Raw genomic sequence first — 576,716 nt, forward strand, 5'->3', positions numbered from 1 at the left:
ACGACTAAATTCCAAAAATTGTCAATAGAAACTGCTTTTTGAAATTTTAGCTATTTTTCTACATTTTTAAAAGTCCTGCTAGGGCCTTGTGTTAGTCCCTGTTAGCATTTCTTTTAGAGTTTAAAAGTTTTGTAAAAGTTTGGATTAAGTTCTAGAGATAGTTTTAGATTCTTAAAAAGTATCCCAACTTTTAGAGAAATAATGTCTACTGCAGAAGAGATGGTGGTGGAACTCAACCTCACCCCTTACCTGCATCTTAGGATGTCAGAGTTAAGGACTCTCTGCAAAATCAAAAAGATAAAAACTGGATCAAACCCTACCAAAGTACAGCTCCAGGAGCTCTTGGCAGAGTTTGCTAGAGACAACCCCTCTGAAGATACCCTTACAGAGGGCGAAGCTAGTGATGGGGAGGATAATTTCCCACCCCCACTCCTAGTTAGGGAGACCAGGATTCCTCCAACCCTGACTCCACAAGTGATAGTCAGAGATGCTGCTTCTCCCACAGGGGAGTTCAACAGCTCTGGAAGCATTGAGGGCAGCCTCAATGAAGATGACCTCCTGTTAGCCAGGATGGCCAAAAGATTGGGTTTGGAGAGACAGCTCCTAGCCATAGAAAGGGAAAGACAAGAGATGGGTTTAGCTCCCCTCAATGGTGGCAACAACTTAAATAGGGTCAGAGAGAATACTGACATGCTAAAAATCCCCACAGGGATTGTAACAAAATATGAAGATGGTGATGATATCACCAAATGGTTCACAGCTTTTGAGAGGGCTTGTGCAACCAGAAAAGTAAACAAATCTCACTGGGGTGCCCTCCTTTGGGAAATGTTCACTGGAAAGTGTAGGGATAGACTCCTCACACTCTCTGGAAAAGATGCAGAATCCTATGACCTCATGAAGGCTACCCTGATTGAGGGCTTTGGATGCTCAACTGAGGAGTACAGGATTAGGTTCAGGGGGGCTCACAAATCCTCGAGCCAGACCTGGGTTGATTTTGTTGACTCCTCAGTCAAAACACTGGATGGTTGGATTAATGGCAGTGGTGTTAATGATTATGATGGGCTGTACAATCTGTTTATGAAAGAACACCTTTTAAGTAATTGTTTCAATGATAAACTGCATCAGCATCTGGTAGACCTAGGTCCAATTTCTCCCCAAGAATTGGGAAAGAAGGCAGACCATTGGGTCAAGACTAGGGTGACCAAGACTTCCACAGGGGGTGACCAAAAGAAAGGGGTCACAAAGACTCCCCAGGGGAAGAGTGTTGAGACATCCAAGGGTAAAAGTAAAGAGTCTTCTACAGGGCCCCAAAAACCTGCTCAGGAGGGAGGGTCCAAAGCCTCTTCACAATCCACATTTGGGTACAAGGGTAAAAACTCTGATCCCAAAAAGGCCTGGTGTCGTAGCTGTAATCAGCAGGGACACCAAACTGGAGACAAGGCCTGTCCCAAGAAAGGTTCCACTTCTACTACTAGTCCAGTTAGCACTGGAATAGCCAGTCTCCAGGTGGGATCAACAGTGTGCCCAGAGCAAATCAGGGTTCACACTGAAGCTACATTAGTTTCTGAGGGTGGGGTGGACTTAGCCACACTAGCTGCCTGGCCCCTTAATATGCAAAAATACAGGCAGAAGCTCTTAATTAATGGGACTAGTGTAGAAGCCCTGAGGGATACAGGGGCCAGTGTCACAATGGTGACAGACAAACTGGTTTCCCCGGGACAATACGTGACTGGACAAACTTATCCAGTCACCAACGCTGACAATCAGACTAAAGTACATCCCATGGCTATGGTAACTTTAGAATGGGGAGGGGTCACTTGCTTGAAACAGGTGGTAGTATCCTCTGCTATCCCAGTAGACTGTCTGCTTGGAAATGACCTGGAGTCTTCAGCATGGGCTGAGGTAGAACTCAAAACCCATGCAACCATGCTGGGTATCCCTGAACTGGTGTGTGTCAAGACAAGGGCACAGTGCAAGGCTCAGGGGGAAAAAGAGGTGTTGGAGCCTGGAAGCATGGCCCAACCCTCCAAGAGAAAAGGAAAGAAGACTGGGGAACCAGCTTCAACACAGCAAAAGAAAAATAACCTCTCTTCCCAGGAAGAAGTTCTGCCCTCTGAGGGAACTGAGCCTATGGAGTTGGAACCTTATCAGGTTGAACTCTTAGGCCCAGGGAGACCCACAAGGGAACAGCTGTGTAAGGGGCAAGAAACCTGTCCCTCTCTTGAAGGCCTTAGGCAGCAAGCTGCTGGGGAAACCAAAGGAAAAGTCAGTGGAACACACAGGGTCTATTGGGAAGATGGACTCCTTTACACTGAGGCAAGAGATCCCAAACCTGGTGCCACTAGGAGAGTGGTAGTGCCTCAGGAGTTTAGGGAGTTCATTCTGACCTTAGCCCATGACATTCCACTTGCTGGGCATTTGGGACAAACCAAGACATGTGAGAGGTTAGTCAACCATTTCTATTGGCCCAACATGTCCCAGAAAGTCAAGGAGTTTTGTGCCTCCTGTCAAGCCAGTTGTAAGACAGGTGGCCGTCCAAAGGCCCCCCTCATTCCACTTCCAGTGGTGGGGGTCCCCTTTGAAAGAGTGGGAGTGGACATAGTGGGTCCACTTGAATCTCCCACAGCCTCAGGGAATCAGTATATCCTAGTAGTAGTGGGTCATGCTACTAGGTACCCTGAAGCAATTCCCCTTAGGTCCACTACTGCCCCTGCAGTAGCAAAAGCACTCATTGGTATCTTTACCAGAGTGGGATTTCCTAAGGAGGTGGTTTCTGACAGAGGTCCCAACTTCATGTCAGCATACCTTAAATACATGTGGAATGAGTGTGTGTGGGGTGACTTACAAGTTCACCACAGCATACCATCCACAAACCAATGGTCTTGTTGAAAGGTTTAGCAAGACATTGAAGGGCATGATCATGGGTCTCCCTGAAAAACTCAAAAGGAGATGGGATGTTCTCTTGCCATGTCTGTTTTTCGCCTACAGAGAGGTGCCTCAGAAGGGAGTAGGGGTTTCCCCCTTTGATCTTCGGTTTGGCCATCTTGTAAGGGACCACTAGCTTTTGTGAAAGAAGGCTGGGAGAGACCTCTTCATGAGCCTAGGCAAGATATAGTGGACTATGTACTAGGCCTACGTTCCAGGATGGCAGAGTACATGGAAAAGGCAAGTAAAAACCTTGAGGCCAGCCAACAACTCCAGAAGATGTGGTATGACCAAAAGGCTGCTATGGTTGAGTTTCAGCCAGGGCAGAAAGTGTGGGTTCTGGAGCCTGTGGCTCCCAGGGCACTTCAGGACAGATGGAGTGGCCCTTACCCAGTACTAGAGAGAAAGAGTCAGGTCACCTACCTGGTAGACTTAGGCACTAGCAGGACCCCCAAAAGGATGATCCATGTGAACCGCCTCAAACTCTTTCATGACAGGGCAGATGTAAACATGTTAATGGTTACAGATGAGGACCAGGGAGCTGAGAGTGAACCTCTCCCTGATGTCCTCTCCACTGACCCTAAAGATGGCTCAGTAGATGGAGTGATCTATTCAGACACCCTCTCTGGCCAACAGCAAGCTGACTGTAGGAAAGTCCTACAACAGTTTGCTGAGCTCTTTTCCCTAACCCCTGGTCAGACACACCTGTGTACCCATGATGTGGACACAGTAGACAGCATGCCTGTCAAAAAAAGATTTTTTAGACAGTCTGACCAAGTTAAGGAAAGCATCAAAGTGGAAGTCCACAAGATGCTGGAATTGGGAGTCATTGAGCACTCTGACAGTCCCTGGGCTAGCCCGGTGGTCTTATTCCCCAAACCTCACACAAAAGATGGCAAGAGAGAGATGAGGTTTTGTGTGGACTACAGAGGACTTAATTCTGTCACCAAGACAGATGCCCATCCCATTCCAAGGGCAGATGAGTTAATTGATAAATTGGGTGCTGCCAAATACTTGAGTACCTTTGACTTGACAGCAGGGCACTGGCAAATAAAAATGGCATCAGGAGCAAAAGAAAAGACAGCATTCCCTACACCTGATGGGCACTATCAGTTTTTGTGATGCCCTTTGGTTTAAAGAATGCCCCTGCCACCTTCCAAAGGTTGGTGAATCAAGTCCTTGCTGGCTTGGAGACCTTTAGTGCAGCTTATCTTCATGATATTGCTGTCTTTATCTCCAGCTGGCAGGATCACCTGGTCCTCCTGAAGAAGGTTTTGCAGGCCCTGCAAGCAGCAGGCCTCTCTATCAAGGCATCCAAATGTCAGATAGTGCAGGGTACTGTGGTTAACTTGGGACACCTTGTAGGTGGAGGCCAAGTTCAGCCATTCCAACCCAAGATCCAGACTATTCTGGACTGGGTAGCTCCAAAAACCCAGACTCAAGTCAGGGCATTCCTTGGCTTGACTGGCTACTTATAGGAGGTTTGTGAAGGGATATGGATCCATAGTGACACCCCTCACAGAACGTACCTCTAAGAAAAGTCCCAAGAAGGTAAACTGGACTGTAGAATGCCAACAGGCCTCTGACACCCTGAAACAAGCTATGTGCACAGCACCAGTTCTCAAAGCTCCAGATTACTCCAAGCAGACTGATGCCTCTGAACATGGGATAGGGGCAGTTCTGTCCCAAACAAATGATGATGCCTTGACCAGCCTGTTGCTTTCATTAGCAGGTGGTTACTCCCCAGGGAGCAGTGTTGAAGTGCCATTGAGAGGGAGGCCTTTGCTGTGGTCTGGTCCCTGAAGAAGCTGAGACCATACCTCTTTGGTACTCACTTTGCAGTTCAGACTGACCACAGACCTCTCAGATGGCTAATGCAATGAAAGGTGAAAATCCTAAACCGTTGAGGTGGTCCATAGCCCTACAGGGAATGGACTTTATAGTGGAACACAGATCTGGGATTGCCCATGCAAATGCAGATGGCCTTTCCAGGTTCTTCCACTTAGAAAATGAAGACTTTCTTGGGAAAGGTTAGTCTCATCCTCTTTCGTTTGGGGGGAGGAGGGGTTGTGTAAGGAAATGCCTCCTTGGCATGGTTACCCCCTGACTTTTTGCCTTTGCTGATGCCAAGTTATGATTTGAAAGTGTGCTGGGACCCTGCTAACCAGGCCCCAGCACCAGTGTTCTTTCCCTAAACTGTACCTTTGTCTCCACAATTGGCACAACCCTGGCACCCAGGTAAGTCCCTTGTAACTGGTACCCCTGGTACCAAGGGCCCTGATGCCAGGGAAGGTCTCTAAGGGCTGCAGCATGTCTTATGTCACCCTGGGGACCCCTCACTCATCACATACACACTGCTTGCCAGCTTGTGTGTGCTGGTGGGGAGAAAATGACTAAGTCGACATGGCACTCCCCTCAGAGTGCCATGCCAACCTCACACTGCCTGTGGCGTAGGTAAGTCACCCCTCTAGCAGGCCTTGCAGGCCTAAGGCAGGGTGCACTACACCACAGGTGAGGGCATATGTGCATGAGCACTATGCCCCTACAGTGTCTAAGCAAAACCTTAGACATTGTAAGTGCAGGGTAGACATAAGAGTATATGGTCTGGGAGTCTGTCAAACACGAACTCCACAGTACCATAACGGCTACACTGAAAACTGGGAAGTTTGGTATCAAACTTTTCAGCACAATAAATGCACACTGATTCCAGTGTGCACTTTATTGTAAAATACCCCCAGAGGGCATCTTAGAGATGCTCCCTGAAAACATACCCGACTTCCAGTGTGGGCTGACTAGTTTCTGCCAGCCTGCCACAAACCAGACATGTTGCTGGCCACATGGGGAGAGTAAAATTGTCACTCTGTTGCCAGGAACAAAGCCTGTACTGGGTGCAGGTGCTTCTCACCTCCCCCTGCAGGAACTGTAACACCTGGCGGTGAGCCTCAAAGGCTCACCCCCTTTGTTACAGCACCACAGGGCATCCCAGCTAGTGGAGATGCCTGCCCCTCCGGCCACTGCCCCCACTTTTGGCAGCAAGGCTGGAGGAGATAATGAGGAAAACAAGGAGGAGTCACCCCCCAGTCAGGACAGCCCCTAAGGTGTCCTGAGCTGAGGTGACTCTTACTTTTAGAAATCCTCCATCTTGTAGAAGGAGGATTCCCCAATAGGATTAGGGATGTGCCCCCCCTCCCTACAGGGAGGAGGCACAAAGAGGGTGTAGGCACCCTCAAGGACAGTAGCCATTGGCTACTGCCCTCCAAGACCTAAACACACCCCTAAATTCAGTATTTAGGGGCTCCCAGAACCGAGGAAGATAGATTCCTGCAACCTAAAGAAGAAGAAGGACTGCTGACCTGAAGCCCTGCAGTGAAGACAGAGACGACAACTGATTTGGCCCCAGCCCCACCGGCCTGTCTCCCTACTTCGAAGAAAAACTGCAACAGCGACGCATCCAACAGGGTGCAGCGACCTCTGAAGCCTCAGAGGACTACCCTGCATCTAAAGGACCAAGAAGCTCCTGAGAACAGCGGCCCTGTTCAACAAACTGCAACTTTCTGCAACAAAGAAGCAACTTTTAAAGACCACACGTTTCCCGCCGGAAGCATGAGACTTTCCACTCTGCACCCGACGCCCCCGGCTCGACCTGCGGAAAACTAACACTACAGGGAGGACTCCCCAGCGACTGCGAGCCCGTGAGTAGCCAGAATTGACCCCCCTGACCCCCCATTGCGACGCCTACAGAGGAAATCCAGAGGCTCCCCCTGACCGCGACGGCCTGTAACAAGGAACCCGACGTCTGGAACCAGCACTGCACCCGCAGTCTCCTGGACCTGAAGGAACCGAACTCCAGTGCAGGAGCGACCCCCAGGCGACCCTCTGCCTAGCCCAGGTGGTGGCTACCCCGAGGAGCCCCCCCTGTGCCTGCCCGCATTGTTGAAGAGACCCCCGGGTATCCCCATTGATTCCTATCAGAAACCCAACGCCTGTTTGCACTCAGCACCCGGCCGCCCCTGTGCCGCTGAGGGTGTAGTTTCTGTGCCTGCTTGTGTCCCCCCCAGTGCCCTACAAAACCCCCCTCGTCTGCCCTCCGAGGACGTGGGTACTTACCTGCTGGCAGACTGGAACCGGGGCACCCCTATTTCCATTGAAGCCTATGTGTTTTGGGCACCACTTTGACCTCTGCACCTGACCAGCCCTGAGCTGCTGGTGTGGTAACTTTGGGGTTGCCTTGAACCCCCAACTGTGGGCTACCTGGACCCAACTTTGAACCCTGTAAGTGTTTTACTTACCTGTGAACTTAACATTTACTTACCTCCCCCAGGAACTGTTGATTTTTGCACTGTGTCCACTTTTAAAATAGCTTATTGCCATTTTTGTCGAAACTGTACATGCTATTATGATTATTCAAAGTTCCTAGAATACCTGAGTGACATACCTTTCATTTGAAGTATTACTTGTAAATCTTGAACCTGTGGTTCTTAAAATAAACTAAGAAAATATATTTTTCTATATAAAAACCTATTGGCCTGTGGTAAGTCTTTGAGTGTGTGTTCCTCATTTATTGCCTGTGTGTGTACAACAAATGCTTAACACTACCCTCTGATAAGCTTCCTGCTCGACCACACTACAACAAAATAGAGCATTAGAATTATCTCTTTTTGCCACTATCTTACCTCTAAGGGGAACCCTTGGTCTCTGTGCACACTATTTCTTACTTTGAAATAGTATATACAGAGCCAACTTCCTACAAAGAGTTTTTCACTATCTGGACTTGTTAAACTTAAAAATACATGCCCAACTTTTTAAATACACTGCACCCTGCTCTTGGGGCTAACTAGGGCCTAACTTAGGGGTGACTTTCATGTAATAAAAAGGAAGTTTTGGGCAGTGTTTAGTTTGTAAAGAAATAAATGCCAGGGTCCTCTCCAGGAGGCCATTACAGCTTGCACCACCTCTTGTCCCTGCCATTGATGCCAATGACAGTACAAATACACCTACTAACCATCACGCTCTTACAAGTGTGACAATTCAGACTATTCCAGGCCACCAAAGCTATATTATAAGAATGGCTTGGGAGACAGCTATTAGTCATTTATAATGAATAAGTAAGTCACTGTCTATGCTCATTTCAAAACATGATGAACAGCAACAACATGTGGCAGACTGTCATAAGTGCTGTGTTGGCAATTATGTGCAGGTGCTGAGCCCGAAACCACCAGCCCAAATTAAGCACTCGTTTTATGCGTGGCAAGTGGGTACACTTGCCAGGTCAAAATGGCAGCTTAAAACTGCACACATAGGCTCTTCAGTGGCAGGCCTGAAACATATTTGAAAGGGCTACTGTAGTGGGTGACAATCAGTGCTGGAGACCCACTAGTAGCATTTAATTTACAGGCCCTGGCACATGTAGTACACTTTACTAGGGACTTACAAGTAAATTAGATATGCCAATTGTGGTTAAGTTAAGGTCACTATGCTAATCCACTGTATGCTATTCTACTCTAGTGTACAATATTACACTCTACGCTACTCCACTCTATGCTATTCCACTCTATGCTATTCCACTGTACACAACTCCACTCAACATCACTCTATGCCACTCCACGACATTACACTCTACGGCACTCTGCTATGTGTTATTCCACTCTATGCTATGCATCTCCACTGTATGCTATGCCACTCTACTCTATTCCACTGCACAACACTTTACTCTTTTTTACTATATGGCACTCCACTCTACATCATTCCGCTGAACACCACTACACTCCCCGTTAGTCTACTCCAGTTTATGCCATTCCACTTTATGGCTCTCCACCCCTACACTCTTATTTTACACTATGCTATTAAAGTATACACCACTAGTCTCCCCCACTACACTCTACACCACTGCATGCCACTGCAATCTATGCTATTCCATAGTTCACCACTACACTGTACGCTATTCCTCTGTATACCTCACTGTATCTCACTCCACACTGTTCAAGTCTACACCACTGCACTCTACAGGATTTCACTGTACAACACTCCACCCTATGCCACTCCAGTCTATGCTATTCCACTCTGTGCCACTGCACTCTACGCTCTTCCACTGCATACTACTCTACCCAACTCCAAGCTATTTCAGTCTATGCCACTACAGTCTATGCCACATCAATGTACGCTACTCCACTGTATACAACTTCTCTATGCCACTCCACTCTGCACTATTCCACTCTATGCCAATCCACTGTATGCCACTTCTCAATACGGTATTCTACTCTATGCTATTCCACTGTATGACACTATACCTTATCTCACACCACTCAATGTTATTCAATTGTAAGCCACTTTACTCTCACTCACGCCACTCTATGACGCTCCACTCTACAATATTACACTCTACCCTGGTCCACTGTAGCCCACTCCACTAAAAGCTATTTCACTGTACACTAGTACACTCTATGGCACTCAACTCTGCACTATTCAACTCCATTCCACTCCACTATATGCCACTCCATTGTACTCCACTCTCCACCATTCCCCTGTACGCTATTCACTGTATGCCACACTACGCCATTCCACTTTACACCATTCCACTAAATGCCACTCTTCTGTATGCTGCTCCAGTCAACGCTGCTCCAGTCATCAGCACTTCACTCTATGTAATAGTTAGGAAACTTTTATTTATTCTTTCAATACAAACCAAACTTACAATACACAAAAATTACAATTTACACATTCTAAAGTTATAGTTATAATTTAAATTTATAATTAATTCACCACCTTTAACTTTATATATTCTTTCCGTACACACTAAACAAACTACACAAAATTTAGAGATTCTGAAGTTATACCTTTAATTTAGGTTTATGCAACACCTTCAAATTATTATAACTCGTGCACCTCCTTAAACAGTGAATTCAACTCGGTAGCCACAATACATTAACTATAACTCGCCACACCACCATGCATTCTGGTCTAAAAAATGATGTGTTTTGCAATGTTGTACGTGTTGTTGTAAATGCTACTACTTTGGATGGTATGAGTTATATAATATAAAAGGGTATAAGCAGCACATGGAAAAGGTGTGGGTTACAGTTACCAACGCCACTTGAGAATAACATTGGCAGTGGATGCACCATAAGAGCTAACTTTCACTATTTGGAAAATTCTTCAAGATAATGATGCAAACAATTAACACCTACCTCTTTAACACTTTGAATTTACACCTGGCTTACTCTGAAACCCCATCGTGCAAAAAATGTAGTTTTTAAAGGTACTTCAGAATTATCATTGCTTTAAGTGAAGTCATAACTTTAGTTCTAGAAATTCAAAAAAGAGGGAGGTGGCATAGGAAATGCCCCTAGAATGGATTGTGTGAGGGTCCCACTTCACAAACACACTGTATCTCAAATATATGCCTACCTGCTGACACACAGCCTGGAGTCAGACACCCTGTAAAGTAAATCGGAAATCGCCTTGGGGAGAATGAAAGATGATGCCTGGGGGAAGTCTACAGCTACTCCATAGGGCATATTACACGAAAACCCACCTCTATCAGATGTAGAGTGTAGATAATGAGCACTGTCAAAGGAGATTTGGGCAGAAAGGGACCCCAATCCACACCCTATGGGAGTGTCCAACAATAAGTGGTTACTGGCAGAAGGTGATGGGGAGGATCTCTTCCATTCTGGACTGCTCCCTCTGTCTCACCCCGCAACTGGTGAAGTTGGGTATTTGGGGACAGCAGACGCTGAATAGATACCAGCTTCAGTTCTGCAACACGCCATTAATGGTGGGGTAAAAGTTTCCATAGTGGCAGAATGGTCATCGAACTTGGAATGGTGATGAGAGCAGAGGTACCTGTATAGCGCTAGGGGGTCTCCGCATAAATTTGAGAAGGTGTGGGCGCCACGGAAAGGGACCTAGGATGTCTCGGACAGGGAGGAGGCATAAAAGGGCAATGGGGGGTGTTCTCTTGGCATTGCGGAAAAAAAGAGGGGGGAGCCTGGAACAGAGGTCGGTAGAAAGCGATTAAGGACTGCAACAGACAGTAGCAAAGTGGAGGTGGTGGGTGAAGGGAGATGAGTTCCATCCGATAACGGAAGGGTATATGACCTGTATTGTTAATGCTTTTTGGTGTTATGTTGTTACGAAACTCAATACAAATATATATTTTTTTTAAAGATCATTACAAAACAGAGGGAGATCAATAATAAGAAACACACTTTTTAATATCACGTTGCACTGGGGCTTATAGTAGACAATAGTACAATATGGAACTCCCCCCACCCCAACCCAATATACATATAAATCTGTAAATCGACAATATGTAAATCCTCCCCCCACCCCGACCCCCTAATATACATATAAATCTGTAAATTGACACTTGTTAAAAAAGACAACAATCAAAATAAAACCCAAAAACTGAACACTCACAATATTAATACCTTAAGGCACAAATTCAAGTATTAGCGTAACAAACATCCATGGAACACACAATTGTTTCTCTGTGTCTGCCCTCATATCTGACACGTTATGGTATGTTCGTATAAGCATCAGGGAAGGAAATAAGGAACTTAAATTTGAAGTATACAAAAACAGTGTTTTTTCACAGTTGTGTGGGATTCATATATTTAGCACTTCTTACAAACTAAGTAGCACGTTTCAAAACAGTACTCGGTATGCAGGCCTCTGTGTGCTACTGCAGCACTGATACCTTTTATCAGAGAATTTGACATTATATTCGGAGTATAGCGCCATGCCACGCTTGTACAAGCAGGAGATAAACATGTCGAAATGCGACTCTTTCTGCAACACTTTTCTATTAAATATCATTGTTTAAAAACTAGAAGATAATTGATTTGCAGTTCAAAGGGGCAGGGAAAAAACGGAGTTTGCTAGATAGTACCACACAGCGACAATATTTCTGTAATATTAAACTAAAGGCGTCCTGACTTGAACCCAAGGGAGTGAACCCTGTATTCACAAATAATCGTTTTCCCAATTCATGTTTCGAAAATGCAGATTAAATCTTTTTGGCAGGCTGGCTGCTGCTAGGGCAGTTTTATCTTGACATTGTGGCCATCTGGCTTCCAACAGTGCAGGACTCCATTTAGCAGGGGAGCCCCACGGGGCCGAAGAGGCATGTAAGCCCGTGTGCTCGCCATGTCACCATTCCTTTGTACAGAAAGGTGGTCCACGAAATGTCTTGTACCTCTTGACAAGATAAATCCTTCCAGCTTTTATGTGCCTTCAAAAACGGATGTAATGGTCTCTGGAATGTACTTCACTCTCAACCTTTAGCAGTAATTTAATGTGTATCTTCAGCGAGTAGATCGTGTGTTTGACCAGAGTGAATGACTAGACTAAGTACTAGGTGCCAAAGCAGCTAACTAAAAGCACCACAGAAAACATGAATGGGCTGGCAGCATTTTTCAACCCATTTTACCAACCAACAGAAGATAATCTCACATACAGACACTTCACTGCAGAGAGAAGGGAGGGCTATGCCTCACAAACGTCTTAGACACTCATTAATGAAGCTCTACCCACCTCATACTGGGAAACTACTGTGAGCTGATGTAGGCTTATGGTATCTGAATGCATGTCTTAAGGGTTAGAAACTGACCTACACTGTCAACAATGATGTATTTCCTGGAATGCAGAATACATTGTGTACATGGTGTTTTTATGTCTACACTAGTCAACATGCTTAAAAAGCCAACTTGTTAAATTCAACAAGTTCTATGATATGTTTATACATCTGCTCTTAAGTACAGTGTTCCGTTTGGGAAATCGGGGCAACCAGTTTCGTCAACTCGCTTTAAGTACAGAAGATTAGCAATTTAAGTGATCTGTGGCACTGAGTGGTAAATATGAGGCACCCCAGCACCGAGGAAATGTATTTTGCCATAGAAGGATTTGTAACGTTTCACTAAGAACAAGAAGCATTTGTGCTCCTTTTTCACCCCCTCTTCAGTTTGTCTGTCATTATACTTTGAAGTGTGTTGTGGTTAACATTCATAATCCCATTTACTGAGCAGGAAAACTCTGAGCTGCAATGTAAGCAATGGCATACATGTCTTTCCCAATCAGTACACAGAAAGAAAGTGACATTAAAGAGACACGCTCATGTAAAATATGATTTTCAGAGACAATACCGCCGCCATGGTCCTTACGGGGCCGCCAAGTATTTATTGTACAGAAGCCAATCCGAAAGATTACCAAATTCAATTTGCTTTTGTGGTGCACAATGTTACCAAACATGAATGCAACTTGAGGACACGCATCTTTTTCAAGGACGGTGAACGACCAGCATAATCTGTGCGTTGCTTCCTGATTCTCTCCACTGCGCACACTCATATCTATTGACATGCACACAAACTCTTGAATGAAAAATGTATTGTGCACACGTGGAAATCAGCATTCAGTTTCCTTGCTGTCGACTCGTCCTTGGCGTTGTAATCTAAAGGAGGAGGCCTTTTCACTGCGAGTGACAGGGTGATCGGTCAGGTCCTCGAAGGATTTGGCTGCCGAGCTACTATTTGGGAAGGGGTCCTCATCGAAGTCGTCGTCAATGTGCGAGTCAGTGCTGGGGTCTTCCTGAATGGTGTCCATTCTCTGATGATCCAGTTTGGGCCCGGCAGAGGGTATGGCGCTCATAGGCTGCAGCGGTTGGAAGCGGCTTACAGGTTGTGCGGAGGGGAAGGGTTTGACTATCCGGACAGAGGCGGAATCCATGCTGCTCAGCATTTCAGCATTCTGGAGAAAATATAAACAAATCAAAGTTATGTGCTTAAAAAAACAGGTGACAGGATGAGGGCTGTGTAATGGACATTCTGGTGATGGGACTGTCATTTTAAACGCTGAATTACCGTTTTTTGCATGCAGTCTACACGGAGCAGCATCCGGAATTAATGTTACAATTGGCAATCAACAAACGAGTTGAACTGTTTGAAAAACGTCGACTACTCAGACTACCCACACTGGCTGCCGAACAAACCCCTACAGGTTACTACTTTTTGAAGGGCACTGGATCGGGCATTTTATAGTGCAAGGGTTGCCAGAAACCATAAAGCCTTACGGTCCCTGCCTTTTACCTTAGTGGTGATGTCTCACTGCACACGTCCATACTGTCCGATATTATTATTACCTCAAGCTCCCATGTATATACCAGTAAATCATACTTGTTAAATTTTGAACATACGGGAAAGGTAATTTCAGATGAGAAAAAGTAACTTGCTTCCTGTTCCCAGTCTGTCGATACTCTGCCACTTATTTACAGAACATAAAACTGTTTCTTGCAGCTGTTGTATGCATATTGGGTTATCATGTGTGTCTATATCTTCGTATGGATATTCCCTTCCCTCCAACATAGCCAGTTCACCTTTATACACCTGCTTCTCCCATACTCAGAAATTGCATACTGGGGAACCCAACCCCTATGTTCAGCTGGTGCTCTCACATTCTGGATCCTTGGTAGTCTCTACCACAAAGTTCTAGGCGCCCCATGATGTAAGAAATTTGAGGAATCGGACCTGCACTGTCTCTATATGTTGGCTGGAGAATGAACATATTTTGTATAAAGCACTCTGGGGGTGATTCTGACCTTGGCGGTCTTTTCGCAAGACCGCCGAGTTACCGCCGCGGTAAAGACCGCCGACCGCGGCGCGTATTCCGACCGCTGGGAGCGTTCCGCCGGAAAACCGCCAGCAGCCACACTGGCGGTCGGCGGGAAAGTGGAGACTGGTCAACCTCCACCGCCACGCCAGCAGAACACCGCCCACAGAATTACGACCCACATTTCTGTGTGGCGGTCTTCTGTTGGCGGTCTTCTGTTGGCGGTCACGTCCCTATGGCTCCCGTCGCCTCCCGGAGGACCAACGCAAGGTAAGTTGATCGTCCGTGAGGGGAGGGGGGGGGGGGGTGTTGTGTGATGTGTGCGTGCATGGGGGTGTGTAGAGGGGGTGTGTGAGTGCGTGCATGCGGGCGGGGGGTGCTGCTGTGCCTATGGGCAATGTGTGTAGTTCGGCGGGTGCGCATGTTGGCATGTATGTGTGCGGGTATGTGCCCCCGTTGTGTATGTGTGTGTGTAGGGGGTGTGCATATGTGCATGTTGGGGGTGCGTGCATGTCGGGGTGCGTGTATGTGCATGTCGGGGTGGGGGGGGCAGGGGGTTTGTAACATCTCTGGGGGGTGGCAGGGGGTGGGGGGGGGGACTCGTGGGGGGTAGTGGGGGGGTGGGGGAGACCCCTATCAGTGCCAGGGATGGAATTCCCTGGCCCCGATAGTGCCTACCGCCATGGTTCGCATGGCGGTTCCCGACCGCCAAAAACCGCGGCGGTAAGCAGGGTCATGATGCGGTTGGCGGTCTTGGGTCGACCGCCGGGCCGGAGTGCGCAAACTCCAGCCCGTCGGTCATGACCGCCGTGGCGGTCGGAGTGGGAAAGTGGCGGTCGATCGCGGCGGTGACCGCCGCGGTCAGAATGCCATTTTTTGGACCGCCGGTCTGTTCGCGGTCCGACCGCCGCCTCTCCGCCGACCGCCTGGGTTAGAATCACCCCCTCTGTGTTCAACTATCGCAACATGATCTCTAACAAAATATCTTCATTCAGAAGAAAGTGACCACATCTCATAGGTAAAAGATTTCATTTTTAAGAGAAGTCATGGAGTAAGTTTTGTCCTTGGAACCCTGGTTGGCTGAGCTCTTCTTCCACTAGTGAAGAAGCGAGTCAGTTGAGGTGACGACTGTCTTTGACAGGAAAAGTCATGTCTGCCAATAGGAGTAAAGAGGTCAAATAGCTTGCGATCTACAGAAAGAACATCTATTAATCTGATGGGATGCTTAGACAGACGGCTTGCACATTTGCTATGAATTTGGCAAAATAGGTCCATTGTGTCGCCAAAAATGTACAGTAGATGTGTAACTTCTCAGTCAACCTTAGCAGTGAAGAAAGTCAGCAAAAGATGCTGATGTTCAGAGATCTCCTAGCCTCCGTGCACTCATCTCTCTTGCTGGCATACATGGTTGAAATCTATGAATGAAAATGCTGAGGTTAAGAAAAATAGATCAATTTGCTGTAGGAGAGAAATAATGTTTTTGATCCATCATTGGATGCAGTGGTACAAAACCATCACAGTGTAGTTCCAGTTCCTAAGTCCCACTGAAGCAGTACTAGGCAGCCCACAGCTGGCGGTTCCACAGGCCAAGATATTTTCAGATATTGGTCTCCTGCAGCGTCTGATCAATGTTATTTTCTGAGCCTCAATTTAACAGTTCAAGAGAGGATAATGTGCTAGAACTCTGGCTTTAAGCACTGCAATCGAATTATTAGTTCTGAAGAGAGTGGCGCAACAAGCAACACCGGTAGCACAAATCACAGTGGAGCGCTCCAGTAGCATGAAGAAGGTGCTCTGGTGAAACTGAAGATAACTGAGGATCTCCTCCGCACAGACACTGACCGTTTGCAGCAGTGTTGATATGAGGCCTGAAACACAATGGGTGCAGTAGTAAGTCAGGAAGGGAAAATGTCAACGGAACAACTGCCCATGAGAATGGTTAGACCACAGACATAAGATGAGAGGCCGCCAGCTGGCATCGAGAGTCAACTCTGAGGAAGGGACACATGTACGCCCCATAAACTCGACAAAACTGGGCAAGCTGAAGGTAAATTAGTTGTTGTTAGCACTGTGAATATGACAAAACATGGTGAATGGGCCACAAGGGACTCTGTGATCAACCTAAATTGGGGCCGAGTATGATTCCCTTGTCCAGGAGACCCCTTACAAGGTTTTTGGTCTTGGGCAGTATTTCTAACAAAACAGGAGTGAAGGGCCCACCTGAGCTGCCTTGATTCCAAGGTATGACGACAGAAGTCATTAACAAGAGAAAAGGCAGAGTCTGGAAAACCAAGGACAGAAGAACTCAATCACAGACACTTAAATCAATGGAGAAAAGCCTGTAAATGATGAAAGTAGTGCAAGAAACCCTGGTACACTGGCTCTAATAAGAGGTTTTTAGAGCAAGAGGCAAACAGAGGGCTGTTGAGACCTGGCTATAAATACCAGGGACTGAAAATAAGTGAGTACTGTTTGGGGAGGGAGGTCAGGAAAGACATGCTGTGTAGTAGAAATGCTGATGTTTGTTAAGGTATTGCATAGAGACTCTGGAAGAAGCGCATACTACCTCAACCTCTGATTAAACCACTTAAATTACAACTCTTCTCACGTCCTGGGTACTGAAGTCAGAGGCACAAATTCCGATCTGGCCTGATTCATTTTTAATCCAGCATGTCACCAGTATGTTATTACAACTGCCAAATGGGTGAAAGATTGACTTTCTGAACCATGACATACAACTACATGCTGTCCATGCATAGCAATCAGACATGTCTAATTGATCTAACCCGAATACCCCTCTGCATGTGACACACCCTGATTGGCGCTGACAGAAACTTAACCACCAGGGCAAATAAGAGCTGTGAGAGTGGAGAAAGCTGTCAGTTTCCAAGATCAAGTGCAAAAACCTTCAACTTAAAAACGTTAGCCTCAAGCTTGCAGGAGGCATTGAATAAAGCTTTCTTGCCCCAGCCAAAAAATATCCCCCCCAAAATCATATGTCTCAGCACCTCAAAACGAAAAAGCCATTCAATAAAGTCAAATGCCTTTTCGGCATCAAGCATGACAACAACAGTAGCATGCGTATGCCAAAGATTACACACTCCTAGCAACAATCTAATGAAACTGTTTAGGGTTGACGGCTCATGGATAAACCCCTTCTGATCTGAATGAAGCTGGCCAATCATGTCCAATATTTTATTACATTTTTATCAAGGACTATACTTCATATGACAGTTGTGTTTTGCCAGACTTGAGCAGTACTACAATCTGGACTTCATTAGTATTCAGAGGGTACTGTGCATTCTTCATTGACCTATCTCTATCCATGCAGTTCGACTGCTGTCTTAAAACCTAAGTCGGCATCTGAACCAGTAATCTTCGTCTTCCCAACATCGCTGGTCTACAGCTTCATAGTCAAAAAATGTTACTTTCTCTTATGGACTTTAGAAACCCATTTTCTCAAGATACACATGTAAAAAGCGTTAAACCCTATTTACTAGCATTTGCATCAGCTGTTTTCTTGCTCATGCTACAACTGCCCACAGGAAGTGCCCTCTCGGACTTTGAACTATTCCCACCTCTCGTCTCCCAAGACAGGAAAACCAAGACTAGCTTGTTCAGAGAAAAGTGGTTACTTATTTTAGTATTACTGCAAATGTAATTTCACCTGTTCTCATGAGATCAGCCTAGACACATGCTTGTTTGTTTTCTAAGAATTCGTCCCATGCTCCTATCCAAAACTTATGAGAGCTAGTGTATACATTTGTGTCTTTGCAAACGGACCTTGCTCCACTATCCAATGCCTTAAGAAACTCTGGCTTGTTTTCCTTCGATTCAAAGACCACTGATTTTTCTTTAGTCAATATACTCTTCCTGACTTTGATTGGAATCAACAGAGATTTTCCCCAATCTAGTGTGCATGCTAGAAAACACCAGTACTTGGCCGGATGCAATGATCAACCTGTTCCAAACTCCACATGACAAACCTCAGGCACCAAAGGTAAGATAAATAGTGTTTCCATGTGAAACAGGATTGGATAATGACTCTGTTTGGCTTGCTGATCATGTCAGACAGTGTAAGCATATTTTTTAAAGTTTACGAAATAAGTCTGATTGTGTTTATCGACCATATAGGGCAGTTTTCTGTTTTGTGTTTGAATGATGGGATAAACCAGTTTGGGTAAGTATGGGGGAGTCCATGGATACCAGGAGCAAGAAGTGTCAAATATATCCTAGGTCAAGACACTTTAGAAAGTGTAAGTAGGGATTAGGACAGCCTAGAATCCCAAGCATAGAATGATGGATGATTGGATAAAAGAGGTACACTGATTCAACTGCAATGGATCATGAATGAGCTGTGAACAGAAGTTTGCAAACTGAAGGAGATCAAGTAGATGGGCGTGCATGCACTTTACAACCTCCCTTCAGGATAGCAGATAGGAAGAGCTGTTCAACTTTCCCTGTCTTTTCTTACCCTCTCTATCCCACCCCTTCCACGGGATGAGGTACAGCACAAGGCAGCAGGCCCCTATACGTCTTACTGCTTAAAAATAAAGGTATATTAAGAAAAATTGAACAAAGCCCCGGTTAATGAGACTTCCGCTCCTGGTACGTACCATGAGTACACATGCAGAAATGTAGAAAATGGGTAACATGCTTTATCAATGGTAGCAAGAAGCATTTTCAGGTAAAACGTACATACCTTTGACAATGAGCACATGACTAATTTAAGAAATGTTAGAATGAACCCATAAACAAACCTAGTTCATAAAAAGGGCTGGCCTTCCTAAATTGGTATGAGGAAGTCATGAAACATGGGCGAGGAAATGAAAGACCGACATGCTAAATTAGCCAATTGAGGAGCAGAAGTAAGGCCAATGCACATCATCTCCTTATTTAGTTGCCCAACTGACCAACGATGTTTCAGAAACAGTAGAGGAAAGGAGGATAATAAATTCGATGTATAGAGCTTTGTGATTCCAATAGGAGAAATGGCAAGAGATCTTTTGAGCGCACCACAATCAAAAGGTAGTTAACGTCAGCTAATGGTGAACACAACAATGACTCAAATAGCCTTTCCCAAGACACCTTGGTGCCCTCCTACCCTTGTGAGTGTACTCAGGCCCTGGGCAAGGGCGGCAAGTCACCATCCAGGTTCCCTGGTGTCCATCCAACCTCATATCTAATTTGACAATTCCTCTAAAGACAAGATAACCCTCAACAGTTTCAAGAAGAATTGCATACTGGTTTTAAAATTTACAATCCAAATTGGATAGGTGTTTATCAATTGTTGTGTATCATAATGCAGAGGGAGGTGAAGTGGTGACAACTTGACAAGGCTAATTGTATTTGGCCATGGCAGACACCTGCAGAAGGAGATGCTGCCATTGCTGCTAAACATACGTTGTTAAAATCTGTTTTGAAGTATGTCTATTTAAAAAAAAAAAGTTGGACTAAGATTATTAATTGTATGCAAATCAAAGAGGATGCCCATGCTGATTTCCTCGATAATATGAAATATGCCTTCCGTCATTATTCTGATATAGTAATTGTTGTAAAAACTGCCCAGAAGGCTTGTGTAGATGCATTGCGCTTGTACCCATGATATAAGGGCAATGACGCACAATATATGTTGGTGGACAAAACAAAAATCTATTTTGTTGTTTATTTCAGTTGAATGTAATTTCGTTGCTGTGCAAGAACATAGGAAACAAATCTAGAGACTCAAAATTGATGTCTTTACAAATGTCATCCATTCAACAAACAGTCAGAGAGAAGGGTCAGGCTGGCATGGGATGCCAGTATGAACGACGACGACAGGGTGGACACGGAGGCACAACAGTGCAGATGCATCCAGGGTGGAAAAGGGAAGAATTTGTCCTGTGTGGGGGTAATTCATGTTTCAGTTGTAGCCAATTGGAACACTGGAAGCAGGATTGCCTAGATTTATCCCAGGGTTCACATGAACAGCCAGAACACACTGATTGCCCACACCGAATCAGTACTCAACATTCACAGCCGAATGGGAGCAGACTGCTGTGTGCATACTCAGATTCCTGTATACCAACTGCCCTAGACTGCTTTGACCTACTTGAGAGATGAGGCGTCCAGGACCCCGAGGCAGCAAAAGTGATCCCCAGATAAGAAGTCCTGGTGCATCTTAAAACTTAGTGCCTACGAAAAGGGTTGCTAGCTACTTACTCTTTGGGCAACATGCCATGATATAGGATTTGGCAAAGTTAGTTTATAACTACCTACTAAACACTGGTCTGACTTCGTCAGTCTACATCCGCTAAATCACTTAGAACAGAGAACCTGTTCTGATGTGCCAACAGGGGCCCAAGGTTAAGTGGGTCAGATGCATGTGGAAAGGCTCTCAGCGCTCTTGGTTTGTAAAAATAGCTTGGAGGAGTGGACTAATTCTGTATCCATTATAGTTATTCACCTCTTGCACCTTGAATACGTGCCTCACACACGAAGGGTTATGAAAGTTTACCACACTGCAAGCCCCACTAATAGCATTTCTTGAGCCTCTCACTTAACCCATCCTCCGCACCATTGTAATCTCATTTATACGCTTAGGGTTGGTGTATTTGTGACTGCCCAGTCAATGAGTAGTTCAATTGCGAAACTCTACCCATGATTTTGTTTGGTCGCGTCTGGGGGAGGGGGACTGGGGCACTCCTGCTAAGAAAAGAATATAAGGGCAAGCTGCGGGGGGAAAAGCTGAGATCTCCATGTTAGGAATCAGACTTGGTTCAGAAGAACCTGCACTCATTTCTCTGCCCCCAGGTGGCCCTCAACCCCCTATAGCAACATTGATGGCACTGTGGGGTCCGTCCATGGGCCCTGTAGCTACGGGCTGAGTGGGGCTCAGGCAACCTTCCTGCATTGCTACTGAGACCCTCGCAGATTCCTGTGTATTATTGTCCCTAGTGCATTGGACAGTATTAATTACTTGCTGTGAGGGAGCATTCCATCAGAAATAGTGATAGGATCTATGAGTAAATCGGCCACACGGTGCTCAATATGCTTGCGATGCTCCACAATCTGTTTCAATTGCTCCTCTCAGATTACACTAAATTTATCACATAAAACATCTTAGTTTATGGGATCCAAAGTCAAAGGGTCACATGTTTGAACTAGCTGGGAGTGTTTTTGGGGTTGCTGGTCATTTACTTTCCTTTTTGCCGCAGGGGCTTTTCCCACCAGTTTCTTCCTCTTAGTGGCAGGCCTTTGTTGAAGCTGGGTCTTCGGGGTGCTCAGAGGCTCTGGCTCAGATTCGGAATTTAGACTAACTGAGCTACAGTCACTGGTTGGCGCCACAGGCCTGGGCTGGGGAGGTGCTATGAGGGGGACAAAGAGTGCTATCCTTGGCGTGGGGGCAAGCACTGAATTTATCACAGGGCACTGCTCCAAAGAAAGCCTACCATACGCTCAAGTCAGTGTGATTTCGGTGAAAATTCTCCCCATAGCCTTCTCAAGCATATTGTCAACTGTCACGTTGTACGTGGGATGGTGGTTGCCTCAGCTTTACAGTGAACCATATTAGGGTTTGAAATGGTGCTCACCTCCGATGATCACATCAAATGCCACCAGAGTTCTCATAACTTCTGTACTCGAAAGTTGGTAGACGCAGCTCAACCTCGGCCAGCCACTGGCAGGTGCAGACAGGCCCCGATTTTGGGCTGGCCTTTGCAAGGGCACTCCCAGAGCCGCGTGGAGCTGAACGCGCATTTAGCACTGTCCTTACAGAAGGCCCGCCTTAACAGAAAGCTCTACCCTGGGGGATGCATTCCCACCCCAGGGGATGCAACTATTTCTATATAAATTGTGACAGGTAACCAAATAATGTCTCTTTCCATAGCTAAGGTCAACGGATGAACATAAGCTCTGTCTAGACGATGGTTGCAGCAAATATCATACTACCACACCTGAAAGAAAATAAAAGGGGTGGCCTTCCAATTCTTGGCGATTTGTTGAAAGGCAACTGCCAGTAACAAATCAAAAATTTCATCATTATAAGTAGAACATTTTCAGTCATCCATTAACTTCCCAAAAATGCATTAGAAAATGAAAAAGTAACATTTGAATGAAAAATATTATTTATTTTCTTCCATACTATGATATATATATATATATATATATATATATGGAAAATGTCACTTACTCAGTGTACATCTGTTCGTGGCATTAGTCGCTGCAGATTCACATGCTGTGCACATCCCGCCATCTGGTGTTGGGCTCGGAGTGTTACAAGTTGTTTTTTTTCGAAGAAGTCTTTTCGAGTCACAAGACCGAGGGACTCCTCCCATTTCGGCTCCATTGCGCATGGGCGTCGACTCCATCTTCGATTGTTTTCCCCCGCAGAGGGTGAGGTAGGAGTTGTGTATGCTAGTAATAGTGCCCATGCAATGGAGTAATGTACATAATGTAGTTTAAAGTAATATATTTACAAATATACAGATGTTCAAGATCAACTTCTAAACGGCTACAGGCTCCCGGGGAGGCGGGTGGGCGCATGTGAATCTGCAGCGACTAATGCCACGAACAGATGTACACTGGGTAAGTGACATTTTCCGTTCGATGGCATGTGTAGCTGCAGATACACATGCTGTGCATAGACTGGTAAGCAGTTATCTCCCCAAAAGCGGTGGTTCAGCCTGTAGGAGTTGAAGTTGTTTGAAACAATGTTCGTAGTACTGCTTGGCCTACAGTGGCTTGTTGTTAGCACATCTACACAGTAGTGTTTGGTAAATGTATGAGGCGTAGACCATGTAGCTGCCTTACATATTTCGGTCATTGGAATATTTCCTAGAAAGGCCATGGTAGCACCTTTCTTTCTAGTTGAGTGTGCCTATGGTGTAATAGGCAGTTCTCTTTTTGCTTTAAGATAACAGGTTTGAATGCACTTAACTATCCATCTAGCAATGCCTTGTTTAGAAATTGGATTTCCTGTATGAGGTTTTTGGAAAGCAATAAATCATTGTTTTGTTTTTCGAATTAGTTTTGCTCTGTCAATGTAGTACATTAACGCTCTTTTGATGTCTAATGTATGTAGTGCTCTTTCAGCTACAGAGTCTGGCTGTGGGAAGAACACTGGTAATTCTACTGTTTGATTTAAGTGGAACGGTGATATGACTTTTGGTAAAAATTTAGGATTTGTCCGTAGAACTACTTTATGCTTGTGTATTTGAATAAATGGTTCTTGTTTGGTAAATGCTTGAATCTCACTTACTCTTCTGAAAGATGTGATGGCAATTAAAAATGCAACTTTCCATGTTAAGTATTGCATTTCACAAGAGTGCATGGGCTCAAAAGGTGGACCCATGAGTCGTGTTAAGACAATGTTGAGGTTCCATGAAGGAACTGGTGGTGTTCTTGGTGGTATAATTCTCTTTAGACCTTCCATAAATGCTTTTATGACTGGTATCCTAAATAGAGAAGTTGAGTGCGTAATTTGCAGGTAAGCTGAAATTGCTGTAAGATGTATCTTAATGGAAGAAAAAGCTAGCTTTGACTTTTGCAAATGTAGTAAGTATCCTACGATGTCTTTGGCAGATACGTGTAAGGGTTGAATTTGATTATTATGGCAGTAATAAACAAATCTTTTCCACTTATTTGCATAGCAATGTCTAGTGGTAGGTTTCCTAGCTTGTTTTATGACCTCCATACATTCATGTGTAAGGTCTAAGTGTCCGAACTCTAGGAATTCAGGAGCCAGATTGCTAGATTCAGCGATGCTGGATTTGGGTGTCTGATCTGTTGTTTGTGTTGCGTTAACAGATCTGGTATGTTTGGTAGTTTGACATGAGGCACTACTGAAAGGTCTAGTAGTGTTGTGTACCAAGGTTGTCTTGCCCATGTTGGCGCTATTAGTATGAGTTTGAGTTTGTTTTGACTCAACTTGTTTACTAGATATGGAAGGAGTGGGAGAGGGGGAAAAGCATAAGCAAATATCCCTGACCAACTCATCCATAACGCATTGCCCTGAGACTGATCTTGTGGGTACCTGGGTGCGAAGTTTTGGCATTTTGCGTTTTCCTTTGTTGCAAATAGATCAATTTGTTGTGTTCCCCAACTCTGGAAGTAAGTATTCAGTATTTGGGGGTGAATCTCCCATTTGTGGATCTGTTGGTGATCCCGAGAGAGATTGTCTGCTAACTGATTCTGAATTCCTGGAATAAATTGTGCTATTCGGCGAATGTGGTTGTGAATCGCCCAATGCCATATTCTTTGTGCCAGGAGACACAACTGTGTTGAGTGTGTCCCTCCCTGTTTGTTTAGGTAATACATTGTTGTCATGTTGTCTGTTTTGACAAGAATGTGTTTGTGGCTTATTATGGGTTGAAATGCTTTCAGCGCTAGAAATACTGCCAATAGTTCTAAGTGATTTATGTGAAACTGTTTTTGGTGAGTGTTCCATTCTCCTTGGATGCGGTATTGATTGAGGTGTGCTCCCCACCCTATCATGGAGGCATCTGTCGTTATTACATATTGTGGCACTGGGTCTTGGAAAGGCCGTCCTTTGTTTAAATTTATACTGTTCCACCATTGAAGCGAGGTGTATGTTTGGCGGTCTACCAACACCAGATCTAGAAGTTGACCCTGTGCCCGTGACCACTGTGATGCTAGGCACTGTTGTAAGGGCCGCATGTGCAACCTTGCGTTTGGGACAATGGCTATGCATGAGGACATCATGCCTAGGAGTTTCATCACCATTTTGACTTGTATTTTTTGTTTTGGATACATGGCCTGTATTACATTGTGAAATGCCTGAACCCTTTGTGGACTTGGAGTGGCAATCTCTTTTGCTGTGTTGATTGTCGCCCCTAAGTATTGCTGTTTTTGACACGGTATAAGGTGTGACTTTGTGTAGTTGATTGAGAAACCTAGTTTGTGGAGGGTTTCTATGACATACTTTGTGTGTTGTGAACACTTTTCTAGCGTGTTGGTTTTGATTAACCAATCGTCTAGGTACGGGAACACATGTATTTGCTGCCTTCTGATATGTGCAGCTACGACTGCCAGGCACTTTGTAAAAACTCTTGGCGCAGTTGTTATTCCGAATGGCAACACCTTGAATTGGTAATGTATCCCTTGGAATACAAACCTTAAGTACTTTCTGTGTGAAGGATGTATCGGTATATGGAAATATGCATCCTTTAGGTCTAGTGTTGTCACGTAGTCTTGTTGTTTGAGTAGTGGGACTACGTCTTGTAATGTCACCATGTGAAAGTGATCTGATTTGATGTAGGTATTTAATGTTCGGAGAGCTAATATAGGTCTCAGACTCTTGTCTTTTTTGGGTATGAGAAAGTACAGAGAGTAAACTCCTGTTCCTTTCTGGTGTTTTGGTACTAATTCTATTGCTTCTTTTAGTAGCAATGCCTGAACCTCTAGTCCTAGAAGATCTATATGTTGTTTTGACATATTGTGTGTTTTCGGTGGGACGTTTGGAGGGAATTTGAGAAATTCTATGCAATAACCATGCTGGATAATTGCTAGGACCCAAGTGTCTGTTGTTATTTCCTCCCAATGTTTGTAAAATTTGGTTAGTCTCCCCCCCACAGATGTTATGTGTTGGGGATGTGTGACTTGGAAGTCACTGCTTGTTTTGAAGAGTTTTGGGACTTTGGAACTTTCCTCTATTCTTTTGGAATTGTCCCCCTCTATATTGTCCCCGAAAACGTCCCCGCTGATACTGGCTCTGGTAAGTGGGTCTTGTTTGTGAGGTTGTGGGTTCTGTGCTTTGTCCTCGAAACCCCCCTCTAAACTGTGTTTTTCGAAATGTGCCTCTGCCCTGTGGGGAGTAGAGTGCGCCCATGGCTTTGGCCGTGTCAGTGTCTTTTTTAAGTTTTTTCGATCGCAGTGTCCACCTCCGGCCCAAACAACTGCTGTCCGTTGAATGGCATATTCAGCACAGCTTGCTATATTTCTGGTTTAAATCCTGATGTACGCATCCATGCATGTCTCCTTATTGTTACTGCTGTGTTGACAGTTCTAGCAGCTGTGTCTGCAGCATCCATTGCTGACCGTATCTGATTGTTGGAGATACTCTGTCCTTCTTCTACTACCTGCTGCGCTCTCTTTTGGAACTCCTTGGGCAAATGTTCTATAAAGTGTTGCATTTCGTCCCAATGGGCCCTATCGTATCTGGCCAACAAAGTCTGTGAATTGGCAATACGCCACTGGTTTGCTGCCTGTGCCGCCACCCTTTTGCCTGCTGCGTCAAATTTTCTACTTTCTTTATCTGGAGGTGGTGCATCTCCTGAAGTATGTGAGTTCGCTCTTTTGCGCGCTGCCCCTACTACAACTGAGTCCGGTGTTAGCTGTTGTGTGATGTACACGGGGGTCTGTTGGTGGCGGTTTATATTTTTTCTCCACTCTTGGAGTAATGGCCCTTCCTTTTACAGGCTCTTCAAACACTTGTTTGGAGTGTTTTAGCATTCCGGGTAGCATAGGAAGACTTTGATACTGGCTGTGTATGGACGACAGTGTGTTAAAAAGAAAGTCGTCTTCAATGGGCTCAGCATGCAGGCTGACATTATGAAATGCCGCTGCTCTCGACACCACCTGTGCGTAGGCTGTACTATCCTCTGGTGGCGACGGTCTAGCTGGATAACATTCAGGACTATTATCTGACACTGGTGCGTCATAAAGGTCCCATGCGTCAGGGTCATCTTGACTCATTCCTGTATGAGTTGGGGATTGCATCATTGGTGGAGTGGCTACCGGTGATGGTTGCGGAGAGCATTGTGGAGATGGTGGCAGGGTTACTTGTTTAGCCACCTTTGCCTGTGGCTGCTTGTCTTTTTCCTGAAAGGCAAGTTTGCGTTTCATTTTAATCGGAGGGAGAGTACTGATCTTCCCTGTTTCTTTTTGGATATGGAGCCTTCTTTGTGTATAGTCTGGCTCTATTGTTTCCAATTCCTGTCCAAATCTATGTGTCTTCATTTGTGTGGACAGTCCTTGTTCCTCAGTGTAGGAACTTGTTTTTGGTTCCGAGGCCGGATGTTTCGGTATCGAAACCTTTTCGGCTGCTTTTTTCGGTTCCGACGAAACCTTCTTTACTTTCGGCGTCGTGGTCTCTCGATGCCGACCCATTTTGGTGCCGCTATCTCGGTGCCGAACCTGCTTGGAGCCACTATCTCGAGCCCGAGATTGCTGTGTGGCGGTATCTCGACCGGAGTCGGATGACTTCGCCCCCAGCGTGCCCTTTTTCGGTGCCGATGATCGGTCACCTATTTTTCGGGTTAAGCCATGGCCTGTTGGCGGTGGCGTCCCCTGGGCTTTAGTGGTTTTTTCGTGAGTTTTGTGTTTCAACGTCTTACTCACAGTTTTTGGCGTTTCTTCGGGATCGATCTCATCCGAATCCGATTCCTGGATGGAGAATGTTTCTTCCTCCTCCTCGAAACGCTCTTGTCCTGTCGGCGCCGATGCCATTTGCAGTCTCCTTGCTCTTCGGTCTCTTAGTGTCTTCCTGGACCGAAACGCTCGACAGGCTTCACAAGTATCTTCCTTGTGTTCCGGCGACAAACACAAGTTACAGACCAGATGCTGATCTGTATATGGATACTTGTTATGGCATTTTGGGCAGAAGCGGAATGGGGTCCGTTCCATCAGCCTTGAAGAGACACGTGGCCGGGCCGACCAGGCCCCGACGAGGGATCGAAAAAACCCCGAAGGGCCACCGGAGCTCTTCAAAAGTCGGTGTCGATCTGTTGTAACTAACCCGATACCGAATGCAAACAATACCGATGATTTTTCCAAAATTCTAACTAACTTTCCGACCCGAAACACGGAGCGAAAAGGAACACGTCCGAACCCGATGGCGGAAAAAAAACAATCTAAGATAGAGTCGACGCCCATGCGCAATGGAGCCGAAATGGGAGGAATCCCTCGGTCTCGTGATTCGAAAAGACTTCTTCGAAGAAAAACAACTTGTAACACTCCGAGCCCAACACCAGATGGCGGGATGTGCACAGCATGTGTATCTGCAGCTACACATGCCATCGAACATATATATATATATATATATATATATATATATATATATATAAAAATTCTGTATTCTTCTCTATTCCTACATTCCCAACAATGGATTGATTTTTGCTTTCGGGGGTCCCAGCTGACGTAGCCGAGTACAGATCCTTCCATCATTCCACAAGCACTTACAAAAGATATAGGTGCCCTGGGCTTTCCAGGAGAGTCCACACTAGTTAAGAATGCTGTTTATTTATTGGTTGCTTTTTGCTCAATGGACCAATACAAGATTGATAATCTCTATTTGCTCACAGAATTAAATACAAAAGCACAGTGTTTAATGACAATTTGTAATTCTGTGTACCCCATGATCTATATTTAGGTCACGACATTTGAGCTAGAGAAAGATACCTGTCCACCAACTGCATCAAATCGATCTGTAAGCTACACCATCCAGTTATTTTCTCTTAGGTATGCACTCTTTTGGGGATGTCTGGATACTGCAGACCAGTGTAACTCATGTTTGGCCTGGGGACCGCCTGCAGCCCTCCTAAAATTCACATGCAGACTCAGGTTAACAGCAGCACTTGGCTGCTCTTTACTTCAGAAAGCATTAACATCCAGAAAGACGTTAAATAAATGGGCAACCTTTTATTTACAAACTAAGTGAAGTGAAGGAAAATAAGCAAATAAAGTATCCTGCACCATTTAACTGCTCACAAAACCCCACTCCCATCCTGTTAGCATCAATGTGGCGCTCGGACTCAGTACAGACCATACTTTGTGGCTCCTAGGTAAATGTTTGTGAGTATTTATGCCTTAGACAATTAATTTTAGGATACAACAGTATTGTTAAACCTTTCAATATTTCACCAAGCAGGACATCCCCAAGCCCTTTCTTTGGTGCACGGAAGCAGAAAAAGCATTGGTATCTTCAAAGAAGCATTGTTTTAAGCTTCCAAGGTTACACTAAATCTTTCACGCTATATTATCACAAGAGGGAGGCCTTCACCCGATTGTAGTGACAAAAAGAAACGTATTTCATATTCTTCTTCTGCTCTTGATACCATAGCGGAAGTGCTGCTGCCTGTGTGCCTGAGTGCAGTCACAGCCCATCTGGTTGAAGTGTCTGAAAATATTGTACTTGAGTCACCCACAGCAAGAACGTTTTCAGGAAATAAAATCTCTGTACTTTCGTAACTGTATGCCACAGTTTGCAAATGTAGTTATTGAGCAGAAATGGATAATAGAGCTAGTCAGCCATAATCAGCTGTTGATAGGTTCCAACGCCAATGGAATCTCTTCAGATTGGGAATGTTTACAGAAATGTAGGACCTCCTACAACAAACCTGTAAGCTTGATCCTGGATCTTCTGCAGTCACTTCGTCAGGCTGTTGGCCAGCCTCAAGTAAGAAAAATTAAATTGATCCTAGCATGGCTGACACTAACGTATGTCGTTCTTCCTCAGAAATGTAGGGCAGAATGTGACAAAGTTTCTTAAAGTGACATGCAAATGGTGATGCAATTGTTGAAACGTTATGTTTTATATGTAGCGTGGTATCAATGTTCATCCCACGATTTTATACTACTGCGCATGGGGAAGGACAAAACTTCATTTCAGTGGGCCTAAAATTTGAGATTCATAGGCATGCCCCCAACAAACCAGTATTTCATTTTTTTAGAATTCAGCTTCAGCCACTTTTTTCATGGCCAGTTAGTACAACACGTATCAAAGTGAAAAATGTAAGCCACCATCTTCTACCAGTTTCACTTGTTTTCCACAAATTATATAAGAATTATAAGTGAGGAGCATGAAAAAGGCAGTGCAGTGTGGGGTGGTGGGCAAAACACTTTCGACTTTGCTTTTAAAATAACTCTGTGCTCATTTAGAAAAATGGCTTTTTAAAGTATGTTTCTTTTGTTATTCAGTATTATACTTACGCTTGGGAAAAATAAAGATTTTGTATTTTCTTCATACTGTTTATCCAACTTCTTGTCCTTTAAAAATACAAGAAAACAACAATTATTTCGATGTGCGTTATCACCTGACAACAAATAAATCCTAGAAAATTCAGTTCCATTAATACAAGTTGAGTACCAACAATTTCAGTGGCAAAAATCGGACTTTTCTGTGACCAATTTCACAATGATGTAAATAATTACCTGCACAACAATGACCTACAGTGATAGGGCTTTTATTTACAGCAACATGTGCTCAAATAGTGCAAGAGGCATAATTTTACTACAGAGCTGGGATGAACTAAATAGTCTGTCTAGCCATTTGTGAAATTGCCAGTTCATAAGCTGCCCCAATATCAAACATGCCAGTCTCAGCACTGGAAATATAATTAACAGAACTATACAAGTTGTATTGGGGCTAATATGTTATATTGCAGCCCAAGACTGACACATACTCATATGTATACTGTGTCTTCAATATGAATAATAATGTTGATGTATGGGCAGAGAAACATGTGCGCGCATAGGACGTTATGTCAAAACCAAATAAAGATATATTAAAAAAACAGAACTACGAATCTAAACCAATTCCTTCCTTGAGACATAATGCAGATCTGAAGTACTGCACTCATCACAGTTTTACCAGGGAAGAAAGCATGTGTTTTAGATTAGTTTAAAACATCCTAGAAGAAAATGGACATGTACTCTCCAACCTGGCAAATGAGCTTAACTGTTCCTGCTCAGCCTCCAGGCAGGAAAGGGAAAGCTCTGAAGATACTCCCAAGCTGGGAGAGAAGACCCCCTCCCGCCCCAGAAGCAGTCGAAAGGGGGACTTAGGGAGAGGTGCAGAAGGTTCTGCATACAATACCTTTCATGGCCAAGTGATGAGAATGACATGAACCTTGTCTTAAGTGTATCTTCCTTAGAAGTTGTGGAATCAAGGTGATGGGGGAACGTGTAGTGAAGTGGGAAGTTCCATCTCAACTGAAACGTGTTCCCAAGTGCTCGCCTCAACATGGCAGTGAATATTTTACTAGAAGGTGAACAAGTCCTCCTGACAAATGACAGAGTGTGGAAATATATCCAAGACTACGTCCAGTTGAAAACACCACTCTTGAACCACATGATAATGCTGACTCAGGCTGTCAGCTCCGACACTGATACCCCAGACAGGTGACTGGCTGTCAACCAGATTCCTTGAGGTAAACCTAGTACCGCAACCTCAATGCCTCATGACAAAGGAGTTGAGACCCTACTCCCCCTTGCTTGTTTACATACCACATCAGTCATACGATCCATCAAAATCTGGACAGACTGACTGTGAATGGAAAGAAGGAAGGACTTTAGTACCAGCCAAATCACCAGCACATGTAGTAGGCTAATATGAAGCACCTGGGACCAGAGGCTCCTGATCTCCAGCTTCCCCAGATTGGCTACTCACACTAGAGTGGGAGCATTCATCACAACGGTGGCCTTGACTGGCAGGGGAATAGAAGGACATCCAATGGACAAAGTTGTCCTCATTTCCCCACTAGACCACATCCGCCGCAGCAGCCCGGAAAACCACTATGGTGTCCGACGAATCTCCCCCATGCTGAAACCACTGCAGGACCCTTATGTGCCAAAACAGTTTCATGACTAGTAGAATGCAGAAAGCCAACAGACCTAACAGACACAAGGCCATCAGGCATGTGACACATCCACTTTCCTGGAACAATGGGCCATTGCCTGGATGTCCCAGATCCCCTGTGGATCTCTACAAAAGCCAGAAGTGTGAAGCTGAACATGACAGGCTATGACAACCGATAACCCACTGAAATGAGCCTCCGACTTGGCAGTGTGCAGCCTTAATAGGATAATGTGTAACAAGGCATCTTAACTGTCCTTAAGAACCTCTGAAAAATGACCATGCAGGTCGTCCAGAACATTGGGGACAACTAAATGAGTTATGCTCCACAGGGCATGCACATATCTAGCAATGAGGCATGTGGCATGATGGACGTTTGGGCCATGCTGCCATTAGAGAAGATCTTTCCCCAAGCTTTGAGATTTGTTGACTCCCTGGGGTGGTAAGGAAAGTTCTTGACACATGCCCTGAAGAACATATGCTTGTATCACTAAGCTGGAGAAAAATGAACAATAAAGGGGATTCTAAGGGGAAGGAAGTTATCTATCTAGCTATTCACTGCAGGGGTGGAAGATGGGTTCTCTCATGCAGCAAGCACATAATCTAGCAAATCATTACTGAAGGGGAGCAATGGCTTTGAGTATTGGGCTGAGGGCTAGGACCTCTGTTAGAACATTAGTCTTAGCCTCAATAGATGGTAAAGGAAGCTTAAACACCTCGCAACTTTTCTTACCACAGAGTGAAGGTATCTCACCTTCAGGGGGAAGGAGATAACGGAAACTCCATTTCTAATTCAGGAGATGTACCCAAACCACTGGCTGAGCTAAAGTAAGGCCAGCAAACTCCATTGCTGAGTCCATGGGGCCCTGGTCAAACCTGGTCTCAAAATCTGCAAACAGATCCATGTCTATTCCTTCACTAACTCTTCGAGCAACAGCATCAAGGTTCTCCTACAAACTAAGAATTCTATAGTTGTCACAGCACAAATTATTATTCCCACAATATCTTGGATAACCCAGTGCCGATCTCTGATGAGAAAGAATCCAACAACTAAACTCTTTATGGTAGGTATGATAATTCTAATACTAATTTAATTCCTACCTCTTGGACTATGACCGTGGATCTGGCTAACTCCTTTGAAAATCTAACTGACAAAATAGACTAATATGCCTCATCCGTTGTCAACACACCCAGACTCTAAATCACTCACAGAGGGGAAAGGTTGGTTATACTATCTCAAGCTCACACTTTTACACTCAATCAAGCAGCTTACAATGATATACAGTTAACAATGCACAATCAGTACAACGACGGCCCTCCCACTTACCCAGTCCTTGCGGTCATGAGTGCAATTAATAATACCCTTCCTAAAATCGAACACAATAATAGCCCACCCCCTCTCTATTGACAGACAGAATGACTTAGTAATTGGAAGTCATCAGAACACACACACCTTGACAGAACGCTTTAAAGACAACTTCGTACATGGTAACCTCTCTGTGCAGTTCACATCAAAAATTCAGAAACTGCCATGAATCCATGTTATTGAACTGGTGCAACTCTTACTGCACATATTTAAATCTCTACAAGTTGCACTTGTTATACAGCATTACAAACCACAAAATTAGCAGTGCTCTGATGAAATCAGCAAAGATTATTCTCTGAATAGTCATAATAATGCCCTCAGTAAACACAGGCATTTCTACCACTCAGCGGACTGGTTATGAGCATCTACTACCTATAACTATCACAGAGGCATCAACACATTTACTTAAGAGACCATAAGAAAGCATACTCCACCCAGAAGACTTAATAGCGTTAAGAATTTAATCTCTTCATTTCCACTGCAAAAGAGGCAGATCTGTGTCAGCACATCTACCAGTACATTTGCCAATTCTTATAATGGAACTCTAAAAGTTACTCAACTAACATTCTGTGATTGTTACACATGAACCGATAAACTCTTGTGAGTCTGGCAAATCCGTGGGTTACATACAATCTACACAATTACAAATGGACCTTTCTACAGCTAACAGTGACCCGGAAAAACATTAAGTAACACACAAACTGTACAAATAGAAAAGGACCATTCTACAAGCATCAGTGACAATCCCGTGCAGTTAATGGCCTAAAGGTAGGCACAATGATCTCGATTTGTACAATTTCAGACAGGCAAAGTCAAAACAATGAATTACTACTGCAAATATTGGCTGGTACTGCTTCCATAGGAAGATCATTAAATGAACCAAAGAATGATAAACTAACGGAGGAGAGCACAGAGAACTAAGAGAATTAAAAGTTCCCTCAGAGGAGTGTTTGAAAATCTATACAGCATCAAACCAAGCACTTTCAGTCCGGAGGTTATAACCACTCAAACTTGAAAGCTCAACCCCGCAAGCTAATATGGCACTGTACAACTTCTAAAATCATCACTATTTCTAAGACTCATATAAACAAAATAGGATTGGACATCACCACTCACTCTTTGCAAATTGACTTTTTCCAACTTATGATTGTGAAGGTCTGTGTGATATTCTGAAGTGACATAACAATAAAAATGGTGCCACAACTAAAGGACCTTGATCAAGTAGATTGTTGGGATTCAGCTAACATAATTAATTATAGATAATACAACTGGTAAAGAGGTTTTTTGCACCAACTGGAACTCTCAAAGTTCCTAAGCTAAAATGCATAAGCAGCGCAGCACATTATTAGACTGGGGCATCACTCAAAAGGCTGTTGAATCCAAACATTATCCTTACTTCCTAAAATCTAGCCAAAGCAAAACATGGCATAAACAAAGAATGTATCTGGAGGCCAATTATCCTCTTTCAAGGGGGCAGATAAGTTGATCTCTAAGGAGGTCAATAACTTATTATTACAAGTGAGGCGCATAACACAGGAAGAAATATTTACTTTACAATTCATCTAAACAATAGAAACCAACAAATGCACAGATACAACTGTTTCAGTATCACAAATCAAAAGGTTACAACTAAGCATGCCTGAAATTGGTAGAGAGGATTTTTCCACAGATTAACTAAAGATTTGCTTTTAATACATATCAGGTTGGGAGCAACAAATGAGTCAAAATAACTTCAGCCTAAGGCCCTTCCAATAGACTTTCCACATTATCGGCTTGCAGGGAATGTGGCAAACTAATGAAATCAAATAACAGAACTTCCTAAGCTTTGACTCACCAGCTAACAAAAGGTAAATAGGCAGGCCCAATAGTGGTCTGCCGATACTCATAAGAAGCAAGCTTGACTTGATTAAACACAGCATAACACTTGCTTCCAATAACATCATTGCAGTCTGGTTGAAGATCTGTTGTAACCTATCTATCTATACATCTTATCAACTTAGATATCCCCCCTCACCTAGCAAAAAGCAGACTTCATCTTCCATCAATAGTACATCAAATTTCAATTATTTGTACTCCAATAACAAATACAACAGTTGTGATAATAGGGGGCAATAATGACACGACTGGGCCTCTTGTCAATCCTATTTTAAATATAAAAAAGCAAACTTGGCATGGTAAAACGATTAGTACAGCACTCCATGACTTAGGTTTCCATAATCTAAACAGGAGATATGCAAGTGATTGACATGCACAACGTTCGTTTCCTGCAACGTGTAAAATATCAATCACTGATTACACCTATTTACACATTTCTGCGTTTGATAAACTGCTAGATTTCAAAATTGTAAACAGAACAGAAAGGATCACTTTCCACACATCTAATATTGTGGCATAAGATCCAGGTATTCTATGGAACTAAGAATTCATCACAAAATGTATCCAACTGACTGACAGTAGGTCTCTTGAGCCCTTATTGAACATTATCCAGTGATCTCTATTCCTCGAACAGATGTATGATTTCCTTGCCTGCAAACCAAACAATGCGTTTCAACTGGAAAAGACACAAACTATTGTGCAGTACACTTAAAAACCTAAAAAAGACTTTAGGAAACAGACAAAATTGCAAAAGGAAACTCATATTCCAATAACAGATCAGAAAAAGAAAGCACTGAAAAACCTGTTAAAAAGGAAAATTGGCAAATTTAAAGCTATATATCAGGGCTCTGTGTCTGAACTCCATAAATCTATAACTGCAAGAAATGTACACGCATTTTGGTCTACAACCGGCTTCTGTATAAACTCACGTGAAAAACAGCTGCGCATAGCATAGATGGTTTAGAACCTGGAACAACTACTTTTCCACTTCATATGGTACTATCAAAACAACCTCATTACCTTCAATTAATGAACTTTATACAGCAAGCTAAGTGATAACAGAACAAGTAACTGAAAGTCTTATTACAGTAATCAATACTACTTGTGCCCAGGTCCAAACAGTTTGTCAACAGCCATCATAAAGCTTAATGCAGAACGCTGGAGCTGGATCTTGATCCCGATTTTTGAAGTAGTAATACAACACTGCCAGGTTTTACCGCAATGCAAAGTCTCCATTTTGCAGATGAAATTTCAAAGAAGGCATCCGCTGATTGCCTTACTGGACACGGATGGGGACATTTTTGCTAAACATCACCTTTTTCATTTGATAAACTAGGTAGAAGACAGTAACATGTTAAATTTTCATCAGACGTGCTTTACAACTAAATGCTCATCCTTTGACAATATTGTTGCTCTATCCTTTCTAGCTCAGAAGGTTATTTCGTTTAAATCCAGCAATCTTTTCACCTACTGCGTTCACTAAGATTGACAGCCATCAACTTTGGTCAAATCTGCACAACCGGGGCCTGGAACCAGGGCTAATATATCTTCTGATTTATTTACATTATGACACATGGGTCAAGGTAAAACTGTCGCAGGATAAGGGGCTAATGCCAAAGATTTTCACTCACAGCAGCATGAAACAAGGATGCACTCATGCACCACTGCAGTACTCTATCTACATATCTGATCTAGCTGCAATACTTCACCAGAGCAATCAATATGCGCCTAAACAAGCAAATAAGCAGATATCTTTGCTGCCCCCTGCAGACGGTCTTGTCATTCCGTGAACCACATGGATGGGCCTACAATGACACCTGACACAACTTCATGAAGAACAACACTGATAACAACTTACAAATAAGCATTAGGAAGACAAAGTTTATGTTGTTCAGTAGCAAACATGCCCATTTCAATTGGACTATAGGTTCAACGAGGATTGAGCATATTCTGCAAAACAACTATCTTGCAATCATTGTTGATAAAGAGCTTAAATGAAACTTATAAATTAAACATCTTTGTTCTAAAACTCAACTATTACAGGAGAAATAAAAAGATTTCCATTCAAATATGGGATGGGGCAGTGACTCCTACACTAACCATAAGACAGGCTAAATTCATACCAGTTCTTACTTATGTTTGTATATTGTGGAACTGTAACGTTATAGAAAAAAACTGAATGTCTTTATCTGAATTCCTAATTCTGGTAACTAATTAAAGAAGATAAATTCCTTAATGCCGCCTATGACTAGAACTTGGACTCATCCCGTGAGAGCAACAATTTTCATTAGTCAACTAAGTTAATATATGGATTATCACTCATCTGGCATCAGCACTTTAAAATCAGTGATCGAGAACAAACTGGTTAGACGAAACTCTGAATTAGCACTTTTCTAACAAAACTGAAGTAATCTTTTATAAATTTTTAATATTCCAGCTCCGAAGAATTTAACTAAGTTAACTTGAATGGCTCATAAACTGATCTTAAAACAAGAAGCAAAAATATACTTTTTTCAAAAAGTGATTACAAAAAAGCATCAACATATAAAACAGTAACTCTATATCAGAAATTCATTTAATGCAATGTCAGCCATATTTTGGGTTTAATACTACCACCAAAGCCAAGAAATCCTTTTTGTGGTTTATACTGTTTTACCTTCCTTTTATTCAGTTTGATGGTTCTTGAAATTCTGTGAGTCAAGGTAATCCATCTTGTTGCCTATGCACTAGCACCGTGGAGTCAATTGAACATATATTCTGTTTATGCCCAGTATTCCTAGATATACATAAAATATATCTCAGCCTGATTTTGCATTCCAAAGGAACCAGAGTAATTTGAGACTCTATTTAATTTTGTATAAGGGGTATATAACCATATTGTTGTGCACAGAACTCATTTTTAAAATTTTATTTTAAAACTTTATGAGTGCAAAAAAAGAATCATTAGGTAGAGCCTACTAGACAGCACATGCATTGTCTGTTGTGAGGCATATTGGCAGATAATGCTATAAAGATTTCAAATGCAAAATGAAAAAGCAATCCCCTAATTAAAGATGACCAGGAATGAGCCTAATGAGAGGAATAATGGTATTGCAAAAAGAGATGGCAGAAGGTGTAAAATATTAGGACAGCTGTATTTATATAATACTATACTATTTATATAGTCCTAGTGTACAAGAGGAAAAAAAAATACTCTCTTGTAAGCTTTACTCTGTTTCCCCATCACCCTATATCTCTCTCAATCTATCCTCCATACCCACTCTCTGACTCATCCCAAACCCATTCTGTTACTATAATCTCCAAAACAACCCTCCCTAAGCTCTTTCCTTCTCTACCACTCCTTGCTCATCCCTAACCTAAGTTTACAACTATGATCTACCAAACAACCCCACTAAATTCTCCCTCATTTATCTCGCCTTTGACTCCTTTCTAATACTATGATTTCCATAACCCCTTTATACAGACTCTTCCCTCCTCCAGCTCTCGTTTACTCATCTCAAGCCTCATCCTATTACTATAAACTCACAATTAACACTTTTGGATTTTTCCCTCGTCCATCCCTCCATTACGGTATTCAATCCAACTAACACTCATATATCCTCCACTCAAATTAAGTCATACTATTACTGTACTCATCTTACCTACACTAATCCACCATAGTAGTGTGCCACTCACTGAAAAGCACTTTGACGCCTCATGAGGGGTAGTCTAAGTCCTATATAAATATATAAATACAATAAATACAATACAAAACAAAAACTGGTTAAATTTGAATGTACTGGTTATATTGCTTTAGTAATTTATTTTTAGCAAACTATATTGTATGTACTTTTTATCTTATTTATTGTGTATGGTTTTAATGAAAACTTACACAATAAAAATGTAATTCAAAATTCATGTCTGCTCCAAAAGGCAACTAAGGCTGGCTGTAAGAAATAGCAGTTACTTAGTTATATCTTTCTTCTTCTAGTAATCTCTGTGCCTTCCTCCTTGAGGTTTTTGTTTTTATCTGTAGGGCGCACTGGTTCAGAGTCTGAAAGAACCAGTGGCACTGAGTACGCCAGTGGGGTCCTGCAATGGGGATGTGATGCAGGCAACCTTGAGGGTGGGGCCATTAGCAGCCCTGGTAGTAGAGGCAGTGGAGCATACCACTGAAATTGAGAAAAGAGATTAGGTAGAGACGTGCCGGAGGATGCTGAATCAGAGTCAAACAACAGAGACACTGGGAAAAAAGTAATGAACATAAGCCTTCCGCATGGCCCCACAGGGAGCCAAAAGTGCACAGTAGGGATTCCCGCACTTGAAAAGATCTCAAACATAGGGTTGAGAAATACCACCAAGTCCGAGTCTGGAGCTGAGAAGCTGAAGAAGGTCAGCATTGGTTATGAAGGCCTCTCAGGTTAGACCGCTTCAGGCAATGGCTCTGGGGGCACAATGGGAAGAATCTGCCGGTGGCTGAGAATGTTAAAGGTGCAACAACTCTGGCTTCAAGGAAGAAGATCCTGTGAGAGTCAGACGGCATTGAGGAGACTTACTTTTCAAGAAGTGTTTCTTGTTCCTCTTCAAGGAATGAGAAGTTGCATCCTCAGAATCGATATGTGGCACATTTGTCGTCACAGGCATGTGCAATAAAACAATTGGCTTTGCTCCTTTTAATTGCCTTACGCTGCATACTGTTGCAGGATTTAAACGATTTGAACTTGTGATCTGACCCCGGGAACCACAGGCAAATATGGTGAAGGTTTGTAATGGACATCTGTCCTTTATGGTCCCTACAGGTCTCAAAGCCTGATTGCTTTAAGAGAGACATTCTTAGCACTGCTGAAAAATTAAATTTTCTGAAGCACTGATGCTAAAAAAAAAAATGAAAGAGAGATCGAACCAACGATCCGCTTCGAAGGTGTGAAAACAAAGGGAACCAACATCGATATGCTGTTGTGTAAGCTATATAGACTCTCTTACATCACCAGATGCCAATTGTGGGGTGAATGCAGAGCCATTGCCTCCTACCAGCTTCAAGAGCATTGAAGTTTCTCTGGTGCCTGCCATTATTCAGCAGGTGAGGTATCTGAAGGCAAAAGTACCAATCAGAGACATGCCACATGCCTTCCATAATAAGTAGATCTAAGGTGATTGAAGAGAAGGTCAGGTCTTACTATATTACTCTGGGACAATGAATCTTTGAGGCAGTAGCGGCCTCAGGTCAGAGATGAAACTCACTGCAAGCCATTTGAGAGCAAACAAGCAAAGGGATTGTGGCCACTTTTCCATTGTCCATCAACAAAGTATCTGCTTCATTTTAAACAAGCTGGACCTCCCCATTTGGAAAGAAAACACAGCCAGGTACAATGTGTTTTAATAGTCTAGAAAAATGTCAGAGGTACCCCCTACTATTGTTTGTATCAAATAAGGAAGAAAATGTTGAAGAATTTAATAACATACAAAAAGGTGCAGGCCACCGCATTCTCCTTCAGAGCCAAAAGGAATAAACTACAGGGTTTAAAACTAACAATTCTACGGCTTGGCACCGGCCTATGGTGGAAGGTCAAAACTTAGAACACCAAAGCTAATCACTGCTACCCTTAAGGAACTGCTCAGTCTTTTTAGAATGTAGTTTTAAAAGATGAGGCCCCGTCCAGCTAGCCATAGGAGACATACAGTTCCATAATACAGTGGAACTTTACACCTGATCCTTTTTACATATGACAAAGACTTGGGTATCAATGGCCTACATACTGAGAAAATAATGGAAGAATCAAATCATTTGCAAAAAATCACGTGCAAATAAATGTGCCCTGGAATACTTGATAGTGCTGAATATTATTACAAAAAGGTGGCCAAACTTTATTTTTTGTCTGATTACAGACACAACTTCATACAGTCCAGGATCATAGCTTGCAAACTGGGACATAGTGATAAATATTGCTTACAGATCAAATGGCTATTGAGCATAAATGCTGCTATATTGTTCACCAGAATGAGACCAGAGCTCACTCTGAATATCTATTGTATTAATAGCGTCAATAAAGTCCTGAATATGCAATATAAATCACCCCTTCCATGAGCTCTGGGCTCTGAAAAACTGACTAATATCTAGCAGCTGTGAAATCGACATAAAGAAGATATTTTCACTAGATGGTTGAGGGCAAAAATGTTTTCATTATCAAAAGAAATATCTATTGCCGGGGACAGGGTAAACACCTGCTAAAACGCATGAGTCAATGTATAACCTGATGAAACTATTAGGCTTGGGAGTTTCCTTTTTCCTTGGAATCAGATGGTGGTGGTGTTTTTGATTCTTTTTCTTTGCCATGCTTATGTCTTTAAATACTGACTCAAAAAGGACTTATGGTAAACACAGGAACCTATATTTCTCCTAGTAATATAAATTATAGGTGATATTACAACACACTCCTGAATCTATACCATCAAACTGAATGGTTTAAAGACTGCCTCGATGGCAAGGTTCAAATCTCTGATCTAAGGATACAAGTAAACCTCTGCATTAAGTGATCAACACAGTGAGCTTTCTTACCATTGCTAAAGTATAATAAAGCAATGCATTAAATCTCTTATGGAATACTGATCTGACATGTAACCATGTATTCTGTATTGCTGAATTTGTATTAATGTTAACAAATATTTTTTTTTTAAAGTAACTAGATAGAGCAGCAAAACATTAAATGCTCTGCATCTTTGCTACCAAACATGTATATATTTTCTACAAGGAAACGATAAATGTACTAACATTTCTGCAATTTCTCTGAATGTGAGGCTCATTGAAAACCTAGATTAGAACTCAATATCTCTAATTCTGGCTTGACCATTATAAAAAAAGGTTACTTACCACACAATGGACAAGAATGCTCAGCGGAATCCAAAACAGCAGTGAGAATACAATGACAGAGCCAACTATGTTATCCGCTAAGAACTTTCCTGTTAGAAATTAACGAAAAGAAAATCAACACCAGGCAAAAACAGCAATGCATTATTTGATGCATTGGCAATACATTTTAATCAGTGTCTTTAAATGCAGGATTTATAAATATAAATGCATTATAGTTTAATAAATTATCATATATAACATTTACGTTGTCCTACCCTCTAACCTGCTCACCTCAATAAATCTTCCCTCAATAGCATTAAGGAATGAAATTGAGAGAAGGGGTGGAAGTTATTATCTGCTTCTATGTCCAGGAATTGAGGACAAAACTACAAGCTAGTCTAACTGGCTGTATAAATATGTGTTAATATTAGTGTTGATACATTTTCTAAAACACTCTTCATTTGGTAACCTGGAACCTTAAATTAGAAGAAGATAATATTTCCTCTCTAGAAATCCATCCTTGCCATATTTTCAGTCAGAAATTTGTAAAATGTAATGGTATAAATTGGTTTCTTATTAATTATGAGGTTTTTTTATATTGCCAGTTGATGCCGTTTGGTTACTTCTGAGGTTTGATACTATCCAGTTCCGTGAAAACAAGATGCAAAGACAGATCTTGTCTTGTTGAGTGGGCACTGTTGTCCAATATTTTTTGCTGATGCCACTTAAGTAGCGACAAGCTTCTAAAGGGAAAGTCTGGATAGTTCTGTCTCTAAAGATTTCCTGAATCATAAATAGTCTTGTTCGGGTCTTTGAGAAGGGATTGTTTATTCCATCATTTAGGGCCCAGCACTGTAAGGGATCTGCCCCAATAGTTCAATATCTCTCAGTAGATCACTGATGGGTCAAGTGGGTAGATGCAGATCTGAAGTGTCTGGCTTGATTGTAGTGAGAGGTCAGTTACTACATGCACCTATGCCTTTGCCCCAATAAGCCTTGTGAAAGTTGCAATGGATCTTGAATTTTAATCTGGTATGTACTGGACGACTGTGGAGGGCCATCGGGGCAATCTTAACATGTGCACTTGCAGAAATTCAAGAACAACTTTGTCTTTGGCTGCAGTTGATTTCAGTAGGGTGCATGTCTCTTTCTATGCTGGCTATTGTATTTTTCATTTTGGCTTGATTCTAATAGCCTGAACGAAGAATTTTGTATTCCGTTGTCATTTGTGTATGCACCTTAAAGAACATTTGGATTTAATATCTACCATTAAGCATTACTTTACTTTTCTTTCTGCTCCTTGATGGCTCTCTTCTTTCTAATAATGGCAGTAATTATTTTTCCTTTTATGTCACTCAATTTTATGAGATTTTCTTTCTGCCTCTTGTCCACATTTCAGGCACGTCTAAATATTTTCTCATTTCACATAGATCTTTTCAGAGAAGGCAGGATGACCAGATTCGGTTACTTGATTTGTTACTTCCTTAAACACAGTTTACAATCTGAGCACTTTGAGGATGATGGAGTCGCAAAGTAAGTGCTTTAGCATAATGCAGGGAAGAAATATTGGGCAATTCCAGTGCCAAACTGCCCCCGTTACATATTAACATTTTCATTCAAATTTCTGACCAGTCATGACATACACTAGCTGGATTAGAGGCTTCAAACCCATCCCACTCAAAATATACACACCTACTTTTATCGGCATGCACATTAACACTTGTAGAGGACATCCTTTGAAGACAACACATCAAAATATTTTGAAGGTGAACGCAAGCCTTATTTTTATTTGGTTGAAATCATATGAGTTAGAAAAAAAGTTTAAACATTTCAGTGATGTTCAACTAGTTACTAAATAGTGTTGACAACAACTTTATAAGTACACACTAGTAAATCAAGGACCAACTGGTTTTCAGAATGTAAAACATCTGCAATTCTACTAACACATATTCAATACAGTGGGGTCTCAACTGGTGACCCTGGCATGAAGGGGGCAACATGGACCGAGAGCACTTGCTAGGGAGTCGCCTCCTCTCAAAGTACCATCCCACAAAAGAAATCCTCCCACCTAAACTATTGTGACAAATAGCAGTGAAGTTTGTAGAGAGTAGCTAAGGAGAATCATGTCATTGTTCTACCCTAGTCCTGGCCAGTTTGCTACTTCATTTTACCAATAGAGCTCTGGCTGTGTTAGGATAAGTAAAGGTGTGTGTCTCTCCATTACACATTGCCCTCTGCCCTCATCCTACCAGGATGTTGTATCGAGGATTCACAATAAACAGTAAATAAAGTTGTGCCTGATGGGTAGCCATTCATCTGGGTGTCAAAGATCGGGAAACCTGAAAACTTGTTATTCCTGAATAAAAGCATGGACTTTCTCATTTTGTTTTCACACGCACATAGATATAGCTTAAGGACAATACGCACATCATAAAAGTTTCACCATAGTGTGCACGTCTGTTAGCTTCCCTCAGGTGGATCTCGAAGAGAAACATGAATAAAACAACAAATCATATAACATTCAAACAGTGGTGGTGTATGGACCTATGTGTTGTAGATTACAGCCAGCTGATATGGGGTGTACTGGTTCCTTCCCACCAAAATTTATTTCAAGAATTATTGTAGTTAGGATGCCCTCATGTGAAACTTCCAACATAGATACTCCAAAGTATTCAGGGTGGTCCATCTTTTCCTTCATAGTCTCAAATTCTGACAGTATTTAATCTCAAGTCCAAGCGTTATATGCTCTGTTCAAACCCTTCTTCCTTTTCATATGAAGCAGAGCACTCTCTGTTACAGCCCATTTCACAACTTCAGTCTTCAAAAGAATTGTGCATGGGATGACTTCCAGGTCACTGAATAGCTCTTTCTGTCAACAACAGGGCCAGATTGCTACTTCTTTTTTTCTGGAATGGGGCATTAATCCCATTAGACAAGTTTTAGACTTCCTCAAGTTTGCAATTTCTGTCACTTCGGTGACAGCCTGCGTCACTTTCACCAGTATTCTGCAAAAGCTGGGTATTGCCATGCCATATAATAAAATTTGGCATTCCTAGCACCACGTCTGAGACAGGCAGCCTCCAACTCTCAATAAATCTTTATCATTTTACAAGTGGTATATGTTCTGTGCAGTAGGTTAAGCTGCAACACTGCACTCCTAAGTGAAAACAATATAGGTAACACTTCATGGGCAGGTGGTGCTAAGTCTTGCACTGCCTAAAAATTTGCTTCACTGCCCTCACTGTTTTCCTATATGTTAGGAATTGTCCCCTTAGGACTATCGTGGATATGCACCAAGTCAGTCACATCTGTTTCTTTTCACAACTTTACACACCAGAAGCACACAGCCATGAAGACCACTGACTACTGGTGCGTCAGTTTCCCTAGAAATCAGTTCGCAGAGTGGGGAGGATGGGTGGGTCAGTAAGGAATCTGCAACTAGAATATGTCTCTACCAGATAAGGCATTATCGAAAGTAAGTAACTTGTTCATCTGAAGGAGACTTCTAGTTGCCGATTCCTTAACTTTTGAATAGATACCCAAGCAATACCATTATGGAGGAGGATCTGCAAACCAAGAACATACTAGAAAGTCCTGCAGGACCGAACAAAGCACCTGTCCCAACGGACCTGTCTGTCCAGGCAGTAGTGTTTGATGAACATGTGCAAGGATGCCCATGTTGCTGCCTGACAGAAATCAGGGATTCGAACTCCATGTGCTAATGCAGTGGTTGCAGCTGTACTTCGAGTAAAATGAGCACGTAAGCCCTGAGGGGGTTGTTTTTTAGCCAGTGAATATTAGATCTTTAATGCACAGTATGACCCATCTGGAGAAAGTCTGCTTCTGCACTGCCCAACCTTCCTTCTCACACACACACACACACACACACACACACAGCCGACAAAGAGTTGATCATTCACCCAAAACTCTTTTGTACGGTTAAGGTAGAACGCCAATGCTCTTTTTGGGTCCGGGCGGTGGAGTCTCTCCTCTTCCTTAGAGGGATGTGGGGGTGCGTAAAAAGTAGGCAAGGTGATGGACTGGTCTACATGAAATGGAGTAACCACTTTTGGTAGAAAAGAAGCCCTAATGCGAAGCACCACTCTCAGGATAGATGGAAAAGTAGGGCAGTTTAGGTGACAGTGCCTGCAGCTCACTCACCCTGTGGGAAGATGTAATGGCCACAAGGAAAGCATTTTCAAAGTGAGAAGTCTGGGAGAATAATTGTGGAGGGGCACACATCAGAAGTATCAAAACCAGATTCAAATATCACTGGGGCATAATGAATGGGGATGGAAGAAACATGTCTAAGGTTGATCAGGCAACCTCAAAAAACAGAAACTGCAGACAAATAACCTTTGAAAGTGCCTATCGCAGAGCCCTGCTGGGCCAAAGAAAGTATAAACAACAGAACCTCAGAGAGAGGGGCAGAAAGGGGTTCTAGACTTGTATGTGCACCATGCCACAAATGTCTTCCAACAACAGACGTATACCATTTTGGTTGAGGGACACCTGGCTACCAAGGTGACATCACAGACTTCGTCTGGAAGGTCAGAAGATGTCAACTGCCACCGCTCAATCTCCACACAAGAAGGTGGAGAGTGGACAGGTTCAGGTGCAGAAATCTCCCCTGCTGCTGCAAAAGAAGATCCTGCCGAAGGGGCAGTCCGATTGGAGAATCGATGGATATGCTCAACAGCTTGGGATACCAGACTCTCTGTGCCCAATCCGGAGACACAAGGATTACCTAGGCCCGGTCATTCTTGATCTTCTTGAGAACTCTGGGCAGACGTGGAATGGGTGAAAAGGGTTCTCGAAAGCATGGGTTCCACTCAAGATAAAAAGCGTCCCTGAGCCATTGCCTCCTTGGAAACTGCAACGTGCAAAACTGCTGAAACTGTGCATTCTCTGCCGAGGCAAACGGATCTAACCAAGGCTCTCCCCACTTCTGAAAGAGACCTTGCGCCACCTCCAGATGGAGACACCATTCGTGATTTGATAGACATTTTCGGCTGAGTTTGTCTGCTCTGGCATTCAGAGAGCCCGCCAGATGTTGAACCAACAGAGATATGCCCTGCTGTTCCAGCCATGTCCAGAGGAGCAGAGCCTCTTGACAAAGGGTCCACGACCCACCCAGCCCTCCTTGTTGCAGTACCACATGGTGATGGTGTTGTACATGAACCCATGACAGAGGGAAATCGTGCCTTCAATGGTAGCTGGATCACACAGACAGGTTGATGTGGAGTCTGGACTATGTGGGAGACCAGATGCTTTTGATCCCCACCTCTCCCAGATGGCTGCCTCATCCCAGGAATGATGCATCTGTCACTACTGCCAGATCTGGTTGGGGAAGGGAGAGGGATCTGCCTCGGACCCAATTGTGATTTGTTAACTTCCACTACAGATCTTGTGCAGTTCCCTCCAAGACCTGGACCTTGCGCCCACTGGAACACCCGGTCCCACTGCACAGCCCCCATATGCCATCTGGCATTTGTCACCAGCAGGAAGCAGGAGGCCATGAGGTCCAGCAGCCTCAGAGTCATTCTCACTGACATCCAGGATAAAGGCTGAAACATCGGTATCATAGTCTGAATGTCCTGGACTCGCAGCTCGGAAGGATAACCCCAAAACTGCACTATGTACAGAACAGCTCCAATGAATGGGAGCATGTGAGAAGAAGTCAGATGTGACTTTGGCACATTTATAGTGAACCCTTTGTGGATTGTGGCAGCACTTGTGTGGGAATAACGGGCCAAAAGGCATGCAGTATTCACAGACTGCAGTGTTAGGCTGGAGAAAGAAAAAATCTTCTTCCCAAGTGTATCCAATCTGTTAGATTGCCTATCTAGGGTGCCCGAGGGAACATATCCTGGGAAGTGGAGGCTTGGATGACCAAGCTCCCAGGGGTGGGGTGAAGTGTTGTGTGAGAAATCTTGGGTCCCCTGGAGTGGGGCGGTGGCGTTAGGCTATTGTCTTGTTCACAGGAGCCCCAGTTTTTAAGGTCAAGAGCCTACAAGGGCAACTGTGGAGAGGCTTGAAGGCTGGACAAATTAGAAAAGTGAGTACCAAACTGATGTTCCACTGAAGCAGTATGAATGTTGTAGGGGGAAAGATATATTGCAGGCCTTCAAGGAACCTAGACACAATGGGTGACTTAAAGAGAAATGGTTAGTCCGGCAACCGCCATAATGCTGAGATGGCAGAAAGGTAACCCTTAACTGGGTCCAGAGCAGAGCCTTGCTAGGCCAAAGATAATGCAAACAACAGAACTGTAGATAGGTATGCAGAAAGAGGTCAATGCCGTGGGAGGAAAACCATGACATAAAATTGTCCCACCGGCAGGCGTATACCAACTTGGTGGAGGGATGCCTGACTGACAGAATAACTTTACAGACTTCTGAAGGAAGGTCAAAAGCTGTCAAATGTTGCTGCTCAATCTCCACCCTTGAAGGCAGAGAGTGTGCAGGTTCAGGTGGAGAACCCTCCCTTGTTGCTAAGACCGGAGATTCTCTTGAAGAGGCAACCTGACTGGAGAACCAATAGTCATGCTCAACAGCTCGGGATACCAGATTCTCTGTGCCCAATCCAGAGTCACAAGAATGATTAGGGCCCGTTGTTCCTAATCTTCTTGAGAACTCTGGGCAGTAGTATTGGCAGAAAGTCATACAGGAGGCCAGAGCTACAGTTGAGATGAAAAGCGTCTCCAAATGAGTCGCCTTGGAAACCCCACCAGCAAATCTGCTGACATTGCATGTTCTTGGAGGCAGTGAACAGATCTAACCAAGATTCCCCCCACTGCTGAAAGATACCTTGCTCCACCTCAGGATGGAAGTGAAAAGTCTTTTATTTTCTTACAAGATTCTTTTACTAAGTAGAACAGCAAAACTCTGGTTTGTGTGGGTGCCTCTTCTGCATGCTGAAATCGTTGACAGAACTCTGAATGGTATCTACCGCTGTTTTCTCTGATAAACGAAGGAAGAAGAACATTTTTACTTACCCAGTAAGGATCTGTTAGTGGTATGAGGTGCCGTAGATTCACATACTCTGCATACTCCTGCCATCCAGTGCTGGGTCTGGTGTGTTGCAAGTTGTTTTCCTTCGAAGAAGCATTTTTGAGTCACGGAATCGAGCGGCGACTCCTTCTAGGTGATATTGCCCAAGGGCATCGACTCCTCTGGTAAATTATTTGACTGCAGGAAGGGTGAGAAAAGCAGTGTAGAGGAAGTATAGCGAAAGAGATGTCCATGCAAATGTAACTACATGTGTACAACTATTTGCAAGTATAAAGTAACTGGAACGGCCACAGGCATCCAGGGAGGAGGGAGGGCGTATATGAATCTACAGCACTGCATGCCACAAACGGATGCTTACTAGGTAAGAACCATTTTCCGTTTGATGGCATCTGTGGCTGTAGATACACATGCTCTGCATAGACTGTAAAGCAGTCTCTCAATAGAAGCTGTGACTATCTTGAGGGAGTTGCAGTTGACTGGAAAAGTGTTTGTAGCAGTGCTTGGCCTACATTGGCTTGCTGACGTGCTACTACTTGCACACAATGTTTCGTAAATGTATGTGGTGTAGACTATGTAGCTGCCTCACAGATGTTAGCTATAGGAAAGCCATAGTGTCTCCTTTTTTCCTACTACAGTGCGCTTGAGGAGTGACAGGTAGTTGTCCTTTTGCTTTAGCATAACAAGTTTGTATACGTTTTACTATCCATCTAGCTATGTTATTTCTGGCAATTAGTTTGCCTTTGTGAGGTAGTGAAAAATCTACAAAGAGCTGTTTGGTTTTTCTAAAGTCTAGTTCTGGCAGTGTACGAAATCAATGCACGTTTAACATCTAAAGAGTGGAGGGCTCTTTCTGCAACTGAGTAAGTCTGCGGAAAGAAGACTGGTATTTCAATGGATTGGTTAATATGGAATTGGGAAAGAATTTTGGGTTTGTGCGAAGGACCACTTTGTATCTATGATTTTGTAAGGAAGGTTCTTTTAAGCTTATGGCCTGAAGCTCACTAACGCATCTGAGTGATGTGATAGCAACTAAAAATGCCACTTCCCAAGAAAGATACTGAAGAGGGCATGAATGAAGTGGTTCAAAAGGAGGGCCCATGAGCCTGTTAAGCACAACATTGAGGTTTCAGGATTGTGCAAGGAGGCATTTTGGGTGGAATAACCCTTTTAAGGCATTCCATCAAAGCTTTGATTGGGATTTTGAATAAGTAAGTATGTTCTGTAGATATGCAGCTATAGCTGCGAGATGTTAGTGAATGGAAGTGTACGCTAAATTTGCTCTCTCTGAGTGGAACAAATAACAAACAATGTATTGGACTAATGGGATTAATAAGTTTGGGTTGGCAGTAGCATAGAAAATGTTTCTATTTTTCAGCATAACATGCCCTAGTTGTGGGTCTATGAGCTTCCCTGAGAATGTACATACAATCCGCAAGCAGTCCTAAGTAACCAGACTCTATGACTTCAGGAGCCATGTTGCAGGGTTGAGTGACTTAGGGTTTGGATGTCTGATCTGACCTTGATTCTGAGTGAGAAGCTCTGGTCTGATGGGGAGTTTCTTGTGGGGAACTACTGAGAGGTCCAGAAGTGTGGTGAACCATGGCGGACGTGCGCAAGTGGGAGCTACAAGGATCATGGTGAAAGATGTCTGCCTGATTCTCCAAACCAGAAATGGAATGAGAGGGAGAGGTGGAAAAGCATAAGCAAATATTCCTGACCAATTCATCCTTAGAGCGCTGCCCTTGAATAGAGGGTGTGGCTATCTGGAGGTGAAGCTTGGGCATTTTCTGCTGTGGAGTTCGCCACTTTAGGAAGAATATTTGAAGGACTTGTGGGTGGAGTTACCATTCACGGACTTGTTGCTGCATCCTGCTGAGCCGGTCTGCAAAGTCACTGTCCGTTCCTGGGAGATACTCTGCCACTAGGTGAATGTTGTGGTGGAGATCCTTCTTTCATATTGTCTGAGAGAGTTGTGACAATTGGGACGACTGTGTCCCTCCTTGTTTCTGTAGATGATACCTGGCTGTCATGTTGCCTGTGCGGACTTACAACCTTGTGAGAGAGGTGATGAAGAAGTGCTTTCAGGGCTAGAAATACTTCCTGAAGCTCGAGGTAATTAATTTGTAAGGACTGGTGTCTGAGATCCCAAAGGCCTTGTACTGTGAGGTCTTGAAGGTGAGTGCCCCAACCAGTCAGTGATGCGTTTGTGGTCAGAATGACCTGATGCACAGGGTCCTGAAAAGGCTGCCCTTTAAATAGGTTGGTGGTGTTCCACCATTGCAGAGAGCAGTGAGTATGGCGGTCTAACAACACTAGATTTTCCAGTTGACCGTATGGCTGAGACCACCGACAAGACAGAAACTGCTGTAGGGGACGCATGTGGAGTCTGGCATGGGGAATGATGGCAATGAAGGATGCCATCAACCATAACAAGCGCATGATATTCCTGACTGTGTATGTGCATTTCTCCTGAAACTGGGGCAGAAGAGATTGAAAACTGTAAACCCGAGCTACACTGGAGTATGCTAGCCCCAACTCTGCACTGAGAATAGCTCCTAGATAGGGCTGTATCTGAAGAGGCTGGAGATTGGACTTGAAAAAAATGTATTGTGAATCCCAGTGCGTGTAGCAGGTCCACTATCCTCCAAGTGTGATGTTGGCACTGTGTTAGTGTGCTGGCTTTGATGAACCAGTCGTCTAAGTACGGGAACACAAGTATGTTTTGTCTTCTGAGGTGTGCAGCCACTACTGCTAAGCACTTTGTAAAGACCCTGGGATTAGTAGTGACTCCAAAAGGAAGGATCTTCAACTGGTAATGTTTGTCTACAATTATGAATCCTTGGTATTTGCAATGTGCAGGGTGGATAGGGATATGAAAGTAGGCACCCTTTAAGATCTAGGGCCGTCATAAAGCCGCCCTGTTGTAGAAGTGGGATAACGTCCTGAAGAGTGGCATGTGAAAGTGTTCTGATAGAATGTAGAGGTTTAAGGGACTGAGATCCAAAATAAGCCTGAGTGCGCCATCCTTTTTGGGGATGAGGAAGTATACTCCTGGTTCCTGGTGGTGTAATGGGTCTGGCTCGATGGCCCCTTTGAGAAGAAGGGACTGTACCTCTTGTTTGAAAAGTATGAGATGTTCATGAGATAACTTGTGAGTGAGGGGGAATGTTTGGGGGAGTGGTAATGAGCTCCAGACAGTAAACATGTTGGATAATGGAAAGGACTCATTGGTCTGTAGGGATGTTGGCCCTTTCTGCATGAGAATTTTGAAATCGTCCCCAACAGGTGTGGAGTGAGGGGGATGGAGATGTTAGTAGTCACTGTTTTGCTGTGGAGGTAGAGCCTCGGGTAGCGGTACCATGGCTTTTGCAGTGTTCTTATCTTTTTTCAGCTTCTCAAGGGTGGAGTCCACTTGAGGGCCAAAACGGTGCTCCTTGTCGTAGGGCATATTAAGCACCGCTTGCCGGACCTCTGTTTGAACCCAGTGCATAAAATCCACGCCTGCCTTCTTATTAACACACTAGTGTTAATACCGCGGGCAGCTGTGTCTGCAGCATCTAGGGCACAGGGGATGGAGTCATATATGATTGTTTGCCCCTCTGCAACAATCCGCTGCCTTATTATGCTGTATTCATCTGGTAGAAATTGGAGGAGCTCCTTCATCTCATCCCAGTGAGCCCAGTCATATCCAGTTAGCAAGGCCTGTGAGTTGGTGATACGCCAATGACTAGCTGCCCTTTTGCTGGCAGCATCCAGCTTTTTACTCTCCTTATTTGGAGGAGGACAGTCCCCTGTGGCCAGATTATTGGCCCGTTTCCGTGCAGTGGTGGCCAGTATAGAGTCTGGAGGGTCCTTGGATTTGATGTACAGTGGGTCAGAGACAGCATGTTTATATTTCCTATCTACTCTAGGGATGATAACCCTACAGCGGACAGGTTCTTTAAACATTTTGCCTGTGTGACGAAGCATCTTAGGGAGAAACCGGATAGCTCTATGTGTGGATGTAAGGGTTTGAACAAGAACTCCTGCTCAATGGTGACCCTGTGAAGCTCAACATTATGGAAGGTGGTTGCCTGAGCTACTACCTACTGGTAGGATGTACTATCTTCTGGTGGAGAGAAGCATCCAGGGTACAAATCTGGGTCAGAACTGAACAAGGGATCAGGGTCATATGTGTCCGATAGATCTGGGTCCTGCTCTGTCCCACCAAAAACATCCTCATTATACACAGGGGGACCCTGAGGTGTCCGATATCCTGCAGTAGGTGAGGGAGGTGAATAAGTACAGGAAGGAGGTGGAGGAGAAGCAGGGAGTGGAGGAGGTGGAGAAGGTGGATTAGGAAGAGGAGTAGGAAGAGGAGAAGACTTGTGAGGTATACTGGTAGCCTTGTCCTTGGTGACCTTCTATGGAGGTGGAGAAGTGTTCAAAGCCTCTTAAAAGGACAGTTCCCTCTTCAGCATAATAGGGGGGAGCAATAATGTACACTGTACCCTCCTGGATATGGAGGTGGTGCTGTTGAGAGTCCATTGTCTCCAAAATAGGTCCAACAAGTGATGGCGTAGCTGAAGACTGGCTGGAGTCTTTCAGCTCTGATGGTTTTCAGCACAATAAGTTTCGGTCAGTGTTCTTTTGTCGGCAACGAAGCGGAGGTGGAAGCTGGTTGGCTCAGAGCCTGAGTACTCTGTGCCGAAGTCCAGATTGAGATGGCTGGACCAAGGGGCTGGATGCTAAGCCGAGCCGGAGGGCAGGGCAGCCGAAGCATTTTGCCAGACCCGGCCATGGCCTGATGGCAGTGGCAGTCCAGCGACCTCTATTAGGGGCCTTTTAGCAGCCTTACAGTGGGCAGAGGGAGCCACGGTACTCATGGGTTGCGCTGTCACCTCGTGGCTTTCGATATTCGACTGGATTTCGGAGTTCTGGATGGAAAAGGTCTGTTCCGGCTCCTCCTGGGCGAGCTCCTCCCCAAACATATCTGGAGTGCAGTCTAGAGTCTTGTGCGCCATCTCCAACGACGAGCTCGTTGGTCCCGAAGGGTCTTCTTCAAAAAGAAGGATTTGCAGGCATCGCAGGTAGCTTCCTGGTGATCGGGAAGAGGCACAAGTTGCACACCAGATATTGGTCAGTGTGGGTATTTAGAGTGACAAAGAGGACAGAAACAAAATGGCATTGATTCCATGTGCTCAGTACATTCTTCAGTGCTGCGTAGTGAGGTAGGCCTGAAATGGGCGAGGTCGCGTGGTCGGTGCTCTGACCGACGAGTGGAGATGAACCTGAGGATGGAAATACGCGATCGAGAAACAATACAGTAGATGAAGAGAAAACAGAAGGAAAGATTTTGAACTGGAGCGATTCGAAAGACACATACGTCCGAGCTTGACAGCAGAGAGAAAACAATCTAACAAAGGTGTCAATGCCCATGCGCAGTAACACCGGGAAAGAGAAGTCACTCAATTCCGTGACTTGGAAAAATGCTTCTCCAAAGAAAAGCAACTTGCAAAACTCCATACCAAACACTAGATGGCAGGAGTATGCAGAGCATGTGTTTCTACAGCCACACATGCCATCTGACCTATGTATTACTAGATTTAGCACCCACTGTGGTGATCATAGTCTATCAGGTGTTCTCAGAGTCCTTTATTCAGTCCCAGCAGGTGTATCTGTGCAAAAGGAACAGCAACAAGTTGCTTTTAGTATTGTGAGGCTGCTCCTCTGGAAGTGCTGCCTCTAGGCTTGCCTCTAGCTCAAGAAGGGTATGTTGCTATTGTACTAGCTGACCAAACTGAGTCCCTGTTGGCTGTTTTTGAGACAGGAGGGGTGCATTGCCCTCCATTGATTTCTTCTTTCTGAGATGCATCCGCCTTTGACTCTACACTTTAAAGTCTGCAAGTCTTTTTCATGAACTCCTGTGTCTAATCCACTTGTAGACCGGACAGCCAACAACATTGGTCTCTACTTCGGGTTTTAATTAAAAAATGTGAACCATGCTTGACTTCTTTGTACAGTACTTATAGCTAGTTGTCTTCTAGCCCTGCCAAATGTATCTAATGTGGATTTATGGAAGGAATTTGAGGTGTTTTTCCCCTCTTCTGTGATTGCCTTTGCCCTTTTCTGGTGCTCCTCTGGGAGATGTGACATAAGGCTTTCCATGCCTTCCTAATGTTGGTGACCATAGCTGTTAAGAAGTGAATTAAAGTTAGAGATGTGCCATTGTGTGGCTGCTGCTCTATCTTCCTCCCTCCTGCTTTCAACCTCTTGCTGTCCTCTGGGTGGGAGGGGGCTGTGGAGGGGCAGCATAGGTGCAGGAGACATGGCTCTTTTCTTTCTCAAGGATACAATCAGGAAATCGGATTCCACATGAGACTGGATATAATCTGGATTCGAGCAGTATTTGTTCTCAGTCATGGGGATGGGGTGGACCTGAACGGGGGCAGCTTTAGTTGATGCTGGATTGTAAAATACCTCTCTTGCCAGCTGTAATATGTTGGGTAGTAAAGACAGGAATTGATTCTTCCTATATACAGAACTTAGAGATTCTAGAAGAAACTGCTACTTCTTTTACCACCTCCATTTGTATCCGAAAGGTGTCTTCAGCTTTTTCAACTGACCCATGGTACATAGAGATAGCATCTGGTGGTAATGGGGGTAGATATCTACCGTCTCCTGGGGAACGTCTGTCTCAGAGTCTTTCTCACCATGTTCAAAAATCTGTTTAAGGGTATGTCCATATGAACCCTTCTTCCACTATCTTTGGTTCTGCTTCTACTTCTTGTGGTGTTTTTGCAGTCTTAAGTGTTTCTACTTCCTGACTTGATCTCCTAAGAGTTTAGTGATTCTATGATGTTCCATCGATTTCTGTAAGGCTCTATTAATTAATTAGTAATTCTATCTATGCCTCTAGTGCAGTCTTCTTCCTCTCATTGTAAGAGGTTTTCTTGTCATGTAGGACTTCTCCCACTAGGGTGCCTGTCCCTCCTTCCCACTTCGAGCATGATTGTCCTTAGAAGCAGAGTCGACTCCTTTCAGCAAGTCTTTACTGGTGGCTTTTTCTTTTAGCACAGTAAGATGGAAAGCACATCTGCCTTCTTTGTCATCAGTTTTTTTTCCATCTTTGAGGGCTTTTATTTATGCGTCTCAGCTGTTTCTCTCAAATAGTATAGCGATTTCACAGGCTGCTGGTGATGCCTTGTGTTTTGACAGTTACAGTAATTCCTTACTGTGGGACACTTTTGGATTAGGTTCTTTTTCATGAAGTAATCTTTCAACCTCTGGAAGAACTTCCTTGAGTTCTGGGGCCTGCTGTTCACCCTGAGTTTCCTCAGTCTTAACATCACTGCCTGGAGACACTCCTCTTCTCCACTGACAGGGCATTTCTCTTTTGCCTCTCTAGTTTTGATAGTCCTGCCAAGTCTGGCATTGCCCAACGTGAACGTAATACCTTGCTTCTGTGAATTAATGTTTTAGGTTTGAAAAGGGATTAACTGTCGTCAGACGTATGATCCCTCGGCACAACATACATACTGGATGTTTGTCATTTAAGGTGAACATCTGAAGGCAGTCTGAGCAAAATTTGAGGAGTGTACTTATGTTACAAAATGGCATAGAGGAATAGGACACCACCTTCATCAAACACCATTTCCCAATTACGTTGAAGTACCAAAAAAGTCCTCAAAATCTTGATCCAGCAACAAACGTTGAAATCCAGTGATCCTTTGAACTTGGCAACTTTCCTAGTTCCATTGCTTATCTATTAGCATCTTCTCTGGGAGCTCTCTCAGTGCACCACCAAACCCAACGGCTGGGGAAAAAAAATCAAACTTTTTCGGTCACATAATGTGGCAGTGTCTGCTTTCGACCGATGTCATACCCAGGCTCCACCTATCTTGATACCCACTATGAGTAGAAAAATGTTATGTCACAGATTTCCTTTATGGCACAGTGAACCCTTCATACACATGCAGAGCCCATTTCTAGCTCAGTACATACTTGTGTTCCTCTGTAGGCATCAAACATAAATCAGGGTGTGGCTCTGAACAGTGATCCTTAGACTTATTGGTGGGAGTGGGCACTGGACACAATAATACAGGCTGTGGCCCACATGAAACTCCCCCACACACAATAAAATATGGGCATGTCATGGCCAGAGGCGAGAAGGGTGTTGGTGTTGCCTACGTTTCCCGGCGTCCCCCATGGGGCCGATGTCACTTCCTGGCGCTGGCCCCCCGGGAAGCACAATGACGACGAGCCGGCCGAGCTTACACGGAAGCTCCCCTTCCGGCCCCTACGTCTAATTACTGATCGGACCACGGGCTGCGGCGGTGATTTCCTCCACCTGTTATCACTTAACCTTGGCGGTTCCTACTATATTAACCCGTCTCTCCCAGACCACTTTCTCCAAGCGGTCCAGGGAGAGGACGGTTTAGGCGCACAGTGAGCGCCTCCTTTGACGCAGTGAGTGATTCGGCAGCACCTGGACAACACAGATAAGATTTACCTGCGCTTCCTGCTTCCTCATTCGTTTCTTCTTGTCTTCTCACCTTTTTTCTGTTTCCTCTCCTGTTTCTTTTTCTATTTTCTTTTTTTTCTTTCTTCTCCACCCATTCCTCCTCCCCCCTCCTTTTCTTTCCCTCCTTGACGCTCTCTAGGTAATGCGCTTTTGTTTTACTACAACCCTAGCAGGTGGTCTCTCACTACTAAGCCTCGCCTTTGAACTCCAGAGGCTGGTCATGCTTTTGGTGTTTTTATTTTTATGTTCTTCTCCTTCTCCCCCTACTTTTGAACCTTAGTGTCCCTCTCCTGGACACCAGAGGCCAGTAGCCTCTAGGGACCGGGTAAGAATTTCCTACTTACCATCTTAGCAATACTGTCCATTACCTAGATGTGATTATTGTCCATAAATTATATGTGATGAATGTATTTTGCACTCAGTAATTCTGTTTGTTGCATGATTATTTGCCTCACATGTGCTGTGGTTTGCTGTGCAGTGCTGTGTCACAATGCAATTCTCATTGTCGGTCTGTTTTATACCCTATAGGCCCCCTCCAGGTAGTTTCCTGGCAAGGTAGACCCTCCACTTTAATTTTTACTCACTGTACCGTGTTTTTCACATACTCCTAGCGTGAGTAGTAGGGATCCTTCGCCCTGATGAATGCCCTCAGACTTTCCAGAGCTCACTACTGAGGGCAGAAACATGTCGGCTTCTACTTCCTAGATAGGTGACCCTGTGAATCCTTGTTCTCACAGAGGTGTCCCAATCTCTATTTTTAACCACACCAAACAGACCCTATTATTAAATACTTATACAGGTATCTGTTTAGGTGTTTTTATTCCTTAGATTAGCTGGATCCCTTCATTTCCAGACCCAGAATTAATTTACGCACTCCCTCCTGTTCCTTTAACAGTGAGGTTGAGTCCGGCCAGGTGGCACTGTCCTACCTGGGTGGGGCTAGGTGGTCCTATGATGAAGCACGACACTATATAGTGTGTGAGACCACCTAGTCGGTAAAGGAAACTCCCCCCCTGTTCTCCAGACCCTCTACAGCTCCACATCACATTGATACCCCGCCTCCAATAGAGGACCACGAGGAATCTGGTGACACAACTGGTGCACCATAGATCTGCCCCTCGTTGTAATAAAAGAACCCCGTACTCCTTTTTGTGTGTTTGCAGTTATTTTGGGAGCTGAGTACGGTTGTGTTCCCCCTTTCTCCCACACACTCTCTCACTGTGTATTGAGGGTTGCCAAATACATCTAAATTGCTCGCTATTCAACTCTGCCACTCCTATCCTGTCCAGGTGTTTTTCCTCCGTGATCTGTTTATTCACCATTGATTAACAAATTCAAAACAAAAACTATGTAACAAATTAGTAAAAAATATTTAACATAACCAAAAGTTGTGTCTAAAGATATTGTATCTTCCAATAAATGTCAATTTGAAGCAATCCCCTACAAAATCACACTTGTGTATTTCAACCAGAACATCTTTTCTCCCAGGTTCCTCACAAATACTGACCATTTATGATTTCATTTGGAGCAGTAACTTTTCAAATGCCACTCATGCTTTTGATAAACAAGTTACAGAGTATCCACCACAAAGAGTGTTACCAAAGGTAAATAAATTGTTCTTCTGATGGCTACTTCTAACTGCAGATTCTTAACCTTGAGAATAGATACCAAAGCAGTATCTCCCAAAGTTGGTGGATCTGTAGAATGACTCAAACCAAAATGTCCTGCAGGACTAAATGAATAAACTGCCCTTTCCTGGCTTGCTCTCACAATAGGAGCGCTTTATGAATGTGTGTAGTGATGATCACATTGTAGCCTAACAGATGCCACGTCCAGGCAATCCGCGTGCCAGTGCAGTGAGAGTAGCCCTGACCGTGGAGGAAGAGGAATTCAAACCCTCCAGAGACTGCTGCTTGGTGAGTATGTAGCAGATCCTGATGCAAAGGACTAGCCACCTTGTCAAAGTGTTCTTCTGAGCTGCCTTGCCATTCTTTGCCCCAGAGGACCCCACAAAGAGCTTATCCTCCACAAGATGGATTTTGGTGCGCTTGATGTAAAAATATAAAGCTTTTGGGTCCAGCTGATGGAATCTCTCTTCTTTTGTGAGGTGATGCGGGTCAAAAAACATTGAAAAGTAATGGTTGGTCCAACGAGAAAAGCAGTAACAACTTTAGGCAAAAAGGTAACCTTGGTTCGCATACCACTTTGCCTGAGAAAAAGATGGCACATGATGGCTGTACTGAGAGAGTTTGGAGTTCGCTCAAGTGATGAGCTGAAATCACCACAACCAGAAACACACTCTTCAGAGTCTGGAGACATAGTGGACAGTTGCGCATGGATATGAATAATGTGCATTTAAGGAAAGTGAAATCCAAATCCCATTGTGGCATCACAGATAGTGTGTGAGGAAAACAAATAAGTTGGATCTTTTAGAAATCTCATCATAACAGATGATTTGAACAAGCACAGTTGGTCCAGTAAATGTAAAAAGGCTGAAAGGGCTGACAAACTTTATCGGTACCCACATCAAGTCCTTGCTAGGCCACAGGATAAAATAAACAAAAAGAGATCCGACAACTTGGCCTGCAATGGGTTGGTACTGAGGGTGCCACGCCAGACTACAAACCTGTGCTGGCACCCAGCACAGACAGAAATTGAAGAGGAGCACCATGCAGCAAGGACGATATCTACAAACTCAGGTGAAGATTGAATGCAATCAACTGCTGCCACTCACTTTCCACACATGAAGGTGCAGACCGAGTAGGCTCTGGTGCAGGCTCTTGCCCTGCTGCTGCAACAAATCCTCTCAAAGCAATTTGCTCCGCCCAAGCAGTCAGTGCTGTCCAGTCCAGAGGTGATAATATACTTTGCAGCATTCTGACCATGTTGGATAGTTTGAGCCAAATAGGCTAAAAATTCCTTGGGAACTGCTTTTAAGTCCAGATATAAATTGTCATCCTCAGTTTGGAGAAAATCTCGGTTTATCATCACCATTCAGTTTGAAAATCTCAGTTTGTCATCACCATTATCATGGCTCTGGTCAGAGTCTAAATTAAAAAGTTGGTGGAACCATGTGGTGCCGCTCAGAAATAAAGGCATAGTTCTGTCTAAACTGGAATAGACTGGGGCTGGGTACATTCTTATGACGACAGAATGTTAGCTCAGCTGAGACAGATTCAGTTCTGAGCCAGAACAGATGATAATAGTAGGGTCATCCTCTTGTGCCAGCATCAATGTCACAGGAACTGGTATGGACCTAGATGCTGAATTCGACCCCAGCTCCAGTGTTGAAGCAAAGCTCGAGACTGGATCTGGAGGGCAAACCAACTGGAGGCTTCTGCAGACCCTTGGGAACCGAACTGGAAGAGTGCCAAAAATTTGCAGCATGGCCTCTCTAAAGGCCTCAATCTATTGTGACACAGCTAATGGCCACGGAAACCTCAAGATCAGTTGCAGAATCTGCTCTTTGGCAGGAGACAGACAGCAAGACTCTAGGGCACCCTGATGTCCTTGCGAATTTCCAGGTGCAAAGTGGTGGGACGGGCAAGAATCCCTCTTGGACTTTTGTGGTTACATTTTGACTTCGACTTACTGCAAGACTTGGACTTTAATGACGACCTGATGTAGGAATGTCCTCAAGAGCGGGATTGGGTCCGAGTCCACGCCCTGACTTCAAGCGCGACTTCTGAAATTTCTGGTGGTGTTCACCGACTAACAGCTTGGCTTCACATTCCAGAATCGCATTTGGATTCCTATGGGCATATTCCTGACAGGACTGGCATAAGGTACACCTCGGTGACTTCAAATATCCCTACAATGTACACAGCAGGGGGTACGTTCTGGCTGCGTTACACAAACATTTCTGCAACGTAAAAAAAAAATATATTGGTTTTTAATTTTAAATTGTGAACATGGCCCGGAAGGCCGACGTACATAAAAAGAAAAAAAATATGAGAAAAGGGGGGGGGGGGGGGGTAGGGTAAAGCATATGCCTCCATGCTCCTTGAGGGCCCACCTGTCCACCCACATTCTAGCCATTAGACACATAAGTCTACTCATGAGATCCCGTGTTCCATATCCTCTCCACCCACTCTCATGTTTCTGCAGTCTTTTAATAGGATTTTTAGAACAGGGTATAGGCTGGCAGGAACATTTAGCTCTATGTCAATCAATGCAGATTCCATAGTGGCTAGAAACTGGTTTGAAAAAGGGCTGCAGTACAAGAGGCTCTTTTTGTCAGCATCTGGTCATTAAGGTTTATTCAATATTCAGGTAAGGATCTAATAGCATCCTATTAGTTTTCCAGCATATAGCTGCCAAATTGTGCTGTTATAGCCATCACTTTTGTATGATAAATAATTTATCCCTAGGTACATTTATTGCATGTATCAGTCTGGGTATCTCCTTGTATATGCCTGTGTGAAGCAATCTGAACATTAAGTCTTGTTTGGTACTAGTAACTACAGCAGAGCTATTTTAATTATTTGCGAAGTGTACACCGCTTTCAAGAGTTTGAAAAGTTAGCATGATTGGGGGGGTAGATTGTGTCCTGGGAAACCTATATTGAGGGGTACAGTATTGTTAAGGTCAAGCTTCTTTTCCATTTCCACTTTGCAAAATAAAGCCCCAACTCTGATGCTTTGTTACAAACCTACTATACTCTAATTTTGAGAGTATTATTTCCAAGACAAGGCTTACACAAAATGATAAACTGAACTTTACTGAAAAAGTCTGTGGACAGGACTAACATAATATGATCTACATTTCAGCTATTTATGGTCACCACTGGCTAGTGGACTGCATCAAGTCTGCTTATCAAAAGGGGAAAGACAACTGACTACATTGTTAACAGCACACTGGATGACAAGGAGGACCAACATCGTGGGTATCACACAACTGATAAACACCTGAAAAGCAGTTGTACCTGACCTACTGGAAGCACTACTGTCAAATTGGTCAATACTGCAATGGTACAAATCGTGTAGAAGGAGCTGTTTTGATGGTGGTTCAACTCTTCACATGCCTCCCAAATACTCAGCACTTGTTCACCTATTCAAGTAATATCTTCATCTGTACAAAAAAAATGCAATGCTTAATCAATCAATCATCAGATTTGCGAAGCGCTACTTGTCACGCCCATGAGAGGATCCAGTTGATTAGCCGAATAGCTAGGTCTTTGGGACTTACGGAACTCTGGCATAGATAGGGAGGTCTGTAGTTGAAAGGATAGCTTGTTCCATGTCTTTGCTGCTAGATAGGAGAAGGAGCAACCTGCCCATCTGCTACATAAGATGCAGGGAATGAGGGTTAAAGAAAGGGACGCAGAGGTGTCTGGTGCACAGATGCAAGTTCAGGCAGTGGTTCAAGTAGCTGGGTCCAAAGTTGTGTAGGGCTTTGTATGCATGGGTCAAGAGCTTTAACTGCCATCCTTTCTGTACAGGGAGCCAGTGGAGTTCCCTGAGGTAGGAGGTGATGCGGGTTCATCTAGGCAGATCCAGGACAAGTCTGGCTGCAGCATTCTGTATGAACTGTAGTATCCAGAAGAGATGAGCTGCAATCCCTGCGTAGAGAGTGTTGCCATAGTCCAGTCGGCTGGAGATGAGGGCCTGGGTGATGGCGCTTCTGGAGCTGTGGGGTAACCATTAGAATATCTTACAAAGCATGTGGAAGATGAAGAAGCAGGCGGAGGAGACAAAGATTACCGGTGTCGCCATGGTTAGCTTGTTGTCCAGATGATGCCTAGGTTCCTACCGTGGTCAGTAGAGGTAGGAGTAGGTCTGAGTTCTGAGGGCCACCCGGGTGCATCCATAGGGGGTCCTTTTGTTTCTGAAAATCAGCACCTCTGTCTGTCTGTTTTAAGCTCCAGGCAGCTGTCTTTATCCAGTTGGCCAACGTCTGTCATGCATTTGCGGAGTTTGGTCTTAGTGGTGTCTATAGAGAGGGAGAAGATGAGTTGTGTGTCATTGGCATAGGATATGATATTGAGTCTGTGGGTTCTGGCGATGCTGGTCAGAGGTGTCATGTAAGTGTTGTAGAGGGTGGGGGTTAAGCGAGGATCCTTGGGGCACTCCACAGATGATTTTCGTGGGTTCAGACGTGATGGGAAGGTGGACTTTTTGCATTCTTCCAAGAATGATGCCTATGTTGTGCAACCTTGCGATGAGTGTGTGCTGGGAGATGTTACTGAAGACTGCTGAGAGGTCTAGGAGGATCAGAGTTGCAGTGTCTCCTTGGTTGAGTAGGGCTCGGATGTTGTCAGTACCTGTGATGAGGGCTGTCTCTGTGCTGTGGTTGCTACCGAATCTGGATTGGGAGGAGTTGAGTAGGAAGTTCCATTCCAGATGTGTGGAGAGTTGTTGGTTAATGGCATTTTCTGATACTTTGGCCTGGAATGGGAGCAAGGAGATTGGTCGGTAGTTTTCGATTTTGTTGGGGTCTGGAGAAGGTTCTTTAGTAGGGTGGTGACTTCTGCCTGTCTCCAGTCCTTGGGGAATGCTGAGAAGAGTAAGGTACTTACCCGTAAAGGCAGTTCACCTGCATTAGTAGCTGTTACACATGAATTCAGACACCTGTCTCTGACTCCTGAGCAAGTTATCTACTCTGTTGATGTATGCTTGGTTACGTGTGCTACAGAATCTGAGGCAGGGAAGTGCAAAGAAAGGTATAACTGCAGGGAGGAGCGATATGGGTAAAAATGAGATGCGCAGACTTTAGAAAACAGCTACCTTATGGAGATTCTGTTGAACAACATAACAATGTTTATTTCACCCTGAATTTTTACAGCTTAAAACAGAATAAATGTTCAAATAGCATCTGAAACTATAAATTAGCCAATGCTAGAGAACCACAGTGACAAAAACAAGGCTTCAAAACGACACACTGCTGAAGTTCTGTCCATGTTTTGAATTGAGTAGCAAAGCGGGGTATTGTGAACATGAATGAACTTGAGGCATCATTTAACTGTACTACAGCGACTAATAACATGTCAGACTGTGCCGATGAACGCCAAAGAAAGACAAGCAGTCCAGTTTCAAGGATAAAGGCAAACCTGATTTTAGGTGAAACTGCATCATTCATGATTGGAACCTAATGTGTTTATTGTTTCCTTTTCTGTACACACCAATGAGAGGGAGTGTTTGTGATACATACAAGCAATCCTGACAGCCTCAATTTGGTCCTGCGGTATCTGGTTCTAAAATTAAACATGTGGAGCCTGAACAACATATTTAAGTCTTCAGTGTTAAATTATCTCACTTGCAATCTTGGTCCGATTTATTTCTTAACTAATTCTATAGGAAGAACAATTTTCTAAAAATTATTTTGTTTCTGAAATATACTGTATAGAGCCATCTATTAGGAAAACACATCGATTAAATGATTTAGTATCACTCAGCATTCAATTATGTGCTTTAGAAGTTTACCTGTGCGTATTGCATCCTTGCATGTCTTCAAAGAGCTGCTTTTGTTTTCAGATTTGTAGCTCTAAAAAGGTGGTTTGAGACATTAGAACCGACTGACAACTGGAGAGTCAATTGGGCTCTCACCTGTGACTGCTGGGGAGGGCAGCCTCTCAACTTTACTTATCTTAAATAAATCTGATAAATGGCTGGCTTTTGGACTCACTTGCTACAACTTTTTTTGCAACGATCTCCAAGAGTTCGTGGTAGCCTGCCTTCATTTAAAGACACAACATTTAGAGCACAGCCTACAGTTTGATATCCTTGCTCCAAACTCAGCATGCAGCTGCTCATCTTCACTTCATTTCTGTGGGCGCACTTTGGAAGACGAGTGACCTTTGCATCATTTTGCCTCTTTCAAACGGGCCAGCACTCAACAAGGCGTATGTCACAATGTCCTTTCTCAGAGGTGGAAAGAAGCAGCAAGACGTCATCAGTGCATTCTGCTGTCATCTAACAACTGACATCACTTGACAGCTGAAACACTGACGTTCCACCATTTTGGGTGTTCGTTACATCTTCTCCGACACTCACAGAGATCAGAGGTTTGATGGCCCTCAAGGATTAAAGGTGCTGTGTTTAGTAATTCTGTGTATCACAGTGGTGTGCACACCCTTTAGGTAACAGATTCTTTCAAATGTGGGTGAATTGAGCAGTCTTCATACAATCACAGCACTTGGAGTTTTTACTTATGTCTAACGATGTGTGTCACTGTGGTGCACACACATGTTGCAAAACTGTTTCCAGCACCAACACACACACCGTTGTGTCACAGTGATACACACATATTTCATGACACAGCTTCAACAGTGACATTATGCCCTACCTTGACAGGAAAAGTCAGATTTTGTCAACAGCATAAAACTGACACTTACCACTTTTCTTTTTCTTGCTTGTATTATTCATTTCGTATGCTAACTTCTTGAAGATTCTAGCACTCAATAACAGTCTGTTTTTCTATACTGGTGCTGCACTATGTTTGTCTTGTGTTAGTTATCTACAACTGGTTGTCTTCTAAGAGGGTAATGCCTTTGAATTCTAGCTGCTATGGTTTTTACAACTTCAATGCAGTCTGCGAATCCTCCACCAGCATTCTTGTAAACACCTACCTGGGAATCCACTGATTCCACTGAGAAGCTGGTTTGATGTCTTTCAAACATATTTTGGGGCAACTGCTGCTTCACGTTTCTGGCCAGAAAGAAAGACATGTCTCCTGTTACATTCCTTAGCTTGCTATATTCCTTAGCCTTTGAAGTGCAGCTCAAATATCTACCAGCACTGATTTGAATGAGGGTGAACAGTTTGAAGAGTTTGATGATGCTGCAAAGAATCTTGAGCTCTGGTTTGATGCCCAACCTAGCTTAGTTATGAAGAGATACATTTTTCTAAAAAAAAAAAAAAAATACCAAACACCTAGCAAAATTGTGAGGAGGTTAGTTGCCTATTGTCAGTTTGATGCTTTTACTGGCCAGGTGGTAAGGGATCAAAAACAATCCGGCAGAAACAGCTTTCAATGTGTAATACTGGTCTTGAAGAAACAAGAGTGGTAAAGAACATAAAAATCTCAAAAGTGTTGATCAAGGAAACAGGTGACAAGAATTGTGATTCTGAGTGTGTGGTAAAGACAAAGGAATACACATTTTTAATACAACACAAGGGGAAACCAAATCTTTCTTCAAACAGACTAATATCTATTCCAGATGCGGCAACAATTCACACCAGAAAGACAACAAAATATGTTTCTCCAGGAATAAATGGGCAGGTCATGTGACACAGTTGGACACTTTAACAAAGTTTGCTAGAGTGCCAAACGCAGAAGTGGTAGTGTAGCAAATATTTCAGACGTTGATGACAGTGAGCTCACTACAATTTGTAAAAAGAATTGCAAGACATGGTCATGGTTTTGGCTGAGATTCCTGTTGTGACCTGTGACTCCTCAGAGTGTGATGATCGATATGTTGACATTGGCGCTGGGGATAAGAAACTTGGAATACTAGTAGATTCTGTTGCAAGGATTACTACAATCATCCAGGAGGCGTTTAGGGGAAGACATTTAAAAATTCAAGGGGTAAAAAGATTTTCAGGAACGTTTATGCTTCAATCGCGGGTCTTTGTATCCTTGGTTGTTTCCATCAAGGTTTGTTCCAAATTATTTTGAAACCTGCTACTAAGGGGCAAGTTTCCATTTTTTGCTCAACCAACCTTACTGAAGAAATTGTTTGCAAAATTCCTTCCTGGTGTTCACCAGCAAAGTGGGTACCATCAAGGGTTTTTATCCAAAGGATTAAGGTAAACAAGGGAACAATACCTGTCAAGCACAAATTAAAGAGTATTTTGTGTAAGAAACAACCTAGAAAAAGAGTTATATGACAAACCTTTTATTGAACCCATTGAATCTTCCCTGTGGCAATCTCCGTTAGTAGGTGCATGCCAGAAAAGTGGAAATTAAGAGTATGTGTGCACCTTTAAAGTTTAAGCAAGATATTTTTGGTGGACTTCTGCTCCCATCCAGAGATTACTGGATTGCTGACTATGACTGGTGATGCAAACAGGTTTTCTGAGCTTGGTCTTCATGCACCGTGCCACCAAGGTTGTCCTTGATCCAGAATCCAGACACCTCACAGCTTTTGTCTCTCTCCGACAGGAACATTTTAATACTGCAGAATGTCTTTTGGACTTCTTTCTGGTGCTGCAATCATCCAGAAGATTGAATTCCAAATGTTCAGAGACATTAAAGGTAGAGTGATTTTTCAAACTGTAGTCTTGATCTATCCTGCCACTAGAGAACAATATAACTATTCTTGAAGGTGCATGAACACAGAGCTGTACTTAAAGTTGATAAATGCAGTCTCTTTAAGAATAAAGTGGAATATCTGGGGCACATAGTGTCTGAACAGGGGACTGAAGCAAGACCTGGTATGGGCAGTGCCATCACTGATGCCATTCTGCCTAGTGAAAAGGATAGACTGAAGTATTTAATTAACCTTGTTGAGCTCTACTAAAGTTTTATGCCTGATTATGCCTCCCATGTCGAACCTTTAACTGCTATGCTAAAACAATGTTGTGTTTGAATAGACAAGTCTGAGCAAGATGTGTTTGGTGGGGACTAGGATTCTCAAACAATGGGATTATATTTGGCATGCAATATATCCAGTGACACTAGCAATTTGGGTTTAGCTGCTGTCTTCAACCAAAACAAGGGCAGAGATGAATACACATTAGGGTGAAGGTCGGCATTGACCTGTCTGAACCTTTGAATTCTCTACCTAATCATTTGCACTTTGACTTGGTTTTAATCAATCACTATTCAAAATGATATGATGTGCACTTATTGAGAGAATCCAGTTCCAAAAACGTGACTGAGTTTTTGCAGGATGTCTTCCTGAAAGAGGTTTTCCCATTCTGATTGGTTTCTAACTATGCTGTTGAATTTATCAGTGATGATGCAAGTTTGTCCTTGAAGCAGGGTGACATTAAGGGCCATATGTAGCAAAGGTTTTTACCCATTCTGTGTCTATGGGGAAAAAGTGTTCGTACATATGGCCCTAAGTCCCTTAAAAGCACATTATATCACCTAAAAACTGAATCAGTTGAACACACAAACCATGTATTGGTTGAGTGTGTTCAGTGGGCGCTCGCCAACAGGTGTGTTATCAATGCTGTACACTTACTTTTGTGGTTTTATTGTACAATATATTGTGTCTCCCTTTGAACTACTTAGGGAATGGAAACCTTCATCCACACTTTGTCTAGAATTGAGTTCTAGGTAGCTGAAACAAGGAGTTGTATTTGATAACATTGATAATATGGTTAAGAACAATGTGGCAGAAGTGCAGTGGAAGTAAACGTTTATTCAATCAAAGGTAGAACATACGTGTGCCTACCTCTAAGGCTGAGATGTTGTGCATATCAAAATATCAGTTCACACTAAAAAGAGTGAAGAAATACTTCATATTCCGACTGTGACTGAGAAGGTGTGTGGCAACGCGATAAGAGTGAAAGGGTGTAATTGCTGTAATGTAAAGAGGCTGGTAAAAGTTGACAAATCAGACACAGGGTCAACCTTGTGCATGAAAACAAAGCCTACTGAGGAACTATTTCATAGGGAACAAGAGGACGGTATTTTTTTCTCTCTTCCGGTGTTCTAATATCAGAAGTATGCCCGTTAGGTTAGATTTGTTTCCATGGTGTCATTTTTTAATTGCAAAGTTGATTCTGAAATCAAGATGAATGAAAGCTCTGGACTGTAATCTTTACATGATGTTTTCTTTTCATGTTGTGCATTATAGTTTTATTTTTTATTTTGAGTTTGTGTTTATGTTATCGTTTTTGTTATTTGGGGTTCATTATGGATAAGGAGCTAAGTCATACAATATTCTCTAATGTTTTGCTATGCAACGACTGACAGTTGAAGAGTCATTTGGGCTTTCACCTGTGAGTGCTGTTGAGGCATCCTCTTACCTTTACTTATCTTTAATAAATGTTCTGAAAAACAGCTCACTTTTGGACTCACTTGCTACAAACTATTTCCATCTCCTTCCATTCCCTGGAGCTTGAAACCATTTCTGGCTAGCCTTTTGAAGCCTCTTCTTTGAGTTTGATGACGAGCACTGATAAAACTACTGGCCAGTTCGTTTTTTGCCTACACTGACCATTTAACCTATTTGAAAAGCAGGCAATGTTTTCAGGTCATGAGGCCATTAGGGTAGCAATGGAACCATGGGCCCTAATGCAAGCAGGCTAAATGGACTAAATGGGCCTCATCTACATGGTGGGGTAATGCAAGAGTCTTAAATAGGGTGTGAGGTGCTTTGCACACTCCTGGACCCAGTTTCATTTCACCTCCTTCAGCAATGATAGCTACATACCTGCTTAAGGCATAGTGTATAAAGGCTTTCCATATGAACTAGTGTTTACATCAATCCATAGTACCTGGTATACAACCACCTTGAGAATATCAAATGTTTATTAGCTAAAACGATCCACTAATTCTGCTACTTTATGTTGTGTGCTAAGCTGGACTTCACCCTTGAGGGCATGGGACATTAATCATTGTAGGTAGTACACTTGCTTTCTGCACAAATGAATATATTTTCATTTTAATTGTTTGCTCCTGTCAGTACTGCATAAGACCGCATTCTTCCAAATGTGGAGGCTACAGAAAAAAAGATATTGCTTTAATTCTCCATCATGATGTACGTAGTCACACCAAGGACTGACTATATGCACCAAAGTATATTTAGCGCTGTGAATAGTGTGGACCGTACTAGAATATAAATAGAATATGGTTTATCTACTATCAGTTTCTTTATGAGACAGTGATGCTCATGCTCTTATTTACAGCTTTCATTTAGTGTAGTTGGTAACTATAAATCTGTGCCAAATTCTTTGACATGTCCAATTTCTATTTCAAGGACTTAGCTGAAGTATAATGACAGAGACATTTTGGGGTTCCTGGAAGGCACCGCTTTGAAATATGTGCTTTGCAATGTCAACTACATTCTGCATTTCGTCAAGTCGCTGAAACCTATCTGTGCTAAATATGTTGTGCAATTTGTCCAAACTAACAGGGGTGAAGTAGATAAAACAACATTCAATGACTAAGTGCAGTGATTTATTTTCAATCAGAATTTTCATTTGAATGTAATGCAATAATGAAGTACTCTACCTACCAAAGGTGTTGATGCTGAGCTTATCAATGAAATCCCAAAAGCGTTCAATCACATCTTGCACTTGTTTCTCACACTTGCCCTGTGCAAAGGTGAAAAAAAACACAAAATAATTGCAACAATTATTCCTGCAATGTACACATGTCTTTTTTGTCCGGCTTTGTGGTTAATATGAATAAAATCAGTAGACATCAGTTGAGAGCAAAAGGACACTGGGGAAAAACAGTAACTTTTTGGGCCATTATGGTGGTAAGTACAGCATTGTTAATCTTTGTACAGCACAATAAATTAACCGGATTGTGCGATAACTTCTATTGGAAGATTAGGAATATTATGAAATATTAAATATTAGTTTTCCAAGCCACACAGACCTCATTTGAGAAAACATAATTTATTAAGCAAACAAATAGGTGAATCATAATATTATATTCACAGATTTCAACATAATTTACACTAATTCGGGGCTTTAATGGTTATCAGGCAGCTTGTATGTTGGCTTAGCGCATGTCAGTTTCTGGACTGCATCATTGTGAGTGGTAAAATGAGAACACCGCTAATAAAGACTCTAAATTATTTCTTCCTGTTTTGTTCTAACTATTGCTTACTTTCGATATTCCTTACACGTCCTGGAGCCATTCAGTCTCTCCACTTCATTTAAAATTCTGCTTTCCACAGCAGGGTTTTCTCCATCACCATATGCCTGTCCACTATTTTTTGTGGCTATCTTCCATAACTACTACTGCTATAGGTTTCAGGTGGTCATACTCTGAGCCCATCCCACAGAGCAACCTCATGAATCCCATCATCCCTACAGTATCCGTACTGCAGGTCTATCAATTGTTAGAGATGGTTCCTGATGGGATGTCCACTCATTCGCCGCTATCAAATGTGACACTCAATAATAAGTTCAATAATATTTTGACAGGTCCAGAAAGGCTATGCCGCCTTCATAGATGCTGCTGCACAAAGATTGCAGTGCTATTCTGGGCTGGCCCCACTCCATTGCAGAGATCAGAGTGCCCCATCCCCCTTTCTGAAGGATTCTTCCTCTAAAGCAAACGCTCTATTCTGAACTACATTTAAGGCAACCATTTTATAAATTGCTGCTTTGCCCAGGATAGACTGTGGCACACTCTTCTCGTGAGTCTTTCCTGAATTTTTGTCAGTGCTAGCTATAGATTTTTATTGATGAAAATCACTTTGTAGTTTGTGAAAAATATTCTTAGTTTTGGAATGCCCTCTATGGCCATCTGAAACGGACATTCCAAAGACAATAGGGTGCCCAATTAGACAGCAAATATAGAATGACTTAGACAAGTTGATTCTGATCCCCAGTAGATCACAAATATGTCAATTATCTGCAGCAGATTCGATTTCAAGGAGTTTTGATCTGCCATTTATAGCATCATGTCATCCACGTAAAGGTATATTCTGTCATCCCATCTCCAGTCGCATTATAATCTCAACGCATTGCTTCTTACGTAACACACCAGCCACTTGAATGCCACTCCACATAACAGCAGTGAAAACTGGTACCCTTGCCTTGTTCCTCATTGCAGATTGAACAGGCAAGACCGTACTCCATTAACCTATACCCTAGCTTCTGGTCTCATGTATTTAGTTTTTTATCTGTGATCAAAACCTTGAACCCTATCCCATTTGACTTGGGACCAACAGCAGAAAAGGCCACTCAGTCGAGTCAAACAGCTTTTAGCATCTAAGGCAATATAATCAATCGATTTGGATTATTCTAGGCAACAGTGTAACTTAAGAATATTAAGTGATATACCCTAATTGGCCTGGATGCATTAGACTGTCCGCCACTTGGTGGTCAGTACTTTTGCCAGAATTTTGACTTCCACCTTCAAAAGGGATACAGTTCTTTCCCTTTTCTGTGGAACAGCGCTGTCACGGCCAACCTTAGATCTGGGGAAAGGCAGCTATCTGATCTTGCCTCTTCAAACATATGCAGAAGAGGCTCTATCAACGTGCTACAGAAGAGCAAATACTACTTGGGCTCAGAGTTTTGCTGGTCCCATGCTGTCTGACTGGCAGATAGTACTCTTTCCTGTAAATTGTAAGTCAAACAAATCCCTCTATTCTGTACTCAGTGACGGAAGCCTCACTACGGACACAAATCCTTTCTGCTTCACCTAATCTACTACTCTAGAGCTATAAAGAATGAGGCAGTAGCCTGCAAAGGTCCAGGGCATATCATCATTATCCCTTTCCCCCACTTATTCTCCATCCGGATCCTGATCATGTACACTGCTCTCCTCTCATCTACTCAGCAATGCCAGTATCTTGCTGGCTTTCATCGACCATCTTGCATAGATGGAGCTGTACGGTATACCTCGTGCATGGTATTGTTGTAATTGTTTAAATAAGCCTCTTGTATGCAGTTATGAGTATCCAGGCGAGGATTCCAGTGTTCTCATGTCAGTTGTCCCTGACATCCGAGCTGGCTGTTCATTGCATGTCATGGGCATACATTGTGGTAATAATAAAGTACCTTCTCCTCGTCAACAACAATTCGGATCCCAGAGACAACTGACATGAGAACACTGAAATCCTTGTCTGGTTGCTCTTAACTGCAAACAAGGCGTTTTTAAACAATCACACGAATACCATGCACAAGGTATACCTCTTGCTGGTGAAAACAAAATCGTCCTGGATTCCTTTTACATTGTAGATATTCAACATTCTTCCATTTGAAGTGGTATACCTCTTTCCAGCTGTGGTTCCTGGGTTCTCAGATACTAAACTTCTAGTTTGATCGCTTCAGTCACCATCTCTCCCATTTTTCCGATATTTTCTGACTTTTTCCGTCCTATCCTAGATTTGGTTGGTCCTCTTAGTTCTCTCTCGAAGACTTCACAGGTGGACACTGCATATACTGCTTTTCCTTAAAATAGCTGTTTATGTCTCTAGCCGGCCCCTCCTAATTTTCCAGTCCCGCAGGGCCTGTGCATCTAGTTGCCACCCCCTGGTTTCATAAGTGACCTGGGCTTCAACAGTTTTACCAAATAGGGAGTGGCCCAATATGCCCCTATCCAGAAACCGGTATCCATGAAACTGGCACTTCCTGGCCACACAACAAAGCTGAAATGTTTCTTGGAAATCAAATTAAATGTGGCTAGATATATAGCAAATGTACTCCCATCTCTTTCCCATCCTATATCACCAGAACTCTGGCACAGCACCCTTGTGTATACACGCATGTATGTTGTATGCTGAAGAGGCAGACTTCTTTCTCAAGATCGACCCTTCTGGATCTTGTCATGAATTTTACGTGGACTGCAAGATACATTTTTCTCTATCTATACAACCGCATTTAGTGCTCACCAGGTGAGTTTTTAATAACCAGCTGCTCCATAGTTAACATCTGCAGCATCACCCACTTTTGAATCTTAATTGCAGAATATTCCTGAACATGATTTTTAACTTCCATCTGGTGCCTTGCATTTATATTGGATCATCCCGTATCCAACACTCTTACCTCCTCTGTACATCTTGATCAATTCTTGCCTATATTTAACAGAAGAGTCCTGCCAATTTAATAGTATTCCCAAATTCCCAATCCATTTCTAAACCTCCACACCCCACATCTATGTCAATTCAAAATTGCCTGCGTCCCAACTCACAAGATGTCTCTTGCCCAAACCCATATTTACCATCACACCACCTTATGTCAAAAATAATCACTCACTACCCCCTTGGGTAAGAGGTATTGTAAAAAATGGCAGGGTTGTGGAATGGGGATACTGTGGCAGTACCACGGCATCCCCATTCCACACACCCCTCTTTAATCTTTTTTATTTTGCATCTAATAACTTGAGTCTTTAAAGCCCTGCTACTCTGACCCCCAGACAAGGTATAGTTCCTCTCTATATTTTGAATACATTACCAGAGAATGACCATGAGGCCTCAATGCACATCTGGTGTTTTACAGCTATTCTACAGTAGCAGATTTCAGGTCAAATGGAGAGTTTTGCTCTGTTCAGGTCCCAACAGTACAAACTACTTGAATCTTGGAATGGGTTGAAGGGTATTTAGAAATATAGAGAATGTGAGATGGGGATTGGAGGTGACACACAGGTGTGTAAAGTAAAATGGTTATGCAAGTGGGGATACAGAGGGGGGATGAGAAGGGCAATCTCAATATACTTTGGTTCTATGGGTTAAGGATACTATTTAAACCATCTGCTTCTCATCATGCAACACCTATGATGTGCCACCTCCCTCTATTTTGGTCACGCTCCATGTGCATCATGTTAACTCACAATAAGAATGACGAGATTCAAGAATGAAGGAAGGGGGAAGCTCTTGAACTTAGTGTATGCATGTGCTTTGTGCTGGAAAGCACTGGACATTATTTGTGCTATTTCCTTGCTTTGGGAACAGTCTCTGCCTGTCGTCAAGAATCACAATGGAATCTCAGGGGGTGAGCTCCTGTGTTGTGCAGCCACTGGATTCTTGAACTCCCAGAACCCCTTTACTGCATCCTCAGCAGCCTACAGCACAGCTCCACAGTCCCGCTGTGAGGGGGGAAGAGCTTCAACTTTGTGTGTGCATGTCCTTTGTACTGGGAAGCACTGGACATTATTTTTTACTATTTCCTTGCTTTGGGAACAGTCTCTGCTAGTCGCTCAGGATCACACAGGAGCCTCTGGGGGTGAGGTCCTGTGTCAGACAGCTGCAGGGGACTCGAACCCCCTGAACCCCATACTGCATCCTCAGCTGTCTGCAATCAATGCTATATAATGGCTCCACAGTCTCGCAGCACAGTCCGCGCAGGAATGGGGCTGGGATGGGCCACCCCTTTATGAGTGTTAACATACTTTTTGGACAACAAGGTGAGGTAACTCTTGTGCCTCTTATAAGCATGGGAAAACGCAAGATGGCTGGAAGCTCTGGCCCCCCCACCTAAATCTACATACAAACCTACCAATGTAGACACCATGCTGGAATGTGTTATAGGGGTGGTGTCAAATAAAATCCATCTAGCAGAGCCCAGGCTACCCCTGGGTCAGGGGGATGGTGTTGGAGGCCCAACCAATGGATCCCGCGCAGCTCAAACTAGCAGCCCCGTGGAGGAAGTTGTCACCTAGGCTGAAGGGGAAACTGTGTCCCTCTATTGTGTGGGTATTATGCAAGGACCCACTGTTAATACAGCAAATTTTCACTTTCCATTGAGGTCAAACAGCCCAATTTCCCCCACTGAGCCCTCAAACAAACGCAAAAGGCCCAGTGCCCATACTTGATGGTCGAAACGTAAGATGGGAGAAACAATGGCAGAGAAGGGTCCCAGCGCTCCAATTATGGGCAATATGGATACCAAGGAGATTTATAAGAGATTTTCCACTCTACTTGAAGCTCAATTAAAACCAATAATGGAGCACCTTGTGACAACTGAAACCCACATACCTAATGTTCTCAATCTTTGCTCTATAGCGAAGGTTGGTGTTAGTTGCGTTATGAGCTCACCCGGCTCTGCACTTAGTGGCAGGTCACAGGACTGTGTGGGTGAAAAATCCTCAGAGAGTGGGGTAATCTCTCAGGCCACAGCACCACCACCTATTGCAACACAGAATGTTGTAACACAGAGGGGTATAATTAGCGGTAAACAACATCATCCAGGTATCTCTTATAGTCCAGGGAGTGAAAGCAAAAACAATTTAAGAGTAGTAGAAGGAAGTCAGAAACTGGCAGGGATGCTGTGTAGAGAAGATAGGTATATGGATAACAACCTTTGCCCAACTACGCTTTGATAATGGCAAGGGTGCCACCCTTTAAACAAATTCAGGTGGAGACATGGAATGAGTTGCACAATAAGGTTACCCATTGGCTTTGTGTGCACAACAACTTTAATCCTATGGAGAACCACAAAATCATAATGGTACAGAGGGTTAGTTGGATTGGTCTCTCCAAGAAAAATATAGCCGGGGATTGCACTGTTGTCAATTTTAGGCATCCTGACTGAGTGGGAAATTTGTTGTGTGCACACACAATGGCCCCAAAATTGTCACATTACCCCAGGGCAATTTTTGTAGGCCACCCACAATACCATCTCACCTACCTCCTTCTGTCATGTGTTTCCCAGGTAGGTCGGGTTTGGTATGTCAAAATAGGTTTGCAGCCCTAGCAGACTGCAATGAGGTGGACTGACATAGCACTTAGGTTGCCTGGGAAGGATTTATTGTCTGCAGCAGGAACACCTCCCACAACTCCAAGAATTCCTGAATTGGCCCTCACATCCTCGGCAGTGATAGCACCTTCCTTAACTCTATCTCGGCCCAATGATTCCGATATTAATACTATTCAAACAGTTCAGTAGATGTCCCGAACAGTGCTCCTACACATGTCCCCGAGTGTCTTAACTCAACCCCTACCCTTTTGTCCCAGTCTGCCAAAAACTCTGAGTTAAAAATATTAAGCTGGAACATTGCTGGTCTCTGTTCCAAAATAACATTACTTGATTGGCAATTGTTTATGGAATCATACAATATCATATCACTACAGGAGACTTTATAAATCCTACCCATAGTCTTTGAAGGTTTTGCCTGTTACAGCTTACCTGCGGTCCCATCTTGATCAGGTCGTGCATCAGGTGGACTTTCTATCTGAGTTAACTTATCACTTGAGGGACACGCAGAGGAGGTGAAAACCCCCAGTGTTGTTTTTCAAGACATCTTTTAGAAGGGGTCCATGACATTAATTTTTATTATTTTTGATAATAATGTTTTTTTAACATGGCCAATCAAAAATTCCTGGCATTATTTAACTTTATATCAACTCTTGTGGAGGTGAAATCCCAGCAGGGTCAGCAATTGTATCTTTGTCTGGGAGGTAATTTCAATGCCAGGTTACCAAGCCACAGAGCAGGGGGAGACTCATCTGCTGGCTTGAAAACGGATGAGCGAGGTAAAGAGCTGGAGGTTTTCCTCGCTGTCTCTGATTTATAAAATATTTTGGAAGGGGCTGGCCTTGGCATGCTGGTGGTGCCAACACTTAGGGGAAGGAACAGCTCCTCAAATATTGATTATATTTTTATCTCTCAAAATCTAATGTAATTGCTTTTACATGGCACAATTATCAGCCTTAATTTTGGCAATCACAATCCACCTGAAGTAGGCTTAGCAGTGCCTTGAGGAAGGGCTGAACAAAGGACACAAGGTCTTATTAATTTGTCACCAACTACAAATAGCCTCAGGTTGCATTGGAAAATGCCGAATCCCCCTAAGTTTCTTAACAAACTGATAGCTGAGAATATGCATCTGGTTATGGGATGTTTAGCGAATTGTAATATTAAAGGCTGAATACCGCATCTTTCATAGCATTCGCGAAAGCATTAGATTTTACCTTTCTATTCCCATTAAACCAGTGCCTCAGTCACCCCTCTGGTTCAATCTTGGATGCTCCATGGCCAACCAACTCTTCCGGAGAGCTCTAAATTCATGCCCTCACAATAACACACTAGTACCTGCTCAACGCAAGTATTACAAATCAGTCACAAGCAAGATAAGGAAGGCAGTTATCTGTCATGAATGGGCTCTATTAACAAACACCACCTGAAAGAAAGATAGCAAGACCTTCTGCAAGGCTGTGTCATGTATGTGATCCCTTGATCATAGCAGCACATCGATCAGCTGCCACATAAATGGGGAGGAATGGGTGGCTCATTTTGAGAAACTTTATGCAGATAGTGAGTTCATCCACACACAAGGACCACCTGCGGATGCATCATTTTCGTTATTTGTTTCTCTGCCTGAAGATAAGGCTGCCATTCAGGAGAGTGCGGGGGGAGCACCAGGGCCTGACGGTTTTCCCATTTACATCATTAAGTGTAGCACAAACCTTTTGACCACACTGCTGACCAATGTCCATAACAGTCTGAGTTACTCCGGTCATCGTTCCCATTTTTAAAAAAAGCAAGACGAGCTAAGCCTAAATGTTATCCTCCCATTTCACTGATTGACATCCCTGCCAAAATTCTTGGGAGAGTTCTGTATAACAGAATAGTGAAATGGTTTAACGATAATATTATAAATGCATGCCAGTATGGCTTCCGCAGTGGTATAGGAACAATGGAGCAAAGCCTCAACCTAAACCTGATCATTGGGAAATATGCTGTGGCCAAACAGTCGTTACATTTTGCCTTCATGGATTTGTCAATGGCATTTGACTGTGTCAAGCGGGCAAAGTTATGACAGTCCCTTATTAAGATACAAATGGATATGGTATTAGTGCACAATGGCACCACAACCAGTGTCAGGTTTGGTAATAAGGGGGAGGTTTCTGATTAATTTAGCAAAGGACAAGGGGTCTTGCCAATTGTGCATATTAGCTTCCCTCCTTTTTATTTTGTACGTAAATGATCTTAGTTTAGAGCTTGCTAAATGCACCCTAGATGTGCCCATGTTGAATGCCCCCCTTTCCTGTGTTACTTTATGAGGATGACGCTGTAATAATCGCCAGAAACCCTTAAGCCATGCCCTTCCTAAACCATTTGTTTGTACATTTTATGGCAAATCTTGATCTATTGATTAATTTGACAAAATCTTTTATAATGACTTGTGACCAGAAGCGTACGCAACCCTCATCTATTGTAGTGGATGTGAACACTATTATTAGGTACCAATATCTTTTCTTACCTGGGCGTTACTTTTAGCTCCACGGGTTCATGGTCTCCCCCACATCGCACAAAATAGGGTTACGTTTTCAAGGGCAATATCAGGAAGAACTGGGAACAATCTTTATTGTTTAGTTTTAGGGCCGGTATAATGAAATATTCCTTAAGCTTTCCGCTTGGCTTTCAGCATAACCTTGATTCCAGGGTTTGCCCATGTAAAAAGTCGTCCAAACAAACTATGCATTTTCTCTTTTGTACACTAAAAGATTTTTGGTATCCTTTATGAGTTTCAAAAACTTTCAGCACTGTTCTCAGGCCTATCGCTTTTTACAATCATTATCAGATGATGAAGTTTGCCATTGTGTAATTTTTTTTCTTCAAGCGGCAATACGCTCTAGAAGGTCAATGTATTCTCAATAACTATGACCATGTTGGATATGGCGTTTAGATTAACCCTGAATTATACTTTTCCTTGTCCTTAAGCACTTATTTATGAGTTTTTATTTTTTTGGTGTGTTGTCTGATTGATATTATCATATGAAAAATATTACTTACTAGTAGACATCTGTTCGTGGCATGTAGTGCAGTAGATTCACATGCAATTCATAAGCTTGCCATCTAGTGTTGGGTTCGGAGTGGTACAAACTGTTTTTCTTCAAAAATTATTTTCGAGTCACGGGATCAAGTGGCTCCCTCCTCTCGGTAATAGTGCACATGGACATCAAGTCCCTTGTTAAGATTGTTTCTCTGCAGGCGGGAGAGTGAAATGGTGAAGAGAGAATAGGATAGAAAAGATGTCCATGCAATGTATGTATATAAATACAATATTTACATGTTAATAAATTGCAACTGCCACATGCTTCCGGGGAGGAAAAAGGGCATTTGTGAATCTACAGCACTACATGCCGCAAACAGATGTCTACTGGTAAATAACATTTTCCATTCAATAGCATGTGTGGCTTTAGATACACATGATATGCATAGACTGTAAAGCAGTCCCTCCATCAAGTGGTGGCTACCGTGCAGGTGTTACAATTGGTTGAAAGAGTGTTTTTAGTACTTCTTGCCCAACATTTGCCTGTTGATGTGCAAATACATCAACACAATAATATTTTGCAAAGGTATGCAGTGTAGACCAGTGGTTCCCAACCTGTGGTCCGGGAACCCCTGGGGGTCCGCAAAGCCTTCTCAGGGGGTCCGCGAGAGCCTAGAAATTGAAACATATTAACAAATATTGACAAATTAGGTGCCCAGCTTCCAGTAATGACTCAGACGGGGGTCCCCGGATTCCCATGATGATTCAGTGGGGGTCCCTAGGTTCCAATAATGTTAAAGTGGGGGTCCACAGAAATCAAAAGGTTGGGAACCACTGGTGTAGACCATGTAGCTGTTTTATAAATATCTGCGATAGGTTGTTTCCTAAAAATGCCATAGTTGCACTTTTTTCCTAGTGGAGTGTGCTCTAGGTGGTGTAGGTAATTGTTGTTTTGGTTTGTGATAGCAAGTTTCAATACATTTGACTAGCCATCTAGCTATACTTTGTTTAACTACAGCTTCTCCTTTATGGGGCTTTGAAAACACCACAAAAAGTTGTTTTGTTTTCCTTAAGTGTTTGGTTCTGTCTGTATAACACATAAGAGCCCTTTTAACATCAAGAGTGTGTAGAGCTCTTTCCGCTACAGAATCCGGTGTGGGAAAGAAAACTGGCAATTCTAGTCAGATTGATATGAAATTGTGAAACTACTTTTGGAAGGAATTTTGGGGATGAGTTCTTAATACAAGTTATTTTTTTTGTGAATTTGGAAGAAAGGTTCTTCCAAGGTTATATATAGCCTGTAGCTCACTCACAAGCCTAAGGGAAGTGATGGCACTAAAAAGGCTACCTTCCACAACAGAAATTGTAGAGAACAGAAATGTAGTGCCTCAAAAGAAGGACCCATAAGCCTTGTGTGAACAATATTAAGATTCCAGGATGGTGCTGGAGGAACCCTTGATGGAATTACTCTTAAGTCCTTCCATAAATGCCATAATAACAGGAACTCTAAACGAAGAAGTATGCTGTCTGTTCTGATGATATGCAGCTATATCAAATCAAATAAAAAAACATTTATAAAGCGCGCTACTCACCCTTGAGGGTCTCAAGGCGCTAGGGGGAAGGGGTTACTGCTGCTCGAAGAGCCAGGTCTTGAGTTGCCTCCGGAATGCGAGGTGGTCCTGAGGTTGGTGGGGAGGGAATTCCATGTCTTGGCCGCCAGGTAGGAGAAGGATTTCCCACCTGGCGTGGTGCGGCGGATGCAAGGGACGGCGGCGAGTGCGAGTTTGGCGGAGCGAAGTTGACGGGTGGGCGTGTAGAAACTGAGGCGACGGTTGAGGTATTCGGGTCCCTTGTTGTGGAGGGCTTTGTGCGCGTGGGTGAGGAGCCGGAAGGTGATCCTTTTGTTGACGGGAAGCCAGTGCAGGTGTCTCAGGTGGGCGGAGATGTGGCTGTTGCGGGGTATGTCGAGGACGAGGCGGGCGGAGGCGTTTTGAATTCGCTGCAGGCGTTTCTGGAGTTTAGCCGTGGTTCCTGTCTATAGGCTGTTGCCGTAGTCCAGGCGGCTCGTGACAAGGGCGTGGGTCACAGTCTTTCTGGTGTCGGCGGGGATCCAATGGAAGATCTTTTGGAGCATGCAGAGGGTGAGGAACCAGGAGGATGATACGGCGTTGACTTGTTTGGTCATGGTGAGAAGTGGGTCCAGGGTGAATCCGAGGTTGCGTGCGTGGTCTGAGGGGGTTGGTACGGTGCCAAGGGCCGTGGGCCACCAGGAGTCGTCCCAGGCGGACGGGGTGTTTCCGAGAATGAGGACTTCCGTTTTGTCTGAGTTCAGTTTCAGACGGCTGAGTTTCATCCATTCTGCGACATCTCTCATTCCATTTTGCAAGTTGGTCTTGGCACTGGTGGGGTCCTTGGTGAGGGAAAGTATCAGCTGAGTGTCGTCGGCGTAGGAGGTGATGTTGATGTTGTGTTTGCGTACGATGTCGGCGAGGGGGCTCATGTAGACATTGAAGAGAGTCGGGCTGAGCGAGGAGCCTTGTGGGACGCCGCAGATGATCTCAGTGGGGTCTGAGCGGAAAGGTGGGAGGTAGACTCTTTGGGAGCGGCTGGAGAGGAAGGAGGTGATCCAGTCCAGGGCCTGTCCTTGGATCCCAGTGGAGCGGAGGCGGGATATTAGGGTTCGGTGGCAGACGGTGTCGAAGGCAGCCGAGAGGTCGAGGAGGATGAGGGCGACTGTTTCTCCGTTGTCCATCAGAGTTCTGATGTCGTCTGTGACTGAGATGAGGGCGGTTTCTGTGCTGTGATTGGCTCGGGATTCGGACTGAGAGGGGTCGAGTAGTTTGTTGTCTTCCAGGAAGTTGGTAAGTTGCTTGTTGACGGTCTTCTCTATGACTTTGGCGGGGAAGGGGAGGAGCGAGATGGGGCGGAAGTTCTTCAGGTCGCTGGGGTCCGCCGTAGGTTTCTTCAGTAGGGCGTGGACTTCTGCGTGTTTCCAGCTCTCGGGGAAGGTGGCAGAAGCAAACGAGCTGTTGATGATGGTCTGGAGATGCGGGGCGATGATGTCGTCTGCTTTGTTGAAGATGAAGTGTGGGCAGGGGTCCGAGGGGGCACCGGAGTGGATGGAGTTCATGGTGGCTTTGGTCTCTTCCGTGTTGATGTGAGTCCAGGCGTTGAGGGAGATGGCTGGGGTTGTAGGTTCTGTGGTGGTTGGCTTGGTCTGGTGTCCGAAGCGGTCATGTAGGTCGGTGATCTTACGATGGAAGAAGGTAGCAAGGGAGTTGCAGAGGTCTTGTGAGGGCGTGATGGCATTGGCGTTGGGGTTGGAGAGCTCTTTGACAATGTTGAAGAGTTCTTTGCTGTTGTGAGTGTTCTTGTCAAGTCTGTCTGTGAAGGAATTTCTTTTGGTGGCGCGGATCAGTTGGTGGTGTTCGCGGGTGGCGTTCTTGAGGGCAGACATGTTATCTGCGGTGTGGTCCTTGCGCCAGGCTTTCTCGAGGGTGAAGGCAGGTTTTTTTAGATTCCTTGAGGGTGTCTGTGAACCAGAGAGGTTTCTTGGTGTTGGTCTGTCTTGGGAGGCGCCTGAGGGGAGCGAGGTTGTCTGCGCAGTTGGTGATCCAGTGCGTCAGGCTGAGGGCTGCGTCGTTGGGGTCGGTGGAGAAGGTGGGTTGGTTGTCGCTGAGAGTGGAGAGAAGCTGTTCCGCAGGGATTTTGTTCCAATGTCGGCATGGGATGGATTGTGTGCGGAGGTGGCGAGTCTCGCCTCGGAAGGTGAAGTGGACACATCTGTGGTCGGTCCAGTGTATAACGGAGGAGTGGCTGAAGGATACGTGGTTGCTGGCGGAGAAGATCGGGTCTAGCGTGTGTCCGGCGATGTGGGTGGGGGTGTTCACCAGTTACTTGAGACCGAGGTTGTCGAGGTTGTCGAGCAGGACGGTGGTGTTGGGGTTGTTGTTCTGTTCCAGGTGGAAGTTGAGGTCACCGAGGAGGATGTAGTCTGGCGAGGCAAGGGCGTGCGGGAGATGAATTCAGTGATAGAGTCGCTGAAGAGGGCGCGAGGTCCAGGGGGTCTGTAGATGAGAGTTCCTCTGAGGGTGGTCCTGGGGTCTGTGTGGATCTGGAAGTGTAGGTGTTCGGTGGCGAGGGGGGTGTCTTCTGTGGAGGTGGTGACGTTGATGGAGTCCTTGAAGACGATGGCGATTCCTCCACCGACTTGGTTGGTGCGGTCTCTCCTGGAGATCTTGTAGCCGTCGGGGATGGCTATGGCGATGTGGGGGGCCGAAGAGGCGTTCATCCAGGTCTCAGTGATGAAGGCGACGTCCGGTGGAGTCCAGGAGGTCCCATAGTTCAATGGCGTGCTTGTGGATGGAGCGTGCGTTGATCAGGATGCATTTGAGGTGGTTGTTGTCGCGTGGGCTGGCAGCAGGGGTGGTTTCGCGGTGGAAGGTGAGTTTGCAGGTGTGGCATGCGAAGGGTCCGTGGGTACGTTTCGGGTTGGCTAGGAAGCAGGTGCTGGAGCGCCCCGGGTTGAGGGCGTGGAGGGTGTTGGGGTCATAGCGGTGCTGCGGGGTTTGGGAGTGCTGGGGGCCAGGGGTCGTGGCGCTGGGCGCAGTCCAGGCGCGGACGGGCTTGCCTTTGGCGCGACAGCGATGCACCCGCTGCGCACGGGCGCGCAGTGGCCGCCATAAGAGGGAGGAGGGGTCAGCTGGGGGCGGGCGACGAATGGGAGCGGGGGTGGGGCCGAGCAGGAGGTGGCGGCGGGAAAGCGGAGGGTGGGGGGGTCAGGTAGAGGGGAGGGGAGAAAAGAAGAGCAGAAGAGGAGGGGAGTAAGGAAGAACAGAAGAGGAGAGGAGAGGAGTGAAGAACAGAAGAGGAGAGGAGAGAAGAGTGAAGAACAGAAGAGAGCAGGGTGAAGAACAGAAGAGGAGAGGAGAGAAGAGTGAAGAACAGAAGAGAGAAGAGTCAAGAACAGACGAGAGAAGAGTCAAGACCAGAAGAGAGAAGAGTCAAGAAGAAGGGTAAAGAAGAAGAGGAGAGAAGAGTCAAGAGAGAAGGGAGAAGAGTCAAGAAGAGGAGGAGAAGAGTCCGGAGAGACGAGAGAAGAGGCAAGGAGAGGAGTCAGGCAGAAGAGGAGAGACCTGAGAAGCAGAGGGGAAGGGTCCAGAAGATGGGAGGAGACCACGGAGGAAGAGAAGGAACACGCAGAGAAAAGTACAGAGGAGGAGAAGAACATGCAGGACGGGGTGCAGAGAAGAAGGAAGAACACAGATGAAGAACACAGATGAAGAACACAGAAGAACAACACAGATGAAGAAAACATGCAGGTCGGGGTGCAGGGGAGAAAGAAGAACACAGATGAAGAACACAGAAGAAGGACACAGAAGAAGAGAGAACACGCAGGTCGGGGTGCAGAGGAGAAAGAAGAAACACAGATGAAGAACACAGATGAAGAAAGAAGAAAGAACACGCAGGTCGGGGTGCAGGGGAGAAAGAAGAACACAGATGAAGAACACAGATGAAGAATACAGATGAAGAATACAGAAGGAGGACACAGAAGAAGAGAGAACACGCAGGTCGGGTGCGGAGGGGAGAGAAGAACACAGATGAAGAACACAGATGAAGACCCAGGATGAAGAAAGAAGCAGGAAGAGAACGCGGTGAGGAAGAGCAGAACACGCAGCAAGAGGGCTGCAGAAGAGGAGCAGAGAGCGAAGGGAAGAAGGACAGTAGAGGTGCGGAGAGAGGTTGGAGGAGGGAGCGGAAGGCAGAAGACAGAGGTACAGGAGAAGAGAGGTGAGTAGCGCGGGGCTGGGCGGGGGGAGTACTTACTGTTTTTAGCAGGTCTTGCTGGGAGGTGTCAGGAGCCTGGGCTGGTGGAGCTGCAGCGGCAGGGGGAGCGACCTACCCTTGGTGATAAGTGATAAGTGATAAGTGAAGACAAATGGAGGTATAAGTAAGATTAGCTTTTTGAAAATGTAGTAAGTAACAATCTGTTGAATTGTTGGTTTGAGAGGGTCAATGTTTTTTGATTGGCAGTAGCCAACAAAACATTTCAATTTTTCCGCGTAACAATGTCTAGTTGTGGGTCTACGTGCTTCTCTAAGAACATCTGTAAATTTTTGTGATAGATGTAAGTACCCAAATTCTATGACCTCAGAAGTCCTATCGCTAGGTTGAGGGATTTGGGGTCTGGCTGTCTGCTCTTGAGTTTGTGTTAGAAGGTCTGGTCTTTTGGGCAGCTTCTGATGTGCAACTACTGAGAGATCCAAAAGTGTTGTGAACCATGGTTGACGTGCCCATGTAGGAGTTACCAAGATTATGGTAAGGGAAGATTGTCTGAGCTTCCGAACTAGAAAAGAAGTAAGAAGAGGAGAGAGGAAAAATGTGAGCAAATATCCTTGACCAACTCACTCGTAGAGCATTGCTTATGGAGTGAGGGTGAGGACACCTGGGGGCGAAGTTGTGGCACTTTCTGTTCTGGGGTGTGGCAAATACATCTATTTGAGGTATTTCCCACTTTAGAAAGTAATGGTAAAGGACTTGTGGGAGGAGTTCTCATTTGCTGACTTGTTGCTGCATCCTGCTTTGCAGGTCTGCAAATTGATTGTCTATCCCTAGGAGATATTGTGCCACTATATGAATGTGGTGATGAATTGCCCATTTCCATATAGTTTGTGCAAGATGGGATAAGGAAGGCGATTGTGTACCTCCCTGTTTTTGAAGATAGTATATGGCAATCATGCTGTGTGTACGTACCAACACCACCTTGTGTTGCAAGTGTGGAAGGAATGCTTTCATTGCTAGGAAGACTGCTAAGAGTTCCAGGTGACTGATGTATATGGACTGCTGAATGATATTCCATAGCCCCTGGACTGTGAGGTTGTTGAGATGAGTTCCCCAACCGGTATGTGAGGCATCTGTAGTGAGAATGCAGGATGCCATCATCCCCAGTAGGCGCATAAAAGTCCTTACTGTGTATGAATGGTTCTCTGTTAATAGAGCAATCATTCTTTGAAAAGCTTGAATTCGGGCTGAGCTGGGAAACGCTAGTCCTAAATGTGTATTGAGAATTGCTCCTAGATGGGGTTGTACCTGAAGGGGTTGAAGATGTGATTTGAGGTAATTGATGGTGAATCCTTAAGTGTGTAGGAGATCGATTGTAAGTTGAGTGTGATGTTGACATTCTTGGAGGGTACTGGCTTTGAAAAGCCAGTTGTCTAAGTAAGGGAAGACAGAAACTTGTTGTCCTCCGAGGTGTGCGGCCACTACTGTGAGACATTTGATGAATATTCTGGGAGCAGTTGTGACCCCGAAAGGTAAGACCTTGAATCAGTAATGTTTTCCTGCATCCATGAATCTGAGGTATTTGCTGTGTGCTGGATGAATGGGAATGTGAAAATAGGCATCCTTTAGGTCGAACGCTGTCATGAAATTACCCTTGTGGATAAGGGGAATGACATCTTGAAGAGTGACAATATGGAAGTGTTCTGCCGGGATGTAATGGTTTAAGGGTCTGAGATTTAAGATTGGTTTGAGAGGCCTGTCTTTTTTGGGTATTAGAAAATAGAGGAAGTAAACTCCTGTATCTTGGTGTTGTAATGGAACTGGTTATATCACCTCTTTGAGAAGAAGGAAGTGTACTTTCTATTTGAGAAGAGTGAGATGTTCTTGAGAAAGTCTGAGAGTATGAGGTGGTTTGGCAGAGTGGGTGTGCGCTCCAAACAGTAGTTGTTTTGGATAATTGAAAGTACCCATTGATCTGTGGTAATCTAAAACCACTGTGGGCAAAAGTGTAGAAGTCTGCCGCCTACAGGAGTGATGTGTGGTGTTGGCAGGTGGATGCAGTCATTGCTTGGTGGTGGATGAGGAGCTTCTAGATTTAGATGGCTTTTCATTCCCTTTATTATTGTTCCCTCTGTACGAACCTCTATAATAATCTCTGGAGTATAACTGAGTTGTGGGCTTTGCTTGCGTGGAAGCCTGGTCAATAAAGATTTCAGTTTGGGGGATATTTTCGGTACCAAAACAGAGGATAGCAGTTTCTTCTTCGGTGCCAAGTGGTCGGGACTGAAGCACCCAGTGTATTCAGTCAGCTCAGTGCTGAGGTGGAAGTACCAGCACCTGAGGTCGATGCCAAAGATTTGGCTTTGGCTTTTTTCAGTGCAGAGCCGGAAGGCGGTGCATCCAAAGGAGTTTTTTGGCTCCGACCATGGCTGGAAGGCAGTGGCGGACCGGTGGCCTCTTTACATGTAGCCTCGACCGAGGGCAAAGGGGTCTTTTTACTCACGGTCTCCGACAACTGCAATGGCTGACTTTCAATGTTAAATTGAACGTCTGAGTCAGAGTCTTCGATGGAGAAGGCCTATTCTTGCTCCAGCTCTTCCTGCTCATAGTCGAATATGTCTGGTGTATCGTCTGGAGTCCGAGACGCCATTTCCATGCGACGAGCTCTTCGATCTCTGAGTGTCTTCCTTGAAATAAAGCAACAGCGCACGTCGCAGGCCTGCACGTTTTGGTCATGGGAGAGACAAAAATTATACATCTGGTGGGGGTCGGTGTATGGAAATTTGGAGAGGCATTGAGGGCAAAACCCAAATGGAATCCGTTCCATCAGGTCTGCATAGTTGGATGCCACGCTGTGGAGGTAAGCCAGAAGAGGGCCCGAGAGGGCCATGTCTGCCTCGAAGGGCAGAGAATCGATTCCGGGTGTAAGCTGGGATCGATGGCTGAGTGAAGGAAGAAAACGCAATCAAACAATACTGACGGTGATAGAGAACTGTTTTGGATTGTATTGAGTTGAAAACTTGTAGCGAGAGGAACACACGTCCAAACCCGATGGTGGAGAGAAACAATCTAACAAAGGACTTGATGCCCATCCGTAGTATTACCGAGAGGAGGAGTCCTTCTATTCCGTGACTTGAAAAAGTTTTTCAAAGTAAAACAAGTTGTACCACTCTGAACAACACTAGATGGGAGCTTATGTATAGCATGTGCATCTACAGCCACACATGCCATCAAACAGTTGTAGCAACACAAAAGGATGATGGATGGGGTGTTGAAACTATTCAAACACTCCCCCCCCAGTCACAGATCTGGGTTTAATCCATCGTTCTTTTGCTCACCATAGCACCCCAGTTTGGACCCAGCCATATGCAAATCAGTCTTGACCCTGTTCCTCAAACGATTGTATACTTTTATGGCTGTTTACAGTCGAACAATGTTGATTCTGAATGAAGGGTTTAATAACCAACAAGATAGCTGAATGGGCTGAACACTGAATAATGATGACTGTGTGACTTGCAGGTCATAGTTTTAAATCTCAACAAGGCTAACTCAGCCCAACATCTTTCCAACATCGATAAGGCACTTTCAAATTGGGTTTTCATAACACCCATTATGTAAAAGGCAAGAATGGCAAAGCTGCAGTAACAGGAGTTACATAAAGAATATTGTATATAGCACTACATAATAAGTAGAGGCCTTTTTCAAAATATAGTGTCAAAAGTTAAATTTCTTTAGTACACGTGAGCAATTACACTGCCCAAACCCTAGTAGGACAAAGGCAAAGCAAGAGAGAGAAATGGAATGCACAAATCTGATACAATCAATATGCCTTATGTTCTAGTGCCTTGATAGCCATGGGTGCTAGGTGGATCAGCTCAAGGGACCTAAGCGCTGGGGCAGAGGTTCTACTTTTAACCATCAGGTTCGAGGAACATTAAAAACCTACCAACAAATCAGAAACAGGACTGTGACAAAAATCTCCCAAAGTTAGTTTAGGTTGCCAAAGCAAGCTCATAGTTTTCAAGATAGACACTGTATGTTGTTTTGAATATACATCCAATTTAAGCTCATTTTGTTTATGAACGTATTTGAAAAATGCCCTAATTTCAATTTAGTAAAGGAATCTTTGAAAGCTGGACTTATGTCTGCAAAATTCAAAACCTGGAGCATATTTTATGCTGAGATGCCCATGTGACTACTACATTAAATGAGTATTTTTGCTGCCTCTATCCATCAAGTCACCTTGTGGATATTTTATCAACATGATCATGGATAGCTTCTTATAGGTGAGACAGGAGAGAGACATGCTTCCAGAGCAGTAAAAATTCAAACTCCTGCTAGTAAGACTAGTAAAAATGTAATGGTAAAATGTTTCTCACTTACATTGGAATCACAAAATCCAACAGTGCAGGGCTTTCCTTTACGCAGGTACAGAAAGTGGTTATTGACATCAACATATGGACTACAGGTGCCATTTTCATCCCGGCAGCAAACTTTGCAGGAGTTTTCTGTAACTAAACATAAGAATGACAGTATGTTTATTTGCAACCCACAATAAAATCTCACACTGCTTTTTGTGTTTTGGAGTTTGAAAGAGTTAACCTTCCTTGTCAGACAAACAGAAAATACAAAACATTACCACCTTGCCTTTGATTGTCTTACATATGCTGCTGACTAGAACCTGTTTTGAAGTGTAACACTACGGTATACTACTTTGTCAAACTTAGAGTATGCTTGGTTATTTTAATCTTTTAAAGTGAAAAATGTTTTTATATTAATTTTTCCTATTACATATGGTGGGTACCCTGAAATCTGTATCTAAGCATCAATTTGTTTGGCCCGCTACAAATGTTCTTTGTAGCTGTTTCTAAAGGGCCTGCATCATCTGCCTCATAAACAGAGCTAACCCCGTGCAGGTTCTGGAAAACGTTATCTCCAAGTTCACTTTGTGATTAGCCAAGTACTAAGTGATATCCTTTTGACTGAAGACTTTGTGTGAACCATAAGGAATATGTAACTTACCCTGTAAGTATCTGTTCATGGCATGTAGTGCTGTAGATTCACTTGCTCTGCATCCTGCTGACATCTGGAGTTGTGCAAGATGTTTTTCTTCTAAGACATCTTTCGAGTCACCACCTCGAGTGACTCCTCTTCTTGGTGATAATGCACTTGGGCATTGACTCCAATGTTAGATTGTTTTCCCGCAGGCAGGTGATTAAGGAGAGTAAAGTGGGTGTAAGTAATGAGATGACTGTAGGGAGCCGGGTTCTGGTTGCAGTACTCCACACGTTTTGCCTAGTTTTAAGATGTACTCGGTTCCTGCTAACCAGGGCCCCAGTGCCAATGTTCTCTCCCCAAAACAAGACACCAGGTCACTTGATCCCCAAGAGACCAGGCCCTTGAGCACCTCTATAAGTCCATTGCAAATAGTACCCCTGGTACCTCGGGCCTGGGTACTGAAGAGAGCCCCTCAGAGCTACAGCACAACTTGTGCCACTCTGAGGGACCCAGCACCAACCACATGCAGACTGCCATTGCAGGCTGTGTGACGAGGTGCTCCCAAAATTGAAAACATGACATGGCACACACATGTGTCAAATGTCACCTAAAACTCTGCTTGTAACATCTGTAAGTCACCCCTACAGCAGGCCTTCAGCCCTAAGGCACCATTATATATTATATATGCATGAGCAAATATGCCCCAGGTCTTTGTCGATTCGTAGACATAGTGAGTGTGCAGGGAAGCCATTTTAAATACATGTGCTGGACACTGGTCAATACCAGTTACTCAGCTACATGATGGCTACTCTGAACCTATGGATGTTTAGTATGAAACATCTCTGTAGGAAAGTACATCTTTTGACATGGTCACCCTCGCCCCCCCCCCCCCCACACACATACTTTTGACACTTTTTGCTTAGTTTCTAGTGCACTTTCGACTGAAAGGGCGCTGGGTCCTTCTAAACAGCCCCCCAGTGCCAGATCTCTTTCCCTAAAACTGCACAGTCATTTTTCCCAATTCGCAAAGGCTTTAGCTTCTACTATAAGTCCTGGGTAAATGGTACCCCTGGCACCTAGGGCATGGGGTACTAAAGAAAGGCACTGGAGGCCTGCAGCACGAGTTGTGCCACCCTCAGGGACTCCCTCACTAAGTGTACACAGTGCTGCTTTTCCGGACTCCGTGTCTTTGTGCAGAACTAAAATGAAAACACAACATGGCACACAGCCTATGTGCCCTGTCCCCTTTGCACTGCATACAATATATGCAAGTCACCCCTCTAGCCGGCCTTCCAGTTCTAAAGGCAGGGTGCATTATAATACATGTGAGGGCATATCTGCATGAGCAGATATGTCCCAGCTATGTCTTTGTTGAATCTCAGACATAGTAAGTGGACAGGGAAGCCATTTTAAGTACATGTGCTGGACACTGGTCATTACGAGTTCCCCAGCTACATGATGGCTTCACTGACAATAGGGATGTTTGGTATCAGACATCTCGTATTAATAAACACTCACTGAATCCAGTGATGGATTTATTAATACATGCATTCAGAGGGCACCTTAGAGGTGGCCCCTGAAAAATCTAACAATTCTTAGCGTCAAACTCCTAGGGTCAAAACCAGTACAGCCATCTTAAGACAGTTCTGGCCCCCTCAGGTGAGAGCCAATGCTCTCAAGGGCTCAGAATAAATGCCAGCCCCTAGCACAGGTGTGACAACCTCACCCAGGCAGGATGGACATTCTTGGGCGGGGACCTTCAAATGCCTTGCCGTCTTTGAAATGTGACCCAGGCCTCTCCCAGTGGTGGAGGAGGCTGACCCCCAGTACCTGACCTCACTTTTGGCAGCAGGACTGGCAGGAAAATTAGGTAAATTAAAAGGAGTGCCTAGTTCATGGCAGCCCCACCCCTGGGGTGGATGAGCTGAAATGCCACTACCTTTTAAATTCCTCCATTTTGTGTGGAAGGAATTAGGCCAACAGGGTTAGTACTATGCCCACCTCCCAAAGGAAGTGGTCATAGGAAGGGTGTAGTCACCCTAAACGTGAGTAGCCCATTGGCTACCACCTGGCACTCCCTGTAACGCCCTAAATTCAGTATTTAGGTGGCACCCCTGAATCTTAGAATCAGATTCGTGTCGACCTAAGAAGAGCCGGACAAAACAGAAGGAGCCCAGCAGAGACAACTGAAGATGCCAACTGATTTGGCCCAATCCCTACCGGCCTGTCTTCAGCTTTCAAAGAAACCTGCACCCAGAAGACAACAGTCCTGCAGCCCGGTGACCTCCAAAGCCTTGGGAGGACTGCCTGCCTTTGATAAGGACCATGAACACCTGTGGACAGCGGACCTATCCACAAGAAACCATCTCTAAAGAAGAAGTCTGCCCGAGGAACTGCAAAACCACCTTTGCAACGTCCCCAGCCCGAGTCCAGGTGGCCCGCCAGTCCAGTGAAGGTTCTCCAGCACTTCTGAACAAGAGTCCACTGTTGGCTGACCACTGCCGGACTTCACGGTGACACCTGTAGCCTAAATATGAGGACTCCCCTGACCGCAACCTGCCTAGGAAGCTGTTTCTGATGCCAAAAGACACCCCTGCACCCGGAACACCTGGGCCTTGGGGAGCTGGACCATTTGTGTCCCTTTGATCCCTTGCATCTCAACTTACCTGGGCAGCTGTGGGTTGAACACACCTGACCTCCTGTCTGGAGCTTGCAGCCCCTTTCTGAAAGGGATCTCCTCCTTTGAATAACATTGGGAGCCTGACTGTGTGTTGGCACTCTGCACCAGGCTGCCCCATGCTGCTGAGGGTGTAAGTTTCGTACTGCCCTGTGACTCCCCTTGTACTTACCTCAACTCCAGGAGATCAACCCCTGACCCTGCTTTACTCAACTGTAAGCAGCACTTCTGCAGATACCCTCTGTCTCCATTGGATAGCACTCTGCACCCAGCCACCCCTGAGCCACTGAGGGTGTAAGTTTGGTGCTGCCTTGTGGCCCCCTCGATGCTTGCCTCAACCCTGGGAACCAACCTCTGACAACGTGTGTACTTACCTGGGAACAGTGCGTCTTCATCCCCGCAGTCTCCATTGAGGAACATTGGGCAGCAACTTAGATTTTGACCTCTGCACCCCACCGCCCTCGTGCCACTGGGAGTGCACTTTTGGTGCCAACCTGAACCTTGCCCAGTGCTAGTCTAAAATCCTGAAAATTGTACTAAGTGTCGATTTTTGAAACAGCAAAGTATTTTTAATTTAAAAACTGCTTAACTTATAACAAAGTTCTTTGGTTCAAAGCATATATGAAAGCAACTGTTATTTTTCTAAATTGGTCTCAGATTTATTCGTTGAGTGTGTGTCTCATTTTCAACAAATGCTTTACATGACCTCTTGATAAGCCTAACTGTTCGCCCACACAACCACAAAAAGAGCATTAGACCCATCTATTGCTGCCTCTGCAAGCCTTTGGGGATCCACTGGACTCTCTGCACAGTGTACTTCATTTTAATGCAATATATAGAGTCAGCGTCCTACAATCTCATATTAATAAACTCTCACAGATTCCAGTAATAGATTTATTAATACATGCACCCAAAGGGAACCTTAGAGGAGTCCCCTAAAAAATACACCAACTGCTGGTGCGCTCACTGAATGGTTCTGGCCAGCCTGCCACCAACAGATGAGAATATGACCTCCCAGGGTGAAAGCCTCCAATCTTGAGAGGTCGGAAACAAAATCCTCTCCAGGCTGGGGTGTTACACACCCCTCTCCACAGGATGACCTGCATTCCAAGGAGGGAGCTTCAAAAAATCCCACTGCTTTTGGTATGCAGATCTGGCCTTGCTCCGAGGAAGATGCCATCCCCCACCGCAGCAGGGCCCATCTGACACCTGGACAGGTGGGAAACTTAGCTATGCAGGATGCATGTCACACTTCCAGACTAGGAACACCCCTTGGGTGACCAGCCTGAAGTAGACATGACTTAGGAAACTCCTCAGTCTTGCCTGTGATAGAATTTAGGAACTCTTGACAGGGTCATGCCCACTCCCACAGGAAGTGGTCATCTAGGGGGTGCAGTAAACCCAAGGGTAAGTAGCCCATTGGCTACTACCCTTCACTGCCCTTAACACCCCCATAAATTGAGTATTTAGGGGACCCCTCCTGACATCAGATCCTCAGATCTTCACTGGACACAAAAGGAGTGGAGAAGAAGCCTGCTGAGCCCGAAAACTGAGGAGCACGACTGACTTGGCGCCAACCCTGCTGGCCTGCCTGCTGCACCGAACCCTCGAGGAGCAACATACCTGTCCTGCCACTGCAGCATCCAAGAAATTTAGAGATCTGCCAGTGCTTCACCAATCTCCAGGAGGCGCTTGGAGTAGAAGCTGCTCTCCTGCATCCAAAGGTACCCAAGAAAAACCTGAGGGGACGGACCGTCAGAAACCCAACACCAGACATCACCACTACACCTGAGCCGCCCAGCCGGTATTAAAGTGGGCCAACGGTGTCAGCGTCATCCCCAAGCCCTCCAGAAAAGAAGCCCATCCTGTGCTTCACCACTGTGGACTAAAGGACAGTGTCCGCAGACTGCTTCTGCAGACACCCCCAGCAATCATGAGTGACCAGGAGACGAAGAGCCAACACTTTAGGACACCTCTGTGCTTGTTCCCCCCGGACCAAGGAGAAGAGAACGAAGTGTGTCCCACATCGCCCCACCTTTTGAGACCTGAGCCCACTTGTTGTCTTGGTCAGACTGGACCCTCAGTCCATGCCTACAGAGTTTTTCTGTGGGCCCCTCTGCAACCGGGAGTAACTCCAGTACTGGGCCCCATGCCAGAAGACACCCCTGCTCCCACGCCATACAGCCAAAAATGAGTGGACTGACAGCATTCCCAAGAGTCAAGCCCCCCTGTGGGTTCCCCTGAACTGCTAATTCCAGTCTATCCCTGTAGCAACTTTGTAACCGGACTGAGCCCCATAAACTTGAATGGGACAACTGACTAACACACCTCTGCACCGGGACGCACCAGAGCTTCCAGAGGTGACCTGTTGGTGTGGACTTGGGCTTTGCCCCAAACCCACCTTAAGGTCAGGAGATTGGTCCTGTAAGTCACTGTACTCTACTTGGTTTGCTGTCTTTGTTTTCCTCCACAGAATTGCATTATAGCTTCCTGAAAAATGCACTGTCAACTTTTAAAAACTCTAAAAATACTACTCGAAACGTACTCACCTGACTCCGGTAAGCTTGGTATCAAAGTTTATATGAAAGTATTTGTGATTTTTATAAATTAGTGTGGTATTTCTTTATTGAATGTGTCTCACTTACTGCATGAGTGTGTGTCTTACTTGCTTAGCACTGATATGCCTAACTGCTCGACCACACTAGACAAGAGAGCATTTTGGATGTCATTTGTGCCTCTGTGATACCTCTGGGGATTGTGTTAAATCTCTCTACAGTGTACCTTGTTTTGGTCCACTATATAAAGAGCCAGCTTCCTACAATGAACATGCTTAATGTAAATATATAAGAACGGCCACAAGGTGTACGTGGATGAGAATGGGCGCATCTGAATCTACAGCATCACATGCCATGAACAGATGCTTACAGGGTAAGTAAGATATTCCGTTTAATGACATGTGTGGCTGTAGATAGACATGTTCTGCATAGACTGTAAAGCAGTCACCCTCAGAAATGATGGCTAACCTGTGGGTGTTCTAGTGGTTTGGAAAAAGGTATGTAGCACTGCCTGACCTACATTGGCTTGCTGGTATGCTAAAACACCATACAATAATGATTGGTAAGTGTGTGTTGTGTGTACCAGGTAGCTGCCTTACATATGTCAACTATGGGGATGTTTCAAGAAAGGGCATGGCTGCTCCCTTTTTGCGAGTGGAGTGTGGTCTGGGAGGAACTGGTAAAGGTCTTTTGGCCTTCAGATAGCAAGTCTGAAAACATTAGACTATCCATCTGGCTATACCTGATTTGAATATAGAGTTGCCTTTGTGTGATGATGAAAAGGCAAACAAGAGTTTTTTAGACTTTCTGAAAGTTTTCATTCTATCAATGTAGGACATGAGTGCTAGTTTTTATATCTAATGTATGAAAAGCCCCTTCCACAACAGAATCTGTTTGAGGGAAAAAACTGGCAACTCAATGAATTGGTTGAGGTGAAATTCAGACAATACATTAGGTAGGAATTTAGGGTTGGTGCAGAGAACTACCGTATCTATGTGTCTTTGGAAGAAGGGTTCTTCTAAAGTTAAAGCCTGGAGCTCACTAACACACCTAATTGAAGTGATGGCAGCTAAGAATGCCATCTTCCAAGTAAGAAATTGAAGGGGGCATGAGTGTTGAGATTCAGATGGGGGGCCCTGGTAAGAATTATATTAAGGTTCTAGGAGGGCGCTGGAGGAACCTTTAGTGGAATAACCTGTTCGAGTCCTTCAATGAAGGCTTTGATGACTGGAATTGTGAACAGAGAAAGGTGCTGTCTATTTAGAAGGTAGTCAGCCATCGCAGCAAGATGTAGACTTATGGTGGTGTACATTAAGTTTGCTTTCTGTAAGTGAAGCAGGGAGCAGACATTGTCTTGCACCACAGCTCTGAAAGGAACAATTTGTTTTGAGTGACAGTAGCAAACAAAACATTTCCATTTTGCTGCATAACAGGCTCTTTTGGAGGGTCTACATGTTTCTTTCTTTTAGAATGTCCATATATTCTGGTGATAATTTTAGGTAGCCAAACTCTGACCTCAGGAGCCAAATTGCTAGGGTTGAGAGTTTTGGGATCTGGTTGCCTGAATTGTCCCAGATTCTGAGTGTAAAGGTCCGGCCTATTGGGGAACTTCTCATGTGGAAATACAGAGAGGTCCAAATGTGTTGTGAACCACGGCTCACACGCCCAAGTGGGAGCTACTAGGATCATTGTAAGAGAAGTCTGCATGAGCTTCTGAACTAGAAATGGAAAGGGTGGGAGAGGCAGAAAAGCATAAGCAAATATCTGTGTCCAACTCATCCATAGTGCGTTGCCCTTTGGACAGTGGGTTTGGAAACCTGGGGGTGAAGTTCGGGCATTTTGCGTTTTCTGCTGTGGTGAAAAGTTAGATCTATTTAAGGGAACCCCCCCTTTCTGCTGTGGCAAGAAGGACTATTTGGGGGAACCCCCACTTTTTGAAGTATGATAGGAGGACTTGTTGTTGCATCCTGTTGAGCAGGTCTGCAAAGTTATTCCATGAAGATATTCTACCAACAGACTAGGACATCTTTGTGGAACAAGTGAGATAGGAACACTTTCAATGGTAGGTGAACAGCTTGATGCTCTAGGTAGCTGATGTATACAGATTGATGCTTGGCATCCCAGAGACCCTGTGTTGTCAGGTCTTGTAGATGAGCACCCCATCCTCCATGTGATGAGTCTGTTGTGAGAATGATGAGGGGAACAAGTTCCAGAAAAAGTCACCCTTTCAGCAGGTTGTTGGTGTTCCACCACTGCAGAGAACGGTGAGTGTGGTGGTCTATCATCACTAGATTATCTAACTGACCCTGTGACTGACATCACTGACGAGCTAGCCATTTCTATAACGGATGCATGTGTAACCTTGTGTGGGGAACTATGGCAGTGCAGGAAGCCATCATTCCAGGCAGACACAACCATCCTCACTGAGTTTCTGGTTTGTCTGAAACTTGGGCAATGTTGTTTGAAAGTATTGAATTAAAGTGGGACTTGTGGGTAAGCTAATCTTAGATGTGTGCTTAGAATTGCTCCTAAATATGGTTGAACCTGTAGAGGTTGCAGGTGAAATGTGGAGATGTTGATAGTAAACCCTAGGCTGTGGAGAACATCTATTGTCATCTGAGTGTGTTGTTGGTACTGATGATGTGTGCTGGCTTTAATAAGCCAGTTGTCTAGGTAATGGAATACATGGACATTGTGTCTGTGCAGATGAGCTGTGACCACTGCTGGGCCTTTGGTGAACACTCAAGGAGCTGTGGTCACCCTGAATGGAAGAACCTTGAAGTGGTAATTCTTGTCCGCTATGACAACTTTTATGTATCCTTTTTTACTTTATTTTGGCTAAAGAAAAAGCCATCAAAGCAGTACATGCAAAAGGTTAACATACATATACAAGTATTAGAAAAATTAAAAGTCCACCATCAATAAGCAAAAAATATACATACTAAAATCTTAAGGATACACTGTAGAATAAATTAGTCTCTCAACCTTCTAGAAGATAAAATACAATCAGCCGAAGCTAAGACAATCAATGGGTTTGAAAATTAAATTTACAAGAGTGCACAGTTCGCTCTATGTGCTCACTCATTGGGCTAGGAGCTATTTTTGCACTCTGAACATGTAATTCGGCCAATCCTTGATATTCAAAATTTAAGAGACACTAAGGAGCAGCACTTTTGCTCCGATCTTCCAAGCCAATTGCAGGAATTGTGAGACAGCGAACACCATCCGCTCCCTCGTATCACCTTCAGGATTCTCAATGCCTCCCAGTAGTGTCTCACACCCTCTGCATAATGCAACAATCCACTTCTTTCTGGGCTGCGCATAATTTGGACGGAAAAAAATGTTCTTCAAATTCTTTACACTATAGATGGAGAAAAGCAACTTGCATAACTCTGGACCCAACACCCTAATGGCAGGAGCATAAAGAGCATTTGCACCTACAGCCACACAAGCCATGGGAACACACATTTTTCAAACACTGGCAACGATCCATGTGTAGGAGAGACAGGCAATGACACTTGGAACGAGTAAAGAACATTGTACATCATTTGTGTCTGATTTTAGTACTGGATTTTCAGAAACAAATCAGCAGTTCACAAAGTCTACCAGACTATCTCTAAATTGAGATGACAACATGTATGGATATTGCTATTCTGTAGGCACAACAATATCCACCAACTTCTATGTAAAACTTAAAAAACATTCTGTTCTTAGACACTGGTAGCACCATACTCATTTTCCATCAGGTCAAAGTCTTTCTGCTAAACCTTCATTGTGGACCGAGCACCATTTTAATTTGAAATATTTCTAAAGACAATAGTACAATTCCAGCACCTTTGAAAGGGTCTCAGAGATCCTTATGTTCTTTCTTTGAATTAACCGGTTTTGGTCAAATACCTTAAAAGGCTCTCTTGCAAGATGATCCGTAGACTTGGAATAAAGCATCCTGAAGTGACTGCTTCTTCACTGATACTTCTATCAGTACCACTCTTTATCTAACCTGCTTGTAGCAAGATTGAAACTAATTACTGCCAACCTAGCCTCAAGGACACGGTTTAGATGAGGATAAGAAATAGCACACTAAAGTTATGAGCTAAAATCAACATTATAGCAAAAATCCTATCACCCTGTGAAGACGTCCTGTTAAACCTAAATAGCAACACTGTTATTTTTGATTTTCAAAAAACAAACCAAATAGGGTGCATTTTAAAGATTTCTGTCATTGAAAGTTCGAAGTGGGCACTCTTGTGGGAGTGAAGTATGCACAGGCAAATAATTTCAACACAGCAGACTGAGAAAGACCATATCCCCCATAAATAGGATCAGAACCATGGTGATTATTCAGTCTAAACAATGAAACACATTCTGCGCTTTCTTGCATGCAGACGTATCTCCTACAGACATGTCCATCTACATATTTACCAAAGAAATGATCGCCAACTCTGTTAAACCCATGCCAGTTACAGTTTGCATACAACTCCTTATTCCACCCAGCTTGTGTGTGTAAGGCAGATTTTTGTAGCACCTCAGCAAGATGTTGCAAAGTAGGAGATGGCTCGCTGCTAAAAGCTAACCATGACGTCACCTGCTCAGTCCTCCAGAAATACTGGTTACTTTGACCAGTAAGTTTCCTAGACCTTGAGGGGTCAACACAACACAAGAGGTCAGGATATCATGAAACTAGAAGCATAGAAGAAGAAAAAACACCAGAGACAAGTCTTCCCAGGCGATGCGCATATAACATATTCCTCTGCACTTAAGGTTTACACCTTTTCTTCTACATTTGAGCAAGGATAGGCTGATTGCTAGTTCAGGTCGGAGCACGTTTGAATGCAAACAGTAATTCCCCACATTCCCAAATGCTCCGTCCTGCACCATCCCCTTTCTGACTAAAAAGTTTATTAAAACAGTTTTTTTTAAACATACCTTCATTGATTTGTCAATAAGTATTGTTGTTACTTAGTGAAACTATTATCCTCGTAGGTGGCTTAAAAGCATAACATTATTGAGAGTAAACAAGGGTTAGATGTCATATGGGTCTGCAGAACCTCAGATGCGGCACCACAGGGTAAGAACTGCTGGTGTAAAGGATAACGAACTGGCACCAGAAGTGCAAAAGTCTTAATGTTGCGTCACCCCTGAAAGCCAAGCCAGGACAGCAAGTGCTATTGAGGGTTGATGAAAGCACCATATCTGTGAAATCATCGGAATTATTTGCAGATTTCTTATTTATAGAGAACTAATTAACCAACATAATATGTGTTTTTTAAATTATATATCATATGATGCTTACCATTGCATGCGCATGATCGGAGCCCTTTCTCTCTCTCACAAAATGGAACACATTCTCCACCTGCACACTTTCCCAGATCAACACAGACGGTGTCATTAGGTGCATTTCCAGGAGGAGGACAGTCACTGCTGTTACCTACAGATTTAGAAAATACTGATAATGAAAAAGCATGAACATTCTCTACATTTTTACAAAGTTATTTTTCACATGGTAAACAAACTGGTTATTGATGCATAACTAGGTGCCCAATATTCTTTTACTTGCTGTCCCTCTCCTCAAATCTGTAATAGGTTTGCTCATAAGTTTAGAATATTTTTTTCGTTTAGAATTCCAAAACGTTAAAGGGGAAGTCCCAAGTTGCATGAGTTTCAGCTTTCCAGAAGTACTCACGTGCAGGCATTTACAATATCTATATGTACTGGGTGAACATTTCTAATCATGTAAACATGTAGTAAATGTGCATCCACACTTCAAATCATTTTCATTTTTAGGTTGTGCGTGCAAGTGCTTTTTGACCTGTTGTAAGTATTGTGTGGGCTTTTACCCACGCCCATTACATTCACTCGCTCCTGGACCTGCCTTTCAAAAATCCCTTGATGTCATTGGTATATGCTTTACTTTGTCCCGCCTTGGGGCAGTTTTGTTATCGCATTGCAGACTGATCCTGTTACATGGATTACTGCACGATTGCCAATATATTTCAGCATGGGCAAACTATTTTTTTATTTTGTGTCTCCCCTTTGTGCTCCATGGCGCTCACAGCGCAGAATGGCAGTGCGAACTCCATCAATGGCATTGAAGCACTGGTAACATTGTTCACACTGTTACATAATCAGAGTCATTTCTTTTGGCTCTCCCCTTCATGCTTCATAGCTTTCACAAAAACACTTGTAATTGATAAATGCTTCATGTAAAAAAACACAGAAATCCTCAAAGCAGCTCTTCTGAAACAGAGGGAGAACTGATACTACAATATTCACTGCACTTGGGAAACTTGCCCCATAATGCTTTGCAAGCATTCTTTTACAAGACATTTGTGCCCATAACTCTGTGGTGGTCCTAGGACAATGGGACCACAACCCAAACCTTCTGCACAACACACTCTTTCTGTCTAGGTCAACTCTGGGTCCCCACACTAGGTTAGATGGGACCCCAAAATAATAACCCCTCCCACCATTCAGTATATTTGTAAGCTCTCTTATGGCTGGAACTTTTGTTTTACTGCTGAGAGTAGTTTGTGTTTTAAGGGCCTTGTTTGAAAAAATATTCCAGTAGGCCTACTAGCCCTTTAGTTATCTGCAGGGCCACTGGAATTATGTGGCAGAAAGGACCAAAATATGTGGTAGGGTTGACAATGTGGCAAAATAAGTCCAGTTATAAATTTACAATGCCAATAGTTCCAACTCAAGTAAATGCAAGACCTATTGCATTGCAAATGTTTGTTTCTCTATCAAAATGTTTTCACCTGAGGAGAAAACTCTCAACTCTATATCATTTTTGTTTTTAAGGAGGGACAGGTTCCCATCTTTATCGAGACTTACTCTTGCCATTGCCAGGAGTCAGTCTCCACTGGGTGACATGCTTCATCATCTGGCCATGTTCCTCGTCAGGCTGGCACTGAAATGGCTGACGGGCCCTACTAGAGGGCTCGTTGCCAGAGATCCTTTTAAGAAAGAATGCCAGTAGTGATTGGATGTGAGAGAGGCTGGGAAAACTGCTACAACTGGCTAGAGGTACCCAAGAAAACTATCTTTAACACACCTGCCAAGGTTAAAAATGACAAAATGGGGAGTGGGTACAGAAAACAATGATCTGATTCCCTACCAACAGCTAAATGTATGTCTATCATTCTAATTAGGGATTTGGAATTTAGGGAACTGTGTGGGTATTCCCTACACTACATAACTGCACTAGACCACATAATTCTCCTTAGTTTTGAATCCCCCCCAATTTTGTTTTGGTAGAACCATTAAATAATGACTACATGCCAGGCAGAGCAAATTCTGCAAGAAAATATAGCAATAATTTAACAAAACTACAATAACATTACTATATAGAGCTAGAATTTCCAACAACCATTCATTTTTTAGTGATACCTGCTGAAGAACATCTTTTCTTGTTTTATTTGTCGATCACTAAACATCGTTCCCAACACAACACTAAAGTGACAAGATTGCTGAATACAATTTGTCCATTGGTTATATGCATATGCATGGAGGCTTGTCCACGGAGGCCAAGATGTTGGTTGAGCTTTAGTGTAGCTCTCTTTGCCTGCACCCTCATTGCCTTCCATCTTGCATGACAGCAGCTGCTTTCGCCCGCTCTTCCCTGGCAGGTGCTGGTGGTGCCTCTTCTGCACCCTTCTCCGTTGAAGACAGGGGCCGCAGGAGCCTAACGGCAAGCAGGAGTGGGTGGCGAGCCCTGACAACATGGCAGCCGTGGCTCCACCGCAGTAGAACTGTGAGTGGTCCTGAGAAAACCCCCAGAGTGTGGCAGTGGCCTGCCGGGGCTGGCGGGAAAAAAGGGAGTGCCGGATGTTGCTGCCGAGAGGGATCCCCTTCGGACATTAAAGCCCATTGAGACAGAGGGTGAGACGGCACGGTTATGGGGAGGCCCTGGCCTAAAGGTGAATGAGGCAGCCTGGGCACGACTTCAGCAGCAGAGAGCATGGCCCGATCCAGGCAGTGCGAAGGCTCCCCGATCGGGAGAACTGTGATGAGGCCCAGAGAGCCCCGTTCGCGGCATTACTGAAGAGCCATTAAGTAAGTGTGGGAGCAGATGGGCCTTAGCTCACCTGCGGCACGCCTGAGCTCAACTGCAACGGTTGACATGCCGCCACTGCGGCTCATGGCTGGGGGCATCTGTGCGAGGACTTGAGGGGCTCTGTTACTAACCTGCCCTGTTCAGGGTGGCCTGCTGCAATTGACGGGGTGGGCCCTGACGCCCTGGGACACAAGTGAGCTTTGGAGCTGACCGCCATAACTGTTCACTGGCCCCTCACCTGAGCTTGGCCCTCAACTTCATTGGCCCTGCGGTGGGGTTGAGGTGGAGCAGAGCATGTGACTCCAGGGGGGTCATGTGACCCAGGGCTGTGGTGCTGAAGATGGCCCTGAGGGCACTACCACTTTTGTGAATACATTCACTGTTGCAGCCACCCTGCAGGAAGTGTACTGATGGTTGTAGGGACTGGATGGACATCCTAGGGTGCGGTGGTCACCCAGGTGCATTGGCAGGGCCTGGGGTGTGGCCTAAAGGAGCACTAACTGTGCTTCCTTGACCCAGTCCCTCCCTGTTGCGATGTCTGGTTGTGCCCTGGAGATGCCTCTTGCGATAATGGTACTTTACACAGCAATGACAGCCCTGCTGTGGGGGGTCCGGTTGCAGATGTACTATACCCCTCCTGCAACACTTCAGATTGGACAGAAGCTGCTCCACAGACGTGGGGACGCTCTCCTGTCCCGTGCCTGTCTCCACCCTTGTTTCTGTATGTTCTTTCATTTAGAAAGAGGATTCCTGCTCTAGAGAAGATTCTGAACGAATGCCTCTGACTGCTCTTGCTGCTGTAAGGCAAGCGGTTCAGTGACCACAGGACTCTGCTCACAGACCTCCCTTGCTTGGGTGCTGGATTGTGGACAATGGCAGCTCCTTCTCCCAGCTAACTGGCACTTGGCGGAACCGGCTGCTCATGCTGCCACGAGGCAAACAGGCTGGCTACACTGTGTTTTCACTCTGGACATCTCATGCCACCTCCCAGTTGGAAATGGGATGAGATAAGCCACCCTTACCAAACCCAGCCCAGAGCAAAATGGACCAGTACACCACATCCGGGATGGACAATAGGAGGGCCAGCAGGGGTGCCCGGCCTTTTGTGCTGGGTCATTCCCCCATGGACGTGTCAGCCATTCTTTCTGCAGCTCAGGGCTCCAAGGAAGTGGTGTAATTCAAAGTAGATCCTCCCATATTGACCTCTCCCTCCTACGCCAGGATCTACATAAAGTGGCCGAGAGAGTAACAAACCGAAACTCAAATTTTGACAAATGAAGATGAGATAGCAACTCTCAAGCCCCAGGTTTCCTAACTGATGTACACAATAACTGTCCTTAAGGAAAGGGTGGAAGATGCAGAAAAACACGTCAGAAGGAACAACTGGCACTTGGCTGGCTTTCCAGAGGGGGTGGAGGTCTCCGGAATGGACAGCCTTTTGGAGGAGTGGTTGCAGTCCTGGGTTCCACTGGACAAACTATCTTGCTGCTTTGTAGTGAAATGGGCACATTGTGCACTTGCTAAAAGACCCCTGCCAGGAACCCCCCCTCGTCCTGTGATAGCAAGCAAACTTCAAGAACGGGACACTTCCCTACAGAGGCCTGGAATTAACCAGATCTTCAATACCTTAATGCTAAAATCCTTGTCTTCCTGAACTATACCAGAGCAGCCCAGCAGCGCTGCCGCTTCTTTGAAGACGTTAAACAAAAGCTCCGTGCGCTCAAGAACCAATACATGCTCCTGTTTCTGGTGCACCTAAAAGTGATCTTTGACTCATCAACCTACTTCTTTGACACCCCTGAAATTCTTGGGAATGGGCAACAGTGCAGCGGCCACTGAGACTGGCAGACTCAGGGAGCGCCCTTCACACTTCCCCGTCCAAGCACCCCAGAGAAAACTTGCCCGCTCCCGAATAGGCCACTTGGGCCATCGTGGATGATGAGTTGGTGAGCCCACCACCCCCCAGATGGGGCTCCTGGTGCAGTGGACCTTGGGGTGACTCTCCCTGATACTCCAATACCTTTTAAAACCCTCAAGCTTGTTCCGGACTTACAGACTTGACCCCCCCGGCCTATAAACATATGATGCAAGACCCTTGCACTGCTTGGCCCCTGACTGGCGGTGCCTATTGAGTGGGGTGACTCGCCCCCATGGTCCAGCTTGGGGAAAGGAGGACTGTGATGGTTTTCATGCAGGTTACTACCATCAGATGTAACTCTCTGAATGCTAATTCCTGCTGTTAGGCACGGTTATCCTTTCAATGGGTAACTGGAGTCCTTAACTGAGTATTTTCCCGGATTTTGTTGTGTTGTGTTTTTCTTACGGGCGACAGAGTTAGAAGTATGGGCTGGGGAAGAGTTGGAGGGGTGGAGGTATGTTATTTTGTGTTGGTTTGTTGAGCTCAAATGTTTTTCTTACAAGGTTTGGATTGGGTTCCATGGTGCACTGCATCTAGCTATCTCCGCCTCCGTGGAGGTCAGAGGTCAAATTGTCATTTCTTGATCTTCCTTGCCAGATGGAAGAGTCGTCTCTTGGAATGTGAATGGTGCCGCACTACATCAAAAGATACAAACCTGATGTGGTCATTCTCAGGAGACGCACGTCCTGGGAATTAACTGCCCTTTCCTTTGCCAGTTTGGCTATGACCACATCTCCATGCAGACTTCTCCAGGGGCTCAAAAGGGGTTGCGATTCCCCTGCACAGGTCCTTTCCAATGATGGTGTCTGTGTCCCTTGTGGACCCCCAGGGGAGGTATGTGGGGAACAAAGGGCACCTGGAGACCAGGCATTACAACTTCATCTCATGCTTTGTCCCACAGCAACCCCAACTCTCAACTCTGCAGGTGTTTCAGACCATAGTCGTGGCTGTTCTTCTGGGGACGACCCTGGCAGGCAGGGACTTTAATGCGGTCCTGGACCCCACACAAGACACATCAAACAAGCCATATCCGGGCAGGACGGCATGCTCTGTGTGCTTAAACTCATGGGGTGACTCCATTGGTCTCTGCTATGCATGCCGTTTGTGGAACCCTTGACCGTTGACTAGGAGGTCCAGAATATGGTGCACACCGAATGCTAGTTGGCGCTGATGGGCTCTAAGTTTCACCAAATATCTCTGGAGGAGGAGCAGCAATGCTGAAGAGCATTGGCCAAGAGGGTCTATGAGTCTAGAGATAAATCCAGTAAACTGCTGTACTGGCTAGTGACTCGTGATATCGCCAATAACATAGTGCCTGCCATTAGAGACCCCTCTGGGATTCTCTGTAAGGAGCTGCCTGTGATTACACAGGCACTCGCATCATTCTATCAGGAACACTACACAGCACAGCTGGCCTCCACACAGGAGGTCAAGGCCCCCTCCTGGGAGAAATCCCTCTGCCTTGCTCCAAGACTCCTTGGCCCGAGCACTGGATCAGCCTCTGAAGGCTGTGGAGGTGGACATGGCTATATCAGACCTACAAGCCGGGTGGACCCAAGGCACGGACGGCTTTTCTGTCAAGTTTTGTAAATGGTACCACACCCATCTGATTCCACACTCTACGTGGAGGCATCAAAAAGTGGCTCCTACCCACTCTAGATTTTGATAATGGCATATTAGTGGTTATCCCCAAAGCGGAGCAACCCACTGACTGTTGGTCTTCTTACCAGCCAATCTCCCTCATCAATGCGGACATTACGATCTTCGCAGAAGACTCAGCGATTAAAATGAGCTGGACATTGACCTACCTGATCCACCCAGATCAATGCAGATTTATGCTGGGCAGGAGCATACAGCAGTGCATCAGGAGGGCGCACTTGGCACTATCACAATCCAGCCACCTAACCTACCCTCTGGCCCTCCTTCTTGTTAATTTCCAGAAGAGATATTGATGGGTAGATTGGGTATGGGAGCTATATCAACGATCTGTCGCTCCCTGTTGATCAGCACCCCGGATCATCATCTCCGTCTCCGGCAGAGTTGGGGAGAAGGCTGGGTGGGAGAGCTTGTTGATGATGACTGGAGAGAAGCATGTATAGCCCCAAGGGAACTGGTGATTTCCTTGCTTCTTTGGATGATCCAAATTAACTACCTCCATGTGACATACCTGCCTCCGAGCAGCTAAAGCAGATGGACTGTGAGACGCAGGATGCGTGCATGAGATGCTTGCTCCCTGTCACTGACTTTTTTCATATGGTCTGGCCTTAGTGGCATTCTAGGAGGGGGTGGATCATGAAATCCAATATGCTGGGGTACCACATAGACTTGGGCCTCCAGGTGGAACTGATAGGTTTCCTGAAGGAAGTTGGGGAGCTAAGAGCCGAAAACTTCTTTATAGGAGTGGTCTCCTTAGTAACCAAGAGAGACATTGCCCGCACCTGGAAATGGCTAGAAACCCCCTCTCTTGCGAACTGGAGAAAGAAAAAACCAACATACGAGGAGAGAGGCTGCCCTCAAAAACATGAAAAGATATGAGGTGGGTAGTGGGTGTACTACGGACTACCACTGGGATGATAATGTTGCTATTTATTACTGTACCACAATCAAGCTCAGTGTTGTGTGACACAAGTAATTACCAGCTCAGTGCTTCTGTCTGACATCTGATGCGAGAGGGGGAGTCTCGCGCTCAAGCAGAGCAAAGCTGTGCTGTAACGCGGAACGTGCTTCTTTCCACCACAGACCTGATCCCGACGCGGCTTGGTCCGTTGAAGCAGACCGAGGCAGTCAGTGGCAGCGGGCAGAGGGGTAGAGGCCCCAACGGTGCAAGTGTAACAGCAGTGCTCTGGCCGGAGAAAGAGTCGGGCAGAGGGCAGAGGTCAATAGGACGCGGAGTGCTGTGTGTGGAAAGGAGCTGGTCGAGGAGTGGAGGTTGAGCAACAGGTATTGAGGCGTGCAGCTGCTTTTGCCCTGATCCCCAGCCATTCTTCTGCCCTTCTCTACTCCTTCTTACTCCTCCCTGCCTTGCTTCGCTTTATTTGGACTGCCTGAACTGCCAGAGACTCGAGGTTTGCGGCCCGTGGCTTGTGGAGGTTAGTGGAGGCCCGGGTGCAGCCTCATATTAGTGTGCATTAGCTTGCAGCAGGAGAAAGCTGTCTTTGAGTGCTGAATCTAGTTGTGTTTGGTGCGGGCACGGGAGGCACAGTGGAAAGGAAACCTCCAGTACCAGGACTTCGAGGTGCCCAAAAAGTAAAAAAACTAAAAACAAAACAAAATGTAAGTGTTCACATGACTGATTGGAGTACGGAGTAAGGAGCAAAGCAGGGGAGAAAAAAAAAAAAGGAGAAAAGGGTCAGTGTTTAATAAAGATGACTACTAAACACATGAGGAGGAGCAGGTCTTTCCTCAGTCAGGCCTGTAAGAAAACCAAATCCAATCCCTTAAGAAATAAGGGTATTCCCCATCTGAATATAAAAAGCTTGAATACTATCCTGCCTTTCGTCCAAAAGGATCCACGTGAGGCATCGGATGGTAAGGGGGGAAATTACCATGGCACCAACAACTGTGTCTCTCAAGGAAAAGATGAGGGTAAAGATCTAAACCCCATGATGGGTTAGTGGGATGCTAATGGGGGAGGTTCAGTGGGTGCCTCTTCCCCTCCTCCCATCGTAACTGGGGCCCATCAAGCTGAAATATAGGAATTCACCCTCTGCGACATTGACCCGGATGTGGGGCACTGTTCAAGATTCTCCTTATACTACCTGTCGACGCCAGCGGTGGTTCAATCCAAATCTTGCTCCCCTGTTCTAAAACTTTTTAGTAGTACTCCTTTGGACCATTTCCTTTTGGATTCAAGGACCTCGGAAACTCTGGATCTTGTCTGTTCTGGGAACTTCACTAATTGTCCCCCTGATCAACATATAGTTCTCTCGGAATCCTTCAAGTATCTTGAAAGAATTCTTTTGTCGATCCTGGAACTCCTTGATAATTCAATAAAAAACTCTGATCATACCCAAGACATTTTATTATTCATATTGAAGGTCCTTCTAATTAAAAAAAATATGATCCATTCCTCAGACGCGTTTGCTACGAAGACCATAAGGGATGCATACCAAACACTGGGACTAAATATGAATCGTTCAATTCTGGACTGCCTGGTTGTTGGGAATCCGGCGAACATAGGTGATGTGCCCACCCTTTCTGAAAAAGGAACCCAGGCGGGAAAGCCACAGCTGGAAAAAGTAGTTTCAATACTATTGGATCCTACTATACAAGAGACTATTGTGTATTCACTGGACAACCTTTTTTCTAGCCCTATTGCAGCGAGTAATCTTCCCTCGGTAGTCCGTGATTCTCTGGACAGAGAAAATGCCTTAAATTCTCGGGTGGCCCCAGTTCCAATTTTTCTTCCCAAAGATCACTTTGCTTTAAAATCGATTGAGTTGAAGAATTGAACGGGATCCAGGCAGAAAAGGGCATTAAAATGAAGAAAATGAGTAAGATAAGTGGAAGAAAGACGGGAAAAAAAGGAATCAGCGAATCACTATAAAGATGGCTAGAACAGTAAAGTTTGAGGAGATGGAGTACATGGGAACTCCGGATGTCCATGAAAGGGACCATATAATGGAAAACTCTAAAAACAGGAGTGCGGCTGGTCTACCCGCTACACAGCTAGCACCAGATACGGATTCCTCTCGGGGACATCAACAGACCTATCATCCAGTGTTGACAAGTGATGTGTCTGATCTAAACCCCTGTGCAATTGTGCCGTGTAAAGTGATTTTAAAAGCTCCTGTTTCGACCCCCACAGTTGATTTTCAGAAAGGCAGAGAAATAGCCAGAAGGGAGAATGATATTAATAGGTTTAAGGAGTCACCTGATTGTTTTGAGTTCTTGACCATATTTGATACATACCTAAAATCAATCATCTTTACTTTCATGTTTTACGGAAATCGGGGAACTCAAGTTGTTTGAGAGTAGTGATATTGTGCGGGTCTTGCTTGATCAAAGTGTAGGTGGTTTTAAGGCAAAAGTTTGTTTTTCTTCTAAACTGTTTTAAATTTGATCTTGGTTAACTGTGCACAATTACAGCGTAGAGGTATAGACGTGACTCAAGTTTGGGATAAGATAATGCGTGTTAGTGGGCAGCAGTCTTTTCTTGATTTAGGCCCCTCGGACAGTAATTCTGTCTGTTGGGGAAATTGTTCTTCATCTTATGGTGAAACTGTGCAGGTCTCCCTGTTCCAGGGTGTAAGGGCAGTGAAGTTTATGGAAGGTTCCCATCAACAGGTTAGAAGTCCCGAACAAGAAAATTGGAGTTGGTTGACGTGGGCCTTAAACAGTACCCGGGCGAAGGATAAGTCGATTCAATTTACTCACTAACCCGGATTGTTCTATAGTCTCTTGGAATGCTGCAGGATTAGGGAACTATTCAGGAAAAGTAAGTTAAATTTGTTTATTAAAGGCTGATATGATATGCATTCAAGAGACCTGGTGTTTTTCCTGCCCTGGCTATACGGTCCTTAGAAAGAAAAAAAAAAAAGCACAGCCCTCAAAAAACAGGGCATGCAAAAGGGGGCATCGCTATGCTATTAAGCAACAGACATACATGGGAATTTGTTAGCCTTCCCATCACAACAAACTTCTACCAAATAGTGCAAGTTCATCTAAGAGGGGAGAAGGGCAGGAAAACTCCATTGGTTATTGTAAATGCTTACATTCCTCCTGAAAATGAATTTGATACTATTTCACAACAGATGTTTAATCAAATTTAAGCTTTAGGTAACTTTTCTGAGTTAGTGATAACGGGGGATTTAAATTGTAAAATATCGAATTCTTTGCTCTCTATTTACTGACACCTAGAGAGGGATATGGCGTTTAATATCCTTCCTATTTAATTCCTCCCTGAAATAGAACAGATAAAAGGGGATATATTTTTTGAAAGGCCTGAGGAATCTTAGTGATATAATTCTAAACAGGCGTTTTTGCTCAGATTCTCCCGTATCCTACACTCATAAGTCCCCATCGAGCAGCTCTATCATAAACTACATTTGTGCTTCGTATAATATTGCTCAAACTGTTGAGGATATGATAATCACTGACACCCCGCTTAGTGACCATAAGATTCTTGAACTCACTTTAAAAATTCAGCTACCCTCAATAGATTCTTGGTGCATAAAAGGTGAAACCCTTAGTATTAATGACAAAAACAGGAGAATGTATTGGTCTCCAGCTAAAATACCATCTCTGAAAGTATTACTTGAAAACATGGTAAGATATATTGACATTTGGAGCAGGGACTCCTTAAAACATTTTGCCAAATTAATGAGATACATCATTACTGGTAACCAGCCTGAGAGTATTAACCCTCCTGAAAAGAAAGTACAGTTTTCCATCTTAAAATTGAATAGAGAAATTAATAATTTGCTAAGGCGGCAGCATGATTGGAAGTCCATATACAGGAGTAGGAAAATATCTCTCCTTAGGAGAAGAGCGCGGGTGAAACTGGCCATCCGAATCAAAGAGGCTGATCACAGGTGGATCGCATTGAGGGAAGCTGCTGTGACGAGAAACCCTAGCAAATTTGGGGCTATTATTTCTGATGGGTGGGGAAATCGTAAATCCCCCATTGCTCCCATGATAGCAGAGGATGACTGGAGGGTGTATATTTGGGCCCTCTATGCTGAAAACCGGGATATGGACCCAGGGAAAGTGGTGCTGGTACTAAGCTGGGATAGGGAAGCGGTTAATGGTGGTTCGCCCTCTGTGCCTGAGCTAGAGTGGATCATAAGCTCAATGAAATCATCTGGGGCCATCGGCCCTGATGTGGTCCCAATGTCATGAATTAAACGGGAGCCTCTGCTTTGGGCAAGACTTCTTCACCCGGTCTTCCTTGCCTGTTATTCTCAAGGTAGAATCCCGGACTCTAGGACTGGGAGCATTATACTCCTTTTATACAAAAAGGGAGATAGATAGGTACCCGTAAATTACCAGTAAATTGCTCTGTTGGATGCAATGGGCAAGATATTTGCGAAAAGTATACTAATGCAATTATTTGAGTGGGTGGAGGAAAATGCTATACTCCCGGTGGATTAGGCAGGCTTCAGAAAGGCTCATAACACCCTATATAACATCTTAATAATGCAAACGATAATTAAAAAATATGTTCAAATCAGGGGTGGAGTGGTCTATGCTGCGTTCATTGATTACTCCACCACGTTTGATAGGGTGGATAGGAAGACCTTGTGGAGGAAACTTCACGACATAGGTGTCCCGCCTTGCCTGCTGCACCTGGTTATAGCCTTGGACTCTTCAACCTGGTGTAAAATCCTTATGGGAGGAGAGCAGGGTTTATCTTCAAAATTTCCCCCCAAAAATGGTCTGAAGCAGGTCTGCCTTTTGGTTCCATTGCTATTCTCCCTATATATTCATGGCCTCACTAACATCCTTCGGAATGCTGATGATTATGCGCCTGTTGGGGGTGGTCGTTCCAACGCCTGCCTACTTTATGCGGATGACATAGTCGTGTTTGACCTTACGCCGAAGGGTTTAAATCAACGTTTGGTCGCTCTAAATTCCTACTCTATGCAGCACCACTTGAGAATTATTACATCTCATCTAAATCTCAAGTGGTATGCTTTACTGGGAAAAAAGCCGGAAAGAAAATTAATTTCTCTTGGTTCCTGTGGCAACACAAGCTAGAGCGGGTATATGCATATCGTTTTTTAGGTAAAATCTTCTCAGCCGCTTTAAGCGATCAAGATCATATTCACAATAATATCAGCAGGGCTCTCTCTCAAGCACAAGGCTTAGCGGCATTTTTTAATGCAGTTGGTAAGCACCATTTTTCTCATTTAGTGACTGCCTATCAAGCAAAGATTCCAGCTACCCTTTTGTATGCAATAGAATGTATAGACATAGCCAGCTGGGACTTTCTTGATAAGATAGAAGGCCGGATCCTAAGACGCTTGGCCTCCAGTAATAACTTAGCCTCGGTGGCAGCTCTAAGGCTTGAATTTGGTGTTAAGAATATTTTTGTATAGGACCTGGAGGCAGTGATCCGGAGGGTACATTGCCTCACACATAGCGAGGAATCTGCACTGAGAAACCTGGCTTTCAAATAAATCTTTAACAATCTAAGAGGAAAATCCAGGTTTTCAGAAACTATACTCGCGCTGTGCAGCTCTTTGAGCTGGACCCGGACCTTATTACCTCGATTCCGCTCACTATTCTTAAAAAGACCTAGAAGGAGGTGACATGGTCTAAAGGCTTTATAATGGATTATGAGTCGTGCCTCTCCAAAAAAGGCCTTGCTAATTTAATTAAGTCAGTGACTCCTAAAGTGCCTCAGCCCTACCGGACATGAAATCTCCTCCATGGAGTGAGGCGTCTTCTTATCCTGATCAGGCCAGATAGAGTGCCTCCTAAGGAACTAGCCTGTAAATGGGATGGTGCCACGAACATTTGTGACTTGTGCCAAGGGGGGGGGGGTGCAGAATCTCAAGCATATTTTATTTGTTTTCCCAGCCTTAGCCGCCCAGCGGTTATTATGATTGAAACCTCTATATTTGCAGTTAAACATTAGATCTGCTGGGGAGGCTTTAGATTCGTTCTATAATCCCCCAAATGAAAGGTTTTGTTTTAGGACTTTTACATTCTTTCAAACCTTCCTAAAGCTATATTGATCACTTGTGATTAGGTAGTCCCACATGTACCTTGGTGGAAACTACACATTGTAGGAATTGTAGGTGTTTGAGAAAGGACCTGCTCAGGTCTTTAAGGAGGTGGGGTCTTCCAATGGCCTAAGAGATTTTAACTCTGTCCTGTTTGCAAACATTGATTAGCCTGAAGATGGGAGGGAGGGAGCCGAACACTGGTGTCGCTGGGTGGGGATCCTTAGCATTTGATTTTGTTTAGTTCTTGGGGGATACATTTATGTTATGTTAGGAGAAGGCAATATGACTGACTACCAGAAGGATATAGAATGTCTTGTTGTAATGTGTGAAGTATATTGAAAAGATTGGGAGCTGTGGAGTTTTATTATCATATAGGAATTGTATTTTTTTTTTTAATTGTTTTATATTATTTTTACATGTGGACCTCTTTGGAGTTCCAAATCATGATTGCCCTGAAACATATGTGATGATACTCCCTTCTCATTGGTGGATGATACCTTGTGATGCCAAAACTAATAACTTTTGTTTATTAGATGCATTTGCATGCATACATCATGAAGGTACCACAGCAGTGTATAAGTACTGTGACAGGAAAGGAATGGGGATACCATAATAAGGAGTCCACTAAACAAAAAAAAACAGCCATTTTGATGAACTGATGCTAAAGTAAGTGTGCCAAAGTCAGTCATCATGAATTCTCAAGCCAAAAGACAATATCAGGAGCAGATGCTCTGCTGTCTTCCCAGGGGTGGGACAGTCTCTATTTGTCTTAAGAGGAGGAGTATATGGACTCCCGCCAGGTGTTCTGGACTTGCTGCCTAAGGCAGAATTGATCCTGTAGGCATTTGCAGGGCAGCTGTATAACAAGGTGGCTTTGGAGCAGATGTATCTCAGAGGCCCTGAATGGTCAAAGTACAATGATGTGAGAGATTGACGAAAGCCTCCATTACGATGAATTGACATGCAGCTCATGAGTGTATTGCTGGAGAAACTAGCTAGAAAACAGTAAATGGGCATTTTTAGTGGAGACAGGCTTGCATCTTCTCTTGAATTGTCAAAATAAGGCAGAGAAGAAAGGTGCAAGCTGAAGGTCTGAGAAGAAATGAAGTTGTCACCTTTTAAGATTGAAACACATTGGGTGGCTGTGAGTTAGCTCATCCTTAGGGCACAGTGAAATGGAGGTGACCATGTCTCTTTAATAGTGCTGTAGCACCTCATCCATTGGAGTTTGAGTAACTTAGCCCTTTTCCTTTTGCTTCACTTGCGAAGACTTCCACTAAGCCTGGTACTTCGTGGAGATGCTCGAGTTAACGGATAATGTAATGGCATCAAATAGTTAATTAGACAACAGCAGTTGTTGTGCAGCTGATATGTGCATGTTTGAGCAAGAACGTATAATACTCCTGGACTTGTTTTGGCAGAAAAAATAAATAATGTAGCATGTCCCATTGCACAGACATTTGGGGTGAGGTTGGTGAAGCTTTGTGAGACATTTTTCAGACGTGCCTGACGGTAATCCCCAAATTGATTATCTTTGGGCACTCTTTGGAGTCTGGGGTACCTCAGGACTATGGTAGCAAACTGCTGTTTTATTTAATTCTGTTGGGAAGAAGAGAAATATGTAAGCAGTGGACAACTTCAGTGTGCCCTACCAAGGCTGAGTGGTTGAATTCAGCCATTTTTTATGTGAGATGGACTTAGCTCAATCCTCTACAAAAAGAATTAAAGTTTCGGCCTCCCTGGTTACATGGCTAGGAGGTGATGTGTAGGAATATGTTTTTTTGGGACAGGTCTGACTTTCTCTCTATAGACTTATGCACTGTGGTTGGTTACCGCCTGGTATAGGTCCTATGATTACACCTGGCTGGGTATCTGGACTTGGATGCCAGGTATTTGTTAACCATGATTTCCAGTACCTTCTTCCCTAATTGAGAAATCTACTGCTTCTTGAAGGAGGACCAGGTGGCTGGAGCTCTAGATCTGCAGGGGGTGATAATGATGCCGTATTTGAGGTCAAACTCTGTTCCATGTGGCTTATTAGTATGCACTGAGAATCATCCTGGAAGATGCTGCTTTCAGGAGGGATTGGGCTCAGATAGCTTGGCATTACACTAGGGATTGGCTAATCCTTATTATAAAGGCCGCGAAAGGACTCTCAGATGCAATGTTAGTGGAGATACAAGCTACAAAGAACCACTTTAAAACAACTTTAACCTTATATAAAAAGAAATTTGACGAGGTAAATAAAAACATGGCAAAGTAGAAGGACCTTCTGCCGCGATCAAAGATTAATTCATTTCAAAAGGATCTAAAGAAATGTTCATGTGTAAAAGTATGCGCCCATACTCAGCACCAGATTATGTCAATCCTGAAAAGCAAAATGATACCATGGACACAAATTCATCCAATGGCAGAACCTCTGAAAAGGAGAGCTGGTCGAGTGGGGAGCAAATAGAGGAAGACAGAGAGACAGACAGACACAGGCCCTCCGTACAGCCATGGCAAGGCTCTGTCCCTTAAAACAACCCAATGAGATCCCACAACAAATTTTTCCTCCCGCCCAACTGCAACAACAATTCTTTGGTTGGGGTGCTCTGTTCCTGCACGGGCAAAACCCTCCCAGGAGGCAGAGGAAGAGGATTGTGAAGAAAAGACCAACAGGTGCGTTGGGACAATCAGACGACAGGGGTCAACACCATTAGCATGACAAGGAAAACTCTCCCTTGGACAAGCAGGGAGCCTACATTGTAACAAATCTATCAATAATAACACTGTTCAACATACAACGGAGAGTTTTAATTAAAGGGTTAGGGTTTGAAACTTTGCCCCATCTACATAAATTCCGATTGCACTGTGAACAGGCTGAAAACTGAAGCTGAAGGCATTTTTTGAAACGTCCAGAGCACAGAACACCACAGAAAAAGGTGGCACAAATCTGAGAATAAAATTGACATTTTGTCCCCCAGCTTTCACAATCCCAATTGAAGTACTCACATTCGAACAAGCAGTAGTCAATGAAATCCAAACCCTACACGAACATGACGAAATATTGTTTTCACAACATTAGCAAAGCAGAAATTGATGCTCATAATAGGTTGAAGACTGACAAAAGAATAATTATAAAACCGGCAAATAAAGGGGGTAGAGTAGCAGGATGGACAAGATTACAATACAGAATGTCCCCGCTTACTGGGAGACAGAAAGAACTACATGATTCTTCCTACAAATCTGACACCGCAAATAGCAGCTGAAGTCAGGTATATTATTGAAAGAGCTGAAACAAAAGGGTGGTTTCCAAAAAGGAGGAAGAAATTATTTTAACTGTTAACCCAAACAACTCCTACTTCTACACACTTCTGAAAATCCACAAAAATAGAGCGCCCACACCTAGGCATCCTATTGTGTCAGGGATAGATTCCATACTTGAACCGTTATCCCGTTTTCCTGTAATTTCTATTTAAGGCTGATGGTACAGACATACATGGGAATTTGTTAGCCTTCCCATCACAACAAACTTCTACCAAATAGTGCAAGTTCATCTAAGAGGGGAGAAGGGCAGGAAAACTCCCTTGGTTATTGTAAATGCTTACATTCCTCCTGAAAATGAATTTGATACAATTTCACAACAGATGTTTAATCAAACTTAAGTTTTAGGTAACTTTTCGGAGTTAGTGATAACGGGGGATTTAAATTGTAAAATATCCTGACATATTTGAAGGACACAAAAGAACTCCTATGTCTAATACAAAATATAGACTATGATCCCGGGTAGCACACATTACTGAATTTGGATCTGGAGAATATATATCTACCAGTCTCCTACAGGAGGACACTTTAATAGTCACAAAAAAACTCTTGACAAGGGGGCATGAGAGTATCAGATTCCAAAGTGATTTATCCTCTAATGCACCTGACTTGCCCTCACTAAGAACTTTATTGAATACAAGGGCACGCAATACCTACAAACATTTGCAACTTCCATGGGGCGCACTTTTGCCCCTTGTGCGGCAGGACTATAGGTGGATGATTTCAAGACCCAATATAACTTAAATACCACCATATAAACGTAATCAATATAAACAGAATATCATCTAGTGGAAAAGATATATAGATGATAGTCTCATCATAGGGGAAAGGGATAGTGCCCTAATACCCCCAATTCTTACTTGGGTGAATGACTGTGACCTCAATTTGAAATTCTCCCACACAATGAATAAGGAATCAATTACATTTTTGGATCTTACTATTTTTGCTGAACATGGCAAGCTATGTACAAAGACCTATTTTAAACTTACTGACAAAAATACCCTACTACGGTTAACCCTCGTCCCCTAAAGGGGAACTTACCTTATGGTCAATTCCTTCGACTTAAAAGAAACTGCAACAAAACATCAGTCTTTAATCTTCAAGCTGAGGCATTGACTAGATAGTTGGGGGATCGCAGCTATCCAGATAGGGTTATAAAAGCCACCAGGAAACTAGCAAAAAAACAAAATACGGAAGGCCTCTTGGAGAATCACATGCAGGATAAGACCAAGTTCCCATTGACATGTGTTACCACTTACAACACTGTGCCCGTTACTGTGAAAAAAAATCATAAATACATTTTTGAGAATACTAGGGCCAGAAAAACCGAGGTGGGAAAAACCCTTATTTTCTTTCAAGAAGGTTAAAAGTCTGAAGGACAGTCCGCTGTCCACCCGCCCCAAAACGTTCCCGAGATCAGAGCCACTGTGGGGGACGCATGGGAACGTCCCAAAGTTACAGTGCATTACGTAGTGTCTGTCAATTGACAACGACCACCAAAATGCTCAACTTGGAACGAGGAAGAGTATGGACAATCAAGAAACACACCAATTGTAATTCTGCGAATGTGGTATATTTAATAACTTGCCCGTGCAATCTCTGCTATGTGGGCATGACCACTAGGAGGGTCAGGATATGCAACTAAAAACACTGAAGCAACATCCGTGACAGAACATTTCCTAAAAGAATACCATACCACCAAATGACATGAATTGAGTGGTTACCAAACATCTGGAGGACACTGATGACAACACAGAAAGATTGTTGTTAAAAAAGAAAGAATGTAAGATATACCGGCTCTCAACACAAAAACATGGATTAAATTATAATATCCCTTGGAATAGCATCCAAACTTAAATTCTACCTTCAGGTAAAACAAATTCTAGTATCTGAAACCATTAAGGTGGATATGCTTAATAATAATGGTTACTGGAAGATAGGGTTCCAGTACTCACATAAGTGCTCCCAGGGTTATAATTAAGGTCCTGCCATACTAATATGCTCCTTAAAGATAGTGGTGGTAACTCCATGTCCGACATATCATGGCACTCCGTTGGTCCACATGACATTGGCCCTCCCCTCGTTTGTGTGATAATGAACTTACTAACTAATTAACCTATGGTCCCTCCATGACTTATGATCCCCCCATGACTACATCATAAACGCTGCCATAATAAGATGCTCTATGGATAGGGGCCGTGATTCTAGGTCCCTCTCTTAGATCATATGAAACAGAACTTATTAACTTAATAACCCATGGTTCTCTCCTCTGTTTCTGACTTTTATTTCATATGGCCACACTAAGAAGTGCACACAGTCTCTCTTATTCTGGCCTTGGGGCCCACAGAGCCTCACCAGGAGCGTTTAGTTAAAATAAAACCCACTAGCCACCTTTTGTGATCCAGGACTGGGAGCGCATATGGCTGCAGTATACAACATGAGATATGAGGCACCACAGGGGTGTGCACGTCACACACATAGTGCGTCCTCAGACACCATGTTTACAGTGTTTAGGCCCGATTCTGGGTTTTCCGGTATGCACTGGAAAATAATGAATTCCGGGGCTTCAGACGCGATGAGTCTTTGCGCCTGTTTTTCATTCGATTTAACCTAGGGCTCCTCTGGGGACGCACAATATGCAGCGCTCCAAAGGCTCTGAGTAGGTAAAATTACGGGCCACTCCCCTTGACAAATTAAGTGCGGGAGGAGGGCCAACTTTAACGGTTTTGTCTGACTCTGTTATTAAGTAGGTTTTTAAACTGTGCTTTTGAATTTGCATAGTGGTGACTACAGGGCTCGCCCACTCGGAGTATCCATTATGTAAGAATCGATCTACACGGAAGTAGGTAGTGTTGTAAAAAAAGGCATTTCTCCCGGCTGTGGTCACAATGTGTGGTTGGCGCTTTCACATTACTTTCACAGAGGTGGGAATACTACGATACATCCCGTGCCGCTATTCTGCAGTGTTTGATAATAATACAGTGGATTTACAGTGTGGATATTTCCAGGTACACCGTTTGATTTGCATGAACACAAGAGTGTATTGCATGATAATAATTACGAAGCTAAATAACTTTCTGCACCGCTGAAAGAGTGGCATGTGGGAAGTCTACTGTAACGTGGGGCTCCCAATATAAGCTCAGGGACACAAGGTTCCATTTGCATTGAACTTATGGCATGCGGGGCATGGATGCACTGCTGCATGTGCATTTACAATAGTATATTGTGATATCCCTGTCTCGGTCTCACCTTGTAATCTATGTAGGGACTCGAATGGAGTAGAACAAAATACCTGAAAAAGACTACAATGGAGACAAGGTTGTAAGTGATGCTGTGAGTGGTTACTACCTTCCTCAATGTGCGCGGGGAAAAATGGTCCCGACCAAAGCCATTTGGCAGCTAAGAGAACATGGCTGAAACAGGTCGACCCATATCACGGATGCAAGAAGTCATGGTTTCCTCAACGCACATCCATCACTGTTTTTAACTTTTGTTCACGTTTACCATAATTAAAGCATACTAATCTGGTAAGGTAGCAGTTAGAGAATTTTAACTTCACTTTTTCACTCCAAAAGATATTCCAGCTCCGCTGTAACCAGGCATTGCAGCGCACCCTTGACACGCTAGATGTCAGGGTTGAGACTTCAGTGTGGAAGCATGCCACCAACTGGGTTGGTGGGTGAGAGTTCTTTTACATAAACTGAAGGGGGTGCTGGGGAAAAACCCACGAGGGTGTAATAAAAACCTAGCCCTTCCCTTGTTTTTTCACTCCAGGGGAGCATAGAGCAGCAAGATTATTGGGTAGTGTGCCCGCTCTTCATGTTGTTAGATGGAGCTCTAGAAGGTCAGTTGGAACTAAGCTTGGTAAATGACAAAAAAAAGAAAAGAGGAATAACAGTAAACTCAAGAGAAATGTATATTATAAAGCTGCCCAAATCATGAGCATTGATATGCCTCGGGCAATGACTACTGGATTGGTACATTTTGTTCCAGCAGCTTTCTGAGCACAATGCCTTGCTTCCCAAAGACTATCCATCACTACTTCAAGTTCTATATAGAATAAATGCCTTGGTGGCGGACCCAAGGCTGCTACGATGGAGTAAAAATACCTTCTTTCTCCCATGGGAGAGTTGAAGTATCAACTACAAGTGCCTGGAGCACCTGGGTAGACAGAAAAGAGTATTTCTTTTGCAAGGTGCTACTTTTCTGCCTCATGTATACCAGAATCAATGCATTGTCAAGATCTTGGTCAAGGGCCACAAGACTCTTTTCTGTGCATAGAACTTGGCATGCATTTGGGATCTTGACATGGGATCAGTTGTATCACCACTGGATATCAAAGGACATTTGGAAGTAGTCAGAGTAAGGACTAGTACATTAAATGCAGGGCCAGATGGACCATGGCCAGGATGGGTTAGTGGCCAGGTTAATTGGCATATCATTAGTAAAATCACCTGCTGATAGGCTTGATTTCTACACATCTTGGTCTGCCACATGAATGGTATTAATATAGTAATCAGAGCTGTTCTCCATTATATTAAGCCACCAGGACAGAGTATCATACATTGCGCACTGGTAACAAAGTATTATGTAGGGGAAAGTATGCTTATTTGGGACCAGAGCTACTTCTCACCAGCTATACTTCTCTTTACGCTTCCTTGGTACTGGCAAGTTGTGGGGAGGAAACACATGAAGCAATTTACATTTTCTGCATCTTTCAGTGTTGTTTCACATTCACTTAACTGGTGGTGTATGCTGCTTCAGCCTGTATCTGCACCTGAACAGAAGTAGGACGATCACTTGAGAACAGTGATTGTTCAAAGCTGGAAGGGCTTTGATTAGGTGGGACCGATAAGAGAGGCGTCTCGTAGGAATGCTAGTTTAGCTCTGCAGTACAGCACCTCAGTCAAGGGAGCCGTGAGAGACGCGGCTCCCAAAAATGCAGCAAAGGAGAGAGAGGTGTGCTTAACCTCTCTGTGAAATGAACAGTACAACTGTGCCCAGAATGAAGCTTAACTCATTGCCATGGTGCAATGACCAACCGCGAGTATGGTTCCTAGCTGGGGTATTGGACTTGACCAGACAGAAAACCTTTTACGAGTAAGAAAATATTTGATTCACAAGGGGGCCTAAGGCCCTTCGGCACTGACTGCATTTAGCTGGACCTTTACACCAGGATCTGGTCAGAAATGGATATCAGGCAAATTAGGAAAGATTACTGTCGGCCTACTGTGTTTATCGACCCAGACAATTCCAATAACTATTTAGTTAACCCTGTTTGCGTAACTGAAGAACTGAGTTTAGAGATAGGATGATAAGCGAATTTGAATAGTAACCCCAGGATGACAAAAGAAGGATTTGACGGGAATAACAAGGATTCATCTCAGAACCGATAGTAATGGAGAACTAGGTGCTGGAAATAATGTATGTACATTGTATTGCTTAATATAAAATTGTGTTTAAATCAAATGAGGATACAAATATTTTAAAAACAGTTGTTCCCTTTTCATGTTGCAATAATTTTGAATAGCAGAGCTTCATAGTGACAATCGTGTTCATATTACGACCCAGGATCAGTTTCTGGGTTATCTTCCCTTTAAACCCTGACACATTTGGGAATCCTCAAAGAGATTAAAAACATAGCAAGGGGAAAGGTCATCATCAAAAACGTTTAGTGATGATATTGAATTTCCCACTGCACAGCCTGCATGTGCTACTTGGTGTGGCCCTCAAACTGGATGCAGGAGGCCAAGAAGCCTGACAAATCTACCAAAAGTTGGAGCAGCATGACATTCTCAACGAATTAAAAAAATAAAAGCATACCAACACTAGAGCAACTTTAGTTTTCAGATGAAGTGTTATTTGTCAACCGCTCAAAAGACTAACCTTTCTAAGTCTAAACCAGTATTCATTTAAATTGTTTGGAGCTTAATGAACACAGCCAAACTCACTGAGACCCAGGCTGCAGGATAAAAACATCAGGATCACAGTCTAAATATGCTGGACTTGCTGAAGCCGAAGAATGGCTCAGAGAAGCATTTTATCCAGGATGGCTCCAACAAGAGGGAGTCGCTGTTAAGGAGTAAGGTGTGAGTTCAGCATGTTGATGGAAAACTTTAACAATGTCAACAGATGGGCACTCAAATGGAGGTGGTTTATGACTGCTGTTCTGCTCTTTATCAGCCAGTTGTAGAGATATAGGAATACTGGTATTCCCAAACTCCCCAGACAGGCTGCGTCAACCATCAGCTTTGTGAACATCAGAGATGCAGTGGTCAGGAGAAAGGGGAGCAGAGTAAACTGAAAGTGCTCCTGGCCTACTTGAAACTGCAGGTAAAGTTTGTTGGACAGCAGGACAGGGATGTGAAAATGTGTGTGCTGCAAGTCTAACTTCCCCATCCAGTCTCATGGATCCAGGACCGAAATAACTTAGGCCAGGGTGAGCATTTTCAAATTATCCTTCTGGAGGAAGAAGTTCAGAACCAAAGGTCCGGGATAGGGCAGAGGCCTTCATCTTTTCTGGCCCCAGACATTAACGGAAGTAACAACCAGTCCTGATTTCTAATGCTGACACAGTCTGAACTCCTCCCTTAGACAAGAGAGCCTGAACTTCTCCTTAGAGTATGGGTAAGTGGTCCTCCAAGAGGTGTTGTGGTGTGGGTAGCAAAGCTGGGGGATAGGACAGAAAGGGTACGGAGTATCCAATCTAAACGATCTGGAGCACCCATTGATCAGACATTTTTCCTTCAACACAGGAGGCAGAAGGTGATGTGGATCCCACCTACTGACTGATGGTGAGCTGCTGAAGACAAGTTAAAATGTTTTTGTGGCAGCTACAGGTGTAGGGGTTGCCGCTTGGGCAGCTCGTTGCCGCTGGGATCTTGGATGCTGTTGGCCCAGTCCCCGGCCTCAGCAGGTATTGTCTCTGCCACTGCAGGGTGTTCCTACCAAAGCGTCAAAAGGGTGATGATACTAGAGGAACTGTCCAGTTTGCGCAGCTAAGCCCAGAGAATAGAGAATGGTCATGCTGTCTTTAACGCTCTCAAGGGCAGAGTCCGCTTTCGTTCCAAACAACCTTCAGCTGTCAAAGGGCATGTCCATAATGGATTGTTGGATATCCACATGAAAGCTCAATGGTGATGACCTCTCTTACCAGACAGTCAGTGGTGTTCAAACTAAGACTTGATAGAGCATTTCGTTGCATCCTGTATTTCCAAGAACTGCTTCTGTACACCTTGATGGATGTCGTCTAAGACCACTGTCAAGGTATCTACCACTTTGATCCTTAATGCATGCAACTATCCGACCAGGAGGCATGTGGTGTTTATCAACCTAAGGGTGAGGCTGGCCGATGAGAATATTAGTTTGGCGAATGTTTCCATTTTCTTTTATTCCCTGTCAGATGAGGTGATAGGGAATGCACTGGGGTTCAAGTAGCTCGCTGATGCTTGGACAACAAGGTTTTCCTGAGTGGGATGCTGCAAAAGGACGTCTGGATCCCCAGAAGCTGGTCAATGCTGCCTCATCACCTGCCTATTGACAAGAGGGCAAGTTCCTGGTTTTGACCAGGCGCCCACCAGCGCAACAGTTAGGGTATCATTTTAGGAGATGTGTGGCTCCTATGTAGCTTGTGCAGGGTTAACGTCTTCTGTTAGGAGAGTAGTTTTGAGCCCCTGGCTTGGCAGGATGATATAAATCATCTTAGTGCCCTTCAAATCACCGTGGCGAAGGATTTAGACTCTTCAGTAGCCACAGTAGATTACCTGAAGACAGGCATGTCTAGGGAAGTATTGAGACCACTGACATCCTGCAGGGCATCAAAGATATTGTCTTCCTCACATTGTTTGTTGTCATCTTCAAGATTTCCTATTTTGATATATGGGGCATAATCCGACTCAAAATGGGCATTAGGTCCGGGTGGTATAACGTAAATTTCTGAATCTGACAATAAAATCAGTTTTCCTTCCCATGTTGGTGACGTCAAGACTGATGTTGATTTGCGCACCGGTGGCATTGGTTGTGGCGCCAAACACAGTGTCATGCATGATAAAGAATGGAGCCATAGATGGCAGTGGGACTGGGTTTGGTGCCACATTCAATGTTGAGGATGGATCTCCAGACTGAAAGACCCCTCGGATCTGTGGGGCCTGAAGGGGCACGCCAGACGGATCTGGTACGGCACCAAAATTGTAGTTCATTGCCAGCATCAGGTGTTGGAGCTGCTGTGGCATTGCTGTCCATTCAGGGTGGGACAGAAGTGTGACAAGTGTCGAGATCGGTTCCTCAGAAGGGGAAAGACTCCCCGACCTAGAGGTGCTAGGAATGTTGAGCAACTCAGAAGGGTGGAATAGTGGAACGAAGGACACCCATAGTTGGATTACTTATACTTCTAGTGGGACTTCCTTGACCTACCTGAGGCCTGTGACATTGAAGATAAGTAGTCACGGGGGCAGCCTCAAGAACAGGAGCACGACTGAGTCCATGATTTTGATCTGAACTGTTGCAACTTAGACCATGAGCTCTTCTTCGACCTCAAGACTTTGGCAAATGCTTTCTTGGCTTCTTGGTCACGGATGGCCTTTTTGTTCATTTTTGTGCAGCACAGACACACTGCAGAGTCGTGTTTCAAGATGCACTGCAGAGTCGTGTTTTAAGCAGAAGCACCACAGACAAACATCGTGGGTCTCTGTTACCAACATTTGTCAGTAACAGTCACAACACAGCTTAAACCCTGATGTTTTAGGGGGTGACACTGTCTGCACACCACATTCAAGAAATATCAGTGAAAAAAACTCCATCAGGAGTTCAGGATTGAAGAGCTCTAGATCCACGTCAGAAGGAACGGAAAGTAAGGAACGGAAAGTAAGGAGCTGGTCTCCACTCTTGGAGGTGGAGCATATATAGTAGCCTCAACATCATGCCTGGAGCAGGATGGACCAGATGCAGAGCTGCACAACTTATCCTGCCCACACAAAAGGGAATCGCTATGAATGTTTCCAGATCTTGTCTGGCACCTGGGGAAATTCTCAAAGTGAGGAATATGCAGTTAGATGTCTCTAACAGAATTGTTTACTTATGATCTGCAGCCCTTTGGCACACTACATGCAACTGCATAGACATATACCCACAGCTCAAGTGCACTACGTACAGCATCCTTGTGATTTGCAACTCTTGAGCACACTATTCTTGACTGCATCCTTATAAACTGTAGTTCAAGCACATTATGCACCGTTCTTATGGTATGCACCTCAAGTTTATCATGAACGGCATCCTTATTATCTGCAGCCCCTATGCACACTATGTAGTACTGCTGTGTTCTTACATTCCACAGCTCTTGAGCACACAATGCACTGTTTCTTTATGATCTGTAGCTCTTCAGTGGCACACTACACACTTTGTCCTTGTGATCTGCAGCTCCTGAGCATACTGTGCACTACTGCGTCCTTGTGATCTTCAGCTCTTAAGTGCACCACACATTGTGTCCATATAATCCAAAGCTCATGAGTATACCACGCACTATGTACTTTTGATGTGCAGCTCTTAAGTTCACGGTATCCTTATAATCTGTAGCTCCTTAGTGGTGCACTACACACTTCGCCCTTGTGATCTGCAGCTCTTGAGCATACTACACACCCCTGCGTCCTGGCGGTGGTGCGTGTGGTGTAGGACCAGGGCGAGGATGCTGAACTTGATGGGGATGTGACCTGTCGTGGTGTTTCTAGGCAACTGTTCTGGGCTCGTCGACTCAGATGTTGCTGAAGTTAGTGAAAACAGGGTCCCAAAGGTGTCTAGTGACTTGAGTAGGTCCCTTTACTCGTTGGGTGAGGCCCAGGCTTCCAAGGTCTTCAATGAGTGCTTGGCAGGGTCTACCAGGTGGAAGTTCGGGTCTCTGAGTAGGATGTAATTGCTAGCATTGAGGGCAAGTGGTGTAACAAAGTCTGTGATGGTGATGGTGTTGGTGAATTTGGTGTCCAGTCCCGATGGTCTGTAGATGAGAGTGCTGGAGTAAAGTAGGCTGTGACGTAGAGCTTGAACAACAGGTGTTCCATGTTGAAGGATGATGTGTCTGTGGATGTGGTGCAACTGACGGTGTTCTTGTGGGTGATGGCGATTCCGCCTCTGAGCTTGTGAAGTCAGTCTTGTCTGGCAATCCAGTAGGCGGGGGCAACAGCTGTGCTATGCAGGGTACAGCAAGGTTTCTGTGGAAAAAAGTAGGTCTGGAGCATTACCATGCAACAGGCACCAGATCTTTGCAATGTGTTTGGTGAGTGAGTGGGTGTTGAGGAGCATGCATGCAAGTGTGAAGTGATGTGTGTGGGTGGTTGCAGGACTGTATAAGTGTAAGAGAGTGGGGTGCTAGGAGTTGTTGGTGCAATGAGCGTTGGACGTGGGTATATGCCTGTAAACTTGCATGAAGCACATGAGAATGCTCCCTCAATGTTGCATGGTGAGGTAAGGTAGCAGTGTGTGGAGCAGTGGATGGGGTTGAGGGGGCAGAGGGTCACAGCATGGTACAGCTGGAGGGTCAGGGTTCTTGGCATGTTCCAGACGTGGACAAGCGCACACCGGCATGTCATTGGCATGCCAGCTCTGCACATCTGCTGCTCATCCACACTGCGGCAGTCATTAGGTAAGTCAGTGATGCCACTTCCTGTGCAGATGAATGATGGGAAATCCAGTAATGTCACTTTCTATGCCAGTGGATGATGGGGAATCCAGTGATTTCACTTCCTGTGCAGATGCCTAAAGTAAATGAATATTCTGGCTTGGCTTCTTCTTTTAAATACAATTTGGAATCCCACCACAGAGCTCCCTTCACCCTCCACTTCCTCTTTCTTGCATATTCACTGTTTTTCCCCTCCTCAACTGAACTGCCCAAAACTGTTCTCTATATTGCTCCACCACCCCACCTCGATACAGTCAGCCAGAGAGGCACTGGTTAACCATTGCTGGTCCTTTGTAGCCCCACTACTCCCCCTCCTCCTACGAGTCCTCAGATTATTATAACACCTCATTGTCTTTGTTTAACTTTATATTCCCCTACTTATCATTTTGCACAAGCTTTCTTTCTATTAATTTATGAAAGTTTTTGTAAAGTTCTGAAAAACAATTTTTGCCTTATCTGGACTTGATAATGGGCCCTTGATGATTTGATTTTTTGCAGGCATTCCTTACTTGTGATATTCAGCACATCAGACTTTTGATCAATTATTTTCACCCTCGTGTTAATTTGTCAGATTCACAAAGTACAGACAAAAGGAGCAGTCCTTACCGGTGCAAAATGATTCTCCTTTGCAGGTAGCATTAATTGCCTCCTGACACTTTTTCTGGGCTGTTTCAAATTGACAACCTTTACAGCAAGGGCTATTACGATCACTGTTTGGAACAAAAAGTACAGTAATGAACTAGAAGAAATCACAAAAGGAAACTAGTACATTTAAAAGCATGAACAAGTAATAATAGCATGTGGATTGGATGCCCATGCATGCAAAAAGAGTAATGTGACCGGAAGCAGTCTAACAAGTTTAGTGCACAACATACAGTTTTATGTATGGCCCTTTCCTGAGATTTGTTAAGTGTATATTAAGTTAAGGAATTAACTACTGGAGGCAGATGAAAGAGAGAAAGAGAGAAAAAACACAAATCAGTGCATGTCGCACCGCTGGCGTCCAGCTCAACACAACTCCTCGAGGCTGCCTTGTGACAACGGGACAAGCAGCAGTGTGAGTGTGATCTGGGACTGGGTAGATCTGGCAGGCCACTGCACACCCTAATTAGACTTACCTGCAAGGGGCTGGTCCGCCAACATAATGTCCCACGCCCAGACAAGGACAGTCAAAACCTGGACCCTCAAATCTACCCGTTGTTAGAATCTTCTAGACTGGTGTCAGTATCCTGACAGTTTGTTATATTATGTTAGTTGGAGACTTTTGGTATAGCGCAGTGACTCACTCCTGAAGGAGTATCTCGGCACTCAGCAGAGTCAGGACAGAACAGCAAGGCAAAATATCCAGGTTTTCAGATGTTTTATAAAACTTGAAGTAAGAACAAGATCTGATGCGAAAGAGAAGCCTACTTCAGAGATGAGGGGGCAAGGTAAGAAAATCACCTGCTGTATCTAGAAGTGTGAATGTGGCGGGCACACAGTAACAGTCTATCTTTGGATCAGTCTATCTAGGTTTCTGCTAGGACAAATTAAATGAGTTTGTCCTGTAGGTAAGGGGTAGGCCCTTGCTGGTCGGAGAAGACAGAGGAGTTTGATCAGGGGTATTTCCTGACTGGGAGCCAGTGGAGAGCTTTGAGTGGAGGGGCCGATGGAGAGCCTTGGGGAAGCTTACTGACCAGGTGATCAGCTGCGTTGTGAACAACATGAAGTCATTCTCATAGTCAAGACAACTAATTATTAGAGCTTGAGTTAGAGTTCATCTGGACCTTAATGGGAGTCAAAGAAATACTTTCCTGAGCAGGCGCATGGTACCGAAACAAGCACCGCATATAGACATAACCTGATCTCTCGTGGGCAGGTTCTCATCAAGGAGTATACCCAGATTTTTACCGTCCTCCTGGGATAAGGGGCTACTACTAAGTTAGGGGGCAACCAGTCATCCAACCAATATGCCTGAGCTTTTCTGAAGAGCAAGGTTTCAGTCTTGTCTCCATTTATCTGTAGGTAATTAAGTGTCATCCATGTGGCAATATTCCTCATGCAGTCTATAAACCTGTTTTGAATTTTTTCTTGATTTTGCCCAAAGGAAATGATTAATTGGGTATCATCTGCATAGGATAGTATTTCGAAACCATAGGATGTGACTATTTGGCCAAGGGGTGCCACACAGATGTTAAAAAGAGTGTGGCTCAAGGAAGATCCTTGAGGGATCCCCTTGTCCAGCGATATGATCCTAGAATGAAAGGTGTCGAAGGGGACCATCTAGGAAAACAGTCTTTAGAACTCCACTTGGGCATTTTTAATACTGTGTCATGCCTTTTGGTTTGAGCAATGCTCCAGCAGTCTTGCAACGTTTCATGGACCATATATTTGCTGACATGTTTAATTAATTTGTGGTTGCCTATCTCAATGACATCCTAGTGTTCTCCAGAGATCCCCCTTCTACATCATCAGCACTTCAGCCAGGTATTAGTTAGACCCCACCAGAATAGGCTGTTTTGTAAGCTGAGGAAGTGTGAATTTCATCAACCCAACTTAGGCCATCATATCAACAGTAGTGGAATCTTTACGGATAAGCGCAAGGTTTCCAACTCCATCTAATGTGGAATAAATACAGTTTTTGTGTTTTTCTCAAATTTCTACAGGCAGTTTTTTAAAAGCTTAGCCCAATTAACTTGCGTAAGACATGCTCTGTCACGGTTTCACATGGGAGTATCAAGCTGAGGAAGCCTTTATATGATTAAAGAAAGTCTTCACACAAGCACCAATCTTGCGTCATCCAGTTCTCATTACAAAGTTCATTGTGGGAACCAATGCCTCCGACCGGGCCACTGGAGCTGTGCTTCTACAATGTCAGGAAGATGATGGCCTTCCATACCAATCTTTTTCTAGTCCCATATCTTATGTTTTTTTAAATTTTATGTTATTTATTGATTTTCGATAACTTGATAACTACACGCATGAAATACGGAGAAGATGCATGTCAATTGGTTACATGAAGACAGTGGAAAGAAGGCATATCATGTAGTTCATCAGTTCACCAACCAGTCTATCCCTTATCACCTACATCCCACCAAGCGTACTCATCCCAAAACACAAATGAAGCATATCTACCAGTACATATGAGAGGGGGTTCACAGCTGCTCTCCAATAGCAGCCTTTCGCTATGTCTTTTGACGTTTTGGGTGCACATTTAGAGTACAGTTCCCACCCTTCCTTTGGTCGCTCGATATCTGACTGACATAAAGGGACCCTGCATAGACAGTTCACTATTGAATATCTTGTGGGCTTCAGGCCTGAAAGGGCATCCAAGTGAGTCAACAGGTAGCAACGCAGGGGGTCCCAAATATCCTTGGGCTTAGAGCCCAGAGGCAAAGTTTCCACATATACAGTCAGTTGGTCATTACAATATATGAGATTGGTTAGCCAATCTTTACATTTGGGTGTTTCTCCTTCCCCATCGGCATACAATTCTACGCTTTGCAAGTAGTAACACCATTGCTACAAATTTCCTATAGCAAGTTTCAATCTGATGTTAGAATCCCAAGAAAGCTAGAAGGGGGGGTGGTGAGTGTGAGAGCAGAATCTACCATATTCCACAATTCACCCTCTATTTCACTCCAATACTCTCAAATATGGCCGCAGTCCCACGCTAAATGTAGGAAATCAGCTCCCTCCATTTTGCAGCACTGGCATTTGTCATCTGCTCGTAGCCCATATCTGTATAGTGTATGCAGAGTGTAGCAGACTCTAGTGGAGAAATTTATGATGCGGAGGCAACCACTGGAGGCAATGTCTTCAGTATGCACACAGCACAAGCCCCAGATGTCATCCATCAGGTTCACACCTATTTCTGTCTGTCAATTTGCACAGGCCCTGGTTTTCCTGGGGGCCACTTCCAATTGTATAGTGTAGTGCAGGGTGGAAACTAGACGCTGTGGCGTCTCTGCCTGAAGCAGTGTATGTTCAGTGTCAGTGGCTCTTCGGGAAAGCCGGGGCGTGGCTGCCTTTATATTATATCTAAGCCTGATATACATGAATGTGTCTAATGGGGATGGCACCACTCCTGCAAAGAATTGCTCTTTCATTTTAAACAGGCCATCTACATATAGATCACCACAGTGGGGCAGTCAAGTCACTGGAGGAGCATCTGACAAGTAGCTGCATGTGTGACAGGTAACAGAGGGTGGTATGTTAGCGGGACTAGTTGAGAGTACAGTAAAGTTTTATTGGCGTGTTGTGCCAGGTCACGCCATGCACAAGTGGTGCACGTTATTGTAGAGTCTGCTGAATCTGGAAAATGCATCACAGCACAAAAATAGGAGGTCGATGGCAACTGACTCATGTATCCCTCCTCAACAGCCAGATGTGTTAGATATGGGGTGGGTTTGTACCAATGAATGGCATAGTGAGTTTGTGTGAAGTAATAATATAGTTCTATGTTCGGAGCTTCGAACCCACCTTTATAAAAGAGGAGGGTAAGAATGTCCCAATGGATATGAGGTTGTTTACCAGCTCATGCCAGTTGGATCATCTGAGTGCAGAGGCATGAAAAACAGGAGCGACTAGGCGGGTATGGTATGTCTAAGAAGAGATATAAGAGTTTAGGGAGTATGATAATTTTCATAAGGCTGATACAGCCTGCCAATGACAAAGGTAGGGCTTTCCACCAAGTGATGCTATCAGTAATTGCTGAGAGCGCAATGCCGTAATTGGCCCTCAGTGTTTCCTCCTTGCTTCGAGTAATCGCAGCCCCTAAATATTTAAGATCAATAAAGCACCACTGCACTGGACACTCTGGAGTGAATGGTTGCATGCCGGGCATCAGGGGGAAAATATGGGATTTCCCCCAGTTTATCTGTATACCGGGCATTTCCCCAAAATAGACAAACTCCCATAGCACCCTATTTCAGACTTGTCTGTGGATTTTTCAGGTATAAAGTAATGTCATCAGCACAGAGGGATACTAAAAGGTGTCTTCGAGGGATAGCGGATAGCAAATTCCCAGTGTCATTGCCTTAGTTTGGCAGCCAGGGGCCCCACAGCCGGTGCAATAAGTAGCAGTGACAACAGGCACACCTGTCTAGTGCCCCAAGAGATTTATAACGGATCAGAGACCAAGCCATCTTTTCGCACTCTTGCTGTGGGGTGTGAGTACAGTAGGGCTATCCAGGCTAAAATAAATAAATCACTAGAAGTCCCCATTCAATGCTGCAAAACTATTAAAAAATACCATTCAAGGGAGTCAAAGGTTTTTGTGGCATCCAAAAAAATAGCCACCACAGCAAGATCTGGATCTATATCTTGCATCACTGCAAACAAAGTTCGAAGTGAAGTCGATCTCCCCGTCAGGAATCCAGATTGATCTGGCCATACCAGAAATGGTAGGAGCAATGAGAGGCGACTGGCAAGTGTTTTAGCTAATATCGTAACGTTGCAATTGATGAGAGATAAAGGTCTATATCAATCACATTTAACAGGGGGTCTGCCAGGTTTGAGGAAGGCCAGAATCATAGCTTTGCATATAGTAGGGGGAAGGGTGCCTACTTCCTTCGATTCATGATAGACCTTCTTTAAAATAGGTGTCAATAACTCGGTATATGATTTATAAAAGTCTGCCGGGGGGCCATCAAGCCCTGGCCCTTTCCAGTTGCAGTTACATGATCACTTTGGGGATCTCATACTCCATAAAGGCCTCAACTAGAAATTAACGATGTGCATCGCTCAGCCAGCCAAGTACCACCTCATCTAGAAACCTAGTGAAGTCCACCTTCCTCTTCCTGTGAGTCCATAAAGGACAAATGGCTATAAAAAGGGCATAGGTCTCAGCCTACCCCATAGGAGAGTGTAGCACCCTTGATCATCATTAAGATATCCCTGTAGCTGGAAAGGCACTGCCCTGCATATTGTGATCGTCCCCTGTGCATAGGAGGAATAGGTGGAGTAGTGTCTGCAGGTGGCCCATCTAGCATCAAATGCCGCTCCTGCAGTGGACGAGAAATGTCTCTCTTATAATAATGTGATGTGAATATCATATCTATACAAGTAAGCCAGTGTGTGTCTATGCTTACGCTGGTCACCCTGACCCCGAACATTCCATGTCAGGCACCTGCATGTCACCTCGGTGGTGAGCGCACGTGATTCAATGCTGTGGTGATTCCCCTGATTGGTCATGAGGTGTATAGTTTACATTATGTATAATGGGGCAGCGTATTATTACATCTCCTGTTCCCAATCTTGATCATTGAAACCCATATCTGAAAGAATAAAACAAAGAAACTTCCCCAACATCCTCCCTTCTCCCACTCCAGCAGCCCAAACCTGCAAAGTATTTACCGTCCCTCTCACAAATACTGAACTTTCCCATACAACAACATCACACCTAGTGAGGGAACAGGTGTAGGAGGGTTAACCTGTGGGGGTGACCCCAGGAGCCAGGCGGTTTCCTTCTCGATCGTAAAATGGGTGTCTGGGGGTACTGCAATAGCATCAGCCTATTTAAATATTAAAGTGTGAGTAAAGCAAATCATTATAATCAAGAAGCATGTAACTCATTATAGAAGTCTCAAAGGGCTCCACTCAGGGTGACATTCCAGAGCAGAACACTATGGTCACGACCAACCATCACGATAGAGACTTAGGCCCTCATTATGAATATGGCGGTCCAGACCGCCATGCCGGCAGTGGCGGAATTTACCGCCACTGGCATGGCGATCCGGCCCGCCATATAATGTACATTGGGTGACCGCCACAGGCGGAACTTCGCCACTGCCAGGCAGACTGGCGATGGCGGAGTTCCTTATCCGACAGGGCAGCGATGCAAGCAGCGCTGCCTGCCGGATAAGGAACCTGTTTCCCCCCCAGCCTTTCCCTAGTGGTTTAGCTGGCCAGGGAAAGGCTGGCCGCATGGGCAGTGGAGGAGCCCCCCTGCACAGCCCATCGTGCTTGTCACTGCCCGATTTATGGGCAGTGATATGCGCGACGAGTGCTGCTGCACCCGCCGCACTGCTACATTGCCGCCGGCTCCATGTGGAGCCAGCATCAATGTACGGGCCCTGCATTCCGCTGGGCCGGTGGGTGGAAACACTGTTTCCGCCTGCCGGCCCAGCGGAATATTGTTTATTTGGCTGGCGGGGTCTTCAACGTGCTGGCGGTCGATGTTTCGACCACCAGCACTGAACTCTGCGGGATTTCCCGCCGAGTTCGTAATGAGGGCCTTAGTGTTAGTCAATGTCCGATGTTGGAGATTTGGATCTGGACTGAGCCTCCCTAGCCTCTTTTCTCAGTTGACTAATAGCATTTTTCCGCATGAAGTCTTGTGCCTGTTGTGGATTCCTGAAAATATGTTCCTTCCCCTCGTAAGTAATCCTCAATCGGATAGATACAGCTTCGGATGGGGACTGTTGCTTGGCATAGCCTCTGCTTAACAGCAAGAAATTTTTCCGAGCCTCCTGAACTGTTATGGTAAAATCGGGGTAGACAGACACAGCATTACCATCAAAGTGTAGAGTCTTCTGCTCTGTAGCCAGTCTAAGCGCCGTGTAGCAATCTCGATAGTTAAAATCCAGGCAATAATCGGGCGTGCAGAGGGTGCTTGGTGGTGGCCGAGTCATAAGAGATCTATGAGCCCTCTCCACAATAAACACTTTGGAAAAAGAGTCTGCAACAAATAGCGTGATGAGGAGTCTCTCCACGTAATCCTCCATTTTTCCTGTGTTGGTTGTTTCAGGCATTCCTAGAATACGTAAGCTATATCTGTGCGATCGCACCTCCAAATCTTCGTTCTTGGGCAATATTATTTTGAATACCTTTTCCATATTCAGAAGTTGTTCGACACGAGAGGTCATGGTGTCCGCTACATTAGCTAGCCTTTGTTCCACTCCTTGAAGTCGTCCATCGTGGCCCTCCACTTTGTATGGCATGGAGTCAATTCTAATGCACATGGTGTCTATTTTAGCCTCTATGGACATCAGGCTGTGTTTCAAGGCCACCAGAAGCGCCTTCATTTCCATTTCATCCTGTGATCCGTCTGCTGACCGCTCTGCGGTTTCAGATGAGTCAGCGTCATCGTTAGGTAGCTTTGCAGGGTGACGTGACTCAAATTGGAGTTTGGATTGCCTGCCATCTGTTTTGCCCCACGGTGGTAGCTCCATATATTTCATTCTGGGTGGGGCAAAATTTCAGATGTTAGTGGTTAGGAAAGTGCGGATGACTGTTGTGTTATCCTACTGGAGAGTCCCACGCCCCCTTAGCTCCCCACATTTGCGCGCCTGATATAGGAAATTTAAATGAGTCGCCTATAATGCTAGGTTTAACTTGCATGCCAAGCCCAGCGAGTTCTGGGCATAAAGCCATAGAACTATGGCAGTTATTATGCCATACGGTTCGTTATATTGTCAAAAGTACAGCTGCTTGGTCGATGGCATGTGTCTCCCTTTCTCATATCTTGCATAGAGCTAGATCAGCCATGCCTCACCATACAAGTACGTTGGTGGGGGGCACGAGCAGATCGATCCTACAGGTGCATAGTAGTGTAACATCAGTAGTAAATCAAGCACGATGATTTAAGTTGCAGTGCAGGGGCTGCCCGGGGCACTAGCATCAATTTATAATTGAAGTAGTCTCGTAAGCTGTGCTGCATATGAAGCCCCCATGGTCTTCTGACAGATCGGCCCCCCCGCACTCACCGCAAACCACAGCAGTCAGCCTTGTTCTCGCTCTTGATTTAGGCAGAGATAGATGTTGGAGCCGTGGACCCATCCAGGCCCGCCCGACCACTACAGTCCGTTCAACTTCAGCATCCACCCCGCCTACATACGATCCTGCTGTGTAGATCACTTGGTGATCTGCTGCTCCGCTCGGAGAAGAGACCTTAGGGCAATAGGTCCTTCCCTCGGTTTGTCGTGTTCAGCATCTGTCGTTGCAGATCTTCTCAGGTGATACTGAGGCCCGATCATAGTGCGTCCATCATCTTAGGCCTATCTCTAGCCCCACAATGTCATTATTTCTCCACACTTCTGCAAGTATCTGTGCTTCAATTTTCCACAACTGTTTGTGCGCCTGTTGAGATCAGCAGGCAGGCGTTTGTTACGAGTGATGTACTCAAAATTCTGGCGATTATGTCGGATTTCACCACCAGACCAAGGGAGCCTCACAAATGTGCGGCCATCTTGCGCACCAGCTCTCTGCCACCCCCAGTCCCATATCTTATTTGATTCAGAAAATAATACTCTGTACTATAAAGATAACTCCTGACCATGTGGAGACATTTTTTAACGGTATCCCAAGAACCTTTCTAAATGGAGCAGATCATCATAATCTCCAGTGTCTCGGAAATGTGCAGTGTAGAAACAGTCAGGCCCATTGGGATTACTTTTTTAATTAGTATGACTTCTGTATTACCTACATTTTCAACACTAAGAATACTCTAGCAGATGCTCTATCACCCATATGGAAAATGTCACTTATCCAGTGTACATCTGTTCGTGGCATGTAGTGCTGCATATTCACATGCTTTGCATAAGTTCGCTATCTAGTGTTGGGCTCGAAGTGTTACAAGTTGTTTTTCTTCGAAGAAACTTTTTCGAGTCACAAGATCGATTGACTCCTCCTCTTGGTGATAGTGCGCATGAGCATTGAGTACTTTGTTAGATTGTTTTCCCGCAGTAGGGTGAAGTAAGGAGTGAAGAATTGTATATGTACATATATATAGTAAGTAAAAAAGATGTCCATGCAATGTATATACATATTTAAATAAGAAAGTACCACAACGGCTACAGAATTCCGGGGAGGAGAGAGGGTGCATGTGAATCTGCAGCACTACATGCCATGAACAGATGTACACTGAGTAAGTGACATTTTCCGTTCAATGGCATGTGTAGCTGCAGATACAAATGCTTTGCATATACTGAAAAGCAGTCCCCTCCTAAAATATGCAGTGGGTAGCCTGTAGGAGTTGGAGCAGTCTGAAACAGTGTTTTAAGCACTGCTTGACCAACATTTGCATGTTGGCGAGATAGCACATCCACACAGTAGTGTTTAGTAAATGTGTATGGTGTGGACCATGTGGCTGCTTTGCATACGTCTGCTATTGGTATATTTCCTAAGAATGCCATTGAAGCTCCTTTCCTTCTAGTAGAATGTGATTTAGGAGTTACTAATAGTTGCCTTTTAGATTTAAGATAGCAAGTTTGAATACACGTTACTATCCGTCTGGCCAATCCTTGTTTTGAAATAGGATTACCCTCATGAGGCTGTTGAAAAGCCACAAAAAGTTGTGTAGATTTTCAAAAACATTTTGTTCTGTCTATTTATTACATGAGCGCTCTTCTGCGGTCAAGAGTGTGGAGAGCTCTTTCAGCAACTAAATCTGGCTTTGGAAAGAAGACTGGCAATTCCACTGACTGAATGATGTGGAATGGTGAAACCACTTTTGGTAGAAATTTTGGATTTGTCCTAAGTACTATTTTGTGTTTGTGAATTAGGAAGAAAGGTTCTTCTAAAATGAATGCTTGAATTTCACTAAATCTCCTTTAGGAAATAATTGCTACCAGGAAAGCTACTTTCCATGAGAGAAACTGAAGAGCCCAAGAATGCCTGGGTTCAAATGGTGGACCCATCATCCTTGTGAGCACAGTGTTAAGATTCCAGACAGGAGCTGGTGGAGCTCTAGGTGGAATAACTTTTTAAAGGCCTTCCATAAAAGCTTTCATGACAGAGTTATATGAATTTTAATAGATGAATATGCAAGATTTGCTTTTTGTAAGTAAAGCAAATAAAATACAATATCCTGTACGATTGCTTTAAGTGGATCAATGTTTTTGGGTTGACAGTAATATACAAAACGTTTCCATTTAGCTGAATACCACTGCTTGGTTGTAGGTTTAGGTGCTTCCTTTAGAATGTCCATACATTCTGATGGAAGCTTTAGATATCCAAACACTATGACCTCAGGAGCCAAATGGCCAGGTTGAGCATACTGAGATTAGGATGCCTGATCTGACCTTTGTTTTGAGTCAATAGGTCTGGTCTGTTTGGGAACTTGTGATGTGGTACTACAGATAGGTCCAACAGTGTTGTGTGCCAGTGCTGACGTGCCCACGTGGAAGCTATGAGTATGATAGCGAGGGAGGTGTGACGTATCTTGTTGAACAGAAATGGAATAAGTGGGAGAGTCTGCTGGGCTGAGTCCCATTCTCCCTGTATAGTAAAATTATTGAGATGGGCTTCCCAACCTCTCACTGATGCATCTGTGGTGATTATGGTCTGTGGCACAGGGTCCTGAAATGGCAGCCCTTTTGATAAGTTGGTGTGATTCCACCATTGCAGAGAGTTGTAAGTCTGGCGGTCCAACAACACTAGATTGAGAAGTTGATCCTGTGCCCGAGACCATTGTTGGGAGAGACACTGTTGTAGGGGGTCTCATGTTTAGACATGCATTGGGTACTGTTGTTATGCACAATGCCATCATTTTCAATAGTATCATGATAAATCTTACTGTGTAAGATTGATTGTACTGTAGCTGTGATATGAGACTGTGGAAAGCTTGAATTCTCTATGGGTTTGAGTACAATAATGCTGACTGAGTGTTCAGAATTGCTCCCAGATATGGTTGTATTTGCGCTGGTTGGAGATGAGATTTTTGGTAATCGATTGTGAACCCTAGACTGTGTAGGGTAATGATTGTGTATTGTGTGTACTGTTGACAGGTTTGAATGGTGCTGGCTTTTATGAGCCAGTCATCCAGATAGGGAAATACATGTATATGTTGCCTTCTGAGGTATGCTGCAACCACTGCAAGGCATTTGGTGAATACCCTTGGTGCTGTTGTTACTCCAAAGGGTAGCACTTTAAACTGGTAATGCTTGCCTGCTATCACAAATCTTAGATATTTGCGATGTGCTGGATGTATAGGAATGTGATTGTAAGCATCTTTTAGATCTAATGCTGTCATGTAGTCCTGTTTTTGTAAAAGGGGAATGACATCCTGAAGAGTGACCATGTGGAAATGCTCTGAGAGGATGTACTGATTGAGAGGTCTGAGATCCATGATTGGTCTGAGATTACCATCTTTTTTTGGTATAAGGAAGTATAGAAAATATACTCCTTTCCCTTGTTGAGCTATAGGTACCACCTCTATTGCACCTTTGAGTAGAAGTGATTGTACTTCTATTTTTCATAGAATGAGATGCTCCTGAGTTAGTTTGTGTGAACGAGGTGGAATGTTTGGTGGAGTGGAAGTGAGTTCTAGAAAGTAACCATGTTGGATAATGGACAGAACCCACTGATCTGCAGTGATGTTGTGCCATTGTGTATAGAACTTTACAAGTCTTCCCCCCACAGGAGATGTGTGCTCTGTGGGGATGGTGAGAAAGTCACTGTTTGTTTGATTGTGAGGAACCTCTGGCTGTGGATGGTTTACCTCTTCCTCTACTGTTAGATCTTCTATAGGAGCCTCTAAATGATCCTCTAGTGTAGAATTGTGAGGATTGTTTTTGATGGGTGGCTGCTGTTTCTGTAGCTGATGGATTGAAAACCCCTCTAAATTGTGGTCTACAAAAATTACCCCTGGTGGGTGTGGTATACAAAGTCCCCATGGCCTTAGCTGTTTCGGAATCATTTTTAAGTTTGTCTATTACTCTGGAGGTAAATAGCGCAGTGGACGCGACAAAATATCTCTGTCGCACAGTTTCGGATCATAACCCCTTCTACTTATGCTGGCCTGGAAAAGAGACTGACCACACATACCTAGCTGCCGTTTCAGAGGAGAGTCACTTGAAGATAGTGCCTTTAGACACTCCATTGCGACCGCAATCCGCAAATACTTTGGTCACAAAACTGGAACTGCCTCGTCCCGTGCGATTGAGTGGGAGACTTTTAAGACGGTTATTAGGGGTAAATGCATAGCAGAGGTGGTAGGGGTTAGAAAAACCCTAGAACACGACATCCAGAAACATGCGACAGACCTTAGGGACATTGAACGTCGAAGACCGACCACCCCAGATTTGTCTCCCTTCCTTATAGACACTAGGGAAAAGGTCGCAACAGCTGCAGACAAATTGAGATGTTTTGATTACACCCAATACATAGCCAGACAACAAGCGGAGGGAGACAAAGCAGGATCGTTGCTGGCTTAGCTTGTGGGCCCGCCGCGGCTTCAATCATTAGTAATGGAAATTGAGGATCCCATGGGAAGGAGACTTTACGGGCAGAGAGATATTAATGAAAGGTTCGCTCACTACTACTCTCAGTTGTATGCCCCACCCCGGGAGGCTTTGCACCCGGTGCAGCTACAGGTATTGGATGACCATCAGCTCCCACAACTAGGGGGGGGAGGACTGACAGACCCTGGAGGAATCAGTGACCCCTGTGGACATTAAGGGGGCAGTGAAGTCAATGGCTAGGGGGAAGGTCCTAGGAGAGGATGGACTCCCGGTGGAGTTCTACGATGCCTATCTGGACATACTGCCCCCACCCCCCCGCACACTTTATTCAGAGGTGAAAGAAAATGACACGCTACCTCTGTCCATGGACGAGGCCATAGTAATACCCCTCTTGAGACAAGGCAGGCCAGCAAAAGATGTGAGCTCTTAATGTCCTTTATCCATGCTCAATATGGACTATAAAATACTTAGCCGGATATTAGCTACCATGCTCCTACCTCACCTGACCACTCTGATTCACTCAGACCAGTCTGGGTTTATCCCCCAGCGTAACACAGCTCTGAATATCAAGACGAATGGTCTCGATCCTACACTCTAACTCCCCAAACCTGCACAATGCGGCAATAATACCAGTAGATATTGAAAAAGCCTTTGATAGCCTTCGGTAGGACTTTTTAGAACAGGTGATGCTGCAAATGGGATTGGGGCAGGGGTTTATCCGGTGGATAAATCTACTCTGCACGAACCATATGGCACACGTGCGTACGGGTCGGACAGTGTCGGAGTCATATCTGATCAGCAGGGGCACCAGACAGGGCTGTCCTTTGTCGCTCCTGCTGTTCGCGATCGCGGTGCAGCTGTTGGCACAGACTGCAAGATTAGGCAACTACTTCACAGGGCTCAGAGCTGAGACACAAGTACACCACATTGCGCTTTATGCAGATGATATGCTGCTTTTTCTGGGGGACGTTGAGACGGATCTGCCGGGAGCAATGGCCCTGTTGGAGAAAATCGGAGACTTGTTGGGGCTGCGCATTAATTGGCAGAAATCTCATATTTTCCCCTTACAGGAGGGTGCCCCAAGGGTGGAAAACAAGTGGGGGCTTGAATGGACCCCCTCCACATTTCGTTACCTGGGGATACATATTTATCCCAAACCCGAAGATTTATTAGAGGGTAATATGCACCGGGCGGTTGGGAAGCTGCACTCCGATATTATATTTTGGAATACACTGCCGCTGTCGGTGACAGGGAGAGTGGCATTGATAAAAATGGTAGCATTGCCCAGACTGATTTATTATTTTTCAACCCTGCCGTTGCTCATTCCTCATTCACTATTTAAAGACATTAATTCCACTATAACTAGCTTTATCTGGGGAGCAGGCAGGCATTGGCTGGCAATTGGTACACTCCAGAGGCCAACGGCAGATGGGGGAATGGCAGCTCAGGATGTGGAAATCTGCTAACTGATCTGTCAGCTGCAATGGCTAGCGAAAACACTGCACATTGAACATGAGGGGACCAGGCAGAATCACTACGCAGGCCACTCACTCCCTGCCCTTCTGGGCTTACTGTTGGATCCCAAGGTACGACGGGAGCCACACCCGCCGGCCTTACATACCCGGCGCGCGTGCTGGGGTCCTAGTCTACAGCATAAGCGTACAGCGCGACCATACGCACCAGAAGTGCTGATGGGCAGTCTGACCAGGTTACGTGGAGGGCGGGCCATGAAGGGGATCTCACAACTAGCTACACATAACATTACCACATTGGGAGACCTGCACCATAACGGAGAATTACTGACCTTTGCTGCTCTGAGGGAGCAATATGATGTTCCCCCGGGGTTGATCCTTTTGTATGGCTCTATCATAAAAATCATACAACAACACTGGAAACTGGGAGTACACGAACCACCTACACAAGCTGGATGCCAGGCCATTCGCACTCAAGGAGGGGAGAGGAAAGTGGTATTCGCTCTCTACAGGGCATTACATAAAGACACAATTCTTCCACTGGACAAACTGCGACTGGCATGGCAAACAGATACAGGGACCCCCCATAGATGAGCAGCGATGGGCTAGAATCACAGCACACGTATACACAGTGTCTAGGAATGCTTGTTTCAAACTCATTAACCTCTATATTTATCACAGGGCTTACCTGACCCCCTATAAAATAGTGAAAATGTTTGCAACTGGGTGCGATAGATGCCCCCGTTGCTCAGAGCCGGAGGCAAGCCTAGACCACATGCTGTGGAGCTGCGCAAAACTTAAGCCCTATTGGGAAGGGGTATTTAAAAGTATAACTACAGTCACAGACAGGAAACTCTTGCTGTCTCCTCTAGTAGCATTACTTCGGGACTTTCCCAGACCTAACGCAAAAAAAAAAAAAAAAAAAAAACACTAACAGATATATAGATCAGCATTGTTAATGGCCAAAAGAGAGATTACGATGCACTGGAAGGACCTTGGGGGGCCCCCCTCCTACAAAAATGGCAAGACAAGTTAATACGATGAGCAGATGCAGAGGGGAAAATATTACACCGGGAGGCGGCTAGGGGTTATAGACCCAGAGACACAGCACAACAATGGGACTGCTTCCTTGATTGCCTTAGAAACCCGTATGATACAATGTCAGATCAATCACAATCAACCGCTGGAACGGATGTAGATGAAGACCTCAACTGATACTCCCACACAGATTTCAGTCCCTGGTCAGGCTGGTCTGTAAAATGGACTGTCCTAAGTGAGGAGCATCTATTAACTTTTGGGGAGTCAACATGGGGGAGGGCACTGGGGGGGAAGGGTAGTTTAAACCCTATTGTTGAACATGTATGTAACTGATACCTGCAAAACCAATACAAATATATTAAAAAAAAAAAAAATGTTTGTCTATTACTGTGTCGACTTCAGGGACAAATAAATGCTGCTTATCAAAGGGCATGTTTAAAACTGCCTGTTGTATCTCAGGTTTGAAACCTGAACATCTTAACCAGACATGTCTCCTAATAAGCACACTGGTGTTAACTGATCTAGCAGCTGTATCAGCAGCATCCATAGCGGATCTTATAGCATTGTTAGATATTGCTTGCCCTTCGTTAACTATTTGCTGTCCCCTTTTTTGGTGTTCTGTAGGGAGGTATTGTAATAGCTCTTCTATTTCGTCCCAGTGTGCCTTGTCATATCTAGCCAAAAGAGCTTGTGAATTGGCTATCCTCCAGTGATTTGCAGCTGGTGAGACCACCCTTTTCCCAGCTGCATCTATTTTCCTGCTTTCCTTATCAGGAGGAGGGGCAACTCCTGTGGACTGACTTTTAGCCCTTTTTCTCGCTGCACCAACTACAATGGATTCAAGAGGTAGTTGAGCTCTTATAAACACACAGGGTCTGAGGGATCAGGTGTATATTTTTTGTTCACTCTAGGAGTGATAATCCAAGCTTTCATAGTGTCTTGAAAGATATCAGAAGCATGTCTGAGCATCCTTGGGAGCATAGGAAGACATTTGTACTACTTATGCATTGATGCCAATGTGTCAAACAGAAAATCCTGCTCTATGTGATCAGTGTGCATTTGCACATTACGGTAGGCTGCAGCTCTAGCCACTACTTGATTATATGCTGTAGTGTCTTCTGGTGCTGAGGGTATGGCAGGATATAACTGAGGGTCATTTGGTAAAACGGGATCAGAGTCATTTGTATCCCATGGGTCTGTTTCCGCTTGGTCATCATTAAGATCGCCCCCATGTGGTGAGAATAAGCATGTATGTGGTGATAATTGTGCCTCATCTGTAGGTGACGGTGGTGGAGGTGGTGTGGAAGGAAGATCAGGAGAATGTGGTAGTGAAGGCTGTTTCTGCTTTGAAGCCTCTCCCTGTTGTTTGTCCTTGAAGACCTTCTTTGATGGAGGTTCATCTTTTGAAGTGTCTTTAAAAGCCAATTTCCTTTTAAAGGACATTGAAGGGGAAGCCATTATTCTTCCTGTGTCCTTTCAAATAAGTATCTCTCTTTGTTTGGCATCCATCCCCTCTAAAATGGGTTGAATGTCTGTGGATTCTTGGGTAGAAGTAGTTTCTTTACTACCCATGGCTTTCGACTCTGAAAGTTTATGTTTCGGTTGAACGGAAAGTGTCAGCTCCGAAGATGTTGCAATCTTTTTTGGCTCCGAAGATGTGCTCTCGGATTTTCAGCTCGACTCGGAGACTGGTGTAGGATTCTGTCTGGTCGAAGACGAGTGCACCTTAGTCTTAAATCTCAGTGCTGAACCTGAAAGTTGGTCATCCGGACTTTCGTTTCGAATCCGACCATAGCCCAAAGGCAGTGGAGGATCAACGACTTTCCTGGAGTCTATTTAGTTATTTTTGTGTGGTGTGATGGGGCAGTTGTACTCACGTACTGTACCGCAGGTATGTAGTGGTTGTCGTCGTTGGAGTGTTCTTCAGAGTCTGAATCATGAAGGGAAAAGATTGCCCCTTGTTGAACTTCTTCTTGGGCATGTTCTTCATCGAAGATGTCCGGTTTGTCTTCTGTGGATCTGGATGCCATTTCGAGACGACGAGCTCTACGGTACTGAAGAGTCTTTTTTGATCGAAAAGATCTACAGGCGTCGCAATTGTTCTCTTGAGGGTCTGGAGATAGACAAGGATTGCAAACAGAATGCAGATCAGTGTACGGAAATTTAGCGTGACACCGAGGACAGAATCTAAACGGAGTTCGTTCCATCAGATTCACATTGAAGTAGGTCATTAAAGGCCGTTGCCCTTGCAAGGGCAAGAAATTCGACCCAGACGGTCTAAATCAGATCGAGTATAGATGGAAACACAATCGAACATTTCGAAAATATCTATATTATACAAAGAGTAGAATAAGTTCTGAATTACCGAAACGAAATTCACCGTATTAAGAGGAAAGGCATCCAAACCAGACGGCGGAAAGAAAACAATCTAACAAAGGACTTGATGCCCATGCGCACTATCACAGAGAGGAGGAGTCACTCAATCTTGTGACTCAAAAAAGCTTCTTTGAAGAAAAACAACTTGTAACACTCTGAGCCCAACACTAGATGGCGAACTCATGCAAAGCATATGTAACTGCAGCTAAACATGCCATTGAACATCCTGAAACTCAGTCAATCTTTGAGCAGAACATCTTCCCTCCACATTGAATAGTTGGAGTAGCACAATCCTTTCTTGACAAGATTCAAGCTGATTGCTCCAAAGCCTCCCAAGAACAATGGAACTCCTTACAAGGACTAACTGTTAAGAACAATAATTTAGTGTTCAAAGGAAGAACTCTATTAATTCAATTCCAAGACGCCCGCCTCGAGGTTTTCAAGATGTGTCACAACTCACCAGTTGCTAGTAACAGGGGTCTCAAATCCACTCTGGAACTCATGCTTCATTCCTTTTGGTGGCCTTATATTCAAGAAGACAACGAATTGTATGTTGGTTCTTGTCTTGTCTGTGCCCAAATTAAGAAGTCTCAATCTCGACCTTCAGGGCTACACAGGCCTCTGCCTGTTCCTCCACACCGATGGCATACAATCTCCACTGATTTTATCACTGCTTTACCCCTCTTTGAAGGGAGAGGTGTCATACGGGTTGTCGTTGACTTTTTCAAAGATGGCTAATTACACTGCTCTAACGAAATCACCTTCTGCTAAAGAAATGGGACTGATATTTTTACAAGATGTTTTCCAGTTGCATGTGATGCCTCAAATTATCCTTTATGATCGCAGTCCTGAATTTGTTTCCCATTTTTGGAAATCTTTTTGCAAGTCCTTTCAAACTGAAGTGGCACTGTCCACTGGTTTCCATCCTCAGTCTAATGGCCAGACAGAACATCTCAACCAAGGTTTGGAACAGTTTCTTCATTGTTTTTGTAACTCCACGCAAAGAGATTGGTCTTCCTTTTCACCCTTAGCCGAGTTCTCTTACAACTATGCTGTTCATAGTGCAACTAAGTCTTCACCATTTTTCTGTTTTTATGCTCTTCACTCTAAAATGTTTCTTTCATCTCTTTCTGGTTCAATACTGGTCCAAGCCGCTGCTAGTTCCCTTTGGCAACTGCAGTCCATCAGATGAAAGATCTATTTAAACTGGTGGATTCAAAGACCAGGATGAAATTGTTTGCTGATCTCCATCGCACTGGTCCGCCTGCCTATAAGACTGCAGATAAGACGTGGCTTTCCTCTAAATCTTTGCATGCTCGTCTTTCTCATAACAAATTCAACCCACGATTTTATGGTCCTTTCAAAATTGTTTAGTTCATTAACCTGGTGGCCCTTTAGGGTGCAATTGCCCCTAAATTGAAAGATTCATCCCGTATTCCATTCTTTCCAGTTCAAGCTTTACTAGACAGATCCCTTCTTGCAACGCTTTTCCAGACCTTCTCCCATCCTTTATGATTTCTGTTATATTTTTTTTTTTTTTTTTAAGAAAGACATTATGAGCAGTGAACGACCCTTGGAGGATGCTTTCTCTGTTCATAACCCTGATTTGGTGCAGTGCTTTTTTCACCACTTACCAGAGAAGCCTGGAAAATCAGGAGGGGGGCATACTGATGCACTGCTGGCGTCCATCTCGACTCAACTCCCTGAAGCTGTCTTATGTGAGCAGGATGGGCAGCAACGTGAGAGGAGTTGGGGCTGTGTAGAGCTGGCAGGCTGCTGTACCCCTAATTGGACTTACCTGTAAGCGGCAGACCTGCTGGTATACAGGGAGTGCAGAATTATTAGGCAAATGAGTATTTTGACCACATCATCCTCTTTATGCATGTTGTCTTACTCCAAACTGTATAGGCTCGAAAGCCTACTACCAATTAAGCATATTAGGTGATGTGCATCTCTGTAATGAGAAGGGGTGTGGTCTAATGACATCAACACCCTATATCAGGTGTGCATAATTATTAGGCAACTTCCTTTCCTTTGGCAAAATGGGTCAAAAGAAGGACTTGAAAGGCTCAGAAAAGTCAAAAATAGTGAGATATCTTGCAGAGGGATGCAGCACTCTTAAAATTGCAAAGCTTCTGAAGCGTGATCATCGAACAATCAAGCGTTTCATTCAAAATAGTCAACAGGGTCGCAAGAAGCGTGTGGAAAAACCAAGGCGCAAAATAACTGCCCATGAACTGAGAGAAGTCAAGCGTGCAGCTGCCACGATGCCACTTGCCACCAGTTTGGCCATATTTCAGAGCTGCAACATCACTGAAGTGCCCAAAAGCACAAGGTGTGCAATACTCAGAGACATGGCCAAGGTAAGAAAGGCTGAAAGACGACCACCACTGAACAAGACACACAAGCTGAAACGTCAAGACTGGGCCAAGAAATATCTCAAGACTGATTTTTCTAAGGTTTTATGGACTGATGAAATGAGTGAGTCTTGATGGGCCAGATGGATGGGCCCGTGGCTGGATTGGTAAAGGGCAGAGAGCTCCAGTCCGACTCAGACGCCAGCAAGGTGGAGGTGGAGTACTGGTTTGGGCTGGTATCATCAAAGATGAGCTTGTGGGGCCTTTTCGGGTTGAGGATGGAGTCAAGCTCAACTCCCAGTCCTACTGCCAGTTCCTGGAAGACACCTTCTTCAAGCAGTGGTACAGGAAGAAGTCTGCATCCTTCAAGAAAAACATGATTTTCATGCAGGACAATGCTCCATCACACGCGTCCAAGTACTCCACAGCGTGGCTGGCAAGAAAGGGTATAAAAGAAGGAGATCTAATGACATGGCCTCCTTGTTCACCTGATCTGAACCCCATTGAGAACCTGTGGTCCATCATCAAATGTGAGATTTACAAGGAGGGAAAACAGTACACCTCTCTGAACAGTGTCTGGGAGGCTGTGGTTGCTGCTGCACGCAATGTTGATGGTGAACAGATCAAAACACTGACAGAATCCATGGATGGCAGGCTTTTGAGTGTCCTTGCAAAGAAAGGTGGCTATATTGGTCACTGATTTGTTTTTGTTTTGTTTTTGAATGTCAGAAATGTATATTTGTGAATGTTGAGATGTTATATTGGTTTCACTGGTAATAATAAATAATTGAAATGGGTATATATTTGTTTTTTGTTAAGTTGCCTAATAATTATGCACAGTAATAGTCACCTGCACACACAGATATCCCCCTAACATAGCTAAAACTAAAAACAAACTAAAAACTACTTCCAAAAATATTCAGCTTTGATATTAATGAGTTTTTTGGGTTCATTGAGAACATGGTTGTTGTTCAATAATAAAATTAATCCTCAAAAATACAACTTGCCTAATAATTCTGCACTCCCTGTAATGTCCCATGCCACCATTGTTCTCCCTGTGTGGGCCCTGCACAAGCCATCAGCGTCATCTTGTTCTGCTGGAACATATGTTGCCCATTCCAAAATGGCCACCTTGACTTCTTTAATTACCTGAAATTCCCCAATCCAACATGGCAGTACCCTGTTTCTTGGTGTAATTTCCTGTTTACAAGGTATATAAGAGAGGTAGGCCTTTCTTCCCTGCATCGGGACACTTCCTAGTGTTAAAGGTGTGTTTCCTTGCTCCCGATTCCTTTCCAGGAAGTATTTCCAGTTAAGGAGTTCTTGTTTGCCTTTGGTGCCTTCCAGTCCTTCTCTCTGGTCTTCCTGCTCATAGATTCTTGCTGTCATCTGGAGTTTTTTGCCCTCTGGGTTTTACCTCAACTTAAGGCTCCTTCCTGAAGGTACTAGCTGCCTGGCACTAGATAGAGTTGCTGGCAATATGGCTAATAGGAGGAGTCGCCCCTATCTCTGGCAGACAAGGACAGCAAACAAGAGTTTAAATGTGATGATAAAAAAGCATATTGCACCAGAAAGATAGGAAGCAAAAATATGTTGTAGATAACATAAAATTATTGCAAAACACAATATTTCTGAAATGTTGTGACACCTATAATTAAACAGATTAAGCTCTTGAACCTGTTAATGTTGTCAGGAGGGGCAAAAGTACATAAGGAGGGGATAAGACAGCAGCAATGTGAATCAGTCCTGCCGAACAGGGGACAGAGGCCAGCTCTGCCAGACAGACATTAAAAAGGAGACCAGACCAGAAGGCGTTCTTCAAGACAGAAGGTATAAGAAGAGAAACATGCCGGAGGTTGGTAGAGGAGTATGCATAATGGTGATTCAGGGCATGTAGCCCATCCTTGAGAATAAAAGAAAACAGCAAGTAAGAAGTGGAGAAGAAGGACACAAACATGCTGCTGCTAAGTACGTGGGGGAGGGTTTCCCTTTCAATAACTCACTACAAAAGTACACAACAATCCCTCATAAAAGTAACAGGATTTTCTTTAAAAGTAATTTTAGTATAGTCCAAGCCTGAAGTATGAATAGCCATTCACAAACCAGAATAAGCAATTTTCACACAAATTTGTGTGCAATTTGGGACACGACATACGTTCTAATAGTTGTATAACAAATTTCATTTGGCAGCCCATTTGCAGGGGGTTCACAAAACAACAAAAGCAAGCGAGAGAGACCAACTTCTTTACTGGTTTGTAAAAAGGTTTCTGTACATTGTAAAAAGCATTTTTGCTGCACAAATCCTTTGAGTTTTTGAATCACAGGGTGTAAGAAACCACAAATGCTTTGTAAGTTTGCCCATCTTTAAAACAAAAGACAAAAAAAAAAAAAAAAAGACAAAAATAAATAAATTGGGGACACTCATTTTTCACTTCTGTATTACGGCATTTACAATTGAAAGTCATGCAAGTCTGGACTTTTATTGTTCTACAGTTATTTACACTATGTTATATTTGACATTTCTATAAATGCAGTCATTAAAAGGTCACCATTCATCTCCACTAATGCTCGCGCCATCCCCATGTATGTTTCCTTCATGCGTCCAACTCAGAGGATTGATATTAAAAATAAACTTGTGCTCAGCTGTAGGCCACGAAATACAACTACTGATTCAATCATGGGTTTCACAATTATTTGAGATTAACGTGTTACAAAAGGATCTCACTGAGTACAATGTTTATTTTATTGAATATATTTATTGATCTTTTTATCGAAACTTGATTTGTTCTTTTTTTAAACTATATTATTGTAAATTGTTAAACATATTTTCCCTTAATTTATTGTCTTGCCGAGCCCGGACATGATTCCGGAAAAACTGTTTGTCTTTGCACAATGGATTTTAGGACTAGCAAACCGCCTTACATAAACATCAGTAAAATTATGGAACATGTTTTCAGCAGATGCAGAAAGTAACAAAAACAATACAATATTTAAAAAGCTGTGACAGGTAAAGGGTAGTACCATACCATTACTAAGAAAGCAATGGTAGCACTGGAGATTAAACACTGTCAGCAAATTCAAGTTTTAAAAAATCATATGATATTTTTCAAATACTCCTCCCTTATTATGTTCGGATCAAAAGAAGTTAGCATTGAATATTACTACATTGAAGAGCGGATAATATCCATGCCAACTTGACATACTGAAGAAAGGAAGTTGTACATATGAAAAATAAGATTTTAACAAAATGTTTTTTATTTTAATTGTAATGTAAAGTGCTGCTGAGTGGATTATCTTAATGACAACCATTTGGGCAAGGATTACAGAGACCTTACATTGTGATGTGAAAAGCAGACAGTGGAGGAGACTGAGTTAATGTATATATCAGTACTCTGTACTACACAATGATTAGTTAGGCCACAAAAAAGATCAAGAGTAAAATAATATTTAAAGTTTGTAATTTCAACAACTGAATATGCAGTGAAACAAGACGCATTGAAGGCTTTAGTGAAATAAATAACGCTGCCAGGACACTATTTAGAATTAACTAAATTTGCCTTTACTTGCTTTTAGCCATACTGGCTACATATTCTTTACTTCATATGCTGAGCCACTGTATCTCTATGTCAAGTTATGTTAAAAGTTGAGTTGACCCTCTTTCATGATCTTGCTTGATGTCAGGCCAGCGGGTGCAGTCTCCATGATGATGTCTGAAGCAAGTGCTACTATGTGGCCTTTGGGCACTCTTTAAAGCAGTTCAACACCTACAAAGAGACCACATCTGCTGACAATTTTACATGATGAGTTCTCCCTTGACCCAAACAACATCCAACTGAAAGATTCAGATGATTTCCTTGGGTGGCCCTGTGAGGTTTTTTTACTGCATAAAATTTGTATTAACAATTCGGAGCAAAAACGCCTTTTTGTCAATGCTCAATACATTGTTTAGTTTCTAAACTGAGGCTCTCACCTGCATGTAACATTCTTCTTGAATGTGCAGTCTGCATTGCAACAAAGATCATCATGCTGGTGCAAGAGACCAGGATCACATTCTTCTCCTTCATCTACCCTGGAATTTCCACATACTTTGTTATTTCGTTCCTTGAAACAAGTTGTGGCCTTGTTTTTTAAGGTCCTCAAGATAGAATCTCTACTGCACCTTGAAAACATCTAAACAGAAAGCAATGAAGATAATAGTGTAGCCTTCACTTAAAAACAGGATCAAGCGTAAGTAAAAAAAAGTTCAGTTACATTATGTGTTTAGCAAAGAAGTGGAATAAATCAGGAAAACATCACAATATTTCATCAATGCATCTACATACCTTAACAATGACTAACACTTAATTTACTACTTCTTGTGCATGTATTGAAAACACAAATAAAGATTATGATAAAAAAAAAGAAATAGATACAGATTTGGTTTTCAATGTTCTGCCCCACTTCTGCAATGGGAGTGAATCTGTGGTATTTTTCTCTTAATTGGAGACTTACACAATTCAGGTCTGTCCCTTTTGATAGGTGCGTATATAAGGCTTCCTCACAGCGCAGCACCTACATTTGGTCAAACTGTGATTTTCATGGTAATTACTAATGGTAGTAAGATAATCTCATCAGGGGATGCATATTAAGTTAACAGCATTATTACCACAGTCCCCTGACCCTCATCTGTTAAAGTACAGGTCCTGAAAAAACGAGGTAGGATGAAACATTGGTCTTTGAAATCCAAAAGGTCCAGAGATGTTTCTTAATGAACAGCACTTTGGTTGGGCAAGAGTTGGGAGAGAAAGCTAGGTATGCAGAATAAAGTGTAATGAGGGATCTCATCAATAATAAAGATCATGTTGAAATTCCACCTGCTTAGTGAAGGACAATATTAATAATTGAATTTTCTTTTTTAGTTTACAGTTCCAAATTATCTTGCCCCTGGTCTAGATCTCCTTTCACATTGCTTAGCTAGAACAACCAAATGTAGGGCTTATCATTAATTCAGAAGGACCAGAGAGCCAAGGCATGTATATTCAGAAGTAGGTTTAGCAGGCCTGGTGGAAGACAAAGTTTTCACTTTTTGCTCTGTCACAGATTTTGAATTACAACTTATCATGAAAAGGTAACTTGCTCATCTTATTCAATCTCGGCAAGAACTGCATGTATTGAAAGCAAATGTAGTGGCACCATGCTCACAGGAAATGAGGGCAAAGAATTACACAAGGAATAACAGGATAGCGAAGAGAAATGCAGTCATAAAGAAAAAAATAACTGCCTATTTACGCTGGACCCACAGTGATTAGGTATTTAAAGCAGGAAGTACCAAAATATGAAGGCAGGTATTGTGTCCCATTATCATGTTACAAGCGTGGAATTTCATAAAGAATATCTGTTAATCTATTTTTCATAATGTACAAGTGTAGATTCTATAATTATATTAGTATAAACATATAATACATGGGATTCTGTGATTCCTGTATAAATGCTAGTCTCTTATTTCTTTATAATTGGCGAGTTGTGACACACCTAGCCGCTAATTATAAAGAAAAGATGTCAGAACTAAAATATTATAAGTTATTACAGTCGAATTCAGACATCACAATTACTGTTGCCAGAGCCTGCAGCTGAGGTTAAAGGCAGGTCAGGTCACGGAACATAACGGAAGCAGCTGTTTAAAGCAACATTGCTTTTCTTTCTTCTGTTACATTTTTTAGCTTACAATGGCAAGCAAAGAATTTTTTTTTCTTTTTTTACCTCTTTCGATAGTTTAAAAAAAGCTAGAATCTTTCTGCATGTTTCTATACATTCCGAGTTAGTGTACCCTTTTTATTTTAATAAAAACTGACTTCTATTGAACTGTTCCTAATATCTGTTTGCAGCAAACAACTAACAGGTTTTAGATGTGTTTAATTGTGTTGAACCAGAGTTTTTTTTTTTTTTTTAACTCTTCCTGTTTGCAAACATGCTCGCTCCTTCATCTAAAAGAGCTCTCCACCAAGATTTTAAGTGGTTTGTGGAAAAGGAGATGAAGTGACCATGTATTATATGGAATAAAGTATCCCCTGACATACATAAAAATTTCACAAGTCACCTTGGAGTTCCATAACCTTATAAAGGAACTCCGCCTCTACCCTCGTTCAACTACATGACTATTTAACTCCTAGGTGACTTGCAATATCCTTATCGTATATGGAAGGCAGTACTTTATACCTTATATAATATGTGGCATAATATTACAGTTGACATCCATTAGACCCAGTGCTTGAATACATAAGCTTCAATTTAATTTGACATTTAGGTACTTGGTATATAAAGATTTGTTTTTATTAGTTCCAGTTCTTGAATACATATGATTTAATTTAGTTTTAGTTTAGTTTTAGAGATTTAAACAAAAATGTGTACTTAATGTGTCTTGTGGTTTTACATCAGTAACTGTGGTCTGTTATGGTGTGTTTTTTGTTTTGTTATTAATGTTTGATAACATTTTCTACCTTTTGTCTGTAGTAGGTAAAACCAAGACTTTGGCAACTGTTCAATGTGCAATTCTTACTCCAGATTTTGGTGAACATGGAATGCTAATAGCCTGATTAAGATCTGAAAGGTGTTGACAACATTTTGAAAAAAATAGGTCCAAAGTAAATATTGGAAATGCCTTTGATTTCAAAGCGAGAGTAACAAACTTTAAGTAATTCCATAAGGAAGACAAATATGAAGAAATCTGGTACTACTTTAAAGAGCCTCAACAGGACTGTTATGCGGTTTCTTTATCTTTCTTCTTCATGTAGCTCATGTTGTTTGGGTGAGGTATGCCATAAATTCTCATTACTTATTTTTAATTATTGATTCAGTTAAAAATCACTAATATGATATTTGTTATTGTGGTAGAATGTATGATGGTAATTGATCTTTTTATTTTTCTTGTAATTTAACAGTTACATTGTTTTGGTATTTGACAGGCCTAAAGAAATGGTGTGATGCTGCGAGTTGTTCCAACTCTTGTTTTACTAGATTTTGTAGTTATTTTTATGCATTGAAAACGTTCTTTTCAAATTGTAATAAATTACTAAAAGAAGAATGCACTGTGATTATTCAGCTGTTAGCATCTCACTATTAATAAGGGAGAGAAGAGAGGTGTTGACTGACTGTAAACCTGGCTTTGTGACATGGGGTATTTGGCTCTTTTCAAATCGTAAAAAATTACTTAAAAAAAGAAGGGGAGGAGAGAGTGGTTGATTGGCTGTACACCTGGCTTGGTAACAGGGGGTACGCATGATGTGAACAGCATGGTTATAAGGCATCAAATACACCAGTGAGCAAAAAGACACAGGAGAATCCCTCTCTAATTCACAGAATATATGAACATGTACAACACTGAAAAGGAAACATTCACATGACCTCAAAGGGTGAATAGTCCATGAATGGGTTGAACAAAAGGTGCCTCAGAGGCTTTTTTTTTTACCAACTCTCGAGGACGACAGTTGCTACTGTGAAAGTGGGTACTGTTTACCACACAGGTTCACTCATACCAAAGCATTAAATGATGACAGAATAATAGAATAGATGGGGTTTGGGAACATTCATGAGATTGAGTGTGGTGTAGGGATACCTAGACCTCTAATGGTGAAAGGAAGTGGGAGAATACGATCAGCATGCATAGCACCATGAAGTAATGTGTACAACGACTTATTGAACGAAACGACTCATAATTTGATGACGTGTGCTGACTATAAAGCTAATAACTCATCTGTTTATACTATTCTAAGTTTGAATATGTTTTTGAATAATAAATAAACCTTCAATTAATGGGGTGGACTGCTCGTGGTTCAATAATTTGAATACATGGTAACTAGGGTCTCATTAAGGTTATGATTTATGTTCAGAGTGATAGATGTTTAAAAATTATATGATTAAGGAGAACTATCCATCAAAATGAAATAGAGATTAATAGTCAACTAAATGCAGGCTGTATACTAAAAAGAAAACATTTTTTCAGTCTGTTTTTACAGTTTTAAAATCACAATTTGTATTGAAGCAGGTGGGGTTGACAAAAGGTAATTACCAAAATTCAGAAGTCTCTGTTTTTATGTACTGAAGTTAAATATATACTGGTATCTCAATGACTTTAGCATTATTCTGTAACAAATCAGGAGGTTATGTATTAAAGAAATGCACAATAATGTACTTAATTGTTTATGATGAGTATCAATTGTGGTCATTTTAAGAGTTATTTTATGATTGATTGATAAAATAAATAAGAATATATACATATATTCCTAACAGACAGTGATGTTTTATGTTGTATACAGTATGGACAGATAAGATTCAGAATAGAGGTACTTGACAAGAGGAATGTATCCACAGAGGGGAGGTGTATTGTTTGTTCAGTCAGAGCTAAAACTTTTACAAAGAATAGGTTTTTATCATGCCACGTCTCTGGGGCATATATATATATATACATATATATATATATGGAAAATGTCACTTACCCAGTGTACATCTGTTCGTGGCATGAGACGCTGCAGATTCACATGCTGTGCATTATCCTGCCATCTAGTGTTGGGCTCGGAGTGTTACAAGTTGTTTTTCTTCGAAGAAGTCTTTTCGAGTCACGAGACCGAGGGACTCCTCCCTTTCGGCTCCATTGCGCATTGTAGAACAAGTAACTTACCTTTGGTATTGCTCTTTCTGGTGGACACCATTTACTAGCAGATTTGTTACCTTGAGTATATCTGCTGGCCTCTCTAAAGACATCAACCTGCTGCAACATCACCGGCGGACCCAGAAACTCATGTGGATTGCGAACAGTGTCGGCAATGACTACTTGTGAAAACGGTAACAATACTGGTGTAGCCCTTGCAACTTTTCTGCAGAATGAGCAGTTTCTTGAGTTGCTACTTGAACTTACCCAAAGATTTCAACCATGAAAAATATCACGGGAACTACTTTGGAAGCAGGTTTGGACTCTCGATTTCGACTGGGAGGGGGACCTGCATGGAGTCTTGCATTGTTTTGGGACACAGGGCTTCGCTTTACCTCCTCAGATGGCTTCCAGGTTCATCTGTGGATAGTCACAGAGGGCCTTGGAGTTTGGCGCAGAACATAAACACAAACGCCACATCTTGTGGGGAATGGTCAGAGACATCTGTTTGAGATAGTCCTTATAGGGCTTAAAAAGGATTAAAAAACCCAGCAGTACTTAACAGGTAAAGTGCCCATTCCAGCCGATCGGACTGTGAAGTCAACAGTGCTTTGTGAATGTGTGCACTGATGCCCATGTAGCAGCCTGACATATATCCAGGACAGGGACTCCGCATGCCAAAACAGTGATATTCTATGTTCAACTAGAATGGCTTTTTGGAGGCTGCTTCTTTGCCAATGTGTAGTAGATCTTAATACTGAGAACTATCAGTTGTGAGGTGGTCTGTTTCTGCACCGTCTTGTCCTTGTTTGCTCCTTGAGAACCCCACGAGAGGCTGATTGTCCACCTGATGTTCCTTGGTAAAACTGATATAAAAGCTCAGCACTCTTTTGTGGTCCAAGCGATGAAGTCTCTCTTCCTCTTACAAGGGATGGGGCAGAACAAAAAAAGCGGTACGAGTGATGGGTTGTCTGAAATGAAAAGGCATCATTATCTTCAGCGGGAATACAGCCAGAGTCCATAACACCAGTTTGTTCAGAAAGAAAGTGACTTGGACCAAGAGGCCCTGAAGTCCCTCACATGATGTGTCAAAGCCCTCACAACCAGAAATACTCTCTTCGAATCAGGATGTGCAATGGACAACTATGTATCAGTCTGAAAGTGATACATATGAGGAAAGTGAGAACTAAATTTAAGTTCCACTGTGGCATCAAAAAGGCCGTTGGTGGAAACATATGTGGCAAATCATCCCATCCCTACCTCACGGCAGTGAAATCTTGCTGTGGAGGGATGGTAAGCCTCTAAGTAAGTCGGTCACCAAATTTATAAGGCTGCTCTCTGACTGCCGAGATCTTCATCAGCCGCTCAGATTTGACTGGAACTTGGCCTTCTTGGCCAATGGGTGGCTAGGTCAGGACTGTGTTTAAATCTTTGCCACAAACTCCGACTTGCCAGAAGAGGAACTTGGAAGCCGTACTGTGGAACGAAATTCAATCATGAGACACCAGACATCCCCACACTCCTCACAATTCAAAGACTGCTGTGGTCTTGTGAATGCTTTGGGCTTCACGTGTGATTTAAAATGCCTTTAAGCAAAGTATTAAAAAGCATGTGTACTGCCTCTCACGTCAGGCTGGCATAGATACCCTAGCTAAGCACAGGCATGCATGGGCTGTTATCAATTCTTACCAACTGCACCCCTTCAACCTTATCTGGCGTGCACGTATTATTCAAAATACAAAAAACTAAAATTCATGACCCTCTGGGTTGGGGAGTGGCCATTCCTGAAACACCTAGCCAGTGGGTGTCGGCCCTCCGAATCCACAATATGCAGGGGCTGCAGTATGTACAACGAATACCTCCAACATGTTGTCTGCAGCTGCCCATCCTTGTTAGAGGAATGGAAAGCACTCTTAAGGCAGGAATTGAACAAATTAGATACGTGCACGTGCCAGTAGGCAACCATCAATGCTCTCAACCCTGACAGTACCACCTTGAACGTTTTGTTGGTCAAGTTTGTGGTCCTAGTGGCTAACAAGCTAAGCCTGGGGGGTTACCACAGTTCATGCACTTTATTGGACCCAGAGACACCTTTACAGCACACTAAGGCAAATTCTTTCAGTCAATCGTCTCCAGTCTAAGGACTGCTCTGGTCGCTCCTTGTTTCAGTGTTGCTTATTTGATTTTTGTTTCTAGCAGAACTTATTTATGAAATATTTGCTTTCTGTACTGCACGGGCAGCACTGTGAATGCACCTCGAGCCTCATGCAAATGTTGAAGATGCATTGAGCCTATTTACGTGTCAGTTCTCAAAGAGAGTAATCAGCCCCCTTATCTTCACTGCTATAAACCGGTTTATATTCTTTGGCCTTAGTAATAACTGGTGTAAGTTTGCTTGTTCCCGTCTTCGTGTCTTTTTTAAAAGCATTGGTGCCCTTTGGTTATGCTGCTTTAACACTGTTTTGGTTGCCATGGTTTTATATAATTTGCGTAAGCTAGACACCTGCCCCATCAATGAGCATTAAGCTCTTGTGCCTAACTTCTCTTGACAAAAATCTGCAGTTATTATATATATTGCACTTTGCTGTTATCAGCTGATAGAGGAGCTCGCTGTATCAACATTATTGACAAACGCAAAATTAAGCCAGGTGCTTGTTCCAGGAGTGAACATTAGGACTTTGTGTCTAACTTTTGTTAACAAAAATCAGCCGCTACTGTCCATTTTGCATCCTACATTTTAATTTTATGCGCTGCTGGAGCAGTTGTCGGAGCCAGCAGAACAGATAAATGCAAAATGTTTAAAAAAAAAAGCGTTTTAAGAATGCTCACATGGCCACTGGTTGTAATGATACATTTAAGTAATAATGCTTTGGAGCCATCTTACTTGGAATTATACTATTGGTTACGCGAATACTGATTGTAATGTTTTTAACCCCTTGGGTGCCCAGGACGTAACGGTTACGTCCTTGATTGCACCGTTCGGGTGCGAGGACGTAACCGTTACATCCTGCTATGGGACCTTGGGGGAAGCGCTAGCGGCCCCTGGTGGCCAATCACCTCCCTCCCCTAAGCAGGGATGGAAGGGGAATTGGTAATTTTGATGTGTCAACCTAGTGTTTTCGGGCATTTCCTCTCGGGGGCACTAGGCCTACCCCCACAAGTGAGGTACCATTTTTATCGGGAGACTTGGGGGAACGCTGGGTGGAAGGAAATTTGTGGCTCCTCTCAGATTTCAGAACTTTCTGTCACCGAAATGTGAGGAAAAAGTGTTTTTTGGGGCAAATTTTGAGGTTTGCAAAGGATTCTGGGTAACAGAACCTGGTGAGAGCCCCACAAGTCACCCCATCCTGGATTCCCCTAGGTGTCTAGTTTTAAAAAATGCACAGGTTTTGTAGGTTCTACTAGGTGCCAGCTGAGCTACAGATTAAAATCCACAGCTAGACACTTTCCCAAAAACACGTCAATTTTCAATGTAAAAATGTGATGTGTCCATGTTGCTTTTTCTGTCGCAGGCATTAGGCCTACCCACGCAAGTGAGGTACCATTTTTATCGGGAGACTTGGAGGAACACAGAATAGCAGAAGAAGTGTTATTCCCCCTTGTCTTTCTCTACATTTGTTCATTCCAAATGTAAGACAGTGTGTAAAAAATACGTCTATCTGAGAAATGCCCTGTAATTCACATGCTAGTATGGGGATCCCAGAATTCAGAGATGTGCAAATAACCACTGTTTCTCAATACCTTATCTTGTGCCCATTCTGGAAATACGAAGGTTTTCTTGATACCTATTTTGCATTCTTTGTATTTCACCAAATGAATTGCTGTATACCCGGTATAGAATGAAAACCCATTGCAAGGTGCAGCTCATTTATTGGCTCTGGGTACCTAGGGTTCTGATTGAACCTACAAGCCCTATATATCCCCACAACCAGAAGAGTCCAGCAGACGTAACGGTATATTGCTTTAAAAAAATCTGACACCGCAGGAAAAAGTTAGACTAAAACTTGGAGAAAAATGGCTGTTTTTTTCACCTCAATTTCACTATTTTTTTATTTCATCTGTTATTTTCTGGAGGAAAACCTTGTAATATCTACACAAATGACCCTTTGCTGAATTCAGAATTGTGTCTACTTTTCAGAAATGTTTAGCTTTCCGGGATCCAGCATTGGTTTCACACCCATTTCTAACTGGAAGGAGGCTAAAAGCACAAAAAATAGTAAAAATGGGGTATGGCCCAGTAAAATGCCACAATTGTGTTGAAAATGAAAATGTCACTTACCCAGTGTACATCTGTTCGTGGCATCGGTCGCTGAGATTCACATGGTCTGCATAGCTGTTTTCGAGTCACTGGACCGAGTGGCTCCTCCTTCTGTGCTCATTGCGCATGGGCGTCGACTCCATCTTCGATTGTTTTCCCCGCAGAGGGTGAGGTAGGAGTTGTACTATAGTAATAGTGCCCGCGCAATGAAATGTGTAAGTATGTACCTATTAAAGGTTTAAATAATATATATACAAATGTACAAAATTGAAGGTAACTTCTGAACTGCTACAGGCTTCCGGGGAGGTGGGTGGGCCCATGTGAATCTCAGCGACTGATGCCACGAACAGATGTACACTGGGTAAGTGACATTTTCAGTTCGATGGCATCTGTCGCTGTAGATACACATGGTCTGCATAGACTAGTAAGCAGTTATTTCCCCATAAGCGGTGGATTAGCCTGTAGGAGTAGAAGTTGTCTGAAATAGAGTTCTTAATACAGCTTGACATACTGCGGCTTGTTGTGCGGATAGCACATCTATACAGTAGTGTTTGGTGAATGTGTGAGGCGTAGACCATGTGGCTGCCTTACATATTTCATGCATTGGGATGTTTCCTAAAAATGCCATTGAAGCACCTTTTTTCCTGGTTGAATGTGCCCTGGGAGTAATGGGCAGTTGTCTTTTTGCTTTAAGGTAGCAGATTTGGATGCATTTAACAATCCATCTGGCTATACCTTGTTTTGATATTGGGTTACCTGCATGAGGTTTTTGGAATGCAATAAATAGCTGTTTAGTCTTTCTGATGTTCTTTGTTCTGTCAATGTAGTACATTAATGCTCTTTTGACATCTAATGTATGTAGTGCTCTTTCAGCCACAGAATCTGGCTGTGGGAAAAAAACAGGTAGTTCTACCGTTTGATTTAGATGGAACGGTGAAATAACTTTTGGTAAAAATGTTGGATTAGGTCGTAGGACGACCTTATTTTTATGTATTTGTATAAAAGGTTCCTGCGTTGTGAACGCTTGAATTTCACTTACTCTTCTCAGAGATGTAATGGCGATGAGAAAGGCAACTTTCCAGGTTAGGAATTGTATTCCGCAAGAGTGCATGAGTTCGAAAGGTGGGCCCATGAGTCTTGTTAGGACCACGTTTAGGTTCCATGAAGGAACAGGTGGTGTTCTTGGTGGTATAATTCTTTTAAGACCTTCTATGAATGCTTTGATGACTGGTATCCTATACAAGGAAGTTGAATAGGTAGTCTGCAGGTATGCAGATATTGCTGCAAGGTGTATTTTAATAGAAGAGAAGGCTAGCCTTGCTTTTTGTAAATGGAGCAAGTAATTTATTATATGTTTTGGAGTTGCGTCTAGTGGTTGTATCTGATTATGATGGCAGTAACAAACAAATCTTTTCCACTTACTTGCGTAGCAGTGTCTAGTGGATGGCCTTCTGGCCTGCTTTATGACCTCCATACACTCTTGGCTAAGTTGTAAGTGTGCGAATTCTAGGATTTCAGGAGCCAGATTGCTAGATTCAGCGATGCTGGATCTGGGTGTCTGATCTGTTGGTTGTGTTGCGTTGCGTTAACAGATCTGGTTTGTTCGGCAGTTTGATGTGGGGTACTACAGAAAGATCTAGCAGTGTTGTGTACCAGGGTTGTCTTGCCCACGTTGGTGCTATTAAAATGAGTTTGAGTTTGTTTTGACTCAATTTGTTCACTAGATAAGGGAGGAGAGGGAGAGGAGGAAAAGCGTAAGCAAATATTCCTGACCAGTTCATCCATAGGGCATTGCCTTGGGATTGCTTGTGTGGGTATCTGGACGCGAAGTTTTGGCATTTTGCGTTCTCTTTTGTTGCAAATAAGTCTATCTGAGGTGTTCCCCAGAGTGTGAAGTAGGTGTTCAGAATTTGTGGGTGGATTTCCCATTCGTGGACTTGTTGGTGATCTCGAGAGAGATTGTCTGCCAGTTGATTCTGGATCCCTGGAATAAACTGTGCTATGAGGCGAATTTGATGGTGGATTGCCCACTTCCATATGTTTTGAGCTAATAAGCTTAACTGCGTTGAATGTGTCCCTCCTTGTTTGTTTAGATAATACATCGTTGTCATGTTGTCTGTTTTGACAAAGATGTATTTGTGGGTTATGATTGGTTGGAAAGCTTTTAGTGCTTGAAAAACTGCTAATAATTCTAGATGATTTATATGCAGTTTTGTTTGATGTATGTTCCATTGTCCTCTTATGGTGTGTTGATTGAGATGTGCTCCCCACCCTGTCATGGAAGCATCTGTTGTTATCACGTACTGTGGCACTGGGTCTTGGAAAGGCCGCCCTTTGTTTAAATTTATACTGTTCCACCATAGAAGCGAGAGGTAAGTTTGGCGGTCTATTAACACCAGATCTAGAAGATGACCCTGTGCTTGAGACCACTGTGAGGCTAGGCATTGTTGTAAGGGCCTCATGTGCAGTCTTGCGTTTGGGACAATGGCTATGCATGAGGACATCATGCCTAGGAGCTGTAGTATTGTTCTTGCTTGTATTGTTTGATTTGGAGACATGTGTTGAATGACTCTGTTGAAATTGTGAATTCTTTGTGGAGTTGGCGTTGCTACTCCTTTTGTCGTGTCTATTATGGCTCCTAGATATTGCTGTACTTTGCTTGGTTGAATGTTGGATTTTGCAAAGTTGACGGTGAACCCTAGTTTGTAGAGGGTTTGTATGACTTGATTTGTGTGGTTTGAGCATTGTGTGAGCGAACTGGTTTTGATTAGCCAGTCGTCTAGATACGGGAATACATGTATTTGCTGCCTTCTGATGTGTGCAGCGACTACTGCTAGGCATTTTGTGAATACCCTTGGAGCGGTTGTTAAACCGAAAGGCAATACTTTGAATTGGTAATGTATTCCTTTGAATACAAACCTTAGATATTTTCTGTGTGATTGGTGTATTGGTATATGGAAATATGCGTCTTTGAGGTCTAGGGTTGTCATGTAGTTGTGTTTTTTGAGCAATGGTAACACTTCTTGTAGTGTGACCATGTGAAAGTGGTCTGATTTGATGAATGTGTTTACTACTCTGAGGTCCAGAATTGGTCTCAGTGTTTTGTCCTTTTTTGGTATCAAGAAGTACAGTGAATAAACTCCTGTGTTTATTTGTGTGCTTGGTACTAATTCTATTGCATTTTTTTGCAGTAGTGCTTGAACTTCTATCTCTAGAAGCTGTGAATGGTGTTTTGATAAATTTTGTGATTTTGGTGGTATGTCTGGAGGGAATTGCAGGAATTCTATGCAATAACCATGTTGGATAATTGCTAGGACCCAAGTGTCTGTAGTTATTTCCTCCCATGCTTCGTAATATTGACCTATCCCTCCCCCCACTGGTGTTGTGTGGGGGGGGTGAGTGACATGTGAGTCACTGCTTGTTGGTAGTGGTTTTGGGGCTTTGAAATCTTCCTCTATTCCTAGGGAATTGCCCTCCTCTATACTGGCCCCGAAAGCCTCCCCTGTACTGTCCCTGGTAGGTGGACGGTGCGGACTGTGAGGTACTGGCTTGTGTGGCCTGAACCCGAAACCCTCCTCTAAAAGGTGTTTTGCGGAAGGTGGTATAAGATCCTCTGCTCTGCGGGGAGTAGAGTGCGCCCATGGCCTTGGCAGTGTCAGTGTCCTTTTTGAGCTTTTCTATGGCTGTGTCGACCTCCGTACCGAACAGCATTTTTTCGTTTACTGGCATGTTAAGTACTGCCTGCTGAATTTCCGGCTTGAATCCAGACGTTCTGAGCCATGCGTGCCTACGGATGGTAACCGACGTATTAATGGTCCTTGCGGCTGTGTCTGCTGCATCCATAGAGGAGCGTATTTGATTGTTGGAAATGTTTTGACCCTCTTCAACAACCTGTTTTGCTCTTTTTTGTAGATCTTTTGGGAGATGTTCAATGAGATGCTGCATCTCATCCCAGTGGGCTCTGTCGTATCGCGCTAGCAGCGCTTGTGAGTTTGCGATGCGCCACTGGTTTGCTGCCTGGACAGCGACCCTCTTCCCGGCTGCATCAAACTTTCTGCTTTCTTTATCTGGGGGAGGTGCATCCCCAGAAGTGTGTGAATTTGCCCGTTTTCTGGCAGCCCCTACCACCACAGAATCTGGTGGCAGCTGAGAGGTGATGAATACAGGGTCCGTAGGAGGCGCCTTATACTTTTTGTCCACTCTAGGCGTTACTGCCCTGCTTTTGACTGGCTCTTTGAAGATCTCCTTTGCATGGCGAAGCATGCCTGGGAGCATAGGCAGGCTTTGGTAGGAGCTGTGGGTGGAGGAGAGGGTGTTAAATAAAAAGTCATCCTCTACTTGTTCAGAGTGTAGTTCCACATTATGGAACTGAGCTGCTCTAGCCACCACTTGTGAATAGGCTGTGCTGTCCTCAGGTGGTGATGGCCTAGTTGGGTATGTGTCTGGGCTGTTATCAGACACTGGTGCATCGTACAAGTCCCACGCGTCTTGATCTTGGTCGTCGTGGCTCATGGCGGTGTGAGCTGGCGAATGTGACGGGGTGTAAGTTGGTGAAGCCGGAGTTACAGGTGGAGGCGAGGGAGGAGGTGTTACCGTCTTTGCTGTTTGTTGCTGAGGAGCCTCTCGTGCTACAAACTGAAGTGTTCTCTTTCTTTTGACAGGTGGAAGGGTACTGATCTTCCCTGTCCCCTGCTGAATAAAGATACGCTTCTGCGTGTGATCCACTTCAGTGGATTGCAGTTCCTGTTCGAATCTGTGTCTTTTCATTTGTGAAGACATAGAAAGTTCTTCAGTATAGGAGCCTGAAACTGGGTCTGTTGGTGCTTTTTTCGGCTCCGAAAACCCTGTTGTTTGTTTTTTCGGCTCCGAGGTAACCTTCCTCTTCTTTTGTGCCGAAAAATCTTGGCCTCTATGATCTTCGGCGCCACTGTCTCGGCGTCGATCCGTGTCGACACCGAACTCTCGGTGTCGATGCTTCTCTTTAGCACTCTCTCGGTCCCGAGGAGGCTGCGTGCCGGTGTCTCGACCGGAGTCGGACGATCTCGACACTGAATGGGCCTTTTTCGGTGCCGATTGTTGGTCACCGTGAATTTGGGTTGAGCCATGGCCGGTTGGCAGTGGCGTCCCCTTGGCCTTTTTGCCTTTTTTAATTTCTGATCTCGACGTCTTACTCACTGTTTTTGGATGGTCGAGTTCGTCGGAGTCTGAATCCTGGATGGAAAAGGATTCCTCCTGTTCCTCTTCTGTCTCGAACTGTCGATGCTCTTTTGGCGTGGACGCCATCTGCAGTCTTCTCGCTCGGCGGTCGCGCAGAGTTTTTCGGGACCGGAACGCCCGACAGGCCTCACAGGATTCTTCGCTGTGCTCGGGTGACAGGCACAGGTTACAGACCGAGTGTTGGTCCGTATAAGGATATTTGTTGTGGCATTCAGGGCAGAATCGAAACGGGGTCCGTTCCATCGGCGTTGTTCTCCACGCGGTCGGGCCGACTAGGCCCCGACGGTGTGCCGAAATCTACCCCGAAGGGCACCGAAGCGCTTCGATGTTCAATGCGTTGTCGTATGTGTTTATCTCGAACCGGATCGCAACGATACCGTCGAAAATCTTCCGTTTTCAGCTATCTTTCCGTTCCGAAACTCGGAGCGACAGGAACACGTCCGAACCCGATGGCGGAAAGAAAACAATCGAAGATGGAGTCGACGCCCATGCGCAATGAGCACAGAAGGAGGAGCCACTCGGTCCAGTGACTCGAAAACAGCTATGCAGACCATGTGTATCTACAGCGACAGATGCCATCGAACATTTGATTTTCTGATTCAAGTCTGCCTGTTCCTGAAAGCTGGGGAGATGGTGATTTTAGCACCGCAAACCCTTTGTTGATGCCATTTTCAGGGAAAAAACCACAAGCCTTCTTCTGCAGCCCTTTTTTCCCATTTTTTTTTTTTTTAAATGAATTGTTCGCTGTATTTTGGCTAATTTCTTGGTCTCCTTCAGGGGAACCCACAAACTCTGGGTACCGTTAGAATCCCTAGGATGTCGAAAAAAAAGGACGCAAATTTGGCATGGGTAGCTTATGTGGACAAAAAGTTATGAAGGCCTAAGTGCGAACTTCCCCAAATAGCCCAAAAAAAAGGCCTGGCACCTGAGGGGAAAAGGCCTGGCAGCGCAGGGGTTAAGTAACTAAACAATAAACATTATTATTATTATTATTATGTTCCAAATCTTTAAGGAACTGCATCACAACAGGTGATTGGAAAAGGAGGACTGGTCCAGCAAACCTAAAAAGGCTGAGGCCAAAGAGAAAACAAACAACAATACATTCAACAGTTTGGCATGCAATGGGACAGTCTGAAGAGTGCCGCACTAAGCCACAAATTTATCCCAGAAACCAGCGTAGATAGATTCCATGGAGGGGGTGCCCAGCAGCTAGAATTATATCAAGAAATTTGGAAGGGAGATCAAGAGAGATCAACTGGTGCCACTCAACCTACATGTGTGGAGGTGCAGGTTGTGCAGGCCCGGATTTTTGGTCCCAGACCTGCTACTAAGTCAAAACATCCTCCTGAAGCGGGAGGACAGACCCAGGAGTTCTGAGTACCACCAGGTCCTGGCCCAATCCTGTGCCACCAGGGTGACTTAGGCATGGCCATTCTTGACCTTTTCAGGAGAGTCAATGCGGGAAGGCATACAGGAGTCCTTTGCACCACTCTGTGCGAAATGAGTCTCAGAAGTAGAGCTTTCTTGGGAACTCCAGTGCACAAAAACATGGACATTGAGCATTCTCAGCAGTGGTGAAAAGAACAGGCCAGGGTTCTCCCCATTGCTAGAAGGCACCCTGAGCCACCTCTGGATGAAACTGCACATCGCAATCCATTGGGCACCATCAGCTGACTGCATCCAACCTGGTGTTTACAGAATCTACCAGGTGCTGTATGATCGGGGACATGCCTTGGTAATTTAACCAGAATCACACCTCAACTTGCTTGAGGCAGCACCACAAGGGGGCAAGGTTGTCTTGAGATTCTATACAAGCCTCTCTTTTATGACTGGCAGGAATGCTTTCAAAACCATGGGAAGCACCTGCAGCTCCAGAAAATTGATGTGGAGGCCATTTCCTCTGGAGACCACAGTCCTCTGTTCTCCACTTCTGCAAGATAGCTTTGCTAACCTAATAGTTTTGCATCCACCACTATCAATTCTGGATGGGGTAGGAAAAGGGGTCTGCCACTAGTATAACTGCAGTCGAGCAGCCACCACTACAATCTATTGCAGTCTCCTCTGAAACCTGGATGCATTCTGACAGGTTAACCTGATGTTGGACCCACTGAGACTTCAGAGCCCACTGCAGGGCTCTCATGTACCATCTTGAAAGGTCAGTGAGCAGGATGCAGGGCGCCAGAAGGCCAAGAAGCCTCAGAGCTAACCTACACTGTGACCAAGGAAAGAGGATGAAACATCTGGATCACAGTGTCCAGGACGGCTCTGATGAAAGTGGGCCTCTACAAAGGGGTCAGGCGTAACTTCAGCAGGTTAATTGAGAACTCCAGCTATGTCAGAAAATTCACTATTATATGCATGTGGTCCGCGATGGACTGTGGCAAACCCACTAATATCAGCCAGTCATCCAGATAGGGAAGACTGGGACCACGACTACCACTGTCACTTATGTGGACGCCAGAGGGACACTGGTGAGGTTGAAAGGGAGCACAGCAAGCTTAAATTGCTTGTGGCCCACCTTTCACTAAAGGTAGAGTCTGTGGGCTTGCAGGACAGGAATGTGAATATAGATGTCACACAGGTCCAACACAACGATCCAGTTTCAGGGATCCATGGCCAATAGGATCTGGGCCATTGTGAGCATCTTGAATTTGTCCTTCTGCAGGAAGGCCCTGAGAGGGAAAAGACCCAAAATATAACGAAGGCCTCCATCCTTATTCTGCACAAGAAGTAACAGAAATGACTTCCACTCATGACTTCTGAAGCCAGTACCCTATTGTTCCTTAGGCCAACAGAGCCTGCACCTCCTGGTGCAAAAAAAAGACAGATGGTCTCCCCAAACCTATGATGTAGGGGCAGGTGCAGCGGGTCGAAAAGGAATGGCAGGAGGCAGGCCCATTGAACAATTTGAAGTACCAACCTGTCAGATGTGATGCTCTGCCATCATGGAAGAAAGTGGCTAACCCTGCCTCCTACCAAACGGTTGTGTGCTGTTAAGGGCACATTAAAGAGATTTCAAAGCCTTGCCAGAGGGGTCCATGCCACCAACCTCAAAAAGGCTGGGAGCCATTTGTGTGGGTGGTGTGGTCTGACGCTGTTGATACATCATGCCCTGGCATATCCCCGAAAATGGTGAAACTGTTTGATGGATTGCTTGATTGGTACTGATAAGCCCACAGAACATGCTACGGGCTTGGCTCTCTGTAAAACGCATTAGGACTGGTGGAGTCTTGCCAACCATGCTTCAGACTGCATAAGTGTAACTTCCAAGGAGTCAGCTGGCATTGAAAGACCTCAAACCATGGCTAGCCAAGGAGAATATTCTGTTGCCAAATGTTTCCAAATGCTTGGGCTCTGTCAAGAGTAGCTGGGAAGGCAATTGGGTTGATTCTGCTAGTGGATGCCTGTAAAATCAAGCTTACAGGAGCTAGATGCTGGGTTCAAATTTCAGGGTCGTCTAGAGCTGGTCTATGATGAACTACGGCCTGTCGAATGGGCAGAGGGACAGAACATGGCTTTGTCCATGTTCCTATGGGTGCATTATGAAGGCTTCATTGAGAGGTAGAAGAGGTTCGTTCAGTGCCTTGCCAGGTTGAAAAACCTCAGGAATCACATTGTTTTTTACCTCCATAGAAAGGAGGTGGAGGTCAAAATCTTCTGTGGCTCTACAAATGACTGTTGCAAAGGACTTGCTTTCTTCTGTTGCTGGTCTGAGGAAAACCAACCTAGTATCTAACCCATTTGCATCCTGTAGGTTCCAGGTACCAGTTATCTTCATCGGAGTTTGGGGCAAACCCGTCCTCATTGGCCACACTTTCAACTCCGTACTGTTGACTCTGGCTGGAGTCTGAACTGAAAAGTTGAAGCTTTGTCTGTGCGCGACTGTGCTGTAATGTTATGGTGTTAGGAATTCGACAGATTCAGTATTAGATGTGCTGCATCACGATCCGGGCCCAGCCTCGGTTGAGACAAATTTGGCTCAGAGTTAAACACCACAATAGGTTGTGTATCCTCTGGTAGTGCCGGCGCCATTAACGCTGGCATCAATGTTCAAAGCACCGGTGCAGATTTAGTACCAGACCCAAAGTCAGTACTGACACCAGTGTAGAACCCAAAGTAGGTTCAAGGAGCACGGACAACGCCAAAGACTGATCCTTTGGTAGTAACCTAACTGGAGGCCCCTGTGGATTGCTGGGGCCCAAAGGCATGCCACCGGTAGTTGGAAGCATGGCTAGGATGTGCAGCATGGCCTCGCTTCAGAGACTTGGACCTGCTGCGACCCCACTGATGGACTCAGAAATTCAGGGTGGGTTGGGAACAAATCAAATTCTCTTAATGGAATGAGGAAAAGAGGTGCGGAGCTATGCATTAATGTCTGAAGGAATTGAAAGAAAGGAACTGAAGTCAGCGTGTATGGGTGGTACTTATATGTGGCTCTGTTCATCAGATTTGGAGAGGAATGGAGTGATCGCAGAACTGTATGACGGCACACAGGAGCACTGCTCTTTAAGTTTCCAAGTCCAGTCTGGCCCCTGGAGATATTCGGAAGTTGAGGAATCTGAGTATTGATCAGTACCATTTTAAAATGTGATCCCACTCCTTTTCATGAAAAGAACCTGCCAATATTGGTTTTCCACATATCCTTTAACATGTTCGGATTTGGCCCTCCAAAGTCCAGAAGAGTCCAGCATATCCAGATAAGCAGCTTAGTGTGAGCAAGCCTGCATGTATTCATAGGTCTACCGTTCTGAATTTGTTAAGACTGTATAGCTTGCGCAGGCCGCCATAATGGCCCTGTAGCGCAGAAAATGACCGAGAGGATGTCCAGTTGTTTCCAATAAAGAGTCAAATGGTACTAGGGTCCCCTTTTCAAACAGGTCCCCAAACATGTATATCCCCACTATCTTCCAGATCCCCAATTCTGGTTTGGATCCCGAAATATATCAGTACTATATTTAATAGGACTTTAGGAGCACGAGGTAACATGCTATGAGTTAGCTGTAGTGGAAGATTGTGGAGGCGAGGAGCCACCAGCTCTAATCGAGGCAGGAGCTCTGTGGTTTGGCAACTTCTCCATCGGCCCGTAGCTCATCTCAAAGTTCTTGGGGTTATGCCCGGCTAATCATCTAACAATCCGCTGGGTCTCAGCCACAATAAAGTACAGCTCAATGTCTGAGACTCCCATGCCATCGTGACCGACCTGCCACTTCACCAGTCCCAGCGTGATTCAGCAGCTTGCTACATCTCATATTAAGTATAGTTGCATGGTGTCGAAATCTTTGAAGACCCATCTAGGAATAAAGACTGGTAGGTTTGCAAAATAATATAAGAGGAGTGTCAGCATCACCATTTGGGATAAGGCAATCCTTCCCATAGGCGGGAGTGATAGCGTCCTCCAGAAGGCCACCCAGGGTGTTAAGGTCCTAATGGTACGCCATATGTTGCCTTCCAGAAGGCCCGCTTCAGATAGGTATCTATGAACCCGTAGATATCTTAAAGTGGTACTTTCCTACCTTATGGCCTCTCCTCCACAACTCACCCAATCTGGAGTAGCCGCTGGGCCCAATAGTTAAACATAGGACTTCTCACAGTTAACCTTTAACCCCAAGTGTCGCCCAAAGTTGTCTAGGGCTTTGATGATGGGTCAGAGGTCAGTTCCCACATCCTGAATTTACAACAAAAGGTTGTCTGTGTAAAGGGAGATAACATACATCCGGCATTGTTTGACATAAAATTAACGCTCCTGTCCTTGAGAGCTTCTCTGTCCCCAGGTAAATAGAAAGCTATTCATGATAACTTCCCTGGGTAGCGACTTAGGAGATTTGGGTGGGATTTGTAAAGAACTGGTTTGGGTGTAACTTTTATGAAGTAGGTTACGATTCTTTTATAAAACCTCAGTCATCACCCTATATAGCATGTTAAGGCTGCTGAGTCTATTATAATAACTTTATGATGATATCCACTGCATGTGAGCATGTCCCCGGCGCTTCACAATTATGGGTAGCATGCATTGAACAATATAAAAAGAATTACAGAATCCCTGTCCAACCCAAAAAAGTGAAAACCATTTTTATGAAGGTTGCCTGTAAGTGCATCTACAACTACATCTATTCATCAATCAGTCTTAAAGCATTTGCAATGGATTTCGTCAATACCTGTTATAGGAAATTTAGCATGCTCTATGCCGTTGTCTAATGTGCCAAAGGTAAGAGCATTTCAAGTATTAAGCACTCTGTAAAACGATATTTTATGCTTAGAATCTCAACTGTTGGATGAAATATAACCAATACCCGAAATACCTTATTGTTTTCGTGATCTCCACTGACAGCAATAGGATACATGACATACTTTCCCCCGTGGTCTTCGCTAGGTGCACAGGCTGCTAAGGTGTCAGGATCATGTTCTGCTCCAAAGTTATGTCCCAGTTCATGAGTGGTAACAAGGTCTGCTTCCTTTAACAATGCAGGGAAAATTCAAAAAAGAAGAAAAATGTAATGCTAGATTTATAGACTAGGCAGCAATTACCCCTCTAACATTAACGAGGATTATAATCAACATTATAACGGTAAAACCATATTCCAGGACGCAGGATGTGTAATCAGGATCACCGGATCTCGATGATGAGAGTAATATATTATCTGTCTGTTCTGAAAGATGAAAAGGCAACAAATTGTGCAACCAAATATTTTTTCAAGCAGAAAAGCAACAGTGCATTATACTTTAAATGTCGGACACCCTGAGGTAAGCAGGGCTGTGCTGAACGGCTTCACCGAGGAAAGCCACTAAAGATAAGGTACAAAAGTAGACAAATTAGTCATGCAGAAGGCTCCCATCACTCATGCCACCACCAAATTGCGTGTGTTTCAATACGTTTGGGAATAGGTGTGGGAGAGTGCACAGGTGGAAGGGAAGGTGAATATGTTCCTAATCAAGCATGTTTTTATTTTATTTCAGACCAGTGCTTAATGTGTGCATATGCCAGTGGTGGGCCTCGGTACTACAGCATGAAAAAAGGAAGAAAAAGACGTGGTTACAGCTCCATCATTTTGTATGCGCATGCATGCGTGATAACCTAGGCATTCACATACGTCATTACACAAGCACGCACGCATGCATTCATTCAAAATGAAGCACCTGCCACTTTTTTTTAAATTTACTAATCCAAAGCGGATATGTAAATAAATTAAAAAGGAGTTAGAGTGAAAGCATTTTTTTCTTTCAGTATAACGTTTAAAAATAATTATTGAAAAATGAGACTGCAGGATGGGGGAAACGGATGAGCGGGCGGGGAGCAACTGGGAGGGGAAGGGGAAGATAAAAGCAGCACACAAGGGAAAGCAACATGGGGAAAAGCACAGAAGACAGAAAGCAACAAAGTCTGGGGGGAGGAAAGCACACGGATGAGAGAGAACAGCTTCGAGCATGGGGGCGGGAGGCACACGAGGGGTACAACAGGAAAACACATGCACTATAATGGAGTGCTCACTAAAAAAGTAAAAAGGAGTTACCTAGAGCTAGCAGTGGAGGACGCAAGTAGAGACTATAATGATGGACACAACTATAGAGGCTACACATGATGGACAAGGCAAGCCATTGAATAAGAAGCAAGCAATTGACTGCAAGCAATAGGTGGGGTTTACACCAACTGTTAGTTTTTGTCAAGCTGATAAAAGGTTACTTTGAGGAAAAAATACACTTTTACGTTGCCATCAATCACCTATTTATTGCTTTATGGAATTTCTGTGGCACTTTCTCAAAAAAGGCTTTAACATAATTAGTGGCACTTGTTTTCTCAGTATATGGAAAAAATAAACAAAAACAGAGAAAGAAAAAAAACTGGGGATAAGGGAAAAACCACAAGTTGGACAGGGCTCATTTAAAATACTTACAAAGTAAATAACGGGCATAATTAAATATTAAAATGATAAAATTCGAGACAGTTTTTCAACCCTTCCTAAAAGGGGGAACGAAAAATAATGGCTGGTTTGGGAATACAGATAGCATTATGAACCTAGTAAGTAAACTCAAGTGCCCCAAGCAGCTTGCTCCCACAGCTTGCACAGCAGAAGATGGAATTAACTGGAAGCAGACGTGGGCAGCTGGCAAGTAAACTACAGCTGCCAATCCCAATCGACATATATGCAGCAGCCCAGGAATGGCTATACTTAAAAGTTCCACAAGAAACAAAATTCTAGGTAGAATTAGGCTGGAACTTTTTGAATGCTGATCCCGTTACAACTGTGTAGATAAGCATCATTTTCTTTGAGAAATCCATGCACATTCCGAGGTTCAGAGATTTAAAATCCCTTCACCTTTATTCCACAAGACACTTTTGTCAAAAACTGTGAGGCAAACGTCATTCTCTCCACATTACTGTCGGCACAATTAATCACACATGCAGCGTTTTAGTCTTGCGTAAGCCAAGACCTTTTGCTATGTTTTTATTTTTGTACCTTTGGTTTAAAGGATACTTTAAACACATAGGGGGTTATTACAACTTTGGAGGAGGTGTTAATCCGTCCCAAAAGTGACTGTAAATTGACGGATATACCACCAGCCGTATTACGAGTTCCATAGGATATAATGGACTCGTAATACGGCTGGTGGTATATCCGTCACTTTACCGTCACTTTTGGGACGGATTAACACCTCCTCCAAAGTTGTAATAACCCCCATAATGCCTCCCCTTGATCAGAATGGCACCTACAGATGACTTTGAGCCAGTCTCCTTGAGACAACAGCTTCTTTGTCTCGGGACTTTCCAGCCTTTGGCTTGATACACTGTCAGTCATATGTTGGATCGGCTCACAGACGTATTTTAGCCAAACTGTCCTTCTATTGGCTATTTCCGAGTACATGCTGCTTTCACTGGGATACAAAAGGGACATCATAAAAGCATGATCAATCATCACACTTTTTGTTAGATTCAGTAACCTACGTGGCATACAGATTTTTAGAGATAAAACTCCTTTTTTTCACTGAGGCATCCATTACTTAGATGTTTTTGTCAGTGGTCTAGTGTGAGCCTGACCTTACTATGGCTGTCTCACTAGCATGCAAGTGTTAACATTGCTACAACCTGTCCTAAAGTGGACTTAGTGGAAGGATGATTAAAGGTGTCAAAAAGGATGGGAGATGGAAATATGGGGGACAGAGAGTAGGGGATCTGAGTAGGTTGGGTCAAAGCCCAACCGCAAACCCACCACTCCAAAAAAACAATCCAAATGGTGATCCTAGTGACTGCATACCACGTTTCACCAAAGCATAGCCGAAGGAAGTCAAGTAGTAGCATCCTGGGAGTTAACATGGTCATCACTCCCTTTCTTATCTTGTTGAGCCATCAGATAGATCATCAGAGGAGCCTAAATGTCCTTAGGACGAGAGTGTATTGGCATCAGTCCCCAAGAGGTGGCAAGTTGTACCTAGCAGTAGACAGCATCCTGCCAGGGTCAGCAGAGGTGCGGGACGCCTGCCCCAATGGATGCCAGCAGCAGCAAGATTGCAATGAGTTTGCGCAGGTCAGCGAGGGCATCTTTTACATAGCCAAGCAACGCTATAATCTGTGTCCGCTCATGCGTTCAGTCCGTAATCAGCGTAATAAAATCAAAAACATTAGACCAAAAGCACGCAACTTTGGTGAACTCCAATGCCAAATGTAATAGGTTAGCATTGGGCACAGCACAAGCAGAATGGGCCCTAAAGCAGAACCTTCCCGTATAGTTGTGTGGGTGTCCGATATAGTCTGTGCATGTATTTAAAATTAACTAAGCAGAGCCTGCCCAGGGTAAGGGCCAAAGATGCAAGCAACAATATCGCCACTGTTCCTCACTTGATAGGGGTTGCCAAGTCAGCAGACAAGGCAGCTCGCACAATAATGGCGCGGACTGCTGCAGCCTCCTGCATCATAGTGCAAAGGAGAGTGATGAGCTTGCGCGGTGACGGGTTAGTGAGCATCAAGCTTCGAGTGCCGCTGGAAAGTATCATGCATGGTATGCTGGGCTGTCTGTAATCAACGGTAAGTAAGCACATCCAGAGGCGTGGAGGCAGGATCACCCGACACTTGTTGTGGGGGAACGAAGGCCGCCTCTGTATGCACATTTCCAAAGGTCATGCGCTGCGGCTGTCGCAGTGATTATGAGCGGGCGCGCCCCTAGTCACAAGAAGCAGGGGGTGTCTCATAAGTGGCACCGCTGGGACAGTAAAATGATCTGACCTCGTCTGCTGATGGAGCCTGTCCCACGCCTAAACCATACTATCTACAGTGAATCTGAGAAGTGGGGACACTTAGAAGGCAGGTACAAAGCAGCCCACTGTGGGCAGGGGGATATCTGATTGTGTTCGGGCACCGTGTACAGGTGAAGCTGAGTGAGGTGCAGCCAAAAATGAGCAAATTTTGCCTCCACGAAGCAGATAGGGGGCAGTCAGCACCTCTCATGCCACAAGGTTGTTTTCCTATCCAAGCTAATGAAATAGGTGAAATGTGAGGCGCTTGCGATAATGAGCGTCAGAGGGATTGGTAGATTAATAAATAAATAATTAAATTTAGGGGGTATTAACATTTTGGCAAATGCGATCCTCCTAATAAGAGACAGTGGCAGTCTTGCCCATGTGGACGTTCGGTCCTCGAACCATGTCATCAACTGACCACAATTTCCATCCGTAGTTCATCCAGATCTCGACTGAGCCAAACCCCTAATAATTAACCGGGTCTATTGTCCACATCTAGATAATTTGGACTCAAATGTTCACGTTGCATCACTAAGCAGAAATATGATGGATTTAGACCAATTGATGTTGATGCCAGCAAAGCCGTTAAAATGAATAATTTTCCGAATAATAGGATCCAGATCAATTTCAATGTCTTGGACATACAAGGCAAAGTCAACCGAATACATAGAGATCAATATTCACATGAGGTGATCGCAAGCCCACAGTGCAAATGAGGTTGCCGCAGCCAAGGAGTTAAGGGCTCCATCACAATGGCAAAAAGAATGGGTGGCAGTGGGCAGCCCTGCAGCATCCCCCATGTGATCTCAAAGGGTGGAGTAATCACCCTATTAACACATAGTTGGGCTACAGGCCGCACATAAAGCAGCTTAATCAGCCGTAAGATAGTGTAGCCAATTCCAATTCTATCCGAGAGGTGGGAGAGAAAGGGCCACTGAAGAGAATAAATACTTTAGTGGCATGTAGCAGCATCGCTGCTGCACCAGGGTGGAGGTCGACTGAATGTACAAGTGCACAAGTCTAAGTTCAAACGTAAGGTCTAACTTTGCTATAAGTAAAGTTAGACTTTTGGTCTAAGCTTAGACTTTCAGTCTAAACTTAGACTAAAAGTCTAACATTACTACTAGTAAAGTTAGACTTTAGGTCTAAACTTAGAATTTTGGTCTAAGTTTACCTTTGTGAATCGGGCCCATCTTTTGCAGATTGTGTGTTGTTGAATGGCCTAGTATAAAGATGGATTAATCTGGATGAACAATATTCGGTAACAGGGGGAGAAGACAGGAAGCAATCACTTTTGCCGCCAATATTTCATTGTTCAAGCTGCTCATAGAACGTGGCCTGTAGGTATTGCAGCATTGAGGAGTTTTGAAAGGCTTCAAGATAGGAACAATAAGAACCTTTCGAAAAAAGGGCGGAAGTAAACCGCACATTAGGGATTCCTCGTACATGGCCATGGGATGGGTGGGAAACGAGAAGAGCATATTCTTTATAAAAAGCTGCCATCAGGCCGTGTAGGCCTGGCACCTAATCACCAGGCATACCAATAATAACCTGTACTAAGTCCTTCACCGTGAAGAGTTCATTTAGAAACCGGTGGTGCCCGTAGTCTAACAACAGCATTTGCACGGAATTCAAGTAGGTCAGAAAAGATAGATGACGAGGATGAGGAGTATACAGTAGAATAACAAAATGATCATAATGTGCTGTATAGCTGAAAAGAACACATGAGCAGTCTGTTGGTCATCTACTATGTGGTCGCTTGCCCAAGGTGTGCGCAGTAGGCCAACCAGTGTCTTACCTGCCCTATCTTCCTCTCCATTACACCAAGGGTGTGCCTTCCTCTCAAGGTAATGCATTTTTCGCAGCGCTGCTGCATTTTATTCTAAGATCTTTCGCCAGATGGACGCAAGGAGGTCTCACTATTAGTGGTGAAAAACTGAAGCTCCAAAGCCTTGATATCTGCCTCCAAGCACGCAAGCTCTCCACGTAGCATCCAAAGTATTACAACTTGTTTAGCAATACATGCCCCTCTCAAAACTGCCTTAAACGCCTCCCAGAGTGCGGATGGAGACTCTACAGAGTGCGTATTCTGTTCAAAGTGCTTAATGATCGTTTGGGGGAACCCTCCAAGAGAAGGTTTGCAATACAAAACTCCAATGGGGTAGGGTGTCATCTGTCGATTAATCATTATTGCTGGGGCATCCACAGCTGGAACCCCCCAACAGAGGGAGCAGGCCTAGCCCAGCAGTAGGCGGGTCCATCTCTCAAACAAACTTGGTTGCAGTCATGTGATCTGTAAAATGGTATGTTTTTCCGCAAATTCAAAGATTGGCTGGGTAGATCAAAGAGTACATGATGCCAACTTTTTGCAATGATTGCAATAATCGCTTCACTCAAAGGAGTTCACATGGTGCAGCCTGCACAGCCAATGTAAAGTCCGGGAAAAAGGAAACTGTGTTTCCCTGGTACTGGAGAGGTCGTGCTAGCTGACTAGGCATAGTGCAATGTTCCGGTCTCTATAAGTCAAATACAAGAAATTATGGGTGCGCTGGAACTCCAAGAGGTTGATGCGGGCCCGAGCACTGGTGCACCCTCTCCAATATGAACACGGGGATAAATCATTCCCAAAGATGGATAGCAACATAGCTTCTACCCAGGTTTCCCTTTGATCCATCGCTGTTGATTTATGGATACTTAGAATGCACACATTATTTTGGCTCAAGAGCGCTGCAAGGTTCTCATTCTTGCTTTTAATAACCTCAAGAACTTTTTCCATCCAGACTCTCTATTCAGTAGTAGACTGTGTATGTTCAGCCACGCACATACGCTCCTCATGTCTGTCTACTTTTTTCATAGACAATCAATCGGACAACGAGGAGGTCAATCTCTGAGTAATGGTATTCAGGTTGTGTGTACGATCTAAGAACATTGAGCAAACGTTTTGAGCATCCTCGGTCTCCTCACAAGTCTGTGTATTTTGTCCTGGGGCCTCAGGGCCAGGGCCTAACTCCGCAGTGCATGTGAGACAACGCAACTCAAAAGGGAAGTTTAGGTTTATTTATCAGTAAAACCTTTGCATTTACATAAAACACAATAAAAATGCAAGAATAAACCAGGCAAAAAGACTAATGATAATACAATATGTGCATTAAGGCACGTTACCAACAGAGCAGATAATCAGCTTGGTCTAGCAAATAAAATCTCGTTAGGTCATACTGAGATCAAGCAAAGTGCAGAACTGCCAAATGATCTGTACAAAATTCCCATGTTGAGTGCTTTTTTGCATACTATGGCATTTTGAATCAACGAATAAATATTTTCTTTGCTGATTAAACATTGAGCAACATGAGAACATCGATAAGGGCCAAATATTTACTAAGAAAGCAGCTTAATCACATCAAGAACCTAGCTGTCCTACACGCTAACTGAATATTATGACCGTCTAAAAGAGTTATTACTGCAGGACAACAGAACCTAATTTGCAAAGCCCTTAAAACGGGGCGTAACAGTTTTCACCTCTGGGGTAACAGGGGTAAACACGTACACAACAAATGAAGTTGACTTTCTTGGCTGAAGCTGCAGAAGTGGCATTTAGGCCCTTATTACACGTTTGGCGGGAAGCAGAGGACATCTGATCGAGCTGGCGGCAATGTGGCGGTGCGGCGGGTGCAGTAGCAGCCGCCGCACTTTCCACTGCCCGTAATTTGGGCAGTGGAAAGTGTGACGGGCCGTCTATGTGGGCTCCAGCACTGCCCATGGCAAGACCAAGGGCAGTGCAGGGGCCCCAAAGGGGCCCCTGAAGCCCCGATTCTGCAAGCCTTTCCATGGCAGTCCAACTGCCTTGAAAAGGATGGGGGATTGGGGAGTCGTAATGCCCAGAGCAGCTCTGCATGCAGCGCCACCCTGGCAGATTACAACTGCCAACACCGCCAGGCTGTCCGACTGCCACTGCGAGCCTGCGGTCCTAAGGCCGCCAGACTCGTAAAAAGGGCCTTAGTGTCCGACCAAGAGTGCTTCAGAGAAGGGACACAATCCTTGGAAGGGTATGTCCCCAGGTGAATTATTAATAATGCATGTTGAACAGATGATGCTATGTGTGTCATAAAGTAAGGTTGTAGGGACCATGCAGAATATGAAGGCAGCACTGCCCAAGCCTGCCTTTTATTGGCATACTAGCCTTATCAGTGATCCATGAAAGTTGTTTTGAGGTCCCTTTGGTGATTTTTTTAAAGGAACTACAGTCCAAATTGGAGTTCCAAACTGTATGAGCTTTTAACTTGTCCAGTGCCTGCTATAACGTCGTTGGCCAGGAAGTCTTCCTGGGCTGCTGCCTCTCCATTTCCACCCAACCCCTAGCAGCAAGCGAAGCTTGGGGGCAGATCCTAGCTTCCAACAGAATTTGATGATAGTGCTCCATCTGACCAGGCCTTGGTGGAACAGGCCAAACTCCAGTCTTAGATTTGGATATCCACTAAGGGAGGCAAAAGAGGCATTTGAATAGTGATGACTGCAGCAAATTTAGGGTAGATGTGTTATTTTCCTTTAATAGTTCGCAACCATACGTTAATGATGGACATTTTTTTGCTCTGATGACTTGGAGCAGGAAGTGATAAGATGTGCTGCCAATATTCTTTTGCAGAAATTTGAAGGTGAACTGCAGCTTATTTGCAGTGGCTCTTCTGAGCAGTAGGTACTCTCTAAACGATAGCCGTGAATCCAATACCACACCTGTATATATTTGTAGGATTTGACCAGGTCCAGTGGTTCACCAAGGACTTTCCACATAAAAGATAAGAAGCCCCATGGAAAAAAGAGAGCAAATCACTTTGGTTACTGTGGTTTAGTTCTAACCCCCACGATTGAGTGTTACCTGACAATTTGGTAATTAAACGCTGGAGATCAAATGGGTTTGACTCAATAAAACAATATCATCAGCATATTGGAAGCATCTTACGGGATCATTTGCTAGTTGGGGGGATGCCACATTATACTTCAGTGAGGCATGTGTCTAAATCGGCTATACAGATGTTAAATAAACATGAGGCTGATACGCACCCCTGTTTCAAGCCGGAGAACGTGGGAATTTTTCGCATAGTGCAATGGCCACTGGCGATTTTGATTTGGACCAAGGTATCGGAGTACACATAAATAATGGCATTCAGTAGTTTGGGAGGCACTCCCCAGTAGGGCATCTTGGCCCAAAGTCGGTCCGTTGGGACCCGGTCAAATGCTGCTTTCAGATCCAAACAGGAAGTGTAAAGTTTGGAACTTCTTACTTTTGCTTTTTTAACAATAAGGCTGACAGCTAGGAGATTAGTTGGAGTACTCATACCTGCTCTAAAGCCAGTCTGGGTCGCTGAAATTATGCTGGCTGAGCTAATTCAGTCTTTCAAGTCTATCAAGCGATTTGGTTCGTAAATCTTTGCGTCAACATTGGTTAGAGCAATCAGTGTATAACTAGCTGGATTTGACTGTGAGACAGATTTATATTTGGGATGCAGGATGCGGTCAATCTGGGAAGTCTGTACGACATTGGCTTGGAAGGTATAACTGAATATTGGAGACAAATAGTTGGCCCAGAATTGTTGGTCAAATTTGAATAGTGGATTTGGAAGTCCATGTGGGCCAGGCGGCCTTTTGATCTATGATGTTTAAGAGAGCGCTAGACCTTTGACTCGTCCCGCCATGTGCCGAAAAGAGGTTAAGTCTGTTGAGATGTTATGAATGAAAGACCCTGGCTGGGCTGAGTCTGTGCACCAGGGGTAGACAGTTTTGGGAGTTGAATAAACAGCTGTTATATATCTGAGCCACTCAGCTTCAGTTATACCGGAGTTGTGGTTGATCCCATTTCACGTTTTGTTGATCAATCAATCAAATACTAATAGAGTGCGGCAAATCACCCGTGAGGGTCTCGAGGCACTAGAGCTGTATGCTGCTGCATGGAGGAATGATCAAGTTCTCTTCTGAATAGTTGGAGTGATGGTGCAGTCCTGAGGTGCAGGGGGAAGTTGTTCCAAGCCTTGGCTGCCAGGTGCAAGAAGGAGTGTCCTCCATTTTTGGCTCTACGGATCCTTGGGGTGTCTATGAGGGAGAGGGAATCTGATCGAAGGTGTCTGGTCGGTTGGTAGAAGGTCATTCAAAGAGTGATGATCTTATTTTGGTGAGGGAGGCCGCCTTGGCTAACTTGCAGAGTGCACTTGATTCACGTTGATCGGCATGGGGAGAGCAGGTGGATTTGTAATCCCTTTCTTTTGTTGGAAAATTGGGTAAAAAAACTGCACCTTTGCCAGTCTGTTGATGTTCAGTCTCCCTTGTGACTAGATTTTTATCTAAGTGCTTGATGGTGTTGCCAAACGAGAAGGAAGTTTGGACTTTTGCCACTGAACTTTTGTTAAGCCTGGCCTTTCTAAGGCACTTGACCGCTTCGTTTTGAGAGGGTCATTATTGAAGATTGATTGGCAGAGACTTGCTCCAAATAAAAATGATCAGGAGGAGGGGAGGCCTTTTTGAGTAGATGCGTAGATGGTGCATCAATTTGCAGTGTTGTTTTGCAGGTCACCTTTGATTCCATATAGTTATCCTGGACTTTCTCAGGGCAAAGTTTGTTAACATATAAAAGTTGATTGTCGCTTGGCAATTTTTGTGACTGTTGAAGGTCCCACTCCTGCTGCTCCAAAGAGCGGTAAGAGGTAAAAGAGGCAGGCGGAAAATGAAAGGCAGTTTTACCTGTATGCATCGATGGACCCGTATGCTAAAATGTATGAAAGAATGGTTGGTACCTTTTTCAAAAGCTCCATATTTGTGGTGTATTGACATGAATGATATGAAGTTTCTGGATCTCCCTGGGCTCTCCTGATCAGACCTTTTAGAGCCTGTAGTTTTTGATAAATGCCGAATACATAGACAGCAAAGGCTTTCAATAGATCCACCTATGTTTCTAATTTTCCTGAATGGAAGGTTAGGGTAAGGATATCATCTCCATGGTAGGCAACAGAGGAGACCAAAATGGATTTTGGGTAGAGGAACTTTTTTCCGCAGGCAGGATACACTCTTTGTCGTGTGTAGAGGAGTTAAAGAAGGCCTACATGTCATAAAATTGCTTGCGAGGCAGGACAGTTTTACACTCTGTAGACCCCTCCTCAGATGTATTATGGTGGGTGTCTGGTTTGGTCTGAACTGTAGGGTTCACATGGAGCAGTTTAATGGGGACAGCACTATATTGTAGTCTTGCTTTGGCCCAGAATTTGATGAGGCATTGTGCTGTAGCCCCCTCGTGGGATTGATCAAGGGCACTAAGTAATAGATCCTGCCAGGCTGTTGAATCATCAAAAGCTCCTTGTATCAATGCTTTATCAGAACTGTGGGTGGGAGCAAGTGGCGGGGGCCTTTCTGCTTTTTCCTGAGAACTGGTGTCAGAGGGCTGTTTTCCCAAGGCAGTTGGTAGTGGTGTAAACATTGAAGTATGGATACATTCGCCCTGCAATTGAGGTCTTTGTCCTTGTTCAGCTGTATGTACTTGCACTTTGACCTGAAGTAGATGTGTTGTTCCCCCATGGGGCACTAGAAGTTGCCGGAGACATAACCGGGTGGGTGGAAATCAAAAGCTGTGGCTCCCTGTCATGAGTCTGGTCTGTGGCGCCTACAAACAAAGGCTCACTCAGGAATGTCAATGGGGAGAGGGACCAGGTACTCTCATGGCCCCTTATCAGGGAGACCTGAACTGTTGATGATTTTAAAAAGTCTATTATTATGTCTGCCCTGGGGCCCCTTGTGACTGAGGGAGGTGGGGCTGTTACTGTAGCTGGTATGGCTGATGTAGCCCCGCCGCATCTAGGTGTTGCAGAGGACTCGCTCTCTTGCTTCGCTTTCTTGTTGTTCCCCGCTTCTCTTTGTGGCCACATTTCCCAGGTTTCAAGTGGCCATGTATTTTACCAGACCTCATGCTGTGTGGGAAACGGAGACAGGCAGGAATGACTTTGTTGCAGTGCCAATATCAGTTTACAAAGTCAAATTAGCGAGGTCGCTTCTTGGCAGGAAAGCAATATGATACAGAATAAGTTCAGGGCAAACATTGACTGTGGGGGATAGAGTAAAGCAGGCTAAAAATGCAGTCCTCATGTCAAGATGGCACAAGACGCATGGCCTAATGCTTGCAAACTGGGCCCCTTGACCTACCTTTAAGCCGCTCAGAATTGCTCGATGCCCCATACAGACTGATCTTCAGTTACTGCTTGTTGCTCCCGGCATCCCAGTTATCAGTTCCTAGCGGAGATGCTGGATGATGGGACAAGCTTCCCTGCCGTAAAGACAGTAAGTTAATTTCCCTGGATACAGTCCCATGGACCTTTCAGCAGCTGATATAGCAAGAAAGTGGCAAGGGCGGTTGGCAATATCATGTGGCTGTGCGGCATGTAATGGAGGAGGGCATGGAGTGAGGGGGGACGGTAGCTCCCTCAGCGGCTGGGTAACAGACGTCGTAACACTGCCAGACTTGGTCACGAATCAAGGCCGCAAGGGTCCGCTAGCAGCTAAGATTTGAGGACTTATTACGAATGACACCACTTGCCATCCGCCAGCTTTCCTGAGCTCCTTGAACTCCGCTGTTCATTGCTCACTGCCCGCTCTCATCTCCTCTGCGTTGCTCAGCCCTCTGTGCCACACTGCAGTTCGTCGTGAACAGGAACAGGAAAAAAGCCTCTTAGAAAGGACTCAAAAGGAAGTTTAGCTTGCTTGTTGTCATGCTTTTCCATGTTTAAGCTAAGTGAGTTAAAAACTCACACTGCCCGTAAGCAATGGGGGAGAGAGTTGCATGATGTACCAGGTCCCGCCTCTTCCCAGACACAACCAGCACTAGCAGATCCAAGTGTAATCCACATTGGGATGCATCCAAGGTAGGCCCAAAGCAAGAGCCCTGCCCAGCTTAGAGGAAGGGGGCCATCTTAGGTCCTCAACGCTGGAAGGCCATGTGCAAAAGCACACGGGTCCAGCTGCGGTGCTAAGCTGCACACAGGGTCCCGCCAAACCCCATATGTCCCCCAGCCGGGGGGGCACGAGCAAGTCCAAGGCACACAGAAGAAGCCATTGAGCAAGCCCAACTCACCCCCCTTGCCTTTCTATGGGAGTCAGGAACAGGAGAGAAAGGGCCGGCTGGCAAAACTGACACAGCTGTACTCAGCGCTGAACTTTGAAGGTCCAGGCACAGCAGGTAAGCCCCCCCACGGTCCTGCCTCCCCTCTCAAGTGGCTCAGAGGCTATGCCAGACTGCCTGCATGGCTCCTGTCACCCCAGACATGCAGGAGACTAGCCACTGCACCACTGGCAGCATTGCCGCTCACTGCCCACCCATCCGCTGTGAGAAGCTAGATAGGCACTGCGTGCAGAAGCACAAATTATCTGGACCGTGCCTTCAACGAGGCTGCGCCCCCTTTACCCACCTGCGCCAGGAGGGCACAAATTGATCAGCTAGGTGACAGGGACAGCAGAAAGAGCACAGGCAAAAATACAGACCTTTGTATCAATAGGGCTAACCTCAGATGGCAAATTTCGAGTACTGATAACACAGTAATCTGACTTATATTTAGAAGCAATGATTAATAGATATTAACACATTCCCTTCTAGTTCTCTTATCTGCAAGCATTCCAGTTGAGCTCATTACAATATAAAAAGGGTTCAGGTAGTAATAATTGGCAATTGCATTTAGATGATTTACTATACAACCTGTCTGATATCTTTCCATAAATACATTTGTAGCAGGAGAAAACATGGCTTCATCATGAAACAGTAAGTCCACAGTCCGATCAGTTGCTATGCAAGAATAAAGTTCGTAACCAGCTCATCTTCTCAAGCAAACCATGTGATTTATTCCTCTTGCCAATTTATTCTTATTTATATAATTTATCACTGTTATTAAATTACTTTATTTCCACAGGACAAACAAAAAAGGTACTCATCTGCAGTATGTAGAGGAATACATCTTGGACCTATAATGAATAAAGCAGAACATACACAGCAATAGGGAGATGGGGAGTAAGCAGTGTGTGTGGTTATTATGCAGTTACAAAGAATAGCTTACACAAATCAGTTGAAAGTGGCCTTCAGAGACACAGTCATGCTGGTGCCAGAGAACTCACGCTGTAGCAGCAAGTGGTTGAGGTTACAACAGATCCTGGGCATATGCTTTGCAGTCAACCCTTAGATTCTTTGCCTCTATCCTGTCATATTTCCAGAATATTTTAAAATATAGTTCCTCTGCATTTGTCCATTCCTCCACATTTTCAGTAAGTCAATACATGAGCCCATTCCTTACTCAGCCACTTCATCAACATGAATCTCTTGCACACTTTGTTCTTAGTAGAAACCTAGAAGATAAGCTTTAGGAATGGTCATGAGAGGGAGACTTGTTTACGGTGAGTATCTATCCATGTCTGTATCCCAGAAAGCAGCACTTACTGATCCGGACCAAAGGATGTGAGTTCCAGGTTCTCAAACGTAGGGCTAACATTACTCCTATTAGGGTTGAGTTTATGCAGAACCACAGGTGTGACATATGTACGGTGTAGAAACAAAACCACAAAAGCCTTAATCTAACATTGTTGCTGGCCTTTTTTACTTGTTAAGAGATTTGTCCCACTTTCTGGGTATGAACTTCTTTCCACAGACAGAGCCCCATGTATCAATTATGAAGAGTTTTTAATTAGTTTATTTCTAAGGGCACAAGCAGTGTTTAGATATCAGCTTGCAACTGGATACAGGTATAAATCTTTATGTAAGTCTCATGGCTTGTGTAAAAAATGGAAAATGCATCTCAGCCTCTTGGCCCATAGGCAAAGGTATGCCCCAGGGTTGCTCTTGATTATAATTGATATTTGGTATGGTGATGGAACCCCATGCCACTCGGTTGTCACTCCTTTGGGCCCATAGGGGAATACAGCTGATTGATACAATACATGCGGTTTCATTATATGCCGACAACCTGTTATTGTATGTAAAGGATGCTGAGGCAGATTTTTCGTCCATTACCCCGCTATTGGACAATTTTGCTTGATTACTTGGCCCAATACACCAAAGACCAGCAATGTATGTTTCCTCTACGATCGAGATATAATCTCCCTCCCTACATACAACTGGATTTTAGGTTATTACAAGAAACTGTATTGTTTAGATATATGGTGATCAATGTTTTCCATCCAGCTGAGGACTTTCATTAGAGTAACTTGAGCAGTGCAGTTCACTCTCTCTGTGGCCAAATTACACTTTGGTCAATTCTTCCCTTGGAGGGTTATAGATCAGATCACACTCAATAAAATGGTAATACTCCCTTGGTTGCTATATTATTTTACTAACCTTCCATTGTTCTTGTTTGCTTTATAGCTTTATTATTTAGTCGCCAATGGCTGGTAGGCCGTTCTTTGATTGAAACAGGGTTTAGTGTTTATAATAACAGACAGGCTCACTTCACTCCTTAATGTGAACAGAAGATTACAAAGCTAGTTATGCTCTATGCCAATGCAGCTCCCTTGCGTGGCTTCTACACTGAGACAGGGTGGATGTGCTCAGGTTAGGTTCATTCTTGGACTGCTTTGCATCAGTCCAAGTTGGGAGATTTGATTATTTAATGGTGAATTATTAGATTTTCCCACACTTGTGATGGACTACAGTGCTCCCTCTTGTCAGTTTCTCATACACAAACATATTAGGCGTGTACTCTGAGATCTATTCCACACTCCACTTTTGGAGCCTATCGCACATGAGTTATATTAGGTGCTGTACACTATGGGTGACAGTAGTAAATGGATCAAATGGCTCTATAGAACTTAATGTAAGTCACTAATATCATTACAGAACACCCCTTCAGGAATCCTTAGATACGTATATGGCCAGGCCACTTCATGATGCCAAATGGCTTAGAATATCTGAATATTCGCATAAGGTTTCATGAAACTCCCAGTTCAAATACATTCAATTTTATATTTTGAGCAGGGCTTATCTGACACCTAAACGTATTAATAAAAAATAACAGAACATATTTGAAATGCCCTCTATATCAACTGCCAGAATCTGACTTACTGCATATGCTCTGGTCCTGCGGCTCCCTTTCCTCCTACTGAGCTACAGTTGTAGACCTACTGATTAGCTTGACAGGTTGTCAATTAGTGAATTCCATTGAGATTATACCGCTAGGTCTGTTTTCGCACCCCAAACCTGAAACAAATCCCACCAAATTTGTAGATTTTGCCCTGCAGCTGACTAAATGAAACATCGTAATTCAGTGGAAGAACCACTTCCCCCTTCTGTGACACATGGAACACAGTCCTTCTCCCTTGTCTTCAATTTGAAAGTACACTAATACACAGGGAAGAATGTGCATGACTACTGAAACATTTTACAGCACAGTCCTGAGATCTCCTCATGGAAGAATTCAAATCTGATAGCAAAGAATGGTGACCGCTCTCCATGAATATCCCCCTGACTTCTTTTCTTTTGGTAGCTGTTTACCATTTTGAGACATTATTTTGCCTGATCTTAATTAGGCACATGTCATTTATCTAAACCTTTTCTGATATGTGTTATTTGTGATCCACCAAATACTTTCTCTTTGGAACAGCTCTTGCCAAACCTGCTTGGACACTGATGTAGTGCAATTAGGCTGCTGGATGGAGGTTGGGTTAGTCTGAGTTGTGGGGCATGTTTTTTTCAAGTTGCAAAATTGATTCTTCTTGTCATACTTGCTTAACACACGTGGTTAATTACTTTCCAGCTAATGTATGGATCATAATGTATCTTTACCCAGCATGGAAGGGTGTGCCCAGCTTTGGCAAAAATGAAGCCCAGGTTCTAAGAACTAGCCTGTCTGAGAAAAAGTAAGTGTACAGGGGGTTAATGGAAAGTGACTGCAACTCACTAACCTTCCTAGCAGATGTTAGTGCCACAAGAAAGACTGTTTTGATCATCCGGGGCCGCACAGGACAGCTGTGCATTGGCTCAAAAGTCAAACACACAAGAAAAATGACAAGTGGATTTGAGTCCCACTGGGGCATAATGAAGGGCGTGGGAGGAATCATATGCTGGAGACCTTTAAGGAATCAGGTAACGCCAGACGACTTAAACTGGAAAGGTTGATCTGGCAACCGTATGAAAATGGACATGGCGGAAAATTGAAAATGTCACTTACCCAGTGTACATCTGTTCGTGGCATTAGTCGCTGCAGATTCACATGTTTGGCACAGTCCGCTGCCTGGTGTTGGGCTCGGAGTATTACAAGTTGTTTTTCTTCGAAGAAGTCTTTTTGGTCACGGGACCGAAGGACTCCTCCCTCTTTGGCTCCATTGCGCATGGGCGTTGACTCCATCTTAGATTGTTTTCCCCGCAGAGGGTGAGGATGGAGTTGTTTGGTATAAATAGTGCCCATGCAATGGAGTGAATATATATGTATGATAAGAGTTTCTAATAATTTTTTTACAAATGTTCAAATGTTTAAGGTTTATGATCTACTTCTAAACGGCTACAGGCTTCCCGGGGAGGTGGGAGGGTACATGTGAATCTGCAGCGACTAATGCCACGAACAGATGTACACTGGGTAAGTGACATTTTCAGTTCGATGGCATATGTTGCTGCAGATACACATGTTTGGCATAGACTATAAAGCAGTTACCTCCCCTAAAAGCGGTGGTTTAGCCTGTAGGAGTTGAAGTAGTTTGGAATAATGTTCTTAGTACAGCTTGGCCCACTGTAGCTTGTTGTGCATTTAGTACGTCTACACAGTAGTGTTTAGTAAACGTATGAGGCGTAGACCAGGTTGCAGCCTTACATATTTCGCTCATAGGAATGTTTCCTAGAAAGGCCATTGTAGCACCTTTCTTTCTGGTTGAGTGTGCCTTTGGTGTAATAGGCAATTCTCTTTTGGCTTTAAGATAGCATGTTTGAATGCATCTGACTATCCATCTAGCAATGCCTTGTTTAGAGATTGGATTTCCTATGTGTGGTTTTTGAAAAGCTATGAACAGTTGTTTTGTTTTCCTGATTAGCTTTGTTCTGTCAATGTAATACATTAGTGCTCTTTTGATGTCTAATGTATGTAGTGCCCTTTCAGCCACAGAATTTGGTTGTGGGAAGAACACTGGCAATTCTACTGTTTGATTTAAATGGAATGGTGAGATTACTTTTGGCAGAAATTTTGGATTTGTTCTTAGAACTATTTTATTGTTGTGTATTTGAATAAATGGTTCTTGTATGGTAAATGCCTGTATTTCACTTACTCTTCTGAGGGATGTGATTGCAATGAGAAATGCGACCTTCCAGGTTAGATATTGCATTTCACAGGAATGCATGGGTTCGAAAGGGGGACCCATGAGTCTTGTTAAGACGATGTTAAGATTCCATGAAGGAACTGGTGGTGTTCTTGGTGGTATAATTCTTTTTAGCCCTTCCATGAATGCTTTAATAACTGGTATTTTAAATAGAGAGGATGAATGAGTAGTTTGTAGGTAAGCAGATATAGCTGCGAGGTGTATTTTTATAGATGAAAAAGCGAGATTTGCTTTTTGCAAATGTAGTAAGTATCCTACTATGTCTTTAGTAGAGGCATGTACTGGTTGTATTTGATTGGCATGGCAGTAGTAAACAAATCTTTTCCACTTAGATGCATAGCAGTGTCTAGTGGAAGGTTTTCTAGCTTGTTTTATGACCTTCATGCATTCTTGTGTGAGGTCCAAGTGTCCGAATTCTAGGATTTCAGGAGCCAAATTGCCAGATTCAATGATGCTGGGTTTGGATGTCTGATCTGTTGTTTGTGTTGTGTTAACAGATCTGGCCTGTTGGGTAGTTTGACATGCGGTACTAGTGAAAGGTCTAGTAGAGTTGTATACCAAGGTTGTCTTGCCCATGTGGGTGCTATCAGTATGAGTTTGAGTTGGTTTTGACTTAACTTGTTTACTAGATATGGAAGGAGAGGGAGAGGGGGAAAAGCGTACGCAAATATCCCTGACCAATTCATCCATAGAGCATTGCCTTGTGATTCGCGGTGTGGGTACCTGGATGCGAAGTTTTGGCATTTTGAGTTTTCTCTTGTTGCGAACAAATCTATCTGGGGTGTTCCCCAAATTTGAAAGTACTTGTTCAGAACTTGGGGTTGAATTTCCCATTCGTGGACTTGTTGGTGGTCTCGCGAAAGGTTGTCTGCTAGTTGGTTTTGTATTCCTGGAATAAATTGTGCTATTAGGCGAATGTTGTTGTGAATCGCCCACTGCCAAATTTTTTGTGTTAGGAGGCACAATTGTGTTGAGTGTGTTCCTCCTTGTTTGTTTAGATAATACATTGTTGTCATGTTGTCTGTTTTGACAAGAATGTATTTGTGTGTTATTATGGGTTGGAAGGCTTTTAACGCTAGAAATACTGCCAACAGTTCTAGGTAATTGATATGAAATTTTGTTTCGTGTATATCCCATTGGCCTTGAATGCTGTGGTGATTGAGGTGTGCTCCCCACCCTGTCATGGAAGCATCTGTTGTTATAACGTATTGAGGCACTGGGTCCTGAAATGTCCGCCCTTTGTTTAAATTTTTGCTGTTCCACCATAGAAGCGAGAGGTATGTTTGGCGGTCTACCAACACCAGATTTTGAAGTTGACCCTGTGCCTGTGACCATTGTGATGCTAGACACTGTTGTAAGGGTCGCATGTGTAGTCTTGCGTTTGGGACAATGGCTATGCATGATGACATCATGCCTAGAAGTTTTAGCGCAAATTTTGCTTGTATCTTTTGGTTTGGAAACATAGTACTTATTAGCTTGTGGAATGCCTGCACTCTTTGTGGACTTGGAGTGGCAATTCCTTTTGATGTGTTGATGGTTGCTCCTAGATATTGTTGTGTTTGACACGGTTCTAGGTGTGATTTTGTGTAGTTGATGGAAAACCCCAGTTTGTGAAGGGTTTGTATGACAAAGGTGGTGTCGTTTGCGCATTTTTTTACTGTGTTGGTTTTGATTAGCCAGTCGTCTAGGTAAGGGAACACATGTATCTGTTGTCTCCTGATGTGTGCTGCTACTACTGCTAGACATTTTGTGAACACTCTTGGTGCAGTTGTTATTCCGAATGGCAACACCTTGAATTGGTAATGTATTCCTTTGAATACAAACCGTAGGTACTTTCTGTGAGAAGGGTGTATTGGTATATGAAAGTACGCATCCTTTAGGTCTAATGTGGTCATGTAATCTTGCTGTTTGAGCAGTGGAATGATGTCTTGTAGTGTGACCATGTGAAAATGGTCCGATATGATGTAGGTATTTAGTGTCCTGAGATCTAATATTGGTCTCAATGTTTCGTCTCTTTTTGGAATTAGAAAGTACAGGGAGTAAACTCCTGTGTTTTTTTGTTGTACTGGTACTAATTCTATTGCATCCTTTTGCAGTAGTGCTTGAACTTCTAGTCCTAAAAGTTCTAAATGATGTTGTGACATTTTGCGTGTTTTGGGGGGGATGTTCGGTGGGAAGTTGTGGAATTCTATGCAATAGCCATGTTGGATTATTGCTAATACCCAATTGTCTGTTGTAATCTGTTGCCAAGATTGGTAGAATTGGCTTAGTCTTCCCCCCACTGGTGTTGAGTGAAGGGGTTGCGTGACTTGAAAGTCACTGTTTAGGTGGAGGTGTTTTTGGAGTCTGGAATCTTCCCCTACTCCTTGGGAATTGACCCCCCCCGATATCCCCTGAAACCTCCCCTTTGGAAGGAACCCTGATATGGTGTGGTTCTTGATTGTTGGCTGGTGGTGTCTGTGGGTTGGCCACGAAACCCCCCTCTAAATGGAGTTTTTCTGAAAGAGCCTCTGCTCTGCGGGGAGTAGAGTGCGCCCATGGCTTTGGCCGTGTCTGTGTCCTTTTTAAGTTTTTCAATGGCTGTATCCACTTCCGAGCCAAACAGTTGTTTCTCGTTGAAGGGCATATTAAGGACAGCCTGCTGGATTTCAGGTTTGAAGCCTGAAGTGCGTAGCCAAGCGTGTCTCCTTATGGTGACAGCAGTGTTGACTGTTCTTGCTGCAGTATCGGCTGCGTCTAGTGAAGAGCGGATTTGATTGTTTGAGATCGTTTGTCCCTCTTCCACTATTTGCTGCGCCCTTTTTTGGTATTCCTGGGGAAGATGGTCTACGAGAAGTTGCATCTCGTCCCAGTGTGCGCGGTCATATCTGGCCAGCAGCGCTTGTGAATTTGCGATGCGCCACTGGTTGGCTGCCTGTGACGCCACTCTTTTCCCTGCCGCGTCAAATTTTCGGCTTTCTTTGTCCGGAGGTGGGGCGTCGCCAGATGTATGTGAATTTGCTCTTTTGCGAGCTGCCCCTACTACCACAGAGTCGGGTGGTAACTGCGAAGTAATAAACACTGGGTCTGTGGGTGGTGGTTTGTATTTCTTATCCACCCTTGGGGTGATGGCTCTTGATTTTACGGGCTCCTCAAAAATTTGTTTTGCGTGCCGTAACATCCCTGGTAGCATTGGGAGACATTGATATTGGCTATGTGTAGCCGAGAGGGTGTTAAACAAGAAGTCATCCTCTATAGGATCGGAATGCAGTTGGACATTGTGGAAGTCTGCAGCCCTAGCCACCAGTTGCGAGTATGAGGTACTGTCCTCTGGCGGTGACGGCTTTGTGGGGTATGACTCGGGATCATTGTCCGGCACTGGGGTGTCATACAGGTGCCAAGCGTCTTGATCCTGATCGTCATGACTTATGGTAGTTTGCGCTGGTGAGTGCATTTGTGGCGGTGTTTGTGCCGGCGATGCCTGTGGAGGAGAGGGCGGAGGCGTGACTTTTTTAACCACTTTGGCTTGTGGTTGTGTGTTATCCTTTGGAAGTCCGATCCTTCTTTTCCTCATGATTGGGGGAAGGGTTGATATCTTCCCTGTATCTTGCTGGATGCACAGTCTCTTTTGTGTGTAGTCCGATTCTACACTTTGGAGCTCTTGTCCAAATTTGTGCATTTGGCCACTTAGTCCTTGTTCCTCTGAGTAGGATGAAGGTGTGGTATTTTTCGGCGCCGAGAGAGAATCTTTTTTCGGTTTCGGCACCGACAGAATTTTTGTTCCTTTCGGCATGGATTCTCGGTGCCGATGTTTTTCGGTGCTGGTATCTTGTTTTTGTCTCTCGGAGCCGCTTTCTCGGCTCCGAGGTTGCTCCATGGCGGTTCCTCGACCGTAGTCGGGTGTCTTCGCTATGGGCGTGCCCTTTTTCGGCCCCTTCGACGGGTCGCCTGATTTATGGGTCGAGCCATGGCCTGTTGGCAGTGGCGTCCCCTGGGCTTTCGGTTTGTCGATGGATTTACTTTTCGACGTCTTACTCACAGTTTGTTGCTGTTGTTCGACGTCGGAGTCTCCGGATTCTGATTCCGGAACCGAGAATGTTTCCTCTTCGTCGTCGAAACGTTGTTTTGTCGACGTGGACGCCATTTGGTGACGCCTGGCTCTTCGGTCCCGGAGTGTTTTTCTGGACCGGAAGGCTCGACAGGCTTCACAGGTATCCTCCTTGTGCTCGGGGGACAAGCACAAGTTACAGACCAAGTGCTGATCTGTATAAGGATACTTACTGTGACATTTTGGGCAGAAACGAAACGGGGTCCGTTCCATCGGCTTCGATGTCGCACGCGGTCGGGCCGACCAGGCCCCGATGGGGGATCGAAACTGCCCCAAAGTCTTCCGATGATCGGTGTCGATGTACCTAACTATCCCGATACCGAACGGAACAATACCGACGCTTTCTTCCGAGATTCTGACTAACTTTCCGAACCGAAACACGGAGCGAAAAGGAATACGTCCGAACCCGACAGCGGAAAAAAACAATCTAAGATGGAGTCGACGCCCATGCGCAATGGAGCCAAAGAGGGAGGAGTCCTTCGGTCCCGTGACCAAAAAGACTTCTTCGAAGAAAAACAACTTGTAATACTCCGAGCCCAACACCAGGCAGCGGACTGTGCCAAACATGTGTATCTGCAGCAACATATGCCATCGAACATTCTTTTACTGTTTCCAAAGCAAAGCCTTGCCACGCCATAGAAAGAACAAAAAGGAGAACTTCAGACAAGCACCACAGAAGAAATAATAGCTATCCCCAGCGAGTGGGCTGTATCCAGCAAGCATCTGAAGGTGAGCTTTGCTGTGCTTCGTTCGTCAGCAACAGCTTTGGAAAGTATGGCCTGGGCCTCATTTGAGACCATAGGCAGCACTTGGGCAACCATATCCCACACATGTGAATAAAAGCCTAGTAAGAAAGCGGTGTTCATGGGCCATATTGCAGGACTGGTGGAAGAAAAACATCTTCTTACCAAATGTATCCTATCTAGTGGTGTGGTAGGGGACGTGCCCTGATTGATATTGTTGATGCCACGACCAGCGCACGGCGGGGGGGCGGGGGCTACTCAAAAGCTTCCCGATCCAGTCTGATGCCTGTGAATATTCTAACGGAAGGAATTGCTGGCTAGAAGTCTCTTTCAGACACTTTAATTAACCTTGCTTTTTTGGCTGGGGAACTGATTGTAGGGTTTATCCTGCATCTAGCTGCATGCAACAAGAAGGAGCATTACAAAGGTAAATTAATCTGTTCTTATGATGGACAGTACTAACTGCAGATTCTTCACCATTTGAACAGAAGCCAAAGCACTACCTTCCAAATGTGGATGGTCTGAGGAGTAAAGTTACACCAGGAAATCTTGTACGACCAAGTTGGTGAAATGGCCCTCCCTGTAGTCTTGATTGTTGAGGCCATACTGCCTGGTGAAGGTGTACGGGTGCCCATGTAACAGGCTGGCAAATGTCCAACAATGGAATCCCTCTATCCAATGCTGTAACAGCAGCCATGGATCTAATGAGTCCAAAGCCATCTGAACCCTCCATTTTGACCAGGGTGTTGCTTATCTTTATGCACAGGATGATCCAGTTAGGCAAGGTTTGCTTCCAGACTGCCTTTCCATTCTCAGACCAGCAAATCTACTGAAAAGCTATTGATCCACTAGGTGCTCTTCATGCACTCTATGTAAAAGCTAAGAGCTCTTTTTGGGCCCAAGCGGTGAAGCCTTGCCTCTTAGACGGTTGAAGTCAGGAGGACTGATGAGTTGTCCCATGTGGAAAGACGAGACAACATTCAGCAGGAAAGAAGTGCAAGTTTGCAGCATCAATGGCCAAGGTAAAAGGTGGTAAATGGAGGTAAGACTAAAAGCGCCTGCTTCTCACTAACACAGCAAGCATAAGCAATACTGATGTACTGTGTTGATGGTTAGCAATCACAATGAAAAACTGTCCATAAACTCGAAGGGTGTGCACATTAAAAATTTGAGGGCCAAATTAGGATCCCATTGAGGCTACATTGATGTCAGACCTTTTAAAACCTCAACACAAATTCTGACCTGAATAAAGAAGGCTGGTCAGGCAAACATAGAAAGGGCAAAGGGGCCAACAAGGTATCCTTTAACAGTCCCCACCATGCCCTCACCAACCGAGGAGATTGTGCATTATGGGAGGTATTCCTGGCTAGTAATTAAATGAGAGAAGACAAATTTACTTTCCATTACTCTGATCACTAGAAGGCAGATGTTGAGTTCCTCCTGAGATGGTGTCCTGACTCAGTCAAATATCTGAGTATTAAGGTATGTCATGACAAGTGTTAGAAATGGGGTCTCTAGATGGCAGTCGGTTTGGCACCCTGCCCAAGTAGGGACCCTCACTCTAGTCAGGATAAGGGAGATACCAGCTCAGATAACCCCTGCTCACCCCCTTGTAACTTGGCACGAGCAGTCAGGCTTATCTCAGATGCATAAAGCATTTGCACATAACACACAGTAATACAGTGAAAACACTACAAAAGGATACCACTCCAGTTTTAGAAAAATAGCCCATATTTATCTATATAAAACAAGACCAAATATGATAACAATCCACCATACAGTAATAAAAATATGAATTCTGCAAGATTTACTCAAAAATCCAGTTCCTTGAAGTCAATAGCTCCACCTAGAGCTATCACGGTGTCGTGATCAACAAAACCAACAATTCAGGCCAGCCGCGGAATTGCGGGCCAGCTACGGTGTGGCGAAGACCCGCAAAACAGTACCTCTGGAATTGCAGGGTGTCGTGATCCTCGCGGTGAGCTCTGGAAAGCAGCTTCGCTGATGTCGTGTTGTCTGTTCTGGAGTCCGTCCGGGGGTCATAGGCCCTTGAGGTCTCACACGTTGCGGATCGAACTCTGGGCTGATGAAGTCAGGAGCGTTGGCGTGGATGGCGTCGGGCTGTGGTGCGAAGCGGGATGATGCGACGTGCAGTGCCCACAGGTCACAGTGCAGGCAGCGGCTCGGTGACGACGTCCAGCGGCGTCGGTGAGACCAGTGCTGTGGTGTGAAGCAGGGCGGTGCGAAGTGCGGTGTCACCAGGTCACGGTGCAGGCAGCGACATCGTCATTGCTGAAGCGCTGTCGTCAGTAGGCCCAAGCCAGCGGTGCGGGACGGGACGGTGCTTCGTGACCCTCATGAACGGTGTTCACAGGCCACAGTGCAGGCAGGGATGCCTGGTGATGACACTAGAGTCGATGGTGCTGGCGTCGGTGGACCGGGGCTCCGGTGTGGGACGGGACGGTGCTTTGTGTACTTCACAGCTGTGGCCACAGGCCACGGTGCAGGCAGTGGCGCCAGTGTCAGCAGGAGCAATGGTGTCAGGGAGGCCCAGGCTGTGGTGTGAGCAGGCGATACCGGAGTGCGGGCCCACAGGTCGTGATGCGAGCAGCGGCTCAGTGAAGTCATCTGATGATGGCGTCGATGAGACCAGGGTTGCGGTGCGAAGTGGGGCAATGTGACTCCATGCGGCGTCGGCAGGTCACGGTGCAGGCCAGCGGCGTCGTTGGCGGTGTCGCAGTAGTTTCTCCTCTTGAACAGCACTAAACACACAGTTCCCAGTGCTGCAGGTCGAGGAAACTAAAGTCTTTGGTGACCCTGAGACTTCCAACAGGAGGTAAGCTCTACTCCAAGCCCCTGGAGAACTTTCTCAAGCCGGCCACACAGAAAATTTCACCCTTTGCATTGTTTTCAGGCAGAAGCAGCAATTGCCGGCCAGTCCAGCAAGGCAACACAGCAAAGGGACAGTACTCATCCTCCAGCTCTTGGCAGATGTTCCTCTTGATTCCAGAAAGATTCTAAAAGTCTGGGATTTTGGATCTTCTTCTTATACCCTGTTCTGCCGTTGAAGTTGGCAAACTTCAAAGCAAAGTCTCAAGTGTTTGCAAGATCCTTCCTTGTCCAAGCCAGGCCCTAGATGCACACCCGGGGGTCGGAGACTGCACTGTGTGACGGCAGGCATAGTCCTTTCAGGTGTGAATGACCACTCCTCCCCCCTCTAGTTCAGATGGCTCATCAGGATATGCAGGCCACACCCCTGCCCCCTTTTGTGTCACTGTCTAGAGGGGTGCAAAACAGCCCAACTGTGAAATTGACCCAGGCAGACAATCCACAAACAGGCAGAGTCACAGAATGGTTTAAGCAAGAAAATGCCTACTTTCTAAAAGTGGCATTTTCAAACAGACAATTTAAAAAACAACTTCACTAAAAGATGTATTTTTAAATTGGGAGTTCAGAGATCCTAAACTCCAAAAGGGAATCTCCGCTTTAAGGATATTTAAAGGCAGCCCCCGTTAACGTATGAGAGACATAGGCGTTGCACAGTGAAAAAATCTGGCAGTATGTCACTGTTAGGACATAAAAACACACTAGTATATGTCCTACCTTAAAGATACACTGCACCCTCCCCATGGGGCTACCCAAGGCCTACCTTAGGGGTGCATTACATGTAGTAAAAGGGAAGGTTTAGGCCTGGCAAGTGGGTACACTTGCCAAGTCGAATTGGCAGTTTAAAACTGCACACACAGACACTTCAGTGGCAGGTCTGAGCCAAGTTTACAAGGCTACTAATGTGGGCAGCACAACCATTGCTGCAGGCCCACCCGCAGCATTGATTTACAGGCACTGGGCACCTCTAGTGCACTTTACTAGGGACTTTTTAGTAAATCAAATACACCAATCATGGATAAACCAATCCACAGTACAATTTAAATGGGATGCACTTGCACTTTAGCACAGATTAGCAGTGGTAAAGTGTGCAGAGACAATAAACCAGCAAAAACAGACCCAAAAAATAGGAGGAAGAAGGTGAAAAATTTGAAGATAACCCTGCAAAAAGGGCCATTTCCAACAACAAGTAAACTTTTTTCCCTCAAAATAGTAGCCCAGTCACAGAAAGACCGCAGATACAAGTTGAGTTATCAATAATGCCTGGAGGATTGCCATCATTAGAATGATAGTACTCCCTACGTTTTTATGCTTATTTATAAATATTCTGATTTCACTGAATGTCGTCTCCTTTGCTAATCTCCAGACACTCCTGATGAGCCTAACAGGGCTGGAAATCTACCAAGGGATCAGGTGGGATATCATGAATAGAACACTAGTGAAAAGAGACTTTCAGCGTTATCACCTTGATGCACATGCACACTTTGCTGCCTCTGGTACACTGCCGACAAGTTCCCCCTTCATGTTATGATTTAAAATGATCAGATTGAGAGTGGTTCCTTGCAGACCATTCTGGGAACTAGGCAACCTGGACCATCCTCTGCAGTTCTCACCACATTACGTGCATAGTGGACCTTGGCTAATGAAGCTGTAGTAAAATTATTATTCTCACCAGCAATCCCATTAGACTTTAACACTTTACTACCACCCACATCAAAACCAAGGTTTGTATAGTTTCTTTTTAAACATGGATTTACACAGATGGGGCACTTATTTCTGGTGGGTGAACACAACGCATAATGGTAACAAAGCCGGTGTGTGAACTAAACCCCTGGAAATAGTTACATATTTCTGTTGCAAGCAGATGGTAAAAAACAACAACTCAAACATTTCCAATTGCACCTGGTGAGTTCACCCCTCTAGCAGGCTTCATTAATTCAGTGTCCATCACCAGGCAGGTATCCAAGCTCTACAATTTATGTTTAAATTCAAATGATGCTGTTGACCTGCTGCTAGAAGATTGTGGGAAGTACATTTTAGGCAGGAGATACCGTTTATTTTGTTGTTCTCAAGGGAAATTGATATCACTGAAATATATATGGCCAGTTGAAGGCTTCAGGCTGAAACACGTCGCCATTTTTCCTGTTTGCAAAATGAAATTTTTCAATTTTAAGTTGGTGGTGCTGCCGTTATTCCTTGCGATCTGACCCACGAAAAGACTCAGAGGTAATCGTGGGATAACATGATAAACAAAAAAACAAAAAATTATATATATATATATATATATATATATATATATATATATATATATACATATATATATATATATATATATATCATAGTTCAACACGCTCCATTAAGGGGCCACAGACCCTGACAGGGCAGCCTCCGCATGAGGGCGAAGCATCCCATCTTGACATAGAACAAAAAGTAGCTAAGGCACCAGTTTGGGATCCATCCAAACACTTTATTCCAGAGTGAACAACAACTCTCCTTTTCCTGACGCGTTTCGGCTCCAACTGCCTTGATCACAGGTGAGACAATGCAAATGATCACGAAGCCAGTGCTTTTTAAATTGCTGATCATGTGACCTGATAATCACGAACTCAATGTCCCAAGGTGCACCATTCCATATTTTTAAACTCTGGTGCTGAATCGTTGTACTGCATAAAATAGCGTTTTAGGCACCAAAGTTACAATGTATACTGGAAAGGTGTCCTTATTGAAAGTTGTTGCCCATATTCATCTCGTTATAAGGAGGTCCCAAACAGCTAGAAGGGAGGTAAAATACCTCTCTCCCATCCCTTGCTCACCTCAGTTTGACCTTCTGTCTCGGATAAATGCCGTGGTTCTCACCGAGGAAAGCGGGTCGGGCCCCTTCAATATAAATCATAGTTCAACACGCTCCATTAAGGGGCCACAGACCCTGACAGGGCAGCCTCCGCATGAGGGCGAAGCATCCCATCTTGACATAGAACAAAAAGTAGCTAAGGCACCAGTTTGGGATCCATCCAAACACTTTATTCCAGAGTGAACAACAACTCTCCTTTTCCTGACGCGTTTCGGCTCCAACTGCCTTGATCACAGGTGAGACAATGCAAATGATCACGAAGCCAGTGCTTTTTAAATTGCTGATCATGTGACCTGATAATCACGAACTCAATGTCCCAAGGTGCACCATTCCATATTTTTAAACTCTGGTGCTGAATCGTTGTACTGCATAAAATAGCGTTTTAGGCACCAAAGTTACAATGTATACTGGAAAGGTGTCCTTATTGAAAGTTGTTGCCCATATTCATCTCGTTATAAGGAGGTCCCAAACAGCTAGAAGGGAGGTAAAATACCTCTCTCCCATCCCTTGCTCACCTCAGTTTGACCTTCTGCCTTGATCACAGGTGAGACAATGCAAATGATCACGAAGCCAGTGCTCCCTTTGGTGCCTAAAACGCTATTTTATGCAGTACAACGATTCAGCACCAGAGTTTAAAAATATGGAATGGTGCACCTTGGGACATTGAGTTCGTGATTATCAGGTCACATGATCAGCAATTTAAAAAGCACTGGCTTCGTGATCATTTGCATTGTCTCACCTGTGATCAAGGCAGTTGGAGCCGAAACGCGTCAGGAAAAGGAGAGTTGTTGTTCACTCTGGAATAAAGTGTTTGGATGGATCCCAAACTGGTGCCTTAGCTACTTTTTGTTCTATGTCAAGATGGGATGCTTCGCCCTCATGCGGAGGCTGCCCTGTCAGGGTCTGTGGCCCCTTAATGGAGCGTGTTGAACTATGATTTATATTGAAGGGGCCCGACCCGCTTTCCTCGGTGAGAACCACGGCATTTATCCGAGACAGAAGGTCAAACTGAGGTGAGCAAGGGATGGGAGAGAGGTATTTTACCTCCCTTCTAGCTGTTTGGGACCTCCTTATAACGAGATGAATATGGGCAACAACTTTCAATAAGGACACCTTTCCAGTATACATTGTAACTTTGGTGCCTAAAACGCTATTTTATGCAGTACAACGATTCAGCACCAGAGTTTAAAAATATGGAATGGTGCACCTTGGGACATTGAGTTCGTGATTATCAGGTCACATGATCAGCAATTTAAAAAGCACTGGCTTCGTGATCATTTGCATTGTCTCACCTGTGATCAAGGCAGTTGGAGCCGAAACGCGTCAGGAAAAGGAGAGTTGTTGTTCACTCTGGAATAAAGTGTTTGGATGGATCCCAAACTGGTGCCTTAGCTACTTTTTGTTCTATATATATATATATATATATATATATTTATTGTCAGTTCAATCGGTCGTCAACAGTGACGCACTCTGGCAGACCCCACGACGTGTTCCAACGGTCTGTCTTTTTCATTGTCCAGTTGTAGGTTTGCATGCTTGTTTTAGAACTTCCATACATTGCGTGTTCTGTGGCTGAAATGCTTTGAGTGCTAAGAACACTGCTATCAATTCCAAGTGATTTATGTGATAAGTGTGTTGAATTGAGTCCCATTTCCCCTGTATGGTAAGGTTGTTGAAATCGGCTCCCCAACCTATCATTGATGCATCAATGGTGATTATAGTCTGTGGCACAGGGTGCTGAAGTGGCTGCCCTTTTGATAAGTTGGTGTGATTCCACCATTGCAGAGAGTTTTAAGTTTGGCGGTCCAACAACACTACATCGTGAAGTTGGCCCTGTGCTTGAAATCATTGTTGCAAGAAACACTGTGGTAGGGGTCTCATTTTTAGTTGTGCATATACTATTGCTATGCACGATGCCATAATTCCCAACAGTTTCATGTTAAACCTTACTGTGTAAGTGTGATTGTATTGTAGCTGAGATTGTGGAAAGCTTGAATTCTCTGTGGGTTTGGGTACGCTAATGCTGACTGAGTGTTCAGAATTGCTCCCAGGTACCGCTGTATTTGTGTTGGTTGCAGAAGAGATTTTTGTTAATTGATTGTGAACCCTAGACTGTGAAGGGTATCAACCGTGTATTGCGTGTGCTGTTGACAGGTTTGAATGGTGCTGGCTTTTACAAGCCAGTCATCCAAATAGGGAAAGACATGTATATGTTGCCTTCTGTGGTATGCTGCAACCACTGAGAGGCATTTGGTGAATACCCTTGGTGCTGTTGTTATTCCAAAGGGTAGCACTTTGAACTGGTAGTGTTTGCCTGCTATCACACATCTTAGGTATTTGCGATGTGCTGGATGTATTGGAATGAGGAAGTAAGCATCTTCTAGATCTAATGCTGTCATGTACTCCTGTTTTTGTAGTAGGGAAATGACATCCTGAAGAGTGACCATGTGGAAATGCTCTGAGAGGATGTACTGATTAAGGGGTCTGAGATCCAGGATTGGTCTGAGAGTACCATCCTTTTTTGGTATCAGGAAGTATAGAGAATACATTTCTGCCCCTTGTTGAGGTATAGGTACCAGTTCTATTGTGACAGCACCCATTGATACGTTGTAATGTTGTGCCATTGTTGGTAGAAAGTTTCCAGTCTTCCTCCCACAGGAGATGCATACTGTGTGGGGATTTGCAGAAAGTTACTGTTTAGGTAAGGTAGAGGCATTTCTTGAGGTGGCGGATTTACCTCTACCTCTAAAGTTGTTTCCTTGGTAACATCCTCTGAAAGAACCTTTGGTGTAAAATTGTTGTCCTTGCTTTTGTTGGGATGTGGATGGCTCTGAGGTTGATGGTTTAAAACAACCTGTGAACTGGGGCCTACGAAAAGTTCCCCAAGCTGGTGTAGTATAAAGTGCACCCATAGCCTTCGCTGTCTCAGAAACATTCTTTAATTTCTCTATGGTGTAATCCACCTCTGGGCCAAATAAGTGCTGTTTACCAAAAGGCATATTGAGTACTGGCTGTTGTATCTCAGGTTTGAACCCTGAAGTTCTTAGCCGTGAGTGCCTTCTGATAACCACACTGGTTTTAATACCCCTTGCTGCCCTGTCTGCTGCATCTAAGGCAGACCAAATTTGATTGTTAGAGATAGCCTGGCCCTCTGTAACTACCTGCTGTGCCCTTTTTGGGTGTTCTGGTGGATGATACTGTAAGAACTCCTACATCTGATCCTAATGAGCTCTATCATATCTTGCTAACAGAGCTTGAGAGTTCGCAATTCTCCAGTGATTAGCAGTTTGAGTTGCTACTCTCTTCCCTCCTGCATCACACTTGCGACTCTCCTTATCTGGGGGAGGAGCATCCTCTGAGGACTGGCTACTTGCCCTTTTCCTACCTGCACTAACAACAACATAGTCAGGTGGCAATTGTTGTGTGATAAAAAGTGGATCTGAAGGTGCAGGCTTGTACTTTTTGTCCACCCTTGGTGTAATAATCCTAGCCTTCACTGGCTCCTTAAAAATGACATCTGCATGTTTATGCATGCCTGGGAGCATTGGTAGGCATTGATGCTCTTTGCGAGTGGTTGATAGTGTACTGAATAAAAAAGTCATCCTCTATGGGATCTAATTGCAACTGCACGTTGTGATATGCAGCTACCCTAGCTAAGACCTGATTGTAGGCAGTGGTGTCTTCAGGTGGAGATGGCTTAGCCGGGTATAAATCAGAATGACTGGATGGAGTAGGGTCTGGATCATATAAATCCCATGGGTCTATATTATAATGAGTGTCACCCAAACCATCCCCATGTGTAGAGCTAGGGGATTATGGAGAAAATTGTGTAGGTGAAGGTGGTGGTGGTGGAGGAGAATCTGGTGTTGGGGAAGCAGAAAGCAAAGGGGAATGTGGTGGTCAAGGCTGATGTACTGCCTTTGGTTTCTTCTTATGCTTAAATATCTTAGCAGTTGGAGGCCCAGCTTCTAAAGTCTCTTGGAAGGTAACTTTCTTTTAGCTGCAGAAGGAGGAGAAGCAATAATCCTTCCAGTGTCTTTATGGATTTGGATTTTGCGCTGCTTAGCGTCCATCACTTCAAGTATGGGTCTTATTTCTGAAGACTCATCTGTAGCTGGAGCATATTTTTCACTCACAGGTCTTAGCTCTGAAAGTTTGGAGACCGAATGTTTTAGTCGGCCAAGAATGTTGGCTCCAAGGTGGATAGTAGCTTTTTTGGCTCCAAAATGGATGGTAGGGTTTTTAGCTCAGAGGTGGAAGTCTCCGCTCTTTGACTCAATCCAGAAACAGGTGTGGAACGCTGTGCAGTCGGCGCTGAATGCACTTTGGTCTTTTTCGGTGCTGAATCCGAGGGTTGGTCATCGGTATGTATTTTTCAGGTCTGACCATGGCCGGCAAGCAGTAGTGGACCCAAGACCAGTGCTGATATCTTTTTGGTTGCCTTTATGTGATCACAGGTCCATCAAGACCTGGTTATGTTGAAATGCGTTAGGTGGTGGAAGCACTGTTCACGATATAATTAAAAGCTGAAAAGAGGAACTTCCCGGAGTGCGATGATTTATTTTTGGTGAGAATATATATATATATATATATATATATATATATATATATATATATATATATATATAGGTCCTACATTTTAAAATCTACAATTGTTTGTATAATACTCTATAGGTTATGAGAACATTTGATATGACAAAAAGTGTTGTCAGTTTTCCCATGCTACACCCAACTCTATTTGTATAGAAGGAAGGAAAAGGTGAGTAATCTCCTGGCGGATATTATCAGTCAATGGCTACAACTGTCTTATTTGGTGTGTTGCTGAGTTATGTAGCCAATATCCCAAACTCAATATGGAGGTTGACAGTGATACTGCTGCTCCTTACAAAACAAGATACTACAAAACAAAACAACAGCTAGATTTGTCTTGAGAAAGTCAACTTGTCACCACACCAGATTAAAGAGCAGAATAAATAGATTTGGCAAATGGGCACCTAGTTGCGATAACATCATCCACTACCACCGTGGGCAGATCAAACCCATTCAGACGGTGCCACTCAATGTTCATGCAGGTTGTAGTGGTTCAGGGGGAGGAACCTCCCCTGTTGCTGAGACAGGAGTTCCTCTCAAAGAGGCAGGAGGATCAGAGGGTAAATGTTCAGACTCAGGGGATAAGAGTAACACACTCTTCTGGTGAAATCTGGGGCTACCAGAATGATCTGAGCTTGGTCTTTTCTGACCTTCTTCAGAAGTTGGGCAGGAGAGGTGGGGGTGGCAAGGTATTCAGGAGACCAAAGCACCACTTCAGGCATTATGCATCACCCATGCAGCCTATTGGTGGAAACTCCAAATGTGCAGTAGTTGCGTCACTATGCGCTTTCTGTCATAACGAAAAGATCTAGCCAAGGCATGACCTATTGGTCAAAGATGTCTTGAACCACCACCAGGTGAAAATGCCATTCATGGTACATCAGAGGATATCTGCTGACCTTGCCCATCATGAATTAGTGACCCCCCCCCTCCCAAACGGTTGAGTGTCTGGGGCATCCTCTAAGAGTCCAACCACTTCTAATGCCACACCGCCTCCTGGCACTGGATCTGCAACTACACATGCTCTGATTTTTGCAGTGCCACCTAGTGGTCATGTTGTCCATCAGGCCCTAAACTGGATTCCCTTTGAGCAGAGGTCTTCAATCTGGGGGTCGCGACCCCCAGGGGGGCCGTGGAGTCCTGGAAAGGGGGTCCCGCATTCCCCCAGCCGATCCTTAAAATGCCTCAGCTGAACTTTAATTTGAGTCTCCTGTGCTGCGAAAGCCTCACAGACAGCTAAGAAGACCTTCATCACAGGGTGTCTGCTTCCTGAATTAAATGCAAATGTGCTATAAGAGCTAATCTGCAAATGTATAGGGTGCTTGGGAGCAGCTTTAAATGATCGAATCAGTCAAAGCTTTGTGAGGACAAACATTTATTCTTTTAGAGGGGAAATGCAGAGTTAACAAATGTGCTGTGAAGTGCACACTTTTAATTGTAATTGTATTTCTACAGCATTTCCACAGTGCTTACTTCACCTGGAGGTGTTGAAGGGACAGCTATTTAAAAAAAAAAAAAAAAGGTATTGCATATGCTCTGATGTTACTTAAATCTACATTTTGGAAGCACAGTTTTATCTCAAACCTTGTTGTAGTGGCCTATCTTATACTGTGTGTAATGCAAGTATAAAATAACGCCTTACATATTCACAGTGCTTTCTGTCACAGGCTGTGACCTCATGGCACAAAAAATACACAAGTCACTATTCTCAACTGCACTAACCAAGATTTAGTTCTGTCGCTCTCTGGTTACACACAGACCTCTGCAGTGCATTAATTGAGGTTTCATAATGCACTACAGTGCATTTCTCAATGAGTAGCAACTTTCTTTTATTTATTTTTCATTTAAGCTGGCTGTTACTTTCTATGTAGCTACCTGACGGTGAAAGACTTAAAAAAACATAGAGAATATTTTAGGCTTATTTATGAGAGGCTCGCGCTGCTGGAGCATAATTTTTTTTTACGCTTCAGTGGCACAAGCCTCTCAGTCATACCTATTAGATGACGCAAAGCCACCCTGAGTGGCTTTGAATTGCCTTGTAAGTCAAAGCAGTGCAAGCTGCTGCATTGCCTTACTTTGCAGGTGTTCCCATGCAACACAGATGGATTTTGACACTTCCCCAGATTTACAAAATCACGTAAACTGGAGCAGTGCCAAAACCTTACGCCTCCCCAGAGCAGGCGTAATGAGGAGAAATGTTCTAATTTCTCCTTGTTTTTTTCTCTTTCCATGTGTGTTGCATTCTGCTGCACATATAGAAAGAGGTACAGTGCCTCTCTGGATTGTTTTGTGCAGGAAGGTGCCCCTTCCTGCACAAATACAATCCTGCCTATGTTGACACTAGGTAACAATTGTGCGCCAGCGCAGGGGGAAAGGACAGAAATGCACTGAATTTCATAAATACGGTTGATTCCTGCCCTTTTGTATTGGCGTGGGGCAGTGTAGCAAGAAGACGTGCGGCGCTGCCCCAAGTCAATTCCTCATAAATGAGAACTTTTGTTTTTAACTACACCCTTGACCACGCCCCCACACTCACTGACCTTTGGTTTGATAAACACTGTTTAATATTATTTCCTCACAGTAAAAATGATTTGCTGTGGGAAATGGGAACGTTTATTATTGTTGATGATGATGAGTACTAGGTTCTAGAAATTTTTTATCAGGAGGGGTCCTTACACCTAAAATTTTTAAAGAGGGGGTCCCGCCATCAAAAGGTTTGAAGACCTCTGCCTTTGAGGGACAGAAGTAAGGCCTTCAGAGCCAACCAAATGGCATAAAGCACCAGCAGGCTGATGTGGTGCCTCTTCTTTGGCCCTGAATCTCCACCGCTAGAGTGTGGTATGCACGCCTTGTTGAGGGGGGTATTTGTCATAGATTTTTTAAAATAATATTTGCTACCTTAACGGAGCCTTTTTCTAGGAACGTCTAATGTTTAAATATGAGAGACTAAAGGAGTAAGGCAAATGTGAGGCCTAAGATGCCATTTCATTACAACTCAATGATCAAGTTACTACCTTTGTGCACTTATTTCACCATAAGTAGCGATAGCAAACTAAGGAAGGCTTACCCAGGGTGTGGTAGAGGGATAGTATTTCAAGATACAGAATAACCCACTACTGTGAAATCTAGGTCTCTTTTACAGACTAGGAGCTTCATTTATGAGGCAGCACTGAATGAAACCCTCAAAATAACTCTACAACTCACGGTGCACACCATGTACATGGTTTGCTTCCCCTATGACCAACTTCCACCGCACAGCCCACACCCTGCTGGCATCAATGGGGCCTTCGGTCACACTATAAAACACACGTTGTGATCCCTGGGAAAATGATTGCGAGTACCCATCACACTATGTGTTGAGTCCGAGCTGGCCTTTAAAACACATATAGCTGTATCCTGCCCACCTTGAACTGTCTGAGAAAAAGCATGCCTGCATTCGTCAGAGATGTCAGGTAATATCACACTATCCACGTCCCACAAGGCATACATGTTGCACGCAAAAGGCATTCAGTGCCAAACTGTCAGAAGAAAAGACTCTTTTGCTGACTGCATCAATGTGCTTCGACTCACTGTCAGGAAGCGCAATGGGGAATGTGTAAGAATTTACCTTACCAGAGGTAGCTTGAACCACCAACCTCTCAGGAGTCAGGTGCTGGATCAGAAAGGTTGGATCTCCACAGGCAGGTCTATGGCACCTAGCCACTGGACACAGAGGCATCTGAACATGGTTTAGACAAGGTTGCCATCAAATGTTTCTGTTAAAGACTCTTTAAACAGCAGCAATGGCTCTAAAGGGCCATGCCCAGTGTGCAAGCTTTCTGTCAGTACGTCTGCCTTGGTCTCTATGGTAGACAACCAGCAATCCAAAACGTCTGCTGCTCTATGGAGTACTAACATAAAGGAAGCAATTCTTAGATGGGGCAATGCTGTTGAGTGCAATTCAGTCTCGGAAAGTTTCAAGGACATTAGCATGTTGCAGATCTAAGTAGAGGCCAGCATTTGAGTAATGAAAGGGAAGTACATAGTTAACCTCTCTGTCATTATCTAAATCACAAAGGAGCATCTTGAAATCCTTGAAATGTGACAGAATCCAATTCGAACAAGACCTCCAGCTTACCATAGTACTGGCACTGAAGTTAAAGTTGGTAATTTCATAATGAGACAAAAGCCTGGTGTGAGCAGACGTCGGCTCTGGATCAGAGATAGTTGTCAGGGTACTGCAGTTAGAAACAGCACTGAAGCTGTAAGAACCAATAAGATCTCTAGCAAAGGAGTGGAGGTGCCGGCCAGCACCAGTATAGGATAGGATGGAGTTCTAAGAGGGTCAACTGTGCTGGGGCAGGCCTCATCAGATTAAGTCCAACTGGGAAGTCCTGCAGCTCTATAGGTCCCAAAGGCACTGAAGAGGGACCTGGCATCATCCTGAAAAGCTGCAGAATGGTCTCCTTGACGGCCTCCATCTACGGTGGGGTCAATGATGGACTAAAGAACTCGGAGCACACAGGTACCGGCATTAGAATGGGCTTGAAGTTGGCAGATGGAAGAAGTGGAGTCAGGCCCTTTGAGTTATAGGGGCAACATTACTCTCTAGGAATCTGTTAAAGTCCAACTCCGTATTTTTGGGTGTATAGTCTTTTAAGAAAGGCTCTTCTCCCTTAGAGGGGAGGCAAGAGTTTGTGCAAAGGATACAGAGGTAGCAGGTCTGGACACAACTCTGGTTCTGAGCCATCCCTGGTTACGATTCTGGGCAGCTCAGTGTGCTTGGTCTCAACTGTTGAGCTACCAGAAGCCAACTGGGTACACAGTTCCAGAATAAGGACAAGTATACATGGCAATCGATTTGGTGGAACCAGTAGGATGGGTTTTCTGGGGATATAATAATGGAATATGTTTCTCAGATAAAGTGGGCCAGAATTGTGAAGGGCTTTGTGTGCCAGGCAGAGTGCCTTAAGGCACTCTATTTCTAACTAGAAGCCAATATACCATCTCTATTGTTTGGGAGGCTGATGCATATTTTGGGATATTCATAAGAAGGTGAACTGCTGCATTTTGAAATATTTGCAAGTTATACATCTGCCTTGTTCGTATGCCAATATAAAAGGCATTACAGTAGTCAATCGTGGAGATAACTAATGTAGGGATTACTGTTTTCTGTAAATCAAAGAAGATGAAAGGGAGGATCTTTGTTGATGTTCTTAAATGGTAAAAACAGGATGATGTAATTTGATTAATTGGTAAGAGGAAGTGAGATTGTAATCAAACATCACCCTTAGATTTCTAGCCTTAGTGACTGGAGAGGAGAGAGGGCCCAGCTCTTGAAGCCACCTTGTAGGATTCCAGAGAGCGGTTTCCTTTCCAAAAAGAAGAACCTCTATTTTCTCAGAGTTTAACTTGAGAAAATTGTCTTTCACCCAGTCTACTACCTCACAAATACACTCATTGAAACATTTAGCAACCTCTGTAGGATCACCTGAGAGAATTTGCATATCATCCACATAAGAGACAGTAGAAAATCCAAAGGATCTAGTCAATTTGGCCAGTGGTGTCACATATATTTTAAAAAAATGTATAAAGTATTTTAAATGTAGCACACGTGCAAAGCTGTCCGCAACAGACTACTGAATCGGTCTGTTTCAATACCACAATAGTGAGAGATAGTCTTTAACCTGGGGGCAGTCCCAAGTGTTACCACATTAATGGCCAAATTCTATGGCAGGAAAACTTTAATGCACTTAGAGTCTGAACACTGTTTCCAGATGGTCAATACAGGCAAAAATGGATGTCATCATTTAAAGTTTTCATGCTGTGTATGGTATTTAAAGAACGCAAACCGAGCCAAAAGGCAGGAGAGAACGGTACATGGTCAAAGACAAGCATATAGTCAATGAACCATAGGAGAGGGACGGTCTGTTAATACATTGTGATGTAGTGTTCATTAAAGAGTTGAGTCCTCAACTCTTTCCTAATTTGGAGCAGCGTTGAGGTGGTCCTGGCTGCAGGCATGCTGAGAAACCAAGATAAATGCAGTGCAGGTCATGATGATTTTGAAAATTATGTAAGTGGTTTTAAATATGGTGTGGGCCAGCAAGGGGAAAAGAGTTCTATCAGTATGTGGGTGACCTGATCATATTTCTTCAGGCCCCGGATGAGATGTGGATGCCCTGAGGAGGTACCAGTTTAGAGTCTGGAAAACAATGAAGTAAGATGTTACCACCATCCGGGTACAAGGGCTTGAACATCTGCTCTAAAGTTGCTTTCTGGAAGAAAATGTTTCACTTTCTTTAGAAGAGGGAGATGGTACCAGGCCATATGTGCTTTTTTGGCAAGGTGTTCCTTAAGTGGGGGGCTGGTGTCCAGGGTTGTTATCCATGGCCCAGGATGAAACACAGGTAAATATGCTTGAGTAAAATTGTTGCATTTGTTCTGCATGTAGGCAGTTGTGGCCATGAATTGTTCTTATTGCATGCCCTTAAGGTTTGTAGGAATCAATATCTTATACACTTATGTTTCATCTCAATTGGTATCAAGCCAATAAAAGGTCAAGGGAATAGGATTCAGCATGATCTTGTATTTAATAAATCAGCATTTCTCTCAGTCATCTTAGTTACCAGGTTTTAAAAACATCAATAATGCCAGCCTTGTCCAAACAACATTGGAGGAAACAGCACCATCCCACGCTTTTCAGAACAAAAGTCAATTTCTGAAATCACTGATTATACCTTTTCATAAACTTAAGAGACAGTATGGGAATGGCAAGAAGAGGAAATCAAGTAATTAAAAAAACAATAAAAAAGGTAATGAAGATCGGTCTGTGTCACCTATGGTAGCTGTGCTCTCACAGCAATAACTTTAGGACATTCCCATACAAAAAAGATTCTATGACATTCTCTGGGCAAGTCACTTCTTCTTTATATTGGCAGCCTTTGATCCCCACATTACAGGGTTCTGCGCCCAAGCTCTCACTAGCACAGAAAAATATATTCTGCAAATTTCAAGACTAGTTGCTTCAACTCATGTATAAACCAGGTGTAAACATGGTCAAATACATCTTACTCCAATAAGTAATGAGTATCCAACTCCGGGGAAAAGGCACAAGCAACTGGAACTGAAGAAAGCAAGCACATTATGAAAGACATGGTTGCTACCACCTGCATATCCATTGTAAAGAACACCTCTGAGCACTGGCCCCCCAACATCGAATAGACAATTCCATGGTCTTAAACTATGCTGATTTTGCTTGCATCACAATAAGATACACTTATTGGTCATTGCGGATAAGCAAAGCCAAAACCTCAAGGAGGAAGTTATACACTCCATGGCACCCAAAGTAAAAAAATATATATTTCTATCCGTAGTCCCTTTGCAATGATTTGTATGGACAACGGCCTGCCTTTCCATGAGGCATAATTTCTACCTCAGAATAAACAGAGATAGAGTGCTAAATGGCTTATACAAATGTATTATACTCATTAAGCAATTCGGTAACATTACCAAATCACTAAATTGTTTAGGGTGTCTCTTCCAAACAGTGAACCCTTAGTGTATGTATTAATGTTTTGTGACCAAATTCCAGTAATACTTTACAACCTCCTCCAAGGAGATGGTAAGACGTTCACAAACAGGAAGTGTGCGAAAGGGACCCCTTTCCTTTTGAGAGTGCTACAAAAAAATATTTTTAAAAGCAGGCAGTGGTCAGATACACTCTTGTTTTTTTTTTTAATTTATTTCGTTTTTTAAAAGAAAAATTGGTTGCATTTAAAAAACAATGCTTTATTTAAAAGCAATCATAAACATGGTGGTTTGCTGACTTCAGAAGGCCACCATCCTTGTGGTCTTCTATGGGTCGCAAATTGTGATCTACCTTATTAATATTCATGAAGTCGGTGGATTTGCAACCCACTAGGAATCCGTTTTTTAAAAATATATCTTTCATGCATTACGAATAGTGACAACCAAATAGCGATTCAGATAAAATCACTATCTGGAAATCGCTATTCTAATTCTTAGTACATTTGGGCTCTAGTGCTACACAATTGCTCCTCTATCACCGATCCTAAATATATTTGTAAATGTTTAATACCTTCTGCACTAAACCTTTAAAAATATATCTAACTTCATAACAAAAACACATGCTTAAAGGCTCAAATAGTGGAATGCTCAACTATTACACAAAAATGTGATTGATATGCGAAAACAGAAGATGGTGACCACTATGGAATGTATCTGTTTAAAATACCACATACGTTTCCTGTGAATTTATGTCATATTTAGTCAAACTAACTACAAATAAACAAATGTGACAGAACATCTGTTAATAAAGACCATTCTATATGTTTCTGAATACCTTTGTTAGGATGGTCTTGCCATAGTTTTTAGTGCTGGTTAAGCCGGTGTTCAGAAAGATCGGTTTTCTTGTTTTTTCACTTTCATAAGCTGCAAGAGAATAATAAAGGCATGTTTAACTATAGAAAGAACATGAATTTAATTACTTTAATTTCATTTGCAAAAATTGGTATGGCTATGTTGCATCCAGGGATCACCTCAAGCATGTATCAAGCCTGACCTTTTTTTTCCATACTATCAAAAATAACTAGAACAGGTCAGAATAGCACAAGGGCAAAAGCAAAAGAAGTAGGAAGATGTTGCATGATGAAACATCTGATTACACCAGCGGAGCCTTCCAAATGGTGTCAGTTTTGAATTTTGAAGCAGCAGTAAAGAATATAGGTGAGTGAAGTTATACAGACGCGAAGGTGAATATGTCACCCAATTCCTGTATGTAGCTGACTGCCCAACCATGAAAAGGTGTAAGTGTATTACTGAACATTTACTCAAGAACAGATATATCCCTATTGCAGACAATTACCCAACTCACTTTTCTGCTACCAGTTCCAATACCAAATTGGTACTGGGAGATACAATCGGAAACATGTGGGAACTAATCAACACACTCACATGCCAATGTGCCCCCTTCCCTGAAAATCTCGGGGGTATCATCTCCTCGCAAAGACTCATTAGCAGTTATCACTCAGGAAATCAGACTGCTCCTTAATGGGTTGCAATAACCACTAGAATCTGCGCTAATCACTTGATAGCAAAGGGCAAATCTGCAATATGATAAATGTAAATGGGTTAATACCCCAAGCGATTTAATCATCTTTCAAGTTTACTCCCAAATAGAAATGTATACTGATATTAGTCTATGTCATCAGAATGCACCAATTCAAGGTTTAAGATATTCAAGCGACACTGTATGTCTAACTAACTGGTACTGTTCTAGCATCGATGAAGGTAGAGAAATGCACTTAATTAGCTTTAGAAAATCTTTTGTTAGAGAGCCTGAGTTCCAGTAACAATCTCCAATGTTACTAAACAGTTGACTTGTTTTGTGCTAACAAATATAAAGTCACAAGAGGGACAACAACATCTGTTGTATTTGCTCAACCTAATAAGATACACTCCTTTGAGTATATTGAGTTCAATAATTTCACCATCAAGACATCCTGCTGAAAAACTGAAAATACTTATGTGGCATCTAACTGGATCCGCCAGAGAACGTATCAAACAATAATTCAGGACAATACAAATTAGTGCGCAGACCAATCTTAACTGGGTGCCGCACAGCTACATGAGGTAAACCATATATCACATCAAGGCTGCCAAGATTACTCATTAATATAAGTCCTCGCTGTGGGTTTCTCCTCTCACCTGCAGGTCACAAGAATGAATCCCAAAACCCCCAAGGCCAGTCTTCTATTCTTTGATCACATAGACAAGAAGGGTGAGGAAAATAGGATTCAACAACTCAGAAGATGTCATTCATAAATGGATTACTGCTTTGGATGCATTACAAGAATTCATTAATAAAGACCCGGATCTGGATATTTTCTTGGGTGATTGACGCATTTTAAAAAATTGTTTTGTTGTTTATTAAATAGTTCTAAGCAAACCATTTTTCCCACAGCACGACAATCAGAGATGATATTTACCTTTGTGTGATTACTAAATTTACAAAGCCTCATGTTAATGATCTAAGGTGCACAACTAATATCTCTCTCAACATAACCCTAATATGTAATCCATTTTGGGGATAACATTGAGTTCTGCAGGTAACTGTTTGACCTATAAACATGGCTACCTTCCAAACCACAGTATATACAAAAAGCACACATTATCCTCCATCATTAGGACCCCATAAGCAGCATTTGATGAATACATTTTGTGAAAAGAGAGAGAAATACAACTTGTACATATAACTTGCACTGACTGTAAAAGGAAGGATAAACATCAGAAAAAATAAAAAAACAGGGAATTGAATGGAAAGGAACAAACTAATTTCTCGGGTTATGAAGATGAATAAAATATGTCCATCAATTTCCATACTTATGTGTTGTGACACAAACCACTAGGTGATTCCATACAGACTAGTCATGCGAATAAAATAACATAGGAACACATCAAATTTTATGCTCTGCAGTTCCATCTACCCTCCCATCTGTTCAGTGTATCAATGGACACATGGCATAATGTCAGGACTACGCTAGGTTAGCTGTCACCTGCACTCACTGGTTGACGATAGTCATTAACACAATTCTTTTTGTCATTCAAATTATTCATGATCTGCTCATATTATGGCATTGCTATGTTTAGCATCTCTGAAACACATTCATGAGCAATCAATGGTTGAGGTGATGTCAAGTGTGTGAGTAAATGTGTGTATATATATATATATATATATATATATATATATATATAAATAAAACACACACACACACACACACACACAAACACATTTTTTCACTAACAAACCAAAGGTTACAGGGACGTTATAGTTAGGTTCATATTTTACACACAAAACTACAGAAATTCAGCAGTTATAATTATCTCAAGAAACTATAACTTGTGCCCTAAGGTAACTAACTATGACATCTCTGTAAACCTTGTTTTTTGAGTGAATTTCTACTTTTGTAATGCTATTTCCCCAACTACAACGTCCCTGTAACCTTATTGCCAAAGTGTAAGTTACATGCCTCCACCCCAGAGTTATGCAATTGGCTTACTTTTATGTGGGTGGGTGACATCCCTCTCTAAACCCTGCCCTGACCCTAATAATCCTCCCTAATCCCAAACCCTTTAGTAGTAAACCTGCTCTCTTTCCCACTCACTCTCCTGTCTCCCTCCCACATTTGCTACTAAAATCTATACCTGCATGTGTGGAGACTCCACAGTCAGAAAGGAGAACTCTGCACACAAGTATAGGCAAAACGTACATTTTGAATTATGTTTTGTAGAACTACAAAGTGCAGTTTGAGAATCAGGCTCTAAGTGACCAAACCACCACATTAAAGGAGACTCACCAGACATAAGATTCACTGTCTGATAAATGTTCAGTATTCATAATTCTATTTCCTGATTTTAAAGAGGAAGATAAAACAGTAGAAGTGTTTTGTTTGTTTTTTGTTCTTTACTTTTGTGACATGGCATGATGAAGTGTGTGATTTATGCATATTTATGTGGTGGGGTAACCTTGAGAAGTTTTTTTTTTTTGTTCTCACTAACCAGCCATGTTCACCTTTAAGTGAACATGGCTGGTTAGTGTGTGTTTATTTTGTCTCTGGTTAACATTTCTAGTTTCTAGTTACACATTGATGGATGGTCTTCATCCACTATGTATATTGCTGATAGTAATTCTGGAGTCTAAAATTTTATTGTAATTACTTATCTCCTGAACCTCTCCCTTTTTATAATTTTCAAATCCCTTCCTATAGCCCCCACCCCCCTTTTTCGAAAGACCCATGAAACCTCCTGGCAAACAGATGCCATACGTTCAGCGCTGGACTCTTCCAGAGGGATGGCATTTGCTGTCAGCATAGCTTTTGCCAGTCTGTATCTAGAGCCATGTGAAATACAATACCGAAATACCAACGTGAATATTACAAGTAAACCAAGAGTTTTTCAAAAACCACCAAGGCAAGATGCATGTGTTGTCGGTGATGAATGAGATCCGCAGAACCTCTCCCCTATTTCCACACTTTGTCCCAGATCGGTCATCAATATCCACCCCGGAGAACCGCACTTGTATTTTTTGGGTCGAGCGTAAGCATTCGACCTTGTGTATACTTTTAGTATACTTCTTATGGCTTAAAGTGATTTCATTTGTTGGTTGCAGTGTCCTTTAAAAATTCTTGTTCGCTAGTGGTCAGATCTGCCTTTTTGTTCCCTCTGTTTTCTGTTTCAGAGCAGTGAACAACTACTGTATTATTTCACTTCGGTTTCTTTATTTGCTGCTGTGACATACTATTTTTGTTATCTATTTGGTGCTCCCCTTTCACTGTGGGTGTTTTAGGCTGGTAGCTGCCAGCGTTTTATTGCAGCATTCCGTTCCTCCCATGTCGCTGACATCTGGTGCAGCTTTACTCCAGTGCTGTCCTCATTTACCTCTGGGTCCTAAAATAAGCTTATTTTACAAAAGAAACACTCAGTCGTTTAGCTCACTGCTCACGAAAGCCACAATATACCACTACTGTTAGAATGTAGCTAAAACTCGAAGCAATGATGTGAAACTTGTTTAGCCTTGCAACACATTTCCAGTCTTTCTTTCCAGGGCCCCTTCCCTGCCAGCACTCACAACATCACACGCAGGGCATTGCTTATTCCTTTATTGGGGGCCATAAATCTTCTTAGACTGCTCTGCTTGTTGAAATGGCAAGAATGCTTGCATGACTTTTCATTCCATTAAAATTAAAATTAAATACTTTTCCAGACTTATATTTTACTTTCTGTTCAGATGTTTACACAAAGCGAGAGTAATGCAGTCATCTCATCTCTCCTCAAGGGCTTGTGATTTCTGGTGCTCTATTGGCCTTTTACAGCACTGATTGTTACAAATTTAGCAAAATGCTACATACATTTAATATGGTTGATTCTGCATCAGTATGTTCCAAATTATATTTATGGTCCTTTGTTGCTAGCTGGCACTCTGTGCACATCGTGCTCCATTTTATATTCCTAAGCCCGGATTGATTTTAGTATTAAACACACACTCGCACCTATGGCATTGTTTTTACATGGGATTAATATGATTTATGTGCTATAAAATTGATGTGCCTTACTGGCCATTCAGTAATAGCAGATTCTTATATATAACTGGCAGAAGTACTAACCCTGCTTACATTTCACTCATTTTGACTTCCTTTACTGGTCCCTGTCAAATGCAACACCACACAATTCAATGCCACACAATTACACACCACTCAACATAATTCCAGTCCAGGCAATTCCACTCCACACCACATATTTACACTCCATGACACACAATTCCACTACACACCACGTACATCCAATACACTCCACAAAATTCCACATCATGCTGTATAATTCAATGCCACGCCACCTAAATCCCCTTCATGCTAGTACACAACACATACCACTCCACATAAATCCACTCCATGACACACAATCCCTTCAACATAATTCCACTACACACAATACCACATAGTTCCTATCCACGAAGCTCACTCAAAGCCACACAATTCAAGCACATATACAATTCAAAGCTAAACAATTCCACACCACACAATTCCACTCAAAACCACATTATTCCACTCCAGACCACATAATTGCTACCACACAATATAATTCAACACACATAGTTCCAATCCAAGCCACTCCACATAAATCCATACCATAAAACATAATTACACACCAGTGCTATTAAATGACAATGCTTCGAATAGCAAGGTTGTGTACTCTTCAATCCACCCATGGCCTCTTTAATCCACTGCCGGATACTCTGCACCCCTTTAGCTCTCTTTTATGGGTTCCTGCTTTCTTCCTTTGTGAGCTTTCCATCTTTCACTTCCTTCGTCTTTTCCCTTTGTGTGTTTTTCAGACGCTGCAGATTCACATGCTTTGCACATCCTGCCATCTAGTGTTGGGCTCGGGGTGTTACAAGTTGTTTTTCTTTGAAGAAGTCTTTTGAAGTCACGAGATCGAGGGACTCCTCCCCTTTCGGCTCCATTGCGCATGGGCGTCGACTCCATCTCAGATTGTTTTCCCCGCAGAGGGTGAGGTAGGAGTTGTGTATTATAGTAATAGTGCCCATGCAATGGAGTAAATATGTATGTACATAATGTGGTTTAAAGTGATATATTTACAAATTTACAAATGTTCAAGATCAACTTCGAAACGGCTACAGGCTCCCGGGGAGGCGGGTGGGCGCATGTGAATCTGCAGCGTCTCATGCCACGAACAGATGTACACTGGGTAAGTGACATTTTCCGTTCGATGGCATGTGTAGCTGCAGATACACATGCTTTGCATAGACTAGTAAGCAGTTATCTCCCAAAAAGCGGTGGCTCAGCCTGTAGGAGTTGAAGTTGTTTGAAATAAAGTTTTTAGCACTGCTTGTTCTACTGTGGCTAGTTGTGTTGTTAACACATCCACGCAGTAATGTTTGGTGAATGTATGAGGCGTAGACCATGTGGCTGCCTTACATATTTCAGTCATTGGAATGTTTCCTAGAAAGGCCATACTAGCACCTTTCTTCCTAGTTGAATGTGCCTTTGGTGTTATAGGCAGTTCTCTTTTTGCTTTGAGATAACAGGTTTGAATACATTTAACTATCCATCTGGCAATGCCTTGTTTGGATATTGGATTTCCTGTATGAGGTTTTTGAAAAGCAACGAACAGTTGTTTTGTTTTCCGTATTTGTTTTGCTTTATCAATGTAGTACATTAAAGCTCTTTTGATGTCTAATGTATGTAGTGCTCTTTCAGCTACAGAATCTGGTTCTGGAAAGAACACTGGTAGTTCTACTGTTTGATTTGAGTGAAATGGTGATATGACTTTTGGTAAGAACTTTGGATTAGTTTGTAAAACTACTTTATGCTTGTGTATCTGAACAAAGGGTTCTTGTATGGTAAATGCCTGTATTTCACTTACTCTTCTTAGAGATGTGATGGCAATGAGAAACGCTACTTTCCATGTTAAATATTGTATCTCACATGAGTGCATGGGTTCAAAAGGTGGACCCATGAGTCGTGTTAAGACAATGTTAAGGTTCCACGAAGGAACTGGTGGCGTTCTTGGTAGAATAATTCTCTTTAGGCCCTCCATAAATGCTTTTATGACTGGGATCCTAAATAATGAAGTTGAGTGCGTAATTTGCAGATAAGCTGAAATTGCGGTAAGATGTATTTTAATGGATGAAAAAGCTAGTTTTGACTTTTGTAAATGCAGTAAGTAGCTTACGATGTCTTTAGCAGATGCGTGTAATGGCTGAATTTTATTATTATGGCAATAATAAACAAATCTTTTCCACTTATTTGCATAGCAATGTCTTGTGGTTGGTTTCCTTGCTTGTTTTATGACCTCCATACATTCCTGTGTAAGGTCTAGATGTCCGAATTCTAAGACTTCAGGAGCCAAATTGCTAGATTCAGTGATGCTGGATTTGGATGCCTGATCTGTTTTTTGTGTTGAGTTAACAGATCTGGTCTGTTTGGAAGCTTGATATGAGGCACTACTGAGAGGTCTAGTAGTGTTGTGTACCAAGGTTGTCTTGCCCAGGTTGGTGCTATTAGTATGAGTTTGAGTTTGTTTTGACTCAATTTGTTTACTAGATACGGAAGGAGTGGGAGGGGGGGAAAAGCGTATGCAAATATCCCTGACCAGCTCATCCATAACGCATTGCCCTGAGATTGATCTTGTGGGTACCTGGATGCGAAGTTTTGGCATTTTGTGTTTTGTTTTGTTGCAAATAGGTCTATTTGTGGTGTTCCCATCTTTGGAAGTAAGTGTTTAGTATTTGGGGGTGAATCTCCCATTCGTGGATCTGTTGGTGATCCCGAGAGAGATTGTCTGCTAACGGATTCTGAATCCCTGGAATAAACTGTGCTATTAAGGCGAATGTGGTTGTGAATCGCCCAATGCCATATTCTCTGTGCCAGGAGACACAACTGTGTCGAGTGTGTTCCTCCCTGTTTGTTTAGATAATACATCGTTGTCATGTTGTCTGTTTTGACAAGAATGTGTTTGTGGATTATTATGGGTTGAAATGCCTTCAACGCTAGAAATACTGCCAGTAGTTTTAAGTGATTTATGTGAAACTGTCTCTGCTGAGTGTCCCATTGTCCTTGGATGCTGTGTTGATTGAGGTGTGCTCCCCACCCTATCATGGAGGCATCGGTTGTTATTACGTATTGAGGCACTGGGTCTTGGAAAGGCCGCCCTTGGTTTAAATTTATATTATTCCACCATTGAAGCAAGTTGTATGTTTGGCGGTCTATCAACACTAGATCTAGAAGTTGACCCTGTGCCTGTGACCATTGTGATGCTAGGCACTGTTGTAAGGGCCGCATGTGCAACCTTGCGTTTGGGACAATGGCTATGCATGAGGACATCATGCCTAGTAGTTTCATCACCATCTTGACTTGTATCTTTTGTTTTGGATACATGGCCTGTATTACATTGTGAAATGCCTGTACCCTTTGTGGACTTGGAGTGGCAATCCCTTTTGTTGTGTTGATTGTCGCCCCTAAGTATTGCTGTGTTTGACACGGCTGAAGGTGTGACTTTGTGTAGTTGAGTGAGAAACCTAGTTTGTGGAGGGTTTCTATGACGTACTTTGTGTGTTGTGAACACCGTTCTTGCGTGTTGGTTTTGATTAACCAATCGTCTAGGTACGGGAACACATGTATTTGCTGCCTCCTGATATGTGCAGCCACTACTGCCAGGCATTTTGTAAAAACTCTTGGCGCAGTTGTTATCCCGAATGGCAACACTTTGAATTGGTAATGTACCCCTTGGAATACAAACCTTAAGTACTTTCTGTGTGAAGGATGTATCGGTATATGGAAGTATGCATCCTTTAGGTCTAGTGTTGTCATGCAGTCTTGTTGTTTGAGCAATGGGATTACGTCCTGTAATGTCACCATGTGAAAGTGATCTGATTTGATGTAGGTATTTAATGTTCTGAGATCTAATATAGGTCTTAGAGTTTTGTCCTTTTTGGGTATGAGAAAGTACAGCGAGTAAACTCCTGTTCCTCTCTGATGAATTGGTACCAGTTCTATTGCATTTTTTTGTAACAACACTTGGACCTCTAGTTCTAGAAGATCCATGTGTTGTTTTGACATATTGTGTGTTTTCGGTGGGACATTTGGAGGGAATTTGAGAAATTCTATGCAATAACCATGCTGGATAATTGCTAGGACCCAAGTGTCTGTTGTTATTTTCTCCCAATGTTTGTAGAACTTGTTTAGTCTCCCCCCCACAGGTGTTATGTGTTGGGGATTTGTGACGTTGAAGTCACTGCTTGTTTTGAGGAGTTTTGGGACTTTGGAACTTCCCTCTACTCTTTTGGAATTGGCCCCCTCTATATTGTCCCCGAAAACTTCCCCGCTGATATTGACTCTGATAAGTGGGCCTTGTTTGTGAGGTTGTGGGTTCTGAGCTTTGTCCTCGAAACCCCTCTCGAAACTGTGTTTTACTAAATGTGCCTCTGCTCTGTGGGGAGTAGAGTGCGCCCATTGCTTTGGCTGTATCAGTGTCCTTTTTAAGTTTTCGATAGCAGTGTCCACTTCCGGCCCAAACAACTGCTGTCCGTTAAATGGCATATTCAGCACGGCTTGTATTTCCGGCTTGAATCCTGATGTATGCAGCCATGCGTGTCTCCTTATGGTCACTGCTGTATTTACTGTCCTAGCAGCTGCATCTGCTGCATCCATTGCCGAGCGTATCTGATTGTTCGAGATACTCTGTCCTTCCTCCACCACCTGTTGTGCCCTTTTTTGGAACTCTTTGGGCAAGTGTTCAATGAAATGTTGCATTTCATCCCAATGAGCCCTATCATTTCTCGCCAGTAATGCCTGTGAATTAGCAAAGCGCCATTGGTTGGCCGCTTGTGCTGCAACCCTTTTCCCCACAGCGTCGAATTTGCGACTCTCCTTGTCTGGAGGTGGTGCGTCTCCCGAGGTGTGTGAGTTCGCTCTCTTGCGAGCTGCCCCTACTACCACAGAGTCTGGTGTTAATTGCTGCGTGATGTATACAGGGTCTGTTGGCGGTGGCTTGTATTTCTTCTCCACCCTTGGAGTTATGGCCCTGCCCTTCACAGGCTCCTGAAACACCTGTTTGGAGTGTTTTAGCATTCCAGGTAGCATAGGGAGACTTTGGTATTGGCTATGTGTGGAGGATAGTGAGTTAAATAAAAAGTAATCCTCAATAGGCTCTGCATGCAGGGTGACATTATGAAACGCCACTGCTCTTGACACCACCTGTGTGTAGGCTGTACTGTCCTCAGGTGGCGACGGTCTCGCTTGATAACAGTCTGGGCTCATCATAAAGATCCCATGCGTCGGGATCATCCTGACTCATTCCAGTATGAGTTGGGGACTGCATCAGTGGTGGAGTGGCTACCGGTGATGTGTGCGTTGAGCGTGGTGGAGATGGTGGCGGGGTTACTTGTCTTGCCACCTTTGCCTGTGGCTGCTTGTCTTTTTCTTGAAAGGCAAGTCTTCTTTTCATCCTAATTGGGGGAAGAGTACTTATCTTCCCTGTGTCCTTTTGAATGTGGAGCCTTCTCTGAGTGTAGTCTGGCTCCATTGACTCTAGTTCTTGTCCGAACCTATGTCCTTGCATTTGTGAGGACAGTCCCTGTTCCTCTGTGTAGGAACTTGTTTTCGGTTCCGAGGCCGGATGTTTCGAATGGAAACTTTTTCGGCAGTCTTTTTTGGCTCCGACAACACTTTTTTTAAATTTTCGGCGTTCCGGTCTCTCAGTGCTGACTCGTTTCGGTGCCGCCCTCTCGGTGCCGAACTTGCTCTGACCCGCTGTCTCGGGGTCGAGTCTGCTCTGTGCCGGTATCTCGACCGGAGTCGGATGTCTTCGACACATGCGTGCCCTTTTTCGGTGCCGATGATCGGTCACCTATTTTTCGGGTTAAGCCATGGCCTGCTGGCGGTGGCGTCCCCTGGGCTTTAGTGGTCTTTCCGTGAGTTTTGTGTGTTGAAGTCTTACTCACAGTTTTCGGCATCTGTTCGGGATCGACCTCGTCCGAGTCAGAATCCTCGATGGAGAAGGTTTCTTCTTCCTCCTCCAAGTGTTTTTGTCCTGTCTGCGCCAACGCCATCTGTAGTCTTCTCGCTCTTCGGTCTCTTAATGTCTTCCTCGACCGAAACGCTCGACAGGGTTCACAAGTATCTTCTTTGTGTTCTGGAGACAAACACAAGTTACAGACCAGATGCTGATCTGTATAAGGATACTTGTTGTGACATTTGGGGCAGAAGCGGAATGGGGTTCGTTCCATTAGCCTTGAAGAGACACGTGGTCGGGCCGACCAGGCCCCGATGGGGGATCGAAAACCCCAAAGGTCCACCGGAGCTCTTCAAAATTCGGTGTCGATCTGTTGTAACTAACCCGATACCAAACGCAAACAATACCGTCTAATTTTCCGAGATTCTAACTATCTTTCCGAACCGAAACGCGGAGCAAAAAGGAACACGTCCGAACCCGATGGCGGAAAGAACATAATCTAGGATGGAGTCGACGCCCATGCGCAATGGAGCCGAAAGGGGAGGAGTCCCTCGATCTTGTGACTCCAAAAGACTTCTTCGAAGAAAAACAACTTGTAACACTCCGAGCCCAACACTAGATGGCGGGATGTGCAAAGCATGTGTATCTGCAGCTACACATGCCATCGAACATATATATATATATATATATATATACACATACACACACACAAATACACCATTTAGTGTCTTTTTAAGCTCTCTCATGGCTGGAACTTTTGTTTAACAGCTGAGAGTAGTTTGTGTTTAAGTGCCTTGTTTGTAATAGTATTGCAGTAGGCCTGCTAGCCCTGAAAATGTGTAAGGCAATACACCCACTAGGGATTACATATATGGTTGCACTGCATTACTTTCTGCCATTCTGTTTTCATGTCGTTATGCCCCCTAAGGACTGACTATATGGATACATGGCTTTGTTTCCTACAAATGCTGTTTTCATTATGGTGTCCTCTAGGGGCTGTTCTAAACATTACAGTTAAGATACTACAATATTTGCTGCACTCGGAAACTTGCCCCATAATGCTTTGCAGGGCATACCTTTTACAAAACATTTTTACCCATAACTCACAGTGTTGTGGTCCTAGGACAATGGGACTGCCATCAACATTTTCAGCATGACACACTCTGTCTAGGGTATCTCTGGGACCCCACACTGGGTTGGGGGGGAGCAAAATAATAACCCGCCCCCCTCCAACCAGTGAGTGTTTTTTTAAGTTCTCTCATGGCTGGAACTTTTGTTCATCAGCTTGGCATAGTTTGTGTTTTGAGGGCCTTGTTTGTAATATTATTCTAGTAGGCCAGCTAGGCCTGAAAATGGGTAATGTACTATGCCCTCTAGGGGCTTTATATATGGTTACACTACATTACGTTCTGCCATTCTGTTTTCGTGTAGTTATGCCCTTTTGGGTCTGACTACATGCTTATATGACTATGTTTCGTACAAATGTTATTTTTATAATGGTGCCCTCTAGTGGCTGTTCTGAGCATTACAGTCAAGATACTACAATATTCGCTGCACTTGGAAACTCGCCTCATGATGCTTTGTGGGGCATTACTTTTACAATACATTTTTACCCATAACTCACCGCACAATGTGCTCTTTCTGTCTAGGTCAAAAAATATATGCACAAACATAAGGCTGTACTAAGAACAAATCCAAAATTTCTTCCAAAAGTAGTATCTCCTTTTCACATCAATCAAACAGTGGAATTGCCAGTCTTCTTTCTACAGCCAGATACTGTGGCAGAAAGAGCTCTTCATACCCTAGATCTTAAAAGAGCTCTCATGTACTACATAGACAGAACAAAACAGTTTAGAAAGACAAAACAGTTTTTTGTAGCTTTCCAACAACTGCATACAGGCAATCCTATATCAAAACAAGGTTTAGCAAGATGGATTGTTAGATGTATACAAACATATTATGTCAAAGCAAAAAGACAACTTTTAGTCACTTCTAAAGCACATTCTACAAGAAAGAAAGGTACAACAATGGCTTTCCTAGGAAACATACCAGTGGCTGATATATGTAAAGCAGCTACATGGTCAACCCCAACAAGCCACAGTAGGACAAGATGTCCTAAGAACATTATTTCAAACAACTTCAACTCCTACAGGCTAGCCACTGCTTTTTTGGGAGGACTAACTGCTTTGTAGTCTATGCATAGCTTGTGTATCTGCAGCGACATATGCCATCTAACAGAAAATGTCACTTATCCAGTGTACATCTGTTCGTGGCATGTTGTGCTGCAGATTCACATGCACCCTCCCTCCTCCCCGGAAGCCTGTAGTCGTTTAAGTTAAAACATTTGTACATATGTATATACATTTGCATGGACATCTCTTTTCTCTTATACACTTTATCACTCCTTTCTTCACCCTCTGCGGGAAAACAATCTAACAATGGAGTCAACGACCATGCGCAATGGAACCAAGAGGAGGAGTGACTCAATCCTGTGACTCCAAAAGACTTCTTTGAAGAAAAACAACTTGTAACACTCCGAGCCCAACACTAGATGTCGGAATCCATATGCATAGCATGTGTATCTGCAGCTACATATGCCATTGAACATATATATACACACACACACACACACACACACACATTCTCAGAAGCAATACAATAAAGTATTGCATGAGTGAAACCACTTCCAGCGCATCCCTCTTTGCTTTATCAGAGTAAAGGAGCAGCATTTGGAAATCTAAGGCAGTTCTCCAGCCGAGGGGACGCGCACCACCACCAGAACAGAAAGGCACCTTATGCCATTTAGACTAACTAATGCTTGTGGAAGAGATATACATTTTTTTACATATCCAGCAGACATCTGTTCGTGGCATGTAGTACTGTAGATTCACATTCTTTGCATAGACTGTAAAGCAGTCTCCTCCCTAAAATAAGCAGTGGCTAGCCTGTAGGAGTTGGAGTAGTTTGAAATAGTGTCCAACATTTGCTTGTTGGTGAGATAATACATCCAAACAAGAGCTCTTTCGGACTCTGAATCTCGCTGTGGAAGGAAGACCAGCAATTCCACTGGCTGATTCATATAAAAAGGTGAAACTACCTGTGGTAGGAATTTTGAATTTGTTCAAAAAATGAATTTTTCTTTATGGATTTGAAAGAAAGGTTCTTCTAATGTGAACGGTTGAATTTCGCTAACTCTTCTCAAAGAAGTAATTGCTACTAAAAAAGCAACTTTCCATGATAGAAACTGTAGAGTGAAGGAATGCATGGGTTCAAATGGTGACCACATAAGTCTTGTGAGTACAATATTAAGATTCCATACAGGGGCTGGAGGAACCCTAGGTGGAATAACCCGTTTAAGACCTTCCATAAAAGCCTTTATAATAGGAATCCTGAACAGGGAAGTATGTTGTATATTTTGGAGATAAGCAGCTATAGTGTTAAATGAACCCTAATAGACAAATATGCCAGATTTGCTTATTGTAAGTGTAACAAATAACAAACAATATCCTGTACTGAAGCTTTAAGTGGATCATTTTTTTTGGGTTGACAATAGTAGAACAAATGCTTCCATTTAGCTGCATAACATTGTCTGGTTGTGGGTTTGCGTGCTTCCTTTAGAATATCCATACATTCAGATGGAAGTTGTAAATAGCCAAACTCTATGACTTAGGGACTCAAATCGCCAGGTTAAGTATTCTGGGATTTGGCCTCTCCTTTGAGTTAACAAATCTGGTCTGTTTGTTAGTTTGTGATGTGGTACTACAGACAGGTCCAATAGTGTTGTGTACCAATGTTGACGTGCCCATGTGGGAGCTATGAGTATCATGGCCATGATCATTTAAAAAAAATAATCAGAAATGGAATTAGTGGGAGAGGTGGAAAAGCATAAGCAAATATCCCTGACCAATTAATCCATAGAGCATTGCTCTTGGATTGAGGGTGTGGGTACCTGGATGCAAAGCTTCGGCATTTTGCGTTTTCTTCTGTGGTGAAAAGGTCTATGTCCGGGATTCTCCACATTTGGAAGTATTGTTGAATCACTTGTGGGTGAACTTCCCATTTGTGGACTTGTTGCTGTGTCCTGCTTAAGAGGTCCGCTAGTTGATTGTGTATCCCTTGAAGATACTCTGCCAGTAATTACATCTGATTGTGAATTGCCTATTTTCAAATTGTCTCTGCTAAGAGGGACAATTGAGACGAGTGTCCCCCCCACCCCCCAGTTTTTTGCAGATAATACATTGTGGTCATATTGTCTGTCCTTATTAACACTAGCTTGGGTGTGATTTGAATCTGAAAGGGTTCGAGTGCTAGGACTACTGGTAGTAATTCCAAGTAGTTTATATGATAATTCTGTTGGATTGAGTCCCATTCCCCCTGTATAGTGAGGTTGTTCGGATGAGCTCCCCAACCTATCAATGATGTATCTTTTGTGATTGTGGTCTAAGGCACAGGGTCCTGAAAGGGCTGCCCCTTTGATAGGTTGGTGTAATTCCACCTTTGCAGAGAGCGGTGAGTCTGGTGGTCCAACAACACTAGATCCTGAATTTGACCCTGTGCCTGAGACAATTGTTGAGAAAGACACTGGTGTAGTGGTTGCATGTGCAGGCTTGCACTGGGTACTATTGCTATGCATGAAGCCATCATTCCCAATAGTTTCATCACCAACTTTACTGTATAAGTGTGGTTGTATTGTAGTTGAGATATGAGATCGTGAAATACTTGAATCCCCACTGGGTTTGGGTATGCTAATCCTGATTGAGTGCTCAAAATTGCTCCCTGATACAGCTGTATCTGTGATGGCTGCAGGTGAGATATGTGATAATTGATCATGAATCCTAGATTCTATAGGATATCTATAGTATATAGAGCATGTAGTTGACAAATTTGAATTGTACTGTCTTTTATAAGCCAGTCGTCCAGATATGGGAAGACATTTATGTGTTGTCTTCTTAGGAATTCTAACCACTGCTAAGCATTTGGTGAACACCCTTGGTGCTGTTGTTACCCAGAATGGTAGCACCTTGAATTGCTAGTGCTTTCCTGCTATATCAAATCTTAGATACTTTTGATGAGCTGGCTGTATGGGAATATCGAAACAAACATCCTTGACGTCTAATGCTGTCATGTAATCTGGTATTTGTAGTAGGGGAATTATGTCTTATAGAGTGACCATATGAAAGTGTTCTGAAAAGATGTATAGATTGAGGGGTCTGAGATCTAAAATTGGCCTCAGAGTACCATCTTTCTTTGGTATGAGGAAGTATAGTAAATATACTCTGGGTCACTGTTGGGATATAGGCACTCTCTCTATGGCTCCTTTGAGTAGTAGTGATTGCATTTCATGTTTTAATAAAGTGAGATGTTCCTGAGTAAGTTTGTGCGAACAAGGGAGAAAGTTTGGTAGAGTAGAGATCAGTTCTAGACATTAGCCATGTTGGATAATTGATAAAGTCCATTGATCTGTGGTGAAGTTGTGCCATTGTGGGTAAAAGCTTACCAATCTTCCTCCCACAGGAGATGTATGATATGTGGGGATTTGTAAGAAGTCACTGTTTTGTTGAGGTTGAGGTACCTCTGGGAGTGGCTGATTTACCTCTTCCTCTATAATTAGATCCTTTGTAAGAGCCTCTGAATGAACCTCTGTTATAGAAGTGTGGATCTTGTTTTTGTTGTGAGGTGGATGGTTCTGTGGTTGATGGTTTGAAACCACCCCTAAATTGTGGCATATGAAAAGTGCCCCTAGTGGGTGTGGTGTATAATGTACCAATAGCTTTAGCGGTCTCTGAATCCTTTTTAAGCTCATCTTTTGTGGTATCAACCTCTGGCCCCAATAAATGTTCTTTATCAAGGGCATGTTTAATACTGCATGCTGTATCTCTGGCTTAAATCCTGAAGCTCTTAACCATGTATGTCTCCTAATGATTATGCTTGTGTTGACTCCCCTTGATCCTGTATCAGCTGCATCTGTAGCACATCTAATTGCATTGTTAGAAATAGCCTTCTGCTACTATTTGTTGTCCCCTTTTTTGATGTTTCAGTGGAAGATAGTGTAACAAGTCTTTCATTTGATCCCAATGAGCCGTGTCATACCTTGCTAGGAGTGCTTGGGAGTTTGCAATCCTCCAGTGGTTAGCAGCTTGAGTGGCAACTCTTATCTACTGCATCAAATTTTTGACGTTCTTTGGAGGACGAGCATCTCCTGCAGACTGGCTATTGGCTCGTTTTCTTGCTGAATCAGGTGGTAATTGTGTCCTCATAAATACTGGATCAGAGGGTGCAGGTTTGTAATTTTTTTTATCAACCCTGGGTGTAATGATTCTTGCTTTTACAGGCTCTTTAAAAATGTCTTCAGCATGTCTAAGCATGCCTGGAAGCTTAGGGAGACCCTGGTACTCTTTATGAGTAGATGTTAACGTATTAAATAGAAAGTCATCTTCAATGGGGTCTATGTAATTGTACATTATGATATATAGCTGCCCTGGCTATAACGTGATTATAAGCAGTGGTATCCTCAAAGGGAGATGGCCTCGCTGGGTATAAATCAGTATCATTAGGGAGAATGGGATCTGTGTCATATATATCCCATGGGTCTACCTCTTCTTGAGGATCAGTTAAGTCATCTCTATGTGGTGGTGCAGATGATTCCTGTGGAGAGAACTGTGTTGAATGTGTAGGTGAAGGTGGGGGTGGTGGGTAGCAGGAAGGGAAGGAGAATGTGGTGGTGAAGGTTGATGCTGCTGCCTTGACTTTTGTTTCTCCTTCTGTTTAAAGACTTTGATAGTTGGAGGCCCAGTATCTAAAGTCTCTTGAAAAGTCAGTTTTCTTTTTACCTTTGGAGGAGGAGAGGCTATGATACTTCCGGTTTCTTTATGTATATGAATCTTGCGCTGTTTAGCGTCCACAACTTCTAATAGAGGTTGTATCTCTGATGATGCCTCAGTAGCTGGAGAATATTTACTACCAGCAGTTTTTGATTCCAAAGGCTTGGATACAGACTGCTTGACTCAGACCGAAAAAGTTTTGAACACTATACCACCCTTTACCATCACCCACCCTTAAACCCTCAATTTAGCCTTACCATTATATGTATACATGTGTGTGTATACTTACCTTATATACTTATTATGCGTGGTCTCCTATGCTGACGATACCCAACTGATCCTCTCCCTGTCCAACAACCCTGTAAACACCAAGAGAAATTTCCACAATGGGATGAGAGCAGTCGCCGCCTGGATGGAAGCCAGTTGCCTCAAATTCAACTCAGACAAGACGGAGATCCTCATATTCGGCTCCACCCCTTCCACCTGGAACATCTCCTGGTGGCCTACCGCACTGGGAAACACCACCACTCCCACGGTCCACGCGCACAATCTGGGCATCATTCTGGACTACTCTCTATCCGTGACCCGCCAAGTCAATGCCGTCTCGTCATCATGCTTCCACACCCTCCGACTCCCTCGAAAGATCTTCAAGTGGATCCCCACCGACATGGGGTAGACAGTCACCCATGCACTCGCCACTAGCAAACTGGACTACGGCAATGCACTTCACACCGGCATCACCAAGAAACTGCAATCATGACTACAAAGAATCCAGAATGAAGCAGCCAGACTCATCCTGGACATCCCCCGACACAGCCACATCTCCTGCCACCTCAGAGACCTACACTAACTCCCAGTCAACAAGCGCATCACATACAAACTCCTGATTTACACATAGAAGGCACTACACAACATAGGACTGGCATAACTCAACCACCGCCTCGCCTTCTACGTATCCAACAGACAACTCCGCTCTTTCCTGCTCGGCCTTGCAGCCGTTCCCAAGATCGGAAAAAGCATTGCAGGAGGAAGATCCTTCTACTACCTCGCACCCTAGACATGGAACACGCTACCTCTCAAACTCAGACAGACCGCATCACAGAAGCAGTTCAGGAAGGACCTCAAGACCTAGCTTTTCGAGTGAGCAGCCTGCATACACTGCCTTGAGACCTCGTGGTCTGCATACCTAAAAATGACCTTTCATAATCTGGGGCTTGAAAATATGTTTGTAGACCCTAAATCGCTGCCAGAAAATTCAAAAGAGGTCGTAAAGCAGCACTTTAGAGAGTATACTATGATCCTCAGACTACTGGGTGCACTGAAGTTGAGATCAGTTGAGCCTTATACCCAGATTTCAACTACAGACTCACTGGAACCTTACTTGGGCTGGCTTGAGAGTCCATCAGTATGCTCTCTCTTAACCATGGTCAGGCTAAACTTAATCCACTTTAGAGCGGCTTTTCCTATGCAGTGTACCTGGCGAAGAGATCTGCCCCCTTGTCCTTGTGACGCAAAGTCCAAGCAGAGCACTTGTCACTTTATTTTATTTTGTACATTGTATACTGATCCAAGATCCGTTTTCATACTGCCAATGTTGTGTAAGGCAAATGTTAGACATCATAAGGAAGCAATGATCTATATACAAAAACTTTTGACGATCAAAACTTACCGTTTTATATTAAATGTTATTAGATCCGCTACTAGGAAACATGATGAAATGGTTGATTTACTAGCACAACTGTAATTGGATATATGCTATGAAATTTGAATGCTGTACAATCCCCCTCCTAGTAATAGGTAATGGTACGTTTCTGATGGTTGATATTTTATAATCTGTTATTTTAGTTATATTTATGGTACATATGTAACTGTATTTGAACAGTTTTTAAGTGTTTTGATAGCAATTGCAGAATAAAGAAAGATTTTGGCTGACTGACTGGCCTTGAGACCCTACAGGTGATTAGTCACGCTTTAGAGATTGATGATTGATATCATGCGTGGTAAAGACATGCATGGTAAAGGCACCTCTGTTGTAAAGGCTGTCCCTCCTCCCACCTCTCCGCCCCCCCATCCTTGCTTTTGGGAACTAGGGGAGGATCCGAGACCGGGTCCTCCTTCAATGTGGGCTTCCATTTCTAGGGCAAAGTCTCTATAGGTTTGGAAGGTAATGTGTACCACAGTACAAGGATGGAAGAAGAGACTTTTCTGTTGCACGTCCAGTTCCCACTGAAGGCAGTGCAGCCTTCAATGGAAGGCATTTTTGGTGCTGATGGTTTAGATACCAAGAGGGCCCTCATATCCGATGATGTCTGACATTGATGGCTTGGGTACCAAGGCAATATTTGTTCCGAAAGTGATTTTGATGGCAATGTTGTCTTTGGATATGGTGGCAGCTTTGAGATGAAAGGTGTCTTTGGCTGAGATGTTGAGAGTATCCTCAGACTTTGGTGGGCCTTTGACCTTGACAGCTGAGAGGAGGGTGGCCCCCGGTACAGGAGCAGTGCCGGCCCCATGGATTTTGGTCAGCGCCAACCACTGCTAGAATGCAGTAGAGCCCCAGAGGGCTGAGCCTTGGTGAAAGGCTGCATGCCCGAACGCCTCAAGAGCAGTGCTCTGCCTCGACTTAAGGACTTTAGGGAAGACTGGTGTGTATCTCTAGCTCGGCCATACTCGCGCTCTGCGTCAAGGTCTTCACTTGAGGTCTGAGTGCATGGAAGCACTGGGTGCTTACTGGTCTTCGTACTCCAATTTGGAGCTGGAGGAGAAAATGGCCTAGGTGATGAATGGAATGCCCCAGGGTCCAGCATTTTCACTTCGCTATATATCAATAGAAGGCTGACCTCAAAGATGTTGGGGGTGTCATCGGAAGCCTGGGGTTGCTCCACCAGAGATACTGGTGGCCCTACTTACTAAAAAGGCTAAAAACTACATGTTGCAATGTAACATTTGCCAATATAATGAATATTCAACCATTTCAGGACCAGTACATACTCCCCTTGATACCTCTAATCACTCCTTTGTTAAAATGTATGTTGATCATATGAGCCCAATCATGTTGGCTGACTGATATAAGTATATACTGGATGCGACTGAATTATGCTACTGATTTGGCCATAAAAATGCTGATGCTCAAATGGTCATAAAACACTAGCAGTACTTAGTGCCCTGTGAGAAGTGTATACCTTTCATTCAGACAACGCTCCAGTGTTTGCTGAAAAGGCATTCAGGGATTCTTTGCCTGCCCAGGGAGCATACCTGCACTACTCACTTCCCTTTCCTGCAGAGAGCAAAAGGCTAATAAGAGCATGCCTTGACTCCTATGGTGTTACGTACAGGACTGAGTTGGCTCATAATGACAATGGAGTCCAGAGAACATTAAATATTTAGCTAGAGGAGTATTAGGTGATTGCACTCCACATAAAATGCTCTTCAGAGTCTTTATGTATGCAACTGACCTAGGTAATCACAGAAAGGTGGCAGAAGAACAAAGGTTTCACCTAGACCGCCGCTTAATTGTTTTACAGAACCTCCAAGAGGTCAGAGACAAGCTATCAAATATGAAGCTTTCTGACAAAGAAAAGGTCTTTAAAGCTGCTGACAGCTGGATATCCAAAGTAGGCAATGTAGTTTACAAAATGATTCCCAATAAACCAGTATTTGGGCCATCCTACAGACCACCCATTCCAATTTTTGGGGTAGAAGGCATATGAACTGTAATTTTGCCTCTGTGGACTAGTTCAAAGAAAAACAGAAAGGCGGACATTGATCACGTTAAGAAGCGTATGTGGACGATTCTGTTCAGCAGACCACCTCTAGCACCAATAAGCCTTCTGAGTAGAGCCCCACAACCTCTCCCGACTATGAAGAAGCTACCACTAAAAGAGTACAGCAGTTCTGATATCCTGACTCCCAATCCGGGAAATCTCCGAACTTCTTTAACTCCAGTTTTAATCCAAGTGCCTTCTAATATGGATCATCGTGCTAATTGTTGTTTTATTGTTACTGCATTGACACTACATTCCTGATAAAACTGTGTCTTTAACTGTAGTTTGGGAACTGCAACTGCATTATTCTTCTTACAGAGTGCAACTGGGTCATCATGCTTTAAACATCACCCGTTTATCCTGTGCTGGATAGAATGGTTTCGGAAAAGGTTCCTTAGCAAATAATGGGAGTTACTACAGACTACCTCTATTTTAAAGATTGCTATGGGTGATTTAATACCAGGCTCCATTTTAGATGTATAGGACATTACATAATTAAATGTATGATGTGAGATTTATAGACTTGCACAACTCTCGATAACGAGGATTCTTATATGAAATCTAACAATTAAAGACATTTATTGCTGCTACCACTTTGGTAATCACAACATGCATAGAACTAGCTATCCACGAAAGGTATACTAGTACACACAGGGGGAACACTGCCAAGCACCTAAATCTCCTTACTTCATCAATACTGACAGGACAGATCCTTCTGTGTTTTATTATTCACAAAAAAACAGAAAGTCTCCAAAACAACCTTATTTAAACAATAAACTGATTTATTCAGAAGGGATTATTAAAAATCTTGCTATACAAGATTCTAGGAAAGAAAATATATGAGGGACAAAATGTTGGTAAAATCCAGGTAAAGAAGCCCTTTAAAAAGCATGTATAATACCCAGAAAAAAACCTTTTACTTAATCTGGGATTTTGATCCATTAGGGACTTAAAAAGCACCCTCCATTCCAAAAGTCAATACACCACATTTTCCCAATTGGCAGAGAAAGGGAAATATCATAGATACCAACTTAAATGATCCAGGAAGGTATATAGTTTTTGACTAAGGTACTCTGAAAGTATGGCCTTGTGGCCCATTGATACTAATAAATGCATGAATCGATTTCTTCTCAATACTCCTGGCCTTTAGCTAATTGCCCAGAGCCCAGGTATGACAGATATATACCTGTATCTGTTACACAAAGTGCTGGTAAGCTGTGCCAACAATGGCTAGCACAATTAGACTGACAGACGTATCTGTCCCAAATTCATGAAAATAGTTTTTTTCTGTTTTCCTCTTGGGTCCACTTCCAGCTAAAATTAAATGTTTTAAAGTTGCAGCAGGCTGTGAAGTTTGCAATGGGTGGCAAAAAAGTCAGAAAAAGAAGCAGCTGAGACAGTCAGACAAGCTGACGGTGAAACGTTGTATATGATATTTAAAAAGCTAGAAAATGGTATGCAAACACTTCCCAAAATCTTCTAAAAGAGGATCCAAGTCTTCTACAATATAGATACACTCAGGTGCAAGCAATTTTCACATCTAACAGGCACTACAGACACTAAATTCCGGGAAAGTACATTGGTAGGTCCAAAACGAGAATGCCAAATTTGAATATTATAACTTGACTTCTACTCAAAGAACTATGGCTAAAAAAGAAGATACCTATAACATATTAAGAACAGAAAAAATTGAAGCAGTATGGAAGAAGCCTAATGTTTACAGCAGAAAATCCCACTATTGCATGGCTCCTGCAGTAAGTAATCTCTCTACCCATTAGAACTTTACACTTTCATGAGTGCTAAAAATAAAGGTTCTTGGGTTGGTATGAAAAAATTCATACCTCATTCCTTCACCCTGCCTCACTCAAGACAAACCCGCATTCATAAGCACATCTGGATGCACAAACCCTCTAGGTCACTTACTCATCTGCAACACTACAGCTTTACATGCAGTTTGTAACCCTTTAAAGCCAATTGTGAGTCTAAATGATCCGTTGCAACTATTTCATCCTTCCCAAGCTATCATACACTTTTGAACAAGGTTCCTATTTATTATGGACTAACAGAATTTGTTATGGGATGATCCAAGGCCGGCCATATATATATATTTTTTTAATAACTGTTTTTATTGATTTTATAATGCAGAACCAACAAAAACAATACAGTGCATATCAATGCAAGACACTACAAATATCGTCTTTGAGGACAGAGTACATTCAAAGTCAGGAATGTGCATCAACAGCAACCGAAGCGGTAATATTTTCCCTCAGCCTCTCCTACTGGCTAATATCCTTTATGTAACCAATCCATATGTACACTATACGTACCAGAGTATAAACAAAGCCAGAGCTGGTTGTCACCATTGTATTCAACAGGTGCATTCCATTAGTCAGTCATCAACATCAGTGCTCCATTCTGAGCTTAAATCCTCTATGACAGTGAAACGTTCCAATAGAGTTCACCATACAATCAAGTCAATTAGTGCCCCCTCCTCTCTCTGTGTTACCCACATATGTTGTTCTTTGGCGGCTCCCCATTCCAGTATATCTCGTATCCAGCAATGAATGATGGGCTCCTGGTGCTCATCCAGCTTATGGCCACCCTGCGCTTAGCCAGTACTAGAACTAGTTGTGTTAGTCTGTATGGAATTCTCCTTCCCTGTGGTCTCCTTACCACGCCTAAGAGGCATGTCAACGGCGTTGCTTCAAGTCCCAAACCTGTGACCTCTTCAACCTTCCCAACCACCTCCCGCCAAAACTGCTGCACCTCCCTGCAGGACCAAGCCAAACGTAGAAAGGAGGCACCCAATGCACCACATCTGGGACACCCAGCCTCTCTAGCTGGGTCAATTTTGTTGAGACAATCAGGTGTAATATACGTATGGTGTACAAAATTGAAATGTAGAAGCTTAAACCTATTATTGCATGAGACTGCGCACACTAGCAACAGAGCCGTAGCCCAATCAGTGTCCTCCATGGGTTCCCCAAGTTCCCGCTCCCAAGCCCTCCCCGCGACACAGACTACGCCTGGTCGATCCCCCCGAAGAGCTCTATAAAACAGAGTAATTAAATGAGTCTTATCATCCCAATTTATCAGCCCGTTCAAAACCTAGGAGGCTGGTGGGACGACTGGGAAACCACACCAGATCTCCCACACCACACTCTCCATCTTGGCATAGTGCAGGAACTGCCCTGGTCCCAAACAAAACGTAGTTTGTGCTACCTGAAAGGATATAAACTCCTCATTGGGGTATAAGTCCCCTGCTACAAGAGATCCCCCGCTCTCCAGCTTTCCAGAAACATGAAGTTATCAGGCCGGCCATATTTGTTAACTTTATCGGAGATAGCAAACTGTTGTGGAATAATATTGTATACCCCTACTCAAAGGGTAGTTGAAAACTTCCCCTGGCCTTGAACAAATGCTGATAATATGAGTTTTGATAAACTGAAAAACCTTGTTGCAGTGTTAATCCCAAAAAAAGTTCTTTTGACCTCAACTGCAGAAACATCTGACTTCAGATATGAAAACGTTCCTGAAGACCCAGTATCCTACCTGTTTTGTAGTCTTTGGGTACCCTACCTTCAACTCACCAAATACCACTGGCATAATGCACTGTTTCAAAACCACTGGATCTGGACTACTGATTGATTTTAGGACCGTTTTTGAACCAATTCCTTCAATTCTTTGATTCCTTGTTCTCATTTCTGTTTGGTGGATGACTTACATTCCTTTCGATCATTGCCCATGGAATTCTGATTTTTCTTCAGGTGAAAAACCATTTCAACCAACAACATGGAGTTCAGTTATCTAACTTAGAAGGAATGCCGCAAGACCCCAGGAATCTATCATGGCTTTGAATGGCTACTGGTACGGAGTGAAAACTGGACTCTTACCTTTTTGCAAAATGATTGCTCCACAAAAGAGACAGGTTTTGCGGTGCATAAGCTTTGCATGAGTAAGAGCTTGAACTACCACTAGAGGTGCCCCCTATGGCATCTATCAACATAAAACATCATCTGAAGCCCCTGAAGTTGCTCTAAACCTACTGCCAAGCACTGCAGCTGACAACCTGGATGTATGCTCAGTATAATGGCCAATCTCAAAATTTGAGTCATCAACAGCCTCAATGCTGGAAACACCTGAACTGAATGGAATCAGTGTCCAAGCAATGTTACCATTCTTCGACAACCAGGATCTGTTCCTGTGTATACGTCCATCTTTCTCACCAGCAGCTGCTGCCAAGCCAAAGGATAAAGCTGCATTTCTTTCAAACATTCCTGCCCAAACAAAACATGTACTGTAGCAAAGACTCTTGGAGACTATGGCGATAATATGACACCATTATTAATTGAGAAAAATTGAATGACTTGACAAATATTCTTTCAGCCAGGAAAACAGAAAATTGTTCCTTCTCTTCGGAGTTTAAATTAAGGGACGTATGCCAAAATTTACAGTTTGCACCTTTTTTAGTTTTATAACTTTTGTGCTTGCCCATTTTTAGTTAAGAATGAAAATGTCACTTACCCAGTGTACATCTGTTCGTGGCATCAGTCGCTGAAGATTCACATGTTGTGCATAGCCCGCCATCTGGTGTTGGGTCGGAGTGTTACAAGTTGTTTTTCTTCGAAGAAGTCTTTCGAGTCACGGGACCGAGGGACTCCTCCTCTTTGTCTCCATTGCGCATGGGCGTCGACTCCATCTTCGATTGTTTTCCCCGCAGAGGGTGAGGTAGGAGTTGCTCGTTAGTAATAGTGCCCATGCAATGGAGTGAATAAGTATGTACCTATCTAAGATTTAATATATTTACAAATGTACAAAGTTGAAGCTAACTTCCAAACGGCTACAGGCTCCCGGGGAGGTGGGTGGGCACATGTGAATCTTCAGCGACTGATGCCACGAACAGATGTACACTGGGTAAGTGACATTTTCAGTTCGATGGCATCTGTCGCTGTAGATACACATGTTGTGCATAGACTAGTAAGCAGTTATCTCCCCAAAAGCGGTGGCTCAGCCTGTAGGAGTGGAAGTAGTCTGAAATAAGGTTCTTAGTACGGCTTGACCTACTGTGGCTTGTTGTGCTGATAGCACGTCTACACAGTAGTGCTTGGTAAATGTGTGAGGCGTAGACCATGTGGCTGCCTTACATATTTCGTGCATTGGAATATTCCCTAGGAAGGCCATGGTAGCGCCTTTCTTTCTGGTTGAGTGTGCCCTTGGTGTAATGGGCAGTTGTCTTTTTGCTTTAAGGTAGCAGATTTGGATGCACTTAACTATCCATCTGGCTATACCCTGTTTTGATATTGGGTTTCCTGCGTGAGGTTTTTGAAATGCAATAAACAGTTGTTTAGTTTTTCTGATGTTTTTAGTTCTGTCGATATAGTACATTAGTGCTCTTTTGACGTCTAATGTATGTAGTGCCCTTTCAGCTATGGAATCTGGCTGTGGGAAGAACACTGGTAGCTCTACCGTTTGATTTAGGTGGAACGGTGAAATAACCTTTGGCAAAAATTTAGGATTGGTCCTTAGGACTACTTTATTTTTGTGTAGTTGGATAAAAGGTTCTTGTATTGTAAACGCCTGAATTTCACTTACTCTTCTTAGAGATGTGATGGCGATGAGAAATGCAACTTTCCATGTTAGGAATTGTATTTCGCAAGAGTGCATAGGTTCAAAGGGTGGACCCATGAGTCTTGTTAAGACGATGTTGAGGTTCCATGAAGGAACGGGTGGTGTCCTTGGTGGTATAATTCTTTTGAGGCCTTCCATAAACGCTTTAATGACAGGCATCCTGAATAGTGAAGTTGAATGGTTAATCTGCAGGTATGCAGATATGGCTGCTAGGTGTATCTTAATGGAAGAGAAGGCCAGGTTCGATTTTTGTAAGTGTAGTAAGTAACCCACCACATCTTTTGGAGATGCGTGTAACGGTTGAATTTGATTATGATGGCAGTAGCAAACAAATCTTTTCCATTTGCTTGCATAGCAGTGTCTAGTGGATGGTCTTCTGGCTTGCTTTATGACTTCCATACATTCTTGTGTGAGGTTTAAGTGTCCGAATTCTAGGATTTCAGGAGCCAGATTGCTAGATTCAGCGATGCTGGGTTTGGATGCCTGATCTGTTGTTTGTGTTGCGTTAACAGATCTGGCCTGTTGGGCAACTTGACGTGGGGTACTACTGATAGGTCTAGCAGTGTTGTGTACCATGGTTGCCTTGCCCACGTTGGTGCTATCAGTATGAGTTTGAGTTTTTTTTGACTCAATTTGTTTACTAGATATAGAAGGAGAGGGAGAGGGGGAAAAGCGTACGCAAATATCCCTGACCAGTTCATCCATAGGGCATTGCCTTGAGACTGCCTGTGTGGGTATCTGGATGCGAAGTTTTGGCATTTTGCGTTCTCCTTTGTTGCAAATAAGTCTATTTGAGGTGTTCCCCAACGTTTGAAGTAAGTGTTTAGAATTTTGGGGTGAATTTCCCACTCGTGGACCTGTTGGTGATCTCGAGAGAGATTGTCTGCAAGTTGATTCTGGATCCCTGGAATAAACTGCTATTAGGCGAATGTGGTTGTGAATTGCCCATTGCCATATTTTTTGTGTCAGCAGGCACAGCTGTGTCGAGTGTGTCCCCCCCTGTTTGTTTAGATAATACATTGTTGTCATGTTGTCTGTTTTGACGAGAATGTATTTGTGAGTTATGATTGGTTGAAATGCTTTTAATGCTTGGAAAACTGCTAGTAGTTCGAGGTGATTTATATGCAGCTTTCTTTGATGTACGTCCCATTGTCCTTGTATGCTGTGGTGATTGAGGTGTGCTCCCCACCCTGTCATGGAAGCATCTGTTGTTATCACGTATTGTGGCACTGGGTCTTGGAAAGGCCGCCCTTTGTTTGAATTTATGTTGTTCCACCATAGAAGCGAGAGGTATGTTAGGCGGTCTATCAACACCAGATCTAGAAGCTGACCCTGTGCTTGAGACCATTGTGATGCTAGGCACTGTTGTAAGGGCCGCATGTGCAACCGTGCGTGTGGGACAATGGCTATGCATGAGGACATCATGCCTAGTAGTTGTAATATCATCTTCGCCTGTATTTTTTGTGTTGGATACATGCGTTGTATAATCTTTTGGAAATTTTAAACCCTTTGTGGACTTGGAGTGGCTATTCCCTTTGTTGTATCTATTGTGGCTCCTAGGTATTGTTGTACCTTGCACGGCAGAATGTGTGATTTTGCATAGTTGATGGTGAAACCGAGTTTGTAGAGGGTTTGTATGACCTGATCTGTGTGGTGTGAGCACCTTGTCAGTGAGTCGGTCTTGATTAGCCAGTCGTCTAGATACGGGAATACATGTATTTGCTGCCTTCTGATGTGTGCAGCCACTACTGCTAGGCACTTTGTGAAGACTCTTGGTGCAGTTGTTAAACCGAAGGGCAATACTTTGAATTGGTAATGTATTCCTTTGAATACGAACCTTAGGTATTTCCTGTGCGACAGATGTATTGGTATGTGGAAATATGCGTCTTTGAGATCTAAGGTTGTCATGTAGTCCTGTTGCTTTAGCAATGGTAACACTTCTTGTAGCGTGACCATGTGAAAGTGTTCTGATTTGATGCAGGTGTTTAGTGTTCTGAGGTCTAGGATTGGTCTCAGTGTTTTGTCCTTTTTTGGTATTAGGAAGTACAGTGAATAAACTCCTGTGTTTATTTGTGTCTTTGGTACTAGTTCTATTGCGTTCTTTTGCAATAATGCTTGAACTTCTATTTCCAGAAGGTCTGAATGTTGTTTTGATAAATTCTGTGCTTTTGGTGGTATGTTTGGAGGGATTTGTAGAAATTCTATGCAATAACCATGTTGGATAATTGCTAAGACCCAAGCGTCTGTAGTTATTTCCTCCCATGCTTGGTAATACTGACCTATTCTTCCCCCCACTGGTGTTGTGTGGAGGGGATGAGTGACATGTGAGTCACTGTTTGGTTGTAGGGGTTTTGGGGCTTTGAAATTTTCCCCTATTCCTAGGGAATTGTCCTCTGTATTGGCCCCGAAAGCCTCCCCTTTGGTACTGTCCCTGGTAGCTGGACGGTGTTGCCTGTGAGGTGCTGGCTTGTGTGGCCTGACCCCGAAACCCCCCTCTAAAGGTTGTTTTGCGGAAGGTGCTGTAAGTGCCTCTGCTCTGCGGGGAGTAGAGTGCGCCCATGGCTTTAGCAGTGTCAGTGTCCTTTTTGAGTTTCTCAATTGCCGTGTCCACTTCTGGTCCGAACAGTTGTTTCTCATTAAATGGCATATTGAGCACTGCCTGCTGGATCTCTGGTTTAAAACCAGACGTTCGTAGCCATGCGTGCCTTCTTATAGTCACAGATGTGTTAATTGTTCTTGCAGCTGTGTCCGCTGCATCCATAGAGGAGCGTATCTGATTATTAGATATGTTCTGTCCTTCCTCAACCACTTGTTTCGCCCTTTTTTGTAGCTCTTTGGGTAGATGCTCAATGAGGTGTTGCATCTCGTCCCAATGGGCTCTGTCATAGCGCGCAAGTAGTGCTTGAGAGTTAGCGATGCGCCACTGGTTTGCAGCTTGTACTGCGACTCTCTTTCCGGCTGCATCGAACTTGCGGCTCTCTTTATAAGGGGGTGGTGCATCCCCAGATGTGTGGGAGTTGGCTCTCTTGCGAGCTGCTCCTACTACGACGGAATCTGGTGGCAGCTGTGAGGTGATGAAAACAGGGTCTGTGGGAGGTGCTTTATATTTCTTATCCACTCTTGGTGTTATTGCTCTACTCTTGACCGGCTCCTTGAAGATTTCCTTTGCGTGCCGAAGCATTCCTGGGAGCATAGGCAGGCTTTGGTAGGAGCTATGGGTGGAGGAGAGGGTGTTGAATAAGAAATCATCCTCGACTGGTTCCGAGTGTAGGGACACGTTGTGGAACTCTGCTGCTCTAGCCACCACTTGTGAGTATGCTGTGCTATCTTCCGGTGGTGAGGGCTTTGTAGGATACGCCTCTGGACTGTTGTCCGACACTGGGGCGTCGTATAAGTCCCAAGCGTCTTGGTCCTGGTCACCTTGGCTCATGGTGGTGTGAGCCAGGGAATGTGATGGAGTTTGTGCCGGTGAAACGTTAGTTACAGGTGGAGGAGAGGGTGGCGGAGTTACCTTTTTCACCATTTTTGTTTGTGGTGCTTGGTCTGACTGAAACTCCAGTCTCCTTTTTCTCCTAATAGGGGGAAGGGTGCTTATTTTCCCTGTTCCTTCCAGTATAAAAATACGTTTCTGAGTGTGGTCCACTTCGGTGGATTGCAACTCTTCCTCAAATCTATGCTTTCGCAGCTGAGAGGACAGTGATTGCTCCTCTGAATAGGAACCGGTAGTTGGGTCGGTTGCGGGTCGTTTTGGCACCGAAACCCTGTCTGTACTCTTTTTCGGCTCCGAGGTGACCTTCTTCTTTTTCGGAGTCGAACCCTCTCGGCGTCGATCTTCCTCTGTGCCGCTGTCTCTGCGTCGAGCAGTTTCGGCTCCGCTATCTCGGCGTCGACGTTTTTCAGCAGCACTTTCTCGGTCCCGAGAAGGCTGCGTGCCGGTGTCTCGACCGGAGTCGGACGATCTCGGCACCATTTCGGCCTTTTTCGGTGCCGATGGTCGGTCACCGAATTTATGGGTCGAGCCATGGCCTGGTGGCAGTGGCGTCCCCTGGGCCTTGTCACTTTTCTTGTGTGCTGGCTTCGACGTCTTACTCACAGTTTTTTGTTCGTCGAATTCCTCGGAGTCCGAGTCATGGATCGAGAAGGTTCCTTCTTCCTCTTGTTCCTCGAACTCTCGGTGAGCTGTCGGCGTGGACGCCATCTGCAGTCTTCTGGCTCGACGGTCACTGAGTGTTTTTCGGGACCGGAACGCACGACAGGCCTCGCAAGTCTCTTCACTGTGCTCAGGCGACAGGCACAGGTTACAGACCAAATGTTGGTCTGTATACGGGTATTTGTTGTGGCATTTAGGACAGAAACGGAACGGGGTCCGTTCCATCAGCGTTGTTTCACACGCGGTCGGGCCGACCAGGCCCCGACGGGGGATCGAAAACTACCCCGAAGGGTACCGGAGCTCTTCACTCTTCGATTCGGTGTTGATTCTAACTAAGCCGATCCTGAACGCAACAATACCGACGTAATTTTCCGATATTTAGCTAACTTTCCGTTCCGAAACCCGGAGCGAAAGGAACACGTCCGAACCCGATGGCGGAAAGAAAACAATCGAAGATGGAGTCGACGCCCATGCGCAATGGAGACAAAGAGGAGGAGTCCCTCGGTCCCGTGACTCGAAAGACTTCTTCGAAGAAAAACAACTTGTAACACTCCGACCCAACACCAGATGGCGGGCTATGCACAACATGTGTATCTACAGCGACAGATGCCATTGAACACATATATACTGCCTATTTTGGTTTTTATCATCACACATATATTTTCACAATGCTATTTTATGTAATGTTTTATTCAAATACTCTTGAAATCCTATTATATGTCCCATTTTATTTAAATACTTTTATTAACAATGTTGTTATATGATTATTCATTCATATGTTTTATGATTTCTTGAAATGTAAAATGTTCAATGCTTTTTCCGCACGATACAGGTCTCAAAAATAGTCTCTCAGCCCACAACCTGGGGATTGCCGTGAACATTGTGACAGTTCTCATTTAGTCAGTCTCTTTCCATTTCTTGACTATGGTTAGCCTTTTCTTTGCCGCTAAAAGAAAGAGTGAAGTTCTTAGTGCACATGCAAAAATGCTGATATTACCTTGGCTGACCACGCGGTAGGCTGACATGTTTTTGTTTTTGTTAATGGGCACAGCTATTACAATATAGCCCCTTACAGAATAAGCTTGTTGTTTACAAAGATGGATGCTTAATGTCAACATGTGGATAGAGCGGACATATTTTGTGCCATACTAGTTTAGTCTTTTAGAAACCTTAGTGTCTCCAAGTCCTTTTTATTTTGAAAATTAGATACAAATCAGTGGTCAAATAGTGTATAAACCCTGTGATTTGACCACTGATTAAGAGATGTTGTGGCGCTAGAATTATCGCCAGAGGTCAATCCAGATTGCTGAATCAGCCAATCTCCGTTAAGAGTGTTGATTCCAGAAGACCTGCAAAAGACATCCTTCCTCAACAGCACATATTTTTGCATCTTATGCAGAGTTCTGATAACAAACAGCTGAAGCCAGCTAATGAAAATGTCACTTACCCAGTGTACATCTGTTCGTGGCATTAGTCGCTGCAGATTCACATGTTTGGCACAGTCCGCTGCCTGGTGTTGGGCTCGGAGTATTACAAGTTGTTTTTCTTCGAAGAAGTCTTTTTGGTCACGGGACCGAAGGACTCCTCCCTCTTTGGCTCCATTGCGCATGGGCGTCGACTCCATCTTAGATTGTTTTCCCCGCAGAGGGTGAGGATGGAGTTGTTTGGTATAAATAGTGCCCATGCAATGGAGTGAATATGTATGTATGATAAGAGTTTCTAATAATTTTTTTACAAATGTTCAAATGTTTAAGGTTTATGATCTACTTCTAAACGGCTACAGGCTTCCCGGGGAGGTGGGAGGGTACATGTGAATCTGCAGCGACTAATGCCACGAACAGATGTACACTGGGTAAGTGACATTTTCAGTTCGATGGCATATGTTGCTGCAGATACACATGTTTGGCATAGACTATAAAGCAGTTACCTCCCCTAAAAGCGGTGGTTTAGCCTGTAGGAGTTGAAGTAGTTTGGAATAATGTTCTTAGTACAGCTTGGCCCACTGTAGCTTGTTGTGCATTTAGTACGTCTACACAGTAGTGTTTAGTAAACGTATGAGGCGTAGACCAGGTTGCAGCCTTACATATTTCGCTCATAGGAATGTTTCCTAGAAAGGCCATTGTAGCACCTTTCTTTCTGGTTGAGTGTGCCTTTGGTGTAATAGGCAATTCTCTTTTGGCTTTAAGATAGCATGTTTGAATGCATCTGACTATCCATCTAGCAATGCCTTGTTTAGAGATTGGATTTCCTATGTGTGGTTTTTGAAAAGCTATGAACAGTTGTTTTGTTTTCCTGATTAGCTTTGTTCTGTCAATGTAATACATTAGTGCTCTTTTGATGTCTAATGTATGTAGTGCCCTTTCAGCCACAGAATTTGGTTGTGGGAAGAACACTGGCAATTCTACTGTTTGATTTAAATGGAATGGTGAGATTACTTTTGGCAGAAATTTTGGATTTGTTCTTAGAACTATTTTATTGTTGTGTATTTGAATAAATGGTTCTTGTATGGTAAATGCCTGTATTTCACTTACTCTTCTGAGGGATGTGATTGCAATGAGAAATGCGACCTTCCAGGTTAGATATTGCATTTCACAGGAATGCATGGGTTCGAAAGGGGGACCCATGAGTCTTGTTAAGACGATGTTAAGATTCCATGAAGGAACTGGTGGTGTTCTTGGTGGTATAATTCTTTTTAGCCCTTCCATGAATGCTTTAATAACTGGTATTTTAAATAGAGAGGATGAATGAGTAGTTTGTAGGTAAGCAGATATAGCTGCGAGGTGTATTTTTATAGATGAAAAAGCGAGATTTGCTTTTTGCAAATGTAGTAAGTATCCTACTATGTCTTTAGTAGAGGCATGTACTGGTTGTATTTGATTGGCATGGCAGTAGTAAACAAATCTTTTCCACTTAGATGCATAGCAGTGTCTAGTGGAAGGTTTTCTAGCTTGTTTTATGACCTCCATGCATTCTTGTGTGAGGTCCAAGTGTCCGAATTCTAGGATTTCAGGAGCCAAATTGCCAGATTCAATGATGCTGGGTTTGGATGTCTGATCTGTTGTTTGTGTTGTGTTAACAGATCTGGCCTGTTGGGTAGTTTGACATGCGGTACTAGTGAAAGGTCTAGTAGAGTTGTATACCAAGGTTGTCTTGCCCATGTGGGTGCTATCAGTATGAGTTTGAGTTGGTTTTGACTTAACTTGTTTACTAGATATGGAAGGAGAGGGAGAGGGGGAAAAGCGTACGCAAATATCCCTGACCAATTCATCCATAGAGCATTGCCTTGTGATTCGCGGTGTGGGTACCTGGATGCGAAGTTTTGGCATTTTGAGTTTTCTCTTGTTGCGAACAAATCTATCTGGGGTGTTCCCCAAATTTGAAAGTACTTGTTCAGAACTTGGGGGTGAATTTCCCATTCGTGGACTTGTTGGTGGTCTCGCGAAAGGTTGTCTGCTAGTTGGTTTTGTATTCCTGGAATAAATTGTGCTATTAGGCGAATGTTGTTGTGAATCGCCCACTGCCAAATTTTTTGTGTTAGGAGGCACAATTGTGTTGAGTGTGTTCCTCCTTGTTTGTTTAGATAATACATTGTTGTCATGTTGTCTGTTTTGACAAGAATGTATTTGTGTGTTATTATGGGTTGGAAGGCTTTTAACGCTAGAAATACTGCCAACAGTTCTAGGTAATTGATATGAAATTTTGTTTCGTGTATATCCCATTGGCCTTGAATGCTGTGGTGATTGAGGTGTGCTCCCCACCCTGTCATGGAAGCATCTGTTGTTATAACGTATTGAGGCACTGGGTCCTGAAATGTCCGCCCTTTGTTTAAATTTTTGCTGTTCCACCATAGAAGCGAGAGGTATGTTTGGCGGTCTACCAACACCAGATTTTGAAGTTGACCCTGTGCCTGTGACCATTGTGATGCTAGACACTGTTGTAAGGGTCGCATGTGTAGTCTTGCGTTTGGGACAATGGCTATGCATGATGACATCATGCCTAGAAGTTTTAGCGCAAATTTTGCTTGTATCTTTTGGTTTGGAAACATAGTACTTATTAGCTTGTGGAATGCCTGCACTCTTTGTGGACTTGGAGTGGCAATTCCTTTTGATGTGTTGATGGTTGCTCCTAGATATTGTTGTGTTTGACACGGTTCTAGGTGTGATTTTGTGTAGTTGATGGAAAACCCCAGTTTGTGAAGGGTTTGTATGACAAAGGTGGTGTCGTTTGCGCATTTTTTTACTGTGTTGGTTTTGATTAGCCAGTCGTCTAGGTAAGGGAACACATGTATCTGTTGTCTCCTGATGTGTGCTGCTACTACTGCTAGACATTTTGTGAACACTCTTGGTGCAGTTGTTATTCCGAATGGCAACACCTTGAATTGGTAATGTATTCCTTTGAATACAAACCGTAGGTACTTTCTGTGAGAAGGGTGTATTGGTATATGAAAGTACGCATCCTTTAGGTCTAATGTGGTCATGTAATCTTGCTGTTTGAGCAGTGGAATGATGTCTTGTAGTGTGACCATGTGAAAATGGTCCGATATGATGTAGGTATTTAGTGTCCTGAGATCTAATATTGGTCTCAATGTTTCGTCTCTTTTTGGAATTAGAAAGTACAGGGAGTAAACTCCTGTGTTTTTTTGTTGTACTGGTACTAATTCTATTGCATCCTTTTGCAGTAGTGCTTGAACTTCTAGTCCTAAAAGTTCTAAATGATGTTGTGACATTTTGCGTGTTTTGGGGGGGATGTTCGGTGGGAAGTTGTGGAATTCTATGCAATAGCCATGTTGGATTATTGCTAATACCCAATTGTCTGTTGTAATCTGTTGCCAAGATTGGTAGAATTGGCTTAGTCTTCCCCCCACTGGTGTTGAGTGAAGGGGTTGCGTGACTTGAAAGTCACTGTTTAGGTGGAGGTGTTTTTGGAGTCTGGAATCTTCCCCTACTCCTTGGGAATTGACCCCCCCGATATCCCCTGAAACCTCCCCTTTGGAAGGAACCCTGATATGGTGTGGTTCTTGATTGTTGGCTGGTGGTGTCTGTGGGTTGGCCACGAAACCCCCCTCTAAATGGAGTTTTTCTGAAAGAGCCTCTGCTCTGCGGGGAGTAGAGTGCGCCCATGGCTTTGGCCGTGTCTGTGTCCTTTTTAAGTTTTTCAATGGCTGTATCCACTTCCGAGCTAAACAGTTGTTTCTCGTTGAAGGGCATATTAAGGACAGCCTGCTGGATTTCAGGTTTGAAGCCTGAAGTGCGTAGCCAAGCGTGTCTCCTTATGGTGACAGCAGTGTTGACTGTTCTTGCTGCAGTATCGGCTGCGTCTAGTGAAGAGCGGATTTGATTGTTTGAGATCGTTTGTCCCTCTTCCACTATTTGCTGCGCCCTTTTTTGGTATTCCTGGGGAAGATGGTCTACGAGAAGTTGCATCTCGTCCCAGTGTGCGCGGTCATATCTGGCCAGCAGCGCTTGTGAATTTGCGATGCGCCACTGGTTGGCTGCCTGTGACGCCACTCTTTTCCCTGCCGCGTCAAATTTTCGGCTTTCTTTGTCCGGAGGTGGGGCGTCGCCAGATGTATGTGAATTTGCTCTTTTGCGAGCTGCCCCTACTACCACAGAGTCGGGTGGTAACTGCGAAGTAATAAACACTGGGTCTGTGGGTGGTGGTTTGTATTTCTTATCCACCCTTGGGGTGATGGCTCTTGATTTTACGGGCTCCTCAAAAATTTGTTTTGCATGCCGTAACATCCCTGGTAGCATTGGGAGACATTGATATTGGCTATGTGTAGCCGAGAGGGTGTTAAACAAGAAGTCATCCTCTATAGGATCGGAATGCAGTTGGACATTGTGGAAGTCTGCAGCCCTAGCCACCAGTTGCGAGTATGAGGTACTGTCCTCTGGTGGTGACGGCTTTGTGGGGTATGACTCGGGATCATTGTCCGGCACTGGGGTGTCATACAGGTCCCAAGCGTCTTGATCCTGATCGTCATAACTTATGGTAGTTTGCGCTGGTGAGTGCATTTGTGGCGGTGTTTGTGCCGGCGATGCCTGTGGAGGAGAGGGCGGAGGCGTGACTTTTTTAACCACTTTGGCTTGTGGTTGTGTGTCATCCTTTGGAAGTCCGATCCTTCTTTTCCTCATGATTGGGGGAAGGGTTGATATCTTCCCTGTATCTTGCTGGATGCACAGTCTCTTTTGTGTGTAGTCCGATTCTACACTTTGGAGCTCTTGTCCAAATTTGTGCATTTGGCCACTTAGTCCTTGTTCCTCTGAGTAGGATGAAGGTGTGGTATTTTTCGGCGCCGAGAGAGAATCTTTTTTCGGTTTCGGCACCGACAGAATTTTTGTTCCTTTCGGCATGGATTCTCGGTGCCGATGTTTTTCGGTGCCGGTATCTTGTTTTTGTCTCTCGGAGCCGCTTTCTCGGCTCCGAGGTTGCTCCATGGCGGTTCCTCGACCGTAGTCGGGTGTCTTCGCTATGGGCGTGCCCTTTTTCGGCCCCTTCGACGGGTCGCCTGATTTATGGGTCGAGCCATGGCCTGTTGGCAGTGGCGTCCCCAGGGCTTTCGGTTTGTCGATGGATTTACTTTTCGACGTCTTACTCACAGTTTGTTGCTGTTGTTCGACGTCGGAGTCTCCGGATTCTGATTCCGGAACCGAGAATGTTTCCTCTTCGTCGTCGAAACGTTGTTTTGTCGACGTGGACGCCATTTGGTGACGCCTGGCTCTTCGGTCCCGGAGTGTTTTTCTGGACCGGAAGGCTCGACAGGCTTCACAGGTATCCTCCTTGTGCTCGGGGGACAAGCACAAGTTACAGACCAAGTGCTGATCTGTATAAGGATACTTACTGTGACATTTTGGGCAGAAACGAAACGGGGTCCGTTCCATCGGCTTCGATGTCGCACGCGGTCGGGCCGACCAGGCCCCGATGGGGGATCGAAACTGCCCCAAAGTCTTCCGATGATCGGTGTCGATGTACCTAACTATCCCGATACCGAACGGAACAATACCGACGCTTTCTCCTGAGATTCTGACTAACTTTCCGAACCGAAACACGGAGCGAAAAGGAATACGTCCGAACCCGACAGCGGAAAAAAACAATCTAAGATGGAGTCGACGCCCATGCGCAATGGAGCCAAAGAGGGAGGAGTCCTTCGGTCCCGTGACCAAAAAGACTTCTTCGAAGAAAAACAACTTGTAATACTCCGAGCCCAACACCAGGCAGCGGACTGTGCCAAACATGTGTATCTGCAGCAACATATGCCATCGAACTCAAAGTTATGCTGTGCAATCCATACTAAGAAACTCAAACTCAAAAGGCAGGCTTCCTATTTAATGCTTTAACTAAGATTTAGCATAGTGCTGAGAAATAGCTTTAGGGTGTAATCAGAAAATCACTAAAATGCTAGAAATATTTATCTTGTCTTAGCTGACCTTGATATGCTTTACTGCTTTTATTTATGCATTATGTGTTGTTACTGTTCATATTTTATTCACCAAAGGGTTTTAAAATAAAAAATTTAAATTATGTTTGTTTCTTAGAGCTATCACTGAGTGACTTATTCGTAAATGACAGATTGCTTGGATTGTGATTGTGTCCCTGATTTCTTATAGAGGGACTGATAGTAACCCGAAAACACAGCCTGAGCAAGACTGCACAGTGGGCTTATATCAGGGCTGCTGTCCAATTGCTTTCTAATTTAAAGTATGGTGCACTGAACTGAGTCCTTGCATTAGAGGGTTAGAAATCCAGCCCCTGCAGCACTGGGTCACTCCCCAGATTTCATATCACTACAGACAGTAGTAGTCTTCTGAAGAGTTTTGGGTGCAGGGTCAGGGACTTTGGTCTATCACTACTGCCTAAGGCAAGGTTGGTCATCTGCTAAGGGATGCGTTAAAAACCTAGCCAAGGTCAGGCTGTGCGGTCAATTATTGTTATGTGTCAAAAATACATATTAAGTGATTTCCACAGAAGCAGATGATAACTCCCAATTCCTCTACACTACTGCATGTGGCAGACCTAATTCAAGTTTGCCACCATATACGAATGGGGAAAAAGGGAAGGGGATATAAAAAAAATTAAAAAAGAGAGAAGGCCTCAGATGTCTGGTGCGTCACCTTCTCTGTTCTTGCTTCTCTATTCTCTCTACACATTCTTCTAGAGTTGTGTATTATATGGTGTGGCACCTATAATCAATCACCACAGATACCATTAAATCAGTTGCATTGGATTTTACACATATATGGCATGTAATTCTTTTTATATACTAGTATTCATTCTCACTCATTATGTTTTTACCTGTTCTGAGGACTAGCTTCTCTCTATTATGAAACTTCTAAACTGCAGATGAAATCATTATGGTATGGAGTTCAGAAATACAGTTCTAGACTCCAGATGAGAATGGTGAGATATATATATATATATATATATATGGAAAATGCCACTTACCCAGTGGACATCTGATCGCCTCATGTAGTGCTGCAGATTCACATGCTTTGCATAAGTCTGCAATCTAGTGTTGGGCTTGGAGTGTTAAAAGTTGGTTTCTTCGAAGAAGCTTTTTCGAGTCATGAGACTGAGTGACTCCTCCTCTCGGTGATAGTGCACTTGGGCATCGAGTCCTTTGTAAGATTGTTTTCCTGCAGGAGGGTGAAGTAAGTGAAGGAATGTATATGTACAAATAGACAGTAAAAAAACAAAAAAAAAAGGAAGAAGACCACACAATGTGTATACATATTTACATTAAAAAGTACCACAACAGCTACAGGCTTCCGGAGAGGAGGGAGGACGTATGTGACTCTGCAGCACTACATGCCACGAACAGATGTACACTGGGTAAGTGACATTTTCCGTTCGATGGCATGTGTTGCTGCAGATACACATGCTTTACATAGACTGAAAAGCAGTCCCCTCCTAAAATAAGCAGTGGCTAGCCTTTAGGAGTTGGGGTAGTTTGGAATACTGTTTTAAGCACTTCTTGACCAACATTTGAATGCTGCCGAGATAGCACATCCACACAGTAGTATTTTGTGAATGCGTATGGTGTGGACCATGTGGCTGCTTTGCATATGTCTGCCATTGGTATATTTCCTAAGAATGCCATTTAAGGTCCTTTCTTTCTAGCAGAATGTGCTTTAGGAATTACTAATAGTTGTCTTTTAGCTTTAAGATCGCAAGTTTGAATACAATTTACTATCCATCTAGCCAATCCTTGTTTTGAAATAGGATTACCCTTATGAGGCTGTAGAAAAATCCCAAAAAGTTGTTTAGATTTTCTAAAATCTTTTGTTCTGTCTATATAATACATGAGAGCTCGTTTGAGATCAAGAGTGTGGAAAGCTCTTTCAGCAACTGAACCTGGCTGGGGAAAGAAGACTGGCAATTCCACTGACTGACTGATTTGAAATGGTGAAAGCACTTTGGGTAGAAATTTTGGATTTGTCCTAAGTACTATTTTGTGTATGTGAATTTGGAAGAAAGGCTCTTATAAAGTAAATGCTTGAATTACACCAACTCTCCTAAAGGAAGTCATTTCTACCAGGAAAGGAACTTTCCATGAGAGAAATTGAAGAGTGCAATAATGCAGGGGTTCAAATGGTGAACCCATAAGCCTTGTAAGCACAATGTTAAGATTCCAGGCAGGACCTGGAGGAGCTCTAGGTGGAATGACTCTTTTAAGGCCTTCCATAAAAGCTTTTATGACAGGAATTCTAAACAAGGAAGTATGCTGTCTGTTTTGAAGGTAGGCTGATATTGCTGTTAAATTAATTTTAATAGATGAATATGCAAGATTTGCTTTTTGTAAGTAAAGCAAATAACATACAGTATCCTGTACTGATGCTTTAGGTGGATCAATGTTTTTGGGTTGACAGTAACATACAAACCTTTTCCATTTAGCTGCGTAGCACTGCCTGGTTGTAGATTTACATGCTTCCTATAGAATGTCCATACATTCTGATGGAAGTTGGAGATATCTAAACTCTATGACCTCAGGAGCCAAATCGCCAGGTTAAGCATACTGGGATTGGGATGCCTAATTTGACCTTTGTTTTGATTCAATAGGTCTGGTCTGTTTGGGAGCTTGTGATGTGGTTCTACAGATAGATCCAATAGTGTTGTGTACCAGTATTGACATGCTCATATGGGAGCTATGAGTATCATGGTGAGGGAAGTGTGACTGATCTTGTTGACCAGAAATGGAATTAGTGGGAGAGGGGGTAAAAGAGTAAGCAAATATCCCTAACCAATTGATCCATACAGCATTGACCTTGGGTCGAGGGTGTGGGTACCTGGATACAAAGTTTGGGCTTTTTTCTGTTATCACTTGTTGCGAAAAGGTCTATGTGTGGTGTTCCCCACATGGGAAGGTACTGTTGAATTACTTGTTGGTGGATCTCCCATTTGTGTATTTGTCGCAGCGTCCTGCTTAAGAGGTCCGCTAGTTGGTTGTGTATCCCTGGGATATACTCTGCTAATAGGTGAATGCGATTGTGAATTGCCTAATTCCAAATTGTCTGTGCTAGAAGCGACAATTTGGATGAGTGCTCCCCCCCACCCCCATTTCAGCAGATAATACATTGTTGTCATGTTGTCTGTCCTTATTTACACTGTCTTGTGTCAGGAATGCTTTGAGTGCTAAGAACACTGCCAGTAATTCCAAGTGGTTTATGAGGTAAGTCTGCTGGATTGAGTCCCATTCTCCCTGTATTGTAAGATTTCTGAGATGGGATCCCCAACCGGTCATTGATGCATCAGTGGCGATTATGGTCTGTGGCACAGGGTCCTGAAATGGCCACCCTTTTGATAAGTTGGTGTGATTCCACCATTGCAGAGAGTCTGGCAGTCTAACAACACTAGATCGTGAAACTGACCCTGTGCCTGGGACCATTGTTGTGAAAGACACTATTGTAGGGGGTCTCATGTTTAGACGTGCATTGGGTACTATTACTATGCACAATGCCATCATTCCCAATAGTTTCATAATAAACCTTACTGTGTAAGTTTGATTGTATTGTAGCTGAGATTGTGAAACGCTTGAATTCTCTGTGGGTTTGGGTAAGCTAATGCTGACTGAGTGTTGAGAATTGCTCCCAGATATGGTTGTATTTGCACTGGCTGAAGGTGAGATTTCTTGTAACTGACTGTGAACCCTAGACTGTTTAGGGTATTGATTGTGTATTGTTGACAGGTTTGAATGGAGGCGGCTTTTATGAGTCAGTCGTCCAGATCGGGAAAGGCATGTATATGTTGTCTTCTGAGGTATGCTGCAACCACTGCTAGGCATTTGGTAAATACTTTGGTGTTGTTGTTACTCCAAACTGTAGCACTTTGAATTGGTAGTGCTTGCCTGCTATCACAAACCTTAAGTATTTGCGATGTGCTGGATGTATGGGAATATGGAAGTAAGCATCTTTTAGATCTAATGCTGTCATGCAGTCTTTTTTCTGTAGTAAAGGAATGACATCCTGAAGAGTGACCATGGGGAAATGCTCTGAGAGAATGTAGTGATTGAGAGGTCTGAGATCGAGGATTGGTCTGAGAGTGCCATCTTTCTTTGGTGTGAGGCAGTATAGAGAATATACTCCTGTCCCTTGTTGAGTTATAGGTACTACCTGTATTGTATCTTTGAGTAGAAGTTATTCTACCTCTTGTTTTAACAGAACGAGGTGTTCTGGAGAAATCCTGTGTGAGCGAGGGGGAATATTTGGAGATGAGTTCTAGGCAATAACCACAGTGTATAATTGATTGTAACCATTCATCTGATGCAATGTTGTGCCATTGATGGTAGAAATGTTGCAGTCTTCCACAGGAGATGTGTACTGTGTGGGGATGCTGAGAAAGTCACTGCTTTTATGAGGTGGAGGCACCACTTGTGGCAGTGGATTTCCCCCTACCGCTAAAGTTGTGTCCTCTATAGGATCCTTTGAAAGATCCCCTACAGTAATTTGATTATAGGCCATGGTGTCTTCAGGTAGATAATGCCTAGTGGGATATAGATCAGGGTCATTAGATGGGATAGGGTCTGGGTCATACAAATCCCATGGGTCTACCGTATAAGTATTGTCACCCATATAATCCCCATTTGAGGATGCAGGAGATTGCATAGAAAACTGTGTAGGTGAAGGTGGTGAAGTACCTGGTGGTGGAGAAGTGAGAAGCAAAGGAGAATGCGGTGGTGAAGGCTGATGTACTGCCTTTGGTTTCTCCTTGTATTTGAAGAATTTGGCAGGTGAAGGCCCAGTTTCCAAACTTTCTAGGAAAGATTTTCTTTTGGTTATAGAAGGAGGAGAGGCAATAATCTTTCCAGTATCCTTATGGATTTGTATCTTTTGTTGTTTATGGTCCATCACTTTTAGTATGGGCCTAATGTCTCTTGTTTCTTCTACCGATAGAGCATATTTCTTTGCACAGTTTTAAGCGCTGAAAGCTTGGTGACCGACTGCTTTAATCGGGCCGAAAATGTGGACTCTGAAGTTTTTCGGCTCTGAAGAGGAGCTTGGGTACTTCGGTTCCGAAGTGGAAGCCTCCACTTTCCGACTCGATCCCGAAACAGGCATGGCAGTCTGTTTGGTGGAATGCATTCTGGTCTTCTTAGACGCCGAACCCAAGGTCCAGTCATCGAGATGTACCTTTCGAGTCCGACCATGGCCGGCAAGCAGTGGTTGACTCAAAACCAATTGTGATTACTTTTTGGAATGTTTTTGTTGATGGGAAGGGGCTGGTGTACTCACGTACTGCACCGCAGGAATCACTTGGCTTTCCCCATCGGAGTCACTGTCAGAATCAGTCTGTGATGGAAACTGGAGTCTGCGCCTGTTCCTCACTGAAAATGTTGGGCTTTTGTTCAGTCGACTTCGATGCCATCTCTAACCGACGCGCTCTCCGATACCACAGAGTCTTCTTGGAGCGGAAGGATCGCCACGCTTCTCAGGTTTCTTCCTTGTGATCGAGAGAGAGGCAGAGGTGGCACGCCTAGTGTTAGTCAGTGTAGGGGAACTTGGCGTGGCACCGAGGGCAGAATCGAAACGGAGTCCGATCCATGAGTCTGTAACGGAGTAGGCCTGAGAAGGGGGCGGTCCCCCGAAAGGGCGTTTATCCGATTTCCGCCGATCGGATAAAGTGTAGTTAGGAAATCGCGTTCGAAAAACTATACTGACGTTTAAAGGAAAGAGAGAAGTTCAGACAGTACCGAACCGAGATCTACCGGAGCGAGAGGAAACATGTCCGAAACCGACAGCGGAAAGAAAACAATCTAACAAAGGACTTGATGCCGATGCACACTATCACCAAGAGGAGGAGTCACTTGATCTTGTGACTTGAAAAAGCTTTTTCGAAGAAAAACAACTTGTAACATTCCGAGCCCAAATGTATTTCCTTCCCTTTGAAGTCTCTCTCTGCGTTTTGGCAGCCGGGGGGGCAGAAACCTCTAGGCACCAGGGATAAATTTTTTTTGTTTAGTTTTTTGATTTTGAGGTGGGGAGCGACCCCTTAGGCAAGGGTCGCCCCCCTAGGGGGCAAATTATATATGGGCTATTTCTGCCCCCCTTGGGGGCAGATTGGCCTACTAGACACCAGGGAGTTTTTTTTTTTTGTTTGTGTTTCATGTAAGGGGAGCGACCCCTTAGGCAAGGGTCGTTCCCCTGGGGGACAAATTTATTTTAGGCCTTTTCTGCCCCACATGGGGGCAGATCAGCCTATTTTAATTTGGCAGATAAACCACTAAGCACCGGGGATTTTGTTGTTGTTGTTTTACAGATGGGGAGCGTCCCCTTAGGCAAGGGTCGCTCAACTGGAGGGGCAAATTGTATTTAGGCCATTTCTGCCCGCTTTGGGGGCAGATCGGCCGATTTTAGGTCAATCTGCCCCCAAGGGGGGCAGAAACCACTAGGCACCAGGGATCTTTTTTTTGCGCCGTCACGCAAGGGGAGCGACCTTGTAGGCAAGGGTCGCTCCCCGGGAGGGATGGGGGCAATTTTTTTTTAGGCCATTTCTGCTATTTGTTATTAGGCCGATCAGAAACCTCTAGGCGCCAGAGCAAATTTTTTGTTTTTGTTTGTTTGTTTTTTTAGAGATGGGGAGCGACCCCTTAGGCAAAGGTCGCTCCCCTGGAGGGGCAAATTGTACTTAGGCCATTTCTGCCCGATTTGGGGGCAGATCGGCTGATTTTAGGTCCCTTGGGGGCAGAAACCACTAGACACCAGGGATCTTTTTTTGCGCCGTCACACAAGGGGAGCGACCTTGCAGGCAAGGGTCACTCCCCGGGAGGGGGGGGCAAATTTATTTTAGGCCATTTCTGCCCCCCCCCTCAGGGGCAGATCGGCCTATTGTTATTAGGCGATCTGCCTCCGGGGGGGCAGAAACCTCTAGGCGCCAGGGCTAATTTTTTGTTTGTTTGTTTTTTTAGAGATGGGGAGCGACCCCTTAGGCAAAGGTCGCTCCCCTGGAGGGGCAAATTGTATTTAGGCCATTTCTGCCCGATTTGGGGGCAGATCGGCTGATTTTAGGTCCCTTGGGGGCAGAAACCACTAGACACCAGGGATCTTTTTTTGCGCCGTCACACAAGGGGAGCGACCTTGCAGGCAAGGGTCACTCCCCGGGAGGGGGGGGCAAATGTATTTTAGGCCATTTCTGCCCCCCCCCTCGGGGGCAGATCGGCCTATTGTTATTAGGCGATCTGCCTCCGGGGGGGCAGAAACCTGTAGGCGCCAGGGCTAATTTTTTGTTTGTGTTTTTTTTTTTTTTTTTTTTTTTTTAAGAGATGGGGAGCGACCCCTTAGGCAGGGGTGGCTCCCCTGGAGGGGCAAATTGTATTTAGACCATTTCTGCCACCCTTGGGGGCAAATCGGACAATTTTAGGTGAATCTGCCCCAAGGGGGGCAGAAACCACTAGGCACTGGGGATCTTTTTTTTTTTTTGCGCCGTCACGCAAGGGGAGCGACCCAGTAGGCAAGGGTCGCTCCCCTGGGGGGGGGGAGGCAAATTTATTTTAGGCCATTTCTGCCCCCCCTGGGACCGGCTGAGCAAGTGGCCAAAATCCACAGGTAGGCACTTTGCAAAAAACACCTCTGTTTTCTGTGAAAAAATGTGATGTGTCCATGTTGTGTTTTGGGCCCTTTCCTTTCGTGGGCGCTAGGCCCACCCACACAAGTGAGGTACCATTTTTATCGGGAGACTTGGGGGAACGCTGGGTGGAAGGACATTTGTTGCTCCTCTCAGATTCCAGAACTTTCTGTCACCGAAATGAGAGGAAAAAGTGTTTTTTTGGCCAAATTTTTAGGTTTGCAAAGGATTCTGGGTAACAGAACCTGGTCAGAGCCCCACAAGTTACCCCATTTTGGATTCCCCTAGGTCTCTAGTTTAAAAAAATGCACAGGTTTGGTAGGTTTCCCTAGGTGCCGGCTGAGCAAGGGGCCAAAATCTACAGGTAGGCACTTTGCAAAAAACACCTCTGTTTTCTGTCAAAAAAATGGGATGTGTCCAAGTTGTGTTTTGGGCCATTTCCTTTAGTGGGCGCTAGGCCTACCCACACAAGTGAGGTACCATTTTTTATCGGGAGACTTCGGGGAACGCTGGGTGGAAGGAAATTTGTGGCTCCTCTCAGATTCCAGAACTTTCTGTCACCGAAATGTGAGGAAAATGTGTTTTTTAGCCAGATTTTGAGGTTTGCAAAGGATTCTGGGTAACAGAACCCGGTCAGAGCCCCACAAGTCACCCCATCTTGGATTCCCCTAGGTCACTAGTTTTAAAAAATGCACAGGTTTGGTAGGTTTCCCTAGGTGCCGGCTGAGCTAGGGGCCAAAATCTACAGGTAGGCACTTGGCAAAAAACACCTCTGTTTTCTGTCAAAAAATGGGATGTGTCCACGTTGTGTTTTGGGGCATTTCCTGTTGCGGGCGCTAGGCCTACCCACACAAGTGAGGTATCATTTTTATCAGGAGACTTGGGGGAACATAGAATAGCAAAACAAGTGTTATTGCACCTTGCCTTTCTCTAAATTTTTTCCTTCCAAATATAAGAGAGTGTGTCAAAAAGACGTCTATTTGAGAAATGCCCTGTAATTCACATGCTAGTATGGGCACCCCGGAATTCAGAGATGTGCAAATAACCACTGCTCCTCAACACCTTATCCTGTGCCCATTTTGGAAATACAAAGGTTTTCTTGATAGCTATTTTTTACTCTTTATATTTCAGCAAATTAATTGCTGTATACCCGGTATAGAATGAAAACCCACTGCAGGGTGCAGGTCATTTATTGGCTCTGGGTACCTAGAGTTCTTGATGAACCTACAAGCCCTATATATCCCCGCATCCAGAAGAGTCCAGAAGACGTAACGGTATATTGCTTTAAAAAATCTGACATTGCAGGAAAAAGTTACAGAGTAAAACGTAGAGAAAAATTGCAGATTTTTTCACCTGGATTTCAATCTTTTTTTTTTCAGTTGTTATTTTCTGTAGGCCCTTGTACGATCTACACAAATTACCCCTTGCTGAATTCAGAATTTTGTCTACTTTTCAGGAATATTGCGGTTTCTGGGATCCAGCATTGGTTTCATGCCCATTTCTGTCACTGACTGGAAGGAGGCTGAAAGCACAAAAAATCGTAAAAATGGGGTATGTCCCAGTAAAAAGCCAAAATTGTGTTGAAAAATTGGGTTTTCTGATTCAAGTCTGCCTGTTCCTGAAAGCCGGGAAGCTGTTGATTTTAGCACCGCAAACCCTTTGTTGATGCCATTTTCAGGGAACAAACCACAAGCCTTCTTCTGCAGCCCCTTTTTCCCTTTTAAAAAAAAAACACAAAATGTTCACTTTATTTTGGCTAATTTCTTGGCCTCCTTCTGGGGAACCCACAAAGTCTGGGTACCTCTAGAATCCCTAGGATGTTGGAAAAAAAGGTCGCAAATTTGGCATGGGTAGTTTATGTGGACAAAAAGTTATGAGGGCCTAAGCGTGAACTGCCCCAAATAGCCAAAAAAAGGCTTGGCACAGGAGGGGGAAAAGGCCTGGCAGCGAAGGGGTTAAAGGGAAATCACATTAGAAGATCGTTTTGCTTTTATCACAAAAGGCTCAAAATATATAGACCAAAGAAGAGGTTGGAGGTACACCCTGACAAGCCCTCCATTGGATTTTAGCACACTGCTCATTTAGTTGATTAAAAATTAAATGCAGCTAAAATTACATATAATGTCTGGTCTGACTGGATACACTATGAATCAATTTCCATATGCCTCTGTAGTTCCATTTACAGCCAATTTATTTCACAAGAAGCTGTCTTTGCATTTAAAAAAAAAAATCACATTGATAACTTATTTTTTAGAAACTGGGCTCCTACAAAATATATGGGATGAATGAGCTGGTAGACGAGATACGATTTAAATCATAATATGTGATTTAGTATGATGAAAGATGTGTTTCCATATGTTTGCGGGAAATGCATTGAGGACTAAACAGGGTTGGAATGGCAGGGGCGGCTCCTCCGCTATGACGGATGAGTGTGTCCCCCACCACTCCCACCAGCAGCAACAGCTGCAAATCCTTTAACAATGAAAGGATAATAAACAAAATGTATTATCCTTTCATTGTTAATGGAGTGAGGCTTGGGGATGACTGGGATGAGGGAAATGCACTGTGCACTCCCTTCAGTGAGCATGGGTGTTTGACTGGCCATCTTGGGCTGGTCAAACACACATGCGCACAGGGCTCTCTCCAGCCCGGCGATGTGTTGTTGGGCTGCAGAGAGCAGGCACAGGCCCCCAGTCTGCCTGGGAGCACCCTAGCTGGGCACTCCCAGCCAATCCTAAACCTGCTCTGAGCAGTGTCAGGATTGGCAGCAAGGCAGGCTGGGAACCTGTGCCAGTGAGGAAACTGAGGAGCGGTGGTAAGTTGTTTTTATTACATTTCTTATTTTTTGAACTTCCCTGTCCCCCTCACCCGACCCCTCTGGGCTGGTCCTGGCACCAAATAATAAATGGCCTCTATAAACAAAACAGATACCTAAGAAAGTTGCCCACATTTGTAAATCAGGGCAGTTTTAAACTTGTAAAAAAGAAGCTGTGTAAATGTTTTGCAAGGTATGGGAGACTGCACGCATCTGTGCTTGCTGAAGGAAATGTTTGTGGTAATGTCAAGAATATCAACAGTAAGAACAGGTCCACCAGACCATAACAGAGGCCCACAAACAGCCGAAAAACTGTCACACAAACTGATCTGTGAGACCAGCCCTTCAGTCAGCACCAGATTGCCCTTTATGCCTACCTGACCCTGTAACTAAACTATGTGCAAATTACCTGAAAATATATTTGTACAGGTCATGTGCATTACAGAAGGTAAAGCATAGACATTTAGTAACTGGTAAACTGACCCAGATAGCCTGTAATGTTGTGTCTCATTAAGACTAAAGCAAACTCTTTGATCAGGATTGTAGAGTGAGTTGAGACAAGCCCATGTCTTCTAACATATCAGTGAGACCAAAGGAACTGAGGAAAAAATGGCCTGCACTCTGCTAACCACCAGTCTGAGAGTGGAGGTGGGTACCAGGGTTTTGCACACAGATGGATGCAGCATCAGTATGTCTGATAAGTGTTACACATGGAGACTTTTGCAGGACGTAGTCTGAAATGCTATTGCTGTATGGCAGCACAGCTACACTTTTCTTATTTTTAGTTTTTATACATGACCTGGTCTACTTCTGGGCTTGTATACAGTTAATTCTAGGTTTTGATCATGACCTTTTGTCTTGCCCTTTGACAATGTATTTTTAGGGGGGTTCTTGCAACTGCTATCTATTGGTATCTCTTAAGACTATGCCTCAGAATCCCCTCTAAGATGCCAGAGCTCTAATATCGCTCTGCACATATTCTTCTACCTCTGCTATCATGCATTCCTGGTGGTGGCTGAGTTCTATGTGAAGCCAGCTGCTAGTATTTTCACATGATCCTGGTCGGGAATGAGCCTGAAAGCCCTGATGAAGGTCTGCATGACTATTCTGGTCCGAAACTTGCCTGCTGGAAAGCCCTCGGCCGTCCAAGCAGTTCAGAAAGTGGCACATTGGATTCCTGGAATTCCTACCTATAGATCAACATTGATCAGAGGAGAGCTACCTCTAGAAGAATGGTGAGGCTGCCTGGTTGACACAGTTACTCTCTGCACCACCCTTTATGCTCAAAGGTCCAGCATCTAGTTGGCCTTCACATGTGCTAGGCTGAAAAAAGCCTGAGTGGGCCATTGTGTAGTCATGTATCCCACACATTGACCCCTTTGGTAAGACTGTGGTCTGCCCCAGCCACTCACTGAGACAGTCCCTCCCCCAGGAGCATCAGGCCCAGAGCTTCTAGGGACATCATAGCATTATGTGTCCCCATTCCAAAGGCCAACTAGTACTAACCTAAAGCAAGGAAAAACAATTATCTTAGAGGATACTGGAACTCACTTTCACAAACCCTGAGAAACTCTTGTTTTCCTTTTGCAGAATTACTGTAACAATAATGACTGATTGGACACTGTGTTGCTTATCCTAAAGCTGTTAAGTGTTCAAGATCAACAGGATCATGAATGGTTAAATTTGCATACCAGCAACAAAAATCAGATTTTCATGAGGCTACAAATTCTCCATTTTGCAGTAGAGTTCACGATCAGTTAGCAATTGTTTTGTGTATACTGTGTGCACCCTTGTTTTATCACTGTACTGTCACTCGAGTGAACGTTTTATGTGTTATTCTGTGACAAGTGCTTTTTGCTATTTGATTTTAGTGTTTACTGTACAAATACTTATATATAAACATATAATTAAAGTAGTATAACAAAGTATTACATATTATTTACTCGCAGCTCAAAACTATAACTAGACATAAACATCATTAGTGCAGCTGTGGTAATGTGTTTGAAATCTAAACTTTACCTCTTTGAGTCACGCCTTGTCTGCAAATCCACATTAGTTGGAGATACAAAAGAGCTCAGAAGGTTGCAGCTGCAGACTCAGTAATCAGTGTCCTAGTCCTGGCTAGTGTGGAACAACTGTACTCCAATCTTTGATAGTGTCTTTTTGTTCCTGTGACTGAACTGGTTGGTAAAAAGGCTAACAGAATAAGATAAATTAAGAACAACACCTCTCTGCAGGGACACTATCACTGAATACACCTTTAGTGTATAAAGATTTAAATCCTCAATACTTCTAATAAAGCAAAATCTCTAAACCAATTGTTTTACGGATCATAATTGCATCCCAAAATGGTATTATAGCTAACACATAATTTACATCAGTTTACAATAAAAAATAACATACTAAGCAGGAGTACATGAACAAATTAGAATGTTAATTGATGACTCAAAGCCTTACCCTTTGGACAAATCCCTCCATGGGCACTGCCCTTGGGTGAACCAACGTAAGCTAATCCAAGTGTTCCCATGTCAAAATCTTGATAGGTAAACAGATGTGCAAGACATACAGTTGCTGCTTTTTCTGATATGTCAGCACTGAATTGCTAAAATTAAAAACAAAAGAACATACAAATTCAAAATAAAGTTTCAAACTAACCTTCTATGGGATGTTATAATCAAGTTTATCTCATAGCATCAAATATGGCTAGAATAGAAATAAAGTTGCCACAGTTTTAAAATCTAAAAGCACAATCTTGATACACAACTGAACAGCACTAATGCAGGATTCAGCAGTTTAGGACGAAAATCATTGGTTCAATTTGGATTACTGGCTAATCTTTAACATGGAAAATAGATGTTGGGACACTGGCACCTCCCATACTGATAAGAGATCACATTAAATGTTTCCTGTAATAACAATATCAGCATTTTAGTTCATACATATTTTACGACTCAGCTGGCCCTACACAGAGTTATTTTGACTTGTTTTAAATAATTTTATAAGCGATGGATCAGAGGTATGATGCTTGATTACTACTGCATATATCTTTCGACTTTTCTTGAAGTTATCAATAATATGGCTCTAGATAAAGTACATCAAGACTGTTGAAGTGCCTACTACTTTTTGAATGGGTACAATGTTTGTAAGTATGACCTTATCTGTTAGTTCAGCTACAAGCTAAGGATATTTATTTTAAAGAAAAATATATGGAATTGTAATAAAAAATGACACACTGGGTAGAATTAATTTGTTTGTATAGCTCTTAAAATAATACTATTATCACACGAAACTGAAACCACGTTTTATTAGCAAAATGATCAAGACAAGAGGCCATATGTCAACTACAGACTGTGGAGAAGAATAATGTTCCCCATGACAGACAATCGAGGTTCAGACTAGGTAGAGGAATAGAAACGGTTATCAGTTAGTAGGGAAGAACTGATTACCTCACTTGAATCTGGTACCCTATACATTCAAATGATAACCTATTTATCAATGGCCTCTGACAGGCACAAAATCCTTCTAGAATATCTGGAAAATTAGCCAGAGATCATTGGAACAAATCTTTATTGGTGCTGGTCATTCCTCTCTAACCTAAATCAACAAATCCATTTGGGTGTCTGTACTTCTTCAATTAGGAACATAAATTATGGGTTACCATAGGGCTCACTATTGTCCACTCCACTCTTTAATATCTGCATGTGACCCCTAGCGCAAATTACCTCATTTCTACAACACTCATTTCCAAATGTAGGCAGATGACAACAATTCAAAGAATGCCTAAAACACATATATTGGATGTGATGCATGGCACACATTAGGTCTCCATTTTATTTTTTTAAACTTCTCTTTATTTGAGTAACAAGTGTTCACAGTACGTGATACAAGCAATATTCTGTGCATCAGCAGGATTGAGCATATCACATCATTGCATAAACAAAGGAAGTCTTCCCCCATTCACAATACGAAGACCAGACACTCTCCCCAGGGTTTATTCCTTTCATACTTTTCTACCCTCTTTTTGAACCAACTTCACTCCAATTCCATTCCAATGTCACGGTTAACACACCATTTACCTCAAATCTTTTACCATTTTATAAGGCAGCCCCTCCCTTGGTACATTATTTTTTCAGCCCATTGGTACCAGTCCGTATCCCTCACCCAGTCTTGATGCCTGGAAGGCATTTGTGCACCCAAAGCTCTATCAATTTTCCTCTTGAACTCTCCGGCCCCAACCCCTAGTCATAGAGTTATGTATTTCGACCAAGTCATCTCCCCTTCACACTCAGGAGAAGTCACTTGGCTTCCATCGGGACCTCCATCACCCCTACTCTGGACATCAATCTTGTGACACCTTCCCAATAGGCTTGAATCAATGGACAGGCCCACAGTATATGGTGTAAAGAGCTCTCCTGCCCGCAACCTTGTATGCACTCACTTGTGGGTGCCCTACCCATTTTGGGTAGCTGTGTCATAGCATAATATGATCAATGCAGGATTCGGCACTGCACCAGGTGGAACCCAACCCTCACAGCTATGACTCTTGGTCCCTGCTATGTCTCACTCCATTCCTCATAGTCCATTTTCCTACATCCTCCTGCCATCCCTTTCTGAGAGGACACAATTAATTGGGGGTGTCATTCATCAAGTAATAATCAGTCATTGGGGTCAAGTAATAATCTGTCTTCTAGGGGAGAAGATTCTTCCACCCAAATTCCCCCAGGCAAATGCACCCTCAAGGTGTGCAGTACTTGTAGTTAGCAATACTGTTCGGAGTTTGCTAACTGGAACTCCACCTGTACTGCCTCGGGCCAGGGCTCCTCTCCAAATATCCCCCAATCATTCAATACCTAGGAGCGCCCGCTTGGAGAAGCTTTCCAGTCTGCCTACTTACGAAAGTGAATCACTGTTCCATAAGGGGGTTTGCGCCATCATTTTCCCTGCCCACCCCAGAAATCTTAGGGCCTACCTCCACCACCGTCTTCGTATGCGTTGGTAAATCCCGTCTCTGCCCTTTGGTAAAAAGGAGCCTAGGGCAATCTCTGGGTCTTATTGCCTCCCTGTCATCTGGAAGCACCCGTTCCTGGCGGTCGGCATATACTCATTCGTTTATGACCAAAAATTGTGAAGTCAAGTAATATTTAAAGACATCTGGGATTGCCAAACCACTATCATACACTCCCTTCTGGAGCTTCTGCAGTGCTATCAGCACACTACCCCTATTCAACAAGAGAAGGCGCACACCTGGTCTACTCTGTGGAAGAAGGGCCGCAGCACAGGGAAGTGTGTTCTGTAGGGCGTACAAAAGTCTGGGTAGGGCCATCATTTTATATAGGGCCGCCTGTCCCATCAAGGACAAAGGCAGCGTCCACTAATGATTGACGTCTTGCCGAAGCCTATTTAGAATGTTATACAAATTCTTCTGCAGGAATTCCATGGGCTCGTCTGCAATATAAATGCCTAGGTAAGTGAAGCCCTCTAGTTCTGCCAGTAGCACCACTCCCCGTTGCAACGGCGGTATATCACCAGTCACCGGAACTAGACATGATTTATCCCAGTTAATTTGATACCTGGAATGTTTTCTGAATAGACAAAACACCTGTAACACTCTATCTACTGACATTTGAGGGTTGCTTAAGTACATCAAAACATCATCTGCATACAGAGATATGCGTTCTTTCCATAAATTCCCCAAATATGCGGGTCATCACAGACCCACGCTGCCAAGGGTTCCAACGCAAGTGCAAAGATCATTGGGGATAGTGGGCACCCCTGCCGGGTTCCCTTGCCCTTTTTAAACATTCGGGACAGCACTCCATTGACCCTGACCCATGCCACCAGTTTGGTATACAGAAGGAGGGGACCCATGCGCAAAATGTAGGCCCAAATCGTAGATGTCGGAGAACAGCAAACAGTCATTCGTGCATCCAAGGAGAGGATCACTGTCGGGTCTGTGTGAGGATCCTTAGTCAGGTCTAGATCTGAACAAACGATCACATCACACATTACCTGAGTACTTTATTTCACTGCATGTCAGTAGCACACATAACCAAGTTCAAACTCCTGATCTTAGTGGGTATAAGCAGAAACTACCTGCAAAAAATAACAAAGCATCACTCTCACAGTTAAACATTACATTCAAGTAGGACAAACTTGATTTTACAATCCATATGCAAGCTGAAAACTCAAGGTGACAGAACGATCTGGGCCACTGGTTCCCAGGTGAACTTTGCGTGCTGGCTATGGAAATCTCTGAGGCGAGATGTGAAGCATCTTTGCTCCTGAGGTAAGGTTTTCAGATTTGAGCCTGTTCAGAACCCACTCCCATGATCTCACGACTGAACCAGCCTGTGTCTTAGCAAGAATTCATATGTGACTAATTCTGAAAACTCATGTAATGTGGTATGTGTTTTCTGCCTTGTCCGGGCAGCTCTTCTCCAATGCAGATGTTAGGGGGATCCTCTTGCTGTTTTTCTCTGTGACTCGGACTCTTTTTGTAATAAAAACAATTCCACATTCAAACAAAAACTTGAAATCAGAGTTTTCTTTCACATCTAAAACTCACTGAAACCTATTCACAAAAGTACATTTTGTCATAAACGTATGTTTACGACTGGATTTACCTCACTTACACCTATCAGGAATTGACAGAGTGATTCTTGGGATGTATAAGTCTATTTATGTGTGCAGAGATCTCTGCCATAAGTGTGGGATGCTGCACACCCGTAAAACTCACTTGAGAGGTGGGGACTGGGAGTTTGAAGGCGTGGTGAGTATTGGAAGTTTCGGAATGCCCACAAACATGACTGTTTGTTGATATGTACAAATTCCTCTTCTTCTCTTTTCCACCATTGAAAGGGTTGGATATTTACTCCAACCGAGAGCTTGTGTAAATGCCTTTCTAGGGTAGGAAAGGGAACGAATCACCACCAGATTAGCGAAGACTTCTATGGAAAGGGTTTCCTTATATTTTACCAAAGGGAGATCTCCATCTAGAAAGTACATTGTTTTTTTAAGTTTAAATAAAAAATATCCTTCTAAGGTAAAAAATATATATATTTTAATTATGTATTAATAATTATTAAAGGTGATGGGTAGAACTGAAAGTAACAGAATTATATTTTAATAAAAAAATGTTACTTTAAAAAAAAAAAAATCTAAACATAAGGTAAAATAAAACAAAACCTATGTTTTATTTTTAGATATGTTGATAATTAAATTACAATTAATTGTTAAAGTAATTTAAATAATTCATTATGATTTCACATTGTTTGCTAGGGGGGTTTTATTTTAAGGCTATGTCTCCATTATTTTCTATGGGAAAGTGTTGCAGTACCAGTAGGCAATGTGTGGTGCTGAACTTGCTCCAGCTCTGAGCTACAGTAGATTCACTACAGTGTTGAGTACCTTTTAGCTTTAATAACATAGAAGTGCAGTTTGTGAATAGGAATGGGTTAATCTTTTGTGGCTGGGTGCAAGTCCTTCCCTAAGACCCTCTATAAACTTCTCTTAACTCCACCTTACTCCTCCCTAAACCCTACCTATCTTGCAGTAAGTATGCCCCATTTTTCAACCACTCCCCTTGATCACTCTCACATTTACTACTAAGTAGTACACTTACATGGGTAAGAATCTTCCTAAAGAAAATATTGTGTTGGAGGCTTACTCTCATAGATGTATGACTAGTATTTTGTAATACTTTGGTAGTACTACTGTAGTACTATCAAAAGTACTACTTCATTATTTCAAGTACTGCAGTTTGTGAATGCGTCCCATAGATTTCCCTTTCCTTATCAGCAGAAACCCAGAGCAAAGCCATCTATTGGTGTCCAGAATGCTAATGACTATTGCTAAAGTGAAAAGGAGGGTGGCAGAAGACATCCCTCCTTGGTACCCCTTTTAACAGGGAAGGGTTGAGAGCAGATATCATTCACTCTAACCTATGTCCATTGATTATTATACAGGATGCATATGTAGGTGATAAATCTAGGGCCAAAGTTAATATTTTCAAGGATTTGATAAATTAACTCCTATCTCACTGAATCAAGCACGTTTTAAAAATTAGACAACACCAGGGGGCTGAGCACACCATAATCCTGTGCTCCGGATCAGGGTATTTGTACACGTCTTATACAATGTCAGATGCCTCTGCCAGACATAAATTGACACTGAAGATGGAATCACCTGTGTCAACTTGTTCACTAGGATTTTTGCCAAGATTTTGGTTTCTAATTTGAGAAATTATATGGGTGGGTACAAATAACTCCTTTAAGGTGGCTGTCCCAGTTTCAAATTTACTGAAACAGTCGCTCCTTGGAGATCCTTGAGAGCAGCATACTGGAATGAATAAACTCTGAGTACATATATTTATAAGATGGGGACTCAGGAGGGCAGCATGTTTCTTCAACTGACAGTCAATTAGGTGCTGGCATTTTGCCAGACTGCATGGAGCCCAGTGTGCTTGTGAACTCCTCCTCCAGCAGAAGAAAGAGGTCATGGGCCTCTCGACCCTCCTTCATAAACAGTCACACCAGAAGGTCATGCGACAGCGAATTCGTCACTTTGAGGAGGGCACAGGTTTAGAAGTGTAAAAGGCTTGTTAATACCCTGCAAATCAGTTATAATGCCCGAGGTGCTAGTCATTAGTGTCCCAGCCTAGTCTTTGGTTTCTGCAACCAGCCTGGAAGCCATTTCCCAAACTGCCAGCAAGTACAAAAGATTCCCTGCTTTGCAGCAGATTTCATGCACACGTCTGAGATGCCAACCATAAGGTTCAGGCCATTTCTAGGGACAGATTATTGAGCTCTGATTTGACCACTTAAAGCTGATGCAATAACTGGGGTATTTTACTTATAATGTGATCCTTTCCCAAGCAACACCTGTTTTTCTAAAATGGTAATGCAATTTTCCTTTTCACATTCTCTAGCTCTGAAGTATGTTTTTGACCTCCCTTCGATTACAGCTTTATAGATCTCCCATATTACACTGGGGTATTCACCTGATTTAAACATAATATTTAAATATTCTTTAGCTTCTTCATATAAGAATGTGAAAAACTCATCATCCACCAGCCGCCATGCATTTTAGTCTCCAGATTGTTCTAATACCCACGAACAGCTTATAGTTACCGTGGGAGGGCACATAAACCATGTCCACAAAGAAATTATTGATTCTGGAAAAGAATTGGTAAGCCTCTGAATAAAACACAAGCACATGACATGGAACCAAGAGAAGCCCCTATCATATTTGTTCAAAGCAGCCCCACTGCCTTCCTTTTCCCCATTCCTCTCTCTCCTTTTCTCTTTCCTATTGCGTGTCTAAAGCGCCTGCAGTAATTGCCTGAACAGCTGGAGAAAGTGTCAGAGGTGCCAACAGTATCCCTCTGCCCTAATAGAAAAATCTGCCTCCTCAGTCCACCTGGTAAGGGCCCGGTGGAATAAACAGTCAGTCTGGGCCCGGCTACACTTCACATAGGCCCAGAGACGTCAACTGGTCAAGGAGCATATTAGGACAGCAAATACCAGTCTAGAGGGTGCAAATGAAACAAATCTTTTCTGAAGGGAGATGCAGCACCTTGAATTGTAACAAGAGGCCCCTGAAGTAAGTCATATGACCCTTCTGTAATTGGGCTGCAGCACCCTATGCAATTACCCGAGGTCTACAGGGGTCAAAAATTGCCCACTCACCAATAGGCTACCAGTGAATTATGAATAGAGCAGATGCCTTTGAAATGCAAAAAAACTGACTGTGCTTTCATTTTCAGTAGGCCAGATCACAGGTGGTGTGGCTTCAACATAAATGTGAATATCCCCTTTTGCAAGTCTATTGATTTTTACTCATATTCTATGTTCAGCTTCCATACTGTTATTGCCCAAAACGTTGTTTCATTATGGGATGTTCTTTCTAGGACATTGCACACAAATGTGTCGATCTATCACCAAACTCTTCACCTAGTAAAAAGCCACTCCCTATTGGCTTGGGCAAAGCTTTGTTTTTTCTTCTGTACTATGAGGGGTAAATGGCCAGCCCACTTCGGCCAATGGCAACCCTTCACTGTAAGAGACGGCATTCAGCCCTTACACAAGGCATTTCCCTTCAGTGCCAGCGTCCACTATGGTAATATGTCTTTTTTTGAGACAAAAAAACGTATTTTTACTTTTAGCCAATGCTTTTTTTTATTTAAAAAAAACTGACGAGGGCTTAGCAACTTCGCGAACACAGCTTTGTAAAAATCGAGAAAAATCTAAGCATTAACAAAGCAAAAGGCAAGCATTCAATGTCACACCTATGCTTGTTTAAAAAAACCTATTCATGCTCTGCTAGGACTATAGACATCAGATAATTTCTTCCTTTGCCCACCATCGTGCTCCCTTTTACTTTGTTCTTTGCAAGAAGGTCAAACCTCGCAGTGCATGTTTTTCCCTACTTTTTACTCATGCTTTTTTGTAGGCCATGCCACTAGGTATTGCCACAAAACTGAAAAGTGGCGCTTTGAATATTAGCTATTCAAAAGATATACTCCGACAGGTGGGTTTCTTTGTCAAGCAATAAACCAAGAAATGGAATTGGGACATAAAATACAAAAGTATATACAAATCATACAAAAAAAGGAGCACGGCAGCCACAATAATGCACACAGTATGTGAACTACTTTAGATGTAATTATCTGCAGCGACCCAGTGCATTCCACTTGGCATTACCTTGAAACGACAGAAGTAGATCCATGGCACGGTTAGAAAGGGTATAGGAGAGCAGCAAAAGAAGGAAAACTAAAGGAAACAACAGTGTGGAGAGGAGCAAGTGAGGTGCAGAAAAAGAACGCCAAAGCAGAAGCTGCACGTCCTGAAAGAGGTCAGAAATAGACAAACAGACAACATTAAAGGCACAGACGAGGGTAAGAGGGAGGAGAAGGGCGTGGCAATTTTCCTCTGTGTAGGGAAAAAAACGTGTCGTCTTGTAATCTATTCACATTGGAAGGTATTGAGCAAGGTTCCAGAAACTCTGTTTTTAGGTTGAAGTCTACCAGACAGACTTCTTGTGGGCATTCTGAAAGTTTCCCTATGACTGCATTTCACCCATTACTGACCATTTGCTTTGTGGTTAGTAACACACATTTATTTGCTTTCTATTTATTGGCTTTATTTGTTTTAGACTGTCTAGCATGAGTTTGTCTGTCCCGAGGACCGACCCTTCTCTATTGTTAACAGTATCCTTCTGAGTGCTAGTTTTCTGTAAACAGAATTTATGTTGCAGTCTGGCTGTGAAAGGAAAGGCTTTTTTTCTAGCACACAACAAAAATGAACAAATATTTCAGAATTAGGAAAGTACAAATTAAGTTTCTTTTTTGTAACTCTGAGGTGTGGTGGTAACAAATATTTGAATAAGACGGTGATGACATTTCCATATGTTTTCGTTTGTGAACAGTAAAACTGCAAGTCTTTGCAAATGTAATGGTCATTTCAATTGAAAATGGGTAGTCTGTAATGGCAGTACGCTAACACACCATGCATACCCCCACACTACGCCACTCCATTCTACAACACTACTCCATTCTGTGCCCTTCCATTCCATTCTATGACACCCCACTTTAGAACATGCCACTCCATTGTACGTCACTCCACTCAACAACATGCCACTCCACTCTAAGACACACTATGACACGCCATGTCACGCCACTCTATGCCCCTCCACTCTCCTGCACTCTATGCCACTCCACTCCACCCCAATCTACCCCACTCCATTGAAATCTACCCCAATCCACTCCACTCTACCCCAAACTACCCAACTCTACTTCACTCCAATCTACCCCAATCCACTCCTCTCCCATCTACCCCAATCCAGTCCAATACAATCTACCCCACTACACTCTACCCAATCTACTTCAATCCACTTAATCTACCTCTATCTACCCCACTCCAATCTGCCCAATCCACTGAAATCTACCCCTATCCACTCCAAACTCCCAATTCTACTTCACTCAAATCTACCCCACACCACTCCAATCTACCCCACTCTGCTCTACTCAATCTACTTAATCTACCTCAACCTACCCCACTTCAATTTACCCCACTCCATTCCAAGCTACCCCACTTAATTCCAATCTATCCCATTCCTCCCACTCCACCCCAATCAAGCCCACTCTACCTCATTTCACTCAACTCAAATCTACCCCACTACACTCTACTCCAATCTACTTTATACCAGACTACACCACTGAAATCTACCCGAATCCACTCAAATCTACTCCAGTCCACCCCAATCTACCCCACTCCACCCCACTTCAGTTTATCCACTCCACCTACCCCACGTCACTCAATTCAATCAACCCCACTCCATTCTACCTCAATCTACCCCAATCCACTCAAAGTACCCCACTTCAATTTACCCCACTACACTCCAATCTACCCAACTCCACCCCAAATGAACCCACTGCAATCTACCCCATTTCACTCAACTGCAATCTATCCCACTCCACTCAATCTACTCCACTCAAATCTACACCAGACTACCCAACTCCAATCTACCACAAACTACCCCTTTCCAGTCTACCACAATCTACCGTACTCCAACCTACCCACTGCAATCCACCCAATCTACTCCAGTCTACACCACTCCACTCTCCCACAATCTACCCACTCAACTCCAATCTACCCCACTCCAATCCAATCTATCGCAATCACCCCACTCTAATCTACTTCAGTCCAGTCTACCCCAATCTACCCTATTCAATGGCAATCTACCCCAATCCACCCCACTAAAATCTACACCCACTCCACCACAATCCACCCCGAACCACACCAATCCACCCAGAACACACCACTCCATTCTAGCCCACTCCAATTGACCCTACCCCGATCTACCCCACTTGAATATACATCAATCTACCCCACTCTACTCCAAACTATCCAAATCAACTCCACTCTATTCTGTTCCAATCCACTCCACTCTGATAGAATCTACCCTATCTACTCTGCTCTAATCTAACTCACTCCAATCTACCCCACTCCAATCTACCCCACTACAATCTTCCCCACTCCACTACAATCTTCCCCACTCCACTCTAACACACTCCACTCCAATCTAACACACTCCACCCACTCCACTTCAATCTACCCCACTTAAATCTACTCCCAGTCCTATCTGCTCCCAGTCCTAACTGCTCCCAGTCCTATCTACCCCACTCCAATCCACCCGACTCAAATCTACCCCATTCCACTCTATCCCCATCTACCTGGCTACACTCCAATCTGCCCAACTCTACCACAATCATCCCCACTCCAATCTATCACAATCTTCTCCACTCCACTCCACTCTACCCCACTCCACTCTACTCTATCCCACTGCACTTCAATCTACTCAACTCCAATCTTCTCCACTACAATGTACCCCACTCACTCTATCCCACTCTACTCTATCCCACTCCAAAACCCCAATCTTGTCCATGCCACTTTCCCCAGTCTTCTTCACTCCACCCTACCCTAATGTACCCCACATCACTACAACCTACCCCAATCTACCCCACCCCACTCAAATCTACCCAGCTCCACACCAATATACCCTACTCCAATGTACCCCACTCCAATCTACCCCACCCACTCCACCCCATCTTCCCCAATCCAGGCCCTCCAGCCCACTCCATCCAAATCCACCTGATTTCAATGTACCCCATCCAATCCACTACAATATACCATACTCTATCCCAGTCTAACCCCATCTATCCCATTCTAGCACCATCTACCCAATCTACTTCAATCTACCCCAATTCACCCCACTCTACCGCAAGCCACTCCAACCTACCCCACTCAACTTCACTCAAATCTACACCAGTATATCCTCTCCATTCCAATCCAATCTACCACATTCCAAATCACACAATCTACCCAACTCCAGCCCAGTTTACCTCACTCAACTTCAGTCTAACCCAATCTAACCCACTCCAAGCCAATAACTTTTATCCATGCTGAACAGAACCCACACTGGTTTATAACATGGCTAAAACTCATTGCCAAAGCTGATAGCTATGACGAACTATTGACTGAACTTAACATTATACCTAACTTGGAAGTTGACAGTGGGCTCAAACCCAGCTCCATGTGTGTCCCCACTTTACCTCTGGACAATCACATCGACGTCTTCTACAAAGCCGTCAGCACAGAACTATACAATTTAGAGGATAAGATGAACACCTGTACCCACAGACCAAACAAAAATCTCAATCCCAATGAACTCCGAGCGTTGCACAAACTCTCAACCTATACAGACATAGTTATTAGGGAGGCAGACAAAGGGGGTAACGTTGTCATCATGAACAAGACTGACTACATTGCAGAAATCAACAGACAACTCAATGACACACAGGCCTATTCTGTGGTTCAAACCAACCCCCTTCCTGACATCACCAACTTGATCAAAAAGAAACTGACGTCTTGGAAGAATCTTTGTCTCCTAACTGATTTAGAATACAGATTTCTGTACATTGAGGCGCCCCGGGCTCCCTGCATATACATTCTACCCAAAGTCCACAAACCAGGAGGATTCCCTCCGGGAAGGCCCATTATCTCAGGCATTGGTTCTCCCACGGAACATATTTCTGAGTACATTGACTCTTTCCTCCAACCCTTGGTACATAACTTACCCTCGTACATACAGGATACTAGGGATTTGTTGTGTCAACTTGAAGACATCGAATGGACGGATGATTGTGTGTTTAGCTCCCTCTACACGTCCATTCCCCTGGAAAGGGGTCTCGAAATGCTCCAGCGCACGCTCAGTGCCCGAGATGCCACACTTTATGAACACACACACATGCTTCTTGATCTCACACGACTAGTGCTAGAGAACAATGTTTTTCTACATGATGGCAGATGGTTTTGGCAGTGTCAGGGTGTAGCCATGGGAGGTAAGTTCTCTCCATCATATGCCAATCTATACATGGGCCAATTCGAGAAAATACACCTATGGTCCAAATGTCCGACACATCTCACCCAACACATCCTTTACTGGGGGAGGTATATTGATGATATTTTTGCTATTTGGAATGGCAATATCCCTGACCTCAGTTTACTTATAGAACACCTCAACACAAATGAATTCAACTTAGCGTTCACTCACAAGGTGGACACTAATCGAATTGAGTTCTTGGACTTACTGCTGTACATCACCAACAATAAGATCACGTCTAGACTTTACAGGAAACTCACTGCCTGCAATTATATACTGCATGAGCAGAGCGCTCATCCACTCACACAGATTAGGGCCGTCCCATACGGAGAAATGGTTAGGATTCGACGCAACTGCACTGACACTCTTGTTTTCAAGCAGGAACTTAAGAACCTGACCCAGCGCTTCAGAGCTAGGGGTTACTCCAACAAACTTATCTCGGGAGCTAGTAAACGTATCTCTAACAAGGTCCAACATGATTTACTAATCAAAATCCCTAAAGAGGCTGGCACCAAGAGTTCCTCCAGCAGGAGACCGGTCTCCTTTTTTACCCAATACAGCCCTGCGAGCAAGGCGGTACTTCGTATTCTCAAGAAAAACTGGCACTTGCTAATGCTGGACATGTGTCTCAAAGACTCAGTAGGCAGGTCACCCACCATCGTTCACAGCAGGGGTCGGACTCTTAGAAACATTTTGTGCCCCAGCTTTCTCTGCCCCTCCCCTCTGACACGCCCTCCGGGGTGGATTCCAGAGAAACCGATTGGTTTTCATAAGTGTGGCTGCTGTATATCCTGCCAGTTAGCCCTTAACAAAACCTTATCCTTTTCCTACAACACCGGGAATACGTACCACATCAGGACTTTCATGAATTGCAACACGAAATACACTGTTTACTGCCTGATTTGTGTATGTGGTCTGATCTACATTGGAAGCTCTATACGCCCACTGAAAGAACGCATTCAAGAGCATGTCAGAGCCATCAGAAATGTCAACATTAACTATCCCCTTGCTGTTCATTTCAATACTGTTCACGGGGAAAAAGATCTTTTGAACATTAGATTCCATGGCATCACACAAGTGTCCAACTCACCAAGATGGGGAGACAGAACCAGGGACTTGCGTAGATGCGAGGCCAAATGGATCATAAAACTCCGCGCAGTTGAGCTAGGCCTCAACACGGATCGTGAGTTACACTTTTTTCGGACATGACTGCTCTGTTCTTCTGTCCTGTTCTGTTAATCTCACATTGCATCCTACTTACTCATGGACAACTTCATGTTTAAGCCCAACAGTGTACACAATATCATCATTTGTTTTTACAATGTTGTGTTTATTTCTGTATTCAACTAATGCATTTATGCATTTATGTAAAGACGTTTTTGTTGCATTTGGTTACTGTACTCCGTGGTCTCGGCCTACTACATTCCGTGGTCTCGGCTTTTGATATGTACCATTACTTTTGACATGCAGATCGTAACGTTTCTACTGTTGTAATCGTTAAAAGGTGTATCATCACATTCCTCAGACAACCTATACAATGACTTTCCTTCGGCACATCTGTCACGGTACCAACCGTTCTTCTCACTTCACTTCTACCCGTTTCTTCCAGTATTTTGATTCACTGCACTGCTGTCTAGAGTATATAACATCACTGATCACCTTATCACCGTCACAATCCCTAGCCTACTTCTAACTAAGACGCGCCTTCATCTCACTTTACATTCTCAACTGTCTACCATCCGGCCGCGGTCCCCTTGCGTTTCCTTTGTTTTTCTCTCTTTTTTCCTCTTTTTCTCTACTTATGCTTTTTTCCGATTGCATATGGTCTAGGCATTTACCCTGTGACTCACACCAATACAAGATGGCCGCTTCCTTTCCAGCTCCTCACCTGTTTGGTGAGCTAAACAGTTTCTTGTTCTCTTCTATACACTCAAGATGGCCACCAGATTGCCCGTTGTACCTAATCTTCTGAGTCCCTCTTATTTCCATCACACTCCCACTCTATATATCAATACACAAGCGCTGGTCCTCATCGACCATCAGACGCTCCTAGACTGTGTGCCGCGCTTCTCTACTCGGATTTTCAGGTATGTCTTAATTTTTCTTACATTCAGTCCACACGTCTGCCGTTTACCCTCACGGTTATTCCATCCATGATTAGTACTTAGTATTACTAATTTTAACTGCTGAATCTTCGCTCACGCTCGCGTTCGCCTGGTGTGTTCTTTTGGTTAACACTACCATCAGATTTACATGCTGCCTTTTAAACTTGACACACACCTCCTCCCTTCTTTTGCCACTAATCTTCACGGCTACTCCGTCGGTACCAATATATAGTGCCACGAAACCTTACTGTTGAGTCTTCGCTCGCGCTCACAGTTGCACCCTTTGCTCGCGTTCGCCTCCCGTCCACTCTTAGTTTACACCACCATTAGAGTTACGTGCTGCTTCTTTGACTTGCTGCATGCGGCCGCATTGTCTCTCCGGACTTGCATCTGTAGCACTTTTCAGTCCTCTCGCCTTACAGCTAGTTCGGAATACACAATCTTTTTGCTGCATGGTTTTTTTCTTTACTGGAACTACGACCGCGATAGCAACTGGCAGACTAACTCATGTTAACAACTGAGTTTTAACTGGCCTTCACGTTAGCGCTTTGTTTCACTTAGACCAGTGTTACCAATCACACTATTTAATGACGCTTTACCTGAACTTTTCTGGCGAATCTTTACCATTTAGTTTTTAATACACTTCTCACCACGTCAGGATCACCTTGCCGTCATATAGGACTAAAACCCATATTGGTCTCTAATCACGTAAGTACAGATACACTTCCCATATCTTGGGTCTTGTCCATCTATTAATACATCCCCTTGTTCCCTTTATCCAGGTTTACCTATTCACTATTTTTCCTTTTCCCATTTTTTTATTTGACACCTCTGTAGGTTTTGACTCAAAGCTTATCAGCGCTTTCTATACCTGTCTTAACCTACGTGCTCAATACCCTGTTCACCTGCTGCTGCTTGGGCAGCCATACTACTCTCAGGTCTACTAATCTAATAAGGTATGTACATAGTGACTCACTTTGCTCTTCAGTCACACTACTTATTCTTTTAACTTCTCCTCCAGACTACTTTCCTTTTGATTATTCTTATGACTAGTCTCTGATCTTGTTTCACTATTGGCTACTCACAGCCAACTATATCATATACAATCTCTCTTCTCCCTTCCCAGATCATTTTCACTTAACTGACTTAGCTGATCATTACCTACCATTCTGGCCGGACGGCCCAGGTAGGAGTTACTGACTTTGGCCCCCTAGGGCCCCCTCACCTTACTGTTTCTTGGTCACTTTTTTAATTTTTATCATTTTTTATTATGGCTCTGTATCACCCCTTTTGTGTTCTTACTCATCCATATGCCTGGTCTTTTTCAGTCCCGCTTTAGTCCTCTACTTGTCGCACTTCACTCTACAGTCTCTGTACACGCCATTTACAATTTCAAATATACACTGTCCAGGATTTTTGTTCTCACCATGACTCGCATGGGCTCGTTGACTCAATTTGTCTCACATGCTCTTTAATTTAGGTCCCTATCACCTATTTTTGCTTGCCATGTTCACTCAATGCTCACTTACTCAAACTCTTACACTGATCACCGGTCACTGTTTGCTGGTTTTTGGATATCTTTTCTATATGGTCACTGATGAGTTAACAATCGATTCCTAACATATATATATGCCAATTTTTGCTTTCATTACTATCTTGCAGCCTTGATGAAGTCACCTGTGTGACGAAACACGTGTTGGCTGTATATCTATGATGGCACATTGATCTCTAATACCCATGAATAAAGGCATCATCTACTAACAAGACTTGAGACCCTTCTTCAACCTCATACTTCCTCCACCCTACAACACACCATCAGGGATATTCATCCTTGTCATATTATTGGACAATATATTCTGTGTGCTGTGGCCAATTTGTTCCAGCTATTGCATAGGCACGACCTATTGGCTTTGCCAATGTTTGTTTAAATTACCAACAGACTAACGTTTGCAATCAGTTAGGGATCACAGGTGTTAGTATACTGCATGCAGCGTGAACAGACACTGTGGCAGGAGTACTTCTAAGTATGCTCTTCTGGTGCTTCATTGATTTGTCCTTTACATTGTTGATTCCTATTTTTTACTATACATGTTTATGTTTCAAAGTTGTTATTAAAATATTTTATATGAAATAGTGTGACATTCTATCTAGTACTATCCACATCACCTCTTTTCAGCTTATTTTTGAATACACATAGAAAGCTTTGTATCACAGGCGAACTTTCTATCACAGGCCAAGTATCCAGTGTCCTAGTTGGAGGGTAACACTTGTAGTCTCCTCATTAATATTGTTAAAGGCCACCCTAAATGCAAGGATCTGAGAAGAAAATGACAACTGTCTTCTGTTGTTACCTAAACAACATATCAAAAATTTGAATATGAAAAGTTATGAGAAGTTTTCTAATAAAGTAAATAGTATACCTTGGAACATGAAGGTCTGGATAATTGGCAAATCAAGGATAATTTCTAACTTAATGTAAGCTTTAATAATCTTCATCTAACCAAAATGAAAGGTCAACCAGTGATTCAAATTCCACTGCAAGACGACATTTGCAAGGATCACTGAAGTATAAGTAATGTCAACCCTTTCCCCAACCCTCTCCCATTCAGACACTCAAAGGGCTCCATGTTGGATACTTACCAACTGCCCAGATTAAGTGGTAAATATCAACAGAATAGTTGGAAATGGAAACAAAATGCAGATTTTCACAATGTAATTCCAGCTCAGTTTGCCTATACCCTAAGCATGCAACTACAATTCTGAATTGATTTAGATGCAGGGATACCAGCTGCAATTAGATCCCAAGCCCCCGGTATCCCTGAACCTAACCCAGCCCAGACATAGGCTTAATGAGGGCCTTAATGAACAGTTCAGACAGATCCCTTGCTTGCCACGAAGCAAATGTTTCTTTAGAAAGAAGGCATGTCAGAGCCTATTTGCCTGCTAACTCAAAACAAAGATAATCAATAGGGTATATTGTGAGTTGCAGAAAGTTCTTATGATAAAATGGTCTGAGGGCAAGGCTAAGGCTGGCATGTTTATGAAACGCTGTGCATCCTGTACTCTTAAGTGTTTAGAATCAGCTGTTAGGCAGGAAAAATACCTGAATTTGATGGCCCTCAAAGGTACACGGGTAAATGTACAATGTGACACAGAACGGGGTGCACATCATGACCTGGGTGGAGAAAGCCTCACTAGGCAATTTTATACAGCAACTCAGACCTCCTGCAATGACAGCCATCTTTGATTCCTTTAGGAAGGCAAGCAGAGTAACCCTAATAACATCTGAGACAAACTGTGGTGTTACATAAATAAGACACAGAGGGGTTCTGGTATTATTTCTAAAGGCCAGGAGTGTTACTTAATAACAGTTATGTAAACATTTACAAAAACAGTCTGGAAAATATACTCCCCATATGCAGGGAAAGTAAATTGCTCACAATGTAAGGAGACTAACTTACCTTGCCAAAAAAACAAAGAAGATAAATGGAAAAGCAGTACTGATGCCACTTGATGTTGAAAAAGCTTTTGCGAGGGTGACTGTTTCTTCATAAATAGGTTGCCAGACAGTTTTGACTTCTGGAAAAATTCCCTAGAGATGGTTCTGGTAAGCTAAACCGTCTGATCAGCAAAGGTTACAGTTCTGCTTCTTTCACTGAATCCTTTAAGCTGCACAACAGGGTGTCACTGTCTTCCTTGACTTTTTGCACCAACTATGAAACGACAGGCAATCCGAATCAGAGATGACAATATATTCGAATTTGGGGCTACGATGTTAAGATGTCGTTATACACACACACAATGTCAATGTTCCTTCACGGTTGATTGCTGGCTTCGTGGCATCATGGGCACTCTGGAGGATTACAGCTTGCTGTCAATACTTGGGATTAATAGTCACTGTGCTGATATGCAGTTGTATTTTGCATATTTGCATTGTGAACACGTTTGTTCTGTACTTTTTTATCTGAATTATACTACTGATACACAAACGTTATGGTGAAAGTATGCTAGAGTTCTTCAGCTTGATTATGGCTGACATGGCTAGACAACAATATTTATTTGTATCACGGTGGAGGCAAGAATAGTATTTTTGGTTGGGATAGAAGTACAAGTTACTTACCTTCGGTAACAAAATATCTGGTGGAGACATATTCTAGTTGCAGATTCCTTACCTTAGAATTTTCCCCCAGGCATCAGACTGGATCCGGAGATTTTTCTTCGAGCAGTACCCTTGTGCGCTGTAAGTTGGCGACTGTCAACTCCGCGGACGTCGTTGGAGTCGTAGTTGCCGTGATGACATTGAGAGTCATATACAGATGCCGCCTCAGCGCAGTGACGTCAGTTTCTTTTCACGACTTTCCACACCAAAGCGCAGAGCCATGAAGAACACTAAAAATGGTGCACCAGAGCTAAGGCCCTGAGTGAGGAATCCCTGTCCCTAGAAATCAGTTTGCAAGCAGGTGGATGGGTGGGTTGGTAAGGAATCTGAAACTAGAATGTCTCTACCAAATAAATTATTAATGAAGGTAAGTAACTTGTTCATCTGCTATAGACTTCTAGTTGCAGATTCCTTACCTTAGAATAGATACCCAAGCAATGCAATCCTTGATGGTGGGCTGCGAATCAAGATCATACTAGAAAGCCCTGCAAGACCGAACGACAAAAGTAGATGTCCCTGCGGACCCAAATGTCCAGGCAATAAAGGTTTAGTAAACGTGTGCAGGGATGCACACGTTGCTGTCTGGCAGATATCTAGGACAGAAACTCCACGTGCTAACGCTGTAGTAGCAGCAGTTGGTTGTCAAAGTGTAGCACATTTTGATGCAAAGTAGTACGCACCGTGAGATGGAACGCCTCTGCACCGCCTTCCCTTTCTTCGCACCCACATATTCAACAGAGTTGATCGTCCACCCGGAAATCTTTAGTACGATTGAGGTTGAATGCCAATGCTCTTTTTGGATCCAGACTGTGGAGTCTCTCCTCTTACGAGAAGGATGTGGAGGTGCGTAAAATGTAGGCAAAGTGATGGACTGGCCTACATGAAAAGGTGTAACTATTTTGGGAAGGAAGGAGGTCCTAGTGCGTAACACCCCTTTATCAGGGTGCAGAGACAAAAATGAGGGCTTTGAAGAAAGAGCCTGAAGCTCACTCGCTCTGCAAGCAGAGGTGATGGCAACAAGAAAAACAGGTTTGAAAGTAAGGAGCCGTTAGGGACAATTGTGTAACGGCTCAAAAGGAGCACACATCAAGTAAGTAAGTTCAAGATTCGGGTCCCACTGAGGCATGATAAACGGAGTGGGAGGAAACGAATGGGTGAGACCCTTAAGGAATCTACCAACAATAGGAAACTTAAAAAGGGAAGGTTGATCAGGCAATCTAAAAAAAGCTGGGATAGCTGATAGGTAACCTTTAAGTGTGCCCAAAGCAGAGCCGTGCTGGGCCAAAGAAAGAATGAACAAAAGGACCTCAGAGAGAGGAGCAGAGAGGGGGATCAACAGACTTGTTGGTTCACCATGCCACAAGTTTATGTGAACAACAAGAGTATACCGTTTTGGTGGCGGGACAAATAGCTGCCAAGAAAACATCACGGACTTCACGTCGAAGGTCAAAAGCCATCAACTGCCGCCGCTCAATTTCCACCATGAAGGTGAAGATTGGATAGGTTTGGGTGGAGAACTGTCCCCTGCTGCTGCAACAGAAGATCCACCTGAGTAGAGGATCGGTGGACAAGCTCAGTAGCTCTAGATACCATACTCTAAGTGCCCAGTCCGGAGCTACCAAGATTAATTGGGCCCAGTAGTTTCTGACTCTGGACAGAAGTGGTATAGTTGGAAAGGAGGCCGGAATTTCACACGAGATGAAAAGCGGCGCAGAGTGAGTGCTGCCTTGGAAACTCCAACGCGTGAAACACCTGACATTGCACATTCTCTACGGAGGCAAACAGATCTAACTAAGGCTCACCCCACTGCTGTAAGAGACCTTGAGCCACCTCCGGATGGAGACGCCAGGACCCCACTCCGCCCTATTTGTTGCACTACCAGATGGCGGTACTATTGTCAGAGAACATCTGCACCATTTTTTCTTTGCGAGAGGGAAGGAATGCTTTCAATGCAAGCCTGATCACCCGGAGCTCCAAAACACTGATGTGGACTCCAGGCTCCGCAGGAGACCAGAGACCGCTGATCTCCACCTCTCCAGTGTGGCCACCCCATCCCAGGAGTGACACGTCTGTCACTACTGAAATATGTGGTTGGGGATGGAAGAGGGATCTGCCACTGATTCAATCCTGATTCAAAAGCCACCACTGCAGGTCTTTCGCAGTCCCCTCCGAGATCTGGACCATGTCTGATGCTGCGCTCACTGGAACTTCAAGTCCCCCTGCAGAGCCTGCATATGCCATCTGGCATGTGTCACTAGCAGGATGCAGGAGGCCATGAGGCCCAGCAGCCTCAGAGTCATTCTCAATGAAACTCAGGAAAGAGGCTGAAAGATCGGAATCATAGCCTGAATACCCTGGACTCGCTTTTTGGGAGGATAGGTCCGAAGGTGCAGTGTGTCCAGAACAGCTCTGATAAAAAGGGAGTTTCTGAGAGGGAGTCAGGTGTGACTCTGGCACGCTTATAGGAACACCAGCGTGTGCAGGAGGTTTGCCGTGGTCTGAAGGTGAGAGATGACTTTCTGGGGTGTGTCCGCCTTCAACAGCCAGTTGTCAAGGTAGGGGAAGACTGAAACCCCCAAACTGCACATATGAACTGCAACCACTGCCATCACTTTTGTGAACACCCGAGGGGCACTGGTAAGGCCAAAGGGAAGCACAGTAAATTGAAAGTGCTTGTGACCTACCACGAATCGTAGGTAACGTCTGTGGGCAGGCAAGACGGGAATATAGAAATAAGCATTCTATAAGTCCACCGCTACCATAAAGTCTCCTGGGTCCAAGGCAGACAGGACCTGAGCCAGGGGGAGCATTTTGAACTTCTCCTTTTTGAGGAAGAGATTGAGGACCCGAAGGTCTAGGATAGAATGTAAGCCTTTGTCCTTTTTGGGCACCAGAAAGTAGCGGGAATAACAACCACAATCTACTGCTGGAGCAGGGACCCTCTCTATGGCTCCCTTAGCCAAGAGAGCCTTGACTTCCTCGCAGAAAAGTGCCAGATGAGCCTCTGGTAGGTGGCCGTAGGATGGAGGCATGGCCGGAGGGTCAGTCTCGAAGGGTAGGGAGTAGCCCCTTCGGACGATTTGCAAAACCCATCTGTCCGTAGTGATGGATTCCCAGTGGGGCATGGTGAATTCTGTCACCAACTGGTCTAGAGTGGGGGGACAGACCAAGAAGGCTTGGAGGCTGCGGCAGGGGCGGGGGTGGACTGGGCAGACCTCTGGTTCCCTGTCTCATGAGCCAGTGGTATTCTGCATCCCTGGCCATGCAGTGGCTGAACAGCATGGGTGGCACGGTGGCTGGGAAAGGGACACAACAGAGAGCCCCTTCCGGGACCACAAAAGGGGCGAAAGGTGGACTATTGGGGACAAGGAGCAGTCAAAAGGCTGAGGGACTGAGCTGTAGCTTGGGAGTCCTTGAACCTCTCAAGCACCGAGGCCGACCTTGTCTCCAAAGAGATGCGTGCCATCAAAGGGCATGTCCATGAGGGTCTGCTGGACATCCCTGAGAAACCACACGTCCTCAACCAGGCGTGGTGCCCAAGGCCACCATTGATGCAACAGATCTACCCAGTGAGACGGTTGTGTCCAGCCCACATTGAATAGTGAAATTCGCTGAGTCTCTCCCATCAGCAACTGTTTGGGAGAGGATAGTCGCGGCCTCCTCCAGTATCTGTGGCAAGATGTGCGGGACTGTATCCCACAGAGAGTGAGTATAATGGTCTAAAAGACATGCGGTGTTCATTAACCGCAACACCAGATTGGAGAAAGAAAACATCTTCTTCCCAAGTCGGTTCAGTCTCTTTGATTCCCGATCCAGAGGAGCAGAAGGGAATGCGCCAAATGACTAGGATGCCTGGATAACAAGGGTCTCAGGAGTGGGGTGTTGGGATAGGAAGTTAGGGTCATTCGGGGCGGTGAGCGATCGTCCTGTTCATAGGAGCCTCTGAGCTGGGTCTGCACCAAGTACCCAGAAGGACATCAGTGAGGGCTTCATTGAAAGGAAGGAGAGGCTCAGATTAGGCACCTCCATTAGGGGATTATACTTGACTTCAACAGTAGGCAGCTCGAGGCCAAGGACCTCAGCCGCCCTACTGACCACCATAAAATAAGTGGCTCGTTCTGCGTAGCCACAGTAGGAGGAAAAAGCATGCCAACGTCTGGAGAAGTATCCAGACCACTGGCCTCACCCAATCCCTGTGTTCAGTCCATATTAGGGTCGCCCTGGTATTCATAAGGGTCCAGGGACCCCTCCAATCCTTCCCCATATTCATACCCATAAGAATAATGGTCTGCATCCAACCTGGGGTGAATAGACCCCATTGAAGAAAAGGGCAACTCTGAGTCGTCGGGGATTAGGATCGGGTCGACGTCGATAGTGGGCACAACCGACATTGGTAGCGTTGACTGGAAGGTTTTGAAGGTACGACTGGCATCGGTAGGGTTCCGGTAGTGGATCCGGAGGGGACCTCGGAGCCTATAGCAGGTAGCGCACAACCCGAAGGGCCACCTGCAGAACCCCCAGGGCCTGAAGGCGCCAAAGGGGGGGGGGGTTGGCCTGACCAAAAATGAGACGCATGACCTCATAGAATTCCTTCGATTGGGCAGGGGTAGATCCGGCTCTGAAAAGTCAGGAAGGCATGGAGCTAACCCAGAAGTAGGCTCGGAGGACGGAGGCCTAGAGTGTCGACACTCCTCCGTGTCGCATCAGCCGAGCGACGGGGTAAAGTCGAAGGATGTCTAGCTTTCTTCAACTTATTCTTCTTACTTGAGTGACCCAACGTGGAAGACGAGGAGTGGTGGTGACTCCAAGAGCGGTCTCTAGACCTTCCTCTTGAGCGAGACTGGGATCGATGCAAAGTCAAGGGCCTTCAGGTGTATGGTCCGACACTCGGAGCACGACTTCGGGTCATGGTCGCGCTCCAGGCATCACAAACAGACCCAGTGCGGATCCTTCACTGACATCATGCTGTGACAGACCTTGCACGGCTTGAAATCGGTCTTCGGGGACATCCTCAATGCACCAAAAATTTCACAAAAACTCAACAAGTGTCGAAATCGGTCAAAAATTGACCAGGGCATCTCTTCGGCAGATCAGTGCGTGGGGCGGAAAGAAAAGAAACTGACGTAACCACGCTGAGGCGGCGTCTATATACGACTTGCTTGCGGAGTCGACCGACACCACCTAACGACATACAAGGGTACTGGTCCAAGAAAAATCTCTGGATCCAGTCTGACGCCTGGGGGGAAATTTAAGGTAAGGAATCTGCAAATAGAAGTCTCTATTAGATGAACAACATACTATCTGTTGTACTGTAGGAGCACAAGTGACTATGTGCTGGGCTATACAGTAATGTGCAAAATGTTTCTACTTAGCTGCATAACAAGCTCTTGTGGTGAGATGTCTTGCCTCCCGCAGAATGTCTTTACACTCCGGGGGCAATTGTAAGTACCCAAACTCTATGACTTCATGAACCAGATTGCTAGGTTCAGCTGTTTGGGGTTTAGATGCCTGACCTTCCCTTTGCTGTGCGTGACAAGGTCTGATATTTTGGGAAGCCTCTTGTGAGGTACCAGGGACAACTCTAGGAGCATCGTGAACTAGGGTGGGCGCTACTAGAATCATCTTGAGAGATGCCTCTCTGAGTTTCTTGTCAAGATATGGCATGAGTGGGAGAGGTGGCAAAGCGTATGCAAATTTCCCTGACCAGTTAATCCATAGGGCACTACCCATAGTCTGTGGATGGTGGTACCTGGAGGCAAAGTTTCGGTATTTTGCGTTTTCTACTGTGGCAAACAAGTCCACGTCTGGTGACCCGCACCACTGGAGGTAGCAGTGGAGGATTCTGGGTGGAGTTCCCACTCCTGGACTTGTTGCTGCACCTTGCTTAGTAGGTCTGCCACTGAATTGTCCACTTCTGGGAGATACTCTGCCAAGAGGTGAATATGATGGGAGGTAGCCCAATGCCAGATGCCCTCTGCCAATTGAGAGAACTGTATTGAGTGTGTTTCTCCTTGTTTCTGAATGTAATACATTGCTGTCATGTTGTCTGTTCAGAGAATAACAGTTTTCCCTGCTATAATGGGGAGCAAGGCTTTTAAAGCCATCTGAATTGCCATGAGCTCCAGCACATTGATATGTAGCGTTTTTTGATGATCGGTCAAAGGACCCTGGAATATTATGTTCTTCATATACACACCCCACCCAATGAGTGATGCATCTGTGGTGATAACCACTTGCGGAATCAGGTCCACAAAAGATCTGCCTTTGAGAAGATTCTCTTTGTCCCACCATTGTGATGACTGGTGGACTCTTAGAGGAACCAACAATTGGTCCTCTAAAGTGCCCCCTTCTTGTGACCACTGAGTTTCTAGACACTCCTGTAAAGTCGCATATGGAGCCTGACATAAGGATCTAGTGCTATACAAGATGCCATCATGTCCAGCAGGCGCATTACTGATTTGACTGGTAGGTGACGATGTGGCTTCAAAAGAGCCAGTTGATTCCGGAGACTAAGAACCCTCTGGGTAACAGGGTATACTGTGGCTGCTTTTGAACTGCGAATTGCTCCAAGATGTGGATGTATCTGAAGAGGCTGGAAATGTGATTTGGTGGCATTTATGGTGAACACCAATTTGTGTGGCAGATTGATGGTGTCCTATGTGTCGTGCAGACATCTTTGTTTTGTTGAACTAGTGATTAGGCAATCGTCAAGGTACAGAAAGACATGAATATTTAGTGTTCTTAAGTGAGCTGCCACTACTGCTAGGCATCTGGTAAACACTGTTGGGGCTGTTGTCACCTCAAATGGCAGCACTTTGAAATTGTAATGATGTACAGTTAACATAAACCTGAGGTACCGGCGATGTGCCAAGTGAATTGGTACATAAAAATATGCATTCTTCAGGTCGGCACCGTCATGAAGTTGCCTTCTTGCAGCAGTGGCATCACATCCTGTAGTTTCACCACGTGAAAGTGCTCTGACAGAATGCAGCAACTGAGAAGACATAGGTCCAGTATTGGTCTGAGAGACTAGAACTTTTTGGGTATTCATAAGTATAGGGAATATAGTTCCTTGTTGTGGTGTCTTTGAGGAATGGGCTCTATGGCACCCTTTAACAGAAGAGCTTTTACCTCTTCTCTGAGTAGGTGAAGATGCTGAGGGTCTATTGGAGGAATGTTTGGGGGTGGGAGGTGGGGGTTAGTTCAAGGCAGTGTCCATGGTATAAGGTGTATAGTACCCACTGATCTGACATTATTCATGACCACACTTAGTATAATGGCTGCAGCCGTCCCTAGACTGGTGTTGTGTGACCAGGGAGAATGTACGGTGAGTCACTGTTTGGAGGTGAAGGCTCCCTTGCTGGGAGCTCCTCTACCTCTGCCTCTATGATTACCTCCCACTGAAGCCCCTCTGTAGTAACATTTACCACCTTGCTAGTGATATGTCTGCTGTTGTCTCTCTTTATTTCTTCTGAGAGTCTACCTCCTGGCCAAAGAGATGTTCCCCTTCAAAAGGGACATTAAGCAGGTGTTGCTGCCCCTCGGATTTAAACCCAGAGATGCATAGCCAAGCATTCCAATGTAGAAGGGTTGAAGAGTTTATTCTCCTATCTGCAGTGCTTGTGCTGTCTAATGCACATCGTATTGTTGCATTCGATATTTGTCTTCTTTCTGTGACTATCTCTCTTTTTGTACTGCTCTCAAAGATGTTATTGCAACTTTTCCATGTCATCCCAGGTAGCCCTATTATATCATGACTACTGAATTGGCTATGCGCCAGTGATTTTTATGGCCCACTGACACCCATTTTTGTGCTGAATCTATTCTTCTAGTCTACTTGTCAGGAGTAGGTTTGTCTCTGGTACTTTGCGATGCTGCATTTTTCCTTGCAGCTGTGACAACAAGTGAGTCAGCTGTTAGATAGCCCCTGATACAAAGTGGGTCAGTAGGGGATGGCTTGTATTTCCCTTCAATGCATGGTGTTAGTACCCTAGATTGTACAGGCTCTTTAAATATCTCCTTGGAGACCTCCAGCCTTGACCCTAACATTGGGAGGTTTTGAAGGAAGCATTCTGTCTTGGAGAGTGTCTTCAATAAGAAATCAGTTTCCCTCAGCATAGTATGCATTTGGACTTTGTGGTATTCATCAGCACGCTGAATAACACTATGATAGGTGGATGTATGATCAGGCCGTGAGGCTTTAGCTGGGACTGGCACCTCAATGCCTGGGTCTTCTAATACTACCTCCTATGCATCTTAAGGGTCTGGGCTTTTGTGGGGGATCTCCCTGTGAATCTCTGTCATGAGTTAAACAACGGTCTGCAGTGCCTGAATGTGAAGATGATGGTGACAAGGGTTGCAGAGGTGGTATATTGTCATATGGCATAGAACTAGTGGCCTTATGCGCCATGCACTTATTCCTTGGAAGAGGATTTGGCAGGCCAATGTCCATACTCTTTTGTTTGTGGGCCCTCTCAAGTAAGGAAAATGTTACTTCCCCAGTACGCATCTGTTTGTGGCATGTAGTGCTGTAGATTCACATGTTTAGCAAAAGCCCACCATCTGGTGTTGGACTCGGAAGTGTGCAAGTTGCTTTTCTTCGAAGAAGTCTTTCAAGTCACGAGGTATGGTGACTTCTCCTGTTGCTTGCAATGCGCATGGTCCTCGACTCCACTGTTAGATTGTTTTCTGCTTAGCGAGCGAGAATGGCGTGTAAAGATGATGTATCCTAATGAGGTGACTATGCGAAAATAATGTCATATTTAATATAGATAATTGCAACTAAGACAGGTTTCTGGGGAGGATGCTGGCGCATGTGAATCTACAGCACTACACGCCACAAACAGATGCTTACTAGGTAAGTAACATTTTCTGTTTGATTAAGTGTGGCTGGAGATACACAGGCTTAGCAGAGACTATAAAGTATTTTTCTCCTAAAGTGGTTACTAACCTGTGTTGGTAGCATTTTTTGAAATAAAGTTCTGAGAACTGCCAGACTCACAATAGCTTGCTGACGGGCCATAGCATCTACACAAAAATGTTTTGTAAATTTGTGCGATGTTTTCAATGTAACTGCTTTATATATGTCAGCAATGAGTATATTCCCTAAGAATGCCATGGAAGCTCCCTTTTTGTAAGCAGAGTGAGCTTTTGGGGAAATAGAGTTTGTTTTGCTTTATCATAACAAGTCTATATACATTTTACAATTGTATGGGAAATAGTTGATTTAGAAATAGCCCTTCCATAATGTGGGTTAGAGAATGCAAAAAAAGTTGTTGTGTTTCCCTAAATGAATGAGTTCTATCAATATAATGCATAAGAGCTCTTTTTATGTCCAGGGTGTATAAAGCTCTTTCTGCAACGGAGTCAGTTTGGGTAAATAATACTGGTAACTCACTAGATTGATTTAAGTGGAACTGAGAGATTCATTTTGGTAGGAATCTAGAGTTGGTACATAGTACCACTTTGTCCTTATATAGTTGGAAGGTTGGTTCTCCTAACGTTAATGCCTGAAGATCACTGACACTTCTGAGTGAAGTGATAGCTATAAGAAATGTGACTTTCCAGGATAGGAATTGAAGGGGACATGTGTGAAGAGGTTCAAATGGGGGACCCATTAACCTTTCCAGCACAATGTTGAGATTTCAAGCAGGGGTCGGAGGGACCTTAGGTGGCTTAACGTTTTCAGGCCTAATAGAAAAGATCTTATCACAGGAATTTTAAATATGGAGGTGTGTTCTCTATTTTTCAGATAAGCAGCGACTGCTACCAGGTGTAGCCTATGGAAGTGATAGCTAACTTAGAGGTATATAAATGTAGCAGGTAGCAGACAATGTTTTGAGCGTTAGCTGTTAAAGGATGTATATGTTTTGAATGATATTACTGAATGAAACAATTCCACTTTGCCACGTAACAAGCACTAGTAGTGGGTTTTCTTGCTTCCTTGAGAATATCCATACACTGCTGAGGTAGACTTAAATATCTAAACTCTAATACCTCAGGAGACAGATCACAAGATTGTGACATCTGGGGTTTGGATGCCTTACTGGTCTCTGGTTTTGAGAGTTACAGTAGTGTGGTGAACCATGGTTGCCTGGCCAATGTGGGAGCCACCAAGATGAGAGTTACAGAGGTCTGCCAAAGTTTGCAAATCACAAAAGGAAACAGTGGGAGAGGTGGAAAAGCTTAAGCAAATATCCCTGAACAACTCATCCATAGTATGCTGCCCCTGGAATGTGGGTGTGGGCACCTGGAGGCGAAGTTTGGCTATTTGGCGTTCTCTGCCCTGGTAAACAGATCTATGTCTGGGTGACCCCACTGTTGGAAGTGTGGGTTGAGAAGTTGTGAGTTGGGTGTCCACTTGAGAACTTGTTGCCGCCTCCTGCTGAGGAGATCTGCAAAGTCGTTGTCTACCCCCGGTATGTACTCTGCTGAAAGGTGAATGTTGTGTTTGGGAGCGTACCTCCAGATGATCTGGACTAGTTGAGATAACTGATGTGACCTGGCCTCTCCACTATTTTTGCAGATAATACATGGTAGTCATGTTGTCTGTTTTGATGAGAACCACTTTGCCTTTGATGTGAGGAAGGAATGCTTTCAGCGCTAGATGAACAGCTAGCAGCTCTTGGTGATTGATATGAAGATAATTTTGACTGGATGTCCAATGTCCCTGCACAGTTAACTCATGTGAAAGCGCTCCCCAGCCCGTAAGTGATGCGTCCATTGTTATGGTTCTCTGCAGGACTGGGTCCAGAAAAGGATGGCCCTTTAGAAAATTGTTGGAGTTCCACCATTTCAGAGTGTGACAAGCTTGACTGCTGAACAACACTAGCTCTTCATTTGACTGTGCACTTGAGACCATTGATGCACTAAGCATTCTTGCAACAGGCGCATATCGAGTCTGGCATGAGGAACTATGGCTATGCATGATATCATGATTCCTATGAGACACATAACAGTTATAACTGTTATAGGCTGTAACGATGACACTGTGGAGTAAGTGTTTGGAAGGATTGAATCCTTGCTGTATTTGGGTAAGCTATCCCTCTGTGTGAGTTGAGGATGGCTCTGGAGTGGTTGCAGGTGAGAATTGGCTGCAATGATTGTGAAACCTAGTTGGTGAAGTAGGATGATGGTAGTTTGAGTGTGTTGAAAACACTTCTGATGGGTTGTACTCTTGATAAACCAGTTGTCTAGATAAGGCAAAAATGTGTATGTTTTGCCTTCTTAAGTGGGCTGCTACTACTGCTAGACATTTGGTAAACACCTTTGAGGCTGTGGTGACCCCAAATGGAAGCCCTTTCAACTGAGAGTGTTGTCCATTTAACACAAATCTGAGGTACTGGCGGTGTGCTGGGTGAAATGGTAAGTGAAAATTGGCATCCTTTCTGTTCAAAGCAACCATGAAGTCACCTTGGTGTAGTAGTGTGATAACATCTTGAAGAGTGACCATATGCAAGTGCTCTGAAGGAATGTATCTGTTTAGGGGTCTGAGGTCCGGAATTGTATTTAGGGATAAGTCCTTTTTGTGGATAACGAAGTAAACTGAATAGACCTCTGTGCCCTGTTGGTGTAATGGCACAAGTTCTATAATTTAATTTTGTAGAAAAGCTTGGACCTCTTTAAGCAGCTACTGATGGTCTGTTGACAGTCTGTAGGTGCGGGTGAAATGTTTGGAGGTGTGGAAGTGAGCTCCAGAAATACCTATGTTGGATAATATCCAACACCTGCTGGTCCATGGTGATATTCCCCATTGCTGGGAAGAACTTCTGAAGTCTTCCCCTGACAGGTACAGTGTGATCGGGGAGGAATGGTGGGCAAATTCTATTGTCACCCGGGTGTGTTGTTGGCACTGATGAGGAGTGCTATCTTTGATAAGCCAGCCATCTAGGTAAGAGAACATGTGTGCATTTTGTCTGCGTAGATAAGAAGCAATCACAGCTAGGTATTTGGTGAACACACGAGGTGCTGTGGTCACCCCAAATGGAAGTACCTTCAACTGGTAATGTTTGCCCGCTATGACAAATCTTAAGTATTTGTGATGGGCTGGATGTACTGGTATGTGGAAGAAGGTGTCCTTCAGGTTTAATATAGCCATGAAGTTGCCTTTCTGGAGCAGTGGGATAACATCCTGCAAGGTGACCATATGGATGGGCTCTGAAAGGGTGCATTTGTTTAAAGGCCTGACATCAGATTTTGACTTTAATGACCATCCTTTTTTGGAGATTAGGAAATACAGAGAGTATACAGCTGAGCCTTTATGTTGAAGAGGAACGGGTTCTATGGCCCCTTGTACCTCCTGCTTGAGTAGTGGTTGATGTTCTTGCGTCAATTAGTGAGTGTGAGGTGAAATGTTCAAGGTCTCCACCCGAGGATGTTGTTTTAATTTTAGGAGACCACAGAATTTGAAGGTCCTTGCGTAAGAGTGACATGATACAAAATGATCCACTAGTGGAAGTCTCAAATCATCTCTTTGTATATTGCGATAATGTTCTTGTATCCTTAATTGTAAGGCACTGGTTGTACTACCTATGTAGAACTTATCGCAAGGACACATGATAAGGTATACTACATTGGTACTTTCACAGTTAATGAAATTGCGTATTGCAAAATGTAGATCCAATATATACGTTCCAAGCTTGTACATGTGATTAGGTAGTTCCCTCATTTTTTCCTCAACTTATTCCACCTTTATATTTCCACAGTCTTGAAGAAGCTCCAGGTAGATATACCCCAGGTGGCGAAACACGTGTCAGCTGTTTCCTCAAGTATGCATTAATAAATATCCTCTGGATTTACCACTTTGATTCAGCGTATCAATCTTAAAACGTAATCTGATATACGGTACAAGCTTGGAACGTATATATTGGATCTACAGTGGGTCTATCAATCCTTTGTAGTCTCATTGTCAGCAGTATTGAGGGCGCAGCGAATAGAATTGCTGGCAATGACCTGCCCCTCTGTAACAATTTGCTAATCCCTCTTTCTGTGTCCTTACGAGAGGTACTATCCGAGTTTCTCCATCTCATCCCAATGGGCTCCATCATAACGGGTCAAGAGGGCTTGCAAACTGTCAATACGACAATGGTTGGCAGCCTGCGCTGCATCTCTCTTCCCAGCAGCATCCATGAATTTTCTTACCTTTTTGGGGGTGAGTGGTAGCCTGAGAATTAGCCCTGTTGCATGTGGTGGTTGCCACATTGGAGTATGGTGCCATTGACTCCGAATGAAAAAGGGTCCGACGGCGCTGCCTTATATTTTTGTCCACCCTAGGGGTGATGACCCTGGTTCTATCAGGGCCCTTGAGGATGTTGCCTGCATGTCTCATCATGTCTGATAATATTGGCAGATACTGTATGTCCCTGTGCGTAGAGGCTAATGTGTCAAATCGGAAATCCTGTTTGAGGGATTCTTTTTGTAATTTGACATGATGGAAAGCTTTTGCTCTCGCAATGACCTCCTGGTAGGAGGTTGTGACTTCAGGAGGGGAGAGACGAGCTGAGTACAAGTTGGGATCATGTGGTGTAGTGGGATCCTTATCACACATGTCCCATGGGTCAAGATCTCCTAATGTCTTCCCTAGCCCACCAGTGCCAGACTGTGGTGACCCCTGAAGTGTGATACCCAGTGGATCATGTCTTCGTGACAATGGATGAGGAGAAAGGGAGGGAGGGGGATCATGGTGGTGGAGGTGGTGTGGTAGGCACATGATAGGCAGGGCTGGTGGTCTTGTCCTTTGTTTTCTTCCTGGGAAATGGGTACATCCAGTGCCTCCACAAAAGTCACTTTCCTCTTTAGAGGTGGGGAAGAGGAAGCAATAATTCGACCAGTCTCCACTTGAATCTGTATATTCCTCTGGTGAATGTACAACTTCTCCAGAATGGGCTTGTCGGGAGACATGGAAGCCGATTATGTTTTCAGGTCTTTAGGTTCTGAAGGTTTTGGTACAGAGTGTTTCGTCTTTGAAGTCTGAGGCTTTGTCTGCATCAAGGGAGATGGAGTTGGCTACTGGGTTGGCACCGAAGGTCGGGCCAAAATATGCTCTCAGTCCCAGGAGGTAGATGCAGAAGGCTTGGTCTTGGTAGCAACCTTCGCTGCCAGGCCCAGTGGTGGGGTGTCTGACGCAGTTTTTTGGATCCAGCCATGGTCAGAAGGAAGTGATGGTCCAGTGACCTCTAATAGCAGGAGTGCTGAAGCTAGACATTTCTTGGTCGGCTTGGGTGGAGAAGCAGGGCCAGGGGTAACAATACTCACACGCTGGGCGGATGGGACTTACGCCATCTCAAGTCTACCTCAACGTCTGAGTCGGAGCGATCCTCAATCGAGAAGGCCTCTTCTTCCTCGATGGTTGGTTCTTCTTGGGCGTGTTCTTCGCCAAGGTTGATAGTGTCTTCTGTAGCTTTACGTGACATTTTGAGCAGACGAGACCTGCGGTCCCAAAGGGGCTTCTTTGATCGAAACAATTTACAGGCGTCGAAGTCAGACTCTTTGTGTTCAGGTGAAAGGCACAAATTACAAACGAGGTGTAGGTCAGTGTGTGGATACTTCACGTGGCAATGCAGGCAGAATCTAAAAGGTGTGCATTCCATTACCATTTTCAATGGAGCTGGTGACAGGCTGAAAGCAGGCCCAAACGGGCAGTGCTCCGAGAGGCGGTCTGTCGAACAAGCCCGAGCCGACTAATATTCTTATAGGCGCAGATGTGGAAAAACGTAATAAAAAAAAAAAATTACTGTTGAGGTCAGTAAAGAACCGAAGAACAGAACCAAGTAGAGTGGAAGCACGAAGCGAAGGCATATACGTCCGAACCCAACGGCACAGAGAAAACAATCTAACAATGGAAGGAGGAGTCACTTGACCTCATTACTCGAAAGACTACAGCCACACGTACTGTCAAACAAAGTCATCTTTGAGAGGTTCAGTGTGTAGTTGAACCTTGTGGTAATCAGTGGTCCTATATATAACCTCATGATATGTAGTGGTATTAACTGGCTGGAAAGGTTTTGATGGATGCAGATCGGAATCTGCGTCTGCATATGGGTCTGTGTCATATGTTTCCCACAAGTCGGTCTGGGGTGGAATACAGTATAGGTCCCTAATATCCTATTGGTCCCTGTCATCCCAATGTTCCGCAAAAGAACGAATGGATCCCTGTGAAGACTAGTGTATGTCCGCAGAAAATGAGGCTGGTGGGGAGTATGCCTGTGATGCCACAGGAGGTGATAGTGGTGGGGTTTCTGTGCTTTGGTGGGCAGGGGATTGCCAAAGGTACCTCAAAACTCAATTGTCTTTTGGCTGGCTTTTCCTTTGTTTGAGGAGCTGTTGCCAGGATGCGGCCAGTATCCAGTTGTGTAACCAGCTTGGTGGCCCGTGCACAGACCTTTTGTTGAGGCTGTGGCTAGGATGGAGGGGGCATAGTACTCACAGATTGTCCAGGAGGAAGTTCTTGAATCTGGAGCTCGGACTCCGAACTGTTGTCCTGTGCACAGGTGCCCTCGACGCTGCCGACACTTGAGCGTTGACCTCTTGATGGTATTCCTCAGACCCAAATATATCTGGACAGTCTTCGATGGTATATCAGGACATCTCGAGCCTTCTTGCGTGCCAGTCATGCAGTGTTTGCTTCAACTGAAGCGACTGGCAAGCATCAGAGGAAGATTCCTGGTGGTCCAAAGAAAGGCACAAGTTACTCACCAGATGTTTATCAGTGTGTGGGAGCTTGGCGTAGCAACGTGGCCACAAACTAAAGGGCATGCATTCCAGCACATGGACAAGGTGTGGAGGAGATGTAAAAAAAAAAATTAAATCTGTCCCGAAGGGCAAAGGCCCCCTGGCCGACTGGAAATATGTCAAAGAACGAACAACGTAGATCTTAAATAACTGCAATCGATAACAATACAGATGTTTAAGGCCTAACTAGTAGGAAAACTATCATGCCTAACACAGCAGAAGAGCACACCCCCGAACATGATGGCGGATAAATCAATTTAACAACAGAGTCGAGGACCATGCACATTACAAGACAGAGGAGAAGTCACCATACCTCGTGACTCGAAATACTTTTTCAAAGAAAACCAACTTGCACACTTTCGCGCCCAACGCTATACGGCAGACTTATGCTAAGTTTGTGTATCTACAACCACACATGCTATCAAACATGTTCTTCCTCCAAAGACTGTTTTTTATGCATAAGTTCTTGAAGGTTCTCAAAAAGATTTCCCTCCATATCAGTTGTTTTACTTTTTTCGGGAATGAAGTCCTTATCAAACTTTTTCTTCTTGTGCTCCACTAGAGCATGGGATATCAAAGTCAGTGATGTCAAAGTTTTTTTTCCAGCGTAGACTTGTGGTTCTGCTCTGATGACTTCTTCAAAGTCGATGCATGGTTTGGCACCGGAAGGGTATGCTGAGTCAACGCTATACGTCAGATCAGGTCCGAAGTCTATGTCGACCCCGACAGAAGGCATGGTGTTGAAGGTTTTGTCAGCACCACAGGCTGTGCAGGCATCAATGGCTTTATCACATTGAGTGCTGCTGCGAGGGCTGCTTGTCTCCTCTATGTCTGTTTTTTTTTAGCTTTGAGCCCGATTGGTATCGAGCTCAGTCATGTTCTGTCTCAGCTCAAAAGCATGCTCTGTGTTGGCCAAAAGCCAAGGGTTCTGGTGCACCAAGGCAATGGTGTGAGGGCTGTAGGGGTAATGTTTTTCGCCACATGTGGTGCTCTGGGGACCTTGGGTACTAACAGCCTTTGGTGTCATCTTTGTCCTGGGTCCCAATCCAGACGTTGTTTGGCCTACAATCTGCATCGTAAGCTCATCGCAGTCTTTTTCCTCTTGTTGATTCGAGTCATCGGAAGCGACATAACGCAGGCTCCACAAGACGACAACTCCCTCTCCTGGAACGTCCTACTCTTATTCCTCAATCTCTAGCTGCTGCTTTTTGTCTGCAGAAACTTCTACCTCTGCCGCCAACTCCAGATTATGAGGTAGGTAGAAACCGTTACAAACTGAAGTCAGTAAGCTGGGGTAGTGGCTTAATGGGCAACGCACAGGTCAGTTCTGGTGCGGATGACTCCTATGACGCTAAATTAAGGAATCGCCATCTAGAAGTCTCCATCTGATGAACAAGTTACTTACCTGCAGTGGCGCCTTATCTGGTAGAGACTATCCAGCTGCAGATTCCTTACCTACCCACCCAGCATCCCCATTCTGCAAACTAGCCTTGTCCACCTAAAAAGGTCATTGTAGATGCTATACTCTCTGCACTGGAGGTTAAGTGTGGAATTGCACTATGTCCAGAATGGCTCAGATGAAAAGGAGAACCTGAGAAGGAGTCAGATGTGACTTCAGCATGTTGATAGTGAATCCCAACAAAAACAAGAGGTACCTTGTAGTCTGGATGTGGGTGACAACTGCCTTGGGAGAGCCTGCCTTTAGCAGCCAGATGTCCAGGTAAGGGAAGAATTGGACCTCTACAAATGTACTGCACCCACTGCCATCACCTTTGGGAACACCAGAGGAGCACTGGTGAGACCAAAAGGGAACAAATTGGAAATGCTCCTGGCTCACTGTGAAACGCATGTAACTCCGATGGGCCTGCAGGACAGGGTTGGGAAAAAAGGCACCCTGCATGTCCAACTCTACCATTCAGTCTCCAGGGATAAACACAGACAAGACCTGAGCAAGTGTTAACATAATGAACTTCCTTCCTCAGGAAGGCGATGAGAGGATGTAGAACACAGGGTGGACGCTTACATCCTTCTTGGGCACCAGAAAGTAGCAGGAATAGCAACCATGACCTACTTTCGATGTTGGCACCCAGTACTTGGCTCCTTTGGCCAAAAGAGCCTGTAATTCCTGGGGCAACAAAGTGAGGTGGTCCTCCATCAACTGATCTGAGGACAGTGGCACGGGTGGTGGGGTTCCCTGGAGTGAAAGGGCACAACCCTCCCAGACAATCTGGAGCACCCACTTGCCCAAAGTAATGGCTTCCCACTGGGGCAGGTGGCACCTGATCCTGTCTCCAACAGGGTAGCTATGTTGTTGCAAGGGCATACTAACAGGGTTTTGAGGCTGCAGCTGCGGGAGGGGTTATGGATTGGGTAGATCTCTGGCTTTGGTTCTCACTGGACTTTTGGGAGTTGCATCAGAGGCCACGAAAAGGCTGGGAAGTCTGTTGGCCATGGTAGGTTTGTTGTAAAGGACACAACTGATAGCCCCTAAAGTAGCCATGAATAAAGGGAAATGAAGAGTGCAGCTGGTGCGGGCCCGAACGATAGGCAGAGGACCATACTCTCTTTGAAGCGTTCAAGCGCCAATTTGGCCTTGTCTGCGAATAGGCGAGTGCCATCAAGGGACATGTTCATAAGTGATGCCTAGACATCCCCCAAGAAGCAAGTCGTGACGGGACCTCTCTGGAGTGCCTTTGGGCCCACTGGTTCGGGAGGTGAATGACTGGACACAGCCCTGAACGGGTACTCCTGTGCACAGGACGATTACATGTTGTCACAGTCCTGCTCCTTTGAACCCATCTTTCCTCACCATGCATCCCACTCCTGAGAGCCTGGTAGTGCAGGCCTCAGGCTACAAGGTGAATCTTGGCACTCTTCCTTTCACTCCAAAGGAATACTGGAGGAGATCCATTATATTGCTGATACCTTTGTAATGCATGGCTGAAGGTAATACGAACTACACAGTACAACAGACCTTTCAGTACAATGATCGGACAAGTATAAAATAGATAGTTTATGCTTGGTACCTTATGTTTAAGAAGTATGCATTACCTCTAGAAGTTGCTTCACATCCCAAGCATCCTTGTCTTCATTTGGATGATTACCTGCCATGTTGTAATGTTTCTGATCTGGGGTCGACAATTTCTCGGGTTCTTTGTGGACAATAATCTACACAAAAAACACATAAAAATACAATAAATATTTTAAAGCATATTGTTGGATTTTCTCTATAATCACACAAACCTGCAGCATTCTGGTTATGAACTCAAACCAACTCTTGTTTGAAACAGTTTTGGCCATAGTGCATTAAGTAATTCACAAATCTGCACATATAACTGTAACTCAAGTACGTTTCAATTTTTATAACTGTACACATCTGATATGGAGGTGAAGTTCTGCTCGCTGTGAAACCTTGCATTATTTTGCTTTTATCTGCAAAGATGGAATATATTTTAAATTTATGCAACATCCGGACTCACAGAGAGGTTTGTTTTTACCAATATCTTGAATCAGTACCCAAAATCACTCACGTTTTAGATGTCAAAATGTGGATTACTGACCCCTTACATTAATTCTATGTCACCATCTCCTGCAGTGCTCTCACCTGCTCTGGTAAGCTCTTCAATATTTTATCCTTTAGGTTTAGCCAGAATTCTAAAAGCATCGTCTTCCCTCTCACACAGCCAACTTGTGTTATCCTAACTTAAGTCCTACTGTGACAAGGATTAAATATAAGGCACTAAAAACTCAGTAACTGACCAGCAATATTCATTATGTTCAATCTTACCCTTCCATGTTAATATGTGATTTTTAGGGCAAGCCTGTATGCTACTTCTCTAAGGGGGCTGTCTCTGGTTGCCATCCTATGTAAGAGAGCACTTAAGAGTGCTGCACTTACCATGGAAACAAGATCATATAGGCCATACCCAGATTTACTTACGTTTTCCCAACCAAGTGTATCAATCACCTCAAAGACTGCTCTTCCCTCATCCAAGTATGGGTGGTAAGTCCTTACCTCATGCTAAACCTTCTCATGGCAAGTAACATCCCACAAACACTAGTTAGTGCAGTGGACTAACACCACTACTAACAGCAAAGGGACTGTGGTTTATCACTGATATAACCTCTCTTTCATGACCCAAGCTGATAGTAAAACATAAAGAATGTGATTGGAAATATCACACCAGCACAAACACAAGTAGATGTCAGAACTACAGTTCAAGTCCTGTCAATCTCCCACCCAGATAGTGACAATGCCCTATTCACAAACATGCCAGACACCATCCTAAAAAAGCTGGTTCAATTCAATGTCTTCACTCTTCTCAAAGGTCTGAAAAAACTGAATCACTAAACTTAATAACATCATAATAATCTGGATATGAAAGGTAGTACTTTCTACCTCTCTACATTTCCACAACAAATGGAAAACCTACCTGAGTAAACTGAATTGTGAGCAATAAACTCTCTCTTTATTCCTATTTTCCCTTCTTTTGGCTTTACTGTTTCCAACCTGCATCATAATTTTTTAGGTCTCGGCTACACATCGCATGCCCTGTCTCGAAGAGACATGTAGTTTTCAATTTGTGGACTTCAGCTCACCCTCAGACTAACCATTTCCTCACTCCATTGTCACTCTTGTATCCTTTATGCTCATTTGTCCTTGGCATTCATGGTCATGCCTCTTCTTGTGTTTAGCCCTCACCTCAGAGATTGCCCCTAGTACTTGTGGTCTTTCACCCCACCCATCTTAGGAGCTACTTTTTTCTTTGTGTTTGAGCACTCAACAAGAGTGCTCCTGTTTTTACAAGCTGCCTCCCCCACCCACCTTAACCCAACCCTGTTACTGTTCAGATTGGTTTCATTGTTCACCTCCTCATGCTGTTACTGTTCCTTTCCACTGGCTCCAGCAGGGCTGTAAGTCTTGTTCTCACCTCATTACAAATGCTTTAAATTAAGATCGGTGCTTTTCTCTGTGCTGCCCGTGGCCGCTCTCATGGACACAGCACATTATATTCCTCATTTTCCATGGTTTCTCTCAGTCTCTTCAATACACCATAGCCAACATGGTGGACATTAAAACTACATTGTGCGCACTTTTACCCAAACCCGGCACCAAGCAGCCATTGCCACACTACATCGAGCACGTGTGCGGGCACAAAAGCAGAACACTGCAGCTACAAGTCGTGCTCCCAAGAGCCTGAATATGGGGCGGCCACCTCACTGTATAAAAAATAACATATCATGGAGTCGCCGCCTCAGGGCATGACATCACGGAGGGAGGGCTGGGAGTGTTCAGCATCAACAAGATGATTTCCAGGGTTACGTGCGGCTCCTGTTTGACAAGATCTGCTGCCCTTGCATGCCAAAATGCTTTAACATATTTCCTTACGTTAATGTCAACCCTCTTGCCAGCTTCTTTCCTGCAAATACCACATCTCCTTTATCTACAGTTAGATTTTCACAGCCTTTCAATCTGCAAGCATTAGTCCAAACATGATTGACAGTGAGCGAGATAATTTAATATGACTGTCTGCATTTAGGAACCCTCCGTCCCCTAAAAAGACTACTCAACTAGGGCCACTCAAGATTACACTATTTTCCAACATAAACCCATATTAAATATAATTGAAGTTCTTGTCTAAACTGTCAGTCAAGCCACAAGAAAATACCTTTAATTTATCATTTTCATAAATAATTTTGGTACTTGATCTGAATAGAACTGCTTCACTACTTGTCGAAGTACAAAAGATCAGCGTTTGAAATACGGTAGCAAATAATGACACTGTGTATTACGGAGTCTTAAAACAGCAACTCAAGCAATTTTCAAATTTTAATACACTTTTAACTATACAGAAAAGTTTTAATTTTCCAGTTCTCCATATTATTTGGCATTGAGGTCAGACTGCAGCGGATGTCCAATGTTACCAGAAGCCAAAATTAAATTGTCTTTTCTTTTTGTGTAGGACTACACATGGATGGTTTTGCTCAGATCATGGAAGTGTCTGCCAAACCGTAACCAGGTGCTCCATGTAAATCCTTTAGAAGTTGCAGGTCAGTGTCAGTCTGCCTATTATCAGAAGGCTTTATTTAGCTTTTGTGGCACATAAGTTGGTAAAGGGGCAAAAGCAGAAGTAGGCAACATTAACATGCAAATTCAGGAGACATTTGGAAAAAGAAAGGATTTTGGCAGATCAGATTTGAAAGCTTGTGCCTATTATCGAATGATGGTTTTAAAGCTTGTGTCTTTATTGTTAAATGATGATGCAGAGCATGATTGGCAGATGGACTGTGCCTCCTCTTTCCAAGTGAATGCCCTTTCCTAACTGGTTTTCTAGCTCCGCCGAATGATTAACCCTTCACTAGACTCTGTTTTTGATATCACGGTCACAGTTTTGAATCCCGCTGGATCCAGCCTTTCAGCCTACTGCAGTGGAGAAAAGAATATCACTGAGTTTAATAATAACCATTTGTTACTAAGCTCTAAAATGCCCCCCATCCTCCCATCCAGGGTAGACGCGTGTTTTACAGATAGCATGCTATGTTATAATTTCCTTGAAAATCAGGGAAAAAGACAGCTTCATTATACTGCTCTTGTGCTCCCTTGGTTCGAGCAGCAAGGCGTTTTTAAGGCCATCTTTAGAGTTTGGCTCACTCTTATATCCATTTGTGGCAGCACAATAAGGCATTTTCCAACAGTGGCTTTTATATGACACTTGCTCTAGAGGGGTACACTCCCTAAAGCGTGTGTCCCTGTAATCCTATACATGACCTCAGCTTGTTCAGAGGACAAAGGTTAATATATTCCAGTTTGCCCTTTAAAGTTGGCCCTCTTCATCTCTGGTCACCAAGCCTTTGGCCAAAATGTCCCTGTAGTCCTTAGTTTGTTCTTACCTACAGTCAGCAAGAATTAGCTCTCTGTTGTCGAAGACCTATTATGGACAATACTTATAGCGTGCTTTTGTGCAACTCATTGCTAACCACTGGTTGACTTTCTTATCAATCTCATTTGATTGCATCTTATTCATTGGATTTCCTTCCTCTGCTTGCATGTGTTCTCCCTGAGCATAACATCTTCAACATCTTTTTGGATTGTATGACTTGTATACTTCATCTGCTTATATTCAGGGAACTTCTTTTTTAATTTTATTTTATTAGTCCACGATTGTGTATGTGTTATCTTGCTGTTGCACTCATGTGCTGCCCCCTCCTCCAATCCCACACTGTCAGTGTTGCTTCCCTAACTGCAGCTCATCTGTTTCACTGCTTTCCCCACCCTTCTTGTCCTGTTTTTGGCCCTCACCCCAAACTCCTCCATTTTTTCTCTACTCCTGCTTCAATGGCCCTTCCTCTAGACCCCCCACTAACTCCTCCTTTTTCTACTGCCCCTCACCATCAATATGTTTTTTTCTTTTTTTAAATTTGCATATTTGTAGGTCTCGGCTCTAGATGACGTGCATGCGCATCTCGGAATCGAGACTGCTGTGTCTACATTGTGGGCTTCAGTCCCCCCCAAGCCTTCCCATTTGCTGGCATCATCCTCTTTCCATCTTGCAGCATCCCCAATTCATGAAGGGAATGCAGACATCATGCTTTTTCCGTTGTTTAGTCCTCCCCGAGAGCACTGGCCAACTAAAGCTAAGGTCCACAGCGTCCATGTTATTGGTCATTATTTGGGACTACTTTAGTTTTTCGTATGGCTGCTTTCCTTTTTGTGCCTCTCTGCCTGTTTTCTGTTCGTTTCTTGCCTTCTGTTTGTGCCATTCCGCTTGTTTCTCGACTTCTGCTTCTGCCTTTATGTTCATTGTATACTCCTTTCATGCTGTCTGTTTCTGACTTTCTGCTCGAGTCTTAACCTCTGTTTCTGCCTTTCTGCTCACTTTCGGCTCGTTTCTTGCCCTCGGTTTCTGCTCGTCTCTTGCACTCTGTTTCTACCTTTCTGCTCCTTTCTGGCCCTGTTTGGTTTGTGCCATTATGGTTATTTTCTGCTCGTTTCTTGCCTTCTGTTTCTACCTTTCTGCTCCTTTCTTGCCCTCTGTTTCTGCCTTTCTACTCGTTGCTAGACCTGTTTCTGCTCCGTTTTTGCCCTCTGTTTCTGCCTTTCTGCTTGTTTTATGCTTGTGGGTGGCCTCATTTCTGCCTTTCTGTTTGTCTCTTGCCCTGTTTGTGCCTCTCTGCTCATTTCTTGCCCTTTGTGCCTTTCTGCTCATTTCTCTCACTCTATTTGTGTCTTTCGGCTCATTTCTTGCACTGTTTGCGCCTTTCTGCTCGTTTCTTGCCCTATATGCCTTTCTGTTTCTTTCTTGCCCTCTGTTTCTGCCTGTTTTCTACTCATTTCTTGCCTCCTGTTTATGCCTTTCTGCTCATTTCTTGCCTTCTGTTTATGCCTTTCTGTTCATTTCCTGCCTTCTGTTTATGCCTTTCTGCTCGTTTCCTGCCTTCTGTTTGTGCCTTTCTGCTCGTTTCCTGCCTTCTGTTTCTGCCTTTCTGCTCATTTCTTGTCTATTGTTTGTGCCTTTCTGCTCGTTTCTTGCTCTCTGTTTGTGCCTTTCTGCTTATTTCTTGCCCTCTGTTGTTGCCTTTCTGCTCGTTTCTTACCTTGTTTGTGACTTTCTGCGTTCTTCCTGTTATTATTCTGTGTGCCATATCCCTGTCCCTTGTTGCTTCTTTTCCCTAACACCCACCCATCTGTCCTTTCTTCCTCACCCGTCCCTGTTTCATCTCAACTCATCCCCACCTCCACCTGCCCTCCTTCATGTCTGGATTTTACAACTCTTTCAGTGGTTTCTCAGTGACCCGGGTGACCCGAGAGTACTTACTCCCACAGTGTGACTGTATTTAGGTCCAAATGCAGGCGCGGTCCCGTTGCTGCTCTGCACCATCTGTGATCCGCCTTCAGCACTGCAGCAGAGACCCCCACCCGCCCTCCTGTTTACCCCCCACAATCCCGTTCACCATCCCCAGCCCACTGCCAAAGCCAATAGGTTGCACATTGCCAAGACCTAAAAGTTGTGAAGAAAAGGGGGGAAAATTATAGGGATAGGCGCTAACAGAATGTCACCAAAACATTTCTTTAACAATAGATAGTAAATACGGTGCTCCTGAACGGAGGGTCCTCCCAGCACCTCCAGTGTTTCGCCAATAGGAAAAACCAAACTGATTCAAAAGGCCAGGGCACTCGTATGAAATAGGATAAGAGTCTGTACAGTTAGGTTCTTGGTCTTCGGAAAATCAATATATAATCCAAACAGAGTTAAAGTTCAGTGTCTTTATTCTTGTGCGAGGTTTTCATACATGTACATCACATCAGAAAGATTCCATATGTGGTCATCACAACAACAGCCAACACGTGTTTCGTCTCCGAGAAATTAATCTCATTGACTTCCTCAGGGCAAAATATAAGTAAGGTGTTACCATGAATAAATGGCTTATCCTAATCAATTAAAACTATTAAAGATAATGTACAATCAATAGAGAAAGAGTAGTGGGAATCACTTGACGGGGGCAAAACACTATTATCCCCGAGTCTTCGTGATGGAGTACTCATAAGTCAGCACGTATGGATCCAAAATCTTTTACGGTACGATCTATAAACAAAACAGTTCTTTTGGGTAAATTCTTGTGTTGGGGGCACTGTGTCTTGCTCCCGATAATTAAGCTGGCGTGTATGTAGAGAAAAAGGACGTGTAAGCCCGCCGTCTCATCTAGAGGTATATGTGTCTCTTCTATACCTTATACCTCTAGATGAGACTGAGGGCTTACACGTCCTTTTTCTCTACATACACGCCAGCTTAATTATCGGGGAGCAAGACACAGCGCCCCCAACACAAGAATTTACCCAAAAGAACTGTTTTGTTTATAGATCGTACCGTAAAAGATTTTGGATCCATACGTGCTGACTTATGAGTACTTCCTCACGAAGACTCGGGGATAGTAGTGTTTTGCCCCCGTCACGTGATTCCCACTACTCTTTCTCTACTGATCGTACATTATCTTGAAGAGTTTTACTTGATTAGGATAAGCCATTTATTCATGTCAACACCTTACTTATATTTTGCCCTGAGGAAGTCAATGAGATTAATTTCTCGGAGATGAAACACGTGTTGGCTGTTGGATGTTGTTGTGATGACCACATATGGAATCTTTCTGATGTGATGAACATGTATGAAAACCTCGCACAAGAATAAAGACACTGAACTTTAACTCTGTTTGGATTATATATTGATTTTCCGAAGACCAAGAACCTAGCTGTACAGACTCTTATCTTATTTCATACGATTGCCAAGACCTATTGGCTTTGCTAATGCTTGTTCTTCTCTCCTTCTCCATCCCATCATGTGCACGCACTCCTCTGATTCTGAAGTTAATCTAAGCTCTAGATTAGGGTTTTTGCCAGCTGTTGAATTGTGAAGCAAACCAGATCACCACTCAGGTGTGAGATATAGATCCCTTCTAATGTTCCTTCTGTAAAGGGCACCAGCAGCTTTTTAGGTAGAACTGCTTTACATAAAATGTGAATGAAATGAATCTATAAAAACCACTGAAGGAACTATAAAGCCTTGATAAATACTGCCTCTCCTCGTTGCCCAAAAAGCCTTGTGGAGACCCTCCCTCTCTTTACCCCAGCAACACTGAAAAAAATAATAGGACATGGCCAGACTGGAAGTCAAAGAGAACAAGAACAGAAAATAAAAAAATTGAGTTATTTTTTCTCCAGCTATGCACCCAGAAAATGGAACATCACCCCATCACACGACACAGAGGATAGCTCATCACTCCTAAAATACAGAAAAGAACTGAAGACACACCTCTTTAAGTAGTACATCTTCTGCCACAGATAAAAACCATCCACTTCAAACTATCTTAACGACTTCAACATAGAATAGGTTTGAATAGGTGCTTACTCTCCGCCAGTTAGCTTCAAACACACAAAGTGAATTCTCTTCTTTTCCCTCGTTGTGCAATGCTAGGGTCCCACACATTTAGTGTAGCACTACAAAAATAGCAACATGCAATAGCAAATAGCAATGACTTGTCAAGCAATACTAGGTAAGTAATTTACTTAATATGGGTTAAGAGTCTTCAAACCTATAGGTATTCTTCAAAACAAAATGTGGAACAAGATGTATTCAAGATGTTATTGGAGCATACCTGTTCGATCTGAACTCCATAATCTTTCCAATCTGCATCCCATGACGTATTCCGATAGATATCATCAACTCGGTCTATCAATTCAATCTAAAAATTACAAAGGCAGTGTAAACAACACAAATAAATATTTCATAATAATTCCCCCAAAGAAACAAAACCCGCTGATTAGATTTTTTAAATAAAACCCCGGAATGTAATGGCAATAGCAAGGACATTATTCAAGTACTTTAAACATTAACAAGAAAATAGACTCTAGAACAATCAAATATTGCGAGATCTGGTGAAATCTAAACAGTGGGTACTTCAAACAATACCAGAGGATGCTGCTACCATAATAATACAGTTTATATATTCACAGATGGAATACTATGCTAGAAGGTCTGAATCCTGGAGCTGCAAATCAGGAGAACCAGACGGTAGACTCTAACATCAGCAAACTTAAACCTCAGTTTACCTGGGATGAAATCGTGACGGCCATGACATCAAACAAGCATTTGCTATAAATAGGTCTTGCATTTGCGGGAGTCACAGCTACTTGTGTTGTAAATCACAATGTCTTTTACCCTTGTGTTTTGGTTTGGAATAAAAGCTACTGACTGACCAGACTGTTAGCGCCTACCTGTACCAACAACACACTTTAATATAATCACTAGGACCACTTGAAGCGCTATAAGCGCTAGGTCACTCATAGTTGTTGAAATGTCACTCATAATTACACTGTATTTTTGAAAAAGTCACACATAGCAATCTGAAACCTTGGCAGCTATGCTTACTGATGCAATAAAGTTTAGCTTGAAAGCATTTCAGGGCAATTTATACCAGAGGCAAACTGGCAAAAAGCATACTTTTGCTCCAAATGTGCGGACACACTTCTGCACGAGCTCCCATCTATCTATGTTCATACTTACTTATACACATACACACACGTACGTATAAATCTGTATATACATGTGTGTGCTCGTGCGTGTGTAATTATGTGGTTAAACTCCTGTGTTATCGAGGCTCACATGCCATTCTTAAATGTACTCCCAAACTGACACTGCTCCTTAGCACTGTTCTGAAACTATGTGCAGGTGGTAATTTCTGTTTGCGAAACATCTTAATAAGTATTTGTGGAAACTCGTGCTCCAACTTGTGCGCGCACACACACACATCCACCGAGTATATTTACACTATTGTAAGGCTGCATCAATATCTTGGATTTATAATGAAGAATGCAAAGACGGTCGTATTTATCTAGCTCTACCATGGCTTAGGACAGACACCGCTCCTCGCAACTGCAACCACATCCAATCACCGCAGACTTAATGTACTTCAATCCCTTTGCAGTGTAACGGGCTTCCAAAAAATCCCAAGTAGCTGCCTTTTTCCATGAAAGAACTTAACGAATCATTACCAAGTCAGGTGGACTCCCAGAAAAGAAGGACAGGGTTGTGTGCACAGAGTGGGATTGTATTGAACCCATTCAATAATAAAACAAGCATTTGCAATGCACTAGGGTCTCGCATTTGTCGGAGTTACAGCTGTTCACAGTTGTAAACTCCCAACCGGATTTTTCTTGCATAAAAAAAAAAAAACAGCGCGGTCGTACTGCTACAGTTCACACGGAATAATACCTATCGGCAAAAATGCAATTACGAACGTAACCGGCAAAAGTGAAATTAACTGTGTAACAAGGTCGATGGTATGTGAAGCGCTCTACTTCTGCCCAGCGAGATCGCGCAGCGAAAATAAAGAAAAAGTAGTCCGCAAACCCAGCGAGCCTCGCATGTTTTCTGTACTTGGTCGCTGCGCTCGAGGAGGGCTAACCACCAGAAAAGGCATGACGTATGCGTGCCTTCCACTAATCAAAACAAGCGGATTCTAACAGGCAAGCCAACTTGCCAATGAAAGACACTGACGTGACGTTGATGGGGCTCAGAGCTCTTTTCTAATAACTAAAGCATCTCGCTAGCGATACGCATGCACGAGCGCATGCGACGCAGGCTCGACCCTAAAAAGGAGGTTCCACCTCAGATTTCGGAAGGCAAACCTGCTCACCAAATCTAAGCCAACTTGACTATATAAGCGGAGCACGTCTCTCTTTTGGTTACAATAACAATTTTTAAAAAGCAACTTTTAACTAAACGGCATCCAAGCAGTTTTAGCATTTTTTCCTTTGGATAAAACGCCAAATAGAAAAAGCTACATGGAGACATTAGAACACACTATCCAATACGCTAACTTTACTGTTTTTTTTCTTTTAGCCATGCTGCACATCACACTGCAATACAACACGGAGAGGTTGACTTATTGACTTTGCCAATGCTTATTTTAGAGTATCTACTGCTGACCAATAAGCTTATGAATCAGTTGACAGTTTCCTTGTGAAAGGATAATGCGCACATTCTCAGAATTAAAATCATGCATGCCTGCTCCACCTAGCTTCCTTTGGTGCAACGAAACCTGTGGGTCATATTTGTAAAATATTTCTCCATAATGCACAGCGTTCAAACCCACACTGGTGCAACCTCATGCAGGATTGATTAGTGTTTAGTCATTGAACACCAGCAGACCTTCCACTGGCTTCACAAGACTCTTGCCCACTCTGTGGGCATAGCAGATCAGGACTTCCTCGGGCACACACAGGGACAAGATGGTGATGGGGACAGGAGAAGCCAGTTTCCCGCACTAAGTTTATAAAGACAACGGTGAACCACTTAGCCTGAGGGCAAGCGAGTCTGTGAATTGCCTTTTTCTATGTTAAATACATACTAGAGGCAAAACGTTTCGTCCGTGCAAACAGCACAATTGTTCATACCATTATACACCGTATAAATTTTATGCTTCAGTGATGTGCAAATGTCATGGGGCTTGTTTGTTCTCTCATGATGGCTAATTACACAACTTTTATTTACACCACGAATTTTTTTTTTTTAAAGCTAAATACCAAGTAACAAAAGTTTGATTAAATATTGCTCCAAGTTTTTGTATGCTAATTGATCCCTTCATATCAGGAAAACACAGAAGTCAAAATAGAATAAAAATGTTCTTTTCACTTTGTATGTGTGAGCATGTGTATTTTTAGGGTCAAGCCTGTGCTAGGATGCGCTTGCACATGCTATCTCTTGCGAGAAGCTGTAGTAGTTAGAAAACGGCTCGGAGCCCCGCCATGTCACGTCAGTGTCCTTCATTGGTTCGTGGGCTTGCCTTTTAAAATCTGCTTGCTTTCATTAGTGGAAAGCATGCATATGTCATGCCTTTTCCGGTGGTTAGCCCTCCTCGAGCGCAGCGACCAAGTACTGAAAACATACGAGGCTTGCTGTTTTCGGTCCGGTTTGCGGACTACTTTTTCTCTTTTTTCGCAGCGCAATCTCACTGGGCAGAAGTCGAGCGCTTTGCATGACATCGACCATGTTACGTAGTTAATACTTTTGGCAGTTACATAGATAATTGCACTTTTGCCAATAGGTTTCACTACGAGTGAACTGTAACATCGCAATCGCGCTCTTTTTTTCCATTTAATGAGGCAAGAAAAGTCCGGTTGGGAGTTTACAACTGCTAATAGCTCTAACTCAGAGAAATGCGAGACCCGTTGCATTGCAAATGCTTGATTGTTTTTGTAAAGCGCTCATACAGTGAGGAAGTCACGCAAGAGAGATGCTAGAAAAGGAGGTCACATTTTCTGCATTTCAAAAATATCTTCTCAAGCCGAGGACGGAAGTAAATGTGTTTTCAGGGTCAGAAAATGAGAAGTGTGGAGGGCATGAAGCGGGCACCGCAAGCCTAACAAAACACGAACACAAGTGGGAAGTGCTGGTTCAGAATTCCAAAAGGGTGTGTAGTAACGTGCAGTGCTGCAGACTTTGGGACTGGGGAACAGGGTTCGAGTCTCGGCGTCGGCTCTCCCAGTTCCCATGCCGATTGGAACAAATTAAACAATGGCAATCTAAACAACAAAATTCAGAAAGTAAACAAAATTACAAATAAATGCAAATCTGTACTGGACGATCTGTTCTAAAGGCCACATCAAAGAAAACAAGCGAGCAGCAGAAAGGGAAGTGGGTGATCGCATTTGGAAAGGAGCCGAGGCAAAAGAAACAAGCATTGGCAATGCAATGGGTCTCGCATTTGCTTGAGTTAGAGCTATTAGCTTTCTAAACTCTTAACCGGGCTTTTCTTGCCACATAAATTGAAAATGAAAAGTAAAACAGTTTGACATAAGCGAGCCGATTCACAGCACTATGACCGCCATTAGCACCAGCATGAAGAGACACACAAAAGGAAAAAGAAGTTCGCTCACGGTCAAACTTATCAGCAAAAGTGCAATTAGCCATGTAACAGGGGCCAAGGCCAAGGTGGTAACAAAACCTCCCCAAGGAGGGACAAACATAAACCGTTTACCAATGTCATTAAAGCATTTTTGAAGGGCAAGCCCACGAACGAGTGGTCCTGATGGGCATGGTTAAAAGCCCAGATACATACAAACACGTTGGAAAAGCAGCGGTTACGCGCTGCTATGCTCAATCAAAAAAGTAGTGAGCTGCAACTAACATAAATGACCAGAAGGGAACTGCTCCATGCTACAACGCCAGACTCCAGGGTGGAACAAAGCAGCCAAAACGCAGGACAAATGTAAGCTATTCACCAAAGAAACCACAGGTATTTCAAAAGGTAGACACTTGAACCAATGATAAGTGACAGGCATGGTCAAAGCCTCAGAGTAAATAACAGCATGTCTCAGAGATAGTGCATGCCCTGCTTAGGTTTGACCTGACAGACGGTGAGAGGCATTAACTAAGTGCCAACTGATCTATGTTAAGACAATGTCAACATTTGTGGTCCTTGTTCCTTGAAACCTGAAAATGCACTGGTTCTTCATGACTGCACTTTAACTTCTTTGTGTAGGGCAGAGATAGTTCCAATTTCTTAAATGTGTGACAACCCAGCAAATTATACATTGATATGCCTGACTGATTCTGTTTGAAAAACCTACAGCATGTTACTTCTAGGCAGATTGGTAGAATGGGAAAATCATAGTAACATCAACCCTTTCCACGCCGGCTTTTATGAATGAATCATTACCATTGATTCGATGCTCAGCTAAAATACACTCAGAGATAAATACATCAATCCAAGGAAGGAATTGCTTTTCTCAGCATTCACCAATTTAAAATACATATTCAATAGTGTGCTGAGTTATCTTATAATAATGTTGTGTCCCAAGTCAGACATTGGGTGTTATTAAATCCCTTTTTTAGGATATTTATGCAAGGAATACCTAGGGGATTATTTGTGAGATGACTAGGAACTTATTGGACAAAGACAAGGTTGTACGCTCGCATCTGCCCTGTCCTGACTTTACATGAATTTTCTGCCCTCTTTGATACAGAACTTATCAGTGCCCCAAACTTCAATGTGCTCAAGTCAGCACACTCTATTTTGCGTATGCTGCTTTTTACTATCTAAACATTAAGGAGTCTGTACAAACTAATTAAAAAAATCCATATGTTTTGTGAAGATAAAAGGTTTGATGTCATTAGAAAATAAAAACCAGGTATGTGGCACTTGGCATTCACAACAGCTTTTGAATCTTAAAACCCTTAAAGGGGGTACTGATTTTCCATTACCTAGGTATCAGAATGAGTGAATATACAAAGTGGGATAATCAGGGCAAAAAGAGAGTGGCAGTATTACGTCATAGTGCAGATACCTTGATAAGATTTTTCAGCAAGACATGGTGCCATGGCTCTAACATCAATAGTTAATCTGTTCAGTGCACATGCAGAAAGTGCAGCTAAACATAGCACACTGCCTTAAGGCATTTGAAAAGAGACAAGTTACTTGTTACAGCAAAATTGTTTTTTGAAGTGGGTCCTCAATAACACCCAAGAGCACCCTAACTTTTCATATCTATATGGATATAGGTTATGATTAAATCATGTACAAGCTTAGCATTAAGCATATGCTTTAGTAGTGGGTAAACACTTGGGGTTTCCTGCATTTCACAGCTATTGGGTGGCACATTCCAATGTGATGGAAGATCCTATAAGCCTTTCTGTACCTTGGTTCTGTTCTGTGAAAATGTTAACTAATCTTGGTATAGAAAACTTGGTCTGATCGACCATCAATCAGTCACAAGGGGACTCCAGTACTTAAAGACTTATCTACTTCTCTCCAGTATTTTAGATACCAAATGTTGCAAAAACATGAACTGAGAAGCGAAAATATATATATATATCTACATACATATATATATATTTTTTTAACAATACAACAACTGAGTTCTGGAACCATTCATACACGGGGCGGGGTATGAATAAAGTGATTCAAAATCACTTTTCTTGAAGTTTTGTTGTGGAGGTTTTCCTGTTGCAAAGGAGAAACGAGGTGCCAGGTACTCACATTTACATCACTGAAATTTTTCAAGGATAAAGTAGCAATTATTCTACAAATGTTCTTATTATCCCAGGATATTTGGGTTACAGACAACACTGGGTAATACCAACGATCAAACTTGCCTCTGTTATGGTATATAGGAAAGTTCATAAATTTGTAAATCTCCATCAACTGTGTTAAAACTACATGGAAGATGGCGTTTGTGCTTTCATAAAATATTTATGGATATGCTGCTGCAGATTGCTGGCTTGTAGTAATGACTCATTAATTGTTTTTTATACAACAGTACTAGCAGTGCAATGGCAGTACACTTAGGTTTCAAACTATAAACACCTAAATCACAGGCCTTGACTTATATATATATATATATATATGTTTACTTTATTAGAGCAACAGCACAAATGTATTATTTGGATACAAACAGGGCAATGTACAGATTAATACAGTTTATATTTCATATTTGAAAATAAAGTATAAAGTGTCAGTTAGAGTATGCACTTTTTTAAACTGCTAGAGGTTATGGCTTCTAACAAAAATAAACTTGATATCTGATTTAATTGGATTTGATTTATAAATTATAATCTGATTCTACTGAAGGCTCAAGTACCACAAGGCAAAGACACATCTTTTAACCTATGTGTAAGATGCAATGGAAATCCCACAATAAGTTCTATGTTAGTCCTGCTGTAGCTCTTTTCATGATGAGATATGCTGATGAGGTAAAAAGCATTTGGGCATAGATGGATATTAAAAAAGTGCACCACTTTCTGCCTTCTGGTTATAAAGAAAATAGGATTAATTAATTGCCAACAACTGAGTAAATGTCAGCGTTTTTAATCTAAAATACAATAATTACCTCAACAAATACCTCAACCAAAGTCTCTATTTCTACACGTCCACCAGATAGCTCTGCCGACCTCGTACTCGCCACTATCCCCCGCATCCAGAAGGCCACAGCCGGAGGAAGATCCTTCCCCCACCACACTGCCAAGACCTGGAACTCCCTTCCCATCCACCTCAGAAGATCTCCCACCCTATCTCAATTCAGAAAGGACCTCAAAACTTGGCTTTTCATCCGATTCCATCTTCATCAACGGCCTCTCACTTACCGCATCCTGACCAGTCACGCTTTACAAGTATTATGACTGATTGAATAATTAAGTTGAAGAAGCAGGACTTTTGATGCTGTAGCCAGACTAACATTTGGACATGGTAAAGGGAAACAGGCAGTCTCGGGTTAAGAGTAAAATGTCAACCCAATTAACTTTGGGAGGTGTCACCCACAGAGGTCTGAGGGAAGCAGCAAGGAAGAGCAAAAAATCCAGGACATGATTCACAACTTTTTTGTGTATGTATTTATTTAAAGAATATATTGCATGATTAATTAAAAACATTGTCAATTTCAGAGTAAAAAAATAAAGATAAAAAACAGACTCATTTTTAGACCACCCATAATAAGTACAAGTGGAAAAGCTTACATAACACAGTTAAATGTTATGACGCTAGTCATAAATGTGAAACTAATGACAAGCAACCTGTGGATCACCATTACGCTTCTTTGCAATTACTAATGCCTAAACAATTTAAAGTCAGTTTCAGAAGAGTTCTACAAAGATGACCTAATTGATGAGTTGTATAAAATGTGTGGCAAATATACAATGTTGTTTGTGTCCATGCAACAAGTTATTTTCCCTCTAACTTTTCTCCAATAAGCTCTAAACTCTAATCATGGAAAAAGCTGAAACTGAACAAAAAGCTGGCTTATGCTTTTGTTGCAATGATAGGGGCAAAATAAAGAATGTCTGTGGCTGATTGAAAATATAAGAACTAATAGCCAAGCATTTCTTTTCATTTCACATGAGCACTAATCTTTGCCAAAATAAATTAATGTGCCTTGTTTCATTAATAGGGGTTTCAAGTGAAGCTGGTAAAGAGCTAAATACCTAATAGTAATAAGCTGCAGAGTTAAAATTGCTGATGTGAGATGCCATTTCCAGGAGCTGTCTGATCTATTAAGCTTATCCCATACTGAATGCTTTAAGTGTCTATTTGGGTCAGTCTGAGCAGTAAATTCCAATAGAAGTGTCAAGAATATTGAACTGTTTGTACAAACTGAATTCAAAGTATTACTTGCGCTCATTCAATACTACCAGCTAAGCAGAACAAGGAACAATATGCACAATACCGGGGGATAGCAAGAAACTGCCTTAATTTCCATGAAATGACAAGGTCCATAGTGGACAGTGGGCATTCATTTAATCCCCATAGTTTCAATATTTGGGCTAATAATGGGCCAGACAGCTTTTTATTCAGGCACAAAAAGGAGTTGTTTAAAACTAAGGGCTGAGACGCTCAATGATGTTTCATGGCCCCTAGTTCACCAAGCCAAACCCACAAATAGTTGTAAAGAGCAACTCATTTGAGTATTGTGAGGTTGTGGTGCCATACTCTTTTATTGCAAAGGCAAGAACTTTACTTTTGTTAATATTTTTGGGTAGCGTGTTCACTCTGAAATTGACCACTAGGCTTGATAACGATCTTTGCAGGCCAACAGTAGTTTGTCCTAACAGGAAGGGGGGGTTGGGAGCACACTGCCTCACATCCCAGCACAGTTCACCCCTTTGCATCCTGGTATTCATACTTAGTTACCACTTACCTGAAAATTATCTGTAGTTTTTCACCAGAGTTGGTGCAGACATTGCTGTATATCTCTAGATATGGCAGCATTTCCAGCAACCCCAGATGAATTGTCTTTTTTTCTCTACTCTCTACTTATGAAGGCCTTCCCGTTTAAAAGGCTCTCTTGAGCCAGTGAGCTGACAAGCTTTGGAGATGCACCTGTGTTCCTGTGAGTGGTACTTGACCTGAAAGGAGTTTGGCAGCATTTCCAGCAACCCCGGGTGAATTTTCTTTGTCCTCTACTCTATACTGATGATGGGCTAAACCCAGAAACACGTGTCTAGAGATATACAGCAATGTCTGCACCAACTTTGGTGAAAAACTACAGACAATTTTCAAGTGCTAACTGTGAACTGCATTTACCAGGATGCAAAGGGGCAAACTGTGCTGGGATGTGAGGGAGTGTGCTCCCAAACCCCCTTCCCGTAGTTTGTCCTAATATAACTGTATCAGCTGCATATTGTAATAACAGAAAGGGTTGCTTCTCAAGCTTGGGTATAAAGACTTTGCAAGTACCAAGAGTGCACTGTATACATTAACAAGAATGGGAACTAGTACACACCAGTGTTTGAGCCATTTGCTGGTGTAAACATTTTCTGATGGTGCGATCTACGAGCCTAGCTCAACTCTCCCACATATACCAGCATACAATGACCCAATTGCCCTTAAACGTTGATCCATGAACCCACAATTTGCAGGTTTAGACCATGATAGGTTTCCATCTATACTGTAAATGCTGTTTTTAAAAAAATCTATAAATCTTAGCACAACCTCTGGAGTGTTGATTGATCTGTGTATCAGCATTGACAACGTGATAGGATTAAATTCCAATACACAACCTTGTCGGAAACTTGCTTTAAACAAAGCGAACATTGGAATGTTGGCGCTGCGGGCTTTTACCGGCCAGTAAAAGCCCGCAGCACTCCATTGTTTTCAATGGAGCCCCCAGCATTCCAATGTTCTAATTGCCTTTAAATTCCTAGACTACTAATGGTTATATGCTGGTCTAGTTCGAAATGGCTAGTGAGAGGGATAGTTCAGTAAGGGCACCTTTTCACCCAAATGCAAGTTTTCCTTGCCAAAACGCTAGCAATGCATGTCCAGACGTGGGTACAAATGACTTATTTTTCTTGAACCAGAATTAGAAAAGCTCCTTATTCCCTCCTTTGGATATTTCCTATGGTTTAGCATCCACCTCATGTAAGTATAGCAGAAGTTAGCATTAACAATAGAAATATGTTGTGGGATATGGTCGCTCCCAGCGAAAGACAATGTAAAAATCTGAAACTAAGTGACAGGACTTCTCAGATATTAATGTGTAGTCAAGAACTGTTAGTCTTTTCATGGAAAAATTAATGAAGTGTGGACGAATGTCACTGGAGAATCAGTTATTGAGCACTCTTAATCCCAAACTATGTAATTAATTTAATGTGACTTCACCAGTTTTGTCTCAATGTTGGGTGGGGCGGCATTACATCAGAACAAGATTGTATTAAAATCTTCAGTAACTATTATGGAAACGGCTTTTTATTTAGCTTTGACTGCACTTATTGTGGCAATGAGTGCTGGAAGGGTTTGTTTTTTTCATATGTCTGGCAGGAATAATATAAGTGTTAAATACGTCACTTATGTTCAATTTAGGCAATAGTTATACATGCCAGGTCCTGTTTCATAGAACTGGACTGAACGCGCTTATGATCATGTATGGGAAGTGAGGAGTTTGTGGTATTGCCTTTTGATATGTTAAAAAAAACTGCTTTGCTTTTGACTGAGGGGTTATACTCAATTTTTACATCACTTAAATTTTGACTCTAGGCCCACTGCACTTAGTGCAAGTGCAATGCATGCACATTCAGTATATGCTAGCCTTATCAGCTGCATCTAAAGGATGAACAGGAGTAACTGTTATTATCCGTTTTCCCCGTGCAAGAGGATACTCCTTAAAATGGCTGTCTGACAATTTTTTAGAATTATTTCAGTCACAGTGAATCGTTAGTTAGCTGGTGAACATAAATATGGTTTGTGTATTATGAGGTTAGTTTGCCCCTCATTAATTAAAACATATATGTAGCCTGATATGTTTGGTATAACCCTGCTAAATAGATTCGTCATAGTGTCATATGTTTGCAAACATATCTGCTTGTAGCTCAAATTAGATAGCCATACGTGTATCAATTCAATTAGTTTCACAATAGGTGGACAACATTAAATTGTACACCTGCTCACCTCAATGTAATAACTAAACCCTACAGAAATTCAAGAACCACATAATGACTTATAATCTTCTCTATGTATTCGTAGCTGCAAAACAGCACATTTCTGTAAGACTTATGGTGTCAGTCCTTTGCCTTCACAGGGTAAATCTGTCATCAGTCAAGCCTATGAGTGTTTAACACCGCACGGGTGCAGACAGGAGAGTTCACATTTCTATAGTCTAGTAAACAGTAGGGATTTGTCTGGCGTAACCACCGAAAAGAGAAGAGCGTTCATGGCTGAATAACAAGGTACTATCAACTCCTTAATACTGCAATTGTGTCAGAATCATTTTTATATGGTGCTTCCCCTCCGGCATCAGTGGATATTGAGCCTCCACCAGTGACTTACTTAGAAAAGAAATCACATGTGGCAGAGAGTCTTTATCTCACCTCATTTTATTTCTATACAATGCCGTAGTTTATTCAAAAGCCCACATATGCACATTTGACCTTGGGTTCCTCAGGGAAGAACAACCATCAACATTCACCCCACAAAGTGTGTCCTTTACAAAGGAAGAAAAGGCCAATCATCCTCAGGTAAAATAATGTCATAGGGCTTCTGACAAACGTGACCAAAAAATAATGTGTACGGCACAATGTCACCCTTTCTTATTTTATCGTGGTCTCTCAAATTTTAACTGCCCCTCTGGACTTCTGCTTTTTATAGAGATCCAGTCCATGTTTTCTGTTTAGACTTCTGTTTTTCCATCCAAAGTTTTTTATTTGAGTTTTGCACTCCCTCAGCCTTAGGTTTGAGTTGTGGTTTCATGCAAGAAGTATCTATCAAGATATATAGTTCATCAAGTACACAAAAGGTGACTGAAGGACTGCTTGCAATAATCCTACTCACTGGCCATCGCTAGGGGTAGCACTCCAACCCATTGTTGTTTTGCCTCCCATTCCACCTCAGACTACACACAGCCATGTGCAAATCAGTCTTGGTCTTGCTCCGAAAGGAACAGTCCAACCAACAGGAACAGCAAAGCCAAGTCCTCTCAGAACCAGAACACAAGCAACCCAAGACCGGTTTTGGCTTGATTGGACCTCTTCAGCCAGTTGTAGTTTGGTTCCAGTGGCAGATTGAGCAAGGGACCCATGTCAGAGCTTACCCTTGGCCACTTTGGCGTTCCATCAAACACACAAAAGGTGAGGGGAGCGATACTTGCAATATGTCTAGCCACTAGCAATCACTTGAGGAAGCATTTCAACCTAGTATTCATTTGCCCACCATGCCACCTATATATTAGTCACATCCATATGCAAATCTATCTTTGTCCTTTTCCAAAAAGAACAGTCCAGATTGTTCTTGCCCAGCCAGGCCCTCTATGAATGGAACACAAGCAAACCAAGACTGTTTTCGGTCTGACTGGGCCTCTTCAGGTGGCTGTAGCTTGGTTCAAGTGGCACAGTGAGCAAGGGACCCACGTCAAAAATAATTTTAGCAAACTTCAGATGCTGCTTAGGCAGTGATACAGGACAAAATGCAGACATACGGCTACAGTGCAATGCAAACGTATTTTCAATTTTACCTGGCAGCCTCTATACGGTTTTGAACACCCATGTATAATGCATGTAAGTTGAAAGGGGTCTGCTATTACACAATGAACCCTATTTCTAGAACAATCACCATCTGGAGACAGCCACAATCTACCAATCCTAATTCTATCCGCAGACACTAACCCCTCAGATATAGGAGTGTTGCCTAGGAATAGGTCCCACCAAGACTATTTTCATTGGTTCCCTCTTTTGCTTGCAAGGGCAAGTCTGAAGTATATATGGCCTCACGTCCCCACAGACATAGCACTGAGTCCAATGGGAGAATGTGTCCTCCCGCACCCAAGGAATTGCTCAGCAGATGTTTTCCTTCATTGTCATTTCACCTTTAGCTGCACGTCATCCCCTGGATTGATTCTGAGACTGGGCTTCCCTGTTGGGCATCATGCCATAGGTTGGGACTGTAGGCTCTTGCCAGTCCAGTTCTCTGATAGGTCATAACCATGTTTGGATCCCAGAGACAGACCAGGGTGCGGATGTTGCTTTACTCACTTCTGCATGAGAGGGAGTAATAATTCTAGGAATTATTCCAACACCATTTTAAACCTAATTTCAGCTCTGGCTGTGGTTTTCATTTGTAACCATTCATTTGCCAGCTCCATTAACCTGTGAAGCAACTGTCAGAGTGGTTCGGCAGCTTCAATTATACAGTTTGAAAGTATTGGCATCACGCTTTTTCACTGTAAGAGTCTTTGCAGTACTTTCTTCTTCGTCACCGAGGGAGTGGTTGCCTGCCTTGAATGCCTGCTGCAGCTCTCAAGTGGCAAAAGGCACCACATAACTGCTCCATATTTCCCCAGGCCATGCCACATTATAAGCCACACATTTGAATTTCAAATATTACGATAAAGTATAATCTGGGTCATTAACTAGTGAGTAATTCTGAAGAACCATTGAAAAGGCACTTGGCTGTGCCAGGAGGCGGCTATGACATCAGTCAAATATAAGATTGAGTATTAATGTTTCTCCTGAGATGCGACTTGTCTGGTACCTTGATGCTCAGCAGCCCAAGCAAAGCTCTGTCATTCCGCTTACCCATGTTCTTGAATTTGTAATGTCAGGTATAACAACTGCTGTCTGTAAGCGAGGGATTTAAATATGGTCTTCAATGCCTGTTGAAATGGAACATCCCACTTCTGAAAACACTTGTGGTAATCTGTCAAGAATCCTGTCTGTCAGGTTAAAAATACAGTAGTGGTTTATTATAATCAATCACATACTGCATTGTATTGCACAATCAGTATGTATTTCCAGCGTTCACTTTTCTTTATCCCACAACTTTCATAACCTTCAGAAACCCCTGTCAGCTGGTGTAAAATAATCGATGTTTCCCAAAGTCTTCCACAGTATAATGGAAGCTGGGATTGGAGTGGAGTGGAAAGTCTCCATCTCAGCTCCCTGGACCTTCATTGAGCAGACTCAACTCCTCTGTATATATTGCTTCTCAGTACCACTACTTTGTGGGGCTCATCCCCCATTGACTGTTCTGGTTCTACCCATCTCTTCTGCTTCCAGTCATTAGTGCCCTCCCACTGTTCCATCCAGTGATTCCTCCTCTTTCTAACAGATTACTGCTGTTTTTTTCAGAGGACCAAATGCTATGCATGTTTAAAGAAGGAATTCTCCATTCATTCTCCCCCGCCAAGATTTCCTTTCCTTTCTCAGACCCCACACAAATGTCCTCCCATTCCCCACAAGGTTTGGGCTCCTGGCAAAGCCTCCAACCTAGAATTCCATTTTCAAGGTCTTCCTCAACTCCAGATGACTCTGGCTTAGCACCACTAAAAGGCAGTGCAAGGAATCAATGAGCTGGACATGCAACCATCACCTGCCACACATGGGCATCACCCATGTCTCTGCAGGTGAGTTTGATAAGCGGACACTTGGCCAGACAAGGCCATGAAAGGAGATGCAAGATACAGTCAATTATGAGTCAAGTACAAAGAGGGATTGGGAATCTGAATTATGTACTAAAACTTGGATGGAATGTACAGAGATATACTAGTTCCAACAAATAAGTGGGTGCTAATGTGCTAAAGGCATAATTTCAGTAGGAATTTAAGAAGGGTTAAACTGGGGAGCATGGGTTGCAGGGAATGAAAATAGATGCCTTCTCTGAAAGCTCACAAATGTGGCATTCTTTACCCTGTGTAGATCTTTGCCACTGGGATCCCTAAAATAACAGCAATACCCATTTTACTCTAGGTCACTGGGAGGGAACAACAAGTGCAGTGCCAAAAAAGGTCAACTGGAAGGCAGAGCAACATTGCATGAAAAGGCAGCTAAGTGACTCCATATGCAGAGATTGCAGTGAATGGACTTCAGTATTCCCTAAAGGTTTTGGCACTCAATGTTCCCAAAAGATTTTCCAGATCTAGCGAACTATCCTATCAGGTTGGCTTTACCCGATACATTGCACACTAGGTCCAAGATCATGAGGCGCACATAATAAACTGGAGGTCATCTGTCTATGTGGCCTAATGGAAGCATGTGACTATAGTAAACATGTGGTGGCCTATCATTCTTTATAATAAATTAAGAAAGAAGTAAGAATTCGGAGTGTGGTTGTTTTGAACATTTGAACTGATTTACAACAAGTGTGCAGAGTGGGCCTTGTGGGCTTGGAATAGCAACCTTGTAGCAGAGATAAGAACCACAATGTGCAGAAGAAGGTGACTATCATTCTTTAGGCAGCTAAACTCAGAACTAGTTCAACAAAATATTACTACAGTTAATGCACTACCATAATAAATAAAACAGTATGTGAAATGCAATGATTCAGTGCAAATGTTTAAGATGACAAAAACTGAGAGGGAAGGCACAATATGTGCCAGGTGGGTTTGCTGGAGGAAGATAAAGACAATCATCTACATAGCTTCCTATACAAACTCTACTTTTATACACTTGTGTTACCTGCTACTTTCAACATTATCAATGATCTGACTTATCTGGAAATGTTGATAACTATTATCACACACATCATTCACTGGCAACAAAAAGAAGCCATATCAAAAGTTTATCATATGGTGAGAAGTAAGATAGTTGATGATGATGACACTCTCAGAATTTTTACCTACCATTGCATAAAAGCCACCAGATGGAGGAGATCATGCATCTGTTGTTGGCCTTATGAAAGGCAATATTTTACACTATTTCCTAAAGTTTGAATCGATGTTCAATCATCAACATGTGTTGTGTAGCCATTTTAGTTATAGCACCATGCACGTTAGTTTAATACACTAGGCCGCTGTGCACTTTGATCTAGATATATTTTAGTCGGCTTTGCATTGTTATTTTTACAATAACCAGTTTTATGGTCTTGTTTTATTTTCTTCTAACTGTTTTGCTTAGCCCAGCACTGTTTTCTCAAACAAGACATTCTTGATCACTTTGTGCTTCAGTCAAGGCTACAGTTTGGTACAGTGCCGGTGAACGTGGTAGAAGTCTAGTCTCCAACATTCGTAGAAAATACACATCCGTACGTAGGGACATTTTCTTAGGACATTAGCTGTGTTATTATAAAAACACTTCCTAGTCCCATTACACGTCAAGAGGGAGATTCCAGCCAGGGAACCACGACTGTATGCTGATTGCTGAATGCTTTGCTGCAGATGTTAACGCAGACTACAGACCTTTGCTCAGGTATGAGGGTCGATGTCCTCCCGGGGGAACCTGAAAGGCAGGATTAGAGCTCAACATGCTGTGCTCAAATTATTATTCAGATAGAAAATAGTCCATCGATTCTAGTGACAATATGATAGCGTTATTCTTATGCTTCACTCTCATCATCACCATTTTAATATTGTCATGTTGTGTCGTTCTGGTTATTGCAGCTCACGCTTTGCTATCTAAAATGCAGTTGTTTTCTTAAACCAGTCATTAAAACCTATACTGCTTTCATTGTCATTTATATATGAGACCGAATTGTGAATGAGAGAATCTGATGCGACCTGAGTGACCACGACTTCCCTGAGAAGTATGATATGTCATGCGCTCGTCTGCCCAATCATCTCTACCTTTCAGGAGAGACGAGGCACTGCTAGATAGCCGGAGCAAAACCCGGATTTAGAGAGACAGGTGTCACCCACAGTGGGTCAGACTCAGTCTCCCATACCGTGGATGATCTTGCTGCTCAAAATCCAGTAGTCTCATTAAAATAATGCGACATGGCGCCGCCAACATTTGGCCAGGCTCTAATATTTGGGTCCTCCGGAGTATCTCTGTCTCATTATATCTAATGACACCTCAATGCCGTATGTCGAGACATCCGTGGTACTGAGTATTTCCACCACAGCTGTGTAGGTAATCCTACTACAACTGGCGGTTGTTCAAGCTTGAACTTTAAAAGGAAACCCTATTTTGGTGTGCCTTCTCTGAACTAATAGTGTTACTATCATGGCGAATCCCCAACACGTACAAATAGCTGTTAACATGAGACAACCTCTTACAGCACACTTACTAGCAAATGGCCTAACTGCCCAGGGAGGTCCAGTCACATTTGTGTTGGACGCCCATGCAGCTTATAGAACAGAACTTTTTTTTACTCTTGGGTCACATTTCCAGCAGTTGATGGGAACACTAATACATTTCATCAATATACACCTGCAAACGCGCCTGGACAATACAGAGCGTACGCATATTTAGAGATACCTCTATCTTATCAAGAACATAATTGGCTTGATGGCGCCCTACCCCATACAATATTACCAGTAAGGATAGGTCCACTAAGCAATGTCGGTCCTACCTGGCCTTTATTGGCCACCTATACACCACATTCTGCGGTTGGAAATTTTGCAGTAGCTGAGGTTCGTCGCTTATACATTGAATTAACAGCAATATATAGATGATTAGTACAATTTGTGATGCAAATATTAAATACAAACCCAGCATGTGCTGCTCCAGCACATCCACATGCAGTAACGCCAGGTATAAATCCTGCAACTGTACATTCGATTATGGGTAAAGTACCTGCCAAACGAGAGGAAACTCCGTTTTGGTTAGCACAGAAAATGAATACGCTGGAGGCAGTATTTCCCCATATGGGACCTCAGGATAAACATAGAATATTAACAATGTGCTTGCCTTTTGGGATGGTCCCTACAGTAGAAAACTGTAATACCTGGGGTACGGTATTTGCTGCACTCTACACAACTGCACACGGTACACCGACACTTGCCAATTTACCGGAAGTGCTGAAACAAATTCAAGATGAATATGGGGCTTCCCCGGCCCTAGGTTTGGGGATGCAATTGATAGGCAATTTTTCCAAAGTGTCCTCAATCATTTTAAGTAACCTTAAAGGGGAAGCAGTCGCACTTGCAGGGCGCATGCGGCTTCGTGACGTTCCGCAACAAGATCAAGAACGAGAGCTGCCTAAAATAATAGCAGAGACCTATTCAAGTATCGGTCGAGATAACCTAGGGGCCAGACAAAAAAACCTCAATTTCAGAGTAAATCAAATAAAGATAACCCCAAACAAACACCTGAGGGTAATAAGAAATGCTGGGATAAAAAGCAACAAACGCCTAAAAAAGAAAGGGGAGAATCTCCGCGTACAGAGACCCCACAGAATAGGCATAATCTCAGAAATAGAGATAATATCAAAACGCCTGATAGAAATCAATATACTGATACACACCAATCTCGTTCCTTTCAGGACTCATCGGAAAAGAGAAATGAGAGAGGTGGGCGATCAGAGCGAAGAACAGAGTACATGAAACCGAGACAGGAATCACAGTGCTCTTCGGAGGTTTCTGTTAAAAAGGAAGAGAAACCCGCCTAACAAAAACAACAATTTAAAAAGAAAAAAGTGGCAACAGTCCCAGTCCGACATGCCACACAGGAAGAGGGTCCTCTTGAAGAACAAGAATTGGGCTCTAGCATTGCTAGACAGCGCGGCAGAGGTCACAATAGTTTGCCTGAATCTTCCAAAGCATCTGGAGGTGAAAGCAACTGATGACTTAATACAAGTAGAAACAGCGGACATGAGTGTCTCCAAGCCTGATAGGGTGTACAAAGTAACGCTACAATTAGAACGAGACATTGAACGCACAATAGACGCAATCTTTTGGGATTGCATAGTAAAAGTGTATGATGTCTTGTTGGCCAAACAAGATTGGCCGTCTGACTTTGTTCGTACCTGACCATATGGAGAAGATGTCATTAAGCCTTCCTTCTCGCCCCTTGTTCCAGAGGAACAAGCTGAATCCTATTCCATTGAATGGGCTCTAGCACAAGCCCCTGCACTATACAGAAATCACGTAGGATGGGATAAGGATTCCCCCTGCCATGTAATTCCCATTAAAAGTGAACCTCAGCCACAACCGCAGTATCCTATAAAACATGAAGCAAAAGCACCAGTGAGAGAAATACTCACGCAATTAGAGTACAGGGTGTGATTGAACCCTGTGTCTCACCAATGAATAACCCTTTATTCCCCAAAGCGAAACCAGACCATTCATACAGAATAGTCTTAGACTACAGACATCTAAATAGTCATACACGCACCTATGCTATACAAAACTCACATAGCACTGCACTAATGAGCAACATAGTGCGTAAAAAATAAAAAACAACACTAGACATTTCCAATGGGTTTTTCTACCAGAATATAGCGCATGAAGGCAGTACTTAACAAGCTTTAGCGCACAAGGCTCTCAGAAAAAAATCTGTTGTTTACCTCAGGGGTATAAGAACAGCCCAGCACTGTTCGCGGCTCAGGTCTCTGCCATTTTACACAAGATCGACCCTGAAGCATTGTCCAATGTAGATGATATATATCTCACGGATGATGAATTACTACAACATTTAAGACGGGTAGCCTGCATTGTTGTAGGGTTTGCCGAATTTGGCTACAAATTTAATTTAAAAAAAACAAAAATAGCCTTCCTCAGCGTCCTGTTTCTAGGATATGAGCTGTCAAGTGAAGGGAAGAGCCTAGCGCCACAATTCTTAGAAAAATACGCAGTTACAACCACTGAATACGATAAAAAAAAAATCTAATCATTATTGGGTTTCTTAAATTTTGGCAGAATCTACATTGCAGATTATGCTACGCACATAAAACCTTTATATGACGTAATACGTACCGATTTTTCAAGTAAATTCTGGACAACTGAACATACACGAATTCTTAGAGAATTGCAAACAGACATGCTTGCAGCACAACATTTACACACAAGGGACAACAAAACACATTTGGTCATCAGGGTAATAGCTGGGGCCATCGGTTTCAACTGTGTGACATTTAATGAAGGTGAGACAGTCCCGATTGCATACAAATCACATTTGTATTCAGCAGCTGAACAACGATTTGCTCCCACAGAGAAAACTCTTGCTGCTGTAGAGATGGGTGTCATTAAAGAAAGACCTCTTGCCCAAGGCAAACGCATTGTTGTTGTTTCTCCAATCCCAGCCCTAGAGGCTGTTACAAAAGCTAGAGTTCAGAACGCAAAAGCACTACATCCACGTTGGATACAATGGGCTACGTCTTTGACAGCCACTGATGTAGACTACATTTTTGAACCCATGTTACAATCTCAGGAATTCCTACAATATGAAGTAGAATACCCAGTTCCAGCATATACCTTGCCTATTGATCAGTATCATAGAGTCATGTACACCGATGGCTCTGCACAACCTGCAATTGGAACTAAACATCAATATTCTGCTGCTTAAGTGGCTATATGGAAGGGGATACATTTTGTCCTCTACATACCTTTACACAGACCCTAGGGAATTGCACAGCACAATTGTCTGAGCTAAAAGCTCTGCTGATGGCACTGGAACACACGGATCCGGCACAGCCTACGTTGATTGTTTGTGATTAATATTACTGTGTCCAGTCCTTTAATGAATACCTGCATTATTGGCACCAGAATGGGTTCAGAGACTCCAAAGGCAACACCATTAAACAGAGACTACTGTGGGGGAAAGCAGCTGACCTGAAAGAGACACTACCGAATGTCCATGTTGTACATACACTTGGACACCCGCGCGTTGGAATACATGTTGCTGGAAACACATTGGCTGATGAAGCCGCAAAGTCAGCAGTGGCAGTAGCCACTGTAGCTGCAGTGACTCCCTCGAGTTCCAAACCAGACGCAGACATTTGGGCTGCTGTGAAAGCTACGATGGATGGCACGCCCCATCCTAAAGGATTTCCTATCAAATATCATTATCATATGGGAAGTACGCGGAACGCTGAAGTTAAGATACCAGGCGTACGAGACATCCCTAACAAAGATGTAAGACCACAATTGATTAAAGCAGCGCATGAGGGGGTAGCATCTGCATATGCTGGTGGGGCGGCTACAATTTCAATCTTACAGGCCCATTATTGGTGGCCAGGTCTCTATAAAGAAACTAAGCAGTATGTCCTTTGTTGTGACATCTGTCAACAAATCAAAGTTTCCACTGCCAAGCGCCAGCCGCAGACACCCCTCTTAATTTTAAACAAACCATTACTGTGTGTGTACTTGGACCACTGCGGTCCCCTAACACCTGATAGTGCATACAAATATATACTATTCGCTGTTGATTCATGCTCCAGATTTGTATGGGTATGGCCACAACGCTCGGACCGTTATTAGAGATTTGCGAGTCTTTATCGGTACATTTGCAGTTGCGGCCTTCCATTCGGACCAGGACCCTTCTTTTGCCTCAAGGGCATTCAGGGACACCATGGCTTTATTGGGGGTACAACTCCAGTACTCGTCTCCATTTCATCCCGAGGGAAATAGTGTTGTGGAGCGATTCAACCGCGATTTAAAGCAATCCTTAACAGCCAGAGTCTTAGGCACGGGTCATAGTTTGCTTAATCACCTGTATGGAGTCCAGAGAGCACTAAATAACATGCCTAGAAGGTCCCTGGGGGGAGTTATACTTCATATGAGTGCCTGTTCGTAACTCAAATGTATGTTCCGGATCTTGATGGTCCTGGCGTGGAGGCAGCAGAAACATCTTTTGACATAAATGAATGTGTCACTGTCTTACAGGAATTGCAACAGTTCTGTGATGATAATTCTTCCAAAAGTGCCACCTCCACAGGAATTAAGGATGTGCCAGTAACATCCACCAGCTGGATTCCCAGAGTTGGGGATCTTGTACGTGAAAAAGTAGCAGTGAAAAAGGAATTTGGCCCCTCTTATCGAGCACCAGTCCCTGTACTAGGGATACACGGTACGAGAACTCTTATTCTACTAGTGTTGGAAGGTGCCAAAGAAAATCGTTTTGTTTCTATTGACAATGTCAAATTACACCATGTGGCCGATCCTGCACAGCCGACCAAGAGGAACATCCAGTAGTTCCCGAATCCCTCTCACTACTGGCGAAGAAGTTCCACTACAAGTTGTTTATACCAACACCGATACCTCTCCGAGCTTGGGGAGGGTGGAAGATGATCTTGCATTAGTTCCACTAACGTCAACTAACTTAGAAACATTCAACCAAGTCAATTCGACTACAAGCCAAACGGATGGTGCTGTCTATATAGTGTGAACACCACAGGAAACACCAACTCCACCGCTGACAACGGCTACGTGTTTTGCACGAACTGCCCCTGGTTATTTTGCCGACTTCAACAATGACTTCTCAGACTCATTCGCCTCTTCGACAGCTGATTTGTCAAGTACACGTAAGCTAACAAACTGGCTTAAAGAAACATATTTCATTTTTCCATGGAACTATATATGGCTTTTTCTGACTGTCCTAGCCTTTCTACTTTGGATTGGTTTTGTTATTACCTTTTTTCTTATTAATACATGGTAATTTTCTTCCTGAAAGATCAACAGTTGAAAAGGTGGAGGAGGTTTTGAAACCACATTTTTCGTCACACAAAGTCCGCAGAGATTTATCCTTTGTGAACATTTAAGCAGTGCCAATTCCTGATGGGATTGTTTGGGACAAAGTAACGTTTGATATATATGGTCCCACGAAATTATTCAAATACCGTATATGTTCAATTTATCAATGAATGATATAGTGATACCAGGCATTGTATATGATGATTGGGATGTGAAAACAGTTGATTCTATGATGACAGAATTGCAATATTATACTATCTTTGAAAACGAAGATGTTTACCAATTCAAAGAAAATTATGGTGATATGTTTTGCTATAATTATTATAGGCACCACTTCATACATAGGGCGAGCAGTCCCAAAATGGTATTTAATTACATGCAATGGGAACATTGTCCAACTCCAGCGCAAGGGTGTTCTAAAACATATTCTGAAAAGTTTGCATATTTTTCTGGGCACACCCAAAAGAATGCTGAGTCGTATTACTTCAAGGTACCACCTACTAAGGATATACACATGTTATAGACTAATATGAAATTTATATATTCGGAATCCTTTGTTTCCCAGCTATCGATAGAAGGCTATGAATATTGGTCCAAGTCAATTGATATGAAAAATGTCTGAGGAACGAAAAATTGGCAAATTAAGGGAAAAGAAACATTGTTTAGAGCATGTCTTATTCCTGTTCAGTTGATCTTCTTCAATGAAACAGTGCAACAAATGAGTTGTTTAGGCTTTGCGACAATCAGGGAATGAAACATGCCCAGTATACCTGCCCCTGCAAAATTTTACAAATGGCAAAAATACACGGATGCAACTAAAGATGAGCTCGATGAGTGGGTCCAGAATGGTACGTTTAATGCTTCACTGACACGTCCAGGAGGGTGGTTATTGTGGCCAATAGATACCAATGGGTGTCATTAACTTTTTTATTAACTCCTCGGGGTTTTAGGACAAGTAGGCCAGACCCTCGCTATATATCCCCAGAACATGCAGATATCATTACAACATATAGTATAGGAAAATTATGCCAACAGTGGCTAAAGTCATCCTCACTGAACGCGGTTAAAGAACACCTCAATCTCCTGTCTAACTCCACTGACTTACAAAATTTCTTGCCAGGCCCCAGAACACCACGTAGGAAGCGTTTCTTATATGCAGTATACAATGAAATATGGAAACTTCCCCAACAAGATGCTGCTGCCGCCCGGTTAAGGCAAATAGATCAGGAAATTTAAAAAAAGGCATTAGCTGTTGTGGATAAAGGGATTAATACCTTGTCCGACCGGATATATACAATTAACAACATTGTCTCTTCTGAAATAGACATTATACAATCTGATATGTCTTCTTTATACCCTGGACAGAGTCAGATCAGGTCCATTATGCAGTTGGGTTGGACGCTTCAAACATTGAAGGTGGGTCGCATTCCATGGCAGCACGTCAGTGCAAGGAAGATATTTTCTTCTTTTAATCTAATGCGACAACAAAAACTAATGGCTAAGAAAGAACCGACTTATGTCATGCTTAACATTGAGAAATTAGAAAAGTTGCCTTTTACCCTGGCCGAAATACCATTGGCAGAGTGGTTAATACACGGGGTTATTAATCTGCCTATTTCAACACTACAATTCACCTCCTGTTTGAAACACATTCCGGTAGGCATATATGAAAAGCTGGGAGATAGTTACATCCATGAGGTGTGGGACCTTCCCTTCTCATACAAATGCTTCAATGCCATGAAAGAAGTCTTTCTTAGCAGCAGTGAATGCGAGACTTCAGTCAGTCATTCGATGATTTGTAAACAGCTGGCCTTGCATGGGGCGTGTAAAGCCTCGGCTGCAAACTTGGCTTGTTATCTCAAGGGAGTTCCAGTCCCCTTGATTAGACCTACGTTCCAGGTGCTTTCAAACAGCAGCTACGTCCTTCTCAACAGTGAAGACTGTTGTGGCATGCAAGCCGGAATAGTTTACGTTGTTTCGGTCTCTAAGGTCTTTACATGCTGCGGGAACGTACTGTTTCCCCCAACTAAATTTAAGGAGGTAGCTGATATCTGGCCTTACATTGCTACTTCAAATGTGAATTTTGACAAGTAGACTCAAGGCTTTAATGTTTCAAAAGCATGTGGCCCTTACATCTGCACGCGAGACCTACGCACTTCAAGTGGCAAGGTCATCAGCAGAAATACAGTCCCTGTTAAATACGAACTTTCTGAGACACTTTGGTGAACTCGTGGGACGAATATTTAATGCGTCCAGCACGACTGGAATAGCACATTTTTTCAAAGCTGTTGATTCTGGTTTTGTTCACACCTTTTCCTCCATATTCGGTTTTATACCTTCAGCTATGCTCTCAATTTTCTGTAGTATTTTGGGGGGATTTCCGATAACTTTGGCTTCATTAGCTGGCATCCTGCTGTTGCTGTTGTTTATGCGTAATGGCTCTCCCGCCTCAACGAGGACAAATGACAGCGCTCCCATCAGCGCAGCTGTGTCGTGAACGTATGATGTAGCATTCTGGAGCAACACTCCTGGAGGATTTGAAGTGTGACTGGTCTTTGTCATTCAGACCAGTTTTGTATTGTGTGCAGCCCGTGTTCCGGTGCCTCTGGTGCTCTTTCGAACATGCACTGGAAGTTTGTCTTTCACAGCAGCGCCCCCCAGCAATAGATGCTGATCTGTTGATGTTCTCGCTGAGGGTTCATTACCAGACATGCGCACTGAGGCTGCGTTTGCTACGTGAAGCTAATTATGACTTACCCTTCCTGGAGGAAGTTGCCACCAACTCATCAATGGGCACTCCATGGGATGCCGCCTTGGTTGACACTGGGGCTATGGAACACACTTGCTCCTCGATCATTTTTGGCGCGGACATTCCAGTTCTGTCATCTGCCAAAGTAGAAGATCTCCTACTTTCCATGACTCGTACTTAATTTGGAACTTTTCTAAATTGACATTATCATTGAATTCGGTTATAAGCCACATGCTCATATTTTAAATTGCCAAGTAGTGTGCTTGGGTGTCCTTTAAATTTGTCAAAATTGACTAGGGTTTTATATATATCTTAGGCTGAGAAATTTTAGTTTTGGCTTGAACCACTTTCAACCGACAAGGGAAAGGTGTTGTGTAGCCATTTTAGTTATAGCTTCATGCACGTTAGTTTAATACACTAGGCCGATGTGCACTTTGATCTAGATATATTTTATTCGGCTTTGCATTGTTATTTTTAGAATAATCAGTTTTACGGTCTTGTTTTAATTTCTTCTATCTAACTGTTTTGCTTAGCCCAGCACTGTGTTCTCAAACAAGACATTCTTAATCACTTTGTGCTTCAGTCAAGGCTACAGTTTGGTACATTGCGGGTGAACGTGGTAGAGGTTTAGTCTCCAACATTCGTAGAAAATACACATCCTTACGTAGGGACATTTTCTTAGAACATTAGCTGTGTTATTATAAAAACACTTCCTAGTCCCATTACACGTCAAGAAGGAGATTCCAGCAACGGTACCACAACTGTATGCTGATTGCTTCACTGCAGATGCTAACGCAGACTACAGGCCTTTGCTCAGGTATGAGGGTCGATGTCCTCCCGGGGAAACCTGAAAGGCAGGATTAGAGCTCAACATGCTGTGCTCAAATTATGATTCAGATAGAAAATAGTCCATCGATTCTAGTGGCAATATGATAACGTTATTCTTATGCTTCACTCTCATCGTCACCATTTTAATATTGTCATGTTGTGTCATTCTGGTTATTGCAGCTCACGCTTTGCTATCTAAAATGCAGTTGTTTTATTAAACCAGTCTTTAAAACCTATACTGCATTCATTGTCATTTAAATATGAGACCGAATTGTGAATGAGAGAACCGGATGCGACCTGAGTGACCACGACTTCCCAAGAAGTATGATATGTCATGCGCTCGGCTGACCAATCATCTCTACCTTTCGGGACAGACGAGGCACTGCTAGTTAGCCGGAGCAAAACCCAGATTTAGAGCGACAGGTGTCACCCACAGTGGGTCAGACTCAGTCTCCCACACCATGGACTATCTTGCTGCTCAAAATCCAGTAGTCTCATTAGAATAATGAGAGCCTACGCGACACATGCAGAAACATATGTTTGTGTGAATGTTAAGGCATAACAATGTTCTGAATCAAAAGGTTTCTTCTTTCTTAATTCATTAAATCAAACATCAAGGTAGGTGCACCCCCATCATAACTAATAATTTCACCTGTGATAAAGATAGTAAAGCAGTTAGATTAAGTCTGGCTCTCTGCACAACCAAACCTGGACTGGCTGGGCAGTTCTTTTTTAAACTCCATATTCTTACTAGTCTCCATCCCTGCTGCCATCTCTCATCTGAGAAAGAATGGAAAGCCTTCCTAGCATGTTTCCCACCAATCCTAAATGGAGAACTTGTGCTACACAGAACAAAGTTCAGTCTCTCAAAAACAACTTCCTAACTGAACCCCACATTTTTCTTTCAGGCACTGCTTCTCCATTCCCCCCAACTCCGTTTCTAGTACCTTGCCCTCAAGTAAGTGTAATGGGGTCATAATACGGATACTCTTAGTCACATGGTGTTTAAAGGATTGTGCATTGCTGAAACCCATCATAAACCTGTAATGACACTGAAAATACCCAGTTGCTACCAAGGACATCCCTATAGATTGGTCCAAGAAGGTGTCTTAACCCACATGGATAGCAGTAGTTACGATAATTACACATTATGGTCCCGGTTTTCAGCTCTTTATTTAGTGGAGCTTTCTTGATTGAGATGTTTTACTAGCACCATAACTTTTGACAACGCAAGATTACCAAGGCGTCCTTTCAAATGCACTGTGTTTGAGACTTCTCCAGCCAAGATCTAAAACAAAATTTGCAAGAAACACTAAAACATAGGAACAGCAACAACACTGTTCTGAAAGACCAGTAGGATCACATTGAAGTATGTTGGCACAGGCAGATAAGAGATGAAAACCTGCCCCAATGTCACTCTGAGCACTGGATGCCCCTCCTAAATCCAACACTAAAAGGCCAAACATAAACAGACCAAAATCTGGGGTAACAGCTTCACTTGAAGATGGGGCCTTGCTGGTAATAACAAAATTGCAAGTCGTAGCAAGTTGATTTCCATTAAAACCTCAATAATCATCAGAAATGTTGTGATGTCACCCTCTAGTCAAAACCCATCAATGTGTTTATCCTAGTTCTGAAAATCTGTGCATTCAGTGCAATTTGTAGTTTAAACTGCTAGAATTGTGCAATGAGCTCTTTAACATGTTGGCGTGTGGGTGGGAGAGGCAGTCAGAAGGCCAACACAGACATCTAGTGTGTCAAATGTATATTTTTGGTCCACCAAGAGAGGAATTATGCTGCATAAAAGGATCCAGTCTCTCCCAGTTCCTAAGGTCTGGCCTATTACTTCTAAAGACATTACTGCAGAGGCTGCATGTGAAGATGAGCATAGTAAATGAAGGAGATCATCTGTCCCAAGACAAATGCAGCGTGTTAGTTGGTTCCCATCCTTGTAGGTGGATCCTGGATCTCCGTCTGAGTGAATTAGAATCTATTGACAGATGGTTATATCTTCGACTGTTGCGTATTCACACTGTACTCTGAACAGGAAACAAAGTTTTGTCACAGACGTGGAGCTCACTAACAATATACTTAATTAAGGAAAAATGTATAAGCTTTGCAGCCTTAAGTGAGCTGCAGCCACTGCAAGACAATGTGAACGGATATCGTAGGTACCTGAAGGGCAATGATTTAAACTGATAATCGGTCAACCCTGCATTGAAACACATCAAGCATCTATAGGATTATTGTACATGTACGTTGTTACAGGACAACAAAAATACTGGATGGATGCAATAATCTTGACATGGTGGTGTAGCAGGAAACATTGTATGCAATTGGATGTACAAATTCAGCTCACAGACATTTAGGTATCCTGGCCCACTATCTGGTATCAAGAATATGAAGCTAGCAAGAAAACTTTGAGAAGAGGACTGCGCGCTTTGAATCACTATGCGTACAACATATACCAACAAATGCAAGGAAATCCAACAGAAAGCTACAGGATACCATAAACAGATAATACTAATGCTAGTAAACAGTACAAATTAATGTAGCAATGAAAATGTCTGGAGGTATTACCAAATTAAGATTTGACAGAGAAGCTGCAACAGACCAAATTAGATATCCTTCAAGAAGCAAGATTTACAGACACTAAGAAAACTTTACTTATCACACATTGGATAACAGAAGCATCTTTGAAGAGTATGTTATTTATTAGCGTGTTTATTCTTACCAGGTAATTCATAGTGGTGCTTTCTTCCCCCCGACCCATATGTCTAAAAAAACGATGATCTGCAACTACCAAGATTTTGCATGTATTTTTCATGTGGTCTGGTATAGCCTTTTGCCTTTTTTCCCGATGAAGAATATCTGGGAATACAAAATCAAAGCAGTGAAAACATATCATTCATCTAGGATTTTTTTTTATATTTAACAATGCATGTGCTATAAACAAAGTACACAATCACTGAAAAAATACTGCACGTTTCATTTTCAGGAGGTTTATAAATACTGGAATTATGGCAAGAATAGAAACGTTTAGCCAAGTACCCTATCTACTGCACGACATCCCTGACAACTCATCGCTCAAATACAGACTGATTGTGGCACCAATACATAGACATGCAATTGCACAAATATACAAGACATTGCTTCTTAATTGTCAGCCACCTTTGGATAAGATTAAAGGTAAATGGGAGCACAATTATCCATTATGGAGGATGCTGCTTAGGGAGAGGCATGTAAGTATCTGCATGTGATCACAATACACCACTATTTTAGGTTGAACCAGCTTAAAATATTCCATCAGGCCTACTACACCCGACTCTTTAAAATGAGCAAAACCATGTTGAATCGCTATCTGAGGTTGTGTCAACAACAAGGGACTCTAATAAATGCATTGTGAGAATGTCTTAGATTGCAGCACTCCTGGACAGGGTATAGCGAACAGTGGCGAACACCGATGGCTCTGACTTGGAATTAACAAAACAACTTGTGTGCCTGAGGAGACAAAAGACTTTCTAGATATACCCTGCTGTTCTATAATACAGCTCTTAGACGGCTAAACTTGATGTAACACAACTCCGGGGTACGAAGAAGTACACACAGTGGCACAGAGGAGACACAATTTGGACTGGTGTATGCAGGCCAAAGAGGCGGGCTATATGGCAAGCTGATGTCTATTTCGATATGTTTAACTGTGAGCCTATGCTGGTATGCAAAGGAAAAAAAATACAATTAAATTAAAAAAAATCCTTTTGAAACATGCATTGGAAAATTCATCTAGGTTTCCATTATTCCAAAGACAGAAAAAATGCATGTAGTAACCACCAAAAACCAAAGTGTGCATCCACTTGGGCAATTTTCATCATTACATATGACTTGCCTTTCATCATATCATGCTTTATTCATCGATCACAAGTATGTGATCAGAAAGACTGCTAGGAATCTACTTTTGACCAGAATTTTACAAGCACTTAAACATTTTCAGTAAGTGGTTCATAAGTATGCCTATAAAGCAGCTAAACTTTCTATTAATCAAGGTGGGGAGGGTTTGCAGAGTTCCTGAAAAGCCAGGTCTCAGCAAAGTTCCAACGTATCTCCCACATTAGGATGGTTTTTTAGGGTGAAGGCAGTAACTGAATACGGTAAAACAGGTACATGCTTCTCGGAACATGATTTACCAGAGTTTGATGTGCAAATTTAGCCCATACCCAATGAATCAGGTGCTGACATCGTATCCCATTGGCAGAGATTAAGCACTTAGGTTTATGCTGTGGGCACAGTTACAGCATGAAGTCAGAGCAAGGGCACGTTGCAATTTGCTTACTACTGACCAGAGTACAGGAACTTGGGATCTTTGCTTCAGTACGTCGACTATCCCATGTCTGATTGCAACTTCAGAGGCCATGCCTTTAATGTCGCTATGGCACGGCAACAAGGTGAGTTGTGAGAGCCACAGAGGATCAAGATCATAGTTAATAGTGCTGAATGTCCTGATTGATGCTGATGTGTTGGATGATCACAGCGCTGTTTGCGGAGACAGAGTGAGTTTTGTGACTTCAGACATATCATCAAAGACTACAAACAATGGTTCAAAATGGCAAGAGGGCTGATCCCAAAGATCAGAGACAAAAAGATACCCATATCAAAGAAAACAAAATGTAATATACCTAGTTCTATTAAAAAAATAAAAAAAATACTGCACAGTCATTAGTAAAGGTATTCAACCAGTCCTTAAGCAAACTATCCTTAAGTACAGGAAACATTCCCAATGAATTCAAATCAGCAATAGAAGTCCCATTATTGAAAAAGGTCTTTATTATGATCAATGATCCAGTTAATCAATCAATACAACAGTTTTTATGAAGCGCAGCTACTACTCACCCATGAGGGTCTCAAGGCACTAGTGGTGGGTCTGGGCCTCATTCCAAGATCCATGTCTTGAGGTTCTTCCTGAAGATGGTGAGTGATGGGCTTCGCCTGAGGTGCGTGGGCAGGTTGTTCAAGCACTTATCTGCAAGGTAGGTGAAAGATCTTCCTCTGGCAGTGGTTTTTCCAGACGCGTGGGATGGTGGCTAGCGCCTCCTGGGCGGAGCGGAGGCATATGGCAGGGTTATGGAATGAGATGCAATGGTTCAGGTAGGCTGTTCCTTGTAGGTGTGGGTGAGTAGTTTGAAGTTGATTCGCTTCTCCACTGGGAGCCAATGGAGGATTCTCAGGGTTTGGGAGATGTGTCCCTGGAGGGGGAGGTTCATGACCAAGTCTGGCAGCTGTGTTTTAGATGAGTTGTAGTCTACTGATGTTCTCTGTTGTGGTTCTGGTGTAGAGTACGTTACCGTATTCGAGCTTGCTTGTGACTAGGCCTTGGGTGATTATCTTGCGGCAGTTGACCGGGATCCATTTGAAGATTTTGCGGAGTTGGCGGAGGGTGTACCAGCAGTAGGAGGTGACTGTGTTTACCTGTCGGATCATTGATAGGGAAGAGTCAAGGATGATTCCTAGGTTGCAGGCGTGGTCAGTCAGAGTAGGAAGTGCGCTGAGCCTTGTGGGCCACCAGGAGTCGTCCCAGTGGAGTTTTTGAAGATGATGAGCTTGGTCTTGTCTGAGTTGAGGTTGAGGCAGCTCTCCCTCATCCAGGCGGCGACGGCTTCCATTCCAGTGTGAAAGTTCCTCCTAGCTTTGTCCGGGTCTTCAGTGAAGGATATGATGAGTTGTGCGTTATAGGCATATGACAGGATATTCATTACATGCTCTCGGACGATGGCTGCAAACGGGTCCATGTAGATGTTGAAGAGCGTTGGGCTCCGCAGCTGACTTCTTTTGGTTTGAATATGAAGGTTGGGAGCCTGACTCTCTGTGTTCGTCCGGTGAGGCTTTTCCATGGATTCCTACGTCGTGGAGTCTGGTGCATAAAGTGCTGTGGGAGACCGCGTCGAAGGCTGCCGAGAGGTCAAGGAGTATGAGTGCTGCGGTGTGGCGGCGGTCGAGGAGTGTGAGAATGTCATCGGTGGCTGCAAGAAGAGCTGTCTCCTTGCTGTGGTTGCTGCGGAAGCCAGAGAGAGGTATCCAGAGAGGAGTTGTCCTTGAGGAATTGTCGTAGCTGTGAATTTATTACCTTTTTTTTCCAGGACTTTGGCTGGGTAGGGTAGCAGCAGGACGGGATGGAAATTATTGAGCTCTGTTAGCTTGGCTGTGGGTTTCTTCAGCAGGGGGCCGACTTGGGCATTTCCTATCTTCATGAAGGTGGCTGTTTTGATGGAGCAGTTCAATGTCTTGCGGATTTCAGGACGATGGATGCTCTGGCTCTGTTGTAGATGTGGTGAGGACGGTGGTCTGTCTGAGCTCCGGAGTGAATACTGCTCATGATGATTTCAGTCCTGTCTGTGGTGAGAGTGGACCAGCTGTGGACGGTTTGGGTGGGTTTTAGGTCGCTTGTAGGTTCTGATGCTGGGCAGGTTTTGCAGGAGAAAGCCGTCATAGACGTCCTTAATCTTGCAGTGGAAGAAGTTAATGTTAGCCCAATTTTGTTAATTTTCTATGCGCCCAAATTGTTAAAAAAGAAAACACAACTTCAGGGTTTTGTTGAAACTACTGTTCTATTGGACGAATGACAAGCATGGTTTAGCCCTTAAGTGGCCACCAAGGGATAGCTGATGGTGGCAGTGTCGGCATGGTGATCCAGTTTATCCTCTCCACTGAGTTCTACAACATTGACTCTGGAGTTCTCACCCAATGTTGGATGCCTCGAACACACTGTGTAGCTTGTGGCACGACTTTACAATGAATTGAGTCACTGTTAACGTCTGGGACTCAGGCAGTGCAAGTCAGGTCACTTAGATTCAACTCAAAATCAATCTGCTGAGCACTTCCACAACGATCCTTAAACTCTCCTCTGCTTTTTAATTTGCAACCCCTTGCTTGTCTGTAAAATGGGCATAACATGAACATGAACATGTATGCAGTAAATGTAAGGATTCTATTCAATATACAGGAACTCTCCTAAGAATCTCCAAATGATTTAATTGAGGCAGTTGATTCAAATCACTTAACTAAAGAAATACATTTCTGCAAAGGAATCTCTACAAAAACTGAGATCATACTTTCTTAAAGCCAGCTGTACAAAGAGTTTTGCAACCTAAGAACCGTTTCTATATCCTGCCCTCCAAGACAGCAGGAGGTTGTAAGTAATTTGGAGCAGGTGTGAGGTCCAGACACGTTTAAAAAAATAATTAGCAGATTCTTCAAGAGCCTGTTTTTTTTAAATCATCTGCAAATTCTTCACAAACTGGTCCCAAACCTCTTTTTCCACGGAGAACTCTTACAATCATTGCCTTTGTGAAATCTTCCACTAACTCCAGTGTTTCAATCTACTTAGGGCTCCAGACAAAAAGTATCCGTTGTCAGCAACACACTTTGAATAAAACTGTGATGACCCTTCTAGGTCTCAAGAAGTTTGACCATGTTTCTGGCCACCTCTGTTAGTTTAATTAGTTACCATTACACAAGAGAATTATTTTAAAGTCTGCCTGCATGATGGAGCAAATTATTTTAAAGATGTGACCCTAGCTTCTTGTCAAAAGGGTTTTCAAACTACACTTGCATGCACATTTTAAGACCCTGTTTGAGATCGTTAAAATGAAATAGGAAAAGTGGGGTAGTAGAGCCTCCACAATTCAGGGAGCACAGGTGTAAGATTCCACTTTATAGGCAATCAAAGCTGAAACAAATCTCTGAAATGTTCGGAAAAAAACAAAAAAACCTTGACCTTTACGCTATAATTTGTGGTTTTACCCAATAGCTGAAATATTCATGACCGTTTTTCTCTCCATATCACCAAAAGAACCTACCACAGAGAATGTTTATAAATAACCAAATATTAATATTAATAACAATAATAATGATTAAAAGGCATACTACTCGGCCCCCTCTGACCAGAAAACAACACTGGGTCCCTCTCAAATGAGTCTCCTCCAACACGACTATGTCCGGTCTATGGCATCTGATGTAGCAGGCAACCAGCCCTCTCTTTATCTTATTACCTACACCATTGACATTCCATGTGAGTATGTAGTAACCCACTGGGTCAGGCAGAAGGGTTGTGCCATGTCCACTTTTTGGGCAATATTTGTCTCTCAACTCCATGTAGCAAACATTGACTCATGTCTAAGATTCCACTTGCATTTTGTACAAAACATACAAAAACATCAACAACACAAATAAAACAATGCCAATCCCCCCACCCTATCTCCCGCCCCCAGCAGGCATACATGCACCCTTCAAACATGTGGTGATGCATCCTAGGACTGGCCTGAGTGGTCTGTAGCCCGCCGCTCCCTTAACCCATTAACTATGCTATCAGAAAAAGGTACTGAAATACAACCTCACCCTGAAACACACTACCTACTAGTGAAAAGGCAAAGGACAGATTTGCCCCTCTATTCTATCAGTTTTTCCCCATTCACCAGTTGTTCACCCTGCACCTTCTATCACCATGCTCTCCTTCAACTGACGTACCAATCTCTCATTCACTAACACAGACAATCAAAACTGTTGAAATATAAATGTAATATAAACGAAAAGAACAAGGGAGAAAAAGGGAGTCTCTAAAGGCCCTATAAACCACGAACAGCTGGATCCTCACTAAGTCAACCAGCAGGCCTCTCTCCCTCTACCTGACGTCAGAGCCTCATTTCCTCCCTACCCCATCCGGCCTTCAACTACAGAGCAACTCTTAAAGAACCAGGTACATAGCATAATTCAGTCTCAGTATTTGGCACGATTGCTCCAGTGCCAGGCAAGGTGGACTCCCCAGCCTCTCTCAGTTGCTTCTCCTGGCGAATTGTCACTGCATCTGAATCCAATGAGTGATCTCTCCCTAGCAAGTCTCTCCCATAATTTCTCCCCCTCGATCTAGTTTGTTGTGATTTATTACAGCATTTGCGTTTCAAAGTCCACAGGTTGGGTTTGTCCCCCTGGTCTGCTGCCCTCAAGCCTCTCCAGGGACGCGCCTGGGGGAGCGCGGGGACGGTCTCTTTTTGACTCATTTCAAGGCTTTCTCGGGGGTCTCAAAGAAGTGCACTAAAGATTATTTTAAGTTTGACAGGGAAGAGTAACATGTAATGGAGTTTCATCAACCTACGTTTGCCCTTGACCACTTCAAAGGAGCATCGTTGTCTTTGTACTTCCCTGGAGTAATAAGGAAACAGCATGATGTTGTAGGAGTCGTATTTAAGTGTACCAAGTTGTCGCACCTCTTTCAGGATTACGTCATGGTCATAAAATGTCAGAAATCTTGCAATAAGTGCCCGTGGGTGCACCCAGTATTAGCTAGGCAGCCAAGGCCCTGTGTGCGCATTCAATTACAAAATGCGTGGCAAAGTTACTAGAGGTTAAGGTGTCGCAGAGCCAGCATTCTAGGAAGGCAGTCACGCTGGTGTCCTCCACTCCTTCTGGAAAATCTACAAATCTGAGATTATTACCCCGTGCACAATTTTCTGCTTCATCCACCCTCCATGATATGTCTTTGGTAAGCGTTTTCATCGTGGCTAGGTCTTTCTCAGCACAATGTGTTGCATCTTTCAATTCAGATACCCTTTCTTCTGTTGCAGTGACTCTGTCTGTGATCTTCAGAGCTCCTGTTTTAGAAGGGAGACCTCTGTGCCCACCTCTCCTATCTTTCTAACGTTAATCTAGTCTGCCAGCAACGCTGCATTGTCTGGGTGAATGTCTTCTACCCCATCTGTTTGAAACATCCCCCTGTATGGTGTACTTGTCTATCTTACCCTGTCGAGTTTGTTTCTGTTCCCTGTCTTTCACCATCCTTATGGGATTCCCCTTCATATGCCCTTTAATACCACAAGGTTCGTTGAGGTTCTCACACTTACTGGTTTATCTCTCAACGTCGGTGAAAACATGTTGTCTACTGAATCTTACCTAATCTCTATGCAGTGAACATCAATTTTGTCCACACCATGGTCAGAGAGGGAGCCAGCCCTTCCACCTTTGTGATGTATTCATAAGTGGCACCCCAATGGGCATCTGCACAGTTAAATATCTACTCTCCAGTACCTTAGGAGCCACCTACAGTGCTAGGGTCACATATAGAGGCAGGGCTACACAGGGAGGCGGTAGGTAGTCCCAGTCTCCTCAGGTCCGACTACATTTGTAGCAGGAGCCTCAGCAGCAGTCTGACAGTTTTACCTGTGTCTGATTACAGTCCCAGCATGCAAGGCTGTTGGCTAGGGGAGGCCTTCCCCCTCCAGTCTCAGACTCCCAAATGCCAAGTATGTTACACGGAGGGGTCTATATAGGTAGGGCCTGTGTATCAGGCCCAGGCGACAGAAACAGGGCCCTGGCCTCGTGAGTCAGAGCAGGCTTCTCTATTCACCCCGTGCCGGGCCCAAGACTTACGGCAGTCGTTTGAGGGGGGGGGGCTGGGGGGGAGGGTTACTTGTGTGTTGTTCTGACTTCAGTGCTGTGTCATCTCTCTGTGAGCCCGCCAGCTCGGCCTCATTGTTTTCGGCTGCCGTCCACACCAGTCCTTGTCTCCAGGGTGTCTTCAGGAGAATGATCTGGAAGTACAGCTGAGGGAAGTGGAATGGTCACGCACCAACCCCCTCACACACACAGTAGCCTGCAATACATGCTTCACCCTAGTGCATTTCAATTTCCTTCCCTGGACATACCTGACCCCCAGGGAACTCCATGAATTCTTTCTCACACGTCCCGACAGCTGCCCAAGATGCGGTAGGGAAGACGCAGGATTCCTGCACTTGGCCTGGGAATTTAGGGAAGTGCACAGATTTTGGAAACAAGTCACAGCATTGAGAAACGGAATGCTGGGTATCCCGATCCTGGCACTTCCAGCAAGTTGCATTCCGGGGAATGTTAGGTGTCCAAAGGGTAAAAAAAAAAAAAATAGCATATAAACTCCTGCAATTAGCGCTAGTGCATGCAAAACGCCACACATAACACAATGGTTGGGGGATGTGAAGAAATGGGTATTAGCCGAGGAAATCCATATCAAGTTAAATAGGATAAATGACAGGCTGGGGGAGGACCTTGAAACTTGGAAAACACCAAGCGAGAAACTCCTCATGCCAGAATACCCCTATCGAGCCTCCACTTCGGACAGTATGTCAGAGGAATCGGACTAGATACAGATCAGGGGAGGGTGGTTGCATCCCTCACCTCATAGGCATATGACGGCATGGGCAGATAGACCATTGTCAAAAGCACTTCCTTTTAATGGATTACAATGTAAATATCGGGATGTGTTCCTCCCCATGTATGTTCAATATGTAAATCCAATGGTCAAACATTATGCATACTGAAATTCTGTACACAGCTGTGTGTTAGTTCTATTTAAAACATGTCAAATACTGAGTTTAGAAAAATGCAAAGAGAATTTTAAAAAACGTTGGTAATTTCACAAAATAAATTAATGTGCTTTCTCTCACTTACTACCCCTAACAATCCACATTATTCTCCCTTTCCACTGCCCCTTAAGCCTCTCTTTTGCTCTCCTGCTTGTTGTATAGTGTATGCTAACATTATTGGGTATATTTACTATGATTTTGTGCTGTGGATGAGTGACAAAATTAACGCAAATTGACTCAAAAGCATTATTTCCCAATGTACGTTCCAGCGCAAAACTTGTTTTGCGCTGGAAATTCACTTTAAAGTAATGCAAAGCAGCACATAGAGCTGCTTTGCATTACTTTGTGGCAAGTAGGCATTCCATGGGTAGTGCATGGACTTTCCCATGCAACTACTCATGGATTTTTTGGCACAAAACCCTATTTACTAAAAAGAAGCAGACAGAGTTCTGCGCCACAAAATAATCCCCATTTCAAATAGGCAAAAAAAATGCTTTTATTTCTCGTTTCTTTTCCGGCTTTGCATGTGTGCTGCACTGTACAGCACACATACAAAGTGGGAAAAGTTTTAAAGTTAGTCTAAGTATTGTATTTTGTACTGGAAGGGTGGCCTTCCATGTCAAAACCTATGCTAGACTCATGCAGACACACTTACACTATGGTCACTCTTACACTGACTGTGCACAGGCACTAGGAGGAGGAGAGTGGCATATCTCTAAATATGGCACTCTCCTGCTCTCTCCTCACGCAGTGCAGTATTTTTGGCTGCAGCGTGAGAATTTGGTAAATAGACCAATATATATGCCAGTGCGATTGTTGGGAAATATGAATCTCACACCCCCCCAATCTTATTGACCAAACTACACCCCTGTGCATGTGCTGGTTGTATATGTGCCTATTAATGGTTCAGTACTTGAAGGATGTAGTGCTGTGCAGTGCACGGAAGATACACAGATGTGCCGGGTGCATATGCTGGATGTATGTGTGCCTATGAGAGGATCATCATATGAAGGATACAGTACTGTGAAAGGTGTGTATGCTGTATACACGGACTGGGTGCCTATGTTCCTGTGGATGGCCATGGGTTCCATTTTGGGGCACCCAGCCCCACAGATTTGTGTATTGCTGCATTCAAGTAAGCTACACTCACTGGGGAGGGGAGAGCGAGGCTCCCCATGTACACTTCAAAGGGCGCTCTTTAACTCAGTAAGAGGTCAAAAGGGTGGGGCCTAGGCATATCTCTGGAAGGAGATCAGGGTTGATATGAGAATCATGGCGAGTAGGGCTTGGGACCCTGCACTACCCTTTTGATGCACATATCACTGTGACTGACATCCAGGTGTGAACTCTAGTCACTTTCCTGGTCCGTGTTGTGGTATTATCAGCTTTGAAGACACTCCTGCTGTGACAGACTGCGTCTCAAGAGGAAGCAGAGAATTGGATACTTCAAAAGAAGCAGAACCCCAACATAAAACTTCAAAGACTCAGACCCTAAATCCCATTTGGTGTCTGGAAATTGACTACAAGAAGGGGAGTTTTAGACACGCACAATTTTCATCTGCCTAGCAGTCAGAAGGGCTGTGTGAGGAGGGGAAGCTCTACAAGACTTCTACCTGTGACCATGACTGGGGTCCAAGGTCTACTAATCTCCCTGCTGGGTGAGAGGATATCACCCATGGAATCCAAGACCACCTGACCTCCACCCTGGAGCTCCAACATCAACCTTCTTCCCAAGACCAGTGTGCTCTGTGAGGAAGAGGAGAGCGTTGGAGGGAGTGAGGTCCAGTGAGGAGCCCTGTCGAGTGGATTCCCTGTGCAAGCTGTTAGGAAATGGCTGCTGCACCAATAGGGTCATTGCCTGAGAACTGAACAGAGTTGCTGACCCATGTATGCCAAGAGAGGATTGCGATGAATTTTAACGTGTTCTGTAAAGCGCTGCAACCCCTGCGTAGTGACTAGGCGGGAACCCCGAATGCCAGGGGGGACCACAGTAGAAAAGACTGCTGTGCAGTAGTGAGGCAGTGACCCCTTATACCAGCAGGGGCCACCTTGGAGACTTTCACTGTGGTGATTGGGCCGAAGCCCATGGACACTAAGTTACGATTATTCCGCATGTCAGAGAGAATCATCGGGAACACCAAGGACTGCAGCTTGTCTCTCAAGGTTTAGAGAAGGGGTTTTATTAGCTTTAAGGTTAGAGCGAGGTTTAAGTACATCCTTGGTTTTGTGTTAGGATTAGACATAGGTTGTTAGGTATGGGTAATTTTTAAAGTTATACACATGTTTAGATTTATGACTACAGTTAAAGCAAGGTATGGGGTAGGGCATTTAGGTTAGGCTAGGTTTACGATTAGGACACAGCTCAGGTGTAAACTAAGGCTAAGAAATGTTGTGTGGGGTTTAGGATTTGGAGAAGTGGGAGGATAAATGTGGTTTGGGTTAGGGTAAGGTCCACATAAGGAATATTATTCACAAGAATATTATTGCATGATTAGGGGGCTCAAGGGGCCACCATTCTCAATCCTGACTGTCATCTTGAAACTATCATGGCAAAAAAAAAAAAAATCACTTTCACGAGTCAGTTAGACCCACATAAGAAAAAAAAAAAGTCTGAAAATTATATCAATGGGATTATTTTTGCAAGTGGCATCTAATCACCCCCACTTCAATACATAGTCGCATTGTTAAGCTCACTTTTTTTCCAATATGTTTAGTAGATATTTTTCCATTGATACTGCACATGAATTTGTCCAACATAGATTAAATTGACATTAGAATATTCTTTCCATTTTGTTGCCAGCTAAAGGAATTAACTTTATACATTGTCAGCATTAAGATCAAAGAAAGAATAAAATATTACAGAAATATACAGTCATACAATACAGGACAACCTGGATTGAACTGACATTTTACTTTCTTTTAGTCTTTAAAGAGCTATGCCTTGCTAATTCAAATGTGAACAAGCAGTATTGCAAAAGTACACTTTTTTCAGTCTGGTGTGAAAACTGAAACAAACCTTCATCTGAAGCAGCATCCTCTTGGTCTGTGTTCTGAAAGTTTAGATCATCAGATTTAACATAACCGCACACGTTAGGGGATGCCAGTCTTGAAATTTCCTTAATATCTTTGGATCGATAGACCAATATTCTTTCATCACTGTAGTTGTCAACAAATCTCCAAAGTGGCTAAAAATCAAAGGAGAACATAATTACTTAATATATTTTACACATCACCAAACTATATTTAAATTTACATTTTAAGGTGATAATATGCCTGGAGACCCTTTCTCACGAAGGCCCAGGAATGTGTATGCCATAGAATGGGGGCTGAAATATGTTGTTGGTTTAACAGTGGGTCACAGGACCATAATATCCTAGAAGTTTCCTCCAAGGTGATTTTAACCTATACCGCGCCGACAGCTAATGAAGGGATACCTTTTTCCAACGTAGGGTATTTTTATTTCAGTAACTTACCCTGATGGGAATAATATCAAAAGTGGATATGGTTGAGCCCACCCTGGCTCTTAGGGGCTGGGATGGACCCGATGATGAAGCATGCCACTACTGGAGTAGGTAAGGGTCACATATAAAAGAAAATTATTCTTTTCTTTCGAATTGAAACCAGGTTTTAGCGTAGGAAAAGAGCCTCAAAGATTTAGGCTGGGGATACTCTGTTTTGCAACATTATTTACAATGCCTGAAATCGCGTTTTCATATTTCAAAATGTTTACTCTGATATGTCTCATTACACAATAGAGTATATATTACACTGTAATGTGCTGATATAATAATGGAGCCTTTCAGACAAGATTCAGAGCTTCTTTCTAGAAGGAAGTTGATCTTAGCAGGCTCTGTGCAGACAGAAACACTATGATTTGGACTCGGGTGAGACTGACTGGAGATGGAGACTGCAGTCAGTGATTTATCTCCAAGAAAGAGGGAACCAAAAACCAAAGCAAAGATTCTGCATTAAGCAAGCTTATTTCCAAAATGGTGTTAGTATGTTTGTAACACTCACAGCCGAGATGAGATTGCGTGCTCTCGGTGCCATCAAGGCATCTCTCCAATCCTCATCTTCAATGGGGCCCATCCATCCCTCCCTCCCAACGATCTCGGAGCTGCTGCAGTGTGCCAAGTGAGTTAATTATTAGAGTATGGCAGATCTGGGTGATCCCTCCACAGCCAAGGTTACCCATAAGGAGCTTCGCTTCAAGGGGACTAAATTCTGGTAAAGTTTCAGGGATCGAAACATGAATGTGAAGTGCGTGTCAAAATTGGAGGTACTTGTAAAATTGAGTGTTTGTCAGGGCAAATGTTGCCTGGAGGTCAGAAAAGGAGCGTATATGTGTTGCAGCCCAGATGTCTCTCAATTGAGTGACACCAATAAAATCCCAGGTCTTCAATCCCAGAAGCGCCACTATTCCCCCCCCAACCACCTACCATGCCATAGGGGATTTGTTTTGTGAGCTTGGCATCCCATTGCACATGCCAAAGCATGGCCCTCCAGGCCAAGAACACCACTCTACTAACCTGCGGCATAGAAGTTGGGACTGTGGAGCCATACAACATGGCATGTTGTTGGGGCAATCCCAACAAGGACAGTTCTAACCGGTAGGCAGGGGCAGACCAGCCCCCATTAAACCAGTCATGAATAACAAACAGGTGGGATGCCAAATAGTAAAGATAAAGGTTGGTCATCCCCAAGCCACTGTCATAAGGGCCTCAGTGGTAGGTAGTGTGTATAGGGCAGACGGGGTCTAGATCCGTTCCACAGAAACGTTGTCGCAGCCTGGTTGCGGTTGTGAAACCACTTCTTATGTAGGTGAAGCAGTAGGATTTGAAAGACATACAGAAACCATGTCAGAATCATCATCTTGTACAGTGCAATGGGCCGCATAACATTTATTGGGAGGGGTTGCCATTTGTCAAGGTCAGCCTTCACTTTCCTGACCAAAGGCTAGATATGGAGGGTCCAGGCGAGTTCCAGATGGAGGACAACCCATATGCCCAGATACCAAAACCTGAGCCTACAAAGGGTAATACTCGTCTTCCAATCCAAAGCCATCTCTAGAGGTGGCCAAGGGAAACAAAACAGACTCAGAGAGATTCATCTTAAGACCTGAGGCAGCTTAAAAGTGCTTCAGCAAATGAAGACACCGGGGACCATTTGTTTCAGGGTTCACTGGGTACAGAAGGACATTGTCCACGTACAGCGCAATTTGGTCCTCCTGATTATCTCTCCACCTTTATCCTCTAAACTGGGTGTCCTTCCAGACAAGCTGTGCCAGTGGCTCAATTGCAAAGAGAAGTGGAGAGAGGGGACAGCCCTGTCTCATCTCCCAGCCTATGGGGAAGGCTTTGGATACGACCCTGTTGATACAGACACATGGGATTGTAATACAAGGCATAAATTACGCCTCAGAATCGGGGTCCAAAGTCGGCTCGAGACAGCACCAGGTGGAGGTAGCCCCAGTCCACTGTGTCAAAAGCTTATTTGAAATCAATAAAAAAAACAGATCCAAGTCTTAGGACCAGGGCCATAGGGACTCGCTGGAGACAATGCCTCATGCCCCAGGTAGGCATGAAACCACATGGATCCGGGCGTATCACTGTAGTGAGGACGTGTTTGAGTTGGTTAGCCAAGACAGTGGCAAAGATTATTTCCTCTCCGTTAAGGAGGGATATTGGCGGGTAGCCCACCCAGGATGTACAGGGAAGTTGCGTCTTATGGCTTACCACGTCTAATTCCGAGAAAAGGCACCAGTATTCCACACTTGCCTGTACAGGGCCAGAAGGTGGATTACTAAGAGCTCACTAAATGTGGTATTGTACTCCGTGGGGAAACCATCGGGGCCAGCACTCTTTCTGGGCATCAATCTGGACAATGCCTCTCCTATCTCCTCTGCTGTGAGGGGCTCATCACATACTTGCCTTTCCATCAGGGACAGGCAGGGGAGAAGAACTGCATTAAGGAAAAGAAAGGGGTCATCCGTGTCACCTCTCAAGGAGGCCGTATACAGTTTCCCATAGTAGTGTGCAAATGTTTGTGCGATTAAGGAAGAGTGTGCCTCGAGCATCCAGTCAATTTTGGGTATGATTCTCGTCACTTGCTGATGAGAGGCTAGCCAGTATAGCAACTTCCCATCTTTGACTCCCTGGCCATAAATCTTTGGATTTGTGGATCGTCAAAGGTGTTTGGCAGCGTCAAAGGAGTGCTGGTGGATTTCTTCATGGATGAGTTTCAATTGTTGGGAAAGGTCTTCCCGAGGATCAGCCGTGAGGTGTTGCTTCAAGCGAAGAGCATGTGCTTTTAATCGGTGAGTGTGGGCTTGTTCCCTGGCCCTGTTACTTCCCCTGGAGGAGCCTCCCACAGTCGATTTACTGGCTGCCTATAGGGTGCCAACTTTCATAACCGATCCCTTATTATCGCTGAAATAGGCCTGAAGTTAAGTACACAGTACGTGAACAAGGAGTTTGTCCTGGAGATACTAGGCATTAAGACGCCACAAAGGGACGTGGGCCAGTCGTAGGGGATCCCACATGAAGAAATAGGAGGGATTGCTCCGAAATCCCACACAGTAGTATTTGGATTTAAGTAAGCATCTGACAATCAGCAGCGGGTAGAAAGGTTAGGTCTATTCGCGAGTGAGTGATGGGCTGCCAAGGTACGTGTGAATTGGTGTAACCTGGGATGCATATCCTCCAGGCGTCACAGCGGCAGTAAGATGATATGTCCTGGTTTGTCTGTAGCCGGTAGGGGCCTGTTGTATCAAACACTGGGGCAGGCATAGCGCTAAACTCACCTCCTATTATTGAAAGGCCCTGGGGAAGGAGAAGTTTGGAGAGGTCCTTCAGGCAAGTGTTAAGGGAGGCCGGCGGGGCATAGACGCATATTAGAGTGATCAACTGAAATTCTGTACACAGCTGTATGTTAGTTCTATTTAAAAAATTTCAAATACTGAGCTTAGAAAAATGCAAATTTTTTTTTTTTTTTTTTTGGTTATTTCACAAAATAAAATAATGTGCTTTCTCTCACTTACTACCCCTAACAATCCACATTACTCTCCGTTTCCACTGCCCCTTAAGCCTCTCTTTTGCCCTCCTGCATGTTTTATAGTGTATGTTAACATTATTGGGTATATTTACTATGATTTTGTGTTGTGGATGCGTGACAAAAGTAACGCAAATTGACTCAAAAGCATTGTTTACCAATTTACGTTCCAGCGCAAAAAATTTTGGCGCTGGAAATCACTTTACAGTAATGCAAAGCAGCACATAGAGCTGCTTTGCATTACTAGGTGGCAAGTAGGCATTCCATGGGTAGTGCATGGACTTTACCATGCAACTACTCATGGATTTTGTGGCACAAAACCCTATTTACTAAAAAGAAGCAGACAGAGTTTTGGCCGGCGGGGCACAGACGCATATTCGAGTGATCAACGTACCCTCTAGTGTGCCTGTGAGAGCTAAGAAGTGGTTCTGTGGTCGAGCATTGCATGAGCCACTAAGAGGGGAAACGAGCGCCGAAGGAAGATGGTAACAACCTGGGTGCCTCGGGAATACCTTGCATGGAAGACCAGATTGTAGCTTCGTCGTACCTAGAAGGGACAATGTTCCCCCTTTAGGTGTGTCTCCTGCAGTAGTAACACCTCTGAGGAGGGACAATGGGCGAAGGCGAGGATTGCAGAACATTTTACTCAGACTAGGTGACCATTAACATTCCAAGAAAATATTCTAAAGGCCGTCACTGTGAAGAGTGGCCGTGACAACGTGTAATATGTAGTGCAAATATGGGGCCTAACATAGTCACATGTCTAGGTGGCAAGAGCATTAATAAGGGATTATAGAATGTTCATCTAGAGGACCACCGCCATATCTATTGGGGAGATATGTGTCAGAACCTAGATAAGAAAAGAAAGATTAAACATCTATACACTGTACCATAAAACACTGAAAACCCAACCGTTTACAAATGTATCCCTGCCCCCACCAATTCCCTCCCCTCCCTACATTTCTACCCTAGATGCATCTGTCACCCTAGAAAAAAAGCTTGTTAGAAAAACAAACATCCAGAACATTATAGAAACATCAATGGAAAGAGCCCACCCCCAAGGTAAAGATTACATCATGGAGATATTAGCCGACTTTCGCTGTGATTTAGGTGTCCACAAGGAGAACATAAGAACAGCAGGTCAAGTAAGTGAAGGGCACCATTGCGGGAGCCCAGGCAGGGCAGCATGTGGAGTTCAAAGTCGTTTGATACTCAGGGGCCTAGGTTCAGTTAGATCATTGGGCTACGAGAGAGATCCGTGTCTCTTTGGGGAGCAGCCAGTGTGAGAGATATCAGGTCTGGAGATTCATCCAAGTCTAGACCTCCCTTCACCCTTTTAGCCACGGGGCTCGAAGCGGGACCAGATGGCAAAGCCAGCCGCAACCTTGGGAAATTGAGAAGGTGTTTCTGATCGAGTGGTCTTCTGTCGCTTTCAGGAGCGAGTGAGTCTCCTGCTGGGTTTAGGCAACAGAATCTGCTCCTTTGGATCGGTGGATTTGAATCGGTGCAACGAGGTGATCGATGACCTACAAAGTAGATGGTCCTCGGTCAGCCACTGCCATGCAGACTCAAGATTGTCAAAGAAATGTTATTTATTAGCATGGAAGACGCAGAGCTTGGCCAGAAACAGCAGGCGATATGAAGCCCCATAGCCCTGATTTTCTGCTAGACTTCTGTGTAGGAGTGGCGACATTGCTGCACTTCGCTGGTGTAGTCCGGGAAAATAAGAACTTTGGCATCTTCACATCAGAGATCTGGCTGCAAACATTTTCCCTGGAGGATAGCGTCCCTGTAGTTAAGGAGGCAAGCAATTATAGGTCTAGGAGAGGATCCCGGAGGAGGCCTGGGTGTTAGCGCCTGGTGTGCCCTCTGCATGGCAAACCAAGAGGACAGTCTCCCTGGGGCATCTAGGATTTGATCCACTGCTCTATAAATTCTGCCACTAACTGGGGTCCAGAGCCAGAGTGTAGAGACTTGGGTCTTAAGAGTAGAGACGTTGTCCTCAACTGTAGAGATCCGGGACCCAGACTCCGTTATAGGTGCTCTGTGTGTGCCCGTCATCTTGGCAGAGCAGCGCCATGTCCATCCTCACTTCTCCGATTTTCATTTCCACTACGGCCTGCGATGTCTCGATGGTCTGGAAGATAGTGGTGAGCACAATAGAAGGCAAGGTGGATTTTTCTCCACCAGGAGGACCTGGTAGTCCAGGAGTGGATCCAGTACTGTAGTGGTCCATGTGGGTCTGGGAAGTGGCAGAACGGGTAGGCCTATCCTTGTCCATCATGGCGGGATCTCGAGGAGATTGATGGTTGCTGCAGGAAGGTGTCAGCAAGCTTGCCACAGGATCACTGCAGCACGAGCAACCGACTCCTTGGGGTCAATGAGTGGTCCCCGCACTGGACAACACTGTGGTGAAAAAGTAGATCAGCAACTGGGTATCGTGTCCGGGCTCTCTGATCACGCAGGTCCCAGGGTCTTCGGAGGCAAGCAATGCTTCTGCATTAAGGTCCATCGCAGAGGTCCTTAGTTATTTTTATTACAGCCAACAGATGGTGGCGTCGTCATCCCCCCCCAACCTCAGCAGTAAGAAAGGGAATTATGGGCCTCCCCGGGCCCCTCAATCATCAGGTTCTCATACGGTCATACTGGCAGTTGCCCTCAACCTGGACTGCCTTCTTCAGCGGGGTGCCAATAGAACCAGGTGGCAGGGAGGCCAAGTCAAACAGCTGGGCCACCAACCCCCCTCACACACACACTCCAGCCCAGATCACAGTGCAGATAGGCTAGGGCCAGCAACAGGAGATCAGGAGCCTAAGCCAAGTTGATCACCGTAAGGGGGCAGTGGACACTAGGAACCCCCGCAATCTAGGTTCAGGTAGCCCCCCTCCTCAGGCAGCAGTTCAGTTAGTAGGGAGGAGGGAGTTGCACCCCAAGACAATCATCAGTCCTTGGCCCCAGGTCCATGCCACGTCCTCCGCCTCGCTCTTGAGGGCAAAGTCCTCCGTATCCTTGGGCCACGCCACTGGGCCAAGGGATGCAAAATAGAGGCCAGGGCTGCTGCCCCCAGCAGCCCAAAGGCGAGACCCACTCTCCCCAGCCATGATGCACAGTCCTGGCAGCCCCGCCCGTCAGCTCTTGAGGACAGAGGGAGAGGCCCACAGACAGATCCCGTCGGCCTCCCAGGTCGCACTGCTGCACCAGCCGCTCTGCACCAGGGCCACTCCGCCGGTCTCTCTCCTTTTCCTCGTGGGGCAGGGTGGCTTGCTATTCTCAGGTAAGTCTGATGAAATTAGGGCCTCCGCAGTCGGTAACTCAGTCGCAAACCCTCATCTCCAGGCAGCGCTACGGGCTCAGCCACCTCTGCAGGGACAAAGGCTGCGGGGCCCAAGCAGCAGGCCCGACTCACATTCAGCCACTCACTACCAGCCCCCCTCGGGCCTCGATTCTCATCTCCGGTCCGCCTAACCTCAGGGTCGGCAATATAGCAGGCTCAGGAGGGGGGCTATATCTCGTTCTCAGTTAACTAGGGCCACGAGGTGGCCGGCAGCCACACGCTGTCCAGTAGGCCATACCCCACACCTTTGCAGGTCCACCGGCCACTCAGCAGTCGTCCAGTCGACTATTCCGGGGTTCCAGCGGATAAAAGTGATTTTATCCTGTTCCTCCAACCTGGGGAGTTGGGAGGGGACAGCCGATGAGGGTTCTAGCTCCGGATTTACCGCTGATTAGAAGCAGCTCTGAGGGAGTTGTTTAGGATGTGGCCGCCATTTTGGCCATCGACACCCCCTTCATATATGTATTTAGCAGTGCAACAGGTCTGTACAATGGGTAAGTAGCTGTGTCTTTTCTGGGCTTTAACAGCAGTTAGAGTTGTGTTTATAGCACTGAGTTTGCGATGATCCCCCATTTCGGATGCCATTAGATACTGCTACTAGTGGCACTACTAGTAAGTTAGCAAATGCTTTATAAAAAAAAGATATTGAGAATCCATCAGGTCCTTGGGCCTTTCTACCAATCTGCTATCAGCTTCTCAGACCTCTTCCTCAAGGAGTCATAACAATTTGCTCGTTGTTGCAGGATTAAGGAGAAGACAAGCCTTATCTGTCTTCCTGCGGATCCACTGGATCCTTATGAAGCACCACATCCAACGAGGCTCTCTACAGATATTTTGACTGCCCTACATTGAAAAATGAGGCTATTAAGTGGACATTGCTCCCAAGCCACAGTTTTCTCTTCATCCCGGGCTAGGAGTTTTTTTCATGCTCACAGTTCCATGATTCATTTTGAGCTTTAAGTTCTTGAAGACTACAGATTGCACCCCCATTTTTTTAGTCCTGAGGAAGACCCGCTTTGATATTTAAAGAAACCAATCTATTAGGGTCAAAACGTCCACGATATATGTGTGATGCCCCAATAATTCTCTGAACACAGCATAGAGTATCAACGTTAAGACTAGCTGACATTGCACCGAGACCTAGGAAACAAAAAACGAGCATTGTTAAAAAAAATTGTCTGTGTTTATGCCATATTTATGTCATTTGTCTCAGGCACCGAATCACTTTGCACAATCACCTCACTTTTATGTTTATTTTTGATGACAGGTGTGTTTGAATTTTTTTTTCATGTTAAACCTAGGTACACGAATGATAATATACAAAGGCAACTAGACCCTGGTGTGTTTTGAAATTGTTTAATGAGATGTTATGATCTGAAACAAAGCAATAATTGTTTGAAATAATATGCATGTAGACATTTTATCTTCCTTCAGAGCCATTGTATCATTATAGTATTTACAGACCCAGGTTCTGATGAACACTGGGTTACCTCATTGTAATTAATGAATCGGGTACAATGGCATCTGTCTCGTAAGGGTGCATACAGTGGTTGAAAAACAACTAAACCATCTGAACTAAAACAACAACTAGGAATAGAAAAACAGCAGTTATAATGAGAAAAAATATAATACGATCCTGACTGCCGGCTATCAACCAGTCTCTGGCCTGCAGGTCTGTGTGGAGCTAGCTCCGGCACATCAACGGCTAGCCCCGCCCCTTCGTGGAAGCTTCATGAGAGCTGCGGTGATAGAACTAGTGAGAGTTACTTAGTGAACCAGAGGTGTAAGTGTCTTGGTTCCCAAAGAGTTGTGCAAGTCCCTCAATGACTGGTGCAGAGGGTTCTCCAGATGAATAATTGTTATTGTTGTTTTTGGCATTCCTTGAGACTTGTTTATTTACAACAGTTCAATCATCCTCTGAGGTAGCTAGTCGGTGCTTCTTGTCTTGTAGGTGCTGCATTTTTTTTTGGTTTTTGTATATTTTATTTATATTTGGGGTGCACCAATTTCCTCGTACATATTCTATGAAGGGTGGGGCAATAGAGGCCTAGAATGGTGTTCGTTTCTACCACTTCTTGGGCTCCCTGTTGTATGCCTTTGAAGGTAAACAGTATACAAAAGGGGAAGCCCCACTGATAGAGGACGTTTTCTCAGCAGAGTTTGGCTGTGATTTGCACAGGTTCTCCTCGTTGCACCAGTCACGAGGAGACACCCAGGAATAGAGTCAATGTAGAGTCTCAGAAAATGATCAGTTCTTGTCCACGAGCAACCTGTAATATTGCCTCCTTGTTTTTGAGAAAATGTTTCTTAGAGAAGACATCTATTGGTAGTTTCATTTTCTGTTAGAAAGACAAAATAACTCAGTGTGTGGTCTAAGCGGAACGGTTCTGGTAGTGGACTTTGTAAAATATGTTGAAATAGGACTGGAACATAGACCTCAAGGTCTTTGGTGGAGATGCCTTAGGAATGCTTCTGAGATATATATTGTAACTTCTGGGACGGTTTACGATGTCATCCATCTTGTCAATAATATCCTTCTGGTGTGTTTCCAGGCAAAAGTTCATCTTGTTCATGGGTGGTGGCCGCCACGTCATTTTCTCCATGGTTGATATGGATTCCTATTCTTTGTAAGAAGTCAGAAATGGCTCTGTTTATATCTTGACAGTATGCCAAGATGTCTTTCTGGAGCTCTGTCAGGTGTGCCTGAATAGCCGTTTCGGTGATGTATTTACTAGATGAGCAAGGCGAACTACTTCTTGTCTCCTGCCACTGGTCCTTCTCTTTCTGGCCTTGAAACATATCACAAATAGATGATGCATTAGCAGCTTTTGGTTTTATGGTTACCATGTTTAAAAGGCGCTAGTGACTATGGGGGTCATTACGACCTCGGAGGTCTTTTCGCAAGACCGCTGAGGTACCGCCGTGATGAAGACCGCCAGTGGTGGCGGTCTTCCGCGCCACATATTATGACCGCTGGCAGGCCGCCGTCCTTTTTCGTACGGAAAGTCGCCAGCAGCCATACTGGCGGATGGCGGGAAAGTGGAGGTTGCTCAACCTCCACCGCCACGTCAACAGAACACCGCCCACTGAATCACGTCCCATGATTCGGTGTGGCGGTGTTCTGGTGACGGAGCTGCCCCCATGAATCCCGTCCCCTCCCGGAGGATCAACGGACAAGGTAAGTTGATCGTCCGTTAGGGAAAGGGGTGAGGGGGTGTTGTGTGCGTGCATGGGGGTGTGCGTGTGAGAGTGCAGAGGGGGTGAGTGAGTGAGTGTATGCGTGCAGGGGGGGGAAATGTGTGCGAGTCGGACGGTGCGCATGGCTGTTTGTATGTGTGCGTGTAGGGGTGTGTATATGTGCATGTTGGGGGTGTATATATGTGCATGTTCGGGGTCGGGGTAGGGAGGGGGGTTGTGCCACCTTTGGGAGGTGGCAGGGGGGTGGGGGAGACCCCTATCAGTGCCAGGGAAGGAATTCCCTGGCACTGATAGTGCCTACCGCCATGGATCTCATGGTGGTTCCCAACAACCCGAGATCCATGGCGGTATGCAGGGTCCGGATACCGTCGGCGGTCTAGTGACGACCGCCGGGCAAGAGACCGCAATCTCCAGCCCAGCGGTCTTCACCGCCATGGCGGTCGGAATGGTGAAGTGGCAGATGACCGCGGCAGTAACCGCCGCGGTCATAATTAAAAAAAAAATTCCGCCGGACTGTTTGCGGTCTTACTGCCTTTTTACCACCGACCGCCAGGGTGGTAATGACCCCCTATGAGCCAGTGAGGTCAGTGAGTCCCCTTCGCATGTCCTCTATCAGAGGAATAACACTCTGCCAACTACATGAAGAAACCTTTATAAACAATTTATACCAACAGGACAATCATTATTAACATGTTCCTCTCAATGATCCAAAGAGCTGCTGACAGACACACAGCTATCAACTGGATTCAGGTCATTGAGAGGAAAAGAATACATTGTGAACAATATCGGGAAATAGGGGACCTCTTCATCAACTTCACCAAAGGCTGAGATCCTATGAGTCCCTGAAACCTGTCAGCTGCATATGGTATAGTGGGTCCCGGGCTCACTATGCCACTGGATTCAAGCTTATAATGATACCCTGAAACCGGTCCCAGAATGATTGTTTCCGGTCCTGGGAGAACCTGGCTTGGCAGTTCGGGCTGGACAGTTCGCATGGGGAACATGGTCATCAAGACTGATTTGTACATGGATGGGTCCAAAGAGGTGGGGCATGGTGAGAAAAAGAATTGATGCATTACCCAGATCTGTGACTAGGGGTGAATTTTTGATTATTTCTGCATTTCATTCATTTGTGTTTGTTTGCTTTTGTCGCCCTAAGTCCTCCAGGTATGCCCAGACGTTGCTCCCGGGCTCACTATGCCACTGGATTCAAGCTAGCCTGACTGATGAAGGGTGATATCCAGAAACCGGTCCCAGGATGCTTGTTTCCAGTCCAGGGAGGACCTGGCCTGGCAGTTGGGGCTGTGTGGCACAGTGAGCAAAAGAATTGATGTATTACCCAGATCTGTGACTTGGGGTAAATGTTTGATTGTTGCTGCATTTCGTTCATCATTTGTGTTTGTTTGCTTTTGTCACCCTAAGTCCTCCAGGTATGCCCAGGCGTGGGTCCCGGGCTCACTACGCCACTGGATTCAAGCTGGCCTGGCTGATGAAGGGTGATACCCTGCAATTGGTCCCAGGATGCTTGTTTCCAGTCCAGGGAGGGCCTGGTCTGGCAGCTGGGGCTGGACTGTTCCCATGGGGAACAAGGTCAAGACTGAATTGCATATGGCTGGGTCCAAACTGAGGTGGCAAGGTGAGCAAAATAATTGATGGATTAAACCTAGATCTGTGACTAGGGGTGAATGTTTGATTGGTGCTGCATTCCATCCATCACTTGTGTGCATTAGCATTAAGCATAAATAGCACTAGCATTAAGTAAGTGGCTTATTTATACGTTTTTTTCAGAATGGAATAATGATTGGAAACTACAGCAGAATATATTGCACAATTGTACAGTGCAATGACAGCAATCGGATTATTGATAAAAACCCACAAACCTCATGGAAGCCATTATTTCCAAACACCGATGTTTAAGGATAGCATTTAAAAAGTGAATCATACACCTCCAAGTTGTATGTACATGCTCAAAGATCATAATACCAGATAACATATTTTCCTATAATCCTTGCTCACAGACTTCAGCGTCCGAATTATATATTCGCTTTATATAGTGTCACATTCAACGTTTATGTTGCCTCGACTCAGCTCGTAGGCAGGCTGATATCCATGGACATTTGTGGTTGATGATATTTTCAAACATACCATCTTCATCAGTAGATAGGTCATATTCCATTCCTGGTTCCAATAGGTGTGGGTGATGAGGTTTGTAAAGCGAGGGTGTTCACGTATAGCGATGCTTTTAAGAGGGACAAGGAAACAGTTCTTAAAACCTTCCATTGTAACCTGTGTGTATGAATTGTATTATGGATTTTCCCTAAAGGGTGTTCCGCAGGAGTCAGGTGATTTGCGCCGTCCAGCTAACCTGTGCCAACTACTGAAAGAGTACTGCCTGCAGATATGGAGCAGTACACTGCATGGACAGTGGGTTTTGTGTCCCTTCTTTGGGTGTTTAACTCATCAGTAGTTCTCTGGGGAAAAACTTCACTAGAGATAATTTCATCCAACAATTTTTTTCTTGCCTCCTTCCATACAAATCTGGGTACTCTCTTTCACACAGTGTTGATTGTGCTAGTGACGTCAACCTTACTATTTTCATTTTGGAATACTTACTGCTCTAGTATTCCGTCACTTTGTCTCCTTACATTTTCCTGTTCCAAGGATGTTTTTTCCTTGCTCTTTGTTCCTCAAGATTTTCGATGCTCATAGGTAGTCCTATATCAACATATTTGCTGCCACTCAGGTTTAAACCTGAGTTATACTGTGTCCAGTTGTGAGTGTTGTTTGACATAACTTAGTCATCTGGCTAATAGATTACAGATTTGTTCCTAGTGTATTTCAACCTGATAAGGGGAGCAGCCAGTGTGTAATTGAGGCCTGGCCAGGTTCTGTAATAAGCACCAATCTGTGTTGGTGGGGAGAATGTGGTGACTTGGTTGGCCAAAGCAGCCCTTCAACATTACAGTCTTCTGACATTCACAATTGGGCGTACCCATTGTTGTGAGGATCTGGTGCAGTAAAGGATAGCACTGTGCAATAAGGAATCAGATGGAGAAGTGCTGAGGCATGTGATGTCATGGTATGTTGGATGGTGTCATGTGGTGTTCTCAAGTGATGTGGTGCTGTATAATGTACTGTGTAGTGTCCTAGGCAGTATTATGGTATGGTACATTGCGTTGTATGTTTGGTTATGATGTCTAATAGTACTGTAGAGTAGTGGAGCGCTCTTTGATGTGCATATTATTTACTATGATGTGCTGCGATGCAAGGATTAATGGTACAGTATGATGTGAAATGATGAGTTACAAGGGGGTGATGTCTAGTATGGAGATCGGAATGACTGGCAAAAAGGCAGCAATACATGAGAAGGATAGTCTCTGTTTATAAACTAAAACAGCACATGTTTTTTCGACACGTATGTTGTGTAGAACAATACTGCCATGTTACTTCATGAAATAAATATGTTGTACTAGAAATAATACAGCACTGCATTTATAATCTGCTTCAATAAAAATTAGTTTAAAAAAAGAAGACAGACAACAAGGTAATGTGAACCAAAAAGAGACAGCCTATGTCCAACATAATGAGAACCAAAACCAGACAGGCAATGTCTTCCCATCATAACTCTTAAGGATATGTTTTTAATTACGGCACTTTTGGTCTAGTATATGATGTAGTGATGCCTCCAAAGATACATTTGTCTTACTGAGGTGTGGAAACAATACTATATGGTAATAGAAGGCCTGCTGTGTTGCATGCTGACTGTTGACACAGTGTGGTATAGTACAATGCAATAGGTTGTGTTGCAAACTAGTGTGGTGTGGTTTATTTAAGGAGTAGCAACCAAGACATACATATATTACTGGAAACAAAAATAATGTCAGATGTGTGAACTCAATGAATATAGCAATAATAGTCAGACAGTGGCCAGACGTTTCAGACAAGAAGAGGCCAAAACAAGTATCAAACGAATTAAGGAAGAGGAAAACAACACACCTGAAACCAAAACGGGAAGTTAAAGGGAACCATTAATTAATTCTATATTACACTACCTTCGGATACTTTCTTAAAATATGTTCAATAAAGTAACCATAACAGAGAGATAAATTAACTTATAAACTCCTCCATCTAAATGTGAATTATTAGGGCAGAGCAAAATATTACTTGAGCCTTGAAGCATTAGGAACCTGAGCAATGCCAAGGCAAATGAACCCAAGAGGTGTAGAACCAAGGTGTATAAACATTTTCATCAAGTAAAGAGATACAATAAACAAGAACCCCATCAATTTACAAGTAAGCTACTATTTCCCAAGAGAGAGGAGAATCTGGAATTACGTGCACACTAAAGTCTGGGTTTTATGGGAACAGAGTTCAAAATAGGCTCTGCAAAATTCTCTTGCTGGTAGAGACTATAGCTGCAGATTCCTTCCCTTAGAATTATCACAGGCATCAGACTGGATCCAGAAGCTTTTTTGTGAGCAGTACCCCTAGGCGCCAGTAGGAGGCATCGTTTGGCCCTTCATGCGCAGCGTTGACATCTATGCCAGAAGCGTCATCCGTGGCACCTCTATAGGAGACTCCCAGGTGCACTGATGTCAGTTTGTTTTTATGACTTTACATGTCAGAAGCACAAAGCCATGAAGAACAGGGTCTACTGATGTGGATAACTGAGGCCTTGAAAGGAATACAGACCTGTCCCTAGAAATCCGTTCGCAGAGTTGGGAGGATGGGTGGGCTGGTAAGGAATCTACAGCTAGATACAATCTCTACCAGTTAAGGCATTACCGAAATTAAGTAATTTCTCCATCTGATAGAAACTTCTAGCTGCGGATTCCTCACCTTAGAATAGACACCCAAGCAATACCATCTGCAGAGGTGGGCCTGGGAACAAATTTTAAATGAGGAAGTCCTGCAGGACCGAAAGGGCAAAATGCCCATCATGACAGAACGGACTGTCAAGCAGTAACTTTTGGTAAATCTGTGCAAGGAAGACCATGTTGATGCCTGGCAGATATCCAAAGACCGGAATTCTGTGTGCTAACGCGGTGATCATGGTTTTAGCTGTGGTGGAATGAGCATGCAAGCCCTCAGGGGGGTGCTTCTAGGCCAATGCGTAGCAGATTTGAATGCAGAGCACAACACATCTAGAGATGGTCCTTTTCTGCACAACACGACTCTTTTTACCTCTGACATAACCCATGATGAGATGATAGTCCACTCGGAATTCCAGTTTGCGGTCAAGGTAGAACAGCAACTGAACAGTTTGTGGTACAGGTGATGGAGACGCTCTTCATCCTTAGAAGGATGAGGAGGAGCATAAAAAGTAGGCAAGGTGATGGACTGGCCTATATAAAAGTGCGTGACCAACTTCGGAAGAAAGGAGGCCTGCATGCGAAGCACCACTTTGTCAGGATGAATGGATAGATAGGGTGGCTTAGATGATAAAGCCTGTAATTCACTAACTTGTAGGGCAGATATTATAGCCAAGAGGACAGCCATTTTATTGGTGAATAATCGCAAGGGACAATTGTGAAGCGGTTCAAAGGGAGCGCACATTAGAATGTAAGCACCAGAGTCAAGTCCCACTGAAGCACGATAAAAGGAGAAGGGAGGAAAAAGATTAATTTAACTTTTAAATAATCTATGTATGTTAGAAGATTTCAAAAGAGAGGGTTGATCAGGCAATCAGAGGAACGCAGAGATAGCAGAAAGATAACCTTTAAGGGAGCCCAGGGCAGAGCCCTGCTGGGCAAGAGATGGAATGAATAGAAGAACCTTAGAAAGGGGGAGAGAAAGGGGATCAACCGTTCTGTCGGAACACTAACCCACAGATTTCTTCCAATGACAGGCTTATGCTGGTTTAGTGGAAGAATGCCTGGCTGCCAAGATACTGTCACAGACTTTGGGAGGAAGATCAAAGGCTGTCAAACTGCTGATGCTCAATCTCAATGCAAGAACAAGAATATGTTAAATGGACAGGTTCGGGTGGAGAACAGTCCCCTGCTACTGCAACAGGAGATCCTCCCCAAGGGGCAGCCTGACCCGAGGACTGATGTCCATGTTCAGTAGCTCGGGGATACCGGAGTCTCCATGCCCAAAACAGAGCTACCGGAATAACTTGGGCCTGGCAATTCTTGATCTTCTTGAGAACTCTGGGCAGGAGTGGTATGGGCGGGAAGGCATAAAGGAGGCCTAAGCTCCACTCTAGACGAAAAGCGTCACCGAGCAAAAGCCGCCTAGGAAACTCCAACGTGCAAAAACTGCCGACATTGCACCTTCTCTGCAGAGTCAAACAGATCTAACCAAGGCTCTCCCCACCGCTGAAAGAGAGCTTGCACCACCACTGGTTGGAGACGCCATTTGTGATCCACTAAGCATCTGCGGCTGAGTTCATCCGCAAGGGAAATGCCCTGTGTTTCAGGCATGCCGAGAGACACAGGGCCTCTTAAAATAGGGTCTACGAACTCACCATGCTCTGTTTGTTGCAGTACCACACGGCGGAGGTGTTGCCTGTGAACAATGCACCAGCCTCCCTTAAATAGGAGGGAGGAAGGCCTTCAATGCTAGTCGGATCATCTGCAACTCCAGCAGATTTATGTAGAGTCCAGATTCCACCAGAGACCAGAGTCCTCTGATCTCCACCTCTCCCAAATGGCTGCCCCATCCAAGGTGTGACTCAATTGTGGTTCATCAGCCACCACTGCAGATCTTTTGCAGTTCCTTCTGAGATCTGGAACACATCAGAGACATTCCCTTGATGATGCGCCCATTGGAACGTCAGGTCCCACTGCAGGGCCCACATATGTCAATGTGCATTTATCACCAGCAGGATGCAGGAGGCCCTGCAGGCTCAGAGTCTGTCTCACCAAAATCCAGGATAGAGAATGAATCATCTGTAATATAGCCTGGCTATCCTGGACTCGTGGCTCAGGAGAATACGCCCCAAACTGCACCTTGTCCAGAACAGCTCTAATGAAAGGGAGCATCTGAGAGGGAGTCAGTTGTGACTTCGACCCAGTGAGTACAGGAGGTTCTCTGCAGTCTGGAGGTGGGAGATGACAGTCTGGGGCGAGCCTGCCTTCAACAGCCAGCCGTCGAGATAGCAGAAGACTGACACCGACACCCCTGATCTCCACAGATGAGCTGCAACCACCATCACCTTGGTGAACACCTGAGGTTCTTGTCAGACCAAAAGGGAGCAAGGCAAACAAAAAATACTCGTGGCCGACTGTAAATCGCAGATAAGGTCTGTGGGCAGGCAGGTCGGAAATATGAAAATATGCGTCCTGCAAATTCAACGCAACCATCCAGTCTCCTGAGTCAAGGGCAAACAGAACCTGAGCTAAGGTGAGCATTTTGGATTTATCCTTCTTGAGGAAGTAGTTGAGGGGCCACAGGTCTAGTATAGGACAAAGACCTCTGTCCTTAGGTACCAGAAAGTAGTGGAAATAGCAATTGAGACCTACTTCCGGCAAAGAGCAGCAACTTCCTTACAGAGAAGAGAAAGATGATCCTCTGTCAGCCTGGCTTGAGACAGAGGATTGGAGGGATGAGTAGTAAGGAAGGGGAGGAAGAAGCCCTTTCAGATCAACTGCAAAATCGACCTGTCTGATATTATGGACTGCCAGTGGGGAAGGTGGTTACACATCCTGCTACCAACTGGATGCATGAGATGATATAAGTATAGGGTAGTTTGGAGGTTGCAGCTGCAGGAGGGGGGTGGGCTGACCCGACCTCTGGCTGCCTGATCCATGTGGCTTGTGGATACCACCCCCATGGCCGCGCAGGTGCTGGGCAGCATGCCCAGCATGGAGGCTAAGCAGGAACTGGTGCAGTTGGTAGCCACTTCAGGAGCCAAGAAAGGGGTGAAAAGCAGTCGGGGGAAGGCACGGGTGGAAGGTAACCCCAAGCACCAGACCGCAGATGAGCTGTCCTTAAATCTCTCGAGTGCCGAGACTGCTTTGTCTCTGAAAACAATGGGGCCATCAAAGGGCATGTCCATCAAAGAAGACATGACATTCCCCAAAAAGCCAATAGTACATAGCCAGTTGTGGTGCCTCAGGGGCACCGTACAAACAAATGCTCTGCCTAGTGGGTCAGTTGTGTCGAATTGTGAACTGCATCTCTCTCATCTGCTACTGCTTGGGAAAGCAGGGCCTGCGCCTCCTCTGGGACTGCATGCAACACTTGCTCAACCATATCCCACAGAGCGTTAGAGTAGCAGCCCAAAAGGCATGTGTGGTGTTCACAGACCGCAACGCCAGGCTGGCGGAAGCAAACATCTTCTTTCCAAATGTCTCCAGCCTCTCAGATTCCCTATTAAGAGGTGCAGTAGGGAAAGTGCCAGGCTTGACATGGGAGGTGTACCACCAAACTCTCAGGGGTGGGGTGTTGCGTGACGAAACATGGGTCCCCTGGGGCAGGACGGTGGCAAGGGGAAATTGTCTTGTTCACAGGAGCCCCTGTGTTTGGTTTGGACCAGGAACCCCAAAATACATCTATGATGGCTTCATTAAAAGGAAGGAGCTTTTCAGATGGGGAGACTCCCGGCTGACGCACCTCTGTCAAGACCTTAGTCTTGACCACCACTGAGGGCAAATGTGGATGGAGGACCTCCACACCACCAATGCAAAAAAAGCTCCCTCCTCCATAGCCGCAGTAGGGGAAGACATCATGCCAGCATCTGGTGAAGTATCCACACCACTGGGTTCATCTAGTTCCTCAATCTAGTCCATGTCCTGTTCATAAGGCTGGACTTCAGGGTCCAGCAACTCCTTCTATTCCTCCGAGGCCAAGCCCAGAGGAATAGGGCTCAGGATCTGGTCTTGGAGACAAAGCTCACGATGGCACAGGATACCGCCTCAACAGACGCCCCTCCAGCTCTGTATCAGAGTTGGGGATCGAAATGGGGATGGGGCCGCCGGTGGTAGTGTTGGCATCAGGACTGGTGCCTGTGAAGGTCGAGGTGGCACGGCTGGCGTCAGTCCTGATCCAGAAGTGGATTCATGGGGCCCCACAAGTGCCGGGGCTGAAGCTGACCCTGCAGGGCCCAAAGGCCCACAGGAGGGGTTGGAACACCCAAATACTGCACATGGTGTCATAAAATTCCTTGAGTTGTTAGGGGGGGGGGGGGGGGGAAGGGTCGCTGCAGCTCCCAAAATCTTGGGGATGCATGGAAACACTCTTGCGCCTCATCGGTCACTGGATGTACAGAAGTCAAAGCATGCTTCAACTTCTTCTTCTGTGTTTCGACTTACCTGAATGTCCCGAAGATTTTGAATGGGACGAAGACCTCTGACTTTGCGACCGATCCCGGGTCCTTCCTCTCAACCAAGACCTCGACTGCCACAGAGTTGCACAATGGGTCACCATGAGCTTGAGGGAGAGCTAACTCCTAGCCTTCGGGTTCATCACAAGGAAGTCGGAGCATGACTTTGGGTCATTGTTGCGCTCTAGGCACCACAGGCAAACAAAGTGCAGGTCCATAACCAACATCAGGCTGGTGACAGGCACTGCAGGACTTGAAGCCAGCCTTCCTAGTTAGTTGAAATCCTGCCACACCAGGAGGTAAACCTAAAAATAAAAAACCTTTGGCAAAATGTTGAAAGCAGCTCAGCCAAAAAGAGGGGTAGCTCTTCTCAGATCGGCACTGGTTGGAGCGGAACTAAAAGAACTAACATCAGCAAACCTGGGTAGCACCTATACAGGTCCATGCGTCACTTCTGGCTCCAGCGACACATGTGCAGCTGAACACCACCACCTACTGGTACGCAGGAGTGCTGCTCATAAACAAATCTTCCAGAACCAGTGTGGCGGCTGCGATAATTCTAAGGTAAGGAATCTGCAGGTAGAAATCACTACCAGATTTATACATTCATTGATTGGAACAGAAAAGCACATCTTTTGCTACACTGCAAAACGCTTACATATGGATTGGAAGTGGCGATTTCTACTAACATTTCCACCAGTCATGATATTATTTCAGCATTAATCCGTTGATGCAAAAAGCTGTGAGGATGCCAATTGCTAATACCTTTGAATAATAATAAAAAATGAAGGCTAATAGGAATCAAATCACTGCTCAAATTATCTTTAGACTCTACAAAAATAACCAACTTGCATACTGTGAATATAAGAATTAGAAAAGGTACATAGCATGGATGCTTGCACTGTAGATAGTGGGTCGGCACAAGTTCAAGCTACTTTGCTTAGAGAGCAGAACTTGATTAAGATGTTATTACAGTAGAACAAAAATAATTCAGGATAAAAACTATGTCTCCTGCTACACCAATATGATGGCAAAAAATTGGCAAACAATTGCCTCCGTGCTTCCACAATGCACTTTGAAAAGAACATGTTGGGGGGGGAGGGGTTGGCAGTTGCCATTTGGTAAAAATGTGCACAGTTTTAATTTGAATATGTTTTTAAAAACATGAAACTTAATATTATGCCTTATTGGGGGCACAGCCACAGAGCTGACTCACTGTGCTAGACCTAGTGGATTGCGAGACATCAGGAAATTAAAATATACCAAGTAATAAAGCTGTACATACTTCATCGGTGGCACATAGATCATACCACAGAATAGACAAAATGTAATTCTGACAACTGAGATTACACACCTGGAGAGTATAGAGCTCTTAGCTTTCCTAATGCCAACAATTGGAATGCATGATAAGCGCAACAAAACATGCCAATTAGACACCTTAGACGCCTTAGAGCTAAAGTACAAGGAGATTGTCAATATATAGAAAGAGGTAACTAACAACTACATGTCAAACAATATAGGTTTGTTTCGTCCTAGGTGACGTTATGGGAGTCATAAGTCAGTACATAGGTACAGAGCTCAATCAAAAATTGGGTACAAGAAGAAACTGGAGAAAAAAAAATGCTCCAGAAGCTGACATAGTAGCAATGGGACAACAATTGCATACCACCTATCCCTCAAATGACATCGAAACGATGCAGCTGGAACCGTCCAAAAGGCATATAAAGATAAAGTTACTAATAGGGCAAAGATGTACCATCTCAGTACACCAGAAACAAGAGACAGATAAATAGATAGATAGATAGATCGATCTATATCACTCTTTTGGCCTGGTTAAGCAGAAGATAAAAGGAGACAGTGTCCATTCGCCGATTACTATACAGACCAATATGCAGAGGGGGAAGCATGAAATATCCGTCATATTATGGAAACTACATATTGCCAATTTAACAAATGAAGTTGCACCTGCCCTAAATAACATATTTCATCTACAAAGCTGGGATTAAATGGTCTCCCTGCTGAGTTGTTTAAACGATTGGCATTGCAGGTGTTCCCCCCCCTCCCCCCAAACCGACTTGCTGTGTATGTACAAATAGTCTTATGAAACCAGCATTGGCAAAGCCAATAGGTCTCGCTTATGCAAGAGATATTGGTTTTGTCAATGTGTTTTAGCCACGTTATACATCAGTACGGCTGCTGTGCCAAAGGTTAGAGGAAACAAGCAGTATGACGTGGCAAGTGCTGACTGTGCCATACTGTTTTTATTTTCTCTGGCGGGAAGGGTCAAGCTGGGGTGGGCCAAGCAACAACAAGGGTAGGGAGTTGTGAAGAAGGGGCAAACAATGACAGGGGAATGGGGTGGCGAGGGAGGGGTGGAGAGACGGGACAAGCAATGATGGGTTAGGGGCATCAGGGAGCCAATGTCAAAGGAGGGGAGAGACTTGGGCCAAGCAATGTTGTAAAGTGGGACACCGGTAGGGGAGAACATCCTGCAAACACATGCCCTCTTTTTGAGTGCTGCAAGTAGAAAAAGAAATATCAGTGCCTCTAATAAAGGCACGAGCAGCGGAAAGACACTGCACTGGACAAGGAAGCAGTACTTGGGCCATACCTCAGGGGGAGGGGAAACAAATTAGGAAGAAGTGAGGCTGACACACGCCAACCAAACAGGAGTCTGCAAATAGGAGTGAAGCTGAGGCTAACCAACTGTAAGTAATGGGCAGGCTAAGAAAATGTTTTGCAAGTAACAGGATATACACTGTCTCAGGCAAGATCTCAAAAGGGGATTACTACCAGACCTTACACATGCTGTTGTAATGGGCATCCATATAAAGGGTAAATCTAAAACCAAATGTTTGTTATATTGATTGATATCACTGCTTCCTATAGAAATGAAAATTTTGGCTAGAATAATGGCAGGTAGACTCTTGATGGTCATTACATAGAAGATGCACCTGGATCAGAATGGCTTTATGGTTTGTAGATCTACAAGGCTGAATATCAGAAGGTTACATGAATGTTTAGACCAATGGTCGCCAACCTTTTCTGTAATAAAAGCTACTTGTGATCAATAAACGTTTTCCCAAGCTACTGATATAATTATTGTTGTACTAGTCACTACCTCAGACAATAATACTTTGGTGACAACCCAGCAGTGATCATCTCTGTGCTTCAGGTAAGATTGACAGTGGTAATGTAAAAGAAAAAAAAGCTTTGTCAATCTGGAATGCCTTTATGTGGATAACAATGCAAAACAGCCATTGCCTAAAGGTCTCATGCACCAAGGTAATTATATTAGCCATACATATCCCCAAGATTTAACACTCAAATCTCAGCTTTCAATATAGTTTGGAAATTCAAACATCAACTTATCAGTTCTGAAAATACACACTATTATGTCTCTAATACATGCTTTTTAATTTTGGTATACATGAATTCAGTCAATCAAAACTTTGTCATTTAGTAGGCTGGACTGGACACAGGAGAGCTACTTACAGGTACCTTGAGATCTACCAGTAGCTCACAAGCTACTCGTTGAAGAAGCCTGGTTTAGACAAAGTGAGATTTTATCTGGTCTTGATGCAGAAAAGACTTTTGCCTCCACAAACTGGAGATGCATAACTCTGGTCATGGAGTATTTTGCATTGGCCCATCTACATCAGAGTGTAGAGATAGTCCCGTACACAATTCTCACTGCAGCAGGCTGGTTACATTGAGTGATTTGCCCCACTTTTAAGTTAGAAAGAGCACAAGACAAGGTTCCTTGCTCTGCCCACTTCTACTTGCACTATCATTTGAGCCTCTGGCTGGATTGTTGAAAGCCGAGTCTCAAATTAAGGGCTTTAATCTGGGCAATAAGCTGGTGTACAGACTATTGCTGTATATATTGATGATATCATTCTTTGGGTACACTAAAGGTGCCATATTAACTGAGTAAATCCACTGTGATTAAACCAGGTGGGACACAGAGGTGATACAAACCTGAGACATTAAGGTAAGCAAAGTAGGGTTAAAATATGTACGGAAGAAATTGCCATAGAGAGGGAGGGTTTTTTCTAGCACAAATTAGACAGTTTCCAGATAAATTATAGAGAAGATTTTGTGGGTGGTAGGGGGAGGGGGTGGAAGTGTAATCTTGATGCTGGGAAGGGCTGCTGTATTCAAAATATAGCACTACACAAACTACAATATTTCCACCAAAATACTCCGTACCTCATCTCAAACACATTCTTTAAAAAAACTGAAGGCAGATATTTGGGCACTACTATGGTTTAGGGCATCCCTACAAACAGCATTGGCAGCACTCTACAGAACTGTCTAGACAGAAGGCACTGCACTTCCCAATGTTAGGTAGTGCTACTGGGCCTCCAATTCCATATGGCTAGACAGATTGGTCATGGCAGAGACCATGTGTGTAAATTACTTATACAGCATGAAGAAGGGCACATACTACCACAAACAATCCAGGCAATGACAAAGGTGTGGGATAAAACCACAGCACTCACACGCTGCAAGGAAAGATCACAAGGCAACTCCCTTTAGGGCAGGCACATTACTGAGGAATGTACCCAGACTGAAAGGCTTTTAAAGGTGTGTCTACACAGGCATATCCTAACTGGGGGATATATGTTCAGTGGTTGATTTGAATTAACTGAAGACGTTTAATCAACTTCAAGAAGAATACAACATGCCCCTTTCCAAAGGATTACAGCTGGGACACACCCTGGCATCATGCTCAATCGACTGCTCAAATCTGTCGGAGGTAGTCCTTCTAGAAGACAGAGTTGAGAATCAGACATACTGTAATGAAACAGGGGAAGAATTGTCTGCGGTATTAAATACATCTGTTCCCTGTAGCACATGAGCCCCAAAAATGACAGCACAGAGCGCCATGCTCAATCGACTGCTCATATCTGCTAGAGGCAGCGCTCCTAGAAGACATAGGGCCTGATTTTAACCTTGGCGGACGGCGGAGGCCGTCCGCCAAGGTTCCGCCGCCAAATGACCGCACCGCGGTCACAAGACCGCGGCGGCCATTCTAACATTTCCTCTGGGCCGGCGGGCGCTCTCCAAAAGAGCGCCCGCCGGCCCAGAGGAAATGCCCCTGCAACGAGGACGCCGGCTCAGAATTGAGCCGGCGTAGTTGCAGGGGTGCGACGGGTGCTCGCGTATTTCAGTGTCTGCATGGCAGACACTGAAATACTTTGCGGGGACCTCTTATGGGGGCCCCTGCAGTGCCCATGCCATGGGCATGGGCACTGCAGGGGCCCCCAGGGGCCCCGCGGCACCCCCTACCGCCATCCTGTTCCTGGCGGGAGACCCGCCAGGAACAGGATGGCGGTAGGGGGTGTCAGAATCCCCATGGCTGCGGAGCGCGCTCCGCAGCCATGGAGGATTCCCCCGAGCAGCGGAAAGTCGGCGGGAGACCGCCGACTTTCCGCTTCTGACCGCGGCTGAACCGCCGCGGTCAGAATGCTCGTGGGAGCACCGCCAGCCTGTTGGCCGTGCTCCCGTGGTCGGTGGCCCTGGCGGCCACCGGCCGCCAGGGTCAGAATGACCCCCATAGTCTGTTCTATTTGCTGAATAACATAATGTAATTTGTAAGGCCTTGAATACATTAAAAAAAGTATGTTCTGTTTTCCTCTACCAATTTGTTATACATTGTTGATTACAACGAAAAACAATAAAAATAGCAATAAACATTTCTGCACACACTGTGGTAGTGCAGGTTTATTCAGAAATACTTGAATGAAACAGTGGAAGAAGTGTCTACGATAGTAGGTACATCTGTAGCTTATGATCTACAAAAATGACACGGTAAGCAAGTGGGGAAACTGAATATGCTTGACACAGTCAAGATTGTTCTGTGGGATAGACCAATGTATAGCAGCTGAACAGGTGGTATACAAGCTAGTTGTTGCACATAGAAATTTAGGAAATTTATTATAGATTGGATGACCTGGATGAGGATACTCTTCCTGCTTTAGTAATTGCTTGAAACTCAGGAAGTAGCATTAGTGAGTCAGTGAGACTAAATTGATGGGTCTACAGAGGGCCGCTTGGATTGGTATGACAAAAAGTGATTCTATATAACAGCACTCTGGAAGGAACTGACTTGAATACTGTGGGGCTATCCAAGGTTATTGTTATCAATGTACTGTTCACACATTGAAATAAAAGTGTTTTAAAAATATTTATGATTAGGAAAGTGATTTTATGAAAATGATCATGGTGTTGTGCTATTGTTTCACATAATAAAAATAGCATTTGAACACCAACAGGACATTTTAAAACACTTGACAGAAAAATATGATCATCAAGAAATTTTTTCTGAAATAAAGTCATAGAATCTGAAAATCTGTACATAGCAAACAACTTTACAATCTGTTACAGGCAACTCCAACTAAAAGCGTGTGAGCTACCAGGAGCTCTCTTGTGTGCGAGTCCAGCCTACTACAATAGAAGTTTTTGCCCGGTTTGAATTATTTATATGTCAAAATAAAAAAAACACCCATTCAAGATGCAAATGTGTGTTTTTCAGAACTCAGAAGCTGTTGCTTGGAGAAAAATGCTAGAATTTTAAAACATTTTGTAAAGTCATTATTCGAGTTGGAGATATTACTCCTATTATTATCTTGGTAGCGCAGGTGTAGCTATGGCTGTTATGTATTGCCCATGCAATACTGCTGGTAACCCTGCCTAATGCACTGATGTGATCATTGCTGACAATCTTAAATGGGGTGGCCACAACTACGTCACTAATATTAGTAGCTCAAGATGATTTTTATTGAACAAATGTAGCTCTTGTTAACGAAAAGGTAGAAGATCACTACACTATTCCATCAAAACTAAATATTTACTTTTTATGGGGTAACAAAAGTAAATCTACAAAGGCAGTGTAAAACATAGGTGGACAAAAAGATTAAAATTCACAATAGCTTTGTTTACATACTAAAACACTGTTATACAAATGCCTAGTTTAGTATTTTTTTTTTATAATAAAGAACGTGTTTCCAAATTTCTAATCAAGACATAAATTAGGGTGCTGAAGTCTGAATATTTCACTCCTGGCATTTTTCCACAGCTACAATAGTGGGACAGGAAGGGTGTTAGCGCAAAGTCCAATCTAATGATTTATACTTTCTGTGCTAAATTAATTACATTATTTAAACCAGCTGCAGAACGGACTGATGGTCAATCTGGAGGAAACTGCTTGTACAGCGAGCTATCACTGTGGTGGACAGTAGCTTTGCTACACACGTTTCCCTGCATTTCACCCACTGAGCAGAATAATGTATATTACTTAAAGTTTGGTATGTTCACCACACCCCCAGCCAGTTGATAAAGACGTTTTATCATTGAAATGCCACTGTGATCCCGAACCTTTCTCATGACAGCAAAACACCTTAACCCCAAGTGTGCTACAGTACAGCACTCGAATCAATTGATAAACTCAATCCCTCAAAGATGACCAAGATGATCTGAACTTGGTCTGGATTCATGATTTGAAGCCAACAAAAACTGTTACCTGCGATGTGTTTATACTGTTTATCAGAACTAAACTATACCTTATGTTTGCACAAATATTAATACCGCTGGCATGTGAGGGTGAATTCAGTCTAATGACATTCAAGAACAGTTAAGAAATAAACATTGTAGCAAATCCCCGATTACCCTAAATAAAACACAAACATTCTTACCTCTATGTTGTACTCTTCGCCATCTGTTTGGATTCTGACAGTGAAATCTCCTTCTCCTATGTGCGCAAATACTTTGGAACTGTGTTCACCTAACGCACGAAATGAAGACAAACAGACGTGTACTTTATCACAATATGCTGCTTACACAGGACCAACGCCTGCCAATAATTAGACATTTCAATTTGGAATGGTCATTAGCAAGATGTAGTAGCACTAATTAACACTGCATAATTGGCACTGCTTGAATCTTTAGACTTTTATCTCTTGAATGGTATTCACTTTCTATTAGTTGTTTCTTTACTAAGGTCCCAGTGCAATTTTAAAAGTGTCAAACATGTTAAAAGATGAGTCAGGTCATAGTCGGATTCGGTCATAGTGAGCTTTCCAGCTGCCAAACATACCTGTCGACCAGCAGGACCTTAAAGCGATTACACAGTAACATGAAATGGACAGGGGCATCTGAATGCCTGCTGACAACATATCACTACAAGCCCATGAAGTCTATTGATTATTTTCAGTACACATTTTTATTAAAGTATTGGAAAAGTTAATGTAGGACCAGAATTCCTTTTCGGTGATTTTATAGTGAAAAGATACAAGTGGGCCAACAAGTGTAGTCAACAAAATTGAATACCACATCAAACAAAAAAAGTAATTTGCTGGCACCCAAAGTGTGCAGGCATCACGGAAACGTTAGTATCGTTGTCAGTACACAGTAGCCTTGGACTCCACATCGCTAGAAGCTCTAGTTTGAAAATTAAATCGAAAGGTGACTTTGACTGAGAAAAAGAGTGTGAAAAATGATGCTAAAACAGCACAGTATCAGCAATATCTGAATGAGCAAATTACACCTATTGCAGACTAAACCATGCATTATCATCCACAGCCCTATCAAATTACCTGAAATACAAAATCGGAAGCAGGAATGAACTTGCAGGTGTGTGTGAAGCAAGTCGGCCATTAGGTTGGTAAATAAAATGAAACATGTCCATCAGACAGTTTGATCACTGATAAGTGAAGAGCTCCCTAAAACATCACTAACCTTGAGAAAGTACCAACGGAATGGGAAATAGCATTTTCACCCTGACGAGCATGAAAATAAAGTGAGCCCCATATGATCAAACGTTTCAAGGCATTCATCATTTGCACCTGTCCCTGTGCTCGAAGTACTGGGTAAGAGTGAAGAACAAGTTACTTAACTTTGGTAATGCCTTATCTGGTAGAGACTACCAGCTGCAGATTCCTTACCTTAGAATGTTTCCCAGGGGTCAGACTAAATCCAGAAGATTTCAAGCAGCACCCCTGCTCGCCGGTAGGTGGTGCTCCGCTCTGCATCCCGTCATCCACACCAGAAGTGACATGTGTGGTACCTATATTAGGTACAACCCCAGCACTTTCCATGCCAGGACCGCGAAGTCACAATGAGAACTGATCAAGGCCCCGAGAAGGGTGTCCCTTACACCGTAATCTGTTCACAGAGCAGGGAGGATGGGATGGCTGGTAAGGAATCTGCGGCTAGGAAGAGTCTCTACCTGAAAAGGGGTTATCAAAGGTAAGTAATTTGTTCATCTGATAGAGACTTCTAGCTGCAGATTCCTTACCTTAGAATGTTTCCCAGGGGTCAGACTAAATCCAGAAGATTTCAAGCAGCACCCCTGCTCGCCGGTAGGTGGTGCTCCGCTCTGCATCCCGTCATTCACACCAGAAGTGACATGTGTGGTACCTATATTAGGTACAACCCCAGCACTTTCCATGCCAGGACCGCGAAGTCACAATGAGAACTGATCAAGGCCCCGAGAAGGGTGTCCCTTACACCGTAATCTGTTCACAGAGCAGGGAGGATGGGATGGCTGGTAAGGAATCTGCGGCTAGGAAGAGTCTCTACCTGAAAAGGGGTTATCAAAGGTAAGTAATTTGTTCATCTGATAGAGACTTCTAGCTGCAGATTCCTTACCTTAGAATGTTTCCCAGAGGTCAGACTAAATCCAGAAGATTTCAAGCAGCACCCCTGCTCGCCGGTAGGTGGTGCTCCGCTCTGCATCCCGTTATCCACACCAGAAGTGACATGTGTGGTACCTATATTAGGTACAACCCCAGCACTTTCCATGCCAGGACCGCGAAGTCACAATGAGAACTGATCAAGGCCCCGAGAAGGGTGTCCCTTACACCGTAATCTGTTCACAGAGCAGGGAGGATGGGATGGCTGGTAAGGAATCTGCGGCTAGGAAGAGTCTCTACCTGAAAAGGGGTTATCAAAGGTAAGTAATTTGTTCATCTGATAGAGACTTCTAGCTGCAGATTCCTTACCTCAGAATAGATACACTAGTAATACGTCCCCAGAGGTGGGTCTGAGAAGCCAAATAAATCAGAAAGTCCTACAGAACTGAATAGGTGAAGTGCTGTCATGACGGAGCTGACTGACAGTAGTATTTGTGATGCCCACATTGCCATCTGAGAGCAGAAGCACCACATGCCAACACAGTGGTCACACCCTTGGCTCTGGTGGAGTGAGTCCGCAAGCCCTCAGGGGGTTGCTTCTTGGACAATGCATAGCAGATTTTAATGCACATAACTATCTCTAGATGGTTCTTTTCTGCACAACCTTCCCTTTCTTAGCTCCTACATAGCCCAGGAAGAGCTGATATGACAACCAGAACTTTTTTGTGCGGTCAATAAAATTAAATGAATGAAAAGCGTCTCCAAGCAAGATTTGCCTTGGAAACTCCAGAGCTTGAAACTGCTGACATTAAGCTTTCTGTGCAGTGGCAAACAGATCTAACCAAGGCTCTGCCTACTGCTGAAAGAGGTCTTGCACCACCTCCGAACAGAGATGCCATTTGTGATTCGCTACGCATCTTCGGTTGAGTTTGTCCGTTCTGTCATTCAGAGAGCCCGCTGATGAAGAACCACCAGGGAAATGCTCTGGCGTTCCAGCCACATCCAGAGAAACAGGCCTCTTGACAGAGGATCCACAACCCCACTCCTGCCCTATTTTTCTTTTGCAACATTTCTTTTTTGAGGTTTTCAACACACAAACATGTGATACAGCAAGCAAACCGTGTGCATATGGAACAGTAGAACTAACAATCAGGGGAAGCTGTTGGGCGTATAAAAAACAAAGAGAGAGATGATGAAACCGCCCACTCACAACACCCAGAGAAGGAAGAGTGAGGGCCAAAGCCGGGAACCACAGTATGGGGACCTGCCCCACCATAACAGAGTGGGTCAGTAGCCAGGATCACCCAATGGCAGGAGTAAGGGGTGGGAGAGATAACAAGGGAGCACTGACCCAGGGTAAAGGGAGGCCACATATGTACCACAGGGGGTTGGAGGGGATCCATGAGGCACTGAACCTTGCCCTGTTTGTTGCAGTACCACATGGTTGTGGTGTTGTCCATAAACACCTGCACCAGCCTTCCCAAGATCGAAGGAAGAAAGACTTTTAATGCCAAGCAAATTGCCTGAAGCTTCAACAGGTCGATATGAACTTCAAACTCTGCCCAAGACCAGACTCCTTTGATCTCACCTCTCCCAGATGCTGCCCCAGACCAGGAGTGACACATCTGTCACAACAGTCAGATCTAGAAGAGGAAGGGAGAGGGGTCTGCCACTGGCCAAATTGCTGTTCACTAGCAACCACTACAGGTCTATTGCAGTTTGCAGCTCCCTCCGAAATCTAGACCATGTTGGAGATATTCCCATGTCACTGCACTCACTGGGCCTGTAGGTCTCATTGCAGAGCCCACATATGCCAACAGGCATGAGTAACCAGAAGGACGCAGGAGGCCATAAGGCCCAACATTCTCAGAGTCAGTCTCCCCAAAATCCAAGACAGAGGCTCAAACATTGTAATGATAGCTGGAATATCCTGGACTCTCTGCTCGGGTGAGTAGACCCAAAACTGCAGTGTGTCAAGAACAACTCTGATGAAAGGGAGCATCTGAGAGGAAGTCAGGTGAGACTTTGCCATGTTGATAGTTAACCTCAGCACATGCAGGAGGCTTGCCATAGTCTGAAGGTGGGAGACAACTGTCTGGGGCAAGCCCGCCTACAACAGCAAATTATCGAGGTAGGGAATGACTAGACCTCCACAGATGAGCTGCAACCACAGATATCACTTTCATAAACACCCAAAGTTAACGTCTGTGGGCAGGCAGGCCGGGGATATGAAAATATGCATCTTGCGAGTCCAATGCTACTATCCAGTCTCCTGGGTTCAGAGCAGACTTGACCTGGGTGAGCATGAGATATTGAATTTCCCCTTTTGCAGGAAAAGGTTGAGAATGTGCAGTTCTAGGATAGGACGCAGTCCTCTATGTTTCTTTGGCACCAAAATGTTATGGGAATACCTACGACCTACTTCTGATGCAGACACCTTCTCTATTGTTTTGCAATTCCTACTAAGGTAATAGGAATGTGTATTAGGGCAACAAAACCTCAGAATATGGGGACTGCCTCTACCCACACCATCGGGCCCAATTTTTGTCTAGTTCACAATGCCTCAACTGAACTCCTAAACAAAACTGGGGTGGAAGGTGATTACGGCAACCTAAACATGACACTCAAACTCTTCGGGGAAGTTGTGTATCCCTTTTGTTGTATTATCACGCATGTCCAGGCAAAAACACAAATGATATATGGACTGAGTTTTCAACTAATTTATTGAAACAAACATAACCTTGCAAAAAGCGAATGTGCTGCAATAATTAGACAGAATAACAAAACAAAGTAACCAGCATGATGAACATGGCGAAGACAATGAATAATCCAACCATGGTAAATGCGTATTAGATGTTTTAGAGGTTCCTACCTATCCCTAAGACTATGTTAAGAGCACAGCAGGTGGACCCTCCTGCCTGGCCCGATCTAAGGGATTAACCCCGGCACCATACCTGAAGACAGTGTCAGGAGTCGGCCTGTGGTATAGACGGCAATCCTGTCAGAAGCTGGCAGATTAGCACCTGCAGAGCTGCATGTCCAACACAGAATTCGTCCCAGGATGGTTGTGGCTAGAATGCCCTCTGCCCTTTCCGGGTCAGCTCACCGTTTATAGAATAAAGCCATACTCTGTTGGAAGCACAGCTCTGATGCAGTGATGTGTCCAGATGTTAGAGGCTGTCTTCTCAACAGGCAACACAAAAACTAGGATATCATGTACAGTGTTCCTAGCCTTGAACAGAAAGTACTGATTACAAATTGTGCAAAAGATAACTAAGCAAGCAACTTCTACCAAATATTTCAAGAAAAAATATCATGTGAGGAATGCGTGTAAATGCCATTGTTAAAAACAGTGGAGCTAAAAAGTTATAAAATATGAAATATAGAATGAAGCTAAAAAGAGGGGGAACCAACACCAACTCAGTTCCAAAAGGACCTCACAACACCACCCCTTTGCCAGTGAGAAAGACAGATTCTAAAAACTATACTTTATAAAATATTAAAGGATAAAAATGTTCACACCAACAAGCAGAGCAAACAAGCAATAGGAAATGAACCAATTAAAACATAACGATTTGCGTAAAACAAGGGCTAAATTTCAAAGGATACTGGAGGTGTTCATAACGTCAGTAGTAATGGAATCCAGAATTAATCCTGCAACCGCAGATGCCAGAACCGCCAGAGCCTCAGTGAGTAAATCAAAGGGACTGACATGATTGAAAACCTCGGCCTCCGCTGAGGAAGCAGCATCCTGTGCAAAGCTCACTGTGAGTGAAACAGAAGAAAGGCATCCTGAAGCCTCAGACATCCATATAAGATGGTTCATAAAAGGCATCCTGAAGCAATCTTAATCTCATAGGAGAACTCTAAAAATGAACCCTCAATGGGAACATTAGCAGATTCATGTCTGCAAATAGTTTCAATTGTGTTGCAATTCTATGTATAAGCCATAGCGCTGATGATGTTTCGACCACTGTGAAAGGCATCTTTTCTAACTTTTCTATGTTAAACACTGAGTATGCTGTATCCTTCTTTGCCATTATTTGTTGTTTGCGTGCTAGATTAAAGGCAAGAACAACTCTTTTGAGTTCACTTGCTTCCAGGGCACGCGCTTCGATTTAAGAACTTGCAATGCCCAACTCATATATATACGTTGACTCTGTCCATGTTGTAAAAAAGACATGTCATCTTCTATGATGTCAATTGCAGTGTATTCATTCCATTATCAACAACAGCCCAGGCTTTTACCAAATTAGTTCTATTAGCCTTAAACGAGCAGTAGCTTCCATTTGAGAAAGCATCCAAATGTCATTGTAAATAGCGTACTATAATCTTTTGGAGCGTGGTGATCTAGGACCTAACAAGAAGTCTTGTAAATCTAGGTCAACCAGAGAGACGTGCTCTTTTACAGCTGACAAAGTGGAAATGTTATAACCATTGCTGATATAACTCCCCTACCCTGTGGGCTATGTCTGGATATAGTGAGGGTGCAGTTTGCATGCTTTAAAACCCTGCAAGGAGTTTATAAAATGTGCATGACAATCATTTGTGTCCATTGGCCATAATAATCAAACGTAGGGACCTGAACGTGTTGAATTAAATGTACCATTCTAAACCATACCATTGAGCTGATCTTCCGTGTAATTTACAAAGGTTTGCCAATTGCCAAATCTTGCAATTGAAGGGATACTGGGCACATTCCTTTAATATTTGCTAGACCTAGGGAAGCAGTCTGCTGAACTGTGTCATTCAGAAAAATAATCTTTAATGGAATCAGACACGCTCTAAATAAGGTATCGGCGCCCTGCACTTTCCAATCTCCCGTTCTCCAAACTGATTTTAAATCATTTGTTTCTTTCCAATATTCATAGCCGTTAATGACTAGTTGGCAAACTAATGGATTTGAGTCAACTAATTTAGTAGCTGTAGTAAAGGACCCTTTTTTACATGGTTAGCCCCTACTTTTTGGTTTCTGATACGGATTTGACTGTTAGTGCACTGGGTTCCTACTAACCAGGTCCCCAGTGCCAGATCTCTTTCCCCAAAACTGCTCTCAGCTGTTTTGCACAATTGGAAAACTCTTTAGCTACCACTGTAAGTCCTTAGTAAATGCTACCCCCGATATCTAAGGCCTGTGTGACTAAGGGATGTCTCAACTGTGAAACCCTCAGGGACCCCTCACCAAACCCACACAGTGCTGCCATTGCAGACTGCCTGTGTTGGTACAGACTAAATAGAAAACACAACCTGTCACAAACCCCTGTGTGCCAGGCCCCCTATCACTGCATGTGCCAGGTGTAAGTCATCCTAAGGCAGGGTGCATCCAGACACACGTGAGGGCATAGATGCATGAGCAGTTATGCCCCTACTATGTCTCTGTTGAGTGGGACATAATAAGTGCACAGGAAAGCCATTTTAAATGTATCTGCTGGACACTGGTCATTACAAGTTCCCCAACTACATGATGGCGTTTCTGAATCCTGGGATGTTTAGTATCAAACATCTCAGAATAATAAACCCTCACTGATTCCAGTGATGGATTTATTAAAAGAATGCACACAGAGAGCACCCTAGCGGTGCCTCTGAAAAACTACCAACTACTAGTGTGCTGACTGACTGGTCTTGACCAGCTCAGCCACCACAGATGTGTTTCTGGCCCCCCTAAGGTGAAAGCCAGCACGCTTGAGGGCCTGAGACAAAGGCCTTCTCTGGGCAGAGGTGTGACCTCTTTTCCCAGACAGGATAGACAGACCAGGGCGGGGAGCTTCAAAGGCCTTGCCGCCTTTGTAATGCAACCCAGGTCTCTCCAGATGGTGGAGATGATGAACACCCATGTGCTGACCCTGCTTTTTGTGTCAGCACACATAGGGAAATTAGTTAAATTAGGAGAAGTGCCCACTTCATGTTAGCCCCACTCTTAAGTTGGACGAACTAAAGTGGACACTACTTTTCAAATTCCTCCATCTCCAACTGTGGTTAGGGTTATGCCCACATCCCAGTGTAAGTGGCCATAAGATGGGTGTAGTCACCCTCTAGGTTGTCAGCTCTTTGGTTACCACCAGGCACTCCCTGTAATGCCCCTAAATTGAGTATTAGGTGGCACTCCTGAATTCTAGAACTCAGATTGTCAACTTGTCCAGCCTTCAACAAAGACTCAAGTTTCCCGTGGGCAGCAGACTTGTCCTGCAACAAGAAACTTCAACAAAAGGTTCTGCAGTTGCTAGAAGCCCGGAAACCAGACACCAGAAGTGACCACTGCATCTGACATCCACGACCCGAGGTGAAACCAACTGACTGTGCCAACACGGGTCCCCAGCTGCCCAGAGACCGAGTCCAGTGTGGTCTCACCATTCTTAGACTCTCCCGAGATGCCTGCAGCCGTTGGATGCAGGCCCCTCTCCTACAGCTGCAGCAATCACTGCACCCGTGACCCCTGACACCAGCTGAGATGGATCACCAGTGTCAATGATGTCCCCCCGGCTCCTAAGAGCTCGAGACCACCCTGGGTCCATCCCTGCCCGACTCCCCGATGACGCCTGCAGCCTCAACACACAGGAGCCCCCTGACCGCGAGTGCGCCAGGACATGAAAACCTAATGTCTAAAGACCCCTCTGCACTGTTGTACCTGCGCACAGGAGAAGAGGACTAGATGTGCACCGTCCCCGAGCACCCCGAGTCTACTACCTACCTGTTTTCTGTCCCTGACTGGCTTCCTAGCCAGAGCCTGCAGCCTGTCCTTATGAGGACCAAACTCCCATAGGAAACCATTGGGCACCCAACGCCTTACTGCACCACTGCACCTGGCCGCCCCAGGGCCACCCGGTGTGACCTGTTGGTGTAGTTCTGATCAGTGCCCAGTACTTACCTTAAATCACGGAGATTGGCTTCGTAAGTCATTGTTAACCTTGTGTTTGCTGAACATTGTGTTTCCTCCATAGGATAACACTGAGAGACCTCTGAAAATTGCAGTGTGTCCATTTTTGAAATTGCAAAGTATTTATGCTTAAAAGTCAACTTAACTGATTACGAAGTTCTTTGGTTAGAAGCATATATAAAAAGAGTGTGTGTCTCATTTATTGCCTCTGTGAGTACAACTAATACTTAGCACTACCCTCTAATAAGCCTAACTGCTTACCCACACTACCACAAATAGAGCATTAGTCCCATCTACTTTTGCCTCTGCAATACCAATTGGGGATCCACTGGGCTCTCTGTACAGTGTACTTCATTTTAGTGCAGCCCGCTTCCTATAGCAGCAATCAGCATATTTTTCTTTACATTTTGTTGACTGTAATTTAAAATAATAGGATACCAGATCTGAAGTATCATGTCCAGAAAAAGATGTGAATTTGTCTAAGTATGTTTTAGAACTCCCTACTGATTGAGTCGGGCAATGTTCCCAACTATGTATACTTAAACATTGTACATAGAGTACTAGTTCTATGTAGGTAGTGGTGTGCATAATGATGGTAACAAAACATTTCACCATAATTGGATGAGTTAATGTACATATTCTCACTTTGTACTACAGTATAATACTGAAGCTCAGAAATCATTGAAGAAACTATTTTAACATCCCAATCCTCAGCTACAACACCTGGTGTTATCACATCATCCATCCCAACCTTAAAAACATATGGAATTTGAACAGTCTCTGTAGGGCCAAATAAGATATGGAACCTTATCACTAACAATATCATCAGAAAGTAGAACAGTTGAACTGTTCATCAGGGACAGGTTTCTTTGCACTTTGTGAGAAGACAAACAAGGCTTCAGTACCTCTTCTACCAGTTCAATGCAGACCATTTAGGGAAATTATGCCCATTTATAAGCAAAAAGAAAACAGTCAAAAATCCAATCAACTAGAAGAGAGCAAACAAGGTGAGTATAATCTACAAATAGGACCATGGAGGAATCAGATAAGTGTACTTAAGACAGTGAAAAATCTTACAATTACCACAAAGAGAAATATCAGTAGAATTTAAAGAGAAGTCATCAATGTCAAGGAAATACCTAAAAGCAGTCTATGTGAAAACAGGAGCCTCAGCAGGTGAAAGAAAACTGGTAGAGCCTCTAAAGGTGGTTCATCATAAACAACTCTGGTACTTTGAGAAGTAGTAGAGAGCTGCAGACTTACGTCTGGTATATTTCGTTTAACTGTAGAGGTAACTGGAATCAAGAGAAGTTGGCTTGCATTATAGATGGAATCCTCTCAGAAGTTGATAGATTAACTGCAGCAGAGATGCATGTTGAACACATCATTCGTCCTGGGACGGTCGTGGCGGGAATGCCCCTTTTGGGTCAGCTCACTGTTTATATAATGAAGCCAAATTGTGTCAGAAGCACAGCCCTGATACAATGCTTTGTCTAGATGTTAGAAGCTTTTTCTTAAATAGGCAACACATGAGCTAGGATATTGTGTACAGTGTTCCTAGCCTTGAACAGAAAGTACTGATTACATGATGTGCAAAGTCTAAATAAATAAGTAACTCCTACCACATATTCCTAGAAAAACTATTGTGTGAGAAATGTGCGTTAATGTCATTGCTAAAAGCAGTGCTGCTAAAATGTTATATAATACAAATTACAAAAGGAAGCTAAAAACAGGGGGAACTAACTCAAGTCCAAAAGGTCCTGACACACTATGGCTCCCTTGGCGAAGAGCGCCTGCACTTCCTGATGTAACAAGGAGAGTTGGTCCTTCATCAGCTGAGCGTAATTGGGTGGCATTGGTGGTGAGGTAGTTGCAAAGGGGTGGGGGTAGTCCGTTCGGACGACCTGTAGGACCCAGTGGTCTGCTGTCAGTGACCACCAGTGGCACAGTCGATGGCGTATCCTGCCTCCCACTGGGTCCCCATAATGATCAGAGGGCAAACTAAAGAGGCTTGGAAGCAGCCATTGCTAGGGGGGCCGTGGGCTGACCCGACCGCTGGCCAACTGTCACATGTTGTCTATGGGACATGCACTCTTAGCCATGAAAAGGCTGGAACACCTGTTGGCTTTGGTGGCTGGAAGAGATAGGCACAGTTGGAGGCCCCTTACGCGGCAGAAAGTGGACTAGATTGTTGAGGGGCCAGGAACAAGCTCTGATGTACTTAAAGCGCTCCACGCATTGAGTCCACCTTCTTTCTAAAAAGGTGAAAGCCTTCAAAAGGCATGTTCAAGAAGGAAGCCTGGACATCCCTTGAAAAAACAGTCGTACTCAGCCAGGCGTGTCGCATTCAATGATGCAATCGCTCTACCCAGCGAGCTGGTTGTGTCAAGCCCACACCTTTTTGGTAAACGTAGCTGAATCTCTCACATCAGCAATAGCCTGGGTGAGTGTGGCTCAGGCCCCCCCCCCCCCGAGACCACAGGCAGGACTTGTGCTAATGAGTACCATATCAGATGGGACCAAAGGCCCATTAGGCACACCACAGTGTTAGGCTGGCAGAAGAGAACATTCTCTTACTAAAGGTATCCAGACTCTTAGATTCACTATCCATTGAAGTGGTAGGGAATGCAGCAGGGTTAATTCTGCATGTGTAGGCTTGGACTACCAAGGTCTTTGGGGTGCGGTGCTGGGTAAGGGAACAGGGGTGCCCAGGAAAGCGGTGATCATGTCCGGCAATTGCCCTACACACAGGAGCCCTGTGGGGCTTGGGAGAGGACCCAAGAAGGACGTCAGTAGGGGCTTCATTGAATGGGAGTAAGCGTTCTGTGGGGACGACTCTCAGCTGAAGCACCTCAGTCAAGACATTTGTCTTTACTGCCACTGAGGCCAGGTGAAGGTCCAAGACCTTAGCCGCCCTACGCACCACCACTATAAAAGAGACTCCCTACTCTGCAGCCATGGTAGAAGGAGAAATCAGAACAGTGTAAGGCGAGGTGTCCGGCCCAGCGGCCTCCAATAGTTCCTTTTACCAATTGTCCTGTTCCTCATAGGGTGGTTTGTAATCCTAAGGGTCCATAGAACCCTCCCATTCCTCTCGCTCTCCAGACTTATCAAACAAATAAGGCACTGGCTCCGCTTCAGGAAGCATAGGCCCAGTCTGCCCCAGAGTCGGACAATGCCTATCCGGCTCCCTATCAAAGTTCGGAATAACAATTGGGACAGCGCTGCCTGGGGGTGTCGGCGGAACTGAGGTGTCAACATGGAGTGGGTGCAGAGGAAGGTCTTGATCTTGCCGCTGGCTCCGCTTTGGATCCAGCATGGGTTCTGTGGGGCCTGATTGACGCCGAGGGCGAACCCCCTAGCGTGAACCCAATAGAGGTTCATCCTGTACCTGTGGGGCCCAAAGGTACTCCACAAGGGACGGGCCACCCAAATATGAAGCCCATGGCCTCATAGAACTACTTCAACTGGGCAGGGGTCAGTCCAGGAAAATCGAGGAAGCTCACAGTGAACCCAGGTTCATGCTTAGCCAACTCACAGGGCCTGGAGTGCTCCCACTCCTGTGTCTAGTCAAAAGCCTTCGATGGACATGGAGAAGTCAAAGACCTCTTCGACTTCTTAGATTTCTTATGTTTGTGGGATTTCCCTGACTTCCCAAATGATTCTGAGCCCGACGACAACTGTCGGGAAGGGTTCTGCGAATTGTCTGCGGAGTCGACTGAGAAAGAGTTTGAGGGAGAGTTCCACCAGCACCTTTGGATTTAAGGTGTGGGAATCTTCACAGGTCTTGGAGTCATGGATGACGCTGACACAGAGCCAAACAAAGCATCTATAGGTACACAGGGCTACTGCTAAAAAATCATTCCAAAGGAAAATTAGACAGGCTAAATAACTGAGTCAAGGTAGCAGAAGGAAAAAGTGGAAAAGTAAAGGACACATAGTAAACAAAAGTAGACGCCATGACGAAGAGAGAAAGAGCACGTCAAAACAGAATGAAAAATCTAACCCGATTTATAGGGCTGACTCCTGGCCTTCATTATGAGGGCATATATGGACAAATCAATGTAATTTTTCAGAATGGATCCACAACTTTTCCTATCTAAATGTTGAAAATCCCCCTCTCTACACAGATGTGTGCTATAGGATGAAATAAACAAAATGTAGAAACGCCAGGGAAGAGAAGTGTCTCTCACCCTCATAATAATGAGGGAATGGACTCTAACCTTTAAGGAAAGTAAGACCTTTAGTTTTCCTCATTTGGTCCCTGAAACAGTTAAAGTAAAAGAATCTTGAACAAGGCTGAAAAAAGGCTGAAGAGCAATTTCTAGCCTTGAGGTGCAAGTGGGTCTGCTGCAGCCAGAAGAATTCAGGGCCACGTCAAACGACCACGCTGTAAGACCAGGAGGCGAGTTGCAATTATCTTCCACAACTTCCCCTCATCCCACTTGTTTGCTCCCTCTAAAAGAATCTCTGATATGCTCCATCTCCTTTAGTCTCCCTCCCAGTTGGGGCGTGGCTAGCCCAGCAACATGGCATATACGTTGATGTAAAGTGCTAGTTCCAGTCCCTTTCGATCAGACAACATCTGCCACTAAGTGCAATATCCCGTCTGAAAAAGCAATCATGCTGACCTCCCAACAGTGAGACTTGCTCAGGCAAAGTTTTGCCAGCTTGGATGGCTGTGAAGAAGGCACAACCAGGAGGATAGGGTTGGACCTCGGGTAGCCTTGAGGCAAAGCCATGATACATATCAAATGTCGATAGCTATGACCAAAGCACATAGGGAAATGAGCACAGCGGTATACGGACAAAAGAAGGAGACTGGAGTATGTGCAGCGAGAGGCAGCGAGACAGGTGAGGAAGAGACGCCAGAGGGGCTACTCTCGAGTCTGGAAAGTACCTGGCCTCCCAAAGAGCAGCAAAGGAGAGAATGGGCCACATACATTGGTGCATGGCCAGAGGCATCAAATTCCAACAGTGCTGGGCTGCAAGAAGGCCCTCAAACACAATGAGCCAGGTGAGTATAGTGCCAGTGGCGCAAGAGGGTGGCGATAGCCCCGGCTCCACATGGCCCACTAAAAATTCAACTGAAGTGATCTAGAATGGGAGCAAAACTAAAATAGCTTGCCAGTTACATCCCTCTTACCCCCACAGGGCCAAGCATGATAAGCTCGACAGGGGGGTGGAGATGGGGTTTACCTCCTTCTGTCTGGACATTAAAGGCACTCTCAATTTGGGCGGACAGGGTATAAGGCTACAGTACTTCAGGCAATATATGCATGGAGGGAGAACTGCCCAACCTTCTCCCCTGTGAGAAACCTTTGGTATTGATTTACTGAACTGCCCATGCTATCACAAGGGTGGGGCTCACCCTGGTTGCTAGGGAGTCTCTGAGCTTGGGTGTCATAAAGTTGCAACTGTCAGCAAGAGTGATGCGCCACCAGGCCCCATAGGCTTCAGAGCATCATAGCTCGAGGTGTGGTGGACCTGATGCAGCTGTGAAGACAGCAAGGTTGGGTCTCCGGTTCATGGGGGCGTATTTTACCAAGATGGGAAAGGATGGCGCGCCCAACCCCTTATGCCAGGGCAGGTCTAGAAAATTCATAAAAATGTTACCAGATCTGCTGGTCTAGTGACTTGGATAATCTACTTGACCTAACTGTAATGCTCTTGACTGATAAACTGTTCTCAAATAGAGTTATCCTGGGCAAAAGTTTTATTTCAGCGAGCTGCCTTTTTCTTCATTATCACATGAGACCACCTTCAAAGATGCAGGATCAGCATGTCTGCTGAACAAAAAACTCTTTAGTTTGATTTACTAGACAAAGGGGGTTATTACAACTTTGGAGGAGGTGTTAACCCGTCCCAAATGTGACGGATATACCATCAGCCGTATTATGAGTTCCATAGGATATAATGGACTCGTAATACGGCTGGTGGTATATCCGTCACTTTACCGTCACTTTTGGAACGGATTAACACCTCCTCCAAAGTTGTAATAACCCCCTAAATGTTTGCTCAATGTATAATAAGAATCTAGTACACATATAGGATACATATGATCTTTGACTTCCCTCTTAGTTTACTAACAGCAATGTCCTCAGGCAAGGGACAGGAATCTCAGTTGATGTTTAAAAATTCTCACTTTCATTAAATGTATCACTAAAGAAAGATATAGTAGCATATTGTCATTTATAGACAGCACATTTTCCTTTGAGTTGACCAGAAATGTTTCCACCGACTTAGTTTTACTGATAAAACTATATTTCATACAAACTATGTTTAGAAATCAGATTTCAGCAAATATTTATAATTTTCACATCACCAAATAAAATGTTCTGGTTTGTTTTAATGCTATGAAAATCTCACACTACAGAGTTACACAAAAAAGTGCTTTTCTAACTGCTTATATATTTTGAAATATATCTACAGTTCATTTACAAGCTATTTAAATATTGTGTTAGAAAAAAAAACCTGACTTCCTACAGCATTTTTATTGCTTGCTCCCTTCAATGTAAACCCCAATCTCAAGGATAAAATAAGCAGGAATTTGAAAGACGACATAAGCTGATATGTGACCTCTGTCTTTGAGCGCATAACAAATGTGACAACAGACAGAGAAGATTTAAAGTCATCTTTATAGCTCATTCACTTTGTGGAAGAACATTACTCCTGTTCTTTGTCAGAGCAACTGACTTTGCCAGAACTGGCGGGTAGGTCCTAAAAATAGTTTGCCCTGATAAAATCTGACTCGCCAATGCAAGTGGGTCAGTAGATTTTACAAGGCCTTCAGGGCACACTGAATAAATTCCAAATGACAGTGCCCCAAGCAGCCAGAACTGAGTCTGTTGGCTAATCAAAATGAAGTAGCACAAGATGATGTTCTTACAGAGGCAACACCAGAGACTGCCTTGATCTTCCAAGCATCAAGGACACATACTCGTGTGAGAGACCCGAAAAGAAGAAATGGGTGTAGACATGACTCTACAGAGGAAAGATTTACTTAATGTTGTCAAAATCACAGAGATGGGACAAAGAATATTTGATCTAGAAAACTCCTCTGTTTAGACGTGTGCCCCCGCAAAGGGTCATGTCGACCACCAACTCACTTAAAGACTGAATCAAAGATGCAGAAGGACATGCTTGCTGCAATAATTTCTGCACTGTGGGGATGCCAAAGGGAAGAGAAGGCAACAATCCAGAACAATTCCTGGAAGACTGGCGGTGCACCCTGGCAAAACCTAAGAGCTTGCCCTCATGCTTTATTACCTAGAAAGTCTATCAGGAACAAGTGCAAAGGCCACCCTCAAGGGCCCCGGTGCAGCTGATCATTGCCAGGTTACTTAATCACTGGAACAGGGGCAAAATACTTACAATGGTCAGAGACGGAAAATAAGTTTATTTCGAGGGTGCAAAGGTTATTTTTTGTCCTTGACAACACTAGGGTTGTGCAGCAAAAGAGATTCTCCTTTGTTGAAGTGAAAAGAAAATCATAAGAGAAATGAACATTCAGGACATGCTCCTCTTTGTGGCTTGGTTGAAGATCACCTTTAACTCCAAAATGAGCAGCAAAAGCAATACGGATGCAGAACTGCTAGCAAGAAAGAAAGGGCAGGAAGGAAAGTTGGACTAAACATATTGTAAGGGGTAAATTGCATGACAGAAATTGAATGGGCTGTATTACGTTGTTAGGGGTTGGGGTGGAAAACAGACCTTTCTGGAGTTGGGAAGTTTTGAACCCTTGCACAGGAGGAGTAGGGAGGGAGGGGAAGTGGAGGGTTCCACAGTTAGGTTGCATAATTGTGGGAGTTTATGTTTATACCAGACCGGGCAACACAGAGTTAGATATAGATACATGGGATGTGACGCTAAGGTAAAAAACCTTCAGAAATTGAAAGCAACACCCCCCCCCCCTCCCCCCCCCCAAGATGAGCCCATAAGTTGGGAACATAGGATTTTACAGCTTAACTATCAAAATAAAAAGAGAGGTGGTGGCACAATACATATGCAAACAACCCCCAGACTTGCTGTTAGTGCAGGAAACCCTCCTAGGGACAATACACACTACTGGCAATTGCAAGTTCTACAAGGGGCTTGAGAGGCGCAGTAATGAGGAGAAGAAACACCCCTAACCCTTTCAGATTATCAAAAACTGGGTTGACCCAGGCAAATGTTATGTGGTAATACAGGGTACATGGGGTAGACACATACTGTTGGCTCTAAACACATATACACCACATAATCTGCAAAAAATGGATTACCATAGACTAGGTCCTCTGTTCTTGAAAGCGGATGCCACTGCCTACGTAATGGGTGGCAATTTCAACAAGGTAATGGACGGGGTGCTAGACAGGACACCATCTCACAAAGCGCCCAGAGGTACTCATGAATTTGGCGCAACTCGTCCATGCACTGGGTCTGCCAGATGTTTGTATGCTTAAACATACCTTGGCTAGGCAGCTATTGTTTTTCTCAGGGGCCACAGATCCTTTTCCCATCTAGATTATATATTCATCCCTATGGGCTAGACTATGGTGATTGGAGAAGTGAAATACCTGGCGAAGGACATCTTCAATCACCCACCCCTCCAGGTTATAATCGGTAAGAGGAGGGTACATGAGAAGTAGACATGGAGGCTAGCTGCATGGGAGTTGCAAGGCGAGGAAATTGTGAAAGAACTCCAAATTGACTCCACACTTTAATTCATAGAGACTGGAGACAAGGTAACTTCGTTAGTTACACTGTGGGATGTCTACAAAATCATCCTCAGAGATAAGGCAAGAACCTATTTGCACAACATAAGAGATGCAGCACGACAGAGGTAGCACAGTAAAAGGAGGAAATACTAGAGTTGAACTGATATCATGAAATTGGACTATGACATCCTGACACTGGCAGTGACCCTGACAGAAAAATATCATCACACTTCCCATGATGCAGCTAGGCAATACTATCTTACGACCCAGAAGAAGCTGTACAAAGTGGGGGACAAGACTTTCCGCCCGCTAGCTGTGCTAGGGAAAAGAGATGAAGCAATTAGATGTATAGGAGAAATTATATCAGAAGATGGCACTAGGATTAAAAAGGACATAAGTATTGGACAATATTACCATGAGCTGTTCAAGGCCAGACAAGCGGTCCTGAATATTCTTTAAGTCTATTTCTAACATGTGTGGCTAACCTGTTTTACAAATACATCTAGTATGGTTTAGCATTTATGGAGTGGTGAGAAACTTCCAGGGATCTTGCAGGTTCCAATCTGGTATTGATGCCATTAATTCAATTTTCGTCCTAATAACAGGCATCCCTGGGAGAGGATAAAATGATCTGTCTACTGTAGTGACAGCAACACAGACTATCAACCACGTGTGAGCAGGGTCTGTGCTACTAGTGAGAACACTGGCTAGGTCTACCTCAGGAAAACTTGTGAATGTAACATTAAGGCAACAGAGGCTATCTAGTCTACCTTTAAACCATACATATCTGCCTTCCGTATCAATCATGTTCATGTGGAGCATTACCCTTGGTACAACTGACATAAAGACCTTTCACGAACGCAGGCAATTTATATGGTGTATTTGTTCCCACAAACATCTCTGGATATTTGTCCCGGGGATAGGAATCTCTTGCAAAATAGCTATATGAGTACCCTTGGGTTTCATGAATGCATAGAATTTGTATCTTTTAGTCATGTACCCATACCTCTAACATTACCAAGGTCATGAATGAGATCTAAGTGATACCAAGTGGCAGTAATAGCGTAGGGTGTGTAGGTGGATTGCAGGTAATCAAATTGGCAGTGAAGCCACGTTTGTTCACAACCGTGTGCAGTAACATGTATGAGACAACATTACCTTCACCCCCTTGACTCCTGGGCTGGAAAACACATTTCCTCTTCAATCTTACCCCAATCACCATCAGTTTTTCAAGGTACAACAGGATAACATTTAGAGCAATTATACACAAGATTTCAGCAGAAGTGAAAGAAAAACGGGAGGATTCTAGGCAGCAAACCACTGGTCTCAGCTCACTGCCTTCGGCCCTTCAATTACATATTGGCACAGTGACCACTTTCAACTCAGCTCTCCTCTCCTCCATGTCACCAGGTGATCCAATAGTGCCTTGGGGGCAGCATTCAAAGGGCTTCCCAAATTCACAGGGACTCCGTTGCTAGGCCACGTCATCTGCTATCACAAGAGTCATGCCTACCACCCATAACGATGTAATTTGACAACTCCACTCCTGAATTAATGTAATTTGTGGTGACCTCGGTTTCAGCCCTCGCATTGCTAAGCATTTCTTTGTTCATTTTCAATATACTTTCCAACACTAATGCCTTATCAGCTGCTCCATGACCACTGAGGGCTTCCTAGATTTCCTTCTGCGACTCCTGCTCCTGCACATTGCCCATTTGTTTCCACTGTGATCGCTTTTTATTTCTTCTTCTGGGTTGGCATTTGCAGCAATAGCATCCTACCAGTGAGTATTTTTAATTTTGCTGGAAACAGCAGCATGTATTTGTTTCCAGGTCTGTGCAGGATAGGGTTAGTCTTAGTGGGGGACTGGAGCCCTATATGCCCTTTCAACTATAAAGAATTTCAACAAGCTGTTAGGGTGTTTTGTGTAGATATTAAACATGCTTGCAGGAAGTGCTCAGTTGAGGAGACCTCTGTTTTATTCTAGCAGCACCACAATGTGAATGTTGTTTCTCTTAAAGGGCCCTTTGAAGTTCTCCACCTTATATTCCAAGAACTGTGCTCTATCATGCAAGTCTTGAGCTTTCTGGCACAGGATGGCTACCTCAGGTTTACTTACATTAATTTGGTTTCAGTGTTTGCAACTGTCTCCCAGCTATGTTGGTTCACCCTTAGCAGATTAACTTTAATCTTGACAGTGTGACTCTTGTTCTGTCACTGTTCTAGTTTTCTGTATGGCTAGGATAGTATTTTCAAACTTGCTGTCAATGGAGTTTGAGTGCACAGACTTAGGGGTTGGCTGGTGCTCTTCAGAGATGGCAGAGTCTTTCCCTGAGAATGTGATAGGGCTCATATACTGCATCCTTATCTCTGCCCTAATGGACCTAGGTTTCCGATACCAGTGTGGTGTACTGGCAGTACACCTGGCTGCCCCATACTCCCAAGGATAACAGAAATTTGCGGTCAATAATTAAGCTTGGTGCAATATTCAGGAAGCAACAAACCACCCAATAACGAAGTTCAGAATTGGTGTGTGGCCTCTACGCGACAAACAAATGCATAATGATTGGGGTCTTGAAATGCACATTATATTTACTGCACAGTGGATAGGTTATCTTTCGTGAAGCAGGACCCTTAAGTGTGTCATCATGGCCCCCAAAGGGGCGGGTGGATTTTTGCAGTCACACCCATTATGCCGAGTGCTGCAGCAAGTGTGCCTTGCTCCCCTAACCTATCGGATGAGCCACCACTGTACATCTTGCAAGCTGGCAATCAGGAATGAAATGCCACCATGGGCTTACCTCCAACAATGCTGCTGGCAATGCAAGGCCCACGGCTGCGGGCTCAAACAGACAGTTCTCCCAGCTATCCAGAACAATTCAACAGCTTCAGCCTTCAATGAGATGTCACACTGTCCACTTTCAAGATAGTAGCCTGCATTTTGAATACAGGACCACCTACCCCATGTCCACACTCCCTTACCTGTTGCTGCCTCAGGGGATTCCAAGTGACTCCACCCGTATAGACCCAAGTCTAGATTCTGTTATCAAGCTCCGGTGAGACCAACAATCTGTTTGTTGGCAAAATGTTGCTAGTGTTTATTGGTCAAATCAAAAGCGGAGTGAGCACAGGTTCTCAATGTATGACAGTACAACCACACCATTCACTTTTACTCATGACTTCACATACATTCTGCATACATGTCAGCTACGAAAATAGGAGGTACATACCCACAACATGTCCAGTAAAGAAGTCAGGCCATTTTACATTGTACTCGCTTTCCTGACCATTCCCATCCACAACCGTGGCTTTCAAATTTTCTGAAAAATGTTCAGTGCTTGAGGTCAAGTACAATTTGAACTGCCTGGAAAAAAAAATCTTAATTCAGTTTACGGAACATAGTCCCATCCAACAGAGATTATTACTGGAGAACATAACAAAATAAATGTAAACAGTGTTTCATAAACACAATACAAATACAAAGGTGATGAGAGCTATTTATGTTATAAAAATTTCAAACTGCACACATTTTACGTCATTTATGATACAGACTCTTAGCAGCGATCATGGATGAGAAAATGTGTTTAATAAACCATTAGTTCAGACTTACAGTTGATTTAACCCCTTAACTGCCTTATAAGTGCAGCTGTACATCATGAAAAAGTGTACCCTGTATGCCCTTATGACAGGTATATATATGCCATGAGGCACAAAATTCAACGGAGGTGCTCACCTAATGCCTGTACAAGGTCTGTGCCATCACTGAAAGAGTCTGGCAGATTAGTGTGCACACACCCCAGCTTAAAAGGGGCTAAAGTGAAGCTGCCTGCTGTTTAGCAGGAAAGTAATTTTAATATTCCATGCACACCACTTTGCTCTCCAAAAATTAAACCACACCCAAACTAGGCCTCCTCACTTTATAGCTGACTACCACTGTTAAACAGATGCCTCCCAATATTCATCTTTAATAGTCCCTCACATTAAAAGGTTATAGTGCCAGCAAATAAGATGCTCTAAATAACCCCAAAGCTTTCTCTCAGATTAGTAAACTGTTTCCCACATCAAATTGCACTATAACACATTCCTTTTCCACTATAAACTTTGCTCTAGCCACGGCAGGGCCTAAATCAAAATAAATTTGCTCACCAACTGACCATATTCCCATCGTCCAATGAGTGTGTACTACACCTCTTAAGAAAAATCTGCACAACCACATTGCAAAGCAACTACCACTTAGATTAAGATGAGTAAGTGTCACAATAACTCCTTGAAGTCCAATTCAGCCTGGCCCTGCCCATTCTACTCAGAGAAAATGTCAAACCTTTCTTCTGGTATTGTAATCCTGGGAATAATTACCACCCCAGCATGACAAACACATCACAACAATGTTCTGTAAAACACCTTTCCTGCTATTGTCACAGCTCTCCACTTCACTCTCAGTGGGAGCTGCAGTAAGACACAGGTGCATCTGGAGCAATATACAAAGGATCAGGTTTTTGGCATAATGACTGCTAATGGATCAAAACCTGTCCCCCTAGGACTATGCTATAGTCATATGTGATGTCCAAAGACACCTGCTGTCTACTTCATCGTTTTAAATATCTATGTGATACCCTGCATGGACATACCCAGGAGGCTCAGCATTTCCCTCCACAGCCATTTCAGCGTAAACAAAGCCCATATTTTCCTTGGGATCTATGGAACACTAGGACAGATCCCAACACTTGCAGGGTCGATATCTATGAGGAATTAACCACATATCCCAAATTTAAAGAAAATCCTTCTCTCGATTTTTGTCCTGTTCGCTGCATCACCTTGAACCCAGGAGTTATTAAGAATAGAATCTCAGGTATGTCCTTGCCCATAATTGCAGTAACCAAGGGAGCTCTCAGGTCAGATAACTAAGAAGAAACGTTATTAATGCTATGTCCAAGAAAGTCAATGGTAGGTTTGTTGATGCAGTGGCCGTAAACCAAACTGAATTTATGCTTTTTAATCAGGTCCTGGGGAACTGAAATTAAACAGACTGCAGAAAGGATCAAACACTAGTCCACGTTTAGGCATTGGCTTCAAAAATTAAAATTAAAATGTGACTTTGATGCCCTAAGGGTGGGGATGAGCAAAATAACATGAAAACCCATTATGTCACATATAAATATATAACAAGCACAGCTCCTTTTTCCTCTGTATTTCAAATCACATAGAGACTCCTCTTATGAAGCATAATCTGTTATACCACAACCCCATCCTTAGATATTGTGTAAGCCAGACCTTTGCTCCAGAGGCTAGTGGCTTGCTGAACAGACTCTGCCATTTAAATGAGATGCCCAGAAACCCTCAAAAACACCCTTTAAGAACTTCTTTGCTAACCAAAAGTCCCACAGTTGTTGGGCCATGATCTAACAAGCTAAATGAGATTATAGACAGCTAAATAGTCTTACACACACCTTGCAATACAAAATTCACACAGTACAGCACTAATGAACAATAATGTCTGCAAAAAATACAAAACAACCCTGGATATCTCCCATGGTTTTTCTGTCAAAATATAGTGCCTGAAAGTAAGGATCTAACCACTTTTTCCACACTCTGCTCTGATGCTTGTTTCTGATCCAGGGAGGACCTGGCCTGATAATTCAGACTAGCTCTTCCCATGGGAAGCTGGGTCAAGACTGATTTGCATATGGGTGGGTCCAAACTGGGGTGGTCGGCAAAAAAATACGATGGCGTGGGATTCGGCCAGTGGCTGAGATTAATTAAAGCATTTCATCCATCACCTTGTTGTTTTTGCCATCAAGTAAAGACCACTGGCTCAGAGAAAGTGCATCATTGTCATAACCTTGGTACCTGCCCTAGAGGCAGTCACAAAGGCTAGCATTCCAAAGGCAAAAGCCTTACATCCTAGATGGATACAATGGGCCATTTCCTTGACCGCCACTGATGCAGACTATGTATTTGACCCAAAATTATAAACTCAAGAGTTTCTCCAATACAAACTGGAGTACCCCATGCCCACTAACATTATGCCTCTGGATCAATATAAATATATTATTTACAGAGATGGTTCAGCTCAACCTGCTGTAGGTACAAAACATCAATACTCCACAGGTTGCACAGTTGTTTATGAAGTTATGAGGGATGGAGAATTCCGCCCTCAACAGACTTTTACACAGTCCCTTGGAGATTGCATTGCAATTAGATGAACTTAAAGTATTGATTTTGGCACTGAAACATAGGGATCTTGAATTCCTAACACTTATAGGGTGCAATTTGTATTACTGTGTCCAGTCTTTCAATAAAAATGTGCATTACTGGTGCTTTAATCGATTAAGAGACTTTAAAGGAAACACCATCAAGCATAAAATGATCTGGGGGAAGGTGGCAGAACTGAAAGACTAACTGCCACAGGCTGATGTAATACACAAATTGGGTCATCAATGTGTGGAAATACAGGTTGTAGGGAATTTGATGGCTGATGAAGCAGCCAAATCTACAGTTGTTACTGCAACTGTAGCTGCGATTACTTGTTTCCCATATGAGGGTGATGATGAAATACTGGCCTGAATGCTTCTTTATCAAAAGCATGTTGAGCAAAATATTCCTACCACTTAAGTGCCCACAACATTTCTTATGTAACAATTCCACAGGTTGGTGATCGTGTCATCCCCAACCAAGACTGTAGCCTAGAGTTAATTCAAACGGTGGCAAGAGGATGTTGCTTCTGCCCATGTTGATGTGGCGGCTACTATTTCATTATTACAAAAACTCTGTTGGTGGCATGGTCTTTTCTCCTAGTTCTCACCAGGGAGGCCTCCAGCAGCCCCACACGCGGTGTGACAGCTCCGGTAGGATTCCAGGCCTCCGTCACCTCCGCAGTCGGAACCGCCAACTCACTGGAAGCTTGCCTCGGCAATGTGCAGGATGGCCGGCAGTCATCAGCCCCCCGCGCCATTGTTCAGACGGATAAACCGGGGTTGACTGCGGAGCTCGGTCAGATCGCGCCTGCGATCTTGTCTCACCGGTCACGCCCCTCAGAGCTTGAATAATATACTGTATTTGAAAGTGAAGATATGTTCATAAACTCTGCAAATTATGGTGACATGATTTGTTTTGTGCATCATTACCTACACAGAGCTAGTACTCCACGTACAGTTTTTGATTACACAAATAATGTCCAACTTCATCAGTGGGGAGTTCTAAAACATAGTTAGACAAATTCACTTTTTTTTTTAACATGACACAATTGATCCTGTATCATATTACTTCAAACTACCAGCAACAAAAGCGAGAAAATATATGCTGACTGCTACTAAATTAATTTATTTGGATTCATTTGTTTTCCAACTCACCACCAAGGGCTATGAACATTGGAAAGACACAACTGATTTTAAATCAGTTTGGGGAACAAAAGAATGGTAAGTACAGGGCGTGGATGCCTTATTTAAAGCACGTCTGATTACGATACAGATGATTTTTCTGACTGACACTGTTCAGCAGATTACTTGCCTAGGTCTAGCAAAAATGAAAGAACAGAATGTGCCCAGTATCCCTTCAATTTCAAAATTCAACAATTGGCAAAGCCCAAGATCAGCTCAATGATACGGTCAGAAATGGTACATTTAATTCAACACTTTCAGGTCCCAAAAGTGGTTATTGTGGCCTATGGACACAAATAGTTTTCATGCTTGTTTTGTAAACTCTACACAGGGTTTTAAAGCAAGCAAACAGGACGATTGTTGTACTGAGACAAAGCATGCAGGGATTTTCCCTATATACAGCATGGTCAAGTTATGTCAGCAGTGGATGACACATTCCACTTTGACAGCTATAAAAGAACACCTCTCTCCTCTCTAATGACATGGATTTGCAAGATTTCTTGTTAGGTCCTAGATCACCATGCTCCAAAAGATTCTTGTATGCAGTATACAATGAAACATGGAAGCTTTCTCAAATGGAAGCTGCTACTCGTTTAAGGCAAATAGATCAGACAAATTTAGAGAAAGCATTAGCCGTTGCCGATAATGGTATGAATACATTGTCCACTTGTAATTACACCCTAAATAACATTGCGTCATCTGCAACTGATATTATACAAAATGACATGTTGTTTGTACAACATGAACAGAGTCAGCTTAGGTCTATCATGCAGGTGAGTTGGACATTTCAGGTTCTGAAATCGAACTGGGTGTCCTGGAAACACATGAACTCGAAAGAGTTATTATCACCATTTAATTTAACACACAAAGAGATAATGGCGAGGAAGGATGCAACATGCACAATGCTTAATATAGAAAAGTTAGAAAAGATGCCATTTGCAGTGGCTGAAACACCATCAGCAATGTGGTTAGTACATTGAGTCATCTCCCTGCCAATGCCCAGGTAGGTAGGTTTGAAGCTTTAGGGGAGAGTTTTTTTTTTTTTTTTTTTTTTTTACACGAGGTGTGGAATCTGCTTTTCAAATATAATTGTATGAGCTGGGGAAAGGAAGTATTTCTCAGTGTCAGTAATTGTGAAACATCTGTAAGCCACTCAATGATTTTTAAACCGGTGTCATTGCACACTGTATGCAATGAGTGGGTGGCCAACGATTGTTACTTTAATAAAGAGTTCCCATCCCCTTGATTCGTCCAGTGTTTAAGTTACTTCTGAATGATAGTTGCTTGAAGTTTAGCGATCAAGGGTGCTGTGGGATGAGAGCAGGTGTCCCATATGTGAATTCAATTTCTCAAATAGTGACCTGCTGTTGAAATGCGTTATTCCCCCTCCCCCATACACATGAAATTAGGGTAGTGAGTTTGTGACCTTCTATTCCTACCTCTAATGTTAACTTTGACAAGCTGAGCAGACTGAAAGCATTATTGTTCTAAAAACACTCGGAGCTGACATCTACTCATTAGACATTCAAATTGCAAGTGGCAGTCATCTGCTGAGATACAGTCACTTCTAAATACTAACTTTCCAAGGCACTTTGGTGAACTTGTGAGTCGCATCTGTAATGCTTTGAACACCAACGGTGCTGGTCACTTTTAAAAGCAATTGGTTCTGGTTTTGTCAGCACCTTCCAGACTGTCTTCAGAGTAATTACATCTTTTACACACTCCCTATTTACCATTGTTTTCGAAGGATGTTCCATTTCAAAGTCGAATGTTGGTGGAACTACCGAACACCCAGACGTGTTGTGAACGCATGAGACAGCCTTTTGGAGCATCTTTGTTGGGGTAACTACAAGACAACTGGTCTTTGTCTTTTCAACCAGTATGGTTCTACTGTGTCCAGCCTGTGTCCTGCTCTCTTTGATGCCCTCTCCAGTGTGCACTGGAAGTGTGCCTTGCACAACAATTGGTATTTTCTACTCACATAAATCTTGTGATGTTACCACGGAGGGTTCATTCCTGGAGGTATCCTATGAATCTACTGTTGCTTTGAGATGCCTTTTATGAGCCATCCTACATAGATATGGACATTACGGCTCCAAGTTTTCATGTGGCTCAACCGCTGCGGGCATTGAGCAGAATGCTATTTTCTCGGCAGAGGTTGTGGCTTTAGATTATGAATGTTCCTTTCATTTTCTCGCCGAGGGTTTGATGGTTCTGACATCTGCGGATGAAGGATCCTCCTTGGACTCCCTTTGTACTGATGCTTTGGATGACAAGGTGGCTGCCTCCGATGACTTTTAAATTTGGCCTTTGTTTTATGAAAATTGACTATTTTTAATTGCCTCATTTTTAATTGTTTGCTCTGCTTGTTGGTGTGAACATTTTATTGTCTTTAGGATTTTAAGCATTTTTGTTGCTTCTAGTCTCTTAGATGGGTTTCCAGAATCTGTCTTCTAAAACTGGCAAGGAGAAAAGACCTCTAGGACCCGGGTTGGTCACCTCTGTTTTAGCTAAATTTTAGTGTTCATATTTTAGTCATTTTGGTAAGGCTGCTTTTAGCGATGATTTTTACATATTTTTAGCAGCTGGGAAAGCGAGGAACAAGCTATTTGTTTAGTTAGCTTTGCACAAGAATAGAAGAGCACTATACACAATATACTGGTTTGTGTTCCACGTTAAGGAAACAGTTTCTACCACCTAGACTAAGAACTGCATAGGAACTGTACTTCAGATACATTATGGTTGACTATATAAACGGTGCACTGACCCAGAGGCAGCATAGGGCATTCCGGACGTGACTATCCTGGGCCACACGCTGTGTGACATGCAGCTTAGCTGTCACTGATCTACCAGCTTCCCAGGAGTATTGTCATCTGCACCACAGGCTCATTCCTGACACTATTTCCAGGTATGGGGCTTATCACTGAGATCGGGTCAGGCAGAAGAGTACACCTAATATGCATAGACATAGGGTTAGGTAGGAATCTCCAGCACATCTAGCACTACATACGTCATAGTTGGTTTGTCTATCTTCTTTACCATGTTCATAATGCTGATTACTTTGCTTTGTTTCATCTGCTTAATCATCATAGCTCACTTTATATGCAAGATTGTGGTTGTTTCAGTAAATGCACTGAAAACCTATTTCGCATCACTCTGTCTCACCTTGGCATGGCCAAGTAATATTACGAAAGGGGTAAGATCTGTTTCCATGGCTTCCTTGAGGAGTTGAAGTGTCATGTTTAGGTTGCCATAATAACCTTTTACTCCGGTGGGTTTGGCGGTTTAGGTGAGGCACTGTGAGCTAGCCAGGAGTTAATATTAAGCTAAAATCATAAAGAAATACCAGAAAATACCAAGAAAAATAGAAATTAATTCACAAAGTACAAACAGAAGGGGCAGAAATCCAAAGAATGCTACAGACTGGAATGCTATGCTATGGGCCACACACTGGAATCCTCATCATGACACAGACAGGAATGCTCACCACGCCACCAACAGGAATGCTTACCACACCACAGACAGGAATGCTCCCAATGGCACCAACAGGAATGCTTACCACACCACAGACAGGAATGCTCCCAATGGCACCAACAGGAATGCTCACAATAGAAACAACAAGAATGCTCATGATGGCAGCGTCAGGGATGCTCATAACACCACCAACGGGAATGCTTAAATTACTAACATATGCGATACACAGAGTAGGAGGAGGGGAGACTAAACATGGAAAAAGCAGGAAACTGTTGCTGTTTACTGAAGACAAGAAGAGAATGACAGGACAACAAGGGGCATCAAGCAATAGCAGGATACAAAAGGCAAAGAACTACAGCAGGAGTATACAAGACTAGGAGCTGCAAAGACAGCACTGAAAGCAGGATGCAGGGCAATGAAGGCTGGAATGGACAGCAGGTTGAAGCAAGTGTACAGGAAAGACAGCCAAGCATGGCAACCAAGAAGTGGTTTAATGGTGCATGGATCATGACCACACTCAATACTATAACCATGAAGTTCCATAAAAAAACTGTATGAGAAAGAACAAAGAGCTTGCACTTAGAATGCCGAAGGTGATAATAATCTCCCTCCCTCTTCCTTTCAAGTCTTGAAAATTAAAAGGAAAGCAGGCCACACAGACAGATAACCATTTTATTACTCAGTATGTTATCTAGAGTTCTCCATGTATCCAGAACCAGTCGCCTCTGCATTACAGGGCTAGAATACCTTGACATTCAGTGAAGAATCGGATATTTCAGAACGGTTTGTAAAAAAAAAACAGAAGTATGCAGAGTTCAAAATGTCCACAGATGGTACCTCCTGTTGGACATTTGGCAGAGCTGTTACTATGGTGTTTGAAATCTGTTTTTTGAGAGCTGGGGCTAGGACTCTACAGTCTCCTGTACTAATGGAGACTTAAAATTTAAGTAACTTAGTTTGCTGTACAAGATTTATTCATTTTTTAATTACTTTACGTTTTTGTTTTAAGTAGTAACGTATCCTGATCTAATAACATGAAAAGCAATTGTCACAGCCCTTTCGGTTTAGGTCAGTGTTTGGAGAGTCACTGGTGAAAGTAGCAGCTTAAGGGATTTCTAGTCACCAAAATAGGCTAGGGGCCACGTATATCTGCAAAATACAAGTACAAGCCAGTGGAGGAGAGAGGACTGGGCATGCTGAATATCTTAAAATACTATTAGGTAGTTCAGATCCGACATATATGTTGATTTGTATAACCCACTAATCACCTGAGAGGGCATCCCAGCACTTGGGTAGGTGTGTAAGTGTGTGATCCTCAAGGTACTATACAAAGAGCCAGGTCCTTAGCTTCTTGCCGAAATCAAGAAGTGAGGAGGAGGCTCTGATGTGTTGAGGGAGGTCATTCCTTATCTGGGGTGCAATGTAGGAGAATGAACGACTTCTAGTTTTGCTTTTGTGTATGCTGGGATTGTGTTCACATGAGAGTGAGGTACGGCGTAGGTGTCTGGTGGGTTGGTGAAAGTGTATACAAATGTACAGGCATTCTGGTCCTGTGGTGTGTAGGGCTTTGTATGTGAGCAAGTTTGAATTGGCTGTGCCTGTGAATGGGGAGCCAGTGAAGCTTTCCGAGATGCATTGTGATGTGGGTGCTGCGTGGGATGGTGTAGTTATCTGGAGATTCCACCTTAGAGAGTGTTATTGAAGTCCAGCCTGCTGCATGACAGTCCATCTGTTGTTCTGAGGCAACCATATGAAGCTTCCAGGGGACAAGGAACCTGTTTGACACAACGGGTCTTAAATCTTTCAAATAGATCAAGGCAGATTATTGTATACCGGAAAAAGGGCAACCTAGTTACTTCCAAAGCAGACACTATTTGTGTCTCACAATGATATCACAAAAAAGTGTTGAGCTGCAGCTTGACACCCTTCAAAAGGTGGCTGAAAACAAAGAAGGGACAAACATACACTAGCAGAAAAAACAAGGATGCAAAAACAATGGGTAAGAGATGGTGAAAGGCAAAGCTTGGATGGACTTTCGAACAGAATGAGTGGTCGTCCATTTTCCACAGTGCAAAAGTTGCCACACCAGGCGCCACAATCAAAGAAACACTCATTAAGATTACATTTCACTGGTATTATACCCTAGACTCAATGCAATGTACAGTGCCAGATGTAAGAAGTGGTGGACGGGTTGTGTTGGCACAGGCACACTCCCGCATCTATTATGGTAATGTCTAAAAATGACAAAACATTGTGCAGAGCTACTAGATGACCATGACTAAAAGTCAGACACTAAACTACTGAGATAACCCACACATATAGTGCTAAGAGTGACAGACAGGTTCTCCAACCCTCTTAAAAGAGCCAGAGAGAAACAGTGATCTTGGCTGCAGCAAAGCAAACTATACTAGCAGCAAGGTAGACAGCACGGATACCTGATCATAAGACTTGGATCCATAGGGTGTGGGACAGCCAGTCAATGGAAAGAATCATGCATAACTCTAGAACAAAGGGGCAAATATTTTCAAATTCACTAGGGTCATGAGTATCCCTTTTCTCAAATGAATTTAAGGAAATCACATACCCCACATTCCTTAGGGTACTTAGAAAATTCTCAAAGATAACAGGAATCCTAGTGGGACACTAGCGAAAGGGCTACACTACAATGGTTCAACTTGGAAGGTGTCATATGGAACCATGTGGCAACAAAAGCAAATACACTGTCAATGCATCTACTCCAAGGTTGTAAATGCAAACCAATTTGAGGACTATTGTGCCTATTGAAGAGGGGTGGGAGACGGGAAGCTGGGGGGCAGACGGAGTTGGTTTTTACTTATTATATTTACCTTTTTTCCTTGTATTTCCTTTATTTCATTTTCTGCAAGAGAGGATTCCTGTCGGCCAACGGATGTAGGCAGGTGTATGTGTCTATTAACAATAGAAAGAACTGCTTGATAAAGTCATCAAACTATCTATTGGTAGTGAAATGTCTCAGCTCTAGAACGAGATTAAGACAAATTAGAGGTGGAGAGGAGAAGAGTTTACAGACCTCTTACAAAACTATATGTCCAATGTGCATTAAATATCCTTAATGTTGTCAGAAGGACACTCTGAAGGACACTTCAATGTGGTCATGGAGACGTAGAGGTCTTTTAGCACTGACTGATGGTCATGTAACAAGGCTGTGGGAAACGGTGTTGCATTTAAGTGATTAGCCACCATCTGTGATTAAGGATCCCATCAGGTATTTTATTACTTATGAACTAAGACGGTGTATCAACTCTGCAAAAATGTAAAAAAAGAAAAATTAAAACAGTAATAGGCCTTGTGGAGGGTATTAACCATACAAATGACTGTGTTAAAATAAGTGAAGGGGGTATTCAAATCTGAAAAAGGTATGAAATTCAAGGCTTAAAATGTAAAGCACTGGTTGTCGACTTAATTGTTTCTGATATAACAACCTGGGAGCATCAATCGGAAATCTTAGTGCTTTGCCCCAAATTTTGCAGTAGCTGGTGTATTTTCGATATTGACAGAAAGGATATACAAATGAACAGAATTATTTTTACCAAAATTATATCATGGTGGACAAGGGAAACGGAGGAGCATGATAAGGTGCTGAGTGAGGTACTAGCTAGGGAAAGTGAAGTAATGTGTTAATGGTGTGCATCGAGAAGTGTCAGAAGAGAGTGAGCAGTGTCACATTTGGATCATGCTAATTCTAAGAGTGAGATGAAGCCTGAAAAGGATTTGGTGGAGGCACTGAATGTTGCTTCAAAGCTTGGGGTTAAATAACTGTGTATCTTTAGAACTAGCATAATAAAAGCTTGAAGAGTTTTTCAGAAAGAATTAAATGCATGGGGGTGTCAAAAACCTTAATAAGAAGCATCCTTTTGTGATATTTGATGTTAGGTGGTGCACCAATCTTACCATGGACTCTAGCAATAATGGAATTGGTGCAGCTTGAGTGCAGGTTGGTGATGGCGGAAAAAGGGTGATAGTTTTTCTTTGTACTGCCTGACAAAAGCTGGCACATTACTCTATGGTGGAGCACAAGTTCAGGCCAATGATCAGTTCTTCTTTATACCTTTTTTATTGCATTTCATTGAAAAATCCACAAATGATTATAAAAACATATGCAAAACAATAAATGATTTTATACGTGTGTGTGTGTGTGTGTGTGTATATATATATATATATTTTTTTTTTTTTTTTTTTACACTCACACACACACACACACATATAAATGGATTTTTTGGTTCACTAGTAACTTTGCCGGTGGTTTACAAATCTTAACTAAATTACCCAAAAAGAAGGCTCCCCAATCTCAGCTCTTTCCTGGAAAGATTTGCCGTGATTCATTGATCAGGGGCTGAGAAAAAGACAGGGTCCCAAATAGCATTTTCCCCATGCAGTTTACCTTAGGAACTTTAGACAGCGCTACAGCCAAAGCAGCTGAAAAGAATTACACCAAAATTGGCAGAAATCTTTATCTTGATCCAGAACTTGTTCGTTTTTGTGATTTGGTGTAAATCTGTTTAGATGTTTTGGGGATTTTAAGGCTCAAAATCTACATATATCTAGCACACAGTACTACCGATGAGTACAAAGATCACAAAACACGCAATCTGATTGGCTTGCTGCAACATGAAGAGAATTTGAGGCCATGTGGAGGGAGGGGGTCTCAGACAGCCCAGCACCCGTGTAATTTCACAGCAGTAATGTAGCGCAAAAAAAAAAAAAAAAACGGAGCCTTTGGGTATTAGATCATTGGGGTTGGGCAGCAATGGGGTACTGGACGCCCATGGGAGGTGGGGGGAGGGAAGTTGGATGGCAAAGCTACCTATGGTAATAAAATCTTTCTTTACCCATACAGGGAACCTATATCTGCTGATTTTGTTGGGGGCTACGGGGTCAGTCCCAGAGCTCCCGCAATCCCTGCCGGCTCTCCTTCTGGGAGCTAGCCACATTTTGTTTTTTAGGTGGGTGCCCACCCAGGGCATCCACATCTGCTGATTTTATTAGAGGCCTGGGGGAGGACCCAGGGTCCCCACAGCCACTGGCGGCTTCCCCCAAGCACCCACTGTGGTGCTGGTGGGAGCCGGCTCAGGTTTTGTTTTCCTGCCCGGCAGTGCAGCATTTTTCTTGGGTCCCATCCGGGTAGGAGCAAAACTGTGTTCCCTGGCCAGAGAGTGCGGGCAGGGACTAAAGATTATATTGCCTGCCTGCCTGCCCTCTCCTGGGCAGAGAACACTAGTGCCCTGTGGGATGGGGTCCCTGGGACTCTGCAATGGTATCGGGCCCCAGGGCTATGGTCCCTGGAGCCGATCTGCAGCCAAAGATGGGGGCCTGATGACACCCCTCTGCCCCCCCCAATGAAAAGCAGACTGGGCCTGGGGTCCCCAGGGCATCAAAGAGGCTTGAGGAGGACTCACACCCTTCTCCCCTAAAAAAGAATTGGCTCTGGGAGAGGAGGTCCCGGGCCTAAAAATAGGGCTGCATGCCACCCTCCCCCAATAGGATTTAAAGCACCCCATGGGGATGGGGTCACCGGGGCCTAAGAAGGATCAGGGTAAGGGCCATGTATCCCTCCCCAAAGAATGTAAACCTGCTAATCCGCCCTGGGGCTATGTTTTAAAATGGGCAAGTGCCAGCATTTTATTTCTTGTGGTTTTTTAAAAAGGAAATCCAGTGCACCATTAAAATAATTACTGTTTTTGGCCCAGAAGTGTGTGTGGTCCCTATGGGATCTCCCCACCAGCCCTAGTAGAGCAGGATATCTCTACCCTGCTCCTATATACATTTTTCAATACTTTTGTTTGAAGGACAGGGGACTGAGTCTCCTAGTCCTAAAATGGCTGCTACCTCTTCTTTATTGATGTGGTGGAAGCCAAAGAAATCTCTTATCATTAGATCTGTTAGCTTCACTAATCCTCCACTGTGAGACAGATACATAATCTTTGATCTTTAGTTTCTCAAAAACTACAGAATGCATTTACACCAAATCACAAAAAACACGTTTTCCGGACCAAGATATAGCTTTCTGAAAAGTCTGTTGTAATTCGATTCAGCCATTTTGACTGTAGCTGTGTCTAATTATGCCCATGGAAATTTGCATGGGGAAAATGCATTTTGTGACCTTTTTATTTTGTAGCCTACCAGACAGCACAGCGGTCTGGTTTGCTAAAGACATCTTGGGGACTTTCAGAAAGTTGACCTAGGAATGCATTCCGCTTATTGATTACCACTGGCTTTGAGGTTTGTAACTCACACTTTCTGTCTTCCCATTTGCTAGCTTTATTTGCTTTAGGCTCTCCAGGTTCAGTTCGTCCCTCCCATTGCGTTAAGTGAGTTTTCTGTATTCTTCAACAAACTCGATTTCCATTATCAGGCCTTTATATCTTGTTCTTATCTCATCACATTTGCTGTGCATTCAAAGACCGAAGTTAAATGTCAGGCGCTGTCTTTCAAGGGCATGTGTTCACTTTTCTTTCTCTGACCCCAAGGTGAGAGGATTTATGTGACAATCTTGCTGGATACTGGGGGCAGGTAAGAGTTTACACCATTGCATTCTACCCCATTTTATACTATGCTACTCTACTCTTCAGTTTACCACTTTAGTCTATGCCACTACACTCTTCACCACTCTGCTCTACACCACTACACTCTTCGCCACTGTAGTCTACACCACTCCAGTGTAGGCCACACCAATCTACTCTACACAACTTCACTCTATGCTACTGTACTCTATGCCACTCTGCAACACTGCTCTCTAAGACAATGTACTCTGTGCAAATACACTAATCCAATGCACAATACTCTGTAACATTCAACTCTACACTTCTGCACTCTACTCCAATCCACTGTATATCACTTTAATCTCCTCTGCAGCACTGCACTCTATGCCACTGCACTCTGCACCACATTACTCTATGCATATACCACTCTACATAACTGCACTCTATCCTGTACCACTCCATTCTATGCCACTTCACTCTACTCTGAAACAATCTACTCTACGTCACTGCACTGTACACTGCTATACTCCACTCTGCACCACTCCATTCTATGACACTGCACTCTATGCCACTCTATCCTTAACCATTGTATTATACGCCAATGCAATCTACACAACTGCATTCTATGCCCCTGGACTCCACGCTCATCCACTTTAGGCCATTATAACCTACTCTGCACCACTTCAGTCTATGTCACTGTCATCTACACCATGCAACTGCACTATATATTACTGCACTCTATACCACTGCAGTCTCACACTCTACTCTGAAAAACAGAACTCTCCACCACTTAGCTCTATGCCACTCTACTCTGCATTACTCCATTCTATGCCACTGAACCACAGTAGAATACAGAGCCAGAGATTGCTTCAATCTTGATGCTCTTCATTGGAGCGTCAAGGAGACAAGCTTTAGCAGACATTCCTTGCAAAACCATCCAGGGGCAATTTTATAGGAACTCCCCCTTTTCCCAACTTTTTCAAACAGGGGCCTTAATTGGTCCATTAGCATACAGTGCACGGAAACCATATCAAGTTGGGCCCCTCCAGGATAGTTGATAAAGTAGGTTTTTCCACAAATAGTTCATCAATTTGTGTTTGCATGGTATTGTTCACAACCACTGCCCATTGGACATTTCACCTGTTATTAACTGTCTCAACCATATTTTTAATTATTACAGATGGTAAATTAGAACTCATAAACATGGAAAGTGCAAATCTAAAACTTAGAGCTTGATGGTCACTGTCCATTCTTGGGACAACAGCCATATCGACCATGAAGGGCCACAAAGCCTGGTCCAGCAATATGTAGCTGATATGGCTTTTCTAGGGACCATTTTTAAAAGTTGGACGGGGAGGGGTGTCTGAGCAGTAATTTCCATTTACATTTCTTAGGCCTTGTTCTACAACTATATCTTCCAGCGACCCTCAACTGTACTACAACTTGGGCAGATACTGTTGATTTAATTGGTGCACCCAAGGTTTACATCGATCCATCTGTGATAATCAGCCCCCTACCAAGACCTGTATTACAATTTCCAGCGTTCCTAACTATAATTACCTACTGGGGACCGCCAGTAGGTAATTAAGTTAAAAAATAAGAATAATTGTTTTAAAAAAAAGGTCTCTCTCTCTCTCCTGCAAACCTTAATCATGTTTTTCAAACGTTTTATTCAGTTAATGTAGAACTTAAGGGAGTGTACCTTATTTTCAGACACTGATGAACAGTGATTGTGCTACTACCATAGTCAAACACAAACATTTTCTCTTCAAGCCTGAAACTGCCTAAACCTCAGCTGCCGACTATAAAGGTGCAAAGAAGGTTAGGTGGCATCCCATAGTTTAATTATTTCCCTGTATCAAAATTGGCCACCTATAGAATACATCAAGTAACTCACATAACCAGACCATATGCATCCAGTTGCTAATACATCAATTTAGACATCTAGGGAAATGATTAAAGATGGCGATATTGGGATTGTGCAGGAATGCCGCAGTGATATATTCCATCCACAAAGAAAAAGGCAGTAGCCTTTAAAAAGGACAACCCTACATCTCCCTTGAATCATATTTACTTCCATATCTCCTTACTGATGTTGAGTTCTGTTTCTGCCTTTGAAGTGTACTGGATTAAATTTAACTAGTCATTACTTGACTACTTTCTGTCTGTATAATACCTCAAATGAACAGTGCCCAGTGTGCATGGCCACTGAATAGGAGTTTCTCAGAGAACAGTGTCTTTGCGGTCTCAGATGGCATTTCTAGATCACTGGACTGATGGAGCTGTAATGTATTAATAATTTGGAAGCATGAAAAAGTGACACAGTCAGCACTGTATAATTCAACAATATGTATTACTTGATGAGGGGCTTTCGGCTGAACAGGTGTCCAACCTTTGTGAGTCCAACCTTGTCCTACATATTGCTGAAAGATCAAGTCCATCTAGTAGTGGGCACTCTACTAATCTTTCAACTGGAATCTTAAACTAAAATTTTATTTTTGGCATACAAACATGCAGACTAATGTACAATACTTAAATCATTTCAGGCTGCATGCTCAATAGGATATTCAAGGAAAATGAGGAACCAGACATGCCTTTATGTCCTCCCATCCTCATCCCAGTCCATACTATCCAAGGGAGACCCCTCCTGAGAGACAGACAGCACTGAAAGCATCGAACATTCCTGAATAGCCATACAGAGGTACAAACTAGATTGTTGATCTACAACCATTTTTACAATTACAATCACCTCATTCTACCAATTCCCAAATACACCATTCTGTGGATCTTTCATGCTCAGTTTTCCTGTCTCAGACAGGACGTAGATTGTCTTTGAGAGGTAACCACTTGATTATTTGAAAAGGTGTTAGACTTTGTGGTTACTGAATGGAGCTTGTGGAGCAAGTTTCTAGGTAGTCCTCTCGCTGCTCGCAGCTGGCCCCACCTTGTAAGCTGTAGCAACAGGTGGGATGCCTATCAGTGAGATTAGTGTGGTCATAGAGGACCTCGCTACAGCAGGGGTCCTTACATTTCCTATGGCAGCCTCCTCGTGTTTCAGGAGAGGAGAGGTGCTGGAGATCAGAGGTGTTCTCTTTCATTAACTGTTTGTAAGGAATCAGTGGAAGATGAGACTGATTGAGTGCACCTCGGGGCTAGATAAAGGCCTTAGCATGGCAGGCCATTTTTTGGAGTTACCACGGAGGGTAAAAAGAATGCACCGGAGTAGCATTTTGTGGGTGATGACAGGACAGATCACTTTAAAACTGAGTTGTCACATGCTGAGCGGCAGGACATTGTTGACAAAGAGAAAAGTTAATTGCTGCAAGCTCAAGCCAAGCAGCATTGCATGGAGTCTTGATACTGTTTATACGGATGAGTGAGTCAGAGCCATAGTGGGGTAAGTTGGCTGAAGGACCCCAGTTAGTGAAGTAATGGCAGAGCTTGAAGGTGTTTTTATTTCTATGTGCCTCCAGTGGTGGACACCCAGTCTCTGCATAAGCCACTGGATGACTTTGTAACTGAATTTTCTCAGTCTGTTAACGTGAACCCTCTCTTGCAAGCCATTACCCCTTCCTTGTCAAACGAAGAAGAAGAGGGCCTATGCTGCATATAATGTCCTTCTGTCATCTACCTATGCGTCTTATATCTCACAAATCTTTATCATAATTTTCTAAGCACTATGCAGAGGAGTTCAGTAAGAGGAGGACTGCATACTTCCTTTTCTCTATGGAACCGATCACTCATTTTCTGTAATGTTCAACTTTTTAGGGAATTCGTGCATCTGCAATGGTTTTAGGAGCAATAACAGCAGCCAGGTGTTATATCTAGTTACACCTTTGAAAGTTTGATGCAGCCCAGAAGTCGTTCTTTTGTATTTCCCTCTTTTTAACTACAGCTTGATGAAACATAAAAAGTGAGAAGAACTTGTTGTAGGCATTCTGATCTTAGTCCAGGAAACCTAGGCCATTCCAGTTTCTTCTATCTGCCCAACAACAGGGCGAGATGACACAGCAATGCTTTTCAGACAGCCCTTTTGTGGGAGGGCTCAGGGGGTACATCCACAGACAAAACCTGGTCCAATACTTTTACATCTCAACAGTCCCCAAGCATGACTATTCCATCTAATGCATAACTCAAGTTAGAATTTGATTGTCTCTATTTTCTCAGAAATGGGCCTCTGATATTACAGATCAATGAGTGGTGGAAGTCATGACTTTGGGGTACAAGCTCATGTTCGAAGAACTTCCAAAGAGGTCTGACTTCAAAAAACAACACAGTCTTCAACAGGGGACAAGGCAAACTATTTTGGAAGGTGTAGGAGCCCTGCTGTAAAAAGGGACAATTGTCAAGGTTACAGTCCAGGAAAGGAAAGAAGAAAGGGAACGTATTATGTTCTCTTTGTAGTACAAAATCCCAACCTTGGATCTCAACTGGGTAAATCAGTTTTTGCTGGAAATAAAGTTCAAGATGGTATCCGTTAGTAATGTGATCCTATTATTAAAGCCAGGTGACTTTCTGTCAACATTGGATCTTCAAGATGCCAAATTTAATATTCCAATCAGGTCTTTTCCTCAAGCGTATGTCAAGTTTGCCATAGCATATGACTATTACCTGCTTAAAGCATTCCCATTTGGACTGACTTTAGCTCCGCGAGTCTTCACAATGGTACTGCTAGCTTCTCTGGTGGCCTTCTATAACGTTCACGGCATCCAAATATTCTCGTTCCTGGATGATTGGCTAAACTGTGCTCCTTCTTTCCCTCAGGTTTATTAAGGATCACTGGCCATAGCTGCCAGATTCCAGTATCTTCTAAACTGCAAGACCAGATGATTTGGGGGTTATCAGAGAGCAACCTCAAGAAAGAAGTTTCTTTGAATCCTAAGCACATCAAAACAGCAAGTATGCATGACAGTGCTGTGGGGTATGAAGCCACCGTAGAGATCTGTTCAGGACAGGTGGTCACAGGGGAAGGTCAAGCAGAAATTGAATTCAAAGGAACTGATACTGTGTGCAGAGTGCAACTGGCAATGTACAGAGATCTGGGTGCATATTCCTCAAGGCTACAGGGTCACCTAGTCAGAGTGCAAACTGACAACTACATATCACAATGGACAACTATGTAGCCAAAGCATACATAAATCTGCAAGGTGGAACCAAATGATGGAGGGCGGGTGGATAGCACATTCCCTGGGGATTGGGCAGAGGAGAACTTATTTGCTCTAGAGGCTGCATATTTAGCAGTGACAGAAAACCTTTTAGCAGAACATTTGAGTAGGATTTATCTGTCTTTGGCAGAATTCCATCTTCACCCCAGAGTTTGTCAGCTGTTAACTGCTGATCCAGGGTGCCCCTTGGTTGGATTTATTTGAGTCTAACAAGGGCACTCTCCTATCTCTGTTTTGCTCTAGGACAAGGCATCCAGAGGCATGGGCAGTGGATATCCAGTACTCTCAGTGATCAAATGGCCTCTTGTTTGCCATCCTTCCAAATCCAATTCTCCTAGGGGTACTTAAGAAGATTCTGAGGGAGAGGGTAGAGGGGGTCTTGGTAGAGCCCTTTTGGCCACTAAGTACACGGTTCTCGCTATTGAAGCAACTAGCCCAGGAGCAGCTTTTCAAGATTCTGGACTTATCCTATCCTCTTATGGTCAGTCTCCTCCCAACCAGCACTGAGTAGTTTTTGTCTGAAGGCCTTGAGGTTGAGAAGCTAGCTCTTCAGCATCTGGGGTCTTCAAGTACGGTGGTGGATTATATACAACAAAGCCATTAGGCAACAACTAGAACATCCCAAGCTAGGCAATGGCTGCACTTCTCACAATGATGTGCAGGGAGAGGGGTAATATGTGTCTCTTCTCATCCTTTTCTAATTTTAGATTTAAGAGAGAGTTTCTTAAATGTGTTTGGCTGTCTCAGCTCGTAGGGTGCAATCAGCAGGCTTTCACTCCTGTGGGGGAGGGAGTGAGTTTGCTGGCTACTACTTGAGATTCTAGTGTGTTGTCTTCTGAAAGGATCAGAGGTAAACAAAAAACCTGTATGTCATCCTCCTTTGCTTGATCAACTCCATCTACAGATGTTTCCAGATAGGGTGAATTTCAGAGTGGGCCCTGGATTTTGTCTGAGAGTGCATTATAAATTTCAGTGGATTTGGGAACAAGAAATTGTTTTGCATGCTTTTTGTAAGTCAATTTCTTGAGCTGAAGAGAGGTGCGTACATAAATTAAAAGTCAGAAGAGTACCACTATTTATCTAGAGAGAACAGCTGTTTTTCATTCTTCTAGTTCACTTTTGGTGACTTGTGGCCCAAGTAATAAAGAATCTAAGACCTCTACTACCACCAGAAGTGGGTTGGTTGTTGGGGGTCGGAGAGTTTAAGAATCAAATAAGTCAGCATGGTTGTAGATTTCTTTAGGTATATTTGGACAGTCAACAAGCAGGATAGCTGCCTTTCCAGCAGAGCTAGAGAATTTCCTTTAGCTGAAATCTGTAAAATTGTCACACGGTCTACTACACACAACTTTATTAAACAGTACTGAGTGAATGTATTGAAGAGTGATTCACAAATGTTTCTAAAGCGGATTCGTCTTCTGTAAATGTTAACAATTGATAGTGTTTCTTGAGGCTTCAAACAAATTGTTTTCTTCAACATGTCAAAAGGGAAGAGAATCGTTGTGGAATTGAAGCATTGGATAGGATAGGATTGCTTTTTGCAGACCAGCTAAAAGCTTTGTATCACCTTGAAATGTGAGGACTGGGAGGAGGAAGTGGGGTGTGTGTGGAGTTAAAGCACTCATTATGCCCAATCTGATGCTTCCCTTTTCCAAGTCCCGCAGTCCCCTCTTCCCTTCCGTTTTGCTATCATCATGAGCCTGGGTAAATACAAGACAAAAGATCAGTAGAACGGAGAATCTAAAAAGGGAGCTGGAGGGGTTCTTGTGTTAGTAAACAATAGTTGCAGGACGCCACCCTCAATTCAGGAATCTGTGAAGCACTCCGTACTGTCTGTCTCTTGGTAGGGTGGGGATCTCCCTTAGATAATGAGAAGTGGGACAACGGAGCACTGGACTAGCAGTAATGAAGATTACTGGCAAGTAATCAAAGCATTCCAGTCTTTCTAAATAAGTGGGTAGTCCCAAAACATGCTTCTCTTTGAGCAAAAGTAACTGTTTTAGGCTAGCTCCGATTGTTAGCTCATATAAACTAATCAACATGCCTTCCACTTGTTTAAAAAAAAAAAAAAAAACATTTCATCTATGACAGATGGTTCTCGATAAACAAAAACAAGTGGGAGAACACTTACTTGAATTAAAGAAACACTTCTTTAGTGGAAGATTTTTTTCATCTTTCAAACATTATTTCAATTAAGGTCATAAATATTCACATAGTTCTCACTAACTTTGACACAGAGATCTCTCTTAGGATTGTGACAGGGGAATTTGGATGCAACATTAAATAAAAAGACCCCTATTTGTGAGCTAATTACTTTATGCCCATAGCTGCAGTTTGCAGGTTTACTGCAAAACTGGGCTCCAAACCTCTGGACATGATGATTTAATAATTAGAAGGCCAGATGTATCGCTGAGGTTAAATATGGTGCAGGTACCCAAGGAATTTGTGATGCAGCTCAAATTTATGTTAGTGAAAATGTTTTTTTGAGAAGGTTGTTTTGCACCCCCACTAGTGCTCCCACTTACGCCTCCCATTTGGCACTGGAGTTACCATATGTAGGAAGTTGGCTCTGTATATACTATCTCAAAGTAAGAGATAGTGTGCACAGAGTCCAAGGGTTCCCCTTAGAGGTAAGATAGTGGCAAAATTAGATAATTCTAATGTTCTATTTTGTGGTAGGGTGGTCGAGCAGTAGGCTTATCAGAGGTTAGTGTTAAGCATTTGTTGTACACATACAGGCAATATATGAGGAACACACACTCAAAGACTTACCCCAGGCCAATGGTTTTTATATAGAAAAATATATTTTCTTAATTTATTTTTAGAATCACAAGTTCAAGATTTGAAGTAAATACATAAAATTCAAGGTAGTCCACACAGGTACGTTAGGAACTTTGAATTAGGTCAATAACATTTACAGTTTTTGTTAAAATGGCAATAAGCTATTTTAAAAGTAGACAGTGCAAAATTCAACAGTTTCTGGGGGAGGTAAGTATTGGTTAGATTGTGAGGTAAGTAAGACACTTACAAGTCTCAGCTCCTGGGCATAGGCAGCCCACCGTTGGGGGTTCAAGGCAACCCCAAAGTTACCACACCAGCAGCTCAGGGCCGGTCAGGTGCAGAGGTCAAAGAGGTGCCCAAAACACATAGGTGCTCATGGAGAACAGGGGTGCTCTGGTTCCAGTCTGCCAGCAGGTAAGTACCACCGTCCTCGGGGGCCAGACCAGGGGAGTTTTGTAGGGCACTGGGGGAGGGAGGGGGGGACACAAGTAGAGACACAAAACACACCCTCAGCTGCACAGGGGCGGCTTGGTGCAGTGTGCAAAGCAGGCATCGGGTTTTGTATTGGTTTCAATGGAGGGACCCGGGGGTCACTCTGGTGGTGCAGGCAGGGCACAGGGGGGCTTCTCAGGCCAGCCACCACCTGGGCTAGGCAGAGGGTCGCCTGGGGGTCACTCCTGCACTGAAGTTCGGTTCCTTCTGGTCCTGGGGGCTGCGGGTGCAGTGCTTGGTCCAGGCGTCGGGTCCCTTGTTACAGGCAGTCGCGGTCAGGGGGAGCCTCTGGATTCTCTCTGCATGCGTTGCTGTGGGGGTCCACGGGGGTCGTCTCGGGCTACTCACGAGGTCGCAGTTGCCTGGGAGTCCTCTCTGTGCTGTTGGTTCTCTGGAGCTCGAGCCGGGGGCGTTGGGTGCAGAGGGTGAAGTCTCACGCTTCCAGCGGGAAGAGTGAAGTCTTTAGAAGTTGCAAGAAAGTTGCCAAGTTGCTGCTTGTTGTTGAGCAGAGCCACTGCTCACAGGAGTTTCTTGGTCCTTATATTCAGGGCAGTCCTCTGAGGCTTCAGAGGTCGCTGGTCCCTGTTGGATGTGTTGCTGTTGCAGTTTTTCGATTCAGGAGACAGGCCGGTAGGGCTGGGGCCAAAGCAGTTGTCTTCTGTCGTCTATGCAGGGCTTTCAGGTCAGCAGTCCTTCTTCTTGTTTCAGGTTGCAGGAATCTGATTTCCTGGGTTCTGGGGTGCCCCTAAATACTAAATTTAGGGGTGTGTTTAGGTCTGGGAGGGCAGTAGCCAATGGCTACTGTCCTGGAGGGTGGCTACACCCTCTTTGTGCCCCCTCCCTGAGGGGAGAGGGGTACATCCCTAATACTATTGGGGGAATCCTCCAAACTTAAGATGGAGGATTTCTAAAGGCAGGGGTCACCGCAGCTCAGGGCACCTTAGGGGCTGTCCTGACTGGTGGGTGACTCCTCCTTGTTTTTTTAATTATCTCCTCCAGCCTTACTGCCAAAGGTGAGGACAGTGGCCGGAGGGGCAGGCATCTCCACTAGCTGGGATGCCCTGTGGCGCTGCAACAAAGGGGGTGAGCCTTTGAAGCTCACCACCAGTTGTTACAGTTCCTGCAGAGGGAGGTGAGAAGCACCATCACCCAGTACAGGCTTTGTTCCTGGCCAGAGTGACAAAGGCACTCTCACTATGTGGCCAGCAACTCGTCTGGTTGTGGCAGGCTGGCAGAAACTGGTCAGCCTAACACCAGAAGTCGGATTGGTATTCAGGGGGCATCTCTAAGATGCCCTTTGGGTGCATTTTACAATAAATTCCACATTGGCATCAGTGTGCATTTATTGCGCTGAGAAGCTTGATACCAAACTTTCCAGATTTCAGTGTAGCCATTATGGAACTGTGGAGTTCGTGTTTGACAAACTTCCAGACCATATACTCTTATGGCTACTCTGCACTTACAATATCTAAGGTTTTGCTTAGACACTGTAGGGACATAGTGCTCATGCACATATGCCCTCACCTGTGGTATAGTGCACCCCGCCTTAGGGCTGTAAGGCCTGCTAGTGGAGTGACTTACCTATGCCACAGGCAGTGTGAGGTTGGCATGGCACTCTCAGGGGAGTCATTTTCAAATCGACTTAGTAATTTTCTCCCCACCAGCACACACAAACTGTGAGGCAGTGTGCATGTGCTGAGTGAGGGTTCCCCAGGGTGGCATAAGACATGCTGCAGCCCTTTGAGACCTTCCCTGGCATCAGGGCCCTTGGTATTAGGGGTACCATTTACAAGGGACTTACCTGAGTGCCAGCCAGGTCTGTGCCAATTGTGGAAGCAAAGGTACAGTTTAGGGAAAGATCACTGGTGCTGGGGCCTAGTACACTTTCAATCATAACTTGACATCAGCAAAAGGCAAAAAGTCAGGGGGTAACCATGCCAAGGAGGCATTTACTTACACAAGCTCTCATAAAACTTGCTTTCCTAATGCTACGGCTTTCTGTTTGGTTAATGTCAGAAATACTACTTAATCAAACCATCATCACTTACTGATTGCGGCATAGCAAAGCTTGCAATATTCAATAGTTGACATATGTAAAGGACTAATTGTCCTTGTTAGGGATTTCAGAACTTTTTAATTGTATTAATCCGTCACTAAATGTGAGTGTTAAAAGCCCCAGAGTGTAGGAAGAGGAGAGTGCTCACTCATCAACTTTTAATCATTACAAACTGTATGGAGCCCTAATTCAATTTTTGTACCTAAACACAATCACAGGTAATACATGGTTAGGTTCTAATTCAATATTGTTCATTTTATGATTTCTTAACCTAAAGTTCTGTTTGGTGAAATGGACCTTTGGTTATGACCATGTCCATGTCATTCAGCGTCTGTACAAGTCACATTACATTTTTTTGTAAGCTTCACACTGCACCAAGGAAACGTTTTTGAATCCCCTTTCTCAAGTCACTCAATATAAGAAGATACAAATATTGCAGTCTGAACTTGTTTGCTTCATGGTATATTTATCTCGCCTGCAGTAAGACTGAGAAATATCGTGGCCAACTAATGTAGAATAATAACATATCTTCCAGAATGTGTTTTATCATCGTGTGTTCTAGTTTATTGGTTTAAGTATAATCTGGGTTGGTGAGATAGATGGACTGATTAAAGTCAGAGATTATCCATCCTTAGTTTTATTTGTAGATCGTTGATACCGTCTCTTATATCTCTATGCACAAGTCACTTTATGACCTGATTTTTAAATTCATGCGAAATCTGTTACGTGCTGCTGCAATATAGACAGATGACATTTGTTTGTATTCTTAAATTTTTTAACTTAATAAAGATTTATTGACTGACCGACTGCCCCCCTATTACCATATAGCTTTATAACAGAAAATGCTTCCGTTATAGGTGTTCTGCTTGCTAAGAAAAATAAAGACCTGACATTGGCAAAGAGTTTGAGTTTAGGGCAACCTGGTACATGGGTTTTACATGAGGCACTTGTCGTAATTGCTGAAATTGCCAGAGGCTCAAATAAGCTAGGAAACACTAGGGTATCCCCATTTGGTGCCACTGGTAGTTTTTATAGTTCCCAACCTTATGTGAATTAACACATGTTGTTGAATCTCAGTACAGTATCGGAATCAATTTGGTGAGCTGGAATGGAAAATTCAATGAGTCTAAAACAGAAAAGAGAGAGTCCCAGGTCAAATGCCTTTTTAGCATCAAGAAAAATAAATCAGTGTATATTCCCTGTAGCGAGAAAGTATCAATTGCCTCTGTCAGAAAGTGAGTGTTCATGCACAGTTATTATTTAGGTAGGTATCAATCCATTTTAGTTGTGGTGGATCTATTCAAATGACTGGCCTACAATCTAAATTCTGATTATTTTTACCATGATTTTATACTCTGGATTTAATAATATTATTGAAATAAAGCAACTAGGATCATGCTCATTTTTACCAGTTTTTGGAAAACTTGTTATTGTACCTGAACATGACAACGGAATGTTACTGCCGAACAACAGACTACAAAATAGATTAAATAAAAGGATTTTACAGTACACAACAAATTCCTTCTATCTTTCTAATGGGTAGCCTTCATCACCTGAAGTTTTGCAGACAGGAAGAGAACTGATTACTTCCTCTATCTGTCACTGCAAATTATATTGCAATAATGAATACATGGAGACTTGGAACTGGCAAGTGTCCGGAAAACCTACATAATGGAAGGCTGTAGTGATGGTCCAGGTGGACAAATAGTTGATAGTACAGAAGAAGTGCCTGACCTGCATCTTTAATATCTAACACCAATTCCTGAACTGGTACCTTAAACTGAATTAATGCGATTAATAGTATGAGTTTCTTTTCCCCTCCAAGTCAGCAGCTTTAAGGCAAACCCTCCCTCTTTATAAACAGTGGCCTATGAACTGGGATTTCATAATTTCTGTTTCAAACTAGTAATTCCTCACAATATCTTTAGGGTCACTCCACCTGCTGCACTTAGCTGAAGTATTGTCTTTATTGAGGTCTTGCTATAAATGTAGAATAGTTATTATCTCTCTCATTGATGCCGAAGGTGAAAGTTTCATGCTGATTACTCTGGTGTTTTCCTGAGTAATAGGTAGTGTATCAAAGTATATTGTTAGCTGCTGGTTCCTGCTAATCAGAGCACTAGCAAGGTGGCTGGAGTAATATTTGAGGGCAGCCTACACCAGAAATCTTCATTAACTCTAACAAGACTGGCTGCCTCAGATTGACTCAAGGGGAGTATGTTAGTCATCAAGCATACTCCTGTGCTCAAGAAGTTCCATCATGTTTTTAACCCTCCTCCCACACACGCACATCTATGTTTTCTTTCCCTAAGTGCATGTAGCATTCTGGAACCCTTTAGATGAGTTATTATTTGCTTGCTAAACTAGATTATTCTGCTTGCATACTACTGTTTACTTCAGTGTAGATTTCACCAGAGGTTCCTGACTTTTAACCACCCAGGACTGGCCAAATAGAGCTATAATTTGTTTATTTTCCCATGTTAAGGCCACCATGACAGGCTCTGCCACGGCTCCATATTTTGTGCAAAGACTTAGGATCAGTGATGATCTTCAACCTGGCCTTCTGGGAGACAAAGAGCAATACAGGGAGAGGTGGGGTCAACATAATTTTGTCTTACCTCTGGTACAGTGGAGGGTTTTCAAACGGGTGACAGACTCTGCAATTCGTTCTTTACCATTTACATGGTTATGAGTACCATTTTGGGATAGGGTGATCGTGAATTGTGGTTAACTGTTTCTAGGGTTTTCTTTTGTGATTGCTGGCTAATTGTGTTCTCATGTTGATTTTAATGAAGTCAAACAGGCATATGTAATATGCTTTACATTCTAAATGAACATTAAAAACCTTTTTTTTGTGATTATACTTCTGTATTAGGCTAAAATATCATAATCTGTTGCTAGCTGTATGTTAATGTTTGTTCAATTGAAAGTAAATAAACGTTGTTTAAAAAATAGTTATGAGTACCATTGCTAACATATGCACTGCCCACATTTGCACTTACAGTTTTATTTTACGAGTTACAGTTCATAATGCAGTCGCAGTACTAGCCGTTTTGGCTAGTTTTACCTCAGGTTTGTTTTCTTGCAACTGCACTAGACTTATTTGCTGTTGCAACTCCTGAGTATTGTAGTCACCTTCCTGTACTAGCGGAGTTAGTGAACAACCTGTTAGGGGAGCTTGAAGTGTCCAACCAGTCACTGGAAATGAAAGTGGTAATAAAATAGAATTAGCAATATCACCAAATCCTGCTGACTTTGAATTTTCCCAGTCTCAGTTGATGTTCGATGAATTGGTGGCTTGATCTACAACATGCCACGAAATATTTTTCTTTGCCTTTTGAAGGGACTGAGATGGATATAGCGCTTTCAAGCCAGCATCCTGCCAGTTTGCTCATTAGGTAAACTGTTGATTGTCAGACCATTTCTGCTTTTTTCTTTTGTGGTCTTCCATCTGTGATATGCACAACCAACCTTTGTGACAGAATGTTTGTATGACATTTTACCAAAAATGGCGCCCTGGCACTAAGGCCGACCTCTATACTAGACTAGAATTAAATATTGTAAATAGCCATCTTTTAGGAATCCTGAGGAATAAGAGATAGTTTTTATAGGGCTTGAGAGAAAGAGGATAAGAGTTCTAGTACTTGGCAGTAAAGAAGGTAAAATCACTACTATCATGATGAGATTTCTGTATCTTGGGGACTACAAAGAATCCCACTGAATACAATCACAACTTGTGTGAAGCGATCCTCCAAGAGTCTTAACAGATACACAGGCCGTTGAAAATGGATCTGTCCTCATTGTTCAGATGATTTCAGATTGAGATGCAGTGGGAAAAGCCTTGTATAAAGCAATAATTGGACTCCTGGATGAGTTGAACCTGAGAGGTAAGGTATTTAGAGAGTTAAGTGTTTAGGAGATGTAAAATTATTTAGCTATACTGAAAGGAAAGTTACAGTTCTATTAAGGACAGGGAGGTGAGTAAGTTAATGTGCCTTCCATTTGGTCTGTTTCAGTCTCTTGGTTCTTCACCAAGATCATGACACCAGCCATGGAATGGTTCCAGGTAAGGGGATTATGCCTCAACAATATCTTCCTCATGCATCAGGAACTGGAGGCTCTAAGAGGGCAGTTGAGGATGGCAATTTCCTTACTGCAGAACGTAGGATACTTTATCAACGAGCAGAAGTCAGAGGTCAATCCCACCCAAACAATTGTGTTTCTGGTGTTCATAATAGATTTGTTCAACAATCTCTGAAGTTACCTCAGAGAAAGATTGCTCTGATATGCAATGGATTACAAAAAACCCTGAGGAAAGAAAATATCGGTCTCATATACCTCGCCGGAGTTATGGGACTGCTGGCTTTTTTCATCCAAGTTATCTTTCTGGGGCCCTTACATTACAGGGCCCGGCAGAGACTAAAGGGATTGCATCTCAGGCAGGGACTCTTGTACACAGATGAAATTTCCCTTCACCTGGAAGCCAGAGTGAAGACAGAATTGTGGTTAGAACACATGTAAGCCTAGAACAGCAGGGCCATTTCCGGCTCCTCATCGGACACCACCATATAATCAGATGCAAGCCGTCTCGGTTGGGGAGCCAGATGTGGGGCTATGACTAACGGAGGAACTTGGCCAAAAGTGGACAAGACCCAACCAACAAGGTATCCTGTTCCATCCTGCTGAAGATGGACAATGTCTTGGCGGTGAGCTACATCAACCATCTGGGAGGAACACATTCCGAAGCCTAGGCCAATCTAACCAGAAACTTCTGGCACTTCTGCCTACTCCATAAGATTTCTATGATGGCGGAGTACCTTCTGTGAAGAATGCACCAAAAAGTGGACTGGCAATCCAAACACCCGAATGACTCCAGTGCCTGGTAGTTGGATATGTCTCTCTTTCAAGGCTTGATTGACAAATTGGGACCGTGCAAAATCAATCTGATAGCCTCCGGACTATGCCATTAATTTCCTTGTTTCTACAGCTGGGGCTAGATCTTCTGGAGGAGGCCACAGATGTGTTTCTTCAGGACTGGAGTTTGGACAGAGTATATGCCCCCACCCCCTTTTCAATGATCAGCAGACTGACTGCCCAGACCAGACAACAGAGAGCCGAGTTGGTACTGGTGCACCACTGTGAAGATAACAAGTTTGGTTTCCAGTTCTTCTAGAACTTTCTATGGCTTCTCCATCCAATCCTTATTCCTCAGACTCCGAACCTCTGAAACGATGCTCATGGAAAATCACACCATCTGGTTCAACAAGGGACTCTACAACTGGAGGTGGATTACAGATCATGCTGGGAAATCCCAGGCTTATCACGACAAGCTACCCAGTTCATCAATCGCGCATGGGTGGAGTCTATGGTCAAGTGATACAGGGCCATATGGCAAAGATGGTCACATTGGTGTGTGCGATGGGATCTGGATCCCATGAGGTCAGATGTAGTAGCCATAGTCAATTGTTTTATCAGAGTTGGCAGAGAAGGATCTAGCCTACAGAACAATTAAAGCTTGCCATTCTCGGCCATTTCGGCAGGACATTTTCCTTTTCCGGATATTCCAGCAGGTGAACATCCCTTAGTCTCTAGGGTGATTGGAGGCATCATGTAATCTCAGCCTCCAAATCCTAAGTATTCTTCCCTCTATGGGACGTTAATGATTTATTTAATTTTTTAGAGTTTTGGAATCCGAGAAAGATAATGATTTCTTGACACAGAAACAACTCTCAAGTCTCTCATCACTCATAAGCATACCAAGCCTCCTGGCACTGCTAGGCTTAGTCTTGCTCTATTCTTTCCATGAATGTGTTATCACAGATAAAAGTTTAGAATTATTTATAACTAGGCAAAACCCATGTTACAACAAACAATCGGGCAAGACCCCTGTCAAAATAGGAGATCAAAATATACTCAAATGAAAGGAATTTTTGAATTATATACCTGTTAAGAGCTGAAAAACTTAACATTCTTTCTATATGCAACTCTGTCTGGAGATCCCGCTTTCTTAATGAATGTTGCTGGACATCAGCTAGGGAAATAATGTCATAGTTGGAGAGCATCGAATCAAGGTTATCTGGAAGAAAAAGGAAATTCAGTTTACTCTCAAGACCACATTCCTTAATAGGATTCAGATCTAAAAGTATCAATATACTGAAAATTGCACAGATGATCTCAGACTTTATGGGACACGTTTAAAAAAAAAGAAAAATATTTCCATTTACTTGATATGTACACATATTAAAATTGCCAGTTGCTTGTTAACTACATTTAAATATAATGTATTTTACAATGTATCAGCAGAGTGAGAAACTATAACAACATGCTTCACTAACCCTTGTGTTTATTTTAGTTTCTCTTGAAACACTTGGTGATGATTTGCATTTAATGAAGTTAACGCGTTTTCAGCCTTACTTTTAAAGAAAGTAGAATACATTACCACTCAAAATGAATGACAAAGGCAAGGCATGAATGACTAAGCAACAACACAAGAAATATATCAAAGGCCAGAATGAATGAATTTGAAAATGTTAGATATCATGTAGGTGAAACTGCCCTTGTCTTACACTGAAATCAAATCAAAAGGAAAAAAAACGAATTATACATGCACTAACCAGTTTTTTTCCGGTCCAGTTTAAGAGCTTTAATTATGTGATTATTTAAAATCTTTACAATCAAAGGAAAACATTCTCAGTACGAAACGTATAACTTTTCTGAATAGACCTATATGAAAACAACGGTGATCGTATAAAATTACGACGCAAGTTAATAATTTTAAAATTGAAAAGTGAAAAGCTCAGCATTGTAAATCTTTACAAACAAACAAAGAAATCATTCCAAGGAAAAAACATCTACACAATATTTCAGAATTGCCATTGAGGAAAACCTAAAAAGGTAATTAGCAATTCAAATCATCAGTATAAAATGTAGTTATTTTCAGATAGTACAATTAGTTTCCAAAAAGAGGCTGATGCGCATTGCAGAAATAAAATAAGTAAAACCCCACGCACAAGGTAGTAAGACTGCCTCAATAAGACAGTAAAGGTGGCGAACTGCAAACAACCATTCAGTGACATACGGAAGTTATGGATTAAATACTGCTACAACCTTCTGCTTTGTGAGATAGTCTGGCCAGTCTTGGTGCTCTCATTCATCTGCTTTTGTAGCTGGTAAACATGCTTTCCAAATTTAGCCAGATCAGATGGTTCCTTCAGAGTGAACACAAGTGTCCTAGCCTCATTACAAGTTCTTACACCGTGGCGTAAAAAGAGGGGCTTTAATAAAATGTGATGTGCATTCATCAATGCAAGGCAGCAGCATACAAGTGATTGAATGACTTTTGTATATCTACAAAGCTTGCAGTTGACAATCATGGAAAGGAAGTGCCATTTTGGGTTCATTGTCTTAATTTTGAGGGCTAACAACCATGCAGCCATGATGTGTGTCAAGCAGGCTTTCCTGATCGCACACATTAAGTACGCCTGTATAGACAGATGGTGCGAGCAGTTAACATGAGATGATGCCACAGCCGTTAAGATGGGTGTGCTGATCAATTTTGCAAGATCAGTTGTCTTGGACAGTTTTTTTTACCTGCCTATTCAGCACAGTTTTAAGAGTTGTTTGAGAAAGATCCAACTTGTTTAACTCAGTTTGATTTATTTGGAGGGAGTAGAGTGGTTTAGTTAACCAAGGGTTCGTTTTTGTGTCAAAAATGGGGCGAAGGGCTGATTTCAATGTATTGGGTGAGCCCTCGGCAATCTTGGAAAAGTATTTCAAATAGGAGACCATATTGGCCCACTTCTGTCCTTCTAGGCAGAGTTCCAGTCGTATCAGACACCCCCTTATGTATTGAGGCAGCTTGAACACTCTTATAGGGTTTGACTTGAAAATTTCCCACCTATTTAGCAAGTTGCTCCGGGAAGGCCTCGTGGCCAAAGTTTAGTGCTAGTAGGAGGGATGCCCTGAGCACTCGTCGGATAGGCACTGAGGAGGGACTTTCAATTAAGTTGTTAAGCTGGCATTCTCTTGTAATTATAAATTCAGCCTTAACTTTGAGGTGGCACAGATAAATGTTAGTGTTTCAATGCGCAGTCTACCACACACCTAAGTAAATTGTACAATTTAGTCCCACTGATCTTAAGGGGACCCATATTCCAATGATAATTCTGTTTTTTTGGCAACCCCCCCAAAAATTATTAGTCTTTGATGCATTTGCCTTCATTTTGTTTGTAACATTATAATCATTAAGGGCAGTTAGTGCTTTTTGGAGCCTAATTCTCGAGTAGTCTAGCAGGACAATATCATCCACGTATTGTAGTAGTGTGATTTTGAGGTTCACAATTTTTGGCTGTATCAAGTTAGCAAGTCTTAAGGCTGGGGACATGTCTCATGTGTACAAGTTAAATAGATGTGGGCCACAAGGACACCCACTTGCTTTAGGCCATTATCTATTTGGATTTTCCTGCTGACTGTAGTTTGTGACAACTTGACCCTCACCCAAGTTGATGTGTAAAGTGACTATCATCCTTAACAATTTGTTCGAAGTACACCAAACCTGTAGCTTCCTCCATAAATGGTTTCTATTCACAGTATGAAATGCGGTTGAATAGTCCACAAAGCAGGCATAAAGAGGGGGGGACTTCTTGGTAGAGGCCTTATGTAATAAGTAGGAGAAGGCCACCATATTATCTGTAGTCGAAGAATTTGCCCTAAAGCCTGTTTGACAAAAAGTGACTTATCCCATTGGCTTCCACCTAATCTTCCAGCTCTTTTAGTAGAACAGAGGCAAAAACCTTGACTTCGATGTCCAGATGGGTGATGAGGCTACAGTTAGCTGGGTCCTGCTTGTCCCTTTCTTGTAGTTTGGGTGTAGGATAGAGCCCCTCCAAATGTTGGGGACCTGTTGAGTCTCTAAGCATGAGCGGTACAGTGTTGAAAGAGTTGGCAACAACAGCTCAATATCTTCCTTAAAAACATGCGCAGGAATCCCATTAGGGCCTGGGGACCTGTAGCCCTAATGCTACGCAAGATATTAGAGATTTCCCTAACGGAAGGGACTAGGTCATCATCCAGTTGTATATCTTGCATACGGGATTTGTCCCAGAAACCCACAAAGATAGCAGTGTTGGCTACATATAATTTATTCACATGATTTATCCAGATGCGTTCACGGATCATGTTAATACGGAGACCTTTTTGACTCATCTTATTTTTAATGTACCTCCACAGTTCCGTCTGGTTATATTTGCCCAACAGTGAGTAAATATGTAGCCACTCCAACTCTGCCTGTTTACGTTTTAGGGACCAGGTCAATTGCTTGTGTTGTTTAGAGAGAGCACACAATGGGGGTGTTTCGGAGGATATCATAGGCATCAAACAATTAGCTAAGACTTTGGCCCAGATCTTGAATTAGAGTTTCAAAAGGGAGATGGGATGCTACGAGGGACAGCGGTCAGGAGGGTGATCATGCTTAGGTATAACCACAATTTCAGCTAGTCGGAGAATCCGGTGGGAGCATACCCATCTTTTGGGTCATGAGGAAGATATCAAGTAATGGGTCGAAAAGTAGACATGCATTAAATAACTCTGCCAGATACCAGTTGGTGCCCAGAATTGTGCCACACAAGATTTAGGGCAAACCCAACCTCAATTCTTCTTTTGTGATGTTTCCCTCAAGTGAGTCTGTCAGCATCTGTCAGGGAGCACTTAGGCAGATCAGTTACAAATTGCTGTAGGGCAGCTGAGTCTGTCGACAGACGTTTGGAGTATAGGTATGTGTAATATGAGGCAAAGCACTGAACAATAGCAGCATCTCCAGTATGTCTGGTGCCTTTCTCATCACATATATAAGCAATGGGCTCACAACGGTTTGTGCAAGTGCAAAGGCAGCATAGTGTTTTACTTGTTTTGTCTCCCCAGTGGTATGTACAGCTCTGTGTGGTGAGCTATGCTGTCCTCGACTCATTAAGGAGCGTTTGTCAGAGCATCACCTGTCTGTATGGGGAATCTGTGAGTGTGGAGGGCCGACTAGACACCTCGTATTCTGCCCCTAACTCTAGAATGCAGGTCTCAAGGTCAATCAACTTGTTTTGTTGTTTCCCATGTGTGCCTGTAATGTGGCCGATAATGTCTCCGCTACTGTGGCCTTGAGTACCTCCTAAAGTGTTACCGGGGAGTCAACTAAGCCATTATAAGTTTAGAGGTTCCTGTGCTATCACAATCAACATGTGTTGCCTGGTCCTGTCCACCTGCAGCTACCGGCACAAACCTGTGCCAACCTAAGAGGAAGTAGTCCAAGCGAGAGAACACCCTATGGGCCCCAGTGTAAAAATTATATAGACAGTCCTGTGAGTGTAGGGCCTTCCAGGTGTCTGACAAGCCCATTGCCTCTAAGAATCTAGCCAGTGAAACTAGTCCTCGAGGCATTCCTCCCACTACTGTAAACCTGTCAAAACCCCAATTCAACACCTCGTTAAGTTCTCCACCGAGTACTCAGGGCCCCGTCAGGAGCTGTGTCACCAGCAGCCTGAGAGTTGTAAAAAAGACCACTGTAAGTGTGTTGGGAGTCAGACGCTGACGATGGCAATTGGTTGGTCATAAATGAGACCCGACAGCACCACATACCAGCCATGGTTACAATGCCACAGTCTTGCAGTCTTCAAAAGTAAACAGCTATAGATCAGTATAGCCACCCTAGCTATCCACTTACAAAGCCCGCATGAGACACCTGTGAGTAGCCCATTCAGGCTAAAAGGGACACCTGGTGCCCACCAAGTGTGTCTCCTGGAGGAGTATAACCACTGTGTAGAGCTTGGCCGTTTTCACCACCTCATCGCTCTTGTCCGAGTTTAAGATACCATAAACATTCTTTGTCAGGAGAAGAATAGTGCCTCCCAGCCCAGTGCTAACTGGATCGGCCATGTGGGTGAGTTTGTTTCGTGGCAATGGACTGGAGGGAGGAGCACTAGGTGCACATAGTCAGTTGTGGGCATGTGTGAAGGTGTCTGACACAGGCAAAAATGTAAAAGAAAAAAAGGAACAACAATAACACCACCCAACATCCTCTGCATACCTCCAAAACATTAAATACCTCCTGTGGAATAAACTAAGAACTGTTGCCAACTGGGCAACCAACCCCCAACTCTGTTCCCTTTCACCAATACCCTCAAAATGTCTTCAAAACTCAACCCCAAAGCACGAAAAAGAAAAGAGAAAGAAAACCTCCTAAAGTAAGCTGCAAAAGTCACTCTGTTTTCACGACGGTTCTGTACTACCTAGGAGGAAAACAAAGTGAATGCAACAGGCACCAGACCGCAATGAGGATAAAGGGATTGTCTTTGGAACCCTCAATAAAGTGATGTCACCTCTGGTATCGTCGTGGGAATTGTTTACACCCGCAATCATCCCTCTTGTCTTGAGGTTTCTTGACTCCAAGTAATTTTCTATACATAAAGGGTCAGTCTGTTCTACTATATGAAACAGTGGTTCCCAACCTTTTTTTTTTTTTTTTTACTTCTGTGGACCCCCACTTTATCATTACTTGATCCCAGGGACCCCCACTGAATCATTATTGGAATCTGGGGACTGAGTCATTACTAAAAGTTGGGGGCCTAATCTGTTAATATTTCATTTTCTAAGTAGTTGCGGACCCCCTGAGGAGGCTTCCCGGACCCCCAGGGGTCCCCGGACCACAGGTTGGGAACCACTGATATAAAAGGTTTCATAGAATATATTAAATGCCCTAAACTTTCCTTTTTCAGTGCTGTGTAAGTGCCCTGGTTCTCCCTTAACCCCGGTTATATAGTGCGTCATTTGCTGCCTTTTCAATTTGCTGCAAGGATGTTGCTAGCCTTGCTCCCCTGCATGAAATTTGGCCCCCAATCGTGTGAGGAATGTTGAGCTTCCTCCTGCTCTGAAGTATGGTTTTAATCCTTATATATTTATTTAAAAAAATCATGCCTTTGTGTTGAGTTTGACTTATATTTCTTTTCAGCATCTTTTAAATCAAAGCGCAGACCTGCTACTAAAGGGTTACCGCAGTCTTTTGTAAAGCAGGTCGTAATCTATTTGTGTAAAGTTGTTAGGCATTGCTGAAAAGTGACAATGATCAGTAGCTTAAGGTAGCAATGTCTCCATAGGTCAGAAAAAGCCCAGATCCTCTAGCACTCCCTTGGGTCCATGATGTTAGTTCCGGTGTACTTCCTCGTCTCAGGTGGCATTTATCATTTTGGGCATTCGTTACAAGGTTTAAGTTTCCACAATAATTATCAAGCCCGCAGCGCAGCAGAGTTTATCAAAAAAAAAAATATCCCCCTCCCCACGAGTTGTGGCATATATTATTAAGGCTATAGATATAGGATGGCTGCTCCACGGGCCTTTAATTACTAACCAATATTCTTCCTTATGTTTCATCCCTTGTTCTTATAGAATTTCCACAACTGCAGTTTTCTTTAGACCGGATGTGTAATGCTGCAAGACTAACTGTCTTTTCTTGTTTTCTCTCAGGAGCTGTGGCTCCTTTATACAGCATATGTCGCCGCCCAGATCAGCTACTTCTCTGAGGATGCTTAACCTTTTTACAGGGCATGCAGATCCATAATATCAAACGAGAGCAACTTCAGAATTTTTGTATTCCATGGTATCTAATACTTTGTCAGACAATCTATAGTTCTGACGCCTTAAGGGACTCCCTAAAAAAGTGTTTAAACAGCTTTGATCTCTTGTTGATCATACCCACTTTCCCCATTACCTCACATCCGCTATACAGCGGTACTTCTACATTGTAGGCACTATATCATAATTACAACTGCAGAGGAATGAATGAATGAATTAATAATTTATTGTGCGGTTATTTAAAACCATTACAAGTAACATGTGCAATTTCCACATTTAACTAAAACAGTGGACAGACAAAAGTTTAAAAAACAAAAAAAACAGGTGCAATTAAAATCTAAAAGACGGTAATTTTGCCAGTGTAAATGTCTTTTTAGTTTGTTTTAAATATATAAAAATGAATGTCCCTTAGTGTGCAGCAGCGGGTTTGCTTAATACTTTCTAAGCGCGAGCCAGTAGCACGAGCACCAATTCCCACAGTTTCTCCTTTAATAACGACCGTGCCTGATACATACATTTTCAAAACCTCGTCATATCTGGCACACTGTCCAATTTAAACAAGAGGTTTTTAAGCCTCCGTGACAGTTCGTACCCCATATTGTAGAAAAATTGGCCTCAAGAGTTTGCAGCGTGCACTATGTAGAGCTGGGCAGCCGCATAGGAGATGGCTCAGTGTTTCCTTTTTGCAGTATCACAACCTAAGGCATTCAATATTACTGAGTGACTTCCATTCGTCATTCAGCTCCTGTATTGGAAGAGGAACCAATCATGCCCACAGAAAAAGCTTTTCCCAGAGTTTGTTTCAAATGCATGCAATTTGGATGAGATCTGTAAAATGGTATTAGAGGCGCTTGTACAGCCCGTTTTTAAAGGGTCTTTATGTCTGCTTCTCATAAGCAGAGGCGAATCTGCCTTTTAATTGCCGCTTTAATTGCGGGCCCGCTGTTAGGGCAATGAGCCCAATTATTTATGGCTAAATTGAGCTTCTCAACTGCTTGTTGTAAATGCGTATACCACAGGTTACCTTTAGTTGTAAAAATTGTATTTAGGACTTTCTTCATTGAGTTCACAGGGGTAACAGCTGTCCGATAAATGTATTGCAGCAGTACACCCATATGCTCGAGTTTTTGATGAACTAAGTCGAATTCAATTCTGATTATGGTATTCTGGGTATAAGATGGCAGTTGGAAGACTCTTTTATAGCACAAGCATTGCAGTTCATCTAGCTCGTCAGCTAGCTTGCCTGGGAATGCTTGCTGAGCATAGTTGATCACTGGCATTTGTTTTGCTGCTAAAAATCCTCCTAATGGCTACGGCCATTGGACTTTTAAGTGAACTGTTTAGTTTACAAAGAGTGTGCATGATCGTATTCCCTTTGTTCTTCATTCTTTGAAGATGTTCCTTTGAATTTCTGGTTTTGCTTAGCCAAGCCCCAAGGTAGTTGTAGCTCTGCGCACAGTCCAGCTTTTGGTCCCCCAGCCATCATTTCCTGACCCTTTTTAGGTTGAGCTTAGCAGCGCCCAAGCGCTGCTCTCCGACACGTTGTAATCTGCTCTGTGGGCTTTAACCACGCCCATCACTTTCATTAGTTCCTGGACCTGCTTTACGTTTGTCCCACCTTGAGTCTGCTTTGTTACGCTTTGCAGACTGACCGTGTTACATGGATTATTGCACGGTCGGCCACATGCCTTAGTGTGGTGCACTAATTTTTTCTTTTGCCTCTCTGCTTCGCACTGCGTGGCCGTATGTTGTTTTTTCCTCTTCCTTGTTTTTGGGCATCCTACTGTTGCGTTGGGGTGTCTGCACCCAAAGGGTCCAAGCTGGAGCAGGGTTGTTTTTTTTTTTTTTTTTTTTAAAGGTTCATATAGTGCAAACTCGATCAGAGGAGCGCTGAAGTTTCATATAGCACGAACTCGATCGAAGAAGCACGTTACATGATTACGTGAGGTTTTATATAGCGCAACCTCGAGCAGAGGAGAGCTTTACATGAGGACACTTCACAAGTTTAGCAGACAAAAAAATATACAAACTGGAGCATTTAAAAGAGAAATAAACACAAAAATCCTTCAGTGGCTCTCCCGGCACAGCGGGAGAGCCAACACTACAATATTGATTGCACTCTGGAAACTTGCCCTATAATGCTTTGCAGGATGTTTCTTTTTCTTGTTTGCTCATACCTCAGCCTGTGGTGGTCCTACGACAGTGGGACCACCACCAAACCATTCAGCGCACCACTCTCTTTCTTTCTATGCCATAGCTGGGTCCCCATCCTAGGTTTGGAGGACCCCAAAATAGTAACCTTTCATTTGGTTTTGCTTTGATTAGCAAGTAGATAATTTTTTGGGTTGTAGTTATTTAATGTGTTCAAGGCCCTCTGTAGATCGACCCTTGTGTTGTCTAATAAAACTAGGTTGTCTGTGTATTGCATGAAGGCGATTTTCTGTTGTCCGATCTTCAGGGAGGCTAAATGTGAGTCAGCCAGATCCTGGCCCAAATCAGCTGTGTATAAATTAAACAGGGTTGGTGCAAGCACACAGCCCTGCTTAAGCCCTCTTTCCGTTGCGATTTTGGCAGTTGCTACATCCCCAGACAGTCTGACTCTGACTCATGTCCTGATGTAAAGCGGCATTATAGCTCTTAATAGTTTTGGGGGATATTCTACTTTGCGTGCTCCTGTCAGAGGATGTTACGGGCTATACTATCAAAAGCTGAAGAGTAGGCAATGAAACAGGCGAAGTTCTGGAGATCACCACATTAAATATAGTCATTTCAATACACTAAATTGTGAAGTAATTTAATTGAGGCATTACGTTTAATTTAAGTATCACTGAGCAATGGTTATGGTTAGGTTAAAATCACTTATATTCAAATTGAAATAAAAATAATTTAGGAATACAGATAGTGTTAGCATTAGAGTTCAGTTAAGGGCGGCAATCACATTTACTTTCATTTACTATGATTTAGGGCATGGATTACAATTAAGGTTACACTATGATTAAGCAACAAGTTTTAAAGGAAATAGGAGTCACATAAAAGACTGCATTGAGCAGGCTGGTGCTCTTCTCCGATGGAGGTCTGGAAATGCTTCACTTAAATGCCCGAATGCTTGCAGCTTTTTGCAGAATATAGGGGCTGATTTTGCCCTGATGTCTGCCAATGGTGACTCTGATGCTGGGAGCAGGCCCGGTGATAAGAGTTTGCATGAGAGTATTGGAGTCCCACTGGGCCCAGTGTGCATTATTCAAAGAGTCTGGAACAATGCAGCCCTTAACGACAGCACAATATGTGCAGAGCTGACAGCATGATCACTGACAATGGATCGTTAATGGGCAGGGGAAAGAAGATTATGAAAATTGATTGGAAGTAATAGGTCAACTGTAAAAGGGTGGCCGGTTCACCTAATTTTACAGGCTACCTTGGGGACCAGGAAATTAGTTTTCTAAAGTTTGAATCTCTGGCATCAAGGCCTGTCACCATGGAGAGTCTTCCCGAAAATGTGTGACAAAGTAAATGCAGCTGTACAAGCACTGGCTGTGGGAGGTAGGAAAGTGGGTACACTGTATAGAGAGGCTTGATCTTGGATATCACACCAGCTGTCAACAAAATGCGAAACAGATAGTAAATAAATTTAGCCAACCAACCCTTCAAGGAACGGTGCAGCAGGGCACTTGAGCAAACGAGACTAATTTCCCAAAATAACAGGTTCAAACATATACAGCACAAATCATTGTTGAACACTTACATAACCTCCATGTGGCCTACAAAATTAATCCCAAGTGTACCTCCAATTACTTGAAAGACAAGTGCTAATTTGAGGCATATGTGGCAAGAGCATGAAGTAATATTTATTCGCTCGACCAACTTCTTGGGGTGGTGTCTAGCTAAAACGCCAAAGCTGGATGTTACAGCTTGTAGCAACCAAAAGGAATACCTGATCTCAACTCTCATGGCATTGGGTTTTATATTAGCCAAATGCAGAACTGCTATGACATCTGGTTTCTAGATGTGAAGAAGTGGATAAATATAGAGAGGCTCGGGGGAAGAACAATGTTTTGACTTATATGCTGGTACCTTCTCACTCAATTCGTTTTTTTCCCTTTACTGGACCTACAAACCTGCCTTTTCCTCAATACCTATAAAAACATCCATACTGAAGTGCCTGTAGGCAGGTTTTACTGATTAGAAATAATGTCTAATTTAGTTGTGGATCAGTTAGCACGACCAGGCTTCAGTTAACTTGCATTGGCAGCTATTTATATATTGCAAAATTATTGTGGCCTTTTTTCTTTTTTTTTAACATGAGAAAGCCTTTCTCTATGCCTGTGTGTTTCTCCATTACAGAAAAATCACAGAGAACAAAGGCTCAACATTGGTTTATGTAGTCTAACATTTGAGGAAGCAATATTCAGGATGTTCCTTTATTCTGTAACTTTTCAAGGTTTCCTGGCAATGTTCTGTGTACTGTCATTTATTAGAACTACAGCAATATAGTAGTAGTGTTACAGAAAAATGACAATTTGTTTCCTTAATTAGTTATGCATAGTCTAACAAGTACAGTGCATTATGAAGTATGCATCTGTTGTAGAATACGGCTGAGGCAAGATGAATGAGTAATGCTGCTGCAGGCTGGCTCCTCCCTGAACTACGTACGGGTGGTAGTTTGAGGAGCCGTAAGGCGGGGTCGCAGCTCTCCTCAAGTTTGACGGCATGCGAGGGAGCTTGCTACCCGGCACTAAGCTCATACACCTGGTTTGGTTTGAAGTTTAGATGAAGACGGTTTGTGTAACAGTGGAGGCTGATCTCCAGATGGTGTCAGAGCCTGCATTTGGAGGACTCACAGAGTTGGGCTGGGTGCTGTTGGATTTAGGAGCACCCGCAACATGGCACTAAAGAATGCCAGAGCCGTCTGTGATAGAAAGGAGAATGCAGCACGAGGAACCCGAGTGGCATCGGCACCCAGCAGACCAAGGCAGGTTCGGGCCAGCTGGGGCACCACAGGTAGCGAGCCGACCCCAGCCACACTAAGAATGCATTTGAGCCACCTGAGGCAACGAATAAGAATTTAGGCACCTCGGATAATGCTGTACCTCTACAACGCAATGCTCTGCAGGAGGTTATCATAGAGTTCTTTCAGTCTGTTGCTGCCCAGCTGTATAACCCTGGCACTCTAGCATCCATAGGGCTTACGGATATGGCAGCTTGGGGGAAGAAGAGGAGGGGCATCAGGCCGCTCTCTCCACCAGCAGCAACAGTGTTGTTAAAATTAGTCAGACCTTAGGGGGGACACAAGTATCCACATGCAAAATACCTGCCCAGACTGTAATGTTGGAGCCTGCTGCTACCAGCCTTGCGGAGGTTTGGAAAGCCTGCGGAATGGGCTTTGAGGAGATCATTGCTAACGCAAAGCCTGTAACAGGACAAGATGGGTGCAGGAGCCGTGGAGGATCTTAATTGTATTTATGCATGACTGGTCCCGGTACCCAAGCCCTCAAAGCAAAGAGGGTCAAACCGAATTGACGGACGAAGGTACTGGGCCGAAAATGCTAGCTCAGGATAAGATGGACAGGGGAAGCTCGACTGCCAGCAGGGAAAAGAGCTTGATTCCCTCGGACGTGGAGGATTTAGGCGAGAACGACCCTAAAGCATACAACACTATAAATGCCCAAAACTTAAACTCAAGAGTGCCAGATCCAGGTTTCACATATCACTTGAACCCTTGCGGCTCTCTAACTCGGCTTGATTAGATCTTCTTGACATCTGACTTACTGAAGAGGGCTCAAATAGAGCTACACCCTTGACTGATGTGTGACCACAACCATCTGGTAATGGATCTCACTTTAGAAGGGCTTCCTAGGAGCACCTGGTGCTGGTCCTTAGAGAGAGGCCATATGTAGGATCCGACTTATATCGCACATATGAATGCATGGATTCCTGAGCTCAGAAGTTTGAACAGAGGATGTGTCCCACCTGGGATAGTCTGTGATCCCTTTAAAGTAGAGGTACACGGGGAAACCTTCAGGTTTAGTCTGAATCAACAGAAGCATAGTCAACTGCAGATCAAAGAACTCTATCAAAACCTTATTAACATGGAGGCTCAGCTTGCCATTGCAATAATCAAGGGGACTGACCCCTCTATGGCCCAATAGCAATTAACAGTCACTAAGACTGTGATTAATGAAATTACAGCTAAGAAGACCACACAAAAACTCTTAGCAGTACGAACATGCAGGAAAAAAGCAGCAGGCTATATCAGGGACATCAGAGATATTGGCAGTGGCTTAGTCCCAGATCCTAAAAGGTATCCGGGAAGTATTCAGGGGATACAGTGAAAAGTTAGATCAAGCCCAGTCTCCAGGTGGTGAGGAGATAATTGAACATTTTTTGGCTCAGACAGCTTCTGATAGGATCACTCAGGCGGATCGGGATCTCCTAGGGGCTGATTTTTCCATTAAGGACACTCAAACAGCTCTACAATAATTACCCATGGGGAAGGCCATGGGGACTGATCAAATACCATTAGAATTTTATAAGGTCTCCTGTACAGCTCTAATTCCTGATATATTGGAGCTCTTTCTTGAAGTACAGAAGGGACAAAAAAACTCCTGATTTGTGGTCTACCGCCAACATCATTGTCTTCATAAAGAAAGGAAAGGCCATCGTGAGCCAGGATCACATCGTCAAATAACCTTAATAAATAGCAACATAAAGGTATATTCTAAAATACTAGCTGCTTACCTGGGCCACCTCATTGCCAAACTGGTTTCTTCCAATCAACACGACTTTATTCCCAGGAAAGATACCACTGACTGTATGCATCGGATAACACTCTTTGACGCAACTGATGTTGCAAATGAGCCCATGGCAGTGGATCTGTTGGATGCTGAAAAAGCATTCAAAGGGTCACATGGGCTCATTTGGATTAGAAACCTGGTACATCAAGGCAGAGCAGACAATTTACAAAAAAACCTGTGGCCTGGTTACAATTGATGGGTGTAGGAAAGTACCCTTGGCACACCCCACAACTGGCACACTGGTGCCCCCATTTAAGTCCCTCGTATATCGTACGTAGGCACCCAGGGCATTGGGGACCTAGGGGTTCCCCATGGGCTGAAGCATGTATTGTGCCTCCCAAGGGAGCCCATGCAAAATGTGTCTGCAGGCCCGCCATTGCAGCCTGCGTGAAAAGGTGCATGCACCCTTTCACTACAGGTCACTGCACAAGGTCACTGTAAGTCACCCCTATTGCAGCCCCTCCAAGCCCAGAGGGCAGGGTCCAGGTACCTGTGTGTGAGAACACTCCTGCACGGGCAAAGGTGCCCCTACGAACTCTAGCTCTATTTTCCCGAGCCATTTTACCCATGTACTGGACACAGCTACATAATTTGTCAATGTGTCAGCTACATAATGGTAACTCCGAACCTGGGCATGTTTGGTATCAAACATGTTGGAATCATACCCCAATACTGTTGCCAGTATTGGTTGTATGATTTCATGCACTCTGGGGCTCCTTAGAGGACACCCGGCATTGCTGCTACCAGTCTTCTGGGGTTTTCCAGGCAGCCTGTGCTGCTGCCACCCCACAGACTGGTTTCTGCCCTCCTGCTGCTTAGCCTGCTCAAGCAGAGGAAGGCAGAACAAAGGATTTCCTTTGCGAGAAGGAGGCAACACCCTCTTCCTTTGGAAATAGGTGTTACATGGCTTGGGAGGGTAGCCTCCCCAAGCCACCGGTATGCTTTGAAGGTCACATTTGGTGCACTCCTTGCATTCTTGCATAAACCGGTTTGCACCAGTCCAGGGACCTCCGGTCCCTGCTCTGGCATGTCCTGGACAATGGAAAGGGGAGTAACCACTCCCCTGCCCATCTCCACCTCAGGGGTGGTGCCCAGAGCTCCTCCATGTGGCCACTTGATTCTGTCATCTTGAATCCAAAGTGGGCAAAGGCCCTGGGAGCATTTGAGTGGCCAGGTCAGGCAGGTGACGCCACAGCCCTCTCCTGATAGGTGGTCACCCTGCTCGTTGACCAATCCCCCTTCCTGGGCTATTTAGGGTCTCCCTCCAGGGTGGGTCTTCAGATTCAACTGCAAGATTCCAGCAGGACTCCTCTGCATTGTTTACTTAATCTTCTGGCCACTGGGACAGCAACTGGACCCGCCAGGAACTGACAATCTGCAACTTCGCGACAACTCCAGTTTTCAAAATTGTCTCTCTGGCTCCTTCCAGCAACTGCAACATCTCCCTGGCTGTGAACCCTCTGAAGGTGACGAGTTGTCAACCTGCACAAGAAGCAAGAAGGAATCTCCCTTGGAGTGAAGGAGTCACTCCCCTGCCTCCGCATGCACCAACTGCAAACACGACCGGCTGCGCAGATCTTCTCTCCTGCAAAACTGCATGGATCCTGCAACACAGGTGGTGGTCTGAAGTGGTCCCCTCAGTTCTCTCTACCAGCTGTCCAACTTGGGAGACGGTGAGCCCTTGCCTCTCCTTGCAGGACACTACCCTGTGCACTGCGACTCTTGCAGCTACCAAGGCTTGTTTGTTCCTCCTCCAAGGGATCTGCAGACTCCACGTAGCCCCAGCCTCTAGCACTCTTTCCTGCAAAGCACAGTCTCCTGCCTGCTGCTCCAGCAACGTGGGACTCCACACCATGTGTACCAAGTGGGCCTCACTGCGACCCCTGTGCCTGCTGCCGGTGAGTTGCCTGTGGGGGCTGCATCCTCATCTTCCGACTCTCCTCGCTGCTGAGGGTCACCTGAGACTCCCTTCCTTGGGTTGAGACCCATCGATCTTGCTGGTCCCCAGCAGCACTGCAACTCTTCATCTGTGACTTTTGCCTTTGCCAAGGCTTGTTGGTGGTTTTCCAACACCACTGACTGACTGCAACTCTTCTTCCATCATGAGACATCGCCTGCATCACTTCTGGAACTCTTTTCCTGTTCCAGTGCTGCACAGCTGACTCCTTGTCTTCACAGTCGACCTGGTCCTACATCTCCAGAAGGGTGTGAAGTGGCTCCTGCCCCAACTCGAACTGGACTTGATCCCCTTCTTTTGCAGGTCCTCGTCTGTCAGGTTCCATGTTTGGTTTCTTCCAGTCTTGCTTGGGTCTCGCACAGTCCTTTTCCAAAGTTTACCTGTGGGTTTGGGGAAAAACCAGGTACTTTCCTCTTTTCTCCTGGTTGCTGGGGGGGGGGGGGGAGGGCACTCTGGTACTTGCCTTTTGGGGTTCCTAGTTCCTCCAGCTCCCCTCTACAGATTCCACTAGTATATTGTTTGGTCTCGTCCAGGGCCTTCACTATTTTCTATTGTTTTACTGTTTGCTATTGCTTTCTATGCTAATCATAGACATCTTATGTGTATATTATAGTGTGTTTACTCACCTCCGAGTGGAGTATTGCCTATAAAGTATTGTAGTATTTGTGTTACCATAATAAAGTACCTTTATGTTTGTGACACTGTGTGGTTCTGTGTGACTGTAGTGGTGTTGAATAAGCTTTGCATGTCTCCTGGATATGTCTTGGCTTCTCATCCCTAGCTACCTACAGAGAGCCCTGGCTTCCTATACAATGCCTACACCTCACTAATCGGGGATGCATGGACCTGGTATAATGTGGTTACATCACAGGTGCTCACCACACACCAGGCCAGCTTCCTACAATGGATGGCCAATTTATACTGTGAGAGGAACGAGGCAGGGGTTCCCCCTGCTCTTTGCGCTATATATTGATCCCTTCATCCACAGGTTAGAGTTCAATACAGCCATATCCCCAGTAGGATGATATGTCTGGGAGACGAATCTTAGCCTATGCTGATGATATTGTGGATGCAACCCTGCTTGTTGTGGAGTAAGAAGTTGCGAAGTTTGGTGAGTTTTCAGGATATTCACTGAATAGCAATAAGACGCAATTGGTGGTGAATAGGAGAATTACTATTCAGGATCCACAGGTGATTGAGCAAGGGTATATGAAGGTATTAGTATCAGTGCAAAACTTGATCAGTTGGTTAAGACTAATACTGCTCCGATAATTGGTAAAGAAAAGCAGGACTTTGTGAGATGGAATAACCTTCATCTATCAATTGTGGCTTGGTGCAATATTGTGAAAATGCTATTCTTGCCGAAGGTTCTATGGGCCAGATGTAGCACGCTGTTTGCGACATGCAAACTGCACTTGGCAATGCACAAAACTCCTTTTGCGATTCGGTAACCTGGTTCCTAGGGAAGGGAGACCCCTTCCTAATTGCGAGTCGCAGTGCAATGCCAGATTGATTTGTGACCGCGAACACGATCACAAAGCAATCACAGTTAGCACCCATTTCAAATGGGTGCTAACCCATTCGCAAAAGGGAAGGGGTCCCCAGGGGACCCCTTCCCCTTTGTAAATGGTTTTAAAAACATTTTTCCAGAGCAGGCAGTGGTCCCACGAACCACTGCCTGCTCTGAAAAAATGGAACAAAAACATTTATTTTTTTAGGTTTGTAATGCATCTCGTTTTCCTTTAAGGAAAACGGGCTGCATTACAACAACAAAAAAACTGCTTTATTTAAAAGCAGTCACAGATATGGTGGTCTGCTGTCTCCAGCAGGCCACCATCCCTGTGAGTGCTGCGAGTCTCAAGGGGGTCGCAAATTGCAACCCACCTCATTAATATTAATGAGGTGGGCCTTTGCGACCCCCTTGCGAGTCGCAATTCAGAATCTACTTACATCTGGCCCTATATCTCTTCCATCCTATCCATGCTATTTGACTTTACTTGGGCGGGAAGGGTTGGACTCTTCCGAACCTTAAATTGTACCAGCTGGTCGCCGCATTCCAGCTTATGAGACCTCTCATTAGAAGCAATGATGGGGTGCATGGGCACATAGAGCACGCACCTTACATTTTTTAGTTGCTACCTGAACCAGATGCTAAGGGGTGCTTGCTAAGGCTGGTGGAGCCCAGCTACTATATATAAAAAATAAAATAAAAATTGGTTCAGTGTTAGGGGCCCCTTTTAAGAACTGGGCTGCCTTCCGAAAAAGGGTAGGATTAGGGAGATTGAATTGGTATACTCCAGTACAGAAGAATCCACTTTTGCCAGAGATATTTTAGGATGCGTAATGAGGTGGGAGAGGCAAGGGCTTTTAAAATTGGGAAATTTCCCCCAAAGACAGAGTTAATCATCATTTGAGGAGCCCTGGGCTAGACTTGACCTGGATCGCGGTCTACCGAGCAGAGGGCGCCGTACCAACTATCCCCATGGGCCCCCTGATCCTTGGGAAGCCTGTCGTGGTGAGCGGTGGAGAAAAGTAGACCCCGTGCACACGCCGCGGCCCGATCGGCCTAAACATCAAAATGGCGGCCAGAGCCGGGCTGCCTCGGCGGAGCTGAGCTGGGCCGGCGGCCCCTCCTGACGTGACCGCCTTGGACCGGGGACACCGTGAGGGTCCTGGAAGGAGCCGGGGCGGCGCTCCAGGGCGTGGGCCCCGTGGACTGAGGGAGCGGCGTGGCCTCGGCATGAGAGGGAGGCTCCTGGCGGACTGGGCCACCTTTGCGCGCCTACCCGGAGGCGCCGGCTGGGGAGAACCGCGGCGACCTGCCGCGTTGGAAAAAGGACCCGCTGGATCGATCCGGGGAGGTGAAGCGGTTGTGGGGAGGACGCCCGCCCGCAGCCGCCCCCGCCTCCCCCCCCGGTGCCCCGGTCGAGACGAGTGGCGCGCCGGGGATACACAGTGAGCCGGGGCTACGCCGAGGTTCGGGCGCAGTGCATTGGAGGGAACGGCGCGCCCAGGAGAGAGGAGAGGGGAAGAGAGGGGAGAGAAAAGAAAGGAAAGAAAAGAGACCTCCCCCCTAAAAAATGAAAAGAGAGCCTGGTGGCTCGGGTCTGCCCCCTTCGAGCCCCTGACCTGGTGGGGCCCACCGCAGATCACAATAGCGGCTTGGAGCCGGCCACGATCCGGACTGGTGGAGGGAGGTTTCCCCAGGCCACCATCTAAATGTGAAACCGTGCACATCCGCCGACCCTGGCTGTGGAGACCAGCGACCTGGCCGGGGTGAGACTGGACTTGCCACGGAGCCATCGGGCCCTAGGGGTGAGGAGGGCTGGATCCTAAATCGGAGTGCCTTCCTCCTTCTCTCCCCCGCGGTGGAGGGTGTGACGGAGGGGCTGTCGGGAGGGAGCCGGCGAGCTGAGCCCCCGCGTGGAGCCGGTGACGGGGTCGTCCCCCTGGAGCCCAGGGGAGCCTGGATGGAACCGGAGGGAGCTCCTGACTTCGCGACTTCCCAGCTTTCTTGAACTGGGGGCGCCTGACAAGTATTGCGCTCCACATAAAGAACCGAGATCACTTAAACCTGCTTACCACGACGGATCCCTACTGACGGGTGCCCCCCCTGGATCCGCGGTAGTGGAGAGTGCCCTGGGGACCGAGGCTCAGACTGAAGTACTGCAGGAAGCAACATATCTGTCCCCCGTCCCCTGTGCCAAGATGGGGAGGGACAAGGCGAACAAACAACCCCCACCCTCTCAGCAAAAGATTGACCAGTTCACGACGCCGACAGGCCCGCGAGGAGAAGGGGACGCGGCTAGTGGGGGCCCGGCGCCGGACAGAGTGAGTGCCATCCTCCAAGCAATTCAATCATCGCAGTTAGCCATAGAGACCAAAATCGGGGAAGTACGAGAGGACATGGGCCTTATTAGGCAAGACCTCAGAAACGCAGTGAACCGAATCAACGAGGTGGAAACCCGGGTCTCCCAGACTGAAGACGATCTAGCTGACCTTAGAACCAAAGTGGCCCAGCTGCAGACTCAAACCAGCGAATTACACCGGCACGCGAAGGATGCAGAAAACCGATCAAGACGCAACAACCTGCGCTTCATCGGATTCCCGGAAGGCATAGAGGATGACAGGGCCTCCGAGTTTCTAGAGAGGTGGATTAAGACCTGGATGCCAGATCAGGCCTTCTCGCCCTGGTTCGTGGTTGAACGTGCCCACAGGGCCCTTGCTCCGCGCCCCCCTCCAGGCGGCCCAAAACGCCTGATGATTGCACGCTTCTTTAATTTCAAAGATCGAGACAATATCCTTAAGGAAGCTAGACGCTCGGAAGATCTTCAATGGGAGAATCATAAAATCCTAACCTTCCCAGACTACAACTGTGAAGTTCAGACCCGTCGCCGGTCATACGAGCATGTAAAACAAAAACTTAGAGCAATGCAACTTTCTTACATGCTCCTCTTTCCCGCACGGCTCAAGGTCCTTATGGCCGGAAAAGCGTACTTTTTTGAAACACCGGAGGAGGTGTGGGACTGGCTAAGAGAGGAGGGCGTCGGAGCTCGGAGAAAGCCCCTGAGACCAGCGGGAGAGACCTTTTGGGGGGACCCTGGAGGAGCCAGAGGCGTACCAGATCCCGTAAGGGGAGGCAAAAAGACCCAGACATTCCTGCGAACAGTAAGGCGGCCCGAGACTCTAGTTCACAGACAGAGAGTCCCTACCGAACCTTTGGGGTCTCAGGTCTCAGCCCGAACGGCAGATAACAATCGCCTGAGCCAGTCCCCGGTGCTCGGCTGATATGAGGCGTATGGCCCCCATCGATGTGTGTGGGGGAGACCCGGACCGCCCGGCTCGTACCCGCGGGCCCTAGAGGGAACATTATTGGTGGCGTCATGCCTCTTTAGTGCATGCCACCTAAGGCTCGACTTATGACCGTTAATTGCAATTGATCCGACTAAAAGGAGGGGTCCACCACTCCACCCCAATGACAGTCCTTCTGGCTGTTTGGTTCTGGATGGGTATTTGGGCGACAGATGCTTCCGGGGTGGGAGTATGGGGAGGGGGGTGGTTGGGGGGAGAAGAGTTTGAAACGGGTTTAGATAGTAATGTGTTGGTTAGCCTTTTTTGTTGTCTTAATATTTCACTGTTATGTTTGAAACGGTCGTCCCTAGGTCCACAGACAGACACCTAGCACTGTATAGCACCCACGCAAACCATGCCTGGCCCTCACTAATCCAGATCATCTCTTGGAACGTAAGCGGCCTGTTAGATAAGATCAAGAGATCCGCAGTATTCAACACCCTCCGCAGATACTCGCCTTCAGTGGTCCTATTACAAGAAACCCACCTCCTCGGGTCTAGGTGCCCCATGCTTGCACGAGGAGGATACGATAGAGCTTATCACGCGGGCTTCTCCAGAGGCTCTAGAGGGGTGGCCATTCTACTCCATCGCTCACTACCTATGGTGATTACAGCTACGCAATCCGACCCACAGGGCAGATTTGTAGTAGTCACGGGGATTCTCAATGGGGATCCGACAAACCTTGTATGTGCGTACGCCCCCCCGGCGTGACTTGATGCCTTCCTACTCACGCTCCGCCAGGTAGCAGCGGGACTCCCCCAGGGAGCCACCCTGTTGGGAGGAGACTTTAACGCTGTTCTCGACCCCAGCCTAGACGTGTCCGGCGATGTTACCGCTAGTAGATCCAACCGGGCTTCAAATCTCAGCAGCTGGGCTGGGAACCTTGGCCTATGTGAGGTGTGGAGAACCTGGCACCCCAGGGAACGTCAATACACACACACATCGGCTGCCCACCTGACGCAATGCAGAATAGATCTCGTGTTCATGCCTGCTTTAGACATCTCCAACGTCACGGGTGTGGAGATACTGCCTCGGGGGGTCTCGGACCACGCACCAGTACGTGTCCGGCTGGGCGGAGCCGACCCCGCCAGACGCCCGGTGTGGCGCCTGAATGCATGGTATCTGCAAGACAAAGATTACACCCACGAGGTTAGGAACCATCTCACTCAATATTTTGAACTGAACCTGGGATCAGTTCGATCTCCAGGCACAATATGGGCCGCCTGTAAGGCCACTCTCAGAGGACATGCCAAATACCTTCTTCGTTCCCGTGAAGTCGGCAAAACATATTTGGAGGGCCTCAGCAGCCCGAGTATATGGCTGGGGGGACAAAAATGGGAAACTTCTGTATTGGTTGGCCATCCGCCCTCTAGCTAACAGGGTTATACCTGAGATTTTGGAGGACTCGGGTTCTCTTTCCAAAACGCCTACTGAAATCGCGCAAAGTTTCGCTTCCTACTACACTCGCCTATATGCAAAGCACCCCTCGACCCACCATTGAGAGAGAGACCCCCCTTTTAAACGATATTACTCTTTCCAGAGTTTCCCTGGCGACAAGGAACAGGCTAGATGAAGCCATTATCCTCGCGGAAATCACCAATGCGATATCCAGCCTGGCATAGGGCAAGAACCCAGGCCCAGATGGATTCCTGGCAGAATTATACAGCAAATGCAGCGATATTCTGGGTCCCCACCTGCTTAACATGTACGAGGAAGCTGAGAGCCAGGGCTGTTTCCCCACTGAGATCGACCAAGCCACAATTGTAGTGATCCCCAAAACCCAACCCTCGTCGCGACATTGTTCGGCATACCGGCCCATCTCACTTCTAAATACCGAGATCAAAGTGCTGTACTCGATCCTTGCCTCCAGATTGAAGGAGGTAATGCCCACGCTGGTACATCCCGACCAGTGTGGCTTCATGCCCACTCGTAGTACTAGGCACTGCATTAGACGGTTGCACCTGGCCCTGGCACACCACAAGACCCTGTTACATACCCCCTTGGCGTTACTCCTGCTCGACTTTGAAAAAGCCTTTGATACGGTAGATTGGTCCTACCTCGAACATGTTCTGCAAAGAAACGGACTCGGGCCCAAATTCCGAGGCCTGGTGAGACTCCTGTACTCTAATCCGACGGCCCCGGTCCAGGTGAACGGGGTGGTCTCTGACCCGTTCCCCATTGGCCGTGGAACCCGGCAGGGATACCCGCTATCCCCTCTGCTCTTTGCGCTAATAATAGAGCCCTTGGCGATACTGCTGCGAGAGGACCCTCTGATTGAGGGTTGGTCCTGGCCCACCTGCTCAGAGGACCATGTGGCGCTATACGCGAACGATGTCCTCTTATACATTTCCAACCCGGCCAAAAGCGGCCCTCGCTTTTTAGAAATTCTGGGCCTCTTCGCGGAGGCCTCAGGGCTGACTCTAAATCCCAACAAGTCCCTGTTGGTCCCCCTACATCGCTCCCGAGACTGTGTGGACTGGCAACGAAACATCCCAGTGCGAAGAAACAGTTTTAAATACCTGGGAATACATATCTCACTTCTCCTTGAGTTGACATGGGAACTTAACATTACACCACCAACTAGAAGAATCAGGAACGACCTCCAGTGCTGAAGGACCCTCCCCCTTAACCTGCTCGGCAGAATAGCGCTCTATAAGATGATGATCCTCCCTAGGCTCCTTTATCTATTGCAAAATTGTCTGCACCCCATCCCCAAGAAATGGTTCAGGGAGATGGATTTGTTGGTGCGCCAATTCATATGGAGCGGTACCCGTCCACGACTGGCGCTCAAAACCTGCCAGAGAGAAGTCTATGACGGGGATTGGGCATGTCCAATATCCAATACTACCACCTCGCGATGCACTTACTCGTGATTAATGACTGGGTGGGGGGCGGGTGGACAGATCCGGCATACCGATTGGAACTCCAAACGATGGGCTACCCACGTATCTTTGACGCCCTCTACGGGGGCCCGATTTCCCGGGATGTACCGGACGTGACTAAAGTGATTTTACTGGGATGGCAGGTGGCCCAGAGGTTGTCGGGTGGTGGGGGCGCCTTACCCAGCAGACCCTGCTGTGGCACGGGAGGCACTTGGCAGAGGTGGCGGGCCTGGAGGGATTTCAGAATTGGGATAACATAGGTATCTCCACACTGGGCGACGTCTGGGGAGGGTCACACATGCAGTCCTTTGAGGACCTCCAGAAACTCTTTTCATTAAACAAGACACAGTTCCACAGGTATCTCCAGCTCCGCCACGCCCTACTAGTGCATGTCCAGGTGGGGGATATCATACCCGAATATAGCCCCATGGAAGCAAAGGCATTGATGGGGAGCCTGGGTAGGGCAGCCGTTTCCCAGATATACCGCACCCTGATCACCGGCGCTGCTGGTTCCCTGGGGAGGGGGGGGCTCCGCCAGAGATGGGAGGGATGGGTGGGCCCTATGGAAGAGATGGACTGGGATGAAGCACTGATGGCCCCACGCACCCTAACAATGGCTACTCGCTTCCGATTAATACAAACCTACTACCTCCACACAGCCTATCTTACACCCACCAAATTACACAGAGCGGGCCTCCGCCCCACAGCTGAGTTCCCCCGTTGTATGAACCCCGTAGCCGATTTCTTCCACATGGTATGGACCTGCCCAGTCGTGGGAGGCGGTCTTGCAGGAAGTCTAAGCGGTTTTACAGGAAGACATAGGGAGGGTGCCACTGCCCCTCCTCCTGGGGATCATGGGAGACACTGGGTTGAGAAGATCGGATCAAATTTTCCTTGGGGTGGCATGCCTGGTGGCCAAGAGGGATATAATGGCGAACTGGAAGGCCAAGGTTGCCCCAGCACTGACTAAATGGAGGCGGGGGGTGGACTGGTGCGCGCAACATGAAAAACTCGTATATGAGGCTAGAGGATGCCCGAACAAATATAATAAGGTATGGGGGAAGTGGGAGGCCGCAGTATGCACCTAGGTGGCGTATAACCTTCATTTAAAATGTGTTGCCTGGGACAATGGGTTCGACCGCTGTTAGATGCCCGTTGGCATCTTGTTAAATGTATGTATCATTATTTTATCTCCTTGCAAAATCAATAAAAAGTCTTTATCAAAAAAAATATACAGCAAGGGAGAAGTAAAAGAGTGCTATGGAATGAAAAGTAAAAGTGGAAACCATGTAAGGAGAACACCACCACAGAGAACCCCAGCATGCAGCCAACCTCCTTTCCCACACAGCCTTTGGGCCATGCGTGGCAGGGGAGTTGGGCACAGGCCCTCTGCCCAACTCCCCAAAGGCAGCCAACCCAGGAAGGGGGCATGAATCTTCCCCCCTCCAGAGCAAATCTCGGCCCCAGAAAACCCATTCCCCAGAGCCAACCACATTTTATTAGGGGGTTACATGGCCCCCTTCCCCAGGCCATTTATGGCCCCGTGGACCCTATTCCCTGGGGCCCACTGATTAATGTATGGGGGAGAGGGGGCATGCAGGATTTTGTCCCCAGTGACCCTATTTCCTAGGGCCTGGTCATATTGTAAATGGTGAGGGGGCATGCAGCAATCCCTTCCCAGGCCAATTTCTGGCACTGGGGACCCCATCCCCTCGGCCTGGCCATATTAGGGAAGGGGAGGGGCATGCAGCCCCCTTCCTCAGCCAATTTCATGCCCACAGACCCCATTTCCTGGAGCCCGTCAGTAAAGGGTGGGTGCACTGGAGTCCAACCGGAGCACCCACTGCATCTTTGTTGGGGGCCGCTGGGAAGTCCCAATTCCCCTGCAGCCAGGGAAACAGATGAGAACTCTGTTCCCAGCATTTCTCATGCTCCTGCCTGCTGGGAGCGGACTTGGTGGTTGCTCTAGCTTGTGGGGAGCTTTTAAATTGCTACGAGCAGATGAGAGAAAATACAGGTTTCCTGCTCGCACCAGTGGGGAGAGGGAAACCGCGATGTCCTGGAGGTGGGCAGCCTGGGACTTAGCTGGCGCCGGCCCTGGAGTCCACAGGGCCATTTATGGCTATGGGAGGGGTACTGCGTGGACCCTCTCCTATTTGTCTGCACAGCTGTGTCCCTGGGGCCAAAAACAGCCTGGGGAGGGGCACCCCACGGCCCCTCACCCCCTTTTTCTTCACAGTCATGCTCCAGTGGGTTACAGTCCCGGGGGCCTAAATCAGCCCATGAGGGGCACAGTCCCCCCCCCACCATTTATCAGATCAGCTGAGCCCTGAGGGATGGGGTCCCCAGGGCTAAATTTCAACCACGGGGCTACATGGTCTCCCTCTTCTTAATATTATAAGTATATTCCTCCCAGGACCTGGTCTGCTACATGGGGCCAAAAACAGCAAGCACAGATAACCGTGATTTCTTTATTTTTTTTAATTTTTTTGTGGATCCTCTTCGGATTTGCAGGAAAATTTAAAAAAAGTGTTTTTGGGACCCCATCACCAGGCCTCGGGGTCAGGATATTGCTACCCTGCCCCCTTTTCTTTTTTTAATGTTTTTTCTTGAGACTCGGCTGAGTCTGGGTCTCAATATGGCTGCCGCCACTTTCTGCTTGAAATGGTGACAGCCAATCAGATCTCACCATGGGATTGGTCAGATCTGTGGAGGATTCACATCCCTAGATATACATAAGGAAAATGTTACTTACCCAGTTAGCATCTGTTTGTGGTATGTAGTGCTTTAGATTCATATGCTCTGCATACTCCTGCCATCTAGTTTTGGGTCCGGAGGGTTGCAAGCTGTTTTTCTTTGAAGAAGCATTTGCAAGTCACAAGATCAAGTGACTCTTCCTTCTCAGTGATACTGCGCATGGGCATCAACTCCTTTGTTAGATTGTTTTCCTGTAGGCGGGTGAGAAAAGGAGTGTAGAGGAAATATAGAGAAAGAGATGTCTATGCAAATGTAACTACATATATACAACTATTCAGTAAATGAAATGGCTACAGGTGTCCGGGGAGGGCGCATGTGAATATAAAGCACTACATGCCAAAAACAGATGCTTACTGGGTAAGTAATATTTTCCGGTCAATGGCATGTGTGGCTGTAGATACACATGCTCTGCACAGACTGTAAAGCAGTACCTCCATTAAAGCAGTGGCTAGCCTGTGGGAGTTGCAGTTGACTGGAAAAGTGATCGTAGCACAGGTTGACCTACATTGGGTTGCTGACGTGCTAGTATGGCCACACAGTAATGCTTTGTAAATGTTTGTGGTGTAGACCACCTAGCCGACTTACAAATGTCAGCTAAAGGTATGTTTCCAAGGAAAGTCATAGTGGCTCCTTTTTTTCCTAGTAGAATGTGCTCTAGGAATAATGGGTAACTGTCTCTTTTTTTTTAGCATAGCAAGTTTGTATGCATTTTACTTTCCATCTAGCTATGCTGTTTTTGGATTTTGGACTGCCCTTGTTAGGTAGTGAAAAAGCTATAAAGAGCTGTTTAGTTTTCCTAAAATCTTTGGTTCTGTCAATGTAAGACTCCAAGACTGAGTCAGGTTGCAGAAAAAGACTGGTAGCTCAATGGACTGGTTGCTATGGATGTGGGGAAACCACTTTAGGAAGGAACTTCGGGTTTGTACGAAGGACCACCCTGTCCCTATGGATCTGGAAGAAAGATTTGTCCAAGGTCAGGGCCTGAAGCTCACTAACATGTCTGAATGATGTGATAGCGACTAAGAACCCTACTTTCCAAGGAAGATACTGAAAAAGGCATGAATGAAGTGGCTCTAAAGGAGGGCCCGTGAGCCTGATAAGCACAATATTGAGGTTACAAAATGGTACAAGATGCACTCTGAGAGGAATAACCATTTTAAGGCCTTCAATTAAAGCTTTAATGACTGGGATTCTGAACAAGGAAGTATATTATCTGTTATGAAGATATGCAACTATAACTGTGAGATGTAAACAAATGGAAGTGTAAGCTAAATTTGTTTTCTGTAAGTGTAGCAAATCACGTCTTGAACAGTAGTTAATGGAACTAATACATTTAGGTTGGCAGTAGCATACAAAACGTGTCCATTTTGCAGCATAACATGCTCTGGTTGTGGGTCTACAAGCTTTCCTGAGAATGTCCATACATGCTGCAGGCAATCTTAAGTAACCAAACTCTATGACTTTAGGACCCATATCCCAAGGTTGAGTGACTAGGGGTCTGGATGTCTGATCAGTCCTTGATTTTGAGTGTGAAGGTCTGGCCTGTTAGGGAGCTTCTTGTGGGTAACTACTGAGAGGTCCAGAAGCGTGGTGAACCATGGCTGGCTTGCCCAAGTGTGAGCTACCAGGATCATGGTGAAAGATGTCTGTCTGATCTTCCGAACCAGAAATGGAATGAGAGGGAGAGGTGGAAAAGCGTAAGCAAATATCCCTGACCAGTTCATCCATAGACCAGCCCCCACAAACCTTCCCCCCCACCCCGTTTCTGTAAATAATACATGGCTGTCATGTTCTCTGTGCGGATTAAGACAACCTTGTGTGAGACAGGTGATGAAGAAATGCTTCCAGAGCCAGAAAGACTGCCTGAAGATGAAGGCAACTGATATATAGGCACTGGAGACTGAGATACCAGATGCCCTGTACTGTGAGGTTTTGAAGGTGAGTTCCCCAACCAGTCAGTGATGCATCTGTGGCCAGAATTACCTGAGGCATAGAGTTCAGAAAACACAGCCCTTTCAACCAGTTGGTGGTGGTCCACCATTGCAGAGAGCGGTGAGAATGGCGGTCTAACAACACAAGATCCTTCAGGTGACCCTGTGACTGAGACCACTGATATGATAGGCACGGATGTAGGATACGCATGTGGAGTCTGGCATGGGAACGATAGCAAAGCATGTCGCCATCATCCTTAACAGGTGCATTTTAGTCCTGACTGTGTATGTGTGATTCTCCTGAAAATAGGGGAGAAAAGATTGAAAACTCTTAACGCTGGCCAGATTGGGGTATGCTAGCCCCCAACTCTGCATTGAGAATAGCTCTTCGATAGGGCTGTATTTGATGGGATTGTAGATGGGAATGGACAAAGCTGATTGTGAATCACAGTGTGTGAAGCAGGTCCACTGTCATCGGAGTGCGATACTGGCACTGTTGTAGTGTGCTGGCTTTGATGAGCCAGTCGTCTAGATAAGGAAACATATATGTTTTGCCTTCTAAGATGTGCAGTGACTACTGCAGAGCACTTTGTGAAGACTCTAAGAACAGTTGTGATTCCAAAGGGCAGGACTTTGAACTGGTAATGTTTGCCTGCAACCACGAATCTTAGGTATTTTCAGTGTGGAGTGTGGGTGGGGATATGGAAGTAGGGATCCTTTAGATCAAGGGTCATCATAAAGTCGCCTTGTTGTAAAAGCAGAATAACATCTTGAAGAGTAACCATGTGAATGTGTTCTGAGAGAATGTATTAGTTCAATGGTCTGAGGTCTGGAATAGGCCTGAGACAGCAGCCTTTTTTGGGAATGAGAAAGTATAGGGAATATACTTCTGATCCCTGTTGTTGTAAGGGGACAGGCATGAGGGCCCCTTTGAGAAGAAGGGGCTGTACGTCTTGTTTGAGAAGTGTGAGATGCTCTTGGGATAGTCTGTGAGTGTGAGGGGGAATGATTGGAGAAGTGGTAATTAGCTCCAGACAATAACCATGATAGATAATGGACAGAACCAATTGGTCCGTGGTGATGTCGACCCATTCGATGAAAGTTTTTAAGTCGCGCCCAAAAGGTGTGGAGTGGGCATGGGGAAGATGGAAGTAGTCACTGCTTTAGAGGTAGAGCCTCGGGTGGTGATGCTCTTACCTCCCTCTGCCTCAGTTGTTATTGCCTCTATAGGCTCTCCTGAAGAACCCCCTAGAAAAAGAGTCTGAAGGCTGCCTGGGCTGGGAAGTAGACACCTCTGAGTTGTAGATTTGTAGCCACCTCTGAATGAGGGGTGATGAAAAGTACCCCTTTATGAGGGGGCCTGAAGAGCACCCATGGCTTTTGCAGTATCAGTATCTTTCTTCAACTTCTCAAGGGTGGAATCAACTTGAGGGCCGAAAAAGGGCTCCTTGTTGAAGGGCATATTGAGCACCGCCTGCTGGACCTTTGGTATAAACCCAGAGCATTGAAGACATGCGTGTCTCCTTATTAACACACTAGTGTTAATACTGTGTGCATCTGCGTCTGCAGCATCTAGGGCACAGCAGATGGAATTATTTGTGATTCTTTGTCTCTCTGCAACAATCGTCTGTCCTTTTTTATTGTGCCCATCTGGGGGAAATTGGAGGAGCTCCTCCATCTCATCCCAGTGGGTCTGGTCATATCTCGCTAGCATGGCCTGTGAATTGGTTATTAGCCAATGACTGGCTTCCTGGGCAATCATGCTTTTGCCGGCAGCATCCAGCTTTTTACTCTCCTTATCAGGAGGAGGAAAGTCCCCGTTGCCTGACTATTGCCCCTTTTCCGTGTAGCGGTAGCCACTATGGAGTCTGGAGGGACCTGGGACCTGATGTATAGTGGGTCAGTGGGAGCAGACTTAAAGTTCATATCTACTCTAGGGGTGATATTCCCTAGAGCGGATAGGTTCTTTAAACATTTTGTCTGCATGATGAAGCATGCCTTGGAGCATGGGGTGAAACTAAATATCCCTGTGTGTGGTTGCAAGGGTATCGAACAGGAAGTCCTGTTCGATTGGGTCCCTATGCAGCTCAACATTATTGAAGGCAGCTGCACGAGCTACTACCTGTTGGTAGGATGTACTATCCTCTGGTAGGAAGGGTCGTGTGGGGTACAAATCTGGGTTGATGGTCCACATGGGATCAGGGTCATATGTGTCCCATGGATCCGAGTCCTGCTGTGTCCCACCAAAACCTTCCTCAGTGTATACGTGGGATCCCTGAGGTGTCAAATCTCCTGTAATCAGTGAAAGGGGTAAAGAGGGAGAGGTGAGAGTTGGAGGAGAAGCAAGGGGTGGATAAGGTGTAGAAGGTAGAGCAGGAAGAGGTGGAGAAAGCTTTGTAGGTGTGGAGGAACCCTTGTCCTTGGTAATCTTCTTTGGAGGTGGTGAAGTGTCCAAGACCTCTTGGAAGGATAATTTCCTCTTAAAAAGTACACGGGGGAAGCAATAAGGTGTCCTGTGTACCCTCCTGGATATGGAGGCGTCTCCAAAATTGGCTCCATAGGTGAAGGCGTAACTGAAGACTGGCTAGAGTCCTTCTGCTTAAAGATTTTGTCTCTGGTTTTTGGTACCACGGTTTTCGGTTGATGCACTTTGCTAGGCACCGGTGTGGAGGTGGTAGCAGTTTGGGTTGGTATCGAAGTTCTTGGAGCCAAAGTTCGGACCAAGGTGCCGGAGATCCATGCCGAAGACAGTTCTTGGAGCCAAAGTTCGGACCAAGGTGCCGGTCAGTCAATGCAGAAGACAGTGATTTGGTCTTGGCTATTTTTGGAGCAAGAGGGCAGGGCGGCCGAAAAAGTTTTTGGGATCCGAACATGGCCTGGTCGCAGTGGTGGTCCAGTGACCTCAACAAGGGGCTTTTTAAAAGTCTTACAGTTGGCAGGAGGAGCTGCAGTACTTACGGACTGTACAGATGCTACCTAGTGGCTTTCGATATCTGACTGGACATCGGAGTCAAAGTCCTGGATAGAGAAGGCCTCCTCTTGTTCCAGCTCATGCTGGGAGTGTTCCTCTCAACGAGGTCTGTTGTGTCGTCTGGAGTTTTGTGCGCCATCTCTAACTGGCAAGATCTTTGGTCCCGAAGGGTCTTCTTCAACCAGAAGGATTTGCAGGCAGCTTCTTGGTGATCATGGGAGAGGCACAGGTTACACACCAGTGTTGGTCAGTGTGGGGTGAATTTCGAGTAGCATCGAGGACAGAATTTAAACAGCATCTGTTCCATCAGCTAAGAATACTCTTTGGTGCGGTGTGGTGAGGTAGTCCGGAAACGGGCAAGGTTAACATGGAGGGCTCATGGTCGGTGCCCTGACCGACGAGAGGAGACAAACGCAAAGATGGGAATATGCGATCGAGAAACAATACTGACGATAAAGTTATTACGGAAGGAAATATTTTGAACCAGAGTGAGTCGAAAGATGGAGGGAAGACACACACGTTGGAACCCGGCGGCGGAGAGAAACCAATCTAACAAAAAAGTCGATGCCCATGTGCACTATTACCGAGAAGGAGGGGTCACTCGGTCCTGTGTCTCAAAATTGCTTCTTCAAAGAAAAACAACTTGCAACACTCCAGATGATTTCTAATTCACTAAGTATTTAATTTTTGCTTTCTGTAATGGTTATAGTTTTGAATAAACTCAAAGTAGTGACTCAAGCAGGTTTATGTGCATTAGCCTCGGCCTAGGTCTTGCGAAGACTCCCAAGTCTTATCTTGTGCATCATAATTAAATAGAGGGTTGACATTCCTTTATCCTTTTCTATATCAAACTAGCTCGAGTATACCAAAGTACCTGTACCCAAGCCTATTCAACTGTATCCCCCTCAATCAAATGTTAGGATACATATGTGAAGTGCACTATCACCCAGGAGGGTATTCTGGCACAGATGAGTTTTTAGACTCAACCAGGGCGAGTGGAGGATCTATTCAGCTTTTTGCAGAACTCAATAAGTGAGTAGGAGACTCTGGTGTGTAGAGGAACGTTGTTCTATGCTTTAGTGGTGATGTAGGAGAAGGCCCATCCTCCGCATCTAACACTGTATATGCAAGGAATGTGAGCAAGTAGGAGTCCGGCCCAGCGAAGGTGTCTGGAGGTGTCCTTACCATTTTTCTCCTTAACAGTTTTTGTGTCTTCTGTGTCCCCTTTTATTGGCGCTGTATTTATCAAACATAATCTAAACAATGTTAAATATCCTATTTTTTTCTGAGTAAGTTTAAATAGGTTTCCATTTTTTACATGATGAATCAATAAGAAAAGCCCCTGCGAGGGGGCATCTGGTCATGACCAATAACTTACACGTACAGAGGATTTCACGATTCTTGTGTTTATCATTTACATTTTTACCCCAAAATATTGTGACAGCAGAAAAATGCCTGTGGTTTAGAAAAAAAATCTGTGGCTAAGAGAAATTGCAACAGCAGGTACCAAGGAAAGGGTTTCCTCCTCCATGAGGTCTGTAACAAGTAACACCTGTTTCCATGGCTTTCGTTTCTAAATTCATTCTAGAGAGTTTGCAACAGCGTTTCTTATTCTTCCAACTAGTTACATACTGGTTTAGATGAGTGAAGCGTGTGTACTGTACCTGGTTACATTCTGTAAGCAAGAGTCAGGGACGCTTGTGCTGTAACTGTTCTGTATTTGTGAGACCATCATGCCTTGCTGCTCCCTGTGCTGCTGCAATGTTTCTGATGGAATCTTGATACTCATTCTGGCGCTGTCCTGTTGAGACGTTTCAGTACTGTTGCAGCAAGAATATTGTATCTCTGCTAACTTTTGACACGGTCAGTTTAAAAGCATAGCTACCATGCTTAGATGTTCTTGTACCTTCCAATTGCAGATAAAGTATGCCATTTAAAACTGTAGCATCCAAATTGTAGTAGTCTCATTAAAGAGTGTTAAGATACGCCACTCAGAGTATAACTGCCCTCCTTAGAAGTCTGGTTAAATATACACGGGGTAAACCTGGTAACCCTCAGAATCTGGGTCTAATACATATATAATTCCAGAATTGTTCTGATGGGAGGATAACAAAAAGGATTTTTAACAAGAAATGATAAGGTAAAGGGTCCAGAAATCTCCTGTGGCAGATTGTGTAGTGACTTGCGACACACCACTTAGCCAAAACAGGCTATATTTAGGAATTTTAATACAATATTAAATAAATATGGGTGTTCCACATGGTGTTTCCAGTAAAACCATTCTGTAATTACCTATTCTCTTTAGAAGTCTAAAGCATAACATTCCTACTCTGAATAATGTTTCCACTGTGCCATTAAAGGGATATCAGCCTTCCTAAGAAGTACCCAAATGCATCAAAAATAAATGTTTACAGTGTTTCATTACACAAAAAGAAGTCATGCTTTGAAATGTTGGTGCACTTCAATTCAAGCTGCAGTAACAATGCTGTGAAATGATCCTCTGGACAATTCAAAAGCATGACTGCCTTGCTAAATATGCTCAGATTGGCCCCATAAAGCTATATTAGTCCTCCTAAAAAGGAGAGGCAGCTCTACACATGTTCTACAATTGTGCACTATCCTGTTCATAGGGATAAAATATAATACCTAACACACAGTTACTGTGCCTTCTTTGCCCTTGGGGCTTGGCTGGGGTGGATTAAAGTGAGTAGAGTGGATTGTGGCTGATTGGATGGGAATGGGTTGGACTGGATTGGGAAGATTGGTGTTAGGGGATTGGGGTGGGGTGGATTGGATTGGAGAGGGGTGGTCTGTATTAAAGTAGGGTAGATTAAAGTGGGTTGGAGTAGGGTGGGCTGGACTGGAGTAGGGTGGATTAATGTGGACTGGGTTCGCTGCAGTGGGGTGGATTAAAGTGGATTGTACTGGAGTGGGATGGACTGGGGGGTGTGGGTGGCAGTGGACTTGACTGGAGTGGGGTGGGGTGAATTGAGTGGCATAGATCAGACTGGTGTGCGTGGATCGGAATGGAGTGGGGTGAAGCGAACTGAAGTGGGGTGGATCAGACTGGAGTGAATTGGGGTGGATTTAACTGGAGTGGATTGGCGTGGGTAGACTGGATTGGGTGAGGTTTATTGGATTGGAGTGGGGTAGAGTGGATTGGGGTGGATAGGACTGGTGTGGATGGACTGGGATGTAGTGGGACAAATTGGAGTGGGCTGGAATGGGATGGGGTGGCTTGGGGTGGGGTGAGGTGGACTGTATTGGGGCAGATGTTTTGGATTGGAGTGTGTTGTTTGGGACTGGGGTGAGGTATGTCGGCGAGGGGCAGGTTCGAGTGGGGCAGGTTGTTTTGGATTAAAGTGGGGCAGATTGTAGTGGAGTGGATAGGAGTGGGACAGAATGTTTTGAATTGGAGTTGGGCAGATTATTGTGGATCAGAGTGGGGCAGACTGGAGTGGGGTGGATTGGACTGTAGTGGGGTGGATTGGATTGTAGAGGTGTGGTTTGGATGGGAGTGGGGTGGAGTGGAGTGGGGCATATTGCTTTGGGTTGGACTGGGACAGATTGGAGTCCGGTGGACTGGAGTAGGACAGATTGTTTTGGATTGGAGTGGGGAAGATTGGACTTGGGCAAATTGTTTTGGAATAAAGTGGGTGGGGCAGATTGGAGTGAAGTGGACTGGAATGGGGCAGCTTGTTTTGGATTGAAGTGGGGGATTTGGAATGGGGCAGATTCGAGTGGAACAGATTGTTTTGGATTGGAGTGAGGCAGATGGGAGTGAGGTGGACTGGAGTGGAGCAGATTGTTTTGAATTGGGGCAGACTGGAGTGGGGCATATTGTTCTGGATTAGAGTGGGGCATATTGTTTTGGATTGGAGTGGGGCATATTGTTTTGGATTGGAGTGGGTCAGATTAGAGAGGGGCATATTGTGTTAGATTGGAGTGGTGCAGATTGTTCTGGATTAGAGTGGGGTGAATTGGAGTGGGCAGATTTTAATTGGAATGGGTTGGGAGGAGTGGGGTGGGCCGGAGTGGATTGGATTGGGGTGAGTGGTTTGGATTGGAGTGGGTTGGATTAGTGTGGGGTAAAGTGGGGTTGGCTGGGGTGGACTATAGTGAGGCATACTGGAGTGGGGTGGACTGGGGTGTACTGAACGAATATGTGTTAAAGCATCATTTCAGAAATTACACATAATGAAGAAACAATGTTGCTTTGCAATATTTCAAACAAGATAATCATCATCTTTTGAGAATAGTGCCCACGAGCAAAAAGAAAACATGAGCAGAAAGTGAGAAAAGGCAACCTGGCAAAATAAAAGATCGTTAGCTATAAAAATTTAAACTTTACAATTTTGTTTGTCCTGTTGGGCACGTTTTTGCCAGTCACAAGCCTTCTGTTTGCATGGCACTCGAAGTTAAAAAGAACTGAATAGTACCTCGATCACGCCGGGAGCAGCGGACGGGTACTGATTAAGTTGAATCAATCTGTGCTTGGTCCCTGCTCCACAAGGAGGAATAGAAATGATATAGGCATGCAGTGATGAATTACGAGGCTGTAAAGAAGAGTGTCATGCAAGCCAACAAATGGTGAGCAACAGGTGGGCTCCAAGCCCTTTACTGTACACAACAGAGTCTCGCAGGGAAGACACATGTGCTAGTGCATGCACTCGCAGACTTGACCCTACAAATTAGGAAACATATGCCACTCAGAAAAGAGTGACAACCAAACCTAAATCATGAGTGGTATAAATAGCACAAGGGAAGGGGTTTGGGAGAGGCAGATCTTGGGAGGGCCACATTATTGGCCATCTGAGGTTCTGGTGGACCAAGGGCCATGCTGGCTAGATGTTTAGGGGCCCCTGTATGAGGCTCTGGATTCACAATATCGGTAACCACAAGACTCAGTAAGCAGCGCATTTCCAAGCAACAATATGCCTCCCCAAGTTTAAAATTATGAGAGTATTATAAGGGAAAGCAAGGCTAATAACCCTTCAGCAAGATATGAAAGTAAGATTGTAAGCAGTTAATGCTCATTCCCTAACAAAATCGACTTTAGAATTGTTGGAAAAGCTAGAGAGGAGGTACAACCCAAATATATAGAGCCCGAACTTAAAACTCCCCTAGTTCTCTCCTTGACTTAAAGGCCAAATGGGAACAACAGGTGGTCCCCCTTGACAAGTCAGACTGGAGGGACGCATGCATTTGCCCTAGGGTGTTCGTGATCTCTTCTTGACTTTGGCTGACTCAATTCAATTATCTACACATGACCTATCTTACACCTCTACATCTATGGTATTTGTAGATAGAGGACTTATCATGGCCCTTTAAATTAGATACAGGACTTATCATAGCCCTTAAAATTGCTAACTACCATATATTATTTTGGAAGACTTGGAACTTGTCCAGTTTGGGGACATTACATGTAATTTAGTTATTGGACTTACGTTGCAACAATTGACTTTCAACATTTTATAATTGCAGCTGTTTTGCTCGACCGATTGATAATAAGTGCAGTATCCAACTTGCCAATAACTATACGTTGATGACTTGATTCTCATTTCTCTGCCTTGAAAAAAGTCACTGTGTGATGAAACACATGTTGGCTGCCACTGCAACAAGTGATTACATGTGGCTGTTATTACAAAGATTGACTTCATACCATTGCTTTATGGACTTGTCAGAAGGGGAATAAAACTACATTAAGGAGGACTCTCTGTTCACACAAATAAATTACACAGTTGTTAATTAAATGTTTCTTCGTTGAGAAAGATAAAAATTGTATTCAGTGATAAGATACTTTGAACATTAGACTCCCATACTACAAACTGTTACTGTTTATATACAATTTTGATGAGTGCTGTGGTCTCCAAATAGATATTTATATGATGTGTATGCTATGCAATACATACAGTGTTGTCTTTAGGCAGTAGGACATACAGGACCACTCAGCACCACTATACATGGTTGTGATTGACTATTGGACATGCACGGGAATGTGCTTCTAGGTTGCGATTACTGCCTTTTCCCTTTCCTTTATGCTCACTTCAAAAAAAAAAAAAAAAATATATATATATATATATATATATATATATATATATATATATATATACACACACACACACAAACACACACACACACACACACGGGTTTATATTTATTTGTAAAATACTTACATTTTCATGGTAAATGCATGCTCGTAAAAAATGTGTTGTAAAGACTTTCATTGTAAAGTCTCTGTCGTGATTCCAGTGTCGCAATTCCATCATACATCCCTCATACTCACTGGTTCTCATTCTCACTTGCTAACACACTTACACTTACTCCCTAACTCTGGGCCCTGGTGCAACAGCTGCATCATTGATAACCACAGCCACAACTCACTTCCACTTCTCACAAACTCCAATCATTCACTGGCTCTAACATTCATTTCCTTCCTCTCACTTACTCAAATTCACTTATTCATAAACACTCTCAAACTCAGCTTCTCATTTTCACTCCACTGCAGCGATTTCTTACACAGAAAGAAGTATTTTCTTGTGCACACAGAGACAGTGAGGCTCTGCCACAAAAGACCTCATCATCTTGTAAAGCTCAACTTTTCAGCAGATAGAGCAGAGCACCAGCCAAGATGCAGCCAAGTCCCTATATACATGGTGCTGAATCCATGAACAGCTAGAGCAGAGACCGTGAAGCCATAGGTAACTTCTTTCACTGAGCCGGAGAGGAGTTGCTGCACACATAAAACTGCGGCTGCGCTTCACTGCAGACACTTCCGAGCACCTGCGCAGACATAGACCGAGGTGAGCCAGTTCACAGGCAAGGTTAAACTCTTTCTGCATTCATTCCTGGCTGTAGGGACTGAGAAACCAGGACCAGCTAATATTCTATGGGAGTATCACATGGCTCTCACTCAGGTTAATCTGGTACATTGTCTGTTTCTGATAGGGCGTGAGGAGGAGAAAATGGGAGGGAGGATGACCTTGAGAGAGAATGGAAGGAAAGAAAGAAAGAAAGAAAGAAAGAAAGAAAGAAAGAAAGAAAGAAAGAAAGAAAGAAAGAAAGAAAGAAAGAAAGAAAGAAAGAAAGAAAGAAGGAAAGAAGGAAAGAAGGAAAGAAGGAAAGAAGGAAAGAAAGAGAGAGAGAGAGAGAGAGAGAGAGAGAGAGAGAGAGAGAGACATGTGTGACAGAAACGACTACATGCGAAACGGAAAACACCAGAAATGTTTGAGCAACAGCACAATGATGCTAAGACACACGTTATGTTATGGTAAAGGTACCTGTGAAGTGCACAGCTCACACTTGAGTATTCTGCTGCTGAATAAGCAGGGATTATGTCGGCTGTTACTGGGAACTGTGCAGGTGAATACCCAAGTTTTCAGTTTCTTGCGAAGCTCAAGTACTAAGAAGGTAGGATTTGTTTCCGTGTTTTTTTAAATTATTTTTATTAGGTTATCACTGAATAATACAAATACATAACACCTCTGCACACCACGTCAAGTTCTTCCACGCCACCCCTCCCTGATTCCTCTCGTAGTATCTACGTTGGACCAATGTTCTGTCCTTTACGCTTCAGCCACCCCATCTCACCTTCCCTCCGTTTACTGTCTCCCTTTGCTGGAGTGTACTCATTCTTATAAACCGGCTAATCCCCAGGCGCCCTTTATATTTTTCAAACTTTCGTAGACACCTCATCCCTTTGCACATTTCTGTTTTCAACAGTTTGTATGTTTCCATACCCACCTCTCAGTCCTGACATTTGGGGGTGAAAGGGGATCCATCTCCCCACTTTTGGCCAATATCTGGCTTGGCCACCATGCATTCCATGTTAACCAGGATCTTCTGATACTGTGTCAGATCCAAAGAAATGCATATCCCCAGTTGTGTGAGCTTGGGCTGTACATCCAGGGGCATTCCCGTGGCCGCCTCTAGTGACCCACAGCCTCCTAAAATGATTGCAATCTTGGGCAACTCCACAGTGTGTGCAAAAGCGAACCTTCGAACCCACAGTCTTGCGGACACAATGGATTTTCTGCCCTCCTTATTTTATGCATTAGGACCCTCGTATAGTTTGCCCTGTGGACTATTTTGAGTTGGATCGGACTGTAGCATGTCTTTATCACAACTTTTGCTGGGAACCTGAGTGCCATCTGCCAGTCCTCATCATCCATCACCCCAAAGTCCTGTTCTCATCTGCCCTGCAGTTGTGTGAGGGGATCCTGCATGTTTTTTTTTTTAGTGTGCCCTAGGTCAATGAGATTAGTTTCTTACCGATTTGGCCGTCGAATAGTCTCCCATCCAGAGGAAAGTCCTCTTGAGTTTCAGCATCTCAGGATATACATCCCTGGAGCTCGTGCTTTTGCTGTCATTATCTGCATCTGGTATTCTTTCTGAGAAGGAGTTTCTAAAGTGTAGGGGCAAGTCATTCCAGGCTTTGGGCACGAGATTGAAGAAGGCTGATTCTGGTTCTGTGTATGCAGGAGCTGTGTGTGAGCAGGAGTCTGGCTGAGCAGAGGTGTCTGGGTGAGTGTGTTGAAGCTGATGTGGCTATTAAAAAAGGTGGGGTAGAGGTTTACAGGACTTAGTATGTGTGTGAGCAGTTTAAAGAGTGTGGGTTAGTGAATGGAAGCCAGTGGCGTTCTTTGAGGTGCATAGTGATGTGAACGTGGGGGAAAGCCTGAGTCTGTCTGCCAGCTGGGTTTATATAGTCTGAAGTCTTCTAGCAGTTAGACGGTGATTTTGACAGAACACATAGCAATCGTACAGCTTGCTGGTGATAAGGGCTCTGTCTGACCATTCTGCATGCATTGGCTGGGAACCATTTGAGGATTTTATTGAGCATTTTGAGGGTGTGGAAGCAGGAGTCTTGACTATGTTGACTAAAGTAAACTTTACAGCACTTTTCCCCCATTCTTTTGCTTCCTTCATCAGAAGTCTGCCGTTCACTGTGTAACTGGACAGTGCTGGTACTGGCTGTGAATAATGCCAATATCATTCTCCAAAGAAACATTTTGGGCACCAGCACACTTTTTAAAGCAAATTAAACACTGGGTTAGAGTGAAGGTGCTGTACATGTGACAGATCCACTTTACTATTGTAAAACGTGATCTAGTCCATATCAAAATTGTGTTTCACGTGGAACATCAAACAAACATTTCACATACAGAAGGATTTTGACGTCTTATACATTCACTTCCCTGGCTTGGTTTAAGCAGGCAAACACAAAGTGAGTGGATGGAGGAGTAAAGCATAATCCTTCTCATGGCAGCTCAACTTCAAGAGTGCAATAGGAGGGATTTACTGCAGGATCCTATGTTCTTCCATGTGTGATACTCATTAATGTGTGGCTTGGTGTCACCACAAACAAAGGGAAGAGCTCCAGTCATGGTGCCTTCAAATCATGGTCTCCTCAGAGGACGAAAAACCCTGCATACCACTTTATACTGTTAGCTGTACCTTCCATCTTCTGTGAGAAGACAGCACCAGGCATCTGTTCAGGTGAAGGAACATGAGCTCCGGACTGGCTGAGAGAGCAGGCGTTGTGCACAAGCGGATGCTACCGGAGACTATTGAGAGCAGTGCAGCATAGTTATGGGCACGCAAATAGATTCCCACATGCATGGGTCTATTCACAGGTCTCCTGGTTATCTGAGGATAATTCTGCAGAAGTGTCTTATGCAGCCAATGCTCATCAAACAAGAATAAATTTAATTTTTTCATGGCTTCAGTTCTTTCTGTAATGTGGCTGCCAAAACTACTTCCCATGAAGATTTTTTGTTGCAGCATGTACACATTTAAATCTATGCAACTTTGACCAACCTTCTTTCATTTGGGGAGTGTAGGAAGTTGGGTCTGTATATACTATCTCAAAGTGAGAGATAGTGTGCACAGAGTCCAAGGGTTGATAGTGGCAAAATTAGATAATACTAATGCTTTATTTTGTGGTTGTGGTCGAGCAGTAGGCTTATCAGAGGGTAGTGTTAAGCATTTGTTGTACACACACAGGCAATAAATGAGGAACACACACTCAAAGACTTAACTCTAGGCCAATAGTTTTTATATCGAAAAATATATTTTCTTAATTTATTTTAGAACCACAAGATTCAAGATTTGAGGTAAGTACATAAAATGCAAGGTTCTTCACACAGGTAAGTAGAGAACTTTGATTTAAAACAGTAGTACACATAGGTGGTCATTCTGACCCTGGCGGTCTTTGACCGCCAGGGCGGAGGACCGCGGGAGCACCGCCGACAGGCCGGCGGTGCTCCAATGGGGATTCCGACCGCGGCGGTAAAGCCGCGGTCGGACCGGCACCACTGGCGGGGTCCCGCCAGTGTACCGCCGCCCCATTGAATCCTCCGCGGCGGCGCAGCTTGCTGCACCGCCGCGGGGATTCCGACCCCCCCTACCGCCATCCAGATCCCGGCGGTCGGACCGCCGGGATCCGGATGGCGGTAGGGGGGGTCGCGGGGCCCCTGGGGGCCCCTGCAGTGCCCATGCCACTGGCATGGGCATTGCAGGGGCCCCCGTAAGAGGGCCCCTACATGTATTTCACTGTCTGCTGCGCAGACAGTGAAATACGCGACGGGTGCAACTGCACCCGTCGCACAGCTTCCACTCCGCCGGCTCGATTCCGAGCCGGCTTCATCGTGGAAGCCTCTTTCCCGCTGGGCTGGCTGGCGGTCTGAAGGCGACCGCCCGCCAGCCCAGCGGGAAAGTCAGAATTACCGCCGCGGTCTTTCGACCGCGGAACGGTAACCTGACGGCGGGACTTTGGCGGGCGGCCTCCGCCGCCCGCCAAGGTCAGAATGAGGGCCATAGTTTAGGTTAAAATGGCAATAAGCTATTTTAAAAGTGGACACAGTGCAAAAATCAACTGGGGGAGGTAAGTTTGGTTAGGTTTCTCAGGTAAGTAAAGCACTTACACAGTCAGTCGCCTGGGCATAGGCAGCCCACCGCTGGGGTTTCAAGGAAACCCCAAAGCCACAGCACCAGCAACACAGGGCCGCTCAGGTGCAGAGGTCAAAGGAAGGCCCAAAACACATAGGTGCCTATGAAGAACAGGGGTGCTCCAGTCCTAGTCTGCTTACAGGTAAGTTGCGTCCTCGGGGAGCAGACCAGGGTTTTTTTGGAGAGCACGGGGGGGAAACACAAGCTCAAAAAACATACCCTCAGAGGCACAGGGGCGGCCGGGTGCAGTAGGCAAAGTAGGCATCGGGTTTGCAAAAGAAAGCAATAGAGGGACCCAGAGGTCACCTAGGCGGTGCAGGCAGGGCACAGGGGGGCTTCTCGGGCCAGCCACAGACTGGACTAGGATGAGGGCTGCCTGCTGGTCACTCCTGCACTGGTAGGCGATTCCTCTCGGTCCTGGGGGCTGCAGTGCAGTGCTTGGTCCAGGCATCGGGTTCCTTTGTTACTAGGCAGTCGCGGTCAAGGGGAACCTCTGGATCCTCTTTGCAGGCGTCATTGTGGGGGTGCAGGGAGGTCGACTCAGGGTGTCCACGTCGTTGGAGTCGCCTGGGAGTCCTCTCTGCGGTGTTGGTTCTCCTGAACTCGAGACGGGGGCGTCAGGTGCAGATTGTGAAGTCTTGCGTTTCTGGCTGGAAGAGAGAGTTCTTTAAAAGTTGCTTCTTTGTTGCAAAGTTGTTGCAGGTTCTGAACAGTGCCACTGTTCTCAGGAGTTTCTTGGTCCTTTAGGTTCGGGGCAGTCCTCTGGCTCCTCTTTGGTCGCTGGTCCCCGTCGGATGCGTCGCTGTGCAGGTTCTTTGAGTCTGGAGACAGGCCAGTAGGGCTGGAGCCAAGTCAGTTGTCGTCTCCGTTGTCTCTGCGGGGCTTTCAGGTCAGCAGTCCTTCTTTCTTCAGGTAGCAGGAATCTGCTTTCCTGGGTTCCAGGTCGCCCCTAGATACTGAATTTAGGGGTGTGTTTAGGTCTGGGGGGGGGGCAGTGGCCAATCGCTACTGTCCTTGAGGGTGGCTACACCCTCCTTGTGCCTCTTCCCAGAGGGGAGAGGGGCACATCCATATTCCTATTGTGGGAATCCTCCAAAACCAAGATGGAAGATTTCAAAAGGCAGGGGTCACCTCAGCTCAGGGCACCTTATGGGCTGTCCTGACTGGTAGGTTACTCCTCCTTGTTTTTCTCATTATCTCCTCTGGACTTGCTGCCAAAAGTGGGGGCTGTGTCCAGAGGCGGGCATCTCCACTAACTGGAGTGTCCTGGGGCATTGTAACACGAAGCCTGAGCCTTTGAGGCTCACTGCTAGGTGTTACAGTTCCTGCAGGGGGAGGTGTTAAGCACCTCCACCCAGTGCAGGCTTTGTTTCTGGCCTCAGAGAGCACAAAGGCTCTCACCCCAGGGGGTCAGAAACTCGTCTTAGTGGCAGGCTGGCACAGACTAGTCAGCCCTGCACTGAAGGATTGGGTAAAATACAGGAGGCATCTTCTAAGAAGCCTTCTGTGTGCATTTTTTAATAATCCCAGCACTGGCATCAGTTTGGGTTTAGTATTCTGAGAAGTTTGATACCAAACTTCCCAGTATTCAGTGTAGCCATTATGGAGCTTTGGAGTTCGTTTTGACAAACTCCCACACCAAATACTTAATATGGCCACACTGTACTTACAATGTCTAAGAATAGACTTAGACACTGTATGGGCATATTGCTCATGCAGCTATGCCCTCACCCGTGGTATAGTGCACCCTGCCTTAGGGCTGTAAGGCCTGCTAGAGGGGTGACTTACCTATGCCACATGCAGTATTTTGTGTGCATGACATCCTGAGGGGGGTGCCATGTCGACTTTGCCTTTTTCTCCCCACCAACACACACAATCTGCAACGGCAGTGTGCAAGTGTTAGGTGAGGGGCCCCTTAGGGTGGCACAACACATGCTGGAGACCTTAGGGACATTCCCTGGTCACAGGGCCCTTGTGCCAAGGGTGTGCCAATTGTGGAAACAATGGTACATTTTTTAGTGAAGGAAAACTGTTGCTGGGGCCTGGTTAGCAGGGTCCCAGCACACTTCTTAGTCAAGTCAGCATCAATACCAGGCAAAAATAACTGCAACAGGGAGACATTTTCCTACAGAGAGAAAGAAGCAAGTTTGACTTAGGGGGCTATATTGTTATAAGACAATTAACCTAAAGCTAACAAAATGAGAACTAGCTGTGGATGTGTAATTTGCAATATTGCCTCACTCCTCTAACAGCAGGGCATAGACATTTTAAAGCTTATTGAGAAACATTACATCTTTAACAAAAAATTCAAAAAGGCATGCATTTCATGATTTGGTGCTTGTATTGCACAAAAAGTAGTGGTATAAGACCCATATAGTACAAGGAACCATGAAATATGAAAAATACTTCATGGTTATGTGTGAAATACAGATTTTACTGTCATAATGACAGTTACCAAACCACTGTGCAGAGGTTTTACATTGTCCAGGCTACTAAGAAAAGGCAATAATAATAGAGGTCAGTGCAAGGGGAAAGTAGCCTAGACTTCCACGGTGTATAAACAGCTTAATGAAATCTCTCTGTGTCATAAATGTAGAAAAACAAGATTTATTATTAATTTCAAACGTTTTCTCCATTTGTATCTTGTGCTAACATATACTTCTAATAATAAATTATCATATTATTCATAAGCAAAGGTAGGTGCTCCTAAACAAACAGTGAAAGTGCTAAGGTGCAAGTGAGTGACGGTGATATGTACAAGTAGTGCAGAGTGTGGTTGTATAAAAATTAGCGACTTCCATTGGCTCCTACAATCCAGGAAGCCCTGGTATGTCACAAAATTTCTTTTATGCTTTTCTCATCCACACTTTTGAGATGTGTCGACGTTTCGACCCCAGATGCAGGTAAGTCAGGACGGGGTCATCATCAGGACAGGGATGATTGCAGTGGAAGCACCTACGGGGGGGGCATAAATCACCGGATTAATGGGAGTCTGATGAATCATAATCTACTACTAATAGGGAGATCTAAGTGCAACTCACCTATGTTCCAGTGAAGGGAAAAGGACCAGTAATGGCCGAGATCTCTATTGAAAAATAAATAATAAATGAACTGTGAGTCACGGGCATTGATCAGAATGTGGAACATACACTAAAATGATTAGAAAGTGAAGAGGGACTTACAGAGGTTGTAGTCCCAAGAGGCTGTTAGTCAGTATCAGTCTGTTGGTTCCTGTTAATTGGGCAGTTCAAGTGTCGCTTCAATCCGACGTTGAGGAGATTACTAAAAAATATGTATATATTAGATATTGAAACATCTCTGAATAAGAATCAGATAATCGTAATTATTCTGAAGGGTATGGGAAACCAACTCACATCAGCTAGAAAAATCCATGGGCTAAGTATAGCCAGGGGGCGCCAAGGCGGTGGGGTTCAAATTATCTATAAACCAAACAAATGTATAAAAGTCTAAATAGTGAAAGATGAATGTAATTAAGTGATATGGTAAGAAACTCACCTTAGCTAAAACCATCCATCGGCTATGTATAGCCAGGGAGCGCCAGTGAGGTTCCAATTATTTATAAATTAATATAGGGGTTGAACCCGATTATTAATATCCCCAGTCTGAAATAAGCATGTGTAAATCGTAATGAGTTCTCACCTACTTGTAACTAGAAACACTCTCAAGGCAGGTGGACGGCCGCATTGGTCGGCCAATGCCCAGTATTCTTAGCGTGCGGTCTTTTAAAAAAAGGTCAGCAAGAACGCCGTTCGTAACGCGGACGTTCTATATAAATGGCTCTGTGTCCGGATTGGAACTAGTACTCCGGGCTGTGATTGGAGGAGAGCCCCTCCAATCACTGAGCAGCATCGTTGGGGCGGCCGTCGGACCAAGCAGGGGGTGTTCCCCTTCTGGTCCGCTCCGCCGGAAAATCATATCGGGAAGCCGAGCGCAGCCGCGAACTGCGTGCAAGTGCAAGCGCTTCGGGTGCATGGGGAAATTGTTATGAGTGTCAGTCATGTAGGCCGTATGCACCTACCCCCATGTCAGCTAAAATCGTGAGCATGCATGGTGACTACATGAAATCATTAATATAGTTAAGAACGTTCAATTATGCAATCGTGTGGTGAACATCGTCATATATGTGCCATAATATCCAGGTCCATATTATGTCCTATTACATTGTATCAACAATAGGGTAATTCGTAATTATAAGCAATCACACAAGTAAATGGATATAGTTATAAAGTATAAACATAATATAAGGGTTTTCAATGAAAGGCTCATATAATACGTGCTATCATATAAATGATGGTCGTCAAGAGGACCCTAGTCCTTAAAAAATTAATTAATTGTGTGTCTCCAGAGAGGTATAAACTAAAAACGAAAAGCTAGAACGACAGCCAAACCACATATCCAGGCTTGGGAGTTACCTATCGGTATGATGTCAATTTGGTAGGTCTGTCATATAGTAAAAGCTTATAAAACCGAATGTCGCCAATCCTCTGTGGCGTTGAGTCCCTTATTTTTTTAATCCAAAAGAGTTTGCGCTTTGATAGGATGCGTTCCTTATCTCCACCCCTGGGTCCCAAGGATATGTGCTCAATCACTTGCCATTTTAACTCTTCACATGTATATCTTGCTATCTCATAGTGCTCTACTAATGGAGCGCCGATCTTTTTGCATCTAATCCTACTTTGGTGTTGGAGGATCCTACACTTGACTTTTTGCCTTGGCGCCCCCTGACTATACTTAGCCCATGGATTTTTCTAGCTGATGTGAGTTGGTTTCCCATACCCTTCAGAATAATTACCATTATCTGATTCTTATTCAGAGATGTTTCAATATCTAATATATACATATTTTTTAGTAATCTCCTCAACGTCGGATTGAAGCGACATTTGGCCTGCCCATTTAACAGGAACCAACAGACTGATACTGACTAATAGCCTCTTGGGACTACAACCTCTGTAAGTCCCTCTTCACTTTCTAATCATTTTAGTGTATGTTCCACATTCTGATCAATGCCCGTGACTCACAGTTCATTTATTATTTTTCAATAGAGATCTCAGTCATTACTGGTCCTTTTCCCTTCACTGGAACATAGGTGAGTTGCACTTAGATCTCCCTATTAGTAGTAGATAATGATTCATCAGACTCCCATTAATCCGGTGACTTATGCCCCCCGTAGGTGCTTCCACTGCAATCATCCCTGTCCTGATGATGACCCCGTCCTGACTTACCTGCATCAGGGGTCGAAACGTCGACACATCTCAAAAGTGTGGATGAGAAAAGCATAAAAGAAATTTTGTGACATACCAGGGCTTCCTGGATTGTAGGAGCCACTGGAAGTCGATAATTTTTATACAACCACACTCTGCACTAACTGTACATATCACCGTCACTCACTTGCACCTTAGCACTTTCACTGTTTGTTTAGGAGCACCTACCTTTGCTTATGAATAATACGATAATTTATTATTAGAAGTATATGTTAGCACAAGAAACAAATGGAGAAAACGTTTGAAATTATTAATAAATCTCGTTTGTTTTACATTTATGACACAGAGAGATTTCATTAAGTTGTTTATACACCGTGGAAGTCTAGGCTACTTTCCCCTTGCACTGACCTCTATTATTATTGCATGTATTACCATGGTCATGAGGGTTAGTGGGCAATTGCCTCATTGTATCACTTACTAAGAAAAAGCAGCTTGGAGGAACAAGGCTATCAAAATTATGTAGCAAAAAATGCAAATCATGTCACACGTTGTCTGGCAATATCATTTTCATCTGTTTGAGCTAGAAACAACAATTTGGTGAAATATGTACATTTAGAAAATTATGTGCCAAATTCAGTACACTTATAATTATGCTTTAAAATCTGCAGTCGCGTATTCACATAAATCCACTGATCTCACCATTGACTATTGTTTTATCAAGAATCTATTTATGGGGGCCGTGGCTTGGAAGCCAAACATGGTGGCCGCATTCTAGCGCTGCTCTGTGTGGTCACCAATAATCCGACTGAATCCTTGATGGCATTGGGGGTAAGGTGCTGCAGACTCGACTCCTGTGGCCCCCCCTGGGCAGCTGTAACAGGGAAGTGAGCTGTTGCGACACAGGTGGCTTCCCGGCCCTTCAACTTGTGGCAAGTAGGCCATGCTGCGGCTGAGGTGCATACTCGCGAGCCCGAGCGGATGTGCGGTCGGCGGCACAGGAGATTTCGATCCGAGGGACTGGAGATCGAAGTGTGAGGGCTGTCTTCCGAGACCTCTCCCCTCCTGTGGCGCTCTCTCTGCATCACCCTGGCTGGATGCGGGGGTCACCCTCGGCCATGCTGCTCGGAGCGGATGTGCTCCATAAAGATTTTTAACGTAGCCGGGAGCGGCTCTGCAGGCTTGAGCATATTGCCGAGGAAACATTGAAGGTGACTCACATTGGTGTGGAGATTGTTGGCCCGTGGGTGATCTGAGGCAGAGTGAACTCCAGCCTCCGAGGCATACGGAGTGGGCCTGTGTGCTCCAGGTTTGGGGTTAGGACTGAGAGGTGCATCAGGAATCCCCCTGATCTTGTGTTTCCCCTTACCCCCAGACTCCCCAACTTCCCCCAAGGGGGACAACCCAGACTTCCTCGCTGAGGGCAGACGCATTTTCTGCGTCCTGGCTGGAAATTTGATGATGCCATTGAGCCTTGCCCATATCACCAGGCATGGCGTACTGAGGCCTCTGCACCACCCCTGATACCATCTGCATGATACTTTCTGCAGAGCCTAGTTGAGAAGTGATGGCCCCGGAGTAAATTGTACTGCAGCTGCCTCCCCTAGGGTGTCTGGATGCTGGAGTGGCCGCAACGTCTGTCTTGCCTTTCTGATCCCTACTGTTTCTGCACACCAGTGTACTAAACAGACTTATCAAGAATACTCGTTGGTAAACCTATTAGGGGGTCGCACTAGGGAGGGTGTATCTGTTGCGGAGGTGGCCAGGCTAGGACCTTGTGCAGTCTGCGGCAGGGCACTCCTTCTGCTTTGCTCCAACATTCTTTGACACATTCTTTGGGGCCTTCGTTGAGTACTGTGCCCTGCCACTACTGGGGGAGCCCCTAAAATCTGACTGCTCATGCTGACTCACATGTTTGGATGCGTTGGGGTCGGGCAGGTCAGAGGTGATCCTGCGAGCTCCAGCGCTTGAACGATTGTGTACTGTGACCTATCTGCCATCTCTGTGTCCTGTGACCTACCTGCCATCATGGCCAAAGAAAGCCCCACCTAGAGCCAAACACAGTACTCTGGACAAATACGCACAGCCCAAGGGATCATCTTCTCATGGCAAGGCCTATGGACAGGATGGTCCAAATCCAGACAATGCCGCCCTCCTGGCAGTTATCACATAGTTGCAGGACATGTTGAATGCTAAAAAGGAGCTGCAGGCACTGATGTCAACTTGCTTTTGCCAGGACCTCAGGAAGGCTGTTGAGCGGATAACAGAGGCGGAGGCCTGGGTGTCTCTGGTGGAAGACTTGGTTACTGTCCTACAACAGACAGTGACTATACTCACTGCTATGACCAAGGAACTGAAAGCGAGAGTGGAGGATGCGGAGGGCTGGGCTCGTCATAATGGAACCAGAACCGCAGGCTGATGTAGGGGCTATGGAGTACGAGGATTGGACCGAGGCTCTGGGAGCACTCAGGACCACAGCCATTGCAGCCAGACTTTGGCTGATCCAGCTCCAGTACCTCCACAGGTTATATTTTACCCATAACAGGCTATGGCAGGTGGATGTGATAACCACCCTGACCTGACTTCAATGCAATGCAAGGGCTGGCACAATTTTGCATACGGTATGGTGCTGACCTGCTGTTTCTGGTGCAGGGTAACATCCTGTCTGGGAGGCTTCTTACACTGGACATTGAATGGGATTGGAGTTGGCAGTGTATAAGGCCTGGAGCTGTCTACAGAAGCCTTTTACGATATGACAGGCCTGGGTGGACTACAGGGACATAGTGCTGAAGCCTGTACACTATGTATGGCAAATGGTGGATGATGATGAGAGGATGGCACTAACGGAGACTGGACCAGGAGATCTGGTGCCTGGACATCCTTTGTCTCATATTGCTAGAATGTAGGTGGGGTGGGGCAAAATGTGCAGATATGTGCTTTTGTTTATGCATTTCCTTCTTATGCTTTCAATGTCCTTACTAGCTGACCTAATGGACCACGTAAGCTTTGTAAAACCAATAAAATGCATTTTTTTTCAAAGCTCTATTTTTGGCAGGGAAGCAAAACCTCAGCATTTTAATTCCAGTCAATGTGTATTGTTAGCTCACTTTGAATATAACAGCTTGTAACACAAAAATACATAATAGGTACTTTGTCATAATAACAGAGTCAAAGCTATCACCAGAACCCCTCATATTGGACCAGAATACACAGTTATGCGTTATGTATTCTCCATATGTCCTTAATTTTAAGCTATTGTGTAGATGCAAATAGATAAAACTCAACTTTAAATAAGAGACAACTTGTTTAGGTGCTACTCATGTATTACACATAAATAAAATGTCAACATTCAGACGACTCACTGGATAGCATCAGGAGTAGGACCTAATCGCTATGTTAAAACATCAACAGAACATGAGCTTTCACAAGGAGTGTTAAAATTAAATGTTTGAAGCTTTTTTGAAAGTTCTAATCCATTAACTAAAGAAGAAGGTGTGGTCTGGTTGTTAAACTGTCAATCTGAGGACCTTAGTTTGAATTCAGCTTTGCAATGACTGAAAACTGTGCAGTTGTGGGAACCTGCTTAACCACAATGTACCTATCATGTAAATGTGAGATACTACAGCAAGTGTGCATAGCAAAAAGATTTAAGCTACCACTTGATGAAGACAACTTTGCATCATTTTCCATCACTTCCCATAATGTGCAATGCTATGCTGATCTCGGGCTAGGTCCATGCTATAGAAACACCAACCCATGCACGCTTTTACACTGTGAACAAGTATTCAGCAAATTATTCTCTTTAGATACCCACTCCTTTTGAGCTGTTGGCGAATCGCCTCATTTTGTAACAGCCAGATAGAAGCTCCACACAATTTTCTTCATCCCCGGTTTATTCTTTACATCTCAAGTCTACTTCTCAATCCATGTGTACGCACTTTCTTGGGGACACTGGGAAATTCCTCTCATGCACATAATGTTGTTCCTTGGAATCATTATATTATCATGCAGTGTATGCTACTTTTAATCAGATGACTCTTTTCTAGTAAGCCTTCAGTGTATTCTTTTCTGTGAGTTAGACCAGAGGCATACCTACAATTGATGCAACAGGTGCAGTGGCAGCAGTGCACTGAGGCGCACACTGAACCCAGATCACTGCTGAATTTACTACCACGCCAGCATTCAAAATGGCTATTTCCCTAGCTTGCATCAGTGCCCGTGGCATACTTGCTACTCTACTTTCTCAGACGTGCACAGGACCCACTTGGTACCAACCATCATGCAGACATCCGCTGCTTGCGGGTCTGATATAAACTCTCTGAGCCCCAGCAGTGCTCACTGTCTCTGGATAATCCATTGGCAAAGGTAGAAGATCTGGCTTTAATGTGTTAAAACATGAAAGAACAGGCATGCACATACGCCTGTTCCATACAGCAGCACATTAACTACTGGCCTTCAAATGTGACCAGCCCCCCATCCTTACTCCCACTGTGTGACATTTTAGCCCCACCATCACTGTTTAGTTAGGTTAGGTTTGGGTCTAGTTGCGGCACCTGCTTACAATGTAATTGTTACTGCAAGCAGAAAAACAATAATGCATAACAATGGCAGCAAAACAATCTACTATCAGTCATAAAACCAATGCTTTAAATTGGCAGCTACTGTCTGGTACTCAGTACCTGCACTTCTTTGATTTGAGAGGGAAAGTACCTGCACTTCTCAGCAATGCTGCAATACATTTAATGTGAGAATACTGACACTTCTCAGGACCAAACAGGTACTCTGAATAGTGATTATCTACACTTCTATTTTTCCATTTAGAACATTGAATAAAACAAAACAATGACAAAAAAGTAACAAAGCACTGTGGAGATGTGCCTCTATTGGGTTTGTAGAACATTAAAGTACTTCGGCCCATACTTATACTAGTTTTGCATGTAAAAGTATAGCGCCATTTCTGGACACCGGCCGATCGCCACATTTATGGAATGGCATTAGCCAGCGGTAATGCCCAATTAGCGCCATTGTAAATTATGCTAACCGGGTGGGGTAGGCATAGGGGGAACCGGAGGATTGTGCCGAATTATGGCGCTACCCTGTTTGGAGGCAAAAAAATGCCTCCAAGCAGAGTAACGGCATTTCCTGGCGCTCAACCCCCATGGACATGGCTCTTGTCTTAGTAGGACAGAAGTCATGCCCACTACCCCAAAGGCCATGCCCAGGGGACAAATATTGCCTGGGCATGGCCACTGGGGCCAGTGCCATACAAGGAGCCCCATGCTACGGCCCCCAAGAGTGGAAAATATATATATATATATATATATATATATACTTACTGGGTCCTCCATCCTGTGGTGTCCCTCTGGTGTGGGTGTCCCTGGGGCTCGGAAAGGGAAGGGCACCTGTGGGCTCTTTCCTTGGTCTTTGACCATGGAAACATGCCCACAGATCCCCTAACGCCTGCCCATACCCAGGCAATAAATAATGGCGCTAAGCAAGCTTAGCGCCATTATTTAAGGCCCCTATGTCCCCATGTGTGAATTTAGCACAGGGGGATAACTATGGCGTTAAGGCCATATCGTCATTTTCTGCACAGGAATGACTATCTTGCATCTCATTGGCACAAGGTAGGTTTCCATGTCCAGAAAATGACTCCATAACTTTGGCGCTAGAATATGGAGTTAGGTTTGCGCTGAATTAGCGTAAAAAAATGACGCTAATTCAGCGCAAAGTATAAACATGCTCCTTCATCGCTGAAGAACAGCCCAGCAAGCCCCAAACAGGAAGCTGGAACAGAGTCAATACGTCTTCTTACCGTGATGAACGTTGTGCGGGTGCTTCTCTGCTGCAGGGGAGTGGCGTATACAACAAACCATGCACATGTGTATGAAGAAGTGCAGGAGGGGCACATGGCAACACCTGGACAAGCATCGGAGCCCCATCGCCCCAGCCCACTGATGCAGTGCAACAGGTCCGCCGCGATCACTTCCTATCCCAGGAAGCAGCTGAGACTCTGTAAGCGTCACATGACGCGCAACAGGCTCGCGCACGCGCAGTGCAAACCCACCACTCGCTCCACCCCGCCCCCTCCCGATACAGAAGCCCGGATGAGCGCTTGTTTTAGACTGCGGAGGAGGGACTGCAGCCCTTTTATCACATTCCACCCACCCGCAGTCACAGGTCTTGTATCGCTGAGACCAATGTTACCAGCACATTATGCTGGTAAAAAGGCAGGCATTGCTAAAAGAAAAACGTTAACAAGGCATCGGTGATGAACTGATGAGGCTAGACGATGGAATGAGGAGACGAGCCGCGGGGCTACAATGGGGGAGCTGGACACCTTTCAGTTGGCCTTCGTTTGGATCCCGCCGCTCATTTGTATTAAACTCATTGTACTCCGAACTTTCCGTTTCCTCGCTTCTAAAAAGTGTTCACAAATTGCTGCAAAAAAAATCGCCATCTGAATGGGAACACGCAGTCAGCATTTCTTCCCAAATGTTTTACATCCGAGGCCCTAAATACACGAGGCGCAAGTAAGCCAAACCCAAAAATGACGGGACATTGTGTACTGTAACTGGTGCCCATTTGAAGCTTTTTAATACCTTTGAGTCCTGAGTTCGCGCTAAACAAAACTGTAATAAACTACCTAAACTTTGGGGGCGGTAACAGAGGGCAGTGTGGCGGGGTCATCTTAATGGCTCAGTCTCAAAATTACTTCTGGGCATTTTCTTCACTTCTAATACAGCACGACATGTGGTTTCAAGATTCTCATAGAAAAACGGCTAATAACAGACGTGTAAGAATAATATGCTAGTAACATTGGTCTCAGCAATACAAGACTTAACGATTTGTATACTTATTTTAGGGTTTTCTAAAGGATGTTAGCACAATGAATAACTTGTTGCATCGATGCATGACTCTTGTAATCATGCATGACTCATTAAGGCAGGAGGTGGAATTTCGGGTTCTAGTTTTCCGGAAAAAGGATAGATTATGGTGCAATCTATAACACTTCCAGTTCTATTAGTCTCCCCCCTAATCTATTTTAGGCAACTTGTCAAGACATTTCTACCTTATTAAGTTTTGGGGGAAAATGATTGAAAACAATAGTGCTAATTAAGCACCCTTCTTAAGGTATTTTCCTGTTCGTAGTGCATTTACCAGCTTACAATACCATTATGTTATTTTCAGGACAAGTTAGTACATGAATCAACTCTTGTAATCAGGGGAGAGAACACCTTTTGTCCGTGCTTTATAACACCGAACGTTGAACCTGTATTTCCATGGTTCTGCATGTACCCTTGAATTTTAGATGCCATCATATATTCTTTTCTTTGATTTGTTTAGGCACCCCCATGACCTGAAATACAGCCTACTTGGGGAAAGATGTGACTACACTGGCACTCAGGAAACAGAAACTGAATGTAACGTGTGATTAGCCAAAGTGCCACCACAAAACAGAATCAATGCCAAAACCAGGAACATACCCATAAACCTTGGTATCTGTAGAATATTAACTAGTACTACACTTTACAAAAATATTGGGCTACAGTGCTTGAACTCGCTTTCACTTATGTCTATGGAAATTTTACATATGGAATAAATAGTGTACTTAAGTGGAATTATGGTGTGAGGTGTTGGGTCTGATGGCTCAGTGAACTCATACGTTCCCTGCACGGATTGGTGTTTGCCTCCATTTCAACAGGTTCATGTTCAGGAGGCCCACCCAACTTTTGCATCCTTCTGAGGTCGATACAATAAGTATCACTGAGGTAAGTAATAATAAATATCTGTTCTTTAGCAGCCAAGATGCCCCTTTGGGGTGACTGTGCGCTGTACAAAATACAGATGATATATTATGAGGGGAAGCAGTCAAGGAATAAGACCGAGAAAACGTTCACCACGAGCCTAACGACCGAAAGAATACTACATGTATGAAATTGGCTACATGCAAAAGCGAGGGGTGTAATCCAGAAATAAAAATAAAAAAGTTTCTTAGCAACCAGTAGTGATTTTAGTTTAAGGAAAACAGTGAACTGCAGACGTACTATGTTATATTGTGTTGCAGCAGACATGAAGTGGCAGAATAAATAGGTTTGGCAATCCCAATCCAGACCTCATTTGATTTTCAAAGGCAGGTTCTTCTGAGCAGGAAACACATACTGAAAGAGAGTACATAAACGTGCAGCCTTTTCCATTACACCCATTTGCAGACCCACTTACACTCTCATACACACACTTTCACAGACCCAGTCACACCCTTATGCAACCGTTCACAGATACACTCAAACCCTGACGCACGCATTCGCAGACCTAGTCATACCTTCATGCATCCACTCATATCCACATATCCTTATGCACCTATTTACAGCTCTATTCAGACACTTGTGCACCCTTTGGGACACTTAGTAACACCCTCATGCACCCATTCGCAGATCCAGACACACCCTCCTGGTGCACCCATTTGCAGACCTAAGCTGAGCCTGATCCACCCATACACAGACCCACTCACGTCCTCACACAGCCATTCACAGACCCACTGACACTCTCACACACCCATTTGCAGGGCCACTCACACACTCTCATACCTATTTTTAGACCACTGAAAGATTGATTCAATATTGCGTATATGGAATTAGACACATACTCACATACTCATAGATATGTTTTTGGAGTTTTCTAAAAGTATTTTTTGTGCCTATTATTGGAAATTGTGTATATATATATATATATATATGTATATATATATATGTGTGAATTTTAAAGGGGTTGTTGTGTAATGAAAGCCTGCTTTAGTTTTGCGTTTTCGCAACATAGTTGTGACTATCGAGAGGTTGTTGCAAACATGTTGACATTTTTTTCTAAGTTTATATAAAAAATGAACAATAATTTTGGGCAATAGGGTGGCCCTAAGAAAAGCCTTTGTGTTCATTTTTAGTATGAGATAGTTACGTGTAAGACTGGATGCAGAGTGTCAGGTTTAAAGAAAAACTCTGTTGCCTTCGTCTGTAAAGTGCACCCCATCACTTCCATATATATACCAGTCATGTAAAAGTGTAGGTTGTTGTTTATACAGCCCATGTTATGGTCCCTGGGAAACGCAGAAACAGTTTTATTAACATGTTTCCTGGCTTTGTCAATCTGTGGGCAGAATTGGGTAGGCCAGTTCCATTCATGTCTTTCGCATATGTTGGAGTATACCAAGGCACTGTGAGGGAAAAGTCTCATCAATTGTGCAAAGGTATCTTTCATTAGGCTTTCCAGTCCTACCACAGTCAGTGTGCCCAGGTCGTTACCACCACAGTGCACAATCATGAGGTCATATTTAATGCTTCTAATCAAAGGCAGCAATTGATGGCACTTTAACTCTCTCTGGACAACCCACTTAATGTCCACATTACATTAGGCAAACCCAAGTCCCTGTCAATTCCACTCTTTCTAGCAGCCTCCTTAGCCCAAAACACATAGCCGTGCCCGAGAATCCACACTCTAACCATTCTTAAGTAAAGCAGTAGAAGCAGACAGGAGAAGGATAGACCTGAATGAGGCAGTGTTGAAAATGACATGCAGTCAAAATGGAGATGTGCTCCTGACTTTAAAAAATACATACTTCTAATTGAGTACTGTGAGTATGTAGGTAACTGAAGTTAGGTAGTATTTTGAAAGGATTAGTAAGTAGTTTTTCATTGGTTCTGGAAAAACAAAATTCTATAGCGGACGTAGATATTGTGATGCATTGGCACAATTGGCAACACCTTTAGCTGCCACTGTAAGTCCCTAGTAATTAATATCTAGGCACCCAGGCCTGGGGGTACTAAGGGTAGGTCCCTGAGGGCAGCAGCACTGATTGTGCCACCCTCTAGGTCCATGCATCCAGATGCACGCAGGACTGCCATGCAGACTGAGAGCTCTGATGCAAACCTAAACTCAACATGGCACACTGCCTGTGTGCCCTGTCCACTATACACCTCATGCACTATGGGTACGACACCCCTCTGGCAGGCCTTCCAGGCCAAAGGCCAGGTGCACTATACTGTATGTGAGGGCATAGCTGCATGAGCAATATGACACTACTGTGTCCTTGCCAAACCTGGGACATAGTGAGTGAAAAGAGCAGCCATTTTAATACATGTGCTGGACACTGGTCAATGCGAGTTTCACAGCTACATGATGGCCACTCTGAACCCTGGGTTGTTTGGTATCAAACAACTCAGAATGATGAATCCAATCAGGTACCAGTATTGGATTTATTACCAAATGTACACAGGGGTCACTTTAGAGGTGCTCCCTGCAAAAGCTAACTACACAGGCATGGTGCTGACTGGTCCTGCCAGCCTTCCAGTGCCAGACACAAATCTACACCTGTGGGGTGAGAGATCCTTCCCTCTGGGAGGCAGAACAAAGCCCTTCCTGGGTGGAGGTGCTAACACTCCGTCCCTCAGGAATGTACACTGTCCTGTTGGCAAGCTTCAAAGGGCTTACCACCTTTGAAACTCGACCTCCAGGCCTGCTGCTAGCTGCAGATGGCCGCCACTGTTGCAAACGCCCACTTTTGGCGGGAGTAATTGTGGGAAACTCAAACAAAAGACAGGAGGAGTGGCCCTACCTAGCATGCACCACCCCTAAGGTGTTGCATGCGAGGTGGACTTTCCATTTCATTTTCCTCCATCTTGGATGGAAGGAAAATAGCCAATCAGGTGTAGGGAAGTGACCTCTGCCCACAGGAAATGCTCTCTTAGGGGGTATAGCCACCCTAAGGTAGATGACCCATTGGTCACTACCAGGTTCCCCCTAAAACGCCCACTAAATAAGTATTTAGTGGGGATCCCTAGACCAAGAAATCAGATTCAACAGACAGAAGAAGACCAGCACCAAGAAGATCCAAAGCCACAAGAACTTTGGACCTGCTGCACAAAGAAAAGCGCCAAACCCTGCCTGCTGCACTCAGGAACCAACAATCACTGCTGAGGAGCTGCTGGACAACTGGAAAACTCTAAAGAACCCCAGAGGACCTCCAGGCTTTGCAAATTGCCAGAGAACTCCCACCAGAGTGGAGGTACCACTCTAAATCTACAAGGAACCAACAAGCCAGTGAGGTCCACTTCACTGACTGGATGCTAACTCCAGGACCGGACACCACAGCTGGACCAAACTTCACACCGACAGTGAGGACAAACCCTAAACCCTGTCAGTGTGCCAAGCTTGGTGGCACTGCGCCCTCCAGCAGCTGAACCATACCAATACCCTGGGCATTGGGCACCTGACTTTGGACATCAAGAAAAATATCCCACTTGGGACTGTAAAAGGAACAGGAGGAGGCCCCCATCAAGGGACTTCAGAAACAACCTGGACCACCCACCAGAGTGCCCCTGTTGTCCTGCAATTGACCCTTAAACCGACGTACCTCCTGCTTCTGAGGGCATCCTGGTGCACAACTCCTGGCTCACCGATTCGCACAGCACCTGATCGCCCAGTGCCCTGCACTGAAGATCCAGCTGTGTTCTTAGGGTCCTCCCCCCTTTGCTACCTCAACACTCAAAGGGGACCCCCAGGATTTGTCTTGAAAAGTGCCTTTCCAAGTGGTCCCCACAGTGGCCCTGCAGCAGCTCCAGAGACCCTTTTCCCGCTGCTCCCACTGGAACTGCTGGAACCGGGAGGTACCCAAACTTCTCCAGCTGGCACCGTGTGCCCACCGACGGCCTTGACCAATCTGCAAAATGAGAACTTGGTAAATCTACTGGGTGATTTTATATGCATTTTTATGGTTTAATTCTGTTTATTACATTTTGCGAGGAAAGGTATGACTTACAACATCTCTGGCTACATCCACAGGCCGGCAGGCTTGCACACTCAACATTAGGTCAGAGAGCTGCGGAGGAGGGAGGAAAGGGACAAAGTAGTGATAACAGGGCTAAAAATCCTGGAGGTCAACCATGCACTTGTTTTAACAATAAAAGAGCAAAGCAAGGCAGCACTTTCTACCTATTCACGAGCCAGGGGCAGAGGAGGATGAGGGATCTAATCCCTCTGTTTGAGGCGAGGATTTTTCAGATATACTGGGCACTTAAGCTCCTGAAACGCTTGGGATAAGTAACTAATACATGTTCCCCATGTCTTGTCGAATTGCGGGAGGTTACGGTCCACTCCGGCCATCAGCTTCTCCATTCCCAGTACGCTCCACAATTTATAATGCCAATCCAGAAGTGTTGGTATGCTGTCTGTGCCCCATTGCGCCAGTACCTCCGCCAAGGAGATAGCTCGACCCCGCGGTGAGCACAGTGGGAGGTCAGTGCAATGGGCAGACCCAATATGATGTAGCTAGGGAAGCGTGGTACCTCAGTATCGTACATTTTGTTAATGTTTGTCAGGAAGTCTTGCCAGAATTCTTTCAGTTTGGGACATTGTCAAAGAATGTGCGTGAGAGTCCCCTGATGCCCACACCATTGCCAGGATGTGTCTTTTGCACCTAGTTTCTATCTGGCTAGCCTGACTGGGGTGTAGTACCAGTAATGTACTATCTTCAGAATGTGTTCCAGGCAGTCGGCACTACGTGCCATCATGCAGGCCTGTTGTGGTATGTCGGACCATTCTTTGGGCGTAAATGTGCAGTTGCATTATTTTTCCTATCTCCTCTGTGCCAATGATGCCGTCTTTCGTGTGGGTGTATTGAGGAATGCATTCAGGTCAGATATTAAGCATTTATCTTTGTCTCTAGTAAGAAACCACTGTTCAAATGGTGTGAGCAGGCGACATGCATGTGGACGTAAATGAGATAGCGTGAGCCAGTGGCGAATCACAAGATACTACCAGTGAGCTTTGGACGGAAGGCCGAAGTCGGCTTGCAGTTGTGTGAACTCCCGGAATCCTGTGTGCTCAAAGAATTCCTACACCCTGCAACCATAGACACTTGTATCAACGATAAAATCACTGAGATTGAGAATTCCCTAGCACCGAATACTCCACCAAACACAGAGCCTCCCCGGCTACCACTAACAAGAATATCCATGGCCCATCCCCCTCTGACAGCCCGCCCCTCAAAACTGAAGTCTATCTCCCTAACCACATTCAACTGACTATCCCCGTTAGCTGGGTAACCTTCCACCCTCTCCTGGCATCGGACATCCCCAAACTAGTGTCCACCTCCAAAACATCCTCTCACCTAGCTGACCCTCTCCCTTCCTCCCTGGCAAAAAAACTCCACCAGTCCCTCACCCCGATCTGGACCAAGATCATCAACAGCTCCCTACAAACCGGCGTGATTCCTGACTGCCTCAAACTAGGCCAAATCACGCTGATTCTTAAGAAACCAGGAGCCGACACTAACATCCTCCAAAACTACAGACCAGTCTCCAACCTTCCCTTCCTTGCCAAAACTCTAGAGAAATGTGTGCTCACCAACTAACCCAACACATTGATAACAACAACCTCCTTAACCCTCTACAATCAGGCTTCCGAAAAGGATGTAGTACAGAAACAACCATTCTCAACATAGTAGATGACCTCCGCAACTCCCTTGACACTGACCGATGCTGCCTTCTGATTCTCCTAGACCTAACAGCGGCCTTTGACACAGTCGACCACAAGCTCCTTCTGGATTCTCTCCAAAAGAGAGTCGGCATAGAAGGCACAGTCCTCCGCTGGTTGTCCTCCTTCCTACAAAACCGAACGCAACAAGTAAAAATACATAACACGACCTCGCCCACCTCAGTAATTACCAGAGGAGTCCCCCAAGGATCTGTCCTCTCTACCACACTCTTTAACATCTACATGGATCCTCATACCACCATTCTCACTCGAGCCAACATCCCCTCCCATCTCTATGCTGATGACACGCAGCTTTACATTGAAATATCCTCTTTAGAAGATATCCACCACCTGAACAACACCCTCAAAGAAGCTCACTGTTGGCTATCCCACAACCATCTGAAACACAACCAGGATAAGACGGAAATACTCCTTTAGAAATCGAACCAGCTCCCCCAGATGCAAGAATGGCTGAAATCCATCGACGCTCTCAAAAGTAATCTCACCCCTACGAGCACGGTCAAGTCACTGGGAATCACTCTGGACTTCAACCTGACTATGCAGTACCACATCAAGAAGAATGCTAACAATGCTTTCCACAGCCTTAAACTGCTGAACAAAATCAAATCTTTCATTCCCCAAGATGATCTCAAACAGGCCACACAAGCACTGGTACTCTCGAGACTAGACTATGGGATCTCCATCCTTACTGGCACAGCCAAATCCCAACTTGCCCCCATAAGGTCCACTCTTCATGCAGCTGCCAAACTGGTGACTGGAGTAAAAAAATATGACCACATCACCCCTGCCCTGAAAAGTCTAAAATGGCTCCCAATCGAAGCCCGCTGCTTGCTCCGAACTGCCTGCTTAACACACAAAGCCCTTCACACTGGGAAACCAGAATACTTCGCCAATAAACTCTTGAAAGCAGGCCAAACAAGATCACTAAGAAGCTCAAACACCTTCCTCCTCATCCTGCCAAAAACCCAGAAGCAACGCCCCGAGAATCTGGAGCGCCATACCTATTCACATCAGATCTAACCCTTCCCATCAGATCTTCAAGAAGCTACTTAAAGAATTCCTCCTCAACCAACCTCTACTCCAAAAATAATCTCTCACCCCTGTTCTGCCTTCCTACTTATCTCATATCAGAGCTTACAGAACGTCTCTGGAATGCACTTCTGAGTTCAAAGAAGACCTTTATTGTTGTTAATTCTTCCCCACCCACAAGTTCTTGAGAGACAAATTAATAGACTTCAAGCACACGTTCAAAAGAGTAAAAGTAGTTGCAGCAATGAAAACAAAATATATCACAGTACTTCTCAGTTGCAATGTACACAGCAGATTATATTAGCAAAGCATAAAAATTAAAATTCATCACCGTATGAGCAAGTAGGACCTATCTTCAGCTTCATCTTTCTGGGGTCTGCAAGTTGATGACTCCGGTCAACTGCGAGAAAGAGATTATCTACCCACACGGGATACTGGCAACTGGCGCCTAGTTCCAGCCTGAAGTCAAGCAGATTCGAATCTAACTCACTGTAGCCCAGAGTCATCCTTACAAAAGCGTGCCCCCTCCTCTCAGACTCGGGAAAACTACACAAGCCTTTGGAGACTGGCCAGATCTCCTAGACTTCTCCTCTTCCCAAGCCTGAGCAGAAAGGAAAACACCAAATGTACTCTCTCTTATCAGGTCTAGTCTGGTGTGAAGAAAACAGCTTGGTTCATCTTGTGGAAAAACACAGTTTGGAAGAATACAGACATCTGCGATGTTTCAACTGCAATGTCTAACTCCACGTTAAAGCCAATAGGCAGCTAACCTAAATATCAAATGTAATGTCTAATATCATGTGAAAGCCAATAGGCAGCTGAGCTGAAAACAAAATGTAATGTCTAATATCATGTCAAAGCCAATAGGCAGCTAAGCTGAATACAGAATGTAATGTCTAATATCATGTCAAAGCCAATAGGCAGCTGAGCTGAATACAAAATGTAATGTCTAATATCATGTCAAAGCCAATAGGCAGCTGAACTGAATACAACATGTCAAAGCCAATAGTCAGAATACAGAATGTAATGGCTATTGCCATGTCAAATCCAATAGGCGGCTAAGCTGAACAAAACATACAGGGGGTCATTCTGACCCTGGCGGCCGGTGACCACCAGGGTCACCGACCACGGGAGCACCGCCAACAGGCTGGCGGTGCTCCCGAGGGCATTCTGACCGCGGCGGTTCATCTGCGGTCAGAAAGGGTAAACCGGCGGTCTCCCGCCGGTTTACCGCTGCCCCATTGAATCCTCCATGGCGGCGGAGCGCGCTCCGCCGCCATGGGGATTCAGACACCCCCTACCGCCATCCTGTTCATGGCGGGAAACCCGCCATGAACAGGATGGCGGTAGGGGGTGCCGTGGGCACCTGGGGGCCCCTGCAGTGCCCATGCCAATGGCATGGGCACTGCAGGGGCCCCAGTAAGAGGGCCCCGCAAAGTATTTCAGTGTCTGCTTTGCAGACACTGAAATACGCAACGGGTGCAACTGCACCCGTCGCACCCCTGCAACTACGCCGGCTCAATTCTGAGCCGGCGTCCTCGTTGCAGGGGCATTTCTGCTGGGCCGGCGGGCGCTCTTTCGGAGAGCGCCCACCGGCCCAGCGGAAATGTTTAAATGGCCGCCGCGGTCTTTTGACCGCGGTGCGGTCATTTCACGGCGGTACCTTGGCGGACGGCCTCCGCCGTCCGCCAAGGTTAAAATCACCCCCACAATGTGCTACTAGTGAGCACTGAGCAACTAATATGCGCAGTGGTGAAACACAAAGTCATTGGTCAAACACAATTAATAGCATCACATTCCACCCTATGACCAATGAATTTTTGTTTCACATATCTCTTGTTTCAAACAAAAACAAAAAAAAAAACATCAGCACAAAAAAACATTATCAGCAAGTCAGATTTGAATGATAAAAGCAATCACTGTAAAGCAATGGAAGTGGAATAACATATTGATCTCATAACCTTTCACATCAGATACATCTACACAGAAAAGACTGAAACTTTTATACTCTGAATGAGATGATATTGTCTCTAAAATAGCAATTTGATGTAGCATGAGTTCTTCTCATGTAAAGGTGCACGGTCCACCTGAAAGGTTTGCTGGAAGGTAAGTGAAAGTCAGAGTTCCACACGAAAAAAAAAAAAACACAGACAGTTAACTGTTAAGGTTGCTTAGTTCCAGTAGAAGAATGTAATCAAACAAGTTGAACTTGAACTGAAGGCGCCATTTGCGCAAAATGGATCCATGGTGCTTGCACTTTACTCAATCAGGTTCAGGTTGGGGGTTTGGTCCCTTCCCCAACCCCACACGCACACACCCGGAGGGAGACCACACAGCACACTCAGGGACAGTGGCTAAACGTGGTAGGATCTGCAAAAGAAAAAAGTATGACTTTTCTTGCAAATAACATTTGTCATTTAAAATGTACCCTTCCTCTTTTCCCTGTTTTATAATCAGCAGGACGTTTCTGGGGCCCTTTGTTATATTTTCTGCAGGTTCTGGAGGGTCACTTGGGGCTTTAACCCACACCTCAGCACAGATGTTTTTATCTGCTGCACCACAGCTTCCCTTTTCTTGCACTGTCAGAAGGGCTGGGGCAGACTCATTCTTTACCAAACCTCCATTCACTGCACTTTTGACAAGTTGGGCCATTCTGTCTCCAATTTGTATGAATGAATCAGATTCTTTTCTAGTTGCCAGCATAATTTTGATTTCTCCTTGGTACTCTGCAGCAATCACTCCCCCTAAAACCTGATCAATTTGCCATACCTGTCCTGGTAACTTTCCTCTCCCCAACTGCTCTGTGACTGCTTGTGGGACAGATTTCTCTTGTGCGTGCTGCACCGTGTTTATCAAATCTAGGGGAATGTGCATCTCACTCCTATCTGCCCAACTGTAAGTGGCTTTTTCTCCCAGCTGTTCACATTTCTGGTGCACCCACTTAGCCATCCCCACTAAGTCAGAATTTCGGGTGAACACTTCAGACTCTGAAATTTTCTCTTTAACATCTGCAAGGGAATTGAACCAGTTAGGTGCAAGCCATGTGGAAAACCAAACAGCTAAACCATTGGCAATGAACCAAGAATCAGTGTAAAAATGACACATCTCACGCAGCTCTTGCTTTAAAATCTGACACACATTGTACAACACTGTTCCTTCTCTTGTGCTATAAAACAACATTTCAGTCAATGAATCATTAGTCAAACAAACATGTTTTTTATCCTCAGGGGACACGAATTCAAATGGTGCACTCAATTTCACTGGTGACTCTTTTACCTGTGGTACTCTAGCCCTGTCTTGCAGGTACCAGATCCAGTGTATGATCCTAGCTAGGGGCACTCTTTTCTTCCCCTGTTCCTGATTTAAATGTAAATCAGTATTTCCCTCTTGCACTGCGCAAAACCCTAAAGTCTGAATTATTTCATTTGCCAAATCTCAAGCGCGCAGCTGCTTATATTTTTTCCTAGGGACCATATACCAAAGTGTTAGGATTTCACTCAGATGAGGGCTATTCTGTTTCCAAAAATCAAACAAGCAAATGAAACTCGGTGTCTCTTGCTTAGTGCAAACAGTAAGAAACTCTAAAATCTTTCGTTTTACTTGTGCATTTTGCGATGGTACCTCGTAAATCACATTCTGAGCTCTGTTCTCTGTGTTATCAGTTAAGGAATGTACTTCAACTGCCAAAAAAACCTGGCTCACACGGAGGCTCAGACTGGCTCACAGCTGTCTTAACCCCCTCATTACTGGAATGGGAAAAGACAGAGGGGGTCATTCTGACCCCGGCAGTCATGGACCGCCGGGGCCAGGGTTGGTGGGAGCACCGCCAACAGGCTGGCGGTGCCCCGCAGGGCATTCTGACCGCGGCGGTTTGGCCGCGGTCAGATGTGGAAAACCGGCGGTCTCCCGCCGTTTTTCCGCTGCCCAAATGAATCCTCCATGGCGGCGCAGCTTGCTGCGCCGCCATGGAGGATTCTGACACCCCATACCGCCATCCTGTTCCTGGCGGTTCGCCCGCCAGGAACAGGATGGCGGTATGGGGTGTCGTGGGGCCCCTGCAGTGCCCATGCCAATGGCATGGGCACTGCAGGGGCCCCCGTAAGAGGGCCCCACTTTGTATTTCAGTGTCTGCTTTGCAGACACTGAAATACGCGACGGGTGCCACTGCACCCGTCGCACCTTCCCACTCCGCCGGCTCCATACAGAGCCGGCGTCCTCGTGGGAAGGTTGTTTTCCACTGGGCTGGCGGGCGGCCTTTTAGCGGTCGCCCGCCAGCCCAGTGGAAAACCCAGAATCACCGCAGCGGTCTGACGACCGCGGTGCGGTGTTCTGGCGGGGTTACTTTGGCGGGCGGCCTCCGCCGCCCGCCAAGGTGAGAATCACCCCCAGATTCTTCTAAAACAGCATTTTTATACATTTCAGCATTATCTTGCATTAATGTGTTCTGGCTAATTTGCTCACGTAAATTCTTATTTTCATGTTCTAACTGCCTACATTTCTCCTGCATTTTTCTGTAAGCAGATAAAAGTATCCAACCCCTTCTGTCAAAAACAAAAGGATCATCATTGCTTCCAAAAGGCAAATTTTCTAAATATGCTTTATCACAGAAAGAAAACGTGTTTCTCACAGCGCCATCAGGCAGTTTAACTACACATGCATTTTCAAACATGGTCTGCCGCGCTTCTGTAATTCTCTAAACAACAAAAAACAATTACACTTTTAAATTGTGCACGTAGAAATCTATAATTTGACCCCACTTCTGGTACCAAAATGTTCTGCCTTCCTACTTATTTCATATCAGAGCTTACAGAACCTCTCTGGAATGCACTTCTGAGTTCAAAGAAGACCTTTATTGTTGTTAATTCTTCCCCACCCACAAGTTCTTGAGAGACAAATTAATAGACTTCAAGCACACGTTCAAAAGAGTAAAAGTAGTCGCAGCAATGAAAACAAAATATATCACAGTACTTCTCAGTTGCAATGTCCACAGCAGATTATATTAGCAAAGCATAAAAATTAAAATTCATCACTGTATGAGCAAGTAGGACCTATCTTCAGCTTCATCTTTCTGGGGTCTGCAAGTTGATGACTCCGGTCAACTGCGAGAAAGAGATTATCTACCCACACGGGAGACTGGCAACTGGCGCCTAGTTCCAGCCTGAAGTCAAGCAGATTCGAATCTAACTCACTGTAGCCCAGAGTCATCCTTACAAAAGCGTGCCCCCTCCTCTCGGACTCGGGAAAACTACACAAGCCTTTGGAGACTGGCCAGATCTCCTAGACTTCTCCTCTTCCCAAGCCTGAGCAGAAAGGAAAACACCAAATGTACTCTCTCTTATCAGGTCTAGTCTGGTGTGAAGAAAACAGCTTGGTTCATCTTGTGGAAAAACACAGCTTGGAAGAATACAGACATCTGCGATGTTTCAACTGCAATGTCTAACTCCACGTTAAAGCCAATAGGCAGCTAACCTAAATATCAAATGTAATGTCTAATATCATGTGAAAGCCAATAGGCAGCTGAGCTGAAAACAAAATGTAATGTCTAATATCATGTCAAAGCCAATAGGCAGCTAAGCTGAATACAGAATGTAATGTCTAATATCATGTCAAAGCCAATAGGCAGCTGAGCTGAATACAAAATGTAATGTCTAATATCATGTCAAAGCCAATAGGCAGCTGAACTGAATACAACATGTCAAAGCCAATAGTCAGAATACAGAATGCCATGTCAAAGCCAATAGGCGGCTAAGCTGAACAAAAAATACAATGTGCTACTAGTGAGCACTGAGCAACTAATATGTGCGGTGGTGAAACACAAAGTCATCGGTCAAACACAATTAATAGCATCACAACCCCCCACCCCACCACTCCCGGATTTTTATCTTCTTGACCATGTGAAACCAACTGTATAACTGTTCTCTTTGAATTTATGTGTTTATTATCTATAATGTTGTAAAGCGCTCTGATACCCTTGAGGTCTTGCTAACCCTATAGAAAACTATCTAAATAAAAAATAAATAAAATAAGAGTGGTCCGAGAAGGCTGACGGTATTATGTCCACTGCAGTGGTTGCAGCCGTTAGAAGTGGAGAGGTGCAGAATAAATCCAGTCGCGCATATGTTTGGTGTGCTGCTGAATAGAACGTATACCCTCTATCATTCAGGTGTTGTGCACGCCATATATCTACTACACCTATGTCTGTGAACAACTGTAGGCCTGCTGCTGTAAATGCCCCAGTCTGCCTTGACCACTGGGCCGAACGGTCGATGATTGTGTCAGGTACTAAACTGAAATCGCCCCCATTAGCACATCTTGGTCAGTCAAAAATTCATATCTTGAAAAGTACTTAACCAATTTTGATGATGTTGGTCTTAAAAATGACATAAAAATCTGAAGTATTTGTATAACTTGATCTTGAGTTATTCTCTTGAGTGTGTGATTTGCAAGATTGATACTGTGAGTACAACAAATACTTTGCACTTTTCCAAGATTGGCCTAACTGCTCGTCCAAGCTACCATAAAACTTACAGAATTAGGCGGTCTAGTTTTTACCCCTGTAAACCAACGTGTGGTTGCCTGGACCCTAACTATGCACACTACATAAATGGCCAGCCTCCTACATTTGATGGTCAGTGACCCCACAGACGCAACATTAGTCACTGAGGGTAGGATAGAATTATCCTGTGCTGCCTGGCCAAGTAATATACAAAAATACAAGCAGCAACCTTTGGTTAATGAGGAGAAGGTGAAAGCACTGAGGGATACAGGAGCTAGTGTTACCATGATAACTCAGCCCTTGGTCCACTCAAATCAGTACCTGGTAAGGAAGTCTTATCCTGTCACCAATGCTGACAATGAGACAAAGTTCCATCTCATGGCTATGGCAGGGGGAGTAGTAGGGCAAAAAGAAGTGGTTTTGTCCTCATCCATTCCAGTAGATTGCCTGCATGGAAATGACCTGGAGCATTCCCCCTGGTCTGAAGTAGAAATGAAGACCCATGCAGCTATGCCCGGGATCCCAGAGCTGGCATGTGTCAATACTAGGAAAACAGATCCCAGATCAGGACCCCTCTTCTCAGGAAGAGGATTCTCTTGTCTTGGAGGGAACTGAGCCTGCAGAGCTCGGCCCCTACCATCCAGAGCTCTTGGGCCCAGGGGGACCCTACAGGGAAGATCTGGGCCAGGGGCAGAGGACCTGCCTCACTCTTGAAGGACTGAGGCAGCAAGCTGGATAGGATGTGCTAGGAAATGTCAGTGGTACCCACAGGATTTATTGGGAGGAGGGGCTCCTGTACACTGAGGCCAGAGACCTCAAACCTGGTGCAACCAGCAGTTCAGATAATTTCTCCTCACTTTAGTCAATGACATTCCCCTAGCTGGGAATCTGGGCCAAATTTAAACTTGGAGTAGGTTAGTTAACCATTGTATTGGCCAGGAATTTCCCCAAAAATGAAAGACTTTTGTCAGTCTTGCACTACCTGCCAAGCCAGTGGTAAGGTGGGTGGACACTTAAAGGTTCAGTTTTTGCTACTGCCTGAGGTTAGGGTACCCTTTGAAAGTGTAGGGGTTGACATTGCAGGCCCCCTTGACCCCCGAACAGCTACATAGTAGTCGCTCATGCTGCTAGATATCCTGAGGCTATACCCCTTAGAACTATTTCTGCACCTGCAGTTGCCCAAGCCCTCCTGAGTGTTTTCACCAGAGTAGGGTTTCCTAAGGAGGTAGTATCAGACAGGGGTTCAAACTTCATGTCTGCATACTTGAAAAACATGTGGAAGGAATGTGGTGTGACCTATAATTTCACGACCCCATACGATCCTCAAAGAAATGGGATAGTTGAAAGATTTAAACAGACCCTAAAATGCATGATTGGAGGACTCCCTGAAAAGCTCAGAATGAGATGGGATGTCCTGCTTACTGGCCTGCTGTTTGCCTATAGGGAAGTGCCACAAAAGGGAGTAGGTTTCTCTCCATTTTAGCTTTTGATTGGGCACCCTGTTAGGGAACCACTAAGTCTTGTGAGGGAAGGCTGGGAGAAGCCTCTCAAAGAGCCCAAGTAAGATATTGTGGACTATGGCCCTCATTATGAATCTGGCGGTAATCACCACCGACCGCAGTGCTAACGGTGAACAAAAGACCACCAGTGGCGGTGGACTACACACCGCCAAATAATGATGCCAAAAACACAGTCCGCCCAAAAATGTACAACCTCCAATCACCACCAGGGCCAACGACGGCGGAAAGTCAGGACACAGCACCCCGCCACCACCATCCCTACAAATCCCCTGCCCACCAAATAATGATGCACAAATCAGCGTGGCGGACAGTGGATGTCGAATGGCCATTGGCGGTAATGACCGCCACGCTCAGAAATGGGAACCGCCAACAACAGAAGCACACATTGGCAATTTTGAAAACCCCATAGCTGACACACATCCACACAAATATATAACAAACTCATATACAACCCACAATCCTTTGCAACATCAACAGCACCACAGAAAACCACACCACAACACACATACAAACAACCACCACACAAGTCACACCCTCAACACACCAACCACAACACACACCATGGCACCCCGTAAGCACTCCTGCTTCACCGACAGGGAGCTGAGGACCATGGTGGACAAAATATTCAGGGTCGATCTGCAGCTATTTGGGGCACAGGTGCAGCAGATGTCCATGGTCAAGAAGATGGAGCTATGGTAGAGGATAGTCAATAAGGTAAACGCAGTAGGAATCAATCCACGCACAAGGGATGACATCAGGAAGAGATGGAACGACCTGGGGGAAAGGTGCTGGTGGTGGTCCCCCGCCTCCTCCCCCCGAATACACCGGCTGGGAGGAGAGGGTCGTGGCCATCCTGCACCTGGAGGGCCTCACTGGACTCCCTGGAGGACTGGACTTGGGTAAGTCAACTACACCTGAAATGCATGTATCACCCCATCCCTCTCACTACCACCATGACCCCATCCCCTACCCAGCCCACAACACCCATACACACACCTACCCATGTCCCCTGCATGCCCACTACCCCCATATAAACCAATATCCAGCCCCCTGTGCACAGTCACCAACCCATGCATGAAATGGCAGGAGCACACAACACCCAGAATGCACCACTCCCCCATCACCAAATCCATCCAAAAGAACATCAAGGGACCCTGCATGCCACCACATGGGAATGGAACCACCAATAACTCCTAAGCAGAGCTGCAAGGCACATGAAAGTGCAGGACACCCACATCTCTGTTCTCACGCCCACAGGCACCACCACCCATGCTACCCGACGGAGACGTCAATGAATGCCAGTACCTCACCTGAAGACGAAGGCCGAAGGCCCCACTCTGAAGAGTGAAGAGGGATGTCTGGACACAGAGGAGAACCCTGGCCCATCCTACAGCCCTGGACACTCACCCCCAAGTAGCCCACCCAGGACACCACTGACACCCTTACCACTCAGCCACCACTATCAGCTCTGGCCCAGCACCTCACACCAGTGTCTCCAGGCCACAGACTGGCTGCTCACAAGTACAGAGTCCCGAGTCTCCATCAACCACCAGGCAGGATGATGATGGGCCCAGTGCAAGTGGGACTGCCAGACCTGTGCAGGGGACACAGGTACAGGGGGCTAGGGCCATTGGGACAGGAGCAGTGGGTCAGGGGGTGGCCCCAGGAGGGATGCTACTGCCCAGGAGGCCATTGCTGAGGTCCTGGGAGCATACCACCATTCCCAGGATAGGATGGGCTGGAGAAACAGAGGCTGCAGGTAGCACACCCTCACGAGGCCATGGAGCAATGGAAACACCTCAATGCTACCATGGCCACCATTGCAGGGGTGCTGTAGTGCCAGTACAACAGCCAGCCTACCAGCAGTCCCTTTACACTATCCAGGACAGTGCCTTGCCATCCACATCAGCAGCTGCTAGTGGTCTGGTGGCACTGACTGAAGACTTGCAGGACATCTTCCAATGGCCCCATGGACTATGCCCCTGTGCAACCAACAGCTGTGGAAATGTACCTGAGTATTTTGTACACCATGCGCCCACTCCCTTCCACTGTCCCATCAGTCATGGATGTGTTTCAATAAAAAACACCTGTGCACCCAAATTATCTGTCCTTCATTAATATATGCTAACAAATGCAAATGTGAATATAGTGGGCTGTTTACATCATAATGCTGTTTTATTGCAGGAGGGGGTCTAACAGACTGCAGTGTTCCAAGTATGTCACACTCTACATTCCATTGCTGTAACATACATCCCCTTCTTCAAAGATGAAGTCTACACATCACTGGTAAGGGACACCACAGCACTTTGCACATAAGTCACCCTGAAACAATGAAGTAAACCCATTGGTAACATAGAACACTACCTGAGAGTCACTTGAAGTATAGCCGGATTAGCTGGGTCCTAGAGTTGATGTCTTCCCCCTCCTCGTCACCATCACTCTCATCCATCCTCTGAGGTGGCAGGGGTGGTTGGACAGCATCCACCTCATCCAGTAGTGGAATAGCTTTCCACAGAGCCAAGTTGTGCAGCATGCAGCAGGCCACCACTGTCTGACACACCTTGTCAGGGACCCTCCAGAGAGATGAAGGCAGCGAAATCTTGCCTGAAGGAGTCCTATGGTTCTCTCAATAACCCTCTGTAACGGTACGAACAGTATAAAGGCAACTGAGAGGCACTGAAAGTACTCAGGTAAGTGTTTATTTTTAATTGTAAGGGTTTAAATGATGGGTTTTTTTGTGGTTGGATGTTCTTTCTTTAAGAGTCGGTAAGTGTAGGAAGTTGGCTCTGTATGTGCTACTTCAAAGTAAGGAATAGCATGCACAGAGTCCAAGGGTTCCCCTTAGAGGTAAAATAGTGGTAAAAATAGATAATACTAATGCTCTATTTTGTGGTAGTGTGGTCGAGCAGTAGGCTTATCCAAGGAGTAGTGTTAAGCATTTGTTGTACATACACATAGACAATAAATGAGGTACACACACTCAGAGACAAATCCAGCCAATAGGTTTTGTTATAGAAAAATATCTTTTCTTAGTTTATTTTAAGAACCACAGGTTCAAATTTAACATGTAATATCTTGTTTGAAAGGTATTGCAGGTAAGTACATTAGGAACTTTGAATCATTTCAATTGCATGTATACTTTTCAAGTTATTGACAAATAGCTACTTTAAAAGTGGACACAGTGCAATTTTCACAGTTCCTGGGGGAGGTAAGTTTTTGTTAGTTTTACCAGGTAAGTAAGACACTTACAGGGTTCAGTTCTTGGTCCAAGGTAGCCCACCGTTGGGGGTTCAGAGCAACCCCAAAGTTACCACACCAGCAGCTCAGGGCCGGTCAGGTGCAGAGTTCAAAGTGGTGCCCAAAACGCATAGGCTTCAATGGAGAGAAGGGGGTGCCCCGGTTCCAGTCTGCCAGCAGGTAAGTACCCGCGTCTTCGGAGGGCAGACCAGGGGGGTTTTGTAGGGCACCGGGGGGGACACAAGCCCACACAGAAATTTCACCCTCAGCGGCGCGGGGGCGGCCGGGTGCAGTGTTAGAACAAGCGTCGGGTTCGCAATGGAAGTCAATGAGAGATCAAGGGATCTCTTCAGCGCTGCAGGCAGGCAAGGGGGGGCTTCCTCAGGGAAACCTCCACTTGGGCAAGGGAGAGGGACTCCTGGGGGTCACTTCTCCAGTGAAAGTCCGGTCCTTCAGGTCCTGGGGGCTGCGGGTGCAGGGTCTTTTCCAGGCGTCGGGACTTAGGTTTCAGAGAGTCGCGGTCAGGGGAAGCCTCGGGATTCCCTCTGCAGGCGGCGCTGTGGGGGCTCAGGGGGGACAGGTTTTGGTACTCACAGTCGTAGAGTAGTCCGGGGGTCCTCCCTGAGGTGTTGGTTCTCCACCAGCCGAGTCGGGGTCGCCGGGTGCAGTGTTGCAAGTCTCACGCTTCTTGCGGGGAGTTGCAGGGTTCTTTAAAGCTGCTTCTTGAAACAAAGTTGCAGTCTTTTTGGAGCAGGTCCGCTGTCCTCTGGAGTTTCTTGTCGTTGTCGAAGCAGGGCAGTCCTCAGAGGATTCAGAGGTCGCTGGTCCCTTTGGAAGGCGTCGCTGGAGCAGAGTTCTTTGGAAGGCAGGAGACAGGCCGGTGAGTTTCTGGAGCCAAGGCAGTTGTTGTCTTCTGGTCTTCCTCTGCAGGGGTTTTCAGCTAGTCAGTCCTTCTTCTTGTTGTTGCAGGAATCAAATTTTCTAGGGTTCAGGGTAGCCCTTAAATACTAAATTTAAGGGCGTGTTTAGGTCTGGGGGGTTAGTAGCCAATGGCTACTAGCCCTGAGGGTGGGTACACCCTCTTTGTGCCTCCTCCCAAGGGGAGGGGGTCACAATCCTAACCCTATTGGGGGAATCCTCCATCTGCAAGATGGAGGATTTCTAAAAGTTAGAGTCACCTCAGCTCAGGACACCTTAGGGGCTGTCCTGACTGGCCAGTGACTCCTCCTTGTTGCTTTCTTTGTTCCCTCCAGCCTTGCCGCCAAAAGTGGGGGCCGTGGCCGGAGGGGGCGGGCAACTCCACTAAGCTGGAGTGCCCTGCTGGGCTGTGACAAAGGGGTGAGCCTTTGAGGCTCACCGCCAGGTGTCACAGCTCCTGCCTGGGGGAGGTGTTAGCATCTCCACCCAGTGCAGGCTTTGTTACTGGCCTCAGAGTGACAAAGGCACTCTCCCCATGGGGCCAGCAACATGTCTCTAGTGTGGCAGGCTGCTGGAACTAGTCAGCCTACACAGACAGTCGGTTAAGTTTCAGGGGGCACCTCTAAGGTGCCCTCTGGGGTGTATTTTGCAATAAAATGTACACTGGCATCAGTGTGCATTTATTGTGCTGAGAAGTTTGATACCAAACTTCCCAGTTTTCAGTGTAGCCATTATGGTGCTGGGGAGTTCGTGTTTGACAAACTCCCAGACCATATACTCTTATGGCTACCCTGCACTTACAATGTCTAAGGTTTTGTTTAGACACTGTAGGGGTACCATGCTCATGCACTGGTACCCTCACCTATGGTATAGTGCACCCTGCCTTAGGGCTGTAAGGCCTGCTAGAGGGGTGTCTTACCTATACTGCATAGGCAGTAAGAGGCTGGCATGGCACCCTGAGGGGAGTGCCATGTCGACTTACTCATTTTGTTCTCACTAGCACACACAGGCTTGTAAGCAGTGTGTCTGTGCTGAGTGAGGGGTCTCTAGGGTGGCATAATACATGCTGCAGCCCTTAGAGACCTTCCCTGGCATCAGGGCCCTTGGTACCAGAGGTACCAGTTACAAGGGACTTATCTGGATGCCAGGGTGTGCCAATTGTGGAAACAATGGTACATTTTAGGTGAAAGAACACTGGTGCTGGGGCCTGGTTAGCAGGGTCCCAGCACACTTCTCAGTCAAGACAGCATCAGTATCAGGCAAAAAGTGGGGGGTAACTGCAACAGGGAGCCATTTCTTTACACAAGCCCCCCCCAGCCTACAGGCCAGGAGACTCAGCCAAAGCTGGGAGAGTCTTCCTAGTCTGTCAGGCGAGGAAGAGTAGAGGAAATAGGCTGGTTTGTTGCAGGGCCTACTCTGCCTTACATCCTCCTGTTCAGGTCATTCCCTCTGGGGAACTGACCTACTTCCACAGTGATAGGACCTAGTCTGAACTGCCTCTTGTCTGTTCTTTTATGTCTTCACCTATTCTCTCTATTTTGGGTTTAGAGGTATCCACCTCTGCTAATCTTATCTTAGCCAGGGTCACCCCTAGCTTACCCAAAGAGGTTACCCAGAGCTGGAGTAACCCCACCATGACCAACAGGGTCAGGGGGCCTAACTTGCTATTTGGCATGGGGTCTGACCACCATGCCAAGGATAGTGCAGCCATAAAGGCTAACACCCAGCAGAGGCCACTGACAGCTGTCAGTGCCCAGAACCACACCTTTAGCTCTTCACCTACAAGGGAAGGGGCTAAGTTACAGGCTTCTTTGGGTTCAGGGTGCCTGTCTGCTGAATTAGAGTGGGGGGTTACCACATCTTGTAGTAAACACCCTTCTTCCACTCTTTCTTCTGTTAGCTGAGGAGCCACCCACTCAGACTTAACAGTTGCCTGACTAGCCAGGACTTCTTGTGGGTCAGGTTGGACTTTATCAGAGCCACTTTTGGAGTTCTCCTCTACTGGAGCAGAATCTCCTTGGCTTGCTGGAACCTTGGCTAAAGGTTGTCCACCTTTCCTACTCTGTTTCCTTTTCTTTTTCTTCTGGGGCCTACTGGCATTTACTGCAGAGGCAGGCACTCCAGAATCCTTGGGAGAGGACTGGCCCTGGACCAGTTCTTCTCTTAGGCTCTGACTAACCTCAGGGTAGTCATTTCCAAGGAGACAATCAAGGGGGAGGTCTGTACTGACTACCACCCTTCTCCAGCTAAAAGTTCCACCCACTTCTATGGGCACAAGAGCCACAGGCCTATTAGTGACCCTGTCTGGGCTAACTCTTACTCTGGCCATCTCACCTGGGATGTACTGGTTTGAGAGCACCAGCCTGTCATGCACAATAGTGTGACTGGCACAAGTGTCTCTCAGGGCAGTGGCTGGGATTCCATTCACCTGTAGGTGGTGGAAGTGTCTACTTCCCTCTGGAATCTCCAACTCACCTGTTGGGCCCTTTTTCCAGTTGAAGGCTATGAAGACCTCCTCATCTGAGGAGTCATCCCCAATGGCTACACTGGTCACCCCTGGGATTTTGCTAGGGGGTTTGTTTTTGGGACAAGAAGTGTCCTTGGTGTGGTGCCCTGTCTGTTTACAGTTATGGCACCATGCCTTAGTGGCATCCCAGCTCTTACCCTGGTACCCACCTTTGTTTTGGGTTGTGTCTCTGGGCCCACCCACCTGGTCTGGTTTTTGGGGGCCTACAGGGGACTCTTTTTCTTTGTTTCTAGTGTCACCCACTTTCTCCTGGGGAGGCTTTGTAACCCCTTTCTTTTGGTCACCCCCAGTGGAAGTTTTGGTTACCCTAGTCTTGACCCAGTGGTCTGCCTTCTTTCCCAATTCTTGGGGAGAAATTGGACCTAGGTCTACCAGATACTGATGCAACTTTTCATTGAAGCAGTTACTTAAAATGTGTTCTTTCATAAACAAATTATAAAGCCCAACATAGTCATACACTTCATTTCCAGTTACCCAACCATCCAGTGTTTTCACTGAGTAGTCAACATAATCAACCCAGGTCTGGCTCGAGGATTTTTGAGCCCCCCTGAATCTAATTCTATACTCCTCAGTGGAGAATCCAAAGCCCTCAATCAGGGTACCCTTCATGAGGTCATAAGATTCTGCATCTTTTCCAGAGAGTGTGAGGAGTCTATCCCTACACTTTCCTGTGAACATTTCCCAAAGGAGAGTACCCCAGTGAGATTTGTTCACTTTTCTGGTTACACAAGCCCTCTCAAAAGCTGTGAACCATTTGGTGATGTCATCACCATCTTCATATTTTGTTACAATCCCTTTGGGGATTTTCAACATGTCAGGAGAATCTCTGACCCTATTTATGTTGCTGCCACCATTGATGGGTCCTAGGCCCATCTCTTTTCTTTCCCTTTCTATGGCTAGGATCTGTCTTTCCAAAGCCAATCTTTTGGCCATCCTGGCTAACTGGATGTCCTCTTCACTGGAGTTATCCTCAGTGATTTCAGAGTTGTTGGTCCCTCCTGTGAGGGAACCTGCATCTCTGACTATTATTTGTGGAGTCAGGGCTTGAGAAGCCCTGCTCTCCCTAAGTAGGACTGGAGGGGGGGAATTTCCCTCCAAGTCACTATCTTCATCCTCTGAGTTGCCATCCTCAGAGGGGTTGGCCTTTTCAAACTCTGCCAAAAGCTTCTGGAGCTGTACTTTGGTAGGTTTGGGGCCTATTGCTATTTTCTTTAGTTTACAGAGTGACCTTAGCTCTCTCATCTGTAGATGGAGGTAAGGTGTGGTGTCGAGTTCCACCACAGTCACATCTGTGCTAGACATTTTGCTTCTAAAATTTGGAATACTTTTTAAGAATCTAAAACTGGTTCTAGAATCTAATTCAAACTTTTACAAACTTTTAAACTCTAAAAGAAATGCTAAACAGGATCTAACACAAGGCCCTAGCAGGTCTTTTAAGAATTTAGAAAACTTTTCAAATTGCAAAAATCAATTTCTAATGACAATTTTGGAATTTGTCGTGTGATCAGGTATTGGCTGAGTAGTCCAGCAAATGCAAAGTCTTGTACCCCACCGCTGATCCACCAATGTAGGAAGTTGGCTCTGTATGTGCTACTTCAAAGTAAGGAATAGCATGCACAGAGTCCAAGGGTTCCCCTTAGAGGTAAAATAGTGGTAAAAATAGATAATACTAATGCTCTATTTTGTGGTAGTGTGGTCGAGCAGTAGGCTTATCCAAGGAGTAGTGTTAAGCATTTGTTGTACATACACATAGACAATAAATGAGGTACACACACTCAGAGACAAATCCAGCCAATAGGTTTTGTTATAGAAAAATATATTTTCTTAGTTTATTTTAAGAACCACAGGTTCAAATTTAACATGTAATATCTTGTTTGAAAGGTATTGCAGGTAAGTACATTAGGAACTTTGAATCATTTCAATTGCATGTATACTTTTCAAGTTATTGACAAATAGCTACTTTAAAAGTGGACACAGTGCAATTTTCACAGTTCCTGGGGGAGGTAAGTTTTTGTTAGTTTTACCAGGTAAGTAAGACCCTTACAGGGTTCAGTTCTTGGTCCAAGGTAGCCCACCGTTGGGGGTTCAGAGCAACCCCAAAGTTACCACACCAGCAGCTCAGGGCCGGTCAGGTGCAGAGTTCAAAGTGGTGCCCAAAACGCATAGGCTTCAATGGAGAGAAGGGGGTGCCCCGGTTCCAGTCTGCCAGCAGGTAAGTACCCGCGTCTTCGGAGGGCAGACCAGGGGGGTTTTGTAGGGCACCGGGGGGGACACAAGCCCACACAGAAATTTCACCCTCAGCGGCGCGGGGGCGGCCGGGTGCAGTGTTAGAACAAGCGTCGGGTTCGCAATGGAAGTCAATGAGAGATCAAGGGATCTCTTCAGCGCTGCAGGCAGGCAAGGGGGGGCTTCCTCGGGGAAACCTCCACTTGGGCAAGGGAGAGGGACTCCTGGGGGTCACTTCTCCAGTGAAAGTCCGGTCCTTCAGGTCCTGGGGGCTGCGGGTGCAGGGTCTTTTCCAGGCGTCGGGACTTAGGTTTCAGAGAGTCGCGGTCAGGGGAAGCCTCGGGATTCCCTCTGCAGGCGGCGCTGTGGGGGCTCAGGGGGGACAGGTTTTGGTACTCACAGTCGTAGAGTAGTCCGGGGGTCCTCCCTGAGGTGTTGGTTCTCCACCAGCCGAGTCGGGGTCGCCGGGTGCAGTGTTGCAAGTCTCACGCTTCTTGCGGGGAGTTGCAGGGTTCTTTAAAGCTGCTTCTTGAAACAAAGTTGCAGTCTTTTTGGAGCAGGTCCGCTGTCCTCGGGAGTTTCTTGTCGTTGTCGAAGCAGGGCAGTCCTCAGAGGATTCAGAGGTCGCTGGTCCCTTTGGAAGGCGTCGCTGGAGCAGAGTTCTTTGGAAGGCAGGAGACAGGCCGGTGAGTTTCTGGAGCCAAGGCAGTTGTTGTCTTCTGGTCTTCCTCTGCAGGGGTTTTCAGCTAGTCAGTCCTTCTTCTTGTTGTTGCAGGAATCAAATTTTCTAGGGTTCAGGGTAGCCCTTAAATACTAAATTTAAGGGCGTGTTTAGGTCTGGGGGGTTAGTAGCCAATGGCTACTAGCCCTGAGGGTGGGTACACCCTCTTTGTGCCTCCTCCCAAGGGGAGGGGGTCACAATCCTAACCCTATTGGGGGAATCCTCCATCTGCAAGATGGAGGATTTCTAAAAGTTAGAGTCACCTCAGCTCAGGACACCTTAGGGGCTGTCCTGACTGGCCAGTGACTCCTCCTTGTTGCTTTCTTTGTTCCCTCCAGCCTTGCCGCCAAAAGTGGGGGCCGTGGCCGGAGGGGGCGGGCAACTCCACTAAGCTGGAGTGCCCTGCTGGGCTGTGACAAAGGGGTGAGCCTTTGAGGCTCACCGCCAGGTGTCACAGCTCCTGCCTGGGGGAGGTGTTAGCATCTCCACCCAGTGCAGGCTTTGTTACTGGCCTCAGAGTGACAAAGGCACTCTCCCCATGGGGCCAGCAACATGTCTCTAGTGTGGCAGGCTGCTGGAACTAGTCAGCCTACACAGACAGTCGGTTAAGTTTCAGGGGGCACCTCTAAGGTGCCCTCTGGGGTGTATTTTGCAATAAAATGTACACTGGCATCAGTGTGCATTTATTGTGCTGAGAAGTTTGATACCAAACTTCCCAGTTTTCAGTGTAGCCATTATGGTGCTGGGGAGTTCGTGTTTGACAAACTCCCAGACCATATACTCTTATGGCTACCCTGCACTTACAATGTCTAAGGTTTTGTTTAGACACTGTAGGGGTACCATGCTCATGCACTGGTACCCTCACCTATGGTATAGTGCACCCTGCCTTAGGGCTGTAAGGCCTGCTAGAGGGGTGTCTTACCTATACTGCATAGGCAGTGAGAGGCTGGCATGGCACCCTGAGGGGAGTGCCATGTCGACTTACTCATTTTGTTCTCACTAGCACACACAGGCTTGTAAGCAGTGTGTCTGTGCTGAGTGAGGGGTCTCTAGGGTGGCATAATACATGCTGCAGCCCTTAGAGACCTTCCCTGGCATCAGGGCCCTTGGTACCAGAGGTAACAGTTACAAGGGACTTATCTGGATGCCAGGGTGTGCCAATTGTGGAAACAATGGTACATTTTAGGTGAAAGAACACTGGTGCTGGGGCCTGGTTAGCAGGGTCCCAGCACACTTCTCAGTCAAGACAGCATCAGTATCAGGCAAAAAGTGGGGGGTAACTGCAACAGGGAGCCATTTCTTTACAGTAAGTATCTCCTTCTATGGCTGATGGTTTCTTCTGTTTTCTTTTCCCCTTTATTTTCCAGGTTAACGTTCCAGTGGTCTCCCGGGTGTTTTCCAGACTCGAGTACCGGAAACAGAAAGGACAGACAATACCACAGTAAGTGGGGTGGACAACCTCCTCTCTTTCACTATAAACTAGGACGGACTGGGAATTTCATAGGGAAAGAACAAAAGGGTGGGATTGTGCCCGTGAGGAGTGTATGGGGGACAAAGTGCTCACGGTATGGGATTTTCTCTGTGTCGTTAAGTGATTCACACGTGCAATCCCCGTGTCACAAGCCTTCCTTTCCCCTCCTTCCCCTCAGCCCTTGTTACCATCCCCCCCCAGTCCTTTTCCCAGTGGTGTCCCACTTGTGTGCCCACAGGGACCGTACCTTGCTAAGCCACGACCCTCCAGGGTCGTGGCTGGCTTCCTTGTGTTCCTTAAGATGATCCCCTTCGTTGAGGTGACTCGGCTCCGATACTTCCGTGGTCCCAGGTTCCCTTCCGGTGGATGTCTCTGGCCAGCCGCCTTGGGGTAACTCTTCCTTGTCCGTAGATTTTCTTTTTTCTTGTGCCGCTCCTCTTGAATCCTCCGTCTCCTCCAAAATCGCCGCGCTTTCCTCTGAACTCCCGTCCCTCTTCAAGCGCTCTGGGCGGAAGTCGACCGAGGTTGCCCCGGCAACCTCGGGATGCCTGCCTCCGTCAGGCCGCGTTTCCGTGGAGACTCCGGGACACGGAAATGACGTGTCGGAGGATTCCGACACGTCATTTTCATGCCATTCTGCCGTCGTGACCGGGAACGCCCGGTCACACACCTCTTCCCATGAACGGTCCTGTTCGCGGACCGTGGTGGAGCCCGGAAAGCGAGACAGATAATCAGCAGGGGCCTGCTGGGATCCTGGTAGGTGGCGTACCTGAAAGAAAAATGGCTGCAGTTCAAGGAACCATCTCAGAATCCGGGAATTAGAGTCTTTATGTGCAGCCAACCACGTGAGGGGAGCATTGTAAGGAAATGGCTCCCTGTTGCAGTTACCCCCCACTTTTTGCCTGATACTGATGCTGACTTGACTGAGAAGTGTGCTGGGACCCTGCTAACCAGGCCCCAGCACCAGTGTTCCTTCACCTAAAATGTACCATTGTATCCACAATTGGCACACCCTGGCATTCAGATAAGTCCCTTGTAACTGGTACTTCTAGTACCAAGGGCCCTGATGCCAAGGAAGGTCTCTAAGGGCTGCAGCATGTCTTATGCCACCCTGGAGACCTCTCACTCAGCACAGACACCCTGCTTGCCAGCTTGTGTGTGCTAGTGAGAACAAAATGAGTAAGTCGACATGGCACTCCCCTCAGGGTGCCATGCCAGCCTCTCACTGCCTATGCAGTATAGGTAAGCCACCCCTCTAGCAGGCCTTACAGCCCTAAGGCAGGGTGCACTATACCATAGGTGAGGGTACCAGTGCATGAGCATGGTACCCCTACAGTGTCTAAACAAAACCTTAGACATTGTAAGTGCAGGGTAGCCATAAGAGTATATGGTCTGGGAGTCTGTCAAACACGAACTCCACAGCACCATAATGGCTACACTGAAAACTGGGAAGTTTGGTATCAAACTTCTCAGCACAATAAATGCACACTGATGCCAGTGTACATTTTATTGTAAAATACACCACAGAGGGCACCTTAGAGGTGCCCCCTGAAACTTAACCGACTATCTGTGTAGGCTGACTAGTTTTAGCAGCCTGCCACAAACCGAGACATGTTGCTGGCCCCATGGGGAGAGTGCCTTTGTCACTCTGAGGCCAGTAACAAAGCCTGCACTGGGTGGAGATGCTAACACCTCTCCCAGGCAGGAATTGTCACACCTGGCGGTGAGCCTCAAAGGCTCACCTCCTTTGTGCCAACCCAGCAGGACACTCCAGCTAGTGGAGTTGCCCGCCCCCTCCGGCCAGGCCCCACTTTTGGCGGCAAGGCCGGAGAAAATAATGAGAATAACAAGGAGGAGTCACTGGCCAGTCAGGACAGCCCCTAAGGTGTCCTGAGCTGAGGTGACTCTAACTTTTAGAAATCCTCCATCTTGCAGATGGAGGATTCCCCCAATAGGGTTAGGATTGTGACCCCCTCCCCTTGGGAGGAGGCACAAAGAGGGTGTACCCACCCTCAGGGCTAGTAGCCATTGGCTACTAACCCCCCAGACCTAAACACGCCCTTAAATTTAGTATTTAAGGGCTACCCTGAACCCTAGAAAATTAGATTCCTGCAACAAGAAGAAGGACTGCCCAGCTGAAAACCCCTGCAGCGGAAGACCAGAAGACGACAACTGCCTTGGCTCCAGAAACTCACCGGCCTGTCTCCTGCCTTCCAAAGATCCTGCTCCAGCGACGCCTTCCGAAGGGACCAGCGACCTCGACATCCTCTGAGGACTGCCCCTGCTTCGAAAAGACAAGAAACTCCCGAGGACAGCGGACCTGCTCCAAGAAAAGCTGCAACTTTGTTTCCAGCAGCTTTAAAGAACCCTGCAAGCTCCCCGCAAGAAGCGTGAGACTTGCAACACTGCACCCGGCGACCCCGACTCGGCTGGTGGAGATCCGACACTTCAGGAGGGACCCCAGGACTACTCTGATACTGTGAGTACCAAAACCTGTCCCCCCTGAGCCCCCACAGCGCCGCCTGCAGAGGGAATCCCGAGGCTTCCCCTGACCGCGACTCTTTGAACCTAAAGTCCCGACGCCTGGGAGAGACCCTGCACCCGCAGCCCCCAGGACCTGAAGGACCGGACTTTCACTGGAGAAGTGACCCCCAGGAGTCCCTCTCCCTTGCCCAAGTGGAGGTTTCCCCGAGGAACCCCCCCCTTGCCTGCCTGCAGCGCTGAAGAGATCCCGAGATCTCTCATAGACTAACATTGCGAACCAGACGCTTGTTTCTACACTGCACCCGGCCGCCCCCGCGCCGCTGAGGGTGAAATTTCTGTGTGGACTTGTGTCCCCCCCGGTGCCCTACAAAACCCCCCTGGTCTGCCCTCCGAAGACGCGGGTACTTACCTGCAAGCAGACCGGAACCGGGGCACCCCCTTCTCTCCATTCTAGCCTATGTGTTTTGGGCACCACTTTGAACTCTGCACCTGACCGGCCCTGAGCTGCTGGTGTGGTGACTTTGGGGTTGCTCTGAACCCCCAACGGTGGGCTACCTTGGACCAAGAACTGAACCCTGTAAGTGTCTTACTTACCTGGTAAAACTAACAAATACTTACCTCCCCTAGGAACTGTGAAAATTGCACTAAGTGTCCACTTTTAAAACAGCTATTTGTCAATAACTTGAAAAGTATACATGCAATTTTGATGATTTGAAGTTCCTAAAGTACTTACCTGCAATACCTTTTGAATGAGATATTACATGTAGAATTTGAACCTGTGGTTCTTAAAATAAACTAAGAAAAGATATTTTTCTATATAAAAACCTATTGGCTGGATTTGTCTCTGAGTGTGTGTACCTCATTTATTGTCTATGTGTATGTACAACAAATGCTTAACACTACTCCTTGGATAAGCCTACTGCTCGACCACACTACCACAAAATAGAGCATTAGTATTATCTATTTTTACCACTATTTTACCTCTAAGGGGAACCCTTGGACTCTGTGCATGCTATTCCTTACTTTGAAATAGCACATACAGAGCCAACTTCCTACATTGGTGGATCAGCGGTGGGGTACAAGACTTTGCATTTGCTGGACTACTCAGCCAATACCTGATCACACGACAAATTCCAAAATTGTCATTAGAAATAGATTTTTGCAATTTGAAAAGTTTTCTAAATTCTTAAAAGACCTGCTAGGGCCTTGTGTTAGATCCTGTTTAGCATTTCTTTTAGAGTTTAAAAGTTTGTAAAAGTTTGAATTAGATTCTAGAACCAGTTTTAGTTTCTTAAAAAGTATTCCAACTTTTAGAAGCATAATGTCTAGCACAGATGTGAATGTGGTGGAACTCGACACCACACCTTACCTCCATCTTAAGATGAGGGAGCTAAGGTCACTCTGTAAAATAAAGAAAATAACAATGGGCCCCAAACCTACCAAAATACAGCTCCAGGAGCTTTTGGCAGAGTTTGAAAAGGCCAACCCCTCTGAGGGTGGCAACTCAGAGGAAGAGGATAGTGACTTGGAGGACAATTCCCCCCTACCAGTCCTATCTAGGGAGAACAGGGTCCCTCAAACCCTGACTCCAAAAATAATAGTCAGAGATGCTGGTTCCCTCACAGGAGAGACCAACACCTCTGAAATCACTGAGGATAACCCCAGTGAAGAGGACATCCAGTTAGCCAGGATGGCCAAAAGATTGGCTTTGGAAAAGCAGCTCCTAGCCATAGAAAGGGAAAGAAAAGAGATGGGCCTAGGTCCCATCAATGGTGGCAGCAACTTAAATAGGGTCAGAGATTCTCCTGACATCCTAAAAATCCCCAAAGGGATTGTAACAAAATATGAAGATGGTGATGACATCACCAAATGGTTCACAGCTTTTGAGAGGGCTTGTGTAACCAGAAAAGTAAACAGATCTCACTGGGGTGCTCTCCTTTGGGAAATGTTCACTGGAAAGTGTAGGGATAGACTCCTCACACTCTCTGGAAAAGATGCAGGATCTTATGACCTCATGAAGGGTACCCTGATTGAGGGCTTTGGATTCTCCACTGAGGAGTATAGAATTAGGTTCAGGGGGGCTCACAAATCCTCGAGCCAGACCTGGGTTGATTTTGTAGACTACTCAGTAAAAACACTAGATGGTTGGTTAACTGGAAATGAAGTGTGTGACTATGTTGGGCTTTATAATTTGTTTATGAAAGAACACATTTTAAGTAACTGCTTCAATGAAAAGTTGCATCAGTATCTGGTAGACCTAGGTCCAATTTCTCCCCAAGAATTGGGAAAGAAGGCAGACCACTGGGTCAAGACTAGGGTAACCAAAACTTCCACTGGGGGTGACCAAAAGAAAGGGGTTACAAAAACTCCCCAGGAGAAAGTGGGTGACACTAGAAACAAAGAAAAAGAGTCCTCTGTAGGCCCCCAAAAACCAGAACAGGTGGGTGGGCCCCAAGACACAACCCAAAACAAAGGTGGGTACCAGGGTAAGAACTGGGATGCCACTAAGGCATGGTGCCACAACTGTAAACAGTCTGGGCACCACACCAAGGACACTTCTTGTCCCAAAAACAAACCCCAGAACAAGATTCCAGGGGTAACCAGTGTAGCCATGGGAGATGACTCCTCAGATGAGGAGGTCTTCATAGCCTTCAACTGGAAACAGGGCCCAACAGGTGAGTTGGAGATTCCAGAGGGAAGTAGACACTTCCACCACCTACTGGTGAATGGAATCCCAACCACTGCCCTGAGAGACACTTGTGCCAGTCACACTATTGTGCATGACAGGCTGGTGCTCTCAAACCAGTACATCCCAGGTGAGACTGCCAGGGTAAGAGTTAGCCTAGACAGGGTCACTAAGAGGCCTGTGGCTTTAGTGCCCATAGAAGTGGGTGGCACTCTTAGCTGGAGAAGGGTAGTAGTCAGTACAGACCTCCCCCTTGATTGTCTCCTTGGAAATGACTACCCAGAGGTTAGTCAGAGCCCAAGAGAGGAACTGGTCCAGTGCCAGTCCTCTCCCAAGGATTCTGGAAGTCCTGCCTCTGCAGTAAATGCAAGCAGACCCCAGAAGAAGAAGAAAAGAAAACAGAGTAGGAAGGGTGGACAACCTTTAGCCAAGGTTACAGCAAGCCAAGGAGATTCTGCTCCAGTAGGGGAGAACTCCAAAAATGGCCCTGATAAAGTCCAACCTGACCCACAAGAAGTCCTGGCTAGTCAGGCAACTGTTAAACCTGAGTGGGTGGCTCCTCAGCTAACAGAAGAAAGAGTGGAAGAAGGGTGTTTACTACAAGATGTGGTAACCCCCCACTCTAATACAGCAGACAGGCAACCTGAACCCAAAGAAGCCTGTAACTTAGCCCCTTCCCTTTTAGGCGAAGAGCTAAAGGTGTGGTTCTGGGCACTGACAGCTGTCAGTGGCCTCTGCTGGGTGTTAGCCTTTATGGCTGCACTATCCTTGGCATGGTGGTCTGACCCCATGCCAAATAACAAGTTAGGCCCCCTGACCCTGTTGGTCATGGTGGGGTTACTCCAGCTCTGGGTAACCTCTTTGGGTAAGCTAGGGGTGACCCTGGCTAAGATAAGATTAGCAGAGGTGGATACCTCTGACCTCAAAATAGAGAGAATGGGTGAAGACATAAAAAGCACAGACAAGAGGCAGTTCAGACTAGGTCCTATCACTGTGGAAGTGGGTCAGTTCCCCAGAGGGAATGACCTGAACAGGAGGATGTAAGGCAGAGTAGGCCCTGCAACAAACCAGCCATTTCCTCTACTCTTCCTCGCCTGACAGACTAGGAAGACTCTTCCAGCGTTGGCTGAGTCTCCTGGCCTGTGGGCTGGGGGGGGCTTGTGTAAGGAAATGGCTCCCTGTTGCAGTTACCCCCCACTTTTTGCCTGATACTGATGCTGACTTGACTGAGAAGTGTGCTGGGACCCTGCTAACCAGGCCCCAGCACCAGTGTTCCTTCACCTAAAATGTACCATTGTATCCACAATTGGCACACCCTGGCATTCAGATAAGTCCCTTGTAACTGGTACTTCTAGTACCAAGGGCCCTGATGCCAAGGAAGGTCTCTAAGGGCTGCAGCATGTCTTATGCCACCCTGGAGACCTCTCACTCAGCACAGACACCCTGCTTGCCAGCTTGTGTGTGCTAGTGAGAACAAAATGAGTAAGTCGACATGGCACTCCCCTCAGGGTGCCATGCCAGCCTCTCACTGCCTATGCAGTATAGGTAAGCCACCCCTCTAGCAGGCCTTACAGCCCTAAGGCAGGGTGCACTATACCATAGGTGAGGGTACCAGTGCATGAGCATGGTACCCCTACAGTGTCTAAACAAAACCTTAGACATTGTAAGTGCAGGGTAGCCATAAGAGTATATGGTCTGGGAGTCTGTCAAACACGAACTCCACAGCACCATAATGGCTACACTGAAAACTGGGAAGTTTGGTATCAAACTTCTCAGCACAATAAATGCACACTGATGCCAGTGTACATTTTATTGTAAAATACACCACAGAGGGCACCTTAGAGGTGCCCCCTGAAACTTAACCGACTATCTGTGTAGGCTGACTAGTTTTAGCAGCCTGCCACAAACCGAGACATGTTGCTGGCCCCATGGGGAGAGTGCCTTTGTCACTCTGAGGCCAGTAACAAAGCCTGCACTGGGTGGAGATGCTAACACCTCTCCCAGGCAGGAATTGTCACACCTGGCGGTGAGCCTCAAAGGCTCACCTCCTTTGTGCCAACCCAGCAGGACACTCCAGCTAGTGGAGTTGCCCGCCCCCTCCGGCCAGGACCCACTTTTGGCGGCAAGGCCGGAGAAAATAATGAGAATAACAAGGAGGAGTCACTGGCCAGTCAGGACAGCCCCTAAGGTGTCCTGAGCTGAGGTGACTCTAACTTTTAGAAATCCTCCATCTTGCAGATGGAGGATTCCCCCAATAGGGTTAGGATTGTGACCCCCTCCCCTTGGGAGGAGGCACAAAGAGGGTGTACCCACCCTCAGGGCTAGTAGCCATTGGCTACTAACCCCCCAGACCTAAACACGCCCTTAAATTTAGTATTTAAGGGCTACCCTGAACCCTAGAAAATTAGATTCCTGCAACAAGAAGAAGGACTGCCCAGCTGAAAACCCCTGCAGCGGAAGACCAGAAGACGACAACTGCCTTGGCTCCAGAAACTCACCGGCCTGTCTCCTGCCTTCCAAAGATCCTGCTCCAGCGACGCCTTCCGAAGGGACCAGCGACCTCGACATCCTCTGAGGACTGCCCCTGCTTCGAAAAGACAAGAAACTCCCGAGGACAGCGGACCTGCTCCAAGAAAAGCTGCAACTTTGTTTCCAGCAGCTTTAAAGAACCCTGCAAGCTCCCCGCAAGAAGCGTGAGACTTGCAACACTGCACCCGGCGACCCCGACTCGGCTGGTGGAGATCCGACACTTCAGGAGGGACCCCAGGACTACTCTGATACTGTGAGTACCAAAACCTGTCCCCCCTGAGCCCCCACAGCGCCGCCTGCAGAGGGAATCCCGAGGCTTCCCCTGACCGCGACTCTTTGAACCTAAAGTCCCGACGCCTGGGAGAGACCCTGCACCCGCAGCCCCCAGGACCTGAAGGACCGGACTTTCACTGGAGAAGTGACCCCCAGGAGTCCCTCTCCCTTGCCCAAGTGGAGGTTTCCCCGAGGAACCCCCCCCTTGCCTGCCTGCAGCGCTGAAGAGATCCCGAGATCTCTCATAGACTAACATTGCGAACCAGACGCTTGTTTCTACACTGCACCCGGCCGCCCCCGCGCCGCTGAGGGTGAAATTTCTGTGTGGACTTGTGTCCCCCCCGGTGCCCTACAAAACCCCCCTGGTCTGCCCTCCGAAGACGCGGGTACTTACCTGCAAGCAGACCGGAACCGGGGCACCCCCTTCTCTCCATTCTAGCCTATGTGTTTTGGGCACCACTTTGAACTCTGCACCTGACCGGCCCTGAGCTGCTGGTGTGGTGACTTTGGGGTTGCTCTGAACCCCCAACGGTGGGCTACCTTGGACCAAGAACTGAACCCTGTAAGTGTCTTACTTACCTGGTAAAACTAACAAATACTTACCTCCCCTAGGAACTGTGAAAATTGCACTGTGTCCACTTTTAAAACAGCTATTTGTCAATAACTTGAAAAGTATACATGCAATTTTGATGATTTGAAGTTCCTAAAGTACTTACCTGCAATACCTTTCGAATGAGATATTACATGTAGAATTTGAACCTGTGGTTCTTAAAATAAACTAAGAAAAGATATTTTTCTATATAAAAACCTATTGGCTGGATTTGTCTCTGAGTGTGTGTACCTCATTTATTGTCTATGTGTATGTACAACAAATGCTTAACACTACTCCTTGGATAAGCCTACTGCTCGACCACACTACCACAAAATAGAGCATTAGTATTATCTATTTTTACCACTATTTTACCTCTAAGGGGAACCCTTGGACTCTGTGCATGCTATTCCTTACTTTGAAATAGCACATACAGAGCCAACTTCCTACAAGCATGATCCGTAAAAAGAACAAATGGTCGACCCAACAGATAATACTGTAAAGTGTCCACGGCCCACTTGATGGCTAAGCACTCCCTTTCAATTATGGGAAAATGGCGTTCTCGTGGAAACAGTTTCCTACTGATATATATTATCGGGTGATCACGTCCCTCCCCGTCAGGTTGTGCTAGAACCCCGCCCAGTCCTACGTCGGAAGCATCCGTGTATAGATGGAAGGGTTTCGAGAAGTCGGGACATCGCAATATGGGTTCTTTGGTCAGATAGGATTGCAATTGTTCAAACCTAGCCTTCTGGAAATCTGTAAAAGGTTCCAACTGGTTGGGGTGCGCTTTAGACAATAGGTCCGTGAGGGGAGCTGCAAGGGTGGAATAATCTGGTATGAACCTTCGATAGTATCCAACTAACCCTAAAAACGATCGTAAGTCTTTTTTAGTTCTTGGGCTAGGGGCGTGGAGAATGGCTTCTACCTTCTTGTATTGGGGTTGTAGTGTTCCCTGGCTGATTTTATATCCTAGATATGAGATGTCTGGTTTCCCGATAACACATTTTTTTGGGTTAGCAGTTAGCCCTGCTTTCGCGAGAGTGTGGAATATGTGATATAAGTGGGTTAGATGATCTTCCCAGGTTTCACTAAATATAACTACATCGTCTAGGTAAGCTGCTGTAAAGGTCTGAAATGGTTTTAATAGTTTATCCATTAACCTTTGAAACGTGGCAGGTGCTCCATGTAGTCCAAATGGTAGGACTGTGAAATGATACAGTCCGGACTGTGTCGCAAAAGCCGTTTTTTCTTTGTCGGCTGGGTCTAAAGGGATCTGCCAATACCCTTTTGTGAGGTCTAGTGTGGACATATATTTGGCTTTTCCCAGTTTTTCTAGGACATCGTCTACTCTCGGGATGGGATATGTGTCAAACAAGGAATTTTCATTAAGCTTCCGGAAATCGATACAGAATCTGATAGTACCGTCCGGTTTTGGTACCAGAACGACTGGTGAACACCAGGGACTATTCGAGGGTTCCACTACTCCTAGTTCTAACATTTTCTGTATTTCCTCTTCCATAATCTGTTTTCGTGCCTCTGGGATACGATATGGACGTAACCTAACTATTTTACCTGGGGTGGTTCTTATCTTATGGTGTATTAAGGTGGTTTTACCCGGTGTTTCCGAAAAGAAGGGTTGGAACTGTTTCAGTAAGCTATATACCTGTCCCTTCTTTCGCCTTGTTAAATCTTCATTTATCAAGGGTAGACCCTTTTCCTTATGGGAGTCGGTGGGACAAAACTCAATGGTTAGCTCTTTACTGGGACATAGGAACCTATTCTCTCTTGTGGGACTGGTAGGGTTATTGGGTTCTTCCCATTTTTTTAGGAGATTTATGTGATAAATCTGGGTTTTCTTAGGATTGGACGAGATTTCAATTAAGTACGTAACAGGAGAAACTGATCGGATTACCCTATGAGGACCCTGCCATCGTGCTAGGAGTTTGTGTTCTGATGTGGGACGCATTATTAATACCTGATCTTCAGGTTGTAAAACCCTCAGCTTACTTCCTCGGTCGTAATACTGCTTTTGGGTTCTTTGGGCCTGTTCCATATTCACTCGGACCTCTTCCCATATGGTTTGTAGATGGGACCGTAGGTTGTGGGCATATTCTAATAGGGGTCTTCCCTCTCCTTCTGCCTCCTCTTCCCATGTCTCTACTGCCATATCTATAAGGGAACGGGGTTGTCGACCGAACACTAATTCAAAGGGGCTATAGCCGGTTGAGGCCTGCTAATGAGTTCGGATAGCGTACAAGACCAGGGGTAATTTCTGATCCCAGTCTCTCCCTGAGTCCTGTACTACTTTTCTCAGTAAGGTTTTTATGGTTCGGTTGTATCGTTCTACCAATCCATCTGTCTGTGGATGATAAACCGAGGTTCGGATTTGTGCAACCCCTAACGTTTTACAGACCTGTCTCATTAAATTAGACATAAAAGGGGTCCCCTGGTCGGAAAGTATTTCATGGGGGAATCCAATTCGAGAGAAGACAGCTATCATCGCTTGGGCTACTGATTTGGTAGTTATACTGGTCAGTGGGATAGCCTCGGGGTATCGGGTGGCGTAATCAACCATAACTAGAATATATGTATGGCCTTTGGATGAAGGTACTAGGGGTCCAACCAGATCCATTCCTATTCTGCTAAAGGGAATGTCAATGATGGGAAGGGGCATCAGTGGGGCTTTTTTCGGTTTCCCAGGTTCCGTAAGCTGACACCTGGGACACTGCGAACAATATTTTCTTATGTGTGCAAACACCCCCGGCCAGAAAAACCGCCTGAGGAGATATTCCTCGGTTTTCTCTCTCCCATAATGACCCCCACCTGGTTGATTATGGGCCAAGGTCAGGACATAATCCCTAAACTGTGCTGGTACCAATAGTTGTTGTTTACGTTCCCCCATACGACTAGTGGTTATCCTGTATAAGAGGTTTTTCTTAATCAGGAAGTAAGGACCCACCTCATCGGTTTCTTCTGACTTTGCGGACCCCCAAGCCTGAGTGAGGGAGGGATCTTCCCTTTGGGTTTGTTGGAAACTAATAGGTGCTTCATGTATTTCGGCTACAGTTCTGTGGGCTTGTCCGGGGCCCTTCTGACCCCGAAACTGTTCTTTTCCTTCCCTTTTCTATCGACGTGAAAGTTTCCTACGTATGTCCGGGCGCTCAATATCGTTGTTCGAGAAAGGTGCTTCCCTCCACCAGCCCTCTGTCACCTCGGGTTTTCTAACCTGATCCAGGAGTTCTTGGAAATGTTCATAGTCGGTCCCGATGATACATTCCTCAATCAATTGTGTCATGATTCCCATAGGCAGGAAGTCCCTGTGGTTACCCCACTCTATTGTCAGTATTTGCAACGGATACTGCTCCTTGTCCCCGTGAATACAGCAAATATTCACCCACTGTTTTGGTTCCCTGTCAACGGGTCCTATCAGATCTCTCCTCACCACCGACTGGCTACAGCCCGAGTCTACAAGAGCACATACTGATCGTCCGTTAATGTTCATTACTTGCTTAAACTTCATGTTACCTCTTCCGGTACACAGTACCCGTCGTCGTGTTACTCCGATCTCCATTGGCTCACTACTGTCCTGTTTCCTTGGACACATACGGGCTATGTGTCCCCATTCCCCACAGTTATAGCATTGGGGTCCCTGTACCGGCGGGGTTTCTATTGGTCTACGGGGAACGGTCTCGTCAGGATGGGCTCTTGGAGTACTTTTTGGACTGGACACACCCATTCTTATACCAGGCTTGGGTGGTACACCCCTCACATCCACGGAACGATGATATGCACAAGCTAAATCGATTGCCATTTCTGTATTGACTTTTGGATGCTGGCGAATCCAATGTTTGGTGGATGTAGGTAAGGCATCTAGGTACTGTTCAAGGACAATGGTTTGTATCACCTCCTCGCGGCTATTCCCGATAGGGCCTAACCATTTCAGAGCCAAATCCTTTACTCGATAATAGAAGGTGCGGTGATCCTCACTTGGTCCCCATTTGATTTTCCGGAATTTGACTCTGTAATATTCTGCATCATGCCCCACCCGTTCCAGGATGCTAGTTTTTATCTCTTGGTATGGTGTGGTGCCCCCTGGGTTGGCAGCTTGTAAAAGACCGGTGAGCAAGGGGGCGACGTACTGGCCCCATCTATCTTCAGGCCATTGGGCGGAGGAGGCCACTCTCTCGAAGTTAGTAAAAAATGCCTCTGGGTCTTCTCCTTCCTGGTATTTCTGTAACACAGAGCTGGGTACATTGGGGTGGACCTTACTGATGGCAATGGTCTCGGTTAGTTTCTTCATAGCAGTCTCGTGTACCAGCTGGTTATTTGCAAGGATGGTCGCCTGGCTCTTCAAGGCCGACTGTAAGGCTTCCCGGTCTTCTTTTGCTTCACGTTGGTGGGCCTCCCATACCAGCTGTAAATGTTGCTGGCCTTCTGCCAGTTGTTTGATCATATCTTCCAAAGATGGGCTCTCACTCATGGTTCTATACTGTTCGTACTTGGAGTGGGTACTTTCTAAAATCCCACTTCTGACACCACTGTAACGGTACAAACAGTATAAAGGCAACTGAGAGGCACTGAAAGTACTCAGGTAAGTGTTTATTTTTAATTGTAAGGGTTTAAATGATGGGTTTTTTTGTGGTTGGATGTTCTTTCTTTAAGAGTCGGTAAGTATCTCCTTCTATGGCTGATGGTTTCTTCTGTTTTCTTTTCCCCTTTATTTTCCAGGTTAACGTTCCAGTGGTCTCCCGGGTGTTTTCCAGACTCGAGTACCGGAAACAGAAAGGACAGACAATACCACAGTAAGTGGGGTGGACAACCTCCTCTCTTTCACTATAAACTAGGACGGACTGGGAATTTCATAGGGAAAGAACAAAAGGGTGGGATTGTGCCCGTGAGGAGTGTATGGGGGACAAAGTGCTCACGGTATGGGATTTTCTCTGTGTCGTTAAGTGATTCACACGTGCAATCCCCGTGTCACAAGCCTTCCTTTCCCCTCCCTCCCCTCAGCCCTTGTTACCATCCCTCCCCAGTCCTTTTCCCAGTGGTGTCCCACTTGTGTGCCCATAGGGACCGTACCTTGCTAAGCCACGACCCTCCAGGGTCGTGGCTGGCTTCCTTGTGTTCCTTAAGATGATCCCCTTCGTTGAGGTGACTCGGCTCCGATACTTCCGTGGTCCCAGGTTCCCTTCCGGTGGATGTCTCTGGCCAGCCGCCTCGGGGTAACTCTTCCTTGTCTGTAGATTTTCTTTTTTCTTGTGCCGCTCCTCTTGAATCCTCCGTCTCCTCCAAAATCGCCGCGCTTTCCTCTGAACTCCCGTCCCTCTTCAAGCGCTCTGGGCGGAAGTCGACCGAGGTTGCCCCGGCAACCTCGGGACGCCTGCCTCCGTCAGGCCGCGTTTCCGTGGAGACGCCGGGACGCGGAAATGACGTGTCGGAGGATTCCGACACGTCATTTTCATGCCGTTCTGCCGTTGTGACCGGGAACGCCCGGTCACACCCTCCTAGTGCAACCACGTACCTCATTATAATGGATTTCAGCATCTGTCCTGGGATTCCTCACATGTGTCAGGAGCCATTGCATGTTTGAGTATCCTGAATCCCCTGCAAAAGTGGGCCAAAGAGGGTTGAAACACACAAAATCTACTAGCATATAGCCTACCTGTCAGTTATGTAAGTGATCCAAGTGTCATACACACCCACCTATAAGCCAAGCTCTGTCCCCCTGTAGTTGTCCCATCATGTGTGGCACACTGCTGTTTCTCAGGACAAAGGAGTCATGGACTGATCCTGGGAAACTTGAATTGACATGAGTAATGGACTGATCAGCGGTAAACCCCAATTGGACATTAATGGAGTGGAAGTTTTTAGGATTTCTGAACACCTGTTCATTTACTCTTGGGGGTCTGAGGGCTATGTGGGTACCATCAATGGCACCTATCACATGGGGAATATTTGCAAAAGCATAAAATCCAGATTTGATGGAGGTGAGATCAGCCCTTTGGGGAAACTGGACATAACTCTGCAGGTGTTGCATGAAGGAATCCAGAAATTTGGACAGGATGTGGCTGAACATTGGCTGAGATACACCGGCTGCCATGCCCACTGTCATTTGGAATGAGCCTGTGGCCAGAAAATGTAGCACAGATAGTACCTGCACAGTTGAAGGGATGGCCTGTGGATTCCTATTAGCTGGCATCAGCACAGGCTCTATTTGTGCACAGAGTTCCAGAACAGTGGCACGATTCAGGCGGTAAGTGATGATGATGTGACGTTCCTCCATGGTAAACAGATGGTGTCCTCCCTCGCCACATGGGTCTGTACCTATGTTGGGGGGAAGAGAGACACATTGATTTGCCACATACACTTCAGTCACAATATTCCACAATTCAACTTGTACATGCAACACTATTGCCACTCACAAAGACGCAGAGAACATGGTAATCCTGTCTGGGTATTGCCTGGTGTGGTGTGTATTGTTCATTGCATCACAGTGTAGTCACTTTTACCACTATGATTCCATGAGGAGGATCACTCATCATACCATTACTCGACGAAGGGTAGAGGGAATGGACCCATGGATTAGGATCCCGGACAGACTATGAAGGTGTGGTGTATGCAAAATGGCAGCCCCCTGCCCTACAGCTAGTGTAGTGTAGGAAGTGAGCACATTCCACTGGCATTGGTCGTCATGGCGGTAGGCGGTGTTCACCGCCGTGCACCTCTTCATTGGATAGCAATGGGGTCTATGGGGAAGCAGGGCCAATCACGATCACCGCCAGGGGTGACAGTGCACACTGCCGCGGTAAATCCTGCCATTTTGTCATGATCTTGCCACTTGACTCCTACACCTCGAGAGGAATGGAACTCCACTGCGTGAGCTGCTGTGTCCTGACTCTGGGCCTAATCATTGGCATGTGTTACAGGGGTACGGGCCCCAGCCTTCACAGCGGAGGAGCTTGAGAAGCTTGTGGACGGGGTCTTACCCCTGTATGCGAAGCTGTATGGGCGACCAGAGGCTCAGGTAAGTTGCTATTAGTCCTCCTTCAATGTGTGTGAATATGGCAGATGCCTGTAGGCGTTGTTGGTGGCTGTGTGGAAGCTTACCCGTGATGTGTCTGGCAGTTGTCGTATTGGCCATTGTCAATATGTTTATCTCTATGGGCCATGTGAGGTCGAACTGGCATGGCATATGTGTATGGGGCACCCACACTGATGTCTGTTTCTTTACTCTGTGTGTCCCATGCAGGTCAGCGCCCATCAGAAGAAAGGAATGTGGCAAGCCATCCCCAAGGAAGTGGGGACACTGGGGGTCTACAACTGGCAGAGCACCCACTGCAGTAATCGTTGGGAGGACCTGCGGCGCTGGGCCAGGAAGACCGGTGAAGCCCAGCTGGGGACGGCCTCCCAACGAGGGAGAGTTGCCGTCAGACCCTGACCCTCCCTATTGGCCCGCATACTGGCAGTGGCCTATTCCGATTTGGATGGGTGCCTGAAGGCAGCACAGCAGCCACAAGGGGGTGAGAGTACCTACACTAATGTGATGCTACTATGCTGAGTGTAGTTAGGTGCCATGGGGTGCAAGCAGTGTAGTGGCAGGCTCATAGACAGGTGTGTTCCTGCAGTCCTGCCCCCCTCTATGTCAGTGGGATAGTGTCCTTAGGTAGATATGGCTGGGAATGTAGGCCTGTGAGGGGTCCCCTGTTTGGGCTATTGGTTCAGATGTGGCCTCATGGATTGATTGGCAGATTTGTTGTCTTGTCAACGTCGCTCATTGTGTCCCATTGCAAAGTGTTACGTAATAGAGGGCCAGGATGGTCATGTAGTGTACTGTGGGGTGTTGTCTAGCAGTCAGGGGCACATTCAGGTGAATAATTCTGTCTGGTAGGGGTTGGTGTATTAGTTGGGTGGGAGTGTATGTGTGGCAACAGGTATTTTTGATCTGGATTTGACCTACTTCTTTCTTGTTTGGTTCCACCCCTCCTTCGTGCTCTTGTGTCCTTGTGTTCTTTAGCATCAGCTAGCGAGGGAGCTGAGGCACCGGCAAGTGGGAATGCTGCAGCCCATGGTTCCCAGGAGGCAGAGTCCACCGACGCCAAGGGGACCAATGGGTTGGAGGGCGAGGGGAGTACCACAGGGAAGGCAACTACCACTGGAGGTAGTGACTCAGACACCTCCTTCGATGGCAGCTCCCTGGTGGTGGCGGAGCATACTGAGCCCAGTGGCAGAGCCTACTGGGCCCAGCCATTCCTTAAAATCTTCTGCCACCCCCATACCATCACTGCCCTCCCAGTAGCTCCCCAGTGTGTGGCCTGTGCCCGTTCACCCAGGAGGGTGGGCGTCTCCTTCGCCCCAGACACCTCATCAGCATTGAAAGGTAAGAACATGGTGTAGGAGGCTGGCCTGGCTTATACTGGGTACCTAGTCCCAGGTCCAGTTATCCCTTATTAGTAGATTAGAAGTGTTCTAGGAGCTGAGGCTGATAGAGGTAGCTTTAGCAGAGCAGCTTAGGCTGAACTAGGAGACGTGCAAAGCTCCTACCATACCACTTATATCATACAGCACTATATCATAAGAAAACACAATACTCAGAGTTACTAAAAATACAGGTACTTTAATTTAGTGACAATATGCCAAAAGTATCTCAGAGGATATACTCCCTTAGGAAGTAAGTAAAAAACACAAAATATACACACAAACCAAAATCAGGTAAGTAAACAGTTAGAAAAGTAGTGCAAACACTGTAGAACACAATAGAATGCAATAGGAGACAATAGGTCTAGGGGCAACACAAACCATATTCTCCAAGAGTGGAATGCGAACCACGAATGGACCCCAGGCCTAGTGTAGAGGGTCGCTGGGAGTGTAAGAAAACACTAAGGGTGTCCAAGAAACCCCAACCCAAGACCCTGAAAAGTAGAAGTAAAGTTACCCTACTACCCCAGAAAGGTAGTAAAGTCGAGATAGGGGATTCTGCAAAGACAACAACTGACTGCAAAGCACTGAAGATGGATTCCTGGACCTGAGGACGTGCAAAGGAAGGGGACCAAGTCCAAGAGTCACACAAGTGTCCGGGGGGGCAGGAGCCCACTAAACCCCAGATGAAGGTGCAAAAGGGCTGCCTCTGGGTGGAAGAAGCCGAAGATTCTGCAACAACGAAAGGTGCCAGGAACTTCTCCTTTGGTCAGAAGATGTCCCACAGCGTGCTGGAGGATGCAGAGTTGTTTCCACGCAGAAAGATCGCAAACAGAAAGATCTCAAACAAGCATTGCTAGCTGCAAGAGTCGCAGTTGAGGATTTTGGGTGCTGCCAGGGCCCAGGAAGGATCAGGAGGTCACCCCTTGGAGGAGGAGACAGAGGGGGTGCTCAGCAACAGAGACAGCCCATGCAGAAGCAGGCAGCACCTGCAGAAGTACCTGAACAGGCGTTCAGAAGATCTGAGCACGGCGGTCGTCTCAGCACAACAAAAGAGGGTCCCACGAAGTTGAAGGTCAACTCAGCGAGTTGGGCAATGCAGGATGGAGTGCTGGGGACCTGGGCTGTGCTGTGCATGAAGGAAGTCTTGCAAAAGTGCACAGAAGTCCTAGCAGCTGCAGTTCACGCAGTACATAGGATTACTGTCTGGCGTGGGGAGGCAAGGACTTACCTCCAACAAATTTGGACAGAAGGGCCACTGGACTGTCGGATCCAGCTCCTGTGTTTCAGGGACCACGCTCGTCAAGATGAGAGGGGACCCAGAGGACCAGTGATGCACAAAAATTTGGTGCCTGCGTTGGCAGGGGGAAGATTCCGTCGACCCACAGGAGATTTCTTCTTGGCTTCCAGTGCAGGGTGAAGGCAGACAGCCCTCAGAGCATGCACCACCAGGAAACAGTTGAGAAAGCCGGCAGGATTAGGCACTACAATGTTGCTGGTAGTCTTCTTGCTACTTTGTTGCGGTTTTGCAGGCGTCCTGGAGCAGTCAGCGGTCGATCCCTGGCAGAAGTCGAAGAGAGAAGTGCAGAGAAACTCTGGTGAGCTCTTGCATTCGTTATCTGGTGAGAAACCCACAGGAGAGACCCTAAATAGCCCTCAGAGGAGGATTGGCTACCTGGCCAGGTAAGAGCCTATCAGGAGGGGTCTCTGATGTCACCTGCTGGCACTGGCCACTCAGAGGTCTCCATTGTGCCCTCACACCTCTGCATTCAAGATGGCAGAGGTCTGGGACACACTGGAGGAGCTCTGGGCACCACCCCTGGGGTGGTGATGGACAGGGGAGGGGTCACTCCCCTTTCCTTTGTCCACTTTTGCGCTAGAGCAGGGGCTGGGGGCTCCCTGAACCGGTGTAGACTGGCTTATGCCCCATCTGAGGGTTGGCAGCAGCGGTAGCTGCAGAGAAAACCCCAGAGAGCTAGTTTGGCAGTTGCTGGAGCCCCGGGAATGCATGGAATTGTCCCCCCAATACCAGAATGTTATTGGGATGACAATTCCATGATGTGGCTCCTCTCAGATTCCAGAACTCTCTGTCACCGAAATGTGAGTAAAAGGTGTTTTGTTAGCCAAATTTTGAGGTTTGCAAAGGATTCTGGGTAACAGAACCTGATGAGAGCCCCACAAGTCACCACCCTGGATTCCCCTAGGTCTCTAGTTTTCAAAATTGCACAGGTTTGGTAGGTTTCCCTAGGTGCCGGCTGAGCTAGAGGCCAAAATTCACAGGTAGGCACTTTGCAAAAAACACCGCTGTTTTCTGTAGAAAAATGTGATGTGTCCACGTTGTGTTTTGGAGCATTTCCTGTCGCGGGCACTATGCCTACCCACACAAGAGAGGTACCATTTTCATCGGGAGACTTGGGGGAACGCTGGGTGGAAGGAAATTTGTGGCTCCTCTCAGATTCCAGAACTCTCTGTCACCGAAATGTGAGGAAAAAGTGTTTTTTTAGCCAAATATTGAGGTTTGCAAAGGATTCTGGGTAACAGAACCTGGTGAGAGCCCCACAAGTCACCTCGTCCTGGATTCCCCTAGGTCTCTAGTTTTAAAAAATGCACAGGTTTGGTAGTTTTCCCTAGGTGCCGGCTGAGCTAGAGGCCAAAATTCACAGGTAGGCACTTTGCAAAAAACACCGCTGTTTTCTGTAGAAAAATGTGATGTGTCCACGTTGTGTTTTGGAGCATTTCCTGTCACGGGCACTATGCCTACCCACACAAGTGAGGCACCATTTTTATCGGGAGACTTGGGGGAACACTGCGTGGAAGGAAATTTGTGGCCCCGCTCAGATTCCAGAACTCTCTGTTACTGAAATGTGAGGAAAAAGTGTTTTTTAAACCAAATATTGAGGTTTGCAAAGGATTCTGGGTAACGGAACCTGGTGAGAGCCCCACAAGTCACCCCGTCCTGGATTCCCCTAGGTCTCTGGTTGTAAAAAATGCACAGGTTTGGTAGGTTTCGGCTGAGCTAGAGGCCAAAATCCACAGGTAGGCACTTAACAAAAAACATCCTCTGTTTTCTGAGGAAAAATGTTATGTGTCCACGTTGTGTTTTGGGGCATTTCCTGTCGTGGGCACTAGGCCTACCCACACAAGTGAGGTACCATTTTTATCGGGAGACTTGGGGGAACATAGAATATCAAAACAAGTGTTATTACCCCTTGTCTTTCTCTACATTTTTTCCTTCCACATATGAGACAGTGTGTGAAAAAGACGTCTATTTGAGAAATACCCTGTAATTCACATGCTAGTATGGGCACCCCAGAATTCAGAGATGTGCAAATAACGACTGCTCCTCAACACCTTATGTTGTGCCCATTTTGGAAATACAAAGGTTTTCTTGATACCTATTTTTGACTCTTTATATTTCAGCAAATGAATTGCTGTATACCCGGTATAGAATGAAAACCCACTGCAAGGTGCAGCTCATTTATTGGCTCTGGGTGCCTAGGGTTCTTGATGAACCTACAAGCCCTATATATCCCAGCAACCAGAAGAGTCCAGCGGACGTAACAGTATATTGCTTTCAAAAATCTGACATTGCAGAAAGAGGTTACAGAGTAAAACGTAGAGAAAAATGGCTGTTTTTTTCACCTCAATTTCAATATTGTTTTATTTCAGTTGTTATTCTCTGCAGGAAACCCCTGTAGGATCTACACAAGTTACCCATTGCTGAATTCAAAATTTTGACTACTTTTCAGAAATGTTTAGGTGTCTGGGATCCAGCATTGGTTTCACACCCATTTCTGTCACTGACTGGAAGGAGGCTGAAAGCACAAAAAATCGTAAAAATATGGTATGTCCCAGTAAAATGCCAAAATTGTGTTGAAGAATTGGGTTTTCTGATTCAAGTCTACCTGTTCCTGAAATCTGGGAAGCTGGTGATTTTAGCACCACAAACCCTTTGTTGATGCCATTTTCAGGGAAAATACCACAAGCCTTCTTCTGCAGCCCTTGTTTCCCATTAAAAATAAAATAAAAAAATGTTCACTGTATTTTGGCTAATTTCTTGTCCTCCTTCAGGGTAACCGACAAAGTTTGGGTACCTCTAGAATCCCTAGGATGTTGGAAAAAAAGGACGCAAATTTAGCATGGGTAGCTTATGTGGACAAAATGTTATGAGGGCCTAAGCAAGAACTATTCCAAATAGGCAAAAAAAGGCCTGGCACAGGAGGGGGAAAAGGCCTGGCAGTGAAGGGGTTAAACAAGATGGGAAAAAACACTACAGTTCAATGTTCAGAGAGTTTACTTGGGGTGGGTGTTTTATATCATTGTAGGAGTTGCAACATGAAGATGTTGCAGCAAATGAGTATACTAAAACTATTGAAAAAACACCACAGGACTGGGACCCAAACCCCACATGCCCACTTTCCCGAACAGTGATGGTGGGAGGTAACAATACAGATCAGTGAAAAGCACAAGCAACTGTATAAATACACAGAAATGTTAGAAAGAACAATCAAAATGACTACATGGGACATATGAGGCCATAACTGTTAAGTTAAGCTATACAGAGCACTCTTTACTTGAATGCCTTGCTGTGGGTATTGCATATCTGCAGAAAAAGGCAAGGTTTGGAAACAATGTAGAGGACAGTTGTACTAAGCCTTCTATTCTGCCTATACCAGAGAGGTTTTGGTTTGGATAGGACCTGGAATCCTGTTTCAACACTCTTATTCCAAGGCAGTCATAGAGGAAGATATATTCTGATTTATGGTTGTTGGATGATAGGAAGTTAAGCCTCGTAAAGACACATGCACCAAATATAGACAACAGAACTTTCTTTTGGGCCCAAGTGAACTTAGGGACCACATACTTGGACCTCCTGATGATCTTGGCAGGAGTTTTTAATTGCATAGTAGATAGAGATATGGACAGATATCCCCCCAAACAGCAATACAACTCACAAAACCTAGGATGGTGGCTGTGCTGGTGGAGGCCATGGATAGACTGGGATATTTGGATGGTGCTACATTTACTGGATAAGAAGTGCTCCTGTCACTCAATCATGCACAACAGACACACCAGGTTGGACTCAAACTGGTTGCTCTTGAGCCAAGTCAGAAAATCCTGGAAGCCCTATACTTGAATGGAATCTTCTCTGATCTTTCCCCCAATGGTTGAATATGGGAAAATACAGGTTCATACTCAAGCACTCACATGGAGACTAAACAAGAAGGCTCTGAAATTCGCAGTTTTCTTTATCAATACGCTTACTACAATCAGTACATACCTGGAGTACAATGTAGATTTTCCTAGTTTATGACGGAAAGTCTTAATTTTATTAAAGACACGGAGGCGAGTATTATGCGTTTCTTTTCTTGCTTTATTTAATGAGCAGCAGTCAAGAAACTACAAATCCCATAAGGCTTAACATCTGTAGCCAATGGGATTAAAAAGATAGTTCAAAACACACAGAACCAATAGTAATTACGATATGGCATTATGACGTCACTTGACTGCAAGCAGCCCTCTTTTCTTGCAAATGAAGTCAGTTAACTGTGAACAAAGGAAATAACAAGCAAAGAATAAACAGAGCCATGAGGAAAGCAAAAACATCAGAGAAAAAGTCCAGGAGCTTGCAGAAGCGAGGGTGGTCCGGCCAAACCGACAGGGATGATCCAAGTCCTGAAGGGAACGAAATGTTTGGATGACCTGACGGGATCTGATTAGGACGTTGTCTGAGTGGTTGAAGCCGGAACTAGAGAAAGGGAGGGAAAACAAAGTTATACAAGAGGTGGGATAATACTCGCCTCCGTGTCTTTAATAAAATTAAGACTTTCCGTCATAAACTAGGAAAATCTACATTTTATGTCAAGACCGGAGGCTCCTATTATGCGAGTTTAAAGCATATTAATCACGTTGAAAGAAGCATTATCAATTGGTTTGCAATAAAACACTTTAAAAGTATTATCATTGGACCAATCCGCAGATTTTAGAATATCCTCCAAACGGGAACCCGCCCAAAAGGCTTTGGAAGCCATAGCCCCCCTAGAGGAATGAGCTCCAAACTTGGAAACATCAATACCAGCCAAGGACATAATCAGTCTTACCCAACGTGCTAGTGTAGCAGAAGAAACAGGGTTATGGGGTTTTCTGAAAGATATGAGAAGTTGGGAGGAGGATGTTCTCAAATCTGCGGTTCTATGCTCATAGACTTTGAGACATTGTCCTACACACAATTTTGGTTGAAGCGGAAAATAGGGATAAAAGACTGATGACAAATTCGTCTTAGTACGTCTTACAACCGAAAACAACACACCCGACGGGGTGAATTGACGGCTGGAGACGTCCAAAGCCTTAACATCTGATAACCGTTTAATAGAAACTAAACATAATAACATTGTTAATTTAGCAGATAAAAGCTTTAATGATAAACTTGAATTATCTGGTAATGCAATCAAATATTTCAAAACAATATTAACATCCCACAAGTGGTTGTATTTTGGTAACGGAGGTTTAGAAAATTTTACTCCCTTCAATAATTTACAGACCAACGGGTGCTCGCCTACTGGTTTCCCGTGAACATGAATATGGTTGGAAGAGATAGCAGATCTGTAAAGATTGATAGTGCGAAATGCTTTACCTTTGCTAGCTTCCGAGGCTAGAAAATTTACGACAAAAATAACATCTGCTGAAAAGGGATCAATTTGTCTTCCCACACACCAGCAATCCCATAGAGACCAGGCCGCCTTATAGGCTTTTTTGGTGCCTGGGGCCCAGGAGTTTGAGATGTAATGGGAAGCTTCTGCCGAAATGACAGGGGAAGACTGGGGATTCCTGATATTTTCCAAGCGGATAAGGTTAGGATATTGTTCAGAATAAGGGGGTGAGCACGGTGAAGAGGGTCTAGCAGCAGATCCGGAAAGGATGGAATTAGCAAGGGAAAATCTATTGACATTTCTAAAAGAGTGGGGAACCAAATTTGAGATTGCCAAAACGGGACGATAAGAGAGAGAGAGGCGTGTTGACGTCTGGCCTGAGCCAGAACCCTGTTGATCATTATGAAAGGAGGAAAGGCATAGTTGAGGGAAAACGACCAGTCTTGAGAGAAAGCATCTGATGCTAAGGCTAAGGGATCTGGGCGCCAGCTGTAAAATTGGGGAAGTTGTGTGTTGAGTCGGGATGCAAAAAGGTCTATGGAGAAAGGGCCCCATAAGGATTGAATGCTGTGAAACACGGAAGGATGAAGTCTCCAATCGCTGGAGTCTCGAAGGTGACGAGAATGCCAATCCGCCACTGTGTTGAGAGTCCCAGGAAGATACTCTGCATGTACCGAAAGATGGTTTGAGAGGCAAAACTCCCAAAAGCTCTTGGCTAGATCTGCCAAAGGTTTGGATCGTGTGCCCCCAAGATGGTTTATATATCTGACTGCAGATATGTTGTCCATCCTGAGCAGGATTGCACAATGTACTTTGTTCTTTGCAAGACTTCTGATTGCAAAGGAGCCTGCAAGCATCTCTAAACAATTGATGTGCAATTTGGACTCCTCGCTTGACCATGTACCTCCAGTCGAGATGGGTCCACAGCGGGCCCCCCAGCCTTGATGACTTGCATCGGATTCTAACACAAGATCTGGGGCTGATGGAAAAATACTTCTCCCGTTCCAAGCAGCTAAATGGTCTATCCACCATTGAAGCTCGGTGCGAGACTCTATGTCCAAAGGAACGAGATCGGAATACGAAAGCCCCTTTCTCAGGTGTTGAATCTTTAATCTTTGAAGGGCACGATAATGAAGGGGACCCGGAAAGATTGCTTGGATGGAGGAGGAGAGAAGACCTACAACTCGGGCTAGAGTTCGGAGGGAAATGAGGGAATTTCGGAGAATTTGCAGAATTTCTGATTTTATGGATTTTATTTTTGACGATGGTAGAAGAAGGGTCGCTGAGAGGGAATTGATTTGAAACCCTAGAAATTCTACGACTTGGGAAGGGATAAGAAGGGATTTTTCTCTGTTTATTATGAAACCCAATTGCTCCAACAGAGAGCAAGTCGTTTGCAGGTGGAGTATGAGAGTCTGAGGCGATTGACTTAGTATGAGGATATCGTCTAAATAAATTAATAATCTTATCCCTTGAGCTCTTAGAAAAGCTACCACGGGTTTCATGAGTTTTGTGAAGCACCATGGGGCCGACGATAGACCGAAGGGCAGAGAGGTAAAGTGATACATTTTGTCTAACCATTGGAATTGGAGAAATTTTCTGTATTCTGGATGAACCGGAACGACTAAGTAAGCGTCCCGTAGATCCAATCTGACCATCCAGTCGTTCTGGAGGAGAATATCTCTGAGATGGAGGATTGTTTCCATTTTGAAATGCCGGTATACTACAAACCGGTTGAAATGTTTTAGATTGATGACTGGACGCATCTTTTTGTTTTTCTTTTGAACAAGAAAAATTGGGCTGATAAAACCTGAAGGAAGGGGAAGAGTGGGCGCAATCGCTTGTTTGCGTAACAATGTGTCTACCTCTAGGGAAATTAGATAAACCATTTCTGTAGAAAATTGGGGAGGAGGTTGGAAAAAAGTTTGGACAGGAGTAGAATAAAGTTCTATTTTGTAACCTAGAACTGTGTTTAACACCCAAGCATCTTTTGTTATTGCATGCCAATTTGACAGAAAATGGGAAATACGACCTCCTGTCGGGAAAGAATCGACAAAGAGGCTTACCTGTTGGGTTGGTGGCTCTGGAATGTCTGGTCGACCTGGCACGGTATCCTCTGCCACGTTGGGAGTAGAACTGAGGTCTAAAGTCTTGCTGATATGAGCTGTAATAACCTCTGGAGCCTTGATTGGTGAATCCGCGGCCAGTAAAGCGACCCCTGCCTCTACCGGCCCTGGCAAAAACCCGCTGGTGAAACATTTTTCTCATGGACTGTTGGGCTTTGGTTAACGAGGTGAAAGTAGCAACATATTTGCCGAGGTCCTTGATAAAGGAGTCTCCAAAAAGCTGTCCATCCGATTGGAACTGAGGTTGAACGGTTGCCAATTTGACGAGTTTGGGATCAAGTTTAATAAGTAGACCTTTACGTCTCTCGTGAATAAAGGAAGAATTTGCATTTCCCAAAAGGCAGAAACAACGCTGAGTCCATAAAGATAACTCTTCTGGGTCCAGAAAGGACCCGTCTAGTCTGGCTGATTCCACAAGATCGAAAATTCTAGTAAGAGGCCCAGTAATATCTAAGAGTTTATCTTGGCAAGAGGACCAAGCTTTATCTACGCCCTTGCGCGGGTCCTTGCCTTGTTTGGTGAAGAAAGTCAACATTTGTTCATCAATAGTAGGAGTGATAGTGGCTTTGTTGGAAAGTACGGGACGAGGACATTCAGACTTTAATTTAGACCTGGTTTGTTTGTCTAGTGGAGAAAATTGTTTTTGTGCCACATAACGACCCACATGGTCCGCTGGAAACCACTCCGTGGAATTGGGATGATGAATTTGAGAGGGATCGAACATAGGAAAACCCTCTGAGTCAAAGAGAGAAGGGGTAGCAGAGGTTATTTTTGGTTTCTTTGGAGGAATGGAAAAGGACTCATCATCGTCTTTATCAGATAAATAAGAATCTGAATCTACATCAGGCATATCTTCGTCTGTATCTTGAATAACTGGAGAAATAACCGGGAGAACATTGCGTTCTTTAGATTTTCGTTTTAGAGAAGATTTTGGCGCCATATTGTTATACTCCTTGGCAGGAGCCTTGTGAGGAACCGCGTCCTCTGGCATACGTGAGAAGGACTCACTTTCCATATGCGTCCCCATATCTGGCTTCGCTGGTGGACGCGTACTGCATTCCCCCGCAGTCTGGGCCGATTTGGAAATTAAGTTAGAAAGGTTATTCTCCAGATTTTTTGATAATTTTTGTAATGAGGAAGAAACTGCCTGATGGACAGAGCTTCTGATGAAATCACAAAGTTCATGTCTCATGTCTTCCAGTTCAGAGGAAACACTCTGTTCCATAGAGGAATTGCCAGGTTCCATTATGTCTTTAAAGACAGTAAAATATGTAGAAATAAAATAGAATTGAAAAAATTAATTTTGAAAAGTCAGGAGACCAAAAGCGAGAAAAAACGGAGTCTTTTTGAAAGCAGAGGGACTAGAAAGGGTTAATAAAATAACCCTGGTCTAAAAGAAGCCACTAAAGTTGCTCTAGATAATAAAGAAGAATGCCGTTAGAAGCGCTCTGATATACGACGTCTCTGCCTCAGGAGCAAACCGAGTGACGGTTGCTGCCTGAGGCAAAAGAATGTTCGGAATTTTTGAACGCGCGCGCCGTGCGTCTAAAGTAAACAAAGCCGGCGTCAGCTGGAGCGCACGGCTGGAAACCCTCTGAGAGAGGGCCGGAAGAAATGTAAACAGACGGCAGTTGCCGTGAGCTGGAAAGGCATGAAAGGAATGTCTAAAAGCGGAACGCACGCGACGCGTGCTGAAATTCAGAAATAAATTGAGAGCTGACGGGCTCAGCTCCAAACAACAAAAATACAGTTGACGAGTGGTCGGAGTCGGATATAAACATGCGGCAACTTGCCGTCTAACATGACAAAGGCCAAAATACAGTATATTTACAAACCAACAGCATTAAAATATCAGATAATGTATTAACAAGGAGAAAAGAAAATGCGACTTATCTCGACTGCAGCAGCAAGAAAAGAGGGCTGCTTGCAGTCAAGTGACGTCATAATGCCATATCGTAATTACTATTGGTTCTGTGTGTTTTGAACTATCTTTTTAATCCCATTGGCTACAGATGTTAAGCCTTATGGGATTTGTAGTTTCTTGACTGCTGCTCATTAAATAAAGCAAGAAAAGAAACGCATAATAGGAGCCTCCGGTCTTGACATAAAATTGGAGTCGACTAACACTAACTCCAAGTGGGAGGCTATGAAAGTGGTTCTGAGGCGTGAGTGAGGAGAATATACAGTACTAGATGTCAATTGACAGACAGCCTCCCCATTCAGGAAGAACAAGTAACTCAGTCGCAAAGACAAAAAACATCTACTACCAGGTCAGAGAAGAACTACCAAAGACAAAAACAGAACTTGTATAATATCTCACTTTAGGAACACAAAGAGATGCTCCACGGGAAGGGAGACAAGTTAGAGAAGTTATTAGCCTGGTTATTAAAGTGAGAACAGCCTACCTCTTTCATGGTCTCCCTGAACTGGTTGGATGGAAACATGGCTGTAACTTTAGGAAAATAAATCACATAATGCACCAAAATCGAACGCATATTTATAAGGGATGGAACTTGATTTCAGGGGTGATGCCCAAACTCACCAGCAATCAGGTGGCAAGGCCAGAACTTGAGCTCCAGAAGGGAGCCATGAAATACCCTTTTGAGGAGAGAACCCCTAGGAGTAATGACCGCCCTGCCATCTTCTACCACACCCTTGCACCACAACTTTCAGGGAAACTCCTAAAGGTACACAGGGATGCTAGGTCTGAGGGAATACTCCTAAAGTTGATGAGAAAGACTTTCATTATGATAAAATCAGTTAGATATCCACTGGACTCTAATTCCTATAGGCATATATCTATAATAAACACAGATACAAAAATACTAAACAAAGCCTTGGCCACAGTTATTGGTTCTTTTGTGCACGAAGAGCCTTCGAAAGTTGAACCCTCCTGAACTGTTGAAGGCTTAGTCACATGCTACATTTTACAACTGCAGTTAAAGAAACGTGTGTGCTGGTTGTGCTACACATAAAAAGGCGTTTCATATACTAAACTGAGTATAGATGATAACAATTCTGGATAGTATGGGTTGTGGTCCTAATGTTTTGGCCTGTGGCCAGCTGCTTTATACAGATCCCGCAGAACATGTTAGATATGGAGGCCTAAACCTCTGTCGCTCGGCTCTTTGCTCTGTACTAGAGCCCTTAGCAATATGGCTTAGAGTGACACTACGGCAGTGGGGGATTAAGATGGCCGACACCTGTCATGTGTTGTCCATCTATGCTGAAGACACACTGGTTTACATTAGGCGGCCCCCAATATTGGTCCCACTTCTTCTTCAAGAAAGAGGCAGTTTTGCCTCAATATCTGAATTAGAGATCAACTGACCTAAGACCACTTTGTTTCCCCTAGGCAGTAGGTTGAAATAATAATAATAAGTTGCCCTGAGACCTGGCACTGCACCTGTAAACAGAACAACCTAGCTACATGAGAGTAGAGGTTGCACACACTGACTGAAAACAATACATGTATAATATGAGCTGAGTGATACAGGAATTAAAACAACCAGTACAATTCTGGAACACTGCCACTATCTTTCAAGGGAAGGTTAAAAGTAGCCAAAATGGTATTCCTTTCACAACGCATGAATATATAGAATAACACCATGTGCCCCACCCATTAAACGCCAGATGTCTATTTTTTATTTCAAATGAACATTGTTAAAGTGCAATAAACACCTGAGGGCATCTCAGAGCTAGACCTCTTAAACAAACCACCGTCACTGACCTCATACAAGGAGGCTACACTATATCTGATAATGCCATATTTTCAGGGTTTCCGGAAACACAGTAGTGATTCCTAAGAACAAACTGATGAAGTTAAAGTGTTCAAATGTTTTGCAAATGCAACAGAAATTCAAATGGAAGTCCATTTGAACTTGTACACTGATAGAACAAAACAATTCTCAGGAGAAGCTTACGCCTAGGGACATAAAACGTAAATCCTCAGGATAATGGATTGGAATAGTGACAAACAACGTTTTATGCACAAGAAGGAGATTTAAACATAACTCTTTGTTTGACAGGCAGCCAGTAAAATGACTTCTGGCCTTGAGCGATTTCCTCATGCTCAAAACTAACCAAGCTGTAGCATTTTGCACCATATGCAATTTCTTTATTATATTATCATGGAAATCCAACAGATTGTAATACGGTTGATATGAAAGCGTTCAGGATTTGAACCTTATGTGAAAAAGTGATCATGTGCATAACGCGTTTTAAGCTATACAAATGCTACGTACATGAACAAACCACTGCATTAGCCTGATTCTCATACGTCAGGTTGGCATCAGATCTAGCACACACTTCACTGTAGAAGAATTGTTTCCAGTCCAGTGATGCCTACGTAGACAGCTCCCACACCACGGATGGCCTACACGGAGGCAGTATCTCATTTTACTGTCTTTGAGTTTTAACGTCACTCCATCCACATATTGACATTTAGAAGACAACCATGCATACCAGTGGGCTTCTGCTGAGGACCACCATCAATTTAAAAAATAATCTGCGTATCATCTACATACATTAATACCGAAAGACCAAATGACTGGATACGAAATAAAACCCAAGTTGACTTATGGCATAAAAATGTTCAATCAACTGAAGAGCTGAACCTGAGACATCCCAATCACACGTTGTTTAAAATAATCTGATGGTCTTCTGTATCAAATTCTGCTGATACATCTAAAACATTCAGAGCAACAGGAACACTCTGATATTCACCGCAGCATAATCCATTAAAATGACGTTTCATTACTATGGCCACATCGAGACAGCCACATCTAAATATGTGATGAAACAGATTATGTCATTCAATAAAATGAGACAACTAATTGAATACTGCATGTTCAAGTAATTTAGCCAAGTATGGAAACTGACAATTGGGTCTACAATTCTCCACAAAGCTGGTGTCAAAATAAGCTTTTTTTAACAATAGGTTAATCTGTATTTTTTAAGTCACGTGGGATACTCCCAGATGTTATGGAGGAGTGAATATTGTACCTCCCAGGTTTATGGCTTTGAGTAACACCGTTTTGCGTGGTTTGGCTGGAATGACGTCAGAACCAGAGGGTTTACACTTCCTAATAAGGGAAATAAAATCATCACCCTTAACAGGCTTGAACATGGACAGAAGGCAAGATGGTTTAGATAACTCAGGGTAAGTGCAAGAATCTGTATCAATAGAAACAGTGACAGAATCCAAGACCTGGTGAATGTCTCTGACTTTTGGCATCAAAATAGTCTGCAAATTGATCGCATCTAATTAATGAATTAGGAGGGTTGCTTGGCACAGACAATTCTTTGAGTTCAGTAATAGTTCCAAAAATGGATGTAGTCATTTAGAATCACAAAAAATCTTAATAAAAAAATACAGTTTTCACATTTTATAGCCTTTTTCTAGTTATTATTCTAAATGGACCAATTTCGTTTAGCAGTAGGAGCTATTCTTTGCTCCATGCCCTTCTGAGCTATCTTAATTTATACCACATCTCAATCAGATCTTCCTTATACCACGAATTGTGGGCTTCACTGTAGCACTTGTTCATTGCATACCCTTAACAGGGTGGCAGGGTCGGTGGCTTTCTCCAACCAGTTCTTCTTCGCAAGTGATTTTATTTGAGATACAGCAGGGTCAACCTTTTTTCCAACTACAAATACTTTTGCCAAGGGAACCCATATGTCATTTCAAAGAAAAGTGATCATTTAGCAACCTGAAAGGTATATGAAAATCATCTCACAACGGAATAACTACCGGAGCCTGATTTATACCAGTATCACAGTCAGAATAGAAAATATCTAAAATGTGCCAAACACAATGAATGACCTCATTATTTAAGTTTTGAATTAAAAGAGACAGAGGATCCCTAAAGTTAGCTTGCTTTACATTTGGGTAGTCCTTGAAAATAATATTAAAAATACCTAGACCTACTAGATTACATTCAGCTGACAAGAGATTGGAAAAACAAGATAATAAACACTCCACTACTTTTGTAACTCTGGCAAGGGGAGATAACGTAACAAAAAAATCCAAACTCGACAAGATTTGTTGATTAAGTTAATCGATAAGGATTCCAACGCCGGATGTATTTCTTATGCAAATACTGAGCATTTTATCGATTACCTGTAGATAACCAAGCCCGGAACGGAGAGACCATGAACTCTCTTTTGCATTATGAAATGCAGAACTAATCATTTAAACAGCAGGGACTGGATTTTTTATTTATGCGCAATAACCACCTCTAAACAATGTCTCTGTTAAACAATGCAAATCTAAAATGTGTTCTATAATCATATCTAAGATAAAGTGACAACTCTAAAGCTAGCCGCACTTTGAGTAGCATTCCTGTAGCTGTACTATAGATGTTTAATACCAAATTTACCTTCGGGGCTAGTTAGCGGCACAATTGCTATTCACATTCAGGAAGTCGATCTTCAAGACATGTCTAGTTAAGCCAAACCAAATTTTCAAGGTGTATAGGACTAGATAACATATAGTGGAGGATGGCAAGTGCAAGCATTTGTCCACAGGAATAAACCATCTTACCTCCACTAAAATACAAATTATCTTTTCGTAAGCAAGCACACAGCATTTTCAAGAACTCAACAGGCTCATGATATCCTTGTTTTGAGCTGGAAAGCGAAGTGGGGTTAGGCTAGAAACACTGAAGTTGGACTGGGAGGATGGAGGCCTGGGACTACCCAACACTTGGACTGGGAGGATGGAGGCTTGGCACTACCCAACATTGAACTCTGTTCACCATGCAGCAAGACTGCATATCGATGGTGATAACTGGGAGAAGAGGTTGTTCGGTGACTCATTGGAAGTTGATACTGACTGCATTGTCCTGCAGACTAGGGTTTACTGTGAAGCAGCAGTGGTTCTACGACCCCAATTTGCTCTGGTCCTGGAGAGTTGGTCTTTACAACCATTTAAACATAGATCGCAACATGACTGACTGGCGATGTAGTACTGGGCGAGATCTATACCCAGGGGGATCTTTTATATAATTCACAGAAGCACAGGAAGTGTCTTGAGTTAGGCCAGGTGAGTTCCTATATTAACCTAAGCTGGCCAAGAAAGCCAGAGAGATCTGAACAGTATACCTAAGGGAATGTGAGCTTTCATCTACACTAGGGGCACTACTTGATCTGGGGCAGGGTCGTACATTGCTTTCACAGTTATATAGTGCCCTAAAATGGACAGGAAAAAGACACCACTGAGATTGAGACAGCAATAGAGAATATTCAAGAAGCCCTTACAGACAGTGAATGGATATGGCCTGCAAGACATTATTGAGCACTGCCAGATTTAAACTTGCACACTTTCACCTCCTACACTACACAACGTGACACCACAAAAGCTCAAAAAGATATCCAAATAAATTCCGCGGCCAGCCAGAGATTTGGAGAAAAAACTGGCTTCCTTTATGCGTGTTGTGATACATCACAGGAGACAATGCAGGTAATGGAAGGTGGTTTATTTTCAGTATCCATTCCATGAGTCATCAACGTCTATTCACAGAAGCCTTCCAGCTCAGGCTGACATCCTTGAAGGAAACACTCTAGAATATCCATGGAGAACTCAGAATTTCATTTACAAAAGCTACAAGCACCAACCAACAGGAAGGCCAAATCAATATATTCTGTTTATTTAAAAAAATTGAAGAAAACCTCAAACTTGTAAAAATGACTTAGAAACAATTTAGAAAAGAACTACTGAGTTAACAGAGAATAACCTGACCCAGACCAGAAAAACTGAGATGCAAGCAAAGGGTAAAAGACAGCAGAATCTAACAAGGAAATTCTTCATCTGTTCACGCCTTTGAAGAATATGAGTTGCGGATAGGGCTTGGTCATTTCTCTCCAGTGGAGGTAAACCTCCATGAGTCAACTGCACCACTTTACCAACCTTCCACCAGTGCCAATCCTGGATCCTCACCTCATTACAGTTTACTCAGTCAACAGTGAAAGGATCTTCATATGTGAGTACTCCTTTCTTGACAACTGCTAGATTGCATACCTTACCAATATCACTCACATGCCAACTCAACTGTTTCACACTCTTTCTAGCATGTAAAGTGACTTCCTGATCCTACTGCATTTCTTGTACCCTGTAACGTACAATGTAATCCAGCTCACTCAATGACACACACCCTTTCAACCATTTGGTCATCCAAGCTGGAAAAACTGTGGATTAATGTTTTCTATGCCGCAAAAGCTCAAAAGATGAAACTTTTGTAACTGTATGAGTAGTACGATAACATCACAGCATTGATCACACAGCTTCCTCAAGTATTGGTCAATTTTGCAACATTTTGATTTCGCCCATCAAAAGTTTTCCAACAGGACTTTATTCATGTGTTGAATCAGACCATTGGTTTGGGAATGCTATAGCGAGCTTTTCTAATGCTTGACCCCAGCAGTCTCAAGGACTGAGACCATATCAGAACTAATGAACAGGGTACCATTGTCTGACACAAGAAACTGTGGAAATCTTTTGGTAGGAACAATGCCTGTTAAGAAATCAACAGCTTTCTTTGAACCAGGCTCACCCGCAAATAGCACCTCAAGCCGGTTGCAGTAGTAGTTCATGACTACAACTGCAAAAAGCTAGTGAGGTGGCCAGAAGAGTATAGAAAGGTCTCATAAAATATGTTCCAACCTTGACACTAGGTCTGGAGGGAAGCTTAATGTGATGAAGATTAAAAGTGTTTACCTTAAGCCTCTTTTCACAGTGGGAACACAAAATAATAATAATAAATCCAGGATTTGTAAAGCTCATCATATCACCTGTGAGGGTCTGAAGTTGCTGAAGCGTAGTCACGGGGAGATTAAGTGACTTGTCCAGAATCACAGGATGTTGAGCTGACACAGAGACTCGAACCTGGTTCCCCCAGCTCTGAAGTCGGCAGCTCAGGCCAATGAACAAAATCTTTTCCCGCATGGCACACTCTCTCAATAAATCCTCAGCCTGCCTGTCCATCCCCGACCACTAAAAGACTGCAAAAACCCTTTTTTCCATAATGCTTCCAAAATGACTCATGTGCACTATCAATCAACCTTTCACCTACTTCACCAGGTGGTACCAGTCGGTCACACTACATTAGGACACCATCTACAACTGTGAGTTCTTCCGCAACTTTGACAAAAGGTTGCAGGCTAATATGGACATTAATTTCTTTAGACCACTCATTCGGAACAAACTGGATCACTTCTTTTAACACCTCATGTTGGTGCATCGTTTCTTGCCACATTTGTTGAAAACACGCTTGCTTCAAATCTATGGCTGCCACAAAGCAATTTTCCATGTACTCATTACCAAATGAACACAGCTCCTATTTCAGCAGGAAGCTGGAAAGAAATGCAGCCCTACAATTCTTACTACCAGAAATATGCATCACATTAAAGTGGTATTAAATATTTTTGTATGCCCAGTCTGGAAATACCAGGAGTAGCACTGCGGATGTTCTCCCTATTCAGAATTTACCCCAGGGACTTATGATCAGTCTGGAGAATGAACTTCATTCCCCACACACAGCTCCTAAATGTTTTGACAGCCTAACAACACAAGAGCAACTCTTTCTCAAGTACAGAGTAATGAAGCTTGGTTCCATTCAGCAGACAGGAAGGAAAACTCACAAAAACCTCCCTGTCAAGTGTTTTCTGGGTTAGCATAAGGCCACACTTCTTTGGTAACAACTTAAATGACACTAGGCAAACTGAAGCCAAATGGCTTAAGAAAATTGGCATGGTCATTTGGGCTTTACCATACTGAAACACTGATTGTCACCGCCCCCCCCCCCCACCCAGCAGAACTGTATGTTTTAAAAAAAACAATATGTGGCAAACAATTTATTGCGTAGCATGGTCAGGTATAAACTGTGAATACAATTCACAAAGGCACATGAATGACCTGAGATCCTCCTTGTACGTATGTGATGCATCTTCAACAACAGCTCTGACCAGGCTAAGACAAAATTTAACACCGTCCTTGCGGACAACATTCCGTAGAATCTCAACTTCCTTCATTCAGAATTCACATTTTTCTCTTTTAATGAACAGTCCATGTTCTAGAAAGATACAATTCTTCCACAGAATACCATCATGTTCCTGGAGATCCTTAGCAAAAAAGTCATAGTTTTGAAAAAGGACACGTCCTTTAATTCCTTTTAGTAGATGAAACAATTCTATGGAATAATGAAGCCTCCGAGGTCAGACCGAATGGCATGTGACAGTATTGAAAAATGCTACTAGGAGTAAGGGAGAGGATGTGGCGTAACGGCCTGAGCTGCTGACTTCGGAGGTGGTTATATTGGAGAAAGAATGCATATCCGCCCATCTCTTTTTATTGAGATTGCATACATCTACACAGATCTTCATTTCTCCATCAGGGAAGAGAGCCACAAAGTTGATTCCACTGGTTCAATGAACCCCTTTCGCACATTTTTTCAATTTCTTTTCTAAGTCTGATCTTAATCTAAAGGGGACACCCCTCAGTTTGTGTTTGACTGGGACAGCATTCTTTTTTTACTCAGATTTTGTGAAAAAAAACCTTAATGTTACCTAGCTCCTCAGTGAACTCCTGGACACATTTTACCACACTTTCCCCCTTGATAACCAACATCTGTTCACTAGCTCCCTGTCTCAAAAACATCATGAGAAGGTTGTGATGAAACCAGCTCAGATATTCAAATCCATTACCGCAACCAATACTTTTTCTTGAATCTTCCACATCCTGGAATTCTAATATATCTTCAAAGAAGCTCAGCAATTCGATTTTCCTTCCCTCCTCTCCCTTCGTTATACCACCCTCAGTGACAACTCAGAAAACGTGACTAGTATAGTTCAGGACAATACACGTAGATGATTTCCAGGACATGGTGTTATGGCTTGACAATCATCTAGTTGTTATTGTCCTGATCCATACTAGTCACGTTTGATGAGTTCCTTGTAGTACTCTGAAGCTTTGGCAAGATGACCCATTTTTCTATATGACTGGCACATCACATTTCTAGCTGGACAGGTTTTACCTCCTCTGGGATGAAACTATACTTAAAACAAATGTCCTGTCGTTTAGGAAACATATTCTTACTAGGTTTAAGCACCCTAAAAAACAATGTATACTGGTCCAAGGGACATTTCATTGTGCTTCCTAATCCAGATTTGTCATGTTTCAATGCTCTTTGCTGTTTTGAGCTCTTCGTCAAGCTTTGGATTGCCAGAGGTCAACAACTTATTTTAAGGATTCATATCACTATAATTAATGATTAATTGATCACACTTCCCCTTGCTTCTGGACACTTGTAGAAAACCTATGATAAGGCACGACTGGGCAGGTTTGAACATCAAGGCCCTCATTACAACATTGGCGGTAAATCCCGCTTACCGCCGTGCAGAAGACCACCAACACACCGCCGCGGCCGCGGAAATCCGCTACAGCTATTACAACCCACAGCTCAGAATCCGACAAAATCTAGACAGCCACACAAGTCCGCCACACCAAAGGTCAGTGATAAACTGGCAATAACAAAACCTCCACCATCACGGCAACAGGAATACGCCCACACTATCACGACCCATGAATCCACGCTGTGTTCTTTCAAGCACGGTATTCCATTGGCGGTACACACCGCCGCACTCAAAATACACACACATTTACAACACACCCCCACATTGGATAATTCAAAATACACACACCTGATACACATACACACACCACTCCCACACACCCAATACAATATAAAACACACACCCACATTACCCACAAACCCTTACAACCAAAAATTTGGCAGAAGCAGAGAGACAGCAAAGCAAAGACCACACCAGCAGACAGAGGCACACAACACCATCACACATACACATCCACATCCATGCACAAAACATTACACACCCCTAAACATCACCCCACACATCACAACACACACCACCTCACACATCATCCACACCACCCCATGGCACCGCAAAGACACCCCAGGTTTTCTGAGCAGTAGCTCAGGGTCATAGTGGAGGAAATCATCTGGGTAGAGCCACAGCTATTCGGATCACAGGTGCAGCACACCACCATAGCTAGGAAGATGGAGCTATGGCGCAGAATCGTGGACAGGGTCACCGCAGTGGGACAGCACCCAAGAACACGGGATGACATCAGGAAGAAGTGGAATGATCTATGGGGGAAGGGGCATTCTGTGGTCTCAAGACACCACATTGCGGTTCATAGGACTGGCGGCGGACCCCCACCTCCTCCCCCACAACTAACAACAAGGGAGGAGCAGGTCTTGGCTATACTGCATCCTGAGGGCCGCGCAGGAGTAGCTGGAGGAATGGACTCTGGTAAGTCAAATCTTAAGTACTTCATCCCCCACCTTACCTGCATGCTATCACATACCCCCACCCTCGCCGTCAACTCCTCACATATGTCCCACTATCACAAACCACCCATCCCAACACCAAGCCCTGCATGCAACAACAAAGCATGGACACCCATCACCAATGCTTGTCCACTACACATACCCACACAGACCCCTAAACAATTAACACACAAGGTCCTACACAAGAATGTAAGCACTAGGGTACAGGGTCACCCACCCATTGCACACCATGACACACACAGAGGCAATAATCATGCCTTTACACCCCTGCAGGACCCCTACCCAACGTCACCGGACAGGAGGTTCCAGACATGTCCACTCCACCCACAGAAGAGGCCCACAGTGATGACAGCAGCTCTGTCCAACTGGATCTAGGGGCCAGATGTAGGAAACATTTAACGAGTCGCAAACGGCAAAAATTGCCGTTTGCGACTCGCTAAACGCGTTTCCCAATGCAGAAATGCATATTGCGAGTCGGTACCGACTCGCAATATGCATTTCAGACTCGCAAATAGGAAGGGGTGTTCCCTTCCTATTTGCGAGTCTGAGTGGTATGCAATACCATTTGCGACCGCGTACGCGGTCGCAAATGGTATCGCAGTTACCATCCACTTCAAGTGGATGGTAACCCACTCGCAAATTGGAAGGGGTCCCCATGGGACCCCTTCCACTTTGTGAATGGACCCAAAAATAATTTTTCAGGGCAGGGAGTGGTCCAAGGGACCACTCCCTGCCCTGAAAAAATACCGAAACTAAAGGTTTCGTTTATTTTTTTAAGTGCAGCTCGTTTTCCTTTAAGGAAAACGGGCTGCACTTAAAAAAAAAAAAAACTGCTTTATGGAAAGCAGTCACGAAAATGGAGGTCTGCTGACGACAGCAGGCCTCCATGTTTGCGAATGCCTATACTCGCTATGGGGCCGCAATTTGCGACCCACCTCATGAATATTGATGAGGTGGGTCATTGCGACCCCATAGCGAGTCGCAGTCGGTGTCTGAGACACCTTACTGCATTGCAAATTGCGACTTGCAATTTGCGAGTCGGATGGACTCGCAAATTGCAAGTCGCAATTTGCAATATTGCTACATCTGGCACTAGATGACCAGCCCGGCCCATCTGGGACTTCGGGACAGTCGGTTCCCCTCACACAGTCACAGGCCACCACAGAGCCTCCCCCCTCAGGAAACACCAGCACAGCACCCACCCACCCAGCGGGCCCATATCTCTGTCCCCAGGATACGTCAAGCAGCAGTGTGTCCACCACTACAGGGAACCCAGGCTAACCCACCACCCCAACAAAACAGGGACGTGGGGGCAGTGGGCACACGGTTCAGGGGACAGAGGCCCAGGAAAACCGAGGAACTGGGAGGTCTGCTGTGCGACAGGTGGAAGACAGGCCCAGGGAACCCACTCTCCACGAGGTCCTCTCCAACATCATGGGAGCATACCATCATTCCCAGGAGACGGTGACAACGGTACTGGCCAAGTTTCAGGAGACCCAGCGGCTGCAGGTGGAACAGTATTTGGGGTTCAGGGAGGAACTCAAATCCATCAATACCACCCTGGGCACCATTGTAGGGGTGCTGAAGGACCTCATGAACACCAGGAGCACACTGTGGCACAACAAGGGGCCCCTGACACTAGCCTGGATGATGAACTGCCCACTACCTCCGCCGGCGCTAGTGGACATGAGGCACCACCACAGGACCACGACACCAGCACCCCACCCCCTGCAGATGGAGAACCACCCCGCAAGCGGTCCCTGAGATCCAGGACAAAGACAGAGAACAATGCCAAGACCCCCGCCAAGAAATGAGACCACCCTGAATGTCATCCTTCTGTCCCACTTTGTCACCCTGTCCATCCTTAAACTGCCCTAGCTCCACTTCCTATGCCCCTTTGGACAATGCACCTGTGAGACCAATAGACTGGACTCTGCCATGGACATTCCTCCACCATCACCCCTGACCATTTTACAACCCCCTCCACTATTTAGCACTTAAATAAACACCCTTGAACCACAAAACAATCTGGAGTCAGTCTGTTCTTTCACAAATGTGTATTTGCAATAACTGCGGGAAACAGCAATGTCCATTCTATTGTCAACATACCTACGTCACACAGCTTTAGTCCATGAGGTAACATAGCAGAGGTCACACAGTGGGACCCACATCTGTGAAATCGAAAGGGAAAGTGACAAAATAGGGTCCATACACTAGGTGAAAGTGACAGACAGATGAGAGGTCGAACAATTTTATCAGATGTAGGAGGCAGTGATGTCTTCTTACCTGTGTCTCACTGGAAGTATTGTTGGATCACGGTATTTTGTTGTCTATGACCTCTTCTTCTGCCTCCTCTTCTTCACTGTCCACAGGCTCCACAGCTGCCACAACACCTCCTTCAGGACCATCCTCCTGCAGAAAAGGCACCTGTCGTCACAAAGCCAAGTTGTGCAGCATACAGCAGGCCACAATGATTTGGCACACCTTCTTTGGTGAGTAGTAAAGGGAACCACCTGTCATATGGAGGCACCGAAACCTGGCCTTCAGGAGGCCGAAGGTCCTATAACCATCCTAGTTCGCCCATGTGCCTCATTGTAGCGTTCCTCTGCCCTTGTCCTGGGATTCCTCACTGGGGTCAGTAGCCATGACAGGTTGGGGTAGCCAGTCACCTGCAAATATCGAGGGACAACTGTTAGACACACACTAACCCTTAGGGAAAACCCCAGACCCAGATAACTATTCACACTGTATAGGGTCCTCGTCCTCACCTAATAGCCACACACGGTGCCTCTGGAGTTGCCCCATCACATAAGGGATGCTGCTATTCCTCAGAATGTAAGCGTCATGCACTGAGCCAGGAAACTTGGCGTTCACATGGGAAATGTACTGGTCAGCCAAACACACCATCTGCACATTCATAGAATGGTATTTCTTACGGTTTCTGTACACCTGTTCACTCCTGCGGGGGGGTACCAAGGCCACATGTGTCCCATCAATGGCACCTATGATGTTGGGGATATGTCCCAGGGCATAGAAGTCACCTTTCACTGTAGGCAAATCCTCCACCTGAGGGAAAACGATGTAGCTGCGCATATGTTTCAGCTGGGCAGACAACACTCTGGACAACACGTTTGAGAACATAGGCTGGGACATCCCTGATTCTATGGCCACTGTAGTTTGAAAAGACCCACTTGCCAGGAAATGGAGTACTGACGTGACCTGCACTACAGGGGGATTCCTGTGGGATGGCCGATAGCTGACATCAGTTCTGGCTCCAACTGGGTACACAGTTCCTGGATTGTGGCATGATCAAGTCTGTAGGTGACTATTACATGTCGCACTTCCATTGTCGACAGGTCCACCAGCGGTCTGTATACCGGAGGATGCCGCCATCTCCTCACCTGCCCCAGCGGATGTGCTCTATGGATGAGAACAGCGATCAGAGGGTCAGCCAACACTGAAGTACAAAAAAAACAACTTTATTGCACACAATTGTAAATCCGTCATGTGCCTATCTTAGGGGGTCATTCTGACCTCGACGGTAAAAGGCGCTTACCGCCGGTCAGAAGACCGCCATAACACCGCCGTGGTAAACCGCCACGGTCATTCTAACCCGCAACTGGCAAACCGCCAAAAACCCGACATCAACAAAAGTCCGCCACACCAACGGCCAGCGAAAAACTGGCGATGACCAAACCTCCACCGTCACGCCAACAGAAATACGCCCATGCCATTCCGACCCACAAATCCCGCAGCGGTCTTTCAACCGCGGTATTCCATTGACGGTACACACCGCCGCGGTCAAAATACACACATCTTTACAAAACACTACCACATTGGACAATTCAAAATACACACACCTGAGACACATACACACACCACTCCCACACACCCAATACAATATAAAACACACACCCACATCACCCACAAACCCTTACGACCACAATTGCGACTGAAGGCCAGAGAGAGACAGCACAGAATAGAGTAGACCATCACACAGAGGCAAATCACTACATCACCCACACAATATCCATGCACAAAACACCACACACCAACACACTCACCACACTCTACAACACATACCCCACCCCACACCTCATCCACACCACCCCATGGCACCCCAAAGACACCCCAGGTTCTCTGACGCATAACTCAGGGTCATGGTGGAGGAAATAGTTCGGGTAGAGCCCCAGCTCTTCGGGACACAGGTGCAGCACACCACCATTGCCAGGAAGATGGAGCTATGGCAAAGAATACTGGACAGGGTCAACGCTGTGGGACAGCATCCACGAAATCGGGACGACATCAGGAAGCGGTGGAACGACCTACAGGGGAAGGTGCGTTCCATGGTATCAAGGCACAACATCGCGGTGCAGAAGACTGGCGGCGGACCCCCACCTACTCCCCCAGAATTTACAGCATGGGAGGAGCAAGTCTTGCACATCCTGCATCCTGAGGGCCTCGCAGGAGTAGGCGGAGGAATGGACTCTGGTAAGTCAAATCTTCACTACTTCATTCCCCCCAACCCACCAGCATGGCAAATCATACCCCCACCCTCACCCCCACCCCCATCACACCAACTCCTTGCAAATGGCTCACCATCACAACCCACCCCTCCCAAAACATAGCCCTGCATGCGTCCACAAAGCATGGACACCCATCACCAAAGCATGCCCACTGCACATACCCATCTCCCCCACAAGCCACTGTCACAACAGCCCCCACAAGGGAATGCCAGCACTGGGGTACACGGCCACCCACCCATTTCACAAAATGGCACACACAGAAGCAATAACCATACTCTTATACCCCTGCAGGACCCGAACGCCACCACACCGCCCAGGAGGGGCCAGAGATGTCCATCCCACCCCCAGAAGAGGCCCCCAGTGATGACAGCAGCTCTGTCTCCCTGGACCCAGATGACCAGCCCGGCCCATCGGGGACCTCGGGACAGTCGGTTCCCCACAGACAGCCACAGGCTACAGCAGACCTAACCCCCTCTGGGAATACCAGCACAGCTCCCACCCAGCGGGCCCATGCCTCTGTCTCCAGGACACGTCAATCAGCGGTGTGTCCACCACTACAGGGCACCCAGGTTGACCCACCACCCCAACAACAACAGGGACCTGGGGGCAGTGGTAGTGGGCACACGGTCCAGGGGACAGAGGCCCAGGGAAACAGGGGAACTGGGAGGGCTGCTGTGCGACAGGGGGGGGACAGGCCCAGGGAACCCACTCTCCAAGAGGCCCTCTCCTCCATCATGGGAGCATACCACCGCTCCCAGGAGACGATGGCTACGGTACTGGCCAGGTTCCAGGAGATCCAGGTACTGCAGGAGGAACAGTACATGGGGTTCAGAGAGGAACTGAGGAACATTAGTTCCGCAATGGGGACCATCGTCGTGGCTCTTAACCAGATAGTCACCACATTGCGGGACCATGTGGCACCACAAAGGGCCCCTGTCACTAGCATGGACCAAAACCAGGCTACCACCTCCGCCGGCGCTAGTGGACAGGAGGCCCCCACACAACGACAGGCCACCAGAACCCCACCTCCTGCAGAAGAAGAACCACCCCGCAAGCGGGGCCTGAGATCTCAGAAGAAGACAGAGTAGGATGCCAAGACCCCCGCCAGCAAAGGATACTCCCTGATGTCATCCCACTGTCCCACATTGTCACCCTGTCCAACCTTAAACTGCCCCTGCTCCATCCTTCCACAGGCATATGGACAATGCACCTGTGAGACTGAAAACTGGACTCTGCCATGGACATTACTCCACCATCACCCATCACCGTTTTTCAACCATGTCCCTAAATTTAGCACTTAAAATCACTTAAAAAATCTGGAGTCTGCTTGTATTTTGAACAAATGTATTAGACATAACGGTGCCAAAATGTTCAGTTACATTGTGATGACAACATACCACTGTCACACAGCTGTAGTCCATGGGCAAACAAAGCAGAGGTCACGCAGTGGGGCCCACAGCTCTGAAAACGGAAGGGAAAGTCACAACTCAGTTAACAGAAACTGGGGGGAAACAAAGACAGTAGAGAGGCAGGAGACTTTAAGTAAATGTAAAATGGCGGGGTTGATTCGTACCTGCGTGCTACTGAAAATACTGTTGTATCACTGTGTCCCTGTTGTCTGTGTCGTCCCCGTCGTCTTCCTCCTCTTCACTCTCCACAGGCTCCACAGCTGCTACAACACCACCATCTGGACCCTCCTCCTGCAGGAAAGGCACCTGGCGTCGCAAAGCCAGGTTGTGAAGCATACAGCAGGCCACGATGATCTGGCACACCTTCTTGGTGAGTACATTAGGGATCCACCTGTCATATGCAGGCACCTAAACCTGGCCTTCAGGAGGCCGAACATTTGCTCTATCACCCTCCTAGTCCTCCCATGGGCCTCATTGTACCGTTCCTCTGCCCTGGTCCTGGGATTCCTCACTGGGGTCAGTAGCCAGGACAGGTTGGGGTAACCAGAGTCACCAATTAGCCACACACGGTGTCTCTGTAGCTGTTCCATCACATAAGGGATGCTGCTATTTCGCATGATGTACGCGTCATGCACTGACCCAGGGAACTTGGCATTTACATGAGAGAGGTACTGGTCAGCCAAACAGACCACCTGGACATTCATCGAATGATAACTTTTTCTCTTCCTGTACACCTGCTCACTTTCACTGGGGGGAACCAAAGCCACATGTGTCCCATCAATGGCACCAATGATGTTGGGTATATGTCCAAGGGCATAGAAATCACCCTTCACTGTAGCCAAATCGCCCACCTCAGGGAAAACAATGTAGCTCCGCATGAATTTCATCAGGGCAGACAACACTCTGGACAAAACCTTAGAAAACATAGGCTGAGACATCCCTGATGATATGGCCACTGTTGTTTGGAATGATCCACTTGCCAAAAAATGGAGTACTGACAGCACCTGCACCAGAGGGGGAATCCCTGTGGGTTGGCGAATGGGGGACATCAGGTCTGGCTCCAGCTGGGCACACAGTTCCTGTATAGTGGCTCGGTCAAGTCTGTATGTCAGTATGGCATGTCTTTCTTCCATTGTCGACAGGTCCACCAGCGGTCTGTACACTGGAAGATTCCTCCATCTCCTCGCAAGTCCCAGCGGACGGTGCCTAGGAAGGACAACATGGAGCACAGAGTCAAGCAACCCACAGGTACGTAACCACAGCTTGCACAGAACACGATTCGCTATGCATTGAATGGCTTGTATGAGTGGCAATGCAAGGCCTAGGCCTGTGTGACGCAGTAGAAATTAAGCCATGTGGGCCCTTGAAATGGCGGCTGCCTGACCTGTGAAGTGTGACAATGGGATGTGAGGTCAATGCGCTGGCGTGGCACACCGTGGCGGTAGGCGGTCGAAGACCGCGGCGCAAAGCAGCATTGGTTAACATTGAACCCTATGGGTCTCAGGAGCCAATGACGATGTGCGCCGGCGGTCGCGGTACGCACCGCCGCGGGCGTGACCGCCATTTTCTATCTGCTTAATCACTCGAGACCTGATCATCCACAGGAGAGGACCAATACTGCAAGTGCTGCTGTGACCTCGGTCTGGAAGAGACAATGGCTGCTGCGACTGGGGAAAGGGCCCCTGCCTTCACATCTGAGGAATTGGAGAAACTTGTTGATGGGGTCCTCCCCCAGTATGCGCTACTCTACGGTCCTCCAGACCAACAGGTTAATACACTGGGACCATGCTTTGTGGGCAATGCCTGGGTTGAGTGGGGTGAATGAACGATGGTGCGGAGGGGAGCGTATGAGGCATGCATCAAACAACAGATGATAGCATGTGCCACATGGCAAAGGCGGGGATGGGGGGACACTCCCATCGAGCATGCAGAAAATGATGATATTGTATTTTCTCTTCCTGTACGTGTCACATAGGTGAGCGCCCATCAGAAAGTTGACATTTGGCGTGCCATCGCCAAGGACGTCCGGACCCTGGGGGTCCACAACAGACGGGGCACCCACTGCTGCAAGAGGTGGGAGGACATCCGCCGCGGGAGCAGAAAGGCCACGGAGGCTCTGCTGGGGATGGCCTCCCAACGTAGGAGGGGTGCCACGCGTCAATTGACCCCCCTGATGTCTCGGATCCTGGCGGTGGCCTATCCAGATTTGGATGGGCGCGTGAGGACATCACAGCAGACACAAGGGGGTGAGTACACTCTCATTCTGCTGACTATGCGCGCAGTGGAGGTGTCTGGGGGGGGGAGGAGGGCTGTGGGTATCCCTAGGCCAGGGCGATTTCTGTAGGCTAGGCCCCTCCGTAAGGCATGGCCCTGTGCCCCCGCCCCCCACCTCTGTAGGGTGCAGTACAGCTATCCATGGCCCTGTGTCACCTATGTGTGCAGTTGTCGTCCATAGGCTTGTAGGACATGTCCCACTGATTGAGTAGTGTACCCCAAGTGCGCGGCGTAGTGCAGGGGGCTTCTGTGTCTGTCCTCTCCGCCAACTGTGTTGCCAATGCATGCACTCAACATGTCTTTATTCCCCCCCCCTTTTTTGGTCTGCTCTTCCTGTTCATGTGTGCATTAGCATCGTCTGGCGGAGGAGAAGTGGCATTTGAGCACGAGGGAACTGCATCTCACATGGCCCTGGAGGGCCATGCAACAGACTCTGATTTGACCTGTGAGACGGAGGGCGAGGGGGGCTCCACAACGGGGACACGTGGAGACATCAGCGACACCGACACGTCCTCGGAAGGGAGCTCCCTTGTGGTGGCGGCAACATCCGTGCCCACCGCAACAACAGGTACAGCCGCCACCCAGCGCACCAGCTCCGCCCTCCCAGCAGCCCCTCAGCGTTGGCCCGTGCCCGCTCGCACACCAAGGCGGGCATCTCCTTCGCCCCAGGCACCTCAGGCCCTGCCCCAGTTACCCCTGCTGCCCTCAGTGAGGAGGTCATTGACCTCCTCCGGATGCTCATTGTTGGGCAGTCTACCCTTTTGAATGCCATCCAGGGGGTGGAAAGGGAGGTGCATCAGAACAATGCATACCTGGAGGGCATTCATTCGGGTCAGGCTGCCCATCAGCGATCGTTCAACACTCTGGCCTCAGCACTGACGGCATTGTCCCTGTCTCCTGCCTCCCTCCTCCAACTCCCTCCACCCAGTCCCACTCCCCTGTTCCTCTGCCTATCCCAGACACACCTACAGACCAGCCTGCACACACCTCAACACCCAAGGTCAGCTCATCCAAACATAAGCACCACACATCACAGAAGCATTCACACAAGCAACATCCACATGCAGACATGCCAACAGCCACTGCCTCCTCTGTGTCCCCCTCCTCCTCGTCTCCCTCCTCCCTCCCTGTGACGTCCCAACTCACACTTGCATGCACCACTTCATCAGCCACTACGTCCATCACCAGCACACCCACCAGAACACTCCGCACACGTGCAGTCACCACCCCCACTGCCATTTACACGTCCCCTGTGTCCTCTCCCAGTGTGTCTGTCACCCCCTCTTCCAAACCACACAAACGCAGGCAGCCACCCACCCAACAGCCATCCACCTCACGACAGCCTCCGGCACCCATAGACAGCACACTTGACTCTCCTACAACTACATCCTCTTCCTCCACTCCCATACCCACTGCACCTACCCTTCCCATTGCTCCTAAAAAGTTTTTCCTCTCCAAAATTAACCTATTTCCATCACCTGACCCACCCCCTCCATCTCGTAAAAGTCCAATCTGCACCTCAGCCACCACAACCCCTGGACCTACAAGGACCATAGTCCAGGAATATTGGAGTCTCCCACCTTCGAGGGCAGCCACATCGGCCAGCAGCAAAGGGACAGCCAGCCCACCCCCTGGGAAAAAATAAAAAAAAGCCAAGAGCCGGCGCAAGAGAACAGAGACGGCAGCCTCCACAGGCACCACCGTGGCACCGTCAGGGAGTGGGGTGCCACCTGGCACATCTCCAAAGGGAGGCAAGGGCCACAGAGGATCAGGCAAGGATGGCAAGGGCAGCACGGCCGACAAGTCCGGCAGCAGGCGAGCTGCCCAGGAGGGCCCCACCAGCCCCATTCCGGGGGTGAAGGAGGACACCCACGGGCACGGGACACCAGCACAGGAGGGCCCAGCAAGCGAGAAGTCGGATGGCGAGTGAACACCATCTATTGCCCGGATCTGGTGCCCTGGAGACACATGTGAAGGACCGCAGAACAGGGCCCCGCCGTCTCAAGAACCGCTGAACAGGGCCCTTCAAGACAAGCACCGCTGAACAGGGCACCGCCGTCTCAAGAACCGCTGAACAGGGCCCTTCAAGACAAGCACTGCTGAACAGGCCCCCGCCGTCTCAAGAACCGCTGAACAGGGCCCTTCAAGACAAGCACCGCTGAACAGGGCACCGCCGTCTCAAGAACCGCTGAACAGGGCCCTTCAAGACAAGCACCGCTGAACAGGCCCCCGCCGTCTCAAGAACCGCTGAACAGGGCCCTTCAAGACAAGCACCGCTGAACAGGGCCCCGCCGTCTCAAGAACCGCTGAACAGGGCCCTTCAAGACAAGCACCGCTGAACAGGGCCCCGCCGTCTCAAGAACCGCTGAACAGGGCCCTTCAAGACAAGCACCGCTGAACAGGCCCCCGCCGTCTCAAGAACCGCTGAACAGGGCCCTTCAAGACAAGCACCGCTGAACAGGGCCCTGCGTCTCAAGAACTGCTGAACAGGTCCCTTCAAGACAAGCACCGCTGAACAGTCCCCCGCCGTCTCAAGAACCGCTGAACAGGGCCCTTCAAGACAAGCACCGCTGAACAGGCCCCGCCGTCTCAAGAACCGCTGAACAGGGCCCCGCCGTCTCAAGAACCGCTGAACAGGGCCCTTCAAGACAAGCACCGCTGAACAGGCCCCCGCCATCTCAAGAACCGCTGAACAGGGCCCTTCAAGACAAGCACCGCTGAACAGGGCACCGGCGTCTCTGCACCGCTCCGCTGGGCCCTTCATCTCAAGCACCGCTCCGCTGGGCACTGCCGTCTCTGCACCGCTCCGCTGGGCCCTTCATCTCAGGCACCGCTCTGCTGGGCACCGCCGTCTCTGCACCGCTCCGCTTGGCCCTTCATCTCAAGCACCGCTCCGCTGGGCCCTTCATCTCAAGCACTGCTCCACTGGGCACCGCCGTCTCTGCACCGCTCCGCTTGGCCCTTCATCTCAAGCACCGCTCCGCTGGGCCCTTCATCTCAAGCACCGCTCCGCTGGGCACCGCCGTCTCTGCACCGCTCCGCTTGGCCCTTCATCTCAAGCACCGCTCCGCTGGGCACCGCCGTCTCTGCACCGCTCCACTTGGCCCTTCATCTGAAGCACCGCTCCGCTGGGCACTGCCGTCTCTGCACCGCTCCGCTGGGCCCTTCAACTCAAGCAGCGCTCCGCTTGGCCCTTCATCTCAAGCACCGCTCCGCTTGGCCCTTCATCTCAAGCACCGCTCCGCTGGGCACCGCCGTCTCTGCACCGCTCCGCTTGGCCCTTCATCTCAAGCACCGCTCCGCTGGGCACCGCCGTCTCTGCACCGCTCCGCTTGGCCCTTCAACTCAAGCACCGCTCCGCTTGGCCCTTCATCTCAAGCACCGCTCCGCTGGGCCCTTCAACTCAAGCACCGCTCCACTGGGCCCTTCATCTCAAGCACCGCTGACACATTGGCAGAAGGGGCAGGCCCGGATCAGTGTCGGACAGGGCTGCACGATACACTCTGGGCACCAAGAGTCCTCCAGTACCGCTGGAGTCTGTCATCCACTTGTGAGACTGTGGCTTTGCACTCCCCAGGATGGCACAGTGGGCAACGCACCCACTGTAGAGACTTGAGAGACTGTGGCTTTGCACTCCCCAGGATGGCACAGTGGGCAATCCACCCACTGTAGAGATTTGAGAGACTGTGGCTTTGCACTCTCCAGGATGGCACAGTGGGCAACCCACCCACTGTAGAGACTTGAGAGACTGTGGCTTTGCACTCCCCAGGATGGCACAGTGGGCAACCCACCCACTGTAGAGACTTGAGTGACTGTGGCTTTGCACTCCCCAGGATTGAACATTGGCCATGGAGGCCCCTCGTGGATCTGGTGTCGTGGACTCATGTGGCTGAGGTGGCCCCCCTTACCTTCCCCCTGAGGTGCCTGTAGTTTTCCTATCTGATGCCCCTGCAGTGTTCTCTCCAATGGATTCGGGTCTCATGTGTGGGCTTTGCCCATGTGTTGAGGACCATTGGCCCACGTACAATGACAGAAAGCCAATTCTGACGGGACAATATACATATGTGTATATAGTTATGGGATGTTCGTCTTACTTATTTACTTTGCCTTACAATATATTTGTATTACAATAACTTATTATTTTGTCTTTGCATTCTTCCGGGGGGTTTGGGGGCTGTCACTCTGAGTTGTTGCTCTGCATTGGTGTGTAGGTAGTTGGGGGGGGGGGGGTGTTGCGTATGTGTGTGCCCGTAATCTTTTCTCCTCCCCCCTCCCGTGTGTCGTAGGTGCAGTACTCACCGTTGTCTTCTGCGCCGGCGTTCGTGCTCCTGGTAGAGGAGCAGGTAGACAATAGCTGGTAGGATGTGTAGTTCTGGTTCCATGCTGTCCAGATTCCTCGTGGAGTGTGTAGAGGTGAGCGTTTTCCCGTTCGTAGTCTGTTTCCGCCGTGTATTTATCAGCGGGGCTCCCGCCCCGGAAAAGGTGGCGGATAGGTGAGTTGTGATAGGGTGGGTGGTACATTGTCTGCCGCCTGTCTGTTGGCGGTGACCGCCGCGCTTCTTGTTTGTACCGCCGTGGCGGTCAGAGTGTTAAAGTGGCGGGCTGTGTTGGCGGTTCCCGCCAGGGTCGGAATTCCATTTTTTTGTCCGCCTGCCTGTTTGCGGGTTGGCCGCCGCTTTAACACCGACCGCCAGGGTTGGAATGACCCCCTTAGTGTGTATGCAAGGCCTAGATATGTGTGACGCATTTAAATTTAATGCCATGTGGCCCCCTGAAATGTCGTCTGCCTGACCTGTAAGGTGGGACAAGGGGATATGAGGTAACTGCGCTGGCGTTGTACACCGTCGCAGTAGGCGGTCGAAGACCGCGGCGCAATCCTGCATTGGTTAACATTGGACCCTATGGGTCCCAGGAGCCAATGACGATGTACGCCGGCGGTGACAGTACGCACTGCCGCGAACATGACCGCCATTTTCTCTCTGTTCACTCACTTGATACCTGATCTTCGACAGGAGAGGACCTACACTGCAAGTGCTGTTGTGACCTCAGTCTGAAAGCGTCTGCCTGACCTGTAAGGTGGGACAAGGGGATATGAGGTAACTGCGCTGGCGTTGTACACCGTCGCAGTAGGCGGTCGAAGACCGCGGCGCAATCCTGCATTGGTTAACATTGAACCCTATGGGTCCCAGGAGCCAATGACGATGTACGCCGGCGGTGACAGTACGCACCGCCGCGAACATGACCGCCATTTTCTCTCTGTTCACTCACTTGATACCTGATCTTCGACAAGAGAGGACCTACACTGCAAGTGCTGTTGTGACCTCAGTCTGAAAGCGACAATGGCTCAAATATCTGGGGAAAGGGCCCCTGCCTTCACATCGGAGGAGTTGGAGAAACTAGTGGATGGGGTCCTCCCCCAGTACATGCTACTCTACGGGCCTCCAGGCAAACAGGTGGGTACACTGTGAGCATGCTGTATGGGCAATGCCTGTTTGGAGTGGTGTGGATGGGAGATGGGGGGGATGAGGCATCCATGATACGCCGGTGAGTGTATGTGCATCAGGGCAAGGGTGGGAATGTGGGCCAATGACTGTGACGGTCCAGACGGTTAATGTTTTACCTTTTCCCCTGTACTATTCCTGTAGGTCAGTGCCCACCAGAAGAAGGATATTTGACGTGCCATCGCCAAGGACGTCCGGGCCCTGGGGGTCCACCACAGACAGAGCACCCACTGCCGTAAAAGATGGGAGGACATTAGCCGCTGGAGCAATAAGACGGCGGAGGCCCAGCTGGGGATGGCCTCCCAACGTGGGAGGGGTGCCCGTCGCACCATGGCCCCCCTGATGTTCCGGATCCTGGCGGTGGCGTATACAGAGTTGGATGGGCGCTTGAGGGCATCACAGCAGCCACAAGGGGTGAGTACAGTCACATCCATCTGACTATGCGCGCATTAGGAGGTGTCTGGGGGGGGGGAGGTGGGCTGTGGGTTCCCCTAGGCTAGGGCGAACCTTGTAGGCAAGGACCCTTTGTGAGGCAGGCTAAGTTGCACCCCGACCCCACCAGTAGTAAGAGCCATCTACACCTAGTCAGGCTCCTGTGACTTCCATGTGTGCAGCAATCGGGCATAGGCCATGTACCCCATGTCCCTGTGATAAATTAGGGAACTCTAAGTGCATGGCGTAGTGCATAGGGCTGCTGTGTCTGTAGTGTCCGCCAACGGTAGCGGTGTTGCATGCACTGAACATGTCTTTCTACTTTCTTTCCCCCACCCTTTTTGTGCTCTCCCTGTTCTTGTGTGCATTAGCATCATCAGATGGAGGAGTTGTGCCACTGGAGCAGGAGGAAGCTGCATCCCACATTGCCCTGGAGGGCGAGACTACTGATTCAGAATTCACCAGTGGGATGGAAGGTGAGGGGAGCTTCACGGCGGGGACTGGAGCAAAGTCCAGCGACACCGACTCCTCCTCTGATGGGAGCTCCCTTGCGGTGGCAGGCCCCTCTGTGCCCCCTGCACCTACAGGTACAGCCGCCACCCCCCTACCAGCACCGCACTCCCAGCAGCCCCTCAGCGTGTGCCCCATGGCCGCTCGCCCAGGAGGGTGGTCATCTCCTTCGCCCCAGGCACATCAGGCCCTGCCCCAGTCATCCCTGCTGCCCTCAGTGAGGAGGCCATTGACCTCCTCAGATCCCTCACTGTTGGGCAGTCTACCATTCTGAATGCCATCCAAGGGGTAAAGAGGCAGTTGCAACAGACAAATGCATACCTGGAGGGCATTCATTCTGGCCAGGCAGCCCAACAGCGAGCATTTCAGACTCTGGCCTCAGCACTGATGGCAGCCATTGTCCCTGTGTCCAGCCTCCCCCTCCAACTTCCTCCTCCCAGACCCAAACCCCAGTACCTCAGCCTATCCCAAGCACACCATCAGACCAGCATGCACACACCTCAACACACAAGGGTAGCTCTGGCAAACATAAGCACCACACATCCCACAGGCACTCACACAAGCATCATCCCCATGCACACATACCAACATCCACTGCCTCCACTGTGTCCCCCTCCTCCACGTCTCTCTCTTCCCTCCCTGTCACGTCTCCACTCACACCTGCATGAACTACATCTTCAGCCACTACCTCCATCACCAGCACGCCCATCACCACACACCACTCACGTACAGTCACCACCCCCACTACCATTCACACATCCCCTGTGTCCTCTCCCAGTGTGTCTGTGAGCCCTCCTCCCAAAGTACACAAACGCAGTCACACACCCACCCAACAGCCATCCACCTCACGACAGCCTCCAGCCCATTCACCTTCACCCAAAGACAGCAAACGGACACCTCCTACAACCACTACCTCTTCCTCCACTCCCAAACTCCCTCCATCTACCCATCCCAGTGTGTCTAAAAAACTTTTCCTGTCAAACCTTGACCTCTTCCCTTCACCTACCCCACCCCTTCCGTCCCCTAGGGCCCGCCTTTCCAGGTCCGAACCCAGCACCTCAGTCACATCACCGGGCACAGTGGTGCCAACAGTAACCGGCTTCTGGAGTGCGCCAAGCAGCACGCCTGCCAGTGTCCCAAGGAGCGAGGCCAAGGACATTCCCCCACCTCCAAAATAGAAGAAGTTGCCCACATCCCAGAGGGAGAAGACCAAAACACCTGCCACCAAGGGCTCAGCCAAGACAACAGTTGGGAGTGGCAAGACAGCTGCGCCACCATCCAAGGTCGGGAAGGGCCTGAAAAAGAAAGGCAAGTCGCCGCCAACCTGTACGGCGGACAAGACTGCCACCGGCACCGCCACATGCACCGCCGCCATGGCCACTGCCGCCAGCACCCAAGATACTGAGCCCTTCACCAGCACCGCAGACACTGTGCCCTTCAGCAGCACTGAGGTCAGTGAGCCCGCCACCAGCACCGCCGCTCATGACACCGCCACCAGCACCGAGGTCAGTGAGCCCGCCACCAGCACCGCTGCCCAATGACCGCCGCTACTGAGTCTGCCGACAGCGGCCACGCCACATCCAGAGCCAGTGGCACCACCGCAGACATAGCTGCCATCCCGCATGGTCATTCGTACGAGGCTGGTGGTCAGTTCCAGGGACCTGGGCAGCTTCCATGTTGCCCCACCATCAGTGGAGTATCACATCCACTACCTCAGTCCTTGGCAGGATGAAGCACTCTGGGTACAAAGCCCCCTCCAGAACCAGTGAAGTATCACATCCACTACCTCAGTCCTTGGCAGGATGAAGCACTCTGGGCACAAAGCCCCCTCCAGAACCAGTTGAGTATCACATCCACTACCTCAGTCCTTGGCAGGATGAAGCACTCTGGGCACAAAGCCCCCTCCAGAACCAGTGGAGAAAGGTATCCACTACCTCAGTCCTTGGCAGGATGAAGCACTCTGGGCACAAAGCCCCCTCCAGAACCAGTGGAGAAAGACAGCCACTACCTCAGTCCTTGGCAGGATGAAGCACTCTGGGCACAAAGCCCCCTCCAGAACCAGTAGAGAAAGGCATCCACTATCTCAGTCCTTGGCAGGATGAAGCACTCTGGGCACAAAGCCCCCTCCAGAACCAGTGGAGACTGTTATCCACTTGAGGGACTGTGGCTTTGAACTCCCCAGGATAAAGCAGTGGGCAAACCACCCACTGGAGAGACTTGAGAGACTGTGGCTTTGCACTCCCCAGTATAAAGCAGTGGGCAAACCACCCACTGGAGAGACTTGAGAGACTGTGGCTTTGCACTCCCCAGGATAAAGCAGTGGGCAAACCACCCACTGGAGAGACTTGAGAGACTGTGGCTTTGCACTCCCCAGGATAATGCAGTGGGCAAACCACCCAATGGAGAGACTTGAGAGACTGTGGCTTTGCACTCCCCAGGATAAAGCAGTGGGCAACCCACCCACCGGAGAGACTTGAGAGACTGTGGCTTTGCACTCCCCAGGACACATAAATGGGCATGGAGCCCCCTCGTGAAGCTGGTGTCGTGCACTCATCCGGCTGAGGTGCCCCCCCCTTTCCTTCCCCCTGAGGTGCCTGTATTATTTCGATCTGATGCCCCTGCAGTGTTTGGATCGGGTATCTTGTGTGGGCTTCGCCCATGCATTTTGGGCCCAGTGGTCCACAGACTATATAGGTGTAGTACCTGGACTTGAATTCTTGGTGTACATATTTGTTAATAGTGTATATACATTTTTGAGTAATGGATGTTTCTTGATTACATTCGTTCAAATCATTTCCTTTTGTCCTTGCGTTCTTTCAGGCAGGGTTTGGGGGGGGGAAATGTAACGTTTCAGCATGTATTTGTGTGTGTTGTTGTGCGTGAGGGTGGGGGTGGGGATGTTGCGTGTTGCAGGTGTGTGTCACTCTCTTTTCCCTCCCCCTTCCCTGTGTCGTAGGTGCAGTACTCACCGTGGTCGTCTCCGCCGTCCGTCGTGCTCCTGTGAGAGGAGCAGGAAGACAATTGCAGGGAGTATTTGGAGTTCCGGCTCCATGGCGTCCTGGTTCCTCGTGGGCTGTGTAGAGGTGAGAGTTTTCTCTTCCAAGTCCTGTTTCCGCCGTAGTTTTGTTCGCGTTGAATCCGCCCCGGAAAAGGTGGCAGATTGGCCTGTCATAATAGAGTGGGTGGTACATTGTCTTCCGCCTGTCTGTTGGCGGTGACCGCCAAGCTGTTTGTTTGTACCGCCGTGGCGGTTGGAGTGTTAAAGTGGAGGCTCCGTTGGCGGTTTCCGCCACAGTCGTGATTCCATTGTTTTTTCCGCCAGCCTGTTGGTGGTCTTACCGCCGCTTTACCACCGACCGCCAGGGTTATAATGAGGGCCCAAATCTTTTCTCAAGTTTCTTCACTACTTCTTCGTATTCATCCAATTCTTATCTCGTGGAACAATTTCAGGATGTTTAAAGTTTTACCTCCCTTCAAAACCTAGGGAATTAACTAGTAAAAACATATTTCTTCCAGCCTTAAAATTGAATGCTCTTATAGCATCCAAGTATGGAGGCAGTGGATTTCAGACTACATGGTAGGTAAGCAAGAGTGAAGGATTTTCCCTGAGAGGGTTAGAGCCAGAAATTCAGTTACTCAGGCAACAATAAACAAGGAATGGAAAACTTCAAGGACAACCCCAAACAATATTTTTTCTTGTGAGCTAGATAAGGCGGAAACATCTACTGGAAGCATAGTACTGAACTAGTAAAAGCGTTGGACATAAATGCTTAATACTTGTGGTAGAATAACAGAACTTCTCTGCCTCTGATATGCATGCTTGTCACCAATGATTTGACAAACATGCATGTTGTGCATGTCACCAACCTCTTCATAAAGCAGTCTGATGTGATACGCTGATCCAATGTACTATACAGGTGTGTGTATATCACCATTTGTAATTTGGAGCTGAAAAGAAACTCACTACTGTCAAGAATAAGCCAACTTCAACAAGAACATGCTCCCGCAATCTCAAGCGTTATCCACCAGGATGCAGATTTCAGAATCGTCCTGCTCACTAGACCTGTTTTTTTGCAGCATTCCCATCTTTGACATCACAGGAGCTAGAATGTGGCTTGAGATGAGGAAAATGTTTTGATGTGTGTGAGCAGCAAAAACAAGGCTAGAACGACATCTGAGTCCTGCGGTTAGGTGAACAAATAGGGCCTTGGAAGAACAAATGTCAAAAGGAATACTATTGTTTACCTTATGGAGATGCCATGAACATTGTTTCAAAGTTATACCACTGCTCTCTGGATAGATGGCAGGAAATAACCCTCCAAGCCTGAACTTAGGACAGTATATTGATGGTGTTGACAAACTCTACTCATTGCTAGTAAAATGATGTGATACATCACAGGAGTCGATAAAGGTAAGATGAAGGAGGGTTAATTTTAGCACCCATCACAGTGAATCGCCAACAGCTGCCCACACTAGTCTCCCAGTTCCAACTGACACCCTTGTAACATCCATTAAGGAAACACTAGAATTTCCAGGAAGAACTCAGAACTTCATTTAAAAAGATGTTGAACACTATGAGGAAGGACATAACAATGTAAAGGGGTCCTGTAAAATTATAGCAGGAAAGGAGATATCAAAACTATGTATAGTGATGGGCAATAACCCAGAGGTCTTGTAAAGAAACAGATAGAGAGAAATGTTCTTTATTTAGGTTTAACACCACAAGTCTCCTGCTCCATCTCCTCCAACCATTTTTCTTTTAAATGAAAACATTAATGGGTACTGGAAGTCCAGTTTACCAATTTTCACTGAAACCTGGCATAATAGAAGATACCACATATTTGCCTCCCATTAACAAAACAAGAAGATAAAGCAAACACAACAAAGATAGAAAAGATCACATTTATTGCAAAATAAGTAATTGGAAGAGATATCCAAAGTTACAACAACAAACAAAATAGATATACACAAGGTGAAGGCATGGTACATTATATAAAAACATTTCAAGCATGGTACAAAAGAAGAGTCAAACATAATCATTCAAATAACTAGGTTTCTTCTAAAATCTCCCAGTTTTCCTCACACCTTCATGCCCATTAAACTCTTCACCCTTCACATCAGTTCCAATGCTATCCTTTGTAACCACAGTACTCAGTAAGTTTGCCACTCTACTGAGGTTCCTTATTCTATGATCTTATGTTCTGGCAGCATTTTTGAAAACTTTTAATCACCCTCATGGGTTACAAAAGTTTGCACCGTATTAAAGTCGGTCCCTTCTGAGGATTTCTTATTCTTGCTATATCACCCACTTGCACATACACCTTCTTCGCAGGTTTGCTTTTATCAAATCTACTCTTTCCCTCAATCATTTTTAATTCCATTGCATTCTTCTCTTCCCCATCATGCTCAAAACTCATATCACACTTAGGCCCTCATTATGATCTCGGCAGTAAAAAACGCAGAGATCAGCGCTTGCAGTCAATAGAAGACCGCCAGTGCGACTACCCCCCCCCCCCGCCGGCCGTATAATGTTTTCCCCGCTGGGCCGGCGGGCAGAAAAAGTGTTTCCGCCTGCCCAGCAGGGAAAAGGTCTGTAACATTGACAGCGGCTCCAAATGGAGCCGCTGCTAATGTTGGTGTGCAGCAGGTGCAGCAGCACCCGTCGCGCAGATCACTGCCCATTAATCGGGCAGTGACCTGTGCAATGGGGCACGGCAGGGGTGCCCCAAATCACTCCAAGATACCCATTCCTCCAGCCTTTCCCTGGCGGTGTGAACCGCCGGGAAAAGGCTGGCAGAATGGGTATCATTATCTGGAATCGCAGCGCTGCTTGCAGCGCTGCCCTGTCAGATAGTAATACACCACCCCCGCCAGCATTACCGCTGGCAGTAGCGGTGTCTTCCACCGTGGGGTTTTGGGCACTTCATTATACTAATCATATTCTCTTAGTATGAGGACGCGGACGGGAGACGCAGTGTAGCGGTTTTAGTCAACAGCACACAAATATCCTGATTGATTTTTCCATAACTCCCAGTGGAGATACTTCTTCTTCTGACTATGGTGGGTTTCTACAAGTTTTGTGCTAGTATACACATAACTGCAGTGAGTAATAATTGCTCCTTTTTTTTATGTACAGTATTGTATTCATACATGCGATGTTCTGGAGAAGGATTTTCCTTCTAGTCCTGATGAAGCGCCGTGAGATCCTGTTGGACAAGTTTTAGGCGCAAAACATGTTGACTTTGTGTTAAGGTTGAAGTCATTGTGCTCAACCTGGCAAATGTTAAGAGTATGGGACCATTATTTCCCTGTCACTTTTACTGTGTTTTTAACCTTGACGGGGTCCTCACTTTTAATTAAATAATTCTTACACTGAGGAGGTACCCGAGCCAATTTTAATGTTCTTTTTTTCTCTCCACTAGTCCTCTCTGTAACCTTCAAAAAATTATTTTTGTACTGAGACACGAAGAAACCCTCAATGGCTTGATGGTCCCTTCGTCGGACCTCGTCAGACATTCCAGTGCCAGTCTGGCGTGGAGCCAGATGATGATGCCTGAGGGCTATTGCTTCAGAGGGTGTGTGCCTATGTGAGAGGGGTCTAACGCTCCCCTGGTTGTCTGGAACAGAGCACCTATTGATATTCACAGCGTATATTGGGAGAACGTGCACTGGACCAGTTAATCTCCCAGTCCCTCCTTTTTCTTCATAAGTTCATATAGATCCATGCATAACCTCACTTCCCCATTGGCCTTACGCGCCAAGACCACAGGTGCCAGCCACTCAGTAGGATCAACTTCCTATAGTATTCCAAACTCTTTAATTTTTTTAACTCCTCGTGTATCTTCTCCTCAATCCTTAAGGGTACAACACTCACTTTAGAAACAACAGTTACAGATACCTTTTTCATTCTAATCCTGTGTACATATTCCTTCAGGCAAACCAACCATTCTCCAAAAACCTCTGGAAATTCTTCTTCATACTCCGATCTATCTGTACTTGTTTGATTCATTTGTTTCTTTTGATCAACATTCACAGTTGTACTAGTTTGATCAATGGGCTTTAACCTCAGTGCTGGGCTTTCATTGGACTCCAGAAAGATCTTAAGATCCTTTTGGTGAAACCAACTGATAAGCGAATCACCAACCACAGAAACATAGATATTCTCCACAGTGTACTTTCCTTTGAAATTAACGGATACTCAGAAGTACCCTAACAAATTTACAGGTTCGCCTCCATATCCCTTCGGACGAATGTCTGGCTTATAAAGGGTAACTTTGCCTTTCAGTTCTTTTTCCTACATCTCTTGGGGAATCAATGTTATTTTAGCTCTTGAATCAAACAGCAGGTGCACTGACACATCATCTTTCTGAACTAACTTGAAGGGCACCCCCTTCACCTACTTTCACCATTTGCAGTACTATTTCCACTTCATCATCATTTTTTTCTCCCTTTTGTATGACATCACCACTACTGCAACATTTAGATACATGCCTTTGTCGTCAACATATCTTATAGGCAGCCTTCCAACCAACACACTGCTTGTTACTGGCCACATGACCATATTCTCCACATCTATAGCACGTCCCTTGAAACTTCTTGTTGTTTTTCCCACATTCTTTCCCCATCTTCTGCAGAACCTCTTGTTGTCTATTTTCCCTATATGACTGTACAGTCTGTATCTCACCTTCACCTGTACTGTTGGCTCCACCTTTCTTTATCTCATCTATGCACACCAGACTATGCTCACACGTTTTGCCAATTGTAAGTACCTCTGTAAGCAATGGATTGTTCTTTTGCCAAAATGATTCCTCTGCCTTTTTTAAATTGCAACCGAGCATAAATTGATCTCTCAAATGATCTTCACACTTCCCTCCAAAATTGCAAGTAGATGCCAATATTATTAACACCATAACATAGTCTTCCACTGTTTCACCAACTCTTTGCACCTGCTTACCAAAGTGATATCTCTCCAAAGCAGTGGATACTTTAGGTAGAAAATACAACTCCAATTTACTACAACAAATCTTATACTCATTTAAATCCTGTGCTTCATCAACTGATAAGACAGGTAGGTGTTTAAACATTTCCTAGGGAATAACAAAGATGAAGATGTTTTACCCTCTGTGCTTAAAGATGTACCACATACATGTGCATAATGCACAAACACATTTTTCCATTTTCCTCATTTCAACGGAGGATCACCTATGTCTCCAATCACCAGTATCCAAACAAAAATAATAGAAGGCTGCAAAATAAATAATTTTACTTTTTAGTTCCTTGAAATGTGAAGTTGGCAAAAAAACATTGTCATCCAGAAAGAGGCCTTATGCGAAGATCCTTGAAACAACACTTTCAAATTCAGTATAAGACATTAGTGTGATAAAATAATTCCAATTCCATAAAGAAAGAAATGACTGCACATGAAGATCTTTTAAGTGTGGCGAAGTACAGACCAAACCAAGATGGTGAGACCAAACACTCCTACTATTGTTTGTTGCCCAATCCAAAATGGCGACGTTAACGAAAGATTTTGTTCCCAATCCAAGATGGGGTTGACAAGAGTGTTGTTTGTTGCCCAATCAAAAATGGTGGTGTTAAAAAGAGATTATGGTCCCAAACTATGATGGCAGCAGATAACTTCTGCTTCTGCTTCACCACTTTAAAAGCCTCCAAGCAGTGCGCTGAGACTTTGTCATTATTATCGTTTGATTCATTCGGATTCTGGGTTTGGTGTGAATAGGAGCCAGCGAGAACAGCTTCCAGATTCGACTGCCCAGCACTAGGGCCCTCCATGAGCCCGGCCCCTCCCCAAGCCCGGTAAAATAGGCCTACAGAGTACTCTGTATTAGCTGTGCCCACGGCTCGGCTGGTGAACCGTCCTGTGGGGGTCACCCTCACAATCCGGGGAGTTCCCTCTCATGGTGACCTCCCTCTCACGATTCTTGGAGAACAGAGACTAGAGGCACGCACAGCTGACCGGCCTGCTCTTGCTGCTCACATACATATTCTTACAACTGGCTAGCCTGCAAAGCTCTCCAGCAAAATTACCTCACTACTGCTACGCAATGGCGGCAATTGCAGAAACCAATGCATATTCTACTGATGCTACAGATGACATGGAATAGCACACCAAAATAAAAAGAGGATGTGACTCATGCCCATCCTCACCAGAAAAAGCACCCAAGCTTGCCCGTGCGCCACCCAAACATTTTGAGACTGCTAATTGCTGTCAAGCTCTGCAACATATCACAGATTGAGAGTCTGACAATAGGCAATGCAACAACTAGAACTGAAACAACTCCTTGCCCTACAAAGCGACTACGGATCCCACCCATCATTTTGTAGAACTTGTCCACTCACAATAATCTTGTGGAACTCTTGGAGGAACACTGCACCTCCACTTTCATGAAAAAGCCCCGGTAGGACCATGCCAAAATAATGCTAACAACTCCAGAAGATTATAGGAGTTTGACCAGCTTACTTACGGAGCAAAAGCTGGAATACCATACTTTCTCCTTGACCACAGTAAAAGCACAATGCTTTGTAATATGGGGACTACCGGCAAATGCATCCTTGGACACATCACCCGTGATTTATCGAAACTTGGACTTCTAGTGAAAAACATAATGCAGATTGCTTCACCTATGGACAAGAACAAAAAGTTTCCCCAGTTCATTGTAACCATGTCTGCAAGCCAAGACGCAAAACCTGCTAATCTCTCAGTAGTCACAAGACTCTGGAGCTGCACTGTTACTACAGAAGCACCTATGGGGAAACAAGGTCCAGTCATGTGCTATAACTGCCAACGCTTGTGGCACACCTCTGCTTTCTGCCATCAGAAACCAAGGTGTGTACGCTGTGGAGGGAAACATACCTCCAACCAATGCACCAGAAATAGAGAAACAGAACCTGCAATATGTGGAAACTGCACAGGAAACCACCCTGCAAGCTACTGCCGCATCCCCTACCTACAGAAAGCAAAAAAGGATGAACCACAAAAGTGAATTCATCACCCACAAAAGGTATCTCGCCCCTCATAAACACCAACACTAGATGAGGACAGTGGAAAACATACGCTCAGAAACCCGGAACACCACACAGGATCCAAATCCACACCTCAAGAAACAGCCATGGCGACACACATGTGGATTGAAGGACCTATGCATATTTTACAAGGCCCAAAGAAGGCAACCCACCAGCAACAACCACCCCATTTTCGTCCTGCGAATTAAGCACTGGCGAGAACTCAACGTAAAGATTGTAAAAGTACTAGCAGATATGAATTTCCACCCTGCGGTGACAACAATGACGAAACTCATCACCAGACTTTTCAATGGTGGTGAAATCAACCGCCAAGACTAAGAAAACCTCTACCTTATTGATGTGGAATGCCTACAGCATTCAAAAGAAAACTGATAAACTCCTGTACCTGATGGAATCTAAGGATGTGAGTGTAGCGCTGATCTCTGAGACCCATCTACAGATAAACCAGAAGCTCAACCTTGCAAATTGTAGAGTATACCAAACAGGCCACTTGATCGGAGCCAGGGCCGAAGGAACAGCTGTGACTGTCAGCACAAAATTGAAGCATCACAAAATTGCACTACCACCAGTGGGGAGCATTGAAGCAACAGGTATATAGATTCAAACACCTGCAGGCCCCCTCTGACTGATTTCCACCTACTCACCACCAAGCCAGCTATGCCCAAGCGACATAGAAGCTCTACTGGACTCCAGCATTCCAACAGTATTTGGAGAAGACCTTAATGCCAAGCACCAATGCTGGAACTACCAGACCGCAACAGCAAAGACATGCTTTTCTTGCCCACTCAAGAAAGAAGGACTTTGTAGTTGCTGGCCAAACTCATCCAATGCCTTATCCAGATGCCGCACAGCAGAAACCAGACATCTTGGACATAGTCGCCATGAAGAACCTTTCCCAGTCTATAGAAGTATAGACTTTAACATCACTGATGTCTGACCACAACCCAGTTTTGATCACAGTTGGAGACGAAACTGAATGCCAACAGTAGGGGGTAAGGTACAATTACAAAAAGGCAGACTGGTACCTCTACAAGAGAAGCTTGGATGAATCCTTGATTCTTGGTCCAATACGCTGTATCAAAGACATTGACCAAGCTGTTGACTGCCTCACCGATGCAGTCTACACTGCAACCAAAGGCAGCATTCCTCAACTGCTCCATCTACGAACTCCCAAGCGGCATCCAGCATTCAATAGCCGAGAAGAATAGAGCACAAAGACAATGGCAGAAGTATCGCACCCCAGGCCTGCTAAAGAAGTATAACATGTTGACAAAACTGCTGAAGACACAAATAAGCCAGCACAGAGATGAAAGATGGGAAGCAGTAACAGCTCATCTGAAGGATTTGGACAATTCTCTCTAGAGAATGACATGGCGCTTGACTGAAAGAAAGGAACCGAACCCACCGATACAAGGAAAGACTCACCTGGCATGCAGCAACAGAGACAAGTCAGAGGTCCTTGCTGACACCCTGGAGACATCCTTCAAGCTCAACCAGGCAAATTGCCAGTAGAAGTAGAGCAAGAAATCACCAAGCATTACGTGGAGCATTCTCCGGAAACAGAAGCTGCAACCATAGAGGAATGCTCAAGTG

General features: G+C 44.8%; 1 protein-coding gene and 2 long non-coding RNA genes across 3 annotated transcripts; all 3 read right to left on the reverse strand.

Moving 5' to 3' along the window:
* Positions 1-9,567: 9,567 nt before the first annotated feature.
* Positions 9,568-484,645, reverse strand: ADAM17 (ADAM metallopeptidase domain 17). Its single transcript, XM_069235905.1, has 19 exons — positions 484,427-484,645; positions 431,634-431,766; positions 401,059-401,192; positions 380,321-380,409; positions 352,787-352,955; positions 341,124-341,260; positions 312,144-312,230; positions 304,047-304,163; positions 266,520-266,664; positions 215,143-215,231; positions 173,407-173,559; positions 152,980-153,179; positions 129,210-129,313; positions 101,279-101,413; positions 90,139-90,269; positions 70,811-70,889; positions 42,187-42,275; positions 30,454-30,510; positions 9,568-13,668 (listed from the first exon to the last, which is right to left on the reverse strand). Exons 1-19 carry the CDS (start codon positions 484,551-484,553, stop codon positions 13,327-13,329), a joined length of 2,517 nt encoding a protein of 838 aa, XP_069092006.1. The 5' UTR covers positions 484,554-484,645; the 3' UTR covers positions 9,568-13,326.
* Positions 476,094-476,675, reverse strand: LOC138297409 (uncharacterized). Its single transcript, XR_011204087.1, has 3 exons — positions 476,575-476,675; positions 476,434-476,477; positions 476,094-476,347 (listed from the first exon to the last, which is right to left on the reverse strand). It is a non-coding gene; the product is annotated as an uncharacterized lncRNA (long non-coding RNA).
* A 49,988-nt stretch (positions 484,646-534,633) lies between the features above and the next one.
* On the reverse strand, positions 534,634-538,078 carry LOC138296604 (uncharacterized). Its single transcript, XR_011203869.1, has 2 exons — positions 537,997-538,078; positions 534,634-535,029 (listed from the first exon to the last, which is right to left on the reverse strand). It is a non-coding gene; the product is annotated as an uncharacterized lncRNA (long non-coding RNA).
* Positions 538,079-576,716: the final 38,638 nt, after the last annotated feature.

The sequence above is a fragment of the Pleurodeles waltl genome, chromosome 5, assembly GCF_031143425.1.
Source record: "Pleurodeles waltl isolate 20211129_DDA chromosome 5, aPleWal1.hap1.20221129, whole genome shotgun sequence".
In the NCBI taxonomy this organism is placed as follows: domain Eukaryota; kingdom Metazoa; phylum Chordata; class Amphibia; order Caudata; family Salamandridae; genus Pleurodeles; species Pleurodeles waltl.

Excerpts from the sequence above, each read along its gene's own strand:
- ADAM17 (XM_069235905.1), bottom strand. The coding sequence starts at position 484,553 with ATGGGGCTCCGATGCTTGTCCAGGTGTTGCCATGTGCCCCTCCTGCAC. Across the intron at positions 173,560-215,142 it reads GCAAGACCATCCTAACAAAG|GAAGCAGACCTTGTTACCAC; the intron begins GTATTCAGAAAC and ends GCATTGTTAAAG. Across the intron at positions 153,180-173,406 it reads GAGATCACGAAAACAATAAG|ATGTTTTCAAGGTGCAGTAG; the intron begins GTATTTCGGGTA and ends CTTTCTGTTTAG.